Here is a 522,500-nt window from a genome sequence, read left to right on the forward strand (position 1 = left end):
GAGAGAGAGAGACAGTGAGACAGAGAGAGAGACAGTGAGACAGAGAGACAGTGAGACAGAGAGAGACAGTGAGACAGAGAGAGACAGAGACAGAGAGAGACAGAGAGACAGAGAGACAGAGAGACAGACAGAGACACAGAGACACAGAGAGATAGATAGATAGATAGATAGATAGATAGATAGATAGATAGATAGATAGATAGATAGATAGATAGAGAGACAGATAGATAGATAAATGCACAGACTGGGAGTACAACTGACTCCTCCATCTGCTGGATGCTGTAGTGTAACATGCTGGCCACCAGGGGCACTGCAGCTCATGAGACGTTACAGCAGCCATTAAGGTTTGAGACAAGAGGGGATTTCTGTTCTGTTCTCAAACTGTTAAATCTCTTCTGACACGGACAACGCCTCTGTCATCTACTATGTGTGTGTGTGTGTGTTTGTGTGTGAGAGAGAGGTGTGTGTGTTTGTCCTTAAACCTCGTAAAAGGTCTGACGGATGGCTACTGACAGATCAATGTCTTTGACATTACATAACCCCCCCCCCCCAAACACATGCACAATCTCTTTTTCTTACACCCCCCTTTATGAGTAATCCATTCACTAACTCACACACATACGGACACACACACACACACACACACACACACACACTTCACTCACCCCATCACACAATCTCTTTTATACACAAACACCCTCTTCATCCACCACTGGCCAGCCAATGGACACAGTCTAGATGGTCCTAATCCCTGAGGTTGGAGGGGGTAATCCTTGTGTAATATTAGCAGACAGCTAGTGTTAAGGCTGCTGCTCAGCAAGCATAATGGGGGAGAGAAGAGAGTGGCGATGCTGCTCGGTCAGGGTGGGGTGGTGGTGCCGCTGCTGGTCTTGCTGGCTAGTAATCCCCTCCGTTGCAATGGCCACTTTGTCCTCTGAGTGATTAGTTCCTGCTGTGGGAACAGTTTTATCTGCCCTCAACATCTCATCATCCAGATGCCATTGTCCCCCCCCCATCAGCCTGATCTGTTAGAGTGTGTGGAGTTAGGGAGTATTACTGTTGTATAGCACACTGGGATTAAAGGGGCAATCTGCAATTCAAAGAACAACAGCGGAGGAATGAGGCTTTTATAAGTAAAAAAAAAAATTATGGCTATATATACACAATTTCTAAAATGGATATACTAATCCTAGATTGCTCCTTTCAAGGGATGAGTTGATTGAACCATATTGTTAAAAGTATCCGCCATGGCCATTAGGCCTACTGTTAGCCGTAGTACCAATAATGGTACTTATGGCAGGAATAGGGCAACTGTATTTTCTTAGTCAGTCTACCGGAACAGAAACTAGTCATGGCAGCCGTTATATCACTGTTTGAAGCATTAGGAGTTTCACAGCTCCAGTGCTGTTGTGTTGACTGGTGACGGTGTGTCCCCCTGACTGGTGGCAGTTGGTCCAATCAGCTCCACTCTGTCTGTGTGTCCATGTGACTGCTGGATGGCTATTGGTCCAATCAGCTCCAATGTATGTGTGTCCCCATACAGTCCAAAAAAAGCCCTCCTGTCCCAATCTGTCTTTCCAGCTGTCCCTCTGTGATCCCCTCTCCTCTCCTCTCCTGCCCTTCCCTCTCCTCCTCTCCTCTCCTGCCCTTCCCTTCCCTCTCCTCCTCTCCTCTCCTCTCCTGCCCTTCCCTCTCCTCCTCTCCTCTCCTGCCCTTCCCTCTCCTCTCCTGCCCTTCCCTCCTCTCCTGCCCTTCCCTCCTCTCCTGCCCTTCCCTCCTCTCCTGCCCTTCCCTCTCCTCCTCTCCTCTCCCTGCCCTCCCTCTCCTGCCCCTTCCCTCCTCCCTCCTCTCCTCCTCTCTCCTGCCCTTCCCTCTCCTCCTCTCCTCTCCTGCCCTTCCCTCTCCTCCTCTCCTGCCCTTCCCTCTCCTCCTCTCCTCTCCTGCCCTTCCCTCTCCTCCTCTCCTCTCCTGCCCTTCCCTCTCCTCCTCTCCTGCCCTTCCCTCTCCTCCTCTCCTCTCCTGCCCTTCCCTCTCCTCCTCTCCTCTTACATCACACAAGGAGGTAATAGGATTAGCTGCTAGCTGCCGCTGGGCTCCCATTTCAGATGAGCTGAGCAGATTATACAGCTTCAGAGTTAGAAACACACACTGCATCAAACCGTACTGACTGACTGACTAGCTGGCTGATGGAATGAGGGACGAATGGGGAGAAGTGGGGGGTGTGCATGTGTGTTTGAGACAAGGGATGTTAACACGAGTTCTCTTCTAAACAAAGTATGCATGAGTTACGGCTTTATTTTCCTCTTGTGTGTGTGCATGCGTGCATATGTGTGAGTGCGTTTGTGTATGTGCGTGCGTTTGTCCCTGAGAATGTCCTCCTCACCATTCTGAATGTGCTCCCCCCTCCCCCTTCTCGTATACCAGATTTAAAGGGAAGAGATTGTCAATAACTACTCATAATGGGTCAAGGCCATGTAGAAAAGGCTGTAGAAATACTGGATAAAGACGTTTTGTATGCTTCCGGAAGCTTGGTGAGTGTCCCAAATGGCACCCTATTCCCTATATAGTGCCCTATCTTTGACCAAAGTCCATCAGGGTTGGGTTCAATTCCATTTCAATTGTTGTTGTAATTGCGATCCAATTACGATTTTCTCTCATCGCTGCAATTCTCAACGGGCTCGGAAGAGGCAAAGGTCGAGTAATGCGTCCTCTGAAACATGACACGCCAAGCTTCACTTCTTAACACCCGCTCGCTTAATCCGGAGGCTGTGTGTCGGAGGAAACACCTTTCGCCTGACGATCGAGTCCTCTTGCAGCCGCCTGGCACCACCACAAGGAGTCGCTAGAGCATGATGAGCCAAGTAAAGCCCCCCCCCAGCCAAACCCTCTCCTGATCCGGACGATGCTGGGCCAATTGTGCGCCGCCCTATGGGACTCCCGGATCGAACCCCAGGCTGTAGTGACGCTGCAACACTGCGATGTAGTGGCTTGGATCGCTGCACTGCTCAAGAGGCCCTTGGTTTATTTTCTGAATTGACTGGAATTGAAATGGAATTGGGACACAGCCGTTGATGTTTACTTTAGAAATATATTTTTTGAGCCCACATTGAATACAAAATGTAAAGGAATCCTTCAAGTAATGTAGCCTATCGAAATAATTCCCTTTATAAAACAAACACAACGTTGCTCCATTATTTCATAGTTGGTACATTTTATTGACATAAAGAACTATATAATGTAACGCGATTTGTGAAATCTATCTGACTGTAGCTGTTGGTTTGAGTTGAAGAGTTTTTGACAAACTAGAGGACAAATCTAACTTCTTTAAGAAAGAGCAGATATGATTTGAAAGTAATAGATCACTTTCAGCCCACTTGAAAGTCACAGGTGAATGAAGGTTAGGTTTTACCTCCATTGCCATTTTTAAAGGATAGTTCACCCAAATTACAAAAGGGCGTATTGGTTTCCTTACCCTGTAAGAAGAACAAGATTTTGACACATTTTTGCGGGACAAAAATGTCTGCTAATACTAACTTTATTTTTGAATTTTTGTCCCCAAAAAATGCACACCTGCTCATTCAAGGGATTTTCTTTATTTTTACTATTTTCTACAATTTAGAATAACAGCGAAGACATCAAAACTACAAAAAAACACATATGGAATCATATAGTAACCAAATAAGTGTTAAGCAAAACACCAGTTTCAACGGCAACAGTGAAGAGGCGACTCCGGGATACTGGCCTTCAAGGCAGAAATCCTCTTTCCAGTGTCTGTGTTCTTTTGCCCATCTTAATCTTTTTTTCTTATTGGCCAGTCAGATATTGCCTTTTCTTTGCAACTCTGCTTGATGGCCAGAATCCCGGAGTCGCCCCTTCACTGTTGACATTGAGACTGGTGTTTTGCGGGTACTATTTAATGAAGCTGCCAGTTGAGGAATTGTGAGGCGTCTGTTTCTCAAACTAGACACTCTAATGTACTTGTCCTCTTGCTCAGTTGTGCACTGGGGCCTCCCACTCCTCTTTCTATTCTGATTAGAGACAGTTTGTGCTGTTCTGTGAAGGGAGTAGTACACAGCATTGTACGAGATCTTCAGTTTCTTTGCCATTTCTCGCATGGAATAGCCTTCATTTCTCAGAACTGGAGTAGACTGACGAGTTTCAGAAGAAAGGTCTTTGTTTCTGGCCATTTTGAGCCTGTAATCGAACCCACAAATACTGATGCTCTAGATACTCAACTAGTCTAAAGAAGGCCAGTTTTATTGCTTCTTTAATCAGAACAACAGTTTTCAGCTGTGCTAACAATTGCAAAAGGGTTTTCTAATGATCAATTAGCCTTTAAAATGATACACTTGGATTAGTTAACACAACGTGCCATTTGAACACAGGAGTGATGGTTGCTGATAAATGTAGATATTCCATTAAAAAAATCAGACATTTCCAGCTACAATAGTCATTTACAATATTAACAATGTCTACACTGTATTTCTGATCAGCTTAGGCAAAGCTGCCTGCCATCCAAGACCTTTACACCAGGCGGTGTCAGAGGAAGGCCCTAAAAATTGTCAAAGACCCCAGTCATAGACTGTTCCCTCTACTACCGCATGGCAAGCGGTACCGGAGTGCCAAGTCTAGGACAAAAAGGCTTCTCAACAGTTTTTACCCACAAGCCATAAGACACCTGAATAGGTAATCAAATGGCTACCCGGACTATTTGCATTGTGTGCCCCCCCCAACCCCTCTTTTACGCTGCTGCTACTCTCTGTTTATCACATATGCATAGTCACTTTGACTACACATTCATGTACATACTACCTCAATTAGCCCGACCAACCAGTGCCCCCGCACATTGGCTAACCGGGCTATCTGCATTGTGTCCCGCCACCCACCACCCGCCAAACCCTCTTTTACCCTACTGCTACTCTCTGTTATTCAGAGACAGTAGTGGCAGGTAGCCTAGTGGTTAGAGTGTTGGACTTGTAACAGAAAGGTTACAAGATTGAATCCCCGAGCTGACAAGGTAAAAATCTGTCGTTCTGCCCCTGAAAAAGGCAGTTAACCCACTGTTCAAAAGCCATCATTGAATATAATAATTTGTTCTTAACTGACTTGCCTAGTTAAATAAAGGTTAAAAAAAAGTATATATATATATGCATAGTCACTTTAACCATGTCTACATGTACATACTACCTCAATCAGCCCGACTAACTGATGCATGTATATAGCCTCTCTACTGTATATAGCCTCTCTACTGTATATAGCCTCTCTACTGTATATAGCCTCTCTACTGTATATAGCCTCGCTACTGTATATAGCCTCTCTACTGTATATAGCCTCTCTGTATATAGCTGCTATGTATAGCCTATCTACTGTATATAGCCTCACTACTGTATATAGCCTCTCTACTGTATATAGCCTCTCTACTGTATATAGCCTCACTACTGTATATAGCCTCTCTACTGTATATAGCCTCACTACTGTATATAGCCTTGCTACTGGTATTTTTCACTGTCTTCTTACTGTTGTTTTTATTTCTTTACATACCTATTGTTCACCTAATACCCTTTTTTAATAAAACATTTCTTAGAAATTGCACTGCTGGTCAGAGCCTGTAAGTAAGCATTTCACTGTAAGGTCTACCTACACCTGTTGTATTTGGCGCATGTGACAAATACACTTTGTTTTGATTTGGAATTTGATGTTATTTTAAATGGACAAAAAATGTGACGCCGAACTTTTGAATGATACTGTATAAATATATATTTTATTTTAAAATCTAGATGGAAAAACGCTTTCAGTGTAAACTTAAATGACTAAAACCAGCTATGAAGTATGTCGAACAGATCATGGAATAATCATATATTTGAGAACTAACAATCACCAAAATAAAAGCTAGGTAGTCAGGGAGGATTTTCCATTCCAAAAACATTAAAAAAAAATTTTACTTTTACCTCTTTTTCTCCCCAATTTCATGATATCCAATTGGTAGTTACAGTCTTGTCCCATCGCTGCAACTCCCCTACGGACTCGGGAGAGGCGAAGGTCGAGAGCCATGCGTCCTCCGAAACACAACCCTGCCAAACACAACCCTCCCCTAACCCGGACGACGCTGGGAAAATTGTGCACCGCCTCATGGGTCTCCCGGTCACGGCCAGCTGTAACACAGCCTGGGATCGAAACCAGGTCTGTAGTGATGCCTCAAGCATATTGTGTTGATGTTTTGATATTGTTTGAGCAAAAAATCTAAGCATTAGCCATGGCAAAATGCTAACATTTCTCTACACCAGCAAGATGGGGGCCTAGACTGCTTACTGGGAATTAAACATTTGGACAAACTATCCCTTTAACTCCAACACTTCCCCTTGAGAATAATGTGACCTTCATTCCAACATGGCTGGAACATAAATGTGAGGTATTTGTTATTTGTACCTTCCATGTCTGTCGTACGCGGTGAAAGTGAAATATGTACACGTGTGACCTACAAGAAGACTGCCGCAGAGCTTCTATGATGGATGTTGTTCTAGGGACGTGTGCGCACGTGTGTGTGCATGTCCTAGAGGCCTGTGCTCTCTAGCCTCAGTGTGGCCTGGGGGTAAAGGTCAGACAGAGCTAGCACCACACAGTAAAAAGACACTCTACTTAATGCTATCTAGGTTTACACAAACAGCACAATGCTACGCTAACATTCCCACGACAGCACAATAACCATTACCGAAACGCATGCATGATAATGTTTTACAGCACAAGCAACATAGCCTTCATGGGGTAGTGTGTGGCACAATAAACGCTTATGTAACATAACTTTATAACGTTCACACAACCACGAGATAACGTTGCCCAATGGTTACTCTAACATCCATGACCATCCCACTGGGCATCAGACATCAGATCAACATCCAGTCATGATTGATATTTGAGTTGTCGAGAAACATTAATTGAGTGATGCAACGCTGATGGAACGTGATCATTTCAACAAGGTACGGTGAAATGATGTTGACTCAAAGAATTGTGGTCCAGTGGGGTGTGAGGTCAAACAAACAAAATGGCTGCATTCCAGGCTGACTACAATGCAGATCAAATCAAATTGTATCTGTCACATGCGCCGAATACAACAGGTGTAGTAGACCTTACAGTGAAATGCTTACTTTCAATCCCTTAACCAACAATGTAGTTTTAAGAAAATACATTTTAAAAAGTAAGAGATAAGAATAACAAATAATTAAGTAGCAGCAGTAAATAACAATAGCGGGTCTATATACAGGGGGTACCGGTACAGAGTCAATGTGTCAATGTGCGGAGGCACCGGTGTCAAGGTAATTGAGGTCATTTTTTATTTGACCTTTATTTAACGACGCAAGTCAGTTAAGGACAAATTCTTACTCACAATGACGGCCTACCGGGGAACAATGGGTTAACTGCCTTGTTCAGGGGCAGAATGACAGATTTTTTTTACCTTCTCGGGTCGGGGATTCGATCCAACAACCTTTTGGTTACTGGCCCAATGCTCTAACCACTAGGGTTATTAAAGTGGCTATGCATAGATAATAACAGAGAGTAGCAGCAGCGTAGGGGGATGCAAATAGTCTGGGTAGCTGTTCAGGATTAGCTGTATTAGCTGTTCAGCAGTCTTAGGGCTTGGGTGTAGAAGCTGTTTAGAAGCCTCTTGGACCTAGACTTGGCGCTCCGGTACCGCTTGCCGTGCGGTAGCAGAGAGAACAGTCTATGATTAGGGTGGCTGGAGTCTTTGACAATTTTCCTCTTCCTCTGACACCGCCTGTTATAGAGGTCCTGGATGGCAGGAAGCTTGGCCCCAGTGATGTACTGGGCCGTACGCACTACCCTCTGTAGTGCCTTGCGGTGGGAGGCCAAGCAGTTGCCATACCAGGCAGTGATGCAACCCTTCAAGATGCTCTCGATGGTGCAGCTGTGAAACCTTTTGAGAATCTGAGGACCCATGCCAAATGTTTTCAGTCTCCTGAGGGGGTAGGTTTGGCGTGTTCTCTTCACGACTGTCTTGATGTGCTTGGACATTGCCTTCCAGATCACACTACGCCTGGATAGGTAGTTAACATGAGCTAACCCCATAATGTGACTTAGCAGTCTGATGTCCAACTCTGCGGTCGATGGCGTGGCACACAAACATTGGTTGATGCAATGCAATGGCCACAATGTAGTCGGCTTGAAACATGACCAATGTCATGATATCAGTTGGTTCAGTGAGTCAGTGACTAGCTTACCTATACCATGAATTTGGTTGTCTCTCTCCTGCTTCCTGCTGCTCTCTGGTCTGGGAACATTAGTGACTCACACACAGCCCTGTCCTGAAATAAATTCTGTGTGTGTGTGTGTGTGTGTGTGTGTGTGTGTGTGTGTGTGACAGTGTGTGTGTGTGACAGTGTGTGTGTGTGACAGTGTGTGTAAACGAGAAGCGTGGGCGTGTATGTCTGTTAGGCAATGGTTCAGTTTCTCTCCACATAAATGTCCACGTGACGTGTGGGACTGAGTGAGTGTGGTTCTTTGACGCGAGACCTTTTGCCCCCTGTAGTTGAGTTACTAACTGAGATCCATGAATGAGACGTCATAGCCAACAGAGAACGTCAGGCAGTCATTGAAGAGTGGGCCATACAGAAGAGAGCGATCACATCAAAAACACAACACTAGAGGAATGACACCCGCTGCGTCCCAAATTACACTCTATTCCCTATTTAGTGCACTTCTCGGGCCCTGGTCAAAAGTACTGCACTATATAGGGAAAAGGGTGCCATTTGGGATGCGCCCACCGTTCCGTACATGGAAGAGACAAAAGAGAGAGACATTTCCTGTACCTGGTAGATCAGAGTTGCCTCCTCTCTCCACTATGTGATTCCTGTAGAGCGTCTTCAGAACCTTGGCACTGCCGAACCTCTTGAAGCGGCTCTTCAAGTTGTTATAGTACCATTCCAGAGACTGGGTCCTCAATATCCTGGAGAGGAGGAGAAGAAAGAGGGAGAGAGAGAGATAAGGGAGAGAGAGAGTCAGTCACAGGTGAAATTAAACATGGCACAGAGTAAAGAGGATGGAGAAAAAAAAGCACAAAGGAACCGGGGAAAACTTCTAATCGCGGCCGACTCAAACTTTGGCACGACGTCATGAAATCCATTAAGAAAACGCAAAGTTTAATTTGATGCCTTTGTATTACCGTGGCAGAGAGATAACTACAGTTTATCGCTTTCGGGCGACGCTGCGCGTTTCATGGGAAACACTTTCCCTTGTGAACAGACGAAGTCAGGGAGAGAGAGCTGGCTGTCTTGTTCTCCGTCCATGGGCTGCATCTGAAATGGCACCCTTTTCCCCGACATAGTGCAATAGGGAAACCCATAGTGCTCTGATCAAAATTAGTGCACTATATAGGGAATAGGGTGCCACCTGAGACACAGCCAGCCCCTGGTGTTATGTCACAGAGTCAAGTCAAGCAGTCAACAGTCCCATTCACAGCCCCTCTCCAGCACTTTTATTGGAATAAGTACCTTCTTAACCCGATGATTCAATGGGTTAAAAAATGGTGTATGTTTCCGTGTGTATTGACTGTGCATTGAGGGTGTGTGTGTGTCTGTATGTGCATGTGTGTGTAGGTGTATGTGTTGTGTGCATGCATGTGTGTTTGGATGCCAAATCCTTTTTCTCACGGGTTGGTGTGGATCTGTAGCTGGTATGTGTTTAAAGGGCGCTAGCTGCTTGTCCAGACCAGACTGCTGTGGTCTGTGTGTTACGTAAGCAGTCATTTATGCTGGAGTGTGTTCTGATTTACAAAACATGAGAAAAGCGCTCGCCTTGCGCCACTGTTGCATCGCGATTGCGTGAATCTCTGCCAACTTTGTTTTTAATCTCTCCCAAACCTCCGCCCGCCCTATTTAATTTCACACCAAACCCGTCATACATACTGTTCACATAATGATGCGCGCACACACACACACACACACACACACACACACACACAACACAAACACACACACACAGACACACACACACACACACACACACAAAAAGACACTTAGCTACCGTATCCAACAATACAAAGGAGGTCATGTGCAGAAGGGAAAAGAGGATATGCTGTATCTATTGGCAATGAATATGAAAAGCGATCAAAACATTTGTGTTGAACATTAATTAAAACAAGTGCATAACATTCTAAACAACAGGCTTTAGCATTGAGGAGTAAGAATGTTATTCATATGTATCCCTTATGTGTATATGAAACCCAGATGATGGTTTTGATTGACCAAAACCCATTTTAGTGAGGCTCCCTAGCGCTAAATGACTAACCTAACGATGAGGGGCCAGCTGGATGATAGGTCTGGGGCGGCAGGTAGCCTAGTGGTTAGAGCGCTGGGCCAGTAAACGAAAGGTTGCTGGATTGAATCCCCGAACTGACAAGGTAAAACAATCTGTCGTCCTGCCCCTGTGCATAATCTGTTTTGTCATATTATATACACAATCGTTCAAAAGTTTGGGGTCACTTAGAAATGTTCTTGTTTTTGAAAGAAAAGTAAACATTTTCTCCATTAAAATAACATCAAATTGATCAGAAATACAGTGGACATTGCTAATGTTGTAAATAACTATTGTAGCTGGAAACTGAAGATGTTTTATGGAATATCTACATAAGCGTACAGAGGCCCATTATCCTCAACTGGCAGCTTAATTAAATAGTACCCGCAAAACACCAGTATCAACGTCAACAGTGAAGAGGCGACTCCGGGATGCTGGCCTTCTAGGCAGAGTTCCTCTGTCCAGTGTCTGTGTTCTTTTGCCCATCTTAATCTTTTCTTCTCATTGTCTGAGACATGGCTTTTTCTTCACAACTCTGCTTGAAGGCCAGTAGTACACAGGGAGGGAGTAGTACACAGCATTGTACGAGATCTTCAGTTTCTTGGCAATTTCTCGCATGGAATAGCCTTCATTTCTCAGAACAAGAATAGCCAGACAGGTTTCAGAAGAAATGTATTTGTTTCTGGCCATTTTGAGCCTGTAATCGAACCCACAAATGCTGAAGCTCCAGATACTCAACTCGTCTAAAGGCCAGTTTAATTGCTTCTTTAATCAGAAGAACAGTTTACAGCTGTGCTAACATAATTGCAAAAGGGTTTTCTAATGTTCAATTAGCCTTTTAAAATGATAAACTTGGATTAGCTAACACAGCGTTCCATTGGAACACAGGAGTGATGGTTGTACGCCTATGTAGATATTCCAGCTACAATAGTAATTTACAACAATAACAATCTCTACACTGTATTTCTGATCAATTTGATGTTATTTTAAATTAACAAAAATATTTCTAAGTGACCCCAAACTTTTGAACGGTAGTGTATGTTACCCCTCACTGCCCTGATGAAAGTAAGAGAGTGTGTGGGAGAGAAAGAGATAGAACGCGTGTTTGTGTGTGCCAGGCAGGAGTGAGTGTGTCTCTCTACGCCAACCCGAGACGAACCAGGTACATATAGAGACGGGAGCAATGGGCACGCTGCTAATGGAGGATCCTGAGTGCCCCTGAAGGATGTCGGGTTTTTGTAGGCTCTCATCCCTCCATCCCTCCCTCTGTTCTCTGTGTATTTATTATCTATCCTCCTCTCCTGCCAAATGTGGCCGGCTTCCTTAATTCACGCCCGGGGTCATCCATGTAACGGTAATGGCTGCCAAAAGCGAGCGAGAGCGCCCAAATTAAAAGGCCCGGCTGTTTTTTAAATGTATTTATTTTTGAATCCCTGGCTGCTTGCTCCTCACTGCCACCACACAGTCAAACAGGAAATCAATAAATAAACTAGCAACGGAAGAGAACCAGGGGAGAAATACTAATGACACAAATACTAGTGACACAGAGGTATATTGAACAACAGGAATTGTCCCGTGGGGTGTTTAGTTAAGTGGTAGAGTTAGGCCACACAAAATGACATCAATCTTGCCCACAGCGGAATCGAGTGGTATCCAGGCGGCTACAACGTGAGGCAATTTCACCTCGTTAGTGAAAAGTGAACGTGTAATTGTTGATTAAACAGGAGGTTGAGACCTCATTTGTCACGTTGCTGTGGGGTGACTTTGGGACTAGAAAAGCCAGTGCTATCAGATCCACGCTCATGCATATTTCAGTTCTGAATCAGTGGGCTCAACGTGCAGCAGAGCAGCCCTCCTCTCCCTGTGCCTGTCACTCAAGACAGGTAGTGAAACAGACGGGTGAGAATGTATAGTTCAGGTCCGGCATCTGCTCCTTCTCTCCTCCTCCCTGACAGGCTACTTAAACGTCAAGCTATCCACTACACTAACCCTCCAAAAATGAAGTCAGCACAGTAGCCCTGTCAAATTAAGTCTGTATATTAACCTCTTCAAATTAAGTCAGTACACTACCGAACCCTCTTAAATTAAGTCCATACATTAACCGTTTTTGTGAGGAGGAGTATTTTCGGAGAGGGAAGTGTTGTGATCTTCTCCTTTCCCCCTTCTGATGACCAGGTGGCGAATCGCATCTCTGCATGTCTGGCAGACATATCAGTGTGGATGACGGATCACCACCTCAAGCTGAACCTCGGCAAGACGGAGCTGCTCTTCCTCCCGGGGAAGGACTGCCCGTTCCATGATCTCGCCATCACGGTTGACAACTCCATTGTGTCCTCCTCCCAGAGCGCTAAGAACCTTGGCGTGATCCTGACAACACCCTGTCGTTCAACTAACATCAAGGCGGTGGCCCGTTCTTGTAGGTTCATGCTCTACAACATCCGCAGAGTATCCACCCTGCCTCACACAGGAACCCAGGTCCTAAATCCAACTTGTCATCTCCCGTCTGGAAGCAACTCGCTGTTGGCTGGGCTCCCTGCCTGTGCCATTAAACCCTACAACTCATCCAGAACGCCGCAGCCCGTAACCTTCCCAAGTTCTCTCACGTCACCCCGCTCCTCCGCTCTCTCCACTGGCTTCCAGTTGAAGCTCGCATCCGCTACAAGACCATGGTGCTTGCCTACGGAGCTGTGAGGGAACGGCACTCAGTACCTCCAGGCTCTGATCAGGCCCTACACCCAAACAAGGGCACTGCGTTCATCCACCTCTGGCCTGCTCGCCTCCCTACCACTGAGGAACAGTTCCCGCGCAGCCCAGTCAAAACTGTTCGCTGCTCTGGCCCCCAATGGTGGAACAAACTCCTCACGACGCCAGGACAGCGGAGTCAATCACCACCTTCCGAGACACCTGAAACCCCACCTCTTTCAGGAATACCTAGGATAGGATAAAGTAATCCTTCTCACCCCCTTAAAAGATTTAGATGCACTATTTTGGCTGTTCCACTGGATGTCTTAAGGTGAACGTATTTTGTAAGTCGCTCTGGATAAGGCGAAATGACTTAAATGTAATGTAAAATGATCTATGGAACATAAAATCTTGTGTGTTTATCCGATATGAGGAAGAATCAAAAGTGAGAATTTGGGAAAGTGAAGTGGATAAGGGGAGGAGGTTTCGGTTGGCAGCCCACTGTAGTACAGCAGGTTTGTGCAAATCCATATTCCATAATAAGGATAAGAAATTCCACGTTTCCTGCTCACATGAATAAGGGAGCGGGATTCCTTTGGAGTGTCTCTTCGTCTTTTGGTTTCTCGGTGCAGAATTTGCCTGCATTACTCCCTCCTCACCCCCTTGCCTTGGAGCTTGGGAGGGAAAGGTTCCCCAACCTAAACGTAATATAGTAAACGAAAATACGGGACACTCAAATTAGTATGATACGTATTCATTTATGGATGTCCTTCACTCATTTCGTATTATACTGTATGTTATGAATTACAATTGGTATGATGTTACATGTTGCAATTCATGTTATGGATATGCAATAAGTATGATATGTTACAAATTCCAATTTGTTGTTATTAACGTTAGTTAGGTGGCTAATTGGCTAACGTTAGCTAGGCTAGGGGTTAGGGGTTTAAGGTTTAGGTTAAGTGTTAAATTTAGGGTTAGGAGTTAGGTTAAAGTGTTAAGTTTTAGGGGAAGGGTTGTCTAACACGCAAAGTAGTTGCAAAATAGCTCAAACGTAAAGTGGCTGCAAAGTTGCTAAAATGCTAAAGTTGTCCGTGATGAGATTCAAACAGGCAACCTTTGGGTTGCTAGACGCTCACATTAAACGCCCACCCCCTCCTTTCGTTTTTGCCTTGAGTAACCTTCTGTCCTATATAACCATACCTAACGTAACATTTTCGCTTACAATGTTACGTCTAGTCTATGAGACCAGGCAGGCATCCCTCCCCCTTCCTCGTCTATCTTGCTCTCTCTTCTCCGATCAACTAGCACATATAAATGCGATTTAAATAAAATATGTATGTGAAGTGCAGAAAAGAAGCCCCTCTGTGGTTCTGCCAAGCTCCCACTTCCCCGGGCAAAAGAAACTATTACCATTATTGACTTTCTGAGGCTTCTAATGAATCAGTGTGCTTTCTGTCAAGGGTGGGTGTGGTGCAGGGAGAGGGGAGGCGAGGGGTGGGGGCTGGGTAAAAACACTGTTTCTTTAACATCAAATATCAAATAGAATCTCCGCTCTGAAACCCTACAGAACATCCCTCTATTTAATGAAAGAAAATGCTGGTGAAATAAAGCAGGTCTGTTTAGTGTCGGAGTTTTGAAGTTTGAGAAGGACATCTTAATGAGTTTGCTGTGAAATGTTTGAACGGTGTTTGTGGGATCTGACCATTTCAATCACAGGATGTGTCAAAACGTCATGGGAGGTTCAAGTTATGTGTCGAAACACGTTTTCCCCCCCTGTCTGTTGAAAAGATAGAAAAAAGTGTATTTTTGTGTGGGAAAATCTTACAAGAAATGATACACAGACACCCACATTTATTTGCCATTGGGTGGAAATGTAATTCAATAAAACCAATTCCACTTACAGACACAAAAACAAATGAGTCCAGACATCCTTTTAACGTGATTTCAATCATAACCGGACAGCTATAAGTACGGCACAACAGAAAAGGTGAAAATGGTCAGCATTAGACTATGCATTTCACTAACGAGAGAACATGCAAAACGTCTGATTTATATAAATCCTTATGTAATAATGTTTGGCTCTAAATATACATATCAGGGGTTAGGTCTGAGCCTGGGAGCAGCAGCTATTCATATGAATAAAGTTAAGTGATGAGAATTGTAAATGCTACTATTCAAAAAAATAAAAACACAATAATATCATCCTCCCATCTGCCATAATCCCACCCTCCCTCTCGCTCTACTTTGTGTGCGTGTGTGTGCATGCGTGTATATTCAAAGACACAGACAAGAGGGGAGTCCATCACCAACTATTATGAAGCAGTATGAGCTCTCTCTCCATCTCCACTACATTAAACATTAAAAAAAGAAAATGGAATAATTATTGAGTCATTTAGCAGATGCTCTTATCCAGAGTGGCTTCCAGGAGCGATTGGGGTTAAGTGCCTTGCTCAAGATCATATGAACAGATTTTCTTCACCATGTCAGCTTGGGGATTTGAACCAGCATCCTTTCGGTTATTGGTCCAATGCTCTTAACCATTAGGCTACCTGCCGTCACTAGGTTACCTGTCTGAACGGGAAACCTCAGACACTGACAGACGACCCTAAGAAAGGCATGCGTGCTAAGCCATCACAAGCAGTGGCATGGTCTATTTTAAGGGCCATCACATTAGACCCAGATTTTCTTGTGGCCCTCAATGTAAAGAAAACGTTTCTGGCCACAGATCTGTAGGAGGTCCGGATCGACAAAGTCCACCATGAGAAACATTGCAAACCCTAATCCCCAGAATAGGAATCCCACAACAGACCCAGACAGGGATCAGCACATCATCCTTTCCCCTGAGAAAGGGATACTATCTTGGGCCATCACAGGCAGTGAAGTGGCCTGGCCCTGCTGGTTCACAATAAGAGGTGAACACTTGAAATATCCTTTAATCCAGCGAGCGTGTTCAGTGCAGAGCCCTAACAGGAGAGGCAGGTGAAGAGGTAGATGACAGCAGGCAGACTGAAACAGCACTAAGCCCCTCTAGAAGCTGACCTCCGAGTGTGTGTGTGTAAATATGCGCACGCACGCACACACCCACCCACACCCACACATCCCCTGGCCGATTTAGAGGGTCCAGGGTGTTCTGTCTTGCTAATTTAACTCACTTGTGTCTTAAAAAGTCTAAATATAGGAACAGCACATCCTCACTTCTGCTCAGGCACCGCTAGGCAATTCTCTCACTCACCCGAACGCTCATCGTCTTGCTCTCCTTCCTACCCCCTTCTCCCCCCTCTCCATTGACCCCCTAGCACTGCAACTGGCCATGGCAGCAGCTGAGCGAGCCCTCCCAAATGGCATCCTATTCCCTATATAGTGCACTACTTTTGACCAGTGCCCATATCAGTGCGCAATGTTACCCGGCCCATCGTCACTTCCTGTTCAATGCGGAATGAGGAAGAGCTTGGTTTTGTTCTTTTGAAAAGGGTGTTTTTTTGAAAGTGTATTGGGACGTTTTTTAGTAGCTAGCTAACTATTTAGTTTGGATCCCGCGACGCAGTTGGCATCCGTTGCTGGGACTTCTAGTCTCTGTTCAGTGATCCTGCCGACCAAAGCCGGGCCTCAGAAGCTATTTGGCGTAGCAGTTAGCCTAGATGCTAGCTAGCTGCCCATCAAGCTAGTGGGGTTTTCTTGAGGGCTTGAAACACAGCCCGCAACATGGTAGACATTGTGGCTGGGACCACAGATTGTCTCTGGTTTGTGGCTGTCTAGATCCCTGCTGTTTGTTGTTTTCAATCTTCCCTGTGACCTACCCTGTCTGGAACTGTGAGGAGAAACAGCGTAACCTACGTTGCTAGCTACCAAATCAAATCAAATTTTATTTGTCACATACACATGGTTAGCAGATGTTAATGCGAGTGTAGCGAAATGCTTGTGCTTCTAGTTCCGACAATGCAGTAATAACCAACGAGTAATCTAACCTAAATATTCCACAACAACTACCTTATACACACACAAGTGTAAAGGGATGAAGAATATGTACATAAAAATATATGAATGAGTGATGGTACAGAACGGCATAGGCAAGATGCAGTAGATGGTATAGAGTACAGTATACACATATGATATGCGTAATGTAGGGTATGTAAACATTATATTAAGTGGCATTGTTTAAAGTAGCTAGTGATACATTTTTACATCCATTTTCCATTATTAAAGTGGCTGGAGTTGAGTCCGTATGTTGGCAGCAGCCACTCAATGTTAGTGGTGGCTGTATAACAGTCTGATGGCCTTGAGATAGAAGCTGTTTTTCAGTCTCTCGGTCCCTGCTTTGATGCACCTGTACTGACCTCGCCTTCTGGATGATAGCGGGGTGAACAGGCAGTGGTTCGGGTAGTTGTTGTCCTTGATGATCTTTATGGCCTTCCTGTGACATTGGCGATGCTGCGCCTTCTTCACCACACTGTCTGTGTGGGTGGACCAATTCAGTTTGTCCATGATGTGTACACCAAGGAACTTAAAACTTACTACCCTCTCCACTACTGTCCCGTCGATGTGGATAGGGGGGTGTTCCCTCTGCTGAAGTCCACGATCATCTCCTTTGTTTTGTTGACGTTGAGTGTGAGGTTATTTTCCTGACACCACACTCCGAGGGCCCTCACCTCCTCCCTGTAGGCCGCCTCGTCGTTGTTGGTAATCAAGCCTACCACTGTAGTGTCGTCTGCAAACTTGATGATTGAGTTGGAGGCGTGCATGGCCACGCAGTCGTGGGTGAACAGGGAGTACAGGAGAGGGCTCAGAACGCACCCTTGTGGGGCCCCAGTGTTGAGGATCAGCGGGGTGGAGATGTTGTTACCTACCCTCACCACTTGGGGGCGGCCCGTCAGGAAGTCCAGTACCCAGTTGCACAGGGCGGAATCGAGACCCAGGAACAATGGTGGCCCTCTTGAAGCATGTGGGAACAGCAGACTGGGATAAGGATTGATTGAATATGTCCGTAAACACACCAGCCAGCTGGTCTCCGCATGCTCTAAGGACACGACTGGGGATGCCGTCTGGGCCTGCAGCCTTGCGAGGGTTAACACGTTTAAATGTTTTACTCACGTCGGCTGCAGTGAAGGTGAGTCCACAGGTTTTGGTAGTGGGCAGTCTCAGTGGCACTGTATACCATGACCAAAGACCAAAGCCGGTGGGAGTACCGTTGAGGACAGTGTTGTCTCTCTATCACACGTGAAGGATCTTTTAACTTCTTCGATATACATTTTACATTTACATTTTAAGTCATTTAGCAGACGCTCTTATCCAGAGCGACTTACAAATTGGTGCGTTCACCTTAAGACATCCAGTGGAACAGCCACTTTACAATAGTGCATCTAAATCTTTTAAGGGGGTGAGAAGGATTACTTTATCCTATTCCTATATTCCTGAAAGAGGTGGGGTTTCAGGTGTCTCCGGAAGGTGGTGATTGACTCCGCTGTCCTGGCGTCGTGAGGGAGTTTGTTCCACCATTGGGGGGCCAGAGCAGCGAACAGTTTTGACTGGGCTGCGCGGGAACTGTACTTCCTCAGTGGTAGGGAGGCGAGCAGGCCAGAGGTGGATGAACGCAGTGCCCTTGTTTGGGTGTAGGGCCTGATCAGAGCCTGGAGGTACTGAGGTGCCGTTCCCCTCACAGCTCCGTAGGCAAGCACCATGGTCTTGTAGCGGATGCGAGCTTCAACTGGAAGCCAGTGGAGAGAGCGGAGGAGCGGGGTGACGTGAGAGAACTTGGGAAGGTTGAACACCAGACGGGCTGCGGCGTTCTGGATGAGTTGTAGGGGTTTAATGGCACAGGCAGGGAGCCCAGCCAACAGCGAGTTGCAGTAATCCAGACGGGAGATGACAAGTGCCTGGATTAGGACCTGCGCTGCTTCCTGTGTGAGGCAGGGTCGTACTCTGCGGATGTTGTAGAGCATGAACCTACAAGAACGGGCCACCGCCTTGATGTTAGTTGAGAACGACAGGGTGTTGTCCAGGATCACGCCAAGGTTCTTAGCGCTCTGGGAGGAGGACACAATGGAGTTGTCAACCGTGATGGCGAGATCATGGAACGGGCAGTCCTTCCCCGGGAGGAAGAGCAGCTCCGTCTTGCCGAGGTTCAGCTTGAGGTGGTGATCCGTCATCCACACTGATATGTCTGCCAGACATGCAGAGATGCGATTATAGGGGGCGCTCTTTTAATTTTTGGATAAAAAAACGTTCCCGTTTTAAACAAGATATTTTGTCACGAAAAGATGCTCGACGATGCATGTAATTGACAGCTTTGGAAAGAAAACACTCTGACGTTTCCAAAACTGCAAAGATATTGTCTGTGAGTGCCACAGAACTAATGCTACAGGTGAAACCAAGAAGAAATTTCAAACAGGAAGTGCCTCAGATTTTGAATGCGCTGTGTTCCAATGGCTCCTTATATGGCTGTGAATGCGCCAGGAATGAGCCTACACTTTCTGTCGTTTCCCCAAGGTGTCTGCAGCATTGTGACGTATTTATAGGCATATCATTGGAAGATTGACCATAAGAGACTACATTTACCTTGGTGTCCTCTGTAGAAATTATTGCGTAATCTCCAGCTGCGTGCATTTTTCCATTTGGTTCAGAGGAGAAACCAAACTGCCACGAATGATTTATCATCGAATAGATGTGAAAAACACCTTGAGGATTGATTCTAAACAACGTTTGCCATGTTTCTGAAAATATTATGGAGTTAATTTGGAAAAGAGTTCGGCGTTGTAATGACTGAATTTTCAGGGGGTTTTCTTAGCCAAACGTGATGAACAAAACGGAGCGATTTCTCCTACACAAATAATATTTTTGGAAAAACTGAACATTTGCTATCTAACTGAGAGTCTCCTCATTGAAAACATTCGAAGTTCTTCAAAAGTAAATGATTTTATTTGAATGCTTTTCTTGTTTCTGTGAAAATGTTGCCTGCTGAATGCTAGGCTTAATGCTATGCTAGCTATCAATACTCTTCCACAAATGCTTGTGTAGCTATGGTTGAAAAGCATATTTTGAAAATCTGAGATGACAGTGTTGTTTACAAAAGGCTAAGCTTGTGAGCCAATATATTTATTTCATTTCATTTGCGATTTTCATGAATAGTTAACGTTGCGTTATGGTAATGAGCTTGAGGCTATGATTACGTTCCCGGATACGGGATTGCTCGACGCAAGAAGTTAAACAAACAAAAACAAACAAAAATAGTTCCACAAGCAGTTGTTACAAAAACAAGAAAATAGCTTCAAGTGTTTTGTCCAAATACTGGTGGATTCAACAAATAAAACAATGGACGACCTGACTAGAGAGGTCCAGGACCTGAAGAACAGTTTTCAGTTCTCGCTGGGTCAGCTCGATGAGTTGAAACAGAAAAACGGCAAGATGACATCAATCTGTAAGTCATTGAGAGAGGACATCAGTTCTGTGTGTGAATCCATAAAAACAATGACAGAGAAATCAGATTATCGAGGGACAATCAAGGCGGAACAACATGGCTGGGGACACAATTCCAGAATCTCTACATGAGACCGGGAACGAAGTCTGAGGACAAAGTGAGGGAAATGATCTCTGAGAAATTGAAAATGGACCACAGGAAGATTGAGGTGGAGCGTGCCCACAGGACTGGAAAACCCACCACCGGCACAGGTGACAGGCCCAGGCTGATAGTGGTCAAGTTCCTGAGGTTCAAGGACAAGGTAGGTGAGCCAAGAACATGAGAGGAACATATATCTTCCTCAATGAGGACTATCCTGAAGCTGTGTGCCAGAAGAGGAAATAACTTATCCCAGTCATGAAAGCTGCATGAGCACTTGGGGACATTGCTTACATCCACTATGAGCAGCTAATAAGTCTGGCTGCACATCTGACTTGCTGACTTACTGCAAATGTAGAAATAATGCGACTAAACTCAACAAAAGAAGAACAACTGTATTACGAAGCCAAGATCAATGACATAAAGAATGATGAAAAACAACTTTGGAGTACTTTAAATGAAATTATGGGTATAAAATATTATGGGAGCTGTACTATTAGATTTCACTGCAGCCTTTGATATTATTGACCATAACCTGTTGTTGAAAAAACTTGTGTGTTATGACTTTTCAATCTCTGGCATTTTGTGGATTCAGAGCTATCTATATAATAGAACTAAAAATGTTTTCTTTAATAGAAGTTTCTCTAATGTCAAACATTACATGTGGGGTACCGCAGAGCAGCTCTGTAGGTCCTCTACTCTTTTCTATTTTTACCACTGGCATTAAACAAAGCATGTGTGTCCATGTATGCTGATGATTCAACCATATACACATCAGCAACCACAGCTAATGAAGTCACTAAAACCCTTAACAAAGAGTTGCAGTCTGTTTTGGAATGGATGGCCAGTAAAAAACTGGTCCCGAACATCACTAAAACTAAGAGCATTGTATTTGGTACAAATCTTCCTTAAATTCTAGACCCCAGCTGAATCTGGTAATGAATGGTGAGGCTGTTGAACAAGTTAAGGAGACTAAATTACTTGGTGTTACCTTAGATTGTAAACTGTCATGGTCAAAACATATAAATTCAATAGTTGTAAAGATGGGGAGAGGTCTGTACGTAATAAAGAGATTATTTGACACCACACTCCAAAAAGCAACTTCTGCAGGCTCTAGTTTTGTCTTATCTTGATTGTTGTCGAGTCGTGTGGTCGAGTGCTGCATCTCTTTGTAGATACTATGCATGCCATTCTCTCTTGGCTAAGAGTTGGGGAGAGACTGACTCACTTCTTCTTTTCATAAGAAATGTTGATGTGTTGAGAATCCCAAATTGTTTGCATAGTCAACTTACACACAGCTCTGACACATACTTACCCCACCAGACGTGCCGTGCCCCAAGGGGTCTTTTCACAGTCACACAATTCAAGAAAGGGTACCATATTATACAGAGCCATTATTGTGTGGAACTCCGTTCCATCTCATATTGCTCAAATAAACAGCAAACCTGGTTTAAAAAAGCAACACCTCACGGCACAACGCCTCGCCCCTATTTGACCTAGGTAGTTTGTCTGTATGTATGAAATATGTAGGCTACGTGTGCCTTAAAAATAATGTTTTTATGTAGTTCTGTCCTTGAGCTGTTCTTATCTATTAATCTTCTGTATTGTGTCAAGTTTCATGTTTTGTGTGGACACCAGGAAAAGTAGCTGCTGATTCAGTAAAAGCTAATGGGGATCCTAATAAAATTCCAATACCAAATAGGTTGGTATTTTTTATTTTGTTTTATTTATATATTTGGGACACATCCCAGGACAGACTGTTTATATTGGGCCCAATCGGAACCTAAATCCATGCAGGTAATATGTATTGAGAGAGCAATTGGATATGAGATTTATTTTTAAAAAGAGAATGGGAATAAAGAAGTCAAAAGCCTCCTTTCAAAGTATCCATCACAGTTGGTCTGGGAGAGGCTGCACATGGTGAGATTGTGAGCGGTGAGTGTGCGTGTGTACATGTGAAGCGAGCATCTGTTGAAGCAAGCGGTGCAGAACAGCAACGAGGGGACAAAATCGTGAGATGTTATATGGCAGTAATCTTTTCTGTTGTCTGAGTCTCTTCCCATTAATACAGTATGTGACTAATGATAGCCACGGGTAACGCTATCCTTGTTTAGAGCGATGACATCTATTGAGGCGAGCACAGCAGCAGATGAAGACACAGGTGTCTGAGGAAGAAATCAAATCAATGGCCACTCCAAGCACATTTATAAAAGAAGTAGCATGACCACGCAAATAATACAACATCCTAGTCAATCATAAAGTGGGAGGAGGTCAAAATAAATGGAAAAAAACTATCCACCAAATCTGTTCATTTTTAAAATGTTAACTACTCCTTGTCAATGTCATACATCCTATGGGGAAATAATGTTATTGTATTCAAACATATTACATTTACATTTAAGTCATTTAGCAGACGCTCTTATCCAGAGCGACTTACAAATTGGTGCTTTCACCTTATGACATCCAGTGGAACAGCCACTTTACAATAGTGCATCTAGGTCTTTTAAGGGGGGGGGTGAGAAGGATTACTTTATCCTATCCTAGTTATTCCTTAAAGAGGTGGGGTTTCAGGTGTCTCCGGAAGGTGGTGATTGACTCCGCTGTCCTGGCGTCGTGAGGGAGTTTGTTCCACCATTGGGGGGCCAGAGCAGCGAACAGTTTTGACTGGGCTGAGCGGGAACTGTACTTCCTCAGTGGTAGGGAGGCGAGCAGGCCAGAGGTGGATGAACGCAGTGCCCTTGTTTGGGTGTAGGGCCTGATCAGAGCCTGGAGGTACTGAGGTGCCGTTCCCCTCACAGCTCCGTAGGCAAGCACCATGGTCTTGTAGCGGATGCGAGCTTCAACTGGAAGCCAGTGGAGAGAGCGGAGGAGCGGGGTGACGTGAGAGAACTTGGGAAGGTTGAACACCAGACGGGCTGCGGCGTTCTGGATGAGTTGTAGGGGTTTAATGGCACAGGCAGGGAGCCCAGCCAACAGCGAGTTGCAGTAATCCAGACGGGAGATGACAAGTGCCTGGATTAGGACCTGCGCCGCTTCCTGTGTGAGGCAGGGTCGTACTCTGCGGATGTTGTAGAGCATGAACCTACAGGAACGGGCCACCGCCTTGATGTTATTTGAGAACGACAGGGTGTTGTCCAGGATCACGCCAAGGTTCTTAGCGCTCTGGGACGAGGACACAATGGAGTTGTCAACCGTGATGGCGAGATCATGGAACGGGCAGTCCTTCCCCGGGAGGAAGAGCAGCTCCGTCTTGCCGAGGTTCAGCTTGAGGTGATGATCCGTCATCCACACTGATATGTCTGCCAGACATGCAGAGATGCGATTCGCCACCTGGTCGTCAGAAGGGGGAAAGGAGAAGATTAATTGTGTGTCGTCTGCATAGCAATGATAGGAGAGACCATGTGAGGTTATGACAGAGCCAAGTGACTTGGTGTATAGCGAGAATAGGAGAGGGCCTAGAACAGAGCCCTGGGGGACACCAGTGGTGAGAGCACGTGGTGAGGAGACGGATTCTCGCCACGCCACCTGGTAGGAGCGACCTGTCAGGTAGGACGCAATCCAAGCATATAATGTCGGCCCCTGGGTCGTTTCTTTCGCCCGGGCAAGAAAAGGTTGAAGACCCCTGTATACCTGTCTCTGACCTTGCATTGTACCAGTGGTGCAATGTAGCTCAGAATTAGAAAGGCTATTGCTGTGTTAGAAAATGGCCATCCTCTTACTGAAACCTAACACCTTAGCCGGAAAACGTAACTGGCTGGAAATGAAAGGATTTGAGATGACATAACTGCCAGGCTAAAATGCTTCAGATTCCTCCAGAAGGAGATCCATGCCTTGTGGAAATCCCCATAAGAACAACCCAATCACAAGCCCAATGCTTTGACGTAATGTCACCTTGCTTGTTTCATACATGGCACACCTAAAGGTTCTATATAGAACCCGCAAGCTCAGGTGCTTGTGGAGGCCAGGTCATTTGATGCAACACTCCATCACTCTCCTTCTTGGTCAAATAGCCCTTACACAGCCTGGAGGTGTGTTGGGTCATTGTCCTGTTGAAAAACAAATGATAGTCCCACTAAGCACAAACCAGAATGGATGGTGTATCGCTGCAGAATGCTGTGGTAGCCATGCTGGTTAAGTGTGCCTTGAATTCTAAATAAATCACTGACAGTGTCACCAGCAAAGCACCCCCACACCATCACACCTCCTCCTCCATGTTTCACGATGGGAACCACACAATGCGGAGATCATCCGTTCACTTACTCTGCGTCTCAAAGACACGGCGGTTGCAACAGAATAAAGGACAGATTTCCACCGGTCTAATGTTCATTGCTCGTGTTTCTTGGCCAAAGAAAGTATCTTCTTCCTATTGGTGTCCTTCAGTAGTGGTTTCTTTGCAGCAACTCGACCATGAAGGCTTGATTCAGGCAGTCTCCTCTGAATAGTTGATGTTGAGATGTGTGAATGTGTGAAGCATTTATTTGGGCTGCAATTATCTGAGGCTGGTAACTCTAATGAACTTATCCTCTGCAGCAGAGGTAACTCTGGGTCTTCCTTTCCTGCGGCGGTCCTCACGTGAGCCAGTTTCATCATAGCGCTTGATGGTTTTTGCAACTGCACTTGATGAAACTTTCAAAGTGCTTGACATGTTACCGGATTGACTGACCTTCATGTCTTAAAGTAATGATGGAATGTCTTTTCTCTTTGCTTATTTGAGCCGTTCTTGCCATAATATGGACTTGGTCTTTTTTCCAAATAGGGTTATCTTCTGTCTACCACCCCTAACTTGTATACCACCCCTGATTGACAACTGATTGGCTCAAATGCATTAAGAACAAAATAAATTCCAAAAATGTACTTTTAACAAGGCACACCTGTTAATTGAAATGCATTCCAGGTGACTAACTCATGAAGCTGGTTGAGAGAATGCAAAGAGTGTTCAAAGCTGTCATCAAGGCAAAGGGTGGCTACTTTGAAGGATCTCAAATATAAAATAGATTTGGATATGTTTAACACTTTTTTGGTTACTACATGATTCCATGTGTCATTTCATAGCTTTGATGTCTTCACTATTATTCTACAATGTAGAAAATAGTGAAAATTAAGAAAAACCCTTGAATGAGTGGGTGTGTCCAAACTTTTGACTGGTACTGTATTTATAGGGGGCAATGGAGGGTGGATAAAGTTAATGGAAAGTTAATGAGTGGGGAAGGGGGAGTGCAGAAAGGTTACATTCTGTCAAAACATGGTATTGCTAAATCTTATGGCTCCTAAGGAGGCAGGCAACTGGCAACAGTCTGGTTTCAGTCACTGATAAGGTAGGACAGCCGTGGATTAGGGAGGAGTGAGGAATTCGGCCCGAGGTCAGGTCAGATGAAGTGAGAAGGAACAGTCCTATCCCACACACATATACATCCACACCCATGAAGGTTCTACCATGAGGCAGGGCCATGACCACACCAGTGAGAGGAACCAATTAAGTTCCTGACTAGCAACAGCGATGTACTGGCTGTCTAGATGTGCAAGGAGTTGACTCCGCCTAGTAGGAGGGTATAAATATGTGCTTGTGTTAACATGTCTTTGTAGCTGTATGACCCAGTGGCTGAATAAACTTGGTTTGAGCTTTTTCTAGTTGTCCGTGAGTCTTTGTTCAGAACCTATCTGTTTGTTCAGAACCTATTAGAATGTAGGACATACAGTCGGGAACAGCATATGCCTACCGCGTAGACACGTAATGACACCTGCAGAGAGGGTAAAACATTCAGGGATAGAGAAAGTGTAGATACCATTGGAGCAAAACTGTGAAAGAGAGAAAGAGAGAGAGGTGGGTAGGAAAAAGAGAGCGAGATGGAGAATTGATATTGTCTATCTATATTACAGAGAGAGGTCATGGCGACAATATCACACACCCAGACAGTCTTCTATTTATTCCAGACTCCTATTTATAGAAGCCTCTTTTCCCCGCCACCATAATTCCCAGTGTGTGTAATCCTTGAGGATCGATGTTGAAATGGAGAGAGAGAGAGTGTCCGTGCGGCCGCAGCAGTCAGCTATCTTTCATCTCCTGGGCTGCAGTTCCTTCAAGTGTTCTCTCTCTGCCCTGGCTCACTCCGCGGGTAACAAACCATTTCTATTTGCTCTTTGAAGGCAAGTCTTTGCCTGATAAGCCAGCCGACCAGCCAGCCAGCCAGCCGACCAGCCAGCCGACCAGCCAGACGACCAGCCAACCAGCCAGCCGACCTGTCGGGCCAAAAGCGGTTTCTCCCCAGAAAGGGAATATCTAGGGTAGTTATGCTGGATGGGAGGTGGCCCCAGAAATGAAGGGTGAATCAACCTCTATCAAAGCATCCAAACACGGTCTTTTAGCTACTACTAACAGGCTAAACTTTTAAACTCTGAAATATGGCATATCAATTGGCAGCACCACATCACCCTTTAAAAGGCCCTAAAACGAGACAAAGATCAACTGGGAGAGAGCAGAGGCTGTCAAATCAAACAGAGATGACACTGAGGAAGTGGAGCGCGGCTTCCTGAACCCCAAGGGCATGTCCCCAAGGGAACTGTCAGTGAACTTCCTGTGAGGCTTCCTGTGTCACATAGTGGAAACGCTCTTCAAAACAACTGTGGGGTGTCAGGGACGCTCTCTTGCAGTTTGAAAACGCCGCTGATTTGAGTCCTATAGTGTTTTTTTGTTTTTTTTAAAGGGCAGTAAAATTCCACCCTCATTTATCAAACCCACGACCATCAGGGTTGTAACGTGTGAATGCTGCCGGTAGTGTAATATGGAAAAGTATTTACTGCCAGATGGTGTGTTAGTGTATCTATGCCATTTCTCTACAAGAAGGATTATCAATGTGTTCAAGTTACACACACACACACACACACACACACACACACACACACACACACACACACACACACACACACACAGAGCTGTGTTTTAAACTATCCCCTCTCGCAGCTCTCGGCTCACTCCTAACAAAGCAGAATTTTCCAGCTTCACTCATATTGAGCCGCTCCGCATACACACAGCGAACTGACTTACCCTGCAGAGATGAGTGTGTTGTCTCTGGTCCAGGCTTACTTTAATACTCCCTCAATGGACTAGCTCACAGAGAAAGGCACTCGTGTGTGTGTGTGTGTGTGTGTGTGTGCGTGTGTGTGTGTGTGTGTGTGTGTGTCCGTATGTGTGTGAGTTAGTGAATGGATTACTCATAAAAGCATATCTATAATAGGAATGAATAGGGATGTAATGGATGTGTGTGTGTGTGTGTGTGTGTGTGTGTGTGTATGTGTGTGCGCGCGTGCACATGAGTGTGTGTGTGTGTGCACATGAGTGTGTGTGTGCACGTCTCCCATCAGAATAATTCTTCCACGCTTGTCACCCTAAGGCCACATTCTCCAGTCACTTCAGTGCATTTTACGTCAGGCTGCCTTGCCAAAAACGGGGCCATAAACTCAGGCATCACTACAGCCCGGCCAATTAACAAACCAATGTATGGCCCCTTCTCCCAAACAAGCCCCTAGCCTCCCGAGCCCCTAGGGTTCCGTTTCCTCCAAGTTACAGACACAATGCAAGCCACAAGACAAAACACTTCAGCGGCCATCTCTCTCTCTCTCTAACTATCTTCCTCCTCCCTGTGAATGATCCCAAACCACAAAACAAAGGTCTCTGGAGATCTGTATAATATAGCTGCAGTATATGAATAGGGAATTATCTGCAGTATATGAATATGCAAAAAAAGAAGGAATATTAATTTATACAACATGGACAGTGAATTCAAGCTCCAATGTTCTCTGTAGGTATGTCCCAAAATGGCACCCTATTCCCTATGTCGTTTTACAACTTTTTGAGTAGTAGTGCACTATACAGGGGATAGGGTGTCATTTGGGATGCGAACTGTGTCCGATAAAGACATACAACAAGCTCATTCCATTTCCTGTCCGGCTCTAACTCGTCCATAAGACAGCAGTCAGTCAGAGAGACCTAACACATCAGTCTGTCTGCTTTGGCCCATGTCCTGAGCTGTGCTGACAAGCCAGAAACGCAGAACACTAGTGTGTGTGTGTGTGTGTGTGTGTGTGTGTGTGTGTGCAAGTACGTGTGTGTGCCCCGCGGGCAGTGTGTGGTAGCGCCCCAAATGACACCCTATTCCCTATATAGTGCACTACTTTTGACCAGGGCCCCTAGTGTACTATGTAGGGAATAGGGTGAAATTTGGTAACCAACCTACCTGTCAGGCCAGAGAGTCAGTCTGGTTTATTCACTACTCACTCAGCTCAACAGACGGAGAGACTGGGAGAGACAGACCAGGATGGATCAGTGACTACACGAGACAAGCTGTAGATATCACGCATATTAACAACTCACTTTCCCTGTTACTCTCTCTCTCTCTCTACATCTGTGCAAATAGAACAGTGTTACATATTTGGTTGAATCTCCAGGAGAACATTAGGAAGTCCCGGTTGACGTCACGCGCGCATCCTCCCCTTCTGTTGCTCTTTCTCTGCAAAGAGAGTCATTATGAGAGGACTACCCATGTTTGATTGACAGTGAATCCTAATCCATGTATCAATAGACATCACATGCATGTAAGTTTATATAGCTGTTTCGTACACTGCCTCTAAGCACTGAGGTCAAAGGCCCCTCTCTCTCTCTCCCCCTTTCTCTGTCTCTGTCTTTCTCTCTGTCCGTCTCTCTCACTCTCATTACATAGGCAACTATTTGCTAACCAGAGGTGCATTCAACAAGGTAAATAGTTTGCGAGCGGTGGCTAACAGAAGCTTACGAATTCCATTTGTTTTGTGATTACGCTCTCCGCAGCCGATGTGATTAAGACCTTTAAACAGGTCAACATTCACAAGGCCGCAGCGCCAGACAGATTACCAGGACCAGTACTCCGAGCATGTGCTGACCAACTGGCAAGTGTCTTCACTGACATGTTCAACCTCTCCCTGACCGAGTCTGTAATACCAACATGTTTTAAGCAGACCATCATAGTCCCTGTGCCCAAGAACACTAAGGTAACCTGCCTAAATGACGACCGACCCATAGCACTCACGTCTGTAGCCATGAAGTGCTTTGAAAGGCTGGTCATTGCTCACATCAACACCATTATCACAGAAACCCTAGACCCACTCCAATGTGCATACCGCCCCAACAGATCCACAGATGCAATCTCTATTGCACTCCACACTGCCCTTCCCCACCTGGACAAAAGGAACACCTATGTGAGAATGCTATTCATTGACTCGCTCAGCGTTCAACGCCATAGTGCCCTCAAAGCTCATCACTAAGCTAAGGACCCTGAGACTAAACACCTCCCTCTGCAACTGGATCCTAGACTTCCTGACAGGCGCCCCCGGGTGGTAAAGGTAGGTAACAACACATCCGCCACGTTGATCCTCAACACGGGGGCCCCTCAGGGGTGCGTGCTCAGTCCCCTCCTGTACTCCCTGTTCACTCATGACAGCATGGCCAGGCACGACTCCAACACCATCATTAAGTTTGTCGATGACAACAGTGGTAGGCCTGATCACCAACAACGACGAGACAGCATATAGGGAGGAGGTCAGAGAGTGCACAACAAAACCTATTCCCCCTTAGGAGACTGAAAAGATTTGGCATGGGTCCTCAGATCCCCAAAAGGTTCTACCACTGCACCATCGAGAGCATCCTGACGGGTTGCATCACTGCCTGGTATGGCAACTGCTCGACTTCCGACCGCAAGACACTACAGAGGGTAGTGCGTATGGCCCAGTACATCACTGAAGCCAAACTTCCTGCCATCCAAAACCTCTATACCAGGCGGTGTCAGAGGAAGGCCCTAAAAATTGTCAGACTTCAGCCACCCTAGTCATAGACTATTCTCTCTGCTACCGCACAGCAAGTGGTACCAGAGCTCCAAGTATACAGTAGGTCCAAGATGCTTCTAAACAGCTTCTATCCCCAAGCCATAAGACTACTGAACATCTAATCAAATGCTACCCAGACTACTTGCATTGCCCCCCCCCTTTACGCTGCTGCTACTCTTTTATTATCTATGTATAAGTCACGTTAATAACACTACCCACATGTATATATTACCTCAATTACCTCGACTAACCGGTGCCCCTGCACATTGACTGTACCAGTACCCCCTGTATATAGCCTCCACATTGACTCTGTACCAGTACCCCCTGTATATAGCCTCCACATTGACTCTGTACCAGTACCCCCTGTATATAGCCTCCACATTGACTCTGTACCAGTACCCCCTGTATATAGCCTCCACATTGACTCTGTACCAGTACCCCCTGTATATAGCCTCCACATTGACTCTGTACCAGTACCCCCTGTATATAGCCTCCACATTGACTCTGTACCAGTACCCCCTGTATATAGCCTCCACATTGACTCTGTACCAGTACCCCCTGTATATAGCCTCCACATTGACTCTGTACCAGTACCCCCTGTATATAGCCTCCACATTGACTCTGTACCAGTACCCCCTGTATATAGCCTCCACATTGACTCGGTACCAGTACCCCCTGTATATAGCCTCCACATTGACTCTGTACCAGTACCCCCCTGTATATAGCCTCCACATTGACTCGGTACCAGTACCCCCTGAATATAGCCTCCACATTGACTCTGTACCAGTACCAGTACCCCCTGTATATAGCCTCCACATTGACTCTCTACCAGTACCCCCTGAATATAGCCTCCACATTGACTCTGTACCAGTACCCCCTGTATATAGCCTCCACATTGACTCGGTACCAGTACCCCCTGAATATAGCCTCCACATTGACTCTGTACCAGTACCCCTGTATATAGCCTCCACATTGACTCTGTACCAGTACCCCTGTATATAGCCTCCACATTGACTATGTACCAGTACCCCCTGTATATAGCCTCCACATTGACTGTACCAGTACCCCTGTATATAGCCTCCACATTGACTCTGTACCAGTACCCCTGTATATAGCCTCCACATTGACTCTGTACCAGTACAGTACCCTGTATATAGCCTCCACATTGACTCTGTACCAGTACCCCCTGTATATAGCCTCCACATTGACTCTGTACCAGTACCCCCTGTATATAGCCTCCACATTGACTCTGTACCAGTACCCCCTGTATATAGCCTCCACATTGACTCTGTACCAGTACCCCCTGTATATAGCCTCCACATTGACTCTGTACCAGTACCCCTGTATATAGCCTCCACATTGACTCTGTACCGGTACCCCTGTATATAGCCTCCACATTGACTCTGTACCGGTACCACCTGTATATAGCCTCCACATTGACTCTGTACCAGTACCCCTGTATATAGCCTCCACATTGACTCTGTACCAGTACCCCCTGTATATAGCCTCCACATTGACTCTGTACCAGTACCCCTGTATATAGCCTCCACATTGACTCTGTACCAGTACCCCTGTATATAGCCTCCACATTGACTCTGTACCAGTACCCCCTGTATATAGCCTCCACATTGACTCTGTACCAGTACCCCCTGTATATAGCCTCCACATTGACTCTGTACCAGTACCCCCTGTATATAGCCTCCACATTGACTCTGTACCAGTACCCCTGTATATAGCCTCCACATTGACTCTGTACCAGTACTCCCTGTACCACCTGTATATAGCCTCCACATTGACTCTGTACCAGGTACCCCTGTATATAGCCTCCACATTGACTCTGTACCGGTACCCCCCACATGTATATAGCCTCCACATTGACTCTGTACCAGTACCCCTGTATATAGCCTCCACATTGACTCTGTACCAGTACCCCCTGTATATAGCCTCCACATTGACTCTGTACCAGTACCCCTGTATATAGCCTCCACATTGACTCTGTACCAGTACCCCTGTATATAGCCTCCACATTGACTCTGTACCAGTACCCCTGTATATAGCCTCCACATTGACTCTGTACCAGTACCCCTGTATATAGCCTCCACATTGACTCTGTACCAGTACCCCTGTATATAGCCTCCACATTGACTCTGTACCAGTACCCCCTGTATATAGCCTCCACATTGACTCTGTACCAGTACCCCTGTATATAGCCTCCACATTGACTCTGTACCAGTACCCCTGTATATAGCCTCCACATTGACTCTGTACCAGTACCCCCTGTATATAACCTCCACATTGACTCTGTACCAGTACCCCCTGTATATAGCCTCCACATTGACTCTGTACCAGTACCCCTGTATATAGTCTCCACATTGACTCTGTACCAGTACCCCCTGTATATAGCCTCCACATTGACTCTGTACCAGTACCCCCTGTATATAGCCTCCACATTGACTCTGTACCAGTACCCCTGTATATAGCCTCCACATTGACTCTGTACCAGTACCCCCTGTATATAGCCTCCACATTGACTCTGTACCGGTACCCCTGTATATAGCCTCCACATTGACTCTGTACCAGTACCCCCTGTATATAGCCTCCCTGTACATTGACTCTGTACCAGTACCCCCTGTATATAGCCTCCACATTGACTCTGTACCAGTACCCCCTGTATATAGCCTCCACATTGACTCTGTACCAGTACCCCTGTATATAGCCTCCACATTGACTCTGTACCAGTACCCCCTGTATATAGCCTCCACATTGACTCTGTACCAGTACCCCTGTATATAGCCTCCACATTGACTCTGTACCAGTACCCCCTGTATATAGCCTCCACATTGACTCTGTACCAGTACCCCTGTATATAGCCTCCACATTGACTCTGTACCAGTACCCCTGTATATAGCCTCCACATTGACTCTGTACCAGTACCCCCTGTATATAGCCTCCACATTGACTCTGTACCGTAATACCCTGTATATAGCCTCCACATTGACTCTGTACCAGTACCCCTGTATATAGCCTCCACATTGACTCTGTACCAGTACCCCCTGTATATAGCCTCCACATTGACTCTGTACCGGTACCCCCTGTATATAGCCTCCACATTGACTCTATACCGGTACCACCTGTATATAGCCTCCACATTGACTCTGTACCAGTACCCCTGTACATAGCCTCCACATTGACTCTGTACAGGTACCCCTGTATATAGCCTCCACATTGACTCTGTACCGGTACCCCCTGTATATAGCCTCCACATTGACTCTGTACCAGTACCCCCTGTATATAGCCTCCACATTGACTCTGTACCAGTACCCCTGTATATAGCCTCCACATTGACTCTGTACCAGTACCCTGTATATAGCCTCCACATTGACTCTGTACCAGTACCCCCTGTATATAGCCTCCACATTGACTCTGTACCAGTACCCCCTGTATATAGCCTCCACATTGACTCTGTACCAGTACCCCCTGTATATAGCCTCCACATTGACTCTGTACCAGTACCCCCTGTATATAGCCTCCACATTGACTCTGTACCAGTACCCCTGTATATAGCCTCCACATTGACTCTGTACCAGTACCCCTGTATATAGCCTCCACATTGACTCTGTACCAGTACCCCTGTATATAGCCTCCACATTGACTCTGTACCAGTACCCCTGTATATAGCCTCCACATTGACTCTGTACCAGTACCCCCTGTATATAGCCTCCACATTGACTCTGTACCAGTACCCCCTGTATATAGCCTCCACATTGACTCTGTACCAGTACCCCTGTATATAGCCTCCACATTGACTCTGTACCAGTACCCCCTGTATATAGCCTCCACATTGACTCTGTACCAGTACCCCTGTATATAGCCTCCACATTGACTCTGTACCAGTACCCCTGTATATAGCCTCCACATTGACTCTGTACCAGTACCCCTGTATATAGCCTCCACATTGACTCTGTACCAGTACCCCTGTATATAGCCTCCACATTGACTCTGTACCAGTACCCCTGTATATAGCCTCCACATTGACTCTGTACCAGTACCCCCTGTATATAGCCTCCACATTGACTCTGTACCAGTACCCCCTGTATATAGCCTCCACATTGACTCTGTACCAGTACCCCCTGTATATAGCCTCCACATTGACTCTGTACCAGTACCCCTGTATATAGCCTCCACATTGACATTGACTCTGTACCAGTACCCCCTGTATATAGCCTCCACATTGACTCTGTACCAGTACCCTGTATATAGCCTCCACATTGACTCTGTACCAGTACCCCCTGTATATAGCCTCCACATTGACTCTGTACCAGTACCCCCTGTATATAGCCTCCACATTGACTCTGTACCAGTACCCCCTGTATATAGCCTCCACATTGACTCTGTACCAGTACCCCCTGTATATAGCCTCCACATTGACTCTGTACCAGTACCCCTGTATATAGCCTCCACATTGACTCTGTACCAGTACCCCTGTATATAGCCTCCACATTGACTCTGTACCAGTACCCCCTGTATATAGCCTCCACATTGACTCTGTACCAGTACCCCCTGTATATAGCCTCCACATTGACTCTGTACCAGTACCCCTGTATATAGCCTCCACATTGACTCTGTACCAGTACCCCTGTATATAGCCTCCACATTGACTCTGTACCAGTACCCCCTGTATATAGCCTCCACATTGACCCTGTACCAGTACCCCTGTATATAGCCTCCACATTGACTCTGTACCAGTACCCCCTGTATATAGCCTCCACATTGACTCTGTACCAGTACCCCCTGTATATAGCCTCCACATTGACTCTGTACCAGTACCCCCTGTATATAGCCTCCACATTGACTCTGTACCGGTACCACCTGTATATAGCCTCCACATTGACTCTGTACCAGTACCCCCTGTATATAGCCTCCACATTGACTCTGTACCAGTACCCCCTGTATATAGCCTCCACATTGACTCTGTACCAGTACCCCCTGTATATAGCCTCCCTATTTTACTGCTGCTCTTTAACTATGTTACTTTTGTTTATCATTTTTTTTAGGTCATTTTCTTAAAACTGCATTGTTGGTTAAGGGCTTGTAAGGAAGCATTTCACTGTGAAGTCTACACCTGTTGCATTCGGCGCATGTGACAAATACAATTGGATTTGATTTAACATTCGCCAACATAGCCAACAGTCTGAGATGGTGGTGCTGAAGTGCATTTCCTACGGTCGCGTTCTTAGAGGCAAACAGTAAACACGTAGTTTAATCCTGTTAGAAATCGTGACAGATTAAGAAAACGCAGGGCTAAAATAAGGATGCTTGGGAGGAGGATTGTGGTAAAGTGAGATATGGAGACTAGTCCGTGTGGGTGGGAAGGCGTCGGCTCTGTTCTGTGTTTAGTCTGCTTGCGAATGAAACAAATGAATCAACGGAGGGTCCTCGAGGCACGAGGCTTGCTCTCTGATCATTACAATACTAATTGAACAACCGTTCGAAAAAATGGAGGGATACGTCTGGGAAGCCACTCTGATCAAGGTACTGTAGTTAAAAAGCATGTACTTAGCAGATTTCCTATAAACACTTCTGGTGTCAAATGTAAATCGAAAATCAATAGGACAAAGCAGTGCAAAATGACTTATTCTAACACGTTAAATCAAAACTGATACACTGCATCAACAACATGATGTGACACTGTCTGAATTATGGCATTAGAGAACCTCATTATGCCTTCGGTGTGCATGACTTATTGCAAGCTACTATAAGCCTCAAGAGGAGGGCTAGGGCATAGCTACACCTTCGAGTTTAACGTGCCTTTGATGTTCCCCCGAGACCCCTATACTCTCTCTTTGATGTAGACACACGTGCCATAGCATTCCATGAGATGGGACTGGAGAGCGAGTAAACAACACAATGAATAGCAACTTGCACTGCCGGTGGAAATGACAGTATCATTTTGAGAAGGCAATCCAATATGAAAGTGGTCCGATTTTACAGCCTAAGGCTCATAGTACCTAGTAGATTGCAGTGAGACAAACGCATTACGTGTTTATGGGTTCGGGTTGGGACACGTACCACTCCATTTAAAGATTAGAAACCTTATATGGCCTAATGTGAAAGGCCACTCTGGCTGATTGCTTGCGGTCAAAGATCACAGCAATGCCGTGGGTCTATCTGTGGGGAAGACAATTCAAAATAGAGCAAGGTGGGTGATTTAATAGGGAGGCGAGGCGCTAACCCGCTAACTGACCCGGTGAACCCGACGACGAATAAACATGCGGCAGCTGGGTGTGAAAAGTATTGAACTGAATCAGACTTGTAAAAGAGGATGTCTGGGGAAAATGTCTGCTGCCTGCTTTACACTGGGCTGAGATGGAGACAACAACACCGCGGTGTTCTTTGACCCTTTGCAGTCAGGCAGTCTCCTGGGGACCACTCTGTTTACCAACACAGCTTCAACACGGACTGCTTGCCAACAGGGACAACTAAGGAACAGTTAGCAGCAGAGAACTGAATATTGTATGAGTTGTTGTGAAACTGTTCAGCCATGATGGGCAGTAGCCTAAGGACAGGTGAATGTGTGGTCATATCCCCCCATGCTGATATACAGGTGCAGCCATGCTATTTGACACATCTATCCCTCAATTGTCACTCCCATTTCCATTTTGTTTTTGCAGAAAAGACAGCACTGCCAGTGCCATTTCTCTGTGACCGAAAATAAACAAAAACAACGAGTTTACGGGTATGATTAAAACACGTTAATAGTTTTATGTAGACTAAGTAAAAAATGCTGATGCTACTCCATTGGCCATGTTATGCTGTGAAGTTCAATAACCCGCACTTGTTTTGAGTACCCCAGATCCATAGCATGTGAGTGGATGGGGGGGGGCGTTCATTCAAAATGCATGGTTCCACAGGCAATCACTCCAGATGCTACAAGGCTCCTTCCTCCTCCTCCTTCCTTCTGCAGGCTAGTGGCAAACACACAAACACTGCTTTGAACACTCTCCATCAGATATAGCCACAGGGACTGCGACCTCATATGCAACAGCAGCCTTGAGTTAGGCACACACACACACACACCCACACACACACACACAAGGACAAGGGAGGAGCTGGTTGATCTATAATCTCTGAAGCATTCAGTCAGTTGGTGATGGTGATGGTGTGTGTGTGTGTGTGTGTGTGTGTGTGTGTGTGTGTGTGTGTGTGTGTGTGTGTGTGTGTGCCTCAACTGCCTGCTGCTTTGATAACTCATGCTTTGGCAGGCTAATCTGAATGGCCACTGACTGTGATCCAGCTTAAATCATACAACACAAGGAGAGTCCCGTTACAGGGCCAGACGACCGCCTGCCAGCAAGGATGGAGAGAGAGAGAGAGACACACACACACACGCACAGAGAGAAACAGTCAGCTGTGTCTTGAACAATCCCTTCTCCCAGCTTTCAGCTCCTGCCGAACAAAGCATCATTTTCCCAACTATTTTTTGGAGGAGGAAGCAGAGAGCACGCAAACACACACACACAGATTACGCCACACAGCACAACGTCAGAACACTGATCACACACTGATCATCTCTCTTATATTTGATCACCTACAGGAAAGTGCCTCTGATTTCATCACCTAACTGGTGAAATAATATCAGACAAAACAAACATGAGCACACGCTTCCCGCCCGAGGTGCTAAATCATAATGAAACACGGTAAGAGGAGAAGTGAGAGGAGAGATCGCTTTAGTGCACTGCGCCGGCTCAGACTCTCAGCCCTGGTTCAAAGCAGTGAGAAATGGGAGACGAGCAAAAGATGATACCGGGAGCGGTGCGGAATCATTGATATGCGTCAGGTTGAGAGAGAGAGAAGAGGAGAGTGAGAGAGAGATAGAGAGGAGGAGAGGGAGAGAGAGGAGGAGAGGGAGAGAGAGGAGGAGAGGGAGAGAGAGAGAGAGAGAGAGAGAGGGAGGAGGAGGAGAGAGGAGGAGAGGGAGAGAGAGGAGGAGAGGGAGAGAGAGGAGGAGGAGGAGAGAGAGAGAGAGGAGGAGAGGGAGAGAGAGAGAGAGAGAGAGAGAGGAGGAGAGGGAGAGAGAGAGAGAGAGAGGAGAGAGGAGAGAGAGAGAGAGGAGGAGAGGGAGAGAGAGAGGAGAGGGAGGAGAGGAGGAGAGAGAGAGAGAGAGAGAGAGAGAGAGAGGAGAGGGAGAGAGAGGAGGAGAGGGAGAGAGAGGAGGAGAGGGAGAGAGAGAGAGATAGGGAAGAGGAAGAGAGACAGAGGAGAGGGAGAAAAAAAGAGAAACAAACATCCATTAAAGTGGCTCAGAACTCACACACAACAGGGACAGTGGAATAGCAGGATTAGCATATTGAGCTCATTGTTATGCATGCACAATGCCTCACTTTCCAGGAAAACCAAAGTCTATGAGTGTGTGTGCTGCATATCTCTGAGTCTCTCTGCGCGTGTGTGTGTGTGTGTGTGTGTGTGTGTGTGTGTGTGTGTGTGTGTGTGTGTGTGTGTGTGTGTGTGCGCGCTAGTACGCAGGCATGTGTGTGTGAGAAAGCAAACCCGCTGTTAAGCCATAGAACTCGACTCTCTGTCTTTAGCCCAATTCAGTCAACTGAAAAGGACAAATTGTAAGATGTCAAAAATGGGCACAAGGACTCTCCGTACGCTATAGGCATGCACAAGTGCAGCAGGGAGAGTGAATACTAATTATCCTATTCTAATATTCATCTGCTGCATTGTGGTGATTAGGGAAGGGATTTGTGCAATTGTGGAAATGTTTGCATTGGAAGGAGCTCAAATCCCACCTCGCCCTCCTCCCTCTTTTTCCAACCCTCTCTCTATTTCCTTCTCCTTCTCTATTCCTCTCTCTCTCTCTCCCCCCTCTCTTTCTTTCTCATCCTAGCTCTCTCCTTCTTCAAAGGGGGCTCTCGAGGCAGGAGGGAGGGAGAGGGGGAGGGAACGTGTGGGGAATATGAACACTGAGGTGTTAATGTCTCATTTTGGGGTTGTGCGCTGGAGAGCACAGGGTGGCACAGGATCAGATGGAACCGTCTTGCCCTCGGGAAGAGTGGTGCACGAGCCAGGGAGGGAGGGAGGGAGGGGAAAAAATGAGTGAGAGAGATATATTTCTAACCCAGCAGCACCTCAGGACACCCTCCCTGCTTGGTATTTAGACGCAGAGCTCAGACAGAGAGAGGGATAAGAGAGAGAGAGGGATAAGAGAGAGCGCGAGAGAGAGAGAGAGAAGGAAAGAGAGAGCGAAAGAAATAGATAAAACTACAAAAAGAGAGGGAGAGAAAGAGAGAATACAAATGAAAGAGAGAAAAAAGGAGAGGGATGAGATGACATGAGAGAGGAGAGTAAATTACACTCGAGTCGACTCAAAGATCTCCCAGTGAAGACACCGTTTTTGGTTTAATCACAGAGAAGGAGATCTAAACCATTGATCTGCCCAATCACAGCCCACTTGCATCACCCGGAGGCAGACTGCAGCCAGCCAATCTGCAGCCCAGCAGGATATGAGATACGGCACTCCGGGGATTGAAGAGAGACAGAGATACTCTGATGCTAACATTACTACTGATACTACATCTAAAGCTAACTGTATAGCCAATACTGTGAGGTTTGAGCAGTGTATAAATTGTAGCTTTACCTTGTTTCATTGTAAGGCTAAACAACTACAAACTCTTTCCCACTAAGCCATAAAACAACAAGGTCTTTAGCACCAGACCTGGTAACCCGTAAACGGATGTAAGAATCGTGAGATTCCCAATCGCATGTGTGTGAACAGGGAGGCCCAGCCGCAGCACAGACTGAATCATCTGAAAGTGTCATTTCACATGGTGAGCTCCAGTATGGCAGCCAGTTTCCTAATTCACTGTGCAGAACTAATGCAACTGAAATCACCTGAGGACACACAATGGGAGTCAGAGCACACAGCACAAGTGCAAAACACGGCGACGACTGGATCTTGCGTATTGCCCGACTCAGTTTCCCGCCTCACAATGTTGAATTGGTGAAACTGGAGGCACAAATGGAGCCACGAAGGAGCGGCAGAAGTGTGACTCTCTGGGTCTCACTCCGTCACACACAGACACCAGGGAGGCCTGCCGACTGACAGAGCAACCATACCAACCCCGCCACACAATAATAATAACCCACAACAATGAGTCATCTCTGCAGGATGACACAGAGCAGAAAACACACAGTACAGACACAATGGAAAACGCACAGCCGACGCACGCACACACACACACACACACACACACACACACACACACACACACACACACACACACGCACACACACACACGCACACGCACACGCACAATGGCTTGGCACCTGCCAGAGCTGGTGGATGTCTGTTTGGCTCATGCTCAGTCAGGTTGGAGCGCTGGCAGCAGTAGCAGTGGGTTATCACCTGCTCCTGACACACACACACACCTGAGCCTCTACATAGAGACCAGCTCTGATAGAACACATGGGGCCAACAGAGTAGCAGACACTTAGAATGACAGCGAGAACCGAGAGCACACACTCGCCCCCCCAAAAAATATACGTATGCGTCTGATTCACACACACACACACACACACACACACACACACACACACACACACAGTGCCTCTAGGCTAGTGCGTTCAGCCGTAATTAGTTTGGAGGAAGCTTCTGCACGAACTCCATTGGTAAAAACGAACCAGGTCTGTGAATTAGGCTGTTTCAATTGATGAGAGCTGGGTTGTCCAAATGAATCGGAACGAAGCACTAACAATCCCACCGTCTTCGCTGATTCACAGGGAATATACAGGCAACATCACCAGACTCCTAAATCCCCTCCTCTACTGCAGACCAGCCTGTCTGCGTGTCTGTGTGTCTCTCTGTATGTGTGAACACAACTCATCACCCAGGAGTAACGACCAGCAGATGGCTACCATGCAAGATGGGAGGGACGCGAGGAGAGAGCTGTAAAGGCGAAGAGAGCAGGAGAGACAGTGATAAAGAGAGGAAAATAGAGAGAGAGAGAGCGAGAGCGAGAGGGAGAAAGAGAGAGAGGAAATAGTGAGAGAAAAAGGGAGATGATTCCTCCGCTAAGTCATATGGGCTGCAGGTAAAGTGTTCAGCTCCACTCTTCATTTGGCCCGAACCGATTCAATTGAGGAACATAGAGTGGGTCTCTGAACCTACCCACAGCACAATGCCACATCTCTCTGAGATGACAGTCTGTGACCTGCTACACCCCTCCACCCCCAGACAGCATTTAACCCAGCTGCAATACAGAGAGAGAAAGAACAGCATTCCCAAAAAAGTTGGTCCCCCCTTGCTGCTATAACACTCTGGGAACTAGATGTTGGAACATTGCTGTGGGGACTTGCTTCCATTCAGCCCCAAGAGCATTAGTGAGGTCGGACACTGATGTTGGGCGATTAGGCCTGGCTCGCAGTCGGCGTTCCAATTCATCCCAAAGGTGTTCGATGGGGTTGAGGTCAGGGTTCTGTGCAGGCAAGTCAAGTTCTTCCACACCGATCTTGACAAACCATTTCTGTATGGACCTCGCTTTGTGCACAGGGGCATTGTCATGCTGAAACAGGAAAGGGCCTTCCCCAAACTGTGGCCATAAAGTTGGAAGCACAGAATCATCGAGAATGTCATTGTATGCTGTAGCGTTAAGATTTCCCTTCCCTGGAACTAAGGGGTCTAGCCTGAACCATTAAAAACAGCCCCAGACCATTATTTCTCCTCCACCACACTTTACAGTTGGCACTACGCACTCAGGCAGGTAGCATTATCAGGCAGGTAGCATTATCGAGCAGAAAAGTTGCAGTGAGCCTCCCGGGTGGCGCAGTGGTTAAGGGCGCTGTACTGCAGTGACAGCTGTGCCACCAGAGACTCTGGGTTTACGCCCAGGCTCTGTCGTAACCGGCCGCGACCGGGAGGTCCGTGGGGCGACGCACAATTGACCTAGCGTCGTCCGGGTTAGGGAGGGTTTGGCTGGTAGGGATATCCTTGTCTCATCGCGCACCAGCGACTCCTGTGGCGAGCCGGGCGCAGTGCGCTAACAAAGGTTGCCAGGTGCACGGTGTTTCCTCCGACACATTGGTGCGGCTGGCTTCCAGGTTGGATGCGCGCTGTGTTAAGGAGCAGTGCGGTTTGGTTGGATTGTGTATCGGAGGACGCATGACTTTCAACCTTCGTCTCTCCCGAGCCCGTAAGGGAGTTGTAGCGATGAGACAAGATAGTAGCCACTAACAATTGGATTCCACGAAATTTGGGAGAAAAAGGGGGTAAATTTCAACAAAAAATAATAATTTAAAAAAAGAAGTTGCAGTAAAAAATAACTAGGAATTTGGTGCAGTTAGTCAGTCACTGCTCCGAGGCCCAGAAACATTTGTTTTGTCATGTGACTGTTAAAAATACACCTACACTGAGGACAAAATGCCTCCTTCTCTCCTTCTACTTCTCCCCATCGGTCTCACTTTCTCTTAGTCATTCTCCCTCCTATTCTCTCTCTCGCCTCTTTTCTCCCATCCACTGATGGTAGCACAGGCCTTAGAGGGCATATCATGGTCGTTCTATCCCACTCTGCCGCACGCCGCCGTGACATCAAACACAGTACCCATCAGCCCCTCCGCACGCCCATTAACCAGGCATGATAGAAGTGGGTGTAAGTGGGTGTGTATGAGAGAGAGAAAAAGAGAGCGAGGTAAACACCAATGATGGAAACAGGACAGGACGGGGGAGGACAGACAGACAGACAGACAGACAGAGACAGACAGACAGACAGACAGACAGACAGACAGACAGACAGACAGACAGACAGACAGACAGGTGAGAGAGGTCAGTGTGTGATCACAGACAGGCCTCAGGACTGACAACATGCTGCTGACTGTTGTCCCCTATTCTTTTGCTTGAGTTGACGCTCATCTTAGCTCAGCAGATACTATCGCTACGTGGCCGCTGTCCCAATGAAATTTTAAAGGGGCATTTCACTTTCAAATCAAAGTTTGTCCAATGTTTTCAGACCTTTAAAGTAGTCTAATGTCAATCCACCATCTGGTTTTCCTCCAAACAACCATTTTTGGGGGGACCTTCACGTTGAAGTGACCTGAGCCCTATACTACGAACCAGCTTTGAGGAGTTAGCGAGGTGACTTTGCTCAACTCGGGATAACCGGTACCACGAAAGCGGCTCACCTTTTAGCCAGGCACATTTCCTATGGCAACGAATCCTCTCAGGTCTTCCCTGCTCCGCGGCAGGCTAACTCAGGGCTAACTCCGCTTTTACCCTGAATGAAATGACTGAGCCACGGGTTGACGACTTCGGATACCCTCCCTCTCGCAAAGACGACGTCATCATCATCCCCTTCATCTGAGGAAGACGACTGATTCAATGTTTATTAATCAAAACTGTTGGTTTTTTTGTGTTAAAAAACATTTCTGTTAAAATACCTATCGTGTTACACATTTAGTGATGACAGAATATATTTAAAACGTCACGCACCGTAAAACTTTTGTATGAATTAATACAATTATTTTATGGACAGGAGTGGGTGCTCGTACATTGATAAGCACAACAAAGCATAGCAAAGACGGCATTAACGACAAGTAAAAAATGAACACGCCACTTCTTAAAGCCTATTTCACACCATAGCCTTTTTTTTTTAACCTTTATTTAACCAGGCAAGTCAGTTAAGAACAAATTCTTATTTTCAATAACGGCCTAGGAACAGCGGGCTAACTGCCTTGTTCAGGGGCAGAACGACATATTTGTACCTTGTCACCTCGGGGATTTGATCTTGCAACCTTCCGGTTACTAGTCCAACGCTCTAACCACTAGGCTACCCCCCACCCTATTCACAAGATAACTTTCTTTCATTTTTTGATCGGTCTATCAGCATGAAGAGTTCGCCGTTCGACTAGCCATGTGCGACACGACACGCACACTTTTACAAAAGCCTGCTAGAGTTAATGGTAGGCGCAGACAAGCAATATCCACCATTATAGTACGGATGAAGCCTGACCTGGAAAGTGAAGCTAACTGGAGCTGGCTGGCTTTTAGAAAAAACCTGAGTACTGTAGATCTATCTTGCTTCGTAGTAAACCTCTCTGGTGTATAAACAGTGGGTGTGGACACACATATTTCCCACGTGGAGAAATGGACACAGAAACAAAACTTGGCCGTCAGCGTTCATCACGACTCCCGTTCGGTCAGTGGACGAATAAACATAAGCCTTATTAATAAATAACGTCATTAAGGTCATGTTATTAACTTATGTTAGAAGTGACGGGAGATGTGGGTGTGTGTGTGTGTGTGTGCAAACACACCATGGGGTGTTTGCTTATTCCCTAAACCAATCAGAAAGTCACAGTGCTACTTGGTGACCTTTAAGATGGTTACTGGGGATAATGCTGGGGCTGCAGAGAAGGAGATGATTACATTTGGGCCGAGCTCTCAACCTGCTAGACTGTCTGGGTGCGTCAGACCGTGTCCCATGTGGCACCCTATTCCCTACACGGTGCACTACTTGTCAAAAGGAGTGCACTGAAAAGGGGAACGGGGTGCCATTTGGGACGTAATCTGTCTGTCAACTTTCATTAGTCCTCATCGAAGGTTAATCTAAGGTGTCAAGTATGTTATTTTCCATTAGATTCAACAGAACAGATTGACTGATATGTCCAAAATGTGTGTGTATACAGTACCAGTCAAAAGTTTGGACAAATATACTAATTCCAGGGTATAAAACTATGAAATAACACATATGGAATCATGTAGTAACCACAAAAGTGTTAAAGCAAACCAAAATATATTTTACGTTTGAGATTCTTCAAAGTAGCCACACACATTGATAACAGCTTTGCAAACTCTTTGCATTCTCTCAACCAGCTTGACGAGGTAGTCACCTGGAATGCATTTCAATTAACAGGTGTGCCTTGTTAAATTTAATTTGTGGAATTTCTTTCCTTCTTAATGCATTTGAGCCAAGCAGCTGTGTTGTGACAAGGTAGGGGTGGTATACAGAAGAAAGCCCTATTTGGTAAAAGATAAGTCCATGTTATAGAAAGTACAGCTCAAATAAGCAAAGAGAAACAACAGTCCATCATTACCTTAAGACATGAAGATCAGTCAATGCAGAACATTTCAAATTTGAACGTTTCTTCAAGTGCAGTCGCAAAAACCATCAAGCACTATGATGAAACTGGCTCTCATGAGGACCGCCACAGGAAAGGAAGACCCAGAGTTAACTCTGCTGCAGAGGATAAGTTCATTAGAGTTACCAACCTCAGAAATTGTAGCCCAAATAAATGCTTCACAGAGTTCAAGTAACAGACACATCTCAACATCAACTGTTGCTGCAAAGAAACCACTACTAAAGGACACCAATAATAAGAAGAGACTTGCTTGGGCCAAGAAACTCGAGCAATGGACATTAGACCGGTGGAATTCTGTCCTTTGGTCCAAATGTGACATTTTTGGTTGCAACCGCCGTGTCTTTGTGACACGCAAAGTGAACGGATGATCTCGGCATGTTTGTTTCCCATCGTGAAGCATGGAGGAGGAGGTGTGATGGTGTGGGGGTGCTTTGCTGCTGACACTGTCAGTGATTTATTTAGAATTCAAGGCACACTTAACCAGCATGGCTACCACAGCATTCTGCAGCGATACGCCATCCCATCCGGTTTGCGCTTAGTGAGACTATAATTTGTTTTTCAACAGAACAATGATCCAACACAACTCCAGGCAGTGTAAGGGCCACCAAGAAGGAGAGTGATGGAGTGCTGAATCAGATGACCTGACCTCCACAATCACCCAACCTCAATCCAATTGAGATGGTTTGGGATGAGTTGAACCGCAGAGTGAAGGAAAAGCAGCCAACAAGTGCTCGGCATATGTGGGAACTCCCTCCAGACTGTTGGAAAAGCATTCCAGGGGAAGCTGGTTGAGAAAATGCCAAGAGTGTGCAAAGCTGTCATCAAGGTAAAGAGTGGCTATTCTAATGGAATTTTAATGTTTGTGCTTTTCTTATAACTAATTTTTGTGTTCTATTCATGTGCTGTTCTATAAATTTCTGTGTTCATGCAAGTGGCCGACAGTACAAATCCTCACTATCAGCAGCTGCAATTTGGCAGTACGCTCAGATCTTGTTTTTGAGAATGAACGAAAGATATCTCAGTTTCAAGGTCTCAGCTTAGAGAGAAGAGGTATTGGTCTGTCACATGTTACGAACCAGTATTGGTCGGTCACATGAATGAAGCAAAACGGTAATGATTATTCATTCTGCTACATCGTGTATAGCCGTATATAAGACAACTGCTGGGACTGCCCCGGCAGAGCTCCTGACAGACGTTCACTATGGTGCATTACGTTTGTTGGAACTTCTCCAGCTCGCTGACAAATAAACAATGATTCATTTAAGATTGACTCCCCGTGTAAGACTTTCCACGACACTACTTTGCAGAATATAATTTTTTTTAAATCTATTTTTGATTTGTTTAACACTTTTTTGGTTACTACATGGTTCCATATGTGTCATTTCATAGTTTGGATGCCTTCACTATTATTCTACGACGTAGAAAATCATAAAAAATTAAGAAGAAAACCCTTGAATGAGTAGGTGTGTCCAAACTTTTGACTGGTACTGTATGTTTGCATGCTTATGGTATTTAATATAGTGCATGAATGCTTCAGGATGAGAATCGTCTGGATATTGACGTCTGCCCGTCAGGGGTGTTTGTGCACGTACACACACACACACACACACACACACACCCCGTTCTCCATTCAGTGCAGTCTGCTCCATGGAGTGATACAGAGTCCATCTAGTCAGATTAAGAGTAGGGAACGCAGTGGGAATGTAAATGTGGAGAGAATGGTGACTTCATCTCAGAGACGGATGTGGGGAGAGCTGCACGCGGTACCTTCAGAGAAAAATAAAAAGAGGATTTCATATCCATTCGCCAGAGTGCCTGCTCTGCTGGAGAACGGGGAGGCAGTTTATGGCTCTGCATCACTCTCTGTCATTCTCTCTCTCTCTCTGTGTGTGTTATTCTCTCTCTGTCATTCTCTCTCTCTCTGTCGTTATCTCTATCTCTCTCTCTCTGTGTTATTCTCTCTCTGTCTCTGTCTCTGTCATTCTCCCTCGTTCTCTGTCATTATCTCTATCTCTCTGCCATTATCTCTATCTTTCTCTGTGTCATTATCTCTATTTCTGTGTCATTATCTCTCGCTCTGTGTCATTATCTCATGCTCTGTCATTATCTCTCCATCTCTGTGTCATTATCTCTCTATCTGTCATTATCTTTCTCTCGATCTATTTTTCTCTGTGTCATTATCTCTCTTTCTAGCATCTCTCTCTGTGTGTCATTATCTCTCTCTCTCTCTGTGTGTCATTATCTCTCTCTCTGTCATCTCTCTTTCTCTGTCAGTATCTCTCTCCCTCTCTTTCAGAGAGGTAGTACAAGTGTCTCAGTGTCTTGAGTGTGGGTGTCTGACTGCAGAGAGAAAAACTCTTCCCAGACTGAGTTCGTATTTCTTATCAGAAAGACAAACTTCTATAGCCTGTGAACTGTCGTGTGTGTGTTTATGGACCAAGGGATGGACCGCACGGTTAATAAGACCAGCCCGGTCATGCTTGTCATGTTCAATGCACCTTCTCACCTGGACTGGTAGGGGTGTGTGCGCATGGGTGAGTTCAGGGACTTACATGCAAGTAGGGTGACAGGCCTGTCACTACAGTGAAGACCCACAGGAGAAGAAGCTAGCTATGTCTCAGCTACTGTACATCTCTGCCTGGGTCTTATTCACTCCGGCACCAAACAAAAGAAAACGGACTGAAACAGGTAGGTACGATGTGAACTTGTCCAATAAGAAACATTTTGTTTTCAGTTGCAAAAAGTTTTGCTACGGTGTGCACTAATGAATACAACCCTGGTGAAGTCTATATTGCAGCCAAAATGATGTCTGTGTATCATTTTGGTGACATAGGAAGAGCATACCGTGTACACTATAGATAATGATTTTCAAGCTATGCAGAATCATAATTTGGTGTGAATCAACCAATACGTTTTAATAACCCAAACCATAGACCTAATAGGATTTTATTTGTTCACCCCAAAAAATCGCTAGTGTGTAAATACTGCAATGTGTGCTTAAACATCATAATCCATCATTTCACACGCCTCTTCTCAATTCTGTTGAGGCTGTGGTAGAGGCTGACGTGCAGTCCAGCAGACAGCCAGCCACACAGACAGGCAGCTTCACATGTGCAGGCTGTCTTATAACACCCACAGCAGTGCACAGCGGTAATGGAGGGGAGGAATACGGGCAGCGACAGCGGCACCGCGGTAATGGAGGGGAGGAATACGGGCAGCGACAGCGGCATCGCGGTAATGGAGGGGAGGAATACGGGCAGCGACAGCGGCATCGCGGTAATGGAGGGGAGGAATACGGGCAGCGACAGCGGCACCGCAGTAATGGAGGGGAGGAATACGGGCAGCGACAGCGGCACAGCGGTAATGGAGGGGAGGAATATGGGCAGCGACAGCGGCACCGCGGTAATGGAGGGGAGGAATATGGGCAGCGACAGCGGCACCGCGGTAATGGAGGGGAGGAATACAGGCAGCGACAGCGGCACCGCGGTAATGGAGGGGAGGAGTACGGGCAGCGACAGCGGCACAGCGGTAATGGAGGGGAGGAATACGGGCAGCGGCAGTCATACGCGCTAGCCGCCCGCCACCCTGCGTTGGGAGTCTCAAACCCAGATCTGAAAGCGCTGATATCAGGGCAAGGTGATGGAATGGTGGTGGATCTTCACGGTACTAGTTTGTTACAGTCGACGGTAGTATTTCAGTGTGATGCTTGATAAGGCAGTGGGGGAAGGCGGACACTCTGTCCTTGTTGCGATGAGCTTGAGATCACGGCGTAGGGTAGATTCTGAATGACAGAGACATCTGCTGCTGTCAAGGGTGCGTGAGAAATAGACACATCCCAAATGTTCACACCAGTGCTAGGATGACAGGACGCACTATGACTGAAGAAAGAAAGCCCGAACGGTACGGCTCCGATCTTCCAGAATTGCGCCGCGACAAAACGTTTCATCGCTTGAGCTACACAAGCGATTGAGTTACCTGTAACCGAATCGATACCACGTCTTCCAAATCAGATGATGTTGTGATTCTCGTGAGTGTTAAGACCACAAGATCAAAAGTAGTGCACTATATAGGGCCTGGTCTCCCAAACTCGGTCCTCTGGACACCAGGCGGTGCACTTTTTGTTTGTTTGTTACCCTAGCACTACACAGCAGTGCTCGGGCAAAAACTCCAAAATGTGCAGCTCTTGGGGGTCCCGAGGACTGAGTTAGGGAAACGCTGATATAGGGAATAGGGTGCCATTTGGGACACGGCCCATCTAATGCAGTAATGAAAAGGGACGTCTTTATATACATCCCATCATGATGGTTGTTAATATTCTGAAAGCATTTAATATCATTTACATCAGTGAGGCTGAAAGGTAATGGGCGTATTACAGAGCTGGAGGCATCAAAGCCTCTAATCATCTCAATAACATTAACAGGCTAGAGGGAGATAGAGTCAGAGAGATGGGGGGTGAGGGAAGAGAGAGAGTCAGAGAGATGGGGGGTGAGGGAAAGAGAGAGTCAGAGAGAGAGAGAGAGAGAGAGAGAGAGAGAGAGAGAGAGAGAGAGAGAGAGAGAGAGAGAGAGAGAGAGAGAGAGAGAGAGAGAGAGAGAGAGAGAGAGAGAGAGTCAGAGAGAGATAGAGAGAGAGAGACCGAGAGATGGGGGGTGAGGGAAAGAGAGAGTCAGAGAGAGAGAGACCGAGAGAGAGAGAGAGAGAGAGAGAGAGAGAGAGAGAGAGAGACAGAGTGAGTCAGAGAGAGAGAGAGAGACCGAGAGAGAGAGAGAGAGAGAGAGACCCGAGAGAGAGAGAGAGAGAGAGAGAGAGAGAGAGAGAGAGAGAGAGAGACCGAGAGCGACCGAGAGAGAGAGAGCAAGACTCCAACCTGATCAATAAAAACCTACCCTCTCTTGTCTTGTAAACCCAGAGTTTGGGGCTGGGCGTCTAATTCGATACCATGCCACAAAATCAATCAGACACACACAGCGAGAGAAAGAGTGAGGTAGAAAGAGAGAGTGCGAGCACATCACGTTGTCCCCCCTCGCCTTGTCATGTTCAGTAATCCCTTCACTCAACCACTTCCACGCACACACACTGTGAAACACACACACACTGTGACACACACACGCACAAACAGACACTGTGACACACACACACACACTGTGCCACACACACACAGACACTGTGACACACAGACACACACACTATGACACACACACACACACTGTGACAGACACACACACACTGTGACACACACTGTGACACACACTGTGACACACACACAGACACTGTGACACACACATGCAGACACTGTGACACACACACGCAGACACTGTGACACACACAGACACTGTGACACACACACATTGTGACACACACACACACTGTGACACACACACACACTGTGACACACACACACATACACTGTGACACACACACATATACTGTGACACACACACACTGTGACACACATACATACACTGTGACACACATACACTGTGACACACATACACACACACACACACACACACACACACACTGTGACACACACACACTGTGACACACACACTGTGACACGCAAACACATACACACACACACACCGCAGCGTGATATCACTGTCTTAGACAGTGTGAGGAGCACATTAGTTCTCCATGTCAGGGACTCAGGTGGCAGAGACATGACTGATTACGTCTTCACCCCGCTCAGGCGTTACCATACACACATCTAAGAACCCTAAGCAGACTGACACACACAGACACGCACGCACGCACAAGATGTGGCATACATAAGCAAGGTCATCCTGAATACAGTCTACACACACGCACGTGAAGACAGACACACACACGCACACACACACGCACCCATGAAAAGCAGTGTTCATCAAGCCCATAGAATGAAATCCAATCCAATTGTATTTGTCACATGCACCGAATAGAGGTGCTTACTTACAAGCCCTTAACCAACAACGCAGTTCAAGACAGAGTTATTTCCTAAATAAACTAAAGTTTAAAAAAACGTAATTAAAATCACAACCATCATGATCGGATGCATATATAGCGTACAGCCCGTGTAACACAACATAGTGCACAGCTCAATTCATCCTCCTACCGTCTAACGAGAGCTCAATACGGTGTCAGTGGTCAGACAGCACACACAAAGTCTCTCCTCTGTAAGTAGAGTACACAGCGTGGAAACACACTGACAACAAAACTGCAGCATCCAAAAAAACTCACTGCTGGAGAACCGGGGAGGCAGTTTATGGCTCTGCATCACTCGCTGTCATTACACCAGTCAGTCAGTCTCTCTCAACGTCTGCAAGACCTCCTAGCCTTCCATCACGACATACATCCTCCCTCTCCTCCCCTCGTTCCTGAGAGCCCTCTGCAACGCCGGCGTGACATGCTGCTCACTCCCCCTCTGTCCTGGCTCCCTCCCTCACTCACCACTGGTCTCCTCATCCCGCTCTCCCGCTCTCCCGCTCTCCCTCTCTCTCTCTCCATCCATCCATCCATTCATTCATTCAGTGAGATAGACAGACAGACACAGATTCAGACAGTGGTAGACCGACCTGGTCTTCTGGCAGGCGGCGCAGAGCCAGGCTTTCTCCCGCTTGCTGTAGGTGCGGCAGGACTTGCAGACGTTGTACTGGCAGTCCAGACACGGGCGCTTGGGGTTGACCAGGAAGGTGAAGGGAGAGCAGCAGCGGATGCAGCAGCGCTCGTTGAAGCGGGGCTGCTTGGAGAGGACGGAGCATCTGCTGCCTTCCTCCGCCAGCTCCTGCTTCATCTCACTGCCCGACCGAGAGAGAGAGAGAGGGGGGGGGGAGAGTAAGCGAACAGTGAGAGGACGGTGGAGCGGCAATAATTGGAGACGCTGTGACAAATGATTTTTTTTTCAAAGGGAGTCTCTCTCTCTCTCTCTCTCTCTCTCTAACAAAAGTCAATAATACAGTAAAAAAAATATATATATACAATGTGAGCAAGTGAGGTGAGATAAGGAAGGTAAAGGCCAAAAAAGGCCATGGTGGCGAAGTAAATACAATATAACAAGTAAAACACTGGAATGGTTGATTTTCAGTGGGAGAATATGCAAAGTAGAGATAGAAATAATGGGGGGCAAAGGAGCTAAATAAATAAATAAAGGGAAAGAAGTAGTTGTTTGGGCTAAATTATAGATGGGCTATGTACAGGTGCAGTAATCTGTGAGCTGCTCTGACAGCTGGTGCTTAAAGCTAGTGAGGGAGATAAGTGTTTCCAGTTTCAGAGATTTTTGTAGTTCGTTCCAGTCATTGACAGCAGAGAACTGGAAGGAGAGGCGACCAAAGGAAGAATTGGTTTTGGGGGTGACCAGAGAGATATACCTGCTGGAGCGCGTGCTACAGGTGGGTGATGCTATGGTGACCAGGGAGCTGAGATAAGGGGGGACTTTACCTAGCAGGGTCTTGTTGATGACCTGGAGCCAGTGGGTTGGGCGACGAGTATGAAGCGAGGGCCAGCCAACGAGAGCGTACAGGTCGCAGTGGTGGGTAGTATATGGGGCTTTGGTGACAAAACGGATGGCACTGTGATAGACTGCATCCAATTTATTGAGTAGGATATTGGAGGCTATTTTGTAAATGACATCGCCGAAATCGAGGATTGGTAGGATGGTCAGTTTTACAAGGGTATGTTTGGCAGCATGAGTGAAGGATGCTTTGTTGCGAAGTAGGAAGCTAATTCTAAATTTAACTTTGGATTGGAGATGTTTGATGTGAGACTGGAAGGAGAGTTTACAGTCTAACCAGACACCTTGGTATTTGTAGTTGTCCACATATTCTAAGTCAGAGCCGTCCAAAGTAGTGATGTTGGACAGGCGGGCAGGTGCAGGCAGCGATCGGTTAACTTTACTTGTATTTAAGAGCAATTGGAGGCCACGGAAGGAGAGTTGTATGGCATTGAAGCTTGCCTGGAGGGTTGTTAACACAGTGTCCAAAGAAGGGCCAAAAGTATACAGAATGGTTTCGTCTGCGTAGAGGTGGACCAGAGACTCACCAGCAGCAAGAGCGACATCATTGATGTATACAGAGAAGAGAGTCGGTCCAAGAATTGAACCCTGTGGCACCCCCATAGAGACTGCCAGAGGCCCGGACAACAGACCTTCCGATTTGACACACTGAACTCTATCAGAGAAGTTGACCGGGGTAGGGGTAGCCAGGTGGAAAGCATGGCCAGCCGTAGAAAAATGCTTATAGAAATTCTCAATTATCGTGGATTTATCGGTGGTGACAGTGTTTCGTATCTTCAGTGCAATGGGCAGCTGGGAGGAGGTGTTCTTATTCTCCATGGATTTTACAGTGTCCCAGAACTTTTTTTGAATTTCTGCTTGAAAAAGCTAGCCTTGGCTTTTCTAACTGCCTGTGTATATTGGTTTCTAGCTTCCCTGAAAAATTGCATATCACGGGGGCTGTTTCGATGCTAATGCAGAACGCCATAGGATGTTTTTGTGTTGGTTAAGGGCAGTCAGGTCTGGAGAGAACCAAGGGCTATATCTGTTCCTGGATCTAAATTTCTTGAGTAGGGCATGCTTATTTATGATGGTGAGGAAGGCATTTAAAAAAAACAGACATCCTCTACTGACGGGATGAGATCAATATCCTTCCAGGATACCCCGGCCAGGTCGATTAGAAAGGCCAGCTCGCTGAAGTGTTTCAGGGAGCGTTTGACAGTGATGAGTGGAGGTCGTTTGACCGTTGACCCATTACGGATGCAGGCAATGAGGCAGTGATCGCTGAGATCTTGGTTGAAAACAGCAGAGGTGTATTTAGAGGTCAAGTTGGTTAGGATGATATCTATGAGGGTGTATACAGCTTTGGGGTGGTAACTGGTAGGTTCATTGATAATTTGTGTGAGATTGAGGGCATCAAGCTTAGATTGTAGGATGGCTGGGGTGTTAAACATGTTCCAGTTTAGGTCGCCTAGCAGCACCAGCTCTGAAGATAGATTGGCGGCAATCAGTTCACATAAGATGTCCAGAGCACAGCTGGGGGCAGAGGGTGGTCTATAGCAGGCAGCAACGGTGAGAGACTTGTTTTTAGAGAGGTGGATTTTTTAAAGTAGAAGTTCAAATTGTTTGGGTACAGACCTGGATAGTAGGACAGAACTCTGCAGGCTACCTTTGCAGTAGATTGCAACACCGCCCCCTTTGGCCGTTCTATCTTGTCTGAAAATGTTGTAGTTAGGGATGAAAATTTCAGAATTTTTGGTGGTCTTCCTAAGCCAGGATTCAGACACGGCAAGAACATCCGGGTTGGCAGAGTGTGCTAAAGCAGTGAATAAAACAAACTTCAGGAGGAGGCTTCTAATGTTAACATGCATGAAACCAAGGCTATTACGGTTACAGAAGTCATCAAAGAGAGCGCCTGGGGAATAGGAGTTGAGCTAGGCACTGCAGGGCCTGGATTCACCTCTACATCACCAGAGGAACAGAGGAGGAGTAGGATAAGGGTACGGCTAAAAGCTATGAGAATTGGTTGTCTAGAACATTTGGAACAGAGAGTAAAAGGAGGTTTCTGGGTGCGATAAAATAGCTTCAAGGTATAATGTACAGACAAAGGTATGGTAGGATGCGAATACAGTGGAGTTAAACCTAGGTATTGAGTGATGATGAGAGAGATATTGTCTCTAGAAACATCACTGAAACCAGGTGATGTCATCGCATGTGTGTGTGGGGGAACTGAAAGGTTGGATAAGGTATAGTGAGCAGGGCTAGAGGCTCTACAGGGAAATAAGCCAATAAACACTAACCAGAAAAGCAATGGACAAGGCATATTGACATTAAGGAGAGGCATGATTAGCCGAGTGATCATAAGGGTCCAGTGAGTAGTGAGGTTGGTTGGGGTCACGGTGATTCAGACAGCTAGCCGGGCCATCGGTAGCAAGCTAGCATAGGATGGAGGTCTGTTTTAGGCCACCTCGTGTGTTTCCATCGGTAGATTAGTGGGGTTCCGTGTGGAAGAGGGGATTTTGGCAAAATAGATATAGTTATAGTGACCCAAGAAAAATTGTCCGATAGACCTATTCAGGTAGCAGCCGATAAGACAGCTAACGATTAGCGGGCCGCAGATGGGCTTTCAGGTAACGTCGTGACGGAGGGACTAGTTGGATAACTACCTCGGGCAGATAACGTCGGTAGCCCAGTCATGAAGGCTTGGTGGGGAAAAATAAGTCCGGTATGTTCTGGTCTGAGTCGCGTTGTACAAAACTGGCGATAGGTTTGAGCTAAAGGATAGCTGATGACCACAAGCCGTGGTTAGCTGAATACTAACGTTAGCCAGTAAACTGGCTAGCTTCTGGCTAGCTTCTATTGTGGATTTCAGATTTGAGGTAAATAATACTTGTTTTTTTTAATTGGTGAGGCGGGTTGCAGGAGAGTGTTTTGAAGTTGAGTTTTTGGAAAATAAAAAATATAAAAGATATGCGAAGAAAGGTGTAAATATATATATACAGTGGGGCAAAAAAGTATTTAGTCAGCCAACAATTGTGCAAGTTCTCCCACTTAAAAAGATGAGGCCTGTAATTTTCATCATAGGTACACTTCAACTATGGCACACAAAATGAGAAAAAAATCCAGAAAATCACATTGTAGGATTTTTAATGAATTTATTTGCAAATTATGGTGGAAAATAAGTATTTGGTCACCTACAAACAAGCAAGATTTCTGGCTCTCACAGACCTGTAACTTCTTCTTTAAGAGGCTCCTCTGTCCTCCACTCGTTACCTGTATTAATGGCACCTGTTTGAACTTGTTATCAGTATAAAAGACACCTGTCCACAACCTCAAACAGTCACACTCCAAACTCCACTATGGCCAAGACCAAAGAGCTGTCAAAGGACACCAGAAACAAAATTGTAGACCTGCACCAGGCTGGGAAGACTGAATCTGCAATAGGTAAGCAGCTTGGTTTGAAGAAATCAACTGTGGGAGCAATTATTAGGAAATGGAAGACATACAAGACCACTGATAATCTGCCTCGATCTGGGGCTCCACGCAAGATCTCACCCCATGGGGTCAAAATGATCACAAGAACAGTGAGCAAAAATCCCAGAACCACACCTATGATGAAACCACACCCAGACCTAGTGAATGACCTGCAGAGAGCTGGGACCAAAGTAACAAAGCCTACCATCAGTAACACACTACGCCGCCAGGGACTCAAATCCTGCAGTGCCAGACGTGTCCCCCTGCGTAAGCCAGTACATGTCCAGAACCCATCTGAAGTTTGCTAGAGAGCATTTGGATGATCCAGAAGAAGATTGGGAGAATGTCATATGGTCAGATGAAACCAAAATATAACTTTTTGGTAAAAACTCAACTCGTCATGTTTGGAGGACAAAGAATGCTGAGTTGCATCCAAAGAACACCATACCTACTGTGAAGCATGGGGTTGGAAACATCATGCTTTGGGGATGTTTTTCTGCAAAGGGACCAGGACGACTGATCCGTGTAAAGGAAAGAATGAATGGGGCCATGTATCGTGAGATTTTGAGTGAAAACCTCCTTCCATCAGCAAGGGCATTGAAGATGAAACGTGGCTGGGTCTTTCAGCATGATAATGATCCCAAACAGGAGTGGCTTCGTAAGAAGCATTTCAAGGTCCTGGAGTGGCCTAGCCAGTCTCCAGATCTCAACCCCATAGAAAATCTTTGGAGGGAGTTGAAAGTCCGTGTTGCCCAGCAACAGCCCCAAAACATCACTGCTCTAGAGGAGATGTTCATGGAGGAATGGGCAAAAATACCAGCAACAGTGTGTGAAAACCTTGTGAAGACTTACAGAAAACGTTTGACCTCTGTCATTGCCAACAAAGGTATATAACAAAGTATTGAGATAAACTTTTGTTATTGACCAAATACTTATTTTCCACCATAATTTGCAAATAAATTCATTAAAAAATCCTACAATGTGATTTTCTGGATTTCTTTTCTCATTTTGTCTGTCATAGTTGAAGTGTACTTATGATGAAAATTACAGGCCTCTCGCATCTTTTTAAGTGGGAGAACTTGCACAATTGGTGGCTGACTAAATACTTTTTTGCCCCACTGTATATACGGGACACGACAAGACGAGTACAAAGGACGTCTGACTGCTATGCCATCTTGGGAATCAACCTTTAGCCTCTAAACTTGCGCGCAACGCAATACTATGCCAGCATTACTGGATGTGTTCTAATGTAGTAACAAAACAAATAATAATGATGTCGCTTGCTGTGATTGAACACACACAAGAAACAAAGCGGAAGAAAAAGGACTGAAAACGAAAGGGGCTACAGACACACCACTTTGGGAAGGGCCGGGATCATTTGGGCTGTCAATCCCAGTTTTAGCCAATAGAAACAAACCAGCTGTCCAGAGCTCGGCTATTTGATCAATTCATTCCTTGAACCAAACCATCAAAAGGATTTCCCTTCATTTCTGTTCATCGCTGAACAGTGTGCCTCGTCCCAAATGGCGCCCTATCACAAGTCTACCTCCTTTGAACAAAGAAATATGTGCTCCGTTTTGGGAATAGACTGCCATTTGGGACACAGCCTGTATCTCTCCCTACACATATGCTACACACACTATGTCCAGAGAATTATATTATTATTATTCCAGGTATAATGACTTATTTACATGTACCTTTCTGTATGCAGTATATGTTGCATCGCTTACTGTACACATGTCGCTTCCTGTGCATCCACGGTGGTTGTATTAGCCAGTCCTATGGGGCTTGTATGAAGGTGAGAGAGAGGGTGAGTTTAACTCACAGTGGGAGAGTAAATTATTTACACTCCTCTCCTCCAGGATTTACTGTGCTCAGAGTAACTCTTATACAGCTTCCATTGATCCTACACCCACACCCACACCCACACACCTCCCCCGTCCTCTTATATCCATCCAGTTAGTTGTATCTATCCACAGAGATTTATAATTGAATTCATTGGATTATTTCTCCCCAACGAAAAGCCACATACTGCAACATGATCTTCTAAACCTGGGTAGTGTAGAGTACATATTAGTACTGCTGGGATGATGAAGGCAGCCTGCAGTGGAAGGGCGGTTCCAGACGTGTGTGTGTGTGTGTGTGTGTGTGTGTCTGTGAGAGAGAGAGAGACTAATCTGCAATATCCCAACTTTAGTAATACTCATCCTCCAGCTCATCCTCATCCTGGAGGAATCGCTGATTGTGTTCCATACGCATCATTAGCCATGGTATATTAATACGATGAACCAACGTTCATATGCACAGTTCATAACACACACACTGTCGCACACACACACACACACACACACACACACACACACACACACACACACACACACACACACACACACACACACAGTCAAAAGAGGCTACCGTATCCAACAATACAAAGGAGGTCATGTGCAGAAGGGCGGGGATTGGCACATTTTTGACAAACAAAAAAAAGAGGATATGCTGTATCTATTGGCAATGAATATGAAAAGCGATCAAAACATTTGTGTTGAACATTAATTAAAACAAGTGCATAACATTCTAAACAACAGGCTTTCGCATTGAGGAGTAAGAATGTTATTCATATGTATCCCTTATGTGTATATGAAACCCAGATGATGGTTTTGATTGACCAAAACCCATTTTAGTGAGGCTCCCTAGCGCTAAATGACTAACCTAACGATGAGGGGCCAGCTGGATGATAGGTCTGGGGCGGCAGGTAGCCTAGTGGTTAGAGCGCTGGGCCAGTAAACGAAAGGTTGCTGGATTGAATCCCCGAACTGACAAGGTAAAAATATCTGTCGTCCTGCCCCTGAACAAGGCAGTTAACCCACCGGTAGGCCGTCATTGTAAATAACAATTTGTTCTTAACTGACTTGTCTAGTTAACTAAAAGGTCAAATTTAAAACTGAAAAAATGAAATGATAGCTCGGTATCAAGCCATGCAGGCCATTAGGCTAAATGAGCAACGTAACGTATACATATACCCAAGGACAGAGAGCCATTTCGACACACCTGGTGTCCCATCAGATGAACCCCCTTCCCTGTTAACTAGCGGTAATAGAAGCACACACTGCCCCCCCCCCCCTCCCCTCCCATCACCATTCAATACCGGATAGGACACTGACGACCACGAGAGTAGGGGATTGTATTCATACCACTGGTGCAGCTGGACAGGACACACACGGAAGCACACACTGTGTGTGTGTGTGTGTGTGTGTGTGTGTGTGTGTGTGTGTGTGTGTGAGAGAGAAGTAGGCTGCTGACGGCTAGCCCTGCTGAGCCTGTGTATAATTCGGGAGAGCAGCGGCCTCTGGGCCCGTATTCATACTCTGTGTAACCCATCCCAGGGCTAACAGTGAGCGTCTGGGAACCATCAATCCAGGTGGGATAACAGCAGGGAGATATTTCATCATGGAGCACAGCCTGGGGATTTACAACCTCTCTCTCTCCCAAAGGCTTTATTCTACAGAGGTATGGACTAGGCACCTTAAATAGACCAAAGACAGAAATACAAGTGCACACATAGAACTCCTATACATTCTATATGTAATTCTATGTTCACACATGACTATCACACACACACACACACACTTGGCTACCCTCCTACACCTACATCTTTCCTCAGCATCAGAGATGTCTGGCTGGTGGGCTCTCCACTGCAGAGAGATGAAAGGCCTGGGTCTGTGTCCCAAATGGCACTCTTTTGCCTTTACAGTGCACCGCTTTTGATCCGGGCCTGTAGTAGCGCTGTGGTCAAAAGTAGTACACTGTGAAGGGAATAGGGTTCCATTTGGGACGCAAGCCCTGATCAAAGCCTTCCTGTGATGTAGAAGAGAACTTTTTGACCATGCTGCTCTCCCTACACAAACCCCAGGTTAACTTTATTATAAGGCCATTCTGGCCTTCATTCAGACCAGCAAAGAAGGAGAGTGCATGTGTGTGTGTGTGTGTGTGTATATATAAATGTGTGCCTATGTGTGTGTGTGTGTGTATATAAGGCTTTATGAATAAATCATAGTGGGGGTAAATGAGCCTTAACAAGCCCCTGAGTGACGCTTAAGTGCGGCCAACTTTTTTCATTAGCTTGTCTTTACTATTTAGTCAATAATTAATTTCCCTCTCATTCTCTATGTATGGAACATATTACTACTGCCCTTTAGAAGACTGGTGAGAATTGGGATGCATCGCAAATGGCACACTATTTGCTCTATAGCTTTTGACCAGGGCTCACAGCTCTATTTAAGGAACAGTGTGCCATTTGGGACACACCCTGGCCTTCATGCAGCAGCAGTGTTAGGGCCAGATTTACGAAGCATTTACCAGGTGCAAAGTATAACTGCACCTAATGTGCCAAGTACTTACGGCAGGGTAGAGTATATGGCAGTAGAAAGGAGCACCAAAGTGGTGGGAACCAGAGGTTTCCATGACCACATGGTTCAGGGATAAACTCCTGGTCCATATACTTTTGTTACGGGGACAGAGAGAGCAGAGAGAGCCCATGGACTTCGCCTTCTAGCTTACCGACATCTCTTTTCCATTCTTCTGAGCAGAAAAATGACTTCAAGAAGACATAGAAGCAGAAACAGCAGACAAGGGCATTTCTCTCTCAAACCTCTGACTTCAAGGAGACGTGAGGAAGAAATGCTGTGCACGTGCGATTGACAGTAAGTAATGTGCTGCTGCCTGCATTCGTTTGATTTCTGTTTTTGGAGAACTGTGGCAGAGGAGCAGACCTGGTGCTTAGCATTCGCTTGCGTGGGTGTGTGGATGACTGTTGCTGCAGCTGAGAGAGGGAGAGGGAGAGAACGAACAAACATAGCACAGACTCCAGACATTAACCACCTGGGCTGGCCTTCTCTGCCAATGCAACAAGCAGCTGCAAATAGGCTTTCATTAAATTAAGTTTGTGGTTAATTGCGGTAAAAAAGTAATTCTGCTCATAGATTATGCATGTATGAACTACATATTGACAGATCCAGCCCAAAGTGGGAGGTTGAAAAAAAGACTTAGTGGCCAAAGTACCAGAGCATATCTTTAAATCAGTATTCTACTGTATAGCAAATACTGTACTGTCATCGTCTCCATTATCAATCAATACTGTTTCAATCTATCACACTTCCTGCTACTTCCCGCTCTTTGAAACTGGTCCAGGGCCAGTTGTTTAAATTGGCTGATAATGAGTGGGGTAAGAATAATCGATCCCAAATCAGTTGCCATGAGCAGAAAGAAATGTTGTTTTTAAAGGGCCTTTCTTCGACATTATGTGTGCAACTTTTATGTTTTCATGATTAGATTTGGATGTGCTTTGGCCAGAAGATACTTCCTATTTGTCCATCACTTCCATGTCAGAGCAGAGGCACATGACAGCCATAAATCGTGCAGTGGGGGTTATCGGCACTCGCCTAACATGGCTGTCTCCAGGCGGTTGATTGAGATGGTCTGGCTGAGGAGGGCGCTTGCTGGACTCCTCTCCTGGAACTATATCTCATCTTAGCTAGCAGGGCTAAAATGGTTAGCATGCTACACTAATGTGTTACGCTAAAGTAAAAATATATCAACTCTATTCATCATCAGCAGGTTTACACTGAGGTGACACACTCTCATGAGGTCGTTACCTCCAACTAGGGGGATTTACTTCAAACGCTGAAGTGTCTTAGTCATTTACAATAGTCGTCTGTCAAAGCTGCGTGACTCTTGGCTGACTCGTTTTGCACTGGGGCTAGCGAGCTAAGGTAAACCACTCCAGGTTACATAGAGTACATCTCTTTGTAGCCCCCACACAGCACAAAGCCTAGATAAGGTCTTCTTCTCTCTCTCTACTTATTCGTTACAGTAGTCGTCTGCCAAAGACTCCTGGCTGACTCTTTAAACTAGCTTTTGCTTTGGAGCTATCAAGCTAAGCTAACCCAAGTTACAGTACAGTGCATCTTTCTGTAGCACAGCACAAAGACTAGAGAAGGGCTTCTTCTCTCTCTACTGGAACTAACTCACCCCATGTTACAGCTCTCTTTAGCCTCCTCCCAGCACACAGCCAAGATACGCCTCCATCCACTTGCATTGAAATCTCAGGTTGCTTTGAAGGCCAAAATAATGACAACTGTCACCAGATTTACAGATTAAGTCATTTGCTAAGCGTCACACATGCCTAGCGTCAGCCATTTCATTTCTATGGTTTGTTTGTACAGTTTATGTTTTAGCCAGTGCCAGAAGACACTGATTGCAACCATCCTCTTGGTTATTCGCCAGCCACTTTGCTAAGTTTGTTTCTGTTGTTTTATTGCACTTCTCAGGTGAATTCTCCAGGTGAATCTGGCAGCTGGTGGACACACTCTCCCTCCTCTCTTCATCCCTCGCCCTCTCTAGTTGAGTGTGGCAGCTGGTGGCAGGTGGAGTTGGTGCTGGACTGACTGACCTCGAAATGAACCGTGAAGTGTTTGAAGACCCAGTCTCCCCAACTCCTTCTCCTTCCCACCTCCTCCCCACTAAGATCTTTCTATGGGCAGACGACTATCGCTGTACTCAGCAACCATCCAGCAGCAGGAGTCTACTGCTGCATAGCACAGAGAAATTGGCTGATTTTAAAGATTGAAGAAGAAGGAGAAAAACTCTAAGGATATTCTTAGGAAGGATAGAGAGAGAGGGCAGAGAAAATCCCCCTCTCTCCTATTTTGTGTTCCACAGAGAGCCGTTAGTTCTACTACTCACCATCAGCCCCAGTACTGTACGGCTACGCTGCTAACTCTTAGCATGGCACCCAGTATTCGAGCCCATCGAACTAAGTGACATAACATTAAATAAGGGCCAGCGATCTCTATTGGGAGATAAAGCACAGTTCCCCTCCCTCTTTTACTGCGAATGGCACCCTACTCAAATGGCACCCTATTCCCTATATAGTGCACTACTTTTGGGCTCCGGTCAAATGTAGCGCACTATATAGGAAATAGGGTGCCATTTGCGACGCAGCATGTGTGTCTCTGTCCCGTGACTGATGAAACCCGTCCCAGAGGGAAGGGAATGAGGCACAGCGCATGTCATTACCCCGTTACGCACAGACAGAACACTGGGTGAGGGATGGAGAGAAACGGAGACGAGTGGAGTGAGAGAATGGGGAAATGGAGAAGTGTGTGAGGTTAGACTAGAACACCTGCAGTCCTCTTAGGCTCCCCTGGATGCGCATGCAAGCGCACACACACTACGAACACAAGTCTCACCATAGATCCCCAGATCTTCTATTTAAAATATGATCAGAGATACTCTCAATAAAGTCACACTAAGTGATTTCCCCCATTGAGATGCCATGCAGAATAATTAGATGTAGCAGTAACCTTGTCAAAGTATGCAGCAGGGAGTTTTAATATTGATATGATGATGCATTTTTGATGAGGAGTTTATCCATAACATCATCATTTACAGGAAGTATTAAAGTTTAGGGATAAACAACCAACGCACAGCTCCCAAGATGAGCTATGCCACGGGTGGTAGGTAACATAAAAGATAGAGGGAGAGAGCGTGTGTGTATTCTTCAGTGTATGTGTGCAACCTATGTACCACAGTGATAGATGAAGTGTCATCTCTCCTTGGATATGCTACTCTAAGATCCTACTGTCTCCCGACCACAAACACACACACCACACACACACACACACACACACACACTTGCGTCCAGGGTTGGGGAGTAACGGATGACATGTAAGGGATTACAAAAAACAGTAACTGTTTTTTTACGTTACCAGCAAAAAAATATATTGTAATCAGATTACATATACTTTTGAAATTACTTCGAGGATTACTTTTAAATTCAGAAAGGATGTTTGCGGGAAAAACATTTTTTTGACACTTCTCTGTTTTCTCAATGACATTCAAATAAGCATTGAAAAAAACTGCAAGTTTAAGTTTGTTCCACCTGAGGGAGTCTGACCACAAGTCAGAGACCACTATAACGCCACTATAACACACAATGTGTTTGATGGATCAAGCTGTGTCTTCCAATGGTGCGACTGCTGTCGGCCAAAGATGATCCAACTTGAATAAAGGCTTGGAGGTGAGGATGACAGCAGTGGTGTCGTCTACGGCGATACAGATATCACTTATTATTGATATCTACATAATGCATTGATGTGAATCACACTGCTGCTCTCTCATTTAGATATTTGTGCTTTACGGATTGTGGTTGTGGTGGATGGCTGCTCACACATCTAAATGTGTATTTGAACCCAATAATGGTTGAATTCAAGAAGTTTAAGCTGCCTATCAATCATTGTTTTTGAAACAGGTGGACAGCCAGTGAAAAATGCGCTCTTATAACAGCTGCATAGTGCAGATCCCAGCCTATGGAATAAAAGTGGGGCTTTCATTGCTCAATCTAATTCATGCTGATAAAAAAAAGATCCATAGGCCTAATGGACACATGCTCAAACTTGTACACTTTTGATTGACTTAACCTCTTCAGTCGACCCTCTACTTTTTTGAACATTTTGTTAAAAATCGCGCAACATTTCAGCGCCCTGCTACTCATGCCAGGAATATAGTATGTTCATATGGTTAGAATGTGTGGATAGGAAACCCTCGGACGTTTTTAAAACTGGTTAAATCAGGACTGTGGCTATTACATAACGTGCGTTACATCGGAAAGCGTAGGAAAACCTGATCACAGAAAATGGAAATAAATATCCTTGCGCCACTTCCAGCAATTGTTAACAGTGAGCCGAATTAGATAAGACCGAGCATTCAACTCCCACAGCATCCCCATGTTGTCTAGAGTCTTGTGAATTGAATCATCTTTGATTCTTGGTTGAACCGAAACAGGGGCACCGCTTACCTCCGGTCTCCGCCCAGATCATTCCGGAAGAGCTCTCTCCTGAAATTTTTTCCAAGACGACAGCTAATGATATTTACATCTCCTACGGATGATTTTTATCGCTTATTAACGTTTACTAATACCTAAAGTAGCATTACACACGTATTTCGAAGTGTTTTGTGAAAGTTTATCGTCTACTTTTTGAATTTTAAAAAATGACGTTACGTTGTGAAATCGCTGTTTTTTTCGTTTATCACACAGTCTACATATAACGATATCTTGGCTTTATATGGCCCGATTTAATCGAAATAAAGACCCAATAGTGTTTATGGGACATCTAGGAGTGCCAACAAAGAAGATGGTGAAAGGTAATGACTGTTTTCTATTTTATTGTGCGGTTTGTGTAACGCCGAAATGCTAATTATTTTGTTTACGTCCCCTGCTGTGCTTTTCTGTTGTAGTGTATTGGTGCATGCTATCAGATAATAGCTTCTCATGCTGTCGCCGAAAAGCATTTTAAAAATCGGACTTGTTGCCTGGATTCACAACGAGTGTAGCTTTAATTTGATACCCTGCATGTGTATTTTAATGAACTTTTGAGTTTTAACTAATACTATTAGCATTTAGCGTAGCGCATTTGCATTTCCAGAGCTCTAGTTGGGACGCAAGCGTCCCAAGTAGAGGCAAGAGGTTAAAGGGGCAATCTGTAATTCACACATCCATTTTTGGACTTACAACTTATAAATTATATATATATCCATTGATTGTTGAAGAATATAACTTATAAATGCCTCATGAGCTTAGTTCAACTGTCACACTCCAAGAGAATCCAAATTTAAGCTTGTTTTTCTCCAATGTTTGCAAACATTGTAAACGTAAACAAACACTGTATAGCCTCAGAACAGCGGGTTAAAACAATACTGTTGATATCATGGATGGTCAGTCCTTGCATCCATAGCACTATCTATTAATCTGAGAGTGGTTACATATCTCCAGGCCCATCCCTCAGCTTTTTATCAAAACAGAGGCGGGGCAGGTGTTTTGTCATCTGTGGATTTGCCCTTGAAACAGCTGCATATTATCAAGATATGAAAGTGTCACCAACAAAAAGGTAAACAATAGGCCTATAGCAAATGCAGCATTTGGCCTTCATTTTTCACATGTAAATAGCACTTTTCAGTCGTACTCAAAGCATGCCATTCCATGAGTACAGCATTTATTTTTCAACTCGAATCAATGAGCCCAATCTGTCCTCCATGACAACAAAATCATAAACAACAGAGTAACAAGTCCTTAGTTTTGGGGTTATGCTCAGGTAAAACAATTAGGCTAATCTATATTTCCATATTTCTATATTTCTATAAGTCCTATTCTTGAAGCTCAAGGGTTATAACATTTATTGGAATGACTGGAATTCTGATAGAATTTAAAATTATTATTATATGTAGCAGAAAGCAATGGGTTAGAAGAAGCCTACATAACCAACCCATAAAGTAAAACGTAACATCCATATAACATCCATATATGGCCAGCTATGTAAACTTTAACATTGATTTATCCTGCAATAGATGTGGTTCAATTGGGAACATACATTGTTGTCTTCTTCTAATGCCTCTTAAGGGGAAAGTCATCTAAAAGTAACTGAATGTAATCAAATTACGTTACTGAGTTTGGGTAATACAAAAGTTACGTTACCGATTACAATTTTGGACAGGTAACTAGTAACTGTAACAGATTACATTTAGAAAGTAACCTACCCAACCCTGGTTGCGTCACACATACCTCATACACAATATAACTAATCCCCAATGAAACCCTTTTACCTATACAGTGCACTACTTTTGACCAGGGCCCATGGTATGCCTGGGTGTGGTGTTACTATGATCGAGTGACCCATTAAAACACATGCCCTGAACCCCCCCCACACACACACACACAAATCCATCCCCGAAGAGAGGTTGAAATATTGTTACTTGAATCTTATCATGAGCTATTTACATAGTTCCACTTTTTTACATAGAGTCAGATCATTGTCAAACCAGGTGACAGTAGAGAGAAGACAGAGAGAGGACAGGTTGTATCTATTGTTTACTGTATTGATTTGCCACCTGGACTGTATTATCATAAATCCAATATGCATGTCTGTCAGCTGTGAGAAAGTGCATTAGCCCAGTCATTCTGGGTTCCTCCCAAATGGCACCCTATTCCCCATTTAGTGCATCCACTTTTGAACAGATCTGGTTAAAAGTAGTGCGCTGTATAGGGAATAGGGTGCCGTTTGGGACGCAAGCCTCCGCGTGCATATTTATGCCACCCACTCAGCCCACCAGCCAGACAGCCAGCCAGCTCACCAGCCAGCATGGGTCATACCAGTGGGTGTTTAGCATTCCACTAATGTTCAAATCAAACCATATCACTTGGCTGTTACGAATGGCCCGCGCGTCTTGGCCTCTCAAATCGATAACTCATCATCTTCAAAATTCAATAGCATATATATCACTCCTCAGTCCTAGTTCCAAATTGCTTCCTGTGGGCGATAGAAGTCCTTCTCCCCTCTTCCTCCAGGTGCTCAGAAATCAAAGGCCTGTCCATCAGTCACTTCGGCACAAATGACTGTCTTAAAAGAGCTGTGCTGCTCACTAAGGCCTACTCTGAGAACTGGCAGAGCACTACATGAGGCCTAATTGATCATTTTAGGGGGGTTTGGAGGGGTGAAGGGGGGACAGTCTACTGCCCAGAGCCCCCTGTGGCATGTTAGCAACTGTCAGATCTGTCAGCCATAAGGGTCACAAGCAGAGCCCAAAGTAGGGCTTTATGAGGGGTGCAAACTGACGCACTGGCACACACACACACACACACACACACTATCTATCACTGTTCTAGAGAACATGACGGTCAAGCAGCTACAGTATGTTCGCCAGGCCACACTCCACTATTTCAGCAAGTCTATAACAATTATATCAGAGTCAGACAGTTGTCTTCCTCTCGGTCTCTCCCTCTTGACGTCATGTTCCCACACACAGCTCTAGGTGGTTATAGATGACAGTTAAAGGCCCACTGACTATGTGGAGCATCGGCAACCCAGAGTAGTCTAGTTCCACACAGCTCTAGGTGGTTATAGATGACAGTTAGAAACACGGTATAAAGGCCCACTGACTATGTGGAGCACGGCAACCCAGAGTAGTCTAGTTCCACACAGCTCTAGGTGGTTATAGATGACAGTTAGAAACACGGTGTAAAGGCCCACTGACTATGTGGAGCACAGCAACCCAGAGTAGTCTAGTTCCACACAGCTCTAGGTGGTTATAGATGACAGTTAGAAACACAGTGTAAAGGCCCACTGACTATGTGGAGCACGGCAACCCAGAGTAGTCTAGTTCCACACAGCTCTAGGTGGTTATAGATGACAGTTAGAAACACAGTGTAAAGGCCCACTGACTATGTGGAGCACGGCAACCCAGAGTAGTCTAGTTCCACACAGCTCTAGGTGGTTAGTACAGTAGATAACAGTACAGTCAGTGTGCCTTTATGTCAGGGTTCTCAAACTGGCGGCCCGTGGACCAAATTTGGCCCGTGGGTGATGTTATTTTTTCTGAGCAAACAAACAATGTGTTTTTTTTAATAAATAAATATATGTGGACATAAATGATGTAAAAACACCAGCAAACTAGCTCCAAGTGATATGAATTTTGCAAATCTGTTCCTAAGTATTCCCACACATAATAGAGAGATACAGTATTTGATCGTATACAAATATAAGCAAGGTTTGAAATGATGATGTTTTAGTCACATATTATATCTGTTTGGGCTTTTTGCAGTCAATTTGCAGCCTACAAATTATTTGTAATTATGTTCCAGGCCCCGATCATCTGCCTCAAAAAATACATTGGCCGGTGGCTAAATCTAGTTGATTATCTCTGCTCTATGTCATCTCCACTGTGTGTGAAGTGGAGTGACCCAGAGTAGTCTAGTTTCTCTGTGTAGTAAGTAGATAGTAGATGAGTCAGACAGTCAGTGTGTCTGTCTGTGTCTCTATGTGGAGCGCAGCATGCCAGAGTAGCCTGCGTTGGCTCTGTAATGTGTACTGTAATTGGGATCAGGACACCCTGGCCAGGAAGTGAATCCAGTTCCCATTAAAGTCACAGTGCCACTGCCACAGCCAATCTCTGGCTCACTAATTGAATTGGCATCTCCCAAAAATAACTCCCATTCTCGTCCCTCGTCCGCCTAGTACAGTCCCTAATTATTTTCTCCCTCTCTCTCCATCATATATTTTCCTGAGTACAGCACTTCTTCACAGGGGAATAATGGTGAGCAATGTAGCTCGTCACTCTGTGTCTTTGTTGCCTCCGAAATAGCCATTGTGTCCCTAGCGGCTCCCCGAGATCCCTGCATGTAGGCCTACTACTGTAACTCACTGGATGTGTACCAAATGGCACTCTATTCCCTACATAGTGCACTACTTTTGACCAGAGCCCTATGAGCCCTGGTCAAAAGTAGTGTACTATATAGGGAACAGAATGCCATTTGGGACACGGACAAACTGTTCTTCTTAAAGATGCAACAACCACCAATTATTTATATTCACATCCCTGCGGAAACAGAAGGTACAGCCTATATACCCTCAATTACAGTAAATATCCAAAATGCTTGCTTTGAAATAAGGGACTAAAGCACCGTCATTGATCTCTCTGAGGGCCTTGGTTGAAGTGTCCTGGGGAGCGGGATATTCTGAGTCACAAGGTTATTCTGTAACTGTTCTAGTATGCGCTCTAGATGAATCATCTGGTGGGGTCAGACTAGCTGACCCAGCATATTTACCGTGCGTCCCCTCCGCCCCGACAACAGATTGAGTCACTCCATAAACTGCAAACAATGCATTTCTCCAGGAGTGGGTCCCGGGCCATACAGGAGCACATAGGGTAATAGCTGTGAATGTCTCCATCTCTCCAGCCCTCCCCTCTCTCATCCCCCCTCACTTGACTTCTCTCACTGGATGACACTTGGGCTGAAAAGTTGGCACATTTGGTTTGCTTTCCTCTCCATGTGTAAAGTGATTATAGTCAGGAAAGTGGGAAAAATCACAGGCTTCCACTCAAGAGTGAATGGCGCTGTGGATAGCAGCCGTTTTACAGGCTACTGAAAAATTCCACACTGAGCTAACGGCTAGAGCTGCCGCTTCCAAAGAGCAGGAAGCTAATCCAGACGCTTAGAAGAAATCCCGCTATGCCCTCCGACGAACCATCAAACAGGCAAAGCGTCAATACAGGATTAAGATCGAATCCTACTACACCGGCACTGACGCTCGTCAGGGCTTGTAAACTATGAGGTATTACAAAGGGAAACCCAGTCGCGAGCAGCCCAGTAATGCAAGCCTACCAGACGAGCTAAATGCCTTCTATGCTCGCTTCGAGGCAAGCAACACAGAACCATGCATGAGAGCACCAGCTGTTCCGGACGACTGTGTGATCACGCGCTCCGTAGCCATTGTGTGTAAAAACTTTAGACAGGTTAACATTCACAAGGCCCATGGGTCAGATAGATTACCAGGAGGCTAGTCAGAGTATGCGCTGACCAGCTTCCAAATGTCTTCACTGATATTTTCAAACTCTCCCTGATGGCCTGATCCAGTCTGTAATACTTACATGTTTCAAGCAGACCATCATAGTCCCTGAGCCCAAGAATGCCAAGGTAACCTGTCTAAATGACAACAACCTCTCCCTCAACTTCAGCAAGACAAAGAAACTGATCGTGGACTACAGCAAACAGAGGGCAGATCACTTCCCCATTCACATCGACTGGGCTGTAGTGGAGCTGGTCGAGAGCTTCAAGATCCTCTGTGTTCATCATTAAAGATCTATCATGGTCCACACACACCAACACAGTCATGAAGATGGCACCACAACGCCTCTTCCCCCACAGGAGTCTGAAAAGATTTAGCATGGGCCCTCAGATCCTCAGTATCTACAGTTGCACCATTGACACTATCTTGACTGGCTGCATCTCCGCTTGGTACGGCAACTGCTTGGCATCCGACTGCAAGGCGCTACAGAGGGCAGTGCGCATGGCCCAGTACATCATTGGGGCTGAGCTCCCTGCCATCCAGGAACTCTATACCAGGCGGTGTCAGAGGAAGGCCCTAAACATTTTCAAAGACTCTAGCCTCCCAAGGCATAGACTGTTCTCTCTGCTACAGTACGACACATCAAGCCGTTTCTATGCACCAAGTCTAGAACCAACAGAACCCTGGACAGCTTCTACCCCACAAGCCATAAGACTGCTAAATAGTTAGTTAAATAGATAACCAATAGACACCGGATTGTCTGTATTGAACCTTTTTGCACTAACCTTTTTGGACTCATCACATACGCTGCTGCCACTGTTTATAATCTGTCACTTTATTCCTAGTTACATGTAACTATCTACCTCAATTAGCTTGTACACCTGCCCCGTGTGTATTGCTGAGCCTGAGGATTGGAGGGAGAGAGAGAGGAACGGAAGGAAGAAAGGGGGTTGAAAGGGTGTGGCTTGCTGGACACAAGGCTTTGAGTTTGTGCCTGTGTTAGATCATTTGACCTCCATAGGTACAGTGGTGCACAGGGTTAAGGACTGTGATGTATGGTCAGCATCTCCAGTCTACTGCTATTAAGACATTACACATCACTGTTGTACATTAACATTTGTGTGGGCATCATAGTAGTCAATTTGTTTGAGGCAAAAAGCTAGAGATTTGTTTTGTTTCAATTTGAGTGGAATACGAATGTGTTTCTTGGTGGTTGTGATTATAATGTAGATTGTGAAATTGTGTGCACCTGTACAATACATCGGCGAGCTAAAATGGATCGTTTCCCATTTTGCATGCGGAGAGCAAATTAATAGAAAATGAACATGACCTCACCCCCATGCTGTGTCGAGCTACTCTAGCTGATGTAAAAACTGTCAAAAGACTTCGTTCTCCAATGGTTTCCTGGCTGCCAAGTCAATCTGATTGGAAAGTGTTATCGGCGGGGCACACACACACACACATTTGGTTTCCTTTCCAATGAGAGAGGGTTCATTATTGCCCAGTTAGATAATAGCCATCAGCCAAAGTTAGCTTAGCGAGAGATCTCCCTGTAGCACTGCAGTCTGGGAGGCTGGAGCTCTACTATAGGATGCATCCTAAATTGAACCCTATTCCTTATAGTGCACTGGGGCTCTGGTCAAGTACAGTTGTAGTACACTATAAAAGGGAACAGGGTGACATTGGGGACGCAACCAATGTCTAAACGTAAGACAGAGACATATATGAAACATGAAAAGGTTGAATGGGCGATTCTGGAAGAGGATGTGATGATATGTTGGTGTTCACCAGGGCTGTTCAATGTTGGAGGACCCAAACTAGAGGTCGACCGATTATGGTTTTTCAACGCCGATACCGATACCGATTATTGGATGACCAAAAAAGCCGATACCGATTAATCGGACGATAATTTTTTTTGTAATAATGGCAATTACAACAATACTGAATGAACACTTATTTTAACTTAATATAATACATCAATAAAATCAATTTAGCCTCAAATAAATAATGAAACGTGTTCAATTTGGTTTAAATAATGCAAAAACAAAGTGTTGGAGAAGAAAGTAAAAGTGCAACATGTGCTATGTAAGAAAGCTAATGTTTAAGTTCCTTGCTCAGAACATGAGAACATATGAAAGCCGGTGGTTCCTTTTAACATGAGTCTTCAATATTCCCAGGTAAGAAGTTTTAGGTTGTAGTTATTATAGGAATTATAGGACTATTTCCCTCTATACCATTTTGTATTTCATTAACCTTTGACTATTGGATGTTCTTATAGGCACTTTAGTATTGCCAGTGTAACAGTATAGCTTCCATCCCTCTCCTCGACGGAAGCGTGTGGTGACTGGTGAGGTAATACACACTCCTGGACGTCTGTGACACGTGGTGTCTGATGTGTCCTTAAGTGCCGGAAGGCTTTCCTGCTTTTTACACTATAAAGCTATTTTCTCTAAAATGGTATATACAGTGGGGTCCGAAATAAAATGACACTGTTGATAAAGACAAGCAAAAATTACTGTATAAAATAAATAAGTCAAACACTGCGCTTGATTGTAAGCTAAAAAAGGGAAACAATATTATTTAATAACAATACAATTGCTCAGAAAAATAGACTTTTTTTAACAAATCAGGTTTCCACACCTCACAAGCTACAGACAACAGACAACATGGAAAGCGGCAACACACAGCTAGGGACCATGTTCACACATCTGATTGACCTTCATACATTTTGCGAAAGTGTGATAGGTGGCGCAGTTATGTGTGTCTGATGGCAGTGTATTCCAGACATGGGAAGCTCTCACAGAGAAAGCGGATTTACTAAAGGTGCTTATCCTTAAGGGAATTATACAGTCACCTCTCATGGCAGACCTTGTGGATCCGCTGCCATATGTTTGGGTTTTCTGTTTAACAGAAATACTGAGTGGAGGGGGAGCCAGGCCATTTAGGATCGTGAGTACACATAGACAAGGATCTTAGACCATTCCTCCATACAGAATCCTTCCAGATCCTTGATATCCTTCATCTGTGCTTAAAAAATAGAGGGGGAAAAAGGGGCTTCAATGGGTTTCAAGTCGGGAAACTGAGATGAAAATTGCAAAATGTTGATTTTGTGTCCAATTGCTTGTGCTTGGGGTTATTGTCTTGCTGGAAGAACTAATTGCGGCCAAGGTTTCTGCCTCCTTGCAGAGGCGACCAGGTTGTTGGCTAAAATGTCCAGGTAATGGATACCATTGACCATAACAAGGGCCCCAGGACCAGAGGAGAAGAAGAAAAATATCCCCATATCATCAATGATCCACCATTTACATTTACATTTACATTTAAGTCATTTAGCAGACGCTCTTATCCAGAGCGACTTACAAATTGGTGCTTTCACCTTATGACATCCAGTGGAACAGCCACTTTACAATAGTGCATCTAAATCTTTTAAGGGGGTGAGAAGGATTACTTTATCCTATCCTAGGTATTCCTTAAAGAGGTGGGGTTTCAGGTGTCTCCGGAAGGTGGTGATTGACTCCGCTGTCCTGGCGTCGTGAGGGAGTTTGTTCCACCATTGGGGGGCCAGAGCAGCGAACAGTTTTGACTGGGCTGAGCGGGAACTGTACTTCCTCAGTGGTAGGGAGGCGAGCAGGCCAGAGGTGGATGAACGCAGTGCCCTTGTTTGGGTGTAGGGCCTGATCAGAGCCTGGAGGTACTGAGGTGCCGTTCCCCTCACAGCTCCGTAGGCAAGCACCATGGTCTTGTAGCGGATGCGAGCTTCAACTGGAAGCCAGTGGAGAGAGCGGAGGAGCGGGGTGACGTGAGAGAACTTGGGAAGGTTGAACACCAGACGGGCTGCGGCGTTCTGGATGAGTTGTAGGGGTTTAATGGCACAGGCAGGGAGCCCAGCCAACAGCGAGTTGTTGTAATCCAGACGGGAGATGACAAGTGCCTGGATTAGGACCTGCGCCGCTTCCTGTGTGAGGCAGGGTCGTACTCTGCGGATGTTGTAGAGCATGAACCTACAGGAACGGGCCACCGCCTTGATGTTAGTTGAGAACGACAGGGTGTTGTCCAGGATCACGCCAAGGTTCTTAGCGCTCTGGGAGGAGGACACGATGGAGTTGTCAACCGTGATGGCGAGATCATGGAACGGGCAGTCCTTCCCCGGGAGGAAGAGCAGCTCCGTCTTGCCGAGGTTCAGCTTGAGGTGGTGATCCGTCATCCACACTGATATGTCTGCCAGACAATATCTTACAGTAGGAATAGGGTCTTTTCCACTCATGCATTCTCATTTCGATGCCAAAACCACCACTGGTGTGTGTGGCTAAAAAGCGGCACTGTAGATAAGGGAGTTGAGGTTAGAGCTGGTGGCTGGTGGCTGCTGTTGCACCCCACCAATTACTACATTTCCACATTTGAACTCGCCGCTCCGTTCTGATAGCTCCTACGGGAGGAATATCATTCCGGCCAACAACAAATAAAAAACACACAAATACAAGTAGGAGTTGAGAGACGATATAATCATTGTCAAAAGTAAGGAAACAAAAATGGCGATCGTCTTCCCATGGTTTTAAAACTATGAGTCGGACTATTTATTCTCAGATGATATTGGTTCACTACACTGAGCCTTCGTTTTATAAACACTTCCTGTACTTTCTTTTGGATTTTGACCTTCCAATCAGCCCCCCAGATACAGGTCAAGGAGACCAGTGGAGCCGACTCTATCCAATCAGGCACTACAATAAGTCAAAGTAACAAGGTATCACAAACCGGACCACTGGTCTGTCATTGACTTATGCACTCCTGCCATTCATCTTCTGCCATTGTTAACCAGTTATTGTAGTGGAATCTACTATAAGTCATACTGTATGTGAAATGGCATTTAGTGCAGAGTCGATACATAGTGTGTGCGCCCTTATCAGCTTGCGAGAGCATGACAACGGCAGTTTAACCTACCACAGTGATTGATGAAGTGTCATCTGGTTCGGCCTGTGATTTCACTCTCTCCTCTCTCCAAACACACACACACACACAAATGATGAGTCCCACAGTGACACACAAACACACATACAAATCAATAATAAAAGGTACTGAGATGTGCTGTGTCTCAATAAACTCAGTTGTAGTCGCTCACACACCCCCTGGATCAAAAGCATATAGGCAATCAGCGCAGCACGCGGTCTGGCATACTGCTAGGAGAAGCATACTACACTATTAGTAGGCCTCAGCAAGCTCGACAAACCTCTTCACAGACACGGCAATAACAACATCAGTTTCAATATCAACTCCCCTGACGAGGATAGAAATATGCGTTTCTGACATATTAAAGCTGTAATATGTAGCTTTCAGGGAGACCTGACAAAATGTACATAGAAATGGCAGTTATAGATCTGTCATTCTCATTGAAAGCAAGTATGAGAAGCGGTAGATCTGTTCTATACGTGATATTTCTATGCTTCCAGTTTTTTGTTTCGTTTGTGCGTCTTTTACTTTTGTACACAAGCATCAAACAGTTTCAAACAAAATAGTTTTGGTTATGGAAAATATATTCCACCGCGGTTTAGATGGTACAATGATAATCTACACTATACTTGCTTGTTTTGTCACATAAAGTGAAATTAGGCAACTAGGAAAAGGCTGAACGATTTCTGCATTGTGCATCTTTAAAGGGGCAGCAAAGCGGTCACCCAATCCCAGATTGCCCCTTTAGCATTCAGTTATGTAAGTGAAGGCCATGTTCAAGAACTGCAAAGAGGGTTTGAAGGGGTGTGAACTCTTAACAGCCGTGCACATCTTAAAATGTCATATTAGTTCTTCAAAGGACACATTAAAACAATACAGTACAGTGAATGAATGAATGAAACTTATCAACGATGCATAGTGAGGACCAAAAAAACATTCGTTTAAAAATAACAAAACCGAACAAAAGACAGAGGCAACTTCAAACATTTTTCTTTAGCTACCCAGAGATTAATTTGGCAAAATTCAAACATACCCTTCCATAGAAGAGCTCTGTTATTATGACGACAGGGAGTCTTAATTTCATTACGACCCCACTCTCTGGGGAAAGACTATGGGGGGAAAAAACAGAGCAGTGTGTGTGTATGTCTTTGTGTGTGTGTGTTTTCAAAGAACAGTCAGAAACTAAGAGCAGCAGGTTTATTTATCCAGTCTCTCTTTAGAACTTAGCTTTGTTAAGAAACAATTCTGTGGTGTGTCACATTTGAATTATTCCCCAGGGAAACCAAGAGGACAGCAACAGTAGTAGTTGGATACCCTCCCCTGACACTGTAGTCTAATCTTTAGTGTGATGCCAATTCTGTCTCAACACAAATGGATCTTACAGTAGAACGTGATCGGCTGTGCTTTTTAACTGCTTCGGAGTGTGTGTCCGTCTCTATGTAAAAAGCAGGTTGATAGTAAATGTCCACATAGAAAGTGGTTGAGAATATGTGTCCACAATAGCGGGTGGGTTGAGTGTGTTTGTGTCCACCTCTGTAAAGCAGGTTGATAGTGTCCACAATAGAGAGACAGTTGAGGGTGTGTGTCCACTTCTACGTAGAGAGACGGTTAACACTGTGTCCACATAGAGACTTGGATCAGCACATGTCCACCTCTGTATCAGACATTGAGCTCACAATCTCATGTCAGAACTAGACGTTCATCTATGTTTCTCAAACGGCAAATTTCAAAGTTCTTCCAAACGTCAAATTTCAAAGTGTTTAAGTTTAACTTTAGGCATGAACTCCGAATATATAAGGTTGGTTTAGTAATAAGTTTAGTTTAGGTAATAACTCTGAATTCTTAAGGTTAGACATTATCTCCGAGTGGTTAAAGTAAGGGTTAAGGTTTGGGATAGGCTTAAAACAAAAATATCAAAAACAACTTTCTATCGCTGGATTCGAACATACAACCTTTAGAAAAAAAGGGCAGATCAAAAATGGCGATACTTTCCCCGCGGTTTAAAAACCCAGATGAAAACAAAACACCGTAGTAGGTACCTGTGGACGTTTAAATAGAATGTGTTACACTCCACCGTACCGTGGCGTCATGTTGCATTATGTAATAGAGTTGGACTATTTATTCTCGGATGATATTAGTTCACTACACCGAACCTTCATTTTATAAACACTTTCTTTCTGGATTGTGACCTTCCAATCAGCCACCCAGATCCAGGTCAATGTAGACCAGTGGAGTCAACTCTATCCAATCAGGCACTACAATAAGGCAACTTAAACACAAACTGGACCACTGCTCTGTCACTGACTTATGCACTCCTGCCATTCATCCACCTTCTGCCATTGTTAACCAGTCATTGTAGTGGAATCTACTATAGGTCATATTGTATGTGAGATGGCATTTAGTGCAGAGTGGATACATAGTGTGTGTCTGTGTGTGTGTGTGCGTGTGTGCTCTCAGCTTGCGCGTGAGAGCATGACAATGGCAGTTTAACCTACCACACTCCCGAGTAGTACCACACTCACTACAGACCCTGGTTCGATCCCGGGCTGTATCACAACCGGCCGTGATCATGAGTTCACATAGGGCGGGCGCACAATTGGCCCAGCGTTGTCCGGGTTAGGGGAGGGTTTGGCAGGGGTAGGCCGTCATTGTTACATTTACATTTATGTCATTTAGCAGACGCTCTTATCCAGAGCGACTTACAAATTGGTGCGTTCACCTTAAGACATCCAGTGGAACAGCCACTTTACAATAGTGCATCTAAATCTTTTAAGGGGGGTGAGAAGGATTACTTTATCCTATCCTAGGTATTCCTGAAAGAGGTGGGGTTTCAGGTGTCTCCGGAAGGTGGTGATTGACTCCGCTGTCCTGGCGTCGTGAGGGAGTTTGTTCCACCATTGGGGGGCCAGAGCAGCGAACAGTTTTGACTGGGCTGCGCGGGAACTGTACTTCCTCAGTGGTAGGGAGGCGAGCAGGCCAGAGGTGGATGAACGCAGAGCCCTTGTTTGGGTGTAGGGCCTGATCAGAGCCTGGAGGTACTGAGGTGCCGTTCCCCTCACAGCTCCGTAGGCAAGCACCATGGTCTTGTAGCGGATGCGAGCTTCAACTGGAAGCCAGTGGAGAGAGCGGAGGAGCGGGGTGACGTGAGAGAACTTGGGAAGGTTGAACACCAGACGGGCTGCGGCGTTCTGGATGAGTTGTAGGGTTTAATGGCACAGGCAGGAGCCCAGCCAACAGCGAGTTGCAGTAATCCAGACGGGAGATGACAAGTGCCTGGATTAGGACCTGCGCCGCTTCCTGTGTGAGGCAGGGTCGTACTCTGCGGATGTTGTAGAGCATGAACCTACAAGAACGGGCCACCGCCTTGATGTTAGTTGAGAACGACAGGGTGTTGTCCAGGATCACGCCAAGGTTCTTAGCGCTCTGGGAGGAGGACACAATGGAGTTGTCAACCGTGATGGCGAGATCATGGAACGGGCAGTCCTTCCCCGGGAGGAAGAGCAGCTCCGTCTTGCCGAGGTTCAGCTTGAGGTGGTGATCCGTCATCCACACTGATATGTCTGCCAGACATGCAGAGATGCGATTCGCCACCTGGTCATCAGAAGGGAAAAAAAAATTGTAAATAATCATTTGTTCTTAACTTACTTACCTAGGTAAATAATAGGTAAAAAAAAAAAAAATTAAATGAAGTGTTATCTCTCCTTGGTTCGGCCTGTGATTTCACGCTCTCCTCTACCGCAAACACACACAAACGCATGCACGCACACACACGTTTTCATTCACAGAATAATGAGTCCCACAGTGACGCGCACACACACACAAATCACAGATCTATAATAAGGTACTGAGATGTGCTGTGTCTCAATAAACTCAGTTGTAGTCGCTCACACACCCCCTGGATCAAAAGCATATAGGCAATCAGCGCAGCACGCGATCTGACATACTGCTAGGAGAAGCATACTACACTATTAGTAGCTTGACAAACCTCTTCACGTGCTTCTACACCTGCATTGCTTGCTGTTTGGGGTTTTAGGCTGGGTTTCTGTCCAGCCCTTTGAGATATCAGCTGATGTACGAAGGGCTATATAAATAAATTTGATTTGATCTTTACAGAGACGGCAGTGACAACATCAGTTTCAATATCAAAAATTGATATATTAAAGCTGCAATATGTATATTTTTGGGCGACCCAACAAAAGACACATAGAAATGTGAGTTATAGATCTGTCATGCTCATTGAAAGCAAGTATAAGAAGCAGCAGATATGTTCTATATGCGCTATTTCTATGTTTCTCGTTTTTTTTTCCCTGTTTTTTTGCTTCTTTTACTTTCAGTTTTGTACACAACTGTTAAACAGCTTCAAACACAATAGTTTTGGTTATGGAAAATATTTTTCACAGCAGTTTAAGATGGTACAATGATTCTCTACACTATACTTGCTTGTTTTCTCACATAAAGTGAAATTAGGCTTACTATTAGAATTTTAGCAACCAGAACACGGTTGAACGATTTCTGCATTGTGCATCATTAAAGGGACAGCAAAGTGATCACCCAATCCCAGATTGCCCCTTTAGCATTCAGTGATTTAAGTGAAGGCCATGTTCAAGAACTGCGAAGAGGGTTTGTAGGGGCGTGAACTCTTAAACAGCCATGCACATCTTAAAATGTCATATTAGTTCTTCAAAACACAACAAAGGACACAAAAATACAGTGAATGAATTAAACGTATCAACGATGCATAGTGAGGACCAAAAAAACATGAATTAAAAATAACAAAACCAAGCAAGAGACAGAGGAAACTTCAAACGTTTTTCTTTAGCTACCCAGAGATTAATTTGGAAACATACCCTCCCATAGAATAGCTCTGTTATTATGACTACTGGGAGTCTTTTAAACTTCATTACGACCCCACTCTCTGGGGAAACTTTGGAGCAGTGTGTGTGCGTGTGTCTTTGTGTGTGTGTGTTTTCACAGAACAGTCAGAAACAAAGAGCAGCAAGGTTATTTATCCAGTCTCTCTTTAGAACTTAGCTTAGTTAAGAAACAATTCTGTGGTGTGTCACATTTTAATTATTCCCCAGGGAAACGAAGAGTACAGCTCAACAGCAGCAGAAGTTGGATACTCTCCCCTGATACTGTAGTCTAATCTTTAGTGTGATGCCAATTCTGCCTCAAAACAAATGTGGCTTACAGAAGAACGTGATCGGCTGTGCTTTTTATCCGTCTCAATGTAAAAAGCAGGTTGATAGTAAATGTCCACATAGAAGGTGGGTTGAGTGTGTTTGTGTCCACCTCTGTAAACCAGGTTGATAGTGTCCACAATAGAGAGAAGGTTGAGAGTGTGTGTCCCCTTCTATGTAGAGAGACGGTTGACACTGTGTGTCCACATAGAGATTGGGTTCAACCCTGTTACTGAGCTTATAGTTATAGTCTCCGCAGAGGAACCATACATCATAGACAGGTACAGCATTGGAGCAAGACACACTCTCGTATAAAAAAAACCCCTGGTCTACAGTACACCTTACAGTATGGTTAAAGACTGTCTGCATCCAACATGGCAATAGGATAGGGGTCAAAGTAGGGCAAGTAGTGGCCGTATGGATGAGTCATAGTTCAGTGCAGACTCATTACTACAAATCACTTTGGCTTCTACAGCCCAGAATCCCAATAAGGAACACTCTCCCTACTCCTCCACCTTTTCCTCTTCCTTTAGTTCTAGCTGGGGTTGGGACCATATTAAGTATGGAATGGCACAATATAACAGTGGAACTTTCTTATTTTTGTAGCCTTCCCCTCATTTCTACATGGGAGAACATTTCCCCGTGCAAGCCGGATATTCACATTTCGCCACCATATGCTAAGTGTCCTTGGATGCATCCCAAATCGTAGCCTATTCCACATACCGTGTATATACACTCGTCGGCCAGTTTATTAGGGACACCAGCCTGTTGGCGAAAATGGATCACTCCTACAGACAGTGGTTCACGTGGCCGTGGCTTGCTATATAAAGCAGGCAGACAGGCATTGAGGCATTCAGTTACTGTTCGATTGAATGTTAGAATGGGAAAAAAAAAGAGTGACCTATGCGACTCTGAGCGCGGTATGATCGTCGGTGCCAGGGGCCGGATCCAGTACCTCAGAAGCGGCCGGCCTCCTGGGTTTTGTACGCACGATAATGCCGAGGGTTAACCGAGAATAGTGCAACAAACTAAAAACATCCAGTCAGCGGCAGTCCTGAGAGAGGTGAAAGGAGAATGGCAAGAATCATGCACGCTAACAGGCGGGTCACCATCAGACAAATAACGGCGCAGTACAACAGTGGTGTGAAGAACGGCATCTCGGAAGGCACAACTCATCGATCCTTGTCAGGGATGGGCTATTGCAGCAGGGTTCCACTCCAATCAGCTAAAAACTAGAAGAAGAAGCGGCTCCAGTGGGCACGCGAGTGGAAAAACATCACCTGGAACATGACAGCGAGTTCAGTTTACTTGAGTGGTCTGTGTCGTCCCCAGACCTCAACCCAATAGATCATGTTTGGGAAGAGATGGAACGGGCTGTTAGCAGCATGAATGTACCGCCATCCAATCGGCAGCAACTGCGTGATGCCATTGCATCGCATGGACCAACATCCCTGTGGAACGTTTCCGACACCTTGTAGAATTCCCCCTGAAGAATTCAGGCTATTCTGGAGGTAAAGGGGGGTCCGACATGATGCTAGATGGGGTGTACCTAATAAACCAAGCCTATAGTCTAGACACATTATACTCTCAATCAAGAAGAAAAAAAGTATGCAAGGAGAGTGTAATTCCACTTTCAAGAAAAAATAAGACATAACCGTTCTGATAAACGATACTTTGTAATGATTTCTCCTCCTGATAAGAAGCGATGGTTTTGGTAGGCCTTATTTACCCTCTGCAGTAGTATACCACCCTCCATCCACCCAGCCAGCCAGCTAGGGGCTTCTAAACTCATATTCAAAAGCTGCTGCTTGTTCCTCATACTGTCCATATGAATAATGACTGAGGCTCTCCCAGCCTCCCCTCCAGTTCTCCCCTCTTCCTTCAGCTGTGTGTTTGACTAAAGCCTAAGCTTTGAACTAATTCACATATGCTTTTGTAAGTAATACGCGCTTATTAGGCAAAGTCCCATTGATGAACATTACATGCAATAGTATTATTATTTTTCTTTCTTTCTGATAGGGCTCTGGTCAAAAGTAGTGCAATAATTAGGGAATAGGGTGCCATTTGGCGAACCGACAAGGTAACATTAAGGTTGGTTCCGAGAGGAGAGTAGCATGTTGAGATGAGTGAGGGATTAGTAGTGAACAAGTCCCTGTCTTAACTTTAATTCCTCCATAAACATGGGCTCAGATTACTGCATAATGACAGCCGCCCGGTACACAGCCAGCAATAAACAAAACAACAATATGACATCATGGTAAACACAGACGCCTGGACGAGATTGATCCCGTCCTAAATGGCCACCTATTCCCCAAATAGTGCACCACTTTTGACCAGGGCTGCCAAATGGCACCCTTTCCCCTATTTAGTACACTACTTTTGACCAGGACCCATAGGACTCTGGTCAAAAGTAGTGCACTAAATAGGGAATAGGACGCCATTTGGGAGGCAGACATTATCTGGATAAATCAGCAGGCTATTTCTAACTACATTTCCATCTACATATTCCCATGAATAAAGATACTGATCTTAAAGTCAAAATCCATGATAAATTGCTTATATTATTCATGTCAAACTCATGGGGATCATGAGGGAAAAATGGATGAATCCACATGTACTCAGTCATAATGTGTCATTTAAAAGCAATAAGGAGAAATGGGGCCGACATGGATCTGTGAGCTGCTGTACATACGTGTTCGCCATTCTGATGGATGTTAATGGTAAATCACACGCAGACGATCCCACCTCATTAAGAGGTGCCGGAGCAGCCATGTCCATGGCAACAGGCCGCTGAGTGATGGCCAGCGGGCACAGGGTCAACGGTGGTTCGGTAATTACCGTGGGCTGCACCGTATTACACTCTAAATCACCCGTATACGCAAGCATACAAACACACACACACACACACACACACACACACACACACACACACACACACACACACACACACACACCTAGTGTAAAGCCTTCAAACTTACCCCACGGTGCCCTGACTGGGTCGTACCACTTGGTTATCCTCCACACCGTGCCGCTCCACAGCTCCAGGCCTCACACACCCTCACCACACCAGTGGTCATGGTAATTAGGCTTCTCCATGCTCTGATGCTGCTGCTGGTCATTAGTAGCCTACCAAACGTACTAACTGCATGGTACTCAGCACTCTACTATTGTCCCTCTAATCACTCTGACATCAATGCAAATGTCTTTAAAAATCTAGTCGAACACCTCATGAAAGCCCATCAGCTCATGTTGCCCAACATTTCTACGGCCTACGCAATTTACGGGAGAAAACAGAGTGATGGCCTCTACTAAAAAGAGGATCCCATCAGCTTTCTATAGACTAGGTCTACTATATTTATTTCTCAAGCGCACAGTTACGTCCCTGATGTGTCTGTCTTCACTTGTAGCCTGTGAGAAAGACCCAATCACATGACGGAGAGCTGTGTGAGTGAGAGACGCTTCGGATTGCGCAGCACACTCAGGGCTGAAAAAGGCATGGATTTGTTAAGGGTGCATTACAGCCACAAAGGGGATACATTATCAAGTGCTTGTAGAATTGTGAATGAGAGACTATTGGAGTGCGTACAGCCTGCGCAAAAAAACAAAGCAGAGCTCATGCCTTTCGAAGCAACTTTTTTTCAAATCATTAGTCTCATCATGCAGCCTTACATTGTATTAAAAATCAAAACATATAGCCCAATATTTGTAGAAAAACTAAAGTTAAATTAATAACTCTAAATTAAGCATTTGGAATACCCATTTCTTTGAAAAGTGCTCAAACAGAAGCTAACATAAGGACAAGTCAGAGTATGCTATTCTGTTCTTCCGAAATAAACTACATTTTCTTCATATTATGCTTCTTTAGACCTGTCTAAAATAAATAATGGATTTATTGTGATGGTGTAGGCTATATCACATGGATTTATTAGACTGTGTGCAGAAGGCAGGAGATGCTAAATGTGTGCATGTTAATTAACGGTCAATTACCGTGAGACAGACAGTTATTTGCTTGACAATTACCGGATGACGACATTTCGCCACGGCCCTAGATGTGACTCACATGATTCAGCAGCAATATTAGAAAACAGTCAGAGGCAGTTGTAGTTACACCTGGGATGACATCATACGTCCTGAAAAGACAGACAGATGTCACCTGTCCTTGACAATGTCTGGATCCCAAAAAGCACGCTATTCCCTATATAGTGCACTACTTTTGACCGGGGCCCCATAGGGACTAGGGAATAGGGTGCCATTTGGGACACACACATTGTCTGTACACTTAGTATGGATACCACGCCCTTTACCACAGTTGAATAAGGATACTAGTACAACACATAAGGTCATCAGTAGCCAGCCAGGCATCGCAGGGTAAAATAACCAGGGGGAGGGACTGTGGTGCACCACAGGGAGTGTGTTGGAGTTGAGTGGGAATCTGTGCCATGTAGCCTTTAGCCAGCCACACACACGTGCAAATCCAGTTAGCATTACACAATGGGCCAAGCTTGACATTCAGAGATATGCAGACAACTGGAGCATAAGCTTAAATCACTGCAAGGCCGCCAATTACTCCCAGACTATGTATCTTCTGTCTCTGAACTATTCAGGACTGAGCAGTAATATGCTATTATTTATACCTCCACCATGTTTTTCCAGAGGGAATTCAACATAGATGGTAAAAAATTTAAAATAACGATGTAAAGAGGGAATTCAATGTTAGGTATTTAAATTAAGATATTTCAGATGACTTGTTTTATGTTTTTGCCTTTTTTATGTACAGTTGAAGTCGTAAGTTTACATACACTTAGGTTGGAGTCATTAAAACTCATTTTTCAACCACACACAAATTTCACAAACTATAGTTTTGGCAAGTCGGTTAATGTCCTCATCTACTTTGTGCATGACACCAGTATTTTTTCCAACAATTGTTTACAGACAGATTATTTAACTTATAATTCACTGTATCACAATTCCAGTTGGTCAGAAGTTTACATACACTAAGTTGACTGTGCCTTTAAACAGCTTGGAAAATGTCAGAAAATGATGTCATGGCTTTAGAAACTTCTGATATGCTAATTGACATCATTTGAGTCAATTGGAGGTTTAACTGTGAATGTATTTCAAGACCTTCAAGACCTACCTTCAAATTCAGCACTTCTTCTCTGGGAAAATCAAAAGAAAATCAGCCAAGACATCAGAAAAACAATTGTAGACCTCCACAAGTCTGGTTCATCCTTGGGAGCAATTTCCAAATGCCTGAAGGTACCATGTCCATCTGTACAAACAATAGTATGCAAGTATAAACACCATGGGACCACGCAGCCGTCATACCGCTCAGGAAGGAGACGCATTCTGTCTCCTAGAGATGAACATACTTTGGTGCGAAAAGTGCAAATCAATCCCAGAACAACAGCAAAGGACCTTGTGAAGATGCTGGAGGAAACAGGTACAAAAGTATCTATATCCACAGTAAAACGAGTCCTATATCCACATAACCTGAAAGGCCGCTCAGCAAGAAAGAAGCCACAGCTCCAAAACCGCCATAACAAAGCTAGACTACGGTTTGCAACTGCACATGGGGACAAAGATCATACTTTTTGGAGAAATGTCCTCTGGTCTGATGAAACAAAAATAGAACTGTTTGGCCATAATGACCATCGTTATGTTTGGAGGAAAAAGGGGGAGGCTTGCAAGCCGAAGAACACCATCCCGACCGTGAAGCACGGGGTGGCAGCATCATGTTGTGGGGGTGCTTTGCTGCAGGAGGGACTGGTGCACTTCACAAAATAGATGGCATCATGATGTAGGAAAATGATGTGGATATATTGAAGCAACGTCTCAAGACATCAGTCAGGAAGTTACAGCTTGGTCGCAAATGGGTCTTCCAAATGGACAATGACCCGAAGCAATACTTCCAAAGTTGTGGCAAAATGGCTTAAGGACAACAAAGTCAAGGTATTGGAGTGGTCATCACAAAGCCCTCACCTCAATCCTATAGAAAATTTGTGGACAGAACTGAAAAAGTGTGTGAAAGCTTGTGGAAGGCTACCCAAAACGTTTGACCCAAGTTAAACAATTTAAAGGCAATGCTACCAAATACTAATTGAGTGTACGTAAACTTCTGACCCACTGGGAATGTGATGACAGAAATAAAAGCTGAAATAAATCATTCTCTCTACTATTATTCTGACATTTCACATTCTTAAAATAAAGTGGTGATCCTAACTGACCTAAGACAGGGAATATTTACAAGGATTAAATGTCAGGAATGGTGAAACTGAGTTTAAATGTATTTGGCTACGGTGTATGTAAACTTCTGACTTCAACTGTAAATTTGTTTTATCTTGTACTGGAAAAACACGTGAGAGTTTTGTTAATCTGGTGTGATATTTTTTAGCTGTGCAGTCAGTGCTTCGACCCAAAATGACGACCTATTCCCTATTTAGTGCACTACTTTTGACCAGAGCCAAATGAGAAAAAAAATAATACTGTTGCATGTAATGTTCATCAATGGGACTTTGCCTCATAAGCACGTATTACCTACAAAAGCAAATGTGAATTAGTTCAAAGCTTAGGCTTTAGTCAAACACACAGCTGAAGGAAGAGGGGAGAACTGGAGGGGAGGCTGGGAGAGCCTCAGTCATTATTCATATGGACAGTATGAGGAACAAGCAGCAGCTTTTGAATATGAGTTTAGAAGCCCCTAGCTGAGTGGCTGGGTGGATGGAGGGTGGTATACTACTGCAGAGGGTAAATAAGGCCTAACAAAACCATCGCTTCTTATCAGGAGGAGAAATCATTACAAAGTATCGTTTATCAGAACGGTTATGTCTTCTTTTTTCTTGAAAGTGGAATTACACTCTCCTTGCATACTTTTTCTTCTTCTTGATTGAGACAGTAATCTCTCTGGTGGTGGGAGTATAATGTTTCTAGACCATAGGCTTGGTTTATTAGGTACACCCATCTAGCACCGTGTCGGACTCCCCTTGTCTCCAGAACAGCCTGAATTATTCGAGGGCATTATTCGAGAGAGTAATCTCTCTGGTGGTGGGAGTATAATGTGTCTAGACCATAGGCTTGGCACAGACCACTTATATCATTATTGAAACCGTCACATTCCTGTGAAGACAAAATACTGAACCATCATTGACAAACTGAAGAAAATCTCTTGATATCATAGAAAATGTCATAGTAATTCATCAAAACAATATCTATAGCCGGGTGCTATCAAAAAGATTGCTTTGAATTACATTATTCCTGGCAACTCAAGGCTATCATCGCTTTTTTAACACGAATTTAAAGCAGTAACTCCCCTCAAATCCCTCCGAACATTCAACAAGAACATGTATTCAAATTAGCTGCTGAAGTTTCGTAATTGTATGTAATGGTAAAAATATGACAGTTATCCATTTACTGAACAGTTTCAATTGTGGAGATACAAGTTTTCCTTTTGACAGTAGAGCAATGCAAGACATAGGGAAGACGGAGCCTAATGATGCAGTGTTCTACAATTACTGCACAGCAAACTGTGCAGTACTCTGTGACCCACACCTCTAATGTCATGTCATTGTTAACAGAACCGGAGCCAATCTAAGCAACGCACTGAGCACATCACCTTCATAACGGCTTAATCACTAGCATGACAGGGTGAGCTAATTAATCTCTCTACCCCAGCCATCACTCCTCAACAGCCCCCATCCTTGTTACCCCACCCCTGGCGTACCCTGTTCTGCCAGCTAGCTCCGTGGTGTGTGTGTGTGTGTGTGTGTGTGCGCCACGGTGAAACTGTACAATCTGAAACTAGAACTGTTCAGCTTTAATCACATAGTCGAAGCGGTGATGCTACATAAAACCCAGTCACTGTCTGTGTCACAAATGGCACCCTTGTCCCTCTATAGAGCATTACTTTCACCAGGGACCATAGGGAAGAGGTCAAACTTAGTGCACTATGTAAGTAAAATGGTACCATTAGGGGGCGCAGAGCTACAATACCAGTCAAAAGTTTGGACACACCTACTCATTCCATGGTTTTTCTTTATTTGGACTATTTTCAACATTGTAGAATAATAATAGACATCAAAACTATGACATAACTCTGTGAACTTATCCTGTGCAGCAGAGGTAACTCTGGGTCTTCCTTTCCTGTGGCGGTCCTCGTGAGAGCCAGTTCGATTCCATATGTGTTATTTTACAGTTTTGATGTCTTCACTATTATTTATTCTACAATGCAAGAAAACAGACAAAATAAAGAAAAACCCTTGAATGAGTAGATGTGTCCAAACTTTGGACTGCTACTGTAGTTACGGTGCAATTATACAACATGGCTTGCTCTTGAGATGTTCAACAATGTCTAGGCAATAGAAAGTCCACACCCCCTTGAACATTTTTATGTTTCAAAGTGGATTTTTTTTGTTATTGCTCGACACAAAATAATCCAGAATGTCAAACTGAAAAGAACAATCTAAACATTTTTACAAATTAATTTAAAAAATGTCATATCTAAAATGTAGGTCATTGCATAAGTATTCACCCCGTTTGTTTAGACAAGCCTAAATTAGTTCAGAAGTCAAATTTGGCTTAACAAATCAGATAATAAGTTGTATGGACTCACTCTGTGTGAAACAATAGGGGTTGACATGACTACCCCTTCCTCATACATACGACATCTGGAAGGTCCCTGAATCTGTGCTGGATTCAACTACAACGACCAGGTTTTTTTTTCTCGAAAGCCTCATAAAGAAGGGCAGTGATTGGTAGATGGGTATCTATAATAAATCAGACATTGCATAGATCTTAAAGCATGGCCAAGTGAATACATGTGCTGTGGATGATGTATTAAACCACCCAGACACATCGAAGAGGCAGTCGTCCTTCTGAGCTGAGCTGCAGGAGAGGACGGAAACAACATTGCAGCGACTCCACAATAATGGCCTAAATGAACGAGTGAAAAGAAGAATACAAATATTCAGAATGAAAATATTCCAAAACATGCATATGTATGCAACAAGGCACTAAAGTAATACTGCAAAAAAAACACAGCAAAGGAATGCACTTTTTGGCCTAAAAGCAATGCCTTGTTGGGGAAAATCCAACACATCACCGAGTAGCTGCCTCCGTATTCTCAGGCATGTTGGTGGCAGCATCATGGTATATGTATGCTTGACATCGGTAAAGACTGGGGAGTTTTTCAGGATAAAAAGAAACGGGATGGAGCTAAGCACAGGCTAAAATCAAACCTGCTTCAGTCTACTTTCCACCGGACACTGGGAGAGGAATTCACTGTTCAGCAGGACAACAACCTACAACACAAAACCACATCTACACTGGAGTTGCTTACCAAGAATACAGTGAATGTTCCTGAGTAGCCAAGTTAACAGTTTTGACTTAAATCTGCTTGGCAAGAAGAGAAATCTATGGCTAGACTTTCTGTCTAGCCATGGTACCCAACATCTTGACAGAGCTGGAAGAATTTTGAAAAGAATCATGTGCAAATATTACACGTGTGCAAAGCTCTTATGAGACTTACCCAAAAAGACTCACAGCTGTAATCGCAGCCAAAGGTGTTTCTAGCACGCATCGACTCCAGGTGCTTATACTTATCTAATCAAGGTGTATAAGGGGTTCATTTTCATCCTTCTTTTTTTCCTAAAATAAAAATGTTCTTCCTCTTTGACATTGCAGAATATTCTGGGTAGATCGTTGACAAAATAACTGACAATTAAATCAATTTGAATCCCACTTTGTAAAGCAACAAAATGAAGAGAAAAAAAAGGTTCAAGGAGTTGTAGACTTTCTGTCGGCACTGTATCAGTAAAACAGCCCGAGGGCCAGTCGGTTTGTGCTCTCATACCAGCTCCTTTCCATGTTTGACTTGACAATGACATCAATGGAGTTGGCTAGAACACAAAACAGATCTGGCACACAAATCAGGCTACTAAAACATGGGTTAGGGAACGCTGTACAGTAATGACACGGGGGATTCTGAGTGGAAAGACTGATTAAAACACTGCACTTCACATTACCTCTAAATTGACTATTGTGAGTTTATGATGCCAAAATAGTATATATATATAATAGGATGTAATTTCCTTCATTTCCAACCTCGCTGTTCCTCGGTTTTTGAATCCACAGGACACATAATGCCTCGGGCATAAACACACACAGAGCACCTTGTGTACTGCGCCATGTCGGTGGTATAGCGTGTGTGTCCTCAGGAGGCTCAGCCTCGGAGGGTGGAGAAAGCTGATTCATTTTCACAAAGAGAGTCTCAGCCAGGAACTGTAAACTGTGTGAAAACTCTATTTGATTTGCCCGAATCCACGCACACGCACGGGAGGGCCATGACATTAGGACTCATTCACTTTTCAGAAAGATGTTCCTGCCAAATCTCCCGACATGCTGTTTTCAGAGGCCTCGTTGATATTTGAGGAGCGCGGTGCATTATGACCTTCAGCAAAAAGTCATCAAACGATACGAGGAGAGAGACACATTTGTTCGTTCGAGTAGGCTACCTTTTCCACAGAATACAATCGTGTTTCGTGTGTAAATAGTCAAGGTCGGTCACCCGCCACCTTTTGTAATGTGTGGCGTTTACACTCGTCTTTGGGATCTAGACACACTCCCTCTGTTTTTTGTTGTTGCACCAGACTACATGTATGTCACGGTCACAGAAAACGCATAACGCATACGCCGTCTTACCACAATAATGCTAAATCACTTCAAAACAACACTAAGGCCCCCCCCCCCCTCCTCAAACATGTTCACGTTTGCCTGTAATGATGGCCCATTCCAATAGAGGGTGCTGACAAACTATGTGAGATAACGACACAGATTTTTCAAACATTACAACTCATATGACAGAGGAATAGAAAGCAGGTAATCCAACTACAAAGGAAATGTCCAAGTAAATAATAGACAAAGACTAAAACAAGAGTCTCAAGCAGCTTTGTTTTATGCTGGCTACTGGTTTAGCTGAGCAGAGAGAAATATAGCTTTTTGGATTACTGGGTGTAATTAAAGACATGCTCTGGAACCTTGGCGACTACTAAGTATTTTTTTAAACCTCCCGCTTTGGGCTGGATGTGTCAATGTGTAGTTCATACATGCATAATCTGTAAGCAGAAATACCGTTTACCCTCAGTTAGCCACAAAATCCCTAGTTTGAAAGCGACTGTTTTTCTGGAAGCTGTGCTGCGGATTTTCCCTTCACCCCCCCATGTGGGCCAGTCCCCTATCCATTTGAGTTCAACCAATGGGCTTCAGTCCCTCACCATTTGAGTGACAGCTACCAAGAACACGCAACAGAGTGGGAGAGAGACAGCAATCACGTGGTGCACATATCTGCACATATGTGACATAGTACACAATTTCCAGGGACCATTTTTGACTTGTGAGCACTACTTTCAGAAGTACTTGTTAAAAAGTATACAAAAGTATTGGATTATCTATTTGATGATTAGCCAAACACACACAGATGGAAAGGGAGAGAAAGGGAGAGAAAGAGAGAGCGAGAGAGAGCGAGACTGTCTCTAATTAAGCTGTTCAGTGGAGGGTAGCTTTATTAAATCATTACCACAGTCAATGTGAAAGAAGAAGTACAATATGTTTCTTTGGGTAATGACTCCTTCTGAGAAAATATCACAGAACTTGATGATACAGCTGATGCATACATTACACATGTACACTGCATTTACCCACAATTGCGCACACGCACACACACACACACACACACACACACACACACACACACACACACACACACACACACACACACACACACACACACACAACAGGTGAAAGGCAGATGCAGAGCCTGAATGTTGACAGGGAGTGAGGTGAATCCGTGGGGCCAGCAGGGGAGTCCTAACCTAACAACCTGGACAACAGTGCTCTCTATGGGCTTTACAGAGCAAGGTCGACCCACCTCCAACCTGGCAACCCATGGATGAACTACGACAGAAAACAATTTGGCAACCCACTGCTGAACTATGACAGGCTAACAGTGAGTTACTTCTGGAAACCCACTGATGAACTATGACAGGCTAACAGTGAGTTACTTCTGGCAACCCACTGATGAACTATGACAGGCTAACAGTGAGTTACTTCTGGCAACCCACTGATGAACTATGACAGGCTAACAGTGAGTTACTTCTGGCAACCCACTGATGAACTATGACAGGCTAACAGTGAGTTACTTCTGGAAACCCACTGATGAACTATGACAGGCTAACAGTGAGTTACTTCTGGCAACCCACTGATGAACTATGACAGGCTAACAGTGAGTTACTTCTGGAAACCCACTGATGAACTATGACAGGCTAACAGTGAGTTACTTCTGGCAACCCACTGATGAACTATGACAGGCTAACAGTGAGTTACTTCTGGCAACCCACTGATGAACTATGACAGGCTAACAGTGAGTTACTTCTGAAACCCACTGATGAACTATGACAGGCTAACAGTGAGTTACTTCTGGAAACCCACTGATGAACTATGACAGGCTAACAGTGAGTTACTTCTGGAAACCCACTGATGAACTATGACAGGCTAACAGTGAGTTACTTCTGGCAACCCACTGCTGAACTATGACAGGCTAACAGTGAGTTACTTCTGGAAACCCACTGATGAACTATGACAGGCTAACAGTGAGTTACTTCTGGCAACCCACTGATGAACTATGACAGGCTAACAGTGAGTTACTTCTGGAAACCCACTGATGAACTATGACAGGCTAACAGTGAGTTACTTCTGGCAACCCACTGATGAACTATGACAGGCTAACAGTGAGTTACTTCTGGAAACCCACTGATGAACTATGACAGGCTAACAGTGAGTTACTTCTGGAAACCCACTGATGAACTATGACAGGCTAACAGTGAGTTACTTCTGGAAACCCACTGATGAACTATGACAGGCTAACAGTGAGTTACTTCTGGCAACCCACTGCTGAACTATGACAGGCTAACAGTGAGTTACTTCTGGAAACCCACTGATGAACTATGACAGGCTAACAGTGAGTTACTTCTGGAAACCCACTGATGAACTATGACAGGCTAACAGTGAGTTACTTCTGGAAACTCACTGATGAACTATGACAGGCTAACAGTGAGTTACTTCTGGCAACCCACTGATGAACTATGACAGGCTAACAGTGAGTTACTTCTGGAAACCCACTGATGAACTATGACAGGCTAACAGTGAGTTACTTCTGGAAACCCACTGATGAACTATGACAGGCTAACAGTGAGTTACTTCTGGCAACCCACTGATGAACTATGACAGGCTAACAGTGAGTTACTTCTGGAAACCCACTGATGAACTATGACAGGCTAACAGTGAGTTACTTCTGGCAACCCACTGATGAACTATGACAGGCTAACAGTGAGTTACTTCTGGAAACCCACTGATGAACTATGACAGGCTAACAGTGAGTTACTTCTGGAAACCCACTGATGAACTATGACAGGCTAACAGTGAGTTACTTCTGGAAACCCACTGATGAACTATGACAGGCTAACAGTGAGTTACTTCTGGCAACTCACTGATGAACTATGACAGGCTAACAGTGAGTTACTTCTGAAACCCACTGATGAACTATGACAGGCTAACAGTGAGTTACTTCTGAAACCCACTGATGAACTATGACAGGCTAACAGTGAGTTACTTCTGAAACCCACTGATGAACTATGACAGGCTAACAGTGAGTTACTTCTGGAAACCCACTGATGAACTATGACAGGCTAACAGTGAGTTACTTCTGGAAACTCACTGATGAACTATGACAGGCTAACAGTGAGTTACTTCTGGAAACTCACTGATGAACTATGACAGGCTAACAGTGAGTTACTTCTGGAAACCCACTGATGAACTATGACAGGCTAACAGTGAGTTACTTCTGGCAACCCACTGATGAACTATGACAGGCTAACAGTGAGTTACTTCTGGCAACCCACTGATGAACTATGACAGGCTAACAGTGAGTTACTTCTGGAAACCCACTGATGAACTATGACAGGCTAACAGTGACTTACTTCTGGAAACCCACTGATGAACTATGACAGGCTAACAGTGACTTACTTCTGGAAACCCACTGATGAACTATGACAGGCTAACAGTGAGTTACTTCTGAAACCCACTGATGAACTATGACAGGCTAACAGTGAGTTACTTCTGGAAACCCACTGATGAACTATGACAGGCTAACAGTGAGTTACTTCTGGAAACCCACTGATGAACTATGACAGGCTAACAGTGAGTTACTTCTGGAAACCCACTGATGAACTATGACAGGCTAACAGTGAGTTACTTCTGGAAACCCACTGATGAATTATGACAGGCTAACAGTGAGTTACTTCTGGCAACCCACTGCTGAACTATGACAGGCTAACAGTGAGTTACTTCTGGAAACCCACTGATGAACTATGACAGGCTAACAGTGAGTTACTTCTGGAAACCCACTGATGAACTATGACAGGCTAACAGTGAGTTACTTCTGGAAACCCACTGATGAACTATGACAGGCTAACAGTGAGTTACTTCTGGCAACCCACTGATGAATTTACATTTACATTTACATTTAAGTCATTTAGCAGACGCTCTTATCCAGAGCGACTTACAAATTGGTGCTTTCACCTTATGACATCCAGTGGAACAGCCACTTTACAATAGTGCATCTAGGTCTTTTAAGGGGGGAGGGGGAGAAGGATTACTTTATCCTATCCTAGGTATTCCTTAAAGAGGTGGGGTTTCAGGTGTCTCCGGAAGGTGGTGATTGACTCCGCTGTCCTGGCGTCGTGAGGGAGTTTGTTCCACCATTGGGGGACATTATACGTGTCGAGCTCTGGCAGTATAATCTTAACGCTTTTGATTTTATCCTTAAAATGTATATTTTCTTTTCTACTTGAGCCAATTTCTATTGCTTTAATATAATTCACATAATTACGTTCATATTTAGTTGGTCTTCATTCACACATTAACATCTATAACCGATTTTCATGTTGGGTATCTTTTTTTGTTTTAACTCACTGCTTCGTAACTCAAATCATCTCTTATTGTTTAGAAAAACTCATCTCAAAACAAATCTCATCAGTCAATGACTTTGTCTTGCTGTCTGAATATGTATTCTCCTATTGGAGGTCATCATTGTTTTGTGGCCGAATCGCATCTCTGCATGTCTGGCAGACATATCAGTGTGGATGACGGATCACCACCTCAAGCTGAACCTCGGCAAGACGGAGCTGCTCTTCCTCCCGGGGGAAGGACTGCCCGTTCCATGATCTCGCCATCACGGTTGACAACTCCATTGTGTCCTCCTCCCAGAGCGCTAAGAACCTTGGCGTGATCCTGGACAACACCCTGTCGTTCTCAACTAACATCAAGGCGGTGGCCCGTTCCTGTAGGTTCATGCTCTACAACATCCGCAGAGTACGACCCTGCCTCACACAGGAAGCGGCGCAGGTCCTAATCCAGGCACTTGTCATCTCCCGTCTGGATTACTGCAACTCGCTGTTGGCTGGGCTCCCTGCCTGTGCCATTAAACCCCTACAACTCATCCAGAACGCCGCAGCCCGTCTGGTGTTCAACCTTCCCAAGTTCTCTCACGTCACCCCGCTCCTCCGCTCTCTCCACTGGCTTCCAGTTGAAGCTCGCATCCGCTACAAGACCATGGTGCTTGCCTACGGAGCTGTGAGGGGAACGGCACCTCAGTACCTCCAGGCTCTGATCAGGCCCTACACCCAAACAAGGGCACTGCGTTCATCCACCTCTGGCCTGCTCGCCTCCCTACCACTGAGGAAGTACAGTTCCCGCTCAGCCCAGTCAAAACTGTTCGCTGCTCTGGCCCCCCAATGGTGGAACAAACTCCCTCACGACGCCAGGACAGCGGAGTCAATCACCACCTTCCGGAGACACCTGAAACCCCACCTCTTTAAGGAATACCTAGGATAGGATGAAGTAATCCCTCTCACCCCCCCCACCCCCTTAAAAGATTTAGATGCACTACTGTTCCACTGGATGTCATAAGGTGAATGCACCAATTTGTAAGTCGCTCTGGATAAGAGCGTCTACTAAATGACTTAAATGTAAATGTAAATGTAAATTCACGTGCAGCCTTCACGATCTGGTAACCGACTCATGATCTATGACAAACACACAGATAAATCCATCGATCTGGAAATGTTATCAAGCACTATAATCCACAGTAGTCCCTGGCAACCCTTTGTTTGGGAGTCCAGGAGGGCACGAGCAAACACCATTAACATGTTTTGTGAAGGAACTCGTAACCTGGCAACACTGTAACGCACCGTTCAAACCCCAAAGCACACACAGAGCACTGTATTAAAGTACCATCCGTGTCCACTGAAAAAGTGTATCTGACAACCATATCATCTTAACACTGCTACGTTCCACTTGTATCCTGCTGCTGCAGACCAGTCTCATAATACAACTACCTGGTTACCCGGGATAAAAGTGATTTCTTCTCGGGATGGAACATTTGTTAAATACCGGGAAAATATTCAACCATAGTATCAACAATGGTCCAACCACCCAAAGGACATCCAGCCAACTTGACACAACTGTGGGAAGCATTGGAGTCAACATGGGCCAGCATCCCTGCGGAACACTTTCAGCACCTTGTAGAGTCCATGCCCCAACAAATTTAGGCAGTTCTGAGGGAACAAGAGGTGGGGTGTAACTCAATATTAGGAAGATGTTCCTAATGTTTGGTATACTCAGTGTATATAGTGCCCTGATTTTGCCAAAGGGTAATTTGAGATGAAGATTTTGGAAGACAGTAGACAGCATTACATGCAGTACCGTTTTGCTCGCAGACAAAATTGAAGTTGCCAAATCGATATCAGTGCATCCATCCCAAGCACGAATGAACAATAGCGCGAGTAGAAGCACATGTACACACACTTGAATATGCTGTGCATTTACCACACCGCTCCACCCTGGCTCTCACCCAATGAGATGCCTTCGTCAGAGTGCTAGACCAGACCCCGAAGCGCCAAAGAGCTAATTCATGAGTCATAGGACGCTCCTTATCAGATATCCTCTACAGTCCCAAATGGAACTCCAGCCTCTATAACATGTACTATTTTTGACCAAGGTCCATAGGGCTCTGGTCAAAGGTGGTGCACTTCCTCTACATCCTGTATCTACCTGCTACCGGACCTCTCTCAGGTCAGTAGAAGAGCTAAAGGAAAATCAAAATCATAGGATTGATCTGACGCAAGCAAGGCCACGGCAAAATAAAGCTAATTTGTAGCAGTGACTGTGAAACTAATGGTGAGGTTAGTGGGAGTGAGCCGAGGGCCCGGGGCTCTGCCTCATGTTAAAGACCTAAGCCAGCTAGATTTGGGAGGGACATTGATTCTCATTTCCCCCTCCGTTGGGTGCAGTTAATGGGGGATCAGGTGGTAGGGAAGGTTGGGGGGGGGGGGGGCTGATCAATATCTTCCCCTGGACTAACCCTCATTCCACCAGTCATTCTAGACCCACCTCCATCTCTACCACTCTCTCTCTCTCCTACTTTTAGTTGTTTTCTTGCTCTCTCTTCCCTTTTTCTGTCTCCTTCCTTCCCTCTTTCATTATTTCTCTCACTCCATCTCCCTCCCTTTCTCCCCCGCCTCTCTATTATCTTTCTGTCTGTATATAAACCATATCTACAATAGCTCCCTGTGTGTGTGTTTGTGTGTGTGTGTACGGGCTACGTGTGTGTGCGTTTGTGTGTGTGTGTGTGTGTGTGTGTGTGTGACATCCTGAGAGTGACCATACAGTTATTTTAATGTGCAGTAATGGGGTTGCTGCTCCAGACACTGACCCAGCTCAACCCAGAGATGTCGGGAGCAAGCCACCTCCTAACACTGGTCTGCATCTCAACACACTATCTCTGTATAGCAACATATGCCCAGATAAGATATGCAGCTTACTCGCAACACAACAGACAAACAGCTGGCCGTTCTATTCTCCATTACAGGCTTCTCCCGTTAACGCGGCTTATGCCGTTACGCAGCTTTCAAAGGAAAGTCATTTAGTGCTCCGACACTTTTGTGATGGAAAAGCTTGTAAAGTGAGTTTCCACCAAACTGAATGATGGCTGATTCATTTGCTCAGAGTATTTCCGAGGAGAATGATTGCCATGGAAGGGACAGGCATGTCATTGTCACAGTGTCTGCATCCCAAACGTCACACATTTTGGGGAAAAGTAGTGCACTACACAGGGAATAAGGTGCGCTTTGGGACGGAGCCCCTTCACCTGAATTAAAGCTGTTTAGAATTCTGACGCAGCCCATCTGGCTCTGCTTAGCCTGCTTTACGAGACAGGAGGTAGGATAACCAACTGGAATCTGACATGTACGATGTAGCGGAGTAGCTGAGGACTGCAGAGAGTGAAAGAGAGGAGAGGAAGAGAGAGAGAGAGATAGAAAGATAAACGTCTGTTTCTCATATGCTGTGAATGAGGGGCGAGTGCTGCAGATGCTGCCTGAGCTACCGTGATTATTACACAGGCTGTTGTCACGCCACATCTGCTGCAGCCACAGCGAGAGGGAAAAATGGAGAGGAAAAGAGAAGAAAGAGAGAAGGACAGAAAGAGCGCGAGAGAGAGAGTGCGAGAGAGAGGTGTGTGTGCGCTTGTCTCACACACCACTACTGTACAGAGAAATCTCCTGTCTAATTTGAGCTGAGGGGAGCAGTGTATCTCCACGGGGAGTAGGGTTATACACAGGCAATGCATACTATTTGTAGTGTTCAGACCTAGGTTCAAATACTATTCGATATTATTTCAAATACTTCATCTGTGCGCGATTGAGCTTGCCTGGCTTAATGGGCCAATAGATTAGTCTAAAAATCGCAAACCCCGCCCACCTGCCACCCCAGGCAGGCTAGAGCAAATGTTTAGAATATTTCAAATATTTCAAATAGTATTTGAAACCAAGATTGGTAGTGTTCAAAATGTAGTCGCAACCCATTGAGAATGTATGGCTGACACAACGACTCTCCATCCAGGGTGTACTGTGAAGAAAGGATGAAGGATGTGGGTGTTACCGGGATGAATAATTCTCTCTCAGCAGAAAGACAGGATGGCGCTCCACAACATCGGTCATCTTTCTCTTGTATGTCATCATGATCCATCTACAGCTATTAGTCTCTCTCTCTTCCCTCTGTTTCTATGCGTCTTCTCTCCTCCGCCACTGCAGTCCCTCCCTCCTTTCTCAGGTTTTGGGCCTGTGTCCCAAATGAAGAGAGAACAGGGCTCCATTTGGGATGCGAGGCTTGGTGGTGATGGTGAGATATAGAAGCCAATCCTGGGAAATTTCCCCGTAACAAGCATTTTGTTATGGATGGCTGCAGCGTAGTGGTGTAACTCAACCCACTGCCAGTGTGTGTGTGTGTGTGTGTGTGTGTGTATGTATGTATGTGTCAGTCATCGCTGGGAAGAGATCCACACAGCACACAACAGCCACTCTAGTCCAATTATTTACTGCATCATGGCGTCTGAGTGGGAGTTGATTGAAAACGCCACGGGCCTAAAGTTACCGTCATTGCTACCCATTTCTGATGACTAGGCTTTAAAGAACATTTCTCTTCTCACTGCAGATATTTAGCTCGCTTTGGATTTGGTTTCGAATTTGGTTTCTCTCTCTCCGGCTCATTTTACTCTCCACCCCTTCTCTTCAGCTATAGGTTTAGCTCTGTTCTGGGGGGGCATGGGCTTTAGAGTGTTAATACCTTCCTACTAGCCTCTCACAGCTTCAATTCACTTCACTTTAACTCATTCTACCAACGACCAAACCCATTACAATTTCCCCTGCTTTTACCTCAGGAGTTTGTCGCCACACAGTAAAGCTCAGCCATTGGAAACACAGGGTGTGTCCCAGATAGAACCCTAGTCCCTATTTAATGCACTACCTTTGACTGGTCAAGTGCACTATATACTGTAGGGAATATGGTGCCAGTTCGGACACAGCCCGTAGCCGTAAACAGATACTGTCCACTGCAAGAGAGTACGCTAGCTAACTGCGCTCTCAGCTGAAGTAGTGCTCGGGCTGAAGAGCTCTCACAGGAAATGCAGAACCTAATTGATTGTCTAAAACCCAAGGCATGCCAATCTCAAAGCCAGCCATGCAGTGCATGTTTGAGTGGCTAAGAGATGGAACGAAGCAGAGAGGAAATGATCAAAACAACAGCTGGGATTTTGAAAAGCCCCCACATTCGACAAGCTGGCTGTAGCACACTGTTTATCAAAAAAAAAACTGTCCATTCATTTCCTTATAATTCTCTCTAGACTATACCTCTCCTTTTCCTCCTCCTCTCACTCTCTCTCTGTCTGTTTCGGATGCAGTGGTTGCTGGAGGAGAGGATATTGTTATGCCTATAGTGTGCAACGGCAAACAACACCTCAAGAGAGCAACTAGACAGCAACAGACGGAGACAACATGAAGAGGTGAGGTTATAGTCTGTGAGAGATGTGCAGCACTTCAAAAGTATGGGGAGGGCTTAAGGATTTTTTATTTATTTATTTATTTCACCTTTATTTAACCAGGTAGGCAAGTTGAGAACAAGTTCTCATTTACAATTGCGACCTGGCATGGGATGCAGAATTCTTGTAACTTTCTCAAAATTCCCAGGTTTTCCATAAATCCCGGTTGGCAGATTTTTGGAAATCCTGCTTATTACCCCCTGATTCCAGGAATATTCCAACTGGGATTTCTGGAAAACCATTTTGGGAAATGTACCGGAATTGTGCAACCTTGGGGGAGCTATTCAGCTCTGAACCCAAACCATACCACGCAGGTGTGGCAGGTAGCCTAGTGGTTAGAGCATTGGACTTGTCAACGAAAGGTTGCAAGATCAAATCCCCAAGCTGACAAGGTAAAAATCTGTCGATCTGGCCCTGAACAAGGCAGTTAACCCACTGTTCTTAGGCCTTCATTGAAAATAAGAATTGGATCTTAACTGACTTGTCTAGTTAAATAAAGATATTTGTAAAAGCAGAGAGGCTTTTTTTATAATACCTCCCAGATAGAATGCATTCAACTCACCTCGACAGACTTATACAAACTCTTACTCATGCACCTGTCCTGTAACATTAACCATGATGAATCTTCAGCCAACTGCAATCAAAACAGAGACAGCCGAAAACTCTGGAGCTCAAGCTGAGCATTGTCTCATTGTGTTTGAAGTAAGCCCAAGTCCTCCTCTCTCTCGTCTTTTCTCTCCTCTCTTCGCCTATCTGGCTGGATCCAGATCCTGCAGGGAGCCTTCGACTATATCTATGTCCAAAATGGCACCCTAGGCCTATTTCCTATCTAGTGCCCTAAAGTGCCATACGGAGATGATCAAAAGTAGTGCAGCATATAGGGAACAGCGTGCCACTTGGGACGCAAGCCTTAGACTATCACACACTCTACACTAAACCCCCCAAAAGCCACTCCAAACCCAGGATAATGAACCATGTCAAATCACTTGAACCTCTCTGCGGAGGCTAATACTGACTGGGAAATATCGCAAACCCCCATTAATCCAGGAGCCGTGAAGTTCAATTTTAATGAAACCGTTAATTCTATATTAGAGAGCCTGGCTACTGTCTGTTGGTGTGCGTGCCAAATGGAACCCTATTCCCTATGTAGTGCACTATAAAAGGAAATAGAGTGCCACTTGGGGCCGTCTCTGTCTTCTACACCACTCACTCAGACTGACCTGACTGGGACAGCTTTGCTCTTCTCATCTCTCTCCACTCTTAGCTCAGCAGCCATGCATAACACTAGTGATCAATAAGAGAGGGGGGGGGGGGGGGGGTGAAGAGGGAGAGAAAGAATTTGGAAAGAATTTACAAAAAAACAGAGCAAACTAGAATGCTATTTGGCCCTAAACAGAATACCTGACTACTGTGACTGACCCAAAATGAAAGAAGTCTTCGACTATGTACAGACTTGGCTCTCAAGAGAAGACAGGCTATGTGCACACTGCCCACAAAATGAGGTGGAAACTGACCTACACTTCCTAACTTCCTGCCAAATGTATGACCATGTTAGAAACAACTATTTCCCTCTGATTACACAGACCCACAAAGAATTTGAAAACAAATCCAATTTTGATAAACTCCCATATCTATTGGGAGAAATAACACAGTTTGCAATCACAGCAGCACGATTTGTGACCTGTTGCCAAAAGAAAATGGCAACCAGTGAAGAATAAACCCTATTGTAAATACAATCTATATTTATGTTGATTTATTTTCCCTTTTGTACTTTAACTATTTGCACGTCATTACAACACTGTATATAGACATAATATGACATTTTAAAATGTCTTTATTCTTTTGGAACTTTTGTGAGTGTAATATTTACTGTTCATTTTATTATCTATTTCACTTGCTTTGGCAATGTAAACATATGTTTCCCAAGCCAATAAAGCCCCTTAAATTGAAATTGAATTTGAATTGAGAGAAAGAGAGATAATGAACCATGTCAGATCACTTGAACCTCTCGGTGGTGGCTAATACTGACTGGGATATACCCATTAATCCAGGAGCCTTGAAGTTCAATTCTAACTAAACTGTTATTTCTATATGTAATGAGCTTGCCTTGCATGGGTGGATGGATCAATGGCAGCTGGAGAGTAAACTGAGTGGTGTCTGTGTATCCTGTCCAGATCTGAGAGACTGATCCATAGTAGGGATTGATGATACAGACAGGGAGAGCCTGGTTACTGTCTTGTCGGTGTGCGTCCCAAATGGCATCCTATTCCCTATGTAGTGCACTATAAAAGGAAATTGGGATCCACATGGGATCCTGTCTCTGTCTCCTACACCACTCACACAGACTGACCGGACTGGCTCAGCTTTGCTCTTCTCGTCTCCCTCCACTCTTAGCTCAGCAGCCATGGATAACACTAATGACCAATAGGGGGAGAAAAGGAGGGAGAGAAAGAGAGAGACAGAAAGAGAGAGAATGAGAGAGAGATGGAGCCTTACAACAACAACAAAGGAACATGATTGATCGTGGTTTTTGGAACACTTCAACACACCCTGCTTTTATTTTTGATCAATCATTTTTTTAATCTTAGTTCCAATAGTTTATATTTTTTTTCTCAGAGGTTGTCAGTTGGATAGGCTCTCTGCAATGTTTTGTATAGCTTACCTATTATATGAATATCCTTTTCTGAATCAAATTGAATTCCCTCAAGATTGCTCTGATGTCCAAAAGATTTCAAATCTAAATTCGGTGATATAAAACTTTTAAGTTGTATTTGAAAATATCTACATTTCTCAATCCAAAAGCGTTTTTTAAACTGTCATGGAACTAAATGTATTTCCTATTACCACTGCTCCCGAGTGGCGCAGCGGTCTAAGGCACTGCATCTCGGTGCAAGAGGTGTCACTACAGTCCCTGGTTGGAATCCAGGCTGTATCACATCCGGCTGTGATTGGGAGTCCCATAGGGCGGTGCACAATTGGCCCAGCGTCGTCCGGGTTTGGCTGGGGTAGGCCTTCATTGTAAAAAAATTATTCTTAACTGACTTGCCTAGTTAAAAAGGTTTAAAAATATATACTTATATTACCAAGTAATTTACGGTTTCTATGCTTTTAGTTTTCCATGTGGACCAATCTGTTGATGAATTCTGAAAAGTTATCCAAGGTTTGTTCCATAAGGTTGTGTTTCCAGGGAGTGATATTGGTTCTTGAAGAAAACTAAAAATGTTCTTCCATATTGTTATGATGCTCTTAACTATGATGTAATGAATGTTCTTGGCTTTATCTTTTGAGCATGTAACATCTTCAATGTGTACCCCATTATTCCTCTTTCGTGCACTTAACTATATGTCGCAAGTAAAGCCCTGAGTAGCAAGTTGATACAATTCCAAGTCTGGAAGGTCAAAACCAACCTCAGACTTAGTAAGATGTAAAAATGTCCTTTTTATTCTATTAATTTTATTTGCCCATATAAAGTCTTATGACAGAGTATACTTTTTTTAAACAATGTCTTCGGTGGGGTAATTGGTATTACCGATAAATTGGTATTATCGATAAATACAAAAACTTGAGGAGCCATGCCATTCTTAAGAGGTTTATGCTACCTGTAATATGTATGGGAAGATTATTCCCTTTAACTAGAGTTAACTTTATATATTTGTTGTCACTTATTAAGCATCCTAAGTATTTAATATTCTTTATGGTCCACTTAAAGGATTGCTATAGATAGTGAGTTATTCTGTTTCTTTATCCTATTGCCATTATTTCTGCTCGACAGTTCACACCCGGTTGTAAATTACAGCAGAAGGAGACTCTTTCTCCCCTCCAGTATGAACCAAAGGAATGCCTTTGTTAACAGGCTTCTCCTGCCTCAACTCTACCACGGTCAAACGTAAATACTGGAGGAACAATAATTCTAACATAAGAATGTTTTATTAAGATAGGAGATAACTTGCAATCATATCCTTTGCACAGTAAGTAGCCACGCCCCGAATGAGGTCAGAAGAGCATGTCAGCCGTATAGAACCGTCCTTTTCGACCAGAGTGCTTAAAAGGACTGGCTAAGAATGAGCATACTAGATCAGTATATTGCCAGGTTGCAGCTGTGCGTGTAAAGTGGTCTGAATCCTGACCCCAGACAATCACTGGTATGGCCATTTAGTTGTCTTGAGTCAAATATCTCAAACTCTTCAAACCATCCTACTACTCTTGTCAAATCACTGCAGTACGCTACTCTCGTCACCCCACCGAAACCATTGGCATAGCTGGCTAGCTTATCTTCAAATAAGCAGCTTCAGGAACGAACGGAACCGAGTGAACTCTGTAGTTCTGTTCAGGACTACACGATGGACAAAGACATTCACACGTAAATACATTCAAGATTTCGTATTCCAAACAGTTTGTGTGCAAAGCATACGATTACTGTGACAATAGTTTCGAAAATGTATCGACGATAACTGTATTTTTGTCTATTTCTCCCTCTCCAATACATACTGTGTCAGTCCGCTGGGGACCTTTGTCTCATGTAGTTAGTGTGTATGTTTATTCTGTGTTATTATTTAGTTAGCTAGTAAATAAATAATTAAACCAATTTGTGTAGTACTGAATCACGAGTAAGCCTGGGATTTTTTCACATCAAGAAGCTTATAACTGTTCAGAATGATGATATGATAAGAAGTTATGATTAATATGTTCACTGTTTTATGGATGTTATAGGTCAAGACAGAGTTTAATTTGGGAGATGGTAACTCTTTAAACAACTTCTTCCGTGGTGCCCCAAATTCCTAATGAGTTAATTGTTACATGATTAATTTAAATTGGGCAACAATTAAATATAGTTAGTGGATTAAATAAGTAACAGTCATCAGATTAATGAAAGTAAAGTCACGATACAGGAGATAATCTGCAAATACATTTTGTTTGGTTTATATTGATGTTTACCAATACCTGTTACATTTGGGTCCTGTCAAAATGTTCTGCAAGCGGTTCAATTGCCAGTGCAAACAGGAGGTGGGACATCCCTGTCTTGTGCCCCTTTCTAAAGCAATTTCATCAGATAATATATTATTTGTAGAGAGCCGTGAAAAAGTATTTGCCCCTTTATGATTTTCTCTGTTTTTGATACTGAATGTTATCAGATCTTCAACCAAAACCTAATATTAGATATTTGTTTAATTAACAAAGTTATGCAACACCCAATTCCCCTGTGTGAAAAAGTAATTGCCCCCTTACACTCAATAACTGGTTGTGCCACTTTTAGCTACATTAACTGAAACCAAATGCTCCCTGTAGTTGATCAGTCTCTAACATCCCTGTGGAGGAATTCTGTCCCACTCTTGCTTGCAGAACTGCTTTAACTCAGCGAAATGTGTGGTTTTACAAGCATGAGCTGCTCGTTTCAAGTCCTGTCACAACATCTCAATTGGGATTAGGTCTGGACTTTGACTAGGCCATTCCAAAACTTCAAATGTGTTGCTTTTTAACCATTTTCATGTAGACTTGATTGTATTTTGGATCATTGTCTTGCTGCATGACCCAGCTGCGGTTCAGCTTCAGGTCAGACAGATGGCCTGACATTCTGCAGTAGCCTTCTCTGACACCGAGCTGTCCAGGTCCTGAGGCAGCAAAGAATCCCCAAACCATCACACTACCACCACCTTGGTGACATGTGGGTCTTACTGTGGAATGCAGTGTTTGGTTTTTGCCAGGACAGATGAGTCAAAAGTCAAACCTTTTGGACGACATGGGCCCACTCTTCCATGTTTCTGCTGTTTTGTCTGTGGCTACGGAACCCTGACCTGTTCACCAGACGTGCTACCTTGTCATGCTGCTGCTCCAGTTTCAACTATTCTGCCTGCGGACATGGAACCCTGACCAGTTCAACGGACGTGCTACCTTGTCCCGGACCTGCGGTTTTCAACCCTCTTTCTCCCTCCCTCTACCACACCTGCTCTCCACCTCTGAATGCTCGGCTACGAAAAGCCAACTGACATTTACTCCTGAGGTGCTGACTTGTTGCACCCTCTACAACCACTGTGATTAGTATTTGACCCTGCTGGTCATCTAGGAACGTTTGAACATCTTGTAGAATGATCTGGCCTTAATGGCCATGTACTCTTATAATCTCCCACCGGCACAGCCAGAAGAGGCCTGGTCACCCTCAGAGCCTGGTTCCTCCTCATGTTTCTTCCTAGGTCCCTGCCTTTCTTGGGAGTTTTTCCTTTTCCTAGCCACCATGTTTCTACATCTACATTGCTTGCTGTTTGGGGTTTTAGGCTGGGGTTCTGTATAAGTACTTTGTGACATCTGCTGGTGTAAAAAGGCCTTTATAAATACATTTGATTAGATTTTTGATTTGATTGACTTACATACTATATTTCCTATTTTATATAGTCTTTTCAGTGTCCATGTGTCTCATTGGCATTGGCTAACTCTGTCATTACTAGATTGTATTGGTGGGAGGGGGAAGGAACATTTTCTCAACTTACTATAAGATGGTCTTGGGCATCACTGTATGTAGCCTAGTGTGCTTATCCATTTTATTTTTATTTATTTTTTAAAATATTGTTTTTAACTTCTGCCTCTCAGCAGGGCACTGGGCTCTCTATCCACTGGAAAGGTTTCCTGTTGCCTGTTCAGGGCTTCATCAGCGCTTTTGAACTCCCTTCCCTGTGTTCCCTTTCAGTACTGCCAGGAATCAGAATTGAGACTTGATTCCTTTTTCCTCCAGTGACTTTCTGATCGGAATGAATTGCTCGTTTGTTTTTTTAACCTAGCAGAAAGGTCCTGGACGAATAGAATGGACCTTGATCTCTTTTCCCCCGTGCCCTCAGAATGTTGACCTCTGTCTTAGTTCCATAGCTTAAAGATTACCATACAAGGGTATTTAGCGTTTTTCTGCTTTGCGCAGATGCCATCACTCTAGATCCTCCGGTGATACATCCACGCCAAGCTCCTCTGATATCAGCTTGATCACGCAGCTGAAAAGGTCCCCTTTTTCCTCGTCTTCCGTTAAGGACAATATTGTCACATTATTTTGTCTTGGTCTGTTTTCTAGCTAATCCAGTTCATCTTCTAAAGTGTTCACTTTTGTTTCCAATGTTCTCGTCTTGTTAGTCCACGCGTCCGCCCTGTATATGCTTATCTGACATGATAGACTCTACTTTCCTTTCAAACAAATCTACTTTTTGCAACCTTTAGCATTGAAAGCATTTTAATGTTTTTTTGAAGATCCTTCAGCTGTTTATTGCTCTTATTTGCATCACCAAGTTGTCTTAAAAATATACAGTTGAAGTCGGAAGTTTACATACACCTTAGTCAAATACATTTAAATTCAGTTTTCCACAATTCCTGACATTTAATCTTAGTAAACATTCCTTGTCTTAGGTCAGTTAGGATCACCACTATATTTTAAGATTGTGAAATGTCAGAATAATAGTTGAGAGAATTATTTATTTCAGCTTTAATTTCTTTCATCACATTCCCAGTGGGTCAGAAGTTTACATACACTAAATTAGTATTTGGTAGCATTGCCTTTAAATAGTTTAACTTGGGTCCAACGTTTCAGGTAGCCTTCCACAAGCTTCCCACAATTAGTTAGGTGAATTGTGGCCCATTCCTCCTGGCAGAGCTGATGTAACTGAGTCAGGTTTGTAGGCCTCCTTGCTCGCACACGCTTTTTCAGTTCGGCCCACAAATGTTCTATAGGATTGAGGTCAGGGCTTTGTGATGGCCACTCCAATACCTTGACTTTGTTGTCCTTAAGCCATTTTGCCACAACTTTGGAAGTATGCTTGGGGTCATTGTCCATTTTGAAGACCCATTTGCGACCAAGCTTTAACTTTCTGACTGATGTCTTGAGATTTTGCTTCAATATATCAACATAATTTTCCTACATCATGATGCCATCTATTTTGTGAAGTGCACCAATCCCTCCTGCAGCAAAGCACCCCCACAACATGATGCTGCCACCCCCGTGCTTCACTGTTGGGATGGTGTCCTTCGGCTTGCAAGCCTCCCCCTTTTTCCTCCAAAGATAACGATGGTCATTATGGCCAAACAGTTCTATTTTCATTTCATCAGACCAGAGGACATTTCTTCAAAAAGTATGATCTTTGTCCCCATGTGCATTTGCAAACCGTAGTCTGGCCTTTGTATGGCAGTTTTGGAGCAGTGGCTTCTTCCTTGCTGAGCATTTCAAGGTTATGTCAATATAAGACTCGTTTGACTGTGGATTTTGGGATTTTTTTTTTACTGTGGATATAGATACTTTTGTACCGGTTTCCTCCAGCATCTTCACAAGGTCCTTTGCTGTTGTTCTGGGATTGATTCACACTTTTTGGTATGACGGCTGCATGGTCCCATGGTGTTTATACTTGCGCACTATTGTTTGTACAGATGAACGTGGTACCTTCAGGCGTTTGGAAATTGCTCCCAAGGATGAACCAGACTTGTGGAGGTCTACAATTTTTTCTGAGGTCTTGGCTGATTTCTTTTCATTTTCCCATGATGTCAAGCAAAGAGGCACTGAGTTTGAAGGTAGCCTTCAAATACATCCACAGGTGCACCTCCAATTGAATCAAATGATGTCAATCAGCCTATCAGAAGCTTCTAAAGCCATGACATAATTTTCTGAAATTTTCCAAGCTGTTTAAATGCACAGTCAACTTAGTGTATTTAAACTTCTGACCCACTGTAATTGTGATACAGTGAATTAATCTGTCTGTAAACAATTGTTGGAAAAATTACTTGTGTCATGCACAAAGTAGATGTCCTAACCTACTTGCCAAAACTATAGCTTTTTAACGAGAAATTTGTGGAGTGGTTGAAAAACTAGTTTTAATGATTCCAACCTAAGTGTATGTAAACATCCGACTTCAACTGTATATATATTTAACCTTGATTTAACTTGGCAAGTCAGTTAAGAACAAATTCGTATTTACAATGACGGACTACCCCGGCCAAACCCGGACGACGCTGTGGCAATTGTGCGCCGCCCTATGGGACTCCAAATCACGGCCGGATGTGATGCAGTGTCTTCGACCACTGCGCCACTCAGAAGCCCAGGGAAGCCATGGCTTGTTGGGTTCGAGTCTCAGCGTCGCAAATTGGTTCACTGTTATGTATAACTGACCACACTCTCTCCCAGTTTCTTGGTGACATAATGATTTATCGATTTTAAACCCATTAGAGTATAAACCCCGTCAAAGCCGGGGGAGTGGGGGATGGTTCTAAACTATATGGAATTGTTTTAAGAACGTCATACCAAATATCCTTTAACTATTTGATTTTGAATCTTAAGACACCTTGAATTATATAACAAAAGATATTAATATTTGATGAAAGACACTGCTATTAGCCCATACAAACACATTGAATAACAGATAGTCCCCGAATAAGATCAAAGGAAGTTTGTTCAGAAGTGTCTCTCCTATATCTGAGATATATAAGAACGATCAGGAAATATATATATTTTTTAACATCTATTTAACACCATATTTTTAGTATTAAACAGTCTCCACATATACTTCCATTAATTATTTCAACTGGTACCGAGTGACCTTCAGAATAGTATTGTGAGACTTGTGAGCATCCTAGCAAAACTGAGAACACCGTCGGGCTCGTGAGAGTCATCTTTCCATAAAGGGGCCATAATAGTTTGTAGGCCAAACTGTTCGGACGCTGCAGACGATTTTATGAGAAAACCGATTTTTGAGATGTCTTATGGTCTGACAAACACCGCTCTAGTTCCGTCACCTTTTACCGCAGATGTGGAAGTGCAACATAGGCAGATATGTTTTTTAGCATTCTATGCATCTCAATCCAACGTATCTCTAGTTTAAACTCACGGATTTCTATGGGGATTTTTGTATTATGCTAATTCGATTTCCACACCGGCGCGGACATCGACCTTTTTTAACCCCCTAGAGTCAATCCGCTGCACTTCGCATTAGGAATGAAAAGTGGCAGAGCTACAGCGGTGTTTGTCAGACCATGAGACTGTAGTACAGAACAGTGATGGTTGTAGTACAGAACAGTGATGGTTCTCTTGCTCCAGTACCACGGGACAGATCGACCATGATCAGAGTCAATGTAAGTGCACACCATATTGTTTTCTCTACCAGATCAATGGGGACCTAAAACCCCCAGAAGGGGAGTAACTACACATGGTAACATACAACAGTCCCACTGTATTACTATGCTGCCAATTAGCAAGTAATGTTGCATGTTGTCAACAGAAGAGTCAGTGAAGGCACAATAGGTTACTGGTATTGCTAGTGACAGCAAGTTGCCTGTACCTTATTGTGAATTTTTAAATAACTTACTGACAAATGGTTTCCAGTTAAGAAAATAGAAATTCACAGCAACAAGTTTCCATTAAATTACTGGAAATTGCACATTAACTTCTTTACAATGCAGCTCATTAGTGACACATGTGCTTACAGTCTGCAGACCAGACAGTGTCACAAGAGGTACTTGACTTGTATCAGCATAACTATGAAACATTTAAACTGCTACAACACTTCCACTGACGGTTGGCACAAATACACATATATTTGACCACATACCAAAATATGCTAATGATCCCCACCAGTGCATTGCCCTCACCAATCAAAGCGCAGTGATGATTGTACCTTATATTCAAAATATTGGGTAGAAACATTTCCCATTATACCTACAAGGTACCAAATTGTACCATGTGAGTTCATATATGTACCTGTGTAGTGTACCTTTGACTTTTTTGTACCCCAGGGAACAACACTGTACCCTTAAACATACCCTTTTCTTGTGTGTAAATATATGTTCCAAGCAATAAGTATGAACCTGGTGGCACTGCATAAACATTGACGCACTCAACCAAGAGATTGCATGTTAAAATTCACAAAGCATTCATGAATACTCCACTGCTGCGTTCACACAGGCAGCCCAATTCTGATATTTCTTTCACGAATTGGTCTTTTGATGTGATTGGTCAAAAGACCATTTGTGAAGAAAAAAAAACAGAATTGAGCTGCCTGTGTAAACAAAGCGTATGCCAAGTTTCCTTCAGCACTGCTAGTTTCACGTTGATGTAATGTTGGTGTTAATTTTACAATGATTTACATCATTCTGTGCAGCTTTTAGCAAAGCACAGGAATGAATTATTGCCAATAAGTGTAGCCATATCTCTTTTAAACTCACAGACCTGGTGGTATAGCAGGACAGTTCAGGTTGCTAGCGACTAAGAGGTTTTAAGTTCAAATCCCAAGTGTGTTTACAGTACAAAATAATACAATTTTTATTTTTACAATAATTGAAAACAGCAAACTGTCATTTTATATAAATAACACCTGAAGTTGTTGTATATACTTTAGGCAAAGTGCAAACATGTATTTTTGCCAATATATGTATAGCTAATCTCCATTATGCCCACAGTGTCACGGTTCATGAATCCACTGCCTCTTTTTCTCTCTCTCTCTCTCTCTCTCTCTCTCTCTCTCTCTCTCTCTCGTGTTTGTGTGGGCGTGGTTCCCAATCTCGGCCTGATTGTCTGCGCCAGCTGGAATCACTTATCTTCCCTTTATATGTTCTGTAACCAGTGTTTCTTGTTGTCAGATCGTTGTTACTTCCCTGAGGTTGTGTCGTTTGTCCGTTCTCATCTCTCGCCACCCTTGTGTGGATTTTCTGCTGTGCTCCTTCCTACCCATCCGGACACTCTCCCCTGGGTTTCTCAGCACGCTCACATAGGAGGATGTGCCCTAGTCCCTGGGTCGGATTCCGTCTGAGTACAGTCTGTCTGTCCTGTTGCTGCTGTAACCTATATTCATTAAACCATCGTTGCTTGCATCTTGCATCCGCCTCTGTATTGTTACAGAACGATCTGACCAGACCATGGATGCAGCGAGTTCAACGAGTCTGACCGAATTCATTTCCCGTAGTATCACGAGAATGGATCAACAAGAGGAGAACATCTCCAGCACAGGTCGGGAAGTACAAGCCATTGCGACGCAGGTATCCCAGCTGACCCAACAATTACAACATCTGAGGGGTCTCGCTGCGCCACCTACACCGGCAGTTCAACCCGCCCCGCCAGAGCCGGATTCCCAGCTAGAGCCACGGCTACCGACACCAGAGGGTTATTCAGGTGATCCTGACTATTGCAGAGCTTTTCTTACGAGATGTTCCATGCATTTCTCGTTGCAGCCACGGACCTTCAACCGTGAACAGTCTAAGGTAGCATTCGTACTCACACTGCTATCAGGCAAAGCGGCTCTTTGGGGAACGGCGGTGTGGGCGAACCAGGACCCATGCTGCACCTCTTTCCAGACACTCTCCGAGGAGATGAGAAGGGTCTTCGATCGGGCCGTGGCGGGTAGGGAGGCGGCCAGACTACTCGCTGACCTTCGCCAAGGAGACCGTTCAGTATCGGAATACTCCATCCAATTCCGCACTCTGGCCGCAGAGTGTCAGTGGAACGAGGAGGCGCAGTGGGACATGTTCCTGCATGGGCTGGAGGACCGGATCCAGAAGGAGATTTATGTTCTGGACCTTCCCAGGAGTTTAAATGGACTAGTGGAACTAGCCTTGAGGGTCGGCGCTCGTCTGAGTCGTGTTGGCCGCCGAGCATGCCCTAACAGACCGTATAACGACACGGAGGGCTGGCATGCCAGCGGCGGGAACACGGCCAGTTCAACCTCCGCTCACGAACCCATGCAGCTGGGGAGAGCTCGCCTCTCCCGGGAAGAGAGGGAGAGGTGGAGATCCCAAGGACTCTGTCTCTACTGTGGTAGAGCGGGCCACTTTAACCACTCCTGCCCGGTAAAAGATTAGGCCCGGTAGTAAGAATGAGGCTACTATCGGGTGGTGTCACCACAGAGAAGACCTCATCATCTACTCTCCTCCCGGTAAGACTAAGATGGGCCAACCACACGCACGACACCCAAGCCTTACTGGACTCAGGAGCAGAGGGTAATTTCATGGACTTCAAGCTCGCTCACAAACTCCAGATTCCTATCACCTCACTCACGCACAAGATATCCGTCAACGCTCTCAATGGTCAAGAACTACCCAACATTTCTCACACCACTGAACCTATCACACTCATCACTTCTGGCAATCACACTGAGACACTATAATTTCTACTTATGGACTCACCCCTTGCACCATTAGTTCTCGGCCACCCTTGGCTCACCCAACACAACCCCAGAGTTGACTGGGGTCATAATTCTATATCCATGTGGAGTAACAAATGTCTTGAGTCCTGTTTAGTGTCTGCTTGTTCGTCTGTGTCTGATTCTGTGTTTCTAGAGGAGGCGGTGGATTTGTCTAACGTGCCCGTTGAATACCTCGACCTGAAGGAGGTGTTCAGTAAGTCCCGTGCTGCTTCTCTTCCTCCGCATCGTCCCTATGACTGTGCAATAGAATTATTGCCAGGTGAGTCTCCGCCTAAAGGCAAGTTATATTCACTCTCTGTTCCTGAGAGGGAGGCTATGGAGAGATACATCTCTGGTTCTCTGGCATCTGGATTCATTCGTCCTTCCTCTTCTCCAGCGGGGGCGGGGTTCTTCTTTGTGGAGAAGAAGGACGGATCTCTGCGTCCTTGCATTGATTACCGTGGGTTGAATAACATCACAGTGAAAATACCTATCCCTTACCGTTGATGTCCTCAGCCTTTGAAAGGTTACAGGGAGCATCCGTATTCACTAAGTTGGATTTACGTAATGCATATCATTTGGTTCGCATAAGGGGGGACGAATGGAAGACCGCGTTTAACACCCCCAGAGGGCACTTCGAATATTTGGTCATGCCTTTTGGGCTATCCAACTCCCCAGCGGTTTTCCAGGCACTCGTAAATGACGTGCTGAGAGATATGATTGATCAGTTCATATATGTTTACCTGGATGACATACTGATTTTTCTTCTTCTCCCCAGGAACACGTTCAGCACGTCAGACGAGTGCTTCAGAGGTTGTTGGAGAATGGACTTTTTGTCAAGGCGGAGAAATGCATTTTCATGCACAATCCGTTCCATTCCTAGGTTACATCGTCTCAACTGAAGGTATTCGCATGGATCCTGACAAGGTTAAGGCTGTGGTGGATTGGCCAAGCCCAGATTCCCGTAAGGCCCTACAGAGGTTTCTGGGATTCGCCAATTTCTACCGGCGTTTAAGTTCGCAACTTTAGCCAGATAGTCGCTCCTCTTACCGCCTTAACCTCCCCAGAGTGACGTTCAGGTGGTCCGATACAGCCGAGGCTGCATTCGTCAAACTCAAGAGCCGCTTTGTTTCGGCTCCCATCCTCATAGCTCCCGATCCCTCGCGTCAGTTCGTGGTGGAGGTGGACGCTTCAGAGGTGGGGGTAGGTGCGGTACTTTCCCAACGTTCCTCTTCTGACGACAAGATGCACCCTTGCGCGTTCCTTTCCCATCGGTTATCACCTGCGGAACGCAACTACGACATTGGCAACAGAGAGTTGTTGGCAGTGAAGTTAGCACTGGAGGAGTGGCGCCATTGGTTAGAGGGTTCGGGGTACCTTTTATAGTTTGGACCGATCACAAGAATTTGGAATATATCAGAACCGCCAAGCGACTCAACTCCAGGCAGGCGCGGTGGGCACTCTTTTCGGACGTTTTGACTTCTCTTTCTCGTATCGCCCGGGTTCCAAGAATGTCAAACCCGATTCCCTTTCTCGCATTTTTGACCATTCCGAACGCCCATCCACTCCCGAGTGCATCCTACCCGGGACCCTAGTGGTCTCCACACTCACATGGGAGGTTGAATCGAGGGTCAAAACGGCCTTAGAAGGGGTAACGCCTCCGCCCGGTTGCCCGCCTAATCGGTTGTTTGTGCCGGAGGGGTGTCGGTCCGATGTTATTCGGTGGGGGCATTGCTCCAACGTAGCGTGTCATCCAGGAGTCAGTCGCACTAGCTTTTGGTTAAGCAACGCTTTTGGTGGCCACTGATGGCTCGTGACATTCACAGTTTTGTCTTGGCTTGCTCGGTTTGTGCCACTGGGAAGACTTCTAATCGACCCCCAGATGGGTTACTCCAACCGCTGTCGGTCCCTTCGAGACCCTGGTCCCACATCGCGCTAGATTTTGTTACCGCCCTCCCGCCCTCCCAGGGCAAGACGGTTGTTTTGACCGTGGTGGACCGGTTCTCGAAGGCGGCTCATTTTATTCCCTTGCCTAAATTACCATCTGCCAAGGAGACAGCGGTAACTGTCGTGGATCACGTCTTTCGCTTACATGGTCTGCCGATGGACGTAGTTTCTGACAGGGGGCCCCAATTTGTGTCCAAGTTTTGGCAAGAGTTTTGTAGGTTACTGGGAGCGAGTGTCAGCCTGTCTTCAGGGTTTCATCCCCAGAGCAACGGTCAAGCGGAGAGGGCCAACCAAGATTTGGAGAGAGTGTTGCGATGTTTGGTTTCTAAGAATCCCTCTTCCTGGAGTCAACAACTCTCTATGGTTGAGTACGCTCACAATTCGTTGCCAGTGGCAGCCACGGGTCTCTCTCCGTTTGAGTGTAGTTTAGGTTACCAGCCACCTATCTTTCCCAGTACGGAGTCCGAGGTGTCTGTTCCCTCCGCTCACGCTTTCATCCAGAGGTGCCGTCACGCATGGAGCAGAGCCCGTGAGACTCTTCTCCGGGTGGGGCGCGCACCAAGACTAAGGCCGATCGCCACCGGTCGAAGCCTCCGGTATACGTCGTTGGCCAAAGAGTGTGGCTTTCTACTAAGAACATTCCACTCCGATCCGTTTCGAACAAGCTTGCCCCAAATTTATCGGCCCGTTCAAAGTCACCAGGATCATTAGTCCGGTGGCGGTCCGGCTCCAGCTTCCTCCGGCGTATAGGAGAATTCATCCTACCTTTCATGTGTCTAAAATAAAACCTGTGTTTCAGGCACGCATTAACCCACCGGTCCCGGTTCCCCGCCGCCACGACTTGTTGATGGGGAACCCACCTTTTCTGTCAATCGTATTTTGGACTCTAGAAGGAGGGGACGCGGATTCCAGTACCTGGTGGACTGGGAGGGTTACGGCCCGGAGGAGAGAAGTTGGGTACCTGCTAGGGACATTCTGGATCACTCCCTTATCGATGATTTCAATCGACAGGTAAATTCGCCTGGGAACGCCAAGAGGCGTTCTAGAGGGGGTATTGTCACGGTTCATGAATCCACTGCCTCCTTTTCTCTCTCTCTCTCTCTCTCTCTCTCTCTCCCGTGTTTGTGTGGGCGTGGTTCCCAATCTCGGCCTGATTGTCTGCGCCAGCTGGAATAACTTATCTTCCCTTTATATGTTCTGTAACCAGTGTTTCTTGTTGTCAGATCGTTGTTACTTCCCTGAGGTTGTGTCGTGTGTCCGTACTCATCTCTCGCCGCCCTTGTGTGGATTTTCTGCTGTGCTCCTTCCTACCCATCCGGACACTCTCCCCTGGGTTTCTCAGCACGCTCACATAGGAGGATGTGCCCTAGTCCCTGGGTCGGATTCCGTCTGAGTACAGTCTGTCTGTCCTGTTGCTGCTGTAACCTATATTCATTAAACCATCGTTGCTTGCATCTTGCATCCGCCTCTGTATTGTTACACACAGACCTGGTGGCACAGCAGGAACGTCAGGTACCTAGCAACCAAGAGGCTGGGAGGTTGAGTGCCAAGTAATCCAGGGGACCATGACACAAGGTTCTACAAACTTTCTTGGGGACGTCCCTGGAACAAAACCAGGAGCTTGATAAGCCCCGCAGGGGTCCATTATTGTTTACATTTAAGTAATGTCAATTATGCATTTTAAAGTCAAATATTCTCAATAACATTTGACCTCTGGGTTTTCAAATGTTGTCACGTGTAGTTGCATGGTATCACATGTTGAAATGTTGCATCCTACATATTGTCATATTTATTTCACTTGCTCACGTTATCACATTTACTTTGAGAGAGAGAGGGGAAGGATGAAGAGAGAGAGAAAAAGGATGAAGAGAGAGAGAGAGAGAGAGCGAGAGCGAGAGAGAGAGAGAGAGAGAGAGAGAGAGAGAGAGAGGAAGGATGAAGAGAGAGAGGGGGAAGGATGAAAGAGGGGGGATGAAGAGAGAGAGGGGGAAGGATGAAAGAGAGAGAGAGAGAGAGACAGAGAGAGAGACAGAGACAGAGAGAGAGAGAAGGATGAAGAGAGAGAGGGGGAAGGATGAAAGAGAGAGAGAGAGAGAGAGACAGAGAGAGAGACAGAGACAGAGAGAGAGAGAGGAAGGATGAAGAGAGAGAGGGGGGAAGGATGAAAGAGAGGGGGGGATGAAGAGAGAGAGGGGGGAAGGATGAAAGAGAGAGAGAGAGAGAGAGAGAGAGAAAGAGAGAGAGAGAGAGAGAGAGAGAGAGAGAGAGAAAGAGAGCAATACGCTCTGTCATTATAGTGTGTAGTGTAGTGTATCTTTGGCTGAACCCTGTGAACAAAGCAGAACAGAAGAGATCCGCTGCTTGACAATTGGCCAGTGGAAGGCAGCAATCCCAGCCGTGGTCAGCCTGTTCCTTGTTATATGATCAAAATAAAACCCAACACTTTTGTTCTCAGTCTGTTCCAACCCCTCAGAAAAAGCCAATATCATATCTTGAATACAGCATCTGTCTGGTATAATAAGCAAGGGCTTAGCAACTACAATATGTCTGTTTCCCAAATGGCCCCCTGTTCAAAGTATAGCGGTCCATTTGGGACACAGCCTGTATTGCTCCCCTTCACATGGACTCAGCTGAGCACAGCTAAAAAGCAAGGGGATGATGATTACCTTTCCAAAGTGACCTGGGGAATAGGAGAGGTTGGCAGAGTCAGCTCTTTTAAAAAGCTATGGCCTTCGTACCCAATGGCTTCCTATTCCCAATATAGTGCACTACTTACCTGGTCAAAAGTAATGCACTAAAGGGTGCCATATAGGGTGCCATTTGGGGTGCAGCCATGAGCTAAGTTTCACACATTACACAGACGGGTGGGCAAGGTTACTCTGGAAAACACTCATCTGTCCAGTCAACTGGAAACACCTTAATAAAGCCATGCCGTCGCTGCTGAGACTGCATCTTAGTGCTTAGACTGCTTACACAACTGGGCCCGAAGTCGATTATATTTTCTGTATCTCATCAATCCCCTTGGGGGTCGACTCCAGATGATGTTAGTGTTTTAGTTCCAGGGCAATGTGCGGCGCTTAGTGGAAATCAGAGCCCCACCTGCCTGGTATAGTGATGCAGCAAACTGTTCTCTGCTGACACCCTGAGGTTTCACCGAGGTATCAGCTAGCAGCACACACACACATACAGACAGAGACACACGGGGATGGCACACAGGGTCAACACGACACACAGTGTCGTCGAAAAAGATCGATAGCCACGAAGATGATCAGTGAACGAAGATGAATGGACAAGATGACTCCGAACAGTGAAAGAATGAAATCAGATTGCTCGTTTTCTTTTATTCTTTGGCTGAAAGTACATGATTATACATGACTAAGGTCAGCAAGTATGTTGACCTTTAGCCAGAGTTCCGAGGTCAGAGGGTGTCGCCCCCATTTCCCTCAGTCTTGTGGGTAATTGGACTGTACGGGAATAGAAAGCTACCGCGTCTATCATAATCATAATGAAATCCATTTATTATGCGATTGAATAAGTATGCATACGAGCGTGCATAATTGACATGGTTAGGGCTTCATTTAAAAAAAAATGTTTTAATGTCGTCGACTACTCAGGGTAAAAATTAGAGCCTAATTAGGAATCAAGAGTCTCAAACAGGCGCACAGATCACCTTAACAACCCGGGGCGCATGCTGGCTAATTAAAACACAACCATGTTGAATAGAAGAGTTAGAGAGGTTTTATGGCCACACCAGCATTTCTGCTGAGTGTCTTTCTCCACTCCTTTGAAGAAAAAAAACACTAGACCATAGCACCATATTCATATCATTGAGACTGGTGTCAATTAGTGGGAAGATGAGGAGGAGGATACCTCTCTTCCCATTTCTTATTTCCCAATGCTGTGAAAAACAGTTTGACGTTTTACCTAACCAGAAAAAAATTATCATACCAATTACTGTACCAACTGAATATGATATAAATGTAATTTGAACAGAAATGTATTTTTTATTTAACTAGGCAAGTCAATTAAGAACAAATTCTTATTTACAATGACGGCCTACCCTGGCCAAACCCTAACCCAGATGACACTGGGCCAATTTTGCGCCGCCCTATGGGACTGCCAATCACGGCCGGTTGTGATAGAGCCTGGAATCGAACCAGAGTCTGTAGTGACGCCTCAAGCACTGAGATGCAGTGCCTTAGACCACTGAGCCACTCAAGAGCCCTACAGTAACCTGTATCATGAGGACAGCCTAGGTATCTGATAATATCTCGGCTCCATCTTGTTCCCCAGTAAGTGTACAGTAGGTGAGAGGCTGTCGACAGACAGACACTGAGATGGGCTGAGAAGACTGCTGTTCTGCTTTCCTGTCAGATTGTGGTCCTGACATCTGTTCCCTCCTCTCTTGATCCACATACCTCTCCATGTACCAGACTGTCCTGTAAAGGAGGGACTTCTTCACCTCACCCTCTCAAGAGGCAGACAATACAAACTAAGGCTCACCTAGTTGTCTATCAGGGAGGATGGGAAGGAGTAGCAATAGTCGTCGAAATAGTTAAAAGGTTAAAAATACGATTCTGATTCTAATGGATGATGATACACTTTTTTTAATTTAAAAAAATCCATCAAATATTGACTGAATTATAGTACATGAAACATTGTACTGTCACCAACAAATAATAAATTGACTTCAGGCATTTGTCGGAATTCAGGTAATTACATTTATTGTAAAAAACGCAATTTTTTTCCATTACAATGCACTTATACAGGTAACTGCCAAAAATAATGGAAATGCTTGAGTAAATGAAGGATACAAAGTATATTGAAAGCAGGTGCTTCCACACAGGTGTGGTTCCTGAGTTAATTAAACAATTAACATATCATTATGCTTAGGGTCATGTATAAAAATACTGGGCAGGCCATTATTTGGGCGACCATGGCTATGCTCCCATAGGATAACAATGCCCCCATCCACAAGTGGTCATTGAATGGTTTGAGGATCATGAAAATGATGTAAACCATATGCCATGGCCATCTCAGTCACCAGATCTCGACCCGAATTGAACACTTATGGAAGATTCTGGAGCAGTGACTGAGACAGCGTTTTCCACCACCATCAACAAAACACCAAATGAGGGAATTTCTCGTGGAAGAAGAGTGTCGCATCCCTCCAATAGAGTTCAAGACACTTGTAGAATCTACGCATTGAAGCTGTCCTGGCTCGTGGTGACCCAACACCCTATTAAGACACTTTATGTTTGTGTTTCTTTTGTTTGGGCAGTTACAGTGCCTTCAGAAAGTATTCAGACCCCTTGACTTTGTCCACATTTTGTTACTTTACAGACTTATTCTAAAATGGTCACTCTGACAGAGCTCTAGAGTTCCTCTTTGGAGATGGGAGAACCTTCCAGATGGACAACCATCTCTGCAGCACTCCACCAATCAGGCCTTCATGGTTGATTGGCTAGACAGAAGCCACTCCTCAGTAAAAGGCACATGACGGACGGCTTGGAGTTTGCCAAAAGCCACCTAAAGACTTTCAGACCACGAGAAACAAGATTCTCTGGTCTGATGAAACCAAGATTGAACTCTTTCACCTGAATGCCAAGCATCACGTCTGGAGGAAACCTGGCACCATCCCTAAGGTGAAGCATGGTGGTGGCGGCATCATGCTGTGGGGATGTTTTTCAATGGCAGGGACTGGGAGACTTGTCAGGATCGAGGCAAAGATGAACGGAGCAAAGTGCAGAGAGATCCTTGATGAAAACCTGCTCCAGAGTGTTCAGGACTTCAGACTGGGGCAAAGGTTTACCTTCCGACAAGACAACGACCCTAAGCACACAGCCAAGACAACGCCGGAGTGGCTTCGGGACAAGTCTTTGAATGTCCTTGAGTGGCCCAGCCAGGCCCGGACTTTAACACGATCGAACATCTCTGGAGAGACCTGAAAATAGCTGTGCAGCAACACTCCCCATCTAACCTGACAGAACTTGAGAGGATCTGCAGAGAAAAATGGGAGAAACTCCCCAAATACAGGTGTGCCAAGCATGTAGCGTCATACCCAAGAAGACTCGATGCTGTAATTCCTGCCAAAAGTGATTCAACAAAGTACTGAGCAAAGGGTCTGAATACTTATGTAAATGTGATATTTCCGGGAGTTTTTTTTTAGACATTTGCAAACATAAAAAAAAAAACTGTTTTTGCATTGTCATTATTGGGTATTGTGTGTAGATTGATGGGGGGGGGAAACAATTTAATACATTTTTGAATAAAGCTGTAACATAACATGTGGAAAAAGTCAAGGGGTCTGAATACTTTCTGAAGGCACTGTACCTGTATATACATTCTTTTTGTATATCAGGTATTTCTTTCATATTTTGTGATACAATAAAGAAATGGATATGCCTCATTTGCATCTATGCACTGGGTGTATTTGCATACATGAATGACTTAACATAAAGGGGTGGAACCTGCAACCACCAAAAACGACCTTTGTCCAGGCTCTCTCTAATCATATATTGCACTCACCTGTGCTCTTTAGACTGCCTCATTAATGATTAATTACTGTTGTTGTCATGTTGTATTACGTAATTCAACAAGTGTGTCAAGAGAAGGATACCCAAAAATCAACATGCTTGGCTCTACTTTACATTGTTTGCGAGATCAGTCATAATATCATTATAATCCAAATGTTCCTATTGGGAAGTTGCTTTCATTTTAGCTTATCTAACTTGTAAAAATGTCAACTGTCATATATATATATATATATATATTTTTTTTTTTAATGGCACAAAACACCTACACCCATCAAAATAAAAAGTTATCTTTCTTCTCTTTTTTATGATAGAAGTGTCGAGACCTTGCGTTTAATTCCTGACCAAGCATTGGTGTTCTTATTGATGCAATGGAAAACCATTGTATTTCATTGAACCCATTTGGGCCATTAGCGGATTGTGTTTGACAGGTCATTACCAACATTTCCACAGTGGTATCGTTAACAGGAACAAAAATGAATGGCACAAGCAAGAGTAAGAAAGAGTCGCTACAGTAAAATTAAAGCCATCAATTCAGTGATATTTAAGTGACAATTTTGCACCCCTCACAGGAAAACAGGACATTTACTGAAAAGGAGTAATTCTCAGGTGGGGGGGGGGGATGCTCGTTGCTAGGAGGAGAGAGGGAGTAATAATGAAAAATACTCACTTGTTTATCCTAAATTACTTTTCTGTCAAGTACACCTCCTAAGCAAATACTGTCCTCGGATGAACATCACATTTAATCGTTCACGTTCATTTGACCACTCTGGATTGTGCAGATAAATAAAATAAAAGGTACTGTAGCTTAGCATTGCTAATCACTTGTTGGATTCATTCAGAAAACCTTTCTTGCTATCACGTCCTGCCGCAAGGCATTCTGGTACTTGTCAATCACATGAATCACAATGAATGTCTATGATGGTTGTAGTTGAGCTTGGAGAACAGTTTACAGTTGTACCATAGACATCTGTACCATAGACGGCTTGTATCCACCTCACTTTCTAACGATTTAAAATACAGAAGCCAAACACGGAAAATATGGACACAACTTCCTCCACGCTTGTGCATTATCATAATTCATATACACAACACCACTAGAAATCCCTGCATCAGCATGTTTCTGTTAGACGATACATCTTGACAAAATACACCATATTACTGGCCTACTAATGTGCCTGGACCTTGCACTCAAAACACCAGGCTTTTGAGCAGTTATTCACATGACATAGACTATTCACTGTAGTTTACAGCCTACTGAGACGAGACTAGAGTTTTGTACTCATCTGGAAACAATAATAACATTTTTATTACATTGTGTTGTAATATACATTTCTTGTCCCACAAAAACTGAAACAATAGGGTAAGTTTTCGAGCTCTGTACCCAGGGACTGGGTAACAGGTGTATAAAATCGAGCACACAGCCATGCAATTCCCATAGACAAACATTGGCAGTAGAATGGCCTTACTGAAAAGCTCAGTGACTTTCAACATAGCAGCGTCATAGGACGCCACCTTCTGCACAAGTCAGTTCGTAATATTTCTGCCCTGCTAGAGCTGCCCTGGTCAACTGTAAGTGCTGTTATTGTGAACTGGAAAAGGAGTATCTAGGAGTATCAACAGCTCAGCCGCGAAGTGGTAGGCCACACAAGCTCACAGAACTGGACCACAGAGTGCTGAAGCGCGTACCTGGTAAAAATCATCTGTCCTCCGATGTAACACTTACAACCGAGTTCCAAACTGCCTCTGGAAGCAACGTCAGCACAAGAACTGTTCGCTTGGAGCTTCATGAAACGGGTTTCCATGGCTGAGCAGCCGTACACAAGCCTAAGATCACCATGCGCAATGCCAAGTGTCGGCTGGAGTGGTGTAAAGCTCGCCGCCATTGGACTCTGGAGCAGTGGAAACACGTTCCCTGGAGTGATGAATCACACTTTACCACCTGGCAGTCCGATGGACGGATCTGGGTTTGGTGGATGCCAGGAGAACGCTGCCTGCTCAAATGCGTAGTGCCAACACTAAAGTGTGGTGGAGCAGGGATAATGGTCTGGGGCTGTTTTTCATGGTTCGTGTCAGACCTCTTAGTTCCAGTGAAGGGAAATCTTAACACTAGAGCTTACAATTATATTCTAGAAGATTCTTTGCTTCCAACTTTGAGGAAGGCCCTTTCCTACATGGCAATGGCAATATCCCCGTGCACAAATTGAGTCAGTGCTCAATAGGCTACTCAAGCCTCTCCATTCCCCTTGTTGTGAGATCCCAGGAAAAGCTATAGGCTACAAAAGCTAACGGACATTCGTTTAGATCCTTTTTTATACTAGGCCTATTTGGGGTTAAGAAGCAGGCTTGCTCTTGCTAATTGCTAAAATGTAAAACAGGCCTACAGCATAGAAAATGCATGTCGGGTGAAAGTTGAGGAGAGAAAGTGCATTGGTGTGATCTCTTTTGGCCGGTTATGATGACATTGTTGCACTGATGCGTTGCAAAATAGTTGCACAGGACAGACAGATGCAAGATGAATTGACGACCATTAGAAAAATGGAAATCACTTGCAAACCACTTGAGCAACGAGGCAATGTCACGCTGTAAAAGATGCACAGGCTAAACAGTGGTTGTTGCTGAATTGCTACATTTAAAAATGAGTTACCATATTATTTTTCATTCGGCCTCTGTACTGTGAAGTATTGTTTGCAGTTGTCACTATGACAATGAACACACCCCGAAAGCACTGAATAGTCTTGGGTTACCACCTTATTAATAGGCATGATGCAGTATGATGCATTGGACTGCCATTGATCAGTTGATTGACAGGTGCAGGACTGTAGAACGATAAAACATTCCTCTAGTGTGGATGCTCACCACACATATAGTTATGTAGCCTATAGTCTATCATTATAGCCTAGTTATCATTACTGTTTTTAACTTGATGGATGGCCCTTAACTATTACACAACAAACGTTATCACAACATAATTCCTAGTAGGTCTAGCTAACTTGAATTAAATAAATTACGCTTAATTTCATTTACTTGGCTTTAATACCCTATAAATTGACTCCGTCAAATAATTTACTCTGGCAAGTTTGCCAACAGCGCGCTGCAGTAGGGAAGTAAAACGGAAGTCGAATCAATCACTTCCGCTGTTTGACTGTGTCCATAGCAACATTTGAAAATTAGGTGGAGACAGTATGTACAGTAGATCAGTATACAGATTTGTACAGATATGACAGTTCGTTTGAAAGCCATACAATGTTTGCATATCAAGCATACAGAAACACACAGTCGACTATGTGCTTGCGCCACTCCCTGCAGATATCAGTAAAACACAGACCTACATAAAACACATTACAAACTGAACTACAGTATCAGTGACGTGGTTGTTTTCAATTCACAAGTATGTCCAAGCTTTTGTGCGGTCAGTTCCTGGGGTAATTGGTTAGTGAATTAACTCTGGTCGGGTTTGGTTTATAGCCATTTTTATAACGTCACCTTTCCACTAAAATGAAAAGGGAGAGTCATGCTGAGCAGAACAGAGAAAGTCTGTCTTCCTCCCAAATGGCACCCAATTCCCTATTTAGGGCACTACTTTTGGCCAGAGCCCTATGGGCCCTGGTCAAAAGTAGTGCACTATAAAGGAAAAAGGTGCCATTTAGGACGCTACCGCTGTGTGATGTTACAGAGGTTAGCATGTAATGGCAATGAAAAACAAAAGCTGTTTATTCTCAACTCCCACCTTTTCATCCATCTTCACTGACACTGTATTAAAACAACTGTCTATTGTTGGGAGAACGACTGTCCCCTTTCATTGAAGACCTGGAAGTTCAATCTCTGTATTGAAGGCATTGTTTGCAGAAAACAGGATCCCCCATTATAGTGAATGGAAACATGTCAAATCTCCATGTAAATATATATTTTTTTAAAAGACAATCAATTGCTTTTAATACACCAGATGTATGTCCTTCAACCAACTATTTTAAAATCGCACACAGAAGAAAGGAAAACGAAAGGAAAATGTTGTTGCTAATGGCAGACTGCAGTACCCCGGTCAGCCTTCAACTTGAGTTACTCAATGGGAGGGGCCAGCACTGAGCTAGCCTGCAGCACTGAGCTAGCCTGCAACATCACTTCCTGGAGTTGCTCAAACTGCGCATGGTACGTCTCCATGAGACATCATCTTATCCGACTTAATTTGGCTTCAATGCGCTATTGAGTCTTCACATTGGAATGAATGGTGTCAGGTGACCAATAGCTTTGTCCATTCATAGTCATTGGGTTACACACACACATAGGCCAAGGCCAACGCCAACTGACAAGATGTTATTTCTTACATTATTTGTTCAGAACATTTGCAGTATTATTACCTACAGCCTAAATTAATTTTTGGACATTAGATCGGTAAATCACTCAGAAGAAATTTGACCAGAAATGTGACTTCCCTGACCTGGATCCTTTGTATGGACTTCCTGAGGCAGTCCCATTCATCCTGGGTTCTACAACAAAACATTAACGACGGAGAAGAGGGAGAAGTCAGTCTGCGCTGTTCTGTGAAGGGAGTAGTGCACAGCGTTGTACGAGATCTTCAGTTTACTTGGCAATTTCTCGCATGAAATAGCCTTCATCTCTCAAAACAAGAATAGACTGACGAGTTTCAGAACAATGGTCTATGTTTCAGGCCATTTTGAGCCTGTAATAGAACCCACAAATGCTGATGCTCCAGATACTCAACTAGGCTAAAGAAGGCCAGTTGTATTGCTTCTTAAATCAGGACAACAGTCTTCAGCTGTGCTAACATAATTGCAAAAGTGTTTTCTAATGATCAATTAGCCTTTTAAAATGATCAACTTTGATTACAATAACACAACGTGCTATTGGAACACAGGAGTGATGGTTGCTAATAATGGGCCTCTGTACGCCTATGTAGATATTCCATAACAAATCTGCCATTTCCAGCTACAATAGTCATTTACATCATTAACAATGTCTACACTGTATTTCTGATCAATTTGATGTTATTTTAAATGGACAAAAACAAATGGGTTCTTTCAAAAACAAGGACATTTCTAAGTGATTCCAAACTTTTGAACGGTAGTGTATATCATCATGAAGTGCCTTGAGAGGCTAGTTAAGGATAATGTCATCTCCACTTTACCAGACACCCGAGACCGTTTGTTACAGGAATTAAATTCCTTTGTTTTATTTAACTCATTCATTTCAACACTCTGTCCACTCCTAAGAATTTGTAAGACCCTTATTTGCATAAAATGGACAGAGACCAGTCTCAAAATCAATCAGTAGCATTTATTCTCGAGAGTACTGAACACGATACAGTTTACCACAGGTTATAAACTGAAAATGACGTCATTAGTTTTCAAACTGTCCCGTCTCTTCTCCCACCCTGGTACAAAGGCAGTATCTCAAGCCTTCCCACATCGTCTCCCTACCAATTTAATATCATTTAAGACCGAGTCAAGGTCTTCCTGTGTAGATAAGCATTCTAGCCAGTCTGACGATAAGTTCATTCATTTCTACCAAGGAACAGACAGTCATTGTTCTAATTCTTGATTATATTTACACACATTATATTCAGTACTAGAATTAAAAGAAAATTCATACATCTATACAGTAACATAATAGTATTCTGATTAGTCAGTCCTGATTGAAATTAATACATAAGTCATTATTGATAAAAAATCCCTTAACATATCCACCCTATGATTAAATATTATACATCCAATCACACATCTAGTTTTATTAAAATATTATAAAGCATACATCTATTTTTAGTATAAATATTTCTTGTTATCAAAATACCACCTAACATAAACCAATACTTGCATTTACACTGACTGTTTTTAGGCCAACATCAGAATCATAACTCTTCTCATCAGAATTTTTGTTACAATCTTCATCGAAACAAGATACAACCTAACATCTCTAAATATCAAAATGCTCTAATCAAAAACATAAGTTCCTCGCACATGAAGAATCCGGATTCATTCATCTATTTAGGTTTGAGGCATGTATTCATCATTCCACTGGTCAGATCTTGGAATCAGTCCGTATCGCACCATCTGTTTTCTCATTGATTTCTCCAGAGTCCTGGAAATGAGACCTCATACACAGGGAATTAGACAATAGCCACAAAACTAAAACAGTCACACAAAACTAAAACAGTCACACAGGTGAAGGTAGCCCATAACCCGGTGATCATAACATTTTTCCATTTTCCAAACATACTATCAAACCAATTAGTCAAAAAAGTATCCACCAGGGTGGTCAAACCAGCTGAGGCTTTGGTCACTGATTTGTCCGAAGCTGTGCCATCGAGGAACAAACCATCTACACCCACTCTCACCCTTTCCAGCCAACAAACATATCCAAGATGAATTCTATTCTGCCAAGTCATTCATACCATCTCTGGTATAATTGACGAAGCGCTGTGGATTATCCTAAATATAATTGATCCAGTTCACATTCTTATTTCAGTGTGGACCGCTAGAAAATACTTAACTCTAATCCTGCTTTGATCTGATTTCTTGCTTTGAACTCGTCTGGTATCCCCCGTAGAACCCCAATGTTATCAATATATACTCTCTCGTCAAAAGACCCAGATGGAGTACTTATTTTCTCCCGTTTGGCCAACTTCTTGGTGTTGAACGAGTGTGAAAGGCATTCCCAAATGTACAAGGGAGCATAATCCTGTCCAATCTGCCGGTAAAACTGGCCATAACATCATTCCCCCACACAACCATCAGATGTCAGCCCTGGCCCACTGTACCTTATTGAAATCCCCAGAGTTCAACCAGCCTGTCAAATCAGACATGGTCTCGTCAGTGTTAATATTCTCTGTCCTATTGCAGGTACTAACTTCCCCTACATATTTCCCATGAGTACTGTACTGGGCCAAACAGTAATAATCTCCTCCGGTCACTGTAAAGGGAGGAAGTCTTAATTTAAGGGGAACCTGTGGATATAAATAGTGCAAATCAATACAACTGTCATTATCTGGCATTCCTGCTTTCGTGAACAGCTTTACCATACTGGCCAAACCTCCTCTACCCGGAACCGTACTAGGGTGTCAACCAAAAACTGGTCAAATCCAACATACCATACCCTAGATCCTCTTTCATTACTTTTTTAAAGGTAAGGCGTATCTTTATGCAATACATCAATCTCTCCGGATTACAGTCAAAAACTCACCTTCACTATACTCCACCTCCTTCCATACTGGGTGAGTGGATTCATATAGCCCTCTCTCTCCGTATGAGCTATAACCTGTGTCCATGACCAACATGGGGACCTGCACCGAAATATACCATAATGGCTCAGTCCTAGACTGCCATGTAGTTAGAGACCCCATTTGGTCTACATAAAACTCCATTGAGACATCCTTCCAGACCTCTACTCTAACTTCCTGTCTACCCAGATCTAGGGATCTCTTATGCTTGTTTGGAACAAAATCCTCATTGTCTAAACCATGGGTCAAATTACCACTCTCTGCATACTCAGGTGGGACGTGCTGTATCAGGAATATGGCACCTACGATAAGACAGCTCAGACCAAACAGCACTCCGATGAAGCCCCACCCTTTTCCCGGAAAACATATCACCAGCAAGAGGCCAAGACATCACTTCACTTCTATGAACACTCACAGCTGGGGAAAAGTCGGGTATTAGGGAATCTTCAGTAGGAGTTTGACCCCCGTACCCTATTGGTTGCGGTTCCTCTCCTACTTCTGTGACTGTTCGACAGTGTCAGTATTCCTACCCTCTTACAATGTGTGATATGCACCCCGGGAGCTCCTTCGGCTATCCTCACCGCGAAGGCAGTCACCAGGAGTGCTTGGTATGGCCCCGCCCACCGTGCTGCTTCCCGTCTATTCTCCTCGGGGACTGGATTGAGTGAATCACCTTATCCTGTAGTTCACCAGTAGTGCATAAATCCTGGACATACAGGTTTGGTTAACAGTTTCTCATATGTTTTATCTGATTATATATTTAACTTCTATGCCTACTTGTTAGCTAAAAAAATATATATTATTAGTTTATTATCCAATAGGCCACTAAGTGTCCTATCCTAGACCACAACTTACCCATCCCCCTTTTGATACTTGGCTCTGCCCAGGTAATAACCTTATCTACTCTAAATAATGACTTAGGTAAGATTAGTAAATTATCCTTATGTTCTGACATTATCATATATGTCCAATTCTCTCATTCATATTTATCCTGTACCAATTCTCTCATTCATATTTACCCTGTACCAATTCTCTCATTCATATTTACCCTGTACCAATTCTCTCATTCATATTTACCCTGTACCAATTCTCTCATTCATATTTATCCTGTACCAATTCTCTCATTCATATTTACCCTGTACCAATTCTCTCATTCATATTTACCCTGTACCAATTCTCTCATTCATATTTATCCTGTACCAATTCTCTCATTCATATTTATCCTGTACCAATTCTCTCATTCATATTTACCCTGTACCAATTCTCTCATTCATATTTACCCTGTACCAATTCTCTCATTCATATTTATCCTGTACCAATTCTCTGTCAAGTGTCTTATCTACTTTTAAGAGGTATCTGTGTTCATTTCACTTATGTACATCTTCCGGGTTGGAGCGAGCAGTCGCATCCGCACTTCGGTCTGCACTTCGGTCTGCAGGTAGTATAACTTTTCATTACATTTCATTATAGTACAACGGTTTGATTTGTCTAATCTTAGCAATTTCTTCTTAGCTAGCTACATAGCCGTCTTTGTATCAAAGATAATTGAGTAATTATCGTATTTCGTCGTCCTAACGTATCTGCCCAGCAGCTAGCCAGCTAGCTAACGCCCACCGTCTACATAGCTAGCTACATAGCCGTCTCTGTATCAAAGATAATTGTGTAGATAATTGTGTAGTCTAGAGCGATTTTCTAGGTTACCTAGCCAGCTATTGTCGTTCTTTTAACGCAACGTAACGTAATCAACACTGCTAGCTAGCTAGCCAGCTAGCCCCTGAATCAACAACGCAGCCAGCTATTTGTCGTCCTTAACGTAGGAGACACTGCTAGCTAGCCAACAGCTAGCCAACGTCTACCGATTAGAACTCAACAACCCGGTCGCATTCCGCCTCGCTCCACAGGTAGTATCACATTTTCATTTCATTTCATTACAGTACAACGGTTTGATTTGTTTGATCGTAGCTAGCTACATAGCTAGCTACATAGCCGTCTCTGTATGAAAGATAATTGTGTAGTCTAAAGCGATTTTCTAGGTTACCTAGCCAGCTATTGTCGTTCTTTTAACGCAACGTAACGTAATCAACACTGCTAGCTAGCCAGCTAGCCCCCGAATCAACAACGCAGCCACTGCCAGCTAGCCTACTTCAGCAGTACTGTATCATTTTTAATCATTTTAGTCAATAAGATTCTTGCTACGTAAGCTCAACTTTCTGAACATTCGAGACGTGTAGTCCACTTGTCATTCCAATCTCCTTTGCATTAGCGTAGCCTCTTCTGTAGCCTGTCAACTATGTGTCTGTCTATCCCTGTTCTCTCCTCTCTGCACAGACCATACAAACGCTCCACACCGCGTGGCCGCGTCCACCCTAATCTGGTGGTCCCAGCGCGCACGACCCACGTGGAGTTCCAGGTCTCCGGTAGCCTCTGGAACTGCCGATCTGCGGCCAACAAGGCAGAGTTCATCTCAGCCTATGCCTCCCTCCAGTCCCTCGACTTCTTGGCACTGACGGAAACATGGATCACCACAGATAACACTGCTACTCCTACTGCTCTCTCTTCGTCCGCCCACGTGTTCTCGCACACCCCGAGAGCTTCTGGTCAGCGGGGTGGTGGCACCGGGATCCTCATCTCTCCCAAGTGGTCATTCTCTCTTTCTCCCCTTACCCATCTGTCTATCGCCTCCTTTGAATTCCATGCTGTCACAGTTACCAGCCCTTTCAAGCTTAACATCCTTATCATTTATCGCCCTCCAGGTTCCTCGGAGAGTTCATCAATGAGCTTGATGCCTTGATAAGCTCCTTTCCTGAGGACGGCTCACCTCTCACAGTTCTGGGCGACTTTAACCTCCCCACGTCTACCTTTGACTCATTCCTCTCTGCCTCCTTCTTTCCACTCCTCTCCTCTTTGACCTCTCCCTCTCACCTTCCCCCTACTCACAAGGCAGGCAATACGCTCGACCTCATCTTTACTAGATGCTGTTCTTCCACTAACCTCATTGCAACTCCCCTCCAAGTCTCCGACCACTACCTTGTATCCTTTTCCCTCTCGCTCTCATCCAACACTTCCCACACTGCCCCTACTCGGATGGTATCGCGCCGTCCCAACCTTCGCTCTCTCTCCTCTTCCATCCTATCATCTCTTCCCTCTGCTCAAACCTTCTCCAACCTATCTCCTGATTCTGCCTCCTCAACCCTCCTCTCCTCCCTTTCTGCATCCTTTGACTCTCTATGTCCCCTATCCTCCAGGCCGGCTCGGTCCTCCCCTCCCGCTCCGTGGCTCGACGACTCATTGCGAGCTCACAGAACAGGGCTCCGGGCAGCCGAGCGGAAATGGAGGAAAACTCGCCTCCCTGCGGACCTGGCATCCTTTCACTCCCTGGATAAGAGCGTCTGCTAAATGACTTAAATGTAAATGTCTCTCTACATTTTCCTCTTCTGTCGCTGCTGCTAAAGCCACTTTCTACCACTCTAAATTCCAAGCATCTGCCTCTAACCCTAGGAAGCTCTTTGCCACCTTCTCCTCCCTCCTGAATCCTCCTCCCCCTCCCCCCCCTCCCCTCTCAACCATTTTGAAAAGAAGGTCGACGACATCCGATCCTCGTTTGCTAAGTCAAACGACACCGCTGGTTCTGCTCACACTGCCCTACCCTGTGCTCTGACCTCTTTCTCCCCTCTCTCTCCAGATGAAATCTCGCGTCTTGTGACGGCCGGCCGCCCAACAACCTGCCCGCTTGACCCTATCCCCTCCTCTCTTCTCCAGACCATTTCCGGAGACCTTCTCCCTTACCTCACCTCGCTCATCAACTCATCCCTGACCGCTGGCTACGTCCCTTCCGTCTTCAAGAGAGCGAGAGTTGCACCCCTTCTGAAAAAACCTACACTCGATCCCTCCGATGTCAACAACTACAGACCAGTATCCCTTCTTTCTTTTCTCTCCAAAACCCTTGAACGTGCCGTCCTTGGCCAGCTCTCCCGCTATCTCTCTCAGAATGACCTTCTTGATCCAAATCAGTCAGGTTTCAAGACTAGTCATTCAACTGAGACTGCTCTTCTCTGTATCACGGAGGCGCTCCGCACTGCTAAAGCTAACTCTCTCTCCTCTGCTCTCATCCTCCTAGACCTATCGGCTGCCTTCGATACTGTGAACCATCAGATCCTCCTCTCCACCCTCTCCGAGTTGGGCATCTCCGGCGCGGCCCACGCTTGGATTGCGTCCTACCTGACAGGTCGCTCCTACCAGGTGGCGTGGCGAGAATCCGTCTCCTCACCACGTGCTCTCACCACTGGTGTCCCCCAGGGCTCTGTTCTAGGCCCTCTCCTATTCTCGCTATACACCAAGTCACTTGGCTCTGTCATAACCTCACATGGTCTCTCCTATCATTGCTATGCAGACGACACACAATTAATCTTCTCCTTTCCCCTTCTGATGACCAGGTGGCGAATCGCATCTCTGCATGTCTGGCAGACATATCAGTGTGGATGACGGATCATCACCTCAAGCTGAACCTCGGCAAGACGGAGCTGCTCTTCCTCCCGGGGAAGGACTGCCCGTTCCATGATCTCGCCATCACGGTTGACAACTCTACTGTGTCCTCCTCCCAGAGCGCTAAGAACCTTGGCGTGATCCTGGACAACACCCTGTCGTTCTCAACTAACATCAAGGCGGTGGCCCGTTCCTGTAGGTTCATGCTCTACAACATCCGCAGAGTACGACTCTGCCTCACACAGGAAGCGGCGCAGGTCCTAATCCAGGCACTTGTCATCTCCCGTCTGGATTACTGCAACTCGCTGTTGGCTGGGCTCCCTGCCTGTGCCATTAAACCCCTACAACTCATCCAGAACGCCGCAGCCCGTCTGGTGTTCAACCTTCCCAAGTTCTCTCACGTCACCCCGCTCCTCCGCTCTCTCCACTGGCTTCCAGTTGAAGCTCGCATCCGCTACAAGACCATGGTGCTTGCCTATGGAGCTGTGAGGGGAACGGCACCTCAGTACCTCCAGGCTCTGATCAGGCCCTACACCCAAACAAGGGCACTGCGTTCATCCACCTCTGGCCTGCTCGCCTCCCTACCACTGAGGAAGTACAGTTCCCGCTCAGCCCAGTCAAAACTGTTCGCTGCTCTGGCCCCCCAATGGTGGAACAAACTCCCTCACGACGCCAGGACAGCGGAGTCAATCACCACCTTCCGGAGACACCTGAAACCCCACCTCTTTAAGGAATATCTAGGATAGGATAAAGTAATCCTTCTCACCCCCCCCCTTAAAATATTTAGATGCACTATTGTAAAGTGGCTGTTCCACTGGATGTCATAAGGTGAACGCACCAATTTGTAAGTCGCTCTGGATAAGAGCGTCTGCTAAATGACTTAAATGTAAATGTAATTTCCTCTCTGCTCTGTAACAACTATGTGTTGCTTCCAAATTTGAACTAAATGTCTCACTGATTGGCTTTATCTAAACTCATGGATTTTTTTAATGTCAATTTCTAAAGTCCTTATATAAGTAAATGAAGGTTCTCGATCCTATCCCTAATCCTGAATCACCACAGATGTCATATATCCCTGTCAAACTTATAATACATACTATTTAAATACAAATATTCTAATGGTTAATTAAAGCCAAAACGAATGCTAACCATATCCTATCTCTTTCCTGTGTTAATGAAATCTCTCCTTCAGGAATCCACTGTATTTTATCTAAAAAATAACATGGGTTAACCTTAAAAATCAGTCACATCAATAATTTAGTATATGTTGCATAGTTTGAGATACCTTATCTACCGTAATTTACCATCCCTAAGAACTGCAACTTGTTTATTTTCATAAATAATTTTAATGCTTATAAAATCGCCTTTTCTCTCATGTATTTTCCTGCGCTATTGGCTTAATAACGGTGTCCTGTCCAAAGCTCAAAGGACCATCTTCCCCCATTTATTATCGATGATTAATATGATTTCTGTTCCTGTTGCAGTACTATAAACTCCATTATAATAAATTTACCTTAAAAACCAGTATCACCCATGACCACAAATTCATTATTAAAATGGCTCCCCCCTGTGGCTGATCAGACCAACTGGGAGAGCCATGGAAACTTGGTCAAAGGTTACACCACCCCTTTACATTCGTGTTCCATACCATATTAGACATATTAAAGAACCCTTTATCTTTAAAAAAATAATTCACTTGTCTAATTAAAACTCAGAAAATAAAACTCCTAATATTCCATATGTGAGTGTACCCCTTTAAGATATCTTGTCTCTGGAAACAGGGAAATCTCCTTAACCCAAACGCCCAAACATTTACTACAAAAACAAAACCTAATAATTATGATAATCCCCTAAAATCATTTGCTTTAAATTTCCTCAATGTTTCATGTAACTCAATCAGTCTTTCTCCAAATTGTCACTCCAAAATACTTTATACCCTGCCATTACACTCAAACAACTGTGATAAACATGCACTGTCCCTTTAAAATATAACATGTCCCAGCCAGCCATACCCTATTGTAGACTTTTCATTGTTCCCCGTAATGAAAACCGATAATGTTTAGAATACGTTAACTTCTTGTTCGAATTCACTGGCGTTACCTAACCAAAAATCAATACCCAGGAAACAACCACAACTTTTTACGATTCAACTATTCTTACCTCCTTATATTATAGCCAAATGTAGCCCAATGGAATGCCTAGCAATTCTGTTGCTAGCTGTAGCATATTTTCAGACTATCCTTACGATATTCAGCTCCTTTTTAAAAATGTATTTGGAACTTTTAGCCACTTTTGAAAAGTTCTCAGCTCTCTTCCTCGCCTCGGCTAACCATTTCCTAGCTGTATTTAGCCCCTCGGCCCGTTGTTTATCTGTCTTGTCTCCACTAACCCTATTTATTTGTTTAATCATCGATTCCAGTTTTTCTTTATTTAAACGTTCATCAAATTTGTACTTACTCCTCCATGTCTGGCTAAAATAGGTGTTCCTCCTATCTTCTTCCTGCATATACTTCTCATCTCCCGTTAATTTCGGGGCCTCCTTTGAGGTTTTACTACCAATGTTTAATAAATCCTTGCCGCTCCTAGTAGCTATGGTATTAATCCCTATCTATGTGTATATATTTCTATGATGTATGTACAGTGGGGCAAAAAAGTATTTAGTCAGCCACCAATTGTGCAAGTTCTCCCACTTAAAAAGATGAGAGATGAGAAGATGAAGATTTCTGGCTCTCACAGACCTGTAACTTCTTCTTTAAGAGGCTCCTCTATCCTCCACTCGTTACCTGTATTAATGGCACCTGTTTGAACTTGTTATCAGAAGAAAAGACACCTGTCCACAACCTCAAACAGTCACACTCCAAACTCCACTATGGCCAAGACCAAAGAGCTGTCAAAGGACACCAGAAACAAAATTGTAGACCTGCACCAGGCTGGGAAGACTGAATCTGCAATAGGTAAGCAGCTTGGTTTGAAGAAATCAACTGTGGGAGCAATTATTAGGAAATGGAAGATATACAAGACCACTGATAATCTCCCTCGATCTGGGGCTCCCATGCAAGATCTAACCCCGTGGGGTCAAAATGATCACAAGAACGGTGAGCAAAAATCCCAGAACCAAACGGGGGGACCTAGTGAATGACTTGCAGAGAGCTGGGACCAAAGTAACAAAGCCTACCATCAGTAACACACTACGCCGCCAGGGACTCAAATCCTGCAGTGCCAGACGTGTCCCCCTGCTTAAGCCAGTACATGTCCAGGCCCGTCTGAAGTTTGCTAGAGAGCATTTGGATGATCCAGAAGACGTTTGGGAGAATGTCATATGGTCAGATGAAACCAAAATATAACTTTTTGGTAAAAACTCAACTCGTCGTGTTTGGAGGACAAAGAATCCAAAGAACACCATACCTACTGTGAAGCATGGGGGTGGAAACATCATGCTTTGGGGCTGTTTTTCTGCAAAGGGACCAGGATGTCTGATCCGTGTAAAGGAAAGAATGAATGGGGCCATGTGAGATTTTGAGTGAAAACCTCCTTCCATCAGCAAGGGCATTGAAGATGAAACGTGGCTGGGTCTTTCAGCATGACAATGATCCCAAACACACCGCCCGGGCAATGAAGGAGTGGCTTCGTAAGAAGCATTTCAAGGTCCTCAAGCCCCAAAACATCACTGCTCTAGAGGATATCTGGGCCAAAATACCAGCAACAGTGTGTGAAAACCTTGTGAAGACTTACAGAAAACATTTGACCTCTGTGATATACCCTTTGTTGGCAATGACAAAGTATTGAGATAAACTTTTGTTATTGACCAAATACTTATTTTCCACCATAATTTGCAAATGAATTTAATTCATTAAAAATCCTACAATGTGATTTTCTGGATTTTTGTTTTTTTCATTTTGTCTGTCATAGTTGAAGTGTACCTATGATGAAAATTACAGGCCTCTCTCATCTTTTTAAGTGGGAGAACTTGCACAATTGGTGGCTGACTAAATACTTTTTTTGCCCCACTGTATGTGCTGTTTATCATTACCTAGTCACTATGGTTGTTCTACTGCATGACTATGTGTGTGTCTCTTTAATGCTTATGATCTATGTGTATGGATTTCTATTTGTGCTTTCTCCTTTTTGGAAACCTTACCCATAGTTTTAACTGTCGATCGGATATTGTGTCTTACCTATACAACTATAAGCCCAGGGGTCGTAAATCCCTAGTTAACATCTTATTTCCGGTTGTGTCGGAGGGCTTTTAAAGTACACTAATCTCATGCCACTATTTTAGGTTTCACTCTTTCTTGGAACCTCATTTGGACTGCATGTCCCGTCATAATAACCTCTCTGGCCTCCAAGGCACCCGGATCTATCAAGCTAGTTTATTTATGGTGTGCATTCTCTCCTTCGTTTTCTCCTTTGTGGAAACGTTGTCTATAGCGTTGACTCTCGATCAAATACCATGTCTCACCCTTACAACTATAAGCTATTACCCAGGGGTCGTAAATCCCTAGTTAACCTCCTATTTCATGTTGCCTCATAGGACTTTTAAAGTACACAAATATCTTGTCTCACTTCGCTATATTAGGCTTCCCTCTCTCCTGGAACCTCATCTATAGATTTGGCTTTTATCCCATTCCTCTAGATGTTGGCTTCCCTCTCCTCCTCATTTGGACTGCATGTCCCGTCTTAATAACCCCTCTGGCCTTCAAGGCACCCGGATCTATCAAGCTAGTTTATTTATGGTGTGCACTTAACCTCAGGTTGTCTCGAACCTGCCAGAGCTATAAAGAAAACAGTGTATATCAGTCATACACAACCCATTGGATCTGTTTGGAATAGCAAAGCTCCTATTCTTGATCAATTCTAAGCCTTTTAGAACATCAAATCAAAGATAACTTAAATCATTCCCCCCAGAATCGAGAATATAGGCTACTGACCTTGTCACCGACTGGGAAAAGCAATGTTCATTGGATCTAGTCACTGTCCCTGTCGGTCTGGGGTGTATACCGGCCTGGTCTTTAACCTCAATTCAGAGGCCAGGTCTTAAAAATAACGGGACTAGACCCGCGCGTGCACGATTTTCGGCATACTACCTTCAGATGGCAGAGACGGGTATTTAGATCCGGGTTTGAAGGACCAATTGTTACAGGAATTAAATTCCTTTATGTTTTATTTAACTCATTCAATTCAACACTCTGTCCACTCCTAAGAATTTGTAAGACCCTTATTTGCATAAAATGGACAGAGACCAGTCTCAAAATCAATCAGTAGCATTTATTCTCGAGAGTACTGAACACGATACAGTTTACCACAGGTTATAAACTGAAAATGACGTCATTAGTTTTCGAACTGTCCCGTCTCTTCTCCCACCCTGGTACAAAGGCTGTATCTCAAGCCTTCCCACATCGTCTCCCTACCAATTTAATATAATTTATGACTGAGCCAAGGTCTTCCTGTGTAGATAAGCATTCTAGCCAGTCTGACGATAAGTCATTGTTCTAATTCTTGATTATATTTACACACATTATATTCAGTACTAGGATTAAAAGAAAATTCATACATCTATACAGTAACATAATAGTATTCTGATTAGTCAGTCCTGATTGAAATGTATACATAATTAGTCATTATTGATAAAAAAAAATCCCTTAACACCGTTACAATTTGCATACCAACCAAACAGATCCACGGACAACACAATCACCATTGCACTGCACACTGTCCTATCCCACCTGGACAAGAGGAATACCTACGTAGGAATGCTGTTCATTGACTACAGCTCAGTCTTCAACACCATAGTGCCCTCCAAGCTCATCACTAAGCTCAGGGACCTGGGTCCTAGACAGGCTGAACCCAGGTGGTGAAGGCAGGCAACAACACATCCACCACACTGATCCTCAACACTGGTGCCCCACAGGGGTGTGTGTTCAGCCCCCACCTGTATTCCCTGTTCACCCATGAGTGAGTGGCCAGGCATGTCTCCAACTCAAACTCAGCACATCACGGAGGTCATGAAATGGTCCCTTCACATCGACAGCATGGTGAAGAAGGCGCAACAGCAATTTGACTCGGCCCATAAGAAACTCACAAACTTCTACAGATGCACCACTGAGAGCATTCTGTCGGGCTGTATCACCACCTTATACAGCAACTGCACCGCCCACAACCGCAGGGTTCTTCAGAGGGTGGTGCAGTCAGCCCAAAGCGTGAGCCGAGAGACTGATCAACAGCTTCTATCTCCAGGCCATCAGACTATTAAAACAGTCATCCCGAGCAGGCCTCCGCCCAGTACCCTGCCCTGAACCTTAGACACTGTCATTAGCTACCACCCGATACCCTATCCTGCACCTTAAAGACTGCTGCCCCATGTACATAGAGTCTTTGAAGACTGGTCACTTTAATAATGTTTACATACTGTTTTAACCACTTTATATGTATATACTGTATTCTAGTCATGGCTCACCATTATACAACTACTGCTGTATACACATTTTCTATTCACATACTGTCAAAACACACCATTCACATACATACATATTTTGGAATCTGGTTCGAAAGCTTAATTCCTGAAATTCGATCCATTTTGCCATGGGGTTTTGTAATGTGTATTTAAAACACTATTCTCAACATAGGTCATTCTATTATTTCTACTGCTGTACATTGTATTTTAGTAACACTGCTTATACACACACACACACCACATGTATTTCTATACTGGTTTCTTGACATATCTCACTCTAAAATACAGTGCCTTCAGAATATTCATACCACTTGACTTATTCCACATTTGTTGTGTTACAGCCTGAATTCAACATTTAATAAATGTTTTTTTCTTCTCAGTGACAATGTCAAAACATGTTTTTTGAAATGTTGGCAAATTAAGTGAAAATGAAATACAGAAATAACTCATTTACATAAGTGTTGACACACCTTTGCTATGGCACTCCAAAATGAGCTCAGGTGCATCCAATTTCCTTTGACCATCCTTGAGGTGGCAGTACAACTGGATTGGAGTCCACATGTGGCCAATTCAATTGTTTGGACATGATTTATGAATATCCACACCTGTCTACATAAGGCCCCACAGTTGACAGTGCATGTCATAGCAGAAACTATACCATCAAGTCCAAGGACCTGTCCGTAGATCACCGAGATAGAATTGTGATGAGGCACATACCTCGGGAAGGGTATACATTTTTTATAAAAAAAACTGGGAAATTGAAAATAATATGGAACTACCCAGACTCGACTCTAACTAGAGCTCTGCATTTCAATATTTATTTTTTATTAATATTTTTTTATTAACTGTGTATTGAATTGATTTGACCATGTCTGTACCATATCAAAATAAATATTGGCAGGTGATACAACCCAAAAGACAAGTATAAAACAAATAACACTTTAATACTGTTCAAAGTCGTCTTTGATACAGGAAGGTAGTTTTTCACCAGGTCAAATTCCTGGTATATATAAATGTACTTGGCTAATCAAGTTATTCTGATTCTAGTCCAACAAATCGCTGCGCAACAGCAATTACAACACTAGCAGTCATTATACAGTATACATTTCAGTTCCCTATTTTATGAAACTAGTCCCACAACCACCCAGTATGATAAACGGTATGATATCAAATGTCTCATTACGAAGGCCCTCTCTACAAGCGACAAAACAGCCTTGTACTTGTTTGGCCCTGACACTTTATTTTCCAAAGATTTATGATGCTCCAGGTTGACCAATTAAAATCACTTCCATAAAACCTACACCGTTCAATAATCATCTCCAGATTTGTTATCTACATATGAGTGAAGGAGGGGGCATGCTTGAGACAGCACATCCAGAGACAAGGGTGGGGCATGCTTGAGACAGCACATCCAGAGAGACAAGGGGGCATGCTTGAGACAGCACATCCAGAGACACAAGGGGGCATGCTTGAGACAGCACATCCAGAGAGACAAGGGGGGGGCATGCTTGAGACAGCACATCCAGAGAGACAAGGGGGGGGCATGCTTGAGACAGCACATCCAGAGAGACAAGGGGGGCATGCTTGAGACAGCACATCCAGAGAGACAAGGGGGGCATGCTTGAGACAGCACATCCAGAGACAAGGGTGGGGCATGCTTGAGACAGCACATCCAGAGAGACAAGGGGGTGGGGGCATGCTTGAGACAGCACATCCAGAGAGACAAGGGGGGGGCATGCTTGAGACAGCACATCCAGAGAGACAAGGGGGGGCATGCTTGAGACAGCACATCCAGAGAGACAAGGGGGGCATGCTTGAGACAGCACATCCAGAGAGACAAGGGGGGGGCATGCTTGAGACAGCACATCCAGAGAGACAAGGGGGGCATGCTTGAGACAGCACATCCAGAGAGACAGGGGGGCATGCTTGAGACAGCACATCCAGAGACAAGGGTGGGTGGGGGCATGCTTGAGACAGCACATCCAGAGACAAGGGTGAGGGGGGCATGCTTGAGACAGCACATCCAGAGAGACAAGGGGGGCGTGCTTGAGACAGCACATCCAGAGACAAGGGTGGGGGGGGCATGCTTGAGACAGCACATCCAGAGAGACAAGGGGGGCATGCTTGAGACAGCACATCCAGAGAGACAAGGGGGCATGCTTGAGACAGCACATCCAGAGAGACAAGGGGGAGGCATGCTTGAGACAGCACATCCAGAGAGACAAGGGGGGCATGCTTGAGACAGCACATCCAGAGACAAGGGTGGGGGGCATGCTTGAGACAGCACATCCAGAGAGACAAGGGGGGCATGCTTGAGACAGCACATCCAGAGACAAGGGTGGGGGGGGGCATGCTTGAGACAGCACATCCAGAGAGACAAGGGGGGGGCGTGCTTGAGACAGCACATCCAGAGACAAGGGTGGGGGGGCATGCTTGAGACAGCACATCCAGAGAGACAAGGGGGGGGGGCATGCTTGAGACAGCACATCCAGAGACAAGGGTGGGGGGGAGAAAGAGAGACGGAAACAGAGAGAGAAACAAACCTTCCATAACAAAGCCATCACTTACAGAGAGATGAAGAAGAGTCCCCTAAGCAAGCTGGTCCTGGGGCTCGGATCACAAACACAAACAGACCCCACAGAGCCCTAGGACAGCAACACAATTAGACCCAACCAAAATCATGAGAAAACAAAAAGATAATTGCTTGAAATATTGGAAAGATTTTTTTTTTTAAACAGAGCAAACTAGAACACTATTTGGCTCTAAACAGAGAGTACACATTGTCAGAATACCTGACTACTGTGACTGACCCAAACTTAAGGAAAGGTTTGACTATGTACAGACTCAGTGAGCATAGCCTTGCTATTGAGAAAGGCCGCCGTAGGCAGACCTGGCTCTCAAAAGAAGAAAGGCTATGTGCACACTGCCCACAAAATGAGTTGGAAACCGAGTTGCACTTCCTAACCTCCTACCAAATGTATGACCATATTAGAGACACATATTTCCCCCAGATTACACAGACCCACAAATAATTTCAACACAAATCCAATTTTGATAAACTCTCATATTGGGTGAAATACCACAGTGTGCAATCACAGCAGCAAGATTTGTGACCCGTTGCCACAAGAAAAGGGCAACCAGTGAAGAACAAACACCATTGTAAATACAACACATATGTTTATCTATATTCCCTTTTTAACTTGAACTATTTGCACATCATTACAACACTGTATATAGACAAATGACATTTGAAATAGCTTTATTATTTTGGAACTTTTACGAGTGTAATGTTTACTATTCATTTTTGATTGTTTATTTCACTTTTGTTTATTATCTATTTCACTTGCTATTGCAATGTAAACATATGCCACGCCAATAAAGCCCCTTGAATTTAATTGAGAGAGTTGAGAGAGGAAAGGTATTGGTCTACAACGGGACAAAGGAATAGCAAATTAGCCACCAGACATCGTTCGATTATAATGCTATTTTTTACCTTGCATGGACCACAAGCTTCACACAGACAGGATTGTAAAATGCAGACACTTGACTTTCGTCGACGGCGGTAAAGACAGACTTGTCAAGGCTCATTAATAGCATTGTCTATGAGCTGTGTAAAGACGGAGCATGGGCAGAGTAATTGGCATTATCATGTCAGGGAAAGGCAGAGTCCTTTCATGGCTCAATCGCCTGTATCTGCAGAAGTAATTACTGCTACCGCAGGCAGAAGCAAAGAAGAGAGAACAATCTGGGAAGAAGCTTGGAAACAAAGAGTGGTGAATGGATAGTCGTTTTGATCATTCCTCCTGGCCCTTGGGAGTCATAGCGCTGTTTATTAAGAAATCTATCTCTGACTGGGCTCTGGGGCTAAGACTCTGTTCCCTCTGCTGGTTTGACGAGACACACTCCAGCAGGCTGGCTACAGTGGCAGGTGGAAACAGGCCAGAGGTTGGACAGCTAATGCTGTAACTGTACATCATAATTGGGTCAAAATGATCACACTCAATCAGAGAATGGAACACATCATGATGCAACGGCTCAAAGTGCGGTTTGATCAAGCATTTCCGACGGAAATATACTGTAGGACTCAGCATGCCAATATTTAACCATGTTGACATACAGTAGCAATCCATTCTAAACAATTTAACTCATTGGCATTACGATCAGTGAGAAAACTCTGCTTCAGCAGTAGTAGTAGAAACACGTAGCACGTTTAAGAAGTCCCTTCATTTCACTGTTGAGGTCAACCCGGGACTTACATCGCAGAACTTAATTTGTCCAGGAAAGCTGAGATTGTACCCAGGTTTGATTACATGCACATCATTTGAATATTTACATTTTTCTGACAGGCCAGTACTTATCTGACAGAAGGTAATATCAATTAAATGTCTAAACATTTCTTAGTAGACAACACTAGGGAAATTCAAATGGAGCATTCAAAGTGCCAGCTGAGACGACTTGTTAATTAGCCTTGTGAAGGATTCATGGGACACTTTATAACTCAGATGGGCTGGCATTTAAAAAAGAAGAAACAAACGTCAGCCACGCATGGAGGGCAAAACCCCTGGGTGTTTTGCCCTCGTTTGTTTGGGGGAAGACACCCTGAAACAACCAAATACCATCTGCTACTGTTTTCATAGGTACAATAGCTTTGATATTATTAATGTAAATGTTCACAACAGTACTTTCCTTACAACTGTGTTTCATATCAAAAGGAGAACAACGGGCTTTGTTTTTTGGTGTTATAACCTAGTCACTTGGAACATTGTGAAATGTGGAATTCTGGGTTGATCCTTCTTATCAAGCAGGTGCCTGACTGCACGGCACAAATAGATCAATAACGGTTGAATGAAAGCGTACTCACACACACACACACACACAAACCATAATTTTATTAGCACACACACATGCACGCACACACACACATTCAGTGCATTCGGAAAGTATTCAGACCCCTTGACTTTTTCCACTTTGTTACATTACAGCCTTATTCTAAAATATAAATATATACTCAGTACTTCATTGAAGCACCTTCTGCAGCAATTACAGCCTCAAGTCTTCTTGGGTATGACACTACAAGCTTGGCACACCTGTATTTGGGGAGTTTCTCCAATTCTTCTCTGTAGATCCACTCAAGCTCTGTCAGGTTGGATGGGGAGCACCGTTGCAGAGTTATTTTCAGGTCTCTCCAGAGATTCAAGACCGGGCTCTGGCTGAGCCACTCAAGGACATTCAGAGACTTGTCCCGAAGCCACTCCTGCATTGTCTTGGCTGTGTGCTTAGGGTCGTTGTCCTGCTGGAAGTTGAGCCTTCGCCCCAGTCTGAGGTCCTGAGCGCTCTGGAACAGGTTTTCATCAAGAATATCTCTGTACTTTGCTCCGTTCATCTTTCCCTTGATCCTGACTAGTCTCCCAGTCCCTGCCGTGGAAAAACATCCCCACAGCATGATACTGCCACCACCATGCTTCACCGAAGGGATGGTGCCAGGTTTCCTCCAGACATGACACTTGGGATTCAGGCCAAAGAGTTCAATCTTGGTTTCATCAGATCAGAGAATCATGCTTCTCATGGTCAGTCTTTTAGTCTTTTAACTCCAAGCGGGCTGTCATGTACCTTTTACTGAGGAGTGGCTTCCGTCTGGACACTCTACCATAAAGGCCTGATTGGTGGAGTGCTGCAGAGATGGGAAAACCTTCCAGAAGGACAACCATCTCCACAGAGGAACTCTGTCAGAGTGACCATCGGGTTCTTGGTCACCTCCTTGACCAAGGCACTTCTCCCCTGATTGCTCAGTTTGGTGGGGTGGCCAGCTCTAGGAAAAGTCTTGGTGATTCTAAACTTCTTCCATTTTAGAATGGAGGCCACTCTTGGGGACCTTCAATGCTGCAGAAATGTTTTGGTACCCTTCCCCAGATCTGTGCCTCGACACGATCCTGTCTACACGATCCGGTCTATGAGCTCTACGGACAATTCCTTCGACCTCATGGCTTAATTTTTGCTATGACATGCACTGTCAACTGTGGGACTTTATATAGACAGGTGTGCACCTTTCCAAATCATGTCCAATCAATAGAATTTACCACAGGTAGACTCCAATCAAGTTATAGAAACGGCTCAAGGATGACCAATGGAAACGGGATGCACCTGAGCTCAATTAAGGCTCATACTAAAGGGTCTGAATACTTATGTAAAGAAGGTGTTTCTCATTTTAAATATGTATAAAAAAATGAAATACAAATGTTTTCACTGTCATTATGGGGAATTGTGTGTAGATTGGATTTAATATAGTTTTATTCATCATTTTAGAATAAGGCTGTAACAAAATGTGGAAAAAGTCAAAGGGTCTGAATACTTTCCGAATGCTCTGTACATTTATACTAGCAGACACACAAAACCATATTTCTATTAACTGTCATTGTGATTCTAATACAGCGCAGATTACCACACCATTTTCTGCTTGGGTTGAAAATCCAAGTCAAATCAGAATCATTCATAATGTAAAACAGCCATGAAATAAGAGAACACACTTGTCCCAGTCTGTGTGGTCAACTGTGCATGTGGTCTGCTTCTTGAGATGCATTGGCCTCAGCCATTGTGCCAAAGAAGTGGACCCCTGAGAATGAAATCACTGCCATTAAGACGTTATTGTGCACTTGAACCTAACTGTATGGAGCTCCCAGCATTCCCTGCACTCAAACCAACCTCAACCGCAGGAGTGTGATAGACGTGACTGAATTTGAGCGGGTGTTCAGCACTGCTCAGAGAGCCCTCGACTGGGAACTATCGATTTCTCAAGAGCAAAGATTACTGCACACTGTTGATTCTGTTATGAAACAGAGAGAGAGTCTACAGAGAAACTAAACATAATTACTTTTCGGAAACAATAGACACCAAATCGAACAAAGAAAACAAAGGACGTAACTCAATTTGTTGTCAGTGGGCTTCTAGTATATTTAAGACAGTTACATAGTCTTTCAAAACACTTTGCTCCAGATTGCGACTCCAACAAAGCTACCTTGGTTATTTATTTCATGAGCCCCTGTATTGCCAATGAAAATGTGCATGTTTTCACATCCTTACATGCATTTAGCTTTTAAAATGGGGAGAAACACCAATATTGGCTCGACATCGTGTTTTTCAAAGGTTTCTTTGTTTTTGATCATTTGAAAGAGTTTGCAAGAGAGAAAATAGTGTATTTTACAGTAATTCATGGAGAAGCCGAGCCAGCTGTAGCCCAGTCTTGATTAGACGAGGCCCAGAAGTGTAGCTGACTCAAAACCTCTGCTGCCTGCTGTCTGGTCAATAACAATGTATCCTTGATTCAGCCCTACCCTCGTAAGCAGAGTGAATGTGAGATTACAGAGTCTGGCAAAGCAAGATATGATAATGTTATTATATAACCGACTGAAATAATTCCAATACACATCATCCCATGGCAGGTCATCCCTGTGGTATTCTGTAGTATGATAGGCGTATAAGATCAAACTGCCAAGAAGTGTAAAAAGCTACTGCAATACAGTGGGCAAAAAAAACACTATTGGGCTCTTGATCAAACGTGGAGACAGGGGAGCATAATACTTTACCAACAAACAAAAAATGCTGTAGGAAGTGAAACTTGACAACCCTCAAATATGTACACATATTTCCATATTCAGTCTGATAGATTTGTATAATCATCTCTGAATGGCTTCGAGGCGTCCACCAGGATCACCACAACATAGGCTTGCTGATGCATCACAAACCAGACGGTCTGATCTGCCAATACATTTGATGACAGTTCCCCACGGGAGACTGTCAACATCACAACACTGTATCCCCTAGCAGCAGCCTGTCACACAGAGAGAGGGGGAGGAGAAGGGGGAGAGGGAGTAAGACTGGGATGTGTTCATCACGCCGAAACGGGGCGGGACCTACCTGAATTTGTCCAATAGAAAACTGTTGGTTTGCTCGGTTTTCTTCCGTTTGGTTCTTAAAAAACGGTAAACGATTTCCGGAATGAATACGCCCCTGTAGTAGTTACAGCCTGTCAGAGGGTGAGGGATGGAGGTCGGGAGGAAATGTGAAGAGAGGGACAGAGGAAAAGGAGGAGAGGGAGGAAGCCTGTCGCATCTGACAGAAGGAACTGTCTCTCAGGGGTGTGTGAAGAAGAACAGCATTCTGAGGCACTCTGAGACCTGACCCCGAGACCCCTACAGTATCTAACATCCACACAGTCTGACTAGGCATAAGAGACAGTCACAACTTATTCCCTCTTTACATCCAGCAGCATCAGCACAACTATCTTTCCCCAAACTCAGAAAAAGTCAGGCAGGTATGTCACAGATTAGAATAGGACAGCTATCAGCAAAAATGTGTGTATTAAAGGGGGATCGTATACCAGGTAGAGTTCTGGGGGTACCACATTTTCGTTAATTTACAACTCGTGTTTTAAGTGGTAAATTGGTTGACACAGGAGTAAAATGTTACCAAATATCGTACATTTTCTCAAATATCCAAACAGCAAATCCCTCTTTTAACAAAATGGGGAGGGGGCCCATCCTGCATTCCCGACCCCACATCAATTCCCCCAGTTCCCCAACTCACCTGAGCCTGTCCTCCTCCTTCTTCCTCAGCTTCATGTCCCTCTGCACCACCTTCAGCACGTGCTCTGCCTCATTGTCGGTCAAGCCCGTCAGGTCCAGCTTGCGCCCCATCTCTCCTGGCCTTGCCAACGCCACGGGGTACTGCTGCAGGGGGGCACTCGGGAGGCCGGGGCAGGGACAACCCTGCACAGGGGAGGAGGTAGAGGGGTTTAGAGAGAAGTGGTGGAGACGGTCCATAACTGTGTCTATCAAGACTTTCTACATTAAATGTTCCAGCGGTTTTGCTTTGTGTTATGTTGTACTGTAGTGTATTGATGACTAGGGATGCATGATATATCGGTAAGCATATCGGAATCGGATGATATTAGCTAAAAATGCCAACGTCGGCATCGGCCCGATGTCCAGTTTAACGCCAATGTGCAAAACCGTTGTCAAAGCTGACTTGCATACCTTTATAACGTAGGTAGATGACGTAATGACGCCACTAAAAATATAGCGCTACACGTGCAACACAGCATTCCTAACCTAGCCCACAATGTCTGCTGTGTGGATCTATGTTGAAGATTCAAAGGATGATAACAAAAAGGCCATCTGCAACGTTTGTGCTGCTATTATTTCCCGAGGAAGGGAGAGAGTGAAATCTTTCAATACCACAAACCTAATTACTCACTTGAAAGTGCATCACCCCCAGACTTTCAGCGATTACTTAGAACAAAAGCAGAAAAAAACGAAGCGCACACTTCCAACTACTAAACCATTTCAAGTCTTGCAGTAATTTGAAAGAGTAAGAACATTTCAGCGAGGCAACTCAAAGGCGAAATCCAAGATAATGGAATTCATTGCCCTTAACAATCAACCATTCTCTGTCATGGATGATGTTATGTTGGCTTTCGCCAACTGGTCGAACACCTCGAGCCCCGGTACACACTACCAAGTAGGCACTATTCTTCAGATGTTGCCCTACAGGAGTTACGCAGTATTGTTGAAACGCACATCCATGAGCTACTTGTCACTGCTCTTAGCTTCACGACTGACATTTGGACCAGCGATGTCAGACTCATGAGCATGCAGAGTCTGACAGCACAGTGGGTTGACAATGATTTCGTACTGAGGAAAGCATTACTGCATGCTCAAGAATGTGCTGGTTCTCATACTGCTGCTGCCATTTGAGAACATGTTTGAAACTTGTAAACATGAACACACTCCTAGCTCCATTCGAAACAACTGACTCGAGAAATATGGTCATCAACTGAGTCTGCAGCAGACGTGATACCCTCTGTCATGGCATTGAAACGCCTGATCAACAAAATTGCCGACAGAGACCGTATGGTTAAAACTTGAAAAATACACTACTCGAGGCTGTGAACAAGTGATTCGGTGGCATTCTCTCTGAGACTCTTTACTGTGTCGCCACTATGCTTGATCCTAGGTACATGGGCCGCTACGTCGATGCAGACAAGAAACAGGGTTTATGTTAAATGTTAGACACAGATGGACAAGATGGTAATGGACACAGTGACAGTGCGCACCGAGTAAGAGGACCCACGACAGAAGAGGCCACGGACAGACAGAGCTGAAACTTCACTGCTTGACATGCATGATGAAATCCTGGTTGAGAATAAAACGACTGAACAAATGAACAACAAAACAACACACACAAGTGAAAGAAATAGGTTTTGATTATGTTTTACTGGTAATGTTGACATACGTAAATGCCAACAAAATAACTTTTTGGTCAGTGTGTGTTTCAACTATTTAACTGTACTAGAATGCTTAAAAAGGCCACTACAAATTTTAAATAAATAAATATCTGGATTTTGGCAAGGAAAATATTGGATATCGATATCGGCCAAAAATGTCATATCGGTGCATCCCTATTGATGACCTCACAAAATGCATTTCTATGTAAATGGACAATAAAGTTATCATATGGTACAAGCGTACGAGTGTGGATGCAGCACATCCCTATTGAGTGAGATGAGAGGGGATGGAGAGAATGGAGATTCATAAGATCTGACAAGACCCTCTCTTCTCCCTCTCACCATTCATCACTTCATTTACTCAGTCTTGCTCAAGCATCATCATCAGAACCTTTTTGACAATTTTTATTTATTTATTTAACTAGGCAAGTCAGTTAAGAACAAATTCTTATTTATAACGACGGCCTAGGAACAGTGGGTTAACTGCCTTGTTCAGGGGCAGAACGATTTTTACCTTGTCAGCTCGGGGATTCGATCAAGCAACCTTTCAGTTACTGGTCCGATGCTCTAACCACTAGGCTACCTGCCGCCCCAAGGCTACCTGCCGCCCCTAGGCTACCTGCCGCCCCTAGGCTACCTGCCGCCCCTATCTAATTGGAAATCTATTTCCAATATCATATTGTATGTTATAAACACATCTCTGGAAGGTGTGTAGAAATCAAATCAATGTTTATTTGTCACGTGCGCCGAATACAACAGGTGTAGTAGACCTTCCAGTGAAAAGCTTTCTTACAGGCTCTAACCAATAGTGCAAAAAAGGTATTAGGTGTAAGTAAAGAAATAAAACAACAATAAAAAGACAGGCTATATATAGTAGTGAGGCTATAAAAGTAGCGAGGCTATATACAGTAGTGAGGCTATAAAAGTAGCTAGGCTATAAAAGTAGCGAGGTTACATACGGACACTGGTTAGTCAGGCTGATTGAGGTAGTATGTACATGTAGATATGGTTAATGTGACTATGCATATATGATGAACAGAGAGTAGCTACTTCAAGGTATTGGAGTGGCCATCACAAAGCCCTGACCTCAATCCTATAGAACATTTGTGGGCAGAACTGAAAAAGCTTGTGCGAACAAGGCCTACAAACATGACTCCAGCTCTGTCAGGAGGAATGGGACAAAATTCACCCAACTTATTGTGGGAAGCTTGTGGAAGGCTATGAGAAACATTTGACCCAAGTTAAACTATTTAAAGGCAATGCTACCAAATACTAATTGAGTGTATGTAAACTTCTGACCCACTGGGAATGTGATGAAAGAAATAAAAGCTGAAATAAATCACTCTCTATTCTTATTCTGACATTTCACATTCTTAAAATAAAGCGGTGATCCTAACAGATCTAAGACAGGGAATTTTTACTAGGATTAAATGTCAGGAATTGTGAGTTTAAATGTATTTGGCTAAGGTATGTAAACTTCTGACTTCAACTAAGTACATTTTAGAAATTCCATTTACTTGTGATACTTAAATATATTTAAAACCAAATACTCAACTCGTATTTTACTCGGCGACTTTCAATTCAAGTAATTTTCTATTAAGATATATTTACTTTTACTCAAATATGACAATTTAGTACTTTTTCCACCAATGCTGCTTGACACCGGTAGTGTGTTCCAGCACCTTAAATGATCTACTACTTGAGTTCCTGCACCTCTTATAGAATATTAGCTTAAAAGTTCCTGCACCAAATACCCAAGATTCAGACTCCTAATTATCCTTACACCTATGAAGACTAGCCACTTCCATAACACTCAAAAGTTGGTTTCTCCTTCAACCGATTGTAGGATAGAACCCCTACACTACTGGGGTGCTAATTATTTCACTAAATCAAGAGAAGGCCAAGTGTTTACTATATAAAAATGCTTTTATTTGTCAAAAATATGTAATGTTTTGTTGTTGAACAAAATAGGTCAAAAGTCCAATGATATAAAATCTCTAATTAAATACAAATAAGTGTACAAGATAACATAATAAAACAAATACAAATCTAAGAGTAATTAAAAAGTGAAATTAAATAACCCAAAATACAATTGCACTGCATTCACAGTGGGAAAGTGTCCTGGCATTTTCTATTGTTTATCCCACTCTGAAGGTTGCAATACCATGCTGTTCTTTCCTTGTATTTCTGCCTGATTGGAACCTGCTTTCTGAACACAAATTCAGAAAGCAGATGCACACGAGTGGCTTCAAGACACCCCGTGGTAAAATGCCTGTGTCCCTCCTGATAAAACAATAATCCTGGTGCTGACAGAGGGAGCAAGGGGAGAATACAGTACAAGGCCATCAATCGTCCTACCCCTTGGCTCTGGACTTCCTCTAGCTGATTGTTCGGTCTCTGACGTACAGTAGGAGAAAAGAACAGCGCTATTTGGTCTATTGTACTACATCTGCCTTGGGGAGGGCCATATAGGTAGGTAGGTAGGTCATATTCTGCATCCCAAATGGCACCCTATTCCCTATATAGTCCACTCCTTTTGACCAGAGCCCAAAATACAATTACTGTATAGACTAGAGGGAAAATGCATCATTACTCACAACCCACAGGGGGAGGCAATTATTCAGTCCTGCTTTTTGTAGTCATGTCAAGGACAGTGGGTGGAGGGCATCAATTACGCCAGTGTGTGTGTTTGAGTGTGTGTGTCAGAGCACATCTGCTCGCCGCGGTGACGCAGAGATTTAGGCTCCGTGGAAGCCACCGTTCACACTGCCCACAAGACCGTTTCCATTGATGATGCATTCCTGAATCCAGCAGCACAGTGGGATGTGTGAGTTACACACAGTTTGCGTCCCAAATGGGTCAAAAGTAGTGCACTATGTAGGGAATAGGGTGCCATCTCAAATAAAATCAAAGTTTATTTGTCACGTGCGCAGAATACAACAGGTGTAGGTAGACCTTACGGTGAAATGCTTACTAACAGGCTCTAACCAATAGTGCAGGGAAAAAGGTGTGTGTAGGTAAGTAAAGAAATAAAACAGTAAAAAGACATTTGAAAATAAGAGTAGCAAGGCTATATACAGACACCGGTTAGTCAGGCTTATTGAGGTAGTATGTACATGTAGGTATTGTTAAGGTGACTATGCATATATGATGAACAGAGTAGCAGTAGTGTTAAAAGAGGGGTTGGCAGGTGGTGGGACACAATGCAGATAGCTCAGTTGGCCAATGTGCGGGAGCACTGGTTGGTCAGGCCATTTAAGTAGTATGTACATGAATGTATAGTTAAAGTGACTATGCATTTAAGATAAACAGAGAGTAGCAGGGGGGCTGTTACCTGTTCAGGAGTCTTATGGCTTGGGGGTAAAAACTGTTGAGAAGCCTTTTTGTCCTAGACTTGGCACTCCGGTACCGCTTGCCATGCGGTAGTAGAGGGAACAGTCTATGACTAGGGTCTTTGACAATTTTTAGGACCTTCCTCTGTCACCGCCTGGTGTAGAGGTCCTGGATGGTAGGCAGCATTGCCCCAGTGATGTACTGGGCCGTACGCACGCGGGACCCATCTACAGATACCAAACTGTGCTGATCTGCTACGGTGCTTGGGGATTGTGTCCACAACGTTTCAATGTCTTATAAAATGGGTCTGGTGTATCGCAATCCTACAAGACATGTGAACTCCCAGACAATAGCTAAATTTACCTCAAAGAGCTAAGAGAAAAGGTTGCTTTTTTTCAGTGAGTCATTACATGCACTAGTGAATGAAAACAACAACATACCAACTCACAACAGGTGTCATGTGACTTATGTCTACTAAAGACAGGGAATCAGACAGTCCCATACAGAAAGCCTACACTCAGAGTGAAGTTTTCCCCAGGTACGAACCCCAGATCCACGTCTACGGGAAATTTCTACCTACTCCCCTAAGGACTGTTAGGTTCTTATTTTTCAGAGTAAATAACTCACAGACACTAGAGAAGCCACGTTTATTCATTCCCCAAAGGTTCTGTACAGCTGAAAACAGACAACTCAACATTTGTCCCACTCAGATATATTTATCCCACTTAAGACACTCCTCCTTCTTACAGTGTATGTATGGCTCCACAGGAAAGAAGGTAACCAGATACTAACCCTGATTACTCCCTTAAGGGGAACTGACCTCACCCCTCACCTCCTACCTCAACCCCTCCACCAATATCCATCTGTCTTAACCTATATCAACACATCACTCTCCTCTCCTCCATCAACACATTCCAAAGCCTTCTTCAGAGAACCATTAACTTTCTCCTTTGATTCTATGATTCTTCTCTATCATTTATTTCATATCTCAATGTTCAAAATGTCGAACCCAACAGTACCAACATTATAGGAGCATATCAAATAGAGTGTCAAATGAAAGCTACTTCTATATTTAGGGAAAATGGAGGCATAGGAAATGGTTGAAAAATGTATCTATCTTAAAAATGAGTTAAGTAATGCTTTGATTTCTGGTCAAACATATGGAAAAGGGGTCTTAGAAAATGTCTAGCAGAAAAAGTCTTTAAAAAAGGTATTAGAAATAAATCTAAATACAATCATGTTGAAGTGAAGACCCCTGCCAACTAATATCAACAGATATTTAGTTTTGGATCGATTATTTGCCTTCTGTAACAAACATTGCCTTGTGCCTTGTAATTACGTTACCAAAAAATGTGTATCTTTAAGATATCTTCACATTTCTCTGCAGCATGAGCAGGGAGGATAATATCTCACCTGTCACATTATTATGAAGCTTATGGTAGTCCCCAGTCACGCGTCACATGGTGTTGGTTTACAAGCATACAATGACGAGAGACCAGAGCCTTGTGAGTCACTTACTGTTGTGCAGCATGCGCCAGGTGATTACAGTATGGAATTCACAACTAAATGTTTGCCAGCTAGATATCTTATAACTATTCAATTAACTGTCTAAAATGTGCTAAATGCTCTAAGTTGTGTATTTGGTTTGCTAATTTAGTAGCTAGTTAGCTATCTAGCTGAGTTGTTAGCTTTTTCCTTAAATCAAGCTTTCGCCTGGTAACAGCAGAGGATCCCCTCCTGGATCAAGAGCCTTGCTGGCTAATATTTGTTTCATGCGTGAGGTAAACTGTGAGTAGTATTTTTGAGTTATTTGTATACTTGTGTAGTTTAGGTCAGAAACTGTACTAAATTTTGGCAATGCGCTTCTTTGCATTCTCATTGGGATTTTACATGTACTTAGTATTAGCATTGCTAACCTTCGGATTACAGAGTATAAGTGGGGTTTGAAGACAGTGCTCCTTGTGTTCAGTGTCGGTATTACCGAATATCCCGGTATGACACAAGGTCGGTATGAAGGTATATATCATTTTTAAATTTATTATTAAATTATTAAAACACAGGATGCATGTTTTTGGAATATTTTTATTCTGTACAGACTTCCTAATTTCCACTCTGTCAATCAGGTTAGTATTGTGGAGCAACTACAATGTTGTTGAGTCATCCTCAGTTTTTTCCTATCACAGCCATTAAACTCTGTAACTGTTTTAAAGTCACCATTGGCCTCATGGTGAAATCCCTGAGAGGTTTCCTTCCTTCAAATGTGTTAAGAAGGATGCCTGTATCTTAGTAGTGACTGTAAGGGGTGCATAACCGGTGGCAGGGAAGTCAGACGCAGGAGAGCAGAACTAAGTAATAGCCAAAGCAGTTTAATAGCAAAACCAACAGCATAAAGAGTAACCAGACATCATACAAAATCCATCACGCACCAGTCAACATGTGCAAAAGCACTTACAATAAACAATCCCACACAAAGACATGGGGGGAACAGAGGGTTAAATACACATCAAGTAATTGAGGGAATTGAAACCAGGTGTGAGGAAAAACAAGACAAAACAGATGGAAAATGAAAAATGGATCGATGATGGCTAGAAGACCGGCGATGCCGACTGAACAAGGAGAGGAGCCGACTTCGGCGGAAGTCGTGACAGTACCCCCCCGCCCCGCCCTGCCCTTGACGCGCAGCTCCAGCAGCGCGCCAACGCCGACCTCGGGGACACCCCGGAAGGCGAGGCGCAGGGCGATCCGGACGGAGACGGTGGAACTCCCGCAGCATTGAAGGGTCCAACACGTTCTCCACCGGAACCCAGCACCTCTCCTTCGAACCGTACCCCTCCCACTCCACGAGGTACTGAAGGCCTCTCTCCCGACGCCTCGAATCCAGTATGGAGCGAACTGAGTATGCCGGGGCACCCTCGATGGCCAGAGGGGGCGGAGGAACCTCCCGCACCTCAGAATCCTGGAACGGGCCAACCACCACCGGCCTGAGGAGAGACACATGGAACGAGGGGTTAATATGGTAATCAGGGGGAAGCTGTAACCTATAACAAACTTTGTTCACTCTCCTCAGGACTTTAAATGGCCCCACAAACTGCAGACCCAGCTTCCGGGCAGGGCAGGCGGAGGGGCAGGTTCTGGGTAGAGAGCCAGACCCGGTCCCCCGGTGCGAACACCGAGGCCTCATTGCGGTGACGGTCTGCGCTGGCTTTCTGGCGCAGCACGGCCCGCTGGAGGTGAACATGGGCGGCGTCCCATGTCTCCTCCACACGCCTGAACCAGTCGTCCGCCGCAGGAGCCTCAGCATCAGAGTCAGACCAAGGCGCCAGAACCGGCTGGTACCCCAGTACGCACTGGAAGGGGGAGAGGTTAGTGGAGGAGTGGCGGAGCGAGTTCTGAGCCATCTCGGCCCAGGGCATGAACGCTGCCCATTCCCCACACCGATCCTGTCAATACGATAGCAGAAACCTGCCCACATTCTGGTTCACTCACTCCACCTGCCCATTACTCTCGGGATGAAACCAAGAGGTAAGGCCGATCGAGACCCCCAGACAATCCATGAACGCCTTCCAGACCTTCGAAGTGAACTGGGGACCTCGATCAGACACTATATCCTCAGGCACCCTGTAGTTCCGGAAGAAGTGCGTAAACAAGGCCTCCGCAATCTGTAGGGCCATAGGGAGACCGGGCAGAGGGAGGGGACTGCAGGACTTAGAGAACCGACCAGGATGGTGTTACTCTGTGGGGGGGGACCAAGGCCGCTGTGGAACGGGTAAGGGGTGTAGCGTCCCTCTGGGCAGGTTCCTAGGAGCCTTGCACTGGGCGCACACCGAGCAGGCGGAAACATAAACCCTCACGTCCTTGGCCAAGGTAGGCCACCAGTACTTCCCAACCATACAGTGCACCGTCCGACCAATCCCAGGATGACCAGAGGAGGGTGAGATGTGGGCCCAATAGATCAACCGGTCACGGACAGCAGACGGAACGTACAGACGCCCATCGGGGCACTGGAGGGGAGTGGGCTCTGCACGTAACGCCTGCTCAATGTCCGTGTCCAGCTCCCACACTACCTGGCACCACCAGGCAGGAGGCCAGGAGTGGGATCCATGGGCCGCTCCTCTGTGTCATACAGTCGGGGACAGTGCGTCTGCCTTCACGTTTTGGAAACCTGGTGTGAAGGGGGAAAAAAACAGGTGAAAAACATGCCCCACCTTGCCTGGCGAGAGTTCAGTCTCCTAGCTGCCCGGATGTACTCCAGATTGCAGTGGTCAGTCCAGATGAGAAAATGGTATTTAACCCCCTCAAGCCAATATCTCCACGCCATCAGAGCCTTGACGACAGCCAACAGCTCCCGGTCCCCCGCTTCTAAGTTTCACTCCACCGGGCTGAGCTTCGGTGGCGTACCCGACCACTGAGAGAGCACGCGTCGACCTCCACTGTGAACGCAAAAGAGGGATCCGGATGGTCCAGCATGGGAGCCGAGGTAAACAGAGCCCTCAGGTGACCAAAAGCCCTGTCCGCCTCAGCTGACCACTGCTGACCACTGCAAAAGTACCGGGCCCCCCCTTCAGCAATGAGGTAATGGGAGCCGCTACCTCACCAAAACCCCGGATAAACCTCCAGTAGTACTTGGCAAACCATAGGAACCGCTGGACTTACTTTACTATGGTGGGAGTCGGCCAATTACGCACGGCTGAGATGCGGTCACTCCATCTCCACCTGAGGTGGAAATGCGGTACCCTAGGAAGGAGACGGACTGTTGGAAGAACAGGCATTTCTCAGCCTTGGTGTACAGGTCATGCTCCAACAGTCGACCTAGCACCTTGCGCACCAGGGACACATGCTCGGGGCGTGTAGGGGGAGTATATTAGAATGTCATCAATATACACCATTACACCCATTACACCCTGCCCGTGCACGTCCCTGAAAATCTTGTCTACAAAGGCTTGGAAAACTGATGGAGCATGACGAGGTACTCATAATGCCCTGAGGTCGTACTGAATGCCGTCTTCCACTCGTCTCCCTCCCGGATACGCACCAGATTGTAAGCACTCCTGAGATCAAGTTTGGTGAAGAAGCGTGCTCCGTGCATTGACTCAATTGCCGTGGCGATAAAAGGTAGCGAGTAACTGTACTCGATAGTCAATACATGGGCGCAGACCTCCATCCTTCTTCACAAAAAAATAAACTCGGGTGAAGTGGAGGACCGAATGTACCCCTGACGCAGGGATTCGGAGACATATGTTTCCATAGCCACCGTCGCCGCCTGTGACAGGGGATACATGTGACTCCTGGGAAGTTCGGCGTCTACCAGGAGATTTATCGCAAAATCCCTCCATCGATGGGGTGGTAATTGAGTCGCCTTCTTTTTGGAGAAGGCGAGAGCCAAATCGGAATATTTGGGGGGAATGCGCACGGTGGAGACCTGGTCTGGACTTTCCACCGTAGAAGCACCAACGGAAACCCCTAAACACCTCGCTGAGCACTCTCGCGACCACTCTGTGAGAGCCCTCCGTTGCCATGAAACAGTGGGGTCATGACAAGCTAACCAGGGTAGGCCTAGCACCATGGGAAACGCAGGAGAGTCAATGAGAAAGAGACCGATTCTCTCCGTGTGACCCCCTGCGTCACCATGCCCAGAGGAGTGGTGGCCTCCCTAGTCAACCCTGACCCTAATGGTCGACTATCTCAAGGCGTGAACTGGGAAGGGCATATCCACAGGAACGATAGGGATCCGTAAACTATGGGGATAGAACCAACAGACCCCGATCTGGAAGTCCGCGGGTAGCCAGCAGGTTATCTAGCCGAATGAACAGGTCCACCAGCTGGTCGAATGTGAGGGTGGTGTCCCTGCAAGCTAACTCTCAATGGACTTCCTCGCACAAACCACAGCGATAGTGGTCGAACAGGGCCCTGTCGTTCCATCCCACACCGACGGCCAGGGTCCGAAAGTCCAAAGCGAACTCCTGTGCGCTTCTTGTCCCCTGCCGCAGGTGGAAAAGACATTAACCCGCCACTCTACCCTCGGGTGGGTGGTCGAAGACTGCCCGGAAACATTTACATTTACGTCATTTAGCAGACGCTCTTATCCAGAGCGACTTACAAATTGGTGCGTTCACCTTAAGACATCCAGTGGAACAGCCACTTTACAATAGTGCATCTAAATCTTTTAAGGGGGGTGAGAAGGATTACTTTATCCTATCCTAGGTATTCCTGAAAGAGGTGGGGTTTCAGGTGTCTCCGGAAGGTGGTGATTGACTCCGCTGTCCTGGCGTCGTGAGGGAGTTTGTTCCACCATTGGGGGCCAGAGCAGCGAACAGTTTTGACTGGGCTGCGCGGGAACTGTACTTCCTCAGTGGTAGGGAGGCGAGCAGGCCAGAGGTGGATGAACGCAGAGCCCTTGTTTGGGTGTAGGGCCTGATCAGAGCCTGGAGGTACTGAGGTGCCGTTCCCCTCACAGCTCCGTAGGCAAGCACCATGGTCTTGTAGCGGATGCGAGCTTCAACTGGAAGCCAGTGGAGAGAGCGGAGGAGCGGGGTGACGTGAGAGAACTTGGGAAGGTTGAACACCAGACGGGCTGCGGCGTTCTGGATGAGTTGTAGGGGTTTAATGGCACAGGCAGGGAGCCCAGCCAACAGCGAGTTGCAGTAATCCAGACGGGAGATGACAAGTGCCTGGATTAGGACCTGCGCCGCTTCCTGTGTGAGGCAGGGTCGTACTCTGCGGATGTTGTAGAGCATGAACCTACAAGAACGGGCCACCGCCTTGATGTTAGTTGAGAACGACAGGGTGTTGTCCAGGATCACGCCAAGGTTCTTAGCGCTCTGGGAGGAGGACACAATGGAGTTGTCAACCGTGATGGCGAGATCATGGAACGGGCAGTCCTTCCCGGGAGGAAGAGCAGCTCCGTCTTGCCGAGGTTCAGCTTGAGGTGGTGATCCGTCATCCACACTGATATGTCTGCCAGACATGCAGAGATGCGATTCGCCACCTGGTCATCAGAAGGGGAAAGGAGAAGATTAATTGTGTATCGTCTGCATAGCAATGATAGGAGAGACCATGTGAGGTTATGACAGAGCCAAGTGACTTGGTGTATAGCGAGAATAGGAGAGGGCCTAGAACAGAGCCCTGGGGGACGCCAGTGGTGAGAGCGCGTGGTGAGGAGACAGATTCTCGCCACGCCACCTGGTAGGAGCGACCTGTCAGGTAGGACGCAATCCAAGCGTGGGCCGCGCCGGAGATGCCCAACTCGGAGAGGGTGGAGAGGAGGATCTGATGGTTCACAGTATCGAAGGCAGCCGATAGGTCTAGAAGGATGAGAGCAGAGGAGAGAGAGTTAGCTTTAGCAGTGCGGAGGGCCTCCGTGATACAGAGAAGAGCAGTCTCAGTTGAATGACTAGTCTTGAAACCTGACTGATTTGGATCAAGAAGGTCATTCTGAGAGAGATAGCGGAGAGCTGGCCAAGGACGGCACGTTCAAGAGTTTTGGAGAGAAAAGAAAGAAGGGATACTGGTCTGTAGTTGTTGACATCGGAGGGATCGAGTGTAGGTTTTTTTCAGAAGGGTGCAACTCTCGCTCTCTTGAAGACAGAAGGGACGTAGCCAGCGGTCAGGGATGAGTTGATGAGCGAGGTGAGGTAAGGGAGAAGGTCTCCGGAAATGGTCTGGAGAAGAGAGGAGGGAATAGGGTCAAGCGGGCAGGTTGTTGGGCGGCCGGCCGTCACAAGACGCGAGATTTCATCTGGAGAGAGAGGGGAGAAAGAGGTCAGAGCACAGGGTAGGGCAGTGTGAGCAGAACCAGCGGTGTCGTTTGACTTAGCAAACGAGGATCGGATGTCGTCGACCTTCTTTTCAAAATGGTTGACGAAGTCATCTGCAGAGAGGGAGGAGGGGGAGGGGGAGGAGGATTCAGGAGGGAGGAGAAGGTGGCAAAGAGCTTCCTAGGGTTAGAGGCAGATGCTTGGACTTTAGAGTGGTAGAAAGTGGCTTTAGCAGCAGAGACAGAAGAGGAAAATGTAGAGAGGAGGGAGTGAAAGGATGCCAGGTCCGCAGGGAGGCGAGTTTTCCTCCATTTCCGCTCGGCTGCCCGGAGCCCTGTTCTGTGAGCTCGCAATGAGTCGTCGAGCCACGGAGCAGGAGGGGAGGACCGAGCCGGCCTGGAGGATAGGGGACATAGAGAATCAAGGGATGCAGAAAGGGAGGAGAGGAGGGTTGAGGAGGCAGAATCAGGAGATAGGTTGGAGAAGGTTTGAGCAGAGGGAAGAGATGATAGGATGGAAGAGGAGAGAGTAGCGGGGGAGAGAGAGCGAAGATTGGGACGGCGTGATACCATCAACAACGGGTGAACTCCTCAAAGTGGCCCACTCCACTCCTTCCACCCACACGGCGTTGGCCCACTCCAGGGCTTTCCCCGAGAGGCATGAGACGAGGGCGGACACCCTTTCACGGCCTGAAGGAGCCAGGTGGACGGTTGCCAACATGTGCTCAAACTGCAGCAGGAAACCCTGGCAGCGGGTAGCCGTCCCGTCATACCCGGGGAGGGCGAGGCGAATCCCACTGGAACCGGGTGCAGGGGTAGCGAGTAGTGGAGGCCCCTGTTGTGCTGGTGGAGGTACTGAAGGCACTCTCGGTCTCTCCCAGCGGTCCATAGCTTGGACGACGCGGTCCATGGTGGCGCCGAGATGGTGGAGCATTGCTGTATGTTCCTGGACAAGCTCCTCGACCCCCATACCAGGGGCACCTGCTCCTGCTGACTCCATATTCGAGTGTGGGATTCTGTAAGGGGTGCGTAACCGGTGGCAGGGAAGTCAGATGCAGGAGAGCAGAACTAAGTAATAGCCAAAGCAGTTTAATAGCAAAACCAACGGCATAAAGAGTAACAAGACATGGGTACAAAACCCGTTGCGCACCTGTCAACATGTGCACAAGCACTTAAAATAAACAACCCCACACATGGGGGGGACAGATGGTTAAATATTTGAGTGAATTGAAAACAGGTGTGAGGAAAAACAAAACAAAACACATGGAAAATGGATCGATGATGGCCAGAAGACCGGTGACGCGGTCGGAGAGGATCGGACTTCGGCGGAAGTCGTGACAGTGACTGGGTGTATTGATACACCATCCAAAGTGTAATTAATAACTTCCTCATGCTCAAAGGGGAATTCAATGTCGGCTTTTTTTCATTTTTACAAATCTACCAATAGGTGCCATTCTTTGAGACATTGGAAAACCTCCCTGGTCTTTGAGGTTGAATCTGTGTTTGAAATTCACTGCTTGACTGAGGGACCTTACAGATAATTGTAGGTGTGGTGTACAGAGATGAAAAAAATCATGTTAAACACCGTTATTGCACACAGAGGGAGTCCATTTAGGCTTGCCATAACAAAGGTGTTGAATACATTTCAGATTCTTCATTTTTCATTCATTTGTAAATATTTTGAAATAATAATTACACTTTGACATTATGGGGTACTGTGAGTAGGCCAGTGACAAAAATAATACTTATGTAAATGAGATATTTCTGTATTTAATTTTCAATAAATTAGCAAAAATGTCTAAAAGTAGGTTTTCACTTTGTTATTATACGTTGTTTTGTGTAGATAAGTGAGAAAAACAAAACAATTGAATACATTTTTAATTCAGGCTGTAACACAACAAAATGTGGGGGGGGGGAAAATCAAGGGGTATGAATACTTGCTGAAACCAATGTCTACGCTGCGAATTAAGATTCAAAGATGCCTGCAGAGAGAATGTATATGTTTCACAAGTTTGGACATCACAGTACAGAACAGCACAGTAGAGTTAAATACAATTCAATCATTTTAAATCCCGGATGTAAACCAACAAAATGTTTAAAAAGTCAAGGAGTGTGAATACTTTCTGAAAGCAATGTATTTAACAAAACTGAGGAGATTTGACTGTAATTCTGTTAACAATCTTTGCATCTACACAGTTCTTCCATTATTTGTTTTTGTGAAATGATCTGCGTAAATAGTTCAAAGTAGTCCTTGGGCATAGAGTTCTATGGTTTTGTCACGTTTGTTGTATGGAGGAGACCAAGGCGCAACGTGATATGCATAAATTCTTATTTAATTAAGAAAGAACACTGAAATAACTAACAAAATAACCAAACAAACTGTGAAGCTAAATTATGAGAAGTGCAGACAGGCAACTAAACATAGAATAAGATCCCACAAATACCCTATGGAAAAATGGCTACCTAAATATGGTCCCCAATCAGAGACAACGATAGACAGCTGCCTCTGATTGGGAACCAATTCAGGCCACCATAGACCTACATATACCTAGACTTACAAAAAACCCTAGATATAAAAAATAACCTAGACAATACAAAAACTAACATACCCACCCTAGTCACACCCTGACCTGACCAAAATAATAAAGAAAACTAAGGAAACTAAGGTCAGGGCATGACAGGTTTTTATAAACTTTGAAATAAAATGGTTTTGGTTTCACGTAAAGAACCAGTCAAAAGATTGGACACATCTACTCATTCATGGGTTTTTAAAAACATTTTTAGTTGAATAATTGTGAAGACATCAAAACGATGAAATCATGTAGTAAAAAAACAAAAGTGTTAAACAAATCAAAATATATTTCAGATTTTAGATTCTTCAAAGTAGCCACCCTTTGCTTTGATGACAGCTTTTCACGCTCTTGGCAATCTCAACTAGCTTCCCCTGGAATGCTTTTCCAACAGTCTTGAAGGAGTTCCCACATATGCTGAGCACTTTTTGGCTTCTTTTGCTTCACTCTGCTGTCCAACTCATCCCAAACCATCTCAAAAGGTTGGATGATTGTGGAGGCCAGCTCAACTGATGCAGCAGTCCATCACTCTACTTCTTGGTCAAATAGCCCTTACACAGTCTGGAAGTGTGTTTCAGGTCATTGTCCTGTTGAAAAACAAATGCTAGTCCTACTAAGCGCAAACCAGATGGGATGGCATATCACTGCAGAATGCTGTGGTAGCCATGCTGGTTAAGTGTGCCTTGAATTCTAAATAAATCACAGACAGTTTCAACGCAAAGCACCCCCACACCTCCATGCTTCACGGTGGGTACCACACATGCGGAGATCATCTGTTCACCCATTCCGCGTCTCACAAAGACACAGCGCTTGGAACCAAAAATCTCACATTTGGACTCATCAGACCAAAGGACAGATTTCCATTGGTTAAATGTCCATTGCTTTTGTTTCTTGGCACAGCAATTCGACCATGAAGGACTGATTCATGCAGTCTGCTCTGAACAGTTTATGTTGAGATGTCTGTTACTTGAACTCTGTAAAGCATTTATTTGGGCTAAGATTTCTGAGGCTGGTAACTAATGAACTTATCCTCTACAGCAGAGGTAACTCTGGGTCTTCCTTTCCTGTGGCGGTCCTCATGAGAGCCAGTTTCATCATTGCGCTTGATAGTTCTTGCGACTGCACTTGAAGAAACTTTCAAAGTTATTAATATTTGATGTATTGACTGACCTTCATGTCTTAAAGTAATGATGGACTATTGTTTCTCTTTTCTTATTTGAGCCATTCTTGCCATAATATGGACTTGGTATTTTACCAAATAGGGCTATCTTCTGTATACCACCCCTACCTTGTCAACACTACTGATTGGCTCAAACAGATTAAGAAGGAAAGAAATACCACAAATTAACAAGGTACACCTGTTAATTGAAATGGATTCCAGGTGACAACCTCGTGAAGTTGGTTGAGAGAATGTCAAGAGTGTGCAAAGCTGTCATCAAGGCAAAGGGTGGCTAATTTTGAAGAATCTCAAATATATTTAGATTTTTTTATCACTTTTTTGGTTACTGCATTATTCCATGTGTTATTTCATAGTTTCTATGTCTTCACTATTATTCTATAATGTAGAAAATAGTGAAAATCAAGAAAAACCCTGGAATGATTCCTTTACTGTGGAATTGCCCTAGTTTTACATCACCAATACATGGATAGCATAACCCGAACTAATGAGTCATCACAGACACCATCAATCCCACAATGCAACTCCTCATTGGGGGTTCACGTTTTTCCCCTTGACATGGTAAAAAAAACTCAAGCATAGATTGCTAACTTTTGTAATTGGCACACAGAAACTAGAGCCCATGAGAACTTGGTCTAATAGAATTGCACCGATTGGCCTACAGGGGGCACTGTTATAAGCATTCTCAAATATCCACCGCCCCGTTTGACAGAGACTTGAAACTTTGTATTGTAACGGTTTTGACTTGAGGCTATTGTTTATAGGGGTGCCAGGTAGGTTGTGTCTACCAGAGAAAATATTGGTTTCTCCTTTTGGTTTGGGAGGGAATGAGTCCCATCTGGTCCGTCAAGTCTACACCAATACAAAGGACATATGTAAATGTCAGGATAGAAATACACTTTTCATAAACCCTTAAAACATTGGAAATAACTTCAAAAACAACTGTATTCTTTTGCATGGGTTGTATTACCAACATAAATGATCACACACACATAATAATAACAACAATGAGTTCTGGTTCTTCCAGAAAAGTCCTGTACCTTGGGCCTAAAAAAAAAAAAAAGAGTCCAGCCCGGTAAAGAAGTTTAGGGAACTCAAGTGACCTTACTCACGCAACGTTTGTCCGTTCATACAAGTGTAGTGTAAACCCAGTATCAATCATACAATCAAAATAACAATTATTTTTCCACACAACTATAAAGCGTATCAAATCCTAATACGTCCTCACTTACAACTAACTACATAAACCATCACTGAATACATCACACCAAAACAAATGAAACAGCGAATACAAAAAGGTTGTGGTCAGTCAGACAATCCAATCTGCCAGCAGATCTCCAGCGGAGAAAAGCCACAAAGAACAACAGACTCCAACGGAAGCAAAGAGTGCATGCGATCCTGGGTAAACTTGCCATTAGGCTACAAAAGCACACTTTTAAATGCAACAAAACAAACGGAAGAGAGAAGCTTCAGAACTGAGGGTTGAACACATCCTCATTCACGTTTCCATCACAACCCCACTTTTGCGCATCTGATGCTGGCTATTTAATTGGGAATTAAAGGGGAAGCGCCCTATTGGAAGGTGAAGCGCCCTATTGGAAGGAGAAGCACAGACGGTTCAGACAAATTCAGGGCCGTCACAGTATGTACATGTCTTTACTCATGCTAAACAAATGTGACTTCTTTTTTGAAAACCTTTCCCAATAACACATTCCGTATGTAGGCCCTTGGTATATCTCTAAATTTAGTTTGAGAAAGGACAAGGGATTGGTTTAGAGATGACTGAGAAATGTGTAAGTCAGGTAAGTTTTGATCAAATCAAATCTGATTTTATGTGTCCATTTAAACCCTTTGAAAAACCACTTCACAATGGCCTATGAACTTGAAACGGTTAGGGTATCAAAGACATTACCACGGTGAACCATGTTAACTTTGGCATTGATATCTTAAAAAAGAAGGCCAATATTAACGATTCACTTTTTGGACTATGTAACGCTAACATAATCATAACAAATCTGACTAAAGTTAGATTCACTCTAAACTTGGTTTTTGGACTAATCACAATAATAATCATAGATGTATTTTATATAGCGCTTGTCATTACAAAGAGAATCTCAAAGACGCTGTAAAAAAAATGAATGTAGAGATTTGGCAGGTCTTGGATGATGGGATTCCACAGCTTCAGATGATAAGGTGTTGTTCAGCCAGTCAGACAAATCAACAATCTGATTTGACATGTCCATTTAAACCACTGTAAATCCACTCCACAGTAGCCTATCAACTTGAAACTTGTCATCATGGACATCACTGAGATTAACCACATTGAATTTGGTATTGATATATAAAAAAAGGAAACCATTCACAACTCATTATTTGCATATGTAACGCTTAATGCTCAAAATCATCATCTCCTCCTTTAGACTCATGATTGCACAAAGGAAGACAGTTCCTACATGATAGGCTTGCTTTGTTATCCAACTGATCTGGTGTCCTTTCGGTCATCCTGTGAACCCCGTTCATTGCTGCTCGCAGCTATATTTATCTAATGTTTCAATTGATGCTTTCTCTTTAAGTAAACAAACAATGTTAGTTGTTGTTCAGCTTTGACTTCCCTGGCCTTTGTGTGACTAAACGAGAGACAATAATAACACCATGTGTATTGAGAGCATATGTATTGAATAGATACAGTATGTAACAGCAACATACAGGCCAGGATTGTGGATACCGGATGGAACTGGGTCAGACTGAAGAACATCTCAGCTGAGGATGTCCAAGGTTAGGAGGGTATGCTATTCTTCAGAGACAGAAACCCACACACTCAAATGGAAATTCACACATACATCGACACGGGTACATCCATCCACCCACCCACCCACACACGATATTGTGCACAGACCTACTAACACATTGTGACATGAAACCACACACTGACAACCTTATTGTATGTTGGCTAGGCTGTCTGTTATATACAGTAATGGTGTCAATGCAACCCAGCTAGGGCTCCACAGCAGATGAATGCATAACAAGCAGGCCTGTGAGCTCAAAGGGCAGGGGCAGCCAAGCACTAAATTAACTGCTTGTTTTAGCCTCTCGGAGGCTAGCTTAAGGATCAGTGCTTACCCTCAACCAGAAGGGAGAGGACAGCTCTCACTATCTGCATCCGTAATGACACCCTTATTGTAAATAGTGCACTACTTTAGACAAGGGCCCAAAGGGCTCTGGTCAAAATAAGTGCAATATGGAGGGTATATGCTGCCATTTGTTACGCATCCACTGAGTGAGAAGGACATTTGAATTCTAAGAGGTATCTTATGAATAAAATGAAAGGACTTAGCCACTTGAAGTTTATCCATTGGCCTATGATGTGTGACCAATAGCAAGGCTCTGTGCTTTCAGGGTTAATGTTGGAGATAGAGGAACAACTGAATACATAGATGGCACCCTATTCCCTATATAGTGCACTACTTTTCACCAGAGCCAAGCACTATGGGAATTAGGGTGCCATTTCGGCCCTATTCCGGGCCCTGTACGTGGGAACTCAGGTTTCAGGTTGGGAAGAACACCTGATCATTTGTCACTGTCTTACATCGTATCACACCCTGCACATTCCTCCCAATTACCACCCTCTATAGTAGGCGGCAAGGTGAGAATAAGCTGCATTGTATTCGCGACCTGCAGTATCCAACGGTTTCTGTGAATAAACTACTGTGTAACTGTGCTGATGACATCACTTGACAAAAAAAAAAACAACACCTTTCACCAAATACATATGAATTAAAAAAGGAGACAGGATCCTAGAATGTTAACATCAACATAACACACCATACAGATGTATACTAGCCTATAATAAACATTGATAGCCTATCAGATGTACACAATGTGGCATATTGATGTTAATTATTGTGAGTAGCCAATTGTTAACCTAGAGTAGGATATTGTTGAATTTAAAGACAACGTTTTGCCAATCAAAGATAAACATAGACAGGTGCAGTAGTATATATAATAAGGCCTGCTTTTTTTTATGTGTCCATAAGATAATAACACTTCGCATTTTGCAGTCTGTATTGTCATACATTTTCACACATCACCTTGCTAACCAACAGGTGAGAACAATGGCATCACTAAGTCTAGGCATCACAGTGTCTGCAGCCAACACTCAGTATGCATGCTTGCTTTGCTTATATTAAGGCTCCAAATACAAAGTATACATCATGGGATATAATATTACATTAGTAAATATAAAACTCCCAACAGTCCCCCAGTCCAGACACTGAAGGTATGACTGCAAGCCGTCACTTTTTGGCAGCCTGACACACATCACATTTCTCCCGCTGATCTAAATCCCCCCCCAATCCGCTCTCGTGACTCACTCTCACCCATATTCATTCATTGCCATGGTTTTGACCAAGGCCACCCCCCCTTGCACCGTCAGAGGCATCCAAACACTTGTTCACAATTACCTATATTAGCCTGTATATTACCGCTGCATCATGCATCCTGAAATTGACCATGTTGTGCCTGATATGTCGCATTTACACCGATTGCCAGGTCTCTGTATGCATTTTGCATGAATGTGATTATATTTCTATGACTTACAACTACATTGACGTTTAAATCAGGGTGTAATCTACGAAATCCTTTTTTCTCAGATCGAACCTCGTGAATTCAATTGCTGCAGTGCAGCTATTCATCCATTGAAACACATTATCAATGTCATGCATGAACATCAGTGATCAACATGCATAACAGGTGGCGTTGATAAACGAATGTGGTGAGGGGATTTCGGTTCCCGCTATGTTGTGTCACCTTTATCAGAAAACAGGCTAATGAATAAAAAAAAATAGGTCATATCTGTCCACATGGATAGGCTATAACGAGGTAAACAAACGTATAGAAAGGCCTATCATGCAAGGTAGCCTCTGTCTACCTATTTCTCAACAAGGACAAAGTTTATTTCAATCTTGAATCTGGGCATTCTTAATTTTGGTCAATGCTACTTGCGATCATATGGCAAAGGTAGACTATAATAACTCAAAAGGAGAAGTTGAATTGATAATCGATCACTTACACGAGATCAATGGGCGCCGGATGACCGCCAGCTACAGACTCCAAACAGAGCGCTCTCCCAGACACACAACGTGGGAGGATGCGTTCAGATACGTGTACAAGGGGTAAACTTCCTCCAGATATGTCTCTCAGATACTTTGACTGCCTTGCCTTCGGGTTATTTTCCCTACGCAGCGGTTGCAGCAGGGACCGTAGAAGAGTCACGAGGTTTGGATTAGAGTGAGAGGGCGCAGACCCGCTGAGGTGAGACTTTACGTATAGTTGTTCTCCTTGTGTTGATGATTCTCCTGCCAATTTCAAAAAAAATATCTGGGTAGCATAAAACTGGAAAGATAACCAGGCGCACCTTGTTCTCGGTGTCTCTGTCATGCAACGCGGTGAGATCCAGCTGCTGATTCCATCCTCTTGTCAGCACCTGGGCATGCTGTGAGATAGCCAATCAGAGAGCCTCAAGCCGACACCGGTACTCGAGGAGGCAGCGCGAGCCCTGCTACAGCAGAATTAACTCGCGCGGGGCGTTCATTCATAACGCTACTGGCACTCTGTTGAGATGTGCGTGCAGATACAAAGGCATGGTAAACTAATTAGACATGCAGTATCTCTCTGTCTCTCTTGGTGCCCGCTGGATCAAAGAACTCAATTAACACGAAATGAATATACAATTCTGCTGTGTAGGCTGGATGGTGAGCTGATAACGTTCATTGGACTTTGCTTAAGAAATCAGGGGGCGCAGTGCATATTCTCCATTCAAATTCAAATTAAGCCTGTTCTTTAAAGACTCTCTTTCTTTCTAGTTTACCATTCTGCCATGCATGCAACCCCGAACAAACTGATGAGTAGGCTATAGAAAATGAGAAACTTTCATGTTATGCAAATGTGGGTAGATGTAATTTAGAAGTTCAACAACTCAAGTCTGTTCAAGCCAATCCCCAATGATAAATAACTGAGTCTTTACCAACCAAAACCTCATAAATCCGGATAAACATGAACATTCTACTATTTGGCCTCATCAAGTGGGGAGCAGAGTTAGTGTGTCAACATAGATTTTTCCCTCTGCTCTGAAAACATCACCATCTCAGCATAATCAATCGTTGTTCCTGCTGAATCAGGGCTTGGCACATAAACCCTCAGCAATGGATTGCGAAGCAGGGTGGGGGGTGAGCAGTGGCTGGGGTGGTGTGCAGAGATCTGGACAGAAGCCACAAAGGAGCCTAAGGAGAAGGTGGAGGCTTTGTCTCTTTATCAACGCTTGATCTGCTAGGAAAGTGCTGAGGAGAGAGCAATGTAGTGGAGAAAAAGAAGAAGACAGCAAAGCACTTTTGATTTCAGCAAAGAGAACAGCATGAATAAGATCCAGCCCATTTCCTCCTCCACTCTCTGACACTCACAACAGACAGACAGCTATGGTACCTTACACAGATTAGATGTCCCTGTGGGGACCTCTGGGGCTTTTTCGTCACTCTCTGTGTTCAAACTAGTATTACAGACTTTCAACACAAATGAAGAGTACTACGCACAATCAAATAGGTTAACGCTGACAAAAAATACTGTGCTGTGAATGGAAGGCGATCCCGGACCTCCAAATGAAGGAAGTGGAGTGACAGAACTTTCTATTTCATCCCAGATATACTGTGGGTTCCTGTCTATACCTGTATGCTTATGTTCCCTCTAAACCGTTAAAACACCAAACCAAGGGTGCAGATTACTTCATCTTATTTATGAATACAAATATTTTCCTATGTTTAAACAACATGTAAATGCAATATATCATGATGTCCGCACGCAATTTAAAAGTAATAACTGTCTAAAAATATACCGTTCACATTCATGTTTTGCTTTGGATCTCTTCTTCATATCAAATTGAACAGAAGAACTCACAATTAAATCACTAGCATTGTAGAAGTCCTTCATGTAGGCCTGAACCCCTATGACTCATCAGGACTAGTCATTGTGAAGATCTTTAAAGGATCCACAATTAATGTGTCCTAAAAATCACTTGTCTGGGACAGAGCGTCTTTATTACAGCCACTTTATTACATTCTCAGAAATACTTCATATTAGCTTCCAGTGAGTGTATGAAAAAAAAAATTGCAGCTAATGAAGCGAACGGGAAGAGATAAGAAAGTTCATTAAAAACTTCTATTGAATACCATCTACTTTATTTCCTTTGAGGACCAACTACAGTCGTTATCATGACATTAGCATTTGAATAATGAACACTAGATTGTCACCATCAACATTCTGTCGTTACAATGGTTGTTAGGCCGTGATATACAAATCCAAATGGATTAATTGACATGGAGAACCTTTCACAGTGTACGGATACAAATCTGTTCATTACATTACTAAACAGACTAAAATCCTGTTCAGGGGGTTTACTGGTACATCAAGGTGCCTCATGCTAGAGCAGGGATTGTCAACTGGTGGCCCGCGGGGCCAAATATGTCCCACGGCTGAATTTATTTTGCCCCTCAAAGTTGAGACGCAAAATTATTTTAATTTAGGAAATCTATTCCCAAGTGTTTCCACTCATGAATAGAGCAACTAGCTCTCTGTCTCAATTCAGAATAAGACATTCATCCATGTTTCCCAAATGTTACATTTTGAAGTTGAGTGTTTAATGTCAAGTTTATACATTAACTCAGTGTTTTTAAGGTTAGGGATGAGTTTAGGCATTAACTAAAATATTTTAAGGATTAAGGTTTGTGATAGACTTCAAATTAAACCTTTAAATCGCTGGATTTGAACTTGCAACCTTTGGAATCAGAGGCAGGGTAAAGTTTAGGCATTAACTCTGAAATCTCTATTTTAAATATATTTTTAAAAGATGTGTATATAGACACTACCGTTCAAAGGTTTGGGGTCATTTAGTCAACAGGACAATGACCCCTACACACCTCCAGGCTGTGTAAGGGCTATTTGACCAGCAAGGAGAGTGCTGCATCAGATGACCTGACCTCCACAATCACCTAACCTCAACCCAATTGAGATGGTTTGTGATGAGTTGGACCATAGAGTGAAGGAAAAGCAGCCAACAAGTGCTCAGCATATGTGGGAACTCCTTCAAGACTGTTGGAAAAGCATTCCAGGTGAAGCTGGTTGATAGAATGTCAAGAGTGTGCAAAGCTGTCATCAAAGCAAAGGGTGGCTACTTTGAAGAATCTTAATAGAATCTATTTGTTAAACACTTTTTTTGGTTGCTGCATGATTCCATATGTGTTATTTCCTAGTTTTGATATCTTCACTAGTATTCTACAATGTATAAAAACCCTTGAATGAGTAGGTGTGTCCAAACTTTTGACTGGAAATGTATGTACGGTAAGGGTTAAGGTTTGGGATAGGCTTAAAACAAAAATGAAATAAAGAGACATACAGAATGTGATCGTGGACCAATGTAATCAAGGTTTGAAATGTTTATGTTTTTGTCAAATACAATATCTGTTAAGGCTTCTTGGATCAAATTATCTATCCACTCAAGAAAAATTACCGCGGCTGAATCTAGTTAAAAATCCCTGCACAAGAAAAACAAGAGATTTTGCAGCCTCTTGCCCAATTGGCCATTCTGGCCCGGACAAGGCTTACTTACTTGCCATTTGGTCTGAGAAGGTTACAAAAATCATATTGTTAAACATTAATCCCAGTGGTAATCTTGTCATATCAATTGTCACTTTAATCCTAAACTTTTGTCTGACAGCATGACTGCGTAGCGGCTGTTCAGTGGTGCACATTAACACAGATTTGCCTCTTAGGATTGGAGTGGAAAAGATATTAAGTGACACATGCGTTACAAAATTTGAACCTAGCAGTGCCTTTTCCATTGTTTTGTTCATTACCTAAGTCACCATTAACCATTGTTGACCATTCATGTTATCAATCACATTGCCCTCTCACCCGGTATGATGTACAGTCTGTACAAGTCATGTCCTCTGTCAGATGTCTCCATCTATATCTTCACTTTCCTTGTTGATGTTGACATAATCTCAGATTCAACAGAATGCGTACTAATGCTTATGTAACGCACTCGTTGGAGGGTTCAGAGAGTGGAACATCAATCATCAACATCCAATCCCCTTAAAAACTGTGAACAATAAAACACATCGATCATACCAGGTGAGAGGGTGATGTGATTGATAACATGAATGGTCATCAGTGGTTGAATCCTCAAGAGTCTATTGACACACCAGTGCGTCAATCTAAGTAGCATAATACTAAAAATCCCCATCAAAAATCAATCAATTTAAGCTAGAGATACACATGGGCTGCGTCTCAATCCATCGCATCCGCCTATGTGGGTATCCCGCATCTGCGGTGGAAGGTGGCCGAGCTAGAGCGGTGTTTGTCAGACCATGAGACATCCCCAAAATCAGTCTTCTCACGGAAACGTCTGTAGCGTCCGAACAGTTTGGCCTTCAGTCTATGGAAAGATGAGATTCTCGTGATGGTGTTCTCCGTTTTGCTCTACGACCCCCGCAAGCCCCATCGGTGGTAGGTCTGAAGTCGGTACCACCGATGTGCCAACTTCTGTCTGTAGCGTCATGGAACTGGTCTGAAGGTAACCGGTACCAGTTTAAAAAAGTAGAAAGGGTAGTTTTGTGCCAACAACAGAAATGGGGTTAAGTGGGTGTCCAAAAAACACAAATATTTCCTTAGCTTTCTTATTTCTCCTCGATAAAGGAAAGACACTTCAAAAGCTTATTCCTAATGATTTATTTTTCAATTTATGAATGTGTTATTCAACGCGTTTCTATGGGCTATAGTAGTAAAGGCCAAATTCTATATTTATGTATTTTTTGATACCTACAGGGATCCTAAAATTCAAAATCAAATAGATAAATTATCCATGGTATGACCATCTAAAACAATAGCTTTAGTAGACCCCCCTCCCGCTAAAGGCTTAGACTTTTAGAAGTGAATGATCACTTATGGTTATCAATGTTTAATGGTTCCTTGTGGATCATCAAATCTATCTAATCATGCTGAGTCACTGCAGCCTGAGCTCAGCTTCAGACCATCGGCAGATGAATACTGTTAAGCAGATCTAAAGCAGAATTGCAACAAGCTCCTCGTCATACATGGAAGAAAGGGAACATGTTTCCCGACCAACGTTGCATTATTTGGCCCTTCTCTTTCAATACCGGTATCAAATTAACTTCTCTGACAAGTTAAGTCTGTGGCTTAAGTACTCTGTGTGTTGAATTTTTCATAATTCCAAAGAGGCTGCTTGTTACAGGTGTTTTTCCAGCATTCATCTAGGAACATAGGACTCATTACTGGTACATGTACTGTCACACCCTGAACTTAGTATTCTTTGTTTTCCTTGTTATTTTGGTTAGGTCAGGGTGTGACATGGGTGATGTATGTGTTTTTTACCTTGTCTAGGGGTTTTTGTATGTTTATGGGGCTGTCTCCTTTCTAGGTATAGTGTATGTCTGTGGTTGCCTAGATTGGTTCTCAATTAGAGGCAGCTGTCTATCCTTGTCTCTGATTGGGAACCATATTTAGGCAGCCATATTCTGTGGGTACTTTGTGGGTGATTGTTTCCTGTGTCAGTGTTTGTGCCACACGGGACTGTTTCGGTTATTCACGTTTTGGTTTATTCATTAAAAACAACTATGGATACCTACCACGCTGCGTATTGGTCCGATCCCTTCAGACGAAGAGGAGGAAATCAGCCGTGACATGTACAGCGTATGCTGTTCTTTAAACACACACCAACACACCAGTATCACTTACAGTCACAGTAATCTTCAACCATAATGAGTATAGGTCTACATGTCCTACCTTTTTTAAAGCATGTTTGTGCCCGATAGGGATTTTCCCAGCATGAGAGCTCTCATAGGCCCACTGGGGAACAGTGTGATAACTAGGCACAATAACATTTTTTGTCCCTCTCTCCCCATCACATGCCTCCTGCAGAAGGAGTAGCAGTAATGTGCGTGTGCACGTGTGTGTGCAGTGTGCAGCGACATTCAGAACTCTTGTTTGTCAGGGAATAGATTAGCTTCACAGTGGAATGCTGGCATTTGAGGGACTTTTTTCAGGGGGGGTGCTTTAAACGCTGTGTGAACTCTCTTCGTCGAAATGTCACACTTGTAACAATTGAATGGGTCAATGGATCGCAACTGCATTGACAGCAAGGCAGAATTGATTTATGAATCCTAAACGGATCTTTTCAGGGGATCGTTTGTTACAGTTATTCTTCATAATGGTTGGCTATTTGTTAGTGTTGTTACTTCTTACAGGAAATCGAACAATTAGCTCCATTGTTACGAGCTGTAGGTACCTGAAGTAAGACAGAGGCTGTCATGTAAATGAAACACTGTGTTCTGATTTCTATGCACACACAAATTGTCTAGAAGTATGTTGAGGCAGATGTTTGCTTTTTGCAATACATTTAGACATTTTTTCAACTATTCAACTAACCCTCCCCTCTCCTCCTCACTATCAGGCTGAAGCAATTCCCGGTCGCACAGTTTCCTGCCAGGGAAGTTAAAGCAGGTTGTCACGTTCTGACCTTAGTTCCTTTGTTTTGTCTTTGTTTTAGTATGGTCAGGGCGTGAGTTGGGGTGGGCAGTCTATGTTCCTTTTTCTATAATTTGGGATTTCTGTGTTTGGCCTGGTATGGTTCTCAATCAGAGGCAGCTGTCAATCGTTGTCCCTGATTGAGAACCATACTTAGGTAGCCTGGTTTCACTTTTGGGTGGGTGTTTATTTTCTGTTCTGTGTTGGTATTTCACCGTTCAGGACTGTTTTCGTTTCGTTCACGTGTTTTGTTGTTTTTGTTAGAGTATTCGTTTTTTAATTCGTTTTTTAAATATTTTTTTATATTTTTTATTTTATTTAACCTTTATTTAACTAGGCAAGTCAGTTAAGAACAAATTCTTATTTTCAATGACGGCCTAGGAACAGTGGGTTAACTGCCTGTTCAGGGGCAGAACGACAGATTTGTACCTTGTCAGCTCGGGGGTTTGAACTTGCAACTTTCTGGTTACTAGTCCAACGCTCTAACCACTAGGCTACGCTGCCGCCCCTTTTCATTAAAAGAGAATATGAATACTTACCACGCTGCACCTTGGTCCTCCTCTCTATTTCCCAATGACGAGCATGACAGAATCACCCACCACCAAAGGACCAAGCAGACTCCTGGATATGGGAGGAGATTTTGGACGACAAAGGACCCTGGGCACAGGCTGGGGAATATCGCCGCCCCAAGGCAGAGCTGGAGGCAGCGAAAGCGGAGAGGCGGCGATATGAGGAGGCAGCGCGGCTGGGACGAGAAGCAGCCCCAAAAATGTATTGGGGTGCACACGGGGAGTGTGGCTATGTCAGGTAGGAGACCTGCGCCAACTCCCTGTGCTTACCGTGGAGAGAGGTGGACCGGGCAGACACCGTGTTATGCCGTGAGGCGCACGGTGTCCCCGGTGCGCAGGCATAGCCCGGTGCAGTACATAGCAGTGCCTTGTATCGGCCGGGCTAGAGTGGGCATCGAGCCAGGTGCCATGAAGCCGGCTCAGCGCATCTGGTCTGCAGTGTGTCTCCTCGGGCCAGGGTACATAGCACCAGTCCTACGCATTGTGTCCCCGGTTCGCCAGCACAGCCCAGTGCGGTCGATTCCACCTCGCCGCACTGGCCTGGCTATGGGGAGCATCCAACCAGGTAGGGTTGGGCAGGCTCGGTGCTCGAGACCTCCAGTGCACCTCCACAGTCCGGTCTATCCGGTGCCTCCTCCATGCACCAGGCCTCCGGTGGCAGCCCCCGCACCAGGCTGTCTCTCCATCTCCTCCCTACAGGTGCTCCCGTCTGTCCTGAGCTGCCAGAGTCTCCCGTCTGTCCTGAGCTGCCAGAGCCGCCCGTCTGTCAGGAGCTGCCAGAGCCGCCCATCAGTCAGGAGCTGCCAGAGCCGCCCGTCAGTCAGGAGCTGCCAGAGCTGCCGTCAGCCAGGAGCTGCCAGAGCCGCCCGTCAGTCAGGAGCTGCCAGAGCTGCCGTCAGCCAGGAGCTGCCAGAGCCGCTCGTCAGCCAGGAGCTGCCAGAGCTGCTCGTCAGTCAGGAGCCGCCAGAGCCGCTCGTCAGTCAGGAGCTGCCAGAGCTGTCCGTCAGCCAGGAGCTGCCAGAATCGCCCGTCACTCCGGTGCTGCCGGAATCGCCCTTCACTCCCGAGCTGCCGGAGTCTCCCGTCCATCCGGTGCTGCCGGAATCTCCTGTCCATTCGGGACCCAGGGCTAGGGTGCCCAGTCCGAGGTCGGCAGCGAGGGGACAAAAACTATGGTGGAGTGGGGTCCACGTCCCGCGCCAGAGCTGCCACCACGGACAGACGCCCACCCAGACCCTCCCCTATAGGTTCAGGTTTTGCGGCCAGAGTCCGTACCTTTGGGGGTGGATACTGTCACGTTCTGACCTTAGTTCCTTTGTTTTGTCTTTGCTTTAGTATGGTCAGGGCGTGAGTTGGGGTGGGCAGTCTATGTTCCTTTTTCTATAATTTGGGTTTCTGTGTTTGGCCTGGTATGGTTCTCAATTAGAGGCAGCTGTCAATCGTTGTCCCTGATTGAGAACCATACTTAGGTAGCCTGGTTTCACCTTTGAGTTGTGGGTGATTGTTTCCTGTTGTAATGTTTGTTTCACATTTCAGGACTGTTTCGGTTTTCATTTGTATCATTCACTTTGTTATTTTGTATTCTTTAGTGTTCAGTTTGATAAACTAAAATGGACACTTACCACGCTGCACATTGGTCCGATCTCTCCTACTCCTCCCCAGAGGAGGAAGAAGAAACCCGTGACACAGGTAGAGTTGCAATCTCACCTGTCACGTTGCAGCTGCTACCTCATCCTGCCTGCAACTCACTGTCTGTGCGTGTCAATGCAACCATGTTAATATCCTCTTATTTAATGCACTCTTATGTATCTTATATTTTGTAAATGTCTGCTAATAATGTCAGTAAATCAATATCACAGAATCCACCAAACCACCATGCAAAATGCATAGAAAACCCTAATCTACTTTTGACCAGGGCCCATCGAGCTCTCATCAAAAGTAGTGCTCTATAAAGGGGATAGGATGCCATTTGGGGCAAATCCAGAGTGCCTCAGCCCATTTGTTTATCCCCTCTGCCATAACAAAACTCTCCTGACTTATTTCCTGGGCCTACATTCCTGCCCAGGATTTGGGGGAGATTACCATTCTGCTGCCGACGCCTCTGTAAGATTTGAATCGCACTGGTACCTATTATGACTGAACAGTGTGTTGCTGGCAGGGCTTACAAGCAGCTAGCTGCTTGACTCTGGGTAGGGACAAGCAGAACAAGCAGGGTTACTGTCTGTGTGCTTACCTTTTACCTTTCACACCGAAAGATCAAGGCAGTGGCTCGCTTATCTGGTTTTATGTGAGGAGGAATACTCCATAGTACTGCAATACAGAGTTCAACTTCAGTTAATGATTGGTTGACTTTGGAAAGAGTTTTAAAAGGTGGTTTTCAACTCGCTTCCACACAGTCACGATGAAGCTGACACGGCATATCTCTGTGTTTGTGATCGCACAGTTATGTATCATAGGGAGTGTAAACTGTGGAAACATATTAGTTTGGCATACTGAAGGCAGTCACTGGATCAACCTCAAGCCTATACTGGAGACTCTGATTGACAGAGGACACAGTGTTACAGTGCTGGTGCAGAGTGCCTCTGTATACATGGACCCCACGGAAAAGGCTCGCTTCAGCTACGAAACATTCAACGTCACCATCTCAATGCAACAGATGAACGATTTCTTTGAGGAGTTCATCCACTTTCACATGTATGAGATAGACCACCTGAGCTACTTGCAGATCCATTGGAAGGAGTATCATATTGCAAAAAGAGAATTAAAGTTTTCCATCCAGATATGTGACGGACTGCTGAGGTCAGAGACCGTCATGAGGAGACTGAGAGAGGCCAAGTATGATGTTCTGTTATCCGACCCAATCTACCCCTGCAGTGACCTGGTGGCTGAGGATCTGGGCATTCCTTTGGTCTACACCCTGCGTTTCTCTATTGCCCACATGTGGGAGAGGCTCTGTGGGCAGCTGCCTTCTCCACCATCCTTTGTCCCTGGTGCCATGATCAAGTTAACCGACGAAATGAGCTTCACTGAAAGACTGTTGAACTTCCTCTTCTATGCGTCCCAGGACATGATGGCATACGGTTATTGGCAAGACATAGACGCCTACTACAGTGAGATTCGAGGGAAGCCATCGACTTATTGTGAGGTGATGGGCCAAGCTGACTTGTGGCTGATCCGGACATACTGGGACTTTGACTACCCTCGTCCTTTCCTCCCTAACTTCAAGTTTGTGGGGGGAATCCACTGCAAGCCTGCCAAGCCCTTACCAGACGACATGGAGGAGTTTGTGCAGAGCTCTGGAGATGACGGCATTGTGGTGTTCACCCTCGGGTCCATGATCAAGAACCTCACCACAGAGAAAGGGAACATGATCGCCTCAGCCCTGGGGCAGATTCCCCAGAAGGTCCTGTGGAGGCTCAGTGGGGAGAAGCCTGAGACCCTGGCCCCCAACACCAGAGTCTTGGACTGGATCCCGCAGAACGACCTGCTGGGTCACCCCAAGACCAGAGCCTTCATCACCCACGGTGGAACCAACGGCATCTATGAGGCCATCTATCACGGAGTCCCCATGGTGGGAATTCCTATGTTCGCTGACCAGCCAGACAACATGGTCCACATGAAGGCCAAGGGGGCCGCGGTCATCATGAACCTCAACACCATGAAAACCCAGGATTTGGTGGATGGACTCAACACTGTGATCAACGAGCCGTCGTATAAGGAGAACGTCTTGAGGTTGTCCAGGATCCACCATGACAGGCCCATCAGTCCCAAGGATGAGGCAGTGTTCTGGATAGAGTTCACCATGAGGAATAAAGGTGCCAAGCACCTGAGGGTCCAGGCCCACGAGCTCACCTGGTACCAGTACCACAGCCTGGACGTGTTCGCTTTCCTACTAGCCATCGTGATGCTGCTCACCCTCCTCTTCATCAAAACATGCCTCTTCTGTGTTCGGCGGTGCTGTTATGGACCAAAGTCTAAACGGAAGACAGAGTGACAGGTTCAACACCAGGAAACTTCCATAGTCTTCTGTCCTTAAATGCCTTTCTCCTTGTAAAGTGTTGAGACCAGGCTTTATAGTCTTACACTGTACATTTTTCTCAGATTACTCAGTTCATTTCCATTTGACTTTATCCCTTTCTTGGTGTTATTGAAATTGATAGGCTTGATATTAATAGAATTAAGTAATGGCTTAAAATGTCCTTCTGTAACATTGTCTGGAATTCTTGTCATTTTTAAGTAACCTATTACAACTCAAGATCCTTGCACAACAGACACAAGAGAAAACAATAGATTTTACGGAAGGAGAGAGGGTAGTTAAGAGGGAAAGAAAATAAACAGACAGCAGAGAGGTGGGAGTGGGAAAGACCACAATAAATGGGACTCAATGAGCCGGCGAACACTGCACTAATACATCAAGTTGCTCAATTAGACACAAGAAATCCCCCCCACACTGAGTCATCATATAGACTTGGCCATGCTGACAGTCTCAGACTGGACAGTGTGTTTTGTGTCGGGTTTGAAACCGCAGTATCTGGTGGCAGGGCTAAAATTGAACATTGACCCGGCAAACAAGTCTCTGACCTTTGAATAGAGTTATAAACTTCAGCTGGTGACATTTGGAATTTCTGCCTCGAGGTGGGATACTGGCCTTTGTGTGTGCGCGTGCGCTTCTACGTGTCCTATTTCCTACTCATGTGTGAATTGTAAATGTGTTTTTTACTTTCGGAGAATGGGGTCACTGCCAGGGTCTGCCATAATGGAGCAATTAGGGTTAAGTGCCTTGTTCAAATGCACATCCGACAGATTTTTTCACCTTGTCGGGAATTTGAACTAGCGACCTTTCGGTTACTGGCCCAGTGCTCTAATCGCTAGGCGTACCTGCAGCCTATGTGTGTGTGTGTGCGTGTATGTGTGTGTTCCCAGCATGTTCACAACAACAACAGGGAAATTCTGACCTGTATTGAGTAGCATGAACCGGGATTAACCCCTGTGTCCAGTTTTTATTCAGCCGCAAGACCTAGAATGAGTCAGAAGTTTAGAAACCCTCAAATCCATACTCTAATCTTTGACATACTCTAATCTTTGACATACTCTAATCTTTGACATACTCTAGCTATAGAAAACCCCTTCCACTCGTTAAGCCCACGTGAGGGTAAACCCTCCTCAGAAGACCTCTAATGATTTCCTGTATCAAAACATTGAAGACTACGATTCTGAAAGAGCTCACATTCAGGAGGTATTGATTTGAATTAGTAATCCTCTTCGCTAAGCCCTTAATAATGTGCGTACTAAGCAGCCCACAGGCTTGACTAATGCAGAGGGAAGCTCAGCAGCACACCTCTCACACCACTTTCTATCATCTCCGGCAGCTCGTCTGCTGCTTCCGATTCCATTGAACATAATTGCCTGTGTTGATGATTGAGTAGGTGGAGATGGAGCACACTGCATACTAAAGATGACTAATTGCCTAAGTGGCACTGGAACTGTCGGGAAGGGCATCAACAACAACAAGAAAACATTCAAACATACAGTGACTCACTCCAAGTAGAAATGTTGAGCCGTTGGCTACACTTGAAAAAAAATAAACACATAATTGTTTGGCTATTATGTGAGCCTCTTAATCAGGGAGACCAGCGTCACATTCTGCATTTTACATATAGTACTTCAATTATATTTATTACAGCGCATACAGTATTGAGTACCACAGTATGAGTCATAAAACCCGGAGATGTTTCCAATCATTTTTTTCACCATTCATTTTTCCATCTGGAAATGTAGAACTACTTCATATAAGGCTTGCTTCGTGTAGGCTTACCCTGGCGTGACGTTTTGATAACTGCGCAAATCCCTCGGACAAGGTAACTAATTATCAATAATAAGCTTTGCATTTGTTTGTTGTTGTCAATTGAGGCGAATATATTGATAAAACTCACCTTGTCCGAGAGAGAATTACACGGCTATCAAAATGTCACCTCAAGGTAAGCCTACACCATACACACAATTTATTAGATGTCCTGTGAAAAATGATGTGAAAAAGGAATGGCGGGTCCTGAGTTTACCAAACGTTAGGAACATCCTCCTAATATTGAGTTGCTCCTCAAGGTGTCGAAAGTGTTCCACAGGGATGCTGACCCATGTTGACTCCAATGCTTCCCACAGTTGTGTCGTGTTGGCTGGATGTCCTTTGGGTGGTGAACCATTCTTGATACAAACGTGAAAATGTTAAGCGCAAAAGAAAAACAGCAGTGCTGCAGTTCTTGAAACAAAACCGGTGCACCCTGGTACCTACTACCATGCCAAAGGCACTTAAATATTTTGTCTTGCCCATTCACCCTCTAAATGGCACACGTACACAATCCACGTCTAGAGTTGTCTCAAGGCTTAAACATCCTTCCTTTAACCTGTCTCCTCCCCTTCATATTCACTGATTGAAGTGGATTTAACAAGTGACTTCAATAAGGGATCATAGCTTTCGCCTCGATTCACCTGGTCAGTCGATGTCATGGAAAGAGCAGGTGTTCTTAATGTTTTGTACACTCCGTGTAGCGTATACTGTATATACGGTATGGCGTTTCCAGGGAGGACGGGAGGAGGCCATTCCCCCAGTTCCAGATAATAAACTAGTGCTAATAAGGCCCTCGCCACTTTAATGAGTCAAAATATAGTGGCTGAGGACATTCCTGCTCATTCCACCCATTTAACCAAACAACTATCTGCCTCCTGGTTACAGCCCACTCACAGCTCAACTATGGTCATTAAAGTAATGAGAGACGGCACAGGCTTAATGACTTGTCACCCGGATGGTTTGGTTTTGTCGGTCAAAAACACTGTGTTGTCAGTAGGGCGTTTTTCACAACCACCTTCGGAAACTGACGGGGAAACTGACAAAAACGTAGGAAACCTAAGAAAGGAAAAACCGGTTGTTATCACAGTACCACAAGTGTGCACTGAGTGACTCAGTGGTGAATGACGCTCGCAAGTGGTCATTCCGAGATAGGCACATGGCTGAGTTGAGCTTCGTAACAACTCCCATGGTTTTACTACAACAGGGTCTGTTTCCCCTCCGTGGAAACGACAACACATCGAGAGTCTCCCCAGGCTTCCAGACTTAGTCAGAGGAAGGCTATTAGTAGTCAGAGGAAAGTGCCCCCCTAACCCACCTCACTGTGTTTATTTCACATATTTGAATGAGTGACAGTAAATTTGCCAAGTACCACGCAGTTCGCCTGCCAATATTACTCCAGCCACAGCTGTTTGCTAACACACTCTTTGTGTGGCTAGTGCCACACAACATTTCAATGATAGGCTCAGATCAAGCGCAACACTTTGTCATTACCCATTACCCATACAAACAAGCAACTAGCCCAAGAGTAGAGTCTCCGATCAGGGCCTTATGTGCCAACAGCTCCTTGTTTACAGATAGAATACCGGAGAAACGTGCAATTCATACATCCGAGACACTTATGTATCTCTCCGTCTAATGATGTCCATTCATTTTTAGAACTCCATGGGAAAACTGAATAAATATGGAGAATTCTTGGGCGGCAGTAGGAACTGTGTGCTGCTGACGAATTCGTAACAGGTTGCCTTGTCATCTACGGGCTGTTGGTTTTCACCCAGATCTCTGCCAAACTGTTTCTTAACAGTCCTCCAACAGCTGCTCCCACTCATCCACGGAGCAAGAGGCAGGTACACTTAACAACCACGCGAATTCAACATGGTTAGTCAAACTGATTCAACGCTATAAAAAAATCCCCTGTCCTGTTTTGAAATAATGCAACTAATGTGCAGTATCCATATTAGGACAGCTTCAGTCTCAGGAGGACTATTTTCCGAGGGGAATATTCTTCTTCTAAGGAATAGTCTTATTCTAAGCAGACACAAACTATCGAATGAAGATACAGTAGAGTACCATGTTGTTTGAAATAGATGGGACCAGGAAACTACGCTTTTTTTTAGCATGCAGATGGCGTACTGTATCAGACTATATGACAGACAGTTTTGGTTCAGCTCTGAAATGGAACACACACACAGACAATCAGATTTACGGGGAGGAAGAGGGCCATTCTCAGTCGTTCCCCTGTGAAATGACAACGTTGCTTTATTTCAGGAGTTTCCATTTCTGTGCTGTCTCAACTGACACACTGACTAATGGTAATGTGTGCTGCACATTCTAAAGAGGCTTTGTTTGCCAGTACTCAAGCAGTATAAAATTAGAAGTGCCCGTAATCAGTGTGTTCCAGCCCAATTCAAACACTGAAAGGAATGAATTTCTGCATGGTGGAAATGTAACCTACTATGTGTGTTTGTTAACACCTGGATATTTACATGCACAAATCTTTTGTGGTGCATATGTAAGAGGTTAAAGTGAAACTCCATGAAGGGATTTGTATATTATATAAAGTACTGCATCTTCATATCCTATCTCTCCTCAGGAGATAGATGGGTATTACACATCTCCCCATGTTTCTCTCTCCTCTCATCAAAGGGTTGCCTTCCACCCTGAATGGCATTGTTTGCCTTTAACTCCTTGCTACCATGGTAACGCCAGCAGAGTGACTGGTTTATAAATTGGTTGGAGATCGTGAGGGGGCGTGACCTTCACGCTGTCTGTTGCACACATACACACACACACACACGCAGGGATAATGCCAGAGATCGCCCAAATGTGTCCGATTGTTTAATAACATTTTTCCTCCCTGGGTCATTACCTGCAAACACAGACATTCATCAGCTCTGAAGAGTGTTGAGTATTGACTGAGATAGACACACAGCCATTGCCTCCAAGGGTAAACTCTCTCCCTCTGATACCTTCACTTTGAGAGTGGTAGAGTGTGTGTGTGTGTGTGTGTGTGTGTCCCTCTGGCGCTGCAGTACATAGAAGTGAAATAATGATTTATGTCTACATGTTTGGGGCTGGCAGGGAAATGCCAGAACATCATGACATTCCAGCAGAGCCTCCCGGCTGCTACAAATTACCCCTTCATTAATAATCTGGTAACCTGACTCTCTCATACTCTCTCTGGCTGCGTCGCAAATGGTACCCTATTCCCAACATAGCACACTACCTTCGACCAGGGCCCATTGGCCCTTCTCAGGGAGGATTCACTATCATATTCACGCTCAAATTGGAAACTCATTTGTAGTTCTGTCAGAAGGAACGGAATGGGAACTGAGCCTGATATCATCTGTGGTCTGTGAGAGAGGAGACTGCTGATATTCTAAAGGGGGACTTTGATTCTAGGAAGGCAACATAGACGCTAGTGTAAAGATGAATGAACTGACGTTAGCTAGCCATTGATGAGTATTTAAGCACACTGCAATACCAACTTTGACAATTAGTCTCAGTCCACCAAACTCGCTGGCGTAGGGGCACAGGCATAGTCACAGAGGTGATGTTGAAAGAGAGGGCGAGACAACAAGCTCCCCTTTTCCAATGACGGATGTACAAATTATGCCACATATGCCTGTGCCGTGTGTTTTCTTTCAGGCTCGTCCTTGAGTTTCTCTTCTTTTTTCCCCCCCGCCTGAAAGGAGGCCAAGTGATTCACGCTCCTCTCACACCTCTGCGGGAAGTAGCCACTCGCAAAAAGTGACACAGCTCTTTGGAGGAATATTGATTGTGATTCCCGACTCACGAGCCAGACACTAGCCGAGGCTGCAAACAGGGGCCCGCAAAAAAAGGGGAGAGAGAAAAGGGTGTTAGCTAAAAACCTGAGTAGGCTATACTGGGATTAGTACCTGCACAACACAAACAGGGCTGAGGCACACCAGGCCAGAACTGTTAATGCTCTTGCTCTTTACACACATGCATGCACACACACAGCAATGGCATTTAGAGTGGACGGTGCCATTCTGTGGCCGGCAGAGTATGGTGAGCCAAATAGAGGGCTGGCCGGGAGAGCTTATGCCTAGAGGCACCAGGGGGCTCATTGACCATAGCTGGACCAATTCACTTTCCATTGGGAGCCCTCTCATAGCCTCAAAGAGCCAAGTAAACACACACTCACACACGGGTGTAAACACACACACACACACACACAGACACACACAGACCTACACCAGCTCTCTATAAAGTGACTGATTTATATCCATTTGCTTTCCATTTGCAGTGAGATTGCACAGTAAACCACATCCTGCCACAGTCTTTCAGCACCAGCCCACCACTATCCATCTCACACTGAACAGGCCTACGCTGCATGGGGAGAATGGATGGTCTCCCAAATGAGATGTCTCACTTCATTCCTGTTGCCTGAAAGCATTCAAAAAGAAACCTTATTTTTGCCCTGCAGAGTTTGTTGACATGGCGAATATGAGTATGTGCAGTATGTGAATACATAACCCAAAATGTGTCTTAATTCCCTTTCCAAAACAAAAGCAAGTTCCCTTCCAACTATTGTCAAACTGATGGATGGTAAGTGCATGTTAGATGAAACATTTTTTTAAATGTAGCAAGTAAAACAATAATAGAGTCAATTGTACGGTTAGCCCTCATAAAATGCATGTTTGAGTTTTCATAGTTCACTTGGGTTACATTCCAGCCTAAGCAAGGCTTCCGAAATTGCCGTTGTTTTTCACTCTGCCATGTCTCCCTTTGCTGGACTGTCAGTCGATCTCCAGTCCTCCAGTATTTATGTTTAGTAAAGAAGAGAAACACTACATCACTAATAGCATAGTCCTACCTGTACCTTATTTGTTTCTATTTTCCCATGCTTACCTGTCAGGTAACACCTATTTGGCATATCATGTATACAGGGCCTAGTGAAAGTGTACACACCCCGTACACAGTCTTCACATTTTGCTGCCTTAAAATGTAATTTAAATCTACTGAACTTGCTCCACAAGTGAAAGAAAGTAATAGAAAAGAAAATAACAAAGATGTTTTGATTGCATATGTCTTCACACCCCAGAGTTAATGCTTGGTGGAAGCACCTTTGGCAGCCATTAGAGCTGTCAATCATTTTGAATAAGATTCTCCAACACTCTTAGGGCAACATAAATACATTGCGTTTGTCAAAATTGCTCAAGCTCAGCAAACATTCTTGGGAATAATTTATAGACAGCGATATTCAAACATTGTCTCAGATTTTTAAGTACATTTAAGTAAGCATTAAGACTATACCACTCATGAAACCAATCTGGTGTTTTTTTGGCAAAAACATTTGTGTAATTGTCTTGCTGAAAAATACAACTCTATCCCAGGGTTAGGTGTTCAGAATACAGAGGCGGGTTTTCGTCTAACTTATTACCTGGGCTTGGCTCCATGTAATATTTATTTTGATCCTGACATACTCCCCAGTCCCTGCTGATGACAAGCATAACATGATGGTGCCACCACAATACTTGAAAATGCAGAGGGTGTCAGATGTGTGCGTACTGGTAGAGAAGTCAGGTGCAGGAGAGCAGAGATTTGTGAACAGGCGCACACTTTATTTAGGCAAAAGTGCAAAACGCGCAAAATATTCACAAGAATGATGTTTAACAATAACCATCTTCATGAAAAATAACACGGTAAAAAACGAGCCAGTCTGGCGCATCAACAACACACACGTAACACAAACAATCTTACACAAAGACATGACGGGGAACAGAGGAATAAAGGCGTGTAGATTGATTGGGGAATGAAAACCAGGTGTGCAGGCAACAAGACAAAACAAATGGATACATGAAAAATGGAGCGGCGATTGCTAGAAAGCCTGTAACGTCGACCGCTGATCGCCGCCCGAACAAGGAGAGGAGCCGACTTTGGCGGAAGTCGTGACAGAGGGTTTCACTCTGTGTTGTGTTCTATTAGATTTGACCCCACATGAACTTCACATGTGATCACGTGATGTTAATGTTAATGTGATAACATGAAACTACACGTGACAACAGTATATATATATATATATATATATATTTGGCCATTACTACTATAGTCCATAGAAACACATTGAATAACACATTCATAAATGGCAAAACAAACAGTCAAAAAATACATCATAAGGAATAAGGTTTTGAAGTGTCTGTCCTATATCAAGGATATATAAGAAAGCTCATGAAATATATATATATTTTTGGACACATATTAACCCCTTTTATTTGATGGCACAAAACTACTTCCATACTTCCATTCATTTTTTAAAATCGATACCAGGCAGTGGTGTAAAGTACTACTTAAGTCGTTTTTTGGGGGTATCTGTACGTTACTATTTATATTTTTGACTACTTTTATTTCACCACATTCCTAAAAAAGAGTGTACTTTTTACTCCATACATTTTCCCTCCATACATGTTCTTTGTGAGAAGACTGATTTTCGGGATGTCTCCTTGGTCTGACAAACAGTGCCGTAGCTCTGCCACTTTCCATTGCAGACGCGGTATCTCTAGTTAAAAAAACATGGATTTTGATGGGGATTTTTTAATTATGTTCATTAGATTGACAGGTGCATCAATCGACTCTTCAGGATATCAACTTACACTATGTTCAGTATTTTCCAATCATTGCTCAATATAATTGTACCTCATTTTTAAAAGGAACATGGATAGAAGGATAAATACCCCTCTTTCCTTCCTTTCTCACTCACTCACGCACTCATTCTTTCCATCCTTTCATACACCTTCCTTACTGTATTCTCCTGCAATTTTCACATCAGGACAATCATCCATTATGGCATGTTTTGTTTTTATGGCCAAATAAAACTTCCAGACAGGCCCCCTTACAATCATTCACTCTACTTGGACACAGCCACATACTTGCCCATTTTCTTTTCATACAAACAAAATATCGAAAGAAATCGAATGGGACAAAAAAACACCCGCATAAATAATGTGTTGGCAAATATACCAGCACTGCAGTTTCCTTACAACTGCCCATTGTGACTTACTGTCGACAAACCCCTTATATTTGTTGATGTACTTCTGGAAATGAAAGACTATAGTATAGCCCTGTTTATATGTGGTGCTAAGATACACCCTTTGTCCTGATATTGTCCACATTTTAAGACCGGTGTAGACGGTTAAAATACACATTCTGATCTGATTGTGATCAGATGTTCCTTACCACCTCCAGATGTAGCAAGGCACGCATTGCATCTGGATATCAATCAAGTGTAAACAGATCTGGATGGTCAAACCATTTAAATCATCATTAAACTGGCCTCTAAAATCATTGACAGGTAGCACCATTGATTTATGGCATCAGTAACTGTGTTAAAATAAATACATCCAGATTATTTTGAAAGAATATCTGTCAAATCATTTGCATACAGGGAGGCACCAGCTAATGTGGTCACAATGCAGACACGGTGAATGAATGAGAGACACATTTTAATAGACGTGACAAACCTGTCAGGACCCGGTTACGAACCCGGGTCTCCGGAGTGAGAAACAGTCACTCAACCAACTGAGCCACGAATAGTTGGCAGAACCCAGAAGATGAGGCAGACACAGCAGCACTTGAGACGATGTATTTAATGAAGTAAAAAATGAAGTTCTTCAGGAAAACATGTAACTCCACAACCTCAAAAGGAATTCCACAAGAACAAAGGTAATCCTCCAAGACAAAAAGGTAAATCCACAAGGTGGAAGGTATAGCACAAAAAGCCTAAAAAAATACTCAAAAACAAACAAACAAGAACAAAAAACAGAATTCCACAAGAGAGTCCACCGGGATCAACAAGAGTTCACAGAGTACTAGGGCTGGGTGCTAACATACAAACACAGAGCAAAGGACTGAGGAAAACAAAGGGTTTAAATACAATCAGGGGAAACGAGGCACAGGTGCAAATAATAATGGGGATCAAGGGAAAACAAAAGGTCAAAAGGCACAATGGGGGCATCTAGTGACCAAAAACCGGAACAACCCTGGCCAAATCCTGACAGAATCCCCCCCTAGGGAACGGCTCCTGACGTTCCTACCAGCTCTCTCAGGGTGGAGAGCCCTGAACTGACGAATGAGGTCAGGGTCCAGTATGTCTTTGGCAGGAACCCAGGAGCGCTCCTCGGGACCGTAGCCTTCCCAGTCCACCAGATACTGCCAGGACCGCTGCACCCGGCGGGAATCCAGTATCCGATGGACGGTATAAGCCGGCTGGCCTCCAATGACACGAGGCGGAGGGGGAGGTCTGTCTGCCGGGACAAGGGGAGAAAAAACAACAGGTTTTAATAAGGAAATGTGAAATTAATCTTAAGGGATCTGGGTAAGTGTAGGCGATAAGAAACTGGGTTAACTCTCCTGGCAACCTTAAAGGGACCGATGTATTTTTGGGACAGCTTGCGAGACTCCACCCGTAGTGGTAAGTCTCTTGTGGAGAGCCAGGCTCTCTGGCCGGGGCGCAGGGTAGGCCCGGGACGGCGACGTCTGTTGGCTTGTTGTTGGTACCTCTGTGAGGAACGCATAAGATTAAGACGGGTCTTCCTCCACATAAGCCGACAGCGTCTGACGAACTTCAAGGCTGAAGGCACTCTGACTTCTGCCTCCTGGTCCGGGAACAATGGAGGGGCATAGCCAAACTGACACTCGTGCGGGGACATACCAGTGGAGGAGGAGCGCAAGGTGTTGTGCGCGTATTCGGCCCAAACAATGAAGGACGACCATGTGGACGGGTTGTTACGAGTCATACATCAGAGGGTGGCTTCCAGCTCTTGATTCATCCTCTCTGTTTGGCCGTTGGACTCCGGATGGTACCCTGAAGATAGACTGGCAGAAGCACCCATGAGTTGGCAGAAGGCCTTCCAAAACCTTGAGGCGAACTGGGGACCTCTGTCAGAAACCATATCTTGAGGAATGCCGAAGACTCGGAACACATGATTAATTACCAACTCAGCCGTCTCCTTGGCAGAAGGTAACTTAGTCAGAGGGACGAACCTGGCCGCCTTTGAAAACCTGTCGATTATGACTAGGATAGTAGTATTGCCATGGGATGGAGGAAGGCCAGTAATAAAGTCCAACGAGATATGGGACCAGGGTCTGTGGGGAATAGGTAAAGGGTGAAGGAGTCCTTGAGGGCGGAGGTGAGAAGATTTGCCCTGGCAGCACACGGGGCAGGCATTGACGAAAGAGGCAACGTCTTCTCTTATGGTAGGCCACCAGAACTTACGCTGGATGAACTCCAAGGTGCGACCTACGCCCGGGTGACAGGTGAGGCGAGAGGAGTGCCCCCACAGAAGGACCTGAGTCCTCACTGCCTTGGGGACAAACAACCGATTGGCAGGACCCCCTTTCGGGTCCGGTTCGATAGCTTGAGCTCGTCTCACGGTATCCTCAACTTGCCACGAAATCGGAGCCACGATCTTAGCAGCAGGAAGGACAGGCATGTCCGTGTCATCTCGAATGGCAGGAGCGTAGACTCGGGACAGGGCATCCGGTTTGAGATTCTTCGACCCGGGCCGATAGGTGAGGATAAACTGGAATCGATTGAAGAAAAGAGACCCTCCAGCTTGTCTAGAGTTCAACCGCTTCGCCTGCTGGATATACTCCAGATTTTTGTGGTCCGTAAGCACTTGAAATGGGTGAGAAGCCCCCTCGAGCCAGTGTCTCCATTCCTTCAATGCCATCTTAACCGCTAGGAGTTCACGATCCCCCACATCGTAGTTCCTCTCAGCCGGGGTAAGCCGGTGTGAGAAGAAAGCGCACGGATGAAGCTTCTTGTCTTCACCCCTCTGAGACAGGACAGCTCCAACACCAACCTCTGAGGCGTCTACCTCCACCACAAACGGTTCATCCGTAGTCGGTAGTATCAGGATGGGAGCAGAGAGGACGCGCTGCTTGAGTCCTTGGAAGGCCGTCTCAGCTTCTCTTCCCCACAAAAACCTTGCATTGCCACCCTTGGTTAAAGCTGAGAGAGGGCTGCCACCAAGCTGAAGTTCTTGATGAACTTGCGGTAAAAGTTTGTGAAGCCCAGGAAACGCTGAACTTCCTTAACGGATTTGGGGTGGGCCAATCCGCTACCGCCCCTACCTTCCTGGGGTCCATTTGGACTCGACCGGGTTCCACTACAAATCCCAGGAATTGTACTCGGGATGAATGGAATTCACATTTTTCCGGCTTAACGTACAGATGGCTGTCTAGGAGGCGTTTGAGTACTTCTCTGACATGCTTTGTGTGTTCTTGAAGAGAGCTCGATAAGATGAGGATGTCATCCAAGTAAACAAACACAAATATGTTAAGCATATCCCTAAGCACATCGTTTATGAGCGCTTGGAACACCGCTGGGGCGTTGGTCAGGCCGAAGGGCATCACCAAGTATTCATAGTGACCAGTAGGCGTGTTGAACGCGGTCTTCCACTCGTCACCAGGTCTGATCCGCACAAGATGGTATGCGTTCCGCAGGTCAAGCTTAGTGAAAACAACTGCTTCCTGGAGCAGCTCGAAGGCTGTGGCCATAAGGGGTAGCGGGTAACGGTTACGGACGGTTATGGCATTGAGTCCCCGGTAGTCGATGCAAGGACGTAATCCACCGTCTTTCTTGGCCACAAAGAAAAACCCTGCTCCCGCCGGGGAGGTGGATGGACGCATGAGGCCTGCTTCCAGAGCGTCCTTGATGTAGGTATCCATAGCAGCTCGTTCGGGTGGAGATAGGGAAAAGATCCGACCCCTGGGGGCAAGTGCCCGGAAACAGTTCGATGGGGCAATCATAAGGTCTATGGGGTGGTAGCATGGTGGCCCTCTGTTTGCTAAATACCAGTTTGAGGTCATGGTAACACTCGGGAACTCGGGTCAGGTCGATGGATTCTAAAGACTCGGGAGTAGAACTCGGGAATTCGGGAAAATACATGTAGCTTGGCACGTAGGACCCCACTGCTTGATAGTGCCCACAGACCAGTCGATGTGAGGGTTATGGCTGTGAAGCCAGGGGTATCCAAGGACGAGAGGGAACTCGGAACAGGAGATCAAATGAAATTTCATCAATTCCTTGTGTTGTGAAACTGAAAGTCGCAAGGAGGTAGTGACATGAGTGACAAGTCCAGATCCCAAAGGGCTTCCATCCAATGTAGTAACCCTCATGGGGTCACTTAGAGGTTCAGAGGGAACGCCATTCTCCTTCGCCCAGACACCATCCATGAAGTTACCTGCGGCTCCAGAGTCTACCAAGGCTTGAAGGTGAAGCTTGTGGTTGTCCCAGGAAAGGGTGACTGGAATGAGCAGACGGAGTTGGACGGATGGGAGGAGGTTATGTTTCCCGTTACAGTTCCCCCGGTCTGTACGGGACAGAGCGTTTCCTGGAGCCCGGGACACGTGGAACGGAAATGGCTCGGTTTGCCGCAATATAGACAGCGTCGCTCCCTCATCCGGCGGTCTCTCTCAGCCTGGGAGATGCGTCCAATCTGCATGGGTTCCGGTGGAGCCAGCGAGGATAAAGGTGGGGACTCGGAGCTGGGACTGATAGGGGCTAGAGGTCTACGGTTGAGTTCTCTCTCTCTCAGACGCTGGTCAATGCGTGAGGCCAACTTGATCAGGGACTCGAGATTGTCCGGTGGTTCCCGAGTGGCCAGTTCATCTTTGATAGTGTCGGAAAGGCCTTTCAGAAAGCACACAGTGAGCGCCTCGTTGTTCCAGCCACTCGCTGCTGCCACCGTGCGGAACTGGATGGCATAGTCCGTCACGCTGCGCCGACCTTGGTGGAGAGTCAGGAGCTGTTTGGCTGAGTCAGGACCACTGCTTGGGCCTTGAAACACTCGTTTGAATTCCTCAGCAAAGGCAGAGTAGCTGGCACAGCAGGAACTATGGGCATCCCACACAGCAGTAGCCCAGGCCAGGGCTTTTTCCGACAGCAGGGTGATGATATATGCGATCTTAGACCGGTCGGTGGGGAACGACGAGGGTTGCAACTCGAAGGAGAGAGAACATTGGGTGAGAAACCCTTTACAAGCACTTGGATCACCTGAGAACCGTTGGGGAGGTGGAAGACGAGGTTCAGCCAGAGGGTTAACTGCCATGGGTACGTGAATCTGAGGTACTGGGACGGGAACTGTTGCCGAGGTAAGTCGATCAGATATCTGCTTTATGGAAGTCAGCATCTCCGACAGAAGATGAGAATGTCTAGCCATTAAGGCCTCTTGCTGAACCAGGGCAGCTTCGTGGCGTTGGACAGTCTCCTGGTGGTGGAACATCCTGGCAACAAGGTCCTGGGAACTGGCTGCCTCTGGGTTCATTTGTTGGCTCTGTGTTTCTGTCAGGACCCGGTTACGAACCCGGGTCTCCGGAGTGAGAAACAGTCACTTAACCAACTGAGCCACGAATAGTTGGCAGAACCCAGAAGATGAGGCAGACACAGCAGCACTTGAGACGATGTATTTAATGAAGTAAAAAATGAAGTTCTTCAGGAAAACATGTAACTCCACAACCTCAAAAGGAATTCCACAAGAACAAAGGTAATCCTCCAAGACAAAAAGGTAAATCCACAAGGTGGAAGGTATAGCACAAAAAGCCTCAAAAAATACTCAAAAACAAACAAACAAGAACAAAAAACAGAATTCCACAAGAGAGTCCACCGGGATCAACAAGAGTTCACAGAGTACTAGGGCTGGGTGCTAACATACAAACACAGAGCAAAGGACTGAGGAAAACAAAGGGTTTAAATACAATCAGGGGAAACGAGGCACAGGTGCAAATAATAATGGGGATCAAGGGAAAACAAAAGGTCAAAAGGCACAATGGGGGCATCTAGTGACCAAAAACCGGAACAACCCTGGCCAAATCCTGACAAAACCTTGATCAAACTGGATCATATTGATCAGATCACAAAACACACGTTAGCTCAAAGTGTAAGCAAAGTTTATGTGTGGTCCAAACCAACAGAAAGGGTTTAGAGGGGCCGTCTGGGATAAAGAACCACATGAAAAGATATACATACATTTATTTCACTAGGGCGAGGTAGAGCAGTATAAACCCAGAACTTTATCTCTGGCAGATCAACATGTGAAACCAACTCAAATCTTCTTCTCTTTTCCCGGATATCCTTAAAGTGAGCCACCGATCTCTCAAGTACTGTCATAAGAGGTTTGACTTAACTTGCTCTCTCTCTCTCTCTCTCTCTCTCTCTCTCTCTCTCTCTCCCCCTCTCTCTCTCTCTCTCTCTCTCTCTCTCCCCCTCTCTCTCTCTCTCTCTCGTTACAGTATGTGACCATTTTTAAAGCATCCATGGAAAATGACTTTCATGCGCCGTCCAGACTGGTACAGGGGAGGTGGGGGTGGTTATTGGGAGAGGCCCTTCAGATGGCTGACATGTTTTTGGAGAACCGCAGAACCGCTAGCTGGCGTAGAACGCTGGGCTGCGGTGTGGTGCGATCCTGTTTGTCTGTGTGAAGCTGAAGCTGGCATGCCCCCCCCCCCCCTTCCTCTGTTCTTCTGCATCTGGTCCTCATTAGGTTAGGAGTGGATGGTATAAAACAGGGGGCTGACGGGGGCTGGGCCTCAGTCCCTGGATCTGCACCATCATGGAAGCTGCTCTTTGGGTGTGCCTCAGTCTGCTCTGTCTGCAGGGCAGCTTTCTCCAGCTCACACGTGGTGCAGACTGCACTGGGACATCACCGGTGGAAGACTGTGTTAATGGGCAGACCACCGGAGGAAAGGTAAGGGATTTGGGCCCCCAGGTTATAGTTGTAGGTTTGTTGTGTTTTGTGGAGGAGCTCCTTTGGTCAGGTAGATGGAGTTCAGAAGTGTTGGTGCTAGACGTGTTTTTTTGTTTTTTTACAAGCTAACATTTCCCCAGACTCTGCAGTAGCAACATTAGCTCCGAAGCCAAAGGAAGCCAATAACTGCTATGAATGCTCTTGTGTTTCCATTGAGTGTGTGCTGAGTTAAAAACAACCCACTTTGGGTTATTTGGTGACCCAGCACTGGGTAAATACTGGACAAAACACATGCTGGGTTATTTTGACCCAGCCAGTTGGGTTGCGTGAATAACTTTCGTGGCTTTCAGATAATTGTTTTTGGCTACCTGGAAGAGTACATGTCATTCATGTTCATTATGTTACGTTTTACACTGCAAATTTCATAATATCTTTTATTTACATATGCCAACATTGAGATACAATGTTGAGAGATCTTTTCTTTGCTTATCCCAACACTGGGACTCTTGAGGAACTCATACACTTGTGTAAGCCTCATTAAAGCTTCAAAAGTGTCAGTGTTCAACCTTAACATGTGATAACAACAGAACAGATGAGCTGCAATTACATTCACTCTCACTGGTTGCCAAAAATAACTATCTGAACTCCACGCCCCTACTAAGCCATGCCTCTAGTCTTCTGAGCTGACCCGCTGGGGTCATATCTCAATAACCCAGCACCAATAACCCAGCACCCAGCATCAATAACCCAGCAGTTAAAAAAAAAAGAAAACAACCTAACTAAGTGACCCAATGCCTGCAACCTAGCAGTTGGGTCAACCAAACAATCCAGCAATTTTTTTGAAAGTGTGTGTGTGTGTGACACAGTGGTATGGTGGCTGAGCATGTCCTATTTTGGATGGAACACATGCATGGATTTAAATAGAATTAAACATTCCAGTAACCTGGAAACATATACTTATTTTAGTCAGGAACAAAGTTTCATTGTAACCTATTCTATTACCCTCAATGGAACAAACTCTCTGCAGACTTTTAATGTGGCCACAGAGCCGTTTGAGCTGCCATATTTGCGGTCGACATGCTTTGTGGACATTCCCCATGTTCTGTCCAAAGCAGTTACCTTCATCTGGCCAATACATACAGCAGATGTATGAAAGATTTTCTTTCTCATTGCATTTTGATGTGTTAAGTTCTGTAATTTCTGTAATTCTCATCTGTAAAAGAGACATTGGTCTCAGTTTAACTCCCTGATAAAATAAAGGTTAAATCAAATATAAAATGAAAGATGCAGCATTCATTCCTCAAAAGAGGATTTTCACCAACAACGTGGAAGACTGAGTATTCTCAGTATTCTTTACAGGGTGGGAAATATAGGTTTTATGTGTTTTGTGTGTAATTACACTATTACAGTACGTGCAATTATTTAAACTTCAGATGTGGTTGGACTCCCAGTTGCCTTAGGCAGCATTATTGAAGAAATGTTCAAGTTTAATTGAACTCAATGCTGAGTTTATTTGCCTGTGCTTTTTCCCACCAAGGTCATTGTGAATGTGGATAATGGAACATAATACATTACTAGGGTTAGTTCATGGTGCTCGTCAACAACTAGCACAGAACAAAATGGACTATACAGAAAGTGCTCAAAATGAGTAAATAGATTTTATTCTTCATCAATTTACACAAAATACCCCATAATGACAAAGTAAAAACAGGTTTTTAGAAATGTTTGCAAATACTTTGTTGAAGCACCTTTGGCAGCGATTACAGCCTCGAGTCTTCTTGGGTATCCCTACAAGCTTGGCACATCTGTATTTGGGGAGTTTCTCCCATTCTTCTCTACAGATCCTCTCAAACTCTATCAGTTTGGAAGGGGAGCATCGCTAAACAGCTATTTTTAGGTCTCTCCAGAGATGTTAGATTGGGTTCAAGTCCGGGCTCTGGCTGGGCCACTCAAGGACATTCAGAGACTTGTCCCAAAGTGTTGTCTTGGCTGTGTGCTTAGGGTCGTTGTCCTGTTGGGCTGTCATGTGCCTTCTACTGAAGAGTGGCTTCCGTCTGGCCTCTCTACCATAAAGGCCTGATTGGTGGAGTGCTACAGAGATGGTTGTCCTTCTGGAAGGTTCTCCCCTCTCCATAGAGGAACTCTGAAACTCTGTTAGAGTCTTGGTGGTTCCAAATTTCATCCATGTAAGAATGATGGAGGCCACTGGGTTCTTGGGGACCTTAAATGCTGCAGACATGTTTTGGTACCCTTCCCCAGATCTGTATCTCAACACAATCCTGTCTTGGAGCTCCACGGACAATTCCTTTTGACCTCATGGCTTGGTTGTTGCTCTGACATGCACTGTCAACTGTGGGATCTTATATAGACAGGCTTGTGCCTTTCCAAATCATGCCTAATGAATTTCATTTATCACCGTTGGACTCCAGTCAAGTTGTAGAAACATCTCAAGGATGATCAATGGAAACAGGATGCACCTGAGCTCAATTTCGAGTATCATAGCAAAGGGTCTGAATACTTATGTAAATAAGGTGTTTACATTTAAAAACATTTTTTTTCACTTTGTCATTATGGGGTATTGTGTGTAGATTGATGAGGGGAAAAAATAATTGAATCCATTGTAGAATAAGGCTGTAGCGTAACAATATGTGCAAAAAGTCAAGGCCTCTGAATACTTTCCAAATGCACTGTATGTTGAAGGAGGGGACGTACACTGTGAAAAGGCATACAGTACGAACTCTGTGTTCCTCTTTGTTCTAGTAAAGCCTGAACTCCTACAATATGGTCACTGTTTTCCTTTACTCATCCTGACAGGATATGGTTTATGAATTGTCTCAATTGTCCGATTGTAACACTTTACATTCAGTTACTGTTATACCTTTCTAATCAGAATGTAATTCTGCAAGTAACGACATACAAACATGTTGTAAACATATCAATTTAGTAATTGTTTAGTAATTGCATAGGAGTGGGGTTGAGGTGTTATTATTACGTAAGTGGAATAAAGATGACATGTTGTTAAAAGGATCTTCTCCTTCAGAAGGATGGGTTTCTGCGGCTGATGCCATCTGCTCCAAGAGAGACCCATACCCAGAAAAAGCCACAGGTATACGAGCCTCCCTCCCCACAAAGACATCCTGTTACAGTCTGCTCTCTGTCACAGAGGACTGCTGCCTTGTACTGGATTACTTTCCACTCTGTATGGTAACTCCCCAGGAGGAATATGATTCCAACGAGACACGAAGGTCCATGCAACTCAAACGCTTAGCCCCAAGATATTGAATATTGATATTAAATATAGATCCACCAAAGTCATTGCTCAGACATCTGTGTATAAGAAAGGATATAGGACTATATACCTCTTTACCAACACACTCGCAGGCGCACACACACACACACACACACACACACACACACACACACTTACACGATAACATTTATAGAAGGCATTTATTTTCTCCCAAATTGCATTAACCCATTATTTACATTTTTCTTTTGCCCAACAGAGAGGACGACTTGAGGCTGACTCTGTACTTGGTGTAAGGCATTTATATAAATCCTGCTCCTTACAACTGCAAAACAAAACAATACAACCAATTAGCCTACTTGAACTATACACTGTAAAAAAAAAAATGTCCAGTAATTTTTACAGTAAATTACTGGCAGCACAGTAGCCGGTAGGTCGCTGTAAATGTACAGTACAATACTGGCAATACTGAAACGGGCGGCAGGGTAGCCTAGTGGTTAGAGCGTTGGACTAGTAACCGGAAGGTTGAAAGTTCAAACCCCCGAGCTGACAAGGTACAAATCTGTCGTTCTGCTCCTGAACAGGCAGTTAACCTGCTGTTCCTAGGCCGTCATTGAAAATAAGAATTTGTTCTTAACTGACTTGCCTGGTTAAATAAAGGTTAAAAATTTAAAACACAAATTTACAGCATATTACCGTAACACCTGACTACAGCAAACATGCTGTCATTCTAGAATTGACAGTGCCTTACTGGAAGCACAGTGGTTAGTAAACTGTTGCAGATTTACTGCCAACGATTGGCAGTATTTCTATTACATGTATTTGATATGAGTATTTGAATAGTTTCAATATCTATTTTGTATTTAACTGGCCTGAAGTACAATTCATGTATTTTGTAACAGTTAAATAAGAATACATACATTTGGTATGTAGGTACAAAAATAAACTTGCAAGTAGCCCACATAACTACATAATGTCCAGCAGTGTGCTTTGCAAGTGTTCATTTTTAAATTGACATTGGTCATTTAGCAGACACTCTTGTCCAGAGGGATTACAGTCAGTCAGTGCATTAAACTAATGTTGATTAAAACAAAACATGTCATAGCAAGTAAAAGGTTTATGTAACCGTTACTGAGAAAGTTGTTGTAATTAAGAATACATTGGTCTTCAAGGTATTGTGTATTTGTAACAAGGTACCTTTTGAAGTATCCTTGCCCATCTCTTGCTAGTGCCAAGTTTGTTACTGTAATATTCACAATAACTCGCCGCCAGCTTCTTTTAAGTTACTGTAATATCAGAGCAATCATACAGTACAACACAGTAACATTTGCCTGCCGTAGACTAAATAAGTATATTCTACTGTAATTGTAATATTGGTATTTCACTAATTACATTGGTGCAAGCAGGTTGGCTGTTAGGTATTTGTATTGTACAGCATATTTATGAATATTTGGCATTTTATATCACTTGCACTTCTAAAGACCAAAGAAATGGCTTCCAAACAGGTCATAATTACAGAGTAAAATAGACCAAAAGGACTTGGCAAAACACTCAACCAGTAAAGGTTTAAGAGTTGCTGCTACTCTGATCTGTCCCCTAACACACATGAATTGTTTGGGCACTACTACCACATATCAGTTTAATTGGTACAGCATTCTCACTAGCGGATGCAATACATATTTCCACGTAGAAGGCATGCCTCTAAGTATGTTAATAAGCCAGAGTCTTTCTTCATCCACGACATTTTCCCAAAATGCACCATAATTCACCGTATGCTGCTAGAAATATACAGCAAAACAGGTAATACAGTACTTTACTGTAAAATTCTATCGTAAAATAAAGAATATAATTTTACAGCAGTGTAGTGGAATGCCAATGAGCCCCTCCCCCATAATGCATTGCTCTTTAAAGTACTGTACTGTAATATAGAATTACAGTAGCTAACTGTAAATATTTTGCTGTACATTTACAGCAATGTGTTACATTGTACATACTGTAGTTATACAACACTATTGTATTGCTGAAGCCACAGTGCTGGCTCCATGTTCATCAACAATGCCTCAATTATTTCTGAATAGAGGTGGAAGGATGACAACATACTGTCAGCCGTGCCGTTGGACAGACAGGAGAGAGAGTTTGGGAAGCACTCCAGCCTTCCTGGGTCCTTCTCAACTAAGGGCTTCCCCAACACACTCATCCAAGTTCAGGTAACGCTGGAGACAGGGAGGGAGACGAACAAGAGGGAGAGGTCTCAAACGATCCAATGGGGCTGTTGTGTTGTAATTGTTGTGATCCCACCAAAAACAGCGGCATAAGAAAGAATGTGATGGATGGTGTACTGTAGTTTCTTATCCCGAGTTGTTTTCTTGAAGCACTTGGTATGCTACAGTGGTGGCTAATGTCATTTTAAATAGGAAGGGCTCATTGTAATGTCTGAGACGGAATAAATGGAACCGTATCAAACACATCAAACACATGGTTTCCATGTGTTTGATACCGTTCTATGTATCCATTCCAGCCATTATTATGAGCCGTCCTCCCTTCAACAGACTCCTGTTTTTAATGTACAGTAGCCGGGCCACTTTTAGTTTCTAAATGATCCCCCGGGAATGTTGTTCCTCCAGACAGAGCGGGCCAGGAGACACTTGGGCCAGTCTGGGACCAAGAAGAAGAACAAGCCTAAATCCAGAGTGGGATCTTTTTCTCTGCTCAGCAACAACCCCAGCGCCGCCATACAGGTATACAACATCGCCATGACAACCCAGGAGCAGACCATCACGTGATACCAGGCTATAGTTAATATCAAACATTTTTGTTTAGTGAGATTCTCAAACACACTGCTGACATGAGATATGGGCTCCCGAGTGGCGCAGTGGTCTAAGACACTGTGTCTCAGTGCTAGAGGCGTCACTACAGACCCTGGTTCGATTCCAGGCTGTATCACAACCGCCCGTGATTGGGAGTCCCATAGCGCGGCGTACAATTGGCCCAGCCTCGTCCGGGTTAGGGTTTGTTCGGGGTAGGCTGTCATTGTAAATAAGAATTTGTTCTTAACTGACTTGCCTAGTCAAATAAAGATGTAATAAAAATGAAATATATGTCCGCTGTCCATATTAGGACAGCCTAAGTTTCAGCAGGAGTTATGGAGATGCTATCTTAGCGATACTTAGTCGACCTGCATTCAACATTGTATCATTGAAGTCTGACGTCATGTTGTTGTTCTTCCAGGTAACCAGAGTACGGAGGCAGCTGCAGAAGGAGAAGAAGAAAGGGAAGCCAAGAGGACGAACAGGAGCGTACTCCGCTATGGATGTCCCAGACAAACCTGAACCCTTGGTGAGGCCAATGTCCCCCTCCACGTGTCCCTCACCCCCACCTGAGTCAATAAACCAATCAATCACTTTTTTGGGACCAGAGAGAAATTCTGCTTCCAAGCATGTTAAGAATACAGAGTTCATACAATATAGTTAAAAACCGCTAACCCCCCAAAAAGTTTCAAACCTGTTGTGTTAAATTCACCTCCATCTGATTTGTCACTCTAATCTAAACTAAATGTTTGATTCTTTCACCAGGGACAAAGGCGCAAGAGGAGCCCACAGAAGAAGAAGAAACAGACCAAGAGAATTGTTTGTTCATAAACATTTCATTAAACGAAACAAGGGACTTTGAGGAAGTGCTACTGCTTCAATAGTTCATAAACTGTACTTTATATCTTCTTCTCTTTGGAAACATATTGGTTTTGTCATTTTTTTCAATTTAACAATAATGTAATATATATAATGGACACACATCCCTGAGGACAAGTATACTTACAATACTTTTGAGAACTCCTTTAATATTCTCTTTTATTACAGTTATTTGTTGTGTTGTCATTGGTCAATGGTGAGTCTTTGGCAACTGTGCATATTATCAGGTTTAAATAAAGTAAACTTGTATGAGAATACTTCTTGAGAACTTTCCGCAACACAAGGCCTACCGTTTCTACCTAGCACTGATCGTTTTCTGTTCAGTCATTGACAGAGTCGGACTCCACCTTGACAAATGGACTGGAACATTTCACTGCTCCAGCTCTCCCTCTCTGTTGCCAAGTGCAACACCTTCAATTCCCACACAACAGGACCTGGGTAACTTCCAGAAGTTAATTCAGAAATTGTGAATTAGGGGGGGGGAATGTCACTGAGCCCCAATTACAGATGGCTGAGCTAACGGCAGTGCCAGTATCCCAAATGGCACCATATTCCCTACATAGTGCACTACTTTTCACCATCTTAAGGCTAAGTTCATCGTTAGAACAATATAGTTTGAGGAGGAAGAGGGTGGCATTTGGGCTGCAGACAGTGAATGCCCAGCACTCCGCTAAACTTGCAGTCAAACCTTTGGGTTGAGAGCCCAACTATTCTGTCAAATTAAAGGGCGTTGGACCAGTTGATAATGGGAAAGAAATCATCATAATGTTAGACTGTATACGCCATCTGTTTCAGAAGTAAAAGTTAATTTGTTCGAAAACTGATGTTTCTTTTGAATTAATTTAGTCAGAGCTAGGAAGCTCATGGCACTGCATTAACTAATTGAGATGGTTTGAGTGTTTTTGCAGACCAGTCATGTACTTTACAGTGCCTGCGGAAAGTATTCAGACCCCTTGACTTTTTCCAGATTTTGTTACGTTACAGCCTTATTCTAAAATTGATTTTTTTAAACTATCCTCTGCAATCTACACACAATACCCCATAATGTCAAAGCAAAACAGGTTTTATACATTTTTACAAATGGATTAAAAACAAAAAACAAATACTTTATTTACATAAATATTCAGACCCTTTCCTATGAGACTAAAAATTGAGCACAGGTGCATCCTGTTTCCATTGATCATCCTTTATGTTTCTACAACTTGGTTGGAGTCCACATGTGGTAAATTCAATTGATTGGACATGATTTGGAAAGGCACATGCCTGTAAGGTCCCACAGTTGACAGTGCATGTCAGAGCAAAAACCAAGCCATGAGGTCGAAGGAATTGTCCGTAGAGCTCCAAGACTGGATTGTGTCAAGACACAGATCTGGGGAAGGGAATCAAACATTTCAGCAGCATTGAAGGTCCCCAAGAACACAGTGGTCTTCATCATTCTAAAATGGAAGAAGTTTAATACCACCAAGACTCTTCCTAGAGTTGGCCGCTTAGCCAAACTGAGCAATCAGGGAAGAAGGGCCTTGGTCAATGAGGTGACCAAGATTCCGATGGTCACTCTGACAAAGTTCTAGAGGTCCTCTGTGGAGATGGGAGAACCTTCCAGAAGGACAACCATCTCTGCAGCACTCCACCAATCAGGTCTTAATGGTAGTGGCCAGACAGAAGCCACTCCTCAGTAAAAGGCACATGACAGCCGGCTTGGAGTTTGGCACAAGGCACCTAAAAACTCTCAGATCATGACAAACAATATTCTCTGGTCTGATGAGACCAAGATTGAACACTTTGGCCTGAATGCCAAGCGTCATGTCTGAAGGAAACCTGGCACCATCCCTAAGGTGAAGCACGGTGGTGGCAGCATCATGCTGTGAGGATGTTTTTCAGCAGCAGGGTTGAGGAAAAGATGAATGGAGAAAAGTACCTAGATCCTTGATGAAAACCTGCTCCTGAGTGCTCAGGACCTCAGACTGGGGTGAAAGTTCACCTTCCAACAGGACAACGACCCTAAGCACACAGCCAAGACAACGCAGGAGTGGCTTCGGGACAAGTCTCTGAATGTCCTTGAGTGGACCATGCCAGAGCCCGGACTTGAACCCGATCGAACTTCTCTGGAGAGACCTGAAAATAGCTGTGCAGCAACGCTTCCCATCCAACCTGACAGAGCTTGAGAGGATCTGCAGAGAAGAATGGGAGAAACTCCCCTAATACAGGTGTGCCAAGCTTGTAGCATCATACTTAAGAAGACTTGAGGCTGTAATCGCTGCAGAAGGTGCTTCACAAAGTATTGAGTAAAGGGTCTGAATACTTAACAGTACCAGTCAAAAGTTTGGACACACCTAAACATTCAAGGATTTTTCTTTATTTTTACTATTTTCTACATTATAGAATAATAGTGAAGACATCGAAACTATGAAATAGCACATATGGAATCATGTAGTAACCAAAAAAGTGTTAATCAAATCTAAATATATTTTATATTTGAGATTCTTCAAAGTAGCCACCATTTGCCTTGATGACAGATTTTCACACTCTTGGAATTCTCTCAACCAGCTTCACGAGGTTGTCACATTGAATGCATTTCAATTTACAGTGCCTTGTTAAAAGTGAATTTGTGGAATTTATTTCCTTCTGAATGGGTTTAAGCCAATCAGTTGTGTTGTGACAAGGTAGGGGTGGTATACAGAAGATGGCCCTATTTGGTAAAAAAAAAGTCCATATTATGTCAAGAACAGCTCAAATAAGCAAAGAGAAATGACAGTCTATCATGTCTTTAAGTCATGATGGTCAGTCAATCCTGAAAATGTCAAGAACTTTGAAGCTGAAGTCAAGAAAGTTTCTTCAGGTGCAGTCACAAAAACCATCAAGCGCTATGATGAAACTGGCTCTCATGAGGACAACCAGAGGAAAGGAAGACCCCGAGTTACCTCTGCTCCACATAAGTTCATCAGAGATAACTGCACCTCCAATTCCAGCACAAATAAATGCCTTACAGACTTCAAGTAACAGACATCTCAACATTAACTATTCAGAGGGGACTGCGTGAATCAGACCTTCATGGTCAAATTGCTACAAAGAAACCACTACTAAAGGACACCAATAATAATAAGAAACTTGCTTTGGCAAATAAACACGAGCAAAGGACATTAGACCAGTGGAAATCTGTTGAATAGTGCTCAGCATATGTGGTAACACCTTCAAGACTGTTGGAAAAGCATTCCAGGTAAAGGTGGTTGAGAGAATTCCAGGAGTGTGCAAAGCTGTCAGCAAAGCAAAGGGTGGCTACTTTGATGAATCCAAAATCTAAAATATATTTGGATTTGTTTAACACTTTTTTGGGTTACTACATGATTCAATGTGTTATTTCATAGTTTTGATGTCTTCTTCACTATTATTCTACAAAGTAGAAAATAGTTTCAAAAAACTTGAATGAGAAAGTGTGTCCAAACATTTGACTGGTACTGTATGTAAACGTAATATTTTTGTTTAATACATTTAAAATGTCTAAAAACATGTTTTTGCTTTGTCTTTATGGGGTATTGTGTGTACATTGACGAGGAAAAAATACTATTTAGTGCATTTTAGAATAAAATGTGGGAAAATTACTCTGTTTTTCTCTGCCCAGAAAAACTACTCTGTGAATGTACTGTCAGAATGGAGGCTTGTTTATTTCAGGGCCATACTGTATCAACAAGGATCCAAGGTGAGGTCCAAGTCTACGGTGTCTATATTAGGACAGACTCATCACGCGACTCCGGTCAACAGATGAACAGTGTTTCAAGATCGAAATTGTGACCAGTTCGACAAAGCGGGTGCAATTTTTTTATTTAACCAACAAACATGAGATACCCATTTCATTAGCATCATCTGTAGTCCAGCAGACACAACACTTGTTCTGACAGATTTTCACGTCATAATACATTATTCCTCCCACAATCACATTAAGGCAGAGCAAGAGTTATGGCTATATTCAATCTGTATCGCTGAACCGTTACAGAGAGCACGATAGGAATGTAAAGGTAACCCTTAATCATGATCATGTTCTAGATATGTAAACCTCACTGTATAGTTCATCTCACTGTACTATCTCTGTATAGTTGAAAAGGGCTGTAATGGCTGCTATGGAGACACACTGGAGGGGAGTGAACACCTAATGTGCAGGATGATTTAGTTGACAACTTTAACAGCAAATTAAGGGCAGCCATTGATGGCATAGCTACAGTAAAGTTGAAAAAGGCCAAATCCAAAAGCAGAGCCCCTTTGGATGAGTGAGGAAAGTAATCAATTAAAGAGGATTGCAGAAATGCAGCGCGCGGAAGTGAAGAAAGTCAAAGTTGCAGGTCCATTGTGATATTCTGAGAGAGCAACTTGGCATTCATAACAAGGCAATTAGAAATGCCAGACGGGCTCATTTTTCTAACTTGATCACTATTCATCAGAATAATGAGAGAGTTCCCTTCTTGACCATTGCTGGCCTGATAAATCCTAACCCATCAAATGTGTGTGTATCTAAATGTGATGAGTTTGTGGCATATTTCAGAGATAAGATGAGGCTGGGTATCAGTCAAGCAAGACCTGATGAGAAGTTTGATGATTTGTGCTCTAGCCTACCACGCAAAGGCACTATGGGTGTGTTTTCCCTGGTTGACACAGACACGCTCAGGGAAGTGATACCACAAAGTAAGCCTTCAACCTGCCTTCTCACTCCTATCCACACCACCTTCTTCAAAACTGTTTTAATTGCATATCTGAAGAAGTGAAAGCTACTGTTAAAATCACTCCCTGCACTTCTCCCACTGCACTAATAAATGGTATGGTGAAAACCCTTCTGAAGAAAAGTCATCTAGATTCTTAGCAATTCAATTATTTTTTAAGTGCCAAACTGTATTTTGGAAAAATTCCAATCTGATTTTCGTGCCCACCCCACCACCGCACAGAGACAGCCTTAGTTAAAGTGGCAACTGATCTTACAGCCAACACAGATGCCAAACAGCTCTATGTCCTTGTGCTCTTGGATGATTGAAGTGCTGCATTTGACACTGTTGACCATGATGTCCTTCTGGACTGGAGACTGGAGAGGTGGGTTGGTCTCTCCGGTCCAATTCTAAATTGGTTTAGGACCTATTTAAATCGGTTGAGAGTTTTTTTTGTGAACATAACTCAAGAGAAAATACATATCACGTGGCGTTCCAGAAGGTTAGGTTTTGGGTCGGTACTGTTCAGTTTTCACAGTGTTATCAGAAAGCACAGCATTGATTTGCACTGCTACGCAGACGATAAACAACTTTACATTACTGTGTGTCACCAGAGGATTTTAGCTCCACGGATAAATGATTAGACTGTGTCAGTGATTTAAATACTTGGATGACTCACAACTTTGCATATTTTTAGCTTAGCTTTTCCTTAGCTTTTCAGTCGTTCAGTTTTTGTCCTTTTGTTTTCATCCTATGTTGTTGTGTGCTAAATATCTTCATTTTCATTGTTTTTTAGTTGTTTTTTCCCATGAAGCACATTGCGTTGCACTCCATGTCTGAAATGTGCTGTATAAATAAAGCTTGACTTGAAGATCTACAGTGTCTTGCGAGAGTATTCACCCCCCTTGGCATTTGTTCTATTTTGTTGCCTCACAACCTATTAAAATATATTTTTGGGGGGTTTGTATCATTTGATATACAAAAATGCAAAATCTTTTTTTATTGTGAAACAAACAACAAATAAGACAAAACAAATGAAAACTTGAACGTGCATTACTACCTCCCCCCCCCCCCCCCTATGTAGAGCCACCTTTTGCAGAAAATACAGCTGCAAGTCTCTTGGGGTACAGTATGTCTCTATACGCTTGGCACATCAAGCCTTTGGGATTTTTGCCCATTCTTCAAGGCAAAACTGCTCCAGCTCCTTCAAGTCGGACGGGTTCCACTGGTGTACAGCAATCTTTAAGTCTTATCACAGATTCTCATTTGATTGAGGTCTGGGCTTTGACTAGGCCATTCCAAGACATTTAAATGTTTCCCCTTAAACCACTCGAGTGTTGCTTTAGCAGCGTGCTTAGGGTCATTGTCCTGCTGGAAGGTGAACCTCCGTCCCAGTCTCAAATCTCTGGAAGACTGAAACAGGTAACTTTTTTTCTGGCCACTCTTCCGTAAAGCCCAGCTCTATGGAGTGTATGGCTTAAAGTGGTCCTATGGACACATACTCCAATCTCCACTGTGGAGCTTTGCAGCTCCTTCAGGGTTATCTTTGACCTCTTTGTTGCCTCTCAGATTAATGCCCTCCTTGCCTGGTCCGTGAGTTTTGTTGAGCGGCCCTCTCTTGGCAGGTTTGTTGTGGTGCCATATTCTTTACATTTTTTAATAATGGATTTAATTCTCCTTGGAATATTCAAAGTTTCTGATACTTTTATAAGCCAACCCTGATCTGTACTTCTCCACACCTTTGCCCCTGACCTGTTTAGAGAGCTCATTGGTCTTCATGGTGCCGCTTGCTTGGTGGTGCCCCTTGCTTAGTGTTAGGGCTGGGCGATATGACGATATATATCGCAACACAAACAAACATGGAGGAGAGTGAACGCGACACAGAGCATGGAGGCCGTACCTAAAAGAGGGGCTACTTCGGTTGCATGGACGTGGTTTGGGTATGAAAAGTCTGACACGGACCACAAAACCGTCCCCCTAATAGGCAATAAAATAGTGTATGGTTTAAGACCTCACAGAGACAGATAAATACCCTGGAGAGAGAGAGAGAGAGAGAGAGAGAGAGAGAGAGAGAGAGAGAGCGAGAGAGAGAGAAATGCTATTTGGCCCTAAACAGAGAGTACACAGTGGCAGAATACCTGACTACTGTGACTGACCCAAAATTAAGGAAATCTTTGACTATGTACAGACTCAGTGAGCATAGCCTTGCTATTGAGAAAGGCCACCGAAGAGAAGACAGGCTATGTGCACACTGCTCACAAATTGAGGTGGAAACAGAGATGCACTTCCTAACCTCCAGCCAAATGTATAACCCGATTCAGGAAACTAGGCATATGTCGCAAGTCACAACTTCACAGGAGAGCCTTTTGAAAATGCCTTCTAGAACATGTGAACTTTCATGTGACTTAATATGAAACTTGTATGTCATCTGTAAATAATAAAATTGTAAAATTACGGGCATAGTTGTTTTAGCCACGGAGAAAGACAGCAACCTTCCCGCTAGCCATGATTGGCTGAGATAATGAGTGGGTTGGACATGTCGAGAGATGAGTTTGGATTGGTCTGCGGTGTTGCATTTGTGTCTATAAAATGAGCTGCTCGTAATGTGTAGATAATCCTTTCTACTGCAATTTGTTGGGGAGATATAACGTTAGCCATGGAGAACTGCAAATGTGTTGCTACTGCTCTCAATAACATTGCTGCCCTGAATTTAGAAGGAGCAATCGACAAAGGTCAGTGGGAAAAAGTTGTGATGGACTACTTTCTGGAGGACGATCGTGCCATGCGGACTCTCTCTGACTCAGACGATGAGGAAATCCCTGATTTAGGTGAAAATGTTACATGTCTAAACAAAAGACCCCAAGTTAAAGCTTGCTGTTATCAAGCTAACGTTAGCGGAGGTTAGATGGCTGGCTCGCGTTACTCTATGGACTGGGATTTTAGTTCATTTTTTATCTAGCTAACGGTACATGTCTAAACAAAAGACCCCAAGTTAAAGCGTGCTGCTTACACCTGAAGCTGCGAGTGGTAAACTTCATCAACAACTACGCAGAGGTTAATGCAATAGTATTACCAGGACACAGACACTTTGGAAAGCTGCTGCCATCCCATGTGACAAAAGCAGTAGTGTGGCGTCTCTACAAGGAATCGATGACAACACTTGGTATGTAAAGCATAAACACATTTTTATTATTTAATTGACCTCCAACATGACTGGCAGTACTTTTATTGATCTCACATTTTTTTCTGTATTTTCCACAGGGACGAGTAGTCGGGCTGACTTCCTTCAGGAATCTGTGGAGAGAATTGCTGCCCCACATCTCAAAGCACTAAGTCGAGGATAGATCTGTGCTGGCAGTGACAGAGGAACAACTATCATGTCTTCAGATCTGCCAATCTGCCAGAAGCTGTTAAGTCAGCCAAGCTGAAGAGGCAAGAGCAGCATCTCCTGCTTGTTCAGAGGGAGCGCTTTGTCTACCAGAAGATGGTTGCTGACTGCAAGACCATGTGTCAAGACCTGCAGTTGTCTCTGGGGGGTCACTACTGAACCAGCAAGCAAAGACATCACGATGCATTACAGCATTGATTTTGCTCAACAAGTACGCAATATTTACTCCTTTATACTGATTAAGGACATAGATGGATAGATAGATATACACCAAATATTTCCTGTTTTGCAGCTTCAATGCTCTTGGAGCCTGATGTTGTTGTCGCCAAGGAGCGTTCGGACTCAGTCGGGACCAGGTTTCAGCTTTCCGAATATAGATTCCCTTGTTCATGCGTGGTTCGGACGGACCAGTCATCAGCACTCTCTGCAGTGCCTCGATTCAAAGGACTCTCTCCTAACATTTCTCTCTCTGCTGCTCAGCCACTTTCCCCTGATTGTATGCATATAACTACCTCGTCTATCACTGATATCGTTATTGATATTGCTCTTGTACATACTGTATCTTTGATTTGTACTGACACTATCTATTTCTGATATCACTACGATGCGAGTAACAATTTGGCTGTACTGTTTACACCTTCTGTAGAGACCCATCCACTTAGCAAGACTTGGCAACATATTGATATATAAAATGAACATTAATACGTGTAGTCGTAACATGATTCTGTGACATACAACAATCTAATGTGACGGTGTCAAGTGTCCACCGCATAAATATATGGAGCAGGCATCTGTTTATGTACTGTACTGTGCAACTCACGCAGGTTACAACCCAGGTTGCATGGCCTTAACTTATGTATGGAATACTATGTGATAAGTGTGTGTGTAACAGTATATAAAGTATGCTAATGTACTGGTGTGAAGGCATTCGAGCAGTGGTGTAAAGTACTTAAGTAAAAATACATTCAAGTACTACTTAAGTCGTTTTTTGGGCTATCTGTACATTACTTTACTATTGATATTTTTGGCAACTTTTACTTCACGGCATTCGTAAAGAAAATAATGTATTTTTTACTCCGTACATTTTCCTTGGACACCCAAAAGAACTCGTTACATTTTGACAGGAAAATGGACAAATTCACACACTAATCAAGAGAACATCCCTGGTCATCCCTACTGCATCTGATCTGGCAGACTCTGTCACGACTCCTACCGAAGGTGGCTCCCCTTCCTGTTTCGGGTGGCGCTCTGCGGTCGTCGTCGCCGGCCTAGCTGCCACTGATCCATTTTCCCCCTTTCTGTTTATTGGTTTCACCTGTGTTCATTTTAGGCTGATTGGTCGGGCTTTATTTACCAGCTGGTTGTGCGGGATTGTTTGGTGTACATGTGTACACGTCTGTGTGTCTCGGTTTTCCCATTTTCTTGGGTTTTGCTGGACTGTTTAAGGTCCTGCGTGTTTGGGGCATTTGTTTTGGTGTGCGCCCTGTGTTTCATGGGGTTGGTGTATGTTCACCGGTTTTTGTGCATTAAACGATATAGCACTACCCTGAACTCTCTGCTTCCTGCCCCTGACTTCACACCCACTACACCCCGGGCGTTACAGACTCACTAAACACAAATGCTTGGTTTGTAAATTATGTCTGTGTTGGAGTGTGCTCCTGGCTATACTTCAATAAAAAATTCAAAAATAAAAATTGTGCCGTCTGGTTGGCTTAATACAAGAATTTGAAATGGTTTTTACTTTTACTTTTGATAATTAAGTACATTGTTCCCCTGGCTATCCATCAATTAAAAATGTAAATACAATTGTGCGGTCTGGTTTAATATAAGGCATTTAAAATTACTTGTACTTTTACTCAAGTATGACAATTTAGTACTTTTTCCACCACTGGATGTGGCTGGGGGTTATAGCTTTTATTTCACATGACCCATCAGTTTAGACAAGTGTGTCTGGGTAAGCGTCATCTAATATTTATTTAAGAGAGAGAGAGAGAGAGAGAGAGTACCTCAGCTTTTCTAATGGCAATTGTCAGACCTTGTAGAAATGCTTCACAATGTTAGCAGGAGGTACATGCCAGCTTCAGTGTAACATCTACACCAGCTACCGACTGGAACAAAATATCAGTATACGTAAGGATAGAAATGAGCCGTATTAGTCTACTGTCAGATCAAAGCACCTTTCAGTAAAGCTCACTTCAACGTAGCTACTAAATACATTGATAATTGATATGCAAAACCATTTCCCTACGTTTTCCCAATTCTGCGTCTCCATTTGCATCTCTGAGCTGCTACCGGTTTGTCACTGTCTGTGTGGCTGATGCTCAGCGGCCTGCCTGCCTGCCTGCCTGCCTGCCTGTCGACGTTGTGAGAAAGCATTTTTCCATCTGACAGCGTTTGTCTGTGAGCGGGCGAGACGACAGGTCATTTGTGACACGGTAATGTGTGGCACCGCAGCAATGACTGTCAGGGTCTGGATCAAAACAAACACTGGCAATGTCATGAGGACATTTCATCAGTTTTATTGCTAAATGAACATAGATCAAGTTTGCTTTGAATGATTCTAAAAATCTATCTGATTTAAAAAAGAAAAATTGTTTAAAGGGGCAATCCGTGATTCGAAAAACAACAGAGCAGTCACCTCAGTTAAAAAATAACTACTTAAATGAAAGATACTTAGTGCCTTCAGAAAGTATTCAGACCCCTTGACTTTTTCACATTGTTTCGTTACAGCCTTATTCTAAAAAAAATGTTTTTAATCCTCAGCAATCTACACACAATACCCCACATTGACAAAGTAAAAAATATTTGTACATATTTTTTTTTAAAACACAAAAAAAACAGAAATCCTAATTTAGATAAGTATTCAGACTCTTTGCTATGAGACTCGAAATAGAGCTCAGGTGCATCCTGTTTTCATTGATCATCCTTGAGATGTTTCTACAACTTGATTGGTGTCCACCTGTGGTAAATTACATTGAAGACCCACACCTGTCTATATAAGGTGCCAAAGTTGACAGTGCATGTCAGAACAAAAAGCAAGCAATGAGGTTAAAGGAATTGTCCATAGAGCTCCGAGACAGGATCTTCCTAGAGCTGGCCACCCGGCCATACTGAGCAATCGGGGGAGAAGGGCCTCGGTCAGGGAGGTGACCAAGAACCTGATGGTCACTCTGAAAGAGCTCTAGAGTTCCTCTGTGGAGATGGGAGAACCTTCCAGAAGCACTCCACCAATCAGGCCTTTATGGTAGAGTGGCCAGACAGAGGCCACTCCTAAGTAAAAGGCACATGACAGCCTACTTGAGAAACAAGATTCTCTGATCTGATGAAACCAAGATTGAACTCTTTGGCCTGAATGCCAAACGTTACATCTGGAGGAAACATGGCACCATCACTGTGGTAATACATGGTGGTGGCAGCATCACGCTTTGGGGATGTTTTTCAGCGACAGGGACTGGGAGACTAGTCAGGATCGAGGGAAAGATGAACGGAGCAAAGTACCTTGATGAAATTCTACTCCAGAGCACTCAGGACTGCAGACTGGGGCGAAGGTACACCCAGACTTGAACTCGATCGAACTTCTCTGGAGGTACCTGAAAATAGCTGTGCAGCAACGCTCCCCATCCAACCCGAGAGAGTTTGAGAGGATCTGCAGAGAAGAATGAGAGAAACACTCCAAATACAGGTGTGCCAAGCTTGTAGCGTCATAACCAATTAGACTTGAGGCTGTAATCACAGAAAAAGGTGCTCCAACAAAGTACTGAGTAAAGGGTCTGAATACTTATGTAAATGTGATATTTCATTTTTTTTTTATACATTTGCAAAAATGTTTAAAAAAAAATCTGTTTCTGCTTCGTCATGATGTCTAGATTGATGAGGGGGAAAAAAACGATTTAAAACATTTTAGAATAAGGCTGTAATTTAACAAATGGAGGAAAAAGTGAAGGGGTCTGAAAACACTTTCAGAGGAAGGGGGAAGTCTCCAGATACACCCGCATGCCCATATTCCTGGATGGTGCAGTCCACCACCTTACACACCAACCTGGCAGCAACCACCGTAATCATGGCGATCTACAGAAAATACAATTATTAGGAAATTAACAGGAGTAGCAATAAAGTAGCGAGCCTAATCCAGCCATCCTTTACAGTGTCCGTATTTGGTCCATCTTCAGTCTCAGCCGGATTTATGTCAGTCCCCTCCTTCTACGATCAAAGCCCACAAAGCCCCACGAAGAAGCATTTATGTCACCATTGTTGTGCTTTTCAGACAAGAGAAAACATTCTCTTAATAGCGCCAAAGACAAAATAATAAGTTCATGTATTATGCATATCCACTTAGCATTTTCACTGTTCTCTGTACATTATTCATGTTATTTATCCGTATCCAGCTCCCGCGGAGAGAAACAGGAAGTGAAGATGTAGCACTAAGGAAGGGGTGCCGTCCAAATGGCACCCTATTCCCTATCAAAGTGCACTACATAGGGAGAGAGACAGACATCAGAGTTCTGGTCAAAAGCAGTGCACTACATAGGGAATAGGTGTACTACATAGGGAATAGGTGCCCTACATAGGGAATAGGTGCACTAAATAGGGAATGGGTGGCCTACATAGAGAATAGGTGCACTACATAGGGAATAGGTGCACTACATAGGGAATAGGTGCCCTACATAGAGAATAGGTGCACTACATAGAGAATAGGTGCACTACATAGGGAATGGGTGCACTACATAGGGAATGGGTGACCTACATAGAGAATAGGTGCACTACACAGGGAATAGGTGCACTACATAGGGAATAGGTGCACTACATAGGGAATGGGTGGCCTACGTAGAGAATAGGTGCACTACATAGGGAATAGGTGCCCTACATAGGGAATAGGTGCACTACATAGGGAATGGGTGGCCTACATAGAGAATAGGTGCACTACACAGGGAATAGGTGCACTACATAGCAGGACTCTACAAGGCGACCATATTTCGCTACCTGGAATTGTATAATTTAAGAGCACCAGTACGCCTAGAAAAATGAAAGATTCTAGCTTTAATAGGTCAAAACATTTTCATCGTGCTCCTAAATGTCTTTGTGTTCACCTACATTTTTCAACTCAGGCATACACGTGCTCCATGTAAAAAAAAAAAATCAGCGTAGAGCCCTGCATAGGCAATAGGGTTCCACCTGGGAAGCAACCCAGGCGGGCCACAGGTCTCAGGATGACCCTGGCTGGGTGGACCATTCAGTGTTGTCTAGGGCTTTGATCATCCGCCCCATGGGATGTATTTGTTCCTGGAGGACGTCTCCCGTTTCTCAGAAACCTCCCCAGGGCTGAGTGGTGTCCTGCAAACAAGGTATTCCAGGACACCACTTCTGTCGTAACTCCTTACACTGACGGTGGTGTGTGTGTGCTGCTGTGACAGCTACCAGCAGGACATCAGGTGTGGAGCCGAGCGCTAGCGGAGCGTTACTTGCAGCGCCGCAGGACTCAGCATTGTGGGTAAATCTCCCACGCCGTGGGTCTGATAGAACACAAGCATTGGAGTGGCAGGATAGTTGTGACAGAAAAACATAGTCACACACTTGGACTTTACACTCATATGCGCACACGCACACAGTGGTGAATAGGCTTCAGGTTAGACTCCTGTTCCATTTGCACAGCCATTCCAAGTTATTTCAACTCCTGATGATTGTACGTGGTACTGAAACCGTATCATCGGGAAAGGCCCATGTGTTTCCTAGCATTCCATTGCCTTGATCACATTAGTAGAATAACTACTACATTATTTGTCTAGCTCTGATCCAGGGCGTTACATGCAGATTCCTGAAGCTGAGCCTTCTCAGTGTCAGCAAACTGCATGTAACCCCTGGACCAGTGCTACTATTTGTCCAACCCTACAGTATCATAGAAGTGAGGAGATGTGATATGATAGGAGATGTGAGCGACAACCGAGGAGAAAGCTGTTCTGTTCTGTATTCCTGCAGTCTCCTCAGTCAGTCTGACCTCAGACACTGGTCACGCTGTCATAATTCTTCTGACACATACCCCCTCTCTGTTTTCTCCCTTCTCCCCCGTACTAGATCAGACGTTGGCCGCCCATTCCCTTCCATTGCTCCCTCACTCACCTCACGGAGCGCATCCCAAATGGCATCCTATTCCCTATATAGTGCACTACTTTTGATCTGGACCCATAGGGCTCTGGTCAAAAGTAGTGCACCATGTACGGAATAGGGTGCCATTTTGGGACGCAACCATGTACTCATCTACCCTCGGGTCCATCATCCATCCATCTCCTCTATCCTCCATTCACCTTATCATCACCTCTCCTGTCAGGGTACCTCAGTGCAGCTCTCATGCCATCAGAGACTGATAACATGTCAATCATATTATAGAGTCCCATTATAAAGATACTGTGGATGACTCCTTTGACTCGCTCTGCGGTTTGGTTTCGAGTTCAGATAGGGATTGGCTAGCTGGGAATACAACCTAGTGTGTGTGTGTGTGTATGAGAGTGCATGCGTTGGTACGTGCCTGCGTGTGTGTGTGACAGATATGAAAGCATCTGTTTATGCCGGTGCCAACTAAACAAGTGACACGAGGGAGCCATGTCAGACTGACCTTTCCAAGCAGGAAGCAGGAGGCTGTAATTCATATTCACAATTCATTGACATCTTCTGACGGTTTCAGACACACATTTACATACCGAGGGGGTCTGTATCAAACAGGCAATGTTACATTTAGTATCAAATCAATGAAATAACAAATTGATTCGTCACATGCTTCGTAAAACAACAGGTGTGGACTAACAGTTAAATGCTTAGTTACGGGCCCTTCCCAACAATACAGAGAAAGATAATAGAGAAATAATAGAAAAGTACAAAATGTAATAGTAAAAGTAATAATACATCATGAGTCTTGTCTATATACACGGGGCACCAGTCTATATAGACCAGTATTTTTAAAAAACTGTCACATAACAGTTTGGGAGACAATTTGGGAGACAATTACACGGTTTGTTCTGCTAATTAGGTGTGTGTTAGCTGTTTCCTGGCGGTCCTGCTGCCCAGCGTATCCAGGGTGTGAGCAGAATGCAGGGTCAGCAGGAGAGTCTAGTCTATGGCCAGGCCACACTCTGCTTTCCAGTGGGCCACCACCTCCTGGGACATAGATACACAGCACAGCAAATAGAGCAGACATTCATTCAGAGAGACATTCAGACAGACAACAAAATAGACAGACAGATTAGCAGACATACAGACTCACTCGCTCACAATGTACAGCTCATAAAATGCTCATAAAACGTTTTTTTTGACAGTAACTCAATTGGACCTCTAGGTGTCAGTAATGAAGCTGTTTATCAAGCAACGTGTTTTCCTCAATTTAAATGACATTGATCAAATTTGATCAAATATATGACTTATTATGGTTTCTCTAGTTATACAGTTGCTGTGCATGTCCGCACTGGCCGAGCAACTCAAACATCCTGTGGTTCCAAATGCAACAACATTTAACATATATTACTTGGCAATGGCAGAGCTGAGAGCCTTAACCCCTATGATAATCTTATAGCATGGTATAAATCCTAATTTCGTACACTCAATACTTTTTATCATCTAAGTGCTGCTAAACACAAATTTGTGACCATAAACATTTGGTAAATAGATAGAGAAGCTGCCTATGCCAGGGTATTGAGCACTATTCAATTCCCAAATCACTGTGCCTTCGCAAGCTTAGCGCTAGCTAAATGGCGGGCTGCTATCCTAAAAATTTGAAGATAAACTTGACACGGTAGAGTATTGAGCACTATTTAGTTTATCTCAGCTCCAATGCTGACAGATCTGACAGTGTCTGCATCCTAAATGGCACCATATTCCCTATGTAGTGCACTACTTTAGACCAGAGCCCTAATGCTACAGTAATGCCCTGGTCAAAAATAGTTTACTATGTAGGGGAATAGGATGCCATTTGGGACTCAGGGGATGGCATTTAAAGGAGTGAATCCCATTGGCTGTCACTAAAATGAAGGATTCACGCTGAGTCACCGCTATTGGCCCAGACTCTGCCAAAGGAGTACATTAAAGACCGGAAATACGGCCGAATATGACCTGATGCCTGTTCTGATGCCTCAATATGGGAAAATACTGGTGCGCTATATAGGGAATAGGGTGCCATTTGGGACACAGTCACAGATTTATTAAGAAGGGAATATTCATGGACAGGAGAGATCAATCTTGTATATTAAAATAAGCTGCCGGCATAGAGAAATGAGGGAGCAGCACTTCAGCTGAACAACACATCTGAGAGACATGGAGATGGGACTTATGTGTGGTGCTACTATCCCTCAGACTTTGTCCAGCTGCGATAGCCCACAGCCATTATGAATCTCACTCCCATCCACGATGATGCACAGTGCTTTTGTTATCCTGTGAGGTTAAGCAGCCACACCGACAAGCACCGCCCGCTGCTTCCGATGACTTTTAGTAAGCAGCGGCTAAAGTTAGCTCTTTCTTTCATTCCGTTTCTCTGATGCCAAGGTCGTCGACGGCTGGGAGGCAGACACTGCTGTCAGAGGAGGAGAGAGCAGAGCAGGACATGAGAGAGGGCAGCTGTAGTGGTAGAGGGAGATGGCAAGCTCTGAATCTTAATGAGCCAGAGACTTCCAGGAAGAAGTCAACTCAATTTTAAGTTGAAGAGCTGGTGTGTGATGAGCTACTGGGTACAAAATGGCCACTGTGGCATCACCCAGGTGGGCGCTACAGATGGATAGAGGGTGAAGTGAGTCGACCAAACCACCTTGCAAAGCTGAGTTTGATTACAGCATGTACTTTGTCCCAGGACTAATTGAGCCTGATGGAAAAATCCTTCCTTCCTTCCCTTTCACTCTCTTTATCTCCCTCTCATTTTCTCACGTTTTCCATTTCACTTTCTCTTCAGTCCTGCGGTTACCAACAGGAGCTAGGTGTGGAAGAGTCTTTCAGTTGTGCTGCTGTAGCAACCACAATCTGAGAGACTTACCATCTGGTAATGTCTGAAAACTAAGGGCGGGGTTGATTCATCCAGCTAACTGATGATAACGTTGCTATAAACTTCCCCCATCGCACGCCAGCTGGCTTAACGTAGTAAACATGGTAGGTGGAAATGACAGACTATTCATCAAGAACATCTAAGACAAACGTTTTTTATTTTTATGTATTGGAAGAAAAGTCTATCCCCAAAGGTTACTAGGCGGTGGTGCTGGATTTTTGCTGTGCACTGTTTAGGCAACACACCTAGGCAGAGACGATTCATCTTTTCCAGTAACTGGGCGGAGGGAGAAAGGGAGAGCTAGGAACCTTCCTCTATTTTCCAGAGAGGATAAGAAGAAACAGACCACCTGGAGGAGAACAAGCAGTTCTGATTACAGACACTAATTAGAGGTCTGAACCCTGGTAAGGGACACATGGTCTAATTCTCAAATGGCACACTATTACCTATATAGGCCAGTGCACTACTTTTGGCCAGGGCCTATAGTACTCTGATCAAAAGTAGTGCACTATATAGGGAATAGGGTGCCATTTAGGACGCAAGTTTGGTACTGAGGAGAAATTGGGAAAATGTGAACTGTGGGGAGGTTAGAATTTATATCCTTCGAACTTGCTGTCTTGCTCTCTCTCTCTCTCTTTCATGTGCAAATCCTGGCCACATCTTAGCCTTGCAGTTAACTGTGGATCACTGAAATACAAAGACAGACAGCATTCTACACATCATCATCTTCAATGACTGAAAGAGAACCTTATGTCAACTGCTCTGCTAAAACAATATAGACCTCACAACCACACCAAGGTCTCTGAGCCACAGAACCTTTTCCTCTGCCAAGTCCCCCCCCCAAAAACTGTTCTTGTTCCACAGGTGCCAGGAACACATCATTTTTCATTCAAGGCTAAATCTCGGACTGGACATAAATGGAGAGCTGTAGGCCAGCGGAGGCTGGTTGGCAGGGGGAGCGGAGTGCGTATTGAATTTGGAAAGTCCTAAACGGCAGTTTGAACACCACAGAGTGGGTAGTGTTTTAGAGAGGCAGACCCACTGGGCACAGACGTCAGTTCAAAGTATATTCCACGTTGGTTTAACGCCAATTTCGTTGATTCAGCCAGTGTGTGCACAGTGGCGATAAATCACTTGGAGGTCTTAGTTGGAGAAAGAGAACGCACGTACTCACGCACACACACTTCTGTATAGAGCCTTCTCAGCAGGACTTAAACGTATCAAATTAATACCCCAATCAGACGAGTGACTTGCTCCTAACTACACAGGATCCAGGGGTTTGGACCCAGAATACAAAACCAAACAACAAACAAAGTATTATTTCAATCCTCTCAGTAGGAGGCTGTCTGAGAAGAGTCCAGACAGACAGAAACAGTATGGAACATAAGCTATCCAAAAAATGACTTTCACCAGTAGGTTATTGTTACTGAATGCTCAAACTATTTCTGATGACATAAATACGCCCCACGATACTAAGAGATATGTACTCCAAACTCCAATGGACTCCGGACATCGTTCGTGACAAAGGCTGTGCAACCTACCTGGTTTCATCATTGTTTGACCTGCTCTTGCACATCACGATGGTCACCTTGCAGTTGTGGGTGACTAGCACCTGGAGGAAGGGTCAGAAACATTAAAACAATAAACTCCTCCACCTCTCACTCTTAGAAAAAGGGTTCCAAAAGGGTTATTTGGCTGTCCACATAGGATAACCCTTATTGGTTCCAGGTAGAACCCTTTTTGGATATAAAGGTAGTAGAACCTGATTGGCTTCCATGTCAAAACCCTCTGTGGAAAGGGTTCTACCTGGAACCAAAAATGGTTCTTCAAATGGTTCTCCTATGGGAACAGCCGAAGAGCCCTTTTAAGGTTCTAGATAGCACCTTGTTTTGTTGCTAAGAGTGTATAGGAGTGGCCCTAAACCAACAGAGATGGTTTATTCTCAGCTTGGGCTGTCTGAACTCTGGACATATTATTAACCCAGGAAGCAAACCTTTTCACACTCCCAGAATATACAACCTTGATTATTTGAGTATGGTGGACTGGACATGCACGCTCAACATACACACACACTTAGTGGCCCTTCTGCAAAGGGTGGATGGAGCTACTGACAGACAGATAGTGTACAGATGTGTCCCAAATGGCATCCTATTCTCTATTAAGTGCACTGCTTTTAACCAGGGTAACCAAGTAGTGCAATATATAGGGGAAAGGGTGCCATTTGGGACACATCCTATAAGTAATCCCAGCTGAAACCACATCAGTCCAGTACATGCTATATTTGAAACTTTTCAGTTTCCCTTTGATCCTTTGATCCTTTGTCTTGTTTCTTTTACAAACTACACAAACTTTCCATGGTTTAGCTGGTGTGAGTGTGTTATTGATAGTGAAGCTATGTTGAACGTTGAATGCCTATTATGGCAGAGTCAATATGGCTTTGCTGTCATATTATTACAGCGAAGTCAATAGAAACACAGATGAGGTGAAAAACAGCCACTAGAGGGCGATATCTATCCTCCCTCATACTGTGAATGATGAAATAACTTGAGTACGGTGCAGTGTGAAGGTTTTGCATTTCCCCCACTAATGGTTACGGTTAGGATTGAGGGAGGGGACGCTGACCCTAGATCTGTGCATAGTGGAAACCTCAGCTCGGAGCTGATAAAACGAGTACAAACAAAATAGACGGTATTATAAGTATAATGCTGTGTAATGTGTAATGGTCAATGTAGCATTACTGTGTGGCTCTGACCAGGGAGACTCCAGACCCATATGTAGCCTATAACTAGGACCTGGAGTTGTTCCTGATCAGGTCACATGGTTAGGAAAAACTTGGGAGCCAAAACAATATGGAAATGTCTCAGGAGTGGAGTGGGATGGGGCTCGACTCTGGAACGCAGAGGTCTAAGAGAGCCCCTAGGGTGAGGGAGGCGAGGTGACCCAAAGCCTGGTTTCCTGTTTACGGTCTTGCTCTGGTGACCTTCCCCTATACCCGGTGAATGATGTGGAGTCGCCGACATATGGACTCCAGATCATTACAAAATACTTTCCCCCCTAATCATATTGAGCATGTACATTCCGTTCTGCTGCTGACGTTATAGCGAAATTGATTTCAAATGCATCCAGGCAAAATGAATAGTCAGGTGTGTACTGAACAAAAAAGTGTGTTATTCCCAACAGACAAGAGCATGACTCCATCAGCTTGAGAAACTTCAACTTGAGAATATGCATGGAATGGGAAAAGTACACACACACACCATAAAAATTCCCCTGTGCTAGACAGATACTTTACAAGATTTTACAATTTAATGTGAGCATAAAAGTGTAACTATGTACATAAACAAACACAAACCTGGTCACTGCCCGATCCTGAGGTTTTTCTTGGAAAGCCTGTTATCCCAGGGGAAACCTGGGGTTTCCTGATGTGTGTGTGTGTGTGTGTGTGCGTGCATGTGTGTGTGTGCATGTGACACTTATACAAGTGATTAATATGATCAAGGTTAGAGTAGAGCAGAGGGTGAGCCCTGGTGGCAAGTCCTAAACAAGTCCTGACATGCTCACACAGCACCTAGAATTTAAACAAAACATCAACAGAACGTCACCAGGGAGAAGGAGGAGGGTTTCGAAGCCTATTCTCATCTTCTCAAATGATCTTTGCAACGGGCAGAAAGCAATGAGCTCGTCACAACACCTCGATAAACAGAGCGTGTTGGTCTTTAACAGCCGAACTAAAACAAATCCCAGAGGTTCCAGTTAATACGATTATTTTCTCTCTTTTCATCTCAGATTTGATAGACATCCTGTGAAGAGAGGGGAGAACGGCCCACAGGCAATTAGCTCTCCTGTCAATAATGGGCAATAAAGAGCCATTTTCTACCACATAAAGAAAACATTCATATATACGAAAGACCTTCAAATGTAAGGGGATAATTGTCATATAATTTATCGGCAATTATACCTCTAAAAATACCTTCGCGTGGTGTTGTCCCTGCTACACAGATGTCATAACATCTGGAGACTTGACACAACATCTGGAGACTTGACACATGTCAATACTGAGGTCAAAATATCACTCTTCTCAATGATGGTGTATACACACGCACACCAGGAGAACACAGCCCTTTCGTACTGATTTCTTATCTAACACTGAAGGGTGAGCCTTTAGCTTACTCACTCTCTCTCTCTCTCTCTCTCTCTCACACACACACACACACACACACAGAGGTGTTTCCAGACTCTGTTGGGTCATTGTAGGGAATAGAGGTGGAGCAATATAGTTAAAAAATGGGCTGAGACAAACTAAGTGTAGCACCATACTTGTTTAGAAATTGCCATACCACTGGATGTCTCCTCTGTCAACATTTCTACATCTCCCACATCCACACGAAGACACCAAGGGTAAGACTCAATTGGCTCCTCTGTTGACAGTTTCGTTGTCAAAATTGAAAGTTGAAACAAAACATTTCAAATTGAATTACTTGAAAGTTGTTCAAGGTATTTATAGCCTATGTGATGACAAACATAATCCTACTTCTGTTTCCTTGTTCCCTCAATTGCCTAGCTTTTACGGTTTAGGATTCTAGTGAGGGGAGTGACATTTCTAGAAAGACAATGACTCATGCGTTCAGTAGTTCAATTGTCTGAACAGTGATCGTAAGGACTTTTAAAGTTCAAAGTCCGCTGTGTTTACGATTTAGCCTCAACCTGGTAATAATTATGCTGAAGTAATAATGATTAACATACTGCATATACTATATGAAGTGACAAGACATAATGCACATTGCACATCATGTCAGCACAATTTTCTCAGCTTCTCTGTCTACTATCTTCTCTGAAAAGTTGGCATATTCAGTCTGGCAGAACATCTGCGCTAACAACTTAGTTTTTGATGGGTTTGTCATCATTTATATCTCAGGGCTTCAATATCTCATGGTCAACGGGAGACGGAGTATGAATATGTGTTTTTGGCCTTAAATCTCTGACAGAGATCTCACTCAGTAGAACAGCTGGGGAAACTTCAGCTGAATATTGGAGATATTGGAGATATTTGGACATGAGACAAGATGTTTTGTAGGAACACCGACAGCTTCTCGTCCCTGTCTCTCGCGAGCAGCACGTCGTTGGATAACGTCATAGACCTGGAAGCTATCCTAAAAACCTATCGTACGTTATTGAACTGAGGCGGCAAAGACAGAGAAGCCTCAGCTGTAGTAATTATCTGTAGAACGTTAAAGCGCCCGTCAATAGCAAACGTATGTGATACACACCTTCTCTTAGAAAAAAAATGTTGGGCTTTTTGCCCAGTTAACAGAGAATCATTCACGGATCCACACAAGTGACGATAATTTGAGGTCATACACTTACCTCACATTGAACCCAAACAGAGTTTCTGGTATTTCCTGGCAGCGTCAGCACAATGAGTCAGTCTGAATAGGGAACAGCAGGGTCATGATGGAGTTGTCTCTCTGGGCATGTCCTTACACACTGTGATAATACACAAATGCACACGTGCACCCACACACAGGTGTATGGATCTAATCTTCAGAGCTCTACCGTCACACTATCTACATATTTACATCTGCAGTAAGGGAATGAAAATACCTTGATAAGAGTCTCGGACAATCTATTCTAACATCTCAAGACTATCAATCAATCAAATGTATTTATAAAGCCCTTTTACATCAGCCAATGTCAAAGTGCCTTACAGAAACTCAGCCTAAAACCCCAAACAGCAAGCAATGCAGATGTAGAAGCACGGTGGCTATGAAAAACTCCCTAGAAAGGCAGGAACCTAGGAAGAAACCTAGAGAGGAACCAGGCTCTGAGGGGTGGCCAATCCTCTTCTGGCTGTGCCGAGTTGAGATCAGAGGTGGAAAAAGTACTCAATTGTCATACTTGAGTAAAAGTAAAGATACCTTAATATAAAATGACTCAAGTAAAAGTGAAAGTAACCCAGTAAAATACTAGAGTAAAAGTCTAAAAGTATCAGATTTGACTTAAGTACTTACTTAGATTTGACTTAAGTACGGTGGTGGAAAAGTACCCATTTGTCATACATAAAGATAAATGCTATACATCAAACTCCTTATATTCAGCAAACCAGACGGCACAATTTCCTTTTTTATTACTTTTTTTGACAGCCAGGGGCACACTCCAACACTCAGACGTAATTTAGAAAGGAAGCATTTATGTTTAGTGAGTCCACCAGATCAGAGGCAGTAAAGATGACCAGGGATGTTCTCTTGATAAGTGTGTGAATTGGACCCTTTTCCTGTCCTGCTAAGCATTCAAATTGTAACTAGTACTTTTGGGTGTCAGGGAAAATGTATGGAGTAAAAAGTTCATACTTTTCTTTAGGAATGTGGTGAAGTAAAAGTAAAAGTAGTCAAAAATATAAATAGTAAAGTAATGAACAGATACCCCAAAGTACTACTTAAGTAGTACTTTGTAGTCCAATTTGTAAGTCGCTCTGGATAAGAGCGTCTGCTAAATGACTTAAATGTAATGTAAATGTAAGTAGTACTTTAAAGTATTTTTTACTTAAGTACTTTAAACCACTGGTTGAGATATGACTGCACAGAACATTGTGGGGCAGTGTCCCAGACACAGATTAAGCCTAGTCCTGAACTAAAAAAGAATGGACGATGGAGAACCTCAATTGAACGTTTTTATTAGTCCAGGGCTAGGCTCAATCTGTGTCTGGGAAAGAGTTTTCAGGGATAGTCACTTTCTCCAGAGGGAAAGGAAAATTGTTCTGTTGGGCGTACTGGTGTGCAAACGGTTCCAACTGACAGGTTTCGTGAGAGAAATCAAGTGAGATATTCCTAACAAGGAGTTTATTGTTCACAGTAGAGATGGCTGATATGGACAAAAATCCATATGGCGATAAACTGCCTGAATTGATGCGGTAACAATAGAAGTTTATAACATTAATGTGCCCCACAGTTTTTAATTTATTATCCTTTAAACTACTACTACTAGTATGTTTGATGGTTGTAGCCATCAATTGTCCCATTAACAATTCACCCATATTAGCGAACTTATTTAATTTCATACTTCACATTTCTCTAGTATAGACTACTTATCATAATGAACGATATCGGCAAAATGTGATCCGCATGGTCGGTGTCATTAATGTTCGGTTATCGCTTCAGCTCTAGTTCACACGCACGTAACGGTATGCATATACGCACACACCCACTCCTCACCCTGTCAAGCATTGGCTACAAAATCTACACACAACATCCGAACAACCCCTACGGGTCAGAAAGAGGGACTTAAAGCAGTGAGGAGGGGGGTAACAGGAACAGATTGTTGTTGACAACTTGGATCGTCATGCTGTTATTGGCTGTAAGTGCATTACAGCTTTCAGATGGATGGCCATTCTCTAGTTCATATTATTTGGGAACAGCATGGTCCTTAAGGGGTTGTCTGTCTGGGCACATCCTCACACATTGATCTGTGATAACACACCACACACACACATGCGCCCACACACACACAATAGCACAGGCACTGGTGTATGGATCTAATCTTCAGAGCTCTACTGTCACGCTATCTACATCTGCAGTAAGGGAATGCAAACACCTTGAGAAATCTCTCTCTGGCTTCTCCTAGAGCAATACCAAACATCTGGCCCATCCACACCATCAGACTGATAAAGACAGAATAGATTTTCAGAGACGAGCTAACGTCTCAAGACTAAACAGATAGGAATGTACAGAACATTGTAGGGCATTTTCCCAGACACAGATTAAGCCTAGTCCTGAACTAAAAAAGAATGGACGATGGAGAACCCAGGGCTAGGCTCAATCTGTGTCTGGGAAACTGCCCAGAGTGTTTAAAGAAAGATGAATCTGATTTTTCAGGGATAGTCACCTTTTCCAGAGGGAAAGGAATATTGTTGTGTTGGGCGTACCGGTGTGCAAGCAGTTCCAACTGAAAGGTTTTGTGCGAGAAATGAAGTGAGATATTCCTAACGAGAGGGAGCTTATTGTCCACAGTAGAGCTGGCTGATATGGACGAAAAATCCATATCGCGATAAATTTCCTGAATTGATGCGATAAAGATGAATAGAAGTTTGTAACATTAATGTGCCCCACAGTCTTTCATAATATACCGAGTGGCGTAGCGGTTTAAGGCACTGCATCTCAGTGCTAGAGGCGTCACTACAAACCCTGGTTTGATTCCAGGCTGTATCACAACTGGCTATGATTGGGAGTCCCATAGGGCAGCGCACAAGTTGTTAGGGTTTGGGCAGGGCAGGCCGTCATTGTAAATAAGAATTTGTTCTTAACTGAATTGCCAAGTTAAAAAAATTAACTAGGCAAGTCAGTTAAGAAACCATTCTTATTTACAATGACGGCCTACCAGGGAACAGTGGTTTAACTTCCTTGTTCAGGGGTAGAACAACAGAATTTTACCTTGTCAGCTCGGGGGTTCGATCCAGCAACATTTCAGTTACTGGCCCAATGCTCTAACCACTAGGCTACCTGCCACGCCATAAAGGTTAAATAAAAAAATATACACTACTGGTTAAGGGTTTTTCTTTATTTTTACTATGTTTTACATTGTAGAATAATAGTGAAGACATCAAAACTATGAACTAACACATTATGGAATCATGTAGTTACCAAAAAAGTGTTAAACAAATCAAAATATATTTTATATTTGAGATTCTTCAAATAGCTACCCTTTGCCTTGATGACAGCTTTGCACTCTTGGCATTCTCTCAACCAGCTTCACCTGGAATGCTTTTCCAACAGTCTTGAAGGAGTTCCCACATATGCTTTCCGTCACTCTGCAGTCCGACTCATCCCAAACCATCTAAATTTGAAAATAGTAAATAGTAAAAATAAAGAAAAACCCTTGAATGAGTAGGTGTTCTAAAACTTTTGACCAGTAGTGTATATATATACATTTTTTTTTAAATTGCCCATTACCAAATCACCCATATTTAATTTCAAACTTCACATTTCTCTACAATAGGCTACTTGAACGATATCAGCAAAATGCCTGCGATAAGTCATCGGTATGGTCGGTGTCGCTTCAGCTCTATTTCACACGCACGTAACGGTATGCATATACGCTCACACCCACTCCTCACCCTGTCAAGCATTGGCTACAAAATCTACACACAACATCCGAACAACCCCTACGGGTCAGAAAGAGGGACTTAAAGCAGTGAGGAGGGGGGGTAACAGGAACAGATAGTTGTTGACAACTTGGATCGTCATGCTGTTATTGGCTGTAAGTGCATTACAGCTTTCAGATGGATGGCCATTCTCTCGTTCTCTCCTAATAGACGCGTTCTGATAAAATACATATTTGATATTATTTTATACATTCTGTCCAAATTATGTGAAAGAGAAAAACCATTTCATCCAACAAGTCCTGTCTAGAACAGAAAAAAAAAGTGATCTCGTCAACGGATCTCGTTTAAGTTAACACAATGCAGCAGCAGAGACTAAACTGACTTGGCGTCATTCGTAACATACCATGTCCCTTTATTCCCTTACTTCTCAGAGAACAGAGAGGATGGAGATGGATGAAGAGGACTACAACTACGACTTTGGGAACTCCAGCTCCAACGACAGTGACGACTACTACGACTACCACTCGGTGTGCGACAAAGCCGAGGTGCGTTCCTTCGGCCGTCTCTTCCTGCCCGTGGTCTATGGCTTGGCCCTGGTGGTGGGCGTGGCGGGCAACGCCCTAGTCGTGGTGGTGTACGCGTCGCCGCGGCGACTGCGGACTCTGACGGACGTGTGCATCCTGAATCTCGCTGTGGCTGATTTACTCCTCCTCTTCACGCTGCCCTTCTGGGCGGCTGATGCCGTGCACGGCTGGCAGATCGGTGTGGCCGCCTGCAAGCTCACCTCCTTCCTCTACACCACCAACTTCAGCTGCGGTATGCTGCTGCTAGCCTGTATTAGTGTGGACCGATATCGGGCACTGGCACACAATGCTGGAGGCCGGGCTGGGAGTGGCCCACGGGCCAGGAGACAATGGATATTAGTGTGTGTTGTTGTGTGGACCACAGCTATTTGCTTGGGCCTGCCTGACATGGTGTTCTTCACGGTGAAGAACACATCCCACCGGCTGGCTTGCACAGCCATCTACCCCAGCAGCATGGCCCGACCAGCCAAGGCTGCCTTGGAGCTGCTGGAGGTGCTGCTGAGCTTCCTGCTGCCTTTCCTGGTAATGGTGGTGTGTTACTGCTTGGTGGGCCAGGCGCTGGTTAGGGTCGGAGCCGGGGTGCGCAGGGAGAAGAGGTGGCGGGCCCTGCGGGTGCTGCTGGCCGTGGTGGGGGTGTTCCTGTTCACCCAGCTGCCCTACAACCTGGTGAAGCTGTGGCGGACGCTGGACGTCATCTACGGCCTGGTGGCCGACTGTGACCTCAGTAAAGGTCTGGACCAGGCTCTCCAGGTGACGGAGAGCCTGGCGCTCACACACTGCTGCATCAACCCAATGCTCTACACCTTCATAGGCTCCTCCTTCAGAGGGTACGTCCTCAGGGTCGCCAAGAGCCTAGGACAGCGCCTCGGGGGGAGAATGCGCGGCGGTCGCCATGGCAACGAGGAGCCTGCTGTGGAGATCTCGCTCAATACACACAATTCCGGCGGGCACACACACTCACACTCTGTTTCGGAGGACGAGGACACCAGCACCTTCACCATCTAACATGTCTAAAAACTCAGAAGTCTTATCATGGTAACCAAAAAGGGCTAATGCACAAACACTTCTACTGGATTTTTCTAGGGGCAATCTGGGATTCAATCAGCAACAAAGCAGTCCATCAAGCGTATATTTTGGGGTTCTGATTGGGTAACACAGTTGAACTAAGCTCATGAGGCATTTATAAGTTAGATTCTTCATGAATAATTGGCTATCATCAAGTTTCAAGGTCCAAAAAGGAATGTGTACCAATCACAGATCGCCCCTTAAGCAGTTGCCCTATACCAGTATTACTAGAAGCCTGTGCTATACATAAGTAACTGTTAAGTTAACTTGATATCTAGATGAATGTCTGTATTTGTATCGTTTAGTAATGTATTATTTAGTATCTAGTCAATCTTTCGTATTGCATAAGCTTTTGTAAATAAAACAAGTTGTTTTTATGTAAACCCCCCCATTATTTCCCTGTATATGACATCCATCTGAAATAAATCTCAAAATCAGAAGGAATGGCTCTCTCAAGCTCATGTTCTTACAGCTCTCATCACATCCTATTCAATCTCACACAGCACATGGCGCCTACAGATCAGAAGCATCTGATTCCAATGTTTTCTGTGGCTTTGAGAGAGAAGAAAGCAGGCAGCCTGATTGAGCAGCGGGTTGCCAGAGAGCTCCACAAAACAAAGAGTGAGAAGTCGACAGGGAGAGGAGAGAGAGAGAGGGCTTCCATCCGGCCATCACACAGGCAGGAGGACACTACGGGCAGGAAGACACAGCACAACCAGCGGGGATCTGTTTTGAGGCTGCATCCCAAATGGAACCCTACTCCCTACATAGTGCACTACTTTCTTTTACCAGAGCCCTATGGGGTGCCATTTGGGACGCATCCCCCATGAAGGGGATTCCAGCATTTAAATGACTCTGCCTGTCCTCTCATGTTCCCTCCGTTTAAATAAGCTGGACTTAAAAAGTGCAACAGGGGTTTGATGTTGAGTGCAATCCATTGAACAGTGGTGAACCATTTCAGCATGGCCATTTATCCTCTTCCTTTAAAAGTCATCTTCAAAGAGAACTTTTATCTTAAACTCTTTGAAATCGATCGTACACGTCACATCGCATTGAAGTCCTTTGACAAAATGGCGAATATAAAACGGAATTAAACTAGCTAAATGTATTCCATGAATAACAAAATTCGGGCCCCCAAAAGCATAGTGAGATGCATTGTGTGGTGGAGAGAGTTAAAAAGTGTCTCAATGAAAAGCTTTTTCCACAGGAATGAGTCACTCAGAGGATCGTCTTAGAGTGGAAAAAATTCCCCAGAATTGGAGCCACCATAGATAGGCCATAGATCATAAAAGTCCTAGCTAATGTCCTCAGTGTTTACCTCCTATTCTCTTACAGAACCTTTTAGTCATATCCTCTCCTCTGTAATGACTGGGGTCTGTGCCCCAAATGGCACCCTATTCCCTATATAGTGCACAACTTTTAACAATGGCCCTGGTCAAAAGTAGTCCACTATATAAGGAATAGGGGTGCCATTTGGGATGCACAGATGTTGGGATTGGTGGGTAAACACATCAGTTAAGTGTGTGGTTGGTTGTGGAGGGATAAACTCAGGACAAGAGAGTGAATCACAGTCTCTTCACACAGCAATAACCTCAACTCCTCCGCTGTCTCCCAAATCACTTAGAATGACTGATTGGTTGCTGAGGGGAATGGGAAGTGAATGGTGCATCAGTGTAATCCGCTTCAGACTTCAAATGTGAGGCGCAAGACGAGGCTACACATTAGGGTCTTTAACCTGAAAGCTGGCTAGAGACTAGATGATTTTTGGCCTGTCTGCGGGCTCCCGACGAGCACTTTTTTACAACAATGCCGAAGTTCAGTGTAAGCCTCATACCGAGAACCAGCTCGGTGCGATTTGGCTTGACTGACTAGTTAAATGTGATAGGTTCTCCGATATTAAGATAAAACGATTAAGGGTGTGTCAGGTGAGCAAGAGTTGCAGACTACACCCTAAACCGTCAAGTGTGCGGTTAGAGCTACACCTGTGCATAGGTAAAACAGACTTATCTATAAATGTATCTATCTATACTATACGTATCTATATTGTTTATTCCACACTAAGATCAACTTCTCCTTTGACTTTCTCTCTTTCCTCATCCATCTCTCCGTCCTTCGCTGTTCTACTCTTTCCCACTCTCTGTCGTTACGGCTTTCTACTTTGCTATCTACTGTCATTTCCCCCTACTCTATCCATCTCACGGAGAGGCCTAAAAGTACAATACAAGCCAGGATAAGAGCACAACAGTTGAGCTATAAAGCAAAACCAGGCTGTTGAGCGGCATTAAAGTATCATTTCCTACGCAGAGCTTCCAAATGGCAAAGAGCTCAAGCAATTCCATAGCGTCTTGCTAATGAGCGAGAGGGAAAACGACAAAAAACAGCCATTCAGCACCACGTAGTCGTCATTCATGATATCACATCACAGGACCTATGTTTCAATAAACACAGTTCCGCCCTGGATTTGAATACATGCCCAGGCTTACGTGAAGTCGGGAGCCCAGACGGTGTACATCTCAGATAAAGTCTGCTCCCAAAGTCATCCAGATAGAGTATTGTGATGATGGAAAACCCGTGTGTGTGTGTGTGTGGTCACCGTAGCCTCCAGATAAGAGGCTCACCAGGGGTCTGGGAGTAAATTACCCCACCCCTGGGACTGTGTTATGGCTAACAGCTCCATCGCCGCACGCACACACACACACACACAATTCTAATGACACTGTGGCTGTCATGATAAACAAGAGAAAAAACAACCATCTCATGTGGGAACATCCTTTCGATCACTCAAATCAAAAACAGCAGAGAAACCGAGGACTGCCCCCCCCCCCTCTTCTATGCAAGTGGGAGGAATATAAATGCAGGTATTATCTGTAAATGGTAGGCCTCTATCTGGACATTATTACGATGCAAATGTAACACTGAATCATGTCACAGAAACTAATGGTCACACACTCTATACTGCATATGCTCCTAATAATTGAATGGGTAAAAAAGAAAGTCACTATTCTGTTAGTCAGCACCTCTCCCATTATTTTGGCTGCCATGGCTAGGAGAAGAGATCTCAATGACTTGGAAAGAGGGGTCTCAAAGGAGCAGAGCGGGTGTGTGTGTGTGTGTGTGTCTCAGTCACCAGATCTCAACTCAATTGAACACTTATGAGAGATTCTGGAATGGCGCCTGAGACAGCGTTGTCCTCCACCATCAACAAAACACCAAATGATGGAATTTCTTGTGGAAGAATGGTGTCGCATCCCTACAATAGAGTTCCAGACACTTGTAGAATCTGTGCCTTCAGAAAGTATTCACACCCCTTTACTTTCCCCCCACATTTTGTTGTGTTAAAAAATTGGGATTAAAATTGATTTAATTGTCTTCTTTTTTTTCCAACAATTGACACAAAATACACAATGTTTAAACATTGATGAAAAATAAAACAGGATAATAGGTTATTGTCCTGCTGAATGGTGAAAATGTCTCCCAGTGTCTTTTGGAAAACAGAATGAACCAAGTTTTCCTCTAGGATTTTGCTTGTGCTTAACTCTATTCTGTTCATTTTTATATATATATAAAAAAAAAAAAACTCCTTAGTCCTTGCTGATGACAAGCATACCCATTACATGATGCAGCCACGACCATCCTTGAAAATACAGTGCATTCGGAATGTATTGAGACCCCTTCCCTTTTTCCAAATGTTGTTACGTTACAGTCTTATTCAAAAATGTATTAAATAAAAACAAATACTCATCAATCTACACACAATACTCCATAAAAACATAAATACATTATTTACATAAGTATTCAGACCCTTTGCTATGAGAATTGAAATTGAGCTCAGATACATTCTGTTTCCATTGATCATCCTTGAGATGTTTCTACAACTTGACTGGAGTCCACCTGTGGTAAATTCAATTGATTGGACATTATTTGGAAAAGGCGCACACACACACACACATTTAATAGAGCCTTGCACACACTTGCCTGCATCTAGCTGATCTAGGGTGTAATCATTAGACCAACGGTTGCAAACAAGAGTTTCTATTGGACAAATTCAGGTATGTTTATCCCCGTTTCGTTCCGTTTGCTTCCATTTAAAAAAACTTTTTTCAACAGAATAGGCAGAATGAATACACCCGTGAATACACGCACACAGTTCACATTCATAGCAGCCACATATAAACAGCATGAACATTTTGCTTGTTGTGTAATTCCTTCTTGCATCTATGCGCTCTCCTCCTCTCACCTTTGTGGACTTCAGTGCACAACACACATATGTCTGTGACCAGGTGAAAAAAACTTTCTGAGCCAAACCTTCATATCATAACCACAAACCGCTATGCACAGCCTACATCAGGGTTCCCCATCTGCCAGCATGCGGGCTGAATTTGGCCCACGGGTAGTTTTATTTGTCCCCCCAAGTTCTGATCATTTTCATTGTTGGTCATAAAAGACTGTTAATACACCATGAAATCAACTCCAAGTGATTTTAATTTTGGAAATCTGTTCCCAAGTATTCCCACACAAACACGTGATTGTATAGAAATGTAAGCAATGTTATGTTTTGGTCAAATATTATATCTACAGTTGAAGTCGGAAGTTTACATACACCTTAGCCAAATACATTTAAACCCAGTTTTTCACAATTCCTGACATTTAATCCTCATAAAAATTCCCTGTTTTAGGTCAATTAGGATCACCACTTTATTTTAAGAATGTGAAATGTCAGAATAATAGTAGAGAGAACGATTTATTTCAGCTTTTATTTCTTTCATCACATTCCCAGTGGGTCAGAAGTTTACATACACTCAAGTAGTATTTGGTAGCATTGCCTTTAAATTGGTTAACTTGGGTCAAACGTTTCGGGTAACCTTCCACAAGCTTCCCACAATAAGTTGGATGAATTGTGGCCCATTCCTCCTGACATAACTGGTGTAACAGAGTCAGGTTTGTAGGCCTCCTTGCTGGCACCCACTTTTTCAGTTCTGCCCACAAATCTTCTATAGGATTGAGGTCAGGGCTTTGTGATAGCCACTCAACTACCTTGACTTTGTTGTCCTTAAGCCATTTTGCCACAACTTTGGAAGTATGCTTGGGGTCATTGTCCATTTGGAAGACCCATTTGCGACCAAGCTTTAACATAGCTAGTATAACTGATGTCTTGAAATGTTGCTTCAATATATCCACAATTTTCCTCACTCATGATGCCATCTATTATGTGAAGTGCACCAGTCCCTCCTGCAGCAAAGCACCCCCACAACATGATGCTGCCACCCCTGTGCTTCACTGTTGGGATGGTGTTCTTCGGCTTGCAAGCCTCCACCTTTTTCCTCCAAACATAACGATGGTCATTATGGCCAAACAGTTGTATTTTTATTTCATCAGAGGACATTTCTCCAAAAAGTACAATCTTTGTCCCCATGTGCAGTTGCAAACCGTAGTGTGGCATTTTTATGGCGGTTTTGGAGCAGTAGCTTCTTCCTTGCTGAGTGGCCTTTCAGGTTATGTTTATATAGGACTTGTTTTACTGTGGATATAGATAATTTTGTACCTGTTTCCTGCAGCATCCCCACAAGGTCCTTTGCTGTTGTTCTGGGATTGATTTGCACTTTTCGCACCAAAGTAAGTTCATCTCTAGGAGACAGAATGCGTCTCCTTCCTGAGTGCTATGACGGCTGTGTGGTCCCATGGTGTTTATACTTGCGTAATATGTTTGTACAGATGAAGGTGGTACCTTCACGCGTTTGGAATTTGCTCCCAAGGATGAACCAGACTTGTGGAGGTCTACAATTGTTTTTCTGAGGTCTTGGCTGATTTCTTTTGATTTTCCCATGATGTCAAGCAAAGAGGCACTTGAGTTTGAACGTAGGCCTTAAAATATATCCACAGGTAGTCAAACTATGCCAATTAGCATATCAGAAGCTTCTAAAGCCATGGCATCATTTTCATGGAATTTTCCAACCTGTTTAAAGGCACAGTCAACTTAGTGTATGTAAACTTCTGATCCACTGGAATTGTGATACAGTGAATTATAAGTGAAATAATCTGTCTGTAAACAATTGTGGGAAAAATTACTTGTGTCATGCACAAAGTAGATGTCCTAACCGACTTGCCAAAACTATAGTTTGTTAACAAGAAATTTGTGGAGTGGTTGAAATGACTCCAACATAAGTGTATGTAAACTTTCAACATCAACTGTATATGGGATTCTTGGGGTCAAAAGGCAGTGTACAAATGATTTGTAATGATGTTCCGGCCCCCCGACCATCCCCTCAAGAAATAATTGTCCCGCGGCTGAATCTTGATGATGATCCCTGGCCTACATTATTGTCAGCATATTCGCTAATGTCATAGTCAACATAGCTACTATAACTAACGCCTTAGTAAACCCACTACAATCATGCAGTACAGAATACATTCAGCAAGCAGTTGGCAATAAATTAATGAAACCAAAAGCTTACCTTGACTTGGAAGAGATCCAGTGTTGGATAGCCATAGCCAGCTAGCTAACATAGCATCCCTCTCTGCTTGAGCCAGGTGTTTGAGAAGGCTAAACTTGCTAGCTGCATCTGCATTTGAAAGTGAAAAAATGGTACTAAATATAGCTATTTCTCTCTCTCCGTCTTGTTTCTTCATTTTTAAAGAAATTAATTTGTTCAAAAGTATTCAACTATTGTCTTTCTACCTCTTTGAGTCAACTACTCACCACAGTTTATGCACTGCAGTGATAGCTATCTGTAGCTTATGCTTTCAGTACTAGACTAATTCTCTGATCGATTGGGTGGAAAACATGTTAGTTCATGCTGCAAGAGCTCTGATAGGTTGGAGGATGTCCCCCGGAAGTTGTCATAATTACTGTGTAAATCTATTGAAAGGGGGTGAGAACCATGATCCTCCTAGGTTTTGTATTGAAGTCAATGTACCCAGAGGATGGAAACTAGCTGTCCTCCAGCTACACCATGGTGCTACACCAGTGCTGTTTAGGCTACTGTAGACTTTTATCGCAAAACAGTGTGTTTTAATACATTTTTTGGTGACGTGAATATATTTATGTATAGTTTTATCTTAAAAGGACCACTAATGTTTCACTATTTTTATTTTTATGAAATTCACTGAGGAGGATGGTCCTCCCCTTCCTCTTCTGAGGAGCCTCCACTGCTCAAGGCATTATAGGTTTACATTTTATTCATATTTGTAAACATTTCTACTTTGACATTGTGGAGTATTGTGTGTAGATCAGTGGCACAAAATCTCAATTTAATACATTTTTAATTCCGGCTGTACAACAGCAAAATGTTTAAAAAGTCAAGGGGTGTGAATACTTTCTGAACGCACTGTATGCCATTGTGCATTAAAGCTGTTCTGGCTCATGGTGGCCCAACACCCTATTAAGACACATTATGGTGTTTCCTTTATTTTGGCAGTTATCTGTACTTCTCAGGAACAACACTAACGATACAGTAATGAGGAAAGTAGTTATTAAAGAAAATCTCCTTGCAAAACAAATGTGGACTTCCACTTCCCAGAATCATATCATTGGCAATCACGGCGTCTGAAGCCGATGACTCATACAGTCATGTACTGGCAGGGTATGAGTGTCATCGTGTGATTGTAAATTATATGCCTAAACCAACTGAATACGTGCTAACTGCCACTTCTACACATGACTTGGGTCTAATCCTGAATGCTGATTGCTTAAAAGCATATTCCAGCAGGTGTCTATTCCACAAGTTACCACCCTAAATCTATGACGTTAAAATGCCTATTTACTCTTTTCCATCTGTCTCACCAGCCCAGCAATTTATAAACTTGATCGGCACTATAAAAAGCATCTAGACATTATCTTACATTTCTTTTAGACTAACATTTTGTTTTCAACAGCAGAGATTTGTTTAAACCTTACTGTCTCTCTGACATTTACAACATTGTTTCAATATTCAAATTAGATCTCTAGCTCTCCTATAGCAATGAACGTGTTGGGAGTTGGAACGAGACAGGCAGCGTTTCTTAACCAGTCATGAATCAGCTGGCATCATTTTTATGGATATATGCAAAGAAAATGTCAATTGAAAAAAGGTCAAACAAAATGAAGCTCAGCTAGTTTGCAATCTTTCCAGCTTCAGTTTGAAGTGACTGTGTTAGCTGTGTTGTTGGCTAGCTCCTCTGAACAACAGTGTCCTGATGAGAGAGCACATTTTCTATGCTTGGTGAACTCTCGCCTAATTAGTTCATTGTTATGGATGTATCCAAATAAATGTCACTAGAAAACAGCTTCAACAAATGCAAATGCAGCTACTTTAATGTTATTCTGTCTGCACTTTTTGACATGACTATAAGTTAGCCGTAGTTGGCTAGCTAGCAAGCAAGGGATAAGAACATTGCCAGACAGTATGGCAATGGAACATTTAGAATGATCGACTATTACAGAACAAAAAGACTGAACAACTGGGTCTCGTCTCTGGCAACCGAACCAATAGAACGAACGACCAGCCGGCTTGGGTAGCAAACCTAGATTTGTGTCGGGACTATATCTTGTGGAAGGATGAAATAGTATGAATAAATTCATGAAAATAACATTTTTAATGAAAATATGTCAATCATTATTTGAATATGTTGGTATCCGGTATAAACGTGATAATACCCTAGAAGAAGGTGTTTGGAGGATATATTGGCACGGTTTGCCAGCCCTCGACGACAACAGCCGTGCCAATATTCCTCCAAACACTGGCTTCTCGGGCATTATCACTTTAATGACTCACAAGTACCAGACGTCACCTCACACTTCTTTTACTTAGTTAAATGCATTTCCTCATTCTTGTATAATACCATGAAATTAGCAGCTATAATAGATTGTTTGAATATCTACCAAATGCAAGGAAATCTCTATGCTACATGTTCTGTAAAGTATACCCACTTATATTCTAATACAGAAATGACACTCTTGGTAAGCGATTGGGATCTCTTTAAATCACCAATTTTTTATTTATTTTATTTTACCTTTATTTAACCTAGCAAATCAGTTAAGAACAAATTCTTATTTACAATGATGGCCTACCCCGGCCAAACCCTAACCTGGACGACGCTGGGCTAATTGTGCGACTCCCAGTCACAGCTGGTTGTGATACAGCCTGGAATCGAACCAGGGTCTGTAGTGATGCTTCTAGCACTGAGATGCTGTGCCTTAGACCGCTATGCCAATTGAGAGCCCACAATTACTAATTGCATAATATTCCTCCTCTGATTGACCGCTAAAGCTGGAAAACCTGGAAAACCACTAGTTTCCAGAATAATTATGTCTTTGTTATACATTCAGACCACTACCCTTCCGTCCTTGGATTTAGAAACCCCTTACATACACAGTCAATTTGATGTTGTTGGCTTGTGAGCGTGATAAGTGTTGATGAAACTCAACATAACATAAGAGGCATCATTCCATAGTGCCTGTGTTCCAAATGGCACCTTATTCCCTATATAATACAGTGCACTACTTTTCAGTAGGGCCAATATGGCTCTGGTCAAAAGTAGTGCACTATATAGGGACTAGGGCGTCATTTTGGAATGCACTGCCATTTGGGACGCACAGGTGTTTCACAGTCTGATACACACCAGATATGAATGAGTAAATAGATCACTTGGGGAGACTATATTGTTTCTGGCATAAGAAGCAACTGGAAAACAAGGCATGGTTGTGTGATAAAATGCACAGAATGTACTGATGAATCACAGATATGTGGGCAGCACAATAATATAAAATGTCATTTAGCATGCATTAATTTACATATGGGTGGCCCCAGCAGGAATTGAACCCACGATGCAGACGATGTGCTCTATGAAAAGGAGCCACACAGGAACATAAATATTCAACTCCTCTCAGATTGAATTATTGAAAGACAACATGCGCTAGGTTTAGACAGTCTTGAAAGGGTTAAGGATAAATTCCGTGCCAATACGGAATACAACAGGCCAATGTTCAATGCCATGTAGAAATGTTGTTATGAAAAAAGGCCTCAAACCACATTTTGTGACTCAAGGAACATCTGGAATGTCCTAAATCGGACAGTGACTGAGAACGTCTGTTAGCAACATCTACAGGCATGCATACACAAACACAACAAAAGTTATGGTGACAGGGAAAAAGGAACTCAAAAAAATAAAAAACGTATTTTATCTACCTAACAGGTTAGTTTTTCCCCCTTCAGAAAACAGAGTTTTAAAGGACTCTATCGAAAAGAGGAAGATCCCTTCAGCCTTCTATAGGCTAGGCCTACAATATTTATTTCTCAACTTTCCTAATATTAAGCACCTTTTTTCAATTTACAATAGGACTGGCTGAAATGAACGACGGTGAAAACGTCCTCCATTCGCTATTCGTGCATACGGATGACACTATAATGGCCCATTCTAAATCAAAACTAATTTCACACATACTGCATTTCATTAAGTATAGGTAAAGACAAGATAAATTGAGAATATTATCACTTGTGAATGATGCCCAGCGTGTGCAGTCTAAGGCAAGAAACAGTGCGTGCATTTTTCTGCGACTTTTTCAAATCATAGTCACATGCTTTATGTAGCCTAGCCCTCAGACCTATATGTTCTGATAAGATTTGTATCACAACTAAAGTGGCCCAATAACTCCAAACGTAGCCGTTTAGGCCCAAGACCCCTGGAACACAGTTAGAGAGCCCATAGCCTACAGAGCCTAGTGAAACATGCGTTGTTATACACCCAGTCATGGCCTAACATAAGAACGACTCGGAATATGCTATTCTGTTCTTCTGAAATAGGCTACATTCTCTTCATATCAATAATGGATTTATTGTGATGGTGTAGGCTATATTAGATGGATTTATTAGACTTGTAGATGTTCCAAAGGTCCGCATCAGTGGCCTGTAGGCTATGTGTGGAAGCTGGAGATGCAAAAAAACCAAACAGGCAGTTATTTGCATGACAATCACCAGTTGACAAAGCCGTGACCGCGACAGTCCGTAAATCTCATGTTATCCATTTCAAAATGAAACTGAATACAACATTAGGTAATGAGTGGAAATACTGCCCGTGAGTCACTGGTGTCCATAACTTTGTCAAAGATCCCCAAAATAAACCCTCTAAATCCACACACGATATACAAATGGTGACTTCCTGTATTATACTTATGCTAAACATCTTAAAACTATCCTACTGAGCAATTTACTTTATGTTCGTATTCTTATCTTTTATTATTTCTTATTGTTGTTGCATTGTCGAGGAGGAACCTGCAACTAAGCATTTGGATGGACAATGTATACCATGCGTATCCCGTACATACCACGAATAAAACTTGAAACTGAGTCAGTGTATGAAAATAAACAAGTATTTAAACACAGTCACGCTGTCTTTAAAGGGCATTTTTAAGTTCACGAGACTCAATGTTTAGCATGGTCCTGTCAGTGTTTGCCTGTTCTATGACTCATGTGGGCTCAGAGGGTGTTCCCACTGATTTAACTCAAGTCTGTTTGGGTAGATCGATGAAAATAAGCCCTGCTTTGGGTAGTAGTTGCTCTCAGGCTCTTAGAGCATTGTGGAAATGGCACGGGAGGAGTCACAGTTTACTTTACAGGCCTTTCAGATGTTTCCACCCATGCAACGTAGAGAGAGAGAGAGAGAGAGAGAGAGAGAGAGAGAGAGAGAGAGAGAGAGAGAAAGAGGGAAAAAGAGAGCGATAGAGCGAGCGCTTCAAGCTGGGAGACATTTAATTAGACTTTTTCCCCCCCATCTCATTAGTGACTCATTTAAGCGTGCTAATGGTCTATTTTGGTATAAGTGAATCGATAGGCTTTCCCGCTTTTCCAGTCTCCTGCTGGAGTTATAAATCAAAACATAATTTAAAACAAGGTGGAGTAAGTTAGTGAAATAAACATGTAGGTTTACGCACCACTGCCCACCACCACTTCCTGCCGTGGACAACAGGGAGGGGCAATTAAATGCAATTTAAATTGTTAAAACATTTCTGGGCTGTTTATCTATGGGTAACAGGGTTGGCGTGTTATGCTCGACCCACTCAGTTTTCCACCACAAAACACCGGAAAATTGCCAAAAAGAGAAAAACCAGCTCACCTTGCTTTTGCACTGTAATTTGGCTATTATGTAACATGGGTGACCTTAAAATGAGGGACAGGTTGTTTTTTTGTAACCTTAAAATGAATCACTAATCTCATGGAATTAATAACACAATTCAGAAATGAGTCAAAGCAACAAAGGAGAAATGTTGGGGTTAAGTGGGATAAAATCTTCATAGAAGCCACAGAGGGACATGTCAAAATGCTGAATTGTGGCACTTAAGCAAGTCTTAGTTCATATAAAAAATGTTTTAAAAGATTTGATTGAATTTTGCATGTGGTCAATATGAAAAAACGACTTCTTTTAATATTACAGGCTTTTAACATGTTATATTCGTGCACAATTTCTACATACAATATCAGAAGGGAAGAACATTTTTTAATTAAAAAAATACTAATTTCGTGTACCAAAACAACATCTGTGTTCGCAAGAACACAAGGCAACCTCATGCCCACTTACCATCCCTTCTGACATCATTGAATGACTATGACCGCGTCACATTCCCTACCTAGTGCCATTTGACGCACCCTATTTCTCTGTAATAAGGTCACGAAAGAAAATGGTTCATTCTCAACATCCTGCAAGAAGAATGATTTCCCTAATAACCCTGTTTACATAGACACAGTGCAGAACATCGCCGATCAACATAAACGTTCTACAACAACGTCCATTTTATTTGTGCGATGCGTATTTGATTTGGAGCTCGGACATATAAAGTTCGTATGTAAAAAACGACTTCTAAGATGTATACTTTCTGTTTTTTCCGAACACACTTCCCTCGCTCTCAAAAAAAAAGAGAAGGAAGCTCGCGCTGCTCTTACGGGCAGGTCTAATACACCATACTGGCAATCATGTTTCATATGAATGTAATTATTCTGTTATGATGAGTTTCAACATTTTCTGGTTGTTGTTATGTTGGTGTCATTGGATACTTCCTAGGTCTATGGTTGTGTTTGCCTCTGTAGAGATGGGAAGCATGGTGGTCCTCCATTAAGGAGCAGAAGAGAGAGTGGCTCCAGCCCCTGCTCCGTGGACATATCTAATGCTATTTCTGTATGACAGGTACAATCTCTACCCTAGAGCCATGCATTAATATATCTCTATACACAGAGTGTACAAAACATTAGGAACACCAGCTCTTACAATGACATAGACTGACCGGGTGAAAGCTATGATCCCTATGAAACAAACATAAATAAGTTAGAAATTGTGCTACTCATGCACAAACACGTCTCGTAAAAGTAATGATGTTTTCGATTGGTTAGCGTTGGAAAATTGTACAAATAAAACATTTTCCTTCTTCAGAAGTTCCAGCTAGCCAGGCTAACGTTATCATACAGTAGGCGTATATTAATAATTATATAGTTAATATAAGTAGACATGCTATTCTAATTGACTGCGCATAAAAAGCACCCACAAACTACTGGTGGCTGAAAACGCAATCACCAGGATCAGTGAAGAATTTCCGGGCAAAAGGGCGATCTATTTCAAATTCATTCTTTCCTTCGCCCCTTCCCCTGCAAGCGTATACTCGTCAGACGTCATGATACGTCATCAGAAGTGTCCACTTAATTTGAGGACTGACGCTTCGAACACACCGACACCGTCCCTGAGCAAAATAGCACACAGCATCATCTGGATATGTGTGCAACAACCGTTCAACATTCATTACAGTATGACGCATACGTTCGATACATCCAATGTGCGCATCACACCGGACGCACTGCAAATGCCTCTGCAAGGCAAACGCGGGGTTTCATTGGAAACAAATGTAATTCTGCAGTACCAAAATGCAATGACGCTGTCGGTGTGTTCGAAGCGGGAGGGGAGAGGGTGAGTCTGATAAGTGTTTGGACTGCAGCCAGTGTAGATGAAGGGGAGGAGACAGGTTAAATAATTATTTTTAAGCCTTGAGACAATTGAGACATGGATTTTGTATGTGTGCCATTCAGAGGATGAATGGGCAAGACAACAGTTTTAAGTGCCTATGAACTGGGGGGGTACCAGGGGCACTAGTTTGAGTGTGTCAAGAACGGCAACGCTGCTGGGTTTTTCACCCTTAACAGTTTCCCATCTGTATCAAGAATGGTCCACCACCCAAAGGACATCCAGCCAACTTGACGCAACTCTGGAAAGCATTGGAGTCAACATGGGCCAGCATCCCTGTGGAACGCTTTCGACACCTTGTTGAGTCCATGCCCCGATTTAATTGAGGCTGTTTGTGTGCATGTGCAAGATTTGTACAGACTCAGAGCTTCAAAATGGTACATCATACACTGCAGTTGGAGGAAACATGGGAAAGTTATGCTTCTTTGAAATTTGACAAACGTGTTATCTCACTTAGAGACAAGTAGGACAAATGCTCTAGAAAGATTCAGTTTCTAGAGAGCTCTTTCTTCAGTTGCGCCCATTCAGTGTCGTTCACACCCTCTTCAGCCTTTGCCATCTCTTTATGAATTCACATGGAAACGCATGAGTCATCATGGCATTGTCCTCCTGAAAGTAATTGTTCTACTTAAACTCCCTCTGAGCTTTATCGGTAGCACCAGCTAAATTCAGGGCAGCAATGCTTTTGAGAGCTGTGCAGGGTTGGGCGATATGGCCGAAATATCGCATCACAATATTTTTCTAATTATTGAAGGTATTTCATGTTTTTGAATAATAGTTGTAAATATGCTTAATAAGTAGTGCATGACTCTAGGGCGGAAACAAATGCATTCTAAGTGGTTTTAATAGGGCTTTCTGTCATGTTCTGACCTTTATTTCCTTTGTTTTGTCTTTATTTAGTATGGTCAGGGTGTGAGTTGGGGTGGGCAGTCTGTGTTTCTATGTTTTTTCTATTTCTGTGTTTGGCCTGATATGGTTCTTAATCAGAGGCAGCTGTTTATCGTTGTCCCTGATTGAGAACCATATTTAGGTAGGTTTCACTGTTGGTTTGTGGGTGTTTGTTTCCGTGTGAGTGTTTGTCGCCACACGGTACTGTTTCGGTTTGGTTTATTGTTTTGTATTTCATAGTGTTCAGTTCTTTCCTTATTAAAATCGTCATGAACACTTACCACGCCGCATCTTAGAAAATTACTAAATTAAAAGTGAAACTCACCCAGTAAAATACTACTTGAGTAAAAGTCTAAAAGTATTTGCTTTTAAATATACTTTAGTATCAAAAGCCAAAGTAATGGCTAAAATATACTTAATAAGTATCAAAACTATGAATAATTTCAAATTCCTTATATATAGGAATTTGTACGAGATCTTCAGTTTCTTGGCAAGTTCTCGCATGGAATAGCCTTCATTTCTCAGAACAAGAATAGACTGACGAGTTTCAGAAGGAAGTTATTTGTTTCTGGCCATTTTGAGCCTGTAATCTAACACAAATGCTGATGTTACAGATACTCAACTAGTCTAAAGGCCAGTTTTATTGCTTCTTTAATTAGAACAACAGTTTTCATCTGTGCTAACAATTGCAAAAGGGTTTTCTAATGATCAATTATCCTTTTAAAATTATAAACTTGGATTAGCTAACACAACGTGCCATTGGAACACAGGAGTGATGGTTGCTGATAATGGGGCTCTGTACACCTATGCCGTTTCCAGCTACAATAGTCATTTACAACATTCGCAAAGTCTACATTGTATTTCTGATCAATTCTTTGTTATTTTAATGGAGAAAAAAAAAGTGCTTTTCTTTAAAAAACAAGGACATTTCTAAGTGACCCCAAACTGTTGAACGGTAGTGTACGTATCAAAAGTAAAAGTATAAATCATTTCAAATTGCTTATATTAAACAAAACATACGGCACAAATGTTTTTGTTCATTTACTGATAGCCAGGGGCACACTCCAACACAGACATCATTTACTGATAGCCAGGGGCACACTCCAACACGTACATAATTTACTGATAGCCAGGGGCACACTCCAACACAGACATAATTTACTGATAGCCAGGGGCACACTCCAACACAGACATCTTTTACTGATAGCCAGGGGCACACTCCAACACATACATAATTTACTGATAGCCAGGGGCACACTCCAACACAGACATAATTTACTGATAGCCAGGGGCACACTCCAACACAGACATAATTTACTGATAGCCAGGGGCACACTCCAACACAGACATCTTTTACTGATAGCCAGGGGCACACTCCAACACATACATAATTTACTGATAGCCAGGGGCACACTCCAACACAGACATCTTTTACTGATAGCCAGGGGCACACTCCAACACATACATAATTTACTGATAGCCAGGGGCACACTCCAACACAGACATAATTTACTGATAGCCAGGGGCACACTACAACACAGACATAATTTACTGATAGCCAGGGGCACACTCCAACACAGACATCATTTACTGATAGCCAGGGGCACACTACAACACAGACATCATTTACTGATAGCCAGGGGCACACTACAACACAGACATCATTTACTGATAGCCAGGGGCACACTCCAACACAGACATCTTTTACTGATAGCCAGGGGCACACTCCAACACAGACATAATTTACTGATAGCCAGGGGCACACTCCAACACATACATAATTTACTGATAGCCAGGGGCACACTCCAACACAGACATCATTTACAAACAAAGCATTTGTGTTTAGTGAGTCCTCCAGGTCAGAGGCAGTAGGGATAACCAGGGATGTTCTCTTGATAAGTATGTGAATTGGACCATTTTCCTGTCAAAATGTAACGAGTACTTTTGGGTGTCAGCAAAAATGTATGGAGTGAAAAGTACATTATTTTCTTTAGGAATGTTGTGAAGTAAAAGTAGTCAAAAATATAAACTGTAAAGAAATAGTACAGATACCCCCAAAAACGACTTAAGTAGTACTTCAAAGTATTTTTTACTTAAGTACTTTACACCACTACCTGCTGAGAAGGAAGCGGGTGCTGTCTCATGAACTCTGTGACCTAATGGAGCATGGGCCTGACCTTTAGCCATCTGGAGAAACAGTCTGGCATCTGCAGGGACAGATCTGGAGAGGCCACACACACACACACAAAACAAAATAATGTGATGATAGGGTGTAGTTTTAGTATCATGTGAACCAAAATACCTTTCTGCAATCTGCAGCCCAACCTGGGCCAACGGCTCCACACTCTGGCCAAACTGGGCAGCATTCGGAGCACTGGCATTGCCCAGGACATGGCGGACATAGACGCCCTAAATCAGAGAGAAAGATAGATTGAGAAAAAGAGAGTGGGAATGACAGACAGAATAAAGCGAGAAAAATCACAATTTATGATCCGCTGTGATCCATTTACGATCCTCCTGAATTTATGATCCTCCTGATTTTCCCATCAGCATGAAAAAGGGAAAATGCCAATGGTGTCTATTTTCAACCGGGGGTCAGAGATGGATGAAAGCCAATGCAGATTGATGAAGAAAAAAAACTTTTGAATTTAAGCCTCTCCTCTTTACAGAACACACCCCAGGAGTCTGCTTTGGTTTGCTGTGTTCAGGTACACGACGAAAGATAATGAAAGCAGACAAGATAAAAAAGTGTGTGTGTGTGTGTGTCTTTATGAGATTTAATTAGATGAGAATGTGGACCTGGGAATAGTTTGAGCTCATTAGCTGCCTCTTCAGCTGAACAGCCCCAAAGAGATGACAAGCTGGGAGATAGAGAAACTCCTACAGTGTGTTTGTGTGTTCCTTCATTTACACCAGTCCATCTAACGTCAGTGAAAAGGTGCATCTTATCACACAGCTCTATGGGGAGTAATTATACACCCCTTAATGCACCCTGTGTGCATGTTTGTGTGTGAAAGAGAGAGACTAACCTGAGCAATCCCTGCCATCTTAAAGACATGGAGGGCCAGGTAGAAGTTGAGCTGAGGCAGAGAGAATGGGATCCCTCGGCAGTGGCAGTAGATGGAGATCAGGTCCTCAGGAGCGGGTACACTTGGCCATTGAGAGAGAAATACAGACATTGGAAACTTAAGGCGTCCACATACATAGGTTCGGTTAGCTTCTATCAGAATTAGGCTTGGCGAAGCGACTGTCTTTGCTCTCATACTCCCAAAAGCCCTTCACTTGAAAAAGTAGGAAAAAAATAGGCAATATTACTGTTGTTTGTCCCTTTTGAGCCACCGTAGCAACAACATAGGCAGAAACACTTCCTCAAAATAGTCAGAATTCATCTAAGATCAATCAAGAAATCTGTCATTCATTTTGACAAGGAGGTCTTAGTCGCGCAATTTTACACCTACAGTAGCTAAGATGTTTGATTAAGTATTTCTCAAATGAAATAAATGTGCATGAAAACTAGTCGTCTCTCGCTGAATGACAACAAATGTTCCCACTCTTACTACTAGTAGTACTGTTGACCAATCACAGATGAAGGGACATAGACTTTGGTGGCCAAAGTCTTCGACTTGCCTCAAGAAAACATTTTGTGTGTGAACTGCCAAAGACCAGAATGAACAAAAACGTCACAAAATGTAGTAATAACATATGCGCAAACTGTTCTGACTGGGAAGCATATGGTGAGCTTAGCGTGTGTGTACTTTACTGTATTTATACTTCGAATGCAGTTTTTCAATGGTAAAAGTTAAAAAATAGCTGGAGTGGGACCTTTAACTTAGGGTTTAGAGATCAGAAGCTGACCCTGCCTTCAGCATTTCTAACAGTGTCAGATATAAGAGCTCAGAGGTCATACCCTCCACACCCTTCAGGCTGCCCATGCTTTTGAGGATGCTGAGGCTACTGGGCCAATAGTTGGGCATCAGGAAGTAGGGCAGGTCTGCCATTGGCTGGCCCGTTAGTGGATAGCTCCCAGTCCAACACAGCCACCAAACGTGCCTGGAGAGAGAGCATACACCAACACACATCCAATTTATTCCAACTACCAAGTTGCCCCCATATTCAATAAAAGCATGGCCCGTATTCATAAAGTGTCACAGAGTAGATGATCCACGATCAGGACCCACCTGTCCCATGTGATCTTATTCATTATGATCTAGATCAGCAGTGAGACGGAGGAAGGCCCACAACACTACCTCAGTAGGATGGAATATCAGGTCGTCCACTCGAAAATCCCCATGGGCGAGGGCCACTTCATTTGATTGTCATTAGTGGACATGTTGCTCATCAGCCAATTCTGGGTAATAAACTGTAAAAAAATACTAAGTGCTTTAATGATGAACTTTGAGAATGGAAGGGATTTTGTTATGTATTGGCTGTTTTTGTTCTGTTACTGCTGTATCATTTTTCTCATGTTTTTTTTCTTCCGTTAACCGTATGTGGGGCAGGTAGCCTAGTGGTGTGAGCGTTGGGCCAGTAACCACTGTTCCCCTAGTGCCGAAGACCTGGATGTCGATTAAGGCGGCCCCCCCACACCTCTCAGATTCAGAAGGGTTGGGTTAAACGCGGAAGACACATTTCAGTTGAAGGCATTCAGTTGTACAACTTTACCGTATAATTACAAATGACAATAAAAATATTGAAAAGAGACAGGGATGGGAATTTGTGGAGGATATCCATCCTCTACCTGTCTCTTGCAGTAGCCAGGCCTTCTCCCCTACCCCTCTAGGTCCAGGGAGTGAAGACGGGCCAGAACCTCCACTGCTGCCACAAACAGGGCTGTCCTCTCCGCTGCAGGCTGAGGTCCTGGGTACCCAGCAGAGAACAAGGCCTTCTGACACGATACTCTCTGTCCATCTCAACACACCAATGACAGAGAAGAATCCTTTCAAATGAATATGAGCAATTCATACATAACATAATGTGTCAAATCAAAAGGCGTTGACAGAGTAGAGCATCAAAGCCAGCTGTTTAGCATACTTTGTCTCCCTCTATTGGACATAAATTATACAGCTAAAAAACAGAAACAACTATGTCAATGAGGAGTGCCTACCAGATGACTGCCTCATAAAGCTGGTTGAGAGAATGCCAAGAGTGTGTAAAGCTGTCATCAAGGCAAAGGGTGGCTACTTTGAAGAATCTCAAATATAAAATATATTTTGATTTGTTTAACACGGTTTTGGTTACTACATGATTCCATATGTGTTATTTCATAGTTTTGATGTCTTCACTATTATTCTACAATGTTAAAAAAACTAAAAATTAGTAGATCTGTCCAAACTTTTAACTGGTACTGTAAATAGTAAAGTACAGATACCCCCCAAAAACTACTTAAGTAGTGCTTTAAAGTATTTTGACTTAAGTACCATACACCACTGGCTATATAGAGCGGGTGCCGATTCCGAGTCAATATGTAGAGAGGTAAAGGTTAATCGAAGTTATTTACACATGTCGGTAGGGGTAAAGTGACTAGATAGGCAATGTAAATAGCCATTTGATTAATTGATCATCAGTCTTATGGCTTGGGGGTGGAAGCTGTTAAGGAGCCTTTTGGACCTAGACTTGGCGCTCCGGTACTGCTTGCCGTGCGGTAGCAGAAAGAATAGTCTATGACTTGGGTGACTGGAGTCCAATTTTTTGGGTCTTCCTTACCGCTGATCACACGTAAACACAGGTCACTTTCATAGCAGCCACTTTGTACTGCTTGTCACATCTATGTGCTCTCCTCCTCTCACCTCTTCCCTTGGCTTGTGGACTTCAATGCACAACACATCAGCTGTATGTGACCAGGCAAAGAAAATTTAAAAACAATCCAAGCCAAACCGCTACACACAGCCTACATCGTTGTCACCATATCAGCTAAAGTAATGTCACAGTCAGCCTAGATAATAGAACTAATGTGTTAGTAAACCCACTACAATCATGCAGTAACGTTACAGTGTAGTCAGTAAGCAGTTACACCGGCAGGCCCCGGTGGCAATACATTTGTGATACCAAAAGCTTACCTTGACTTGGAAGAGTTCCAGTGTTGTGTTGGAAAGTCATAGCCAGCTAGCACCCCTCTGTTTGTGAAGGCTGTTTCAGTAGGCTAAACTAGCTAGCTGCATTTGCTAGCTAAGTAAGTGAAACTGAAAGTGAAAAAAAGACAAAATCTCTCTAGCTACTCCTTCATTTAGAAAGAAATGAATTTGTTCAAAACTGTTCAACTATTGTCTTTCTCTCTCTTTGAGTCAACTACTCACCACATTTTATACACTGTAGCTTACACTTTCAGTACCCGATAATTCTCTGATTCTTTGATTGGGTGGACAACATGTAAATTCATGCTGAAACAGCTCTGATAGGCTGGAGGACATCCTCCGGAAGTTGTCATAATCACTATGTAAGTCTATGGAAGGGGTGTGAGAACCATGAGTCTCCTAGGCTTTGTATTGAAGTCGATGTACCGAGAGGAGAACGGAAGTTAGCTGTCCTTTGCTACACATGGTGCTCGCTACAGAGTGATGTTGAGGCTACTATAGACCTTTGCAACATAGTGTTTTAATAAATTATTTGGTGACATGATTATATTGAGTATCGTTTAATCTAAAAAATATAACTTTTTAAATGTTTTACAATTTACTTTTTAAAATTAAATTCACTGAGGAGGATGGTCCTCCTCTGAGGAGCCTCCACTGGAAAAGTGGGATTGGACTGTGGTGGCAGGTAGTCTAGTGGTTAGAGCGTTGGACTAGTATCCTGAAAAGTTGCAAGAATGAATCCCCGAGCTGACAAGGTACAAATCTGTCGTTCTACCCCTGAACAAGTCAGTTAACCCACTGTTACTAGGCTGTCGTTGAAAATAATAATGTGTTCTTAAATGACTTACCTAGTTAAATAAATGTAACAAACTATCCAGCACTGAAATGATCAGACACGAAGGCTTGGACCGTGACTCACAAAATGTAATGAAGCATGCACAATTTAGCGAAAAGTTTAACTTACCTGCATTGTCAGACAGTGAGCTTGTCATTGTTGGACACTCCTTATGTCTTTCCTGCTAGATATCGCTGAAGACTGACAATGTTGAACATGTGATGTTCACGAACAGGAGTTGTTTGGTCTTCCAAAATTCGGTGTGGATGAATCATTTGAAAAAGCAAAGGTACAATTCATACAACATAGATTGTCGAATTGTTTCGTTTCAGTGCATTACATATCAAACCTTGCGCAAATCAGATGTTTGACGTTTTCTGTAAACCGTCACCGCAAGAGCGACTGAGCTCAATTCACAGATCTGTAAAAGCACATTATTTGCTGAAGACAGGCACTGAGCGATGGTATAATTTACAGATGCCGTAGAGATCGTGTACAGTAGGAACTATTTTACTCACCGCAGATTGTTTCCGCCCGGGCGTAATTTACAGAAACGCAGGCTGACAGCTGATTCGAGCTGTGTAGACGTGTACTAGTTGTCATCCATCGCTTGTGATCTTTCTTTAATTGTTAAGGCTTTGCAATCTAGGCATTTTACATTTGAACAACGGAGAAGTTAGTGTGCCTTATTCCTTATAGAAACATGACCTCAGTCGAAGAACTGAAGCTACGAGTGAGAGAGCTGGAGAATGAGTTGATCAAGTGTAAGCAAAAGCGATGTACGGCGATGTGTGCGGAGGAACCTGCTGACAACAACCATCCTCATCACAGACCAAGGATCGACAAAATGAGTGCTGAAGTAGTGGACTCAAACCCTTACAGGTAGCTAGCTATGTTAAACTGTCAAAATCTAACGGCCGCGAATGGAGTCATTTGTGATAATAAATGCACAAGACTAGCTACCTGATCTGGTTGACACCCCAGAAAAAGGGCCGGCACGTTCCATAGGGTGTAAACTGCTTACCTCAACATGTTCTTACCTTACAGTCGTCTGATGGCTTTGAAGCGAATGGGCATTGTTGAAGATTATGAGGTAATATATAACATTCTATTGTTATCTGATACACACAAATGTTACCAAATTCCAGTATTTCACCAATATTGCCAGGCTTTGAAGAAATCCCTGTTGCAGGATTCCTGGATTTCTGGAATTTTAAAACTCTGTACAGATCTAATATGACAATAACATGGCGTGCGTTTCTATCCAACTGTTAAACAGAAAATCCGGACGTTCACTGTAGCTGTGGTGGGTGTTGGGGGAGTTGGAAGCGTGACTGCAGAAATGCTCACAAGATGTGGCATTGGTAAGGTAATACAAACTTCACATTACTACATCACTATATCTTTATATCATTCCTTTCAACCTTCTGCTTCCGATGGACAATGTCCATCAGTGCAACATGCATTGCGTCATTCTGCCTTACGCGCGCCTCCTCTTTGAACAGCTCATCCTGTTTGACTATGACAAAGTGGAGCTGGCCAATATGAACAGGCTTTTCTTCCAGCCTCACCAGGCTGGCCTCAGCAAAGTAGAAGCAGCGGAACACACACTCAGGTACAGTTACCTGGGGGGGGGGTGGGGGGGGGGGGTTGTGTTGTGTCCTGCTGAACACACCCCATGAGTGATACCCCAGATATTTAAATTGTTTTATATTATATCATGTCGCTATAAGATGCTGGCATATTAAAAAAATATGTTAACAGGACTATCAACCCAGATGTGCAGTTTGAGACCCACAACTATAACATCACTACCATGGACAATTTTGCACATTTCATGGATCGCATAAGGTGAGAAGTGCTGTCCTCTCCTAAGTGCCATACTGCTTGTGTGGTCATTTGTACAGAGTGTTTTCAGTATTGAATTGCTCCATTGTGCTGTTCCATACATCATGAGTGTTTTCTCTCTGTTCTCTGACTTTCAAGTTCATTAGATACCATAATTGCATAACTGTATGAAATTGGATACTGTAATGTACATGAGGACAACTCTGAAATAAACACATAAAATCACATAAAATAATCTAGAAATGGGGTTCTTTTGGTTAACGTTTCAGGGTCTAGAGAGGCACAGCACCAGTCTAAAGTTTGGACACCTACTAATTTTTACTATTTTCTACATTGTAGAATAATAGTGAAGACATAAAAACTATGAAATAACACAAATGGAATCATGTAGTAACCACAATGGTGTTAAACAAATTAAAAACAATATTTGTATTATTCAAAGTAGCCACCATTTGCCTTGACTACAGCTTTGCACACTCTTGGCATTCTCTCAACCAGCTTCATGAGGTAGTCACCTGGAATGCATTTTAATTAACAGGTGTGCCCTGTTAAAGTTCATTTGTGGCATTTATTTCCTTAATTTGTTTGAGCCAATCAGTTGGGTTGTGACAAGGTAGGGGTGGTATACAGAAGATATATAAAAGTCGATATTTCCATGTCGATATTATGGCAAGAACGTCTCAAATAAGCAAAGAGAAATTACATTCCATCGTTACTTTAAGACATGAAGGTCAGTCAATACGGAAAATATCAAGAACTTTGAACGTTTCTTCAAGTGCAGTCGCAAAAACCATGAAGCGCTATGATGAAACAGGCTCTCATGATGACCGCCACAGGAAAGGAAGACCCAGAGTTACCTCTGCTGCAGAGGATAATAAATTCATTCGTTTCCAGCCTCAGAAATTGCAGCCAAAATAAATCCTTCAGAGTTCAAGTAACAGACACATCTCAACATCATATGTTCAGAGGAGACTGCGTGAATTGGGTCTTCATGGTCGAATTGCTGCAAAGAAACCACTACTAAAGGACACCAATAATAATAAGTCGTCTTTGTGAGACACGGAGTAAGTGAACGGATGCTCTCCGACTGTGTGGTTCCCACCGTGAAGCATGGAGGAGGAAGTGCCGGGGGTGCTTTGTTGGTGACACTGTCAGTGATTTATTTAGAATTCAAGGCACACTTAACCAGCATGGCTACCACAGCATTCTGCAGTGATACGCCATCCCATCTGGTTTGCGCTTAGTGGTACTATCATTTGTTTTTCAACCAGCCAATGACCCAACCCACCTCCAGGCTGTGTAAGGGCTATATGTCCAAGAGGGAGAGTGATGGAGTGCTGCATCAGATGATCTGGCCTCCACAATAACTTAACTTCAACCAAATTGAGATGGTTTCGGGATGAGTTGGACCGCAGAGTGAAGGAAAAGCAGCCAACAAGGGTTTAGCATATGTGGGAACTCCTTCAAGACTGTTGGAAAATCATTCCAGGTGAAGCTAGTTGAGAGAATTCCAAGGCAAAGGGTGGCTACTTTGAAGAATCTCAAATAAAATATATTTTGATTTGTTTAATATGGTTTTTTTTTGGGGGGGGGGGTTACTACATGATTCCAAATGTGTTATTTCATAGTTTTTTCTACAGTGTAGAAAATAGTAAAAATAAAGAAAATCCCTTGACTGAGTAGCTGTGTCCGAACTTTTGACTGGTACTGTATAATAGCATCTTAATTTCAGCCAGTTTGCTACAGCAGGATACTAATCCTGCAGCAACAAGAAATGTGAATTATAATGTCTGTAGGGGTTGATATATTTTTCGTAAGGGAAAATCAAGTCTGACATTTCAAAGTGGAAATATATAAACTTCAGGAGCCTTTTTTGAACCTCAAATGTTGTCCTGCAACAGGGGGATCAAATTAAGGTCCTATATCTGTACCACTGGGTAGCCTACATTACAAATAACGTAAAAGAATATCCACATGTTTCACTACAAGGTCAGCCTGCATGCTCTCCTGTTCATAAGTACTCTCTGTGTTGTCTCAGTCATGGAGCGCTTCAAGATGGAAAGGCTGTGGATCTGGTCCTGAGCTGTGTGGACAACTTTGAGGCCCGGATGGCCATCAACACAGTCAGTACTAACCTATATCCCTCCTTCCCTGACTATAAAACATTACATGATTGAGTTGGTGAAGCTCTAGATGATGTATGTTGGTCATCTTCTTGCTGCCTAGGCGTGTAACGAGCTGAGTCAGATCTGGATGGAGTCGGGTGTTAGTGAGAACGCCGTGTCTGGACATATCCAGCTCATCATCCCCGGGGAGACGGCCTGCTTCGCAGTACGTCACAACACACACTTGCTTTATAGGCAATAGACTGTGTCAGAAAATGAATCGCGGCAGATGGCGTTACGCTAACCCAATGTTAAAATTGTATGCCTTTCCATAACCCTTATCTTAATTAACTGAATCTATTCCTAACCATAACCCAAACCTTGTTTCAAACCTTAACACTGACCTTAATTCATTTTCACCTCTATATACCCTTCCACCTGTATGCCTAAACTTGCCAGTTTCCTAAGCAATATTGTTCTCTACCCCATATAAATTGATGTCTGTAAACTCACCCAAAACACAAGCTTTGATTGCCGTAGATGACATTAGTTGATGATATGGAGTTGAAAATGATCACCTGGGGTTGTATCCGGTGATGAAACGTCCTGAACGTCTGTCTGTCCTACACGCGACATTTCGATCTGAACGTTCTGTGATGTCGCATCCTCTGAACATGGCCCTGTCCTGTCGTTGGGGTGATTTTTGTCAATGCCGTGCAATGCACTTGTTTTCTTCTCTGTGTGGACAGTGTGCTCCTCCCCTGGTGGTGGCGGCCAACATCGACGAGAAGACCCTGAAGAGGGAGGGGGTGTGCGCTGCCAGCCTACCCACCACCATGGGCGTGGTGGCAGGGATCCTGGTCCAAAACGTCCTCAAGTAAGATATGGAAGACCTTCGTTTGTAAATGAGCCCTGGGTCATAGTCATTAGGCACCAAACGGAATACAACGTATTGAAATCTGGGAGGGACTACCTGAACTTGTCCAAATAAGAAACACTTGTTTTTTTTCTGGTGGGAAGCTACGATGCGCCCTAATGAATATGACCCTGATCATAGCCCACATTTCACAAATGCCCATAAAAGCGTTTCCTGTGAAGATATTCAAACAGTGGGTTGTGGTCCTCAGGTACCTGTTGAAGTTTGGCACAGTCAGTCACTACCTGGGCTACAACGCTATGCAGGACTTCTTCCCCACTATGGCCATGAAGGCCAACCCCACGTGCGATGACCGCCACTGCAGGAAACAGCAGGACGTCTATAAGGTGACTGACCAACTGATCTCTTTCTCCTCTCTTCCTCTCTCTCTCATATATCATGACCTGGGCTGTGTGAGGGGATGTACATGACCTGGTACAGTTGTAATTCAGTTGTGTTTGTGCTTTGTGACCCAAAGAAAAAAGAGGCAGAGCGGCCGAAAAAGGTTGTAGAGCAGGCGGTCGAGGAGCAGGTGGTTCACGAGGAGAACGACTGGGGTGAGTTAGCTAGAGTGTTGATGTTGTCCATAGTAAGTGACCCTGTCTAGCTACCATTACTGACCTATGGTTTTGCTCTGTTAGGTATTGAGCTTGTGTCGGAGCAGACGGACCAGGAACTCCAGGCCGCCTCCGGCCCAGTCCCTGACCTCCCAGAGGGCATCACTGTGGCCTACACCATCCCTGACAAGGTCAGTACCAGGCAAACCTTATAAGAATACTATGTTATTGTAGCGATTTCTTAACGAACGGCGACAGTGCAACGCTCCTTGTTGGTCTCAAACCCGGGGTCTTTAAGCCACACCTGCTAAACACTGCTCCAATAAGGCATCTCAAGTAAGTTTAGACTAATAATGCCACGTGTCTTCTTTTTCCAGGAGACGGGGACATCAGAAGGGGAGACGGTGGAGGAAACGGAACAGAGTCTAGAGGAGCTGATGGCTCAGATGAGGACGATGTAACTAGGACCGGACAATCCGTCGTTATCATCGTCATGCATCGCTTATCTCAGCAACATCACAGTGAACCTACACAGCAAATTGGCCAGTGTTGCCTAGTGTTGATTTTTTTTTTGTGTGTAACATTTCTACTATTGAAGGCGTTAATGAGGCTTTACAGTAACCAGTGTGTTAATTTAACACTGAGTTGATTTAACACTGGAGAATTTGCTGTGTACCACCTTTTTGAATAACTAAGCAGACGCCAGCAGAGCTCTATTGCAGGAGGTACTGTATCTTACTGTCTCTCCATGTTCTAAAATGGAGCTAAGTTCTATCTTACCCTCTAACCCTACTACAGTATCAATACTCCTTAATGCAAGTACTTTTGCTCTTTTGACAAAGCGAATGCCATGCATGGTTAATGACCTTAAGTGCTGCTGTTCAGAATGATCTTCATATTCCCCAAAGGTAGGAATTTACTAGTGTATGCCCGTTCAGTATGGAAGCACATAGCTGTCGAATTGTCCATTTCAGCATCGGAGAGCACAAACTGGTAGTTGAAATAACCGATCCTGACCCTAAATTGTATGCAATTCTCTGAAATGAATTATCTTTCTGTTGTAATGGACCAGGTACATACAGATGTTATCGGTCTAATGAATTATGCTTATGTGTCAGCTGTTGACTGAGAGGAAAGATTGTTGTAACACTCTGAATTGAATATTGCCGACGCTCAGCATTAAAGCGTGATTTAAATTGAAAGGCAATATTCCCACTTGAATGGAGACCGAGTTCACAGTAAAGGTTGCATGTCGGCTCAATCGGAAATGACCTAAACGGTTCTACCACGCAATCTAACGCTTCAGTGGTACAGCTTGAACAACGCCCTAAGCCTCCGATCTACTACTACTACTGTATAGAATGCTTATTAATGAATTAAACTATATTGTTAATGCATTTCCCACCATCTAAAATATTTTTGAATGATTGCGAATGAGGCCTAACATTTCTCCGCATGACCAACCTGCTTTTACTGTACCTGCGTCATGTCTCGCTCTGGTCCAAACCGCGACTGAAGAACGAGTGGGCTCTGCATTCATTGTTGTGGTGGCACGAAGGACCACTGCTACTCCATGTCATGCTCTCAGCTGTTTAAACTGATATATACCTGTAACCCAAAACGGTCTCTGCTGAAACTGTATTGACTGACTCTCTGTGCACACCTTGTTTCAATAAAGTATTTATTAGCCAGAATACATTTGATTAGTTTATGGTATTTCATTTACAGATTCTTACAATGACATGAGTACACAGTAAGACGATGCACTTAGTATGTTTGGCACATATGACAGGGTTTTGGTACCTTACGTCACCTTTGGCTTCATGTTCATTCACACAGACAATGAAGGCTCAACTTATTCATTGGTGCACAAAGTAGGAAAATTATGGACAAGTTCAGGGTCCGCTTCGGTCCGTTTGATGTCTAGTGACTAAACCTCAGTGAAATAGTGTGGTGAGACACGTCAGAACCTCTGGAAAAACTGATGGCATGGGTTTGAAACCCATTATTTGACTTGCATAAATACTTCACGTGAGGTAAATGCATTTAAAACTGCTCAGTGATATACAATTATTGATATGCACCATGGCATGAGATCAAGGTTCCATCTTGAAACAGGCATATGTCATAGTTTACATGAATAAAATATCTATTACTGTACTGCATGAAGACTTGGCACTGATTGCATAACCGGCACAGCAAAAGCACCTGAGCTCAGTATTCTGTGACAGTACAGCTCCAAAATGTGTTTTTATATGAGCATGCATACGATAGTTATGGAAGTGTAGGAATTTCCATTTTGGTCATTAAGCAGACACCCTTATCCAGAGCGACTTACAGTTATTGGTGACATGGATGAATCAATTATCCAATTCAAAATGTCATTTCAAAAGTTATACACTTCCATAGGTACCAACAGTGAGCTATTGAAATTTGGAAAAATTCGTAAATATAGAATAAAAAAACCTTCTTAACCTGAGTTTCAGGCCCCGACAAGGGCGGTGTTGACATCATTTCACATTCTTTCATAATAATAATACAGGATTACATTAATATATATCTTTAAAAAAACAAAACACAATACAGCCATTTAACAGACATTAAATAAAGCATACTTCATATTTTCATGAAGGCAGTTAGCTACAGTACACTTAACAGGCGACATTACAACACTGGTCCATCTCAAAGCAGCATAAAGAACCATTGAGAGTTCCATGGACGTTCTTCTCAGGAATGCAGATTGTGGACCCTGGCTGTATTTCAATCCTCTTTCCGTGATTCCCCAGACCCTATCTCACCACCTTCTTCAAAGAACATCGTTGGAGGAGAAAATCCAAAGGTCCCTACCCTTGGACCTTCTCCACCAATGAGGAAAGGTCACACGTGGAATAGAGGGAAGACATATTGGGGAAAGAGCCCTAGTGTTCTAGGTCCCTCAGGGGTGAGGAGATAGAGGGAGGGATCACCTGGGGGCATGTGGGAGAGGGGCGGGCCCTCGTAGGCTAAACGTGTCCCCACTGGACGAGTGCCGAGACGGGGCCTTCCCACACACCAGAGACGGCTCCGCCTCTTTGATCTCCATGGCTCGCTTGTAGAGCTCTGCTGCTTTCTCAAAGTCCCCCTCCTCATAGCTGGGGGAGCGAGAGAGAGGAGGGAAGAGAGAATAATGGACAGAAGAGAGAGAGAAAAGGTAACAGGGTTCATAAAGAGATATGGGGATGAAAATAAAACTAGTCCTTCAGCTTATAGTACTGTATATGTGTATTAACAATAAGATAATGAGTGTGTGTATGTTTCACTATTTTTCAATGTTACGACAATACCCTTGTAAAATCATACCAAAATACAAAATCAACCAAAGAAAAGTTGGTAGAATGGTGGAAATTAGAATGTTTGGTTGATAAGAGCAACAGTGTTGATTTGAAACCCATTCTATTTCTTTGCCGTGGTGATTTTTATTATGATAAGATCACAAGAGCAACTTTAGTAGAATTTCAAATGTTAGAATGTTTGGTTGAATAGCAACAGTGTTGATTTGGAACTCAGCTCTGGTGGCCACAACCCCAAGACTCGATGTGCGACTTGCTTCTGCTATCTAATATTATAAACTCACAAAAAAAGAAACGTCCTCTCACTGTCAACTGCGTTTATTTTCAGCAAACTTATTAACATGTGCAAATATTTGTATGAACATAAGATTGAACAACAGATTGCCAGTTCTTGCTGTGAGATGTGTTACCCCACTCTTCCACCAAGGCACCTGCAAGTTTCCAGACATTTCTGGGGGAGAATGGCCCTAGCCCTCACCCTCCGATCCAACAGGTCTCAGACGTGCTCAATGGGATTGAGATCGGGCTCTTCACTGGCCTTGGCAGAACACTGACATTCCTGTCTTGCAGGAAATCAAGCACACAAACGAGCAGTATGGCTGGTGGCATTGTCATGCTGGAGGGTCATGTCAGGATGAGCCTGCAGGAAGGGTACCACATGAGGGAGGAGGATGTCTTCCCTGTAACACGCAGCATTGAGATTGCCTGCAATGACAACAAGCTCAGTCCGATGATGCTGTGACACACCGTCCCAGACCATGACGGACCCTCCACTTCCAAATCAATCCCGCTCCAGAGTACAGGCCTCGGTGTAACGCCCATTCCTTAGACGATAAACACGAATCCGACCATCACCCCTGGTGAGACAAAACCGAGACTCGTCAGTGAAGAACACTTTTTGCCAGTCCTGTCTGATCCAGTGATGGGTTTGTGCCCATAGGCGACGTTGTTGCCGGTGATGTCTGGCTTACAACAGGCCTACAAGCCCTCAGTCCAGCCCCTATCAGCCTACTGCGGAAAGTCTGAGCACTGATGGAGGGATTGTGCATTCCTGGTGTAATTCGGGCAGTTGTTGCTGCCATCCTGTACCTGTCCCGCAGGTGTGATGTTCGGATGTACCGATCCTGTGCAGGTGTTGTTACCCGTGGTCTGCCACTGCGAGGACGATCAGCTGTCCGTCCTGTCTCCCTGTAGCGCTGTCTTAGGCGCCTCACAGTACGGACATTACAATTTATTGCCCTGGCCATATCTGCAGTCCTCATGCCTCCTTGCAGCGAGCAGGGACCCTGGTCATCTTTCTTTTGGTGTTCTTCAGAGTCAGTAGAAAGGCCTCTTTAGTGTCCTACGTTTTCATAACTGTGACCTAAATTGCCTACCATCTGTAAGCTGTTAGTGTCTTAACAACCGTTCCACAGGTGCATGTTCATGAATTGTTTATGGTTCATTGAACAAGCATGGGAAACAGTGTTTAAACCCTTTACAATGAAGATTTTTGGGGATTTTTACGAATTATCTTTGAAATATTATTTTTTTTATGTGACTTTAGGTCAGGACATCCTGAGTTTCTCAGAGATCTTGCATTGTGAGTGGTACTGGAAATCCCACTCCCTAAACATTGCCAGTGTCCGCTACCACAACCAGCACCTGACTGAGCAGGAGAAACGCTGTCTGTTTCCACATGGAGATGAGGCGCAAGGTGGAGTTCTACAGGAAAGTGAGGAGGGAGTTTTACAAGTCTTGTCTGATGAAGAGATGGAGAAACTGGAAGCCATTCCGGGGGTGTTGGGGTTGGCTGTAGAGATGGGCTTCCTGTAAATCACTGTTCTATTTTGTAGAAGTAGAAGTGAGATAAAGATGAAATAGAAAATATAGGATTGGTAGGTATAGTAAGTTTGGATACTGTCCATTGTATATCAATACAAATATGAGTTAAAATTGTGATGTCTTTTTTTGAGTGTGTTTGTGTGATCCTGGGTGCATTCCAGAGACCTCTAAAGCACATAAAATAATAGAGAAGGTGTTTGTGTGTCTGGGACGGCTCCATATATACTGTATGTGTGTGTGTGTGTACAGTATGTTTGTGTGGTGTGTACTCACCTGAGTACAGCTAGGTTCTTCAGCGTCTCTCCGACACGTGGGTGTGAGCGTCCCAGACTGTCCTCATACACTCTGAGAGCCTGTTCATACAGGGGCAGCGCTTCACTGTGCTTCTTCTGCCAAACACAATAACACACTCAGACACATCACATAAGTACTTAACCAAATGTCCAGACAGAGTATGCAAGAGACAGTCAGTCTTGACAGTCTTGAAAGCTAATTAAGATGGAAAATCTATTCAAATCAAACCATATGCCTCTATATGCTTTCCAGCAGTTCCCATCTTTCCCTACAAAGCAAACTGGCCAGTGTTAGCTAGTGTTGATTCAGGTGTTAAATTAACAGTCATTGGTGTAAAAGAACCCCAGTCTTGGTGTTAATAACCAGTGTTGAACCAAAACCACGCACATCATTATATTTCCCAGCATTGCAGGTCGATTTTTAGAATGTTTGTTTCAATATCTATGTTTCTGCATGTACATTGATTAATTAATCTTATGCTACTCAAATATAAATAACATGCATTTTTCTAAACAAATCAAATCGGTTACTTGGACTTATTGCACCCATTACTGAAATGGTTGTTTCAGAGGTCGTCTCATATTTTAGTCTTTCCAACCCTGGAAGTCATTCTGAATGCAGGTTGCAGATAAATCAAAATTCCAAATGTTGGACACATCACTTTGCAAGCCAGTATAATATGACTTGCAGGCCTGATGTAGTCTGTAATCCATGAGTTTCAGGCCACTGTATTAGGGTATTATCTTAAATAATCAAATTTTTATGATCACATAATCAATTGGGATCTCACTTGGTGAAGGCCACAGGACTGAAAATGAATGAATGTAAACAACCATGGGGTTCTCTCACTTGGGCAAAAGACTGCCCCCCCATACTCTCTCCTCCATGACCCGGAAAATAATAGGTGCTTGAGTGGACGAGGAGTGTGTCAATTCGTTAGTAGGCAAATGGAAGAGTGCTTCCCCTCCTCGATAGCCACCATCGAGCATACTCATGTGTGTCCTACCTCGGAAGACTTCTGCCACACCCCCTTCGAGTCAGCTTTAGTTTTGTCAAAGGCACACGTTTAAAGGCATTTAAATATGCTACTTATTGTTTTATCTAGAAAATGTATTGCACAACTAACTTAATTTGATCACTTTACACATTTATTTTAGGATCCACCTCTGTAAACGTCATTTGCCTAATGATGCGCGATTGGAGGAGGGCAGTCTCATTTCAAGCAAGCGCATTTCCATTCACATTCACTCTCCTCGCCGACTCTCCTCGATTAACTTGGATCTTTTTTCAAATTAGACGAGAGACGACGCAGGAGGTGAGTAAAATCTAATTGATAAAAGGCCCGTGTATCTGTCACGAACTCTACAGTCGTGGCCAAAAGTTTTGAGAATGAAACAAAAATCTATTTCCACAAAGTTCGTCGTTTCAGTGTCTTTAGATATTTTTGTCAGATGTTACTATGGAATACTGAAGTATAATTACAAGCATTTCATAAGTGTCAAAGGCTTTTATTGACAATTACATGAAGTTGATGCAAATGGTCAATCTTTGCAGTGTTGACCCTTCTTTTTCAAGATCTGCAATCCACCATGGCATGCTGTCAATTAACTTCATTTGCATGGCAAAGAAGGACTTTGCAATTAATCTGATCACTCTTCATAACTAACCTTCTGGAGTATATGCAAATTGCTATCATACAAACTGAAGCAGCAGACTTTGTGAAAATAAATATTTGTGTCATTCTCAAAACTTTTGGCCACGACTGTACAATTCACTTGAAAAGGGAATTGCAACCTGGGAAATATGCAAATAAGGCCTTGTCTCGGCAGTGTGTTAATTTACACTGAAAAGTGTGGACCCATATAGACACTGGAACAGTGTTAAATGTAACACTCAGTGTTGATTTAACACTGGATAATTTGATGTTTAGTATGCAAAAGATCTGGGTTTCAAACACATAAAATAACAATCTAAAATGTTATCTGTGCCTGTTTGAGCTTGCCTGGCTTAATAAACCAATAGAAAAGTCAAAACTGTAAATCCCGCCCTTCTGGCACTCCAGACAGACACTCAAAGCAAACGCTTAAAGTATTTGAAAGGATTTTTCAAGTATTTGAACACAGGTCTGTTATGCAGTTAATGGTTATAAGTGTTGGTCCTCTCACCAGGTGGCAGTAGAGTACAGCCAGGTTAACCAACGCTGTGGCCACACTGGGGTGTTTAGGTCCAAAACTCTTCTCCCTGATGTCCAGAGCCAGCTCATACAGAGGAACAGCCTTCTCCAGCTTCCCCTGGGCAACACAAACATCTCCCCTGTCAGCCTCACGAATCAGGATTAACACACAAGCTACAAGCGAATAGAATTTGAGGCGAGTGAGGAACAAGAATTCAAGATCTCTAGGTTAACTTTCAAACAGCAATGCACATAAAGTTACCAGACATGGGACGGTTGCACTCAGATTAATCCTACATCTGGAGTGGACTAAAAGCATTTGAATGTATACTTTAAACAATTTCAGGGGGGGCCCCATTTTTTTGGCAAGTATTTCTCACAACCCCCCCCAAGTCTAAAGACACCCCCCCCCCACACAGACACCAAGGGTCACAATCCCGACTTCGAATACCACTGCTTTAATGTATAACTGACTCTTTGTTTTTACGCTTTATAGGGTCTGTTCAACAGCCCCATGGTGGCTTTTCTAGACACGTCCCATCTCCTAAACTCACCCTGCGTTTGTAGAGCATTGCCAGGTGTTTCAGGGTGTAGGCCAGGGAGGGGTGGTCAGGGGACAGGGCTCTCTTCCGGATATCCAGGGCTCTTTCGTACATGTCCTCAGCGGTCTCGTACTCTCTCCTCTCAGTGTGTAAGGCCGCCAAGTTGTTGAGGGACTGGGCACAGTCAGGGTGGTCCGGCCCCAACACACGCTGACGCATCTCCAGAGAACGAGTCAGGAACACTTTGGCAGCCCTGGACACAGAGAGAGGCCTCGGTTCAAATACTATATGAAAAATCGTTAAAATACTTTCAACGTTTCTAGTGTGGCTGGAGTGGCTAGCTAGTGAAATACATTAAAAAACACATCAAATTGAAAACCATTGGTTAAACTTTACCTTCCTTCATTTGGCAATCAAATATAATAACAGCTGTAAAGTGGAGGGTTTGAAAAAGTGAATTAGTAAGTAAGACTTGCGTAAGCCAGAACAACGCATTAGGGCATAAACCTGCATGTACTGTACACCCCCTTGACAGGACGCTAGTCTATGGCAGGGCCTTACCCCCAATACATCTCCTTAAAGGACAACTCCACCCCAAAAAATATATATTTTGGTATTTGTTTCATTAGTTCATTGTTGATAGTTCCAAAATGTGTTTCATGTCAGCAATCAAGTTTTCAAGATACGTGCCTTTCAAAATACAGAAATCTGGCCCGCATGATGCATTTGGCATCATATGATGCAAGACGCAGCACCATACGTGACCTGTTTCAGGAAGCTAGGTGTATGTCGCACATCACTACTTCAAAATGATTGTTTGTGGAACATTCATGTGCCTTAATAACAAACTTGTATGACATCTGTAAATACAAATACAATTGTTGGCTTAGCCACGGAAAATGGCAGGAACCTTCCCATTAGCAATGATTGGCTGAGATTAGGGCTGTGTCGGTCATGAAATTTTGTCAGCCGGTGATTGTCAAGCAAATAACTGGTCGGTCTCACGGTAATTGACCGTTAATTAACATAAACACATTTAGCATCTCCTGGCTTCCAAACATAGCCTTACAAGCCATTTAAAAAAAGCCTACAAGCCATTTTAAAAAGCCTAATAAATCCATGTAATATAGTGATAAAATAAGTTATATGTTTAAAGATAATGATTAAATAATTCCACTCTGAAAACATAATTGTATGAAATGTATTAGAATCATAAAACTATAATCTGATGATGTGTGTAGTTTTAGTCAGAATTAGAACAAGGACCTTTTGTTCCTTTTTTAGTAGGTAAGCAGGGTGCAAGTGTGAAACAAATGATAAGAGGAGCTATCGACAGACAAGTTGTACTACTGTGTTCCTTACAGGACATTCTGTCTCCACCCGTGGAGGGGAGAAACTGTTAGCCTTGCAGAAAATTATGAAACACGTTGCAGATTAAAGAAACAATGTATCTGTGTAGTGGGAAAACACAGACTGTCTGAGCAAGGCGTAGCTTAAGATTTTAACTTGTGTTGAGTTTAACTTGTGTGTTATAAAGACTGTGTTTGTATAATGGACTTCAGAACGTTCTCGAGAATAAACTGTACTAACCTTTCGTATAAGCTGAGTCTTTGCCTAATTATTATTATACCCATGGTCTTACAAACCTCGGGGATTGGTCAAAGCTATTGATTGTTAGTTATTATCATTGGGATTGAAAATTCTCATGACATATATATATATTTTTTTTTTATTTCACCTTTATTTAACCAGGTAGGCTAGTTGAGAACAAGTTCTCATTTGCAACTGCGACCTGGCCAAGATAAAGCATAGCAGTGTGAACAGACAACACAGAGTTACACATGGAGTAAACAATTAACAAGTCAATAACACAGTAGAAAAAAAAGGGGAGTCTATATACATTGTGTGCAAAAGGCATGAGGAGGTAGGCGAATAATTACAATTTTGCAGATTAACACTGGAGTGATAAATGATCAGATGGTCATGTACAGGTAGAGATATTGGTGTGCAAAAGAGCAGAAAAGTAAATAAATAAAAACAGTATGGGGATGAGGTAGGTGAAAATGGGTGGGCTATTTACCAATAGACTATGTACAGCTGCAGCGATCGGTTAGCTGCTCAGATAGCAGATGTCAGCGATTTTTGCAATTCGTTCCAGTCACAGGCAGCAGAGAACTGGAACGAAAGGCGGCCAAATGAGGTGTTGGCTTTAGGGATGATCAGTGAGATACACCTGCTGGAGCGCGTGCTACGGATGGGTGTTGCCATCGTGACCAGTGAACTGAGATAAGGCGGAGCTTTCCCTAGCATGGACTTGTAGATGACCTGGAGCCAGTGGGTCTGGCGAAGAATATGTAGCGAGGGCCAGCTGACTAGAGCATACAAGTCGCAGTGGTGGGTGGTATAAGGTGCTTTAGTGACAAAACGGATGGCACTGTGATAAACTGCATCCAGTTTGCTGAGTAGAGTGTTGGAAGCAATTTTGTAGATGACGTCGCCGAAGTCGATGATCGGTAGGATAGTCAGTTTTACTAGGGTAAGTTTGGCGGCGTGAGTGAAGGAGGCTTTGTTGCGGAATAGAAAGCCGACTCTTGATTTGATTTTCGATTGGAGATGTTTGATAAGAGTCTGGAAGGAGAGTTTACAGTCTAGCCAGACACCTAGGTACTTATAGATGTCCACATATTCAAGGTCAGAACCATCCAGGGTGGTGATGCTGGTCAGGCGTGCGGGTGCAGGCAGCGAACGGTTGAAAAGCATGCGTTTGGTTTTACTAGCGTTTAAGAGCAGTTGGAGGCCGCGGAAGGAGTGTTGTATGGCGTTGAAGCTCGTTTGGAGGTTAGATAGCACAGTGTCCAAGGACGGGCCGGAAGTATATAGAATGGTGTCGTCTGCGTAGAGGTGGATCAGGGAATCGCCCGCAGCAAGAGCAACATCATTGATATATACAGAGAAAAGAGTCGGCCCGAGAATTGAACCCTGTGGCACCCCCATAGAGACTGCCAGAGGACCGGACAGCATGCCCTCCGATTTGACACACTGAACTCTGTCTGCAAAGTAATTGGTGAACCAGGCAAGGCAGTCATCCGAAAAACCGAGGCTACTGAGTCTGCCGATAAGAATATGGTGATTGACAGAGTCGAAAGCCTTGGCAAGGTCGATGAAGACGGCTGCACAGTACTGTCTTTTATCGATAGCGGTTATGATATCGTTTAGTACCTTGAGCGTGGCTGAGGTGCACCCGTGACCGGCTCGGAAACCAGATTGCACAGCGGAGAAGGTACGGTGGGATTCGAGATGGTCAGTGACCTGTTTGTTGACTTGGCTTTCGAAGACCTTAGATAGGTAGGGCAGGATGGATATAGGTCTGTAACAGTTTGGGTCCAGGGTGTCTCCCCCTTTGAAGAGGGGGATGACTGCGGCAGCTTTCCAATCCTTGGGGATCTCAGACGATATGAAAGAGAGGTTGAACAGGCTGGTAATAGGGGTTGCGACAATGGCGGCGGATAGTTTCAGAAATAGAGGGTCCAGATTGTCAAGCACAGCTGATTTGTACGGGTCCAGGTTTTGCAGCTCTTTCAGAACATCTGCTATCTGGATTTGGGTAAAGGAGAACCTGGAGAGGCTTGGGCGAGTAGCTGCAGGGGGGGCGGAGCTGTTGGCCGAGGTTGGAGTAGCCAGGCGGAAAGCATGGCCAGCCGTTGAGAAATGCTTGTTGAAGTTTTCGATAATCATGGATTTATCGGTGGTGACCGTGTTACCTAGCCTCAGTGCAGTGGGCAACTGGGAGGAGGTGCTCTTGTTCTCCATGGACTTCACAGTGTCCCAGAACTTTTTGGAGTTGGATCTGCAGGATGCAAACTTCTGCCTGAAGAAGCTGGCCTTAGCTTTCCTGACTGACTGCGTGTATTGGTTCCTGACTTCCCTGAACAGTTGCATATCGCGGGGACTATTCGATGCTATTGCAGTCCGCCACAGGATGTTTTTGTGCTGGTCGAGGGCAGTCAGGTCTGGAGTGAACCAAGGGCTATATCTGTTCTTAGTTCTGCATTTTTTGAACGGAGCATGTTTATCTAAAATGGTGAGGAAGTTACTTTTATAGCCTACACCTTCACAATAAATCCATTATTTATTTTACACAGATCTAATGAAACATGATATGAAGAAAATAATAGCATACTCTTGAGTTGTCCTTAGCTTTACAAACTAAACAGAGTTAAAAGGGTTCTAGTCTGCCGAGAAGCGTTCATCCAGGTAGACGGTCAAGAGTCTAGCTACATTTTCAGATATTATACATTTCTAATTTTGTCAGAAAGATGTTTTCATTGCAAGTTAAAGTGTACTGTTAGGTAGCTAGCGAACGTTAGCTTGCTGGCTCACTAACGTTAAGTGTATGATCTGTGTAGTAATATTATTTATATCTCAGAAATCCATTTGCATTGCTAGTTATAGCCTAATGTTAGCTAGCTAGCTAACATTGAACCTAGTTGATTAGCTTTAGCATTTCATGTGGCTGGGAGGTGGTTATAACATTTCTTTCACATGATCCATCAATTTAGACAAGTGTGTCTGGTAGGGTTGTGCCGACATGGCCATACTCGTATTCCTAATTGTATCCGTAAATTGACAGTTGCTAGTCATCAAATGATACTTGTGATCAAAAAAAAAAACAGAAATGTTTTAATATGCGTAAATAGATCTTTGCAAAATACCTCCCTGCGCATTCTCACTGCGAAAAAAGCTGCAGATTAGGAGCAGCGAGCGGACGGCTGGGTGTGTGTGTGTGTCTGTGAGTGCTCCGTTTGCAGTCGGCAGCCAAGTTTGCTGTTAGTCAGAATGTGCATTAGCGTTTCATCTATTTTTACTACCCTTGCCCCACCTGTTAGATATTATGCACCTTGATAGCAAACGTCATCGCCATGTGACTTACATACTAGCAATCTAAATGAGCAGACCGAAAACATGTGAGGAAAAGTGATGAGGGTAAATGATGACGCGAGTGGACTGAGAAATACGGCTTCACTCTATCCAATCAGAGCAGCAGGATCAACGTACAGGCCCGCCTGACACATGAGAAATATGCATGCTGGCACCTATTCACAAAAAAAATACTTGGATCATCATCGTATCTAGAGAATTGCTTATATCCGTTACGACACTCATTTTGTGTCAACTACTTGGCACACCCCTAGTTTCTGGGTAAGCATCATCTAATAATTAGAAAATATTTACACAATATTTTTTATCTGGACACTTTCTATTTTTGATATTGCTACTATGCAAATACTAACTGGAGTTTTCCCCTATTGTAGGCTACTATTTTGTACCACTTTTAGTCTTTAAATATTTGGTTGTATACTACAGTACCTTACTCACTCTGTTAAGCGTATGGCCTCACATGTGAATCCTTAAAGAGATGGGTGGGGCTATATTAACAATGGACTAATGAAACAAATACCAAAAGATTTCCTTTAATACTAAATGCCAAGCAGAGGCATCATATTTCACGGGTCCCATATTTAGGGCCCTATAAATCTGTGATATTTTTTGCCTGATTCCATAGAGTTTTTTTCCTAAATTTGATTTGCTCCTTTTTGTATTTCCTGGTTTCTGTTTTTCGGGAAAAACAACAACATTTGATGTTTTTAAGTCCACGACCATGTTTAAACCACTTTTGAGGTCTGGGAAAATCAAATAATTTAGGATTTTGGGGTGTAGTTGCCCTTTAATGTAAGTGAGCACCAGCAAGAGACCATTGTTTGGTTAGCTATCAATATTTCTTTAGCGCTCATGTGATTGCAAAGTTCGCAAAACAAACGGCCACTGGATTGATGGAAATAATCATATCATCACTCTGCCGGGTAGGTGTAGACTACTTTGTATCCTTTGGTTATCTTTAGCGTCATCGTTAACAGCTACCTACACAAGGTGTAGATGTGTAAGGACTGACTCACTCCAGGTTGTTCTGGAGGTAGTAGAGGACTCCCAGCTCGTTGAAGGTCTTGGCACAATCTGCTGTGTCTTTACCCAGAGTCAGCTCCTCTAACTGGATGGCCCGCCGACGCAGCAGAGTGAAGCCATACTGCAGAGATAGAGGCACGGTCAATTCACTATTAATGTATACACATTACACACAAGTACACATGAACACACACACACTAAAGCCATTTTGCAGAGAGAGAGACGTGTGTGTAATATGTATGCATTAGATTTGTCATTTTAGGTGATTTTTTTTAAAAAAAGTGACCCAATCCTTCATTAAAGCACACACAAAAAAGCCATAAAGTAGGAGGGACAACCAACCATGCTAATGTGTCCTCACCATATGGCCTTTCTGGCGGGCAGTCTTTTGGCGAATCCTCACAGACCTCTTCCTCAATTTTTCGGCTTGCTCATACCTGTTAACAGATGACCCATCAATCACGAAGTAACTTTACTTGAAACAGACCCACCCACACACCTCCCTTCACTCTCACTCACTCACTCACTCACTCACTCACTCACTCACTCACTCACTCACTCACTCACTCACTTGTTCTGCTTCTGGTAGAGCATGGCCAGGGAGTCCAGTTCGCGTGCGACACAGGCGTGGTCTGAGCCGTAGGCGTTCTCACTGATCTCCAGGGCCTGCTTGTAGAACTGCTCTGCATTGCCATACTTCCTCCACTGGACATAAACCCCGGCCAGCTGGTGTAGGGACAGGGCAACACTGGGGTGGTCCGGGTCCAGGGCCGTCTCCCGGATCTCCAGTGACCTCTGTAAGGGAGCTACCGCCTGGAGAAACATGGATGGACAGACACATTTATCATGTAGTACGTCGACAGCATGACAACATACAGTGTATTTCGGAAAGTATTCAGACCCTTTCCCCTTTTCCACATTTTGTTACGTTACAGCCGTATTCTTTAATGTATTAAATATTTTTTTCCTCTCACTCCGACAGAGCTCGCGAGTTCCTCTGTAGAGATGGGAGATCCTTCCAGAAGGACAACCATCTCTGCAGCACTCCACCAATCAGGCCTTTATGGTAGAGTGGACAGATGGAAGCCACTCCTCAGTAGAAGGCACATGACAGCCAACTTGGAGTTAGCCAAAAGGCACCCAAAGGACTCTCAGACCATGATAAAAAAAAGATGAAACAAAGATTGGACTCTTCGGCCTGAATGCGAAGCGTCAGGACTGGAGGAAACCTGGCACCATCCCTACGGTAAAGCATGGTGGTGGCAGCATCATGCTGTGAGGATGTTTTTCAGCGGCAGGGACTGGGAGACTAGTTAGGATCGAGGGAAAGATGAACGGCGCAAAGTACAGAGTGATCCTTGATGAAAACCTGCTACAGAGCGCTCAGGACCTCAGACTGGGGCAAAGGTTCACCTTCCAACAAGGCAATGACCATAAGCACACGGCTTCAGGATAAGTCTACGAATGTTTTTGAGTGGCCCAACCAGTGCCGACTTGAACCTTGATCGAACATCTCTGGAGAGATCTGAAAATAGCTGTGTAGCCAAGCTTGAAGATTTGAGGCAGTAATCGCTGCCAAAAGTGCTTCAACAAAGTACTGAGTAAAGGGTCTGAATACTTATTATGTACATTTGATCTGTTTTTTTTATTTTGAATACATTTGCAAAAATGTCTAAAAACCTGTTTTTGCGTTGTCATTATGGGGTATTGTGTGTAGATTGATGAGGGGGAACCCCCCCCAATTTAATCAATTTTAGAATAAGGCTGTAACGTAAATAAATGTGGAAAAAGTCAAGGGGTCTGAATTACTGTCACGTACCAATAGAACAGAAATCCCCATTTCAAATCAATGGGTCTGTACTGGGTGGACTGGCGGTCATTTTACTACCCACTTTCTACGCACATACCTGACTGAGCAGGCCCAAGTCTTTGAGGAAGCGACCCAGTGTCTCATACAGGTTGCCCAGCCTGATCATGCTGTCCTCACTCGCACAGCTCTTCTCATAGTGCTTCAGAGAGTCAAAGTACTCAGTGGCCATGGAACTTTTGTCTTTGCCCACATACTGCCAGTAGGCCAGCAGCTCAGAGAAATGGCCCCTAGGAACACCAACAGACATATCAGAACTTTAATTGATGATTATGGTTCATGTTGATCTCATGTATTGCACATTTTGAGTCAAGGTGAAGTCTGTGCACAGATCAATCACCGATACAAATGCCAAAAAACATAGGAGAATATACCGTACTACTACCCAGACCAAGTCAAAACCAAAAGACACAGAAAGTAAACAGTAGAATGGCAAACAGTCTCATTGTTATATAGAAGTCTGACCTCTTGTAAAGGTTCTGGGAGACAAAGAGGTTAAGGAGGCTGAGCTGCAGCTTGGCCCTGTCCTCCTGCTGCTGGAGTAGCCAGGGCAGCTCGTCTGCCACCCGCCACGTCACCCTGTCCTGACTGAACACACACACACGTCAAATTCACACCAACACTTATTGTGTCGTCAAAGTTAACTCCAGTCACTATTGCTAATATTAATTCTATGATATAACATGATGCTGGCCATGTTACTAGTGGTTGGCCAGACCTGAGTTGCTGGCTGAAGTAGTGGATGAGCTTCTCTCTGTAGGCAGGAGAGCAGGTCCCTCCATCCATAAACTCCAGCCGGACGGCCTCCGCGGCCTAAAGCACAGAGACGGCGTCAACAGAAAGCCTGTGTGAAGCCTCTCACATACATTTAACATCATTGAGTTTCAGAGTCGGAGAGATTATTACTCACGCGCACACACACACACACACAAACTGCAGCCAGTGGACCAAACAGGGAGATTTCAATGCTCTCATCCTATGGTGTTTGTAGAGGAGACCGAAAGCTAACCTGTAGGTGCTGGAACCTGATGAGTCCACAGCCCAGGCCTACAATACAGAGTCTCTGTAGGGTGTAGAGGAGGGAGGAGAGGACAGGCAGGCCCAGGTCTGGAAACACCGCCAGCACCTCTGACTCACTCACACCGTTGTGACTGGCACACACCAGACACAGCATCTGAGAGGGAATCAACACACACACACACACACACACACACACACACGAAGGAAAGCAGAACAGATAATCAGCTTCAACATTCTTGGGAAAACCCTTGATGTCACATTCTAAATAAAAGGCATGTGAAACTATTCTGATGGTTAGTGGTACCACAGAATGTCCCACCCCCTGCCAAATGCAGTTAGGTGAAGGTATTGGCGGGTAACAATGTCTATTTCACCAGCCACGTTGGCGGGTGGTCAATTTACAGAGCTCTACAGTAAGAGCATTACATCATCTGATTCAGAGGGGTTGGGTTAAATGTGGAGTTGAAGGCATTCAGTTGTACAACTGACTAGGTATCCCCCTTTCCCTTTTGCGATTGAAAATAGTAAAGTCCAGTATGAGCGCACGTGTGCGGGTTAGGTGTATAAAAATGCTGCAGTAGCTGTTTTCAGAGTATTTCTGCTGTTTTGTTTCATAGCTGCTAATTGCACAAATAAATTGGAATCCTGGATCCCACCTCGCACAGAAACAATGCCTGGCATGGGAGGAGCTGTGCGCAATGAGTGAAGTGCTGATATAAAAGTTGGTCTAATTTACAAAGTGAGACTTTGACCTCATGCTTCTTGGCTATTTACATTGTTTTGTTCACAAGTTGGGTAGTTTTTCAACGTTAGTTTGAGTCTGCTGCTCCAACGAAGTGACTTCCTAGTCAGATCCCAAATCTCACACACACGTGACTAGGACTCGAGTGTCCCCGATACATTTACATGAACATTTGAGTAATTTAGCAGACGCTCTTATCCAGAGCGACTTACATTAGTGAGTACATACATTATTATACTTTTGTCGTACTGGTCTCCCGTGGGAATCGAACCCACAACCAAGGCGCTGCATTCTCTACCACAGTAACCTCCCGCCCTTAAAACGGGCCAGCTGAACATTTTGTCTCTGATATTCTGTTACTTAAAAGACTCGGGTCACAAAAAAAATGAAATGAAATTGAGCATTATACCACATTACTTCTTACTAATAAATGTATTGTTCTATAAACATTTCGAAGCATGGTCATCTGTTTGTGTTTTTTGATGTAATTATGGCACAAAAAAAAAATGTTGGCTGGTAAACATCTGAGTGGCTGGCATTTAATATTTTTAATATTATTATTATTTTTTTATCTACCTGCCACAGTGGCTGGTGGACCAAAAAGTACATTTTAGGCCCTGGTCTTCATCCCAAATTGCATCCTATTCCCTATATTATGCACTACTTTTGACCATGTACTTTTTTCTTCTTTCACCCCCTCTTTTCGCCCCCAATTTTCTCATATCCTATTATGATCTTGTCTCATTGCTGCAACTCCCCAACGGGCTCGAGAGAGGCGAAAGTCGAGTCATGCGTCCTCCAAACCGAGCTCCTTAACACCCACCCGCTTAACCCGGAAGCCAGACGCACCAATGTGTCGGAGGAAACACTGTTCAACTGACAACGAGAGTCAGCCTGCAGGCGCCCAGCCCGCCACAAGGAGTCACTAGAGCGCGATGAACCAAGTAAAGCCCCCCAGCCAAACCCTCCCCTAACCCGGACAACGCTGGGCCAATTGTGCACCGCCCTATGGGACTACCGGGCACGGGCAGATTGTGACACAGCCTGGGACCGAACCCAGGTCTGTAGTGATACCTCAAGCACTGCAATGCAGTCAGTGCCTTAGACCGCTGCGCCACTAGGGGGGCGTTGAAATGCAACAACGTTGCTGAGAATTTTCTTGCACAGCAGGAAATGCAAACCTGTAGTGTATTTGAGTTTCAAAAAGGCTTCTAAAGTTTGTCATTTCTACAGAAATTTCAGACTATATTTGCCCTAACAAAAAAATGTACCAACCCCTACAAAAATGTCCATTGATTATAGTCCAAATAATAATTCACATTTCCTGTTGCTGCAGGATTATTTTCCTGCTGTTGCAAATGAAGATCCTACATCTGCAGTGGTGAAGGATCGTGATGGTCCCTTACCTCTCTCATGACGTGTCTCTCCCCGTCTGTGCTGAGAGAATCTAACGCCACCCTGAGGCCCAATCTGTACAGAGACATGGTGTCCTGACACAGCAGACACTGCTCTAGAGTCCTCTCCAACGACCAGGCACACCTACAGCTGGGACACAACGCAACACATCTATAGACAATACCACACACACACACAAAGAGACACGCCCACACACACAAAGAGACGCGCCCACACACAGTTTACTCACTTGGTGATCATCTTGGCTAGCAGGGTGACATACAGGGCGTTACATGTGGATGCAGAGCGACAGTGTCTCTCCAGTTTCTTATCCTGTTGAACGGACAGACGCTCAGCCACCGTTTGACATACACAGATCTTCTCGTCATGAGAGTTAAAAGGGGGAAGTTCAGTATTTTACTAATTGATGTTAGATGGTTCCCCACCCGGAAAGTAGTCAATGGACCAGAATAAACTAATCCATGGTTTGATTCTTTTGAAAACAGCCACTAGCTAAATATCGAATGAGAGTGATGGGGTGCCTGTTAAAAATTGCATGGTCAAATAAACTCAACTATTTGGTTTGATGCACATTACTTAAAAGGTGATTTGGCCTTTTCTTTTTTACACTGAACTTCCAGTAGTAACAAAGTGATATCAGTTTGACACCCACCTGGTCTTTAGTGAGTTTGACGTCAGCTGCCAGGCACTCTGTGTTGATGACACTCTTCACCTCTCTGGGGTTCAGGGGGTCCAGGTGGAGGGTGGGCCACAGTCTGGAAAACAACAGTCATATCACACAATCACTATTAGGCCACAATACATAGGCATTACACAGGAACCTTATATCATACCCCAAAATACATAGGCACTACAATACATATCTATTACATTATACATAGGTGTACCTTCTTCCAGGCATTACTCAGGCACTACATTAGCATTACATATGTTGACATAGGACTAATCTGGAGTCATTTTGTATGGACTAACTGCCAAATTGTGTACTCTACCTCCAGGCCTGGGGACAAGTCTCCACGTTGACAGACACCACCACTCTGACGTTGACCGGCAGGGGGTCAATCAGCCACTTCATGTGCCTCTCTGCTTGCTGAGGGAAAATACAGTCGAATATCAAAAGATACAAACCTCAGAGTAACAAACTGACCTGTTAACTGACAATATCACAACAGGGACGTCTGGGGACATTCTATGTGCCGTAAATGTTAATTACATGTTGCTAAAAACACATCCAATATTTACAGTATCTGGCTAAATGATTAGAAAACCCATGTTTAAAAAAAAGTTACAGACACTTCAGTGTTCCCGAACGACCTCCATCCCCCGACGCGTTCGCCTCTCTACGGTCTTACTGTGGCAGTAGCCTAGTACCTGTATCTGGTCAATGGAGTCGATGATGATGATGATGTTGCCTTGGTGTCTGGAAGACAGTCTCTCTAGCCAGCGAGGGAACTCCTCGAGGATCTTGGAGGGGTCCATGGATAACCCAGAGATGGACCAGAAATGCTGCAGCAGCTTGACAGTGAGGCGTTTAATAATGAGTACAGGCTCAGAGCTGGTGGAAAGAGGTCGCCCCACAAAATGGTACAGGAACAACGTGTTGGGGGAGTGTTTCTGCTGCAGCTCAATCCTGGAGGAAGAATTGAGTTGATTGATTATTAAAACACTTAAGGTCAAATAATGTAGAAGGTCATTTTTAAATGGATAATGGCTGAGCTCTTACCATTTGGACAGCAGGAGAGACTTCCCAGAGCCGGGTCCCCCTGATACCAGCAGTGGAGGGGTGGGAGGAGGGGCTGCCACCATGTCATTCAGACGATCTATGTACTGAGGACAGAGCATGACATCACCCGTCATGAGGAAGCTCCTCTCAACCCACACAAGCAACCGTTATTACTAAAGTTAACACTCATCTATTACACTTTATCACTGCTAGTTATCATTTGGAATATTCCACCTGAAAAGGGATATTTTACTCAAAAACATATATTTGAGTATTTTGTTGATTTGTCCACTGGTAATGCATTCCAAAGTTTTCAAAATAGCGCATTTTCAGTACAGAGGAGAAAACGTGACGATGATATGCAAACTCAACAACGAGTAAAATAACCCTTTAGTCGCAAAATCCTATAAATAAAATCATGCCTTCCTACTGAGCTAGAGAGAGAGAGACCCACCTTCTGGAAGCCCAGTTGAGCTGCGGCGCTGCAGGCTTGCTGATAGGCCTCGATCTGCTCCTGCTCATCATGCAGGTCCCACAGCACGTCCCCCGAATCCTCCTCGCACCCCTCGTCTATCCCCGAATCCTTACCGTCAACGTCACTGCCCTCCAAACCCAGCAGTTCCTGTCAGAGAGGGAGGGAGAGAGACAAAGGTATACTACACTCTTAGAAAAAAGGCTTCCAAAAGGGTTCTTCTGCTGTCCCCGTAGGAGAACCCCTTTGGGTTCCAGGTAGAATCCTTTTGGGTTCCATGTAGAACTTTCCGTGGAAAGGGTTTTTACATGGAACCCAAAAGGGCTACCTGGAACCAAAAAGGTTCTACCTGGAACTAAAAAGGGTTATTCAAAGGGTTCTCCTATGGGGACAGCTGAAGAACCCATTTCAGGTTATTTTTTCCCCACCTAAGAGTGTATCTAGTATAGTGCACTACTTTTGACCTGGCCCCCTAGAGTTTGTAGGCCTACCTGTTTGATTACTTTCTCCAGCTGAGTATAGATCATAGACGCTCCTTCCTCTGGGGAGCCACCATGGTCCACTACCTATGGAAGTGGCACAGCGGTATAATAGCCAGGCTATAGGACATTCATACACCAACAATCTTCAGTTCTGATATTGCCATAAAACACAATACGACAATTTCTGCCAGTAGAACAAATCAATCTTTGCGTATCATAAACACAACACCCAGTATGCCAGTTCCTTATTCTACCCCTCTGTATATGTATGTATACATAGTGGAATGAATATCATATATTTAATATATGACATATAACATATGAATATCTGGAACTGGCATACTCAGCTGAAGATTTTCAGGTGTTGGGGCAGAAGGTAGCCTAGCGTTTAAAACTGTTTGGCCAGTAACCGAAAGGGCGCTGGTTCGAATCCCTGAGCTGACTAGGTGAAAAATATGTTGATGTCCTTTTGGGGAATTCAAATCAAATTTTATTTGTCACGTGCCGAATACAACAGGTGTAGTAGACCTTACCGTGAAATGCTTACTTACAAGCCCTTAACCAACAATGCAGTTCAATAAACAAGAGTTCAGGAGATATTTACTAAATAAACATATATATATATATATATGTTTTCCGAAAGTAACAAGAAAATGACATAACAATAACGAGGCTATATACAGCGTGTACCGGTACCGAGTCAATGTGCGGGTTAGTTGAGGTCATTTGTAAAGTGACTATGCATAGATAATAAACAGCGAGTAGCAGCAGTGTAAGAACAAGTCTTTGAAAATGTTTTGAGCCTTCCTCTGACACCGCCTAGTATATTGCTCCTGGATGGCAGGAGGCTTGGCCCCAGTGATGTACTGGGCCGTACGCACTACCCTCTGTCGCGCATTACAATCAAACGCCAAGCAGTTGCCATACCAGGCGGTGATGCAACAGGTCAGGATGCTCTCGAGCAAGGCACTTAACCCTAATTGCTAAATGTTGTGTTTGCCATACGGAAAGATAGATTTGTTCTATTGATTTCATTACTGACATAGGCCAGTGAAGGAGGAGAGAGTAAAAGGTCAGAAGGAATTGCAAGTCAGAAAAGCAATGGGTTGGATTCTAACTCATGTCGACTTCTGGTATACATGTGTGCCGCAGACACTAAGCGCTGGACCACACAGACCACATCCGTACGCCATTGGCTACCTTGACTTTGGCTGCCTTGTCTGCGGCGTTGACCCGCTCCAGCAGTTGCCTGGTGGGGCCGCTGAGAGGGTGGGCCTCCACAGTCCTGAGGTAGAGTACCAGGGGATGACCGTCTGGGTTCTTCACAAAGGCCTCCTCCGCATCCTCCAACACACAACTACACACGCACACACAGAGTAACACACTATAACCTGTTAGAACATGTTAGAACATGCTATAGCCTATAACAGCAGCACTTCACATCCCTTTAACCTGGTAGTGCAGAAGAGAGCGAGCCAGAGACACTCAAGAGGTTGCCCTGCCTGCGTCCCAATTGGCACCCTATTCCCTATACAGGGCACTACTCTTGACCGGGGCCCATCGGGCCCATGGATGGGTTGGTTGCTTTAGCAACGAAACCGAAAGGTGTGCAACTGTGGGTCAAAATAGACGGGGTTGGCTTAGATTGTAGACAGCATGTAAACTATATTTTGTCTCTAATATTTATTTAAATGAGCAATTGTTGTCTATAAAATACATCATTACAGTTGTTTGTTAGCTAGCCAGCAAATTGTAGCCATATTAGCATTGTTGTGACATCAGTCAAAACACCTAAAAACAGACATGTTATCAAGAACAAGACGAAACGAGCCACCTACGATTCCCCACATGGCAGCGTCTTGTCATCGTTGCTAGTTATCTGGCCAACCAGAATCACAACACACTGCCTTCTGCCCCGTTGAAGCGGGTGCATTGTTTCATGACGTTGTCAGCAGTACGTGGTCAAACAGTAGTTATACAGGGAACCACTGACCTAGTGATGGAGGATTTAAGAAGGAGCACACACACAGAGCTCCGATCCATCTCCTGTCTGCGTTCCAGGGCATAGGAGGCTGCACTCTCCTCAGGGAAACAGATGTTCAGGTAGAAATGGCCCAGCCCCTCACACAGACTCCGCAGCCTAGGAGAGTAGCTCTGGGAAGGAAAGGAGACAGAAATGAGATAGGAAGAGAAAGAAAGAGAGAGAAGTGAAGAGAGGTGTGTTATATAGCTAGATTTAAAAAAGTACTTAAGGGTGAATTCATTGTCGGGAAGTAAATTACGCTAGCGCGGTAGACGCTAGTACTTTTCAGACCCGGCTAGTAGAAAATGTGAGAATATGACACAGATTTTGGAACCTTGGCTAGTAGAATTCCAAGCAGGTCTACGAGTCGAGCTGGTCAGTGCCCCAAATCCTTAAAGGGATAGGTCACCTGAAAACATTTGAGTGAACTATCCCTTTCATTTCAATCACTGGTGTACCAGTACCTGGGTAAAGATGTCCAGCTCAGCCTGTGTCTCCTGGGTCGAGATCAGGTAGCAGCGCACCGTGTTGCTCCATAACGCCTGGGACACGTGAGGAGACACCTGCAGCAGACTGGCCACAGCAGCGTCCCAGTCATCTGAAAGATACACATAATACTAATACTATATAGTATATACACACACAAACACAAACGGACAGACGGACGAACACACACACACCCTCTGCCAATTACTTTTCAACAAGCTTGCAGCAATTAACCCACTTGAACACAAAATGGCCGATAGCACTAACCCACCCTATAGCCCTTGTGTTCCAAGTGCATGACCACATAGTCGCTAAGATTCTCTACCAGTTGTGTGGAGTGGCCTAAACAATAGCTTTCACCCTCTAAAGAACACGTTTATATACACAAAACACATACAGTATACAACCAGCTGAGACACCAAGGCTCAAATACATCCAAATGTGTAAAGATCAAACCCTTGCTTGCTTACCTCTGCTGACATTGGCAAATGGGCCCTCCACATCGCACAAGCTGTGGGCAAACTCTGGTCCTCTGAAGGTCTGCTGCAGTTGCATCATGCTGCCCATAGAGGGCTCACTGCCCAGCACTCCACCACCCCAGTAATCACACGGAGTCCCTGCAGCTTGAGACAGGCAAATTACAGACGACTACGTCAGCTTTTTGAGTAACAGACGTTTGAGGAATTGAGACGATTGTGAAGCGTTACTTGGTTGATACTTTGACAAGTTTTAAGTAAACTGTTCAGCAATTTTGGTCAAATCTGGATTTTTTAATAGTTTAATTGCACTATTCGTTTCCCCATTTGACTGCATTGAGCTACTGGATGCTGGAATTGCCATATTCATTCCTATGGGGCCCTGCATGTGTGAGATGGAGGGTGGCCTTAAAGATAAAACGAACGTCGGCTGTGCTCAGTAGATCCCCTGCGACGAACGGTGGTGATTCAACATGTAGAATTTATGGGAAATGGGGAGGAAAAAAAAAGACACCCGCTGCTTTTAACCGTGCGTCGGCACAATCTGTTTTGTCCTTTACCTGTGACAGCGGTGTGGTTGTCATCGTCATCCGAGTCGTCCGGGTCGTACACCATGATGCCCTGAGCTTGCAGCTGCTGTAGCTTGGCCTCCAAGTCCCTCTTGGCTCGCAGCAGGTCCTGGATCTCCTTCTCTTTGGTCTCCCGGAAGATCTGACATTTAAGAGAAGATTCTTGTAGTTTTTAAAAAATATATATGTTAAGGTATTTAACAATTTTCTTGAACAGATAGAGAATGATAGTGGGGAAAGAAAGAGAAAGGTTGAGTCAAAGAGCAGTAGGCCGGATTTGAATCTGTGCCGACACCGTAGACATGTGTGCTGGAGGCTACGGCATTAACGCTAGACTAGCCAGGCCACAGAGGAGAATGTTATGGTTTCATAATGATGAGCCGTAGGTTAAGTAGCTGACTTGAGATCAGAAGGTTGCCGGTTCAAATCCCAGATGGAACATCACACTAGGGTATTGTTACCCCCTACTCTCTATTATGTGCCCTACTGTGTGTTTGCCTGGGAGTAACAGCTATCTATTGGGGATACCTTAAACTGCCGTTTGACTTTGTCCCTGTCATGCTCAAAGGTGGCGGCTCTCTCCATGGCTTGGTACTTAGCCTCTAGGGCACTCTCCTTCTCTCTCAGGATCTTTTGGTAGGTCTTCTGCAGAGCCTGGAAGAAACGTGATGATCATCACTGTTAGTGACAAGTAGTACAATAAGATGCCATGGCCAGGGAAGACCTGATCCTAGATCAGCACTCCTATTATGAGATGCTTGATACATGGCCCCTGAACTGGACTCTTGATAGAGGAAATCAAAAGACAGGCTATTGTCTACCTACCTTGCCCATGCATTGTAAAAGTTATGGGCCTGTATTCACAAAGAATCTCAGAACAGGGGAATCTTAAGACTCTGATCTAGGATCAGTTATGTATTTTAGATCAGAATGAATAAGATGAGACTATATGGACAGAAGGTACATTTACATCACATTTTAGTTATTTAGCAGACGGTATTATCCAGAGCGACTTACAGAGTGCATACATTTTCATACTTTTTCGTACTAAATGTCAACCCTTTTTAAACAATGGCCCTGCTCTCACCTGCAGCTCAGCTCTCAGCCTCTTGTTCTCCTCGTCCAGCTTGGCCTCCTTCTTCTGCATGGAGGTGATCTCATTGTTCTTGCTAACCCGGAAAATCTCATACTCCTTACGGAGCCGTTCGTATTCGGCGGTGTACTCCAGGTCCACAGAGCCTGTGGATTTGAAGCTGGCTCCAATCACCCTGGGCCCTCGGCGAAAGGAGCTCCGCAGGAGGCGGGCTTTAGGTTTGACCTCCACAGGTATCTCACAGGCCTCCCCACCCTCGCCCCCATACGCATCCTCTATCACCTCCCCAGGGCTCACCAGGGAGGAGGCTGTACCCATGGTGATGGTGGCTCTGGACCAGGCACTCCACAGTGGCCTTACTGAACTAAACCTTCCGGATGGTCATTCCTGCTCCTAGGGATGAAGCCAGTGATTGGCATGTCATTGGCTGCAACACGCAGGACGGGGAGTGATGACCGAAAAGGTATGTCTTAGCGAGCTAGCTAGCAACCCAATAAATAAAGGGATAATGAATACATATGGTGGGGATATATTATAGTAACCGATAATGCACGTGCCCAAATGTAGCAACAATAAAAATAGAAACCGCTTGCCAGTGAATGTGACAACTTTACGTTTGCATTGATTTTAACTCTGGTCCAGGGCGCAACAACATCTCGCGCTGCAACTTCGCTTCTGGTCACGACCTATTTTTAGTATGCGACACGTAGCTTTAACATAACGTTAACGTTAGTTACATCAGTTGTAATGATGCTAGCTAACATTAGATATCTCGTTAGCTAGCTAACGGTACCTAACATTACCTGTTATGGCAAGAACGGGTGAGACGAAGATGGAGCCAGATGTGACTGGCTTGCACAGACATAATAGACTGTCTATGGCACGTACCTAGCTAACGTTAAATAGCAATACTATTTAGCTCTTATTGACCTAGCTATATTTCGAATAGTTAGCTAGCATATTGAATGATTCCGATTGCTTTTTTCGAAAGGAGTCCAATAAATACTCACACACAGCTATCCCCGTGGCGTAGCTTCTTCCTGGCTGCCCTGGTAACAAGATATCCTCCCTACGGGTCCTCACCGAAGTCAAAGTAATTTGCGAATCCCCCCCCCCTAAAAAAAATATCTCAAGGCTGTGTCCCAAACACAGAAATACTCCAGGCTTCTGCTCAGGCTCACTGGGTGGATACATTAGGGAGGCTGTTCATTCGGAAGGAATACAGTTTTCTGGCATCTTTTTATTTGATGGTAATACACACTTTTACTATTTGGAAGAATGTAATAAATTGCCCCAGACGGCGTCCCTAGCCGCGTCTTCAGAGCATGCGCAGACCAGCTGTCCGGAGTGTTTACGGGCATATTCAATTTCTTGCTGTTCCTACGTACTTGAATATGTCCACCATTGTTCCGGTACCCAAGAAAGCAAAGATAACTGAACTAAATGACTATCGCCCGTAGCACTCACTTCTGTCATCACGAAGCGCTTTGAGAGACTGGTCAAGGATCATATCACCTCTACTTTACCTGACACCCCCCCAATAAATCCACAGACGATGCAATCGCCATCACACTTCCCTATTCCACCTGGACAAGAGGAATACCTATGTAAGAATGCTGTTCATTGACTATTGCTCAGCATTAAACACCATAGTACCCTCCGAGCTCATCATTAAGCTTGAGGCCATAGGCCTGAACCGCACCCTGTGCAACTGGATCCTGGACTTCCTGATGGGCCGCCCCCCTAGGTGTTGAAGGTAGGAAACAACACCTCCACTTCGCTGATCCTCAACTCTTGGGCCCCACAAGGATGTGTGCTCAGCCCCCTCCTGTACTCCCTGTTCACCCATGACTGCGTGGCCACACCCCTCCAACTCAATCATCAAGTGTGCAGACAAGACAAACGGTTGTAGGCCTGATTGCCAACAATAATGAGACAGCCTACAGGGAGGAGGTGAGGGCCCTGGGAGTGTGGTGCCAAGAAAATAACCTCTCACCCAGCATCAACAAAACAAAGGAGTAGTTCAGGAAACAGCAGGGAGCACGCCCCTATCCACTTTTACATTTATAATATGTTATAATGTTATTTTTCACATACACGTGTTTAGCAGATGTTATTGCAGGTGCAGGTGTAGTGAAATGCTTGTTTCTAGATCCAACAGTGCAGTAATATCTAACAATTTCACAAAAATACACACAGATATAAAGTAAAGGAATTAAGAATATATAAATATTTGGACGAGCATAGACTAAGATACAGTAGAATAGGATAGAATACAGTATATACATATGAGATGAGTAATGCAAAATATGTAAACATTATTAAAGTGACTAGTGTTCCATTTGTAAAGTGGCCAGTGATTTCAAGTCTATGGGCAGCAGCCTCTAATGTGCTAATGATGGTTATTTAACAGTCTGATGGCCTTGAGATAGAAGCTATTTTTTAGTCTCTCGGTCCCTGCTTTGATGCATCTGTACTGACCTCGCCTTCTGGATGATAGCGGGGTGAACAGGCAGTGGCTCGGGTGGTTGTTGTCCTTGATTATCTTTTTGGCCTTCCTATGACATCGGGTGCTGTAGGTGTCCTGGAGGGCAGGTAGTTTGCCTCCGGTGATGCGTTGGGCAGACCGCACCACTCTCTGGAGAGCCCTGCGGTTGCAGGCGGTGCAGTTGTCGTACCAGGCGGTGATACAGCCCAACAGGATGCTCTCAATTGTGCATCTGTAAAAGTTTGTGAGGGTTTTAGGTGCCAAGACAAATTTCTTCAGCCTCCTGAGGTTGAAGAGTCGCTGTTGAGCCTTCTTCACCACACTGTGTGTGTAACCGATGTGAAATGGCTAGCTAGTTAGCGGTGGTGCGCGCTAATAGCGTTTCAATAGGGTGACGTCACTCGCTCTGAGACCTGAAGTAGTTGTTCCCCTTGCTCTGCAAGGGCCGCGGCTTTTGTGGAGCGATGGGTAACGATGCTTCGTGGGTGTCAGTTGTTGATGTGTGCAGAGGGTCCCTGGTCCAAGCCCGGGTCGGGGCGAGGGGACGGACGAAAGCTAAACTGTTACATTGATGCTGTTGACCCGGATCACTGGTTGCTGAGGAAAAGGAGGAGGTCAAAAAGGGGGGTGAGTGTAACTGATGTGAAATGGCTAGCTAGTTAGCGGTGGTGCGCACTAATAGCTTTTCAATCAGGTGACGTCACTCACTCTGAGACCCGAAGTAGTTGTTCCCCTTGCTCTGCAAGGGCCACGGCTTTTGTGGAGCGATGGGTAAAGATGCTTCGTGGGTGATTGTTGTTGATGTGTGCAGAGGGAGCCCGGGTCGGGCGAGGGGACGGAAGCTAAACTGTTACATGTGGTTGGACCATTTCAGATCGTCAGTGATGTGCAGTCCCCTAAAAGTTATAACATATTTATTAATTTAGCCAAAAAGTTGAATAATAGGCATACAATATGCCTACACTACAATACAATAACAGCAATGGTAAAACAACTTAGAAATAAGATTAATTTTCATACACATAGGCCTACCAACCATTATTTATTATGTAGCCTTTATTGCACAACTCCACAATGTGATCATACTGTAGGATTCAACAATGTACATTGCCATTGTAATATTAAATAGTAATTGAATCACTGCAAGCATACACTTGTACTGGTCTCAGAGCAGGAGGAGTGCTGATCTAGGATCAGTTTAGCCTGGAAAAAAAAGATGATGTACCAGGCGAGACCTGATCCCAGATCAGGTTGTGGTTGGCTGGTCCACTCTCCTGTCTCTACAGAACAGCTGCAGCAGTATACTTTGATAAGTCCTTGCCAAAAAAAAGTACATAATAGGATCCAAAGCTCCACTCAAACAGGTTAGTGCGGAAGTGACTCGGTTGGCTAGTGCCAGAGCCTCAATGGACGCAGTTTCCATGTCGCTATGAGTGTGTCTCTCAATGTAGATGAAACGGTTCAAGTGATAGGGCACAAAAGCAACCAGGAAGTTCACCATGATGAGAAGGATCATCCTGATGGCCTTGTCTCTGATCGAGCTTCCCTCCTGTTGCTCGATGCCCTTCAGTTTCAACAGGATTAATATATAGGATACCACTATAGTGACCAGAGGAATACTAAACGCCACCATGGTTGACACCAGTGCATTGGGAGAAGTCTTTTCCAAGTACAGCTGGTTACACATGACCACGGTTGTGTTGTCAACCTGAATCATCGTTTGTTTTTTGGAGAATAGCAAGGGAGCCATAGACACGGTCACTGTGACCCACAGGATTACCACTACCACTCTGGCATATGCAGCCTTCCTCATTGACCGTGACCTGAGCGGTAGGACCAGGGCCAAGAGACGGTCCAGGCTGATGCAGGTCATGAAGTAAAGACTGCAGTACATGTTGAGGTAGAAGAGAAACCCCACCAGGCGACAGGGGACCTCTCCAAAGGGCCAGTGGCTGTCTGAGAAGTGGTAGACCATCCGCATGGGCAAGATCAGCACGTAGGAGACATCTGCTATGGCCAGGTGCTTTAGAAAGAGCTTGGAGGGTGAGCTGTCAGCCTGACGACAGAACACCCACAATGCCAAGGTGTTGCCAGGCACGGCGACCACAAAGACCAAGATGTAAAAGCTAGCAAACAGGATGTTCTCACAGTGGGAACCTTTGGTGTAAAAGCCATGTCTCGCTTCCTCAGTGTAGTTCATCGTTATTCGGTTGTCTCTTTGCCTAGAGGACGTAGCAAAGACACAAAGAGAAAAGAAGACACTGTAGTCTACATGATAACAGCACAGGGTCTGAGATTGAGAGAGGGATCCCTGCAGTTGTACACAAAAAAAAACATTAGCTTCCTCGAGGGTCCTTTGGAAAGGTTGATGGTCCTACATGGAACCATACTGACCAAAAGAACCCTGTGAGCCCTTCAATGGTTCTTCGCAGTTAAAACAAATGGGGTACTTTCCTGTTTTGGTTAAATGCAGGGTCAGCGGGCTCGTTTGAATATTTTGGGGCGTGAATTGAGCACAGCTTTTTTTGAGTGAGTGAGTGTCATTCCATCAAATCTCTTGTTTTACACTATTACATGTTATATATGACCATGGCCAGTGATTGTGTCTTGTGAAAGACTCACAAAATGTCCTTAGGTCAATTGAGAACAGGTGACTAAGTCAGTAGGACTCAATTCTCTCAGGGACCAGAGCTAGCACACCTGTTTCACCTTGTTCATTAACACAATTATAAAACCTATGGAACTTTAACAATATGACTATTTAACCAGAATTTTTTAAAAAAACGTGTGGTTCTACAAAGAACAAGAGAGATTGAGAAATGTTCTTTACATAACCATTATCCATAAAAGGTTCAGTAAAGAACCATAAAAAAATATTCTATTTTGCCCCAAAAAGGGTTGTAACCATAGTGGAACCCTTTTTTGGTGATATATGGAGCCTTTTTTAATGGTTCTATGTAGAACCGTATGAACATGTTTTTATAGAACCTTAAAAAAAGGGTTTTAGTGTGTACTAGTGAGTTGTGAATGATTCTGTCGTTACACATAACTGTGGTTTCATTTGTGACGTCTACATTGCATCATATAACCCAAGCCTGTGTATCTCATATGGCACCCCATTGCTATGCAGTGCACTACTTCTAACCAGAAGCATATGGGGAATAGGGTGCCATTTGGGACATAACTCAAGTGATTTTTTTTTAGCATCAACAAGAGGTACATAGGAAATATAGCCTTCCTGTAGCAAATATAGCCTTCCTGTCACTCACACATATCTAACCGTTTCAAAAACAGAATAGGGTGGTTATCTGTAGAGAACTACGAGAGGAACTGATTCAAAATGGGGGTTATTTGAGCGATACGAGACATGTGCATTGTGTATGACAGAGATGACGTGCAATGTATGTGTAATACACACACACACATAGTGTGTAATAACCCGTGTCTATTTTTGTACACAGCAGTACTGTGCGTCTCAGACAATTTCTCCTTGGGGACATTTAGAGTTAATCCTATCCTATCCTATTACGAGTGCTAGCCGATAAATACAAGTTCATTTCTCCAGGTGTACACAATTGACAAAAAGCATTTTAGGTGAGAGTGGGGTAAGTTGAGTCACCATTGTTTCTAGGAAACCATACACAAAATGAATCATTTGAACCAAATATTTAGGGAGAGGTCATTATTTCCATAAAGTCTGTGAATGAAGAAACCACATGGGAAAAGTTGTACGCAAGTTAGGTCCAATTTGAATCAGGTCACGTGCGGCTGCGCTCTGAATGGATGATTACTTGGGTGCTACCAGCTGTAGGGAGGATTAAAATAAACCCAACCCATGGAAATCTGTCACGGTACACAACCCTTCATTCCGTGACATACAATTTATTCCTATTATCTCAGTTTTGGAAGAGACTGTTTATGATTTTTTTAAATGATCCTGTTTACACTTTGTAGTCAAATTTGACACTAGAATACATGTTTCTGACTCACATCGATGCCACATAGGTCCTTTTCAAAACAAGAAGTTGCTTTTTAGGGGCAATTGCTCTTTAACCGCATTTTAATGTTTGTTTGCAATGACCTTGTTTACAAAACAATTGACTATTTTAGGTTCTGACCAGGTAAGAGAGTTGAAATAAGCTCATGAAGTATTTATAAGTTATATTCTTCAAGAATCAAATGGGTAAATATCATAATAACCCGAGTTATAATCAAGTCCAAACTGGGATTTATCAACTGCAGGTCTCCCCTATAAACTTGAACTTTAAATCAACTTCACTTCAACTTTCATTTGAAATAGGACATTATTATACATGAGTCCCATCATATTTAAATAGTAAAAAAATCAACTTAAATAGTAAATAACCACTTATAATAATATACTTACCAGTAGGCCCTTTGCCTTCAAGGAGTAATGCTCATTATCAATTCATTACCGACATGTTGCAGACTGAGGTAAGAGTAGTTCTGTTGTTCCTACTCTTAGAGATGTATTCGCAAAGGTTCATTTGCCTCTCCTCCTACACAGTTTTCACACCCTCAAAGCATTGGTCACGTTCCAGGCCAACTACATTGCATCCACTTGGTTTTGTGCCATTTCATCAACCGCAGTCAAAGCATCCGATTGCTATATCGTGGGCGGCAGGGTAGCCTAGTGGTTAGAGCGTTGGACTAGTAACCGGAAGGTTGCAAGTTCAAACCCCCGAGCTGACAAGGTACATTCTGCCCCTGAACAGGCACTGTTCCTAGGCCGTCATTGAAAATAAGAATTTGACCTTAACTGACTTGCCTAGTTAAATAAAATAAAATATATATATGATGTGGTTAACTGATATGATGAACACTTATCCAGGCATTGTGCGATCTGGTGTGCACCTGCAACGCAGTCAGCCTGGAACGCTGCCATTATGTGGCCTGACACCTGTTCAAGTTAATGTAATGAAACAGTTCTGCTTGGTACATGGTCGGAACTGTGTACAGGCTTGAGAGCGAAACAGGAGAGAAACTAAAAGTGAGTAGAAACATCCTCAAATGCATTACAAGCATGCAGAACTTTTATTGTTTTTACTACAACTACAATCATTCCTTTCTTTACCACATTGCTTTTGATGTAGTATGGTTTAAAGCTTTACAAAAAAACGAGAGAGAAACCAAAATATTTACAAAAATCTATCTGTGCAAACATGAATTCTTCTTTCCCTCTCCTAAAAGCATCTTAAAGGCATGCATACAAATCAACTTTGGTATGTCAACAAAACGACTAAAGTTCTGATTAGAAGCGTTTATGTACACGTGGCATAACAGTTCACCGACGACTTGTGTGTTTTAGTACGGTATACATTTAGACATGAATAAACATGACCTTAAGAGACCTCCGGTAAAGCTGTGGACGGGAAAGACTTGAGCCATCACCCCTCGGGTGTGACGTAGAGTTGGTATGGTTACGGTAATACAGTCAGGAAATGTCATAACAACTTTGGCAAATAGGCACAATGACTACAGAAAGACAAACAAATATTTCATAAACCTCCTTAAAAATCCTTTTTTTTTATCTCCTAAAAATAAATTGGCAGTGCATGATATTCTTAACAAAATAGAAGCCAATGCAGTTTCACTGTAAACGTCTTTATACATACGGTACAGTATGCATTCATAAAAGGCATTTACTAGGGTTATGCTGAATGTTGGGCAACATACGAAATAATGTAAGAGCAAAATATACTATGGTTATCCAGTCTCTGGTTTTCAAAAATAAAACACAATATTTCACATGGTCATAGTGATTGTACATCAACTTCATATATATTTTTTCCCATTCTGAGATACTGTAAGAAAAATATATTTTCAATCCCGTTTTTAGTAGCGAATTGAGAAAGCGAGAGCTTCCACATAACCTACGAAGCAGTAAAACTATATATCACTTTTGTTTTTCCTTTTTAAAACTATTTACTCAGTACTCTAATACGCCTTTTTAAAATCAGGGTTCAAGTTTAGCCAATGGGGGAAATGCAACTTAAAACAAAGTCAAAGCATCGGTGTGAGTATGCGTGTGTCAAATCAAATTGAAATATGAATGGTGGTGGGGGGAGTGCATCAATTACGCTTTAACAATAAAGTACAAACCAATAAACAACAACAAAAACATGAATAACGAGATTGAGAAGTAACCCAAACGGGGCTACTGTATGGGAGCTAAGTGGAGTCCTTGGCTGCTGTGGCGGTTGGGATGCAGGATTTGCCGGTGCTGCCGTTCTGGGGCCTGTAGCTGGTGAAGCTGGGGGTGTGTATGGTGCGGATGCTCTTCACACCCGGGCCCAACGGGGTGGGCGACAGAGGGGAGGGGGAGGGGGAGGAAGAGGAGGGTGCTCGACCGTTTTGAGTCTGCGAGGAGAACGAAAGAGCTTTACCTGTGTGAGAGGGTGTGGGGAGTTTGAGGGAGGAACCGTTAGAGAGGGAGGGAATGTGGGAGAAGGTGGAGAGGGCCGAGCCAGGGTGGCGGGGGGCGTGAGGGGATGGGATGGAGGACTTGGTGGTGTGGGGGGAGGAAGAGGAGGAGGAAAGGGTAAGAGGGTTAGTAGCATCTGAGTTTGGAGCAGACTGGGAGGTGCTGCCTTTACCAGAGCTAGGGTAAAAAGCTGGGATTTTAGAGGTAGGTACAGTAGGGGAAGTAGTTTTATGATCTCCCCCCGCTCTTTTAGCGCTTCCGTTAGCCTGCAAACAGAGATGCCAGAACAAAGACTGGTTGTCAAAAAGGGAACGGGTGATTTAAGGTAACAAATGTTAAAAAAAAAAAAATGCAAGACAACATTGACTTCACATAAGTTATAGACATGAAACAATCACACAAACAAACCTATGACTACTAAGATTACTAAATGGACACACAAAACGGCTCAAACTAGCTACAGTCTCTATGTTTACTGGGTTACTTGAGGCACCGTAACGGAGAAACACACTATTCATTATAAAAGGGAAAAGAAAAGATTGAAAGGAATGGAAGGAGGGATAAAGGGTTGGAGATAGGGGTGGGGGCATCTCTAGGTGCTGCCTGTGTGTTGGGAGTGGTTGTCAAGCTTTCTGACAAGTGGAGACAACAACTGAGAGGAGGGGCAAAAACACCAGAGATGCATCTTGGTCGGGGAGAAAAGGTGGAGCATGTTAGATAAAGAGGGGGAGAGATTTATTTGAGGGTGGAAAACATACAAGTGCATATCGGGAGCAGGAGGGGCGAATATTTGCATCGACTGCTAGTACCAAGGAAGAGAGCTGGGTGGTAGAGGAGCATCAAGAGATGGGAGGAAGGTGTAGCTTGGTGGAACCAGCCCTATCGTTGCGTTCACCATTCTGTTGAAGTTAAATATAAATGGTGAACGCAGAGATCCGGCTGGTTCCACCAGGGTCGGAGGGAGGGATATTAAAGTGTTCCTTTAGTAACTGTGCATTGTGAAACGAAAGGAGCGTATCGGGTAGGCTGCTTGGGTTTAGTAGAGGTGCATTGAGGGTAGGAGGGAGCGTGGCTCATCGGAAGTATCAGTTTAGTAAAGCATCCTGGGGTTGGTTGGCAAACACTGTTTAGGAACTCGGCTGTGATGGAAACGGGATGGGATGGGGAACTCAGTCAATGACAGGGTATATCTGTCTTTCTCTTGACATTTTTTTTTCGTGTCACCGACACAGCAAAAGCCGCCATGAGCAGTGTGGACCATGCACGAGCATACAGTACGATGATGTTATGGGGGTAACAGTCAAAGAGTCAAACATGCCTTTCAGTCAGAGTAGATCAAAAGAAAACATCAACAGAAGCCAGAATGGCCACCTCAATCCCATTTAAACTAAACACTTAATCTCACAGCTTTGGTTTTTTAAATATCCCCCCCCTTTAGCACAGGCCTCTCGTTTTCTATGTCCTGTGTTCACTATACAGGTGTGTTCCCTCTAGTCCCTGTGGTCTCTGGTAAAGCCCTATAGTAAAACTACCTGTCGAAACTGCCTCTGAGTGCTGTCCTGTAGCTTTTGCTGTTTTCCTGCTTTGTCAGTAGTAGTCCCTGGCGACTGCCTGGACTTCGCAGACAGGGGCACTGGCATCCGACTAGTAGGGGAAGCGACACTGGTTGCGTTCTGCAAGAGGATCCAAACGAAACAAAACAAGAAAGAAAAGAAAAGAAAGAAAAAAAAACAGAACACCATATTGGAGGTATGAGAAACTGTTATAAACAAGGCACTGACAGGTCAGAAAACTGTTCATTCAAGATTACCCTCACAGTTAACCTTAATAACACCGGTAAGAGCACATGCACCCCCTGTACCGTAGTAGCCTATACCAAAACGTATAACCCTACAGTTCATGCAGTCCAAGAACAACCGCTTCAAGAAACCAAAAAAGACAGTGTAATCAACATTGAGTGTCATTGTGTGATTAAGAGTCTACGACTGGCTGAAGCCCCGGTTAGAGTTTGAGCAGCCAATTGAAGGAGAGACATGAGAGACAGGAGGAGGGACCCATTGAAAATGCCACTCCCCAATCATGTTGGACCATGATCACACAGAGGGAGAAACCAACAGAGAAGGGCTCTGACATTTCCAAAACACCTGGGGTGTGAGTTAATAAGTGGTTGGTTGGTAAACCCAGTGGTTAGGATGGAGTGAAGGGAGGGAGGGACGACTAAAAAGAGGGCCCAAAGCCTCCCGATTGACAAGAGCTTAGAAAGAGACCTGTTGGCTGGTGACGGGGGTGACAGTGGCGGTGGGGATGACGGCTGGCCGGGGGAGGAGCTGAGGTTTGGTCTTCATCCTCTGAGAGGAGGCCTTGCTGGGCTTGGGGACCTTGAGGAGTGAACTCTTGGAAGGGAGTGATAAGGACCTCTTCAGGCCTCCATTCTCCCCACTCAAGACACACCCAGCATGGGGCTCCACGCTGGCTGCACTCCTCACTGGTTTCTCCTGGTGGTGCGTTGCGGGGCCCATCTCACTGATGGTCGTCTCTAGCTGTTTGATGGTCTGCTCCAGGCTGTCCAGGGTCTTGTAGGTGCTCTTCCGGATCTTGTCCGTCCTGCCTTTGGAGTCCGAGTGCTCCCTCCTTACAACGGCTGCAGCTGGGGCCTTGGGCGTCTTGTTTGCTGGGGCAGCAGATGGTTTGGAGCGACTTTGGATCTCAAATCTCTTGGCCTCCTTGTGCTGTCGGACTGTGCCGTCCGACTCCTCCTCGTCCTCGTACACCACCACCTGCAGCGTCTTCTTGCCCGTCTTGGTGCCCGTGCGGATGGCCTGCGACAGAGCGGCCAGCTGCTTCTTGGGAAACTTGAACGTAAACTTCTTCTTCCCATCTGGCTTGCCATCACCGGACAGCTCGGCGAGCTCCGAAGTCGAGGAGGAAGAGCGCGACAAGCTACTACTGGAAGAGCTAAGAGCACTGCTGGGGGCCTTGACCTTTACCTGCAGTCCACCACTGCTCCTCTCCGTCTCCTCCGTCTCCTCGTCCTCCTCCTCGATGCGCTCCGCGGCCAGCATGCTCTCCAGCTCCTCCTCGCACTCGAACACCGTGGACAGGCGCTTGTAGGCCGAGCGGATGTCCATGGGCTGGTCGAAGATGATGATGACCGGCTTCTTGTTGTTGAAGCCATTGTCCTGTGACCCCGCCGAGCCGCCCGGGGTGGTGTTGGTCATCTCCCGTTTCCCAGGTCCCCCACACACGGTCACGGTCTGGATGCCCCGCTTGGCGTTGACCAGCTCCTGGTACTCCCCACAGGACAGGGCCTGGACCTTGCTGTTGGTGATCATGAAGGCAATGTTGTCTGGGGGCGGAGGGGCTTCCTCACCAGGGAGGTCAGGGCTCAGGCTGGCCTCCTCATACCAGTGTCTGGGCTGATCAGTGGCCTCACTAAGAGCCTTCTCTGGGGGAGACACCACTGCTTTAGGAGCCTCTCTTATGGTGGTTGGTGGAGGGACTTCAGGCAATGCAGCGGGCAACACAACACTCTTACTGCGGGGAATGCTGGACTCCTGGACGATTGAGGAGACTGAGGTCTCTATCCTCTTGACTGTGCTTATCTGAAGCTTATGTACAGTGGTGGTCGCTGGCTTTTCCAGAACCCCTTTCACCACTCCTGGGCTGGTCTTCAATGACTCTGAGGTCACCACCTGTTTCTGAGACAGAGGGCTGGGGCCATTCAAGAACAGAGGCTTGGGAGATAAAGGTGGCCCTAACTGCTGGGGTTTCGGTTGAGGCTGCTGGCTTGGGGAATTGTCATTAGCATTCACATTTGACACCTGTGAGGGGGATAGTGTTGGGTTGCCTCTGTGTTCCGGAGCCTCCTCCATGGCGGCCGGGGTTGGCAGCTGCTCTTTGGAGATCTGCCCAGTGACGTAGTATATGACCTGCATACGGCAAAGAAAGGAGGAGAGAATTTATATGAAAAACCACAACACTCCACGCTAAAAGCTAAAACCACAAACACTATATACCACATGACAAACCTATCAATATGGGAACACACTGTATATCATGACATGTAAGGCATGCGAATGACTTTCATAAGGCCCATATCATATGCTGTAGAACTTGACATTTTGAAACATGTCAAGGCACGTTTGAAACTTTGTATGTCAAAAAGACTATTCTTAGCTTAATAAATGCCCTGAGATTTTTTTACTATTAAGTTTTAGCGGTCAAAATATGGTATTCGTACCCCTGGACTTTGACGAAGAGGGGTGGTGTTCCCGTTTTCATCCGCGTTGGGATGTTTATCCTCCCGAGTTTTCTCCGAGCTCTGCTAGGACAGTTTGTGAATTAAGGGACAGCATTATTGCGAAACTGCACTCTATGGGTGCACCGTATGGCGCAACTGCACTCTAAAGCCTGGTTTCCATTGACATTTCAATTCAAGGCAGGTCTTAGTGGGCACAGATCGAATTTGGCCCTGATTTTTAAAGTGCCAATTGAAACAAGGTTGAAGACACTGTGGATCGCATGGTACACTCACATAGGTATTTACATCCACGGTCTTAACACCGCATTGGGCAACAACCCTCCTATAAGGCATCGTTTGAGTTGTTGTACTATGGTATGTGTTTCAAGATCAAGAAGATAAGAAGTCGATCCTGAAACGTCAGCAATGTTTCAGTCCCTTACGGTGTTTACACCGTGTTTGTTTACAAGTATTGTCCGATGCCTTATAGGATAACTCATGCAGGCACAAGTGAATGGTTATGGTATGTTATGGATATTGGGAGTTGGAATGGAATGTTGTTCATGGATAAGGGAATGGATTATGTAAAAAGAACAACTTTTAAGGGACAATTTGGGATTCAAACAACAAAGTAGTCTATCCAAGAAGTCCAAAAAACGGATGTACCAATCCCAGATTGCCCCTTTTACTAAGGAATTAGAGTTAACTAACTACTATTCTAATCTGGAGTATAGACCGACACTCATTCTATCCATAGACTAGCTAATGTTCAGCGTTGTATCATTTTTTTATATATATATATATATATATATATATATATATATATATATATATATATATATATATCCTCACTGTTGTTGGTGCTACAAGAATGTTTTTTCAATCATTCCCATGTTGGTGAGTGGAATAGAATGTTGCATGACTGAAGATGCGTATGTGGGAATAACGTGACGAAATCCTGATTGCTGATGTGGGCGGCGAACATTGGGTTTTCAAGGACGACATCAAATCTGACCCGCGGAATAACTGGATCTCTCATACAGCCCACGTACGATATCTCGTGTGGCGAGGAACATAAGATCCAGTGTACCTCCCAAATGGTACTCTCCTGTAGTGCACTACTTTTCACCAAGGCAAACAGGGCTCTGGTCCAACGTAGTGCACTATATAGCCAATAGGGTGCCATATATGGGACACATCCACACTGTAGTTTAACTGTGTGACTGTAATCTAATACACAGACTTTTCTCCTGTGGACAACAACCACAGTAGGCATATCTTTGGGTATTAAAATGAATGAGCAGATCAAGTTACAGTTCTATAGAAGTTTAGAGAAGTAGTAAGGTATTGTTCCCAAGAAATAAAGCAAGTACAGAAAAAGGGTCAAAGGTCAAAGTGACCAAAAGTAAACCAAGTCTGCAAAAACAAGTCTGTCACCTAGGTGTGAAGTAATAAAACCTCGTTCTCCTCAATAGCCAATCCAACTCAAAAGTAATTTCGTATAGCAAAGTCTATAAGCAAATTATTATTATTTGAATAAAGGGCAGTTATTCCTAAGAAAACGGACAAGACCATTCGACTACGTCTGGATTCAAGATAAAGGATTATTTTATTGGTTGGATCAGTCAAGGCAAACATAATGCAATCAAATACCAGTAGCAACAAGACCTCATTCATGTGTTGGATGCACACAAACTTTCCCAGACATTTTCTGCAGACTTAATCAGAGAAAAACAAGTCCAAGCCGTGAGTTCCATTGAAATCAAAAAGGGACAAAGAGAACAAGTCAGAAACAGAAGGGATTTTGGGTAGTGGAGTTGTTACAGTACAGATCTCTTGGCTGAGGCAGAAGCAGGGAAGTGTGAAAGGCACAGAGAAGGTTAAGGCAATCGTTAGTTGGCGTCACGTAGTGGGCAGAAGCAGGCAGTTAGACGGACGGCTAAACGGCGCCACATCCTTTACCTTTTTCTCTTTGAGGGGCAATAAGGCCCCAGGTCTTAGCTCTCTGATCTGGGGCTCAATTCGGACAGGGTGTGTCTCTAGCACACTACTTTTCACCCCTACATCCTTAACTGTGCACTTCTGGAACACCTGGGGATTGAAGATAGGTCAGGGGATTAGGGTTTAGGGCCCTGAGGTCTAGAGCCTACCTATGCTTTGCCTACCATATGTGAGATGATAGTCTGTTAGAAACACCTACGGTACCAGGCAGTGAAGTGGAGAACATTCTTCTGCTTGGTGCCGGTCTGATACTACTCGGATACTATTAACCTCGTGCTGTGGTTACCGAATGGTTCAACTATCTCAGGGGAAGACCATGGTTAATTCTGCTTTTCTAAATGACTGTGTCCATCCTCTGCCAAGTGAAGGTAACCCAGCCACCACAAAAAGAACGAGACAAGAGGACCCACTCCCACAGTCAAGGAGAGATACAGCACATTCAACCTCCTCACAACCATCATCAGTGTGTATGTGGATGTTTTTTCCGGTGGTTCTATGTGATCATTATTGCATATTATAAACTGTGTGGTTCGCGCCCTGAATGCTGATTGGCTCCCAGCCGTGGTATATCAGACCGTATCCCACGGGTACGACGAAACATGTATTTTTACTGTTCTAGTTACATTGGTAACTAGTTTATAATCGCAATAAGGCACCTCGGGGGGTTTGTGATATATGGCCAATATACCACGGCTAAGGGTTGTGTCCAGGCACCCCACGTTGCGTCGGGCATTATTGCTGAAGTATGACGTATGTGTGTGTGTGGCGGTAAATGTACAGCAGCTGTTGGATGTACGGTGTGTTTCTCACCTGGAGCTCTGCCATAATTTTGTCTCCCTCGTCCTCCTCCTCCTCGTGGTTGGCTGAGGCAGCAATGGGGGGAGGGGTGGAGGGCTTGGGCTTGGTCTCCGGTGGGACCTTGGTGGGTTTGGACTGGCTAGCTGGGGCTTGTGGTGGGACCTCAGCCTCATCTTCCTCCTGGGCGGACGGGAATTATTTTTAATATGACTCGAATACTAGCATCAATACTGTTTACCACAAGAGTGCAACATGGGCCATTCCAATATCAATTATAAGGTTCTCAGATTGCTTGATTAACTGTCCTTAGACTTCATCCCCTCTCCCCATGTTGTTTACGGTCAGGTCTGACCCACCCAAGTAGAAACGATGTCTACGGTTTGCCATTCGCTCTGGTCCAGGGCGTTACGTGCGGCTTGCTAACGCTGAAGGCTCAGTGTCAGCAAGCCGAGTGTAACCCCCTGGATCAGAGCTAGTTGACCGCAGACTACCCTGCAGCCTAACTACGCGGCAGACTGACCTGTCCCGAGGCAGACTCCTTCCTGCTGGTGTAAACCACCTCACCAGACCGTGTGGTGGTCATTCCAGAGCTGGAGGTGGGGAAGGTCTTTCTGGGTGGTGGAGGGGGAGGGGACTTGATGGCCTTCTCCAAGCTGACTTTGCCCACTTTGTCTGCAGCAGCGGTAGGCTTGGTGGTGGCGGGTTTCTCTAGCACCGACTTGGGGAGTTTCTCAGGACCAGCAGGCTTGGCTATGGCTGGTTTCTCTGAGCTGAGCTGAGTCCCTTCTGTAATAAACAAACACACACATAAGGTCAACAATGAGGGATACTTGACAACTACAAAGGGTCATTTTCCTGAAGAAAAATGGTTTACTTGCTTCAAAAAACCTGTCCAAAATATAAAAAAATTGTAGTAGTGGAATATAGTAGGAGCTAAAGCTGTATAAAAGACCCTTGCCTGGGGTTGGCTCCTCCAGTGCAGCAGAGGGTGCTGTAGAGGCATCCCCCTCACTCGGCACATCCAGACTGGGAATGCCCTTCATCATGTTGGCCTGGGCCTCATTTAGGATCCTCTCAAACTCCCTCCCATTGTACTGGCCCATGTTCTGCCTCCGTTCCTCCCACTCCTTCTCTGCCACCTGTGGAGGGAGGGAGAGGGGAGGAGGGGGGTGATTGAGAGAGAGAGAGAGAGAGAGAGGGGAGGGAGGGATTGAGAGAGAGCGAGGGGGGAGAGAGAGAGGAGACAGCAGTGGAGGGAAGATAAATAATAACCCATAGGGGAAATTGTATATCATAGACTGAGGACTGAAGTGCAGTATGACATCCATAGGGCTTATTACCTCTATAGACATGGCCCTGTTTTTGCTCTTGGTGTGAATCTCCTCGATTAAGAGGTTCCCTGTCCCGCTGCTGCCGTTATTGACCGGAGCCTGGGTCGCCAGCTCTAGGTGGGCAGCAGGGGTTCTCTTCTGCTGGGCAGGGCTACCCCCTTGGCTGGAGGGGTTGGAGTTTGAGGCCGAGGCGGTGCCAGTGGAACCCTTGGCTGAGCTGGGGGAGTCCCGGCCCTGGCTGTGGGTGGGGGTCGTGGGTGGGCTGGGCTGGACCAGCAGGGCTGCAGACTGCTGGGACTGCTGCATGTGGACCGGAGCACTCTGGACGTGGTGGATGACCATGGGGGAGGAGGGCATGACCACCTCAGACCTGATGGAGGAGCTCTGGGGCTCGGGCAGGGCCGAGGGGGAAGCTGGAGGCTCCACTGGGGGGTCGGAGTCCACAGTGGTGGTGGTGGTGACTGGGCTGCTCTCTGATGGGGTTGGTTTCACTGAGGCACACATAGCAGGGTCAGATCCCTTCAGCAGACCCTCTGTAGCACATCTGTAGGGCGTAGAGGGCAGCATAGACTTACTATTAGACTTATAAAATTCAGGTTACTTTCCCTAAATTAAATTCTGGTTGGAGGATTCTGTATTTTGTGCTTATTCCCTCCTGGAATATTCCAACCAGGATATCTGAAAATATATCCCCCCCACCAAAAAAAGTAAAAGTAAACTGGAAAGTAAACTGACCACAAGCAGCCAAACACTGGTTAATCTAAACTGTATCCCACTAAGGTTAAGGTTAAACACATACTGTAGCTATGAGGACATATGTCATGCTCTCATGAAAGCATGCTTCAAATCTCCTAACCTCCTAACCTTAGTGGGATACAGAACTTTGGAATTTGAAAGAACTACTGCACCATCCAAGCTTCTTTAGCCTGAAAACACAAAAAACCTCCCCAAGTGAATTTGGCCCAAACCCAGCATCAAAGTGAATGTAATCATCTCTGAAGTGCGGGGAGAAAAATGCACCGACGGGACGAGGTAATGTAGATTAGTTTGGCTGCGTTGTGTGGTGCACCCTTGGAAAAAGTGTTGACGACCCACAGAGCAGAGTGTCTCTGACAGATGTTTATATGGAAATGGAATGCCGCAGGGAGCCGTGTTGCGCCCAAATTAATTAATTTATCGGTTCAATGGAGAGCTAGATTAAGATGGACGCCACCTCTGTCCATTCCTCATGACCCATCGGATGGGATCAGAGCCAACGCCTCGCCAGCATAATCAACTGTTAGTGTCCCTTACACTATAGTCATGCTCCCCACTGTCTGACTTCTCTGAAAGCTTCTGTTTTCCATCCACTCTCGCTGTCTCTCTTTTAACCTCTCACTCCCTCACTCCCTCGATTTTCCCCATTCTCATCGACGGGGCTGTAGCGGAGCAGGTTGAGAGCTTCAAGTTCCTTGGCGTCCACATCACCAACAATCTAACATGGTCCACACCAAGACAGTGAAGAGAGCACAACAAAACCTATTCCCCATCATGAGACTGAAAAGATTTGGCATGGGTCCTCAGATCCTCAAAAGGTTTTACAGCTGCACCATCGAGAGCATCCTGACAGGTTGCATTACTGCCTGGTATGGCAACTGCTCAGCCTCCGACTGCAAGGCACTACAGAGGGTAGTGCCGTACGGCCCAGTACATCACCGGGGCTAAGCTTCCTGCCACCCAGGACCTCTATACCAGGCGGTGTCAGACTCCAGCCACTTGTTATGTTCATGTTTTAAGTATCCCTATACGCTGCTGCTACTCTCTGTTATTATCTATGCATCGTCACTTTAATAACTCTACCTACATGTACATATTACCTCGACACCGGTGCCCCCGCACAATGACATTGACTGTGAACCGGTACAACCTGTATATAGCCCCACTATTGTTATTTACTACTGCTCTTTAATGATTTGTTATTCTTATCTTTTACTTTTTTTTTTTTAAATAAGTATTTTCTTAAAACTTTGTTGTTGGTTAAGGGCTTGTAAGTAAGCATTTCACCTGTTGTATTCGGTGCAAATTTAATTTGAAACTTAATTTAAGTCTCTACCCTTCTTTTGAAGTGGGCACTTGTACACTCCCTCTCATGGATTTAAAAAGAATGGACTGGTGTGAGGAATATGGTGAAGAGAACCCCCAGCCGCACTTGCAACAATAAAATGCTTTTAAATGCATGAGGGGGAGTGAACAAGTGCACACTCCCGGTCCCTCCCTGGTTCATGTACCTCCTCAGGCTACTGAGTGTCTCTGTGAGGCTCTTGACTCGCTTCAGCATGCTGTCCAGTTTGTGGGGCTCCTCCTTGAGGAACTTCACAGCCTCCACCTCCACCCTCAGCACCGCACGCATCCTGGTCTGCAGTGCCGGAAACTCCCCTGAGAAAACACACAGGAAATACCATGTTTCAGATTTATATTTTCTATTAACTTCACCAACCATCATTGGAGGACAACTTTATTAGTGTGCTGCGTCAGCAGAACTCTACTGTTATTCAACATACCGTTTTCAAGCTTATTCTCTTTTTGGACACAAAAACACATAAAAAAATAGTGTATTTTTCCAGTTGTAGCATTATGTTACCCAAATGTTATTATACTGAACAAAAATATAAATGCAACATGTTTGTGGCATTGTGGTGTGTGACAAAACTGCACATTTTAGAGTGGTCTTTTATTGTCCCCAGCACAAGGTGCACCTGTGTAATGATCATGCTGTTTAATCAGCTTCTTGATATGCCACACCTGTCACGTGGGGGGATTATCTTGACAAAGGCTACACTTCACTAACAGCGATGTGGGACCCACACTTTACATGTTGCATTTAGATTTTTGTTCAGTATAAATTAATAAATTATATTATCGGAATTCTCACCTGTAACTGAAAACCCTAGCACACAGAAACCTATGGAATCCATGGCAACGCATATAATTTAAGGTACTGTGTGGGTCTTAAAAGTAGGCTATACTGTACTGTAGTCTTACCTTTGAGTCCTGCCAGAGATTCTCCCACTCTCCTGAGGCTAACGGCCCCCTCCTCCACATGTTTCAGTGTCACAGCTCTGTGAGGCCCCGCCGGGCTGGTCTCCCTCTTCAGAGTGTCCACATACAGCTCCAGCTCCCTACACACACAGACAGAGAGGACATTCAAAACCACCAGCTCACCTCCATTCATAATTGGCTTCATTTTTATCACTCCTCACCTCTCCACCATACTAACTGCTGCATGGTGAGGTTTGTGCCATAAATGGTTGCCACACATTGGTGGTGGATGAAGTGGGTTTCCCTCTAACTAAGCTCTACATAAATCCATTCAAACATTTTCATCTCCATTGATAGCAAATGAGATACGGAGGCACCGTCAAATCCCTGACATACTAGAGATGCTAAGAGATCAGACTTGAGAAGTGTCACCTGAAACATTGCCTCCATTTCGACACTAGGGGGCAGACAATACTAATTTAAATCTTATGGGCACAGAGGGAGCTCCAGTTTGAGGTAACTGAATGACAAGTGAAAAGACAACAGGGCTTGAAAAAATATATATAGATCAAATCAAACAATGTTGTATTTAAAAAATTAAAAAACAAGAACATCTGGGCGGTAGGAAAGTTAGCCCTCCAACCTTAATAGGCAAAGTTGCCTTTAGTCAGACCACGCTGCACCTCCTCTATGTGAGTCCGCTCCGACTGGATTGGGTTACTTGCCAAAACCTCAACTGTGTTCACATGGAAACTGGGGTTTATTCGTGCGACCACTTCCTTACATAGGATCCTATCCGCTTGATACACTGTATCCATGGGATCCTGAGAAGTCGACTCCAAGGGGAAATGTGCTGGGTGGATGATAACAACGTGTGCTATTCTGAACTGCATGAGAGAACTAAATGGTGACTTTTTTTTTTTTTTTTTTTTTTGTATGACCAACTTCCCTTGAGAACCGCAAACTTTTTGTCAAGTTGCTCTCAATAGCGAGTGAAAAGACAATAACTACCGACGTCGCAGCCCTCTTATGTCAAGGCCTCTTGATGATGACTATGGAAAAGTTCAACTGAAGAGCTGACAGGGGGGGAAAAAACGGCTCTTTCTTCTTAAAAGAGCTATACGGGACTTCAGAAAGTAGAAAGTGAGTCTATAAAGTGTCGCATCATTAAAATACACTTCTAAAGATAGCTTGACAAACACTTGTGATGTCCCAGGGATCATCTATTTGAGGAGGCTTCATGGGCACTCAACTCTCTCTCATCTTTCTCTATTGCTCAAGGGCAGTAGGATCACTGGCTTAGTGCTGACAGCTGGCTCAGATCTAGCCTCTTTGACGGGCTTATGATGACTGGTAAACGGAACTGACTGGAAATAAATAGGAGTGACCAGGGACAGACTGGGACCAGAACCCCCCCCCCCCCCCCCACACACACACACAATTGGTCCCCAAACAGGAAAATGTTTTTTTTTCCCTCGAGGTCCCCATTATTAGCCAAACAATGATCATTCTGCACAAAAGCCCCACTTAAGACCAACCCACTGTGCTAAAGATTGACCAGCCCATCCGGGCATTTGCCCCGATCTTCCATATGACCAGTCCGTTTCTGGAGTTATTTAATCGAGCCCAGGATTGGAAATGCAGGAAATGCATGTGCTTAAAACGATGGAATATCCTGTATCCTACTGACATTTGTGAAAAAATGACGCAATACACGACATCTTCATTGACCTTCCTTTGACATCCTCCACGTTAGCAATATCCTCATGTTATGTACCCTTGGATTGCTGCAGTAGTTGTAACAGTGATAAACCTTGGTCGTTTGTCGCCTCACTTCCTCTCAGAGTATTTTTAGAACCTCAGCAGACACTCTCCCAGGTTGTATTAAATTGCGTTTTTATCTGGAGGAGAAGGCTCCGTCTTTTCACACCACATTCCCTGTCACGCACGTAGCGCTTCAGCCAAACAGAGCTCATTAACGAGCCATATTTAAAACACTACGGCAGGCCTTTGCTGAGTAAGACCTGGCACTGCGCCAAGGCAAACACAGCTGAATCCAGCGCCCTGCGCCTGTCTGATTAACCCTGAAAACCAACGTTCAGGAAATGCTCCTATCGTGATGTTTATCGGGGCATATGTTTACCGCTTTCTACTCAGGCAGTGCTATGACCTTGCCTGTTAAATATCAGAATTAAAAGGATTCAATTACCGTTCCCGATTGGCAAACCGCGACGAGTGAATTAAATTGAGAGTATGCTGTGAATAATTGCCTGCCCAGGCTGCCTGGTCCTATACTTCAGTGATTTCTGGGCTTGAATGAGAGACAGACATGGCCTGCCGGTGCCTGTGAGCTATGTTTGGAAGGTGTGTACTTGTAGTTAGTCAGTAACACCTGGGTCGTATTCACTAGCAACCAAACGAAACGGGCTGAAACTGCCCCCCCCCCCACACACACACACACACACTCACTCTTACCCTAGTTGGTTGAACACCCTCTCCTCCAAGCCCAGGTACTTGTGTCTGTCTTCCTCCACCAGGACTCTCTGTCTTTGGACCGGGTCCTCCAGACGTCTCATGGCCTCCGCCAGTTTCAAACTGATCTCCTGCTCAGCCCGCTTCAGCTGCACACGCAGAGCCTCCTGGTTCTGGAGCTAGGTAACACACACATACACACACGCTGAGTTTTGTGTTTCTTAGCCAATCCAGATAGAGGGGGTTGAAAATGAGCTGATAGACAGTAGTTGAATAAATGAGAAGCAACGCTTGACAGCTGATATCAAATTGATAACCAATAAGAGTAGATATGGGCTCCCCGGGTGATGTTTACCCTCGGTACAGATCTAGGATCAGCTTTCCCTCCCCCAATCCTAACCTTAACCATAAGTGGGGAAATGCTAAACTGACCCAAGATCAGCGTCTAGGGGAAACATAATCCTACTCCTAGATACAGCATTGGTGGCGTTACCTGCAGCTGTCTCATCTGATGAAGCTGCAGCCGAAGGTCCGAGACGTTCTTCTTGCACTGGAGCAAGTTGGTCTGGAAGGGGGTGGGGCCTGGGAGTATGGGGGTGGAGCCACTCTCAGAGGGGGGCGTGGCACTTTTGGGTGCCAGGACAGGGGAACCTCCTGAATAAGATCAAATCAAATAGCCACATTTAAAACCACTATAAGCTAGCCAGTTCCTCACTTGTAATAACAAAACTGGAAAGAAAATATAGATTTGGATAGAGGGCTCACTTGCCACAAACATGCTTTATCTAGCTGTATAAAAACTGATTTAGAACAATACATTTTTTTTTAATGTTAAAACATATTAATCCATAGCATTTAATTATTCATATTGTAGGCTATGCTGTAGAGGTTCATTCACAAGTACATAAATCCCTTTCACAATGTGATGGAAACCCTACAGATTTTGGAGGAAGCACGCAATACATAGCTCCCTTATATACTGCAAATGAAATACCCCGCAGTCAAAAGTGCACGTAAAAAAGTCAAACGTCTCCTCTGAGATTGAATGGGTGGTGTAATGCATGAATGTCCCCCCTTCCTTTTCACGTACGGCCTTGTATCTCTGTGCATCCCAAATACTACCCTATTCCCTATGTGGTGCACTACTTATGGACCGAGGCCCATAGAGAAGGTGGCAATACAAAGTGGTGCACTCTATAGGGAATTAGGGTGCCATTTGAGATGCAACCTCCGTGAGGGCATTGGCCTGGCCACAGCCCAGCGCTCGCTTTCACTCGCCTCGCTCATTTCCAAACACATTCTCCACAGCTGTGTTGGTTCCTGATTTAATATTCCTAATGTTAAGTAATGAGGGCCTGTGCTTCCCTAGGCGTCTCCCCCGCTGCCCAGAGGAGCACACGGGTACTTACATTGGCAGTGCTGACTGAAATAGACTTGCCGACCGCCAACCTCACCATGACTGCATCCCAAATGGAACCCTATTCCCTATGCAGTGCACTGCTTTTGACCAGGCCCCATCAAACTCTGGCCAAAAGTAATGTACTGTATAGGGAGCAATTTGGGATGCAATCATTGTGAGAAATAAGAGACAGGAGACGGGTTTGTCTGCTGTCGAAAACAACCACCAGACGTAATGTCCTCTGGCTTTGGAGACTGACGACAGAATGACTCTTGACAAGCCATGCCAACTGCAGTCAGTATTGACAGTAACTGAAGTTGAATTCAATTACACTGTTTCTCCCATTCAGAATGAAGTAGTATGACCTATGACCTTTGAAACCTGACCCTGAGGTTGAGTTCTGTCTCTGGGGCGCTTGTTGTCAACAGGTGGGAGTGGCACAGTGTCACTAAGCCACTCAAGTCCCTTAGCGGAAGAGAACAAGTCCCTGCAAAGTGTTAGAACAATGAGAGAGTAGAATGTTCTGAGTGAATGAGAGAGAGCGAGAGCGAAAGAGCGAGCAAGAGAGCACTCCTTCCACACATAGTAAGGTCTTCTGCGTCCCAAATGTTACCCTATTCCCTATATAGTGCAGTACTTCTGACCGGGGCCCATCAAAAGTAGTGCACTATAATGGGAACTTGGTGCCAATTGGGACACAACCATGGTAGAGCCCTGCAGTGGGGCTAGAGAACACAGTGCTATTGTCACTTTGTAATCCCCCTCCAACATTCACCACATAGTCCTCTCATAGTGAATGACAGCTGCACAGACCTGAAGTGCAGGTTCGGATGAAGGCTGCTCATGTGTGTCACACTGTCTGTTTCCCAGATGGCACCCTTTTATATGGTCAAAAATAGTGCCCCATACAGGGAATAGGGTGCCATGTAGGATTCCTCCACTGTTTGGAGACCGAGAGGATGCTCTTGTGATGGGGACAGCTTATGAAGTAACAACAAGGAAATATTTGAGGAATCAGAATTATGAGCCATAGTCAATTCTTCATGTTCTGTATATCATGAATGGGAACAATACGCAAAGGGAAACCTGTAAGAAGAAGAAGAAACCCAAAGATGTGAGGAGTTGCTTTGGCAGCAGCCTCATAAATACCGCTCGGTTTTCATCCCTCGAGATTGCATTTCTTTTATCGAACTCTCATCCACCCTGACCGCTAGCTAGACCGGATTGAATCGTCTTGGCGGGATCGAGAAATAATACATCTCTCTTGTTTTAACTAATGCTTTCAGCAGCACATATTCAGTTAGTAGCTTTTTTGCCTAGAATGTATGACGAGAGAGGATTTGAGGGGAATATGAGTCGGCGAAGAGCAAAGATGCCTGTCTGACTGACTAGGTGTTTTAGTGGGGCAGTAGGGGAGAGCATATGGCAGGTTGTGTTGAGTGACATTACGAGACTTGTCTATGCAATGCATCCTGGGGGGAAACTTGAGGGATATGCAACAGAGAACTGTACCTCTAAGTAGATCATGGGTTGCGTCCCAACTGGAACCCTATTCCCTACATAGCACACAACTTTGTGTCCCAACTGGAACCCTATTCCCTATATAGTACACTACTTTTGGCCAGGGCCCATAGGGCTCTAGTCAAAAGTAGTGAACTATATAGGGAATATGGTGCTATTTGGGACGTACACCATAATGTGATACATGCAGAAGGGTAATAATGGTCCTGCTGACCTGCACTGGGTGCACTATGAACCGGAGACGCTTGCCTTGATGTCTTCATGGGTCGTTCACTACGCACACAGAGAGGAAAAGAGACATTAATTATGTTGAATCACAATAGACGACAATTAATGCAAAACCCTGGGAACTGTCCTGGAGTTAGGGTTGACATATATTAGTAAAAGCATTGTAGACGTACAGACAGCCATACAGTATGGATGGACAGACTGACATAGACGGACAGGTTAACATGATGACTGTTAGGAGCAGTCTGTTCCCATAGTAAGCCATCCCATTTTCATTCCAATCATGGTGCCCACATTGAGATTGATGATTGGAAACTCAAGCAAACACAGTAGCACAAAGATCTCCACAGAGTAGGTTGAAATGCAAAGATAACTGCAGCCAGTCAATCTCAGACCCCCTCGTCCACACTATTTCCCTTCAACAATGTTCTGTTTACCTAGGCTGGTAAAATCGAGAGCTAGTTCATCTGTTATTATGTTATTATCTTTGTCCACATTTGCTGGGGCAACCTGGGCTTATCTCTGAGAACTCAATGTCCCACGCTGCCTCCCTTCTTCATCTTCTTGCTTACCTGAGAGAATCGTTGGTGCCACTAGTGTTTGGGGACTTTAAAAGTGCATGCTGAACAAGACCAGTCAAGCTGGCAATCTGTTGCTCCATAGCCTTCATTCGCTTTCTGCAGGAAACATCAGAAAATCAAGCTTTTAACACCGGGGCTAACTAGGCGGTAAAGGTGGCATTTCTCATTTTTAAGTTGGGAGTTACTTCTTAAATACTACCGGAATTGTTTTCATGCCAGACGTGTTTGCTTAGCGATCAAATTCGCGATATAACATTAAAACATAAGAGTGGGTCAAGGATTTGGAGAATATTTTCTATCTTAGAACATTTATGAATATCTTAATTGAATAATTGATTGATTTGTCAAGTAGATGGGGTTTCTGCTATGTAGACAACAGTAAAACACACCGTTAAAGCAATAACTGTAAGTGTTCCAAGCTGTCAAACTACCGTGCTTATGGCAGTGAATTCTATAAACCATATATTCCAGCTAACATGGTCTAATAACATGTCTGCTTTGCCCTCCCGGAGTCTGCCTGGAATAGTCTAGAAAAACAAGTGGGCTAGCCTGAATTTCTAAAAACAAGACAAGGGCTGTCTAGTCAATTTGTAAGTCGCTCTGGATAAGAGCGTCTGCTAAATGACTTAAATGTAATGTAAAAATTTAGCCCAGAGGTTGGAGATGAGTTGGACCTTAGGGCGCACATTGTGGAATAAAACAAGAGACTGTGCCACTCGTGGCCGGTGCCTGGACGAGAGATTACGCCGGCAATGCGGAGAAAACCAAAGACGGGTGAAGAAGGACCATTATGCTTGGTGATTGCTTGGTGACCAGTGAGGCTTAGACATAGAGAAGCACTGTGTTTTCTCGTCACCACTTATCTAATGGCACAGGAGGAAGAGGAAAGGGAGGCGCTTAAAGGGGCTAGATGAGGACAAGAGAAATGACTGTGATCCCGACTGTACTGCCCAAATTTAATTTGCAAATAAATTCATTAAAAATCCTACAATGTGATTTTGTGGATTTTTTCTTCTCATTTTGTCTGTCATAGTTGAAGTGTACTTATGATGAAAATTACAGGCCTCTCTCATCTTTTTAAGTGGGAGAACTTGCACAATTGGTGGCTGACTAAATACTTTTTTTGCCCCACTGTATGTGTCACTCCCTTTGGTTGTCTCAGGCATTATTGTTTCTGTTCCAGTGTCATGTCTGTGCGTTGTTTGTGTTAATTGTTTTGTATTTAGTTGCATTTATTTATTAAAACAATCACTCCCTGAACTTGCTTCCCGACTCTCAGTGCATCATTACAAAATTCCACAAACTTTTAACAAGGCACACCTGTTAATTGAAATGCATTCCAGGTGACTACCTCGTGGTTGAGAGAATGCCAAGAGTGTGCAAAGCTGTCATCGGGGCAAAGGGAGGCTAATTTGAAGAACACTTTTTTGGATACTTCATGATTCCATATGTGTTATTTCATAGTTTTTATGTCTGCACTATTACTCTACAATGGAGAACATTGTCAAAATAAAGAAAAACCCTTGAATGAGTAGGTGTGTCCAAACTTTTGACTGGTACTGTATATGGAATGCTCCTTGTGCATGTAAGTACAACTCATGCTTGAAGGCCACTCTGTGGTTATAAAGTAAATGACCTAAAATACCCTTTTTGTTTTATATGTAAAGTACCTTCACACTAAAACTCCTTTCCCCCTTTCTTTCCTATACGCCTGGGCCATTTAAAATGCTCTGCTCTGCTCAAAAGTAGTGCACTATAAAGGGAATAGGGTGTCATTCGGTAGCCGTCATGGTGTTTGTGCGGTGCAGGTGGTCCTTGTGATCTGTTCCCCTTGGTTTGGCTGTTTCAGAAAGCCCAGGTCTTATCCAACCAACCTGGTTCAATATTTTCTTTGGTTTTCCTGAGCGGTGCACACACAGACCCCTCGGCCCCCCCACTCTCCTATCCCTCCGGTCTGATGCATTCCAATGAAACCACATATGATCGTATGGCTGGAGTATGTCCCTCATGCCCTCTCCTGTGTTTGTGTGTTCTGTCCTTAGTGCAACCAGAACCAGCCTAGTTGAACTAGCCTCAGAAATGAATGTCGGAGGGCCGGTTTAGATCATCTACACGGGCTTGCAGACAGTGTGTTATTAAAACAACGATACCACAAGATAACATGATAATATACAGTCTGAATATGGGGAGTGAGGCACTATTCAATTACTGCAGTGGCTTGGTTTGCTCTGTCAACTATGGGGGCACTGAGTACACCAACTCTCTTCGACTGGAATAAGCTACTCGTACAAATAGAGCTAGTCACACACACACCTAACTGGTGTAGCTGAAAGACACAATAAGACAAGACAATACATAACAATAACACACTGTTATAATAGCCCACTCTGCTAAATGTGATGACCTTGACAGGATGGGCCAGACACACAGTGTGTGTGTGTGTGTGTGGGTGAGTGTGAGAGAGACAGGGCAGACCACAATGTCTCTGCCCTGCAGTGGTGATGATGAGACACAATCTGAGCTGAGATGAACACAGAGCAGCCCGCGGTTACAGTTAGAACGGTGCAGGAATGCAGTGTTAGGTCATCCATGCTCCCATGCAGTATCATACCCTTTCACTGACCCCCACCCCACACTACCCCACCTGTCCCGCCTCAGGTCCCCCGGGTTGGCTTACCGTGTCTGTGGGTCGTTGGCTGGAGGGATAGGGCCGTGACCCTGGAGGTCCAGCACAACTGGAGATGCCATGTTACTCCTGCTTTTGACCACTTCCTCCTTCCTGAAGGCCTGGCGAACAGGCGAGGAGCGCTCCAGGGGAATGCTGCCATGAGGAGGCGTGACCCCATGGATGTCAATCATCCTCACTTCTGCCATCCTGTGGGGGGAGGGGGTGGGGTCTTGGAGCCCAGCGTGGGCAGCTGGCTGTCTCCGTACTTCCTGGACTTCTGGCGGTAGAGTGAGGGTTGCTCCATGGCCTCGGTGGGGCTGGGCCCGCTGTAGGAGCCTGTGGAGCGGATGGAGGCGCGGTGGTAGCCAGCCAGGCTGCCGTGGTCCACCATGTCCCCAGGAGGAGGGTGCCCTCCATGGGCAGGGCCGTGGCCCATCCTCCCCTCGTGGAGAAGGTACGGGTCAGCGTAAAGCCCCTCTCCCCCTCTCACCAGGCTGTGACTCTTACCGCCCATGTCCTCATCAGGTTTGACGTCCCGCCTCTCCAGGATGGCGCTGGGGCAGGGTGACACGGAGCGCACGGGAGGTGTGGCGTTAGATATGCGCTCCAGGGGCATAGTGGCGCTGCAGGGCATGGACCCCGGGCGCGGGCCGAAGGGGATCCGGGAGGGTGAGGGGGGCACGGAGTGGGCCGTGGTTGGGGACAGGGAGCCCTGCATGGGGTGGTGTGGAGGGTGGCCCATAGGTGGGTGTCTGGGGGGGTGCTGCCCATCTCTGCTGGCATACATCATCTCTCTGTGCATCTGGAGGAAACCAAAATCATGTTATTACTACTTTACACATTAGTCTACCATGTTTACCAAACACAGTAGTGTGTCAATGGAGGGTGAAGTTGCGCCACTAATGGTTAAGGTTAGGAGTGGGGGAGGGGAAACTGATCCTAGAGCTGTACCTAGGGAAAACTTCACCTTGGCACATCAGTTGTCACAGCCCTCAGGTAGTCGGCCATGACACCTCCCGACACGCACCATGTCAGCATCCCAAATAAAACCCTATTTCCCATGTAGTGTACTACTTTTGACAAAGGCCCATAAGGCTCTGGTCAAAAGTAGTGCACTAAGTAGGGAATAGGGTGCCATTTGGGATCCAACCCATTACTCTCTTAGGAAATAAGGCATGAGAAACCAGGGATTATCATGTGAATAACTCCCATCTGGGGCTGTGCTAAGGCTCAATGTGGAGCGTGTTATATTTACAATATCTGCAATTACCTCTGGCTCACTGTGTGGCCTTATCTGTCCCACTCTTGTTTGTGGAGATATGCTCTGATGAAGGTCGACTGACCGAAATTAAAAACATTTGCATCTGACTGGAAGTGTGCAGAGACTTTTTCCTGTTTCTCCAGTTCTGCCTTTTGCCCCCAGCACCTTTACAAATCAGCTTTGGGTGTGTGGTAGATTCCGCCTATTATATAAAACGGTTATCATCATATTTAAATAAAATATGAATGACATGTTTTTATTAAAAACTTTCTTTTAATGAGTACATCTGTTTTATTTCATCCTTCCACCAAACGCTGTAGTCAAGGCCAGTTGTTAGTTCTGAGATTCTGAAGTTGCTAGGGAAATGAGCTGGTCGTCCATTACAAAAGTTCTAAAAGGGTTGCCATGCAGGCAAGCTACTTCTCCTTTGCTAGCTAGCTAACTAAAGCCAACACAAAATCACAAGCAACATGTGATAACATGAAACTACACATCTGATTTTCCACATGTGAAATCATGTGTTTTTTCTGTAAGCACGGCATGTTGTAGAAAAACACTGCAACATTATCGCTCAGGTCGGAAAGGCAGGCAGCTGTTGCAAACCAAACGCTAGCCTAGTAGCATTGGGAAATAATGTCTAGACACTATTGTCCAGGGGAGATTAAGTTTATAAATTGTCTGGCTGAACTGTGGATAACTCAAAATGGGTTTGGTTTTGGCTCTAGCATTTTTTAAAACCTTAAATGCATTATAAAATAATCAGCTTTTTAATGGAAATTCCAAAACCAAAAATAGTGGACATTCAATTGCCAAAACATAAAAAATATTTAATGGTCCGTCAGGTCTACATTGGGTAAATATATATGGAAAAATAGGAAATTACAATGAGATAATACAATATTTCAGTTGAGTATATTATTTTTCAGTAAAAGTCATCTCTGCTCCAGGCAGTAGCAGTCAGCCAGCCAGACCACCTAACTTTACGCACTCCCCATAAGGTACTGTCTTTAGTCATCCTATTTAGCCTGCCTAAGTATGCTGCAGAGTTGTTCCTCAAAGTAAACAAGGCATACTTTCACAAACTGTCTCTGTCCCTCTCGTCATTGTCTTACGTAGATTCCTCCCTCATGCGGTCTATGTGAATCTAACCTAACGTAGCAGGCGTATATGCACGTCTCCGCCCTAACAATGGAAGTCATTGTCCCAAAGGCGGGAAGGCAGACAGTAAATTTAGGTCCAAAATAAGCCATATAAACACATTGGGTTTATTTTGGACAGATTTTGTCGAGATTTAAACCTCTCACTATGCTTGTTCCCCTCTGGTCTGTCTCTGTGCGAGCCAGAAAACACAGGCGCAATGCATTATGGTCATTGTAGTTCATTACCACGGTTCTGACCTGAACTAGGTTGAATATTTGCTTAATGAAAACTACAACTCCCTTCAGTCCAGCGCCCCGCATAGTTGACTTGAATTCTCAAATCAACTATGCACGTTGGGCGCAACATTTTTTTTTACTAAATGGAATTCAAGTAATTTAACCGACGTTTCTCAATTAGTTGTTTAATAACCCCCCCCCCCCCCCCAGGGATTGTTGTGAATAACTCCCTGCTCTCAACCAATCAGCATCAAGAATCCAAACAACCTGTTTTATACATTTTCAACCATATGTTTAGAGAAAATAATATCTCATCAGCACATTCTCAGGGTGAGAAAAACAGTTGATCTTGAGTTCTGTTAAGGCCACAGGGATACTTTCCCCCCTATCAATATTTTACTAACATTTCACAGACACCCCACATAGACTATACCCCCAGGCTTCTAAAATAAGATTTAGCATGAAAACAAGATTTTGGGATAAGATAAGGTTTTGGGATTTTGGCAGCATATTCCCATTTCAAGCTAGGAGATTACTTTGAGTGTTTCTTTAAGGTTCATGCAAGCTTGTGAGCTCAATTGCCCCTGGTTGCTGATAACAGTGTGTCTTTAAAAACAGCCCACATGTGAAAACACTGAGAGAGAAGGATTTCAACTATGTGCGTACAGGCAGGAAAGAAGTAGCTGGTAAATTAACAACAGGTTCCGTTGTCTGGCACAGCTTTTTTAAACAGGCAGCTTGGCCTGCAATGACCACCCATGAAGGACCCCAGAGTACCTATGGATTTTGAAACTAACTTCATTCAGCTACAGCGAAGTTAAAGGAAAGGCATGACTGAAGCAGCTCTCTGATTTATGGAGTTAAAAGTGGGCAGTATGAGTATGTGTAGCTTTACACAGAGGAATGTACGGGTCAGCGTTGTGAGAGAGAGTTAATTTCTTCAGGATGCACGACTACTGCTGTGGTTTAGTGTCTCTGGTGGCCGGCCACCTGCTTTGGAGGCAAATGAATAGTCTAACATCAATCCAATTATCTGATCTGAATCAACACAATGCTTCCACATACTTTACATACATACTTGATGTTTCCGTTACAGGAGCCTGGGGTTACTGTACAGTACTAATACATACACACGGCCAAAATGATGGCTGTTCGAGATGTTTTGTATACAGTGACTTTCTTTGACTTGACTACTATTGTGATCTCTCTCTGCGTGTTTTGTTGTTCATACTTGAATAATCCACTCATCTCCCTGATCTCTTTGATTAAACACTAAACCCACCATTCAGAGGATCTCATCTGGCGACTGTTTGATGCCCTTCGTATGACCACCAAGAGTTCTCTCTGAAGTCAGACAGTTTAAATGTGCCTTTGCCAAGCTGGTAGTCATTGTATAAGAGAGAGAGAGAGAGATATTGCCCATGAACTGTCATCATAACAATGAATAGCCCTATTTGCTCACCCAAGGACTCCAGTGGAGACCAATAGAGATACACCATGTCTCACTAGTTCTCCATCAGAACTCTTTCATGTTCAGCCAATCCTGATTCCCGCGGGTGTGTATCTGGCCCGGTGCCGGACTCTCAATAGCCTGGTGTAGTACCCATATGAAACTAGATTGAGCGGACATTCTGAGACTCTCCCAGACCTGCTGTCCTTCTAATGAGAACCTTAAGGAGACAGTGGAAAGAAATACAGTAGATTGAGGTCTTTAAAAAGTCCACATGAGCCAAACTCAAACCAAATGTTCCCAATTTCACTGCTTGTTCGTCGCCATCTTCGGTCGGATGGGTTTATTTTTTATATATTTTTTTAAAGGCAATGTTTTATGTGTCTGCGGACAAACCTGGAATTGCTGCCTTGTAAGGTCATGATATTGAAGACGCAAAGTGGTCTTGCAAGAGGGTGAAAGGAATTGCTTACTTCAGGTACAATTGGCAAGCCATCACAGTCTGCATAGAACAGCTGTGCTTGACCTCATACAACTACTTGGGGCCTTTTCTTTGTTAGGGCGAAGTATGTAGTACTTTGTCCACCTTGGCAAAGAAAAGAATAATCCTATTAAACCATCAGAGAAACTGTTTTAACATCGAGCATTTCCAAGAGAGGAGACGCGTGAAAACATTTGACTTTGACACCGAGGTGTTTGAACTCAGTAGCTTGCGCTTTCCACTAGTCTCCATTACACGTTGTTCCATAGCCTTCGAATAGAATATTCCCAGACAGATTTTTCTTGAACAATATACAAATAATTATTTCACTTATCAGCCAATGAGCGAGTTTGTCTTTGTAAGGCTGCGGATCCAGCCCAGTCTTGAGTCTTTGTTCAGGCTTTTAGCTTTTGTCTCCTTTCACCTCTCACACAACACATCAGACATCACACCCTCCCTATTATGCTGCTCATTGCTGTCCACTTCTAGAAAGAACCATTCAGTAAACACTTAATCATTTCTGGAACATTAAACATGATTTATGTATCTTATACAGTACACTGGATCTTTCTTAATATGCAAGCTCGTTGATAAGCCTTGTGGAAAAATGTTAGAATCTTAAGAATTCCCCTTCTAGATTTAGTTTTTGGTTTCTACAGATGTAACCTATGACTCATAGCCTGAAGTGAACAACGGCTTGTTTGTTACACCTAGAAGCAGGAAGGAGGATGAATTGTTTGAGGCTAGCAATGTGAAGATTATTACCCTTCTCGCCATGATGTTGTCATCTTCCTCAATGTCCAGCTATGAAGACATGAAAGTACTGAAATGGAAAGGTGTCCTATTTTGGGGGGACTTCGTACTGAGTTATTGAACTAGAAGGGATTGAGTTACCACCTATACAAGCAGCCCTTCTCATTGCCCAGCTCTGACCTATTATAGCGCACACCTAGGGACACTTTAATACCTACCCTGTATTCTGATAATGACACTAGATAGATTACCTTTCTGAGTTTGGTAAGAACATTACAAACAACAGAGGATTTTTTTTGGACTAGAATAAAATGGTGATGCCTATTTAATACGCTACTTGACTGTCAGGAATATATGGCTTATGTACAGTGGAAGTGTTTTATTCCAGTCACCTCTTACAATTCCCTGATGTAAATGAAGCATCCTGTGTCTGGTCTGCATGGAAGCATACACTGTAACAGAAAACTGTAAATTATACAGTTATTTTTTGTATTATACTCCAGCATACTGTAAATGATGGTGCATTGTGGGAAGATGTGGGTGGTACTGTAATTCCACCCCACAGAATACATTACATTTTTTTTTTTTGCGCCAAAAACCTTTTAACCACTAGTGGTGCATGTTATTGTTGTTTCTGTCTCATTAACATATTTTGAGGTGTGCCTTGAAAGAGGCTATATTTGTTGCACCTGTGAGTGAGAACGCTGCACCAATTGAACTCCTCTGTGGTTATAGTATCCCATCAATTTCAAATGTATATAGGGAACAGACTGGAACGGCAGCAAGTCTTAACTGGTGGAGAATTTAGCCATGTCTGGTTTTGCCCTGTAGTCACTGCCAGTTTGGAAGCCTTTGTTAAGGCCTGTAGAAGTGCAAGTGATATGAAACACCAACTATTCATTAACATTCTGTAACGTTTGTAAACACTTTACCTAGCAGCCATCCGGCTTGCACCAATCCCTTTATATCACAGTGAAATACAATCCCCACCTATCAATGAATTCATTCATTCACACCGATTACGGTAGCACAAACTTCTTTTTTTTTTACAGTATAATAGAGTACATTTTACAGTATTGTACTGTGTGTCATTACACTGTACTTGCTTCGATACCGCATTTATTTTTACAGTGTACTGTAATACACAATCACTGTAATACACAATCACTGTAACCCCTTTACAGTGTACTAATTATCGTTGCACACATGTAGTCACCATATGAGTGAGCATGGCTACCGCTGATTTAAATAACCCCACTAATCCAGTTAACCCCCAACACATCTGGAAACAATCTCTGAGAGGAAAACAAAACAAATGGAGACCAATAGCAGAAATACGATCTGGCTGATTTTTTAGAGAAAACGGGACAATGGATAGCCCTACTGAGACGTGCAGCAGGGTTCCACCACTCCAAACGCTGCGTTTAAACAGGTGCAGGCCTCATTTGGTTATTATTTGCTCTTCTTTGGTTATTTGTATTTGCTCTTTTCCGAGAATGCCAGTGTTTGGCTTTGCAATTAAGAGAGCCGGCTAACACAAGGAGGCATCAGAAAGGCGTATTTGTCTCGAAACATGTTTTAGAAAAACATCTGCACTCTCAGCTTCACATCTGTCAAGAATAAAGCCACTTGTGTGTGTGCGTGCATGCACACATTTGCGGGTGTTCAAATCTCGGCGTTGAGGTAAAAATTGTTGTGAGTCATATCTGAGTGTTGATTTCTGGAGGGATTGAACTTGACGTCATTTTCGGTGAATAAATGAAGTGTTAACCAGATGGTGTTGTTGTTACACGACTGTGTTGAGTTCATTTCCATTAACTCTGGGGCGCCAGGTAGCCTAGTGGTTAGAGTGTTGGACTAGTGACTGAAAGGTTGCTAGATCGAATCCCTGAGCTAAAAAAAGGTAAAAACCTGTCGTTCTGCCCCTGAACACGGCAATTAACCCACTGTTCCTAGGCTGTCATTGTAAACAATAATTTTTTCTAAACTGACTTGCCTAGTTAAACAAAGGTTACATTTTAAAAAACAATATTAATTAAAACTCTCTGAGTGAAAAGACATGGGAGGGGCCTCATTATCACCTTTACCTGCATGCTTTGTTGCAGGTTGCTTTTTTTTTTAGAATAGTTTTGTTTTAATTATCTATGTTTCTAAATAGACATTGATTGATTAATTGAACTTATATGACACGAAGATAAACGACCTACATTTTTCTAAACTAATCCAATCTGTAAGCGGTTGGACTTATTTCACCCGTTATTGAGATGGTTATCCCAGTTTAGATGGTTCAGGTAGTCTCTTTATCAATCTTCTCTAAGTGGTGCCTGGAAGAGGAAACAAGACGGTGGACCGAAGCACGTTTGTTTGAAATGGAAAAACGTTGCGGCAGCTATTGGGTATAGAAGAACATCCAGACAAAAGCAGCTGCTTTACAAGTGGGATGCACTGTTGAGCACTACATCCCCCAGGGTTCGGCTGATTGTACGGAGATTGTGACAGCCGGTTAAATAGCGTCCCTTGAGAGGTCTACAACCAAATGTATGTCTGGAGAAGTGCAGTATTATCATAAGAAGACGTAAGTACACTTAAGTATACTTGCAATACAGAGGAATGAAGAGAGAAAGAGAGGCAGAGGAGGTCTAAGAGAGAGAGAGAGGAAGTGGGTGAGCTTGAGTCGGTTAAAATGGCAGACAAAAAGGGAGATGGCATGTTAAAGAAGAATGGTAGAAAGTGTAAGCAGAGTGAGCTGTGCGCCGGATCGATGACAGAAGGAGAAATGGAAGTGAATGAGGGCGAAGTATCTGAGGTGGTAGGTGTGGTGAAGTTCTCGGAGCCCAAGGCTTGCACTGAGGGTCAGGATAAAGATGAGTCTGTGACAGTAGGAGTGAAGTTTTTGGAAAAAGTGGACCCTTGCCTTTTGGCTGATCCATTTGTGGATTCATGGTGGGTGAAAACAGAGTTGGGTGCTGTGGAATCAGTGAAGGTAACCAGAAGTGGTCTTGTGATAATTGTTTGTTTCTAGTCAGAGGGAGCAGGCACTCCTCGTTAAACGAATGGGGGCAAGAGATGTGAATTGTTTTGCCCTCAAGAAAAGGGTGCCATTGAAAGGAGTGATTACTGGGGTAGCGGTAAATGTGAAAGTTGACCAACTGAAGCGGAAGATTCCCGGTGTTTGTGATGCTCGTCGTTTGGGCGGCGTGAGTGGTGAAAGAGAAGAGTCGTTGTATGTTCTTTTGAGTTTTGATGTTGAGTCTTTCCCTGACAAAGTGATGTTAGGATATACGTTTTTGTGCCGAATGCATTACGTTGTTTCAGGTGTCAAGCTTATTGGCATGTGTCAGCAGTGTGTAGGAGGGAGGTTCCTAGGTGTGCATGAGACAAAGGAATGTGTAGCATTGGGGAAAGTAGTGGTATGTGTCAATTGTAGGGGTGCCCATGGGTCTGGGGATCAGAAATGTCCAGTGCGAGAGAGGCAGGTTGAGGATTCCAGGGTTAGAGTAGTGCAGAAGTTGTCATATGCTGAGGCAGTGAAGAAAGTAGAGGAAGATAGTTCAAACGGGAGGGATCCTGAGAGGAGTGGTGTGAGTGATAAACCAACAAGTGGTGTTTCAGTAAGATTGGATTATAGGCATTTATAGCAATGTTTATCAACTGTTCTGCAGGGATGGAAGGTCAGTCGCAGACATTGTGGTAGCAGCTGCAGAGAGGTTTTTGCGTGTGCGAGACTTGACGCCAGAAGAGTTACAGGGTGTGTTAAGTGGTGTTGTCCCATCCTTTCAGGCTGATGGCCCGAAGTAGGACTAAATAGATTTAAATAGTAGGGTGGTGGGTTTTTGTGTGTATTTTTTTAGTGTAGGGTTAGATGGCAGGGCATTTGTTGATTAATTTAAAAAATATATATTTTAAGCAAAGTATAAGGGACTTATACTTCAGTCTAGTAGGTGGCGGTAATGCAACATTTATTGGACAGCCGTTAAACCTCATTGAATAAAAATATTCCCTACCTTGGCAGTAATTCTAACTGCAGATTGTGGGTGATTTAAAAGGTTTCAATCGTTGGCTATCCTAGCTCCAATAGAAATGATATAACACTTTGTAAGCCAGAATTTTTTGACTTGCCGATGTGGCCTGCAAACCAGGAGTTTCAGACCAGTGTGTTAGGGTAAAACTAGACTTTCGAAGTATGACATTGTAAAAAACAAGTTATCTATTGTCATCAGCGTTACTTTTATGAAAAAATATTCACTTATACACTCACTGACAGCCATCGAAACACAGGCATGGTACCTCTAAAATGCACTTGAATGGCACCCTGGGAAATACATATGCAAATACAGTAAGGCTTTACACCCTACAGTGTTAAAAATGTGTTACGGTAACACGACAGGTGTTAATTCCCTAAGCCTGAGAAAGTGTAAGAGCATCAGCTTTAATGAAGTGTTAATTTAAGTCTGAATACGCAACACCCATTGTGTTAGGGACCCAACACTCTCGGGGTGTTAGTTTATCAATACTTTGAGAAGTGTTAGTTTAACACTATTTCAGTAAATCACATATAATTACTAAGAAACTGTTCAATTTAACACTGTGGGTGTAAAAATTATGATCGCAAATTTTCTTTGTGAGTGTGTGTGTGTGTGTGTGAGTGTGAGTATGTGTGTGTGTGTGTGTGTGTGTGTGTGTGTATGTGAGTGTGTGTGTGTGGACACTTCAGCATTAAAGTATGTATATGACTTTGCCCAGTCTGTATTTAAAGGCAAACCTGCCATATCATAGCAAAAAAAAATGAATGGACTAATTTGTTTCATTTGTCAAATTCAAACAAAGAAACTATTTGGAGACCAGCGACTTCAAATCCACTTTAGTTTTCAGAATACTATACACAATTATAGCTGTATAACGTCATGGGCAGGTCCTTCAATGAGGCAATCTGTGATTGGTACAGTTGAAGTCGGAAGTTTACATACACTTAGGTTGGAGTCATTAGAACTCGATTTTCAACCACTCCACAAATTTCTTGTTTAACAAACTATAGTTTTGGCAAGTCGGTTAGGACATCTACTTTGTACAAGTACTTTTTCCAACAATTGTTTACAGACAGATTATTTCACTTATAATTCACTGTATCACAATTCCAGTGGGTCAGAAGTTTACATACACTAAGTTGACTGTGCCTTTAAAAAGCTTTAGAAAATGATATCATGGAAAATGATATCATGGTTTTAGAAGCTTCTGACAGCTTCTGACAGCTTCTGAAGCTTCTGAAGCTTCTGACATAATTTGAGTCAATTGGAGGTGTACCTGTGGATGTATTTCAAGGCCTACCTTCAAACTCAGTGCCTCTTTGCTTGACATCATGGGAAAATCAAAAGAAATCAGCCAAGACCTCAGGAAAAACAATTGTAGACCTCCACAAGTCTGGTTCACCCGTGGGAGTAATTTCGAAATGCCTGAAGGTACCATGTTATTCTGTAAAAACAATAGTACGCAAGTATAAACACCATGGGACCACGCAGCCACCATACCGCTCAGGAAGGAGCGGTATTCATCCTAGAGATGAATGTACTTTGGTGCGAAAAGTGCAAATCAATCCCAGAACAACAGCAAACGACCTTGTGAAGATGCTGGGGGAAACGGGTACAAAAGTATCTATATCCACAGTAAAACGAGTCCTATATCAACATAACCTGAAAGGCCACTCAGCAAGGAAGAAGCCACTGCTCCAAAACCGCCATAAAAAAGCCAGACTATGGTTTGCAACTGCACATGGGGACAAAGATCGTACTTTTTGGATAAATGTCCTCTGGTCTAATGAAACAAAAATAGAACAGTTTGGCCATAAATACCATCGTTATGTTTGGAGGGAAAAGGGGGAGGCTTGCAAGCCGAACAACACCTTCCCAACTGTGAAGCACGGGGGTGGCAGCATCATGTTGTGGGGGTGCTTTGCTGCAGGAGGGACTGGTGCACTTCACAAAATAGATGGCATCATAAGAGGGAAAATTATGTGGATATATTGAAGCAACAACTCAAGACATCAGTCAGGAAGTTAAAGCTTGGTTGCAAATGGGTCTTCTAAATGGACAATTATCCCAAGCATACTTCCAAAGTTGTGGCAAAATGGCTTAAGGACAACAAAGCCAAGGTTTTGGAGTGGCCATCACAAAGCCTTGACCTCAATTATATAGAACATTTGTGGGCAGTACTGAAAAAGCATGTGTGAGCAAGGAGGCCTACAAACCTGACTCAGTTACACCAGTTATGTCAGGAGGAATGGGCCAAAATTCACCCAACTTATTGTGGGAAGCTTGTGGAAGGCTACCTGAAACATTTGACCCAAGTTAAACTATTTAAAGGCAATGCTACCAAATACTAATTGAGTGTATGTAAACTTCTGACCCACTGGGAATGTGATGAAAGAAATAAAAGCTGAAATAAATCATTCTCTCTACTATTATTCTGACTGCACATTCTTAAAATAAAGTGGTGATCCTAACTGGCCTAAGAATGGGAATTGAGGATGTCAGGAAATGTCAGCAATTGTGAAAAACTGAGTTTAAATGTATTTGGCTAAGGTGTATGTAAACTTCCGACTTCAACTGTACATCAATGTTTTGACTTTTAAATAAAGCCATTCATTCTTGAAAAATATTGGTTGCTGTTTGAATCCCAGATTGCCCTTGTCAATACGGCCAGTGTCATATTGACGCGATGAGAGTAAAGTCCATACCCTAACTCATATGGTCTGTATTTCTGCTGCAATAGTTTATGTGTCAGGGGCCTAGGGTCAGTCTGTTATATCTGGAGTATTTCTCCTGTCTTATCCGGTGTCCTGTGTAAATTTAAGTATGCTCCCTCTAATGCTCTCTCGCTCCCTCTCCCTCCCCTCCCGGAGGACCTGAACCCTGGGACCATGCCTCAGGACTACCTGGCCTGATGACTCCTTGCTGTCCCCAGTCCACCTGGTCGTGCTGCTGCTCCAGTTTCAACTGTTCTGCCTGCGGCTATGGAACCCTGAACTATTCACGGGATGTGCTACCTTGTCCCGGTCCTACTGTTTTCGACTCTCTCTCTCTCTACCGCACCTGCTGTCCCTAACTCTGAATGCTCGGTTATGAAGAGCCAACTGACATCTACTCCTGAGGTGCTGACCTGTTGTACCCTCTACAACCACTTTGATTATTATTATTTCAACCTGCTGGGGGGTGGTGCTCTCGTGTGTGTTGGAGACTGATGAGTGAGTGTGTGTGTGTGTGTGTGTGTGCGAAAAACAATGCCCATAGATCTCAATTGCATAAAAACAATTGTCCGTCATTATATATCATAGCAAAACATTTTCCTGGATCTAATTTGATTCATTTGTCAAATTAAGCAGAGAAAGTATTTGCAGACCAGCCACAATATTATACACAATTACAGCTGTATCACTTCACGAGTAGGTCCTTAAATGAGGCAATCTGTGATTGGTACATCCGTTTTTTTAAACTTTTAAATAAAGCCATTGATTCTTGAAGAATAGAACCGCTTTGTTGCTTTTTGAATCCCAGATTGCCTTTGTCAATATTGGCTGGCTCTGATGAGATCAAAGTCCATAGCCTAACTCATATGGTCTGTGTTTAAAAAAGGTCATCTGTGATTCAAAAAAACAACGAAGCAGTTACCCTGGCCTTTAAAGAGACACGCAACTTCATCTAAATCATTCACCAGTGCCTGACCAGAACAAATAAACTCAAACTTGGTGTGTGTGCGTGTGTGGGTGCATGTGTGTGTGTAAAAAAAAAACTACGCCGTAGGTCTCCTGGAGTCGTCTGGTAGTCTAATGAAAAAGAGTGTGTATAAATTGCTTCTGAGTGTTAAGCTGATAAGACAGCTCATTTGATCTGGGTTGCGTAATGTTACGTATCTGTGTGTGTGTGTGTGTGTGTGTGTGTTCACGTTTCATACCACAGCTCATAAAATATGTCTACTCCTTGTTAAACAATCAACTTGAGTTTTATGCCACGCATGCAGTAGTTGCTTTAGTAATAGTGGCTTCTCCTTTGTTTCCTATGTGTTCCAGTCATTTCAATAAAAGACTACGCAGTGTATTCATAGGTATTCATAAATAAGTGAGAGAATCAATTAAAAGTAGACTCAAATATAACTTTCTTTATCGCTGATGTCCAGTACTATAGTCAAACACGGTGGACCCACACTCCACTTCCCATAAAGCAAAGCTACCGTCTCTCTAGAAAGACACAATGCATGACGCTGGGGCTCATTGAAAAAAAGTCATTGTGACAACTGCAATAATACTCAGTATTATTGTGTGTGTGCCGTGCGCGCGCGTGTGTGTTGCACACTGTGCTGCATGGCAATCCGCAAAGCTAAAAAGGTGTGTGATTAAGATCTCTTTTAAAAATGTCCACAGTTCTGGCCCCCAGCAGGTTCTCTGGCAGGCTATTCCAGAGGCAGGGGTCATAGTAACTAAAGGCTGCCTCTCCATGCCTCTTGGTCCTAGGCTTTGTGATAGTTAAAAGGCCAGTGCCAGAAGACCTGAGGGAGCTACTGGGTACATGAATTAAAAGCATGTCTGACATGTATTGGGGAGCACAATCATGGATTGATTTAAAAACCAATAGAATAATCTTAATGTATTCTAAAACTCCCAGGCAGCCAGTGCAGAGACATTAAAACCGGTATAATATATGCTCTCCGCCTGGTCTTGGTCAGTACCCGTGCTGCAGCATTCTGTTTGTTTTGCAGTTGACCAATGGCTTTCTTGGGTAGACCAGACAGGAGAGCATAACAGTAGTCAAGCCTACTTGTAATAAAAGCATGGATGAGTCTCACCTTGGAAATGTTCCTCAGGTGGTAAAAAGCTATATAGCTCACATGGAGACTTCTCTCAGCTAGATAGATAAAGCATCGGAGAGGATTAGGGAGGACAGGGGTCAGCTGGCCAGAAAGGATTTGGGGAGGAACACACAAGGAATGAGGTCTTTGCGCTTTAGTTCCGCCACATCAGCAGGAAACCAACAGGAGGAGGCAGCAGCCTTGTGGGAGATTAGCAGGAGATTTGGAGAAGAAAAGAACAGCCCTGTGAATGGAGTTCAATTCCTTTCGGCGAGCTGCACTAAGGCACACACAAGGCCCCCTCGATCCCACCCGAAATTAGGCACGGAGAACAGAAGACCCCCATAAACAGATTAAGGAAGACAGGGGACAGGGGACGGGGGACGGGGGGAGGCATTCCGCTACCCAGACGCTGAGAGGGTGGGATGAGAAGGAGGACAGGAGGGAATTTAGGGAGGGGAGGATAGAGGGAGGATGAGGGTGAATGAAGGAGGTTAGGAGAAGAAGAGCAGATTATTAAGAGAGAGGAGAGAAGAGGGTAGGATAGGGAGAGAGGTAGGGGTAGGGCCCCCATAGCCAGTGTTATTTGTACATTAGACATATTCCCTACTGGAGCTGTTTCTGTGGGAACAGGCTGGCATGCTGCAAATAATAATACCTGTCATAAATAATGTACCTTTTTTTTACACAAGCACCACAGTAGGTGTGGACTTAGTAATTAGACTCTCTATCTTTCTTTGCCCAGACAGGAATGTGATAAGGAAGACTGAACCATACCACCCTGTCATCTGTTGACAGGTTTACCCTACAGTAAATTTGGGTCTAGGATAGAGATGGTTCTACCTGCTGTAAACCCTCCAGATGCCCTGCTAGCCCGAGGTTAGACCAGGGGCTCGCCTGGTTCAGTATCCCAGTTTCGATGCTCCTCAGATGGGTCAGTACTCACCCTGGTGTCAACGTTGGTGGGTCTGGGGCCGTGACTGAAGGCCTGTGCTGGGTCCTTGTGGTACACCTTCAGGCAGGAGTGATCCGTGATATTCCTGTGGGGGGAGGGGGGGGGGACGTCCAGAGGGAAAATTAGGAGGCCAGAATATATCACTATTGGATAGTGGTCTCCTATACCCAGACGTTGGTGTGTGCTCTGACATGGCTATGTCTTACACAGTCCACAGTCTGCTGTACTGAGCCATCCTGGTGTTGCGTTAAAAAAAAGTGTCCAGTGGTGTTACAGTGAAAAGGATCCCTCAAATAAATCAATAAAGCTGCGTCTCGTCTGCTGGTCTTTGTTTTCCCGTGTCAATTATTGCTCCTGTGCCGTCTACTACTGAGCCAGCTGGCGAGGAGTGAACACGTGATAACTTGTTAACAGCCCTGATTTAAAAAAAAAGAAGGTTAGAGCTAGTCACAAAGTACACAACACACCGCCGCAAGAACACTACAGATAGAGATGGAGACAGAATACTTGTTTTTGTTCTTCACTTTGAGCCTTTAAAATCACAGGGGGGGGGGTGAGGACGGCTCATAATAATGGCTGGAACGGAGCTAATGGAATGGCATCAAACACATGGGAAACCATATTTATTTGTATTTGATACCATGCTACTGATTGCGCTCCAGACATTACCATGAGCTCATCCTCCGCAATTAAGGTGCCACCAATCTCCTGTGTTCAAAATGGAGTATAATCGCCCAGTGTGCAGTAAGCTTGTATTCTACAGAAATATAAATATATATTTTTTTTTAATGTAAAAACAGGTCCTGTATGAACTGTCAATTCATTGCCCTGAGTATTGAACAGTAACTTATATCTATTGTTGAATTTTATGATGTACCAGGAAGTGGGCAAACTAGGTGAAGGTGATTGGTGACGTGACTGTGTGTGTGGGCATGACCGTGAGGGCAAGAAACCCTCGTCATTGTTGCCTTATGAGTCATACCCCTCTGGAAACTCAAAAGAACAAAGACGACTTATTGTGTTTTTAAAAGGCCAGGCTAATGACAAAGCTACATGTGCCTGTACACGTGCCTGTACACACTTTCTGCACAGAGAGGAGAAGACACCACTGCTTAACACATGGGACACCACCACTTAACACACCCTGCAACTCTTCTGACGTTAAGTCTCGCACATAGAATGTGGCCAAGTTGGCTATAGCTCACTCACTCACTTTAAATCTGAGGCTCTGGAAGAAACAAGACTGTTTATAGGTTATTTTCCGATCCTTTTGTTCTGCCAACTGAGCAGCGATGAAACGTGTCAAAACAAATGAATTCGGCCCCAGCTGAACTTTCCACTTTCTTCTACCATCACATGGGTGTGAATGAGAGGAAAAAGAGGCTCGGAGACTGGTTGCGACCCAGATGGCAACCTATGTTCTATGTAATACACTACTTTTGACCAGGGCCCATAGGCAAACCGATAAGGCTCTGGTCAAAAGTAGTGCACTATATAGGGAATAGGGCACCAATTGGGATTCACACACGGTGTTGTTTGGGTTTGTTTTGTTGGTGGTGGAACTAAAGGTTCTTCCACTATTGTGGGCACCACATCCTGAGCCCTTTCATCCACACAGCTATTGAGTTGACTGGAAAGTGTGGAGGAAGAGGATCTGTCGCAGGCTGCTTGCAGCCCGGGTCACTTCCTGTGCTGGGATAGCTCATTAGACAGGAAGTACTTAAAGAAGGGAGAAAGGAAGGCTGCTAGGTAGCTCTGAGGATCTTACACGGGTGAGACTGAGACGACACATTGAGAAGCAACCCCCAAATAACCTACTCTATAACCCAGTCTGGGAAAATAGAGACGAAACACCCACACACACACACATAGGTACTGGACAACAACAAAAAAACACACACCCATTTACCTGACGTCGGTGAGCTCGTAGTACATGTTCCTCATGTCGTCTTTGACATAGACAGCCACACTGGGAGACTCCAGCATCTTCATGGTGAGCTGCTGGGGAAAGGCACTCACAAACAGAGCCCTGATGGTGTCTCCGCTGGTGATCTCATTGGGCATCCGGATCTGCTTAGTCTCGTCTCCGTACTGCAGGTACAGCACGCCTGGGGAGAAGACAGGGAAGGAAAGGGGGTTAATGGAGGGTTATTGAGGGGTTAATGATTGGTTGATAATGATCTGGTGACTCTTAAGCATGTAGATACAGAGGTGTCACACCAGTGTTGTGTCAATGACTTTGTCCCAAATGGCACCCTATCCCCCTTAGGCCTATAATTATAGTGAATAGAGTGCCATTTGGGACGCACAGTGTATTTATGTGCTATGGTGCTTGTCTTTCTGTACTGTGGCCCACCTAACTCGTGTGCAGTCCTGTCCTATTATGTGCAGTCCGACATACACCACAAACACTACCTTTACTGTATTTACAATGAGTAACTACAATATCTTTACTGTATTTACAATGAGTAACTATAATATCTTTACTGTATTTACAATGAGTAACTATAATATCTTTACTGTATTTACAATGAGTACCTACAATATCTTTACTGTAGTTACAATGAGTAACTACAATATCTTTACTGTATTTACAATGAGTAACTATAATATCTTTACTGTATTTACAATGAGTAACTATAATATCTTTACTGTATTTACAATGAGTAACTATAATATCTTTACTGCATTTACAATGAGTAACTATAATATCTTTACTGCATTTACAAGGAGTAACTACAATATCTTTACTGTATTTACAATGAGTAACTATAATATCTTTACTGTATTTACAATGAGTAACTACAATATCTTTACTGTATTTACAATGAGTAACTACAATATCATTTCTGTATTTACAATGAGTAACTACAATATCATTACTGTATTTACAATGAGTAACTAAAACATCTTTACTGTATTTACAATGAGTAACTACAATATATTTGCTGTATTTACAATGAGTAACTACAATATTTTACTGTATTTACAATGAGTAACTATAATATCTTTACTATATTTACAATGAATAACTACAATATCTTTACTATATTTACAATGAGTAACTATAATATCTTTACTATATTTACAATAAATAACTATAATATCTTTACTATATTTACAATGAATAACTACAATATCTTTACTATATTTACAATGAGTAACTATAATATCTTTACTGTATTTACAATGAATAACTACAATATCTTTACTATATTTACAATGAATAACTACAATATCTTTACTATATTTACAATGAGTAACTATAATATCTTTACTGTATTTACAATGAATAACTACAATATCTTTACTATATTTACAATGAATAACTACAATATCTTTACTATATTTACAATGAATAACTACAATATCTTTACTATATTTACAATGAATAACTACAATATCTTTACTATATTTACAATGAATAACTACAATATCTTTACTATATTTACAATGAATAACTACAATATCTTTACTATATTTACAATGAATAACTACAATATCTTTACTATATTTACAATGGGTAACTATAATATCTTTATTACATTTACAATGAGAATTTAGATAATGGTGAGAAAGTTAAAGACCCATAAAACTACAAGCATGGGTGTGTATGTGTGCATGCCGGCGGATGCAGTTCGTAAGTCATGTGGGTTGTATGAGGGTGAGGTTGATGTGGGATGGAGAAGGAAGAGGGATGTGGCTGGGTGCCGTGGGTGGGAAGGGCGGCCATTAGCAAAGCATCGAACAGACAAGACACTGAACTCCTGAACTCTGGGTGTGGCTTCTGTACTGCACTCCACCAAAGCATACGAAATACATTAATTACACACTCACAAACAACACACCCCGTGCCCACAGACAAGAACATACATTAATTACACACTCACAAACAACACACCCCGTGCCCACAGACAAGAACATACATTAATTACACACTCACAAACAACACACCCCGTGCCCACAGACAAGAACATACATTTTTCAAAAGACTGACGGCTTTAAAGACGTTATATGTCCATACAGGACAGTGCAAATAAAGAAGCCCGTGAGCTTGACTTTTGTATATTGTTTTCTAGTCGAAGCCTCGTCATCTGACGTATTATAACAGATGCGCAGCTTATAAATCAGTGAAATCAGAGCTTCCTGTATGCAACAGAGTGCATACAGTACACATTGTGTGTCATTTAGGATCAGTCACTATGTAGTGTGCTGACAGAGAGGAGCTTTTCCTAACACGGAGTGGCTCCAGAAAAGGAGCGGAGCAGTAAAAACGGCTACACATTTCCAGAAATGTAACACAAGATCGTACAGGCTCTTTTAAAAGAGAGGGAGGGACAAATCCAGGACATACAAAGTGCTGAGCCATTCTACGGCACATACATCTACGGCTCGACTAGGATAGACTTGTAACAACTTAGCAAACGTCCGTTTGCCATCTAACTCGCTGCTCCTTTGTGTATTGTCAGATGAAGGACCACGCAGACCCTCCTAATACGACGTGTGTTATTCAATGACTGGTTGTGCGTCACACACACACACACACAAAAAAAGCCACTTTTTTTTAAAGGAGCGGGGCATTCCCAGTCCTTTTTGAGCTTGACTGACGAGATAGTAAAGTGTTAGAAAGAATAGGACGAGTCGAAGGGAAGTATTCGAACCCATGCCGACTCTGGCATACATGTGTGCCGAGGTCAGCGGCTGAAACCGCCGGACCACACAATAGTGTACTATTTTTTTTTTTTTACCAGTGCCCATAGTGCCTATATAAGGAATAGGGTGTCATTTGGAACACACGCTTGGCTTCATATTCTATTATACATGCAATGGAAAATTCCCTCAAAACCAAACTTTAATTAGCTCCTGAGACTTTGGATGGCTAAATTCTAGCGCAGAGTTGGATTGCAGGACTGTATGTGGCCGCTGATTGTCTGGTTTCACTCTCTAAATCAGAACCAAATGGCGTGGCTGCACAGCAAATGGTCAGGGGAGAACATACTTTGTCTACATCCCAAATAGCACCCTGTTCCCGATACAGTGCACTACTTTTGACCAGAGACCTGTGGGCCTTGGTCAAAAGTAGTGCACTATAAAGGGAACAGGGTGACATTTGGGACGAAGTCTTGGTTTCCAGGGCTTGCTGCTAGGTTTTATGACAGTCAGATCCTATTCCAGACTCTGCTCTTATGCATCTCCAAATGGAACCCAATCACCTTCAATTACGTTAATTTCAAATGCAGCATAAATAGAGTTCTTTATTTCCCTCACTTCCACAATATAAAACACAGTACAGCAATAAAGAAATAACAGATCTCCCAAAACAACTACCACGGGACTGTAGTATAAATATTTTGTAGCACTACTATACATCAGCTATAAGTAACATAGAGAAAATAGAGAAACTCACTTGAATAGAGTCATTTCAAGATGTCCGCTACTGCAACTCCAGTCTTGTGTTAAGGAGTCTTCTGACTGAAGGCACGACTTCTACTGGCACAGGGCTCTTAAGGAAGACCAGATGTCTCTGGGGACACGACTGTGTGTGTGTGTGTGGGGGGGAGGTTCTGGGGTGAAGTTTCCCCAAGGTACAGATTTAGGATCAGCTTCCCCTCCCCAATCCTTAACCTTAACCATTAGTGGGGAAAATGAAAAGCTGACCCGAGATCAGCAACCAGGGGGCCACCAGAGGAATGCTGGGTAATATGCCCTCTTTTCTCCACCCCCTTCATCCCCCCATAACCCAATCTGCTGCCATAACGCGTTTGTGTTTGTGTGTGTGTGTGTTTGTGTGTGTGTGCGTGCGTGCGTGCATATCTGTGTGTGCAGTAGTATATTATTGTAGATGTTTATGTACAATGTCTGCAATTCAGCATCTCAACCTAAGCAAGAACCCACTTTTGGCACAGAGCAGCATGCTTCCTGTTGGTTAAAGGGGTGTGCTGCCCAAATGTAAACAAGTCATTTAGAGGCACTTGAAGTAAATGAAATGAGTCAACCTAAAGTCACATTAAACTAAGATGTGTGTCCTCTGCTTACATTTTCAAATAAGCTTTTTAAGAAGCCGTATCCCTGTGAGGCTCAGAGGCTGATTACATGTTGAGATGATGAGAGTTGAAGCCCTCTCTCTCTGTTCAGTTCATCACAATTAAATGACTCTCTTAGAAGAACTGCAGCATATGAATACAACTCTACACAACTGAAGGCGTTTGTCATACTGATGCAAATGAAGTGCCCTTTGCGTTGTTAACAAACCCCATTTCTAATCCTGCCAATAAGAGTGTGTGCGTCTGTGTGTGCGTCTGTGTGTGTGTCTGTGTGTGTTAAACAGGATGGTATATTGTTGGAGGATTCTGTAATCTCACTATGCTAAGGAAATTAATTCTAATTAAGGCTAAGAGCAAGCAGGCGAAGCAAAGGGCGAGGAGGAGTGGGGGGTGAAGTGTGTTTGTGTGTGAGTGTTTGAATGTGTGTTTTTAAGAAAAAGCTAGCAGTCCTTGGTCTATGTGTGGTTAATAGCCTCATAATCACAGTGTGGTCATGTTGCGGTCGCCTACCTAGCGAGCGGTCCCTGGTTTGGTTGGTGGAGCGCACTACGGGCAGGCTGGCACGGGAGCGGCTGCCTCTGGTGAAGGCAGAGGGGGCATCAGCCTCTGACATGGTGTCCAGAGACTCCAGAGAGGCCAGGGAGAGGTGCTCAGGCTGCTCCCCTACAATGGAGCTGCTGGGGCCGTGCGCAGGGCTTCTGCACTGGGGGGGAGGAGGAAGAGAAAGAGGGTAAATTAGAGGGGTCATGATACACAGGAATAGGGTTGGAAAAACTCTGGTAACTTTGAAAGTTTACCGGAATATTGCAACCCTACATAGGAAACGAACACAAACGGAAACACAATTATTGTAGGACAATTTTGTCCATCAAAAACCAGCACAACACTGTGCTGCAAGCACCATTCTTCAACTAACAAAGCCATCTGAACCACACGATAGTGTTAATGCTTTTTTCTAAAGCTGCATTATGCAGAAATCACTCCGCCAATTCCCTGGTTGCTTAATTTCAATTTATGTGACAAAACAAGCATGTATATCATTCCATCTAAACTGTACCATCTAAACCGCTGTATTTTGAGGTGTCTGAAGCTGGTGTACAAAACTGAAAGTTAAAGAACGGGAAGCATAGCAATAGTGCACTTAGAACAGATTTGCCGCTTCTTAGACTTGCTCTCAATGAGAATGACGGATCTATAACTAACATTTCTAGGTGAATTTGGTCAGGTCGCCCAAAAAGTTACATATTGCAGCTTTAAGAGAAAGACAAGCTTTTTAACTACAATGTTAACACAGTGAAAACCCCAGTGTCATTTTTTGACTCCCAGCCATGCATTCCAGTCTATTTGGGTGTAATTTGTTTGCATCAATGCAGATAGCAGACACACAGACTGACACCACCTGCTATACACACACACACGTGTTAGTTGGGATGCAGACAGAGCCACATGTCCAGGCATGATGCAGATAAGATACTCCCTGTTGTATTTTCACACTATGATTTTCCATGTTGCAGCTGCTAAAAAACAAACAAGACCAGCGGTCCCTAAGCCTTATCATGCATGTTTCTCTCTTGCCAAGCCTCACACAACTTGAAGGGTTAATACCCACACTACCATGCTTTTTTTTTTGCTTATGGTGCAGGTAGTTACAGGCCCAAAATCGACATTGTAGAAAAAAATGCACAAATAACTCCAGCGCGCGCCATTTTTCTTTCCGGTCAGAGATCTTTTTCAAGCTTCGCACAACAACCGAGGGGAAAGGGTGTAGTGAGGGTGATTAAAGTCACCAATGAGTCCACCAGGCAGGCAGTCCTGTGGGCCTGGCAGAGTAATAGAGAATGTGGAGCTCATTGAGGATCTTGGTAGTGTTGTAGGGTGTGCCAGGCTGACAGTGTGACTAACACGGAGAGGAGAGTACACAGAGAGACCTTTATCAAGCTAATGGCTCCACGGACACAGCCAGGTTAACTACACAGTCATTGCGCACACGCACACGCATAAACACACACACAAAGCACTCTGAAAGGTGATGGTGAGTGTGGGGAGAGGGGAGAGGGGGGAAGGGGAAGCGGTGGGGCAGTAATTTGCATGTGCTGGATACCCCCACCCCACGGCCCTTTGACTAATGTGGACAGTGTTTTTGGCAGGAGTACACAGATCAGGTGAGGGGAGGTGGAGAGGGCAGGAGAGGTCAACACACACACACACAGGCCAGTTGTGATGCAGACAGAGCCACACGCCAAGTCATGATGCAGATAAGATAAAAGGCAGACTAACTGTGTGGGGCAATTGGATTTTCAGCAAGTACCTCTGAATGTCAAGCTCAGAATGGAGAGAAGACAACATGCCCTGTAATGACTGATGAGAGAGAGAGAGAGAGAGAGAGAGAGAGAGAGAGAGAGAGAGAGAGAGAGGAAGGAAGGAAGAAGCAGGGAAGTGGGGAAGGGGAGAGATCGAGGAGAGGCAGATGGTCATCCAACATATCAAGAAACACAGCAATGTGAACAGAACAGAAAAGGTCACAATCGGAAATGCTCCTGTGTGTCCGATACGTGTGCGATCATCTGGTTTGGGAGCGAGATGATAGCGTACTGTGCAGTATCTGCTCTCCAGCAGCTCCAACATAACAACTGCCTAATCCCTTGCTTTAAATAGCTGTGTGATTGTTTTGAATAGTCATCACTCTTCTCACCAGCGCCCTCGTTATTATCCAGACTAGCTCTGTGCTGAGTCACCGTATGATATTGTTGACTTGATAAGACGCGTAACCTTCGGTGTCACCACCACAGGCGGGACCTGTCACCTGACACAGCAGCAGCATCCTCTGTCCATATCTGGTCAAAGGGTAGTGCACTACATAGGGAATAGGGTGTAATTTGGCACGCTGACTGAGCGCTGGGAACACCAACTCCATTAGAATACGCTTACTCCATCTATTTTGAGTAGATAGTTAAGGTCCTTTATATGCATGGCCCAGGATGAGTCACGTGGAGGGTCAGGTTCCATTGACGTGTCATCCGAAACCATGATGCATGCTCTGTAAATTGAACCGAATTGTAATTATTTATGAGTTTACCCAATTATGTTGAGGTAGATACAGTACCAGGCTGCTACTCTGAAAACCAGGCAGTGTTATACAGTATACAGAACATGCGGCACGTGGTAGAATACTTACTGAGGCTGAGCAGAACGGAGCGAGATGCTTGAGCCAATCAAGGCTCTTCAGTGGGATTGTATTATGTGGATAAAATGGAAGATAGACCTACCACCTCTCTGGGGATAGTGGTGAAGGAGTTTACACACAACACCAAATGATAAGGTGTCCATCGGATGAGCTTAGCAGGTTATTTCCTCCCCCGCACACACAGACACACACTCTCTCTCTCTGGCAGGTGCTCTACTTGGCACCCCTCTATCACAGAAAAGACACTTCCGGTTCCCGCTGAAACCACTTCCTGTCATGGCTACAGATAGTGAAAACCACGGTTTAACCTATGATTACAACCGCCTGCCTACCTGCTGTTAGACACATCGACCCGGTCACGGCTGGGAGGAGAGACCTAAATTCCACATATAACTTTGTGTGGCTTAGTTAGGTATGACAGTCAAGGGTAACCACAGTGCACTTACTATTTTAACGCTGAGTATCATATCATATTTAGATCCTTTACTGCACAACAGACATGAAACGCGTAAACACACATGGCACTGAGAAGTGAGCCAGTGTCATACAGACATAAATACAATTCTCACTTGTAAAGATATGTAGAAGTTACTGTGAAATTGATGAACAAAAAAAATATATAAGACAATTATTGAAGTACTTCAATGTTGATGATTTTGTCAGGGGTTCTCAAAGAGGTACTGCAGGGGGTCTGTGGACAGATCTCCCCCAAAAATGTTTTACATTTCATTTTTTAATGAACATTACTAACAACAGCTAAAACTAATTTTGGCCAAGGGATCCGTGGAATAAGTTTAGAGGGTGTAATATAATAGAATGTAATATTATTCATCAAAAATGTATGTTCTTAACCCTGGGCAACATGGGCCTGGGAGGCTCACAGGGATATTGGTATCCACAGTATCAATTTCAACTCAATACTTTACAAATTTGATTTAAAAAAAAAATTCTTTACATAAATGACCTGTAATTCAAGTTAAAACTGCACAGTTTTCTCTCTGAAAAATGTTCCTTCCCAGAGCCCGAGAGTTGGTTCGTCCGGCCACGCACTTTCGAAGTCAGAGTAAAACTCCTTTTATGCTATTTTTATCTCACTTGAGTTGTGTTCTGATTTTGTGATTTTCTATCACAAAAGGGGTCCACGGCCCCAAAAAATTAGAAAATCTTTGGATTATGTAGCCTGACTACTCACACTAAATTCTTCCCCTGCTCTGTCTTTCGATAAATACTTTAGTCTGAGACTGCCATCATGGAAGTAATTTGTGGTGACGAGGGGCGATGTACAAAACAAAATCATCAGCGACTGGAACGTCTCTAACCAATCAGACTCTCAAAGCCAATGACACATTTTCAAACCGCCCCTTTACCCACATGTTCTCACTCTGGCCCAAGCCATCGGTTTCTGGACCAATCGGATGGCCCCGAATGTGTTCGCATTCAGTGAAGGGTCGGGAATGTACTCAGATCCAGACTCATTGCGGAAAAGAAGCTAACGTCCACGGGCGTGGCGTAGCGTTTGGCCAGGCAAATGATTATGACCTTTGGGAAGAAATTAATCAAACACATTCAGTCTGAATAGCATTACAATATCAAGGTCATTTAATATAATTATGATATTATTCCGTGAGAACATGTTCTGTTCTCACCTGACTTCAAAGTCTATACAGAAGAATGAATCACGAGGTATAAAAAAAAAATGCTTGGGCGTGCCTTTGAGTTGCAGTTTCTCCAATGTTCCCGTTTTATTTCGAAAATGGTTTCCCGAGGCAGGGTCCATTGGGCTTTGACGCACATAAAGGTGTTTGATGTCTGATGCGTTGTTATACTGAATGACATTGAATACATTCCTTTTTTTAATAAATGTCTTTATTACTCTAGCGCCGTCAAATGTAAGCATTGGTTTAGCTGCTATACATTAGTTTTACTGGCTCTTTACTGATTTAGCTAAATTGAGATTTTTTTATAGTAGCATTTTACTTTGTGTGTGTGTGCGTGTGTGGATGGGTGGGTGTGTGTGTGTGCACTCTGACTCTTTGTTCTTTGTTCCAGGAAAGCTGACCTGTATCCAGGACATCCTACTACTGTCATTCACGGAACAACGGTCCGACGTGCTGCCATCAAAGGTAAAAGTCAGGTCTGTGTGCACAGAGCCAGTGGCGGGTATACTGCTTTTCAAAAGTGTCAAATCAGGTACATTTTTGGTTCATAAAGCCGAAGAACATTTTCTGGATTCACAAACTATCAGATATTCCACAAAAAAAAAACGTATGGATGAAAAGCCAAGATAAAACACAAAATTCCATAAGATTGTCTAAACATCTGGCCCTGACACATACATTAAAGGAAAAGTCCACTCAAAAATGACCTTTTGGTCGTTTTTTCGTCAGTCCACTATTGATACAGTCCCAAAATGTTTTGCATGTCAGCAGTCAGGTTTTCAAGATATTGGACTTTCAAGAAGCAAAGTGTCACCTGCCACATCATCACGATGATGCGTTTTGCTTTAAGATTGTGTGTCTTGGTTTCAGCCAGACGAGCAGATGTACAGTACAGTGCCAAGACGTGGTGATTCAATTGAATTATGATAGTTAAAAATAATCACTGCTTCTATCAAAGACTTGCTGTGGCAGCCAATTCATGGAGAATATAGTCATGCCTGCCAGGGGGCTGGACTGATTTCTGCGAAACAGAATCAACTTCACAAGTAACGTTTTCTAGTATTTGTTTAAGACCGCTTAAAGCACCAGGTGGTGTAGAGAATGACAGAAATAGGCAATGTCCAAAATCTGGCGTGCCTACTACTGACTTAAACTGCATACCGTGTACTAATCATACTACATACTATTTAGAACGTACCGTTTAGTAAAAACAATAATGCATTAAGCAACACGTACCAGCATACTAGGCTGAGAATTACTGAAAATGTGTCATCTAATGGGCAATTGCATTGATTCCCGCCATTGGTTCCATTGGGTACAGAGCGTCCCCTCAGCTGATTATCAGCTGTTGTCAAACATCAAGTCACGACTCTCTTTCTCAATAGTGTACAGCGAATTCTACTGGATGAAAAGTCGAAATTAGTAAAACACCCTGGCATTTAAAGCCTATTACATTTTAGAAATGGCACATACTGTAAAACATTGTTTTTTTTCCTTTCACATAACCAAAATGTCAAGGAATTATACTCTATTCGTTATTTATGAGTTGAATTAGAAACAAAGACATGACTAGTTAATATCTAGGTCTATTTTGGTGTATCACCCTCACTCTCACGCACACACACACACTTTTGCTTACCAAACTTCTCCTCTTTCAGACATTAAAGTGTGTGCAAAAGCTCATCAAGTTTAGGCCCCACACTGGTGATGTCAGCAATCCTTTTCACTTAAAGCAGAAATCCACTGGTTGTGGGCAGTCCCTATGTCACCCCACCTCTTGTGTTGTGTTTTCACTTTGAACGAAAACAAGGAGGCTGGTCGTACAATGCTCTGGGCTGGCATTCTGGGCAAGGTGTGCCTTTTCATTTACATTTACATTTAAGTCATTTAGCAGACGCTCTTATCCAGAGCGACTTACAGATCCCGCCCACTCAAATTACATTGGTAGAGAGAGAGGAAGTAGGAATTAACTTTCTACAGCCGCTAAAGATAAACGTAGCCGTCAAGCCACGAAGTTAACAGGCTAACTTGGTTATAAAGGCAACCCAGCAATGCCAACACTGATCTGAACAGGAGAACCGTGGCCATTTCTTTGTCCCTCTTCAGAAAAATTACAGTGATATGAAATAATTAAAGATTGCTTGCGTCCCTGAGCTGAGAGCATGTTTATTTTCTGAAGCAGAAGTCTCACAGGGCGGCGGGTGAGTGATAACAGCAACACAGAAGCCAGGTACCGAGAGACAAATGCAGCAAGTTACAGATGTAGGATCTTAATTTGATCACTCTTTTGTTGCTAAGAATTTTCTTGCACAGCAGAAGATGCAAACTTGTAGTGTATTTGAGTTTTAAAAAGGCTTCTAAAGTTTGTCCTTTCCACTTTGAAATTTCAGACTTTGATTTGCCCTAACGAAAAACGTATCAACCTCTTCAAAAATGTCCATTAATTATAATTTCCTGTTGCTGCAGGATTATTTTCCTGCTGTAGCAAACTGGCTCAAATTAAGATCCTACATCTGTAACTTGAACCTTGCACAAACCGAAGAGACACAGTCCTTTAATAACTATACATCTATGTGTTAACCCTGTCCAATCTGAGCCACTCTGTTATCTGTACGTCTACATGGTCCATGCAGCTACAACAGGGCAGACGTTCAGCTAGACATGGTAAACCCAAAAAGTTTTGCTGAATACGTGACCTGACCAGGAAGAATGCAAGACCTGTTAGACACTGTATGGCTCACAACCAAACACACCATGGCAAACACACCATGGCAAACACACCACTCACTACTCTAAAGACAGTGGTCTGAATTCCCAGATCATCTCAGAGATGGCTGCATTTGGGTACAGTGCAGCTCAGGTTGCGTACCAAATGCTACTTCCTATATAGTGCAATACTTTTGGCCAGAGCACCATGGGGAATAGGGTGCCATTTGGGACGTTGACCCAGTGTTAATAACATTATACACCAGAATCCCCTTGTCATCCCTTCCCATTCATTACGTCTGTGTCCTCCTCCCTACGACATTCCACCTTTAATCCCCCTACGTCCAAATCCTCAGATGACCTCCTCTAGACAGAGTGCCAGCCTGGCCTGGACAGGGCTGGCTAATTGGTTCGTTAAAAGGGGTCGGACTTCACAGTATCAACAATCAAAGCCAATCACGCGTTCTATAGAGAAAGCCCCGCTACGTGGTGTTCAGGCGGTTTGCACATGAAAGCATGCCAAATTCCTCGGCTATTCCTTTCTTGTAGTCCAAGCAGACAGAGCAGATGGAATATAAAACCCTTACATGTCGGTCAGTAAATACGTTTTCATGGCAAAATGACTGAAGTAGGAGTTGTAAGTCCAACAGGATAGAGCACATACAGTAGATCAAATCAAATCAAATCAAATTTATTTATATAGCCCTTCGTACATCAGCTGATATCTCAAAGTGCTGTACAGAAACCCAGCCTAAAACCCCAAACAGCAAACAATGCAGGTGTAAAAGCACGGTGGCTAGGAAAAACTCCCTAGAAAGGCCAAAACCTAGGAAGAAACCTAGAGAGGAACCAGGCTATGTGGGGTGGCCAGTCCTCTTCTGGCTGTGCCGGGTAGAGATTATAACAGAACATGACCAAGATGTTCAAATGTTCATAAATGACCAGCATGGTCGAATAATAATAAGGCAGAACAGTTGAAACTGGAGCAGCAGCACAGTCAGGTGGACTGGGGACAGCAAGGAGTCATCATGTCAGGTAGTCCTGGGGCACGGTCCTAGGGCTCAGGTCCTCCGAGAGAGAGAGAAAGAAAGAGAGAATTAGAGAGAGCATATGTGGGGTGGCCAGTCCTCTTCTGGCTGTGCCGGGTGGAGATTATAACAGAACGTGGCCAAGATGTTCAAATGTTCATAAATGACCAGCATGGTTGAATAATGCATTCAGAATAGATGCATTCAGAGGTTGAGTAGCTACTTTGTTTACTATGTATGTCCCTCTATCCTTCTGCAGTCATAAGATCTAGAGTCCAGAGATAGTGGCTACCTTCACAATGGGTTAGCTGTGTGAACGTGCCTCCAATCAGAGATGGTGGCTACATTCACAATGGGTTAGCTGTGTGAACATCCCTCCAATCAGAGGTTAGGCTGTGTCCCAAATGATACCCTACTCCCTCATAGGTTACTATTCAAGCAGTCAACTTACGACAAATACTGAATCCCTACTATCTCAATAGCAACCTATGCATTAGAGGCATACGTGCTCAAAGACCATAGCTACAATCCTGATTATACGCATGAGAGTTTAAATGTAACTCCCAGTTAGAAGACATTTAATAGAATTATATAGAATCGATGATATTTACAGTAATTAACAGCACAGTTAATAACACCCTCATTCAGAGCTTTCCAAATCCTAGTCTAGTGGAAACTCCCCTGGTCTGGTCTGAACTGAACACACACACACTTCCTGCTCTGTTATTCTAGACCCGCTGTTCTGTTCTCATCTGGATGGATGGTGGTGACTCCCCTTCGGCAGCCAAGGCAACCCAGGACAAACTCACATGGAAGTCCTATCACCACCATGGTGTCAGGGGAGAGCAGCCAAGGGAAGTGTATGTGGAGAGCCAGGACATACAGTGGATCACACACACACACACACACACACACACACACACACGCACACACGCACACACTACTCAAAATCAACACCCATCTGTAAAAACGTCTGACTTGTGCAACAAAGAAAGATGTATCTTTGTGCACTGAGAAGAGATCTATCTCTGAGCAGTAATGGATTTACAAGTTTGGCAGTGTGTTTCAGCAAAAATGAATAGCCTCGAAAAAGTTCCCTTTGATCTCTATAGCCTCCCGTCTCATAGAAACAGGTCTTGAGGGAAGGAAGAAGACAGAAAGATGACATCGGTCTCCAGAACAGATAAGACCTCAGCCTGGTCGGCCTGGCTAACCCTCGGGGTCCCTGTCACTGGTAATACTGACAACTTAATCAGTCTCTCTCAGAAACAGACTGAAGCAGTTCCAGCAAATGACAGATGGTCCTTTAACCCAGGGGGCCGGTATAAAATTGGTGTTTTGCACATAATGATCATTATTTGGCCAATAGTCGTGGCCTTGAGGGGGGAAAAAATGGGCCAGTGTTTGGAAAATCCCAGGCCGATTTCTGGTCCCAGTCCCCCCCTGGTCACTCCTTGGGCAGGATGAGACAGAGACCCTAACCACAACCACGGTATATACCGAATACTGGGGTGTCTGGAAATAGCCACGGGATGGTTTTTCAATACTGTCAATACCGTTGGAACAATTTAATGAATTTTCAATACATTTGTATATTTAAATAAATACCTGCAGTCGACTTGCAATATGTCAGGAGATAAAGCAGATCGCGCTCTTCATTTCAACTGTCACATTATTTTACATTATGAAGCTTACTGTAGTTCCCCAGAACAGTTGAGCCAGTCACGTGTTTGTTTGTAAATAGCACAACGGGAGAAAGCGGGAGCAGGTGAGTCCTGATTTGAATTGACAGGGGGTCGCGTTTAATATGGAAAGTCCAACAGTGTTTTTTTTTGTCTGTAGGCAGGGATCAACAAAATGAGTCGTGGTCAGCTTTTCCGAAAGGAGAGCGGGGCAGGGCCTTATATGCGTCGCGGAAATTGGAATAGCAATGATCCAAGGGTTTTCCAGCCCTGGTTGCGCAATCGATATGCTGATAAAATTTAGGGAGTCTTGTTTTCAGATTAGCCTTGTTAAAATCCCCAGCTACAATGAATGCAGCCTCCGGATAAATGGATTCCAGTTTGCAAAGAGTCAAATAAAGTTCGTTCAGAGCCATCGATGTGTCTGCCTGGGGGGGAATATATACGGCTGTGATTATAATCGAAGAGAATTCCCTTGGTATATTGTTGTGGCCACACCACGTCACGTTAACCATGAAGCATATGCCCCCGCCCCTCTTCTTACCAGAAAGATGTTTGTTTCTGTCGGCGCGATGCGTGGAGAAACCAGCTGGCTGCACCGACTCCGATAGCGTCTCTCCAGTGAGCCATGTTTCCGTGAAGCAAAGAACGTTACAGTCTCTGATGTCCCTCTGGAATGCTACCCGTGGTCTGATTTCATCAACCTTGTTGTCAAGAGACTGGACATTGGCGAGGAGAATGCTAGGGAGTGGTGCACGATGTGCACGTCTCCGGAGTCTGACCAGAAGACCGCTTCGTTTCCCCCTTTTACGAAGTCGTTTTTTTGGGTCGCCGGCTGGGATCCATTCCGTTGTCCTGGGTGAAAGGCAGAACACAGGATCCGCTTCGCGAAAGTCATATTCTTGGTCGTACTGATGGTGAGTTGACGCTGCTCTTATGTTCAGTAGTTCTTCTCGACTGTATGTAATGAAACCTAAGATGACCTGGGGTACCAATGTAAGAAATAACACGTAAAAAAACTGCATATTTTCCTAGGAACGCGAAGCGAGGCGGCCATCTCTGTCGGCGTCCAAACTCACCAAAAATGAGTTATATATATATATATATATATATATGTATAACTTTATGAGCTGGATTGCCTGTCTTATCAATATGTTTATTTTCGTTTGTGCTCGTTAGGATATTTAGCTAGCAGCCTCCACGGAAATGTGCTATCACTTGTGCTAATTTTGTTAGCATTCTGGTAATAGAAGGCCAATGGGTTTTATGAATTTTTTTGGGTACCCCCTTATGTACTAAACCGGTAATAGCATAAATCCTGGGATGAGAGGAGGACGGTATGAGGATATCAAAATCTGGATGCAGCCCAACCCTAATTCACCATAGTTTTACTACTAAATTGCAAGCATTTACCTTAATAGCAAGTTCATTTCCATTATGTTGCACAGTATTTAAGTTACACGAGAACAGAAATGTCTGAAAGGCTGGAGAAAGGTTGGATATAATACGAGGTCGTTAGTCAGGGGATACGGTGCTGCAGGGTCATTTAACTGCTACTGTTATTTACTGCTGCTTGCAACTGTCCTGCAACTTGGGGGTTATGCAAACCAGAGTTTTACAGGTTCTTTGCAGATCATTTACTCATTACTGTACTTTCCATGCACCCACACCCGACACTTGCATGCACACACACACACACCAAGTATTTGCTGACAGCGCTCTGGCATCACGTCCTGTCAAGACTTGCTCCTTAATGTCATAACATTAGCACAACATGATCCCTGCTGACGTTTCCGGCTTTCCCGTAATAACTGCACACACACACACACACACACACACACACACACACACACACACACACACACACACACACACACACACACACACACTCTCAGTCCTGTCATCCTCAACTGAACTTCTCCAGTCTCCAGAAAGTGTGTCCTGGCCAGTGTAACCATAAGCCTCTCTGGGTTCACTGATGAATCTGAAGATGGGAATATGGCTTGGAGCCTGTAGTCAGAAGTTCTCAGAACAAAGAAAGCCTTATCAAGCACATGCCCACAGCGCTGCTTGTTCTTTCAGGTCAAACACACACACACACATGTGCAGACACACATGCAGGCAAACACAAACCCAGACAGACACACACACAAATCACACGCGGGCACATAAGCACACACACCAGGGTTGTGGGTTCGTTGCATGGACAACGTAATCCAATATGTATGAACTGTAATTTCCATATTACTGTATCTTTAGGCCTATACATTAAAATACAGCAGACTGAAGACAGGGGAAAAGGTGATGAGAAATGTGAGATATTAGCTTGGTTACATAGCTAAGCAATATTTGATTAAATACACATTTGTTGGCCGTGCCTAATATGAAAAGTCGTCTTAGCATCACATCTCCCACATTCTCTCATAATTCATTTAACGCCTCGTCTGAGAATAAATCACCAGGTATGCGTCCCAAATGGCACCCTTTTCCCTATATAGTGCTCTACATTTGACTAGAGAGTGCCATTTGAGACAGAGCCTAGTTGTAGTTTCTTCAGAGTAAGGAAACATTGCAGGGGCCTGATCCCCATTATGAAGGTGTTATATTACATTTCCGTAGTTGCCACGGCGCTGTGAGGATGCCTAGGCAGAGAGCCTGTACGTATTTTTGCTATTTGTAAGTGTTAAAAAATATTTTTCTGGTGTTTTTGAGCAACGGATTTGCAGATTGACTGACAGGTCAACTCTTTTTTTGGCTTGGCTAACTAGCTGGAAAAAAGGCATCTGGACTAGAGGTCGACCGATTAATCGGAATGGCCGATTAATTAGGGCCGATTTCAAGTTTTCATAACAATCGGGGGGGGCGGGTGTACACCTTTATTTAACTAGGCAAGTCAGTTAAGAACACATTCTTATTTTCAATGACGGCCTAGGAACGGTGGGTTAACTGCCTTGTTCAGGGGCAGAACGACAGATTTTTACCTTGTCAGCTCCGGGATTCAATCTTGCAACCTTACAGTTAACTAGTCCAACGCACTAATCACCTGCCTCTCATTGCACTCCACGAGGAGCCTGCCTGTTACGCGAATGCAGTGGAAGCCAAGGTGTAAAAAACGATCAATCAATCAATCAATCATAATCACTAGTTAACTACACATGGTTACATTTACATTTACATTTAAGTCATTTAGCAGACGCTCTTATCCAGAGCGACTTACAAATTGGTGCATTCACCTTATGACATCCAGTGGAGCAGCCACTTTACAATAGTGCATCTAAATCTTTTAAGGGGGTGAGAAGGATTACTTTATCCTATCCTAGGTATTCCTTAAAGAGGTGGGGTTTCAGGTGTCTCCGGAAGGTGGTGATTGACTCCGCTGTCCTGGCGTCGTGAGGGAGTTTGTTCCACCATTGGGGGGCCAGAGCAGCGAACAGTTTTGACTGGGCTGAGCGGGAACTGTACTTCCTCAGTGGTAGGGAGGCGAGCAGGCCAGAGGTGGATGAACGCAGTGCCCTTGTTTGGGTGTAGGGCCTGATCAGAGCCTGGAGGTACTGAGGTGCCGTTCCCCTCACAGCTCCATAGGCAAGCACCATGGTCTTGTAGCGGATGCGAGCTTCAACTGGAAGCCAGTGGAGAGAGCGGAGGAGCGGGGTGACGTGAGAGAACTTGGGAAGGTTGAACACCAGACGGGCTGCGGCGTTCTGGATGAGTTGTAGGGGTTTAATGGCACAGGCAGGGAGCCCAGCCAACAGCGAGTTGCAGTAATCCAGACGGGAGATGACAAGTGCCTGGATTAGGACCTGCGCCGCTTCCTGTGTGAGGCAGGGTCGTACTCTGCGGATGTTGTAGAGCATGAACCTACAGGAACGGGCCACCGCCTTGATGTTAGTTGAGAACGACAGGGTGTTGTCCAGGATCACGCCAAGGTTCTTAGCGCTCTGGGAGGAGGACACAGTGGAGTTGTCAACCGTGATGGCGAGATCATGGAACGGGCAGTCCTTCCCGGGAGGAAGAGCAGCTCCGTCTTGCCGAGGTTCAGCTTGAGGTGGTGATCCGTCATCCACACTGATATGTCTGCCAGACATGCAGAGATGCGATTCGCCACCTGGTCATCAGAAGGGGGAAAGGAGAAGATTAATTGTGTGTCGTCTGCATAGCAATGATAGGAGAGACCATGTGAGGTTATGACAGAGCCAAGTGACTTGGTGTATAGCGAGAATAGGAGAGGGCCTAGAACAGAGCCCTGGGGGACACCAGTGGTGAGAGCACGTGGTGAGGAGACGGATTCTCGCCACGCCACCTGGTAGGAGCGACCTGTCAGGTAGGACGCAATCCAAGCGTGGGCCGCGCCGGAGATGCCCAACTCGGAGAGGGTGGAGAGGAGGATCTGATGGTTCACAGTATCGAAGGCAGCCGATAGGTCTAGAAGGATGAGAGCAGAGGAGAGAGAGTTAGCTTTAGCAGTGCGGAGCGCCTCCGTGATACAGAGAAGAGCAGTCTCAGTTGAATGACTAGTCTTGAAACCTGACTGATTTGGATCAAGAAGGTCATTCTGAGAGAGATAGCGGGAGAGCTGGCGAAGGACGGCACGTTCAAGGGTTTTGGAGAGAAAAGAAAGAAGGGATACTGGTCTGTAGTTGTTGACATCGGAGGGATCGAGTGTAGGTTTTTTTTCAGAAGGGGTGCAACTCTCGCTCTCTTGAAGACGGAAGGGACGTAGCCAGCGGTCAGGGATGAGTTGATGAGCGAGGTGAGGTAAGGGAGAAGGTCTCCGGAAATGGTCTGGAGAAGAGAGGAGGGGATAGGGTCAAGCGGGCAGGTTGTTGGGCGGCCGGCCGTCACAAGACGCGAGATTTCATCTGGAGAGAGAGGGAGAAAGAGGTCAGAGCACAGGGTAGGGCAGTGTGAGCAGAACCAGCGGTGTCGTTTGACTTAGCAAACGAGGATCGGATGTCTTCGACCTTCTTTTCAAAATGGTTGACGAAGTCATCTGCAGAGAGGGAGGGGGAGGGGGATTCAGGAGGGAGGAGAAGGTGGCAAAGAGCTTCCTAGGGTTAGAGGCAGATGCTTGGAATTTAGAGTGGTAGAAAGTGGCTTTAGCAGCAGCGACAGAAGAGGAAAATGTAGAGAGGAGGGAGTGAAAGGATGCCAGGTCCGCAGGGAGGCGAGTTTTTCTCCATTTCCGCTCGGCTGCCCGGAGCCCTGTTCTGTTGGTTGATGATATTACTAGTTTATCTAGCGTGTCCTGCGTTGCATATAATGGATGCAACGCAGGGGGATGATTAAACAAAAGCGCATTTGCGAAAAAAGCACAATCGTTGGACGACTGTACCGAACCATAAACACCAATGCCTTTCTTCAAATCAATACACAGAAGTATATCTTTTTTTAAACCTGCATATTTAGCTAAAATAAATCCAGGTTAGCAGGTAATGGTAGGCAGGTAATATTAACCAGGTGAAATTGTGTCACTTCTCTTGCGTTCATTGCACGCAGAGTCAGGGTATATGCAACAGTTTGGGCAGCCTGGCACATTGCGAACTAATTTACCAGAATTTTACGTAATTATGACATAACATTGAAGGTTGTAGAATGTAACAGGAATATTTAGATTTATGGATGCCACCTGTTAGATAAAATACCGAACGGTTCCTTATTTCACTGAAATAATAAACGTTTTGTTTTCGAAATGATAGTTTCCGGATTCGACCATAATAATTGTCATTATTACAAATAAATTTAAAAAATTGGCCGATTAATCGGCATCTGCTTTTATTTGGTCCTCCAATAATCGGTATCGGCGTTGAAAAATCATAATCGGTCGACCTCTAACCTGGACACGGTACCAGCTTTTTTCTTTCACCTGGCTGCCAGTTCCTGACCTTTTGAGAACATAATTTGAGGAGTCACCTTAAGCTTGAGAGTAAGGGGTGATACAGCAGTACCGAGGCAGAGGTCTCATATTGAGGACGACTGGCTACAATTCTGAACTTTGTCAGGTGAGCTTTTTGGCGCCCAGAGTTACTGAGGCATCAACCAAGTGGGTGTTACACCGAGTGGAAGAGGAGAAATCCAGTGTCTATACGACTTGCCCTCTACAAGATCATCAGCAGACCGCATCACCATCATCTACCATCCTCTGACCAGCTCCCTCCGCTTAAGCCATGAAACAGCCAGGAAAATAACCTCTCACTCAATATCGACAAAACAACAGGAGCTGATTGTGGACTTCAGGAACCAGCAGAGGGAGCACGCCCCTGTCCACATCGCCGGGACCGCAGTGGAGCAGGTGGAAAGCTTCAAGTTCCTTGGCATACACATCACTGATGATCTGAAATGGTCCACCTACACAGACAGTGTCGTGAAGAAGGCGCAACAGCGCAACCTCAGGAGGCTGAAGAAATGTGTCTTGTCACCTAAAACACTCACAAACGTTTACAGATGCACAATCAAGAGCATCCTGTCGGGCTGTATCACCGCCTGGTACGGCAACTGCACCGCCCTCAACCGCAAGGCACTCCAGAGGGTCACCAAGGGGCAAACTACCTGCCCTCCAGGACACCTACAGCACCCGATGTCACACGAAGGCCAAAAAGATCAACAAGGACAACAACCACCCGAGCAACTGCCTGTTCACCCCGCTATCATGCAGAAGGCGAGGTCAGTACAGGTGCATCAAAGCTGGGACCGAGAGACTGAAAAACAGCTTCTATCTCAAGGCCACCAAACTGTTAAACAGCCATCACTAGGCAGCTTCCACCCAGTTTACGTAACTCTGCACCTTACAGGCTGCTGCCCCATATACATAGACTTGAAATCACGGACCACTTTAATAATGGAACACTAGTCATTTTAATAATGTTTACATATTTTTGCTTTACTCATCTCATATGTATTTTCTGTATTCTATTCTACTGTATTTTAGTCTATTGCTCATCCTAATATTTATTATTTTACTTTTAGGTTGTGTGTATTGTGTGTGTTGTTGTGAATTGTTAGATCTTACTGCACTGTTAGAAACACGAGCATTTCGCTACACCCGAAATAAGATCTGCTACATTTGTATGTGACAAATCAAATTTGACTTGAACTGACCCTAACCACCGTAAGAGGATGCAGCATTCAAAGACTTGGCTAACCTGTCACGATACTGCATTTTTCTTTGTTTTTTTTTGCTCTTGAAGCACCGTGAGATTCTATGAAAAGTGCTATAGAAGTTTAATAAATTATTATTATTATTATTATTATTATTATTATTATGTGTCTTATTAATGCTCACTGGGAACCACTTGTACCCCTCTACTCTACCCACACCAAATGGGCGGGCAAAAGGGAACGAACAAACACACACAGCAGCACGAACACACATTCACAGACACACACTCTTGGTGGTCTTCTCATTAGGTCTGACATTACTTAACAAAATCTGTCAGATTTTTATTTCCTGTAATCGCAGCGCACGCACACACACACACACACACACACCTCCAGCTCTCTCGCTCACACACACACACACCTGCTGAGAGAGAACCTGTTATCAACACAGTCCTTCTCCAGTGACATCTGATACTGATTCTGGTGCTCAGCCAGCATCCAAAACATGATTTATTCCATATGAGAATGGGAAACAGATATGAACTCAAACACAGTGTAAACAAATAACCGTGTTGCTAGAGAGGCTTAGGGAAAACGTCTTTCCCTGCAGTGAGGTGCATCGACCGGTTTCACAAGCCATGATTCCAAGGCAACTCTGTACACGCCTTTATACAGTATATCAGGGATAGTCAACAGGTGGCAAGCAGGCCAGATCTGTCCCATTTATCAATTTAAGCTGTCCCTTTGATCAATTCTGAACACAAATTAAAATCGGCAAACACAATCCCCACAAAATAAGACGTTTAGTGGCAAAATATATGATGTATCCTAACACGTACAATCATACAGTGAGAAGTATAAAGTTGCCATTAAATCTACTGAGATTTATACTTTTAAATGCACACGCAGTAGGATCTAGGGCAACTATTAGGAGGAGCACAGCCATCCTGCCTCTCTGTGACTTCTAAGACATTGCAAATCATGTCACATCACAACCACTGTCAAATCAAATACAGTTTTACAGTATATCATCAATGATGTCATCCATAAAGCATTTTAAAACTTAACGTCCATGAAAATACCTTCTTCAAGTTCCCAGGAGTTTGTCAGTGGTGAAATCATCCTGCGTGCCTTCTCTCTCCTGACTGGGCGTCCTTTGAAGTTATTCAGCCACGCACCTTTGGCCCAAGGTGGAGTCCAGATGTTGGGCTTGGTGCATGCAGGGAGACGGGGGAGGTAGGGGAATGCCCCCCCCCCCCCCAAAAAAAGTAGCGCACTATATAGGAAATAGGGTGCCAGTTAAATATGGAGTCCATAGCGGTGAAACTGCCACGTCCGTTTGCGATATTTACAAACAAACAAAGACGTTACTTCAAAAAACGAACACCGTTTTTTTTCCTTCCCTCAAACACCATTGCACATGTGTGATAGAACAGCACAGTATGTACAACCATTTATTTATTTTACCACCATGCTGGATGGTCATTCCCTCACAATAAAAACAATAACAAAATCCGCCTGGGGTGGTGAGTGGTGCTGTTCTGCCTATCCCGGATTTCAGCCCACGAACAGTCAAAGTCATGAAATCGGATGATATTTGGATGAAACCAGATCAAAGTATGACGACTAAAGTATGAAAAACGACTGTTGCTTCTTCATTGATAAGAGTTTGATCATGAAGCTCCTGGTCCCCTCCCCCCCCATGTCAAACACTTGGATTCAGGAGGCGGGATTATTAAGGGGACAGGGTGCCGAAATTTGACTGTAAGGTGTCAGCAAATATAATGAAAAGTTGACACAATTCATCTATGGCAATGGTTCCCAAACTTTTTATAGTCCCGTACCCCCTTTAAACATTCTGCTGCATACCCCCCTCTAGCACCAGGGTCAGGGCACTCTCAAATTATGTTTTTTGCCATCATTGTAAGCCTGCCACACACACACTATACGATACATTTATTAAACATAAGAATGTGTATGAGTTTGTCACAACCCGGCTCGTGGGAAGTGACAAAGAGCTCTCATAGGACCAGGGCACAAATAATAATAATAAATCAATCATTTTGCTCTTTATTTCACCATCTTACATATAAAACCTTATTTGTTCATCAAAAATTGTGAATAACTCACCACAGGTTAATGAGAAGGGTGTGCTTGAAAGGATGCACATAACTCTGCAATGTTGGGTTGTATTGGAGAGAGTCTGTCTTTTCCCACACACAGTCTGTGCCTGTATTTAGTTATCATGCTAGTGAGGGCAGAGAATCAGCAGTTGGGTCATCCAAACAACCCAGGATTTTTAAGAATGTACGCCACTGCAAACAGAGCTGTTGTGTCTCGTTCCGTAGAATCATGCTACACGTGAAGATTAGCTGAAGCAGTCTGATTTAGGGACAGTTTGAAACTTACTGTGGTGGGGGTTGTTCAAACTAGGTGAGGGTTGTCTAACTTGTTTTTTTTTTCTTTGGAAAAAGTTGTGTGTTGTTTTATTGGGCACAGGGGAGGGTAGTGCATTTTTCTCTGGTTTACATTTGCTCTTTTGCAGGTTTTACTATATAATTTCTTCCATACTAGCCAAATCTCCTAATCTGCGTGCATGCGCCTCCCCTACTATATATCAAGGTGCTTTGGTACTTCCCTTTTTACTACGCTTTTCCGCATGCCAACTATACCACAGGTTAATATAGCCCTCCAGTCTAACTGTCTATCGTGCCCTCTATCCACAATTCATTGTAACAATAGTGTAATATCTCCATATCTGCAATAGAGGCTACCTAGCATCATATCACACATGAACCAATTTTCAATATAAGCAGAGCGGGCAGGTGCGTCATTGCACATCAAAGAACAAGTGCGTACATGAGACATGCAGCTCAAAAAGCTCCTCTGTTGATCTTGTTTAGGGACAATACAAATGATCCTACTTAGACTAGCCTACAACACCACAATGCAATGAATAATTGCATTATTGTTTTCAAGTGAGTAGAAAATTCTACTCTAGGCTGTAAACTGCAGTGAGAAAAAAACATTTGAATAACGGCGCAAAAGCCCTATGATTTTAAGATTTCACTCCATTTGGATCAGTTGTGGGTCTACTCTCGACAGTTTGGACACAGCAAAATCGTCAGTGTTCATGTCCTGGTGTAAGCAGGCTGTATCACAACCGGCCGTGATTGGGAGTCCCATAGGGTGGCGCACAATTGGCCCAGCGTCGTCCGGGTTTGGCCGGTGTAGGCCATCATTGTAAATAAGAATTGGTTCTTAACTGACTTGCCTAGTGAAAAAAAATGTATTGCATACTGGATATTTTATAGAATTCTAAATATAGCATCAACATTTCAAAAAAAATACCTGAGCATTGTCTGCAGCCGACTGATCGTAGTGTAATAAAAAAGTCAGGGAAAGCTCATCTGTGGTGGTCGGCGAACACTTAACCTTCTGGCCCGTAGCCCTGCGTGGCATCGACTGAGCCACAAAAGCATGCTGAAGTGACAAAGTCGATATCCACGTTTATAAACAGAGGGTCGCTACAGTTATTGTTATTTGTGGTCGTAAACATTATTTTGAGTTAGTTGTATGAGGAGGGAGGGTGTGCAATTTATTTTACAGTACAAGGTAAGGAAGGTCTTGTGAAAAGATTGTTAACGTTTGGGAGGCGGGGTGCATTTTGTTTGCATGTCTGTTGTTGTCTGTCTGGGGGTGTTATCAGGTCTGATCAGGTCTGGTTTTGTCAAAGAGGCTTAACCCCCAGCCCTCGTCGTGTCCCCCCTGTCCCTCAGGATTAAGCCCCGGCGCCAATCTATGGGTCACTTGTCCCCTCATTCGTGGGGTCGCACACCATCAACCTCCAACCCCAGCCCCCCACTTTAACCCCTCTAGGCCGGCAGGTCAATTCAATACCTGTCGTTAACCCCCCAAGCCCCTCGGACATCATTTGTTTCAGTCAGAAGAGCCTTTCGTATCTGAAAGTGGCACTTGTGGAGGAGTGGCTGGCGGAGCTGAGCAGAGACCATTAAATGGCCTCAGCTCCCGCCTCCTGTTCTGACAGCCGTCAAAACTGCTGAGAGAGGCTGATTAAAAACAGATGTCTGGACGGATGCCTGCTACACTGATGTGATTGTGTGAATCCAGACACACAGGAATAAGAGCCATGACAAAGTGGCACTTTACAAAAATACCTCAGTACCTCGGTTGGACGGTTTGTAGGAATGTATTACCTTGTCTCGTTTGAAACACAAGCTTTGAAACCGAGGGAGAAAGTCAAAATATACATCCAATATGGTTGCTTTAAAAAAATATATATTTTTTAAATATATATTTATTTTTTTTACCACCCTTTTTCTCCCCAATTTAATGGTATCCAGTAGTTACTATCTTGTCTCATTGCTACAACTCCCGTACAGGCTCGGGAGAGACGAAGGTCGAGAGCCATGCGTCCACCGAAACACAACCAAACACAACCAAGCCGCACTGCTTCTTAACACTGCGTGCATCCAACCCGGAAGCCAGCCGCACCAATGTGTCAGAGGAAATGCCGTACACCTAGCAGTCGCTAGTGCGCGATGAGACAAGGATATCCCTACCGGCCAAGCCCTTCCTAACCCGGACGACGCTCGGCCAATTGTGCGTCGCCCAATTGTCCTCCCAGTCGTGGCCTGCTGTGACAGAGCCTGGGCTCAAACCCAGAGTCACAGCTAGCACTGAGCCACCCGGGAGGCCCCAATATGGTTGCTTTTAAACAGTTGTCATGACGTTGGCTGGGGGTAGGTTTATGACAGCCATAAAAAAAAAACAGACATTTGAAAATCCCTTGGTTAACATAGAGATTCTGGGAACATCAAAAGGTGGGGGGAAATGAACTATATTCTGGTAATCCGACCAATTGAACATATGCGGTGGTACTTAATGAATATGATGTCAGTTTGGTTGTCATCTGAGACATTCTCATCAATGATAGGATGACATCAACTCTACAGTGGAAAGTCTGCACATTGTAGTTATCGGATTCACATGGAATGTGTCCCGCCCCTGTGAAGAGACATGGGTTATAAAACTTTTCAAACACACCCTTCTCGCTCCACTATATAAAGCCTTGATGAAAATGTAACCTCCTGTTCCGAGGATGTGAGGACGACAGTCCGATGTCAGAATGGTTCAGATAATAACTACAGAACGAAGCCAACCTCAGCGTGAGCTTTGGTTGCGAATGGTATGAACTTTGAACTCTTATTCACTACAGAAGTGATACCTCCTAGCCGTTGAGTTAGCAACCGCAGCTGCAAACGTGGGCTAGGAAAGAACAGACAGAATATTCTGTCTACCACACAACGACGTTACTACAACGTATCCAATTTACCAGCAGAGACATTCTTCAAAGGACTCTGTTGGGCAACACAGCCTTCCATCTACCACCAACCTACGGAAGCGCAGCTCAGAGTAAATATTTATTGCATTTTCCTTTTCCAAAGGAGATGTAATTTAGAATGCATAAGATACTGTATTTATGATAGAGACATCGCTTCGTTCCTCAGTCTTCCCGCTCTTTCACTCAAACCCAGCCCCTTTTCTTTGTGTAACCAGCTGTCATATCTGTTCCCTCTGCTAGGGATGTTTTCCTTCATGATATAATTTGTAATCAAGGTATGATTAATTCTGTGTATATGGAATTCTGTGTGATTAGTTAGGTATTTAGTAAATAAATAATTAAACCCAATTTTGTATTGCTGATTCAACTTGTTATCCAGGGTTCGTGAAGATAACCAAGAATTTACAACTTTCAGATGAGACTGAAATAAGGTGACAATTAATATTGACTGCTATTGATGTAAAAATATTACTAGGTCTTTAAGAGTTTATTCGGAAGATAAAAGCTCTATAAATATTATTTTGTGGTTCCCGACGACTTTCTAGTAAATTACATTTACATGTTTAGCTCAATCAGGTAATATTAATTACAGAGAAAGGATTTTATAAGAATAGCATGTCATATCAATTAATCGGGCATAGCCAAAGCCACGACACCGTCCATCGACATATTCATCTATGTTTACTTAACGTCTTCTAATAATAATTTCAGTATCACAATGCACATCGTGTAAGACTTCTTGAAGTGGCCTAGATTCCAAACCATTACACCACCTCAGGTTATTTAACATATAATACAGCAATAAAACACCGGAAGAATATAGTATAGTATAGTAATATAGTACTATCAACTCTGACAATAAGAATGAATAAATCAAATGAATCACACTGGAACTTTTTTCCTGCATGTGTTCAGAGACAGCATTTCTCTCTCCGTCTTTCAGTGGATGATCTCAAATTCCAGCCAGAGAGGGAGAGTTGCTTCTCCCTGTGCCACTGTTATCTAGCTGACCTTGGTGTTAAGGAATAACAGTGTAGCTGGGCCACCATCCTGGGGAGAGAGGTATGCAAGGGATCGGACAAATGTTGCAAACATTGAATAAATTCGCAGACGGAAGGGAGAAGATTGAGGTCGGAAGGTCAGTTGAAGTCGGAAGTTCACATACACCTTAGCCAAATACATTTAAACTCAGTTTTTCATAATTCCTGACATTTAATCCAAGTAAAAATTCCCTGTTTTAGGTCAGTTAGGATCACCACTTTATTTTAAGAATGTGAAATGTCAGAAGTAGAGATAATTATTTATTTCAGCTTTTATTTCTTTCATCACATTCCCAGTGAGTCAGGAGTTTATATACACTCAATAAATTGGGTGAATTTTGGCCCATTCCTCCTGACAGAGCTGGTGAAACTGAGTCAGGTTTGTAGACCTCCTTGCTCGCACACGCTTTTTCAGTTCTTTCCACAAATTTTCTATCGGATTGAGGTCAGGGCTTTGTGATGGCCACTCTGATACCTTGACTTTGTTGTCCTGAAGCCATTTTGCCACAACTTTGGAAGTATGCTTGGGGTCATTATCCATTTGGAAGGCCCATTTGCGTCCAAGCTTTAACTTCCTGACTGATGTCTTGAGATGTTGCTTCAATATATCCACATAATTGTCCTCCTCATGATGCCATCTGTTTTGTGAAGTGCACCAGTCCCTGCTGCAGCAAAGCACCCCCACAACATGGGTTTCTTCGGCTTGCAAGCATCCCCCTTTTCCTCCAAACATAACGATGGTCATTATGGCCAAACAGTGCTATTTTTATTTCATCAGAGCAGAGGACATTTCTCCAAAAAATGATCTTTGTCACCATGTGCAGTTGCAAACCGTAGTCTGGCTTGTTTATGACGGTTTTGGAGCAGTGGCTTCTTCCTTGCTGAGCGGCCTTTCAGGTTATGTTGATATAGGACTCGTTTTACTGTGGATATAGATACTTGGCTGATTTCTTTTGATTTTCCCATGATGTCAAGAAAAAAGGCACTGAGTTTGAAGGTAGGCCTTGAAATACATCCACAGGTACACATCCAATTGCCTCAAATGATATCAATTACACTATCAGAAGCTTCTAAAGCCATGACATAATTTTCTGGAATTTTCCAAGCTGTTTAAAGGCACAGTCAACTTAGTGTATGTAAACTTCTGACCCACTGAAATTGTGATGCAGTGAATTATTAGTGAAATAATCTGTCTGTAAACAATTGTTTGAAAAGTTACTTGTGTCATGCACAAAGTAGATGTCCTAACCAACTTGCCAGAACTATCGTTTGTTAACAAGAAACTTGTGGCGTGGTTGTCAAACGAGTTTTAAAGACTCCAAACCCAAGTGTATGTAAACTTCCGACTTCAACTGTACTTGATCTGCTGATATGAGTCACTCAATGAGTTTTATGGATTGTGATTCTGAATGTGACAGCTTCCAATGAAAATGTGCAGCCTGTGTCCTGTGTGAACTAGCGGTTAGTGCCACATACCCTAGCACACATACACTAAGTATACAAAACATTATTATAAACTGGGTGGTTCGAGCCCTGAATGCTGATTGGCTGACAGCAGTGGTACATTATATCAGACCGTATACCACGGGTATGACTTAACATTTATTTTTAATGCTCTAATGACTTTGGTAACCAGTTTATAATAGCAATAAAGCATGTGGGGTGTTTGTGGTATATGGCCAATATACTATGGCTAAGGGCTGTATCCAGGAACTCCACGCTGTGTCGTGCATGAGAACAGCCCTTAGCCGTGGTATATTGGCCATATACCACACCCCCTCGTGCCATATTGCTCAAATAGCACCTGCTCTTTCCATGACATACACTGACCAGGCGAATCCAGGTGAAGCTATAATCCTTTATTGATGTCACTTGTTAAATCCACTTCAATCAGTGTAGATGAAGGAGAGGAGACAGGTTAAAGAAGGATTTTTAAGAGATAATTGAGACATGGATTGTCTATGTGTGTCATTCAGAGGGTGAGTGGGCAAGACAACGTTTTTAAGTGCCTTTGAACGGGGGATAGTAGTAGGTGTCAGGCACACCGGTTTGTGTCATAACTTCAACTCTGCTGGGTGTTTCACGCTCAACAGTTTCACATGTTTCAAGAATGGTCCACCACCCAAACGACACCCAGCGACGCAACTGTCGGAAGCAGTGGCGTCAGTGTGAGCCAGCATCCCTGTGGAATGCTTTCGACATCTTCCATCCTCCATGCCCCGACTAATCGAGGCTGTTCTGAAGGCAGAAGGGGGAGCAACTCAATATTAGTAAGGTGTTCCTAATGTTTGGTACTCAGTGCATACCGGAGTTGACATGGGTTTGAATCCAACCCATGCCCTTCAGACTCGCTCTTCTTACTTTCCAGTCTTCTCTTCACTGTCTACCCTGCAATTGTGCCCACCCTGCAACTGTGTGCAAGTCATTTTGTGTCCACTCTGCAACTGTGTTCACCCTGCAACTGCCTGAACCATCCAGTGTATCAGGTAGAGTAAAGTGGCCTGGCCTGGCTGTACACATAGCTGCAGATAGCTGTCCTAACATGGAGGCTGTAATCCCTCACACTGAGGACCAGGCAAGCCATGGCACAGCTCAGCTCCCTCATGGAAGGTGTGTGTCCAAGTCTGTGTGTGTGTGTGTGTGCATGCGAGTGTGTGGGAGGGGAGAGGAGGTTTGATCAATCAAGCGCTCCAGTGCGTGCTCATCCAATACCCAGCAGAGAGGACGGGGCCATGGGCAGCTATCTCATCTCCCTTGGGTGATCCAGGTCTTTACAGGCATGATGAGTAGAGGAGGAAATGAAACGTCTCTGGTTTTGTTACGGGTTGAGGGATCAGGGAGCGAGAGAAAGAGAGACTTGGGGGGTGGGAATTGTAAAAGAGCGTGAGTCATTCGGTACGGAGTCATCAACTTCCACTGTGCACAGAGAGATATCATCTTCCCGACCTCTGTTTAACCTTGAATAAAGCCTTGTGAAACCTCAACTCAAAGTGAGATTACAAAAGTGAGATTACAAAGTGGCTGCTATCTAGCACTGCTGCCACTGTTGTTGTTCTTCCTGTTTTGATAGGGCCAGAGACTGGAAGACGGTGTGAAAACAGTAGCGTGGGAGAGAATGGCCTTGTTGCCTCTGGCTTCTTCTAGTCTGCACTGCTTATAACAACAACAATAACGTTGGGCTAGAGTTATTGACGTGATAGTTGAAGAGTGAGAGGGTTCAGTCCACTTTGTTGACAAAATCAAGCCTCATTGGAAAGTTCCTTGACGTATGTTTATATTTTAGGTGATATTAGGCCATGGTTAGCTCAATTTTGTCTTGAGAGCTTGGGACTATAAGGTTCTATCTGCAAAATGGTGATTCTGAGATAATTGGCTTTAAAGTATCGAACCCTCATTGGTATGAATGGTGTCAGCTATTTTTTTTACCTTGTATTCCATTGAATTGAACAACATGAATTGGTGTATATAGGTAAAGATCAATGAACCCAACAAGGCTATGTCAATAACTACATTTAGACAAAAAAAAATAAAGAATAGAACCTTATAGTGTAAAAAAATTAAATAATCTAAATTACAAAGTTGTGTGCATGACTAATAATCCAATCCTTCAGTTTCTTCTTTAGTAAGCACCTGTTTCAAACATTTAACACTAGGCCTATTTTTTTGCTGGCAAAAAAACCCCATCTTGCCTCATCTTCCATAACAACAAGCCACCCAAACCACTCTTCAAATCAGATCTTCCCATTTGCTCATTAGCATATGTTGACTTTGAACTCCAGCCATGAGAAAACTCTGCGAGACAAGCGACGCTAAACGAGACGTTGTGCTCCAAAAGCTCCATACAGTAAAAGAACAAATGAACCACGACCCCGGAATGACCCACAACAGTTCCTTGCAAACGTAACACAATTACTGCACTACAACTCTGGGAGACAAAGCGAGTGTCTTTCTCATTGCGCCACCCTGTTTACATTTTGGATCATGTGTGAGTGCTTCGCAGTTCAACAACATTACAACCAAAATTGATTTCATGAAGACAACGCCAATGATTCAGTGTAAACTGATATACTAGGAAGTAGAAACCAACGCACCACACACATTTGTTGACATGTCCAAGCTGTAGCCTATGGAATCAATTTGACAGTTGTTCAACCTCCAGATGTTTTTTTTGCAGAATAAATTTTGCAATGGTGTGACATCCAAATTCAACAAGAGTCCACAAATGTAGGCTACACATGGAGGTGAGCAAGGTTCTGTTGCAAACACGATAAAGATAGCCCTAGATATTCGACGGGTCAGGAAATATTTTCACCAAAACAGCCACGGAAATTGCACATTGTTCAAACTTGTAATTCAGAATAGTTTAAAAGTTTAAAAAAGAATATATCTAGAGAGATTATGAAATATCCTATCATTTGCACCAAAGTAAAGTTAGTTTGTTATTGGATATTCAGTCTTCTTTCAGCAATAGCTTTTAAACAAAGTGCGCCATGACTATGAAAATGTTATACTCTGAATCAGGGAAAGATGGAGAACAATCCAAACATCTCCTATTTAGGAATGTTTTCCCTTTTTTTCCCCAACATCATCTTGGAGCAGTATATCTTCAATAGGTCTTAAACAAGTGTGCCGTGACTATGAAAATTATATTTAAAAAATGTGTAATAATAGATGTGGACTGTTCTCTATCCACCCTTGATGCAGAATATATAATTATCATAGTGATGGCAAGCTTGGTTAAAGAACTATTGAAGATTGAAATCCAAATCTGGGGATTAAACTCTAGGATTAATGCTATTTGGAGAACAGCAAAAACAAGCAAAAATGACCCCAGCCATTATCACCTTGGCTGCTGTAGTTTTCATTCACCTCAGTCCATCTACAAACACATAGCCTATTAGTTTTACAATTAGCCACTACACATTAACTCACATGAACTCTGCACCAGGATTGAAAACTACAATTTATACAGAGGGATCTGTTAGCAGAAAAGTATTTTATAAACAAAATGTAAACAAATACGTTTGCTTTACAGAATTGTTTTGTTGTTGTTGGGGAGTGCAGTTGTACAGCTCATTTCCTGCAGTTCCACACATTTTGCCATTACTTATGCCCCTGGAGGTCAGGGCCCCTGGGCATGTGCCATTCATGCCAGGTCGGTAAATCGGCCATGATTACTACATGTTTAGATAGTTGGATGGCATACTTTAAAATTATGTAACGTGAGCTAAACATAAAGAAAATAACATTAAAAATATATACAATTTTCATTCAAGTATTTTTTTGAGAGTAATAATGTTGCTGTCCTCACCACATCAACAAATTCCATCCATTCTAATGTAGGATTGCTCGAACTAGGGAGAGCCAATATGGCCAACAGGTGGCTTCAAAGCCTCTCAATGGCCAATACATAGCATCAGCAATCCGGGGTTTATACACGTCATTGGTTCAATAGCTATTGACGGAGAAAACCGAATATCCAATATAAAACTTATTTTACCTCGGTATAAATCGCGCGCCTTTACTGATACCAGTTCAATATCAGCCCGAATTACGACGCTCTAACTTCTCTTGATGTTATTATGAAGGTGTTGGGAAAAACCAATGCAGGACAACATGACTACCGTAGCATGTTATTGCTTTGTTACTAAACTGAAGCGCCAACTTTTTCAGCATCCCGATGCCGCCCCCGTTGGAGCACCTGATAGCCCACCGTTGCTTGTCCTGATTCGCGTATGCACAGCGGTTCAAATCAAATAACTATTGCAAAATGAGCTCCTGCATCTATTCTATCGCATTCGCATACAATGGAAGTTTCAATAAGAATAACACGCATGTTCGAACTGATCTAAGAATTCGAAAATGCATACAAAACATATGAACGAGAATTAATAACCTACTGTACAATAGCCTACCTTATATCAAACTGCGGAGAAAGTTTACTCGTGCCTTTGTCAGAATGTGATTATTTGTATTTCCATGCAGAATTCAGATAAGTGGGAAAGAGCCATGCCTTCGGACAATACTATTTTTTCTTGCGTGAGTTCTTGCGTTCTGGCATTCACCCTTCCACTCCAAAAGACACCTAAATGAAAACGGAGCCCCTCAAGCAGTGACATCATGAGTCCCCATAGCAACTTAAACTCCACCCATTTCAAAACGGAACTTACCTGTATGACTACCAATATCTCAGACAACACATTTTTGCTTTCTTATTTTAAGTTAAAATACAGGCAAGATATACACACATCGCCTATAGGCAACTATGTTGCAGAAATAGGTATTAAGCTATTAGTTTTGTCTCTTTCTGACCCCACCCACCCCCCACACACACAGCCACTATACCCTGATGGCTTTGTGCCCAGCTCTATTGTTTTGGCTATGAAGCCAGGTGACCACTCCCTTTGTCTCCTCTGAACCAACGCAAACACAAACAGAGAGGCCAGGTGAACCAAAGGTCTACTGAGATTCTACTGCTCCTTCCCCCATACCTTCTCCTCCTTGCCCTGGTTGCCCTAAGGGTGACACAGCAACCAACATTTTTCATTGTCTAAGGACTCTTAGCCTGTGTCCCAAATGGTACCCTATTCCTTTTATAGTGCACTACTTTTGACCAGGGCCGGCTCTGGTCAAAAGGGCCCGGCTCTGGTCAAAAGTAGTGAAATATATAGGGAATAGGGTGTCATTTGGGATGCAGGCTCACTTTAACAATCTTTACTCTATACTTAAATCACACTGCTCTTACTGTGTGTGTAAAGAAAGGATTATTATTAAGGAATGGCCAATGTGATAAGCAGCTAGTGGGAGCTAGATTGTGAAATAATGAATGTGAACATCTTAGTCCTGTACTAAAAAGCTATTTAAATTGAGATTTTAAATTGACAATGGCTCTTAGTCCAAGACTAGCTTTAATCTGTGTCTGGGAAACCGGCCCTGTATGTGTCCAGATCTAATTCACCTCATTGAAAAGGAGCCTAATGTTGACCTTTTCTACACCAGACAAAACCCCCCAAAAACATAATCTTGGAGCAGTCTAAGGAGAAAAAAATGTGACAACTAGATTTATGGAATGGATTTTAACCTATGGCAAAACAGGGAGAAAAAGTTTTGCAAATGGACTGTCACCTGAACCAAATAAGAAAAATACCAAATTACTTATCACTCCAGGGGCTCTATTTATGTGATTTTTTATGCCTGTGAACCTCGTATTTAGAAACATTAAAAAAACATACATTTTTTTCCACATTTCATTTCTTTCGATTAAAAATCAAGCATACCCTTCCCTCCTCTCAAGGAAGGCTGTTTTTTTTTCAATCCTGCAAATAAAATAAAATATACTTAATCACCAAAGCATTATTAAAAGATCAAATTTGGGAGCAGCAACACAGTGAGCGGACATCCCCTTTTTATCAACGTATGTAGGCTATTGTACATTATTATCCAGCTCCTGTTATTATTTTGGATGTGAGTAAAAACAACTTAGTGTAGGCTATATGCCCCTCATGGAACAAGAGATGACATGACCCAGTGACACGTATTTAACTTATTTTCCTATAACAATTGCTTGTTTTCCATTTAGTCTGATTAAAGAACAAAACCTTATAGGCTACCCTTGCCCTGCTATAACAAAAGCTGGTTCTTCAGCAATGTCATTGGTGGTGCAGCCATCAGCTTGATTATAAATGATTCCCTTGAGGTGAAATATTCTATCAGATTAGAGTTAAAGGTGTAAGCCACTAGCTAGGTTTCCATCCAATTGGTGCAAGATTTCCATGCAAATATTCTCAAATCTGCAAAAATAAAATATGCAAATTTGCTCACCAGTGGTATGCTCCACCAAACGGACTTGTTGCGGATAAAAAAGCAGTGTGTGATGACATAGTACACATAAAAGTTACTTTTTCGCTTAAGTTTTCATGTAACGAATAACAATCTAAAGTTCAATGTGTTTCCATCGCATTCTCAACTCTACCAATAGTTTTGTTACAAAAACTGTGGCGTTAAAAGGCAAATGTGATTACTCTGGTCTTGGCACTTGCCTCTAGCCAACAGCTCGCAGATACAGTGCGTGTAGGCTACCTACATGACGAGATTATTATTATGGATAAGAGCAAGATTATTTGTATTTGTCAGATGGCGGCCAAGCATCGACTATCATGTCACCAGAATAAGACCCTCAACATTTGTTGGAAAGGAGCATCCAGGCCATCACTGTGCACTTTCACCACCCTGTGAACTTCATCATTCAGAACTTTTTTTGATCTGTAGCCTATTAAACTGTATGTTTTCCTGAGTTGTAGTGGGAGAATAATTGTGCGACTCCAAGTTTACTTCGATATGATGGTTATTATATCCCTATTTCAGCATAAATGCATTTCCGCCGCCATTTCTCGCATAATACGTTTTACAGACACACAAAGATCCCACCTACCATACTTTGTTTGTGTCGACATTTGGAAACCTTACCGACAAATTTGCTGTTTCCATCAGGCCTGTCTTGACATTTTTTTAATTTATTCAACGTGTACTTCACTCGCATTAAAAGGTTGGCTGGAAACCTGGTTCATGAGGCAGATTAAAAAAGCCAGTACCACCCTTGGAAACCCTTTGTCACATTTTTACAAAATTCCTTGACAAAAGTAGAGCAGTATGTTGAGTGAATAAAGCCCACAGAGAAATATCTCACATTGTTGCAGAGTGATTCAAGCTCCCATAGACCAAGGAAGTTAGACACTTAATAGAATGTTGTGGTGATGACTGAAGATATACAGTACCAGTCAAAAGTTTGAGCACACCTACTCATTCAAGGGTTTATCTTTTTCTTTTTTATGACTATTTTCTACATTGTAGAATGGAGTAACCAAAAAAGTATTAAACAAATCAAAACAGATTTTATATTTGAGATTCTTCAAAGTAGCCACCCTTTGCCTTGATGACAGCTTTGCATACTCTTGGCATTCTCTCAACCAGCTTCATGGGGTAGCCACCTGGAATGCATTTCAATTAAAAGTCTTAAAAGTACATTTGTGGAATTTCTTTCCTTCTTAATGCGTTTGATACACTCAGTTGTGTTGTGACAAGCTAGGGGTGGTATATAGTATATAGCCTTATTTGGTAAAATACCAAATCCATATTATGGCAAGAACAGCTCAAATAAGCAAAGAGAAATGACAGTCCATCATTACTTTAAGAAATCAAGGTCAGTCAATCCGAAACATTTGAAGAACTTTGTTTCTTCAAGTGAAGTCGCAAAAACTACCAAGCGCTATGATTCGCCACATGTGACAAATAACATTGGATTTGATTTCAATTTGATTTGATGAAACTGGCTCTCATGAGGACCGCCACAGGAAAGGAAAATGCAGAATTACCTCTGCTGCAGAGGATAAGTTTAAGTAACAGACACACCTCAACATCAACTGTTCAGAGGAGACTGTGTGAATCGGGCCTTAATGGTCAAATTTCTGCAAAGAAACCACTACTAAAGGACACCAATAAGAAGAAAAGACTTGCTTGGGCCAAGAAACACGAGCAATGGACATTAGACCAGTGGGTCCAAATTAGAGATCTTTGGTTCCAACCACCGTGTGTCATTGTGAGACACAGTTGGTGAACAGATGATATCTGCATGTGTGGTTTCCACCGTAATGCATGGAGGAGGTGTGATGGTGTGGGGATGCTTTGCTGGTGACAATGGCAATGATTTATTTATAATTCAAGGCACACTTAACCAGCATGGCTACCACAGCATTCTGCAGCGTTACCCCATCCCATCTGGTTTGTGCTTAGTGGGACTATCATTTGTTTTTCAACAGGATAATGACCCAGTACACCTCCAGGCTGTGTAAGGGCTATTTGACCAAGAAGGAGAGTGATGGAGTGCTGCATCAGATGACCTGGCCTCCACAATCACCCAACCTCAACCCAATTGAGATGGGTTGCGATGAGTTGGACCGCAGAATGAACGAAAAGCAGCCAGCAAGTGCTCAGTAAATGTGGGAACTCCTTCAAGACTGTTGGAAAAGCATTCCAGGTGAAGCTAGTTGAGAGATTGCCAAGAGTGTTCAAAGCTGTCAACAAGGCAAAAGGTGGCTACTTTGAAGAATCTAAAATATATTTGTATTTGTTTAACCCTTTTTTGGTTACTACATGATTCCATATGCGTTATTTCATAGTTTTGATGTCTTCACGATTATTCAACAATGTAGGAAATAGTAAAAGAAAAACCCTTGAATGAGTAGGTGTGTCCAAACATTTGACTGGTACTGTACAGTATGATGATATTGTGGCATGATGCTCGGAGAGGCCATGTTGTCCACTGTCTCAAGGATAAGAAAAATGACACAATACATCCAAGGTGAAAGGACAGTGAAAGACTGACAGGAAAGGTGGGAGGGGAGAGTGTGCTAGAATAGCAGTAGGTCGGATTCAAACCACTAGACCAGTAGACCATGTAAGTCAAAATATGTAATGAAGTTGTCCACTGTCACTAACCTGTTCGTCACTAACCTGTTCCCTGAGCCTCTCCTGGTGGCCCATGATGGCCGAGGCGTGGTGAGGGTACTTCTGCTTCAGGTGCTCCAGGAAGGCTTCCCTCTTTTTGTCCATGTCTGAGGGCTGCATGGCCAGGATCTCTTGTGAGCTGCGCGCCCCCCCTAACGTGTGCCTGCGGGGGACGGTGCGGCTGCCGTTGCCTTTGGGGTCCTGGGCCCGGGTGGGGGTCCCATTCGGGGGACCCTGCCTGCTGCTCAGCTGCTCAGAGTCCTCAGGGGAGGTCACCTTTAGGTTGCTTTTGGTTTGCTCTGGAGAGAGAGGGAAAGGGTTCGGGTGAATATACAGGTACAGGATCACTATTCCATTGGTGTGTGTGCAGAGTTTCTCCTTGCACAAAAAGGGGCTTTAGGTGGAGGGTGTGGCGGTGGGCGGGGTAGTGGGCGTTTTGCATGTATGGCCCGCCCAAAATTTTCTACACAGGAAAACACAGTGTGTGTGTGTGTCCTTAGGTGCATAGTTAAACTTTGAAGGCACACATGACTATAAAACTATAGTCTGAGTCAGAGACCTAACCACAAACACCAGTGGACCAGCCAGACTGGGAAAGATCCAGTCTCTGTGCTCTAACTTAATTACTACATAATCATAATGACATTTTCCCAAACCAAAAGGGAAAGAGACCAGGGAAAAGGGAATGGGTGCAGATACACACAACCTGTAAAAAACATTATCAGGGGACTACTGAATGATCCCACTGTAGCCATTGAGACATTATGGCTATTATGAAATGTCAGTCTAGACATAAAAGAATGCATCTACAGATCAGACCTGGGTTCAAATACTATTTGAAATCATGTAAAATGCTTTATCTGGGCTTGATTGAGCTTGCCTGGGGCAATGGAACCAATAGAATAGTTTCAAAATGGCAAACCCCACCCATTTGGCACTCCAGGTAGGCTAAAGTAAACGCTAAAAGTGTTTAAAATATTTGAAGTAGTATTTGAACCCAGGTTTGCCAGAGATACTGGCGCTAAATCGATAAACCTACTGCCTTTGGTAAAACCTACACACCTACTGTATCTAAACCAGGGACTGGATGATGTGTTCTAGTCAAGCTTAAACTCTGCCCCATGACATCACAGGGTACTCTCCGATGTCATTTATCATTGATCTATTGTGCAGGTTATTTACCTTACAGTAAACCCTCGGGCGATACTTTCAAAATGAACCCGAACGGACATGTATTAACATAAACAAGGGAGAGCAGTGATCTTGTTTGGTATACTCGGTTCTATTTCCGATTCTCCAACTGAAAAGAGCATCAGTTCTCTCCTGAATGATAGCTCCCAAAAAATAGTCGCTTGTTAGGCATCCAAGAACACCATGAGCGGCATTGTGATGTTACCTAATCATTTATCTGAGAGAATGTTCTATAAATTTAGACAAAGGAAAAAACCTTTGCATGAAGCATCATCAAATCATAAAGTGGGATATTGATATTTTCCAGGATAGGAACATCCTTATAACAATTCAGTACTGCAGACTAGTCCCAAAATAGCACCCTATTCCCTAGATAGTGCACTACCCTGGTCAAAAGTAGTGCACTATAAAGGAAATAGGATGGCATTTAGGATGCAGCCCACCTCATCACACATTGTTTATCTCAGTGATCTGAACTTCAGATTGAATATGACAAAAATAACATCAGTGATGAAAACATTAAACTGAAGCAGCTGTTCACTTTAAACTCTCCTCACTTTCAAAAGCCTGGACAAACGTTCAAAATCTGTCTGGGAGAGAGAGAATGTTATCCAGAGAATCTGTTTATATATACAGACGGTTGGGAAATGGCATCCTCACAGTGAACAGAAGTCGCTGACTAAAGCCATTCGTAACGTCAACGTCAGTGTTTTCAGGAGGAAATGGCATTCCTTCCATTAACATCCTTTAGGATGTTTTAATAACTTATTCACGGCAGCCATCTTGACTTGGAATAACATCATTCTCTCGACTGTCAACTTTGATACAACATGAAATTACAGCAAAAACAGAAACTGTATGTCTAATGAAAAACAAATATTGTAACTCCATTCAACTCCGTTACAACAAATTCATTTATACTTTTAACTACCCATTACAGTATATCTACATGATCTTCAATCTTAAAATACTAAAGGGAGAATGAGAAGCATTTCCTTCCGTTCAACAGTCTTTCATCTTGTCATAAATCAATCCCCTGGGACTGAGCCTAAACACTACAGATCAATGGGGGAAACATTTTGGCTCAGGCTGGGCAGTGGTTGCATCCGAAATGATACCATATATATATATATATACACTCTTTCTAGTGCACTACTTTTGAATACTACTTCACTACTTTTTATAGTGCACTATATAGGATGCCATTTGGGACGCATCCAGTGTGCTTCCGACAGTCAGGGGCTTGCGGTGAGACTGAAAGCTATCCCATGGATCCGCGTGCTGACACATACTCTTCTAACCCCGAGCCGCAACTCTTCCAGGCTGTTGGTTCTGCGTAGGGCTGGGGCATGAAGCACAGGTGAGGAGGAGGAGGAGAGGAAGAGGGGAGCGGTGGAGTGTGAAAACACAGGGAGAGAGTAGTGAAGCAGGTCTGATCTGTTGCCTTGTTTTCTCTCGACGGCAGGTACAGCCATGACGTGTGCCTTTCAAAGGCTAATGGTGAAAAATAAGGGTCTGTCTATGGCTAGAGATGTTACTTCAGGATTTGTCTCTCTCTAGGTCAAGCACGGCGGAGGAGATTAATGAAGTGGGCATTTCAACAGATGGTTTTCACTGCTTCCCGGTTTAAAGGAGAAATCTGGGATTGGTACATCAACAAAATAACGTGTCAAGGCGTTGTTGAATCCCAGGTTGCCGCTTTTTAAGTGGAAAAATTGACCTTTGTTTTTTCAATGAGGAAATTCTTAGACAGCATTGTAAAGTGGTGCTTGATCGGTTTAATGTGAATACAAGCAAAACCATTCTTTTCTGTACATCTGTTCATAGAGACTAGAGACGGGAGATACTTCAGGCTTTTACAAATGGGGCCACATCGCGTAGGCGTTGCAAAGGCCGCATGTTTTGAGATGTTGGGAGTGCACGAGAAAGCTTTCCTCCTACCAGCTCTCTCAACAATGTCTACCATCTCCAAGCTGTGGCAAGTCATGTGAAAAGCGTCCAACAACCGTGTTTCCATTCCTGCTGTCTTATGTGTCCTAACTCTCCAAATAAAAGTACATGGGTGTGACTCCAACGTGACATTCACTCCGCTTTGCACCCACACAGAAGTGTTTTCAGTCACATGGTGTTTTGGTCTGTAAACCACTGTCACCCAGTGTGAACACATAAAGATAGTGAACTGACAACATGAATAGGAAACGTATTCACATGGAGATTTCCACCGACACAACGAACAGTCAACTCTGTCTAGACCAAGACTGAAAAACAGCCTCTATCTCTAGGCCATCAGACTGTTGAACAGCCATCGCTAGCCAGTGCCCAGTACTCTGCCCTGAACCTTGAGACTAATGCCCCATGTATTTAGAGACATTGAATGATGGTCACCTCATATTCTGTTTATATACTGTTGTTTACTCACTGTGTATGTATGTACTGTGTTCTCAACATAGCTCAATATACCTGCTACTGAACATACCATTTTCTTTTCCAAATTAAATCATGTGTATACAGACCACATATTTATATTCTGGATTCTCACACATGCTCACTCTAATATACACGACATGACCAAAACTATGTGGATACATGTTTCACTGGAACTAATGGGCCTCGCCCGAACCATGAAAAACAGCCCCAGACTACAATTCCTCCTCCACCAAACATTACAGTTGGCACTATGCATTGGGGCAGGTAGCGATCTCCTGGCATCCCCCAAACCCATCATTCCAGAGAACGCTTTTCCACTGCTCCAGGGGCAACTCTAGCAGGACAGAAATTTGACGAACTGACTTGTTGGAAAGGTGGCATCCTATGACGGTGCCACGTTGAAAGTCAATGAGCTCTTCAGTAAGGCCATTCTACAGACAATGTTTGTCCATGGAGATTGCATGGCTGTGTGCTCGATTCTATAACCCTGTCAGCAACGGGTGTGGCTGAAATCATTTGAAGGGGGTATCCACATACTTGTATACATACTGTAATTACATTCTGGATTCTCACACATGCTCACTCTAATATATCTACATAGATAGTTATTTTTTGATTTCTTGTTTAGATTTTTTATATATATATTTTTATTTATATTGCATTTGCAAAAAAAGAATTCGCTGCACCTGCTATAACACCTTTAAATCTGTGTACATGACCAATACACGTTGATTCAAGATCAGTTAACCACTGTGAATGGGTGTAATGTAGCTAGGAACATAGCAGCAAGCACTGCCACAGGACAGCTAATGAAAGATATCCCGCCACCCTAACACCTCCTGTAGTTAAGTGTTGCCGCATGGCTGACGTACTTACGGGCCTATTTTTAACCCTCAAACAATTTCTAACTGACTAAGCTACTGTATGCATCAGAAACGTTCAAATCAGCCACTTCCCTGCAGATTCTCTTTCAGTTTCAGGTTCCTTACCTTCCACAAGACTTGAACATTCTCGAATAGAATAGAATACCTCGTCCTCTTCTATCTCTTCAGTTCCTCCTCTCCCTTCTTCCATTTGAACCCAGGAGTAACAAACTGGGTGTGAGGAAAACGGGTTAGCAGAAATAGAGGAACAACACGGGCTACTGTTGACTTCCAAATAGTTCCAAACTGTCGACTTCCAGACAAGCCTCACATGAAAAAGGGGCTTGAGATCCACCCAGAGCCAGAAAGGTGACCAGTAGGGATTTAGGAAACAAACAACATTCCAGGACACAGGACGAACAGCAAGCACCGCTTCTCTGCCTCAGGCCAACTACCAACTGACTGACTGCCTGCCTGAGGTTGTGTAAGGTTTGGTGTGTGTGCATTTGTATGTTAGAGGGAGAGAGTAAACATGTGTGTAAGTTGCCTCCTCTGATATCGTTCCAGTTAGAGAGTGGGCCCCAGACCAACAGGTGTCTGACCCACTCTCACTCACTCACACACGCACGTGCCCGTACACGCGCGCACGCGCACGCACACACACACACACACACACACACACACACACACACACACACACACACACACACACACACACACACACACACACACACACACACACACACACACACACACACACACACACACACACACACACCGCACTCTCTGGTCTTTGTTGCCAGTAAGCCGTTTCTCCTGATCTGACCTCATAGGGAGCCCTCACAGAGACAGGCTTGTGTCCAAAGTACTGCACTCTAAAGGGAATAGGGTGCCATTTAGAAGCAACCAGCCATGTGTCATAACCTACTTCTGGAATATAGCTAGTTTATATTCATCACACAAGGCTCTCAACTTATCTTTGCTCAGCGGCTTATTAAGTCATCAGCTGCCATGAAAGTTGTTTTGTGAGTAACTTATGCATAGCATAACAAAAGCTGACCTGCTCTATCATAAGGGTTATGTAAATCAAAAATAACCATCACATAAATCTCCATATTTATATTTGTCAAAATGTGTGACTGTACTTTTGACTTGAAACATATGTTTGCTGTACTGTACATGACTGCAAATATATGCCAGACATGTTGGGACTCTCTGCGTGTCGAACAGGAACCGATTACGGGTTCGTTGTCTGACATTTTGTATTTCCTCCTCAGTTTCAACATCTTTACAGCAAACGTGAAGACATCGATGCACAGTTTGCGGGCCATGTAATTGAAAGTGGAGGGGTCAGCACATGACCAAACATAGTTGAGTCAGAAGAGACATAATGTCATAAGGTCTCCATAAACATATGGAGAGAAGTGGAACTCCCCCCCACTTACCCCCCCCCCCCCCCAGACAACCACCAAACCATTGACCCGGAATCCCTACAGCCTAGTGTAAACATGGCATGCCGCTACCCCTGAACCAGTCAGTTTTCGCTTCTTAAATTCCAAACACTCAACCAACCTGTCTCTCTACTCTTCCTCTGAACAAATAGACGGATAAAAAAACATTACCCAGCAAGAGGTGGCGAAATATACAGACAGGTTCCGAATCCCCATAGTATATAATGTACATTGGTACCTATCACCTAAACCACCCAAACAATCAGTTTCCGCTACTTCCCCCAAAAAGAAAACCTGCCCTATAACCCTACATTATACTCACTCTCTCAAAGGCCCTAGTGTGAACACCCAGATGGGAAATGACCTTGTATCCCGAGAGGTAACAAAAGGGGAATGTGTCGATATGGAATCTAAAGAATTTCCTCTCTCCCATTTGCCAGTTTTAAGTAAATGATAGTCTTGGTCAAAAGATGACATGCAACATTTCTGCTGGGTGACACTGTGGGACTTGTTAAGGGTAAGGTCCTTTGCGTTGTTGTCTCCCCTTACTCAATGTTCATCTGGTCCCAAATGGCACCATGCTCTCTATAATGTGCACTGTTTGACCAGGGCCCATAGGGCCCCCGGTTAAAAGTAGTGAACTATATAGGGAATATGGTGCCATTTGGGACACATGCTTAGTCATTTACGGAGGAATGTGCAAACAACAGCAAAGTCCACACAGTGCATAACTACGACCACAACAGTCTACAGACATGTACTCTCCCCTGTTGATATGGGGAGAAACAATAGCCATTCTTCTGTGTTGAAAATGTTCAGCGTAAGAGCTGGAATATCAGATGTGGTCATTTCGAAAACCCAATCCGAAGGTACATATGTGGATGTTTTTCTATATACCCTTTGGATGAGAATTCTGTTGGAGACCTCCCTCTGATGGACACATGCACGCTAGTGTGCTCGCCCACACGTGATCCATACGGGCCATGTTTCACTCCCTTGCCTGTTGCAATAGACTCACTCCCTTAGCACATAAAGGTTCATTGTATTCTCGGGAGTCGTATGAGTCCAGACCATCTGATTCATGCCATGTCCTTCGCTGGAATTCGTTGCCTTCCTCATACTCATCAGCTGCCTGTAAAATGTGCTCTGCCAACCCGCCAGGGCTGAACAAGATGAACAAGATGGGCAGTAGGCTATGCGTGTGTCCCAAATGACACTCTATTCCCTGCATATTGCACCACTTTTTTTTGCAAAAAGGCTTTGATGAAAAGTAGTGCACTATATAGGGAATAGGGTGCCATTTGGCCGTGTCTAGACTTGACAGTTCATGCAGCTTTTGTATTCTGATCATGGAGTTCTGATCACGTCATGTGTCTCCACTTACATATACCGTGTCCACATTGTGTCCGGATTCCCTTTTCATGCGCTATATTACAATGCCAGTATGCATTCTGTAAATGGTGGAACAGGCTAAATCTGATTATAACACTGATTATAACAACAACTTGATGGCAGTACCAACTACTGTAGCTAACAAGCCAGCTAACTTCTGTAACTAGCCAGCTTGCTAGCAAAGCTAAAGGGATTGCATAAATTTAGCCAAACAATTATAATTATTTTCTAAATAAGCTAGCTGGCTAGCATTTATGAAGCCAGCAAAAACATTCCTCAATGTGGTCTTCGTATTCTGATAGCAGAAGTTACATGCAATTGTCTAGTGTAGACAGCCTCAGAGACACAGACACAGTTTTACAGAGGAAGCTGATTGCTGATCTATCATGATATTTTCCATGTTGGTCCTGTCAGCTCAGTGAAAAGCACCTATAAATACGAGACGTATGTGGCAGGGTCTACAGACAATCACGGATTACAAAAAGAAAACCAGCCCCGTCGCGGACATCGAAGTCTTGCTTCCAGACAAATTAAACAACTTATTTTCTTGCTTTGAGGACAATACAGTGCCACTGACACGGCCCGCTACCAAAGCCTGTGGGCTCTCCTTCTCTGTGGCCAACGTGAGTAAAACATTTCAACTTGTTAACCCCCACAAGACTGCCGGCCCAGACGGCATCCCTAGCCGTCAGAGCATGCGCAGACCAGCTGGCTGGTGTGTTTACGGACATATTCAATCAATCCCTATCCCAGTCTTCTGTCCCCACATGCTTCAAGAGGGCCACCATTGTTCCTGTACCCAAGAAGGCAAAGAAAACTGAACTAAATGATTACCGCCCCGTAGCACTCACTTCTGTCATCATGTAGTGCTTTGAGAGAATAGTCAAGGATCATATCACCTCCACCCTACCTGATACCCTAGACCCACTCCAATTTGCTTACCGCCCCAATAGGTCCACAGACGATGCAATCGCCATTAAACTGCACACTGCCCTATCTCATCTGGACAAGAGGAATACCTATGTGAGAATGCTGTTCATCGACTACAGCTCAGCATTTAACATCATAGTACCCTCCAAACTCATTCTGTGCAACTGGGTCCTGGACTTCCTGACGGGTCGCCCCCAGGTGGTGAAGGTAGGAAACAACATCTCCACACCGCTGATCCTCAACACTGGGGCCCCACAAGGGTGCGTGCTCAGCCCCCTCCTGTACTCTGTTCACCCATGACTGCGTGGCTATGCACGCCTCCAACTCAATCATCAAGTTTGTAGACAACACTACAGTGCTAGGCTTGATTATCTACAATGACGAGACGGCCTAAAGGGAGGAGGTGAGGGCCCTCGGAGTATGGTGTCAGGAAAATAACCTCTCACTCAACGTGGAATTCAGGAAACAGCAGAGGGAGCACCCCCCTATCCTCATCGATGGGACAGAAGTGGAGAAGGTGGAAAGTTTTAAGTTCCTCGGTGTACACATCACTGACAAACTGAAATGTTCCACCCACACAGACAGCGTGGTGAAGAAGGCGCAACAGCCTGGTACGGCAACTGCAAGGCTCTCCAGAGGGTAGTGCAGTCTGCACAACGCTTCACCAGGGGCGAACTACCTGCCCTCCAGGACACCTACAGCACCCGATGTCACAGGAAGGCCAAAAAGATACTCAAGTACAACAACCACCCGGGCCACTGCCTGTTCACACCACTACCATCCAGAAGGCGAGGTCAGTACAGGTGCATCAAAGCTGGGACTGAGAGACTGAAAAACAGCTTCTATCTCAAGGCCATCAGACTGTTAAATAGCCATCACTAACATAGTGAGGCTGCTGCTAACATACAGACTCAAAACTATGGCCACTTTAATAAATGGATTCAATAAAGGTATCACAAGTCACTTTAAATAACGGCACTTTAATAATGTTTACTTATCCTACATTACTCATCTCATATGTATATACTGTTCTATACCATCTACTGCATCTTGCCTATGCCGCACGGCCATCGCTCATCCATATATTTATATGTACATATTCATATTCATCCCTTTACATTTGCGTGTATAAGGTAGTCGTCGTGAATTTGTTAGCTTACTTGTTATATATAACTGCACTGTCGGAACTAGAAGCACAAGCATTTCGCTACACTAGCAGTAACATCTGCTAACCATGTGTATGTGATCAATAAAATAACATTTGATTTGATTTGAGTTTCCCCCCCAAAAAGGACTTTATTACAGACAGAAATACTCCTCAGTTTCATCAGCTGTCCGGGTGGCTTTCAACTTGTTGCCAAAGAAAACCGTATCCAGTCACAATGTTATCCAATCATGTGGGAGCTGTCCTCTCACTTCTAGTACTGGACAGGCTAATCCCTCCCCTCATCATCTCTACTCTGTTTTGATTAATGACGGTCCAGTAGTTGGCACCTCCCACTGATCTCATTAGAACTCCTATTGACTTCATTCGCAGATGAACGTCCTCTTACCCCTCATCACTCTATGACTGAAGATAAAACCCCTCCTAACTTTGAGACCAAAGATTTTTTTTAAAACTCCTAACTTTAAGACTGAAGTTAAACAATCACTCCTAACTTTAAGACTCAATTTACAATGCTATTACAACACTATTACGTTATATGAGGCTATAATGCTAAATAGCTGATATCGTCTCCTGTGGCCTCCATGTGTGCCTACTAAGACGCATCTTGAATAATCAATGATGCAAGTATCCAGAACTGGTGGGAGGCCAGATTGTTGACATTCTGCCTTTAACACCCCCCCCTCCCCTCCCTCCCTCTCTTGCCCTTCCTTTGTCTCCAGTGTGTGTTTACGTGACGCATGTTTTTGGCAACCCAATGGACAGTTTGTGCTAAACACTGGTGGGGGTCTGAATGGAGCCATGGCTGTGCTATCGCCCTCTCATTAGCTGTATAATCCCAAACCTCCACCACACAGATAACCACATTTCATCTCCTCTCTGACTGTATCTGCAGTCTTCTTAAAACATAGCCGAGCCAGAACAGCCCATGGGGGCAGGAGGCCTGGAGCCTCTCCAGCTTGATGTACAAGTACACCTCCTGGACAGGAAACTAGTCTGAGACACATGTACCAGTCTCCAAATAGGGTAGCTAGAAACAAAAGCTAATTCATTAGCACAATGGAGGAGTCCAGAACCCCAAAAGTGGCCCCTCGGGATAAATGAGGCTTTTTACACAACTGCAATTAAGACTCTTTTTCCTGGAGACAGGTTTGGAGTTTCTCTTAGGCTATGGGGTAAGAGAGGCTTTCTCCTTGAAATTGTGGTTATAAATACGCACGCACGCACGCACACACAAACACACACACACACACACACACACACACACTCTCTCTCTTAATAATACTAGTGATTCACACCATTTTAGCAAAGGGCCTGACTGTCCTACAAGTGTGGGAAGCAGACACCCAGCCCTTCAGCCAAAACAAAATGCAACACTCCAAAACATGCTGGGTCAAAATCAACCCAGTTTAGGTTATTTTGTAACCCAGCGCTGGGTAAATATTGGACAGAACACCACCTGGGTTATTTTGACCCAGCCAGTTTGGTTGAGTGAATAATGTTGGATTGTTGGAGAGAGAGTAAATGTCGTTCCTGTTTAACATGTTAAGTTCACATACGGCAAACTTCATTTTTTCCTTCATTTATTTGTTGCATTTGACACATTCTTCTAGAATATTAAGATGATTTATTACATGTTATAATAAATTATACCACCTTATTGTATCCCAACAACAGGATTTACATAGGCTTTTAGGGAATTCATACACTTTTCTCGGCCTCATTGAAACTGTTCAACCTTAACATGTGATAACTATACAAGAGAACAGATAAACAGGAATGACACCAAGGGTGGCAAAAAAAATCACTATCTGGAAGCCACGACCCTACTACTACTCCTCCAGTCTTCTGATCTGACCTGCTGGTTCATATGTCAATCCTCCAGCATCAACAACCCAACCTTTCTATTTAAAAAAAAGAAAGAAAACAACCCAAATAAGTGACCCAATGGCTGCAACCCAGCATTCTTTTTCTGAGTGTAAGTATTGCAATTCTACATTAAGATGACTGATTGGGAGAACACATCCCTGAAGGACCAGAGTTTTCTGTCCTCGAGAGCCTTCAATAAACAGACATAGACATGGCAGCCAACCTGGACAGGCATGCTGCCAAAAGATAGGAGCCTGATATGATATGAACCACTGTGGCAGCCAGACTGTCTGTCTGTCTGTGCGTGTGTGCGTGCATGCATGTGTGCATGTGAGAGAGAGAGAGAGAAAGAGAGAGAGAGATACAAAGATGGTTGAGAATAAGTATATAACTAATAGAGTTCTCTGTAAGTGAAAAATAAATATGAACAAAAAGCTATGACACCAATGGCCCCCCATATGCCAGTGAGGCATTTCAACTAAATGAACTATGCATTTGACTAGATTTTATTGCTGGTCTAATTCCAAATGGAATTGCTCATTTTGAGCAGGCAAACACTTGTGTTTGTTTGACTCGAGTGCAAACTCAATATCCTCCCATTAGAACAGGCGGTGAGTTTCAATAAAGTCGCACAAACAAGTTCTATTTCCTCTTTGGCAGCAGGGCGCTGGCCAATAAGCCCTGATTCTCTGTCTTTATGAAAGCAGATCATATTTTTTGGCCTGATTCAAAAGATGGTGATTCAGCTAAAACGAAGGAAACAAATCACTCCAAAAATCACATCGTCACAAATCACTTTCGTAGATTGGAATTTGTCCTCTCATGCACCACCCGCAACTCCCTCCCTCCCTCTCGCTCTCTCTCTCTCTCTCTCTCTCTCTCTCTCTCTCTCTCTCCCTCCCTCCCACTCCACATCCTCCTCCCTTTCCTGCAATTCAAGTTTGGAGACAAACAAGGAGCCCAAACAACTCTAATGTTGGCTCTGTCAGTACTAATAAATGCTCCCTGATGGCTTAGTGGAAGACTAGAACCAACAGACAGCTCTCTCTGTTAATGCCTAGCTTCACCGATCACCATCTATACACAGTGTTTGTCTGCTGCACGCTGACACAATGTACTGCTGCGGGTGAAGATCCGGGGTGAAGACCTTGGATCAGCTTCCCCTCCCTCGATCCTAACCTTAACCATCAGTTGGGGAAATGCAAAACTGACCAAATATCAGCATCTAAGGGCATCATCAGCATACACACATGGACATATGAAGTTGACACATACTATACTGTACAATCACTTGCAGACCGCATGTTCTACAGCAGGGGGTGCTGTTTGCTACACTCTAATACAGTTTTTTTTAATTGCTTTGGTACTATTTTTACAAGTATGTGGTGAAATGTCACAACTCCTAGTACAAAACTCAAAACAGATCATCAAAAAGGCTGTTTATTCACAACTTTAAGCACATTTCAATTGACTAAGTACAACACACAAAACCACACGGTAACTTCTTCACCAAACCCAATCAGTCTTTCATCTAGAAATAGCTTTCATATAAAGTAATTGCCTTTCACAATGCAATGCTCACAATACTTTTCATATGATTCTCTTCTCGTTTGTTTAAATACATTTGACCATCATTTAATCCAAAGGCGATTAATCACTTAACCATTTGGTAAACCTATATATTTTTTAACTGGTTTGTCTACTATATATGGATTTTGAGAACTACAGAAATGTAATGTGTGCTTGTAAAGTATAAAGATCTAAATTACATGACTACTCGTTATTGCTAATTGATTTCACATAGTGGTAACCACAATTTGTCACCATATAAAAGGTTGTGTGTGAACACTTGCAATTTATTTCAACATGGAGCAGGATAGACAGCAAGGGAGAGGAAGACATGGAGCAGGACAGACAGCAAGGGAGAGGAAGACATGGAGCAGGACAGACAGCAAGGGAGAGGAAGAAATCAAAGATATTGTGGGCATGGGCCCTGTCAAAGAGATGGGCATGGGCCCTGTCAAAGAGGTGGGCATGGGCCCTGTCAAAGAGATGGGCATGGGCCCTGTCAAAGAGGAGGGCATGGGCCCCATCAAAGAGGTGGGCATGGGCCCTGTCAAAGAGGTGGGCATGGGCCCTGTCAAAGAGGTGGGCATGGGCCCTGTCAAAGAGGTGGGCATGGGCCCTGTCAAAGAGGTGGGCATGGGCCCTGTCAAAGAGGTGGGCATGGGCCCTGTCAAAGAGGTGGGCATGGGCCCTGTCAAAGAGGTGGGCATGGGCCCTGTCAAAGAGGTGGGCATGGGCCCTGTCAAAGAGATGGGCATGGGCCCTGTCAAAGAGGTGGGCATGTGCCCTGTCAAAGAGATGGGCATGGGCCCTGTCAAAGAGGTGGGCATGGGCCCTGTCAAAGAGATGGGCATGGGCCCTGTCAAAGAGATGGGCATGGGCCCTGTCAAAGAGATGGGCATGGGCCCTGTCAAAGAGATGGGCATGGGCCCTGTCAAAGAGATGGGCATGGGCCCTGTCAAAGAGATGGGCATGGGCCCTGTCAAAGAGGTGGGCATGGGCCCTGTCAAAGCGATGGGCATGGGCCCTGTCAAAGAGGTGGGCATGGGCCCTGTCAAAGAGGTGGGCATGGGCCCTGTCAAAGAGGTGGGCATGGGTCCTGTCAAAGAGATGGGCATGGGCCCTGTCAAAGAGGTGGGCATGGACCCCGTCAAAGAGGTGGGCATGGGCCCTGTCAAAGAGATGGGCATGGGCCCTGTCAAAGAGGTGGGCATGGGCCCTGTCAAAGAGGTGGGAATGGACCCCGTCAAAGAGGTGGGCATGGACCCTGTCAAAGAGGTGGTGGGCATGGGCCCTGTCAAATAGGTGCGAATGGACCTCGTCAAAGAGGTGGGCATGGGCCCCGTCAAAGAGGTGCGAATGGACCTCGTCAAAGAGGTGGGCATGGGCACCGTCAAAGAGGTGGGAATGGACCCTGTCAAAGAGGTGGGCATGGGCCCCGTCAAAGAGGTGGGCATGGGCCCCGTCAAAGAGGTGGGCATGGACCCCGTCAAAGAGGTGGGAATGGACCCTGTCAAAGAGGTGGGCATGGGCCCCGTCAAAGAGGTGGGAATGGACCCCGTCAAAGAGGTGGGAATGGACCCTGTCAAAGAGGTGGTGGGCATGGGCCCTGTCAAATAGGTGCGAATGGACCTCGTCAAAGAGGTGGGCATGGGCCCCGTCAAAGAGCCAGCCTCCAGTATTTATGCTGCATTAGTTTATGTGTCGGGGGGCTAGGGTCAGTTTGTTATATCTGGAGTACTTCTCCTGTCCTATTCGGTGTCCTGTGTGAATCTAAGTGTGCGTTCTCTAATTCTCTCCTTCTCTCTTTCTTTCTCTCTCTCGGAGGACCTGAGCCCTAGGACCATGTCCCAGGACTACCTGACATGATGACTCCTTGCTGTCCCCAGTCCACCTGGCCATGCTGCTGCTCCAGTTTCAACTGTTCTGCCTTACTATTATTCAACCATGCTGGTCATTTATGAACATTTGAACATCTTGGCCACGTTCTGTTATAATCTCCACACGGCACAGCCAGAAGAGGACTGGCCACCCCACATATGCTCTCTCTAATTCTCTCTTTCTTTCTCTCTCTCTCGGAGGACCTGAGCCCTAGGACCGTGCCCAGGACTACCTGACATGATGACTCCTTGCTGTCCCCAGTCCACCTGACTGTGCTGCTGCTCCAGTTTCAACTGTTCTGCCTTATTATTATTCGACCATGCTGGTCATTTATGAACATTTGAACATCTTGGTCATGTTCTGTTATAATCTCTACCCGGCACAGCCAGAAGAGGACTGGCCACCCCACATAGCCTGGTTCCTCTCTAGGTTTCTTCCTAGGTTTTGGCCTTTCTAGGGAGTTTTTCCTAGCCACCGTGCTTTTACACCTGCATTGTTTGCTGTTTGGGGTTTTAGGCTGGGTTTCTGTACAGCACTTTGAGATATCAGCTGATGTACGAAGGGCTATATAAATAAATTTGATTTGATTTGATTTGATTTGATTTGAAAGAGGTGCGAATGGACCTCGTCAAAGAGGTGGGCATGGGCACCGTCAAAGAGGTGGGAATGGACCCTGTCAAAGAGGTGGGCATGGGCCCCGTCAAAGAGGTGGGCATGGGCCCTGTCAAAGAGGTGGGCATGGACCCCGTCAAAGAGGTGGGTATGGACCCTGTCAAAGAGGTGGGCATGGGCCCTGTCAAATAGGTGCGAATGGACCATGTCAAAGAGGTGCGAATGGACCCTGTCAAAGAGGTGGGCATGGACCCCGTCAAAGAGGTGGGCATGGGCCCCGTCAAAGAGGTGCGAATGGACCTCATCAAAGAGGTGGGCATGGACCCCGTCAAAGAGGTGCGAATGGACCTCGTCAAAGAGGTGGGCATGGGCCCCGTCAAAGAGGTGGACATCAGAGAGAGGGAGTCAGACGGCAGGGAACTGTTGCGTCTAATGTAGTCCGGGCCATCGTCGTTGACCATGTGGTAAACAGAGGTCTTGGCAGAGACCGCAAGATTAGTTCACCCCAATCTGAAAAGCTCAACTGTCAATTTGATCATGAGAACATTTTTGTCAAGAAAACCAATAAGTCGGCAGGATGTGCACCATGCTTTACCATTACATTTACAGTAAATCACATATTGCAACGCATGTAAATTCACAAAACATATTATAGTATTCTTACAGTATGATGATCTATTGACAGTATACTCTGTTCTACCCACCATGGTGGTGGCCGTGTGCTGACCGGCCAGCAGGAGGGGGCAGTGGTGGAAATGGTGAGAGTCAGGAATTGCATACGTCTGTTTGAAATAAGCAGGCCATTGAGGAGAACGATGACACCTTTAACCAATGTGGCACCCATCAGTCTGCCAACAATCGCCTGCCTTTTGAAGAGGCACCAGATATCTATGAAACACTTACCTGGTGCCTTTTGAGAGAAACAACGACCGGATAAAACAACTACAGGCCGAGTATGTTCAGGTACAGCACTATATACTGTATTACTGTTACTAATATCATATTGGACCGAAACTGTAAAAATAACTACCCAAAATATATTTTTAGAGGGTGATTGTTATGCAGGTGAGTGAGGACCCAACAGCGATTCAACAGAAACAGAGTCTTTTAATGTCCAAACAGGGAAAACATAAATCCTCAATCTTTACAGGAGATGTCCAAACAGGGAAAACATAAATCCTCTATCTTTGCAGGAGAGTCCTCCTTCTAGTAGTAGAGGAGAATTGCAGGGCTAGCGGCAACAGACTGCAGGTCCCTCTGGGTAGGCGCGGGCCGTAGAGGACAGAGACACCTGCTCACACGCAGCATCTGATGAAGAGGCAGATTACGACAGGACGGAACAAGGGCAAAGCAAACAAGAATCCGACAAGGACAGAAGCAGAAACAGAGAGAGAAATAGAGACTTAATCAGAGGGCAAAAGAGGAGACAGGTGTGAGAGAGTAAACGAGGTCGTTAGGAGAATGGGGAACAGCTGGGAGCAGGAACGGAACGATAGAGAGAGAGAGAGATAGTAACCTAATACGACCAGCAGGGGGAAACGAAGAGAAGAGAAAGCACAGGGACAAGACATAACATGACAGTACCCCCCCACTCACCGAGCGCCTCCTGGCGCACTCGAGGAGGAAACCTGGCGGCAACGGAGGAAATCATCGATCAGCAGTGGTGGAAATGGTGAGAGTCAGGAATTGCATACGTCTGTTTGAAATAAGCAGGCCATTGAGGAGAACGATGACACCTTTAACCAATGTGGCACCCATCAGTCTGCCAACAATCGCCTGCCTTTTGAAGAGGCACCAGATATCTATGAAACACTTACCTGGTGCCTTTTGAGAGAAACAACGACCGGATAAAACAACTACAGGCCGAGTATGTTCAGGTACAGCACTATATACTGTATTACTGTTACTAATATCATATTGGACCGAAACTGTAAAAATAACTACCCAAAATATATTTTTAGAGGGTGATTGTTATGCAGGTGAGTGAGGACCCAACAGCGATTCAACAGAAACAGAGTCTTTTAATGTCCAAACAGGGAAAACATAAATCCTCAATCTTTACAGGAGATGTCCAAACAGGGAAAACATAAATCCTCTATCTTTGCAGGAGAGTCCTCCTTCTAGTAGTAGAGGAGAATTGCAGGGCTAGCGGCAACAGACTGCAGGTCCCTCTGGGTAGGCGCGGGCCGTAGAGGACAGAGACACCTGCTCACACGCAACATCTGATGAAGAGGCAGATTACGACAGGACGGAACAAGGGCAAAGCAAACAAGAATCCGACAAGGACAGAAGCAGAAACAGAGAGAGAAATAGAGACTTAATCAGAGGGCAAAAGAGGAGACAGGTGTGAGAGAGTAAACGAGGTCGTTAGGAGAATGGGGAACAGCTGGGAGCAGGAACGGAACGATAGAGAGAGAGAGATAGTAACCTAATACGACCAGCAGGGGGAAACGAAGAGAAGAGAAAGCACAGGGACAAGACATAACATGACAGTACCCCCCCACTCACCGAGCGCCTCCTGGCGCACTCGAGGAGGAAACCTGGCGGCAACGGAGGAAATCATCGATCAGCGAACGGTCCAGCACGTCCCGAGATGGAACCCAACTCCTCTCCTCAGGACCGTAACCCTCCCAATCCACTAGGTACTGATGACCACGGCCCCGAGGACGCATGTCCATAATCTTCCGGACCCTGTAGATAGGTGCGCCCTCGACAAGGACGGGGGACGAACGGGGGTGCGAAGAAAAGGCTTGACACAGGAGACATGGAAGACCGGGTGGACGCGACGAAGATGTCGCGGAAGAAGAAGTCGCACTGCGACAGGATTAACGACCTGAGAAATACGGAACGGACCAATGAACCGCGGGGTCAACTTGCGAGAAGCTGAAATAAGGGGAAGGTTACGAGTGGAGAGCCATACTCTCTGACCGCGACAATACCTAGGACTCATAGTCCTACGCTTATTAGCGGCTCTCACAGTCTGCGCCCTATAACGGCAAAGTGCAGACCTGACCCTCTTCCAGGTGCGCTCACAACGTTGGACAAAAGCCTGAGCGGAGGGGACGCTGGACTCGGCGAGCTGGGACGAGAACAGAGGAGGCTGGTACCCGAGGCTACTCTGAAAAGGAGATCGGTCGCAGACGAAGGAAGCGAGTTGTGAGCGTATTCTGCCCAGGGGAGCTGTTCTGCCCAAGACGCAGGGTTTCGAAAGGAAAGACTGCGTAAGATGCGACCAATCGTCTGATTGGCCCGTTCTGCTTGACCGTTAGACTGGGGGTGAAAACCGGAAGAGAGACTGACGGAAGCCCCAATCAAACGGCAAAACTCCCTCCAAAATTGAGATGTGAATTGCGGACCCCTGTCCGAAACGGAGTCTGACGGAAGGCCATGAATTCTGAAAACATTCTCAATGATGATTTGTGCCGTCTCTTTAGCAGAAGGAAGCTTAGCGAGGGGAATAAAATGAGCCGCCTTAGAGAACCTATCGACAACCGTTAGAATAACAGTCTTCCCCGCTGACGAAGGAAGACCGGTAATAAAGTCTAAGGCGATGTGAGACCACGGTCGAGAGGGAATGGAAAGCGGTCTGAGACGGCCGGCAGGAGGAGAGTTACCGGACTTAGTCTGCGCGCAGTCCGAACAAGCAGCCACGAAACGACGCGTGTCACGCTCCTGAGTGGGCCACCAGAAACGCTGGCGAATAGAAGCAAGCGTACCCCGAACGCCGGGATGGCCGGCTAACTTGGCAGAGTGAGCCCACTGAAGAACGGCCAGACAAGTAGGAACGGGAACGAAAAGAAGGTTCCTAGGACAAGCGCGCGGCGACGGAGTGTGAGTGAGTGCTTGCTTTACCTGCCTCTCAATTCCCCAGACAGTCAACCCGACAACACGCCCTTCAGGGAGAATCCCCTCGGGGTCGGTGGAGGCTACTGAAGAACTGAAGAGACGGGACAAAGCATCAGGCTTGGTGTTCTTTGAGCCCGGACGATAAGAAATAACGAACTCGAAACGAGCGAAAAACAGCGCCCAACGAGCCTGACGCGCATTAAGTCGTTTGGCAGAACGGATGTACTCAAGGTTCTTATGGTCAGTCCAAACGACAAAAGGAACGGTCGCCCCCTCCAACCACTGTCGCCATTCGCCTAGGGCTAAGCGGATGGCGAGCAGTTCGCGGTTTCCCACATCATAGTTATGTTCCGACGGCGACAGGCGATGAGAAAAATACGCGCGAGGATGGACCTTAGGTCGTTAGGAGAATGGGGAACAGCTGGGAGCAGGAACGGAACGATAGAGAGAGAGAGAGATAGTAACCTAATACGACCAGCAGGGGGAAACGAAGAGAAGAGAAAGCACAGGGACAAGACATAACATGACAGTGATGGTGGTTGATGCCGCTGTGAACCATCACAAGTGTATCTTTGTTGGTGAAGGGGGCTTCAACGTGACCAAAACTCGGCGCCGTGGGCGGAACCTCATCGGCCAACCGTCCAAGTGCCTGGACAACGTCGGGGAAACATCTCCATGTGCGCAGCTAGGATGTAGGCCATTATTTGGATCCTACAACGCTGCATACCTCATTGTGTTTCTCAATGAAATTATGCAGGCATGTCAAGGTGAAGGGGTCACCTATGTCATCGTGTGGGAGAATGTCAGGTTCCACCATGCAGAGGTGGTTCAGGCATGGTTTCGGGCCTATCCCCGATTCGTGACCCTATACCTGCCCCCATACTCTCCTTTCCTCAACCCAATTGAGGATTTTCTTTTTTTAGCGTAGAGGTGGAAAGTGTACGATCGCCATCCCCATAAGCGTGATTACCCTCCTTATGGCCATGGATAAGGCATGAGACGACATCAATGCAGACCAATGTCAAGCTTGGCTTCGCCATGCTAAACGTTTTTTCCACGGTGCATGAACAATGAGGACAGGACATTCACTGTGATGTGGATGAGAATTTATGGCCGAAGATAGGCTTGATGCAAATGAATGCATGCGAAACGCTATGATTTTTAAATTTTCATTAATTTTATGTCTTACATTTGATTAGACAGTACACCTACGTTACAATCATTATGGCACCCTTCCTGCAGGCACAATCCTGACATGCATGACAATGCCACCAGCCATACTGCTCGTTCTGTGCGTGATTTCCTGCAAGACAGAAATGTCAGTGTTCTGCCATGGCCAGCGAAGAGCCCTGATCTCAATCCCATTGAGCACGTCTGGGACCTGTTGGATCGGAGGGTGAGGGCTAGGGCCATTCCCCCCAGAAATGTCCGGGAACTTGCAGGTGCCTTGGTGGTAGAGTGGGGTAACATCTCACAGCAAGAACTGGCAAATCTGGTGCAGTCCATGAGGAGGAGATGCACTGCAGTACTTAATGCAGCTGGTGGCCACACCTGATATTGACTGTGACTTTTGATTTTGACCCCCCCCTTTGTTCAGGAACACATTATTCCATTTCTGTTAGTCACATGTCTGTGGAACTTGTTCAGTTTATGTCTCAGTTGTTGAATCTTGTTATGTTCATATAAATATTTACACACGTTAAGTTTGCTGAAAATAAACACAGTTGACAGTGAGAGGACATTTCTTTTTTTGCTGAGTTTACTTTCAGCACTTCCAAGGGAGGTTTTAAACATGTATCTTGCATTGTCTTCAATTGGATTAACTGGTAGTTAAAATGACTGAAAAGATATCATTATGTTGTGTTTTGGTGATTAAACCAACATTCTCATTACATTTCACAATAAAGTCATTTTTTGAAGCAATGGTTGTGTGGTGAGAGATGTTTACAATGCAAATGAATGCACATCGACAGGGTTTGAATGAACGACTGGCTGCGTTACAAGTGTGACCAGTTTGTAGTTTTGTACTAAGAGTTGTGAAAATGCACCACATACTTGTGAAAATAGTACCAAATCGATAATAAAAAAAAATAAAAAATACAGTTACAATCATGTTGAAAAATGGGCTGAAATGTTATTACAAGTGGAGAGAGTGTGGGTATAAGTAATGTGTGTGTGTGTGGCAGGTCTGAAATTGGACCAAGTGCTTATATTGCTCTCCTTCAACTCTCTAAAGCCAGTTTACCAAACATCTCACATGCCTATGTGTAAGTCTGAACTGGAGCACGTGTGCCCGCTTGTGTGCATAGTATTACCAACAACCTCCCCTTCACAGTAATCCTCTCTGCTCAGCCATGGGTGGACTAACTCAACTCAACCCAACCCACCCCCTTACCTCAGGCCCTCACTAACACGGCCCAGTCCAGACGTCCCTCCCTGCCCACCATCTAACGGACAGGCTCGCAGCATTCTGATGCGTAGTGGAGAAGAGGGGCGCGGTCTGAAAGCAGCTGTGTCTGGGACGTCCTCCCTCAACCCCCTGTCTAAGAGAGTCATTCCTGGGTCTGAGTCACTCAGGGCTGTGCCCCGGCCTCCAGACCTCCACTAACACAGCAGTCTCTGCATGTATCGCTGATAGTGAGCCCTATATATGAAGTATTAGAGTGGGATGTCATACCTACTAAATGGACACATTTTAAGGTCACGTCCCTGATTTCCTATTGAAAATACAGCATGTAGTCATTGTAGTTGAACCTCGTGGTAAGAACTACCGAGAGGTTTAAGACTGTAGTAATCAATGCCGAACTAATCCAAAACGGTTTACCTTACAGGGAACTGTAATGAGAACAAAACAGAAAGTCGACATCATTGATCTTTCTATCAGCCCATCTGTCATATGGAGAAAAGTCAGAACCTTAAATAGATTAGGAACTTCCGTAATGGCCCAATTCAGACTTAGGAAATGCGCATCTTTCCTATGCACTTCTCAGTAGTTGGTATTCAGACTTATTTACAATGACGGCCTACACCAGCCAAACCCGGGGACAACACTGGGCCAATTGTGCGCCGGCCAGTTGTGATACAGCCTGGATTCGAACCGGGGTGTCTGTAGTGACACGTCTAGCACTGAGATGCAGTGCCTTAGACTGCTGCGCCACGCGGGAGCTTTGCAGGCGTGGTCCCCTTGCGCCCGCTGAATAAAAAGTCTGGGCTTATAATCAAAACATTCTAGAAATCATAAATCAACTCGGTAGGTTTGGCGCCATACTGTCATTTGTGCATGGCTACTGAAGCCTATACCTTGGGTCTCCACATTTCATCCCAAGTTATAAGGCCAGCATTTCATACACCTCCCTGTGGAAAAGGTGATATGTTGATATGCTTCAGATATCCCTTGTACCCACTGATGCTACGCAATGCTAGCCTATCCCCAGAGAACCCAATCATTTAGTCAGATCTTTAAGACTCAAAACACTTCACTACCAAGCCTTGTGCCACAGCCAAGCAGTCCACAGATGTCCACTAAAGGCTGAGCCCGAAGTATCATGTCAACACTGATACTGTAAAGGTTTTCCCACAGCATACTTGTTTGCTCTAGGTGATAACATATCGCTTATCTTTTGGCAGGAGACCATTTCTCTTTCTCCCCCACACACACCTATGAAGGTCGAGAGACAGGAGGCACTTCAGAGGGATCCTTTTAACTTCAGAAGTGGGCCCAATTCTGTCCATATAAGAATCAACTCATAATAGAGAAAAAGAGAATGGTAGAGAGAGAGAGAGAGAAGAGAGAGAGAGAGAGAGAGAGAGAGAGAGAGACTCATTAAGACAAAGTAAGTAAACGAATCAAAACAAATATAAACTAACTTCAGTTGCATCCCTTTATAATCTATGCCACTGTGGTAGGCGGTGCACGTTTTTTATACAGTTTGCATATTCGTTCTGTTTTAATTTGTGTTTTAATATGACTGTCCTCGCAGTCGGGTTTATTAAAAAGTGAATGCGCTGCAATTGGCTCTCTCCATAGCGATAAGCAGCTTAGGGGCCCTGACTTGCCAGCCAGTCAATCAGACATCCATTACTCATTCCCTGCACCGTTTGCCTCACCCCTGACTCTCCCTTTCTCTCTCTCTCTCTCTCTCTCCATCTTCCTCTGTCTCGCTCTCCCTACCTTCTTCTATCTCTCCTTCCATCTCTCTCGCTCTCTCGCCTCTGGGCATACCAGGGTAGAATTCACTAGGCACAGACCTCATTTGCAACCCCAGGTTCATTTTTAACCTAACAGCTCGAGCAGTGCAGTGGAAATACGAAATAAATGATACAAATTCATGTAGAACTTCCTACGGTTAACTGAGCTCTCCCTCCCGGAGCATCCTCAAGGCTACGATAAGTCAGTCAGTCTGTCTGCCTGTCTGTCTGCCCTCCTGTCTTTCAGTCTGCCTGTCTGTCTGCCCTCTTGTCTGTCTGCCCTCCTGTCGTCTGTCTGTCTGTCTGTCTGCCCTCCTGTCGTCTGTCTGTCTGTCTGTCTGCCCTCCTGTCGTCTGTCTGTCTGTCTGTCTGTCTGTCTGTCTGTCTGTCTGTCTGTCTGCCCTCCTGTCTGTCTGTCTGTCTGTCTGTCTGTCTGTCTGTCTGTCTGTCTGTCTGTCTGTCTGTCTGTCTGTCTGTCTGTCTGTCTGTCTGTCTGTCTGTCCTCCTGTCTGTCTGTCTGCCCTCCTGTCTGTCTGTCTGCCCCCTGTCTGTCTGTCTGCCTGTCTGTCTGTCTGTCTGTCTGTCTGTCTGTCTGTCTGTCTGTCTGTCTCTGTCTGTCTGTCTGTCTCTGTCTGTCTGTCTCTGTCTGTCTGTCTGCCGGTCTGTCTGTCGGTCTGAATGTCTGTGAAACAGTTGATAAATACCAAATGGCACTAAAACGGCAACGATTCATAATATGTATCCTGGTATTTGTATGGGACTGTACATGATATAAAGGCAGGGGTTTGTTGGTGAGTTGGCTGGCGCATACTGAAGTTATTAAGCTCCATAAGGTCTGAAATTATTTAGCTCCATAAGGTTTATGTCTGGTGAGTAAGTCAGTAGCATTGCACAAGCCCTGGCTAGTGTGAGCCGGAACGGCTCTTAGGGCGTTGAGCCTAGCTTCTGTTTCTGTAGTGTGAGGCAGCTTAATGTACAAGTTAACCCCTTGGACAGGATGCTAGTTTATCGCAGGGCCATACCCCAAAATCTATCCCCTTAATGCTGAGTGCCAAGCAGAAACACACCAGGTCCCATTTTAACAGTCTTTGGTATGACTCGGCTGGGGATCAAACTTCTAACCTTACAGCAGACACTCTAACCTCAAGGCCACTGAGTTGGTCAGGTCTGGTGAGATGAGGACTGTTTAGCATGTAAAACCTGCTGAGGGTGGGGCTGAGGCTGAGAGTGTGCGTGGTGGTTGACTGCCCAGCTCCAGTAGGAGGGATTCCTGAGCACTATTCAAACATGGAAGGAGGCAGGTCTGTAAACGCACCCCAGTACATTCCACAACTATCAACGCAGTGATTTGAAATGGGATTCAGAGTTGTGAAACTGAGGATTATAAAACAAGCACTTTAGTCGGTTGGAGGTTCGGCATACGTGCAGGCATGTATCCTGACTAAATCCCTCCCCTGCAGAGACATTGATTTGTAGCCTTGGGGGTGAAAGTCTCCACCAACAACAGCCTAAGGTTAGAGAAACCAAACACACCTTGAATAGCAGCCCAAGTTTACACAGCAAGCGTGGGTGTTCTAAATCACAAAACCTGTGTCCCTTCTAAAATCCATAGGTGGGCCATGCAAGAGAGTATCAACATGAAACATGTACACAATTCGCACAACCACATAAAACCTCTATGTAAGTGATAGAGGCCTAAAGAGGGCGAAATGATAGAATGGGGAAAAAAAAGGTAGCTTTGTTCCCAACAGAGAAGGAAAGAGCGGGAGTCACCACAGACTTTCACTGGCTCACCACAGACTTTCACTGGCTCACCACAGCAGAGCAAGAGGCTTCGTCCCAAATGGCATCATATTCCCTACACCTACATGGTACCCTTCTTGGTAACACTCGACTTGACACCCAGTGTCATAACACGGTACGACACGGTCATAGCCATGTCATAATATGTCATAACAGCTGGCGTAACTTGTCACAAGCTGCCATAAAATGGTCGTAACACTGTCATAAACCATATATTTACACCTGTTGTGACGTATATTGTGTTATTTTATGGCTGGTTATGACACCTACGTAAGTGTCAAAACCCACATTTATTCAAATTAGTTTTTTTCCCGGCCAAGAAGTTACCTTCCGTTTGAAAGTTTGTTTATTAAATCCTTTGTGGTTGTCACAATGAATTCTTAGTCATGTTTTTTTTTTAAATCATATTTTAAATAACTTGTAGAAAATACATTATACGACACTGTCAAGAAGCCGTATGACCATTCTGTGTCAATTTACTTGGACTAGGAAAATACACTTTATGACACTGTCAAGAAGCATTATGACATGGGTCTCCCGAGTGGCGCAGAGGTCTAAGGCACTACATCGAATTGATAGCTGTGCCACTAGAGATTCTGGGTTCGAGTCCAGGCTCTGTCGCAGCCGGCCGTGACTGGGTGACCCCATGGGACGTTGCAAGCAGTGCCGCTTGGTTGGGTTGCGTTTCGGAGGACGCACGGCTCTCAACCTTCGCTTCTCCCGAGTCCGTACGGGATTTGCAGCTATGAGACAAGACTGTAATTACCAAATGGATACCACGAAATTGGGGAGGAAAAAGAAGCATTATCACCACATAAGCCAGATAGGACTGTCACGTACATGCCCTTACATCAGTCTGGTCCTGCTCCTGCATTCATCCCAGTTATTAGCAACAGAGCATTGGGGTAGGTGCATGTCTGACATCAATTTGTGCGCAGTAACGACATAAACATACCGTTGACAGTATTGCCTTGTGCGGTGGGTTTTGACAGTATTGCCTTGTGCGGTGGGTTTTGACAGTATTGCCTTGTGTGGTGGGTTTTGTGGGTTTTGACAGTATTGCCTTGTGAGGTGGGTTTTGTGGGTTTTGACAGTATTGCCTTGTGTGGTGGGTTTTGTGGGTTTTGACAGTATTGCCTTGTGAGGTGGGTTTTGTGGGTTTTGACAGTATTGCCTTGTGCGGTGGGTTTTGTGGGTTTTGACAGTATTGCCTTGTGCGGTGGGTTTTGTGGGTTTTGACAGTATTGCCTTGTGCGGTGGGTTTTGTGGGTTTTGACAGTATTGCCTTGTGCGGTGGGTTTTGTGGGTTTTGACAGTGCATTCGGAAAGTATTCAGACGTTCTCCACATTTTGTTACGTTTACAGCCTAATTCTAAAATGGATGAAATAAATAACAAATACACATCAATCTACAAACAATACCCCATAATGACAAAGTGAAAACAGGTTTTTAGACATTTTTGCAAATGTATGAAAGCTCTAAAACAGTATATACATAAGTATTCAGGCCTTTTGCTATGAGACTCGAAATTGAGCTCAGGTGCATCCCGTTTCCATTGATCAACGTTGAGCTGTTTCTACAACTTGATTGGAGTCCACCTGTGGTAAATACAATTGATTGGACATGATTTGGAAAGACACACACCTGTCTATATAAGGTACCACAGTTAGGGCATGTCAGAGAAAAAAAGCTAAAGGACTAAAGGACTCAGACTCATGACAAACAAGATTCTCTGGTCTGATGAAACTAGGGTTGCACATTTTGGGGAATATTCAGAGGTGGAAATTTTCCGTGGGAATTAAAGGGAATATTTGGGAATTAACGGAAATATATGAAAATGTATATTAATATCATTTAAATGTAGATGTTTTTATGCATTAGATATATTTGGTATATCATATGGAGACAGAAAAATAAACCTTTTACCTTATCATAAGTAGACATAATTGCAAATTATTAAATCCTTCCAATAGAAATAAACTATTTAGTTACAAATTTAACTTTAATGAAATGAGTTGACTCTTTACATGGGAGGATTTCACTGAACAACAAAAGAAAACGGAATATTGAATGATCCCCAATGATCCATCGCATCTCCCAAAAACGCTTTCAACATCTGTAAAATGATGGTCTAGAAACTAAAGCTTTGGTTGTCTTCCTCTCAGGTTTCCATGTCTTCTCCCTGGACCTCCTCAATGTCCACCTCTTGAACATCAGACTCTGAGGCCTCATCTTCACTGTCACTTTCCAACCTTGTTGAGGATGGCTCGTTGTCCGGATCAAAAAGCCTCAAATTTGACCCTTGTATTGGTCAGCCTGTTGCGTGCTTTTGTGTGTGTGTTCCCAAACAAGGACCAGTTGTGCTCTGAGGCGGCTGATGTTGGTGGGATTTGGAGGATGATGGAGGCAACAGGGGAAAGAACCTCAGATCCACAGGTAGCTGATGAGATATGTTGGCACGACTGCCATATTGCATCTCCATCCCAAAGTCCTTGCTTGGAAGTGTACTTCGCCAGACTGCCAAGAACCTTGCCTTCATCCAGGCCCAAGGTGGCGAGACACGGTAGTAATGACACCATAGCCCTTGTTGATCTTTGCACCAGCCAGGATGCTCTTGCCAGCATACATGTACGCTGAGGCGTGTATGGGCTTCAGTCCTCACGCTTTTTGATGTATTACAGAACTGCAGTTACCTCTGCTTGGAGCAAGAGTGACGTGGGCAGGGCACTACGGATTTCTTCACTTACATCTGCAAGACTCCTCCACTTTAGACCAAGTAGCCTTCATGTTCGCAGCATTGTCTGTCACCAGTGCAAATACCTTCTTTGATCCAAAGTCATTGATGACTGCCTTCAGCTCATCTGCAATGTAGAGACTGGTGTGTCTGTTGTCCCTTGTGTCTGTGCTCTTGTAGAATACTGGTTGAGGGGAAGAGATGATGTAGTTAATTATTCCTTGCCCATGAATATTCGACCAACCATCAGAGATGATTGCAATTCAGTTTGCTTTCTCTATGATTTGTTTGACCTTCACTCTAACTCTGTTGAACTCTGCATTCAGCAAATGAGTAGATAAAGCATGTCTGGTTGGAGGGGTGCATGCTGGGCGAAGAACATTCACAAATCTCTTCCAATACACATTGCCTGTGAGCATCAAAGGTGAACCAGTTGCATACACAGCTCGAGCAGGAAGGACATTCATCAGCATTTCTATGACTACGTTCCTCCATTGAGTCAAAAAAACCTTCTGATTCCAGGAGGACCATGAGCTGTTGCTATCGATAAGGTGTCTGATTCATAATTTTCATCTCGAATAGAAGTAGAGGGACTTTTGTCAGAAGTTTCTTGTGGTGAGCGCTGAGGGAACTTTATGCACTTGGCCAGATGATTCTGCATCTTTGTTGCATTCTTCACATATGATTTGGCACAGTATTTGAAAATATATACAGCTTTTCCTTCTTCATTATCTGCAGTGAAATGTCTCCACACAGCAGATAGTGCCTCTGGCATTTTCCTGTAAAGATTAGGGGAAAAATGTGTAAAAAAAAACAACAAACACGATTCCATGCACAGATAAATAGTTAAGCAGTTAGATTAACCTGTAGATCCTACGCCCTACTTTTTCGAACATTCTGTTAAAAATCGCGCAACATTTCAGCGCTCTGCTACTCATGCCAGGAATATAGTATATGCATATGTGTATGTGTGGATAGAAAACACTCAGACGTTTCTAAAACTGGTTAAATCACGGCTGTGACTATAACAGAACGTGGGTTTCATCGAAAAGCGCAGGAAAATCTGATCACTGAAAACTGGAAAATATATCAATGCGCCACTTGAATGTATTGTTGAATAGAAACCACATTAAATGGAGCCGAGGATGCAATACCTACAGCTTCCACACGATGTCAACAGTCTTGTCATTTGCCTAGGATTTGTTTCTTGGTCAAACGGACAAGAGACAGCCCATTTCTTCCGGTCTCTGACCGGATATTTTGGTTGAGATTTACCCGGACATTATTTCAAGACGTACAGCTATAGAATATACATCGCCTCTTGATCAATTTGATCGATTATTAACGTTTACTAATACCTAAAGTTGCATTACAAAAGTATTTCGAAGTGTTTTGTGAAAGTTTATCGTCAACTTTTTTAATTAAAAAAAATGACGTTGCGTTATAAAACGCTGTTTTTTTCCTTGATCACACAGTCTTCATAGATCGATATCTAGGCTATATATGGACCGATTTAATCGGAAAAAAAGACCCAATAGTGATGTTTATGGGACATCTAGGAGTGCCAACAAAGAAGATTGTCAAAGGTAATGAATGTTTTATATTTTATTTGTGCGTTTTGTGTAGCGCCGACTATGCTAATTATTTTGTTTACGTCCCCTGCGGGTCTTTTGGGGTGTAACATGCTATCAGATAATAGCTTCTCATGCTTTCGCCGAAAAGCATTTTAAAAATCTGACTTGTTGGCTGGATTCACAACGAGTGTAGCTTTAATTCAGTACCCTGCATGTGTGTTTTAATGAACGTTTGAGTTTTAACGAGTGCTATTAGCATTTAGCGTAGCGCATTTGCATTTCGAGATGTCTAGATGGGACGCCTGCGTGTCGGGGGGACGCAAGAGGTTAAACAACTCCTTTGTAAGATAAATGTTTTAAATGAAACATGTTTTGAAACAGGTGAATTAACACTCCTCAGTTAGCAGGCTCAAGCAATCTTAAACCCACATGGTAAGAAAAACTAACTAGCAGAAATTGTTCAAACTAACCAGAAAGCATGTAGTCCTTGGCTCAGACAGTGTAGTAGAGTTGGCTCAATAGCATCTCATCAGTGTGCAAGATCTTGAGAATCAGCAGTACATGTGATGGACGAGTGCACTGCACATGTGATGGAAGAATGCACTGTGCATGCAGAGGGTTGCAATTCAATTGAATTGGGGATAGTTGAACAAAAATATGCTACAAGACCTAGATTTGCCTTATGTGTATCCCACAAAAAAAAGGTTCACTGTTATAAGCTATCTTTTTTGATGAATTTAAGCAAAACTCCCGGGCTTAACTTCCCATGGAAAAATTCTGAAACAATTCTGGAAATTTACTGGAAAGCTTCAGACCCTTAGATGAAACTAAGATTGAACTCTTTGGATTGAATGCCAAGCGTCACATCTGATGGAAACCTGGCACCATCCCGATGGTGAAGCATTGGGGTGACAGTATCATATTGTGGGGATGTTTTCAGTGGCAGGGACTGGGAGACTTGTCAAAATTGAGGGAAAGATGAACGGAGCAGAGTACAGAGAGATCCTTGATAAAAAAAACCTGCTCCAGTGAGTTCAGGAACTCAGGCTGGGGCGAAGGTTCATCTTCCAACAGGACAACGACCCTAAGCCCACAGCAAGACAACACAGGAGTGGCTTCGGGACTTGTCTCTGAATGTCCTTGAGTGGCTGAGCCAGACCCCGGACTTGAACCCGATCTAACATCTCTGGAGAGACCTGATAATAGCTGTGCAGCGACGCTCCCCATCCAACTTGACAGAGCTTGAGAGGATCTGCAGAAAATAATGAGAAAACTCCCCAAATACAGATGTGCCAAGCTTGTAGCGTCATACCCAAGAAGACTCAAGGCTGTAATCACTGCCAAAGGTGTTCAACAAAGTACTGAATAAAGGGTCTGAATACTTATATAAATGTGATATTTCCGTTTTGTTTTTGAATACTTTTGCAACATATTCTAAAAACCTGTTTTTGCTTTGTCATTATGAGGTATTGTGAGTAGATTGATGAGGGGGGGAAACTATTTCATCCATTTTAGAATAAGGCTGTAAAGTAACAAATTTAGGAAAAAGTTAAGGGGTCTGAATATTTTCCGAATGCACCGTATGTAGGTGTCATAACCAGTCATAAAATAATGCAATATACTGTATGTCACAACAGGTCTAAATATGTGTGTCATGACAGTTATGTCAGCTGTTATGACATATTATGACATGGTTATGACCGTGTCATTACTTATGACGCTTGGTGTCAAGTAAAGTGTTACCCACTTATTTATTCCACTACGCCACATGTGTCAAACTCATTCCACAGAGGGCCAAGTGTCAGCGGGTTTTCGCACCCCCCTTGTACTTGTTTGATGAATTAAGGTCACTAATTAGTAAGGAACTCCTCTCACCTGGTTGTCTAGGTCTTAATTGAAAGGAAAAAACTAAAACGCGCAGAAACTTGGCCCTCCGTGCAAAGGGTCTGATACCCCTGCACTACACTCTTAGAAAAAAGGATTCCAAAAGGGTTCTTTGGCTATCCCAATAGGAGAACCCTTTTTGGTTCCAGGTAGAACCCATTTTGGTTCCACGTAGAACTCTTTTGGGTTCCATGTAGAACCCTCGGTGGACACCAAAAAGGGTTCTTCAACGGGTTCTCCTACCGGGACAGCCAAAGAGACCTTTTAAGTTCTAGATGGAAAAAAATGTGCCAAGAGTGTGAATAAGGGAATAGCCATTTGGGACACAGGCAAGATCCACAGCCAATCAGGAATGAGATCGTGTGATGTACGAAGGGAGAGAGAGAGGAAGAGAGGGAGAGGAATGAGATCGTGTGATGTACGAAGGGAGAGAGAGAGGAAGAGAGGGAGAGGAATGAGATCGTGCGATGTACGAAGGGAGAGAGAGAGGAAGAGAGGGAGAGGAATGAGATCGTGTGATGTACGAAGGGAGAGAGAGAGGAAGAGAGGGAGAGGAATGAGATCGTGTGATGTACGAAGGAGAGAGAGAGGAAGAGAGGGAGAGGAATGAGATCGTGTGATGTACGAAGGGAGAGAGAGAGGAAGAGAGGGAGAGGAATGAGATCGTGTGATGTACGAAGGGAGAGAGAGAGGAAGAGAGGGAGAGGAATGAGATCGTGTGATGTACGAAGGGAGAGAGCGAGGAAGAGAGGGAGAGGAATGAGATCGTGTGATGTACGAAGGGAGAGAGCGAGGAAGAGAGGGAGAGGAATGAGATCGTGTGATGTACGAAGGGAGAGAGAGAGGAAGAGAGGGAGAGGAATGAGATCGTGTGATGTACGAAGGGAGAGAGCGAGGAAGAGAGGGAGAAGAATGAGAGGGAGTTAATGGCTCACCACACTGCTGCAGTGGCAATGACTGATTTTACGCCGCTGAACAATGACAGGTACTCCTATATGGGTAGCGCCCCCCAGTGTTAGGGACATAGGCGTGTCAGAGAGATCCTTCATATAAACGTTGGGAACACTTTACAATAAGGCACCCTTTCTAAAGTCTACCTAAATGTAAAGTGTTCCCTAAACGTTTTATCTTGTGACTCATCTTTTTGATCCACCATCTCTCTAGGACCCTGCAGGTTCAGGGCACAGGAAAAAGACTCAACCCACCATTCAAGAAATACTGCAGCTCTTCACGACATTGGTCTATGTAACTCAGATCCATTATAACATTAGGGTCTCAATAGGCAGGCTTCTCAGCATTGAACTTAGTGAGGTATAAAAAGATCCAAGTCCAGGCCTGTTTGTGTGCACAGAGCAACATATTCTTGCTTCGTGTTATTAAATTAGCTAAATGCTCATCCTCTGAGACATATTTACAGCATTGTATGCTCAGTTGGTGAGGGGAGGCTACAGTTACACTCTTGGCAACAGGCTAGAGGCAGCTAGGGGGTCTAAAATAAGCCCACTTGTTTGGAAAAAAACTAGAGACTAAAAATAGCAGAGGCAAAAAAGACAAAAGGCTGTGACTTTGGAGGAGAAGCTTGTGAGAGAGAGAGAGAGAGAGAGAGATGGGTGATTCTAACTGCTTCAGAACTGTGGGCACAGTGGCTAGCCGACCGTACCCCGGATAGCAGCGATCTGATTGGCTCCTGATGACATCATCCAATCGCAGCGCCCCTCCCAGTTAGACGATGTCATCAGTGCTGAGGCATGTCAGTGATGTAATGCTGGGAGGGCCGTCACGCTCACAGACACTGGGGCTGAGCAGAAGCACCCCTCTTCTCTTCTCCTCTCCCTCATTTCTCTTCCAGACACTTCTTCAAATCTCTTCCCAGCTCATTGGGTGTTTATTAGCCCTTTGAAATGCAGGACCCAAGCCGTACCATTTATCCACCCAGCACATTTCCTCTCCCATGCCAAGAGAAGGATGACACAGCAGGGGTGTCAGATCGATTAAGTCCCCTGGCTGTCCATCTCTCTTATGGAGGTTTCATTAAAATATGGTTCACAGATCATAAGTCTCTTCCGCAGGCTGAGGCAGGGAGAGGAAACCCTGGCAACCACAGATGGTTGGCTCCTGATTATGTCCCAAGATCAGCAGTCGGGTCTCTACCTCACAGGGCTATAGAAAACAGACAAACTTGCACGCACACACGCACACACATGCACGCACACACACACACACACACAAACACACACACACACAGTGGCCTTCTGAGTAGAGACTGGGCAGTGGGCACCTAGCGCTTGTATCCCCTGGCCTTTTCATTCCAATTCCATTTATTTATTTCATTTTGGGGGGGATGGACAGCCATATCCGATGTGTGTGTGTGTGTGTGTGTGTGTGTGTGTGTGTGTGTGTGTGTGAAAGGCAAAACCAATTGTAGATCAGCACTCAGTCTGAGATGCTTGGTGGATACAGGCCCTGAATGATATAGTTATATTGAGTTCTTCTAACTGGGTCTCATCAATACTTGGGAGGAAGACAGTCTATAAATGTAGATTGAGAAAGTGTCTGTAATTAAAGTCATTATGCTTCTCCACAGAGAGCTTGTCATCATGATCACCATGCTGGCAGAGGCTGCCTCCCAAATGGCAACGCATTTCGTCTATGTCACGGAATAAGGGTGTGACTTGGGAGGCAGACATTGTCTAAGTCCATCAAAGCGCAGTCTCTAGCCCGTGCCTGCCATCCATTTGTCAGCCACTAATAGATATTGAGTGGCTGCTGGTTATAGCAGGAGTTCATTTCAAACTGACAGAGGTTAATACTGATTCATAACTTCATTTCTGCTCATAGAATAAGAGTCAGACAGACTCAGGTTGTCTCTGCTTCCCATTCAAACGGTCATTAAAATAGATACAGTCGTTTGGCTGGGTGGGTGTCTAGGGAGTGGATAGACAATGACGCAGTCAAGGTTGAGAGTTAAGTCAAGTTTTCATCAGTGCAAACGCCAAAACAGTCCCCACCTTGGGTGGATCCATAGTTCCATAGTTCTGTTTCGGTGAGGTCAGAGTCTGGGATATCTGTGTCAGACACACACACACACACACGTGCACGCACAAGCATACAACAACGCACGCATGCACAAACACACACACTACAGTACTGTTCCTAAGGAAGTATTTTCTCTCCCGATGCCATCAGCTAATACAGTTCAACAGTTCTTCAGTTCCCTAGGGTTCAACCTGAGAGAATGAGATGTTATTTGCGGTCCATTTGTGGTTGGGCTGTGGTCATCCACCTCCTAATGGCTTTAGCATGTGCTCTAGCCCAGTGGCTCCAGTGGTCTGGGACCATGACCGCAGTGGTGAAAACGAAGCAGGGCATTGTTGTTGTGCTTCTGGTGGGAAGGACATAGAACTCCTGGGAGGAAAAGCAGATGGGAAGGGAAGGAAACTTCGAACAAAAGCCTTGAGAGACGCAAGAGAAAAGGCAGGAGGAATGAACCTTAGAGACCTCTCTCTCTCTCTCTCTCTCTCTGTATCTCTGTGCAACACTTGGATGGATTGTTTACGTTTTTTTGGAGCCACTTCCTCTCTTCCTGCCATTATACAAACCAATGGAAAGGGTTGCAATTCTCTGGAATTTTCTGTGGCCTTGACTTTCAAGGTGCAAGCTGAGAGGAATATCTTAGGAGGATAGATAGAAACAAGTGGGAATTAAGCATCAGCCTACACTCTTAAAAATGTAAGTGCAAGTTGGAAACAAAAAAGGTTATTGAAAGCGATGCCATAGTTGACCAATTTTAGGGTCTCTGAAGAACCTTACAAAAAAATCCAAAACCAGAAATGTTTTGACCCTTCAGGACCAGAATTGAACATCCCTGCTGTAGGGTGAGAAGCCTTGTTTGCATATTTCCCAGGGTGCCTTTTGGGTGAATTTTAGAGTTACAAGTACCACCCATGGCTGTGTTTGCTAGTGACAGAGACATGGTTGTTGCATTCATTCACTTTCAGCCCTGTGGCCTTCACCAAGTGAGATCATAAGTGAACGTTGGTTGTCATTAAAATAGTTTGACTTTAATACATCATTCATGAAGCCTTCTTTTGAGGGTCTAGTTTTACACTAACAGAGTGGCCTCATAGTACACTTAACCATCCACAACATTCAGAATGACTGCCAGGGTTGGGAAGACTGATGTGAGACTACTTTAAACATCTAAACTGGGCCAACACTCAGCAAAGGGTGCAACGAGTACAAGTAACTGATTGAAATAGTTTAGAAAAATGTATGATATTTATATTTGAGTAGATGAATCAAAGTACATGCAAGTACATAGATATTGAAGCAAACAATTCTATAAATCAGCCTGCAATAGAGCACGCTGAGAAATATGATAATGATGGTCGTGGTTTTGGTTCAACTCTGGTTAATAACACCACACTGAAGTTGTTTTACACCCCTGAGTGTTAATTTAACTCTTTTACAGTGTTAATTTAACTATTGAATCAACACTAGAAATGTTACATTGAGAAATCAACACTAGATAACACTGGCCAATTTGTTGTGTGCTATGAAAGGGACACATCCGCAGGCTGCATTTACATTTCAAGAACCTTTTTGAATTCTCAAGAACCCCACACTTAACTCAAAGGTTCTTTATCAGGCAGGTGTTCCCCAAGGAACCTTAAAAGCTGAGGAAGAACCATTAAATAACCTAAATGTTTTTCAGTGTATGGTCACATCTCTCAGCAAAGTATTTTACTAGGGGAAGTGAGCTCAGAAAGTTAAGGACAAATCTAAGCCAAGCTTTTTTCAGTATCTGACTTTAGCCTGGATGATACTTTTATTTCTTCAATATCTACAGAAATCCACACTCTCCGTTTGATATCAAATACAATATTTTATCTAGGTAAATGGATTTAATTTAAGCCACTTTTTATTATTCCCGGAGCCTTAGCGGACCTGCTGAGATCTGACAAAATGAGATCTTCAATATGAGAAACAAACCTTTCCCAAATTCAATTGACACAGCGAGTTGAAAGCAGAAAATGTCATCCGACTACACTAAGTCTCCTGAAAGATCTTCACCCCTTACCGAACATCAGCAAAACAATGAAAAACAGTTTGGAAGTTATGAGTGGGGAAAAGAGGAAGAAAATACTGCACTTACACGACGGGGTTACGTAACTCAGAAGGCAGCCCTGGGTACAGGAAAATTCTGGGTGTGTGCAGTGCATTGTGGGTATCACCAGAGGTGGGTAAAAAACATCAACTCTTCCTTTCAGATTCTGAAACATACTTGTGTCCTGTCCAGGGGGTGTACTTTTACATCATGCTGGCTCATGCTACAGAAACATACAGTAGGAGGCTCCTGCCCTATGGGGCGTTATGGCTCAGACAAGCCTTATAATACATCACTTCCTATCACTACTCCTGCCTCTACTTTCTCACCTCTAAATCTAAACATAACCTTTCAAAATATACCTCAATCACCCTCAAAGTGTGGAGCAATTACTCAGAAGAGGATGGATTAAAGGCATTTAGAAGTAGATAGTTGCAGTCTGGCTTTGTAGGTCATATCCATAATTTTGAGCATAACTTTTCGTATTAAAGTCATGGACTAAATCATCATGTGGCAAAACCCATTTCTCGAGGACAGTTGTTGATTCAGAGCTGGGAATTCTGTCACACTCCAACCCAATCCCATTCCCCATGTTCCAGGATTGATGCTGTGCCTTCACTGATCTACACACTACACTGTAAAAAACATTCAACATATCACTCTCACTCACACTCTTCATCTGAAGCTATATTTATGTTTATATGGACAATACTCGATATTGCCATTTTTAGGGAGAGCCATAGGGCTCTGGTCAAAAGTAGTGCACTATATAGGGAATAGGGTGCCATTTGCGACGCAAGCGTTGAGTGTTGTCATAAAAAGGCTAACAACCCCCAAAGAGAGACAGTGGGCCAGTTTCCTCCAACTCTCTGAGTAACTCAGGTAGCTGAAAAGCCCCAGAATAACCCAGCATTACACTAACTTCCTGTCTATTTCATGCTATGGCGGCAGCAATGTAAACAGTAAGCCCAGGAAACACTTTCAAGAAGAGCGGAGAGTGTAATATGGGGTGCTTCCCAAATAGCACTCAATTCCCTATATAGTGCACTACTTTTGAGCAGGGCCCATAGGGTGCCATTTGCGATGGAGCCATGGAGGCCTGACAGGGTAATTATAAATACCACTGTGATAATGAGTTATTAGCGTATGATCACTGACGAGGACAGAGTACAACATGAAAAGACAACATCTGAGGAAGAGGTCCAAAGCTTTTTCGTCTTTTTCTGAAAAACGATTTACGGTGGCAGAATTTCATCCATACTGTATTTATTGGGATTAGCTGACGTTTAATACCCAAACGTCGAACTAAAGACTTATCTTAATTAACGACTTCATAAGAGCAGAGGCAGCTCCCCAGTTCTCAGAAACACAACGCTTGTGTCCCAAATGGCAGCATATTCCCGATAACATTTTGGGCCCTGGTCAACAGTAGGACACTATAAAGGGAATAGGCTGCCATTTTAGACAGAGGTAAATACTCGAAACAAGGATGGAAAGAAGTGAAGGCAAATAGATGTCCAATTAAACCAGCATAATAGGAAGGGCACATCAAGGGCTTATCACAATGTTCACCAGCTCATTAATTATACACTCATTCTGATTATCATAGGGACGCTCTTCAGTTCGTTTCATCTGTATCTATGAGGGGACCTCCCGAGTGATTCAGCGGTCTAAGGCACTCCATCGCAGTGCTTGAGGTGTCACTACAGCCCGGATTCCTTGTGGCGGGTCGGGCGCCTGCAAGCTGACTTCGGTCACCAGTTGTGCGGTGTTTCCTCCGACACATTGGTGCGGCTGGCTTCCGAGTTAAGCGAGCAGTGTGTCAAGAAGCAGTGCGGCTTGGCACGGTCGTGTTTCGGGGAGAACGCATGGCTCTCGACCTTCGCCTCTCCCGAGTCCGTACAGGAGTTGCAGAAATGGGACGAGACTGTAACTACCAATTGGGGAGAAAAAGGGTAAAAAGCTTATCTGAGGTCAGGTTTTGTATTTTTTCCCACCATGGTTAAGGTTAGGACTGGGAAGGGTAAGCTTATCCTAGATCTGTGAGCCCTCTAGCTACTGAGAGGATTCACCCACTATTAGCCGAGACAAATAGCCATTCTAAACAGGTTCATTCAAACATGGAGAATAAACACTTCTAAAAGCAGGTGTTTGCTCTCACATGGTTCTTCAGGCTGTTTTCCACAGGCTGTCTTGTCATAGGGACAAAGTACACTTCAGGTTCTTTGGAGAACTCTTGCCCGATAAAGAACCTTTGAGTAAAGCGTGGGGTTCTTGACGTGGCATCTACGGTTCTTCAGAATTCTAAACGGTTCTTGAAATGTACGGAAACCTGCAGGTGTGTCCCATTCATAGCTCACAACAAATTGGCCAGCGTTAACTGGTGTTGATTTCAGAGTAACATTTCTAGTGTTGATTCAAGAGTTAAATTAACACTCGATGGTGTAAATTAACCCCAGTGTTGGTGTTATTAGCCAGAGTTGAACCAAAACCACGGCCATCATTATCATATATCCCAGCATGCTCAATTGCAGGTGGATTTTTTGAATGGTCTGTTTCAATATCTGTTTTTGCATGTACATTGATTGATGAATTAACCTTATTCTACTCAAATATAAATATCATACATTTTTCTAAACTATAGCCATCTTTTACTTGGACTTATTGCACCCGTTGCTGAAATGGTTGTTCCAGTTTAGATGTTTCAAGTACTCCCATATCTTAATCTTCCCAACCCTGGCAGTCATTCTGAGCGCAGGTTGCAGGTGAATAAAAACATTCGCATTTATCCCCACTCTAGCTGGATTCCAATAGGAATTACACACCTCTTTGCATGCCATCACAATGTGACTTGCAGGCCTAATGTGGCCTGTAAACCATGAGCTTCACGCCACTGAAATAGGTTAAAACTAAAGAAGGCCTTGTGAAATATGAATTGTCTTAAATATTTACATTTTAATGACAAAACATTTACTGTGTATCTGCCTTGGTGAAGGACACAGGACTGTACATTAATGAATGCAACAACCATGTCTCCTTTGCTAGCAAACACAGCCTTCGATGGAACCGGTAACTTCAATCGAAAGGCACCCTGGGAAATAATCAATTAAAGCTTAAAACCCTACAGCAGAGCTATTCAATTCCGGTCCTGGAGGGTCAAAAACATTTCTGGTTTGGTTTTTGTATGGTTCTTTAAAGAACTATCCCATTTATGGTTCTTCAGAGACTTTAAAATGGTTCTCCTATGGCATCGCTCTCAAGAACCTCATTTGGTTCCAAATGGCACCTTTATTTTCGAGAGCGTATGTTTGCCTATGAGCATATAGAGAGCTGTAGATCGACGGACAAAGGGATCACACATGTATCCAGACAACTGGTTTCTGTGTGTTCAGACAGTGTGTCCTTTCACACACACCTGACCAGACCAGACTGGTCTCGTGTCTATAAAGTTAGAGTTAGAACCGTGTCAGTGCTTCAGCCAACGTTTGCTCAGAGGGGGGAGAGGACAATGTTTGCAATGGAATGTAAACAGTGAGAGGGTGAAGTGGGTAATAGAAGCCGAGAGTGTCAGTGGAGGCTGGAGTGTGTTCCCTGTGGGAGGGGAGAGAAATATTTACCCCTACTGGAGGGGGAGGAGATAGGACGGGAGGCGAGGGGGGGTCAACAAATTACATCACAAGTGATCAGGTGGAGTTTGATGAGGGGATAAGGTTGTGTGTGTGTGTGTGTGTGTGTGTGTGTGTGTGTGTTTGACGAGCATGTATTCAAAGACATTGACAATGATGAATCATTATTTTTTTATTTAAATTTAACTAATAAATAACCAATTAAAGAATTCAAGCCAACAGTTGATGCTGGTCCAGTATGATCCAACTCCAATCCATTCTCTGGATGAACCACATTTACTTACTCTCTTATAGAGGGCTGCTCTCTGCACTGCACCCTCCTAAAACACAAATTTCATGTCTTGGCAGATTTTCCATTCGCTTATAGCCCAGCCCACACCACCATAGAATAAGAAGTGCATTTTTCATATATGAATAATCCCTTTCATATCCAGCATATAGGCTCCTATAAACACATTTTAAATGCTGATGCCATACGGAATTCTCTACCATAATCCAACAACAGAATGACAAAAGAGTGTGGAAGACTAAAGTTGCCAAAAAATAAATTATTATTAATAATTACATAAATACATACACTGGAAATAACTAATGACATTTTGAAAGAGAGAGAGAACGACCATCAGTCAAACAAATATGGCTGTCTTCCTGCCAGTCCTGTTTCCTTCTCTCCCGTCCAATTAAAACTGTTTCTTAACCACAGTACATTACCAGTATAGAACTCCACTGTGTATCTCATCATGTTTATGTGAGCTTTTTCAGCATTTAAAATAACAGCTTCAGTCAAACTCATTTTCATTCCAAGGATTATTGTATTTGGCAGGATGTTGAATTACTAATAAAGGGTTAAGGTAAAGAGGGAAAATGCTATGTGATGATAAAAATCAGTATTAGTTTAACTATGAGACTCTCCAACCTATTACACCATTTTCTGCTGGCCTGTCACTTTTCCTGGCACGAGTCATTAAAATGTGGCCATTACGAGCTGACAGAGCTATTTCAACTGCAACCAAGAGGAACGCAAACCCCTTGGACTATTTGTGAAATGGGTATGGGCTTATCTTGGGTTCGATAAGGTGCTCTCACACATCGCAACGTTTTCTCAAAATTCACTCCTCCTGCGGCCAATGAAGTGTTTACCCTCCATTTTGCGCAAAAGGGAAACAACGTTTGAAACTATCCTCCACCTTCATCGAGGAAATGATTTGGTTCACGATGAGGTCACTAAGCAGTTTGGGAGAAGTCGATTCATGTAATATGAGATTAAGAAGGAGATAATGCCTTATCACATCCACCGCAATTATACAAACTCTGTTTTTGCCAAAAAAAAAGGACACCTCCCAGTCTGAACATCAGATGACGTGATGTAGTAACCCAACTCCAAAATCTCCTCCTAACAAGATATGAATCCGCCACTTAGATCTACCTGTGGTTGCCTACTTGCCTATCTCCGGGTCGAGGTTCTCCTAAAAGTGCTTAGCCTTTGGGGCATCATCTTAAAGTCTTCAGCGGTGGCAATTACGCTGACAGATTCAGTGGTTGATTGAAGCTAAACCACCCTGGGATGCTTGCGGAGAATTCTGGGAGAAGGAAGGAGCTACACCCCCTGCTACACACACACTCCTGCAAGAACCACACACACACACACACACACCTCCAATAACTTTATCCCAGGGAAGCGTTTTATCTTATCCAACGCTCCAACTCCAAATATGACCTGATATGAGAAGTCCTCTTACAGGGTTTGATCAAGCCTCAAATCCCAACGAGATCTGACATGACTGACTATGTTGGCTGATGGCCCAATGAGGACAGACGTTGCTGACAGCGTGGTGGAGAAACACCTAGTCAGAACCTACTGGTCCACATACTGCTGGGCCAGGTGTGTTTGCATAGAGTGTAATCCCTCTAGACAGCGATCCAACTCCATAACCCCAGAATCTCATCAGCTGCTAGCTATGACCCAGTTTGGTGCTTGATCCAAAGCATGGCTGTGAAGTGAGGCACCCCTGGGACTTTCACTTGATGGAGCAGAGTCAGGTGGTCAAGTACTTATTCAGTCAGGAATGACACTCGCATCATAATATCATAAAGGGGCAGACATCTGGTGTGAGACGGCCATGATTGTGTTTCTGCTTGTGGACGTATGTTACTACCAAAATCACTGCCATTCCCTATTCCCTATTCCCTATTGATACTTCCGGCGCCGACAGAGATGGCCGCCTCGCTTCACGTTCCTAGGAAACTATGCAGTTTTTTGTTATTTTACGTGTTATTTCTTACATTAGTACCCCAGGTCATCTTAGGTTTCATTACATACAGTCGAGAAGAACTACTGAATATAAGATCAGCGTCAACTCACCATCAGTTCGACCAAGAATATGTTTTCCGCGACGCGGATCCTGTGTTCTGCCTTACAAACAGGACAACGGAATGGATCGCATGCAGCGACCCAAGGAAACGACTCCGAAAAAGAGGGAAACGGAGCGGTCTTCTGGTCAGACTCAGGACAAGGGCACATCGCGCACCATTCCCCAGCATTCTTCTTGCCAATGTCCAGTCTCTTGACAACAAGGTTGATGAAATCCGAGCAAGGGTAGCATTCCAGAGGGACATCAGAGACTGCAATGTTCTCTGCTTCACGGAAACATGGCTTACTGGGAAGACGCTATCAGATGCGGTGCAGCCAACGGGTTTCTCCATGCATCGCGCCGACAGAAACAAACATCTTTCTGGTAAGAAGAGCGGCGGGGGCGTATGCCTCATGACTAACAAGACATGGTGTGATGAAGGAAACATACAGGAACTCAAATCCTTCTGTTCACCTGATTTAGAATTCCTCACAATCAAATGTAGACCGCATTATCGTCCAAGAGAATTCTCTTCGATTATAATCACAGCCGTATATATCCCCCCCCCCAAGCAGACACATCGATGGCTCTGAACGAACTTTATTTAACTCTTTGCAAACTGGAAACCATTTATCCGGAGGCTGCACTCATTGTAGCTGGGGATTTTAACAAAGCTAATCTGAAAACAAGACTCCCTAAATTTTATCAGCATATCGATTGCGCAACCAGGGGTGGTAAAACCTTGGATCATTGTTACTCTAACTTCCGCGACGCATATAAGGCCCTGCCCCGCCCCCTTTCGGAAAAGCTGACCACGACTCCATTTTGTTGATCCCTGCCTACAGGCAGAAACTTAAACAAGAGGCTCCCACGCTGAGGTCTGTCCAACGCTGGTCAGACCAAGCTGACTCCACACTCCAAGACTGCTTCCATCACGTGGACTGGGACATGTTTCGTATTGCGTCAGATAAAAATATTGACGAATACGCTGATTCGGTGTGCGAGTTCATTAGAACGTGCGTTGAAGATGTCGTTCCCATAGCAACGATAAAAACATTCCCTAACCAGAAACCGTGGATTGATGGCAGCATTCGCGTGAAACTGAAAGCGCGAACCACTGCTTTTAATCAGGGCAAGGTGTCTGGCAACATGACCGAATACAAACAGTGCAGCTATTCCCTCCGCAAGGCTATTAAACAAGCTAAGCGTCAGTACAGAGACAAAGTAGAATCTCAATTCAACGGCTCAGACACAAGAGGCATGTGGCAGGGTCTACAGTCAATCACGGACTACAAGAAGAAACCCAGCCCAGTCACAGACCAGGATGTCTTGGTCCCAGGCAGACTAAATAACTTTTTTGCCCGCTTTGAGGACAATACAGTGCCACTGACACGGCCTGCAACGAAAACATGCGGTCTCTCCTTCACTGCAGCCGAGGTGAGTAAGACATTTAAACGTGTTAACCCTCGCAAGGCTGCAGGCCCAGACGGCATCCCCAGCCGCGCCCTCAGAGCATGCGCAGACCAGCTGGCCGGTGTGTTTACGGACATATTCAATCAATCCCTATACCAGTCTGCTGTTCCCACATGCTTCAAGAGGGCCACCATTGTTCCTGTTCCCAAGAAAGCTAAGGTAACTGAGCTAAACGACTACCGCCCCCGTAGCACTCACTTCCGTCATCATGAAGTGCTTTGAGAGACTAGTCAAGGACCATATCACCTCCACCCTACCTGACACCCTAGACCCACTCCAATTTGCTTACCGCCCAAATAGGTCCACAGACGATGCAATCTCAACCACACTGCACACTGCCCTAACCCACCTGGACAAGAGGAATACCTATGTGAGAATGCTGTTCATCGACTACAGCTCGGCATTCAACACCATAGTACCCTCCAAGCTCGTCATCAAGCTCGAGACCCTGGGTCTCGACCCCGCCCTGTGCAACTGGGTACTGGACTTCCTGACGGGCCGCCCCAGGTGGTGAGGGTAGGCAACAACATCTCCTCCCCGCTGATCCTCAACACGGGGGCCCCACAAGGGTGCGTTCTGAGCCCTCTCCTGTACTCCCTGTTCACCCACGACTGCGTGGCCACGCACGCCTCCAACTCAATCATCAAGTTTGCGGACGACACAACAGTGGTAGGCTTGATTACCAACAACGACGAGACGGCCTACAGGGAGGAGGTGAGGGCCCTCGGAGTGTGGTGTCAGGAAAATAACCTCACACTCAACGTCAACAAAACTAAGGAGATGATTGTGGACTTCAGGAAACAGCAGAGGGAACACCCCCCTATCCACATCGATGGAACAGTAGTGGAGAGGGTAGCAAGTTTTAAGTTCCTCGGCATACACATCACAGACAAACTGAATTGGTCCACTCACACTGACAGCGTCGTGAAGAAGGCGCAGCAGCGCCTCTTCAACCTCAGGAGGCTGAAGAAATTTGGCTTGTCACCAAAAGTACTCACAAACTTCTACATATGCACAATCGAGAGCATCCTGGCGGGCTGTATCACCGCCTGGTACGGCAACTGCTCCGCCCTCAACCGTAAGGCTCTCCAGAGGGTAGTGAGGTCTGCACAACGCATCACCGGGGGCAAACTACCTGCCCTCCAGGACACCTACACCACCCGATGTTACAGGAAGGCCATAAAGATCATCAAGGACATCAACCACCCGAACCACTGCCTGTTCACCCCGCTATCATCCAGAAGGCGAGGTCAGTACAGGTGCATCAAAGCTGGGACCGAGAGACTGAAAAACAGCTTCTATCTCAAGGCCATCAGACTGTTAAACAGCCACCACTAACATTGAGTGGCTGCTGCCAACACACTGTCATTGACACTGACCCAACTCCAGCCACTTTAATAATGGGAATTGATGGGAAATGTTGTAAATATATCACTAGCCACTTTAAACAATGCTACCTTATATAATGTTACTTACCCTACATTATTCATCTCATATGCATACGTATATACTGTACTCTACATCATCGACTGCATCCTTATGTAATACATGTATCACTAGCCACTTTAACTATGCCACTTTGTTTACTTTGTCTACATTCTCATCTCATATGTATATACTGTACTCGATACCATCTACTGTATGCTGCTCTGTACCATCACTCATTCATATATCCTTATGTACATATTCTTTATCCCCTTACACTGTGTATAAGACAGTAGTTTTGGAATTGTTAGTTAGATTACTTGTTGGTTATCACTGCATTGTCGGAACTAGAAGCACAAGCATTTCGCTACACTCGCATTAACATCTGCTAACCATGTGTATGTGACAAATAAAAATTTGATTTGATTTGATTTTGCTAGCACTTAGACAAATAGCTTGACTGGGTTCAACAGACAGCAAACGCCTTGCATTAGACTTAATGCAAGTTTTCACCTGCTGTTTTCTTTTGAATAAATGGGTATCAACCTGCAGCATCAGCAAAGAGCGGGCAAGAGAAAACCTGTGAGACTGCAGCAAATTTAGCATCGTCTGGCAGCAGACAGCAGTAAGATGAAGGATGGGGTTTGGGATGGGGTCCGAGCTCATCTGTCTTTGCGAGCTGACATTCCTCTCCAATGTGTTTACCGACCCTGCCCACGGGGAGTCGGGGCTTGATAAACGCACTGCTGAGAAAGATGGAACAAATCTCACATCTCACCACAGGCAACATTTCAGCATATTCAAACAGAAAGTGTATGGAACGTATTGCAATCAGAAGACATTCAGTCCGCGTTTTCAGTCTATTTTGACAAATCTCTATCGGTTACACCTGTCCGAATTCTAAAATGTAATTGATTGTTTTTAGAGAAAGACATATTTAGCTAATTCAACTTGCCTGATGAACAAAACAGTCGTTGATTCTGAATCTGACGCCTCTAAAGCAGTAGAAAAACAACGGCACTAAAAGAGAAAGAGGTTATCAAGAAACCTAGTAGAGTGATGCTTTGCCAATCAGTTTTATTCGATTACTTCATCCAAACAGAAGGTCCAGCTTCATTATGGTGCATCATGGTCATTTACCGAAATAACCGAAAGAAAGGGGGGAAAAAACAGATTTTACTGTGTAGACTTTGATTTTTAAGTGCGATTCAGATCAAACATTTACGTGTAAATGCCTGTGAAAAACTTTGATATTCCGTAAGGGTTCTGCTTGGGCGAGCGGCCCAACAACTCCAGATGCGAATCTACTTAAACTTGTGGAAAACTCAAAAAAAGTCCCTAGGTATCACGAAGCCAGCCTGGAAAATAGGCTTCTGCTTTTCAAACCCACGGCAAAAATACTGGACATAACACGCCAGTTAAAGCAAATGCTAAGGTAGGCCTAAAACCGAAAGGTTTGCCGGTTTGAATGCCTGAGCCGCCCAGGTAAACACATCTACCGGTGTGTGCCCTTGAGCAAGGCACTTAACCCTAATTGCTCTGGATAAGAGCGTCTGCGAAACGACAGCAATACTGACATGCTGTACCCCAACCCACAAATAGCTCCCGTTTATCACAGCACATCAAGCATTACACTGTAGCAGATCAACGTGACGTGAGGCTAGAATGACGTCTTTTGAAGTTGCACAGTGACACCGACGTTCACTTTGAAAACAAGAGTGCAACCCATTTCCCCAACGGGGCTTCAAAAGCCTATTTGATCCAGAGAGCCAGCAGCATTCCCAGACATGGTCAAAATCTAAATAAATCTCATACACAATTATCCACATCTTCCTAATAAGGAATAAGGAATATCTCTCCGATGTGATCTTAGAAAAGCAGCTGAGAAGCACAAGAAAATCTAAATGAAAACTAATACAATGCAGAAGCTGTTCACAAAGTTTCCAGATCGGCTATGATTTGAAAAGAGGGAGGGAGGGAGGGAGGAAAGGAGGGAGAGTGGGTGAGCTTGAGGGCAGTGTTGATCAAGCGACCGTGACGCAACATCGTCTACATTTCTGTCAACTTCAGCCTCTCTCGTTTGTATGACCACAAAACACTCCTTCACCATCAGTCTCATTAGACACACACAGATACATACACGTGATACTCCCTCCGACTTCCCCACCAACTTCACACAGCTAACGATGGCCTATATTCCATAGCACCACACAACAGAAACAGACAACAGTATCTTGCAAGCAGAGGGAAAAACACATATATATTTTGGGTTGTGATGGGGGTGAGACGGTTAAAACTAAAGCTCATGAAGCATTTCTAAATTAAGGCAACATTCAAAGGATTATTTTCCAACAATGTGGAGGAGTTGGAAACATATCACAATGCAAAATCCGCTGGAAATGACAATCAGGAAAGCAGCAGAAGTACAGAACAGCTTAAGGAAAGTCACACAAGCCCGGACTTGTCAGGTTGTCCACCTCTTACACTGGTCTGTCTGTGAGCTATGTGTGTAAGCGAGTGTGTGTGCGAGTGTGTGCGGGTGAATACGTGTGTGTGCGCTGCGTGCACATATAGAGATGAAGCTACTCACCCTCCCTCTCTGGTGCTCTGTCAAACGTCTGAAAGCAAAACGGGACAACCGTATGGGAGCAGCAAACCTCACACAGACAAAAAGACACACACACACTCTGCAGTAGAAAACATTTCCTTCTCCTTGTGGCTCTGGCTACACACTTCCACTGTTCCTCCCTCCCTCTTTCTTTCTCTCCCCTCCCTCGTTCCCTCGCTTCGACACTTCCTGGGCTGTGTGTTAATGCTGGCCCCACTCTCCCCCTCCCTCAGCAAACAGCCATTGTTCAACTTGGATATCTGCAGGACTGTGTCTGTCTGACCTCTTGCCACTTTCCAGAATTTAGATAGATAGATAGATAGATAGATAGATAGATAGATAGAGATAGAGAGAGAGAGAGAGAGAGAGAGAGAGAGAGAGAGAGAGAGAGAGAGAGAGAGAGAGAGAGGCTAAAGGAAAACACGTGGATGACTTCCTGCTGGGTTGTCCTACTGAGACACACATTTTTAGAGTGGAGAGAGGACTCAAGAGATGAAGGGAGGGGGTATAAAAGGGTGGGGGTATGACTGGAACAATCTCTCTTAATCCCACAGTTTGCTGTTACAAACCACACCGAGGCTTGGCCCATTCAAGGCTGACTGATCTCCAGGCTCAGTCTCAAAAACAAGGCGTCTGCTCCGAGATCTGGCTAATGCCTCCACCCCCCTCTCTAACCCCAATCCAACCCACAGCATACCCACTCCACCCCCCACCACCCCATCCTAGCCCCTGAAAAGCAGGGGAGGGGGAGAGGCAAGGGGGGCGAGTCGACGAGAGAGAGGTGAGAGAACACAGGTTGACAGAAGCACCACTAGAAGACTGTGTGTGCACCCCAAATGGCACTCTATTCCCTATTTAGTGCACTACTTTTGAACAGGACTGATACAGTTCTGGTCAAACGTAGCACACTATATAGGGTCCCATTTGGGATACATCATTGTTGTTGGTGCTGTTGTTGTTAACTGAGTAATCTACACATGACAGGAACACATCATGTCATTACATTTATTAGTATTTTGAGCTCGTTGACTGTAAAAAATAAGAACATGAATTGAAAGAATCAACCTAAAATTCTAATTTTCCAGCTTTCATATGATGGTCCACAGTAGCTCCAACCTCAAATGTTCCATTTTGCTTATTCATGGTGTAGCTTAGTACAATATGATGAGTTTTAAGGTTGTGCTGGAACATGTCTGGAGTTTAGGAGTTTTAGCAGATCCCCTCATCACAATCCGTCTCATCCAGACAGTACCTCACCCTCCTCTTCCTATCATTCCTTTCCTTTCTTATCCTTTCCTCACCTCACCCCTTCCATCTTCTCCCCCTTCATATACCCATCTCTCCCTTTCTCACACTCTAATATAATGCTGGGTTAAAGACAAACTAATTTGGGTAAATCTTGGACAAACGTAGGGTTATTTTGACCCAGGCTGTTGAGTCACTTAGTTGGGTTGTTGGGTTATTGATGCAGGGTTAAGAAGCTTTGACCCACTGGGTCAGATGAGATGAGAAGACTTGAGGCATGGCTAAGTAGGGGCGTGGCTTTCAAATAGTTTTTTTTGGGGGGGCCAACCGTGAATGTAAATGTCATTCTGGTTCATGCTGTTTTGTATTGTCATCACCTGTTAAGGTTGAGCACTGACACGTTTGTAGCGTTTATGAGGCTTACACAAGACTATGAGTTCCTTAAGTGCCTGTGCATATACCAATGTTGGGAGAGTTATCACTTTGTTATAATAATATTATTAAATGTAAAACATTTATGAAACTTTAATTTGCAGTGTAAAAATGTACCATGATGAACTATAATGACATTTACTCTCACAGATGGCCAAAAATAACTAATGGAAAGCTAATTGACCCCACTGGCTGGATCAAAATAACCCAACGTGTGTTCTGTTCACTATTTACCGAGCGCTGGGTTGTTTTTAACCCAGCATTTTTTAGAGTGCACTCTCATCTTTCCATTACATCCCCTCCTCTCATCTCTTCTCCTCTCCTCTTCTCATGCCCACTCCTCCCTCCAGGTCAGACTCAGAGCCAGGCTGGAAAACCACACAGTCACATCAGGTTTCCTTCATCATGCAACAGTGACGGCCGGCTCTGGAAACATTAATCATGTTTAGTCTGAGCACCATGTGTTGGAGCTGAGGGGAGGGGGCTGCATGCTATCCTGGTGTCCTGAACGCTACTGCCTCGTCTTTGCCGATTTGATTGATCATTTTCATGTTAAAGATGGGCCTATTTTGGCTGGCTACTGGCTATATGTTTAAAGATCAGAAGTTGTTACAAGCATTGCCTTCAATATCATGGGATGAATATGTAACATATTCTGGCAAATGCAGTAGTATATTTATGAGGAAGAACAGGGCTACCTGGCTGGCGATGAGCACACTGCAGGCAGGCTGCCCTCCAAAGTGATGGCACAGTGCAGACAGAACATGCTTGCCATCTGATCCTGCAACCTCTGCTACAAGGAGGCTGAATGATTTTGCTTTCTCTGGACTCTAGAGAAGTGACATGATACAGTGCGTTCGCAAACATTTTGTTATGTTACAGCCTTACTCTAAAATGTATTAACCCCCCCCCCTCCTCATCAATCTACACACAATACCCCATAATGACAAAGCAGTAGCTACTCTTCGTGGGGTCCAGCAAAATTAAGGCAGTCTATACAATTTTAAAAACATGACAATGCATTCACAGATTTCACAACACACTGTGTGCCCTCAGGTCGCTACTCCACCACTACCACATATCTACAGTACTAAATCCATGTGTATGTATAGTGCGTATGTGTGTGTGTGTGTGCATGTGTCTGTGCCAATGTTTGTGTTGCTTCACAGTCCCCGCTGTTCCATAAGGTGTTTTTTATCTGGTTTTTTAAATCTAATTTTACTGCCTAAGTCAGTTACTTGATGTGTAATAGAGTTCCATTTAGTCATGGCTCTATGTAGTACTGTGTGCCTCCCATAGTCTGTTCTGGACTTGGGGACTGTGAAGAGACCTCTTGTAGCATGTCTTGTGGGGTATGCATGGGTGTCCGAGCTGTGTGCCAGTAGTTTAGACAGACAGCTCGGTGCATTCAACATGCTCGGTGCATTCACCTCTCATAAATAAAAGTAGTGATGAAGTCAATCTCTCCTCCACTTTCAGCCAGGAGAGATTGACATGCATATTATTAATATTAGCTCTCTGTGTACATCCAAGGGCCAGCTGTGCTGGGCCAATTGAAATTTTCCTAAGTCCTTTTTTGTGGCACCTGACCACACGACTGAACAGTAGTCAAGATGCGACAAAACTAGGGCCTGTAGGACCTGCCTTGTTGATAGTGTTGTTGAGATGACAGAGCATCACTTTATTATAGACTTCTCCCCATCTTAGCTACTACTGCATCAAAATGTTTTGACCATGACAATTTGCAATCCAGGGTTACTCCAAGCAGTTTAGTCTCCTCAACTTGTTCAATTTCCACATTATTTATTACAATATTTATTTGAGATTTAGGGTTTAGTGAGTGTTTTGTTTCAAATACAATGCTTTTAAGTTTTAGAAATATTTAGGGATAACTTATTCCTTGCCACCCACTCTGAAACTAACTGCAGCTCTTTGTTGAGTGTTGCAGTCATTTCAGTTTATTTTTATTTATTTTTATTTCACCTTTATTTAACCAGGTAGGCTAGTTGAGAACAAGTTCTCATTTGCAACTGCGACCTGGCCAAGATAAAGCATAGCAGAGTGAACAGACAACATAGAGTTACACATGGAGTAAACAATTAACAAGTCAATAACACAGTAGAAAAAAAGGGAGTCTATATACATTGTGTGCAAAAGGCATGAGGAGGTAGGCGAATAATTACAATTTTGCAGATTAACACTGGAGTGATAAATGATCAGATGGTCATGTACAGGTAGAGATATTTGTGTGCAAAAGAGCAGAAAAGTAAATAAATAAAAACAGTATGGGGATGAGGTAGGTAAAAATGGGTGGGCTATTTACCGATAGACTATGTACAGCTGCAGCGATCGGTTAGCTGCTCAGATAGCAGATGTTTGAAGTTGGTGAGGGAGATAAAAGTCTTAAACTTCAGCGATTTTTGCAATTCGTTCCAGTCACAGGCAGCAGAGAACTGGAACAAAAGGCGGCCAAATGAGGTGTTGGCTTTAGGGATGATCAGTGAGATACACCTGCTGGAGCGCGTGCTACGGGTGGGTGTTGCCATCGTGACCAGTGAACTGAGATAAGGCGGAGCTTTACCTAGCATGGATAGTGTTGAGTCATCCACATACATAGACACTCTGGCTTTACTCAATACAGTGGCATGTCGTTGGTAAAACATTTAAAAAGCAATGGGCCTAAACAGCTACCTTGGGTAATTCCTGATTCTAACTGGATTATTTTTGAGAGTTTTCCATTAAAGAACACCCTCTGTGTTCTGTTAGACAAGTAACTCTGTATCCACATTATAGCAGGGGGTATAAAGCCATGACACATACGTTTTTCCAGCTGCAGACTATGATCGATAATGTCAAAAGCTGCACTAAAGTCTAACAAGACAGCCCCCACAAAAATTGTATCATCAATTTCTCTCAGCCAATCATCAGTCATTTGTGTAAGTGCTGTGCTTGCTTGCTTCCTTATAAGCATGCTGAAATTCTGTTGTCAATTTGTTTACTGTGAAATAGCATTGTATCTGGTCAAAAATCATTTTTTCCAGAAGTTTACTAAGGGTTGGTAACAGGCTGATTGGAAGCGGAATAACTTTAGCTTCCCTCCAAGCCTGAGAGCACACTCTCTAGTAGGCTTAAATTGAAGATGTGGCAAATAGGAGTGGCAATATCGTCTGCTATTATCCTCAGTAATTTTCCATCCAGATTGTCAGACCCCGGTGGTTTGTCATTGTTGATAGGCAAGAATATTTTTTTCACCTCTTCCACACTAACTTTACGGAATTCAAAAGTACAGTTCTCGTCTTTCATAATTTGGTCTGATATACTTGGATATGTAGTGTCAGCGTTTGTTGCTGCCATGTCATCCCTAAGTTTGCTTATCTTGCCAATGAAAAAGTCATAAAAGTAGTTTGCAATATCAGTGGGCTTTGTGATGAATGAGCCATCTAATTCAATGAATGAAGGAGCCGATTTGGCCTTTTTTTCCCCAAAATGTCATTTAAGGTGCCCCAAAGCTTTTTACTATCATTCTTTATATAATTTATCTTTGTTTCATAGTGTAGTTTATTTTTATTTTTATTTAGTTTAGTCACATGACTTCTTAATTTGCCAATCAGTTGGACTGCCAAACCATAATTGCCATACCTTTTGCCTTATCCCTTTCAACCATACAATTTTTCAATTCCTCATCAATCCAAGGGGATTTATCCGTTTTTACAGTCATTTTCTTAATGGGTGCTGCTTATTAGTAACTGGAATAAGTAGTTTCATAAATGTGTCAAGTGCAGCGTCTGGTTGTTCCTCATTACACACAACAGACCAGCAAATATTCTTTACATCATCAACATATGAATCACTACAACACTTCTTGTATGACCACTTATACACTATATTAGGACCAGCCTTTGGAACATTGGGTTTTCCTAGATACAGTATGGCTATTATATTGTGATCATTACATCCTATGGATTTGGATACTGCTTTAAAGCAAATATCTGCAGCGTTAGTAAAGATGTGATCAATACATGTTGATCATTTAATTCCTGTGCTGTTTGTTACTACCCAGGTAGATTGACTGACAACCTGAACCAGGTAACAGGCACTGGTCACAGTTTGACGTTTTTTCCTGAGTGGGCAGCTTGATGATAGCCAGATCAATATTTATATCACCCAGAAAACATACTTCTCTGTTGATATCACATACATTATCAAGCATTTCACACATATTATCCACATACTGACTGTTAGCACTTGGTGGTCGATGGCAGCTTCCCACAAAAATGGGCTTTAGGTGAGGCAGATGAACCTGTGGCCATATTACTTCAACAGTATTTAACATTAGATTGTCTCTAAGCTTTACAGGAATATGGTTCTGAATATAGACCGCAACACCGCCTCCGTTGGCATTTCTGTCTTTTCGGTAGATGTTATAACCATGTATTGCTACCACTGTATCATCAAAGGTATTATCTAAGTGAGTTTCAGAGACAGTCAGAATATGAATGTCATCTGTTACAAGCAAGTTATTGACTTCACGGACCTTGTTTCTTAGGCTACATATGTTAATATGGGCTATTTTTAGCACTTTTCTGGGTTGCTTAATTGTTTTTAATGCTTTACTGGGAAGATTATCAGAGGTAGACTTAGTCATGTTTTTTACATTGGAGCTGATAGTGCAGGGCAAGCTGCATAAAGTGGTCTTCCTACTGTTGCACGCCGCCTCAGTGCTAACAGTGTAACTCTGGTTTATAGGCTCATGATTACTGCTTACAATAGCTGTAGGATAAACAGATGTATTCGATGCAATTAGGGGTACATAAATTCAATTACTTACATTGTGTTTGCCAATGACCCCAAGATCATGTACATTTGATGCAGCATTATGACAACTCATTGTCGCAATGGTAGGGATTAACTGAGCTGGTCTTGGATCATTTACCAGTCATTGTTTCAACGCAGCCATGAAATGAGTGAACAGAGTCCAGGAGCCAAGATCATTTGGATGGACTCCGTTATTCCTGTAGAGTATCTTCTGTTTCCAGAAGGTGTCAAAGTTATCAATAAAAGTGACTCCAGCAGAGCTACAGTAGTCTTTTAGCCAGATGTGTAATGCCAGAAGTCTGCTGAATCTTTCACACCCGCGGCCCAACGATGGTACTGGACCTGAAATTATTGGCAATTTTTTCGAGTCTTTTAATGCTAAAATCTGTTCTTTAAAATCCATTTTCAAATCTTCCAAGCTAGCCCTCCTGATGTCGTTTGACCCCACATGGACTACGACAGTGTCAACTCCCGGCATCTGTGGTAGAACAGTCGGAAGCAGCCTTGTTATGTCCTGTACTCGTGCTCCTGGGTAGCGCAGGGTTTTTGCCTTGGGGACTGAGATGTTTCTCACCATTTCATCACCGTCTGGCGAGGCTGGGAGCTCCGAGGATCTGAACCCGAGGTAGAAGCCATTGGAGAGGGAGACAGAGCTGAGGACGAAGACGCAGGTACCTCCGGATCCGATCTTGATTGGGAAGCCACCAAGGACTAAGGCACCGGAACCTCTGGATCCAGGGCGACAAAGCTGTTTCTGTCATGTGCCTTTTTGCCACTCTACCACAAAGGTCTTATTGGTGGAGTGCTGCAGAGATGGTTGTCCTTCTGGAAGGTTCTCCCATCTCCACAGAGGAACTCTGGAGCTCTGTCCGAGTGACCATCGGGTTCTTGCTCAAATCCCTGAGCAAGGCCCTTCTCCCCCGATTGCTCAGTTTGCCAGGGCGACCACCTCTAGGAAGAGTCTTCCATTTAAGAATGATAGAGGACACAGTGATCTTGGGGACCTTCAATGCTGCAGAGTTGTTTTGGTAACCTTCCCCAGATCTTTGCCTCGACACAATCCTGTCTTAGAACTCTACGGACAATTCCTTGGACCTCATGGCTTGGTTTTTACTCTGACATGCACTGTCAACTGTGGGACCTTATATAGACAGGCGTGTGCCTTTCCAAATCATGTCCAATCAATTGATTTTACCACAGGTGGACTCCAATCAAGTTGTAGAAACATCTCAAGCACGCCCCCAACTCAATCATCAAGTTTGCCGTCGACAGAACAGTAGTAGGCTTGATTACCAACAACGATGAGACAACCTAAAGGGAGGAGGTGAGGGCTCCTGGTACCAGGAAAATAACTTCTCACTCAACGTCAACAAAACTAAGGAGATGATCGTGGACTTCAGGAAAGAGCAGAGGGAGCACCCCCCCCCCCATTCACATCGACAGGACCGCAGTGGAGGTGGAAAGCTTCAAGTTCCTTGGCGTACACATCACTGACAAACAGACAGTGTGGTGAAGAAGGCGCAACGGCACCTCTTCAACCTCGGGAGACTGAATTTTTTTTGGCGTAACACTTAAAACCCTCACAAACATTTACAGACGCACAATTGAGAGCATCCTGTTGAGCTGTATCACCGCCTAGTACGGCAACTGCACCGCCCGGAACCGCAAAGCTCTCCAGAGGGTGGTGCGGTCTGCCCAGCGGATTACCAGGGGCAAACTCCCCACCCACCTGGACACATACAGCACCTGAGGACATAGGAAGGCCAAAAACATCATCAAGGACATCAACAACTCGAGCCACTGCCTGTTCACCCCGCTATCATCCAGAAGGCGAGGTCAGTACAGGTGCATCAAAGCTGAGACCGAGAAGCTGACAAACAGCTTCCATCTCAAGGCCATCAGACTGCTAAAAAGCCACCACTAGCACATCAGAGCTGGCTGACTATAGACATAGATTAGGAATCACTGGCCACTTTTAGAAATGGATCACCACTTTAAAATAATGTTCCATATCTAGCATTACTCATCTCACATGTATGAACTGCACTCCACACTATTCTACGGTATCTTAGTCACTTTTAAATTGTGCTTACATATGGCATCACCCATTTCCTATGTATATACTGTTTTGTATTCTATACTACACCAGTGTCTGTTAAACAGCCATCCCCAGCACATCAGAGACTGCTGCCTATAGACATAGATTAGGAATCACTGGCCACTTTAAGGAAATGAAAAACTAGCCACTTTAATAATGTCTCTGCATCTTGCATTACTCATCTCATATGTGTAAACTGTACTCTATACTATTCTACGGTATCTTAGTAAGTTTAATTGTTTGTAAATATTGCATCATCCATCTCACACTGTATGTATATACTGTACTCTATACTATGGCACTGTATCTTAGTCCAATGAAACAATTATACATTTTCATATCTTTATTGAACACACTGTGTAAACATTCACAGTGCAAGTTGGGAAAAGTATGTGAACCGTTGGATTTAATAACTGTCTGACCCTCCGTTTAGCAGCAATAACCTCAACCAAACCTTTTCTGTAGTTACGGATCAGACCTGCACAACGATCAGGAGGAATTTTGGACCATTCCTCTTTACAAAACCATATCAGTTCCATAATATTCTTGGGATGTCTGGTGTGAACTGCTCTTTTGAGGTCATGCCACAGCATCTCAATCGGGTTGAGGTCAGGACTCTGACTGGGCCGCTCCAAAAGGTGTATTTTCTTCTGTTGAAGCCATTCTGTTGTTGATTTACTTATGTGTTTTTGTCATTGTCCTATTGCATCACCCAACTTCTGTTGAGTTTCAATTGGTTGGACAGAGAGCCTTACATTCTCCTGCAAAATGTCTTGATAAACTTGGGAATTCATTTTTCAGTCGCTGATAGCAAGCTGTCCAGGCCCTGAGGCAGCAAAGCAGCACCAAACCACGATGCTCCCTCCACAATACTTTACAGTGGGGATGAGGTTTTGATGTTGGTGTGCTGTGCCTTTTTTTCTCCACACATAGGGTTGTGTGTTCCTTCCAAACAACTCAACTTTAGTTTAATCTGTCCACAGAATATTTTGCCAGTAGCGCTGTGGAACATCCAGGTGGTCTTTTGCGAACCTCAGACGTGCAGCAATGTTTTTTTTGGACAGCAGTGGCTTCTTCCGTGGGGTACTCCCATGAACACCATTCTTGTTTAGTGTGTTACATATCGTAGACTCGTCAACAGAAATGTTAGCATGTCCCAGAGATTTCTGTAAGTCTTTAGCTGACACTCTAGGATTCTTCTTAACCTTATTGAGCATTCGGCGCTGTGTTCTTGCAGTCATATTTGCAAGACGGCCACTCCTAGGGAGATTACCAACAGTGCTGAACTTTCTCCATTTATAGACAATTTGTCTTACCGTGAACTGATTAACATCAAGGCTTTTAGAGATACCTTTGTAACCATTTCCTGCTTTATGCAAGTCAACAATTCTTAATCTTAGGTATTTTGAGATCTCTTTTCTTCAAGGCATGGTTCACATCAGGCAATGCTTTTTGTTTTTTATAGGGCAGGGCAGCCTTAACCAACTCTAATCTTGTCTGATAGATTAGACTCCAGGTTAGCTGACTCCTGACTCCAATTAGCTTTTAGAGAAGTCATTAGCCTAGGGGTTCACATACCTTTTCCAACCTACACTGTGAGAGTTTAAATGATGTATTCAATATAGACAAGACAAATACAATAATTTGTGTGTCATTAGTTTAAGCACATTGTGTTTGTCTATTGTTGTGATTTAGATGAAGATTTTATGGCCAATTTATGCAGAAATCCAGGAAATTCCAAAGGGATCACATACTTTTTCTTGCCACTGTATATATATATATTCTTAATGCATTCCTTACTTAGATTTACATGTATTTTGAGTATATGTTGTGAAACTGTTAGATATTACTTGTTAGATATTACTGCACTGTTGGAGCTAGAAGCACAAGCATTTCGCTACACCCACAATAACATCTGCTAAACACGTACAGTGGGGCAAAAAAGTATTTAGTCAGCCACCAATTGTGCAAGTTCTCCCACTTAAAAAGATGAGAGAGGCCTGTAATTTTCATCATAGGTATACTTCAACTATGACAGATAAGATGAGGGAACAAAATCCAGAAAATCACATTGTAGGATTTTTTATGAATTTATTTGCAAATTATGGTGGAAAATAAGTATTTGGTCACCTACAAACAAGAAATATTTCTGCCTCTCACAGACCTGTAACTTCTTCTTTAAGAGGCTCCTCTTATGTGACCAATAACATTTGACTTGACTTGAGCTCAATTTCGAGTCTCATTGCAAAGGGTCTGAATAGTTATGTAAATAAGGTATTTCTGCTTTTTATTTTTAATACAATTGCAAAAATGTCTAAAAACCTGTTTTCACTTTGTCATTATGGGGTACTGTGTGTAGATTGATGAGGGAAAGAATGTATTTACCTTCAGCTCCAAGTTCAAAATAGTCTCGCAAAATCCTTTACACAGCAGCTTCTGCGTTTTTTAAAACATATTGTGTCTCCTCTCCATTTGTTTGGGCTCTGCGGAGACTGAGGAGGGATGTTTGAGCACATGCCCCCCCAAAACGTCTGTGCACGGACCTGGATTTCATCACTACCATTCTAACACAGGTGGGTGGAGATGAGAGGAATAGATACCTGAGCTTTTATGTGCCAGTGTTTCCCCCGCAACCATTGAACATATGAGACAAAAGGGCACGAGTGCGTTGAGGAATTGTTGAAGCTCAGATGTTGACTCTGAGAGCTAGTGATTTATAAACCTCGGAGCAGGAAGGAAGTTGGATGAACGAGGATGATACACAGAGCAGGGAGAGGGGGAGAAGACTCCTGGACTACATCCCAAATGGCACCCTATTCCTTATATAGTGCACTACTTACACCCAGGGCCCATACAGTCCATAGGAAAGTAGTGCACTATATAGGAAATAGTGTGCCATTTGGGACGCAGACACAGATGCCTCATCAAACAGGGAATCCGTTGACATCACTTTGTCTTCTGTACAAACACAAAAACAGGCCCCCTCTCCTGTGCTTCCCGTTCCAAAGACTAATCCCTGCTGCCACATCCCTCCTCAGTCTCCGCAGAGCCCAAACAAATGGAGAGGAGACACAATATATCAGAAAAATATGGATTTTAACGAATGGAGAAAGAAGGTGGATGGTTACACCTGAATCTGTTCAGTCATGTTATTCACACTGTTATTCAGGAGGTTCTGAAGACTCTCTCTGTGGCAGTCTCCTACAGAGCTAAGCATTCTGGGACACTAGTTGAATGAACCACCTGTTTCAGACTACTGACTGTCGCTGGCTGTGTTTGTGTGTGTGTGTGACTGTAGAGCAGCATCATTATGGCTCTGTTTTTAATGACTGTCTGCCTGCCCAGCTTCTCTCTCTCTCATGCTCTCTCTCTCTCTCACACACATGTAGTGCATTATTCCTTGATTAATATTAGATGCAGTTTGGAAGGCATCATTCCACTTGGCCAAAACAATGGGTGTAGTAGTAAGCAGAGATGTACTTCCTGTGCTGGAATAAAGCGCACTGATCACCAAGGAAATAAAATCCCTAGAACGGGTGTCCCCTTTCATGTCGATGGGTCTGTGATGGGAGGACCGGCGGCCATTTTGAACGAACCCATAGGAGTAAAGCAGATCCTATTTGTGATTTGGTGCACATCCACTCAGATCCTGCTCAAAGCCCCCAGACCTGCCTGACTTTGACTGTAATTTATTTAAAATCAGCCAAAGCCCCAGTGAGCCGCTCTCCTTTTTAAAAGCCCATTTCATGATCTCAAATGTGAGGCGGCAGTGGGAGAATTTGCCAGTAGCTACACTGGAGAAACAACATCATTTCAGAGTGCCTCAGGGGTAGGAGTCCAATACTGTGGAAGTGAAGGCCACTGTGATAAATTAAAGACCAACCCTATACTCTATTTAGTGTACTACTTTTGACCAAAGCCCTATGGGTAGTAGTGCACTATGTAGGGGAAAGGGTGCCATTTGGGACCGACAGTATATTTTCCAAATACTCCGTGTAAGAATAATGACAGGCGCAATTAAATATGAAACAATTCAACTGTATGTTAATGCATCATATCCTGTATTTGACCTTGACACAATAACGCAAACAGTTAGTTTATTATACAGTCATATTGCACACGCTCACAAACACATCTAAAAAAGACAGATTGGATGTGTGTGTGTGTGTGTGTGTTGGTTTCTGTTTTTCAGTCAGAGCAGTTCTGGACCCCTGTCTAAATCAATGTAAGCCTCCATGCCTGATGGGACCAATAGTCTAGTACAGTATGTTGATGGGATCATATAAGTAATTGAAATATTGTCCCCCGCGATGAAATCGGGTAGGGGACTGTGGATCTGTCTCTGTCCATGAGTATGTTTGTACAGTACGTTAGTCACACGTGATATCGTACTGGCCCAAATTTGATGTAACTTGGGTGAATTATGCGTCTTGCCATAGAGATCCGACATTTACAAAATTACACTGACTGGTCCAAGGCGGAAGCTATAATAATGAACTGAAATAGGTAAGTCACACGCCATATCTCAATTGGCCAATGGGGGGCGCTGCTTTATTTGTGGGGGACAACATGTTTACTGTTGCCTCGTTTCTAACTGCATCATCTGCTTTGTATCTAACTGTGTTGTGTTCTGGCTAATTACAACCAATTGCTTCAGGATCTTTCTCTGCAATCAGGGAATGTTTCATAAGATGCTCTACTGGTGCAGATGTGTTGTGAACGGCATCATCAGCACTGTTCTTATCTAAAGTCAGCCTTACGTAATGGGAACATTTGATCTCATACGACCAGACAGAACGTGGACAAGGACTAACTGGAATAACAGAGCCTGACTAGCCACAGACCCATAGCATAAAGTAAGGGAATTGGGGTCAGCTTTAATAAATCACATGATTGGAGGGAAGATAGGGCTCCACCATGGAGGCCTGCATTATGTTGGCGGAGCCCCAAATGGCACCGTATTCCCTACATTGTTAACTCTTAAAGAGGCTGTGAATTTTTTCAAATTTTTGTTAAAAATCGCGCAAAATGTCAACGTCCTGCTACTCATGCCAGGAATATAGTATATGCATATGATTAGTATGTGTGGATAGAAAACACTCTGAAGTTTCATCATGCCTGTGACTATAACAGAACGTGTGTAGCAGGCAAAATCCCAAGGAAAACTGTTCACAAAAAACACACAAAAAAATCCCTCCGCCAGTCTCTGTATTGTCCATGGCAAGGGAAAATAGATAGGGCCCAGTTTACAATGCCTACAGCTTCCACACGATGTCGCCAGTCTTGGCAATTGGGTTGAAGTTAATCCTTGGTGAAATGAAGAATAGGCACTTCCTGTCATCGGGTACACAGGAGGAAGTTTTGGAAGAGAGAATATCGACCAAGATTTCAAGACCTGCTGCTATTGAATACAGATCGCCCCATGATCAATTTGATCGATTATTAACGTTTACTAATACCTAAAGTTGGATTACAAAAGTAGTTTGAAGTGTTTTGTCAAAGTTTCTAGGCAACTTTTTTAATTTAAAAAAAATGACGTTGTCTTTTGGAAAGGTGCTTTTTCCTGGATCAGACGGGCTTCATAAATGGACATTTTGGGTATACATGGACGGATTTCATCGAAAAAAAGACCCAATTGTGATGTTTATGGAACATATAGGAGTGCCAACAAAGAAGCTCGTCAAAGGTAATGAATGTTTTATATTTTATTTCTGCGTTTTGTGTAGCGCCGGCTATGCTAATTATTTTGTTTACGTCCCCTTTGGGTATTTCGGAGGTTGCATGCTATCAGATAATAGCTTCTCATGCTTTCGCCGAAAAGCATTTAAAAAATCTGACATGTTGGCTAGATTCACAACGAGTGTAGCTTTAATTGAGTACCCTGCATGTGTGTTTTAATGAAAGTTTGAGTTGTATCGAGTACTATTAGTTGTCACTCTGAAATTTCCGCTGATGTTGATCCCTGTACAGGGACAGCAGCCATAAAAGTATCATTATTAACCAGAGCACCATTATGGATACTGAGCAAATAGGCACTGGAACAGTGCAATAGAACGGAATGTTTGATCTTAATAAAGTGCGGATGTGTCCGTGGGTGTGTGTTTGTGTTAACATGAAAGCAGCAGGTATCCTAGTGGTGAAGAGCGTTGGGCCAGTAACTGGAAGGTTGCTAGTTTGAATCCCTGAGCTGACTAGGTGAAAAATCTGATGATGTTCCCTTGAGCAAGGCACTTAACCCTAAGTGTGCCTGTAAGTCTCCTAAAATGTAAATGTTTTTAATACTCAGAGGGCCTTGGATGGTGTGTGTGTGTGTGTGTATGTATGTGTGTATGTGTGTGTGTGTGTGTGTGTGTGTGTAAGTGTGTGTAAGTGTGTGTGTGTGTGTGACTGTCCCTTAGGGAACAGCTGTAGTCTTGTTATCAGGGGTGTGTCAAACAGATGCTGTGGTGAGTGATAGTGTTGACCTCTACAGCTCTCTAAAGACTTTCTCACCCTGGATACAACACCCTAACACCCTGGGCTGCATGTCATCACCCTGTTGGTCAGTCACTCACTGTCCATCCTTAATGTCCCTCCTCAAGCCCTACAGCCATCTCATGTCCCCGCTCTCTAGAAAACAGGGATATCAACCCAAATGGCACCCTATTCCCTAGGGTGTGCACTACATTTGACAAGAGCCCTATGGCTTAGAATGGACCCTATTTCCAGAATTGTCTACCCAGCTAGCACATCTGATCCTTGGAAGTTGTGGGAACGTATGTTTATTTTTTTTGGTTTCACATTGGTTGTGGGAATGAAGCCATATGTTTCCTGACCGGTTAAACCAAAGTTTTTTGTTTTTTACTTTCTGAGAACAGAAGTGAAAATGTTGCCTGAACTGGGAAGGTTTATTTTTAGGTTGCATGGAGGTTCTGATAACTTTTTAAGTGTGTTCTGGTGTGTTGGCCGCGCCTACTAATTGGCCTCACCTGATCTTAATGAGTGCTTGTTACCTCGGAAATGGGGTCTGTTTGAATAGATAAAATGTACAGTATTGTAAGCAGTAAAAAAATACCATGCTAGCTCCATCCTGGTGGCGCAGTGGACTAGTTCCATGCGTAGACAAGAGAAAGGGGTTGGTTCGAATCTCACTGATGCTGTGTCACAATAAAATGTTATATTTGTGCTTGGCGTTAAATAGCTAGCAGTGTTATTAAAAGTTTCATTTAAACATTCAGTGAAGTGTTTTAAGAAAGCTATTTTTTAAACTCAAAATAACATATAATTTCTGATATCAGAGCGTTCATAAAACCTCACAGGAAAACATTCAAGGAAACAAAGTTAACAAGATAGACGCGTTTTTAAATCAAATTCTTAGAATGTTCTCTGAACATTACTAAAGTTTTCTTGTGTTTTTTTTATGGTAAGTTTTCTTAACATTCTCTGAACAATTTGAGAACATGATTTTAAATAGAAACCTGGAGAAACCTGTAGGAAATGTGATGCTGAAGTACTGAAATTCCCACAGAAGAACATTGTTTCTTTACGTTCTTGGAACAATTTGAGAATGTGATTTTAAATAGAACTATGAGGAAACCTGTAGGAAACCTTATGCTGAAGTACTAAAATGTTTATAAAATAAATACAATTCTTAACGTTCTCTGAACTATTTGAGAACATTCCTAATGTCAAACCAGTTGGAGAATTTTCCAAGAACATTACCAAAATTGAAATGAAATGTAACCATGTTTGAACTTTTAGGAAACATTCTGTTAAAGCAATTAAATAACTAAAGCAATTAAAGTTCCTTAAATGTGCTGAGAATGTTTCAAAGCTTATCCTGCACCATTCCCAGCAAGTTGTGGGAAGGTTGTATGCAAAATAACCATAGGACAACCATGCTCTCACCAAGCGCTAAGAAACATATGGTTCTCAGAAAATGATGTGCTTGCTGGGTTCTTGATCATATTGCAGCTCAAAGTCTATCAGCTGAGATGAGTACTGTAGGTACTCTCGGACAGCATGGTTCAATATCATGTTGACATTGGCTATGATCAATGTAGTTGCTTTGTTATTGAGTGATTGGCAGGTGCTTGATCCGATTCCTAGCCTCTACTAAGTCTCTACTCTTTTTAGAGTCCACATTAATCTTCTAATTTATAATTAAGGACTTTTTGAGGATTTTTGTGATTTTTTTAATGAAGAGCTTCAAGTCCACTGGGAAAGTATATTAAAGTATATGTTTTGGTCATTACATTATCTATGTATTTATTTATTTCATTGAGGGAAGGTCACAATGCCCATGAACGTATAGTTTGTGGCTGAATAAGCATTCCAAATACACTACATGACCAAAAGTATGTGGACACCTGCTCGTTGAACATCTCATTCCAAAATCATGGGCATTAATATGCAGTTTGTTTCCCCTTTGCTGCTATAACAGCCTCCACTCTTCTGGGAAGGCTTTCCACTAGATGTTGGAACATTGCTGTGGGGACTTGCTTTCATTCACCCACAATAGCATTACTGAGGTCGGGCACTGATGTTGGGCGATTAGGCCTGGCTCGCAGTAGATGTTCCAATTCATCCTAAAGGTGTTTGATGGGGTTGAGATCAGGGCTCTGTGCAGGCCAGCCGAGTTCTTCCACACTGATCAACAAACCATTTCTGCATGGACCTCGCTTTGTGCACGGGGCATTGTCATGCTGAAACAGGAAAGGGCTTTCCCCAAACTGTTGCCACAAAGTTGGAAGCACAGAATAGTCTAGAATGTCATTGTATGCTGTAGCATTAAGACTTACCTTCACTGGAGCTAAGGGGTCTAGCCCGAACCATGAAAAACAGCCCCAGACCATTATTCCTCCTCCACCAAACTTTACAGTTGTCACTATGCATTGGGGCAGGTAGCGTTCTCTCGGCATCCGCCAAAACCAAGTGGTGAAGTGTGATTCATCACTCCAGAGAACGTGTTTCTACTACTCCAGAGTCCAAAGGCGGCGAGCTTTACACCACTCCAGCCCCATGGTGATCTTAGGCTTGTGTGTGGCTGTTCGGCTATGGAAACCTATTTCATGAAGCTCCCAACGAACAGTTATTGTGCTGACGTTGCTTCCAGAGGCAGTTTGGAATTCGGTAGTGAGTGTTGCAACCGAGGAGAGACAATGTTTTATGCACTACTAGGACAGACAAGTATTATTTTTTGCACTAGGACAGCTAACGGGTGTGGCTGAAATAGCCGAATCCACTCATTTGAATGGGTGTCCACATACATTTGTATATATAGTGTAGCTAGCCCGTTAGTCAGCCATAATCAAAGTAATTGAGGTTACAGCATGTTTAGGCTACTGCAATGCATAATCATAAACTCGGCCTATGTAATAGTATCCCAATATAAATTCCTCCTTTAGAGGAATCCAAACTGTTAGTTGTCATTGTGCATTGTTCTCTGTAATGCATATTTCATGACAAACGTGTTGGTTTTTGTCTGATTCTTCTGAGTGCAGTCCTGGCAGACAGCTACATTATTTTATATTTGTAAGAGAGAACTTGAAGTGAGAAGGAGAAGTATCTTCTCAAGCTTGCCCTGGATTGATCAGGGTAGCTTGAGATACCAGACAGCTGCCAGATGATCTAATGTTTTGCATTCTTACTTGACATCTGCAAATACTATAAATTATTCATCGGTTACACCTCCGCTTTTTCAGATAAACGGACAGATGTCTTCTCCCTCTGTAGGAGACTACCTCTAAAATCCTTAAACATCTCTCCATGGTGAACATCTTGAAATAAACTATCCTCTTTGCTGATAGAGAAAAAGTGAATGTCCACTGTTGGGATTAACACAGTACAGTCATTTTGTCTTTTATAACTAACTTGTTTCCTGAATATTCAAACACGTTTCGTCTAATGAACATGTGCCATTTTATTGCCATATTGGCTCAGGAGACAGCCAAGTTAAGCCAAATGGGATGCAACAACAACATTGGAGGAGGGTAGGTCTACTTGGCAGACACTCACTGTTTAACATCTGAACTCACAACACAATTGAACTCAGTCTCACTGAAAAAGACATTGTCTGATTCTCCAGTCAGGGCTGTATGCATGTGTTGTTTCACTGGCATTCCTCTCCTTAGAAGATACTTGTATATCTCAAATAGCACCCTATTCCCTATATAGTGCACTACTTTTACACTGTAAAACATTTCCTTTCAAATTTACAGTAACTTACTAGCAGAAATGAGCCAGTAAATTACTGTAAATTATATTACAGTACAGCTACTGTAATTCATTTTACGGTAATCAATTTTACGGTACCAACAATGTTACCGTAATCTAATTTACAGTATATTGCTGGAATTACCCATGAAGTGACATATTACCCAGTGTTCTTTGCAAATTTTCATTTTTTTTACATTTACATGTTTGTAATTTAGCGGGCGCTCTTGTCATTAGCAACTTAAGTTCAGTGCATTCAACCAAGGTTGATAAAAGAAAACACTTCACAGTAAAAAGTTTCTGTAACCCTTACTTGGAATGTTGTTATAGTTAAGTATATGTTGGTCTTCAATTGATTTGAAGTTTTTTACAACAACAAATCTTATGATGCATCTCTAACTCTGGATGGTGCTAATACAATACTGAGATATTCACCGTAACTTGATGCCAGAGCAATGAAACGGTAAAAGTGACTATTAAACTGCAAGAAAATATTTCCACAGTAACTACAAGGGATTAGAGAAGGCAGGTTGGTTGTATGCACTTGCATATTAATGAATAATACATGTTTTATATCACTTGCACTTCTAGAGGCCTAAACAAAAGCTTCCAAACTGGCAGTGACCACAGGGCAAAAACAGCATGGCTAGCCCCTCAACCATTCAAGGTTTGCAGTTTGCTGCCACTCTGATCTGTCCTCTATGTAAATGTAACTGTTTGGTAACCACTACCACATAAATGCAGTCACGGGTGTAACAAATATAACCTCTTACAAGACACGCTTCAAAATATGTTAATGATTGAGAAACAACAATACCATGCACCCACTCGTGTTCAAAAGATTTACTGGCACTCTAAAAACGCAGTATGGTACAGTATTCTGAATTACAGCAAATAACTAACTTTAGAGTTTCAGGACAAGGTTTGTAGGTTTCCTAAAATACAGTATATTACTGTATTCTGTGGGGGTACAGCATTCTCACTCACGGGTGTAAGAAATATAGCCTCTTACAAGGCACTCCTTAAAATGTGTTAATGAGCCAGAGTCTCTTTCCCCACCCACAACATTTTCCAACAATGCACCATAATTAATACTGTAAAACACATTTCAGGTATTTTACTGTGCCTTCTACAGTGTTTTACTGTTGAAATGACAAAAAAAGGTCTTGCAGTGTGCTGTAAAACAAATGTACAGTATTTTACTGTGTATTCTACGGTCATCTACTGTATTCAGTTTATACACTCTTAGAAACAAAGGTGCTATTCCCAAAGAAGAACCCTTTTAAGTACCTTTTTTGGTTCCAGGTAGAACCTGTTTTAATTCCATGTCGAACCCTTTACACAGAGGGTTCTACATGGAACCCAAAATAGTTCTACCTGGAACCAAAAATGGTTCTCCTACGACGAAAGCAGAAGAACCCTTTTGGAACCCTTTTTTTCTAAGAGTGTACTGTTGATTAACGCAGTAAGTTACTGATAAAATTACTAAAATGGCTAACAGTGTAGTGGTGATATTGTTCTCCTGCATTAGGATGTGACAGCCAGAGTGTGAGGTAGGGATGCTTCCCAAAATGTCAAGTTCGCTGGATGTCCTTTGAGTGGTGGACCATTCTTGATACACACAGGAAACTGTTGAGTGTAAAAAAAAACAGCAGCGTTGCAGTTCTTAACATGGTTCTTGGCGGCAGGGTAGCCTAGTGGTTAGAGTGTTGGACTAGTAACCGGAAGTTTGCAAGTTCAAACCCCTGAGTTGACAAGGTACAAATCTGTCGTTCTACCCCTGAACAGGCAGTTAACCCACTGTTCCTAGGCCGTCATTGAAAATAAGAATTTGTTCTTAACTGACTTGCCTAATTAAATAAAGGTAAAAAAAAAAAACGGTGCGCCTGGCACCTACTACCATATCCTGTTCAAAGGCACTTAAATCTTTTGTCTTGCCCATTCACCCTCTGAATGGCACACATACACAATCCATGTTTCAATTGTCTCAAGGCTTAAAAATCCTTCTTTAACCCGTCTCCTCCCCTTCATCTACACTAATTGAAGAGAATTTAACAAGTGACCTCAATAAGGGATCATAGTTTTACCTGGAGAAAACCCCATCTCTGCCTTGCCTCCAGGGGCATCATAGGAAACTAGGTGGTGCTGAAAAGGAGACGCATGTGACAGATTCACCAAAGCCAGCTGGGAGCTATAGGCTTTTTGCAATCATCCCTCATCTTTCTCTTCTTCTTCTCTCTCTCCCTCTATTTTCCTCTCTCTGTCTCTCTACCTCGCTACTGTCTCTCTCTTCCTCTCTGCTGTCTCTCGTTCTTTGCAGTCTCTCTCTCTCTCGCTTCCGCTCTCTTCCTCTACTCTCTCTCCTCTCTGTCCGTCCCTCTCCATCCTCCACCCATCTTGACATTGAGCCTTCTGGCAGGTACAGTCACTCTAGTTTAGTTTCTGATGTTCAGTCAGATGGGAATGATTGCGGTTGTACTCCTGTGTTCTGCCAGAAAGATACTGGCTGTATCCAGGCTGCATCACATTCGGCAGTGATTGGGTGTCCCATAGGGCGGCACACAACTGGCCCAGCGTCGTCCGGGTTTGGCCGGGGTAGGCCATCATTGTAAATAAGAATTTGTTCTTAACTGACTTGCCTAGTTAATTAAAGGTTAAATAAATACAAATACTGTAGATGATGAATGGACTGTAGTGTCACACCCAGCGTTTGCATTACTATTACTCTGAATGAAAATGCAATTACCAGACAAAGGCCAATACATTTCCTAAATCTGAGTTATATGCCAAACGGCCTCACAACCGCAGACCGTGTGTATCGCGTCGTGTTGTTGGTTTGCTGATGTCAACGTCATGAACAGAGTTCCCCATGGCGGCGGTGGGGTTATGGTATGGGCAGGCATAAGCTATGGACAAAGAACACAATTGCATTTTATCGACTGGCAATTTGAATGCAAAAATGGCGCGACGAGATCCTGAGGCCCATTGTGAGACCCATTTCTTTTATAGGTATCTGTAGCTAACAGGTGCATATCTGTATTCCCAGTCATCTGACATACATAGATTAAATAAAGAAGTTATTTCAATTGACTGATTTCCTCATATGAACTGTAACTCAGTGAAATGTTTGAAATTGTTGCATGTTGCGTTTATATTTTTGTTCAGTATATATGTTATTTTATATTCTGTGCCGTTATACAATACATAGCCTATACCATAAATTACACATGGCAGAAAAACATAAACATTAAAACAATTATTTAAGATGTCATTGGTACATAATCGGTCTAGTCTATATTCCAAAACTAAACAAAATCTAGTAATGGCCTTTGAGTGTGGACTGTATTATTATGCATACTGGATAGACTAGTTACCTTATGCTACAAAAGTCTTGCAGAGAACGTATAGCCCTATGTGACGATGTTGGTTCATTGATTGTGCAGAGTGGCTTACAGTTAGCCTACAATTTGTGAATTTGATTTTGAATAGCCTAGTCTACAGAAAATCTTATCACCATGCATTTCCATCTCCACCTCTCTCTACTTTATTCCTTTCTCGAGCACGCGGACGGGCTAATTTAAATTAGGAAAAACATGTTACTCTCGATGTTCCAGAACAGATTACACTTGGTTTCTCAAACTGAGCACTGGGTAGCTACAAGAACAAGCAGTGTTGCCAACTTAGCGACTTTGTCGCTATATTTAGCAAGTATTCAGACCCCTCTAGTGACACATTTTCAAAAAAGCAACTAGCGACAAATCTAGCAACTTTTTCTGGTGCTATTGGAGACTTTGAAGTCTCTGACGTGAAAGCACGTATCGTTCTTACTCTTCTCAACGAGCAGCGGGTGCTGCCGTGGGCCCCACCCCCGTCCCAAAGCACTCACAGTCCTCGCACAGCAGTCCCTCCCAGCTGCAGTTGGAGCAGGAGATGTTCACCCCTTCGCGTACAGACTGCAAATGAATCGCGCATGCGGGAAGCCGCCGCTGGCTGATCCCGCCCTGGCTTACATTTAAAAAAACAATTAACCTAAATTAAGGCCAGACTAGTTACCATAATTTTCTCACATTGCCATTGACAGTTTTTTCTATTGTCTCTTTTTGGTCCATTTAGATTGTTAATGTAGATTGTATACAATTTTATTTTTTAAATGTTATGGTTAAAAATGTTCATGTTTTACTGTGACTTGTTATAGGCTCCTAAGTGGACCATAAGGTTAAAAACCGAACCAAATTCAGAAAAATAAAATAAAAAATAAAATAACTAAGTAACTCCGCAAGAGTGTCTCTTTTGAGGAGGAGGGTTGGAAGGAGGAGGTTTGGAATTGTGACATAAAAAAAAACAAGAATCGACAGAAGAAAGTTAATTTGTAGTTCTAAACATATGTAGGGTGTTTTTTGCTCACTTCTTGTCTCTCCCATGACGTTAATTCCTCTCTCCTACAGCATCCATCACAATTACATGCACATGGACAATTATGCAAATTAGGCGATGGCGACTTCTAGCGACTTTTAGGACAGCCAATAGCTACTTTCCTTACTGAGGAGTTGGCAACACTGGGAACAAGGTTGGAGAGCCCATGGCATACAGAGTCTGGGCGGAATGTCACCTGTCGAGGCAACGAGAGCATGCTCCTCAAACAGTGGGTGATGCGTGGAGTGAAGTAAGTTTTCTTCTATTTATTTCTCAGCTGCTGTATTAAGCACATGCTCCACTGTAAAACCGAAGTAGCCTACAACACGGACCAGTGGGAAAACACGCGGCCTCCATTCGCTAGTCGAGTGCATACAGATGACATGCATCGTTTCCCCTGCCCATTAGATACTGGGCCATGCCAAATCAAAACTAATATTAGTAAAGACAAGATTAAAGTAAGAATAGGCTGATGGGTGAAAATATGATCACTTGATGAGGGAACAGCTACGCAGCCTGAGGCAAGTTACCGAGCACAAGCTTTTTTTTGTACAATAGCATAGTTGCACCATTCAGCCCATATATGTTTTGATTTCTAAGACACTCTAAGGTTTGTATCATTCACAACTAAAGTTGCCAAGTAACTCTAAATCTAGCATATAGGACCTGTTTCAAATGATCACTTTTACTCTCAACAAAGCCACTTCATATGTGCAGTCGCTATGTAATGGCTCCGTAAAGACATATCCTTTCAATTTTATTCAGCTAAGTTCTATTATATTCTTCTTACTAAAAAAATCATCTAAAATAAAAATAATAGCACTGGACTACTAAGCATATATCTTGTCAGCTAAGTGAACAAGTCTACAGCCTATGGCATGGAGCATAGTCAGAAAACATAGGCCTAACAGAAGGCCAACTCACATCCTGTTCTTCTGAAATACATTTTCTTCATATCATAATGTTTCTTTAGACCTGACCACAATAAATAATGGATTGAAATAAATATTGGAGGCCTGGAGATCCTAAATGTTTTTATGTTAATTAACGGTTAATTACTGTGAGACCGGCAGCAATTTGCATGAAAATAACCAGCTGACAGAATGTCATGACCATAGATGCAGGAACAGTGGATTTGTTCCAAATGGCACCCTATTCCATATACAGTGCATTACTTGCCACCTTTGGTCAAATATAGTTAACTACATAACGAATAGGATGCCATTTGGGACGAAGACAGTGTGAAGTAGAACCATGAGTGGTAGAATCCCCTCTTCAGGCATGGACAACATGAACCAGATCAATCAGGACAGCTTTTTATTACTCTGGGAAAACTATCAACCAGGGCCTGTTCCTGTAGCCTCAAATAAGACTTTCCCATTGTCTCTGAAGCTCCTGACATAATCAGTGGTGGTAACACACACAACTCATTGTAGCGTCTCCATTTACCCATGGGCCTATGACTCATCAGAAGACGAACAGAGTGACTGTGGTTACTAACGTTACCACAGAATCACAGGCACAACCAAACTCACTTTCACTATGCTCTGTTCTCCCTACACAAAGGGCACGTTGGCAGACAGATAGGCAGACACACACACACAAACACCTCTTTTCCCTGCCCTGTGATGTGGGTGAGCAGAGTGTCTGTATGTATCAGCATTCATCTCTGTTTGCCAGACTAAATTACAGGACAGGAACAGACTGGCCTCATAGTGCCACAGCCACTTGACCAAGCCCTGCTCTCACACCCCATACTCATTAACCACGCGCACATTTATTACACCCATTAACACACACACACACACACACACACACAGTTTCAAATAAAATAGCTTAATCTTGCTCACTTGATGAATGATTCTATTTAGTTGTAGCATCTCCCAATGTCCTCAACTAGATAATTGAGCTTTTACATAGTCATAGAGAGAGCAACACGTGACCATTCACTGCCAAACAAAACCAAAAAACGGAGTGAATTTGAAATGCACACTTCAGTTCTGCTATATGTCTTCACTCCCTATGAAATTTAAAACCCAGGGTGTTACACGAGCTGAGCTGAAATCCCCTTATTCTCTCTGGATGCGTCCCAAACGGCACCCTATTCTCTTTATAGTGCAATTATTTTGACCAGGGCTCATAGGCATAGGGTGCCACTGGGGACACACGATCAGTGAAAGCCCTGGCCAAACACTGCGTCAGTAGTATGATGGCTTTATCCTCGCCGCCTGGCTTCAAACATACAGTACATCTCTGTGGGATGACATCATGTTGCTTTAAAACCATATTATTGCTCCTCTTCAAACCCCCCTGAATTATGAGGTGGGGGAATTGGATTCTGTGTTCCAGGTTCCCTGTGTGTGTGTGTGTGTGTGTGTGTGTGTGTGTGTGTGTGTGTGTGTGTGTGTGTGTTTATGCGTGCATGCATGTGTGCTATGTTATTCTGGGCTTCCCAAAGTCACAGTCTGAGAGGAGCAGGAGTGTCAAACGTATCTCTCCAAAATGTTTAAGGAGAGGAGCTTACAGTGAGCTGGGTTTTAGCTGAGTTTTAATTAAACCGGTAGGTCTCTCTAGCAGGAATAAAGAGAGGCACATCAGACTCTTCCACAAAAAGCTGGGAAGGACGCTAAAGGAAATTGAGAGTGATGCTTGTGAACTCTCAAGAGGGGTGGTAATTGAGCCAACATTCCAAATGGCACACTATTCCCTATATAGTCCACTACTTTTGACCAGTGCCTTATATGTTCCATCTGGTATGCAGGAAGCCCAAGAGTAATTTGTAAGTCGCTCTGGATAAGAGCGTCTGCTAAATGACTTAAATGTAAATGTAAATGTAAGAGTATGTTCATACGTGAGTGATGTGTATTTACCTGTAGTTCCTGGTCTGGCCTGCTGGGGACTCTCTAACACACCTGTAGTGATAATCATTATGGGCAAGATTCAGACTTGTATGCCTTTCCTATGCATCCCTTTCCTACTCACTTCTCAGTAGTTGGTATTCAGACTTACCTTATGTAGGTGCGTAACAGGCTTTGCACGTGCTGAATAAATGTAATTCGACCACTGAAAACCCTCCCACTTCAGCTTTATGATCCCACCAGGGGGAAATTAATTTGGTCATGTGCTTAAAAAGACAGCACATAAAACATGAAAACACAGAAACTACACAAAATAATTCATTCAAAGTGCTATAGCTACACATTTAAAGTGAAAGTGCAATATGCTGTATACTCCAGGGACAAACTGACTATCTATTATACAGCCCAATGGCTGTTAGAATGCAAGTTTATTTCCTCTTGTCTGGCTCCTGTGACTACATTTTGAGTGAAGGGGATGAGTACTGTCCTGTAAAATGTTTGAAAGTTTTAGGAGGATGAGTTTTGTGTACAGGTTGGTGGTTGATTCTTGATCTATACCAATTATCCTTCCCGCTGTCTTAATTCAGTGCTGAAGCTTGACTTGGTCTTGGACTCGTATGTTTCCGAACACGCATATCAGACCAAAGGACAGCACAAGCTGCAGGACAGATTTATAGAACATTTGTCAAATATGGCGGTTGACATTAAAATGGTTCAGTCTGCGTTAAAAAAAAATTCTCTGTTGCAATTTCTTCATCTTTGCAAAGGCACCAGTCATTGAATTTCAGTTTATTGTCTATTTAGATTCCCATGTACTTATATGTGGTTACTCTATCGACTGATTCCCCATTGATCTTCGTAGGGCGTAGTGGAGATTTGTTCCTTCTGAAATCAATTTCCATCACTTTTGTTTTCTTAATGTTTATTTGTGGAGGACACCCACAACAGTGGGGTCGTCTACATAGTTAAAAAAATGTTTGGGCTGCGTCAGAGGCTTGATTGTGTACAGTGTGTACAGTACTGCTTGCCAACAGAGTATTTATTGTGGAGTTTTTATTCAATAGAGGGTTTTTTGTACATTTATCTAAAGCCATCCTTTTAAATTTGGTGTATTTTAAATTCGAATTGTCTCAACAGACTCACTAGAATATATGGAGGGAACAGTTCAGAATATTAGGGATCAATGAAAGAAAGCCATGTAAATATACGCATATTCGTCTGCTTTTCAGCACCAATTGGTATATTTAAAAATACTCAGATCTTGTATATTATTTAGGGTTAGGAAAGTATTTATGAACATTTATTTTTTAAACAGCCTTTACCCACAAAATATATTGGTGAATCAAAAATATAGTGGTCTGTTTAATCCTGAAAGTTGCCATATTCAAGAGTTAAATTCAATTCAGATATCGGAAGGCGAGAAAAGTGTACAAATGGTGTTGAATAAATCTACCCTAATAATCCTCACTAATCATAGAACTATGAATACAACGGTAATGTCGTCATGCACTGCGCGCCAGACTCTAGGTTTAAACTGCTACGTCTGCGTTCCATAATGATTGAAACAGGTTACATGTCCCAAGTTATTGCACAACATGTAATGCCTAATACGATCCTAATACGATCCACTATTGCCAGCGACCCTCAGGGACAACCACACAAACGTGACAGAGGAAAGCAAGGTAAACTAAGAATATAATGGAATGATGCAAAATGTCAGTAAACTAACACCAAAGTCAGTGACAGTTATAAAGGTATGTAGGTATAAGTGACGATGGCTAGCGATAGTGGCTAATAATTAACACACACAGAAATAAAAACGGAAAATTACAGGCATATAATCAAAACATTCTAGAAATCATAAATCCACTTTACCTGTTGTTGATGTCTTAGCTGATTAGCTGTTGTTGTCTTACCCATTGTTGTCTTAGCTCGATCTCCCAATCAACACCTGTGATTGTTTTATGCCTCGCATTATGTCTCTCTCTAATGTCAATATGCCTTGTATACTGTTGTTTAGGGTAGTTATCATTGTTTTATTTTACTGCGGAGCACTAGCCCAACTCAACATGCCTCAGATACCTCTTTTGTCCCACCTCCCACACATACGCTGACCTCACCTAGTATAACTAGTGCCTCCAGGGATGCAACCTCTCTTATCGTCACTCAATGTCTAGATTTACCTCCACTGTACCAGCACCCTACCATACCCCTGTCTGTACATTATGCCCTGAATCAAGATAGAACTGCCAAAGGGGGAATCTACTGCAGAGATAGCCTGCAAAGTTCTTTCCAGGTCTATGCCCAAACAGTTTGAGCTTCTAATTAAATAAATGAATCTCTCCAGAAATAAGTCTCTCACTGTTGCCGCCTGTTATAGACCCCCTTCAGCTCCCAGCTGTGCACTGGACACCATATGTGAATTGATTGCCCCCATCTATCTTCAGAGTTCGTTCTGTTAGGTGACCTACACTGGGATATGCTTAACACCCCGGCCGTTCTACAATCTAAACTAGATGCTCTCAATCTCACACAAATTATCAAGGAACCCACCAGGTACAACCATACATTTGTAAACATGGGCACCCTCATAGATATTATCCTGAACAACTTGCCCTCCAAATACACCTCTGCTGTTATCAATCAGGATCTCAGCGATCACTGCCTCATTGCCTGCATCCGTTATGGGTCCGCGGAATAAGAGAACCTCCTCCCAGCTGCCCACTGCACTGAGGCTAGGAAACACTGTTGCCACCGTTAAATCCACGATAATCGAGAATTTCAATAAGAATTTCTCTACGGCTGGCCATGCTTTCCTCCTGGCTACCACAACCTCGGCCAACAGCTCCGCACCCCGCGCAGCGACTTGCCCAAGCCTCCCAGCTTCTCCTTCACCCAAATCCAGATAGCAGATGTTCTGAAAGAGCTGCAAAACCTGGACCCGTACAAATCAGCTGGGCTAGACAATCTGGACCCTCTCTTTCTAAAATTATCCCCCGTAATTGTTGCAACCTCTATTACTAGTCTGTTCTACCTCTCTTTCGTATCGTCTGAGATTCCTAAAGATTGGAAAGCTGCCGCGGTCATCCCCCTCTTCAAAGGGGGTGACACTCTAGACTCAAACTGTTACAGACCTACAGTATATCCATCCTTCCCTGCCTTTCTATGGTCTTCGAAAGCCAAGTTGACAAACAAATCACTGACCATTTTGAATCCCACCGTACCTTCTCCGCTGTGCAAGCCGGTTTCCGAGCTGGTCACGGGTGTACCTCAGCCACACTCAAGGTACTAAAAGATATCATAACCGCCATCGATAAAAAACAGTACTGTGCAGCTGTCTTCATCGACCTGGCCAAAGCTTTCGACTCTGTCAATCAACGTATTCTTATCGGCAGACTCAACAGCCTGGGTTTCTCAAATGACTGCCTCACCTGGGTCACCAACTACTTCTCAGACAGAGTTCAGTGTGTCAAATCAGAAGGCCATTTGTCCGGCCGGAACTCTGTCAGTCTCTATGGGGGCACCACAGAGTTCAATTCTCAGGCCGACTCTTTTCTCTGTATATATCAATGATGTCGCTCTTGCTGCGGGTGATTCCTTGATGCACCTCTACGCAGACGATTCTGTATACATCTGGCCCTTCTTTGGACACTGTGTTAACAAACCTCCAAATGAGCTTCAATGCCATACAACACTCCTTCTGTGGCCTCCAACCGTTCTTAAACGCTAGTAAAACTAAATGCATGCTCTTCAACAGATCGCTGCCTGCACCCGCCCGCCCGACTAGCATCACTACTCTGGACAGTTCTCACTTATGTGGACAACTACAAATACCTAGGTGTCTGGCCAGACTATAAACTCTCCTTTCAGACTCATATTAAGCATCTCCAAAGCTAAATCAAATCTAGAATCGGCTTCCTATTTCGCAACAAAGCCTCCCTCACTCACGCTGCCAAACATACCCTCGAAAAACTGACCATCCTACTGATCCTCGACTTCGGTGATGTCATCTAAAAGTCTTTGCTAGGTAAAGCTCCGCCTTATCTCAGCTCACTGGTCACCATAACAAAACCCACCCGTAGCACGTGCTCCAGCAGATATATCTCACTGGTCATCCCCAAAGCCAACACCCCCTTTGGCCACCTTTCCTTCCAGTTCTCTGCTGCAAATGACTGGAACGAATTTCAAAAATCGCTGAAGTTGGAGACTTATATCTCCCTCACTAACTTTAAGCATCAGCTATCTGAGCAGCTTACCGATCGCTGCAGCTGTACACAGCCCATCTGTAAATAGCCCATTCAACTACCTACCTCATCCCCATCTTGTTTTTATTAACTTTTTTTTGCTCTTTTGCACACCAGTATTTCTACTTGCACATCATCATCTGCACATCTATCACTCCAGTGTTAATTTTCTAAATTGTAATTACTTCGCTACCATTGGCCTATTTATTGCCTTATCTCCTTACTCCATTTGCACACGCTGTATTTAGATTTCTCTATTGTGTTATATACCTTACTTTTGTTTATTCCATGTGTAACTCTGTGTTGTTGATTTTTATTGCACTGCTTTGCTTTATCTTGGCCAGGTCGCAGTTGTAAATGAGAACTTGTTCTCAACTGGCCTACCTGGTTAAATAATAAAATATTATAACTAATACATGTATAATGAATAAAATACAACTAAAATATAAATAAAAAACTTGGTAGGTTTGGCGCCATACTGTCATTTGTGCATGGCTACAGAAGCCTATAGCTTGGGTCTCCACATTTCATCCCAAGTTAAAAGGCCAGCATTTCATAAACCTCCCTGTGGAAAAGGTGATATGTTGATATGCTTCAGTTTGCTGCCATATGACTGGCTTCACATTTGTCTCCAGCGTATATAAAGTAAAATAGATCTAAAAATATTGTCACTTATATTTACAATCCCCTCATCCAAACGGCTTACTTATTTACCTCGCTCTTATCAATAGTTGTTATCAATTTATAAATAAGTCAATGTAGAATGGTGTTACGTAAAAAATAAAGTAGTTGTTCCCCCCTCTACTTATTCATCGTTTCATCGCGCATAAAGGTGGTGGAATTATGAGGAATGACGTCAAAATCAGAACACGGCATATCTGTAGACACACCTCTGCCACACCTTCAATTCTTTGATCTTCACCCCCAATGAATAGCTGTTGAACAGCATGCTGTTCTCAAGGTCAGGTCAGAATACGCATAGAGTGCATAAAAGTGCATAGAAAGTGAATTGCGTTCCATTTACGCACGCTTAACCCAGGTCGGAATTCGAGCCTATAGAGAACAGATAAACATACTGTATACCCACTGTGAGTATGGAAATTCTACAGACATTACCAAAACAGTTCCAGACAATGGTATGCACTAAAAACAGATAAGAGAAGACATCAAGTAAAGCCTTCTTAAGTAAGATATACAATGTTATGTCATGATTATGACAGTGGCATGTAAACCTTATATGACCCTTAAATCATAAGGGATTTGTCCCAAATGGCACCCTATGCACTATACAGTGCACTACTTTCAACCAGAGCCTCATTGGCCCAGGTTAAGAAAATAGTGCACTACATAGGGAATAGGTTGCCATTTGAGACAAAACAAATGTGTCTTATGCAGTATTCATCCCTCTCAGTCTGGCCATAAGAGACAGGAGACAAAGGAGAGAGAGAGAAAGGAGACAGCGAGAGAGAGGCCAAAAGAATGTGGCAGGGAGGGAGGAGGGAGTAGAGAATTGAGGTATGGAACGAAAGAGAAAAGGGGCGATGGATGTTAGAGATTGAAAGAGACTGAAATTAAAGACGCAACAGTTTTATCTGGTATTATAACCGTTTCCTCTCAAAGTACATTGTGTAAAGGAGCAGGTCCACAGCACAGGGTCACTGTCATGTTCCAGACTAAAAGACTGGGAGCATTTAATGAATTTGACTGACAGTGTATTGACAGACTAATTTTAAAGGGATATTTCACACAAACTACAAAATGACCCTATAAGCAGTCCATGGAAAAGGTAAGGCGGCAATCCATGCTTTGGTTTTAGGCTGCTTACGGTGTAAGAAAACCAATATGTAATTGTAGAATTTGCGTAAACTATCCCTTTAAGCAAATGTCCATTTCATACTGTAGACTACAGCACATGCTTTAAAACCTATTCTTCTTGCAAAAGGGAAATATTAAAGATTGACCCCAGTGTCTTTGATTCACCTTTCCTATTTCTCATTTAAACTAATAAACGGTGTTTTACCTTCACACACATTCTCTTGATTCATATGTATTTGTATTCATCATGTGCTTTTAGCAGATGACCATGTTTAATGTGAAGTAGATTAATGTAGATTAATGTGATTCGTTTGGTATTCACGGGAATGAGGCTGAGTCCCAGATGGCACCCACCCCTGTAAAGTGCACTACTTTTCTCCAGAGCCCTGTAGAGCCCAGCTCAAAAAGCAGCACACTATATAAGGAATACAGTGCCATTTGGGACACACCCTGAGAGAATCTTAGATTAGACCGCACAGTCGACATTGGTAAATACATTATCCCAGATTTACCATTGCATCTATACTTACTATAGGTCACATAGGTCATATATTGCCTGTCCAATGGAAATTCTCCTTGACCAATCTGTTACAGTATAATGTACCTTTCGTTTCCCACATACAGTACAAATGACCCGAGGCTATTCTACACAAACATGTGGAGGAGAGAAAAACACACGTTTGGCATCCGCCACTGCAAGCTGCATAGTGCATACTCTACCCAGTTCTGTGGAGCTTGGTGAAACACTTTGGCTGGCAATGTAAAACATGTGGATGCCAGAACGCTTGATGACGACTACACTATGTGTGTGTGGGCGCGCGCATGTGTGTAAGCGTGTGTGTGTGTGTGTGCATGCGTGTGTCTCTCTAAAATATTTAAATGAGCTTGACTGAGGTGGGCGGCGCAGGGCAATTATCTCTGAAACAAAAAAAGTCTGGGCAGTCAGGAGAATGAGTTCAGAACTAATGTCTTCTATGAGGCTGGAATCTAAGGAGTGAAAAAAAAGGCTCATTCGTCATGGAGATGTGGCTTTAAGGGCAACAGTGACTAGCAGAATGGAGTCCATTGTGGCAGCCATCTAATTGGCTTATCCATTACACTCTTTTAGATGCACTCTCATTCCTGCTGCTATACAACGTGTTCACTCAAAGGGATATTGGCATACCAGTGTTATTGGCACAAAATACACAATTATTGCAATTTGCGGGATGAAATATATCAATGTTTATTCTTTATCAGCTTTGGAAGCTTTATTTGGGTAAATTATATACAGTACCAGCCAAAAGTTTGGACACACCTACTCATTCCAGGGTTTTTCTTTATTTTCTACGTTGTAGAATAATAGTGAAGACATCAAAACGACGAAATATCACATATGGAATCATGTAGTAACCAAAAAAGTGTTAAACAAGTCAAAATATATTTTATATTTGAGATTCTTCAAATAGCCACCCTTTGCCTTGATGACAGCTTTGCACACTCTTGGCATTCTCTCAACCAGCTTCATGAGGTAGTCACCTGGAATGCATTTCAATTAACAGGTGTGCCTTGTTAAAAGCCAATTGGTGGAATTTATTTCCTTCTTAATGTGTTTGAGCCAATCAGTTGTGTTGTGACAAGGTAGGGGTAGTATACAGAAGATAGCCATATTTGGTAAAAGACCAAGTCCATATTATGGCAAGAACAGCTCAAATAAGCAAAGAGAAACAACAGTCCATCATTACTTTAAGACATGAAGGTTAGTCAATCTGGAAAATGTCAAGAACTTTTAATGTTTCTTCAAGTGCAGTTGCAAAGCGCTATGATGAAACTAGCTCTCATGAGGACCGCCAGAGGAATGGAAGACCCAGAGTTACCTCTGCTGCAGAGGATAAGTCCATTAGATTTACCAGCCTCAGAAATTGCAGCCCAAATAAATGCTTCACAGAGTTCAAGAAACAGACACATCTCAACATCAACTGTTCAGAGGCGACTGCGTGAATGGTTGAATATCTGCAAAGAAACCACTACTAAAGGACACCAATAATAAGAAGAGATTTGTTTGGGCCAAGGTTGCATCTGCCGTGTCTTTGTGAGTAGGTAAGTAGGTGAACGGATTATCTCTGCATTTGTGGTTCCCACCGTGAAGCATGGAGGAGGTGTGGGGGTGCTTTGCTGGTGACAATGGCAGTGATTTATTTAGAATTCAAGGCACACTTAACCAGCATGGCTACCCCAGCATTCTACAGTGATACACCATCCCATCCGGTTTACACTTAGTGGGACTATCATTTGTTTTTCAACAGGACAATGACCCAACACACATCCAGGCAGTGTAAGGGCTATTTACCAAGAAGGAGAGTGATGGAATGCTGCATCAGATGACCTGGCCTCCACAATCATCCAACCTCAACCAAATTGAGATGGTTTGCGATGAGTTGGACCGCAGAATGAATGAAAATTTGCCAACAAGTGCTCAGCATATCTGGGAACTCCTTCAAGATGGTTGGAAAAGCATTCCAGGTGAAGCAGGTTGAGAGAATGCCAAGCGTGTGCAAAGCTGTCATCAAAGCAAAGGTTGGATACTTTGAAGAATCTAAAATATGTTTTCAGTTGTTTACCACTTTTTTGGTTACTACATGATTCCGTATGTGCTATTTCATAGTTTTGATGTCTTCACTACTGTTGCTCGTGTTTGAAACAAACATTCCCCTCAGGCTCTTTACAGACTCGGTGAGATGATTCACTGATTCTCTTTTTTCAAAACATTTAATGGGGTCACAATGACCTCTCATGTCATTTGATCGGTATGTTTGTCAACATAATGCATTCTTAAAGGGAATATCCACTGAAAAGCTATTCTCTTTTGGAAAAATATTCATTAGTCCACTGTTGATACAGTCCCAAAAATGTTTTGCATGTCAGCAGTCAAGCTTTCAAGATGTTGGACTTTCAAGAAGCAAAGTGTCATCGGCCATATCATGATGACGCAAAAATGCATTTTGCATCATCTGGCCGGTGACACATATGCCATGTTTAAAACGACTGGGAATTCGGAACTGGGAGAAAAAAATAGCTCTGACTGGGAAAAATCGTTTTGAACAATCATCCAACCCGGGATTCTAAGTCGGGAAACTCAGGCATCTTTCCAGAGCTCCCTTTCTAGAGCTCCGACCTTCCAACCTCATTATCACTGATGTCATGATTTGACCTTGTTTTTTTTGTGTTTTTGTGTTGTCTTGAAAAGCATATTAATTTGCTTCCTGAAAGTACAGGTCTGGGGCCGTACGTATCCGGCATCTCACAGTAGGAGTGCTGATCTAGGTGTTCCCTGTCCATGTAATCTTATTCTCAAGGATCAAAACGGATCCTAAATCAGCACTCCTGCTCTGAGATGCTTGATACATATGGCCCCCTGTATTTGAATTAGATTGCAATATAGTACATACATTCCTATGAGAGCCTTTTCCACCTGAAAGTTTCTCCTGGCTTGAGCTGTATGACTGTCACACCAAATAGACTCAGAATCAGGAGGCAAACATCCTTCGGAGGCAGAGCGCTGGAAACTGGGACAGAACAGGGAGGTTTCACCCATTTAAAACCAACATGCTTGGTAGAATAGTGTGGCGGTAGACTTTAGAGGTAGATACAAATTCTACTCTAACAATAATACACTAGTACTCCTACTGTACATCTCGATACAAACACGTCTAATAGGAAAGTACTTTATATTGTTAAGACTCATCTTTCAGTTCTACATTTAAGATGAGCGTCATTTCACATACTGTGTCGAGGTCTGATAACCATACGATGAGATCGACAATTAACATCACTTACTGGCCTGTGTCAGTAGATGTGGTTCGTCAGATGGCCACTGTTATTTGGGGAACATTAACAGTCTCTTTAGGTCAGAGGATGACCTGGCAATAGGTTAAAGGTCAGAGGGCGACCTGGCAATAAACCTGCAGTGCCCCATGTTATTGGGATCAGCATTCTCTGGACAAAAATTAATTTTATGGACTAGTGAACAGCTTGCTCACCATCCTGAAAGTGTGTGTGCATTCAGTCTGCTTTTACCAAGCATGACTAGTGTCTCCAGTCACTCAAATTGGACCTTTTAACTATTCAGTGATGGCCATTCGTGGGTTAATGGTTTACGTATGGGGGTTACAGGGTTATAGTTGTTATCTGCATCCAATCATAAATGGTCCTGGAATAACCTAACAGCAACACTCCTACTCTTACTCGTTAACCTACATCTGGAGTTGAGTGGCTTGGGATTTTTATTTATTTGACTCTTGGATCCTGGAATTAGATTTATCAAAGGGTACTTATTTACAGTAGTAAGTACGGGTCAGTGAGAGGCCAAGAGGTTGTGCTCCCTCTCTGCCAAACAGGGCTTTAGAAGTTTATAGATAACGTCTATCTGTAATAACCATGACATAGTGTACAGGCAGATCTGTTTCCAGTCACACACGCACAGTAGTATATGCCTCCCAAATGGCAACCTATTTTCAATCAAGTTCACTACTGCAGTCAGGCAGGGGCTACGTCTGTGGGTCCTGGTCAAAAGGAGTGTATTTACATAGGGAATAGGGTGCCAATTGAGACCAGTAATAAACAAGAAAGATAAATATGTTGGAGTCCAATGTGTGATTGAGTGTCAGGGAAACATTGCAATACTAGGAAGGAACCCCTATTAATTTCTGGAACAGCGGCTCACAGCTCTAGTTTAGTCCGAGGATTAAATTAATTTGGAGCTATTTTCAAATAATTTTTTCCAAAGCAATTTACAGTCATGCCAGCGTAAATGTTTTTTTTTATTATGTCTTGTCAACACAATGTGTATATAGTAGAACTACAGTTTGTCTACAGTAAATATTCTGTTTTACTGTACACAGTGTACTCCAGTGTTAAATCAACACAGTGTTACATTTGACAATTAACACTCGTCCAAGTGTCTATACTGGTCCACAGTTTTCAGTGTTAAATTAACACGTATAAAACCTTATCAGCAAATTTCCCAGAGTGCCTTGCCATTCAAGTGAATTGTACAGTTACCACCCATGACTGTATTTGTTTGTGACAGAGACATGCTCAGTCCTGAGGCCTTCACTGAGAGAGATCCTACATGAATACACTATAAAATACATATTTCAAGGCCCTATTTTTTTTCTACCTTAACACAAGTGTCTTGAAACTCCAGGTTTAAAGGCAACAGCAGTCCTTCAAGTCACATTATGCTGGTTTGCTAAATGATGTGTAATTCCTATTGGAATCCAGCCAGAGTGGGGATATCCAACATTTGGAACTTTTATTCTCCCACAACCAGCAGTCATTCTGACTGCCGGGTTGTGAAGACAAATGTATGAGACTACCTAAAGCATCTAACCTGGAACAACCATTTCAGTAACAGGTACAACATGTCCAAGTAACAGATTGCATTAGTTGAGAACAATTTATGTTATTTATATTTTAGTAGCATAACATTAATGAATCAATCAATATACATGCAAAAACATAGTTATTGAAACAACCAATAAATTACCGGCAATAGAGCAGGCTGGGAAATATGATAATGATGGGCTTGGTTTTGGTTTAACGCTATGTGAGGATGCTGTTCATTGACTACAGCTCAGCGTTCAACAGTATATTTCCCCTTCAGGCTCATCACTAAGCTCAGGACCCTAGGACTGAATACCGCTCTCTGCAACTGGATCCTGCACTTCCTGATGGGCCACCCCCAGATGGTGAAGGTAAGCAACAACACATCCGCCAGCACGGAGGACCCTCAGGGGTACGTGCTTAGTCCCTTCCTGTACTCGCTGTTCACCCACAACTCCAACGACATCATTAAGATTGCTGACGACACTGTGGTAGGCATGATCACCACCGATGTTTTTTAGTATCTCGGTCCCAGCGTTGATGCACCTGTACTGACCTCACCTTCTGGATGATAGCGGGGTGAACAGGCAGTGGCTCGAGTGGCTGATGTCCTTGATGATCTTTTTGGCCTTCCTTTTGACATCAGGTGTTGTAGGTGTAGAGGAGGGCGGGAAGTTTGCCCCCAGTAATGCGTTGGGCAGACTGAACCACCCTCTGTAGAGATTTGCGGTTGTGGGCAGTGCAGTTGCTGTACCAGGCGGTGATACAGCCCAATAGGATGCTCTCAATTGTGCATCTGTAAAAGTTTGTGAGGGATTTAAGTTTTAAGCCAAATTTCTTTAGCCTCCTGAGGTTGAAGAGGCGCTGCTGCGCCTTCTTCACCACACTGTATGTGTGGGTGGACCATTTCAGTCAGTGATGTGTACGCCAAGGAACTTGAAGCTTTCCACCTTCTCCACTGCGGTCCTGTCGATGTGGATGGGGGGGGGGGGGGGGTGCTCCCTCTCCTGTTTCCTGAATTCCATGATCATCTTCTTAGTTTTGTTGACGTTGAGTGAGAGGTTATTTTCCTTGCACCACACTCCCAGAGCCCTCAACTCTTCCCTGTAGGCTGTCTCATCGTTGTTGGTAATCAAGCCTACTACTGTTGTGTCGTCTGCAAACTTGATGATTGAGTTGGAGGCTTTAACACCAACACTGGGGTTCTTTTACACCAATTAGTGTTACATTAACACTTACAGAGTTAATTTAACACTTGAATCAACACTAGAAATGTTACACAGAAAAACCAACACTAGATAACACTATCCAATTTGCTGTGTATAACTATTACCCTCCGTGGCACTGTAGCATAAGTCATCCCTATGGGCCCTGGTCTAAGGTAGCGTACTAATAGGGTGCTATTTGGGACACCGCTCATGTGATGCTGACATGCAAACATCCCTATAATAACCGTACACAAGTATTTTCCCACTGAACAATCACAGATGTTGAAAGGTTCAACATCAAAAGGGGGATGGATTTATGAGAACTTAAACGCCATTGTGAATTTCCTCCTTATGAATGAAGCCTAAATACCAGTGTCATACTGACAGAATGGGATCACGGAGTTGAAATATTGATGAAAATCTCATTTAAAAAGGAACTACAAAAAGGAATGATACCTAAATATCATATTGACTGAATATCCAGTGCTAAGTGAAAGTACACAGATATCCATAAAGCAACACAGAGAGAGAACACTAGGTTACACGCTATGTAAGTAGTCTTGCCTGAAGGCCCCAGTCTTAATGAATCAGCGTGGTTTGAATGGAGGCAGAGGCGTATTGATTTCTCTGTATGCTCCATCAGAGGAGACGCCTGGGGGAGAACGAGCATCCGCTAGGCTAGCATCCACTTATAACAACCAGTCAAGTGAATTAGCCACAAGCCAATGGCTTACACAGCACATACATCAGACCGGAAAAAAAAAACTCAGTCTGCATCCCAAATGTCACCCATAGGGCTCAAAAGTAGTGGACTATGTAGGGAATATGGTGTCATTTGGGATGCAAGCCCCTGTCTACGCTCAGTAGCTTCAGGTTACGTTTGGCGAGATCACATGTTGCAGTAATTAACAGCGATGTCAATTAGTGTACAGGTATAAAGAAAAGAAACAAGAAGTGTGACCAGAGAGTAGCTGAATTGAACAGGTGTCAATCCATCATATGATACAACCTTGAGATTTTTTGTGAATGATGACCTGATCACACACACACACCAGTGGTGACCTGTTATTCTGGCAGCCCCTACCGTTCAAAAGTTTGAGGTCACTTGTTTTTGAAAGAAAAGCACATTTTTTCGTCCATTAAAATAACATGAAATTGATCAGAAATACTGTGTAGACATTGTTAATGTTGGAAATGACTATTGTAGCTGGAAACGGCAGATTTTTTTATGGAATATCTGCATACAGTGCCTTGCATACAGCGCCTTGCATACAGCGCCTTGCAAAAGTATTCATCCCCCTTTGCGTTTTTCCTATTTTGTTGCATTACAACCTGTAATTGAAATAGATTTTTATTTGGATTTCATGTAATGGACATACACATAATAGTCCAAATTGGTGAAGTGAAATTAAAAAAACGGAAAACGGAAAAGTTGTGAGTGCACATGTATTCACCCCCTTTTCTATGAAGCCCCTAAATGTAACGGTTTTCTTTAGGTGAAGGAGAAGCGGACCAAAATGCAGCGTGGTTTCTTTGATTCATGTTTAATAACAAAAGATAAACACGAACACTACAAAAACAATAAACGTGGAAAACCAAAAACAGCCCTATCTGGTGCAAAACACAGAGACAGGAACAATCACCCACAAACACACAGTGAAACCCAGGCTACCTAAATATGGTTCCCAATCAGAGACAATGACTAACACCTGCCTCTGATTGAGAACCATATCAGGCCAGACATAGAAATAGACAAACAAGACATCCAACATAGAATGCCCACTCAGATCACACCCTGACCAACCAAAACATTGAAACATACAAAGCAAACCATGGTCAGGGTGTGACACTAAATAAGATCTGGTGCAACCAATTACCTTCAGAAGTCACATAATTAGTTAAATAAAGTCCACCTATGTGCAAACTAAGTGTCACATGATCTGTTACATGATCTCAGTATATATACACCTGTTCTGAAAGGCCCCAGAGTCTGCAACACCACTAAGCAAGGGGAACCACCAAGCAAGCGGCACCATGAAGACCAAGGAGCTCTCCAAACAGGTCAGGGACAAAGTTGTGGAGAAGTACAGATCAGGGTTGGGTTATAAAAAATGATCAGAAACTTTGAACATCTCACAGAGCACCATTACATCTATTATTGAAAAATTGAAAGAATATGGCACCATAACAAACCTGCCAAGAGAAGACCTCCGACCAAAACTCACGGACCAGGCAAGGAGGGCATTAATCAGAGAGGCAACAAAGAGACCAAAGATAACCCTGAAGGAGCTGCAACGCTCCACAGCGGAGATTGGAGTATCTTTCCATAGGTCCACTTTAAGCCGTACACTCCACAGAGCTGGGATGTATGGAAGAGAGGCCAGAAATAATCCATTACTTAAAGAAAAAAATAGGCAAACATGTTTGGTGTTCTTCGAAAGGCATGTGGGAGACTACCCAAACATATGGAAGAAGGTACTCTGGTCAGATGAGACTAAAATTGAGCTTTTTGGCCATCAAGGAAAACTCTATGCCTGGCGCAAACCCAACACCTCGCATCACCCCGAGAACCCCATCCCCACAGTGAAGCATGGTGGTGGCAGCATCATGCTGTGGGGATGTTTTTAATCGGCAGGGACTGGGAAACTGGTCAGAATTGAAGGATTGATGGACGGAGCTAAATACAGGGAAATTCTTGAGGGAAACCTGTTTCAGTCTTCCAGAGATTTGAAACTGGGACGGAGGTTTACCGTCCAGCAGGACAATGACCCTAAGCATACTGCTAAAGGAACACTTGAGTGGTTTAAGGAGAAACATTTAAATGTCTTGGAATGGCCTAGTCAAATCCCAGACCTCAATCCAATTGATAATATGTGGTATGACTTAAAGATTGCTGTACACCAGTGGAACCCATCTGACTTGAAGGAGCTGGAGCAGTTTTGCTTTGAAGAATGGGCAAAAATCTCAGTAGCTAGATCAGCCAAGCTTATAGAGACATACCCCAAGAGACTTGGAGCTGTAATTGCTGCAAAAGGTGGCTCTACAAAGTATTGACTTTGGGGGGAGTGAATAGATATGCACGCTCAAGTTCTGTTTTTTTTTGTCTTATTTCTTGTTTGTTTCACAATAAAACATATTTTGCATCTTTAAAGTGGTAGGCATGTTGTGTAAATCAAATGATACAAACCCCCCCCAAAATAATTTAAATTCCAGGTTGTAAGGCAACAAAATAAGAAAAATGCAAAGGGGGTGAATACTTTCGTAAGCCACTGTAGGCGTACAGAGGCCCATTATCAGAAACCATCACTCCCGTGTTCCAATGGCACGTTGTGTTAGCTAATCCAAGTTTATTACTTTAAAAGGCTAATTGATCATTAGAAAACCCTTTTGCAATAAACTGTTGTCCTGATTAAAGAAGCAATAAAAATGGCCTTATTACTAGTTGGAGCATCAACATTTGTGCATTCGATTACAGGCTCAAAATGGCCAGAAACAAAGACTTTCTTCTGAAACTCGTCAGTCTATTCTTGTTCTGAGAAAAGAAGGCTATTCCACGTGAGAAATTGCCAAGAAACTGAAGATCTCGTACAACGCTGTGTACTACTCCTTTCACAGAACAGCGCAAACTGGCCCCAATCAGAATAGAGAGAGGAGTGGGAGACACCTGTGCACAACTGAGCAAGATGACAAGTACATTAGTGTCTAGTTTGAGAAACAGACGCCTCACAAGTCCTCAACTGGCAGCTTCCTTAAATTGTACCTGCAAAAAACACCAGTCTCAACGTCAACAGTGAAGAGGCGACTCCGAGATGCCGGCCTTCTAGGTAAAGCCCCGCCTTATCTCAGCTCACTGGTCACCATAGCAACACCCACCCGTAGCAGGCGCTTCAGCAGGTATATTTCACTGGTCACCTCCAAAGCCAATTCCTCCTTTGGTCGCCTTTCCTTCCAGTTCTCTGCTGCCAATGACTGGAACGAATTTTTAAAAATCACTGAAGCTGGAGACTCATATCTCCCTCACTAACTTTAAGCATCATCTGTCAGAACAGCTTACAGATCATTGCATCTGTACATAGCCCATCTGTAAATAGCCCACCCAACTACCATATCTTTGCACCCCAGTATCTCTACCTGCACATTCATCTACTGCACATCTAACACTCCAGTGTTTAATTGTTCAATTGTAATTATTTCGCCACTATGGCCTATTTACTGCCTTACCTCCCCAATCTTACCTCATTTGCACACACTGTATATAGACTTTTCTATTGTGTTATTGACTGTACATTTGTTTATTCCATGTGTAACTCTGTGTTGTTGTTTGTGTCACACTGCTTTGCTTTATATTGGCCAGTTGTAAATGAGAACTTGTTCTCAACTGGCCTACCTGGTTAAATAAAGGTGAAATACATTTTATTTTTTTAAGGAACACAGGAGTGATGGTTGCTGATAATGGGCCTCTGTACACCTACGTAGATATTCCATAAAATAAATAAGAAATCCAGCTACAATAGTCATTTACAACATTAACAATGTCTATACTGTATTTCTGATCAATTTGATATTATTTTAAATGGGCAAGAAATGCGCTTTTCTTTCAAAAACAAGGACATTTCTAAGTGACTCCAAACTTTTGAATGTTAGTGTAAAATATATATGTACAGTGCATTCGGAAAGTATTGGGACATTTGCTAAAAACCCGTTTTTGCTTTGTCATTATGGGGTATTGTGTGACGATTGCTGAGGATTTAACAAACGTTTTAATCCATTTAAAAAATAAGGCTGTAACTTAACAAAATGTGGAAAAAGAAAATGGGTCTGAATACTTTCTGAGTACAGTGTATATAATTAGTTTAGCCTGTTTTGAATGTTTTTTGGACATTAATTCGAGTCACATATCAGTTTGCAAACAATGTAAGAAAAACTACAATCCTTCAGTTTATAAAGCTGCATACAAACATGGTCTCTTTCTTGAGTAATGCAGCTTCAAAATGGAGGTGTTTCAGCCTAGCTCAGTGCTTTCTGTGGTGGAGGGGCAGCCAGCAAAAATACAGAGCGCAGGCGTTGGTCATCTTCTCTAGTTGTGACGTGATTGGCTTAGTGTTCTGTCACTCATGGGGACACTACGTCACTGCCAAATCTACAGGGAGGGCTAGGCAGTTCACGCCCCTTGGGTGCTGCCATAGATTTACATTAGAAGTGCCCGTCCAAGAAGGCTCAAGGTCATTGTCCACAGATAAAATTACGTCAAATCCCATTATATCTACTGTAGCTTTGATTGGACTGATCATGTCAACGTCATACTTTCACATCTTAGCTAGCAAGCTAGACAAGCAGTCATCATCATGAATCACGTTGACAATCTACTGGCAAATCCTTTTCCATCCTTGTCATCGGCCATTGGACATTAACATTACACAACAAGTTGGAAATCGCAAATTCAACAATGAGTAGTTTGGACAGATTGAATGGCTAACTGCAAGTGTTGCAAAGCAATCAATATTTTGCTTCAACTGCCTGCTATTCATTGGAGAGACTGTGTGGTCCAAGTCTGGGTTTAAGGATTTAAAACATCTGTCTGAAAGGGTCTCTTGTCCAAGCTTAAAAGGATAAACATTCACACGCTACACCATGGGCCAGAAAACGTTGGATACATTGGCCATGCTTTCAATCCAGCATGACTTCTGCCGCATTAAAAACAACTGGAAACTTGGAACTCTAAGACTTCAATGCATTCAGGACAACTGGGAACTCTGAAAAGCGAGCTTGGACTGGGAAAATACGTTATGAATGGCCATCCAACTCGGAAGTCAGGAACTCAGGACTCTTTCTAGAGCTCTGAATTGAAGATCACTGAAGTCATGATGTGACCATGTTTTTTTCCACAAGTTTGCAGTTGTCTTGAAAGCATCATCAATTCAGAGAATGCCCAACTTTGATGACAAATTTGATGACTAAGTTTGCTAACAAAAACGACTGTGGCGACATGTTCAAATGAGCACAGAACAACATTGGTTAGTCCAAAAATATGTCTTGTATACTGCTGCATAAATTATGTAATATGCCAGGGAGATATGTATACTGTAGCTAAGAAAGTAATACTAAGTGTATGTTGTGTAGTAAGCTGTTAGTATCCCATGTGTCTCATCCAATGAATTTCGTCCCACACCGCCTCATAATTTCACCTACTGTTCTGACTTGGTGATGCACATGTAGCCTATAGCCTGTTTTAGAGAAATGTCATCGTTGAATATTGTAAGAGCTTTCATCGTCTGCTTATATGTCCCCGTTATTTATACTACGGATCTGACTTGGCGTACAGGGAGAATACTGTAAGAACGGCCCGTGTTCTGAATTCTGTCGCTGTACATTTCAAAAGTGCTGAACAAATAGTTATCGACTACTCGCTCACTAATGTCTTAATCAAAATTACGGCTTGCCTCTTATCCGCTCATCGTTCCCTATACTATAGTTTGTACATCTCAATTGTTATATTGCTTACATAGACCTATCTCATTAGTATCTTATTCATCATTTTAGGTAATGTTGGAATTATTTCATTGTTTTGCTTATATTGTGTATTATAATTAGCTAATGTGCTTTTCTTCACGAGGAGGGGATACTATATAATGTTGTTTGGTCTGTAACCATGTTTGCCAGTGACAGTCTCTTCCCATTCAAATATTTATTTTAAACAGACAGTTCACTAATAGACCATAGTAATTCCAGTTAAAATTGCGAGGGTTGTTTTGTTTTGCGCAATGTACTGTCTGTGCGTTGGTATATTGTTAATACAAGTGGATCCTCTTGATTGTATTTTTGTTCATTTTTAGAGCTCATAGGCCTAATAAAATAACGTATACTGACACACATCGCCACTGACACACACACACACACAAAAGTACTTTATTTGAATCCACAACTCACATTACAGTTGAGAAGGATTCAAACTTGTCAACGGACAGATATCTGGATACTTATGGACACAGAGAGCACCTTCTTCTCCATACTGCTAGGTTACCTATGACAGCTGACATGGAGCAGACCTACTCCCAATGCTGAACCTGTCACTGTTTCAGAGATCTCTCTCTACCAGGAGACTCATGGTGAAGTAACACGCCACCTCAAGCTAGAGCTTAAATGAATAACTCAATCTAGACCAAACAAGGTATCCCACCCAGACTCTCTCAAACACTCACAAACTTCTTCTTGCTCAGTGACCTGATTCTATACTGTTTGGATTGAAGGATGACACATAGGCGTCCAGTCATTAAAGAACAATAGTGGAGTTATAAATCTCTACTAGAGTTAACCACTTGGACATCATGATGATCTCACACCATCTCACACGCTGACTCGTACTGAGAGGCCCTAAGCCAACCAGGTAGCCATTCCGGTCACAACTTGCAGACTTGTTTACGTGTTGCTGTGCGTTTTGTTGCCAACCTTACGTTGCTACCTGACAACTTTAAGTTTTCTTCTTTTTAATTACCGTTTATATTTTTAGTTTCTCCCTCACTAAACTTTTTTTCATTCAACTTTTTCACTCTGGACGCTTTATCTGGACATGGTTCGTCAGGACCTCCAACAGCCGAAGCTAAGTAGTAATATTAACATGATGCCTTCTAATTTCAGTCGCTGTACTCATAATATACAGGAGAACGATCGCCTTACGGCGAGGATAGTTGTGCTGCAAGCTTCAGACGCAATCGTTAGGCAAGGGTAATTTCAGTGTAGGAAAGGATGAAACAGCGTCTGTGCCACCAGTAAGTACTGGTAGTAGTATAAATCCCCCCGCAGCCGGACAACTTTCTCATGGCTTCTGGAGGGAAATGCTGTAGGAATGCTCAACCGGTGTCGCTCATTCAGCCGACAGAAACTTTCAACCGGTTTTCCCCATTAAGCAGCGAGTCAGTGGTGAGGCCGAGCCTTCTCTGGTCTCTACTCCTCCCGTTACGGGGTCTGAGACGCCGAAGCTTCCCACCGTTAGCTCTGACAAATTGAAAACACTAGTCATTGGCGACTCCATTACCCGCAGTATTAGACTTAAAACGAATCATCCAGCGATCATACACTGTTTACCAGGGGGCAGGGCTACCAACGTTAAGGCTAATCTGAAGATGGTGCTGGCTAAAGCTAAAACTGGCGAGTGTATAGAGATATTGTTATCCACGTCAGCACCAACGATGTTAGGATGAAACAGTCAGAGGTCACCAAGCGCAACATAGCTTCAGCGTGTAAATCAGCTAGAAAGACGTGTTGGCATCGAGTAATTGTCTCTGGCCCCCTCCCAGTTAGGGGGAGTGATGAGCTCTACAGCAGAGTCTCACAACTCAATCGCTGGTTGAAAACTGTTTTCTGCCCTTCCCAAAAGATAGAATTTGTAGATAATTGGCCCTCCTTCTGGGACTCACCCACAAACAGGACCAAGCCTGACCTGCTGAGGAGTGACGGACTCCATCCTAGCTGGAGGGGTGCTCTCATCTTATCTACCAACAGACAGGGCTCTAACTCCTCTAGCTCCACAATGAAATAGGGTGCAGGCCAGGCAGCAGGCTGTTAGCCAGCCTGCCAGCTTAGTGGAGTCTGCCACTAGCACAGTCGGTGTTTTCAGCTCAGCTATCCCCATTGAGACAGTGTCTGTGCCTCGACCTAGGTTGGGCAAAACTAAACATGGCGGTGTTCGCCTTAGCAATCTCACTAGGATAACAAGACCTCCTCCATTCCTGCCATTATTGAAAGAGATTGTGATGCCTCACATCTCAAAATAGGGCAACTTAATGTTAGATTTCTCACTTCAATGGCAATTATAGTCATTGAACTAATCACTGATCATAATCTTGATGTGATTGGCCTGACTGAAACATGGCTTAAGCCTGATGAACTGACTATGTTAAATGAGGCCTCACCTCCTGGTTACACTAGTGACCATATCCCCTGTGCATCCCGCAAAGGCGGAGGTGTTGCTAACATTTACAATAGCAAATTTCAATTTACACAAGAACAAAATTTACATTTTCGTCTTTTGAGCTTCTAGTCAGGAAATCAATGCAGCCTACTCAATCACTTTTTATAGGTACTGTTTACAGGCCTCCTGGGCCATATACAGCGTTCCTCACTGAGTTCCCTGAATTCCTATCGGACCTTGTAGTCATAGCAGATAATATCCACATTTTTGGTGATTTTAATATTCACATGGACCCACCCACTCCAAAAGGCTTTCGGAGCCATCATCGACTCAGTGGTTATTGTCCAACGTGTCTCTTGTCACAGTCATATTCTGAACCTAGTTTTGTCCCATGGAATAAATGTTGTGGATCTTAATGTTTTTCCTCATAATCCTGGACTATCGGACCACCATTTTATTAAGTTTGCAATCGCAACAAATAATCTGCTCAGGCCCCAACCAAGGAGCATCAAAAGTCGTGCTAAAAATTCTCAGACAACACAAAGATTCCTTGATGCCCTTCCAGACTCCCTCTGCCTAGCCAAAAATCAGTTAACCACCTAACTGAGGAACTCAATTTAACCTTGCGCAATACCCTAGATGCAGTTGCACCCCTAAAAACTAAAAACATTTGTCATAAGAAACTGGCTCCCTGGTATATAGAAAATACCTGAGCTCTGAAGCAAGCTTCCAGAAAATTGGGACGGAAATGGCGCCACACCAAACTGGAAGTCTTTCGACTAGCTTGGAAAGACAGTACCGCGCAGTATCGAAGAGCCCTCTGCTCGATCATCCTATTTCTCCAACTTAATTGAGGAAAATAAGAACAATCCGAAATTTCTTTTTGATAGTGTCGCAAAGCTGACTAAAAAGCAGCATTCCCCAAGTGAGAATGGCTTTCACTTCAGCAGTAATAAATTTATGAACTTTTACGGACTCCTCTTTAAATCTGCGTATTCCTCAAAAGCTCAGTTGTCCTGAGTCTGCACAACTCTGCCAGGACCTAGGATCAAGAGAGACACTCAAGTGTTTTAGTACTATATCTCTTGACACAATGATGAAAATAATCATGGCCTCTAAACCTTCAAGCTGCATACTGGACCCTAAACCAACTAAACTACTGAAAGAGCTGCTTCCTGTGCTTGGCCCTCCTATGTTGAACATAATAAACGGCTCTCTATCCACCGGATGTGTACAAAACTCACTAAAAGTGGCAGTAATGAAGCCTCTCTTGAAAAAGCCAAACCTTGACCCAGAAAATATAAAAAACTATCGGCCTATATCGAATCTTCCATTCCTCTCAATTAAAAAAAAAACTGTTGCACAGCAACTCACTGCCTTCCTGAAGACAAACAATGTATACGAAATGCTTCAGTCTGGTTTTAGACCCCATCATAGCACTGAGACTGCACTTGTGAATCTGGTAAATGACCTTTTAATGGCGTCAGACCGAGGCTCTGCATCTGTCCTCGTGCTCTTAGACCTTAGTGCTGCTTTTGTTACCATCGATCACCACATTATTTTGGAGAGATTGGAAACCCAAATTGGTCTACATGGACAAGTTCTGGCCTGGTTTAGATCTTATCTGTCGGAAAAAGATATCAGTTTGTCTCTGTGAATGGTTTGTCCTCTGACAAATCAACTGTAAATTTCGGTGTTCCTCAAGGTTCCGTTTAGGACCTTTATTGTTTTCACTATATATTTTACCTCTTGGGGATGTAATTCGAGAACATAATGTTAACTTTCACTGCTATGTGGATGACACACAGCTGTACATTTCAATGAAACATGTTGAAGGCCCAAAATTGCCCTCGCTAGAAGCCTGTGTTTCAGACATAAGGAAGTGGATGGCTGCAAACTTCCTACTTTTAAACTCGGACAAAACAGAGATGCGTGTTTTAGGTCCCAAGAAACAAAGAGATCTTCTGTTGAATCTGACAATTAATCTTGATGGTTGTACAGTCGTCTCAAATAAAACTGTGAAGGACCTTGGCGTTACTCTGGACCCTAATCTCTCTTTTGACGAACATATCAAGGCTGTTTCAAGGACAGCTTTTTTCCATCTACGTAACATTGCAAAAATCAGAAACTTTCTGTCCAAAAATGAAGCAGAAAAATGAATCCATGCTTTTGTCACTTCTAGGTTAGACTACTGCAATGCTTTACTTTCCGGCTACCTGGATAAAGCACTAAATAAAGTTCAGTTAGTGCTAAATACAGCTGCTAGAATCCTCACTTGAACCATAACATGTGATCATATTACTCCAGTGGTAGCCTCCCTACACTGCCTTCCTGTTAAGGCAAGGGCTGATTTCAAGGTTTTACTGCTAACCTACAAAGCATTACATGGGCTTGCTCCTACCTATCTTTCTGATATGGTCCTGCCGTACATACCTACACGTATGCTACGGTCACAAGACGCAGGCCTCCTTATTGTCCCTAGAATTTCTAAGCAAAACAGCTGGAGGCAGGGCTTTCTCCTATAGAGCTTCATTTTTATGGAATGGTCTGCCTACCCATGTGAGAGACGCAGACTCGGTCTCAACCTTTAAGTCTTTACTGAAGACTCATCTCTTCAGTGGGTCATATGATTGAGTGTAGTCTGGCCCAGGAGTGTGAAGGTGAACAGAAAGGCTCTGGAGCAACGAACCGCCCTTGCTGTCTCTGCCTGGCCGGTTCCCCTCTCTCCACTGGGATTCTCTGCCTCTAACCCTATTACAGGTGCTGAGTCACTGGCTTACTGGTGCTCTTTCATGCCGTCCCTAGGAGGGTTGTGTCACTTGAGTGGGTTGAGTCACTGACATGATCTTCCTGTCTGGGTTGGCGCCCCTCCCTTAGGTTGTGCCGTGGCAGAGATCTTTGTGGGCTACACTCGGCCTTGTCTCAGGATGGTAAGTTAGTGTTTGAAAATATCCCTCTAGTGGTGTGGGGGCTGTGCTTGGCAAAGTGGGTGGGGTTATATCCTTCCTGTTTGGCCCTGTCTGGGGGTATCATCGGATGGGGCCACAGTGTCTCCTGACCCCTCCTGTCTCAGCCTCCAGTATTTATGCTGCAGTAGTTTATGTGTCGGGGGCTAGGGTCAGTTTGTTATATCTGGAGTACTTCTCCTGTCTTATCCGGTGTCCTGTGTGAATTTAAGTATGCTCTCTCCAATTCTCTCTTTCTCTCTTTCTGTCTTTCTCTAGGAGGACCTGAGCCCTAGGACCATGCCTCAGGACTACCTGGCATGATGACTCCTTGCTGTCCCCAGTCCACCTGGCCATGCTGCTGCTCCAGTTTCAACTGTTCTGCCTGCGGCTATGGAACCCTGACCTGTTCACCAGACGTGCTACCTGTCCCAGAACTGCTGTTTTCAACTTTCTAGAGACAGCAGGAGCGGTAGAGATACTCTTAATGATAGGCTATGAAAAGCCAACTGACATTTACTCCTGAGGTGCTGACTTGCTGCACCCTCGACAACTACTGTGATTATTATTATTTGACCATGCTGGTCATTTATGAACATTTGAACATCTTGGCCATGTTCTGTTATAATCTCCACCCGGCACAGCCAGAAAAGGACTGGCCACCCCTCAAAGCCTGGTTCCTCTCTAGGTTTTGGCCTTTCTAGGGAGTTTTTCCTAGCCACCGTGCTTCTACACCTGCATTGCTTGCTGTTTGGGGTTTTAGGCTGGGTTTCTGTACAGCACTTTGAGATATCAGCTGATGTAAGAAGGGCTATATAAATAAATTTGATTTGACAAGACTATGGTCGACTAAGGTAGCGGCTTTTTTTGACATTGCAGCTGACAGCGCAGGTGACTGCAAATCACCTTGCATCAAAAACTAACTACTAACTACTAATATTTGTAGATTGTCACAACTTACCCACAATGCATCATAGATTTGATGCTCTTGAACATGGCTTGTCTTTCCGAAGAAAGTTTCCCTGCTGCCATGGCGACCATGCAAGGTCTTCTTCCCATAATCCGCCATAAGTGGAGGTCTTTGAGTTCTACATTGGCTGAGTTTGTCTGACTGTGAGATTATTCCTATCTGGTGTCTAATTACATCTCCTCCTGTGCTAGAGGTCTGCCAAAGTCTGACGTTTATCACAATCTCCCATTTACTCACTAACGCATTAGCACAGGCTTTTTTCATAACCTTCTTAGGATCACAAATAGCATCCTATTCCCTATGTGGTGCACTACTTTTGACCAGGGTCAATAGGGCTATGGTCAAAAGTAGTGCACTAATAGTGAATAGGGTGCCATTTGGAATACATACCGTGTATTGTCTGTGACCCCCCTCCCCATGTAATTCCCCTTTGGCAGACCTTTGTGTAAAATATGTCCAAACTGCTGCTTAGTCAATGGTGCTACACATTAGATATTTATACAAACAAACTCTGAGGCAAATGAAGTCATTTCAAAACACAGTGTAGTGAGAGATGTGTAATGAAAGATGGGAACCACAAATGAAGAATCTTTGAGGGCCATTTAATGTGGGCAAGTGTGTTATGACGGTCTATTATAAAGCTTACAGTCTGGCCAAAGTTTGTCAAGTTCAGCAAAGTCTAAATCTTAGATAAACCAGAGAGCTTTATGGGTAATGAGAGGCATTAATTCATCTAATCCTCTTTCTTTGCTTAAATTTTTTCGATTTCCAGGAAACCGATCTCATCTCCCACTAAAATTACATTTGGATTGAACTTGTTTTAGCTTGTTTTAACGTAGTGTTTTTTCCACCCATAAATCAGAACGCGTCAGTCGAGAACAAATTACCATGGAACATATGTATGGAATGACTCCGCTTGTTAGGTTCAAGCTTGGAATAACCTGGTGCCGCCATAGGCAGCCATGCACGCTCCTGTGCCATCTGCCAGAAGTAATGTGTCAAAACCTTGATCTGAAATACAATCCTTTAACAGACCATTGAGAGCAACACAAACAATAATAGGCTGTGAACAGGCATGGGCCTGCTCTGCGTTACCCACATATGACACACACACACACACACACCACAAATAGGTGGTTTTCACTTAGACCTTACATTATACAGTAGTTGTGCTTTCTCGGTCAAACACATGCTGGCACACACACTTATGCACACACAAATGCGCACAAAACACGCACGCACGCACACACAGTCTCAAAGTGCATTCTGATCTCTGATGCTTCACGGGAAACTGAAGTGAATGCCCTCACATTCAAGCACAGACAAACCCCCTTATTAAAGTCTGCACGCCATACACTAGACAAGAACAACAAAAGATGCCTCCTTATACAATTGCCTGGATAACTAAGGACATAACTAACTGTAGACATTTTGACTTGAACTTTTCTCCCTTGCTGCTTTTGACTCATCTGCCCTCACTCTAAAAAAATAAAAAACAACTGAGAAAGTTGACATGACCTGTAGGTGTATTTTACCTCATACCCAAGACCACCGTGGAATCAATAACAAGCAGAGTGTGGCTTAGGATCAAAGCACCAACCTGGGCAGAATGAAACACTCACAGCTAGGCTAGAGGAGAGAGAGAAAGAGATAAGTGTGTGGGGGCTTGGAGATTGGAGACTCGTTGGTTGATAATAGCAGTCTCTCTCTCTCTCTGTGGCTCTCTCTCTCTCTCTCCTGTTATCAGTGCATGCCTCAGATGCTCCAGAGCCTTAACACTGCCAGATGTGTCATTAAAAAAGTCCAGCTTAGCCAACTGGGTTCTGGTACACTCCATGGCCTTCTCTGATGGAGCAGAGATTTCCACAGCAGCCAAGACGACAGGTAAGTGGGAGTACATTTGAAAGTGGACGCTGGGATTGAACCCCAGTCTCCAGTGGGGAGCAGTACAAATGTGACTGGTCAGGTGCGTTACCACTAGACTACAGAGGTCTTCCAGGGGAAAACTGTAGGCTTTCAGCTTCAGTTAAAGTCCTGGCCCTGTGGCCTACGTCAATTCATTAGACTTAACACACGCCCGAAATGTCACCTGTCACACACGCTTATCATCCGGCCACAGCCACGCAACTTCAGCGCCAGACCCACCTCCGTACCTCTGCTGTAGCCGTGGGCTACGTCTCAAATGGCACCATATTAATTATACAGTATACCAAACATGAGGAACACATTCCTAACATTGAGTTGCACCCAATTTGCCCTCAGAACAGCTTCAATGTGGGCTCCTGAGTGGTGCAGCTGTCTAAGGCACTGCATATCAGTGCGAGAGGTGTCAGACCCTGGTTGGATTCCAGGCTGTATCATAATCGGCCATGATTGGGAGTCCCAAAGCGCGGCGCACAATTGTCCCAGCGTCGTTAGGGTTTGGCCGGGGTAGTTCGTCATTGTAAATGATCATTTGTTCTTAACTGACTTGCCTAGTTAAATAAATTAAAATGTTTTGGGGCATGGTCTCTACAAGGTGATGAAAGCATTCCACAGGGATGCTGGCCCATGTTGACTACAATGCTTCCCACAGTTGTGTCAAGTTGGCTGGATGTCCTTTGCATGGTGGACCCTTCCTGATACACACAGAAAACTGTTGAGTGTGAAAAACCCAGCAGCTCTTGACACAAACCGGTGTCACAAGATGGCGCTGACAGAGAGGGCTGGCTCGCTTCTAGTCCTTAGGAAACTTTGCAATATATTGTTTTATTAATGTATTATTTCTTACATTGTTGCCCAGAAAATCTTAAGCGTTATTACATACAGCTGGGAAGAACTATTGGATATCAGAGCGACGTCAATATCAGCACTACAACCAGGAATACAACTTTCCCGAAGCGGATCCTTTGTCCGCACCACCCAGGCCATTTGAGGCCGACCCAAAACAACTCCACTGGAGAAGAGGAAGACTGAGCGGTCTCCTGGTCAGACTTCAGAGGCGCGCACACCACCTACCACTCCCGAGTATATTACTGACTAATGCCCAGTCCCTAGATAGCAAGTTTGACGAAATCAGGACACGGGTTGCTTTCCAGAGAGACATCAGGGATTGTAACATACTCTGTTTCACAGAAACATGGCTCCCTCGGGATATGCTGTTGGAGTTGGTACGGCCACCTGGCTTCTCAGTGCGTCGCACCGACAGGAATAAACATCTCTCCAGGAAGAAGGGCACAGGTGTATATTTCACGATTAAGGAATCATGGTGTAATTGTACCAACATACAGGAACTGAAGTATTTTTGTTTACCTGACCTAGAATTCCTCACAATCAAATGCCGACCATATTATCTCTCAAGAGAATTATCTTTGGTTATTGTCACAGCTGTGTATATACCTCCTCAAGCCGATACCATGACGGCCCTCAAGGAACTTCAATGGACCATATATCATGAGGCTGCATTTATTGTAGCTGGGGATTTAAAAAAAGCAAATTTGAGAACAAGGCTACCTAAATTCTATCAGCAACTCGACTGTAGCACTCGAGCTGGAAAAACACTGGACCATTGCTACTCTAACCTCCGCAATGCTTACAAGGCCCTCCCCCGCCCTCCTTTCAGCAAATCTGATCACTACTACATTTTGCTCCTCCCTTCCTATAGGCAGAAACTCAAACAGAAAGTACCCGTGCTAAGGACTATTCAATGCTGGTCTGACCAATCGGAATCCACGCTTCAAGATTGTTTTGATCACACGGGCTGGGATATGTTCCGGGTAGCCTCAGAGAATAATATTGAAGTAAAAGCTGAATCGGTAAGTGAGTTCAAAAGGAAGTGTATAGGAGATATTGTACCTACTCTGACTATTAAAACCTACCCTAACCAGAAACTCTGGATAGATGGCGGCATTTGCGCAAAACTGAAAGAGTGAACCCCCGCATTTAACCATGGAAAGGTGACTGGGAATATTCCCGATTATAAACAGTGTAATTATTCTCTCCGCATGGCAATCAAACAATCAAAATGTTGGTAGAGAGACAAAAGTGGAGACGCAATTCAACGGCTCAGAAACGAGAATTAAGTGGCAGGGTCTACAGACAATCATGGACTATAAAAGGAAAAATCAGCCACATCACGGACACCAACGTCTTGCTTCCAGACAAACTAAATACCTTTTTAGCACGCTTTGAGGATAATACAGTACCACCAACGCGACCTGCCACCACTGCACACTGCCCTATCTCATCTGGACAAGAGGAATACCTACTTAAGAATGCTGTTCATTGACTATAATCTCTTCAACACCATAGTACCCTCCAAGCTCATCATTAAGCTTGAGGCCCTGGGTCTCAACCCCGACCTGTGCATTTGGGTCCTTGACTTTCTTAAGGGCCACCCCCAGGCGGTGAAGGTAGGAAACAACATCTCCACTTCGCTGATCCTCAACACTGTGGCCCCACAAGGGTGCATGCTCAGCCCCCTCCTGTACTCCCTGTTCACCCATGACTGCGTAGCCATGTATGCCTCCAACTCAATCATCAAGTTTGCAGACGACATAATAGTGCTAGGCTTGATTACCAACAACGACTAGACAGCCTACAGGGAGGATGTCAGGTGTCAGGAAAATAACCTCTCACTCAACGTCAACAAAACAAGGGAAATGATCGTGGACTTCAGGAAACAGCAGAGGGAGCCTCCCCTATCCACATCGACAGAACAGCAGTGGAGAAAGTGGAAAGTTTTAAGTTCCTCGGCACACACATCACTGACAAACTGAAATGGTCCACCCACACAGACAGTGTGGCGAAGAAGGTGCAACAGCGCCTGTTCAACCTCAGAAGGCTGAAGAAATATGGCTTGTCACCTAAAAACCTCAAACTTTTACAGAAGCACAATTGAGAGCATCCTGCCAGGCTGTATCACCGCCTGGTACGGCAACTGCACCATAAACAACTGCAGGGCTCTCCAGAGGGTAGTGAGGTCTGCACAACACATCACCGGGTGCAAACTACCTGCCCTCCAGGACACCTACAGCACCCGATGTAACAGGAAGGCCAAAAAGATCATCAAGGACAACAACCACCTGGGCCACTGCCTGTTCACCCGGCTACCAGCCAGAAGGCGGGATCATTACAGGTGCATCCAAGCTGGGGTCGAGAGAATGAAAAACAGCTTCTATCTCAAGGCCATCAGACTGTTAAACAGCCATCACTAGCACAGAGAGGCTGCTGCCTACATACAGACTTGAAATCATTGGCCACTTTAATAAATGGAACACTAGTCACTTTAATAATGCCACTTTAATTATGTTTACTTGTGTTGCATTACTCATCTCATATGTATATACTGTATTCTATACTATCTATTGCATCTTAGCCAATGCCACTGTGTCATTGCTCATCATTATATTTCTATTTATATATTCTTATTCCATTCCATTCCTTATTCCATTAGTTATTTGTTGTGGAATTGTTAGATATTACTTGTTAGATATCGCTGCACTGTCGGAACTAGAAGCACAAGCATTTCGCTACACTCGCAATAACATCTGCTAACCGTGTGTATGTGACCAATAAAATGTGATTTGATTTGGTGTGCCTGGCACCTCCTACCTTATCCCATTCAAAGGCACTTAAATATTTTGTCTTGCCCATTCACTCTCTGAATGGCACACATACACAATCCATGTCTCAATTATCTCAAGGCTTAAAAATCCTCCCCTTCATCTACACTGATTGGAGTGAATTTAATGAGTGAATTACCTGTCATGCACAGGAGGTTGGTGGCAATGGGCTCGAGGGAATGACTGAAGCGGAATTTGTGGAATGGCATCAAATACATTAAACACATGGTTTCCAGGTGTTTGATGCCATTGCATTTGCTCCGTTCCGGCCATTATGCACTATACAGGGAACAGGGTGCCATTTTGGAACACGGATGTGTTCATGCCCAATGCCTGGCCTTAGATGTCTTGACGGAAACCAGGACAACATGGGACCTGGGCTCGACCTAGGAACCTGTATGGATGATATCGGTCTATAAAGAGGTGAAATGTACGAGGCTATGATGATAACTCCGGCTGCTGGCTCACCTTTCTAACTGCTAGGCTACCTGCCGCCTAAATGAGTTGATAAACACGAGGTTAAGATGATCCCAGTGCCACTGTGTATTTGTTTAGAGAAATTGCTAAATCATTGAAGCACTTTCCAAGGAGAGACAGGCGGACAGTGAATGAGGGCTGTCAAAAAAGCAACAACAGCACCCAAAATAGCTCTGCCAATGGAATATTTACAGCGTCTGCAAAGTTTGTATGCAGGCCTCAGCAGGAAATGTGAAGAGAATTCTGTCTTTGTCGTCATCATCACTCCGACTCACATAGAGAAACACAGAGCTGACTCCTCCAAGCCTCCATCTGCAACAATACACAGACCGTGTATTCTGTTTGAAAGTCTTTTCAGAGTGGTGCGGTGGCATGGATTAAAGTCATTCTTCAGTTCAGAAGAGCGATGAGTAAAAAACGTGAACGCTTCAGTAGAAAGAGGGGGAGAGAGAAAGAGAGATACAGAGACGGAGACAGACAGAGGAAGAGACAGAGAGACAGATACATGTAGGAATAAAAAGAGAGTGAGAGAGACACAGACACCAAGGTAGAGGAAGACTTGTGTGTGTGTTTGTGCGGGCGTTTGCATGTAGGAAGGGCAGGAGTCCTCCTGGCCAGTGGTCTGTTTGTGTAAAGAGGTTGGAGTGAGCACACAGAGCCACAGACTGGGAGACATCTGGTTTCCAGTACAGACCTGCCCCTCATAACCCACAACCTGACTTTATACTGGAGGGAGGAACAACTGGGAAACGGAGGGAGGAAGGAGGTGTGTGAGTGTGTGTGTGTGGGGGGTGGGTCACACACACACACACACACACACACACAGTGCTACAGATCTGCAGACTTCCCAGCATGCCCTGCTCACATTCCTGACCTCCTTCTGTCACCCGAAAGTTTGACTCACACCCACACCTCCCCTCTCTCCTACCACCACCCTCCCCCCTGCCAAATCCCTGTCTGTCTCTCCTGTCTCTCCCCCGTCTCCCCTCCCCCCAACTGACTGTCTCGGAGTTAGACCAGAAACACACAACTCAGATCTCACACCTGAAATAACGGTATACACACTCTCTCTGTGTGTGTGTGTGTGTGTGTGTGTGTGTGTGTGTGTGTGTGTGTGTGTGTGTGTGCGCGCGCGTGTGCGCATGGTGCAATGGGTGTAAGTCACTCTGGATAAGAGCGGCTGCTAAATGACTAAAATGTAAATGTAAATGTTTGTGTGCATGTGTGTGTGTAACTGCAAGTAAACATCTTGATTGACAGAGGGCGTAGGCAGCGTAACAAAAACACTGCCAGTCTGTCATTCAAATAAACATGAGGGTTTACACAATACGCCTGTACCTGAATACCAGCTACTCACCAAAACTAACAGAGGGAATAACTTATTCCTAAAAAGTTCCTCCTACACTACCTGCTTATGGTTTAGACTTAACCTTCAAGACAATGGCACGGTAAAACCATGGGCAGGTTCATTGTACATCCCAAATGAACCCTATTCCCTATATAGTGCACTACTTTTAACGAGGGCCGGGCGATACCAGTGCACTATAAAGGGAATAGGCTGCCTTTTGGGACACATCCTTCAACTCTCCTCTTGTGCTAAATCTAAGCTCACTGGGGTGTGGGAATGTGACGATGTGGCCAAAAGTGAGGGATCAGACCCCCTGCACCCTTCCCTAATCCGCACCCCACAGAGATAACAACAATGTGACGGGGCTCCAGTCATGTGATCAGGTGAGGAATGTGTTCGACTCCCAAGCATCCCACAGGATAGGATACATAGTGCTGATCTGATCCATGCACCATACACAACACAACACACTAGTCTGACTGATGAACAGGACAGGAAGCGGAGCCCTGATAGGTAGATCTAATCCTGGACCATACACAACACAACACACTAGTCTGACTGATGTACAGGACAGGAAGCGGAGCCCTGATAGGTAGATCTAATCCTGGACCATACACAACACAACACACTAGTCTGACTGATGAACAGGACAGGAAGCCGAGCCCTGATAGGTAGATCTAATCCTGGACCATACACAACACAACACACTAGTCTGACTGATGAACAGGACAGGAAGCGGAGCCCTGATAGGTAGATCTAATCCTGGACCACACACAACACAACACACTAGTCTGACTGATGAACAGGACAGGAAGCGGAGCCCTGATAGGTAGATCTAATCCTGGACCATACACAACACAACACACTAGTCTGACTGATGAACAGGACAGGAAGCGGAGCCCTGATAGGTAGATCTAATCCTGGACCACACAACATACCAGTCTGACCAATACACACACAACAAACAGATAGCCCACTAATCCTCTCTTAACGAAATGTAGCCAACCACACTGATAAATGCACAGGGCAAAAAAAGTCCTAAACTGAGTAGCATGGGTGTAAGGAAACTGCCCTGGCGGCCAATGTCTACTGCAGGGTTGCCCTAGCACTACACAGCTGGTTCAAATAATCAACTAACCATGAAGGTTTGATCATTTGAATCAGCTGTGTAGTGTTAGGGCAAAAACCAAAATGTGCACCGCTTGGGGTCCTGAGTACCGAGTTTGGGAAACACCAGTCTACTGAAACTAGACCAGCACCCATCCACTGTAACTACTACAATTACTATGCTACTATTACACTAATGACACTACAGTACAAGAGTTACAACCAAAAAAACAACACAGAATGGAATACATGCTCATAAGCTCCGTGTGTGAGACTGATTATTCAGAGGTTGTTGATTCTCGCTTTTCACAAGCTCTTGGTGGCAGCCCCGGCTACGAAAACCCAACAATGTCCCTAGTTTGACACTAGGGTGTACACACCAGTCTCACAGTGGTAAAGCAATATGAGTGTGGTCCAGTACTTACTGTGCATAGAGCCCTGTGGGAGGGCCGAGGCTTTAGGCGGGCTGATTCTACTCTTGGGTTGGGCCCCCGTGTCCCCAGTCTGTGCCTGGCTTAGGTGGCTTTGGCTCTGGCTCTGGGACTGGGTCTGAGATTGCATCTGGCTCTGCTGTTTGTCTGTCTGCTGCTGTGCAGCCAGGGCCCTCTGCTTGGTCAGGGTCCCATCGCTGCCAGCCCTCATCAGCTTCTCCCCCACACTCACCACCCTGGCTCGGGCCCCTCCCGGAGCCTCCTTACGGGAGGATGGCAGCTTGGATCCTGCACCGACCGAGGAGGGCCGAGCCAGCCTCGAAGCTTTAGACATTCTGGTGAAAGTCAGTGAAAGGTCTCTGGGACTCTCAGTCTATCGGTCTCTCTCAGTCTCTGTCAGTGCCAGGTCCGGGGTAGGTGAAAGGGTAGGGTATTCCAGGTCTCAGGGCTCCTCAGTGTGTCTCCCACTCAGCTCTGCGAGTCCTGACTGGAGCAGGTAGGCTGGGCTGAGCAGCCAGAGGGAAGAGGGCACTTTTGGGAAGGCAGAAGGGGAGGAGGAGGAGGAGAGAGAGAAGGGGCGGGAAGAGTCAACAGGTCCCTGGAAGGTGTACTCTTCTCCTGGCAGGGCCTCCTGGGCTCATCCTCCAAAGCAAACAGAGCTGTGTGCGTGGGTGTGTGTGTATGTATGTGTGCGTGAGCGAGTGAGTCTTCAAACCTGTGGATCAGCAGGAGGTGGTGGGCCAAATGCAGAGAAGAAGCCAGGTCCTTAGTGTCAGCGCATTCCAGCTCTATAACCCACTGTCTTTCCTCTCCGTCGCCCGATCTGTCACACCCTCTCGTCTCCTTTTCTTGAATCCTGCATACTCCCTCTCTCATTGACGACCCTGTCAAACACAGACAGTTCTTAGTCCGAGGCAGTTTTTTTCCGTCTCCTCTTTTCCTTCTCTCCACTGCTCCGCAGTAGTTCTCCTTCTTTTTTTTCTTCTTTCCTCTTCTCTTTCTTTTTTCGGGTTTCCTCTTCTTTGCTCTTCCACTGCTTTTCTGATGCTCAGTATGTAACTGTTCCAGTGCTTGGGCGAGCACCGGGCGAAACACACAGAGAGAGAGAGAGAGGGATATGGAGAGAGAGAGAGAGAGGAACAGAGAGAGCGAGAGAGAGAGAGAGAGAGAGAAAAAAAGAGCACGAGGGAGAGAGCAGGAGAGAGAAAGAGAGCGGAGGATTTGGGATCCCTCCTCTTCAGGTGCAGCTGCTGAAGCCGTTCCAGATGTGTGTCAGTCGCTTCACGTCACCGCTCAGCCGCCCAGCACACACACAGCTGCACGCATTCCTGCTCACCACTCCATCGACGGATTCACCTCAAACTCCCATCCCTCTCTCTCCCACTTTCCTTCTCCTTTCTCTCTCTCCTTCCCTCGTTCACACTGTCCCTCCAGCTCAGTTTCACTCCTCCTCATGCGTGAGAAAAGACGATGTCCTGACAATGGAAGCAGTCAGAATACACACACACATTCTCACACACACACTCTAACATATACATAAGACCCCTTCACTGGGGGAATTTACTGAGAATTAAAGAGCACAGAGGAAAGGTGGATTAATGTAGAGCACAACAAGCTTCGCTGGACGTTGTGTGTGTGGCCCTGATAGGCTGCCACACAGAGCTTCAGATAAAAGAAAGGGAGAGAAAGGGGGGGGGGAGTAAGACCAGTGAGAGGCAACATTGAGAGATGAGAGAGAGAGAGAGAGGGAGAGGGGGAGAGAGAGAGAGAACACTGAAGGTGAGATACATTTTTTAAAAGACATAAGAAGTTCATTTGGGGATCGGAGAGCTTCAGAGGGGCATTCTCCTCCGTCTCTCCTCTCCCCTCTCCTCCCTCTCCTCAGAACCTACACAAAATGTTCTTTACATCTGTACACACTGCTCATCCTCACACTCAGCACTAACTCCTCTCCTGAGTTAAGGTATAGGATACATCCCAATTGGCACCCTATTCCCTATATAGTGTACTACCTTTGGCCAGGGTCCATAAGGCTCTGGTAATTGGTCATGCACTACAGTATATAGGAAATAGCGTTCCATTTGGGACAGAACCATAAACACAATCTCAGACTTCAGTATGGGTATGAAACAAGATGCTGACAGACCCATGGTCAGGCTGTCCTCATTTCAATGACTTGATCTCCAATAGGAAGAACAAAATAACTGATCTGGAGACGGTGGTAAAAACAAAGTTAACTACAGAGATGACAGAATCCCTGAGGGAGATGACGTTTTTTTTTTAAAGGGTCAACCGTGAGGCTGATCGTTTACAGGCAGTTCACAACACATTTAGACCCACACACGCACACACACACACACACACACTGTATGATTCACATACAGTGGGGCAAAAAAGTATTTAGTCAGCCACCAATTGTGCAAGTTCTCCCACTTAAAAAGATGAGAGTGGCCTGTAATTATCATCATAGGTACACTTCAACTATGACAGACAAAATGAGAATTTTTTTTTCCAGAAAATCACATTGTAGGATTTTTTATGAATTTATTTGCAAATTATGGTGGAAAATAAGTATTTGGTCAATAACAAAAGTTTATCTCAATACTTTGTTATATAGCCTTTGTTGGCAATGACAGAGATCAAACGTTTTCTGTAAGTCTTCACAAGGTTTTCACACACTGTTGCTGGTAGTTTGACCCATTCCTCCATGCAGATCTCCTCTAGAGCAGTGATGTTTTGGGGCTGTTGCTGGGCAACACAGACTTTCAACTCCCTCGAAATATTTTCTATGGGGTTGAGATCTGGAGACTGGCTAGGCCACTCCAGGACCTTGAAATGCTTCTTACGAAGCCACTCCTTCGTTGCCCGGGCGGTGTGTTTGGGATCATTGTCATGCTGAAAGACCCAGCCACGTTTCATCTTCAATGCCCTTGCTGATGGAAGAAGGTTTTCACTCAAAATCTCACGATACATGGCCCCATTCAGTCTTTCCTTTACATGGATCAGTCATCCTGGTCCCTTTGCAGAAAAACAGCCCCAAAGCATGATGTTTCCACCCCCATGCTTCACAGTAGGTATGGTGTTTTTTGGATGCAACTCAGCATTCTTTGTCCTCCAAACACGACGAGTTGAGTTTTTACCAAAAAGTTATATTTTGGTTTCATCTGACCATATGACATTCTCCTAATCTTCTTCTGGATCATCCAAATGCTCTTTAGCAAACTTCAGACGGGCCTGGACATGTACTGGCTTAAGCAGGGGGACACGTCTGGCACTGCAGGATTTGAGTCCCTGGCGTGTGTTACTGATGGTAGGCTTTGTTACTTTGGTCCCAGCTCTCTGCAGGTCATTCACTAGGTCCCCCCGTGTGGTTCTGGGATTTTTGCTCACCGTTCTTGTGATCATTTTGACCCCACGGGGTGAGATCTTGCGTGGAGCCCCAGATCGAGGGAGATTATCAGTGGTCTTGTATGTCTTCCATTTCCTAATAATTGCTCCCACAGTTGATTTCTTCAAACCAAGCTGCTTACCTATTTCAGATTCAGTCTTCCCAGCCTGGTGCAGGTCTACAATTTTGTTTCTGGTGTCCTTTGACAGCTCTTTAGTCTCTGCCATAGTGGAGTTTGGAGTGTGACTGTTTGAGGTTGTGGACAGGTGTCTTTTATACTGATAACAAGTTCAAACAGGTGCCATTAATACAGGTAACGAGTGGAGGACAGAGGAGCCTCTTAAAGAAGAAGTTACAGGTCTGTGAGAGCCAGAAATCTTGCTTGTTTGTAGGTGACCAAATACATATTTTCCACCATAATTTGCAAATAAATTCATTAAAAATCCTACAATGTGATGTTTTTTCTCATTTTGTCTGTCATAGTTGAAGTGGGAGAACTTGCACAATTGGTGGCTGACTAAATACTTTTTTGCCCCACTGTATGACTACGAACCAAGGTAATGCCACAACAGGTGTAACAGCCGGTGACATCACTGACAACACTGCTGTCAGGCTCCAGAGGCTACCCACCACTCACATATCATGTGCTCAGTTTCAGTGTGTAGCATGTGGCTGGCGTGTGAAGCAGAAGTGTGTTAGCTTGATGTACTGTACGTGTCATAGCGTGCTGAGAGACTTAACACCATGGAGAGGATTATAGTGAGCACAGGATGAACGGAGGCAGACAACAAACTATGAGAGGAGGAAAGAGCAGCCAGTCGTAGCCAAAAGGCTGTACCACCAGGTCTGTTTCCACAGGAAAGAGGGGATCACCAGTTCCCCATCTGATTGGACCGTACCACTGATCCATTTCCATGGGGTGGGGAAATTGGATGGTTGGTTGACTGGTAAAGATGAAGACGGTGTGGGACATAATGGAAACCGAGCAATGATATGCTTGTACAACCGTATCAGACATTTTTCTTTAAACAGTTGAAGAGATGCTGAAGAAATGTACTGTATGTATGTATGTATGTATGTATGTATGTATGTATGTATGTGAGCATGCACACACACAGTGACAGACACAGAAACAGACACACACACTCAGACCCACCGAAGCTGATTCTACAACCTAATCCCCTTGATGTGTCAGAGTAATATTGTTTACTGAGCAGCTGAATACATTTGTGTCTATTGGGTTTACTAAACCCAGTCTGAATCCTGTTCCTAAATGGCACCCTAGTCCCGACATAGGGCTCTGATAAGAAAATATTGCACTATGGCCCCCGAAACAGACAGCCACACACACACACACCGATGCAGTCGCCATGTGATTTGCAATAACTCTCCCATCCCCCTCGTCAAAAGTAGTCCACGAATAGGGGAATAGGTTGCCATTTGGGATGCGGCCCTAAGCCTCGCTCTTAGGAGAATGTGAGGAAGAGAAAAACGGATGTTTCGCCGTGAATAAAGGGAAACAACGCCAGATTATACCGTCCAATCTTATGAAGGAAAGGATGTGAACGAAAGCAGCGTCGGGCCTTTGGCTCAACTTCATTTTCTATTGTGAAACGTGGAAACCAAACTCTGACGCAGACATACATAGAGAAACAAATATAAACACAGACTCACTTACGAACCAATGCCACCAGCGGTTACTTCCTAAAAATAAGCAATGATTTTGTTCAATGTGTGTGTGTGTGTGTGTGTGTGTGTGTGTGCACTACTTCACTCAGACTGAAATGAAAACCCTCTAATAATACGATGTGAATTGGATAGCTCCCCGAGGCATCCTGACTTTAACCCAATGCTGATTGTACGGTACGCTGCAGTACTCTTTGAAGATAAGTCTATGTTCAAAGCCCTTAAATAACATATCATTTATGGACAGACATCGTTTGAAAGCCTTTCTCAATCAAGTCGTTAGAAAGATTAAAAAGTGAATGAAAGTATGACATAACACATACTGTACCTCTCAAGCAGTGGTCTTCAAAGCCGGGGTCGAGTCGCGGGGAAGTATGTACGGTTGAAGTCGGAGGTTTACGAGTCGGAAGTTTACATACACTTAGGTTGGAGTCGTTAAAACTCGTTTTTCAACCACTCCACACATTTCTTGTTAACAAACTATAGTTATGGCAAGTCGGTTAGGACATCTACTTTGTGCATGACACAAGTCATTTTTCCAACAATTGTTTACAGACAGATTATTTCACTGTATCACAATTCCTGTGGGTCAGAAGTTTACATGCACTAAGTTGACTGTGCCTTTAAACAGCTTGGAAAATTCCAGAAAATTATGTCATGGATTTAAAAGCTTCTGATAGGCTAATTGACATCATTTGAGTCAATTCGAGGTGTACCTGTGGATGTATTTCAAGGCCTACCTTCAAGCTCAGTGGATCTTTGCTTGACATGATGGAAAATCAAAAGAAATCAGAAATTGTAGACCTCCCCAAGTGTGGTTCAACCTTGGGAGCAATTTCCAAATGCCTGAAGGTACAAACAATAGTAGGCAAGTATAAACACCATTGGACCACGCATCCGTCATACCTCTCAGGAAGGAGACGCATATTGTCTCCATCTGTCTTGCAAGGGGGAGGCTTGCAAGCCAAAGAACACAATCCCAACCGTGAAGCACAGGGGTGCAGGCAGCATCATGTTGTGGGGGTGCTTTGCTGCAGGAGGGACTGGTGCACTTCACAAAATAGATGGCATAATGAGGAAGGATAATTATGTGGATATTTTGAAGCAACATCTGAAGACATCAGTCAGGAAGTTATAGCTTGGTCGCAGTTACTTTCATTTGTTGACTTCTGTCATTGAAAAAGCCTTGGTTTCATGCATCAGAAGACCTCCTCCCTAAGCTTGTTTTTATTTTTTTTTTTTGTTGAATTTTTACCCCTTTTTCTCCCCAATTTTCGTGGTATCCAATTATTGTGGTAGCTACTATCTTGTCTCATCGCTACAACTCCCGTACGGGCTCGGGAGAGACAAAGGTTGAATGTCATGCGTCCTCCGATACACAACCCAACCAGTCGTACTGCTTCTTAACACAGCGCGCATCCAACCCGGAAGCCAGCCGCACCAATGTGTCGGAAGCCAGCCGCACCAATGTGTCGGAGGCTACACCGTGCACCCGGCAACCTTGGTTAGCGCGCGCAGCGCCCGGCCCGCTACAGGAGTCGCTGGTGCGCCATGAGACAAGGACATCCCTACCGACCAAGCCCTCCCTAACCCGGACGACGCTAGGCCAATTGTGCGTCGCCCCACGGACCTCCCGGTCGCGGCCGGTTACGACAGAGCCTGGGCGCGAACCCAGGGACTCTGATGGCACAGCTGGCGCTGCAGTACAGCGCCCTTAACCACTGCGCCACCCGGGAGGCCCCCCCTAAGCTTGTTTTACTCACTGCTTTAGCACATTCCTCCAAACCTGATATCCTTGCCGTGTCTGAATCCTGGCTTAAGAAGGCCACCAAAAAGTCTGAGATTTCCATACCAAACTACAAAATTTTCTGTCAAGATAGAACTGCCAAAGGGGGAGGAGTTGCAATCTACTACAGAGTTAGCTTGCAAACTTCTGTCATACTTTCCAGGTCTATGCCCAAACAGTTCGAGCTTATAATTTAAAAAATGTATTTCTCCAGAAATAAGTCTCTCACGGTTGCCACCTGTTATAGACCCCCCTCAGCTCCCAGCTTTGCCCTGGACACCATGTGTGAATTGATTGCCCCCCATCTCTCTTCAGAGTTCGTTCTATTAGGTGACCTAAACTGGGATATGCATAACACCCCAGCAGTCCTACACAAATGATCAAGGAAAGCACCAGGTACAACCCTAAATCTGTAAACATGGGCACCCTCATAGATATCATCCTAACCAACTTGCCCTCCAAATACACCTCTGCTGTTTTCAATCAGTATCTCAGCGATCACCCCCTCATTGCCTGCATCCACTATGGGTCCGTGGTCAAACGACCAACCCTCATCACTGTCAATCGCTCTCTACACTTCTGCGAGCAGGCCTTTCTAATCGACCTGGCCCAGGTATCCTGGAAGGATATTGGAGGATGCCTTGTCGAGGATGCCTGGTCATTCTTTAAAAGTAATTTCCTCACCATCTTAAATAAGCATGCCCTTTAAAAAAAAAATAGAACTAAGAAAACAGATATAGCCCTTGGTTCACTCCAGACCTGACTGACTTTGACCAGCACAAAAACATCCTGTGGCGGACTGCAATAGCATTAAATAGTCCCCGAAATATAAAACTGTTCAGGGAAGTCAGGAACCAATACACACAGTCAGTCAGGAAAGCAAAGGCTAGCTTTTTCAAACAGAAATTTGAATCCTGTTGCTCTAACTCCAAATAGTTTTGGTACACTGTAAAGTCCATGGAGAACAAGAGCACCTCCTCCCAGCTGCCCACTGTACTGAGGCTAGGTGACACGGTCACCACCGATAAATCAATGATAATCAAAAATTATAATCGAGCATTACTCTACGGCTAGCCATGCTTTCCTCCTGGCTGCCCCAACCCCGGCCAATAGCTCCGCACCCCTTGCAGCTACTTGCCCGAGCCTCCCCAGCTTCTCCTTCACCCAAATCCAGATCGTAGATGTTCTGAAAGAGCTGCAAAACCTGGACCCGCACAAATCAGCTGGGCTAGACAATCTGGACCCTCTCTTTCTAAAATGATCCGCCGCCATTGTTGCAACCCCTATTACCAGTCTGTTCAACCTCTCTTTCGTTTAGTCCGAGATCCCTAAAGATTGGAAAGCTGCCACGGTCATCCCCCTCTTCAAAGGGCGTGACACTCTAGACCCAAACTGTTACAGACCTATATCCATCCTGCCCTGCCTTTCTAAAGTCTTCGAAAGCCAAGTTAATAAACAGATCACTGACCATTTCGAATCACACCGTACCTTCTCCGCTGTGCAATCCGGTTTCCGAGCTGGTCACGGGTGCACCTCAGCCACGCTCAAGGTACTAAACGATATCATAACTGCCATCAATAAAAGACAGTACTGTGCAGCCATCTTCATCGACCTGGCCAAGGCTATCGACACACCGTATTCTTATCGGCGGACTCAACAGCCTTGGTTTCTCAAATGACTGCCTCGCCTGGTTTACCAACTACTTCGCAGACAAAGTTCAACGTGTAAAATCGGAGGGCCTGTTGTCTGGATCTCTGGCAGTCTCTATGGGGGTACCACAGGGTTCAATTCTCGGGCCAACTCATTTCTCTGTATATATCAACGATGTCGCTCTTGCTGCGGGTGATTCCCTAATCCAGCTCTACGCAGACAACACCATTCTGTATACATCTGGCCCTTCTTTGGACACTGTGTTAACTAACCTCAAAACGAGCTTCAATGCCATACAAAACTCCTTCTGTGGCCTCCAACTGCTGTACCCACCCAACTGTACCCACCCGCCAGACTAGCATCTCTACTCTGGACAGTTCTGACCTAGAATATGTGGACAACTATAAATACCTAGGTGTCTGGCTAGACTGTAAACTCTCCTTCCAGACTCATATCAAACCTCTCCAATCCAAAATCAAATCTAGAATCGGCTTTCTATTCTGCAACAAAGCCTCCTTCACTCACGACGCCAAACTTACCCTAGTAAAACTGACTATCGTACCGATCCTCGACTTCGGTGATGTCATCTACAAAATAGCTTCCAATACTCTACTCAGCAAATTGGATGTAGTCTACCACAGTGCCATCCGTTTTGTTACCAAAGTGCCTTATACCACCCACCACAGCGACCTGTATGCTCTAGTCAGCTGGCCCTCGCTACATATTCGTCGCCAGACCCACTGGCTTCAGGTCATCTATAAGTCTATGCTAGGTAAAGCTCTGCCTTATCTCAGCTCACTGGTCACGATAACAACACCCACCTGTAGCACGTGCTCCAGCAGGTATATCTCATTGGTCATACCCAAAGCCAACACCCACTTTGGCTGCCTTTCCTTCCAGTTCTCTGCTGCCAGTGACTGGGACGAATTGGAGTTTTACATTTCCCTCACTAACTTTAAACATCAACTATCTGAGTGGCTAACCGATCGCTGCAGCTGTACATAGTCCATCTGTAAATAGCCCACCCAATCTACCTACCTCATCTCCATATTGTTTTTATTTACTTTGCTGCTCTTTTGAACACCATTAACACTACTTACACACCATCATCTGCTCATCATCAGCTGCTCATCTACCACTCCAGTGTTAATCAGCTAAATTGTAATTACTTTGCTACTATGGCCTATTTATTGCCTTACCTCACGTCATTTGCACACACTATATATAGACGTTTTTTTCTTTCTATTGTGTTATTGACTGTACGCTTGTTTATTCCATGTGTAACTCTGTGTTGTTTCTGTCACACTGCTTTGCTTTATCTTGGCCAGGTCGCAGTTGTAAATGAAAACTTGTTCTCAACTAGTTTACCTGGTTAAATTAAGGTGAAATAAAAAAATAAAAAAGGGGTCTTCCAAATGGACAATGACCCCAAGCACACTTCCAAAGTTGTGGCAAAACGGCTTAAGGACAACAACGTCAAGGTATTGGAGTGGCCATCACAAAGCCCTGACCTCAATCCTATAGCAAATTTGTGGGCAGAACTGAAAAAGCATGTGCGAGCAAGGAGGCCTACAAACCTGACTCGGTTACACCAGCTCTGTCAGGAGGAATGGGCCAAAATTCACCCAACTTATTGTGGGAAGCTTGTGGAAGGCTACCAGAAACGTTTGACCCAAGTTAAACAATTTAAAGGCAATGCTACCAAATACTAATTGAGTGTATGTAAACTTCTAACCCACTGGGAATGTGATGAAAGAAATAAAAGCTGAAATAAATCATTTTCTCAATTATTATTCTGACATTTCACATTCTTAAAATAAAGTGGTGATCCTAACTGACCTAAGACAGGGAATTTTTACTAGGATTAAATGTCAGGAATTGTGAAAAACTGAGTTTAAATGTATTTGGCTAAGGTGTATGTAAACTTTCGACTTCAACTGTATATTGTATGTTATGTATATTGTATGTGACAATATTAAAACGTTTTTGAGAAAGATAATTTCAAAAATACAATTTATTTGAGTAAAATGTATTTATTGGTTTCTTTTTATTTTGATAAGAGATCAAAATGTTACGAATTGAATGTTATTTGTTGATGTATAAATTGAAATGTACCGATTTTAAGGTTGTGTTATTCTATTTGGGGTGGGGTGGTGTCACAGTACAGACTTAAAATGTGTCACAAATGGCAGATTCCCGATATAGTGTACTACTTTTGAGGGCCCATAGTAATTAAGGTGACATTTGGGACACAACCTTGGATACAGAATAGGTAAGTCCGACAGGTTTGGTGGTATAGGGGATAACAGGGAGAGAAAAGAGAAGTGTTTCCCCTAGGAATTTTTCCAGCTGCGGTGGGTGGAGGCTTGGTAGCCAGTGGCGCTGTTTCCAACCAACATTTATTTAGAGAACCATTCATCATGTTGTTTATAGCAAATTTCCTGCAATTGTACACATTTTGCCATGCAGTAGAGAGAACCTTTTCTGTCTAGTTTTTATTTTAGGTGATTGTTAGTTCTTATTAAAAAATGTATAGCTACATGATCTTTTCTACATACTTTATATCTGGTTTAAGTTTTTTTAGTCCTCTGCCGCGGCTAAATTAACAGAGGGGAAACACTGAAGAGGGAAGTGGGGCTATTGGTCCGTAAAAGGTCAAAATCACTCATGTGCGGTATGCTACAACAGGGAAGGGGAGGCAGAGAGGGGGAGGGGGGAGGTGGGGTTACTCATTGACTTGTTGGAGCTCGGCCCTGGAGATATGGAGTCAGAGGTTTTAGTAGGGGAGGAGGGGGTTGTTAAGAAGGGTCTGAGTGCCTCTGTGGTATTTGTGTAATTAAACGGTCGTTCCATCTCTAGACTGTTATTAGGGGCAGGATGGGAAACATGCATAATAACTGGCACTATAGGCGCTGGGCTCAATGCCACACTGGACTCTATTACTGTTATACAGTGACGGGCACAAACATTTCATCAGTTCTAAGTGGAATGCATTTATTTGAGGGAGTTTTAATACAATACAATACAATACAAAGGCTTTATATTATTGTGAAGTTGGGAAATATGTGAAAAACTCTTGTGTGTTATTGGGCATACCACAAGAAAAGCAGATTACACAACCTGGCTCCCATCACACAAATCTTGAAGTTGGCTTAAAGCCAGTTGAAATTAACTCATCAAGCAAGTTATCTATTAACTTGGTCTAAGTGGTCAGTGAAGATTATCGTTACTTTATGAGGCATTTCCAGTCAGATCGATCGTGAAATGTAAATGGTGGATTTCCAAAACACACAAAGGTGTACTTAAACCTTTACATTGCACCTTTAAATGATCAAGCCTGAACATTTCCCAAGAGAGTAATAACAGGATGAACTAGAGAAAGATAGAGCTCTAAAGGACATTGACCTTCCAAGTGATCTGAGCTAAAGCCTGATTTGGTGCAGGTGGGGAGACAGGGAGTGTGTGTGTGTGTGTGTGTGTGTGTGTGTGTGTGTGTATGTGTGCATGCATGTGTTGGGGGCAGGGAGATGCAGCCAGGCAGGGTGCTGTTCCTCTCCAGTGGGGCTGATGGAGGTTGTGTGTTGGTTGTGTGTTTTCGCAGCCCTAGGGGATAGTTTCTCTGACATTCCAGCCCAGTTACCCCAGCCCAAACAAAACCATGAGTCATGATGGATTACAATACACTTCCCCCTTTACTGCTTCCTGTTTCTGAGTCCGGCACAAAGCGAACATAACATGCACCTGCACCTGCACACACACAAATATGTTTGCGGGATTTTGACTGCATTATTACAATTTCTGTCATATAGAATAGCTCCTTTTTTCAGCTGCTCAGCTCTCTGTGTGGCTCCTGCTTGCCCGGGGGACACAGTAAAACTGTCATCTTCATCGCAACAATCATAATACCCAGAGAATAATATCATGACAAACTTCAGAAACAAAAAGATTAACTCCAACACTCGTCTGTGAACAGTTCTCTTTCTCTGGGTATTGTACATAAACAGAGAACAATGTTAAGCTATTCGGCTATTATTTTTGGATATTATTTTTATTGTGCTCCATACATATAGGCCTATTGTCTGTCGCTGAACGAGATGGCAGACACTAGGACAGCATCTCAAATGGCACCTTATTCCCTATATAGTGCACTACTTTTGACCAGAGCCCCATTGGCCCGGGTAGTGCACTAAATAGGGAATATTTAGTAGTGCACTAAATAGGGAATTAGGGTGCCATTCGGGATGCAGCCCTAGTGTCTGCCATCTCATTCAGTGACAGGAGGATGAATGGAGACTCCAGATGACCCCTAAGACAGTCGGAGACTATTAATCTTAACACAGTCACACCTCGCTCGTCCTCAGCTCATCATCACGTCAACACGGTGCAACGATGAGTCACCGAAGACGGCCTCAGATGGCAGCATGTAAATACTGGAGAGGACAGGAGTGGACTCAGAATAGAGCTCTGAGGGACCCCTTGTGTGATTTGATGTCTTGATTGCCAAGCGTCACAAATGATCACCTGTAGATGTAGATAATGGGCAAGATCAAAAGCATGTCAATAGTCTAAGTCTAAGCCAAGGTATACACTTCAAATCCCTCTTACACACAAGGTTTACTCTTAAAACAAGGTTTACACTGAAAGTAAAAAATAAAATAAAAATGCATTGTAGTGAATCATGCTTGAATTATTATCGCTGTACTGTAATAAGCCTCCTAAATCTAAACTGGAGGATGCCGACACTAGAAGTTGTTGTTGCTGGTGAATGATCCGGTTCATTCAGAGGACAGTAAAATACCACAGCCATCCAGGAATTAAGTCTTTGTGTGTATCCCAAATGGCACCCTATTGCCTATATAGTGCACTATTTTTGACCAGAGCCCTGCACGGAGCCTACTGCACTATGTAGGAAATAGTGTGCCATTTGGAAATTGGGACGCAGGCATAGCCTTCATTTGATGAGATGCCATCCCCAATTATGAGTTCAAGATGTTGCTTATGTCAAGAAGATTCCCGTACAATTTGGAAAAGGGAAATTCATAATAACAGAATGTATCGCTTCAAAATACCAACGAATGAATCATTCACAATATCACCCAAATTGAGAAAGTTCCTTCACAATCAATGCCACAAAACAGTCCGAATGCCTCAAGATGTTGTGAAATGATAAGCAGTAAGGGAACCTCGGCAGAGGCAGGGTGGTTTGGTGTGGCTCTCTTTTCCAGATCTGGATTCCATTCAAATGTTAAGACACTTCAAATACTCAATCTATGCTTGATTGAGCTTGCCTGGCTTAATTGACCAAAATAATATTCCCAAACCTGCAAAACCCACACACAACCAGGCATGCAGAGGGTTGATGGTATCAAATCCTAAATGCCATTGCCTGCCATGTCCTTGTGCACGGCATTTAACCCCCCACAACAACAGCTCCACGGTCGCCCAGTGTGGCACCTCTTCAAAAACATGTATATATTTACTCAGTTTATTAGGTACACCCATCTAATACCGGGTCGGCAACCTCTTTGCCTCCAGAACAATCTGAATTCTTCAGGCATGAAATGTTACTCAATTGGCATCAACGTGTGCCAGGAAAACATTCCCCACACCATTACACCACCACCAGCAGCTTGTATGGTTGACACCAAGCAGAATGGGGCCACGGACTCATTCTGCTTACGCCAAATCCCAACTCTGCCATCAGCATGACGCAACAGGAACCGGGATTCATCAGACCAGGCAATGTTTTTCCACTCCTCAATTGTCCAGTGTTGGTGATAGCGTGCAAACTGGAGCTACTTCTACTTGTGTTTAGCTGACAGGAGTGGAACCCGGTGTGGTCGTCTGCTGCAATAGCCCATCCGACCAGTTGTGCGTTCTGAGACTGTTATTTGCCTGTTTGTGGCCCGCCTGTTAGCTTTGCATGATTCTTGCCATTCTCCTTCAGCCTCTCATCAACGAGCTGTTTTCACCCACACGACTGCCACTGACTGGATGTTTTTTGTTTATCACACCATTCTCGGTAAACCCTAGACACTATCGTGCGTGAAAAGCCCAGGAGGCTGGCCGTTTCTGAGAAACTGGAACCGGCGCACCTGGCAACGACGATCATACCACGCTCAGTGTTGCTTAGGTCACCCAATTTTGGCCATTTTAACATTCAATCAAACAGTAACTGAATGCCTTGATGCCTGTTTGCCTGCTTTATAAAGCAAGCCATGACTCACTGTCTGTAGGAGCAAACCATTTTCGTGAACGGGGTGGTGTACCTAATAAACTGAGTTGCATGCGTATGTGTGTATGTCTTTTTGATAGGTTGGGTTGAAAGCAAAAGTTTATTTTCGGTTGGACCTTGGATGCAATTGACCGATAAGTGATCTTATCTTAATAAAAACTCAGTATTTGGAAGATTTCATGCCTGCTGTTTTCACAAAGCCATCTTCTGAACTATACAAGGCTACAGGCTCTGTATAGCACTAAAACAGACGCAGTCCAGCAGCCTCTTCCCATGGCCTGTCTCTGAGGCCCCCATGTGGCCTTATGGCATATTCCTCCTGTGCTACAACAGGCCTAGAGAAACATTTATGGACATGAACCACAAACGGGATCGTGTAGACAATGTTCTACAGTACAGGTATTTGGCTATATTTGGGCCGTAATTGGGTTGATGTTTAGTACAAAAGGAGTGAAGACATACATAGTGAATCTATGTTTCCGGAAAGATTCAGTCCCTTAAATTCAATGGGGAACTAAAGTATTGATGTTCTTCAGGGGCTGTAAAAGAGAGTCATGTTAACTATTTTGTCTGCTAGTGGAACAATTTGTCTGCATGTTTTATCACTGGGTGTTTGTTGTGTTCGTTTTTATTAGGCAAACTGTGTATCTGACAGATGAACATAGCCTCTGGCCCTGAGGCATTTAAGGGAGAGAAAGAGAAAAAGCTCGAGAGAAAGAGGGAGAGAGAAACCGCAGCACGTTCACAGGCGATGTAAATAAGAGCCTCCGTCAGTATCTTCATGGCTTATTGATTTTAAGATCCCTCACTGGCTGCCCAGAGAGAGAGAGAGAGGGAGAGAAGAGAGTGAGATGGAAAGAGATATATGGGGAGAGGGAGTGTGAGAGAGAGCGAGAGGGAGATATGGGGAGAAAGAGCCAGAGAGAGATATGGGAGAGAGAAAAAGAGGGAGGGAGGGAGGGAGGGAGAGAAGAGAGAGATGGAGAGGGAGAGCAGGGTGGAGGCTCTTGGCCAAGCCTAAGAGCAGCAGCTTCTTAGTGGGAACAGCAGCCAGAAGACAGCAGCACCACAAACTAAGGGGGAGGAGTGGCTCACACAAGTTCCCAGTAGAACACGTGACTGAACTCATGACACACACACACACACACACACACAGGGGGACTTCCACTGGGAGTTTTACTCCCAAAACCTCTCCAATAAAACTGTTAGAATTGTAAGTAACATAAGTGTTGGTCCCATGTTTCATGGGTTGAAATAAAAAATCCCAGAAATGTTCCTTCACACAAAATGCTTATTTCTCTGAAATGCTGTGCACACATGTGTTTACATCCCGGTTAGTAAGCTTTTCTCCTTTGCCAAGATAATCCATCTACCTGACATGTGTGGCATATCATGAAGCTGATTAAAAAGCATGATCATTACACAGGTGCACCTTGTGCTGGGGAAAATAAAAAGACACTCCCTAATGTGCAGTTTTCACACAACACAATGCCACAAATGTCTCAAGTTTTGAGGGAGTGTGGAATTGGCATGCTGACTGCAGGAATGTCCATCATTCTTCACCTGCAGGATCGTCTGAGACCAGCCATGAAATTGTGGGTTTGCACAACCGAATAATTTCTGCATCCACCTGAGGCAATGTAACTCACTAAAATCTTTGAAATTGAAATGTTGCGTTTATATTTTTATTCAGTGTATATTGTAAGTCGGTCAGTTTAATTACAATTGCATAACAGGAATGCTAACTGGTCAAGGTGACATAGCAAACAATTGATTAATTATGTTGTCAAGTGATGCTTGTTATTGTCTTGAAGCTTTGATCACATTTGTATGAAATACAGCTTGTGTGTATAATTATCCCCACTCTATCCCTGACATATTGCTCTGTTGCTGTTCAGGCAGGACAACAAAAAGAGTGAAAGGAGGGAATGTCTGAAGACGAATCAGGATCTGGTGTGCATCCCAAATGGCACCTTACTCACTACCTTTGACCAAGGCCAATACGGCTTTGGTAAATAGTAGTGCACTATGTAGGGACTAGGGTGCCTTTTAGGACGTGCCCCAGGATTTAGACTGGATTTAGTAAACCCAATAGACACAAATGTATTCAGCTGCTCGGCAAACAATATTCTATTACTCTGCCACATCAATGGGATGAGGTAGTAGAATCAGCTCGGGATGAAAGGGAAAGGGGGATACCTTGTCAGTTGCACAACTGAACGCATTCAACTGAAATGGGTTTGAATCAGAGGTGCTGGTGGCTGCCTTAAAGTCTCCGTCATCACCACCCGGGGAGCAGTTGTCTAAGTGTGTGTGTGTGTGTGTGTGTGTGTGTGTGTGTGTGTGTGTGTGTGTGTGTGTGTGTGTGTGTGTGTGTGTGCGGCTGGCACTGGGGCAGCTCTGTTGGCACATGCTTTTCTCTCATCCCAGACCAAAAACATGAATGTATTTACATACTTATTAAGTTCAAGTCAGGAGAAAGAAACATAATAGCCAGCAAATGTTCATCAAAAGGTACATATCAAGTGGCTACAAACTTGTCAAGAAGTGAAATAATGTTTTTTTTATTTTTTACTTACTGTCCTCAATAGCAAATGTAGAAAAAGGACAAACAACAGCAATATAACGGAAATATGACTTCAACATCACATGGCTGCTAGAAGACATGAAGATTCAAGTTATTCTGACAGTGGACTCCCACCCGCCTACTGAGTTAGGCTATTTTCGTAAGCCTCACCCTGGGGTAAGGGTACAGTATTAGCCCACCAGATATGGTGATGTGACTGGGAGACAAGGCAGTGACCGGATTAGGCCATGTCGATCTGGAGCTCTTCCTGACCACATGACCTGAGTAGGGGAAAACTCCAGGTCCAAGCCATTTAGGACAAACACTTCGCTCATTTGATAAAAGGTAGAAGGAACCCACAGGGAACCCACACAAAAAGGGAACCCAAACAACATGAACACTAATATCTAGAGGGTGCCGCGTGGCATCGTTTAATTGGGGCTAGTCCCCCCCCCCCCGCTCCCCTCCTCTGCACCATCCACCCTGCCCCAACATTCCCTGCGGGGCCTGTTGGCTCCATGCTGGGAGAATCATGTAAACAGCTTGAGGAGCTGAAACACAGTCTTTTCATCCCACACTCATGCATAATGGAGAGGAAATGCTCCTTTTTTACACGGAGACAGCTTCAGTATTGTGTCTCGTAGAGTCTGTCAATACTAGGATTGCAGAATTCTGGTAACTTTCCTAACGTTTTCCAGAAATCCCGATTGGAGGATTCGGAGCTGGAGGATTCCCTCCCTGCTTCTGGGTCAGATTGCTCCGAATTCATTCCCATATAAGCAACGGTACTTAATTGTCCTGCAGCCCTCCAATACAACATAGATCCTTAGTCAACATGCCGTGGCCATTACAGTTTAGAAAGCCAGCAAGGTGCCAGGGGCTGGCCTAGCAGGAGTACAGCTGCCCTCAGACCACATATTATCCCTGGAGTCATGGGTGCCAACCACTTTCTGTTGTATGTCCCTCTCGTTTATCACCCCCATCTCAGCAACTTCTTTACTGTATCTATCAACAACAAAAAAGTAACTACCAAATGTACTTTAAGCCACCAGGAGGCAGCACTCATACAGATTAACATTAGAAACCCAGATTATCATCATATATGTTCAATTTGATTTGTCCTAAAACGCTAGTTGTGCAAATAAAGCGTCTATAAAATGTCTTTGCGGTTGTATTCATAACTAATAAACTACCTAACCCAACTAATCCAACTACAACCAAAGGTATCTGATTGCATCTGCCACATCCTGATTCAAAGTGGACAATCCTTCCATGGCAATTACGAGAGATTCTTCTCCATTTATGTACAACTTGACACAGGTTTTTCCCCCCCATACAGTCAAACCCTTTCCACTGAGACTCAGCAGCTGCTGTCAACCTCAGCAACAGTAGCAGCTGCCAAGGTGGAGGTCTTCACTACAAGAGCCTGAACGGTCATCCTATACACTCTTAGAAAAAAAGGTGCTAAGTAGAATTTTATCAGGTTCTTTGGTTTGGAACCATTTTTGGTGCTAGGTTGAACCCTTTGCAGAGGGTTCTACCTATAACCCTCTACGTAGGGTTCTTTCTAGAACCTCCTGTATATGTTTCTACCTAGAACCCTCTATGAAGGGTTCTGCCTAGAACCCTCTATGAAAGGTTCTACCAACCTTATTAGCCTTTAAAATGGTATTCTTTATGACAAGACATTGCATGTATCATAAGGCATTTCTTTGAGGGCCTAGTTATACCCTAACACAGTGGTGTTAGGAACATCCTGGTTCACAGGCCACAGCAGGCCTGCTGGCTTGCAAAAGTGCTGTGTAATTCCTCAATTCAAAATCAAATCAAATGTTATTTATTATTTTGTGACATGTTTGGCAGATGTTATTGCGAGTGTAGCAAAGTGCTTCTAGTTCCGACAGTGCAGCAATATCTATAAAGTAATCGAACAATTCCACAACAACGACCTAATACACGCAAATCTAAGTAAAGGGATGGAATAAGAATATGTACATAAAAGTATATGGATGAGCAATGATCAAGCGGCATAGGCAAGGTGCAATAGATAGTATAAAATACAGTATTACACAACCGTTCAAAAGTTTGGGGTCACTTAGAAATGTCCTTGTTTTTGAAAGAAAAGCACATTTGTCCATTAAAATAACATCAAAATTGATCAGAAATACAGTGTAGACATTGTTAATGTTGTAAATGACTATTATAGCAGGAAACAGCTGATTTTTAATGGAATATCTACATAGGTGTACAGAGGCCATTATCAGCAACCATCACTCCTGTGTTCCAATGGCACGTTGTGTTAGCTAATCCAAGTTTATCATTTTAAAAGGCTAATTGATCATTAGAAAACCCTTTTGCAATTGTGTTAGCATGGCTGAAAACTATTGTCCTGATTAAAGAAGCAATAAAACTGGCCTTCTTTAGACAAGTTGAGTATCTGGAGCATCAGAAGCAAAGCACTTTCTACTGAAACTCATCAGTCTATTCTTGTTCTGAGAAATGAAGGCTATTCCATGCGAGAAATTGCCAAAAAACTGAAGATCTCGTACAATGCTGTGTACTACCTACTTCACAGAACAGCGCAAACTGGCTCTAACCAGAAGAGAAAGAGGAGTGGAGGCCCCGGTGCACAACTGAGCAAGAGGACAAGTACATTATAATGTCTAGTTTGAGAAACAGACGCCTCACAAGTCCTCAACTGGCAGCTTCATTAAATAGTACCCACAAAACACCGGTCTCAACGTCAACAGTGAAGAGGCGACTCCGGGATGCTGGCCTTCTCGTCGTTGTTGGTGATCAAGCCTACTACGGTTGTGTCGTCTGCAAACTTGATGGTTGACTTGGAGGCGTGCATGGCCACACAGTCATGGGTGAACAGGGAGTATAGGAGTGGGCTGAGCACACACCCTTATGGGGCCCCAGTGTTGAGGATCAGCGAAGAGGAGATGTTGTTTCCTACCTTCACCACCTGGGTGCTGCCCGTCAGGAAGTCCAGGACCCAATTTCACAGGGCGGGGTTGAGACCTAGGGCCTCAAGCTTAATGATGAGCTTGGAGGGTCTATGGTGTTGAATGCTGAGCTATAGTCAGTGAACAGCATTCTTACATACAGTATATCACAAAAGTGAGTACACCCCTCACATTTTTGTAAATATTTGAGTATATCTTTTCATGTGACAACACTGAAGAAATGACACTTTGCTACAATGTAAATTAGTGAGTGTACAGCTTGTATAACAGTGTAAATTGGCTGTCCCCTCAAAATAACTCAACACACAGCCATTAATGCCTAAACCGCTGGCAACAAAAGTGAGTAGACCCCTAAGTGAAAATGTCCAAATTGGGCCCAAAGTGTCAATATTTTGTGTGGCCACCATCATTTTCCAGCACTACCTTAACCCTCTTGGGCATGGAGTTCACCAGAGATTCACAGGTTGCCACTGGAGTCCTCTTCCACTCCTCCATGATGACATCACGGAGCTGGTGGATGTTAGAGACCTTGCACTCCTCCACCTTCCGTTTCAGGATGCCCCACAGATGCTCAATAGGGTTTAGGTCTGGAGACATGCTTGGCCAGTCCATCACCTTTCCCCTTAGCTTCTTTAGCAAGGCAGTGGTCGTCTTGGAGGTGTGTTCGGGGTCGTTATCATGTTGGAATACTGCCCTGCGGCCCAGTCTCCGAAGGGAGGGGATCATGCTCTGCTTCAGTATGTCACAGTACATGTTGGCATTCATGGTTCACTCAATGAACTGTAGCTCCCCAGTGCCGGCAGCACTCATGCAGCCCCAGACCATGACACTCCCACCACCATGCTTGACTGTAGGCAAAATACACTTGTCTTTGTACTCCTCACCTGGTTGCCGTCACACACGCTTGACACCATCTGAACCAAATAAGTTTATCTTGGTCTCATCAGACCACAGGACATGGTGTTCCAGTAATCCATGTCCTTAGTCTGCTTGTCTTCAGCAAACTGTTTGCAGGCTTTCTTGTGCATCATCTTTAGAAGAGGCTTCCTTCTGGGACGACATAAATGTAGGCCAATTTGATGCAGTGTACGGCGTATGGTCTGAGCACTGACAGGCTGACCCCCCACCCCTTCAACCTCTGCAGCAATGCTGGCAGCACTCATACGCCTATTTCCCAAAGACAACCTCTGGATATGACGCTGAGCACGTGCACTCAACTTCTTTGGTCGACCATGGCGAGGCCTGTTCTGAGTGGAACCTGTCCAGTTAAACCGCTGTATGGTCTTGGCCACGACGCTGCAGCTCAGTTTCAGGGTCTTGGCAATCTTCTTATAGCCCAGGCCATCTTTATGTAGAGCAACAATTCTTTTTTTCAGATCCTCAGAGAGTTCTTTGCCATGAGGTGCCATGTTGAACTTCCAGTGACCAGTCAGTATGAGGGAGTGTGAGAGCGATGACACCAACACACCTGCTCCCCATTCACACCTGATACATTGTAACACTAACGGGTCACATGACACCGGGGAGGGAAAATGGCTAATTGGGCCCAATTTGGACATTTTCACTTAGGGGTGTACTCAGTTTTGTTGCCAGCGGTTTAGACATTAATGGCTGTGTGTTGAGTTATTTTGAGGGGACAACAAATTTACACTGTTATACAAGCTGTACACTCACTACTTTACATTGTAGCAAAGTCTCATTTCTTCAGTGTTGTCACATGAAAAGATATACTCAAATATTTACAAAAATGTGAGGGGTGTACTCACTTTTGTGATATAGTGTAGGTATTACTCTTGTCCAGATGGGATAGGGCAGTGAGCAGTGTGATGGTGATTGCATCGTCTGTGGACCTATTGGGGTGGATTGCAAATTACAGTGGGTCTAGGGTGACAGGTAAGGTGCAGGTGATATGATCCTTGACTAGTCTCTCAAAGCACTTCATATGATGACAGAAGTGAGTGCTAAGGGGCGATAGTCATTTAGTTAAATCCAGCCAGAGTTAGAGTATCCAATAAGTGGACATTTTAATCACCCTTTATCTGCATTCAGAATGACTGCCAGGGTAGGGAAAATTGAATGATGAGACTACCTCAATCATCTAAACTGGAACAAACATCTCAGAAACAGGTGCAATAAGTCCAACTAATAACAGATTGGTTGATTAATTTGAAGCTACACATTCAATGTACATGCCAAAACACAGACTAAAACCACCCTGCAATAGAGCATCCTGGGAAATATAATATATCATTCTTGCCTTCCAAATTATCCTTCTTGCCTTCCAAATAACTATTAACGAACCCTTCCTCCAAAAACGGTTCTTAGGATATTAAAAGTCCTAAGTAGAACCCTTTGCCTTACAAAGAACCCTCGTCTTCCATAAAGGGATCTTCAGGTCAAAACGGTTCTTGGTAGAACCCTATCTCTCTGCAAAGAACCCTTTTGGATCCCTTAAAAGTGTAGACTTTGGTTCCGTCCCAAATGGCAGTCTTTTCCTGCATATAGTACACTACTTTTGACCAAAGCCCTATGGGACCTGGTCAAAAGTACTGCACTATATAGGAATAGCATGACATGTGGGACACATACATATAAATTACATTTCCTGAATGGCATGGAGGTTAACAACAACACCATTCATTGAGTGTATAAAACATTGCTCTCTCCATAACATAGACTGACCAGGTGAATCCAGGTGAAAGCTATGATCCCTTATTGATTTCACCTGTTTGTAATGTTTTGTATACTCTGTCTAGCGACTTTATTATGCGATGTGGCACATTTGATACAGGCCATGAATCCACCGACATGGACTGCCATAGAATTACATATAGAACATGAATTATGGGATCTCTGTGTGAATTACATCCTCCATCTTCTCACACAGTGGTACCTGGGGTGTAGCATTTCATATTGATGGCTCCCTGTCTCCTATAACCCCAGCTAACTTACAGCTCGAGGGCTCTTAGCTGTCATTTTTCCACTTATGACCTTTAACATGAGAAAAGGCTGTTGTCTTAAGTGCTCTCCTGAGATATTGGAGGAATCTATTGTGTGTGTGTCTAACCCTAAACCTCCAACAGGATACCAGATTTTCGCTAAAGGTTTCTTGTGAGTCACTAAATCACAAAGAAAGGTTTGAAATTATTTACTTTCCCCATAATATTAATTCCACACAGCATTCCTACTCATCATCATAACTTCAGTAGTTATAGTAATATAATACACCATATACAGTGATAGTAATGCTATCTCACTACGCTGGCATTGCCATATGATCTGCATTGAGTGGAATTTCTCTGTTGTGACAGAAGTACTATAATTCATGATATATATATATACACATATACATTGGGGCAAAAAAGTATTTAGTCAGCCACCAATTGTGCAAGTTCTCCCACTTAAAAAGATGAGAGAGGTCTGTAATTTTCATCATAGGTACACTTCAACGATGACAGACAAAATGAGAAAAAAAAGTATAATTTTTTATGAATTTATTTGCACATTTTGGTGAAAAATAAGTATTTGGTCACCTACAAACAAGCAAGATTTCTAACTCTGTGTGTTACTGATGGTAGGCTTTGTTACGTTGGTCCTAGCTCTCTGCAGGTCATTCACTAGGTCCCCCCGTGTGGTTCTGGGATTTTTGCTCACCGTTCTTGTGATCATTTTGACCCCACAGGGTGAGATCTTGCGTGGAGCCCCAGATCGAAGGAGATTATCAGTGGTCTTGTATGTCTTCCGTTTCCTAATAATTGTTCCCACAGTTGATTTCTTCAAACCAAGCTGCTTACCTATTGCAGATTCAGTCTTCCCAGCCTAGTGCAGGTCTACCATTTTGTTTCTGGTGTCCTTTGACAGCTCTTTGGTCTTGGCCATAGTGGAGTTTGGAGTGTGACTGTTTGAGGTTGTGGACTGGTGTCTTTTATACTGATAACACGTTCAAACAGGTGCCATTAATACAGGTAACGAGTGGAGGACAGAGGAGCTTCTTAAAGAAGAAGTTACAGGTCTGTGAGAGCCAGAAATCTTGCTTGTTTGTAGGTGACCAAATACTTATTTTCCACCATAATTTGCAAATAAATTCATAAAAAATCCTACAATGGTGATTTTCTGGATTTTTTTCCCTCATTTTGTCTGTCATAGTTGAAGTGTACCTATGATGAAAATTACAGGCCTCTCTCATCTTTTTAAGTGGGAGAACTTGCACAATTGGTGGCTGACTAAATACTTTTTTTGCCCCACTGTGTCTATATATATGTATATATATATATATACAGTGCCTTGCGAAAGTATTCGCCCCCTTGAACTTTGCGACCTTTTGCCACATTTCAGGCTTCAAACAAAGATATAAAACTGTATTTTTTTGTGAAGAATCAACAACAAGTGGGACACAATCATGAAGTGGAACGACATTTATTGGATATTTCAAACTTTTTTAACAAATCAAAAACTGAAAAATTGGGCGTGCAAAATTATTCAGCCCCTTTACTTTCAGTGCAGCAAACTCTCTCCAGAAGTTCAGTGAGGATCTCTGAATGATCCAATGTTGACCTAAATGACTAATGATGATAAATACAATCCACCTGTGTGTAATCAAGTCTCCGTATAAATGCACCTGCACTGTGATAGTCTCAGAGGTCCGTTAAAAGCGCAGAGAGCATCATGAAGAACAAGGAACACACCAGGCAGGTCCGAGATACTGTTGTGAAGAAGTTTAAAGCCGGATTTGGATACAAAAAGATTTCCCAAGCTTTAAACATCCCAATGAGCACTGTGCAAGCGATAATATTGAAATGGAAGGAGTATCAGAACACTGCAAATCTACCAAGACCTGGCCGTCCCTCTAAACTTTCAGCTCATACAAGGAGAAGACTGATCAGAGATGCAGCCAAGAGGCTCATGATCACTCTGGATGAACTGCAGAGATCTACAGCTGAGGTGGGAGACTCTGTCCATAGGACAACAATCAGTCGTATATTGCACAAATCTGGCCTTTATGGAAGAGTGGCAAGAAGAAAGCCATTTCTTAAAGATATCCATAAAAAGTGTCGTTTAATGTTTGCCACAAGCCACCTGGGAGACACACCAAACATGTGGAAGAAGGTGCTCTGGTCAGATGAAACCAAAATTTAACTTTTTGGCAACAATGCAAAACGTTATGTTTGGCGTAAAAGCAACACAGCTCATCACCCTGAACACAACATCCCCACTGTCAAACATGGTGGTGGCAGCATCATGGTTTGGGCCTGCTTTTCTTCAGCAGGGACAGGGAAGATGGTTAAAATTGATGGGAAGGTGGATGGAGCCAAATACAGGACCATTCTGGAAGAAAACCTGATGGAGTCTGCAAAAGACCTGAGACTGGGACGGAGATTTGTCTTCCAACAAGACAATGATCCAAAACATAAAGCAAAATCTACAATGGAATGGTTCAAAAATAAACATATCCAGGTGTTAGAATGGCCAAGTCAAAGTCCAGACCTGAATCCAATCGAGAATCTGTGGAATGAACTGAAAACTGCTGTTCACAAATGTTCTCCATCCAACCTCACTGAGCTCGAGCTGTTTTGCAAGGAGGAATGGGAAAAAATGTAAGTCTCTCGATGTGCAAAACTGATAGAAACATACCCCAAGCGACTTACAGTTTTACATCTTTATGTTTGAAGCCTGAAATGTGGAAAAAGGTCGCAAAGTTCAAGGGGGCCGAATACTTTCGCAAGGCACTGTATATAGTATACAGCTGTTGGATATTCATTTGACCAATATTGTCACAGCTGCAGCAACAGGATTTTCGTCCAAAATATTGCTTGATCGGTGGTTAGGCAATGAGCTGACCAAAAGTAGGCTACATCAAAAGTGCAATACTTTTAATATAATCAGAGCTTGATGCTTAGTTCATTACCTGAATCAGCTGTGTAGCGCTAGGGCAAAAAACAAAATGCGCGCCCTTCGTGAATATGGGCCTGAAAGCGCCTTCAAACGTGTTTAACATTAGAGGAGGTCTGTACAGAGAAGATAAGTGCTGCCAAGCTGCTAACCTCCATAGATCTATAAACACACATCCATAGATCTTCATCATGTGGACCCAGGGAAGCTGCTGTGTGTTCATGCCTAGGTGAAACTTTCTGCCCCTTCTGTTTCACGCTTATTCAACACCTACATGAATATGAATATTTGAGCTGCGACATGTGAACAGTTCATATGGGCACAGGTCAACGGGCGAGAACATCATCTGCTCGAATGAGCGTAAACATTTTAGTGTGGCGGCTGAGGTACACTGCGTATACCAAACATCAGAAACAGTTTCTAATATTGAGTTGCACCCCCCCCCCCCTTATGCCCTCAAATCATCCTCAATTCATCGGGGCATGGACTCTACAATGTTGACTCCAAAGCTTCCGACAGTTGTGTCAAGTTATCTGGATGTCCTTTGGGGGGTGGACCATTCTTGATACACACAGGAAAATGTTGAGCGTGAAAAACCCAGCAGCGTTGCAGTTCTTGACACAAACCGGTGCACCAAGTTAAAAAAAGGGCACATAAATGTTTTGTCTTGCCCATTCACCCTCTGAATGGCACACATACACAAGCCATGTCTCAACTGTCTCAAGGCTTAAAAATCATTCTTTAACCTGTCTCCTCCCTTTCATCTACACTGATTGAAGTGGATTTAACAAGTGGCATCAATTGGGGATCGTAGCTTTCACCTGATCAGTATGTCATGGAAAGAGCAGGTGGTCTTAATGTTTTTCGCACACTCAGTGTTTATAAACAGAGACTAGGGAGTGAGTGGTAATTAATGGCGAGAGATCAGCAACAGTGTTAACTCTTGGAACTACTCATCCCGGATCCGGGAGAGTTGTCATCAACTACACAAATTAGCATAGCGCAACGGTCAAAAAATATTACTAGAAAATATTCATATTCATGAAATCACAAGTGAAATATAGTGAAACACAGCTTAGCCTTTTGTTAATCACCCTGTCATCTCAGATTTAGAAATTATGCTTTACAGCCAAAGCAAGACAAGCGTTTGTGTAAGTTTATCGATAGCCTAGCATAGCATTACGTCCAGCTAGCAGCAAGCTTGGTCACGAAAATCAGAAAAGCAATAAAATTAACCGTTTACCTTTGATGATCTTCGGATGTTTTCACTGACGAGACTCCCAGTTAGACAGCAAATGTTCCTTTTGTTCCATAAAGATTATTTTTATACCCAAAATACCTTAGTTTTGGGGGAAAAAAATACAAATTATATCCATAATATCGACAGAAACATGTCAAACGTTTTTTTATAATCAATCCTCAAGGTGATTTTCAAATATCTATTCGATAATATATCAACCGGGACAATTGGCTTTTCAGTAGGAGCGAGAGGAAAAATGACTACCTCTGTCTTTTACGCAAGAATCACTCTGAGAGCCCTCAGCTGGCCACTTACGCAATGTAGTCGTTTACGCTCATTCTTCAACATTAAGGCGTGAAACTACGTCAAAATGCTGTAGACACCTTAGGGAATACGTAGAAAAGGGAATCTGGTTGATAACCCTTTCAGTGGCCAATAGGAGTGCATAGGAACACAACGGTTTCAAAACATGAGTCACTTCCTGATTGGATTTTTCTTAGGTTTTCGCCTGCAATATCAGTTCTGTTATACTCACAGACAATATTTTGACAGTTTTGGAAACTTTGGAGTGTTTTCTATCCTAAGCTGTCAATTATATGCATATTCTAGCATCTGGTCCTGAGAAATAGGCGGTTTACTTTGGGAACGTTATTTTTCCAAAAATAAAAATAGTGCCCCCTAGTTACAAGTGGTTTTAAGGCATATATTTGGAGAGAGAGAGAGAGAGAGAGAGAGAGAGAGAGAGAGAGAGAGAGACCAGTGATGGGTTGTTGCATATAGGACGTTTCAGGGAGCTGCAGTAACAGCAGGCTCACTTCACAGCATAAAACAAATGTTCAGGTTGTCACTCACACCCTCTCAGTACGTTTGGTTCCTCTTTAGTGGCAAATACGATCCAGTATCCTCCATGCAGTCAGCACCAGGACATTACCTCTCTCTCCCACCACACTTAGGGCATGTGAGACAGCAGCAGAGCCTCCAGTCCTCCACAAGCCTGTAGTCAGCATCCCAGATCTGCTGAACCAACACACACGGAGGCACCAAAGCATGGAGCATGCCGAGTACCCACGTAGGCATCCCAGCTAACATATCACACACAAACACAGAAATGCAGAAAAGCACATGCACACACGTGCACGTGCACAGATAGAGCCCTGGGGATCCTGGAGCACCTGCCCATTTGCCCTCCTATGAAAAAAGTGCTGTTTTTATTGTTTGTTTAAAAAAAAGTAACAAATACATTTTTATTTTATTTGTAGTCTTTTCTCTCGTGTAACTTTTGAATGCAATGAATTGCAGATCAAACTAGATCATTTCTCATGAACTCATTCATCTCGAAAAACGTCCCCTCAGCCCTTCTGCCACTGCAAGCGTGGCAGGGCATTGCTGCACTTGTCCTCGTCGCATGCACAAGCTTCCCACCTGTGAGCGGTGAGTTTGAAATGAATAGCATCAGCAATTTACTTTGGAATTGCTAGCATGTGTTGTCTTGTGGGAAACTCTTGATGGTGCAGCAGTAGTATTTGGAGAGGACGCAAGGTGGCCTGCTGAATTTCTTCAGCCGCCTTAGGAAGTAGAGCTGCTGTTGGTCCCTCTTGATAAGAGTGGTGGTGTTGTTGGTCCCTCTCAAGTCATCTATGATATGGACTTAAAACTGCTTACTCTCTCTACTGCAGTCCCCTTGATTTGGATCGGGGCGTGCTCCCTCCTCTGCTTCCTGAAGTCAATGAACAACTCCTTTGTTTTGCTGATGTTGACAGAGAGGTTGTTGTCCTGGCACCACAATACCAGTTCCCTAACCTCCTCCATATAGGCTAACTTGTCGTTGTTGGTTATCGCGCCTATAACTGTGGTGTCATCAGCAAACTTGATGATGGAGTTGGTGTCGCGCAAAGTCACGGTGAACAGGGAGTACAGCAGAGGACTGAGGACACAACCCTGGGGTGCCCCTGTATGAAGAGTCGGTTCGGAGGAGATGTTGTTTCCAATCCTCACAGCCTGTGGTCCACCTGTCAGGAAGTCCAGGATCCAGTTGCAGGATGCTCCGGGAGGAAGAGCTCAGTTAACCGTTGGAAGCACACACACTTACTGTAGCGTATAGCCCTATAGATTTCTGTGTTAAAGTGACAGACAGAAAGAAGGACTGAGCGGGAGCACAGGAGAAAGCGCGAGGGCAGAGGCCAGTAAAGTAAAGATGGAGCTCTCATCTAGAAATAGGTTTGGTGAAAAAAAATTGAATCGGTGCATTAGCCAAAAGGCCATTAAATCCCTGTGAGTGTGGCCCAGTCATTAGCAAAGGAGAGAGAGAGAGAGAGTGAGAGAGAGAGAGAGAGAGAGAGAGAGAGAAAGAGAGTATGTGTGTGTATTACAGGCTTGGCTGGGCTGTGGAGCGATGCTCTGAGGGGGGACTGGACCGTGAACTCAGGACCACCAATATGGAACATGGAACTTATATTATTTGGGTTGACTTGATCCATTCTCCCCCATTAGGCACTGGACCAATGAACTGCAGGATCTGACAGGCAGAATGAGCTCACATCTCTTTGGAGTTCTTCTTGGGGATGGACTGTCCAGACAAAGCAGCATTACTGATATCAATGACCCCCAAAATAACCTTGGAAAATCTTTCTTTGGAGACAAATGCATGAGTATTTGAGACAGGACAAATTATATTTAACTAATAACTTTCAGAGAATTCATTCTTCCACATCTTCACTATAAAAAAAGCCAACTTAACCAATTGCTTAATAAGCGTTAGTTTGTGAGTTGAGTGGACTTTTAAAGAACAAAAAATGTGAGGTTTACTCAACAAACTCTGCTCAAAGTGAGCTGAATTTGAACAAGCTTGTTGAGTAAAAAATAAAGAATTAATGTTTGCTCCAAACCACACCCGTTATTTCCCAGCCTGCTCTATTGCAGGTTTATTTTCAGAAATGTTTTGTTTCATTACCTGTGATTTGCATGTACATTGATTGGTTTATATATCATATGCTACACAGCCATAAATAATATAGATTTTCAAAACAAATTAGATCTGGGGAAGGGTACCAAATTATTTCTGCAGCATTGAAGGTCCCCAAGAACACAGTGACCTCCATCATTCTTAAATGGAAAAAGTTTGGAACCAACCAGACTCTTCCTAGAGCTGGCCACCCAGGCCAAACTGAGCAAATGGGGGAGAAGGGCCTTGGTCAGGGAAGTGACTAAGAGTGACCATTGGCTTCTTGAAGACCTCTAAATAGAGTTCCTCTGTGGAGATGGGAGAACCTTCCAGAAGGACAACCATCTCTGCAGCACTCCACAAATCAGGCCTTTATGGTAGAGTGACCAGACGGAAGCCACCCCTCAGTAACAGGCACATGACAGCCCGCTTGGAGTTTGTCCAAAAAAGGCACCTAAAGACTCTCAGACCATGAGAAACAAGATTCTCTAGTCTGATGAAACCAAGATTGAACTCTTTGAACTGAATGCCAACCGTCACTTCTGGATGAAACCTGGCTACGGTGAAGCATGGTGGTGGCGGCATCATGGTGTGGGGATATTTTTCAGCGGGACGGACAAGGAAACTAATCAGGATCGAGGCAAAGATGAACGGAGCAAAGTAGAGAGATCCTGAATGAAAACCTGCTCCAGAGCGCTCAGGACCTCAGACTGGAGCGAAGGTTCACCTTCCAACAGGACAACGAACCTAAGCACACAGCCAAGACAACGCAAGAGTGGCTTCAGGACAAGTTTCTGAATGTCCTTAAGTGGCCCAGCCAGAGTTCGGACTTGAACCCGATCGAACATCTCTGCAGAGACCTGGAAATAGCTGTGCAGCAACGCTCCACATCTAATCTGACAGAGCTTGAGAATGGGCAGAGAAGAATGGGAGAAACTCCCCTAATACAGGTGTGCCAAGCTTGTAGCGTCATCCCCAAGAAGACTCAAGACTGCAATCGCTGCCAAAGGTGCTTCAACAAACTACTGAGTAAAGGGTCTGAATACTTATGTAAATGTGATATATTTCAGTTATTCATTTTTTATAAATGAGCAAATATTTCTAAAAAACTGTTTTTGCTTTGTCATTATGGGTTATTATGTGTAGATTGATGAGGGATAAAACAATTTAATCAATTTTAGAATAAGGCTGTAACAAAACAAAATGTGGAAAAAAGTCCAGGGGTCTGAATACTTTCCAAAGGTACTGTATATTGTGCTAATGACGATACAAAAATAGAGTAACCGAGAGCAATGAACAATATGGTAAACTAGTGTCATGACTTTTATCATTAATTTGAAGACTGTTATTTATCTAATCAACTAACTATGTTTAATTTTAAATTAATCAGGTAACAATTAACTAATTAGGATCTGGGGCACCACGAGAGCGGTTCTTTAAAGAGTTACCGTCTGCCAAATTAAACTCTAAAGGTCTGTACCTATCACATCTATAAACAGTCAATTTATTAATCATAACCTCATATCATCATTCCAAACAGTCGTAACCTCCTTACATCTACAAAAACCAGAGCCTTACTTATGATTCAGTACTACACCAATTGGTTTAATTATTTATTTCCTAGCTAATTAAATGGTAACACATGATAAATATACACACGTAATACATTAAAAACAGGTCCCTAGCGGACTGACAACAATATGGCTGCTTTTTACAAAAGACATGGAGGGCAAGAGAGAGAGAGAGAGAGAGAGAGGGGAGGGACAGAGACACTTAACGTTGGTACATTTAGAAACTACTCTCACTTAGAGTAGTCTTATACTTTGCACACGAACTGCCGCCCGCTTGGAATAAGAAATCGTTAATGTATTTACATGAAAATGCCTTTTCGTGGCACGCTTGTAAGGCTCCGATTGTCCCAAAATGGTTCAACAAATATTCTACTGTTGTTCTCCTCTGCAGTTGTCCGGTATCCGGTGACTTGACGTGTAGTCCTGAACAGAACTACAGAGTTGATTCTCCTTCCATTCGCTCTGGAAGATGCCTCTTTGAAGATAGGCTAGCTAGCCGTGTTGATGGTTCCTAGAGGGGTGATGAGATGGTTTGAGCAGAGTAATAGAATGGTCCCACTTAAATGAGCTTTTCTAGATACTTTACTTAGTACAGCTAATCAGCAGTACCAGTGATTGTCCGGGAAGGACTTTATCGTCTCTACCTCGTGTTGAGATTCAGAGTTAAAAACACTTTAAATGTGAGCTGCAGCTCTACGTCTCTCTGGTCTGATATGTTCACTTTTAACCCATCATTTTGTACAGTTTGTTAGAAAGGGGCGGTTTTGTCAGGCTGACACACTCTCTGACATCACTCAAGGGGGCAGTGACTACTTACTGTGCACAGTTATAGAAACAATTTTCTCAAATCACATCCCTCTCTTAACAAAACACTTTCCTAATTTGTCATATTTCATTCACAGCACATAGGATGGAAAGTTCGTATATGTAATGGGTATACTTTCAAAGTTATAGTATTTCCTTTATAACATTTTTAATGATATCACAAAATAACAACCAAAATGACATTAGTGTTCTTTAAATCGTCTCTGACCATTCCCCATGTTCTATGTTAGAAATATTATTCCAGTACTCGCTTTAGAACGTGTTAGAGTTTCGGCGGGGAAAGTCTTCTTAAAACAAAGGCACATTCCTTTGGTGAACATTGGAGAGGGAAAGCTGAATGTTCTGTCCTTGATTTACAACAGGGAGTGAGGTGTTAACGCCCCCCTCTGCAGTTGATAGGGGGTGTAGTTGAAGTTATTCATTGCAAACCTGATCTGACCTATTTGGAACCTCACAGGACAGTCATGGCACTAGCAAACGAGGCATTTGTAGTAAGTACACGGGGGACGCCATCTTTATGAATCTTCAAGATTGTTGGATATCCTCACTCTGGCTGGATTCCAAGTCAGCATAATGTGACTTGATGTGGCCTGTAAACCAGGGGTGTCAGACCACTGTGTTAGGGTGTAAGTAGGCCCTCAATGAAAGGTATGATGTGTATGTAATGTATTGTCAGAACATATGTACATAGACACTCATTTGGTGAAGGCTTACAGGACTCAAAGCCATTGAATACAACAACCATGTCTCTTTCGCTAACAAACACCGTAATGGGTGGTAACTACAATTCACTCGAAAGGCAAGGCACACTGGGAAATACGCAAATAAAGTAGAATAAAATTCTCAAATTGAAATGTATGTTCAATCAACCTAAAATTCACACACATTGTACAATTTAAATTGAGAATGTATGTTGTTTCAGCTCCTATTGCAGCTGGTTGACTTACAATGGCGGACGTGCATAAAGATGGTGGCCTCCATGCACTTACCACAAATACCTTGGTTTTTTTTGTATCACATTAGCACGGTATACATCAGGGATGGGGGCCACAAAAAAACTGAACTCATCATGAGACGCCGCAGTGGCTTGTGGGTTTATGTACCCCCCACTTCTCTCCACCCCCACGTCAATGACATTGAAGATACATTTATATAGTTTTAACATTCATTTCCTGTAATTCTACACATTTTGCCATGGGGGCGGAGAGAAGTTTTTGCGATTTTATAACTAATTTCATGCAATCCTACTCATTTTTTTAAACTCTTTTTTTCTTGAACTGCATTGTTAGTTAAGGGCATGTAAGTAAGCATTTCAGGGTAAGGTGGTACTAAGCACATGTGACACATCAAATTTGATGGCCATGGGGTGCAGTTTTCTTGTTGTTGCAGTTTTACAGGTAATTTCCTGCAATTCTACACATATTGCCATAGACTGGAGGCAAATGTTTAATATGATAACTAATGATCAATGGGCCCCAACCCGCTTGGTAATTCGACCATGCTTACTACAAGTTGAGATAGCTGGCCGCTAGACTAACTTACCAATCCCCAAAATGTAGCATGGGCAAATTGAGTGACTGCTGATGCAAAACCAAATTTCGGAATTGCGCCTTGTGTATTCTATAATTATAACTGAGACCCTGACCAAGCCCCCCCCCCCCCCCCCCTCTACAAAAGGGGAACCGCCAGCCCATCTCTGGTATACATGGTCCAACTTCTCCAAGACACCGGCAATTTAAAAAAAACTAAAAATAGATTGTGCTGATTTATGTGCGCATTGAACCATGTCACGTGGCCGTTGTTTAAAAATGTTCGGCATTGTACGTTGAACTTCAATGCTATTTTGATGAGCAAACTCACAATCCTATTACAGCTGGTTGCAACAGAAACTTTTACAGTGTATAGCCTATCCTGCTTGTCCGTTACCGGCTCATGGTGACAGGGTGTGCATCCCAAATGGCAACCTATTCCCTATGAGGTACACTACTTTTTGGCCAGGACTGCACTATAAAGGGAATAGGATGCAATTTGGGAAGCAGCCTGGGTGTCAGTTGTTGGTATTCATTCTGTACTGTCTGTCACTTAGTTGCAGAGTGTCCCCTGGCCAATGAGTGACAGGGACACAAAGTCCCATTTGACATGAGTCAATCACGTCCTCAGGGTTTCCACTATGACTGGCTCTCTCTTCCAAGATCACACGTCAATGACATTACAGTGACCTGGTTTCTCTGAGGTTTGTCTGGGAGTGTTCATTCAATGCATACTTCTGTGAAATGTAGAGAGGAATGCAGGAGAGGCAGACATACCATAGCAACAGCATCACACATGTTTTTGATTGGCATTATATTTCAAATATGTGGGGTCAGAGTTCAGACAGTCTCTCCCCCCTCCCCAACATCACCCCCCACCCCCCTGCCCTTTGCCGTGTCATTGGCGTGTGTACACACGTGTTTCTGGGCTCCCCTGGAGCACGCACCCCGTTGGGTGTGCTTCCTGTGTCATACGTCCCTCTCCGTCAGCCTGCCACCCACCCCATCTCACCTCCCGTTCCCAAAGGTGCTCGCGAAAACGTCTGACTTCAGAGACAGGCGTCCTTCACAGGGCTGATTCATCTGGGCCAAGGCCTCCCTAATAAACTCACCCAAGGAGGAGAAGGGGTACTCAGGCTACTGTGAGACTACTGTGATTAAAGAGAAGAGTGGGAAAAGAGAGAGAGTGATGGAGAAAGAGCGAGGTAGAGGGAGAGAATAAAATACAATAAATCTCACTCATTTTAAGATTGCTGAAGGGACCGGCGGTCTCTGGCGTTCCACCTCACCCCTCCCCCTTGGCTGTCCCCCTGACCTCCCCGTACCCCCAAGTCTGATCCTCATTAAGAGTCACAGGGAACATCAAAGAGCAGAGAGCCCAAACTTTCTATCACTTCACAGCACCCGGAATCCTCCAGATATTAAAATTCTAGTGTCGCCATTCACTATGGAGCACTGGGGCTAACTCAACAACTCAGGGAGGAGTGGGACTTAAGGTCCCGAAGGTCGCAGAAAGTTTGAAGAAACTTCTCTTCACTTAGTTATAAGCAGGTGTTGAAAGGGCTCTTTGCACATTCTGTGGGCTGGGAAGAGAGACATTTGGAAAAGGGGGCAGGGACATTGTATCTTTGTTTCTGTATTCCTGCTATGACCAATAAGTGAGTAACAGAGAAAGTACCAGACCTGAGGCCATCCACCCATTGACTCACATAGTTAACCTACATTTGAATGGATCTAGGAGATATGAACAGGATGACACCCATAATTATAAATTATACTGAACAAAACATATACACTCAACATGCAATAATTTCAATGATTTTACTGAGTTACAGTTCATATAAGGAAATCAATCAATTGAAATAAATATGGATTTCACATGACTGGGCAGGCCCATGGGTGGGCCTGAGAGTGCATAGGCCCGCCCACTGGGGTGCCAGGCCCAGCCAATCAAAATTAGTTTTTTTATTACAGACAGAAATACTCCTCATTTTCATCAGCTGTCCGGGTGACAGGTCTCAGTCAATCCAGGATGTGGAAGTCCTGGGCTGGCGTGGTTACACGTGGTCTGTAGTTGTGAGGCTGGTTTGACGTACTGCCAAATTCTCTAAAACGACGTCCCTGGGTTTATGCTGTTTAATCAGTTTCTTGATATGCCATACCTGTCAGGTGGATAGATTATCTTTGCAAAGGAGAAATGCTCACTAACAGAGACGTAAACAAATTTGTGCACAATTTGTTGGGTTTATATTTTTGTTCAGTATATATTTTGAAGTATAGACTACTGATTGCTGTCCATGGTGCTGAAATTGCGACATGTCTATGCAGCTGCATGCTTATCGAATCGAAGATAGGATTTCTGTGGTGCCAGGGCATGTATAGCTTTGCTTCAGCTAACGGATAAATGTTTATTGGTAGGCCTATTTGGTCGTCATTTTCTCAGGTTAAGCCTAACATTTCACAAAGGCATACACGCTATCGCAATGCTGTCATTGTTCGACTGCTGGCAGGTGGCAATAATGTAATTACTTGTTCAGTAATTATAGTTTGAAATTCCAAAATTGCAGATTGTAAAATAAATATATATATACAACTTCCCTGTATTGGCTACCTGAACTTTCATGACATGAGCCATCTTTGCGCACTCTCCCAGCTTGGATAGAAAGTTGTGCGTAAAACCAGACTATTCGTGCCAAATAATATTCAGTCCACCCTAGGGATTGTTTCATGACGCAGTGCACTATCTTTAGCTATATTTAGCTGCTATTTATGAACTTTGTGTAAAAAGTACACATCAAAAAGCCCAACAATGAGGAAACAAGTAATCGGCTTGAGGATAAATTCAGCCACTATTTATTGTTGAACTCGGTGGATTTTGTCTGGCTAATAGCCTACACAAAAGGGCTGCAATATTCAGGGCAAATTCAATTCAATTAGATACAACTTGAGAGACTCCTCTAGTCTCCTTAAGTCCTTCCTTTTTTTCTGTGAAAATGTTTTCACCACGGCCTGTAGGTCCAGGTTGCGGACCCGACTGTTTCCTATGCTGAGTATTTTTGCCAAACCAGACAGTCTTTCCTGAGACATTGTGCATTTTATGTCCATTGCACTGCACACAATTTAAACGTAGTCTTGATTGATGCATGCCAAGATATAGCAGAGACAAGGGACTGATGCTATTGCAACCACACAACTCAAATGCCGGTTCACCAGTATGAACGAAATCGCAAACAGCTTTAGCAGACAAGAACTCTTTGCATCTACCAATTAATTGGCTGTCCAGTATCCAGACGACCAGTCCCCAGAGCTTCCTATACAGTTCATCTCTTTCCATAATGTGTTGAAGCCGGGCAATTAAGGAGAATGAGAGGCTCAATTAAAGGTGTTGCAGAACTGCTGTATTTTGAAGCACGTCTCGTTTCTGCCCAGTTTCCCTGGTGTTGCCACATCAATCAAGCTGTTCTTACCATCCTTGTAACTGTCACTTGTGCGGAGAGATCGTTTTCTGAACTAAAACCCATAAAGAACTACCTAAGAAGCATCAGGCTCTCGGTCTGATATGAGCTCTTGAACACCTGGGTAAGCTCCACTCATTGCACTAGCGCGGTCGTAGCCTTGACCATGGCATTTGTTCACTGATATCCCCTCATACTTTAAAATCAGTGTACAGTTTACTGTCATACGTATTATTTTTTTTAACTGCTTTGCAGGGGCTGCGGGTATACAAGTGAAACACACACACACACACACACACACACACACACACACACACACACACACACACACACACACACACAGATGATAGCTCCATCTCTTGGCAGTGTAGAGACTTGACCCCAAAATAGAGCTCAAAACCTCCAAAGTAAAAACACAGAGACCTTCTTCAATCTGGCATTTTCTCCGTCTGAGGAGAGGCAAGTCAAGCCAAGTCACTCAGTCTGTGGTTAAGAACCAAACACTAGGCCATTAAACAATAACAGCATCCACACTGGTGTGAGAAAACAAATAAAATAAGAGACTGCTGACCGAAAATGCCTTACAGACAACAGTCAGTGCTGACAAAAACAATAGGCTGATAAAACATTGGTATGTGAAAAACAAATGTGACCCAAAACAGAATTCCAAAATGTAAAGCATATCTTTAAAAAAAAAGGCTCATAAAATGTGTCACTACAAAGGCTTTGACACCAATATCTTCACTGACCAACAGGGACCTCTGGATAGCCTTGGCATAATCTCGTGGACACAGGACACTTTAGGCCAGAAACTCACGAAAATGTGGCAGAGGAAGAGCATTCAGTGATAACCTCTACTTGAAAGAGATCGAGTGAGAGAGAGATAATGAGCCCAGGGTGAGTCGTGAGCTGGGCTGTGAGGAGCTGTCCTTAGCACAGGGGCCAACAGGGGCCCCAGGTGCTGACTGAGGCCCTCTCAGACCTCAGATGACAGAGGCTCCACTACTATCAGCAGATATGATTGGCCCATTACGTAACAGCTAGCCTACTGTAACACATTAGGCCCACTGCTACAAGACTGTGTCCCAAATGGCACCCTGTTCCGTATGTAGTGCACTAGTTTTGACCAGGGCCCATAGGACCGAAAGTAGTGCACTACATAGGAAATAGGGTGCCATTTGGGACACACACCAAGTCTGCATAATCAGACTATTACTGAGAGTCATTTAGCACAAGAACAAATATGTGAATACTGAGCCTCTCATATGTGATAAATAAATTACCATCTTTGTTAGACATTGTTAATTAAATGGTTCCTAACTAGCAAGTTCTGACAAACATTAAGGCTTGGGCTGAAAGTGAGGCAGCATTATGCTAGGTGACAAACACTTGTATTACATTGCTTACCTAATACATTCACACCTCACATGGCAAAATGGAAGTCATTCCCTTTTCAGCATTGTGTTCAGTGACATTTTTCCCAATGCCACACTGTCCGCCCAGCATTTGACTGTAAACAATGCAGGTTATCTTTTCAAGTCTTTTCAAGTGTTGTTCAAGTACATCATGGCCCGTTATGATAACAGTGAGAAAACTAAACTCAGAACTCTAATCATTCGTAATAATAACTTAACCACACCAACCAAAGCAGAGACACTGACAATGAGACACTGGATCCAGGGCCGCATTCCTTTCGAAATCAGCACCTTCGGGATGAGCATTCGGTCTTGGGACGCAGTGTTATTCCTGATCTGGATAAACTAAGGGCCCTGATCATGAGGGATGATTTTCATAAAGTGGCACTTTATTAAAGTTAATGAAAGTTCTCTTTCTCTTCAGATCAGGTTATTGGGTAGAATCAAAGGCTTGGCCGGAGAGTACTCACTTGCCATGCCGGTACTTTATGGACTGTTGTGGAGTTTACAGGATTAGACAAGTGACAGCTCTGCAGAGCACTGGAAAGTCACAGACAGGGGGGCCTAGGGGCACCCAAAATCCAAATACTGTGCTTCATTTCCCCACCCTGTACTCGTTGATAGAAAAATATATATTTTTATTGTTTATGCAAAAACCAACGGGAATGGAAAACATTTATTGAAATAGTGTTTGGTGAGTGACAGGGTGTTTGTGTGTGTGTGTGGGTGGGAGAAAGTTCAAAAGTTCAAAACTACAGAGAAACTTTCAAATGTGCTTTGAAAGTACTTTCAAATGTACTTTCAAATGTGCTTCTCGGCAGATAGTTTACTGAAATTCCTTCTCTCTATCTCCACCCCCAAACTACTGTAATAATGACTCCAAGCAATCATTGGTCTCCATTCCTGCAGTTCACACCCACTTGTATCCCAGCTCCAAGCCTCCAATTAATCACACTGACATGAACAGCTTGTGGTTATTGACTGGGAGTGGATTCCACTCCATCCATGATTCTACAAAGATATATATATTTTTTTAAACAGAACACACCCTAAACATTCCTCAGCTAGGGTTTCTACAGAGCAAAGTTTGCTTCCCAACCTTAGTTAAATGGGGGCGGCAGGGTAGCCTAGTGGTTAGAGAGTTGGACTAGTAACCGAAAGGTTGCAAGTTTAAATCCCCGAGCTGACAAGGTACAAATCTGTCGTTCTGCCCCTGAACAGGCAGTTAACCCACTGTTCCTAGGCCATCATTGAAAATAAGAATGTGTTCTTTAACTGACTTGCCTAGTTAACTAAAGGTATTTCATTCTTTAACCTATTTGAAATGCTTCTTTGAACATGACCTCGTCTGAAACTTCAAAAGGGAAGGCTATTTGACTCACACTTATCTGTGCCAGAAATGTACATTCCCAGAGCACCCTTGAAAAACAGTGTCATCATTAGGACTGGCATATCATGGATAATTAGAGGTTTGGGGCGACACACAGAGAATGTTAATAAGATACACATAGTACCTCATAGATCACCATTTAGATCACCATTTATCGCCAAAAGAGCAAAGGGGACATTTTCAAAAACACAGCTCAAAGGGGAAGGAACACAACAAATTGGGTGGCCAATTGAGACCTCCATGGGTGTCAGTGTGTCCGGCCCAAATAGCACATAGGCCCTGGTCAAAAAGCAGTGCACTATATAGGGAATAGGGTGCCATTTGGGACAGAGTCTAGCTCTTTATACTGTTTTCCAGAGGAGCAGTTTAGATTACGTTCTCTAATCACTACAATGACGGGGAAGATGTTTTTTTATCAACAGTTGTATCCACAGGCTAAACTGAGCTCTGAGACGGTTGTTGTGTCTAGGAGCACTGTGTGTTAGCAAAACAGCCAGTAGGAGTCATTAACTGCCCAGTGTTGACTGATACATGTGTCATCTGTTTTCCGAGCAGATGGACAGCATTACTTCCAAGACCTCAATCTGCTTCTTCATTTGTGCATTTGATGCCGACGAAGGTCAAAGCATGTCGTGACCTCATAAACTCTAAGTAAACAAACCAGGGGTCGCACGTATCAAGTGTCTCAGAGTATGAGGGTTGACTTGATACCTGGGGCAGGGAAGACCTGATCCTAGATCAGCACTCCTAATCTGAGACACGGAGAATATGGGCCCTTGTGCAGACCTGAGAAACCATTACTGTTTCTTCTGTGTTAAGAAACAATACAACAGGGGGGAGACACTGAAAAAAACTGGAGCAAAGAGAGCCAAAGAAACATCTGGTTCCTTTCCACCACATTCCACCACTGTCCCACAACACAGCAGTGGAGAGACTGGAGTACACAGGAGAGTGCGGATGGAGAATTCATCAGACACGCAAAGCAGTCTGATCCAATCAAATTCAGACGACATGAGTGGTGTTTCAAAGATCCAATCAGATTCCTCCAGACATGGTTGGCGTTTCATGGAGGGAACATCCCCCTGATCCACCAGACATTCCCACCTGATATACCAGACCTCTAGATCATCCAAGCATAAAAATACCAAGTCTTTTCCAACACATTGCAGTCTCCTCCAACACATTGCATAACTTTCCACATTCCCATTGCTTTGTCCCAATTCCCATAGCGCCTTGTTTTTTTTTTTTTTTTTGTCACAAACACTGACTTTGCGTTCACCCTTGAGTGGCTATAAGCCTCTCTTGTTACTAGTGGTAATTGGTGGCTCAGATGAAAGAAGCTGTAATGTTGGTTGGTTGGTTGGTGTGTGTGTGTCCATGCTATGTGTGTGTGTATGTGCGTGCCAGCCTTCCTTCCTGCATGTATACAGTGCCTTCAGAAAGTATTCACACCCCTTGAGTTATTCCACATTTTGTTGTTACAGCCTGAATTCAAAATTGTTCACATAGATTGTTTCTCTCACCCATCTACACACAATATCCCAAAACGACAAAGAGGAAACATGTTTTTAGAAATTGTAGAACATTTCTTGAAAATAAAATGCAGAAATATCTCATTTACATAAGTATTCAAACCACTGAGTTAATACCTTGTAGAATTACCTTTGGCGGTGATTACAGCTTTGAGTCGTCTTGGGTATGTCTGTATGAGCTTTGCACATATGGATTTGGGCATTTTTGACCCATTCTTCATTGCAGATTTTCTCAAGCTCTGTTAAGTTAGATTGGGAGCTGCGGTGAACAGCAATCTTCAAGTCTTTCCACAGATTTTTTTTATGTGATTCAAGTCTGGACTTTGGCTGGGCCACTCAAGGACTTTCTTGTTCTGAAGCCATTATTCTGAGGCCTTTCCAGCATTGCTTGGCTGTATGCTTGGGGTCATTGTCCTGTTTGTACGTAAATATTCACCCAAGTCTAAAGTCGTTTGCACTCTGAAGCAGGTTCTCATCAAGGATTTGCCGGTATTTGGCTCCATTCATTGTTCCCTCTATCCTTACCAGTCTCCCATTCCCTGCCACTGAAAAGCATCCCCATAACATGATGCTGCCACCACTATGCTTCACGGTAGAGATGGTGTTAGACGGGTGATGAGCTGTGCCTGTTTTTTTTTCAGACAGAGCGCTTAGCAAAATAGTTACATTTTTGTCTCATCGGACTACAGAATATTTTGCCTTATGCTCTCAAGAGTCTTTCACATTCTTTTTGTAAACTCAAAGTGTGCCGTCATGTGCCTTTTTCTCAGGAGTGGCTTCCATCTGGCAACTCTACCATAAAGCCCAGATTGCTGAAATGCTGTAGAGACTGTCCTTCTGGCAGGTTCTCCCATATCAGCCAAAGAACT

At 43.9% G+C, this 522,500-nt stretch overlaps 9 protein-coding genes and 1 long non-coding RNA gene across 17 annotated transcripts in view; 4 read left to right on the top strand and 6 right to left on the bottom strand.

Moving 5' to 3' along the window:
- The window catches only part of myripb (myosin VIIA and Rab interacting protein b), a 218,732-nt gene extending 46,820 nt beyond the window's left edge, over nt 1-171,912 (bottom strand). The window contains exons 1-4 of the mRNA XM_029661502.2: nt 171,419-171,912; nt 149,819-150,000; nt 52,075-52,296; nt 8,823-8,959 (exon numbers count right to left, since the gene is read on the bottom strand). Of these exons, the coding sequence (XP_029517362.1) occupies nt 8,823-8,959; nt 52,075-52,296; nt 149,819-149,928 (469 nt within the window). The 5' untranslated portion in view covers nt 149,929-150,000; nt 171,419-171,912. The remainder of the gene's footprint in view (nt 1-8,822; nt 8,960-52,074; nt 52,297-149,818; nt 150,001-171,418) is intronic.
- An 8,957-nt stretch (nt 171,913-180,869) lies between these two features.
- Nucleotides 180,870-182,716, top strand: LOC115131067 (UDP-glucuronosyltransferase 2A1-like). Its single transcript, XM_029662679.2, has one exon. It carries the CDS (start codon nt 180,910-180,912, stop codon nt 182,500-182,502), a length of 1,593 nt encoding a protein of 530 aa, XP_029518539.2. The 5' UTR covers nt 180,870-180,909; the 3' UTR covers nt 182,503-182,716.
- A 15,171-nt stretch (nt 182,717-197,887) lies between these two features.
- Nucleotides 197,888-205,250, top strand: si:dkey-12l12.1 (uncharacterized). 2 transcript variants are annotated; one of them, XM_029661503.2, is made up of 7 exons: nt 197,888-198,062; nt 201,088-201,168; nt 201,569-201,601; nt 203,388-203,516; nt 203,934-204,047; nt 204,538-204,645; nt 204,882-205,250. In XM_029661503.2, exons 1-7 carry the CDS (start codon nt 197,928-197,930, stop codon nt 204,945-204,947), a joined length of 666 nt encoding a protein of 221 aa, XP_029517363.1. In that variant the 5' UTR covers nt 197,888-197,927; the 3' UTR covers nt 204,948-205,250. The 2 variants fall into 2 exon arrangements, with proteins under 2 accessions (XP_029517363.1, XP_029517364.1); XM_029661504.2 differs by having other exon boundaries at nt 197,889-198,062; nt 201,103-201,168.
- A 14,418-nt stretch (nt 205,251-219,668) lies between these two features.
- Nucleotides 219,669-251,526, bottom strand: acad11 (acyl-CoA dehydrogenase family, member 11). 3 transcript variants are annotated; one of them, XM_065019542.1, is made up of 4 exons: nt 250,722-251,526; nt 249,995-250,101; nt 223,626-223,696; nt 219,669-221,619 (listed from the first exon to the last, which is right to left on the bottom strand). In XM_065019542.1, exons 1-3 carry the CDS (start codon nt 250,953-250,955, stop codon nt 223,690-223,692), a joined length of 348 nt encoding a protein of 115 aa, XP_064875614.1. In that variant the 5' UTR covers nt 250,956-251,526; the 3' UTR covers nt 219,669-221,619; nt 223,626-223,689. The 3 variants fall into 3 exon arrangements, with proteins under 3 accessions (XP_064875614.1, XP_064875613.1, XP_064875612.1); XM_065019541.1 differs by having other exon boundaries at nt 219,669-221,622; XM_065019540.1 differs by lacking the exons at nt 219,669-221,619; nt 223,626-223,696 and adding an exon at nt 230,692-230,910.
- ackr4b (atypical chemokine receptor 4b) lies at nt 226,288-233,261 on the top strand. Its single transcript, XM_029661509.1, has 2 exons — nt 226,288-226,482; nt 231,610-233,261. The coding sequence occupies exon 2, from the start codon at nt 231,622-231,624 to the stop codon at nt 232,765-232,767; it is 1,146 nt and encodes a 381-aa protein (XP_029517369.1). The 5' UTR covers nt 226,288-226,482; nt 231,610-231,621; the 3' UTR covers nt 232,768-233,261.
- A 3,775-nt stretch (nt 251,527-255,301) lies between the features above and the next one.
- LOC115130396 (ubiquitin-like modifier-activating enzyme 5) lies at nt 255,302-261,722 on the top strand. Of its 2 annotated transcripts, XM_065019539.1 has the most exons (12): nt 255,302-255,473; nt 255,639-255,691; nt 255,878-255,967; nt 256,104-256,213; nt 256,363-256,449; nt 258,485-258,569; nt 258,673-258,777; nt 259,301-259,428; nt 259,679-259,814; nt 259,946-260,024; nt 260,109-260,215; nt 260,402-261,722. In XM_065019539.1, exons 1-12 carry the CDS (start codon nt 255,302-255,304, stop codon nt 260,483-260,485), a joined length of 1,236 nt encoding a protein of 411 aa, XP_064875611.1. In that variant the 3' UTR covers nt 260,486-261,722. The 2 variants fall into 2 exon arrangements, with proteins under 2 accessions (XP_064875611.1, XP_029517368.1); XM_029661508.2 differs by lacking the exons at nt 255,302-255,473; nt 255,639-255,691 and having other exon boundaries at nt 255,878-255,962.
- Nucleotides 261,689-293,704, bottom strand: nphp3 (nephronophthisis 3). Of its 4 annotated transcripts, none has more exons than XM_065019538.1 (28): nt 293,392-293,678; nt 289,713-289,900; nt 286,511-289,601; nt 285,952-286,077; nt 285,415-285,565; nt 284,849-285,001; nt 284,357-284,490; nt 283,863-284,023; nt 283,070-283,226; nt 281,879-281,953; nt 281,370-281,537; nt 280,916-281,019; nt 280,564-280,822; nt 280,185-280,282; nt 279,845-279,947; nt 279,422-279,504; nt 279,183-279,321; nt 277,024-277,188; nt 276,733-276,827; nt 276,480-276,602; nt 276,055-276,244; nt 274,719-274,960; nt 274,509-274,584; nt 274,141-274,268; nt 268,199-268,439; nt 267,637-267,762; nt 265,451-265,566; nt 261,689-263,155 (listed from the first exon to the last, which is right to left on the bottom strand). In XM_065019538.1, exons 3-28 carry the CDS (start codon nt 286,832-286,834, stop codon nt 262,987-262,989), a joined length of 3,906 nt encoding a protein of 1,301 aa, XP_064875610.1. In that variant the 5' UTR covers nt 286,835-289,601; nt 289,713-289,900; nt 293,392-293,678; the 3' UTR covers nt 261,689-262,986. The 4 variants fall into 4 exon arrangements, with proteins under 4 accessions (XP_064875610.1, XP_029517365.1, XP_064875609.1 ...); XM_029661505.2 differs by having other exon boundaries at nt 286,511-286,909; nt 287,527-289,900; XM_065019537.1 differs by having other exon boundaries at nt 286,511-289,900.
- Nucleotides 289,560-291,204, bottom strand: si:dkey-96n2.3 (uracil nucleotide/cysteinyl leukotriene receptor). Its single transcript, XM_065019066.1, has 2 exons — nt 290,386-291,204; nt 289,560-289,601 (listed from the first exon to the last, which is right to left on the bottom strand). The coding sequence occupies exons 1-2, from the start codon at nt 291,202-291,204 to the stop codon at nt 289,560-289,562; spliced, it is 861 nt and encodes a 286-aa protein (XP_064875138.1).
- Nucleotides 293,705-295,084: 1,380 nt separating the features above from the next.
- LOC115130400 (sickle tail protein homolog) lies at nt 295,085-480,630 on the bottom strand. The gene is given in 22 exon segments (XM_029661513.2): nt 295,085-295,715; nt 296,982-297,122; nt 297,717-299,378; nt 299,690-299,770; nt 301,652-301,780; nt 302,501-302,668; nt 303,009-303,274; nt 303,447-303,627; nt 303,829-304,363; nt 306,087-306,234; nt 306,841-306,977; nt 309,313-309,488; nt 309,803-309,963; nt 312,444-312,502; nt 313,030-313,134; nt 315,716-315,926; nt 315,929-316,508; nt 330,809-330,902; nt 332,727-332,925; nt 337,372-337,564; nt 371,129-371,421; nt 479,559-480,630. Coding segments are annotated over 22 exon segments (6,378 nt in total). The 5' UTR covers nt 479,899-480,630; the 3' UTR covers nt 295,085-295,196.
- A 30,884-nt stretch (nt 480,631-511,514) lies between these two features.
- The window catches only part of LOC115131114 (uncharacterized), a 19,963-nt gene continuing 8,977 nt past the window's right edge, over nt 511,515-522,500 (bottom strand). Inside the window, exon 2 of the long non-coding RNA XR_003863888.2 lies at nt 511,515-511,996. This is a non-coding gene — a long non-coding RNA (uncharacterized LOC115131114). The remainder of the gene's footprint in view (nt 511,997-522,500) is intronic.

The sequence above is a fragment of the Oncorhynchus nerka genome, linkage group LG6 (assembly GCF_034236695.1).
Source record: "Oncorhynchus nerka isolate Pitt River linkage group LG6, Oner_Uvic_2.0, whole genome shotgun sequence".
NCBI lineage: Eukaryota > Metazoa > Chordata > Actinopteri > Salmoniformes > Salmonidae > Oncorhynchus > Oncorhynchus nerka.

Excerpts from the sequence above, each read along its gene's own strand:
- LOC115131067 (XM_029662679.2), top strand. The coding sequence starts at position 180,910 with ATGAAGCTGACACGGCATATCTCTGTGTTTGTGATCGCACAGTTATGT.
- si:dkey-12l12.1 (XM_029661503.2), top strand. The coding sequence starts at position 197,928 with ATGGAAGCTGCTCTTTGGGTGTGCCTCAGTCTGCTCTGTCTGCAGGGC. Across the intron at positions 201,602-203,387 it reads AGGCTGACTCTGTACTTGGT|AGGTGGAAGGATGACAACAT; the intron begins GTAAGGCATTTA and ends ATTTCTGAATAG. Across the intron at positions 204,646-204,881 it reads CAGACAAACCTGAACCCTTG|GGACAAAGGCGCAAGAGGAG; the intron begins GTGAGGCCAATG and ends TTCTTTCACCAG.
- ackr4b (XM_029661509.1), top strand. The coding sequence starts at position 231,622 with ATGGAGATGGATGAAGAGGACTACAACTACGACTTTGGGAACTCCAGC.
- acad11 (XM_065019540.1), bottom strand. The coding sequence starts at position 250,955 with ATGAGAGCAAAGACAGTCGCTTCGCCAAGCCTAATTCTGATAGAAGCT. Across the intron at positions 250,102-250,721 it reads AGATGGCAGGGATTGCTCAG|GGCGTCTATGTCCGCCATGT; the intron begins GTTAGTCTCTCT and ends TCTCTGATTTAG. Across the intron at positions 230,911-249,994 it reads GGGCTGCAGATTGCAGAAAG|ATGGTTTGGGATGAGTCGGA; the intron begins GTATTTTGGTTC and ends TTTCAAATTTAG.
- LOC115130396 (XM_065019539.1), top strand. The coding sequence starts at position 255,302 with ATGACCTCAGTCGAAGAACTGAAGCTACGAGTGAGAGAGCTGGAGAAT. Across the intron at positions 258,778-259,300 it reads GGGAGACGGCCTGCTTCGCA|TGTGCTCCTCCCCTGGTGGT; the intron begins GTACGTCACAAC and ends CTGTGTGGACAG. Across the intron at positions 260,216-260,401 it reads CCTACACCATCCCTGACAAG|GAGACGGGGACATCAGAAGG; the intron begins GTCAGTACCAGG and ends TTCTTTTTCCAG.
- nphp3 (XM_065019538.1), bottom strand. The coding sequence starts at position 286,834 with ATGGGTACAGCCTCCTCCCTGGTGAGCCCTGGGGAGGTGATAGAGGAT. Across the intron at positions 274,585-274,718 it reads CTCTACCAGAAGCAGAACAA|GTATGAGCAAGCCGAAAAAT; the intron begins GTGAGTGAGTGA and ends ATCTGTTAACAG. Across the intron at positions 265,567-267,636 it reads CTGTACTCTACTGCCACCTG|AAGAAGCACAGTGAAGCGCT; the intron begins GTGAGAGGACCA and ends TGTGTTTGGCAG.
- si:dkey-96n2.3 (XM_065019066.1), bottom strand. The coding sequence starts at position 291,204 with ATGAACTACACTGAGGAAGCGAGACATGGCTTTTACACCAAAGGTTCC. Across the intron at positions 289,602-290,385 it reads CTCTGGCACTAGCCAACCGA|CAACCAGTGATCCGGGTCAA; the intron begins GTCACTTCCGCA and ends CCTTTTCCTCAG.